Below are 576716 nucleotides of genomic sequence, written 5' to 3' on the forward strand. Positions count from 1 at the left end.
ATTTTCATACATTGGGACGTTTTAAACTAAACGCGACAAGTTAAAGACAAGACTATTTTAAGATACGAAGTAGAGACTTTAACTTCCGGTTTCGCTTCAAGTCACAAGTTACCTACAAATTTCGTTTGGTATAGAAGCATTAATGGAAAATTGGGATTTAATTAACCATGATTGGATTATTAAGTTGGATTGGGAAACAAAAATCAGTCCATTATTATAAGCCATAGTTGGCCGTGTAGGTTAGTGATGTGGTCAATGGTTTTGACCCAAATATTTGAGTGGGACACATGTCCAATTCATGGAAGGAATATATAAGGCAAAATTATGATTCATACATCACTAAGCAACTCATTTCAACATTCACAAAGCAAGAAATATAGAGATAGAGAGAGAGGGTCTCCCGGCTAGAGCTGGCCGAGAGAGAGGTACCCCAAAGTTGATCCAAAAATCAGTTTTTCAGGCAATTTAACTCCCTTATAGAGGTATAATAACGTGTAGCATTCATTGGTATAGAAAGAACAAGTGGTAAATTTCAAGAAATGGATTCGAAGGCTTAGCCGATTGAAGCATTGGGTGATAAGGTAAGAAGTTGATCCCTTTTCATATGTTTTGTGGTGAATTGAATGTTTATGATGTTGCATGTTGGTATTGGACTGTTTTTCTTGAAGTTGAAGTGGGCCGTGTGATGTAGACTTAGGTGAAATGATGCTTAATCTCCTTGTACATGTATTGGGAATGAATTGAATGTGTTGTAGTATGGATAATTGGATGAAAATCTCGAAGTTGTTGTAGTTGTGTTGAAGCCGAGTAGGGGACTGCTTTAGAGGAATTTATGGACTGTTTTGTGTCATGTTTTGATTGTTGTTGTTATGGACATTGTGGTGTATTGTATGCATAGTGAATATGTGAATTGAGGTGTTAAAGAAATGAATCATGTTGAAGGGGGAAAACAGTCCAAACCGTGGACTGTTTTGATGATAGGAGTAGAGTTGGGCGTTTTGAATGTTGATTATTATTATGAACGTATAGTGAAAGTGAAGCTTAATGATTCAAGTTGAAACTGAAATGGTTTGTGGGCTGTTGTAAGAGTAATATGATGCTAAAACAGTTCCAATAATCGTATAAGTAATGTTGTAAACGTGTTGTTGTCGTTGTAGTTGAAGTTGGAAAATTGCGAAGCGAAAATGGTAATGTTGTGTGTGCTGTTTGGCCGTGGATAAGGGCCTGTTTTAAATGATGTACGGACTGTCAAAAGTTCCCTTAAGTCATGTTTAAACAAGTTCAGATTGATACATGAAAGAATGACTAACAATATTAGCTTGTAGTACTAGTTGGTTTGAATGCGAACGAAACGTCGTCTAAATGTTGGAAGGGGATTGTTAACGTTAAAATACATATTGAATTCCCTCGTAGACTAATTGTATCTTTTGATATCTTGATATAGGATAAAAACTATTGGGCAGCAAGTATAAGTTATAATACGAGTAAACGCTAAAAGTATGTAAAGCCTATTCCTTCTTTCTTTTGGCATGTCCTAGACGTAAGGAAGAAATGATATGAACCTTGGGGTAAATTGTACTCTCTAGTTCCAAGCATGACTTATGATTCTATTCACTCCGCAATGTTATGGTCACGAGCCTCTTGTATGATTGACTAATGAATGATGTATAGAAGTTCCTACTTTTAAAGAATTGCATAATTAAAGGCATACTTGACTATCAAAAGTTACACCTTGTCAAATTGATACATGTACATGAAATCTGAAACGTTCCTTGCTATAACTTGTAATGAGATTTAAAAAGAACTGAATATGATTATTATCCTTACACTTTAGAGCTGGTTAGTTACTTATCTATTGAGTCTCAAAAGATGAATTGCATATATGTGGTTGCTTATTATTCTGCTCGTGCTTACCGCTATATCCTTCACTGAGTCCCGGGCCAGGACACGTTTTCGTGCGCATATTTACTATATTACTCACCGAGCCCCTCACTAGAGGGCCGGGACACGTTATATATATATGATGATATGATGATATAATGATATGATGATGATATGATGATATGATGAAATGGTGATATGGAGATGGCAGCCAGGAGGGCATATATTCCTTATTACCGAGTCCCTCACTAGAGGGCCGGGACATGTATATGTTTATGTTATGATGCTATGATTATAATTACCGAGTCCCTCACTAAAGGGCCGGGACACGTTATATATGTTATATACAGAATGATTATTCATCCTTGGTTACAGAACTCTATATTGATATTGATATGAGAACGATACAGATGAAATATGTTCAAAGGCAAGTTTTATGAAATTCTGTTTGTTGCATTGGGTCCTACACACCTTGTCTCAGTATGAGTCTATTACTATATTTGATGCTTTACATGCTCAGTACATATTCCGTACTGACCCCCTTTTCTTCGGGGGGCTGCGTTCATGCCCGCAGGTACAGACGCTCGTTTCGGAGATCCAACAGCCTAGGATATCTATTCAGCTACTTTGGAGTGCTCCTTTGTTCCGGAGCCTAGCTTGTGGTATAACTCCCTTTTGTTGAATATATGTGTTTAGTCGGGGTACGGCGGGGCCCTGTCCCGTCATATGATTCTCTCATTACTCTTAGAGGTCTGTGGACACATGTGTGGTTCTGTATATCGTTGTTATTGCGTTGTATGAATATGACTTATGTTTGGGGCTGTTACATCCGACATTTTCGCTTATTCAAAAAAATTCAAGATAAATTGACTTGTGATGAATAAGGCCACAATTGGACCTTACTTGGTATGCATGTGTAGGTTATGAATTCAATGGGGTGGAATTACGAAAGGTGGCCAAGAGCAAAATTGGAATTTTGGAAACTTGTTCCATGAATTACCATATGTAACCAACCATTTTGGGCTCAAAAAAAATAAGTGAAGTGAGGCCCAATTTTAAGAGGCCCATTCGGCCAAGACCAACCCATGGCCCATGGAATTAATTAATTTCCATGTGCTATATATATATCATCCATATCCTTTAGAACATTCAAGAAAAAAATCAAAGAGAAAGAGTAGAGAGCAAGAGAGAGCATTTCGGGTTTGGAGAGAAAAAAAAAGAAAGAAAAGAAAGAAAAATTTTTGGAGCCAATTCTTTGGTTTAAAAAGTTCATCTCTTGAGAGATTATTGCTAAGCACAAGATTCTCTACAAGTTGATATAAAGATTGTGGCAAGAAAACAATTTCATCTTCCAAGTGTAGGACTTGAAGAAAGGTAAGGATTTCATGCTTTTGTTGTGTTAAAAATGATGTATGTATGTTGTAGTATGTGTGAATGAATGAAAAATATGGAAATTTGGTGTGTTGGAATTTGGGGTGTGTGGCCGAAATGCATATATGTATATTGCATGTCTATGGTGACTTGAAACTATGTTGAAATCTAGTTGTAGTGTGGTAGGAATTGTATTAGAAATGAAAGTTGAATGAATTAAGGAAAGTTGAGAATTTTGAGGTGTGGCCGTGTGGTGTGTGTTGGTGTTGGAAGGTGAATTGAATCTTGTTAGCATGTTAATTGTGTTGTTATGGAAGATTGGTTATTAAGTTGTTGAAAGTTAGGAAGGGATTGGAAAAGTAGTGACTTGATGGAAAGTTGAATGTTTGTGAATTTTATGAATATCTTATGAATATTATGTGAACATGTTATGGATTCCTCCGATGTGTGTCGTAATGATTTTGATGGATAATGGATATGAAAATAATAGGTTTTGGTTGGAAATGTAAGCTTGAAACGAAAGATGATTCATCGTGTCGAAAGGTGGCTAATAATGCCATAGCGTATGATTTAGTGTTTATTGATGTTTGTTGTTGTTTGGATGTCTCCTCTGGGTTGTTGTGTTGCTAAATTGAGCCGAGCTAAGTCTCGGGGATGTCGTATATACAGAGGAAATGCTGCCGAAATTTCGGTAGGCAAGTATGTTTAAGTTTGGAGTATTGAAAGAATGAAACTAACCAAATGGTAAACTTGACCATTTCCAGATTTTGGACGAAATTTGGAGTGACACCAAGCGAGCATAAGGAGCCATCGAGGTATGTGAAGCATTTCTTTGCGTTCCTAGGCATGTTCTGGATGTGATAGGCTTGGCCGCGAGCCTTAGGTCCGACTCCGTTTTCCGGAATTCGAGACGGAAAACCGCTCCAATTCCTTCAATTCAATTGAACCCTTTTTCTTGCAAATTGCCCTTAAAGTAAGATTTTTGTGCAAAACTTCCCCAAACGGAGTCGGAACACTTCCGAATGAGTATGGGCGACCTCATAAGGTCAATCATCGATAATTTACGTATGTAGCCTCGGGTTGGTCCGAGGTGGGCCCACAAGGCCCGATACGTCCGGTACGGTTTTAAATACTTCTGTTTTGGGTCCGATTTTCTCCAAAAACTTCTGAACTATTATTTTGTGAATGTTATGGATAATTTTGTGTAATTTATATATTATGATTTCTGAACATCCGAGCATCCCATTCTGATAATCTGTCGTGCCTTCCTAACTAGGGTATGAGCGCGTGCTATGCATACTATCTGGATATTCTGATTTTGGCTCGCCGTTTGGCACCCTTCTGATTGATCGAGTCTGTATGTTGAGTCTGTAGGTAGGTGGTTTCTCATTTATCGATTCGTGTCTGTCTCAATGCATTCTTTCACTGCGACCCGGGCCAGGTTCTGTTATCGTGCATATTTTCTCTGCATTGTTCACCGCGTCCCTCGGCGTACGGGCTCGGATCTGTATGTCTGTATGATCTGTGTATGGGGATGGCGGCCAGGATGGCATATGATCTGATTTGATTCTGTCTGTCCACCGCGTCCCGTACTAAGAGGGTCGGGTTCTGTTACCGCGCCCCCAGACAGGGCCGGGATCTGTATGAAAATATATGCGTGTGCTATCTGTATTGGTAAATCACACGCCTCTGTATGATTTTGTATGACTCTGTGCTACTCTGCATGCATAATTCTGTCTGACACACTACTGTCTGTCCGTCTGTACTATGACTATTGCTGTCTGTCCGTACGGCTTCTGATTCTGTATGTCCGTATGGATTCAGATTCTGCTCGTCTGTCTGTATTATGATTCCGTCTGTCTGTCCGAACTATAATTCTGTTTACTTGTATGGAACACGATTCTGTATGTCTGTCTGGATCACAATTCTGTCCGTCAGTCTGATTTATGGTTCTGTCCGTTATATTTCTGTGACTCCGGTTCGGACTATGTTATATCTGTTATGTTTCTGCTTTACATACTCGGTACATTTTTCGTACTGACCCCCGTTCTTCGGGGGCTGCGCTACATGCCCGCAGGTACAGACGCACCAGGTGATACGCCGCCCGCGTAGGTTTCCGACTCTGCTACTTGAAGAGCTCCTTTGACTCGGAGCATATATCTTTGGTATATACCTTCTGTCTTTGTGTACTCCGTATGTCTGTATATTCTGGGTACGGCGGGGCCCTGTCCCGTCATATGATTCTGTATGTCTGTAGAGGCCTGTAGATAGATGTGTGGGTTACGGGTTCCGTCTGTATGTTAGCCCTATCGGCTTATCTGTAAATGTCTGTGTGTTCAGGTATATGTATATATATATATGTATGTTACGCGCACGCCGTATTTGTATCGGCCTACTTCTGTACTTCTGTTTTGAAAAAAAAAAAAAAATCTGTATGGTTCGAGTTCGATCAGGTAGGTACGTATGGGTGCCCAGTTAGGGTACCAGTCGCGGCCCACGGGGTTTGGGTCGTGACAAAAGTGGTATCAGAGCGGTTAGTCCTCGGTATGTCTACAGGCCGTGTCTAGTAGAGTCTTGTTTATCGATGTGTTGTGCACCACATCTATAAACAGGAAGCTACAGGGCATTTAGGATGTTACCCTTCTTTGGATTCTTAGATCGTGCAATAGAACTGTATTAATAGGATGATCCTCTCCTAACGATCTGCCATGTTTCAGCGATGCCTCCGAGGAAGGCAACAGCCGCCCAGAAGGGCAAGGCGAGGATTGAAGCAGGAGAGACTAGCCAGGCCCCGAGGGTTACCAGGGCCAGTGTTCAGCCTGCACTCGAGGATGTGCCCCCGTCGTCTGGGTCTATTACACCCCCCTCGCGAGAGGATATCAGAGCAGCAGGAGCTGCTAATCAGGAGACGGCTCCACCGCAGGCTCCTGAGGTTCCAGCGCCCGAGCCTCCAGCTCCACCGGCAGGGGCGGAGAGTAGGGCCATGCGAGATGCGGTTCAGTTATTGACCACACTAATGGCGGAGCAGGTTCGTAGGCATGGATTAGGGGGTGGTCGTGCGGACAGGTATGAGAGCTCCAGGGCTCGCGAGTTTTTGACATGTAGTCCTCCAGAATTCTCCGGGACCAAGTCTGAGGAAGACCCCCAGGAGTTCATTAGAAAGATGGAGAGCACACTGCGATTGATTAAGGCTTCGCCGACTGAGTCTGTGGAGTTGGCTTCGTATCGACTGTATGAGGTGGCATCAAATTGGTATGAGTCTTGGCAGCTCTCCAGGGGTGCCGACGCGCCCGCAGCGGTATGGGCCGAATTTACTAAGGCCTTTCTTGACCATTTTCTACCACCAGAGCTACGAAGAGCTAGGGTTGATCGGTTCTTGAACTTGAGACAGAATGGTAGAAGTGTTCGCGAGTACAGCCTAGAGTTTGATTCACTGGCTAGGTATGCACCCACCATAGTAGCTGAGATGGCCGACAGGGTGCACAGGTATGTGATGGGACTGGACTCTTATCTGATTGATGGTTGTTTGGCTGTGGCTGCTCAGCCAGGGATGCATGTAGCCCGGGTGCAGGCACACGCCCAGGGCATGGAGGACCGACGTAGGGAACGTCGGCCTGATAGGAGTTACGACAGGGGCCGGCCTAAGAGGGCCAGATCGGCTGGGTATTCAGAGGGGTTCCAGGGCGAGCCTTCCCAGCGGCAGGGTAACAGGTACTCGTCCCAGCCAGCCTACAGTACGCCCCCACAGTTCGCAGGACAGAGCTCTAGAGGCACCGGTCAGTCGAGGCCACCCATACCCCCGTGTTCTTACTGTGGGAGATCCCACCCGGGGGAGTGCTACCGCGCTACGGGCGCTTGTTATTTTTGTGGGAGCCCAGACCATCGAGTCAGAGAGTGCCCACTTAAGGGCAGTTCGGGTTCAGCCCGGCCTGCTGGGTCCGTTGCAGGCTCATCTTCTCCTTCAGCAGCCATGCGCCCTGCGGGGCGAGGAGCACCAGCACCAGCACCAGCGCCAGCGGGTCGTGGCAGAGGACGTGGTGCAGCTTCTGGTTACAGCGGTCCTTCGAACCGCGTGTTTGCTTTAACCGGCCGGCAGGACCCAGGAGCGTCTTCGAGTGCACGCCCAGGTACGCCAGCCAATCCTTTTTGAGAAATGTATGTATGGATAATTTTGTATTTTGCTGAATTACGTGATCTTATAATTCTGGGTATTAGAAATAGTAAGATAAATGTTAATTTGGTGGATACCGAGATTCAGAAAAGCAATATGGTGATGGTATGACTTAGCCGGGGGTGGGACCCGCTACCAAAATTTTTCCAAAAATTTGCGAAGACCCCGATTTGCTCTAAAATTACGTGACAAAGGTCGTACGGGGCGATCGACGAAACTATATCAGTCCTAACGCGTCGAAATGCATGAAAGTTTCGGAGTTAAGCGTGCTCAGGCCAGAGCAATTCTGGGATGGGTGACCCCCTGGGAAGGAATGCAGAGTTCTGCACAAGTGTAGGTATGATGGATATAAATGAAAATTTGTGGTAATATAAAGGTAAAGGAGGATGTGTGGAGTAATTAGTGCCTTTACAAACACCACACAGTCCGACGCGGATTAAATGGGCAAAAAGCAAAGGGTGCGATACCACTCGGAAAATTTAGCGAATCTGGATAACAGTCAGCGACGACCCGAATGTTGTCAGGGGATAGAAAACGCCCAATTACATCGTAAGTTAGTCTGGTATGACGATAGTTGTTAAAGGAAAAAGAGTATGGATAGTAGGGTAAGAGAGAGATAAGTAAAGCGAGTAAGCAGAATCTTTGAAAGAGTCGATAAGCGACACCCAAGACGATTTGTATGATTGACTCCGAATACGTTTCTGTCTGACATATCTCTGTACGATTAACTCCGATTACGAATCTGTCTGACACACCTCTGTATTTCTGACTCCGGACATAAATCCGTCTGGTGTGCCTCTGTACGTCTAATTGTGATCACGCATCTGTCTGATACATCTCCGCATGTCTGATTCTAAGTGCGACTCTGTATGATACATTTTTGTAAGCCTGATTCCGATTTCGAAATCCGTCCGATACCTATTTATACATCTGACTCTGATCTCAGATCTGTCTGACATACATCCGTATCTTTTCTTTTGATTATGAATCCACCCGCCAGAGTTTAGGATGTCTGCTTCCGATTACGAATCCGTCCGATATGCCTCAACGCGTCCGGTTCCAGTCCTGAATCTGTTGGTAAGAAGTGTCTGGTATGAAGTGGGATTATATTGATGCGGTAGGGATCTCAGGAGTGTAACAAGGAATAGTATGGACTATGACGTCTGGAAAGCGTTCGTTTGTTACAAGAATATAGCTTATGGTTCGACAATTACGTGGGGTACGAGAAAATATATTACGAAGGCATTTGAATCAGTGATGTGAAAAATTACCCCATGATGTTGGTAAAGAAGCCATGTCGGAAAGTCAGTAAAGGACGACTATAAAGGGAACCCTCCCGAAGTAGTATGACGCCCCATAAGGTCAATTTAACATTCGAGGACGAATGTTTTTAAAGGGGGGGAGGATGTTACATCCGACATTTTCGCTTATTCAAAAAAATTCAAGATAAATTGACTTGTGATGAATAAGGCCACAATTGGACCTTACTTGGTATGCATGTGTAGGTTATGAATTCAATGGGGTGGAATTACGAAAGGTGGCCAAGAGCAAAATTGGAATTTTGGAAACTTGTTCCATGAATTACCATATGTAACCAACCATTTTGGGCTCAAAAAAAATAAGTGAAGTGAGGCCCAATTTTAAGAGGCCCATTCGGCCAAGACCAACCCATGGCCCATGGAATTAATTAATTTCCATGTGCTATATATATATCATCCATATCCTTTAGAACATTCAAGAAAAAAATCAAAGAGAAAGAGTAGAGAGCAAGAGAGAGCATTTCGGGTTTGGAGAGAAAAAAAAAGAAAGAAAAGAAAGAAAAATTTTTGGAGCCAATTCTTTGGTTTAAAAAGTTCATCTCTTGAGAGATTATTGCTAAGCACAAGATTCTCTACAAGTTGATATAAAGATTGTGGCAAGAAAACAATTTCATCTTCCAAGTGTAGGACTTGAAGAAAGGTAAGGATTTCATGCTTTTGTTGTGTTAAAAATGATGTATGTATGTTGTAGTATGTGTGAATGAATGAAAAATATGGAAATTTGGTGTGTTGGAATTTGGGGTGTGTGGCCGAAATGCATATATGTATATTGCATGTCTATGGTGACTTGAAACTATGTTGAAATCTAGTTGTAGTGTGGTAGGAATTGTATTAGAAATGAAAGTTGAATGAATTAAGGAAAGTTGAGAATTTTGAGGTGTGGCCGTGTGGTGTGTGTTGGTGTTGGAAGGTGAATTGAATCTTGTTAGCATGTTAATTGTGTTGTTATGGAAGATTGGTTATTAAGTTGTTGAAAGTTAGGAAGGGATTGGAAAAGTAGTGACTTGATGGAAAGTTGAATGTTTGTGAATTTTATGAATATCTTATGAATATTATGTGAACATGTTATGGATTCCTCCGATGTGTGTCGTAATGATTTTGATGGATAATGGATATGAAAATAATAGGTTTTGGTTGGAAATGTAAGCTTGAAACGAAAGATGATTCATCGTGTCGAAAGGTGGCTAATAATGCCATAGCGTATGATTTAGTGTTTATTGATGTTTGTTGTTGTTTGGATGTCTCCTCTGGGTTGTTGTGTTGCTAAATTGAGCCGAGCTAAGTCTCGGGGATGTCGTATATACAGAGGAAATGCTGCCGAAATTTCGGTAGGCAAGTATGTTTAAGTTTGGAGTATTGAAAGAATAAAACTAACCAAATGGTAAACTTGACCATTTCCAGATTTTGGACGAAATTTGGAGTGACACCAAGCGAGCATAAGGAGCCATCGAGGTATGTGAAGCATTTCTTTGCGTTCCTAGGCATGTTCTGGATGTGATAGGCTTGGCCGCGAGCCTTAGGTCCGACTCCGTTTTCCGGAATTCGAGACGGAAAACCGCTCCAATTCCTTCAATTCAATTGAACCCTTTTTCTTGCAAATTGCCCTTAAAGTAAGATTTTTGTGCAAAACTTCCCCAAACGGAGTCGGAACACTTCCGAATGAGTATGGGCGACCTCATAAGGTCAATCATCGATAATTTACGTATGTAGCCTCGGGTTGGTCCGAGGTGGGCCCACAAGGCCCGATACGTCCGGTACGGTTTTAAATACTTCTGTTTTGGGTCCGATTTTCTCCAAAAACTTCTGAACTATTATTTTGTGAATGTTATGGATAATTTTGTGTAATTTATATATTATGATTTCTGAACATCCGAGCATCCCATTCTGATAATCTGTCGTGCCTTCCTAACTAGGGTATGAGCGCGTGCTATGCATACTATCTGGATATTCTGATTTTGGCTCGCCGTTTGGCACCCTTCTGATTGATCGAGTCTGTATGTTGAGTCTGTAGGTAGGTGGTTTCTCATTTATCGATTCGTGTCTGTCTCAATGCATTCTTTCACTGCGACCCGGGCCAGGTTCTGTTATCGTGCATATTTTCTCTGCATTGTTCACCGCGTCCCTCGGCGTACGGGCTCGGATCTGTATGTCTGTATGATCTGTGTATGGGGATGGCGGCCAGGATGGCATATGATCTGATTTGATTCTGTCTGTCCACCGCGTCCCGTACTAAGAGGGCCGGGTTCTGTTACCGCGCCCCCAGACAGGGCCGGGATCTGTATGAAAATATATGCGTGTGCTATCTGTATTGGTAAATCACACGCCTCTGTATGATTTTGTATGACTCTGTGCTACTCTGCATGCATAATTCTGTCTGACACACTACTGTCTGTCCGTCTGTGCTATGACTATTGCTGTCTGTCCGTACGGCTTCTGATTCTGTATGTCCGTATGGATTCAGATTCTGCTCGTCTGTCTGTATTATGATTCCGTCTGTCTGTCCGAACTATAATTCTGTTTACTTGTATGGAACACGATTCTGTATGTCTGTCTGGATCACAATTCTGTCCGTCAGTCTGATTTATGGTTCTGTCCGTTATATTTCTGTGACTCCGGTTCGGACTATGTTATATCTGTTATGTTTCTGCTTTACATACTCGGTACATTTTTCGTACTGACCCCCGTTCTTCGGGGGCTGCGCTACATGCCCGCAGGTACAGACGCACCAGGTGATACGCCGCCCGCGTAGGTTTCCGACTCTGCTACTTGAAGAGCTCCTTTGACTCGGAGCATATATCTTTGGTATATACCTTCTGTCTTTGTGTACTCCGTATGTCTGTATATTCTGGGTACGGCGGGGCCCTGTCCCGTCATATGATTCTGTATGTCTGTAGAGGCCTGTAGATAGATGTGTGGGTTACGGGTTCCGTCTGTATGTTAGCCCTATCGGCTTATCTGTAAATGTCTGTGTGTTCAGGTATATGTATATATATATATGTATGTTACGCGCACGCCGTATTTGTATCGGCCTACTTCTGTACTTCTGTTTTGAAAAAAAAAAAAAAATCTGTATGGTTCGAGTTCGATCAGGTAGGTACGTATGGGTGCCCAGTTAGGGTACCAGTCGCGGCCCACGGGGTTTGGGTCGTGACAGGGGCGTACCCATTCGTAATGGCAGCCTTGTCGGCTTGCATATATTTATATATATATGTTTGGGATGTTGCGTGTAGTGGCAGCCTTGTCGGCTTGCGTAAATATATATATGTTGTGGTTGAAGATCGTAACTCCTCAGGAGACAGGTGCCTACGACATACAGAATTGTGACAACTTTAGAATAACGTCCTGTTTTTTTTATACAAATAAGTTCATAATATGCTGGTTATAAAAGATTATAGTTAACAGGTGATATGAGTGTCCAATTCGGACACTAGTCACGGCCTACGGGGTTGGGTCGTGACACTTATGAAGAAAGAAGGTCATTTATTCCTAAAATGTTCGTAGCCTCTTGTTGTAAGTGTGGCGCGCAACACACCCATAACCAAGACTCTACTAGACATGGCTCGTAGACACACCCTAGGACAGAACTCTTTCATACCACTTTTGTCACGACCCGACTGGGGGCCGCGACGGGTACCCGGTGCTAGCCTACCCGGGCACCCTTTGGCTTACACTTACACTTACATCTAGGTGATCCACTTAATAAAACATATATTTATATTCTTCCATCATGCTAGTCCCATTGGACAACAACATCTTTATATCATCATAGGCATCCATGCCATATCAATGTATATAAGCCGACAAGGCTAAATAAAATGATATACAAAATACAGGCCAACTAGGCCAAACACGTCTAACCATATACACATGTCTATGAGCCTCTAAGGAGAGTATAACATATCATATAAGCAGGACAGGACCCCGCTGTGCCTATAATTATGTACACAAAAGAATAAGTACCCAAAAGCTATAGCTCCGAATGAAATGGAGCTCCACTATGTAGTCCCGGAGAATGTAGCTATGGATCAAGTCTGTCTCCCTGTGAACCTGCGGGCATGACGCAGCATCCACAAACAAAAGAACGTCAGTACGAAGAATGTACTGAGTATGTAAAGCATGATCAATATCGACATAGAAGCATAATATACAACATAAGAAATAGTATAGGATGGGAGATAGTAATATCATCGTCATAAGCACTTACTTGCCTTTCATAGGGACTTTCCATTTCTAGTGCGTAATCGTATACATACATCCGTATCCGTATCCGTATCCGTTCTCATATCCATACTCATTTACATTGCGTCCATCGCCGTATTCATATACGTAATCTTATTCATATTCCACTCATATTCGTATTCATACTCATATCTATATCATACACATAATCATATCATATACATAGCATTTGCATAGTATACCCGACCTTGAAGGATCGGTGTTTCGTACATACTTGGCCAGACAAGGCTCAAGGTTGCACATACCTGGCCTTACCAAGGCTTCAGGGTTATATCTACCTAGCCCTACCAAGGCTTCAGGGTTACCCGTACCCCGTGCAGAGGTGTGCGCGCGTTATATAATTATGTACATACTCTACCCGGCCTTATAGGCTCGGGGTTCCATCATAGTCATACATAGATACATATACATAATATCTCATAAGCATCTTTATTATTAACGTCACTATGATCATCATAATCGTTGGCGTCATCGCTATTACCATTATAGTCGTCATCAATATCCTTATTGCTATTATCGTCATTCATTACATCTATCTTTATAGGTTTACTTGGTATATGAGGAACTTAGCACAATCGTAGCATATCAAGAATCGTGAGCTTACTAGCTCCGAAGATGGAATTATTTGAAAGACATCATAGACTTATAGATGATTTAGATGTTTGGCCAAAGAACCATGCCTTATGAAAGAAGGGTTAGCCTTACATACCTTTCCGTTCAACTATTTACGACTTGCACGTTCTCCTTCAACGCTCGCGTTTCTACCTTTATTAAAGTCATACTATCATTAGAAGTCGATAGCTAGCATACATGACTAAAACTAGAGAGAATCGGACAGCGTCTCCCTTATTTATACGACATTTCTCCATAGCATATATCAACTCCCAAACATCAATAATAATATTCACAATATCATCACAATAGCCTTTATTCACCTACATTATCCTTACTTCTCGTTTCACCCCAATTCATCCATATTCATGGTCATATCACACAATTTCGTTCATTCATATACAAAGTCTATTCCACGGTCTCAACGTCATTTATAACATAATAAAAATCATAATGTATCAAGAGTCATAACTCAATCCAAACATTTATTGAAAAGTGACACTATTCACACATTCATGACCCATTTCCTCTTTCTCATATAATCCAAGTGTTTCAACTTTCAAATATCTTAAACATCAAGGAAATGTCATAAAAATTACCTTAGATGGTGTAGGAATGAACCTTGGGTGCAAACACTTCACTTGACAAAAGCCCTAGTTTCACCTTCATTTGGATTTCTTACTTTGGATGAACTTTAATGGGTTCCTTACACTTGATTCACTTAGCTTGATGTAGATGATCACTAATATCTCTTGAATTTGTGTGAAATAAATGTATAGAGATGTTTTAGAGAGAAGGGGTGAAAGGTGGAAATGAAATTATGAACTTGGTCCCCTTTTTAATAATTCAAAATCTGATCAGTCGGGGACATTATACGGTCCATTATACCGGTCGTATAAATTTATAAGGTCCGTATAAGGAACCGTGAAATGTACATTTCATCGACTCGCTACTGTGACCATTATACGAGCCGTATAATTTTATACGGTCCGTATAACTGACCGTATAATCTCTCCAGTGAGTGATCTTCATTGTGATGGTTCTGCGGTCCATTATACAGTCCGTATAATGAGTCGTATAACCCATCAGTTTACTGAACTTGTTCTCGCTACTTCGTCTGCTCTCCAATCCTTATGGGATCTTCTTAACACTTGTTCCACACTTCATTAACAATCTAAGGGACGTTATAACTCTTCCCCAAAACATCATTAAGCCGTCATCAACTTGTTACTCATAATTCTCGTTCGATACCTATCGTATGCCTTGCCTTCTCTTGGAAACTTTCTTGTCTAACATCGGATGTCTTTGAAATCTTACTTAGGGTCATCAAATATCGTTATTTACTTCTTGAAATACCATGCACCTCTCGTTCTTCGCTAGCCCATTCACTGTGCATCAACGGGATATTTTCCGAGGTGTAACATATAAGTAGTTTTGATAGGTAGAAAATGGGCTGATTTTGTAAATCTATCAACAATCACCCATATGAAATCGAACTTACGCTGAGAACGGGGCAAGCCTGTAGGGAAATCCATATTAATCACTTCCCATTTCCAAGTCGGAATCTTAGTAGCCTGCAATAACAGGTCGGGCTTCGGATGCTCAATCTTCACCTGCTGAAAGTTAGGACACTGAGCTACGAACTCTGCTATGTCTTTCTTCATTCCATCCCACTAATAAACTTCCCTAATATTATGATAAATCTTCATTGTCCCCGGATGAATAGAATAACGGGATTAATGAGCCTCTCTCATAATCTGACGACATAATCCTGCAATATCAGGAACACATATCCTGCCTTGATATTTGAGGACTCTATCTCCAGTAGTCTCGAATGGCAACCTTTTCTTCTGAGAATTTGTTTCTCTATAATGAACTAACATAGGATCTTCGTATTGGCGCTCCTTAACCTCGGCCACTAAAGATGATAGTGTTGAATCCTGAATATTAACCCTTGTATCGCCCGAGTCTAATAATCGAACTCTTAGGCTAGCTAACTGCTGAAGCTCGTGAACTAGCTCCATTTTCTCTAGTTGAACACAAGATAAGATACCCATGGATCTGCGGCTAAGGGCATCAACTACTACTTTCTCCTTCCCAGGATGATACAAGATATTGACATCATAGTCCTTCAGTAGCTCCAACCATCACCTCTGACGTAAATTCAACTCCTTCTGCTTAAAGATATATTGAAGGCTCTTATGGTCCGTATAGATATCAACATGGACACTATATAAGTAGTACCTCCACACCGGCAATGCATGAATCAATCTAGCTAACTCTAGATCATAGGTGGGGTATTTCTTGCTATAACCCGTACTTCGTACGTTCGGAAAATTCAAGGCAATGGAGAGAAGTTAGGAACGAGATTATGTTTCAAAAATTATTTTAATATACGAGTTGTTGAAAATATTATTTATGATTATTATTAGTATGGAAATGTTGAGAAGGTCAAGGGCGAAAAAGGAAAATTTGCAAAACGGCCCATGAAAATATTGAAAAAAGGCTAGGGGCAAGAAGGTAATTTCACAAGATTCAAGAAAAGAAAAGAAAAAGAAGAAGAAAATTCTAGAAAAAGGAAAGGAAAAAAAATTAAATTAATTAATTAGTCTTCTTTTAAGAAGACTCTAGAGAAGAAAAGTCTAGAGAGGGGCATGTGCCCCTCACATGCTTGGATACATATATATATATATATATATATATATAAATGAGCTACCTTCTAAGGGAAGAACAATAAAAAATAAAAAAAAATAAAAAAGAGGGGGCCATTTTCGGCCAAGAGCTATGGAAAACAAGACCAAGATTTGGCCATCAAAAAAAAATTGTTTCTCCAAGCAAACCTACTAATTGAAGGGTGCTCATTAACATGGAAGCGTTAGATTATCCGTTTTCATCCATGGCCAACTTTAGGCAAGTTGTGAAGTGAAGAAGAAAGGTAAAAGTTTAATCTTATTTCTCATATGTTATGGGAGTTTTGAACATGTTGGAATATGTAGAAATGAATAAAAATTCAGGGAAGTGTGTATGTTGATGTGGCCGTGTAGGTGTATGTGTGTAGGAGTGATGAACTAGCTCTATTTAGCATGTTTGGTTGTTGTAGTGTGTGAAAATGAATGAAAATCATGAAGCTTGTATATGGGTGTGGTGGCCGAATATGGTCTCTTTGTGTGGTTATGAGTAAACAAATTTTAGTTAGTATTTTGGAGACACCTTAATGTGATTCTTGTGTAATTATTGTATTTATGGAAATGACATTGTTATGGTGTGGGATGATTTGGAGGCTAATGTGATTTTAATGTGGTCCTTTGTGTTGATGCAAATAATGTTGCTAATGTATAGATTGTTGGTGTGGTTTATGAATTTGGAGGAAAAGAAATGTGTTGTTGATATTCCCTTGGACTTGGAAGGTTTCGGGTTGCCTTATGTTTTGGGTCGGGTTGTGTTGGAAAGTTTTGTGGATTGTTGGAAATGTTATGGAATCATGTTTGAATGGTTTTGGATTGATTATATATCTTGATTTGAACGTAATTGGAATGTCGGCGTATATTGCGAAAGAAGGTTGTTGAGGTTAAAGTGCGTTTACATTAATGGCCGATGTTGTTAGAATGTTTGTTGTCATTGTTGTTGATATTGTGGCCGGGTCAAATTCCCAGATTTGTTGTTGTTGATTTGGGGTCGAGCCGTATTCTCGGGGATGGTACATTTACAGGGGAGATGCTGCCGAAATTCCGACAGAATATAAGCAGATGTGTTTGAGAGGTTAACGCAAGTATATGACCAAGGATCTGAATGAATGGATGAATTCTTTTGAATGAAGACTAACAAGTTGCACAAAAGAGCGTAGCCAGTTGGTCGCGGCACAGGTATGTAAGGCTTACCCTTTCATTCTTTTGGCATGTCCTAGAGCTAAGTAGGGTATGACATTGATATATACTTTGGGTTATTCCATTCTATGATCCCGAGTCTATTTGTGATCTGTATGTTCTCCCTAATATAGGCAACTAATAGCCTGGATAGGTGAATCCTGACTTAAGCAAATCTGACATCCGTATTCTGACATAAGTATGTTGGTCTGAACATTCTCATACAAATATCCTGATGAGAGTATTTGGTATAAGTGTTCTGATATGAGAGATTATGCTACAAGTAATTTGGAATATGTATCCTGATTGAGTAAAAGCGATATAAGTACTTTGATAGAAATATTCTGATAAAAGTAATTTGACATAACTATTCTGTAATAAGTAATCTGTTATGGATATTCTGAGAATATGTTTGATTAATCTATTGAGTCTGAATTATGTGCATTCGGTTTCTCACTATTCTACTCGTGCATATGTTATGATTTCCTTCACCGAGTCCCGGGCCGGTATGTATCGTGCGGATGGTTCGCCGAGTCCTCTGTTGAGGGCCGGGTTCCATATATGAATTCCGAAAGTATGATGTGTCCGGTTCCGGGGTACTGTGTTATATGTCAGTCCCCGGTTACCGAGGATATATTATGAAGTATGATGTGTCCGGACTCGGGGTGCCGTGTTATATTTCCGCCCCCGGGTATCGTCGTTATGTTATGATGTGTGACGGAGATTGGAGCAAATTTTCTGAAATATGATGTGTTGTGGGGCCAAAGGTAGGAGTGGCGACCACGTTCCTATGTTATCGTGCGCATCCCTTGGCATTGTTCACCGGTTCCATGGAGTGTTATCTGTCCCCGAGGTTATCATGTATATGATAGGATGTGACCGGTCCCTCGGCGTGATATTTGTCCCCGAGGTTACCGTATGTATGATATGGTATTTGTCCCGGCGTGGTATATGTCCCCGGGGTTACCGCGTATGTGATATGATATCCGATTCCGATATGCCTGACTTGTGTTGGAGAGTAAGCATTCTGACCTTCCGTATATTCTGTATTCCGTTTGTTATATGACATCATTTGGTACGTTCTGTAATCCGTCTGGCATACGAGATGAGTAAGTATGATTCGTGTCTGGAAAAGAAAAATAATAAGTGTTTGGTATTCTGGATAGGCTATTTGTATGTTGTTCTATCTGTCTCAGTCATGGTTTCGTTTTCTGTACTCATACCTTACATACTCAGTACATATTCCGTACTGACCCCCTCTTCTTCGGGGGCTGCGTTTCATACCGCGCAGGTACCCACAAATGGATAGACGAGATTAGCTAAAGATGATCCAATGGATTGGCGGGCTCCATTTCCTCCAAGAGTGATGCCGAGTCAGAGTATGTATGCTGTGATGTCTCATCAGTATTAGGGACTTTGCAGACAGCGTCGTGGGTAATGATAGTCAGTCTGTAAGCGGCTCCATCAGCCGATATGTCATTTGTGTTATGTAATAAACTTTATGTGATTACAGATTTTTGTTTAATCTTGAACGATAAGAGGAAAATTTTGACAGCTTAATATGTATTTTACTTGTATTTGATTTTCTGGATCCCAAGGAATTAGGTGTGTAATCAGAGTCTGCGGGTTCGCTCGGCTCCGTAGGTGGGGTCGGGTGCCCATCACACCCTAATAAGGTTAGGGTGTGACAAAGTGGTATCAGAGCAGGTTTGTCCTAGGGGTTGTCTGCAAAGTCGTGTCCGGTAGGGTCCTGTTTATGGTGTGTAGCGCGCCACATTTATAAACAGGAGGCTATAGGGCATCTAGGGGTTGTTGACCTTCTTTCTGTCGTAGATCGTGCGATAGAGCCAGGCTATAGGAAATGAAATTCCTTATGTAAGCCTTACGTACGACGGAAAAGGTGAGTGGTGACATGGAAAGTCACAGGGGTAAGTACTGGTGTATTTGATCCGTTACCTAAAATTGGCAGTCCCGGATGGCCGGAATGTGGTGTAGCTGTGTGTTCCGCAAGGTGTTATTTGTATTTGCAGTGTACAGGAGGATGGTATAAGAAAAACAAGGTCGGATGGGGGATTTAGAAAGTTGACAATTAATTTTGCCACAGGCTACTATGTAAAAGCGGTGAGTAAGAAGTTCGAACGGGCTGATATCGGGGCATCCATAAAATAATGACAGCGAAGGTGTATTTGTTATCAGCAGGGGTCTGGGAACCCAGAATGAAAAGTAGTTATACACGGAAGCGAAAGGTGAGCACTGAGGACCGAAAAGGGTAAAATGGTAATTATGGAAGAAAAGACGTGCCACGAAGGTGTCCCGGGATCTGTAAGACCTCGATTAGTCCCGAATCATGTAGTAAAGGTCATGCGAGAAAGTGGACCCGAAAATACCAACATTAAGGCATCGGATTCCACTAAAGATTCGAGGTTAAGCGTGCTCAAGTGGGAGCAATTTCAGGATGGGTGACCCCCCTGGGAAGTAATTGGTAAAATTTTGCAAAATTAAAATTTAAGGGAAAAAATGGAAAACTAGAGTAACTTGAGTGAGACTATGGTGTATGGGGTGGTTGGAGACCATAAGAAGACGCGGAGAACGAGGCAGACCAGCTCGGTGAAGAGGCAAAAAGGGTGTCACAGCTCGGGAATTAGGATAGGCTTGAATAGAGTTTGGAAATATTTTGTGGGTTAATTGATAATAACTATATGTGTAGGTGTGGATGCATACGTTATTCCATATACGATGATATCAGTGAACACGTGTGTCCCAATAACCTATGCTACGGTAACGGAGACCTCAATCGAGTAAAGGAACACCGAAACCTGAATAGTAGTGAGAAAACAAATGGTGTAAATGTTATAAGTAAGACGCTATTTTCACTATAGGTCAAGGACAAAAAGGTCTTAACAGTTCGGTATTTGAAAAAGAAGTGAGTGAGTACATGAGGAGTAAGGAAATCAAGATATCGAAAAAAAAGGGTAGGAAACAAGAAAACCCCTGCGAGGAGATTCCTGACGAGGTACAAGATTATTGAATAGAGGTTTAAATGCAGACATGGGGTGAGGGAAAAGTACGGTAATACGGAATAAAAGAGGAGTGTGTGAGATTCGAGGGTTAATTTCAATAGGCGGGAATGAAGAATAATTAAAGACAAAGGTACTGAAGTCCGAGGGACGGCAAGAGTATGTGGTACGAGTGTGGCAAAGTAAGATGTTATTATTTTACCATAGGTTGAGATTGGAAGTTCTGGTATAATAATATTGAAAAAAAAAGGGAGTGAGTAGAGAAGAAACATAGAGATCGGAGGACCGGAAAAAGGTTCGAGAACCAATGTCGATAAGTGGGGATAGAGGGATAGTAACTAGGATAAGGAAGTATGAAGCAAGAAAAGAGAATGTTTAGGTCTGTAATAATGCTAAGATGAGAGATCTATAAAAGAACAAGTATGTAGCTATGAGGGCGTGTGAGCAAGGGTAAGGAGAGCGAGGATTCTGTGCTAAGGACGAGAATAGCGGAACGCTGAAGAAACATGGATATACAGTTACAACACAAACGCGCAAGTAAAAAAAAAAATCACGGGTAGGTGGGCTAAGCAAGTAAAAAGGACGAGTGGTGGATGGAAGAGTATAGGAAATGTGGACAAAATGATGACATAGACAGAGGGCAAGGGAATAATTTAGAATAAGAAGTTTTCGATATGTAGGCGTAAGGTTGAAAGGGAGGTAAGGGATAAAGTATGAATGAAAACTTCATAAGAAGACTGTCGGCATATAAGGAACCCCTTAAAAGGGGGGGGGGGGGGAGACCACGTTAGGCCCACAACGAATGACGGTGAACGAAATGAGCACCAATACAAGAAGTCAAATACAAGTATGCCTGTATCGAGAGATACGGGAGGAAAGATTAAAGAGGAGTTGTGGTAAGGGTCTAAAGATGTGGCTTTTATTCTGGGATGGTCATGGAGCAGTAACAGAAAAGAGATGATTTGAGAAAGACAAGGATAAAATGTCGGCCCAGTAGATTTGAAAACCCATGACGCAGAATAAGTGCCCATACAAGGACGGGAAGGCTCGACTATATGGAATGGGCATGGAGAAACGGGCAACTATAAAGAAACCTCCTCTCGAAGTGTTATGAGCTCCCGTAAGGTCAGTTGAACATTCGAGGACGAATGTTCTAAAGGGGGGGAGGATGTTATAGCCCGTACTTCGTACGTTCGGAAAATTCAAGGCAATGGAGAGAAGTTAGGAACGAGATTATGTTTCAAAAATTATTTTAATATACGAGTTGTTGAAAATATTATTTATGATTATTATTAGTAAGGAAATGTTGAGAAGGTCAAGGGCGAAAAAGGAAAATTTGCAAAATGGCCCATGAAAATATTGAAAAAAGTCTAGGGGCAAGAAGGTAATTTCACAAGATTCAAGAAAAGAAAAGAAAAAGAAGAAGAAAATTCTAGAAAAAGGAAAGGAAAAAAAATTAAATTAATTAATTAGTCTTCTTTTAAGAAGACTCTAGAGAAGAAAAGTCTAGAGAGGGGCATGTGCCGCTCACATGCTTGGATACATATATATATATAAATGAGCTACCTTCTAAGGGAAGAACAATAAAATAAAATAAAAAAGAGGGGGCCATTTTCAGCCAAGAGCTATGGAAAACAAGACCAAGATTTGGCCATAAAAAAAAATTGTTTCTCCAAGCAAACCTACTAATTGAAGGGTGATCATTAACATGAAAGCGTTATTGGAAGCGTTAGATTATCCGTTTTCATCCATGGCCAACTTTAGGCAAGTTGTGAAGTGAAGAAGAAAGGTAAAAGTTTAATCTTATTTCTCATATGTTATGGGAGTTTTGAACATGTATTTGATTTTCTGGATCCCAAGGAATTAGGTGTGTAATTAGAGTCTGCGGGTTCGCTCGGCTCCGTAGGTGGGGTCGGGTGCCCATCACACCCTAATAAGGTTAGGGTATGACATTTCTTCTCGTGCTTCTGCAACTTCCTCGAGACGTAAGCTATAACCTTACTGTGTTGTATCAACACATAACCTAACCCAATGTCTGAAGAATCACAATAAATAACATAGCCCTCCGATCCCTCTAGAAGTGTCAAAACTAGTGCTGAAGTCAATTTATTCTTGAACTTCTGAAAAATGCGCTCAAAAGCATCAATCCACTAAAACTTAGCTGATTCCTGAGTTAGCTTCGTCTGTAGTGCAGAAAGAGAAGAGAAACCCTCTACAAATCTCCTGTAATATCTAGCCAAACCTAGAAAACTGCGAACCTCTATTGGTGTTGTAGGTTTAGGCCAATTCTTCACCGCTTCAATCTTCTGCGTATCAACCCTGATACCCTCATCTAAATAATATGCCACAAAAAAGTCACAGTGTTCAACCAGAACTCATATTTAGAGAACTTTGCATACAGCTTCCGAGTCTAAAGAACTTTAAGAACAATACGTAAATGATCTGCATGCCCTGCCTCTGATGGAGAGTATACTAGAATATCATTAATAAACACAATCACGAACAGATCTAGGAAGGGCCTGAATATGCTTTTCATTAAATCATAAATACCACCGGGGCATTAGTCAACCCACACGACATTACACGAAAATTGAAGTGACCATATCTGGTTCTAAAAATTATCTTCGGAATGTCCTTCTCTCTAACCCTCACTTGGTGATACCCTGATCTCAAATCTACCTTCGAGAACCATTTAGCACCCTGCAACTGATCAAATAAATCATCAATCCTCGGGAATGGATACTTATTCTTTATTGTCACCTTATTCAACTGCCTGTAATCAATACACATTCGCAAGGATCCGTCTTTCTTCCTCACAAATAACACTGGGGCTCCTTATGGTGACGTACTAGGCCTAATAAAGCCTTTCCAAGCAAAACTTCAACTGCTCCTTCAATTCCCTCAACTCAGCAGGCGCCATCCTATAAGGAGGAATAGATATCGGCTAAGTATCTGGTAATACGTCGATGGCAAAGTCAATCCCCCGCTCTAGCGGAAGACCTAAAAGCTCATCTGAAAATACATCTGGAAACTCATTAACCACTAGAATAGACTGAAGATTCGGTGGCTTTGGTTCTGCATCCCAAACTTGGACTATATGATAAATACAACTTTGGTTATTATATTTCTTATCTTGAGATAAGAAATAAACCTACCTTTCGGTGATGCTATAGTACCCTTCCACTCTAGAACTGCCTCTCCTGGATACTGAAACCAAACCATCTTCGTTCTACAATAGACATTAGCATAACAAGATGCCAACCAATCCATACCCATAATTATATTAAAGTATACCATATCTAATTCAATCAAATCCGCTACAGTGTGATGATCACAAACTATAACTATACAATCTCTGTATACCCGTCTAGCTACCACTAGATCACCAACAGGTGTAGACACCTCAAAAGATTAATCGACTCGGGTTTCACCCCAAATTGACCAGCAATAAAATGAGTAACATACGACAATATAGAACTTGGATCTATCAATGCATAGACATCATGGGAAGATATTAATAGTATACCTGTAACAACATCAGGCGAAGACTCGAGATCCTGTCGACCAGCTAATGCATAAATGTGGTTCTGAGGACCGCTTGAACTAGACGCTCAACCTTTACCTCTACCACGACCGGCTGATGTCTAAGAATCCTACCTAGGAGGCATACAGAGGACAAAAAATCAGATGTTGACCCTGTCGGCAGAGCTACGCCTCCACCACCTCTCAATGGACAATCTCGCATAATGTGGCCTGGTGGACCACATGTATAACAAACATCAGAACCCAAGCGGCATTGCCCAGCATGAAACTTACCACACTAAATACATTGCGGTAGAGATGGTCTCATCTGACTAGAACCACACTTGAACTGGGAACTGAAAGCCCTAGAACTCTGGCCCTACTCAAAATGAGTGGGTCTATCAAACCCAGGTCCTGAGAACTGTGAATGCGAACTAGCTGCTCTATAGGCTGAACGCATAGAGAACTGCCATCTCTGACCACCTTTGAAGTCACTAACAGATCCTGAAGATCTAGCTCTCTTACTCTGACCCCTATCATGCTCACGCTCGGCCCTTCGCTGTTGTTTACACTCCTCAAGCTTCTGAGCGTGCGCTAGATACGGGAAAAGTCCATACTTGTCTGAAGTGAGGTCGTCATATAGTCATCAATCAACTGTGGTCCCAAACCGCTCATGAACAGGTAAATTAGATCCTTCTTCTCAGCTACTACAGCTGGAGCATATCTAGCCAATGAATTAAAATGAAGAGTGTACTCTCAAACACTCATGCTCTGCTGTCTAAGGTTTAGAAATCTATCAGCTCGGGCTCGTCGGATCTCTGGCGGCAAATAGTGGTGGATAAAGGCCTCTGTCAACTCCTGCCACACAGGTAGGGGGTATTAGCTTCTCTAGATGACACCCAGGTCTCATACCACTGAATAGAAACATCTCGCAACTAGTACGAAACTAATTTTACTGACTCAGTGTCTGAAGAATGCATTACCTGCAACGTCCTTAGTATCCGATCTATAAAATCCTGTGAGGCCTCATATGGTTTAGACCCAAAGAATTTTGAAGGGTTTAAATTAATAAAATCTCAAACCCCGGCACTCACACCCCTGTCACCATGATCAGTAACCGTACTTTGACGCTGGGCCTGAGCGGCTACTAACTGAGTCAACAACTAAATAGCCTTTCGCATCTCCTGGCCTGATTCATCGGGTAGAGGACTAGGGGTACTGTTGCTATATCCTATTTAGGATCAGCAGGAATAGAAGGGCTCGATGAAGACAGAGATGGGGCTTCACTTTGAGACTTGCTCTGGCACGTAGCTACTGGTGGCACCCTACTAGCACCCTCATCTTTCACAGCCTTGCCTCTTTGGCTGGTTGAATCTTTTCTCGTCACAAGCATCACTGAAACCATAATATACTATTAGAAAAGAAATTCTGATGGTACGGCTCTATCGCACGATCTAAGATAAGAAAGAAAGGCTATCTTCCTAAATGCCTTGCATCCTCTTGTTTATAAGTGTAGTGCACAATACACCATAAACAAGACTCTGCTAGACACGGCTTGTAGACAACCTTAGGACGCAACTGCTCTGATACCAAGTTTGCAATGACCTAACTGAAGGCCATGACGGGCACCCGGGCCCTACATGCCGATCACCACTAAGCATGCTTTCCTATCATAATCAGAATTAAGAATGGACCTCAAGAGTCATCAGATAGAGATCTGCTAATGTTATATCCCGTGTTTTTGCGTATTTGGAAAATTTGAAATAATGTTGACTTGTAAGAAATAAGGTCATAATTGATTTTGGTCAACATATGAGTTGTTCAAAAAAAATGTATTAGTGTGGAAGTGTTGAGGAAGGCCAAGGAAAAAATGGGAATTTCGGAAATTTGTTTCGGGAATTAAAAAAAAAATAGAATCCATGAATTATTGGGCTAAAAAAAAATTAGGAAATTGAGGCCCAAAGTAAAGAGGGTGGCCGGCCAAGAGGCCTTAGCCCAAGACCATAATTAATTATCCATGTGACAATTATTAAGAGGGCATGTTGTATATATCTCTTAATAGAAGCTTCAAGAAAAATAAAATGAAAGTGAGAGCAAGAACACACAAAAAGGGCCATTCGGCCGTGAGCTTGTCACGACCCAGCCCCGTGGGCCGCGACTGGCACCCTACCTGGGTACCCAGACCGAATCACACGTTCATTTTCAAATCCAAACTTATTTCATAATTTTTCGAAATCATATCGAACATAATTTATATCGAGTATGTCTTAAGCGGTCGTGCCAAATCAAAATATCATATCAAATACAAACTGAGCGGCGGAATGGACATCGCGGGTCAAAAGTGCAAATATAAGCATAAGGGCCATTTGGGGCCGGCATAACAAACAGACCGCCTTAAAACGAGAAAACGGAATCAGACAAACATACATAGGACCCTCGCCCCACATATATGACTACAGGCCTCTACGAACTCAAAACAAAGACATATGGCGAGACAGGGCCCCGCCGTACCCAAATAGTCAAATATACCAAATATATACAAAGCAAAAAGAGTCTGTACCAAAAGTGGACTCCGGATCAAATAGGAGAACTCCGGAATAGCAAGAAGTGAAGCCTACTGCGGAGGATCACCGATATCTGCACCTGCGGGCATAAAACGCAGCCCCCGAAGAAAGGGGGTCAGTACGAAATATGTACTGAGTATGTAAAGCACGGAGTACAGAAATATGGATCAAAACCGAAAGTAAATCAAATGTCAAAGTGGAGTACAAATGGGTAGATCAAAATCTATATCGAAATCATATACTTATACATAATGCAATAAATCATGCAAACGCTTAGGAACGTGGTCGCCACTCCGACGCTGGCGCCACACACAGCATAACACCAGAAGGTTTCAAATCTCCGTACATCCCCGAACACAAGCATAATCATAGGTGAGCGTATCGCATCACAAGCCATATAACAGCATAACTCCAAACGGAACCCGGCCCTATGGCGAAGCCTCGGGAACCGTAACACAGCATACGGCCGAATTGTCATAAGGCGCACGAATCAAAACCGGCTCGGGAACCGGTGAACGAAGTCATAATAAGGCACGAGCGGAGTCGTGAGCAAACCAATGCAATTCGTACTTCAGAATAGTTTTCCAAAACGAAGTAAACCCATAAGTCATATCATAATGCAAAATAGTCGAGTACTTAGCCGATATAAAGTTTCATTTCACAAAACATTTCCAAATAGTACGTATAGCTCAAAACGTAACTTAGCGTATTATAATGTTCAAAATACATCTCATAGGAGGGAATTTCACAATCGAAAGTATCGTATCCAACTTTATTCACAAAGATAGCCCAATAAGGCAAATAGGGCGTTTCAGGGTAGCGGGCCCACCTCGAGTCAAAGTGAGGTGGCGAACTTATCTTTACGAACCTTTATATGCCAAAGGTCATACATGGTAGTTTCTAGGTTACCCGACCACATTTCGATAGGTTTCGGACGAGCGGTGGCATTCTAGCCAAAATAGAGCCCTTAGGCTTCAATCGAATTGAATGAATAGTAACTTTTCTGTGGATCGGGTTTCGAGGAGCAGAAATGCTCCGGAAGTTCTCATATTCGTCTAACACACTAAGATATGCCAAATGAAGGAGTGGGAAGCTTTACATACCTCACAGACGTCGTACGCTCTCCCGAAAGTCCAGTCCCGTTTCGTCAAAAATCTGCAAATGGTCAAAGTTACCAATTGAGATTCTTAGGCTTAAAAATGCCTTTAACTCCAATTTTGCCTACCGAAATTTCGGCAGCGTTTCCCCTATAAATCTAACATCCCCGAGGCTTAGCTCGGCTCAAAATACATCAATCACAACAGCCCACACGTCAACAAACAACACAAACAATAATCAAGCCATTCTAGCTTTAAAGTTCTACTGTATTACCTAAGTTGGCAACTTTCATTCAAACTTCCAAAATTCCAATTCTATATCTACCTATTTGTATTCATTCCCACATTCAAACTTATACAACCACATTCTAATTACAATTCAAATCATACACGAACTTGCACCAAAATCAATTATTTCCCTAAGTCTTCAAAACATCCAAAAATGCACTACGAACATTCTAACTCGCATTGTTTCATTCCGAATTCGCCAACATCGTTATAGATTCATATTTAAAGTCTATAGCACCTAAAATATACATTGCTATACATAAAGATACCAAGGATATACACTTTCCGATAATATCCGAATTCGTTTTCCACCGCCAATTTACTTCAACAATCAATCATTTACGACATAAGGTTCACAACAACACATTATACCAACTTAAACAAGATCAATTCAAATCATTTTGTCTCTCTATGGCTCACGGCCAACAACCAACTTACACACACACCCATAGCTTTCTATTTAAATCAAAATTACGGGATTCCCATCTATCCTCAATCCTTAACACATTCATATCAATTCTATAACATAAAAGGGGCAAAATTCTTACCTTTCCTTGAAACCCCGACTTGTCGCAAACGTCGTTCTTACGCCAAACTAATTATACTCCGATGAAGAGGGCCTTGAGTACTTCACAAATATGTGAAAACTTGGATTTTTGGATCACTAATCAAACTTGGAAATTTTTCTTTCTCTCTTCTTTGTGGGTTCGGCCGAAACCCCTTTGGGGTGGTTCTTGAAATTTTTTGTTGGTTTTTTTAAAGATAAGTCTAAGTGTTGGCATGGATATATATCCTTTTAAGGGTCATGTGCTATGCACATGACCTCAACTTAATGGGTTTGGGCTTGCCAAGGCCGGCCACCCTTCCAAAACCTTGGGCTTTATTTTGTATTGAATTTTCTTGGCCCAATTCGAGAAAAGTCCCGTTTTGTAATTCCCGAAACTAATTTCCGAAATTCCAAATTTATTCTCGGCCTTTCCCGAGGTCTTGACATTAATAATTCCATAACCAACATAATCATATTCACTAAAATCAAATTATGTCCTTATAACACACAAGTCGTAATTATTTCTCGATTTCCAATTATACGAAAACACGGGACATAACATTCTCCCCCCCTTAAGAACATTCGTCCCCGAATGTTAAATTAATCTTATAAGGTCTTATGATCAAGGCAGGAGTGTCCCTTTTTAATAATGACATACATAATTCATTTTATCAATCAACACAACAAACTGAAAAAGAAATTAGATTACCTGTGGATGTCGGAAACAAGCGGGGATATTTCTTCTTCATCTCGTCCTCCGCCTCCCAAGTCATCTCCTCCCGATTATTGTTGCGCCACAGGACTTTGACGGAGGGCACTTCTTTAGTGCGTAGTCTCCGCACCTGTCGATCCAGAATAGATACAGGCTGCTCGTCATAAGATAACTGCTCCGTCACCTGAATGTCATCTACTGGGAATATCCTGGCAGGATCACCAATACATTTCCGCAACATAGACACATGAAACACCGGGTGTACGGCCTCCAAGTTGGATGGTAAGTCTAGCTCATAGGCGACCTCGCCTATCTTTCGCACGATCTGATATGGTCCAATGTACCGGGGGCTCAACTTACCCTTTTTACCGAATCTCATGACACCCTTCATGGGCGACACCTTCAGGAATACCCAGTCGCCAATCCGGAACTCTAACGGTCGACGTCGTCTATCTGCATAAGCTTTCTGTCGACTCTGAGCAGCCAATAATCGTTCTCGAATAAGCTTTACCTTATCTACAGCCTCCTGGATCACATCTGGCCCAATCAACTTAGTCTCGCCCACGTCAAACCAGCCAATAGGAGACCTGCATCTCCTGCCATAAAGGGCCTCGTACGGAGCCATCTGAATGCTGGAGTGATAACTGTTATTATAGGCAAACTCAATAAGCGGCAAATGATCATCCCAGCTGCCCCTGAAATCAATAACGCAGGCCCGCAACATATCTTCGAGCGTCTGAATAGTGCGCTCGGCCTGCCCGTCGGACTGAGGGTGAAAAGCTGTACTGAGGCTCACCTGAGTCCCTAATCCGTCCTGAAATGACCTCCAAAAATTAGCTGTAAACTGGGTACCTCGGTCAGTAATAATAGATATAGGGACTCCGTGAAGTCTGACTATCTCTCTGATATACAATCTGGCATAGTCCTCAGCCGAATAAGTAGTCCGAACCGGAAGGAAATGGGCTGCTTTTGTCAGCCTGTCAACAACAACCCAGATAGAGTCGTACCTGCGTGGAGTGCGCGGTAATCCAACAACGAAATCCATATTAATCATCTCCCATTTCCAGGCTGGAATTTCCATCTCCTGTAATAATCCACCGGGCTTCTGATGCTCGATCTTAACTTGCTGGCAGTTCGGGCACTGACTAACAAACTCAGCAATATCTTTCTTCATGCCGTCCCACCAATACAAACACCTGAGGTCCCGATACATTTTAGTGGAACCAGGATGAACAGAATACCGTGCATTATGGGCCTCGCCCATAATCTGCCGCCGTAAGCCCGCAACGTCCGGTACACAGAATCTGCCGTCATATAATAATACTCCGTCAGGCGAGATCTCAAACTGAGTCTTTGATTTACTAAGGGCCACATCTCTGTACTGAATCAAAAGAGGATCCTCAAACTGGCGCTGCTTTACCTCCTGAATAATAGATGACTCAGCAACTGGACGAACAGAAATCCCAGAATCTCCAGAATCCACCAAACGAACCCCGAGGCTGGCCAGCTGATGAATATCGCGAACCAAATCCCTCTTATCAGATGGAACATCAGCCAGACTGCCTACGGACTTGCGGCTAAGCGCATCAGCTACCACGTTGGCTTTCCCTGGGTGGTACAGAATATCGACGTCGTAATCCTTTAGTAACTCAAGCCATCTCCGCTGCCGCAAATTTAGTTCCTTCTGCCTAAAAATATACTGGAGACTCTTATGGTCCGTATAGATATCAACATGGACCCCATATAAATAATGCCGCCAAATCTTCAAAGCATGAATCACCGCGGCCAACTCAAGATCATGAGTGGGATAGTTTTTCTCGTGCGGTCTGAGCTGCCGGGAAGCATAGGCTATGACTCGACCGTGCTGCATCAATACACATCCTATCCCAATACCAGAGGCGTCACAATAGACAACATACCCGTCAGCTCCCTCTGGAAGAGCCAGAACTGGTGCTGTAATCAATCTCTCCTTCAGCATCTGAAAGCTGCGCTCGCAGGCATCCGACCACTGGAATTTTGCTGCTTTCTGGGTAAGCCTCGTCAGTGGTGCTGAAATAGAAGAGAAATCCTCCACGAACCTGCGGTAATACCCAGCCAATCCAAGAAAACTACGCACCTCTGTCGGTGTAGTAGGCCTGGGCCAATCCTGCACAGCCTCAATCTTCTGCGTGTCGACCCGAATACCGTCTGCGCCGACAATATGGCCCAAGAATGCCACAGAAGTCAACCAGAACTCACACTTAGAGAATTTAGCATATAACTTCTGCTGGCGGAGGATGCCAAGTACCGTCCTCAAATGATCTGAATGCTCCTCGGCTGATCGCGAGTAAATCAGGATATCATCAATAAACACAATAACAAACATATCCAGGAAAGGCCGAAATACCCGGTTCATCAGATCCATAAATACTGCTGGAGCATTAGTCAGCCCGAAAGACATAACTCTGAACTCATAATGCCCGTACCGAGTCCTAAAAGCAGTCTTCGGGATATCTGACTCCCGTACTCGCACCTGATGGTAACCAGAACGCAGATCTATCTTTGAAAAATGTCTAGCACCCTGCAGCTGGTCAAACAAATCATCAATCCGGGGGAGGGGATATTTATTCTTAACAGTCACCTTATTCAGCTGCCGGTAGTCGATACACATCCGCAATGACCCATCTTTCTTTCTGACAAATAGTACCGGCGCTCCCCAGGGTGATGTACTGGGTCTAATAAAGCCCTTATCCAGCAAATCTTTCAGCTGCTCCTTCAACTCCTTCAACTCAGCTGGTGCCATTCTGTACGGAGGAATAGATATAGGCTGCGTATCCGGCATCAACTCAATAGTAAAATCAATCTCCCGCTCAGGCGGAAGGCCAGGAAGCTCGTCAGGAAAAACATCTGGAAACTCGCTGACGACCGGAACAGACTGAAGGGTAGGTACCTCCACGGCAGTATCGTGCACACGAACCAAATGATAGATATACCCCTTCTGGATCATCTTCTTAGCCTTGAGGTATGAAATAAACTTACCCCTCGGCGATGCTGTAGATCCGAACCACTCTATGACTGGTTCCCCTGGAAACTGAAAACGGACTACCTTTTTCTGGCAGTCGACATTAGCATAACAGGAAGACAACCAGTCCATGCCCATAATGACGTCAAACTCAAGCATGTCTAACTCTATCAAATCAGCCTTAGTGCTACGATCGTAAATGGTCACAGAACAATCCTTATAAATCTGTCTCGCTATAATAAAATCCCCAACTGGCGTAGCTACCTCAAATGGTTCTATAGGCTCAGACACTATCCCAATCTTACTAGCAACGAACGGGGAAATATATGATAAAGTAGAGCCAGGGTCAATCAATGCATATACAGATCTGGAGAAAACCAGCAATGTACCTGTGACGACGTTTGGCGAAGCCTCCTGATCCTGGCGGCTGGCCAAAGCATATATGCGGTTCGAGGGACCGCTAGAACCTGAAGTGCCACCGCGGCCTCGACCGCGTCCTGCCGGTGCTGAAATACCTCGCCCTCCAGGGCGTGCAACTGATGGAGCAGAAGAAGAACCGGCGACTGACCCTGTCTGCTGAGCAGCACTACCAGAACCGCTAGCCAATGGACAATCTCTCATAAAGTGGCCCTGACCACCACACGAAAAGCAAGCTCCAGTCGCTCGGTAACACTCCCCGGGATGAGACTTCCCGCAATGAGGACATCGGGGTCTGGGTGGTCTGGCCTGGCTGGGACCCCTGGGTACCTGTGAACCTGCCACTCTGGAGCTCTGACCGGCCCTAGACGGTCCTGTACTATCGAATCTCCGGCTGCCTGACTGAGTACCCCGGCCGGAGGGAGGAAAATGCCTGTCTGACGGCTGCTGCTGAGGCTGTCCGCCTCGAGAATCTCCAGCATAACCTGCAGACCTAGCCCTCTTGGGCGGCCTCCTATCTCGATCTCTACCAGAATGATCAGACCTGTGACGATCCTCCATACCCATCGCATAGGCCTGAAGTCGGGCAATGTCCATATCTGTCTGCAATGACACTGCCATGCAGCCGTCAATCAAATACCGATCCAATCCCATGACATATCTGTGCATCCGATCGGTCATGTCTGCTACCACGGCCGGTGCATATCGGGCCAGAGAATCAAACTCAAGGTTATACTCGCGAACACTCCGACCCCTCTGCTGCAGACGTAAGAATCGATCAGCCCGTGCCCGCCGTAACTCTGGTGGCAAAAAGTGGCGGGTGAATGCTGTCACAAACTGATCCCAAGTGGCTGGAGGGGCACCCTCTCCTCTAGACAGCTCCCAAGTCTCGTACCAGTGGGTAGCCACATCTCGAAGCCTGTGCGAAGCCAGCTCAACTGACTCGGTCTCTGAAGCCCTGACCAAGTCCAGTGAGCGTCGCATCCCCCGAATGAAATCGTGGGGGTCCTCGTCGGGCTTAGACCCGAAGAACTCTGGAGGGCCACATAGCAAAAACTCCCGAACTCTCAGGCTGTCCCGCCTGTCATCATCATCGTCGTCCCTCCGCCCGCGCCTGCGAGCCTGTCCTACTACCAGTGTAGTCAACAGCTGTACAGCCTCCCTCAGGGTCCTATCCTCCGCCCCTGGCTGAGGAGCTGGAGTCTCAGGTGCGGGTACACGGACCTCTGGAGCTGCTGAATGTCCTGCTCCAGGCTGTACTAGTGGGGGTGTAGCAGACCCCTCAGAATGAGGCACATCCTCAGGCAAATCATAGACACGAGCCCGGGTAGCTAGCTGTGCCTGGCTAGTCTCTCCAATCCTCGCCTTGCCCTTCTGGGCCGCCGTTGCCTTCTTCGGAGGCATCACTGCAAACACAAAGGCGAGTCAGATCATAATCATCCTAATAGCACAGCTCTATCGCACGATCTAAGATTTCAAAGAAGGTAACATCCTAAATGCCCTGTAGCTTCCCGTTTATAGATGTGGTGCACAACACATCGATAAACAAGACTCTACGAGACACGGCCTGTAGGCATTCCGAGGACAAACTGCTCTGATACCACTTTTGTCACGACCCAGCCCCGTGGGCCGCGACTGGCACCCTACCTGGGTACCCAGACCGAATCACACGTTCATTTTCAAATCCAAACTTATTTCATAATTTTTCGAAATCATATCGAACATAATTTATATCGAGTATGTCTTAAGCGGTCGTGCCAAATCAAAATATCATATCAAATACAAACTGAGCGGCGGAATGGACATCGCCGGTCAAAAGTGCAAATATAAGCATAAGGGCCATTTGGGGCCGGCATAACAAACAGACCGCCTTAAGACCAGAAAATGGAATCAGACAAACATACATAGGACCCTCGCCCCACATATATGACTACAGGCCTCTACGAACTCAAAACAAAGACATATGGCGAGACAGGGCCCCGCCGTACCCAAATAGTCAAATATACCAAATATATACAAAGCAAAAAGAGTCTGTACCAAAAGTGGACTCCGGATCAAATAGGAGAACTCCGGAATAGCAAGAAGTGAAGCCTACTGCGGAGGATCACCGATATCTGCACCTGCGGGCATAAAACGCAGCCCCCTAAGAAAGGGGGTCAGTACGAAATATGTACTGAGTATGTAAAGCACGGAGTACAGAAATATGGATCAAAACCGAAAGTAAATCAAATGTCAAAGTGGAGTACAAATGGGTAGATCAAAATCTATATCGAAATCATATACTTATACATAATGCAATAAATCATGCAAACGCTTAGGAACGTGGTCGCCACTCCGACGCTGGCGCCACACACAGCATAACACCAGAAGGTTTCAAATCTCCGTACATCCCCGAACACAAGCATAATCATAGGTGAGCGTATCGCATCACAAGCCATATAACAGCATAACTCCAAACGGAACCCGGCCCTATGGCGAAGCCTCGGGAACCGTAACACAGCATACGGCCGAATTGTCATAAGGCGCACGAATCAAAACCGGCTCGGGAACCGGTGAACGAAGTCATAATAAGGCACGAGCGGAGTCGTGAGCAAACCAATGCAATTCGTACTTCAGAATAGTTTTCCAAAACGAAGTAAACCCATAAGTCATATCATAATGCAAAATAGTCGAGTACTTAGCCGATATAAAGTTTCATTTCACAAAACATTTCCAAATAGTACGTATAGCTCAAAACGTAACTTAGCGTATTATAATGTTCAAAATACATCTCATAGGAGGGAATTTCACAATCGAAAGTATCGTATCCAACTTTATTCACAAAGATAGCCCAATAAGGCAAATAGGGCGTTTCAGGGTAGCGGGCCCACCTCGAGTCAAAGTGAGGTGGCGAACTTATCTTTACGAACCTTTATATGCCAAAGGTCATACATGGTCGTTTCTAGGTTACCCGACCACATTTCGATAGGTTTCGGACGAGCGGTGGCATTCTAGCCAAAATAGAGCCCTTAGGCTTCAATCGAATTGAATGAATAGTAACTTTTCTGTGGATCGGGTTTCGAGGAGCAGAAATGCTCCGGAAGTTCTCATATTCGTCTAACACACTAAGATATGCCAAATGAAGGAGTGGGAAGCTTTACATACCTCACAGACGTCGTACGCTCTCCCGAAAGTCCAGTGCCGTTTCGTCAAAAATCTGCAAATGGTCAAAGTTACCAATTGAGATTCTTAGGCTTAAAAATGCCTTTAACTCCAATTTTGCCTACCGAAATTTCGGCAGCGTTTCCCCTATAAATCTAACATCCCCGAGGCTTAGCTCGGCTCAAAATACATCAATCACAACAGCCCACACGTCAACAAACAACACAAACAATAATCAAGCCATTCTAGCTTTAAAGTTCTACTGTATTACCTAAGTTGGCAACTTTCATTCAAACTTCCAAAATTCCAATTCTATATCTACCTATTTGTATTCATTCCCACATTCAAACTTATACAACCACATTCTAATTACAATTCAAATCATACACGAACTTGCACCAAAATCAATTATTTCCCTAAGTCTTCAAAACATCCAAAAATGCACTACGAACATTCTAACTCGCATTGTTTCATTCCGAATTCGCCAACATCGTTATAGATTCATATTTAAAGTCTATAGCACCTAAAATATACATTGCTATACATAAAGATACCAAGGATATACACTTTCCGATAATATCTGAATTCGTTTTCCACCGCCAATTTACTTCAACAATCAATCATTTACGACATAAGGTTCACAACAACACATTATACCAACTTAAACAAGATCAATTCAAATCATTTTGTCTCTCTATGGCTCACGGCCAACAACCAACTTACACACACACCCATAGCTTTCTATTTAAATCAAAATTACGGGATTCCCATCTATCCTCAATACTTAACACATTCATATCAATTCTATAACATAAAAGGGGAAAAATTCTTACCTTTCCTTGAAACCCCGACTTGTCGCAAACGTCGTTCTTACGCCAAACTAATTATACTCCGATGAAGAGGGCCTTGAGTACTTCACAAATATGTGAAAACTTGGATTTTTGGATCACTAATCAAACTTGGAAATTTTTCTTTCTCTCTTCTTTGTGGGTTCGGCCGAAACCCCTTTGGGGTGGTTCTTGAAATTTTTTGTTGGTTTTTTTAAAGATAAGTCTAAGTGTTGGCATGGATATATATCCTTTTAAGGGTCATGTGCTATGCACATGACCTCAACTTAATGGGTTTGGGCTTGCCAAGGCCGGCCACCCTTCCAAAACCTTGGGCTTTATTTTGTATTGAATTTTCTTGGCCCAATTCGAGAAAAGTCCCGTTTTGTAATTCCCGAAACTAATTTCCGAAATTCCAAATTTATTCTCGGCCTTTCCCGAGGTCTTGACATTAATAATTCCATAACCAACATAATCATATTCACTAAAATCAAATTATGTCCTTATAACACACAAGTCGTAATTATTTCTCGATTTCCAATTATACGAAAACACGGGACATAACAGAGCTCTAGGAGAAAAAAACAATTGGGAGCTTGTCAACTTTGATCCTAAAAATCTTGTTCCTCTTGAATTCTTGTTAAGCTCAGGACGCTCTCCGACGTGATACAATTGGTTTGGTGAGGGAGCAACGTTTGCGGCAAGATTGAAGTTTGAAGAAAAAGGTAAGAAATCTATTCTTTTATGTTATGGAATAAGTATATATGTTATAAGGATTGAAATTAGAAGAAAATTATGGTTGTTGTTAATGAATTTGGAAGGAAACAATGCTAGTTGTTAATGTTGTGGCAATTGTGGAGGTTTTGAATAGAATCTGGAATTGGCGGGAATGCTTGAATCCATGAGCATTGCTTGAAATGTTCTTGAATTATGTTTGAATGATCTTAAATTAGTAAATGAATATGGAAATGTTGATATTAGTTTGATAACGGGAAGTTGGAATGAAAGTTGTTGAACTATGTAGTAAAGAGAACTATTTAAGTTATACTGCGTTTTGTGATGATTTTGATGTTGTTGGCATTGTTGGGTTGTTGTTGTTGATATATTGGGCCGAGCTAAGTCTCGGGGATGTTATATGTATAGGGGAGATGCTGTCGAAATTTCGGTAGACAAATATGAATTTAAGTTGAATTCTTAGAAGCTATAGCTCACAATTGGTAAATGTGACCAAATTGTAGATTTTGGCAGATTTGAGGCTTGATTTTGGAGACGTTCAGGAGGCGGAAAAGGTATGTAAAGCTATCCCTCTTCTTTTCTTGGCATGTCCTAGATGTTCTAGGTTTGATTTTGAGCCTCAGGGATTACTCTATTCATAGAAATTCGCGTTTACTTTTAGTACTATTCCATTCAGTGAAATTGAATTAGAAACTCATGCTTTGTTGAATAGAAATGTTCAAACTTTTGTAAATTTCGTAAATATGATTGAATTACCCCTAAGCTTTCATGGACGATTCCATAGGGTCAAATGTCTGTAAAATTCGTACGCCGCCTCAAGTTGAACCGAGACGGGCCCACTAGTCCCGAGTCTCCTTCGTTCGCCCTAACTGACTTAACTTTGTACGATATCGGAAAGAGACTTTTGCTTATGACTTTAGCTATTAAATAATAATGTTTTGATATTAAAGAATAATGTTTGATTAATCCGTAATATTCTGATTTACATTTTGAACTATAAATACGATTCCAGAAATATTTCTGTAAGATAAATCCCGTATTGATTAGTTATTCAGACTAGTTTACCCAACGGGTTGTCATATAATTATATAAAGTTTCATAAATGTTTTGATATGTAAATTGCATTGGTTTCCGCACTACTCTGCTCGTGCCCATTATTATGATATCGTTCGCCGGTTCCCGGGCCGATTTTGTGATCCTGCGCACTATGATATTGATATATTCGGCAGTATGCTGTGCTACGGTTCCCGAGACCTCGCCATACGGCCGGGTTCCGTTTATGGAGTTATGCTGTGATGTGGCTTATGATATGATGTGTGTGACGATGTGTTATGTTCGGGGTTGTACGGAGATATGAAACTTTCCGGAGTATGCTGTGTTGTGGCGCCAGTGTCGGAGTGGCGACCACGTTCCTGAGCCCTATGCATGATTTCTTTTACTTGCATTATGTACATATTATTTCCATTCTGGTTTTGACGTACTGATTCGGTATTTCCTTTCTGTTTCTTTACTATGATTATGGTTTGAATTTCTGTACTCCATGCTTTACATACTCAGTACATCTTTCGTACTGACCCCCTTTCCTCGGGGGATGCGTTTCATGCCCGCAGGTACTGACGTTGGTGATCCACCACTGTAGGCCATACTTTCTGCTACTACAGAGTGCTCCTTTTGATTCGGAGCCCATATTTTGGTACATATCTCTGTTATGTATATATTTATGTATATTTGGCTATTTGGGTTACGGTGGGGCCCTGTCCCGCCATATGTTTCCGTTTTGGTGTGTAGAGGCCTGTAGTCATATTGTGAGTCATGGGTCATGTGTGTGTGTTCGTTTTGTTTATGATTTGCGCCTTAATGCGGTCCTGTTTGTTATGGCGGCCAAAATGGCCCATGTGTTCGCATATGTGCATATGATCGGCGATGTGTATTCCGCCGCTCCTTTTGGCTTTGGATATGATATATTTGCACGTGTGACCGCTTAAGATAATATTTGATTTCAAATCTGTTTTAAATGACTAATATGAGATCTGAGATAATCTCTAATATGACGATTTGGTATGTTTGTCTGTCCGGGTGTCCAAGTAGGGCACCAGTCGCGGCCCACGGGGCTGGGTCGTGACAAAAGCGGTATCAGAGCGGTTTGTCCTCGGAATGTGTACAGGCCGTGTCTCGTAGAGTCTTGTTGATCGGTGTGTTGTGCACCACATCTATAAACAGGAGGCTACAGGACATTTAGGGTGTTACCTTTCTTTGAATCTTAGATCGTACGATAGAGCTGTGCTATTAGGATGATTCTGTTCTGATCCGTTGTTGTGTTTTTCAGTGATGCCCCCGTAGAAGGCGACGGCTACCCAGAAGGGCAAGGCGGTGGTAGGAGAGACTAGTCAGGGGCAGAGAGCTACACGGGCTCGTGCTCAGGATTTGCTCGATGCTGTGCCCCACTCAGAGGGTTCTGCTACACCACCACCGGAGGAGCCTGGAGCAGGTCCATCTTTAGCTCCAAAGGCTCCAGCGCCCGAGCCTCCAGCTCCTCAGCCAGGGGCGGAGGACAGGACGTTGAGGAAGGTCGTACAGCTATTGACTACTTTGGTAGCGGGACAGGCTCGCAGACGCGGGCTGAGAGGTGATGATGATGATGACAGGCGTGATAGCCTGAGGGTTCGTGATTTTCTGACATGCGGTCCCCCAGAGTTTTTCGGGTCTAAGCCCGAGGAGGATCCCCAGGACTTCATTCGGGGGATGAGGCGCTCGCTGGGATTGGTCAGGGCTTCAGAGATCGAGTCCGTTGAGTTAGCCTCGCACAGATTACGGGTTGTTGCTGCTAATTGGTACGAGTCCTGGGAGCTGTCCAGAGGTGAGAGTGCTCCCCCAGCTACTTGGGATGAGTTTATGGCCGCTTTTCTCCGCCACGTTTTGCCCCCGGAGTTACGGCGGGCGCGGGTTGACCGATTTTTACAGCTGCGGCAGAGAGGTCGGAGTGTTCGTGAGTATAATTTGGAGTTTGATTCTCTGGCTCGATATGCACCTGCGATAGTAGTGGATATGGCTGACCGGATGCACCGGTACGTGATAGGACTGGACCGCTACTTGATTGACAGTTGCATGGCGATGGCGTCACAGACTGATATGGATATCGCTCGGTTACCGGCCTATGCTCAGGGTATGGAGGACCGGCATAGGGCCGATTATTCTGGTAGGGATCGAGACAGGAGGCCGCCCAAGAGGGTCAGATCCGCGGGATATTCTGGAGATTTTCGAGGCAGACAGCCTCAGTCGCAGCAGTCAGGCAGATATCTTCCTCCATCAGGCTGGGGTACATAGTCCGCCAACAGACGATTTGACAGTGCCGGACCATCTGGGGCCGGTCAGAGTTCCAGAGTATCAGGTTCGCCGATAGCCAGGGGTCCCAGCCAGTCCAGGCCGCCCAGGCCCCGTTGTTCTTATTGCGGGAAATCGCACCCAGGGGAGTGCTATCGAGCTACCGGAGCCTGTTTTTCTTGCTGCCGTCAGGGCCATGTCATGCGTGATTGTCCGAGTGGTTCTGGTAGTACAGTTCAGCCGAAGGGGTCAGCCGCTGGTTCATCTTCTACTCCCACAGCTATGCGCCCTACAGGGCGGGGTTTGCCCGCACTGGCGGACCGCGGTCGAGGCCGTGGCAGTGTTTCAGATTCTAGTGGTCCATCGAACCGCATATATGCATTGGCTAGCCGCCAGGATCAGGAGGCTTCGCCAAATGTTGTTATAGGTACATTACTGGTTTTCTCCCGATCTGTATATGCATTGATTGATCATGGCTCTACTTTATCATATATCTCCCAGCTCGTTGCTAGTATAATTGGGATAACACCCGAACCTATAGAACCATTTGAAGTAGCTACACCGGTCGGGGATTTTATTATAGCAAGGCAGGTATATAGAGACTGTTCTGTGATTATATATGACCGTTGCACTAAAGCTGATTTGGTAGAATTAGATATGCTGGAATTTGATGTCATCATGGGCATGGACTGGTTAGCTTCCTGTTATGCTAATGTGGACTGCCAGAAAAAGGTAGTTCGTTTTCAGTTTGCAGGGGAACCAGTTATAGAGTAGTCCGGGAGTACAGCATCGCCGAGGGGTAAGTTTATTTCATACCTCAAGGCTAAGAAGATGATTCAGAAAGGTTATATCTATCATTTGGTTCGGGTGCACGATACTAAGGCCGAGACACCTACGCTCCAGTCATTTCCAATTGTCAATGAATTCCCAGATGTATTCCTAGATGAGCTTCCAGGCCTCCCGCCTGAACGGGAGATAGACTTCACTATAGATCTGTTGCCAGATACGCAGCCCATATCTATTCCTCCGTACAGAATGGCACCGGCAGAACTAAAAGAATTAAAAGGACAGCTGAAAGATCTGTTAGATAAAGGCTTCATCAGACCCAGTACATCGCCCTGGGGAGCGCCGGTATTATTTTTCAGAAAGAAAGATGGGTCACTGCGAATGTGTATTGATTATCGACAGCTGAATAAGGTGACTATATAGAATAAATACCCCCTTCCCCGGATTGACGATTTATTTGATCAGTTGCAGGGTGCCAAATATTTTTTGAAGATAGATTTACGTTTGGGCTACCATCAGGTACGGGTACGAGATTCAGATATTCCAAAGACTGCTTTCAGGACCCGGTACAGGCATTATGAATTCAGAGTGATGTCTTTTGGGCTGACTAATGCTCCAGCGGTATTTATGGATTTGATGAATCGGGTATTCCGGCCTTTCCTTGATATGTTCGTGATCATATTTATTGATGATATTTTGGTTTATTCACGATCAGCAGAGGAGCATTCGGATCTTCTGAGAACAGTACTTGGCACCCTTCGGCAGTAGAAATTATATGCTAAATTTTCTAAATGTGAATTCTGGTTAACTTCTGTGGCCTTCTTGGGGCATATTGTCGGAGCAGATGGTATTCGGGTTGATACGCAGAAGATTGAAGCTGTACAGAATTGGCCCAGGCCTACTACACCGACAAAGGTACGCAGTTTTCTAGGGTTGGCTGGTTATTACAGAAGGTTTGTGGAGATCTATTGCGGCACCATTAACGAAGCTTACTTAGAAAGCAGCAAAATTTCAGTGGACTAATGCCTTTGAGCGCAGCTTCCAGACGTTGAAGGAAAAATTAATTACAGGTCCAGTTTTAGCTCTTCCAGAAGGGTCAGACGGGTACGTTGTCTATTGTGATGCCTCTGGTATTAGGATAGGTTGTGTGTTGATGCAGCACGGTCGAGTCATAGCCTATGCTTCCCGGCAGCTCAGACCGCACCAGAAGAATTATCCCACTCATGATCTGGAATTAGCCGCGGTGATTCATGCTTTGAAGATTTGGCGGCATTATTTATATGGGATCCACGTTGATATTTATACGGACCATAAGAGCCTCCAGTACATTTTTAGGCAGAAGGAACTAAATTTGCGGCAGAGAAGATGGCTTGAATTGTTAAAAGATTATGACGTTGATATTCTGTATCATCCTGGTAAAGCCAATGTGGTAGCTGATGCACTTAGCCGCAAGTCCATGGGCAGTTTGACTGATGTTCAGCCTGATAAGGAAGAATTGGTTCATGAAGTTTATCAGTTAGCCAGCCTCGGAGTTCGTTTGGCAGATTCTGGAGATACTGGGGTTTCTGTTCGAGATGTTGCCGAATCATCAATTATGGAAGAGGTAAAGAAGCGTCAGTTCGAAGATCCTGCTTTGATGCAGTACCGAAATGTGGCCCTTAATAAAGAAAAGACTCCGTTCGAAATTTCGCCTGAAGGGGTATTATTATATGGAGGCAGATTGTGTGTACCGGACGTTACAGGGCTACGGCGGCAAATTATGGGCGAAGCACATAACGCTCGGTATTCTATTCATCCTGGGTCTACTAAGATGTACCATGATCTTAAATGTTTATACTGGTGGGACGGCATGAAAAGAGACATTGCAGAGTTCGTTGGCCAGTTCCCAAATTGTCAGCAAGTTAAGATCGAGCATCAGAAGCCCGGTGGATTACTACAGGAAATGGAAATTCCAGCTTGGAAATGGGAGATGATTAATATGTATTTCGTTGTTGGGTTGCCGCGCACTCCACGCAGGTACGATTTTATTTGGGTTATCGTTGACAGATTGACGAAATCAGCCCATTTCCTTCCGGTCAGGACTACTTATTCGGCTGAGGACTATGCCAGATTGAATCTTAAAGAAATAGTAAGACTTCACGGGGTTCTTGTATCTATTATCACTGACAGAGGGGCCTAGTTCACAGCGAATTTCTGGAGATCCTTCCTGGAGGGATTGGGGACTCAGGTGAGTCTTAGTACAACATTTCATCCTCAGTCCGATGGGCAGGCCGAGCGCACCATTCAGACATTGGAAGATATGTTGCGGGCCTGTGTTATTGATTTCAGAGGCAGCTGGGACGATCATTTTCCTCTTGTTGAATTTGCTTATAATAATAGTTATCATTCCAGCATTCAGATGGCACCGTACGAAGCCCTATATGGCAGAAAATGCAGATCTCCGATTGGTTGGTTTGACGTGGGCGAAATTAAATTAATTGGGCCAGATGTGATTCAGGAAGCAGTTGATAAGGTAAAACTCATTCGAGAACGACTATTAGCGGCCCAGAGTCGACAGAAATCTTATGCTGATAAACGGCGTCGACTGTTAGAGTTTCAAATTGGTGACTGGGTATTCCTAAAGGTGTCGCCCATGAAGGGCGTGATGAGATTTGGCAGAAAGGGGAAGCTCAGTCCGCGATACATTGGGCCTTACCAGATTATCCGAAAAATTGGGAATGTCGCTTATGAGCTGCACCTACCATCAGATCTAGAGGTTGTGCACCCGGTATTCCATGTATCCATGCTCCAAAAATGTATTGGTGATCCTGACAGAATATTTCCTGTAAATGATATTCAGGTAACGGAGGTCTTGTCTTATGAAGAGCAACCTGTAGCTGTTTTGGATCGTCAGGTGAGGAGACTGGCACCAAAGAAGTGCCTTCTGTTAAAGTCCTGTGGCGGAACAACAACCGGGAAGAAATGACCTGGGAGGCGGAGTGTCACGACCCGTCTAGGGGCCGTGACGAGTACCCGATACTTGTACCGAGCACCCCTTGTCTATCGTTTTACCTTTACCTCTTAGCAAGCCATGTAAACAGAGCCATTTTTTTAACACTAACATTAGCGGCGTCATTGTGAACATAGACTAATAAACTTCGTTTTCACTTGTACATCAACATTAACATGCCAAAACACCATATATCTAACTGTACTTAACTGACTGTACATAACTGTCTACGAGCCTCTAGACGTAGCACACTTATACATAGAAAGGGCTGAGTACGGCCATGCCCGAATATATATACACAAAATAGTACCAAGGAAGTGAGGCTCCGGAATAACTGGAGCACTGTCAACACTGCTGGTAGAGCTTCTAAGTATCAAATCCGCCTGTCTGCTGACCTGCGCGGCATGAAACGCAGCGTCCACAAGAAGGGACATCAGTACGAATAGTGTACCGAGTATGTAAGGCATGAATAGTAATATACAGAAAATATGAGTCATGTATAATGACATAAGAGAGTTACAACACATGTCCTGGGATAGAAACATAACCTGTATATATATATACCCTTGGCAGGTGATATGCGTACTTAGCTTTCCTTTAAGAATCTTTCCTTGTTCATATACATATACATATAAAATAGGACATCTCATATTGCCGAGGCGTCGGCAGCCGATCCATTTAACCATAAATATACACATCCCGCGTCCGGGTATCCCGCGTCCGGGTATCCCGCGTCCGGGACGATATCATATCATGTAATGCCAACTGATCAGGTGGATATGCGTTCATAACGCTCTGCCCTTACCTCCATTTTCCCCGTATACACATGCATATATCATGTACATATATCAGCGTCTATAGCGCTCTAGCTCTTTTATCATATACATAAACGTGTGTCGTGTAGGTACATCAGCGTCTATAGCGCTCTAGCTCTTTCGTCATGTGCATGTTTTAAAAAAATATATACACATATCTTACATACATTTACATATCTTATATGCATTTACGTATCCTATATACATATGTCTCATAGGCACGCAGGAAAGCCCAAAGAAGAATCATGTAGTCATCGGAGTGACGTAAGGTCGGTGACCTCCAATTATATTATAGAATACTCGTGATCGCTTTGTCTCACCTTGAAGGAACGAGTATTTTAAGGTGAGACTACCAACGGGGAATAATATTAAAGTAAATGTAGAATGAAATCGGGGCATCATAGATGACAGTTCATAGACTTTGAAATCTTTTAGAAAATAAAGTCATACAAGGAAATATAAATAAGATTCAAAAATTAGTTTATCATTTTCATGTTTACATAAGATACTTAGCTTAGTCATCTTAGTCATAGAGTCGTTCCGGTAGTACGTATCATAGGCATATTCTCTTATCTAACATCATTGTTATCATTATCGTCATGGAAGTGCCCTCGTTAGAGGAGTCATAGTATTTATCATTTGATATCGAAATCGGGATCAAAGGTTCCCTTTGGATTCACTTCAAGTAAGTCAAGCAAGACTGTAAGGAAAAATCCGAGAGTAGCGGGCCCACCTCGGGCCGGATGGGGTGACGTATATGATTTACATATATTATGTGTCATGTCATTACTTGTGTCGGTCCTAGGGTAATCGGGTCCCACTTATGCAAGTTCGAAGGGTTTAAGAGGTCTTTCCATCATTTGCACAGTTTCTAGTTCAATTCTATTGAACAAAAAGTGGAAAACTTTGGATGCGGATTCCGGGGGCTAGGGTTGTCCCCGAGGCTCGTACCCGACTTATTACATCTAAGACATGCCATAGAAAAGAAGAGTGAAGCCTTACATACCTCTTTCCGCTCCTTTTGCTATTCCAAATTCACGTCGCAATCTCGTCAAAATCTGCAAATTGGTCATGTTTACCAAAACTCTTATTAGGGTACTTAGAGTTGAATTCTTAAGGAAACATTTGGCTACCGAAATTTCGGCAGCACTTCCCCTATAAATACTCCATCCTACCAAGTTCAACTTGGCTAATTTCAATCAACAACAATCCCGGGAATTCAAACCCGGCCAAAATATCAACCACAATTCCAACAACAACAATACTAACAACTTCCATATTCAATCAACTTACTACTTCTTCCAAAAACTTTCTAACTTTAATGAAAACAATAACAACCTCATAATCTATATTCCAACAACATCATACTAAATAAAATTGACTCATTCTCTTCCATTTTCTCACCATAACCACACGGCCAACACCAACATACACACTACAACTTCTCAAAATTCATTCAACTACCATTTTCCACATATCATTCACAACAATAACAACCAAACACTAATTAAAATAATTGAAGCATGACTCCTACACATATATACATACACACGGCCATGTACTATATTTCTCTCCTTCATGAATTTCATCCATTTTAGCATTCTACAACACATATAAACCATATATAACACATAAAACAAGATCAAAACTCACCTTTCTTCTTCAACTTCTCACTTGACTACAACTTGACAATTTGTATGATTTTGAATTTTTCTTGCTCCAACAACAACTCCACCTTGTTAATCACCCTTTACTTGGTAGAAAATGATTTTTGAAGAATTTTTATCAATTTTTCCTTGGAAATTTGATCTTGGCCGAAATGGCCTTCAACTTTTCTCCTTCTCTTTCTTGTTCTTCAACTTCTTGAATATTCTAGAGGTTGTGTGATAAAGATGACTCAGTCATCTTATTTATTGACCAAATTTTATGTAATATGGGCTTGGGCCATAACCATGGCCGGTTGGGCCTCACAAATTTGGGCCTTATTATTGTTTTGATTTTTGTTTGGGCCAACTCGGTTTGGTCCCGAGTTGGGCCTAGCCCACTGACCTTTCGACCTTAAAACGTTCATATCTCCTTGTACCGACGTCACCTGGGAACCCACGACCTATGGTTGGAAAGCTAATTCAATTCTCTACAACTTCTAGTTCTTGGTACTTTTCCAAATTCCAAACTTATAATACCGTTTTTTCCCCTTGAAGTCAGATCACCCGAAAACGTTTTCTTAAAATATTCGTTTGGAGGACTTCCACTTTGATTTGGCCCAAGGGTCCTTCTTGAGTTGTGTTTAGCTTCTCATATGTGATTCATATGAATTTTCAGATGTCCCAAAAAATCTCGATGTGTGGGTCCCATCTCAGCAAATAATCTGACGTTCAAAAATACGGGATATAACACAGAGGATGAGATGAAGAAGAAGTATCCCCACTTGTTTCCTACGCCCACAGGTAATCTAAACTTTTAAGTTTGTTATTGTGATTGATAAATGACTTATGTGTGTTATTTATAAAAAGAGACTCCCCCGCCATATTCATAAGTGTCACGACCCAACCCCGTGGGCCGCGACTGGTGCCCTACAGGGACACCCCAGACAAACTCACACCCATATCATCGAAATCAGACTCGTCCAAACACAACATACGATATTCAGACTCAACATCGTAATCAGACATCTACCGAATACTGATCCTAAGCAGTCGCCCGTACAGATCAAACAAATCGCAAATCAGAAAAGAGGCGGAATGTACTTCGCCAAATTTTCACACACACACATCCGAAGGGTGGCGGAATGTACATCGCCCCCAAAAGCATACACATACATACAAAATCAGAGGCCGACTTGGCCATAGTAGCGTACGGGCCACTTAAGATCGTAAAACAGACTCACATGCAAACACACCGGACCCACGACCCACAAATCTGACTACAGGCCTCTAGACAAACAGAACATAAGACATATGAACATAGGACGGGACAGGGCCCCGCCGTACCCACTCATCCAAGTATACAGAATACAGACACAACAAAAGATATGTACCAAAAGTAGGCTCCGGATCAAGGGGAGCTCTCCAACACAGCAGACTGAGTAGCCTAAACTGGAGGACCACCCAAACGAGCTTCTGTACCTGTGGGCATGAAACACAGCCCCCGAAGAAACGGGGGTCAGTACGGGAGAAGTACTGAGTATGTAAAGCAGAAGGTACAGAAATCACAAACACAGCTGGAGTCCGAAAGAACAAACACACCAACGTCGCAAACAAAGCAAACCTGTGCGGGAGGCGAACGTACAAATGCAAATCAATTCATGTATAGGGTTTAGGAACGTGGTCACCCCCCGACGCTGGTGCCACAACACATCATAACTCCAGAAGGTTTCAAATCTCCGTACAATCTCCAGACACATCATATCACACACACATCATATCATCAGAACATATCAAATGCCATATCACATCATAACTCCATAAACGGTAACCGGCCCTATGGCGAGGCCTCGGAAACCGTAACACATCATAACTCCCGAATATATTTTAGCGCGCACGATCACAAAGTCGGCCCGGGTACCGACGAACGAAATCATAGCAGACAGCACGAACAGAGTAGTGCAGAAACCATATGCATATCAAAAATAATTTACCGGACTCAACATATAGTTTACATATAGGTATATATCGACGCCAGAAGGCTCGGAGTAGGAATCAGATTGAACAAAATTCGTGTATAAAAGTTACGAAGTTCCAAACTGCCAAATCTTTAGAGAAAAACTGTTTATAGGTCATTTTCCGAAAATCTCACACTATTCAAAGTACAAAACGTCCACTAACGGCATAGGAAGTTTCAAACGCACCATTGAGTCATGAACAGACAATCACTGGTCATAGCGGACACAAACGAACCAAACAAACCGAATAGGCGAGCCTCGGGCTCGCGGGCCCACCTCGGGTCAAATTGAGGCGGCGGACACAAATCGCAGATTTTTGGTTCCATAGAGTCATTTACAAAAGTTTCGAAGAGTTTCGGACTCAACAGCACAAGTTATGGAGGTACGAGCGTTCTTTTACCCAAATGGGACCAAAAGGTTTCAATCGCGCTGAATGAATAGTGCTCGAACTTGAACCTCGATTTCCAAGAGCAGAGTTATTCCCGAGATTCCGAAATTTACCTAGTGGGTCTAGGACATGCCAAAAGAATGAGAGGTAGGCTTTACATACCTGGTTGGCGCGTTACGCTCCTCAAATCGCAATTCCCGTTTCGTCCAGAAACTGCAAATGGTCACTTTTACCAGTTACTATTCATGAGAATTAACATATTCATCTTCGGGGCTAAACTTGGCTACCGAAATTTCGGCAGCACTTCCCCTATAATTATAACACCCCCGAGACTTAGCTCGGCTCAGAATACAATAACAACAGCAACCCAAACGTCATTAGGCCATACAACCCACAATTATACTACATTACCTTCAAAATTTCACTTTAATACATAAGTTGGAAATTCTTGATTCAACTTCAAAAGTCCAAATCTATTTCCACATTAGTGTATTCATTCACCATTATTCAAACACACCACACACAAGTCCCAAACCACATACAAACACCCCCAAAGTTCATTACTTTCCAATTTTCATTCAAAACACCAAAATTACGACGAACGTTCTAACTTGCGTCGTTTCATTCCAAATTCGTTATTATCAACCGTAAACCTTATTTAAGGTCTTTAATGTCATAAATATACTACGATATACACCAATATACCAAGGACATACATTTTCCGATAACGTCCGAAATCATTTTCTAACACCAATTCAATTCTCCAAACATTCATTTACGATACAAAGGTCATGACACAACTAACAACCTTAAACAAAATCAATTCACACTTGTTCTCCTGTCTTAAGGCACACGGCCAAACACACTCTTTTCACACACACACGCCACACACAAACCCAACCCCATCCCATAATCTTCACACTAATTCAATCACCAACACATACACATCCATTTCATATCATTAAGACATAAAAATCTTACCTTTTTCTTGAAATTCCGATTTGCCGCAAACGAGCACCTTACGCCAAACTAATTGTCTCACGTCGGAGAGCGTCTTGAGCACTCCACAACTATGCCAAACTCGAGAATTTTAAGGCTAAGATTAACGCTTGCCAATTTTTTTTTTTTTCTCTCTAACCCTCTCGGCCGAGAGCCTCTTGATGGGTGTTCTAGAATTTTTTTGTGCTATTTCCTTGATAATTCCCAATGGCAAGTAGATATATATCCATATCTAGTCATGTGCTTGGCACATGACATAATAAATGGGTATGGGCCAAAGGCTATGGCCGGCCACCCCTACTTACTTGGGCCTCATTTTGTATTCCATTTTCTTGGCCCAATTCATGTTATGTCCCGTTTTGTAATTCCCGAAACAAATTTCCAAAATTCCAAATTTACCCTCGGCCTTCCCCGAGGTCTTGACATTTATGACTCCATAACCAACATGTTCATATTCACCAAAATCAAAATATTTCCTCAACGCACACAAGTCTTCTTTATTTCTCGATTTCCCGTTATACGAAAATACGGGACATAACAATAAGATCCTATAAAACTAATTTAACATTCGAGGACGAATGTACTAAAGGGGGGGAGAATGTTATATCCCGTGTTTTTGCGTATTTGGAAAATTGAAATAATGTTGACTTGTAAGAAATAAGGTCATAATTGATTTTGTTCAACATATGAGTTGTTCAAAAAAATGTATTAGTGTGGAAGTGTTGAGGAAGGCCAAGGGCAAAATGGGAATTTTGGAAATTTGTTTCGGGAATTAAAAAAAAATAGAATCCATGAATTATTGGGCTAAAAAAAATTAGGAAATTGAGGCCCAAAGTAAAGAGGGTGGCCGGCCAAGAGGCCTTAGCCCAAGCCCATAATTAATTATCCATGTGACAATTATTAAGAGGGCATGTTGTATATATCTCTTAATAGAAGCTTCAAGAAAAATAAAATGAAAGAGAGAGCAAGAACACACAAAAAGGGCCATTCGGCCGTGAGCTCTAGGAGAAAAAAAAATTGGGAGCTTGTCAACTTTGATCCTAAAAATCTTGTTCCTCTTGAATTCTTGTTAAGCTCAGGACGCTCTCTGACGTGATATAATTGGTTTGGCGAGGGAGCAACATTTGCGGCAAGATTGAAGTTTGAAGAAAAAGGTAAGAAATCTATTCTTTTATGTTATGGAATAAGTATATATGTTATAAGGATTGAAATTAGAAGAAAATTATGGTTGTTGTTAATGAATTTGGAAGGAAACAATGCTAGTTGTTAATGTTGTGGCAATTGTGGAGGTTTTGGATAGAATCTGGAATTGGCGGGAATGCTTGAATCCATGAGCAATGCTTGAAATGTTCTTGAATTATGTTTGAATGATCTTAAATTAGTAAATGAATATGGAAATGTTGATATTAGTTTGATAACGGGAAGTTGGAATGAAAGTTGTTGAACTATGTAGTAAAGAGACCTATTTAAGTTATAGTGCGTTTTGTGATGATTTTGATGTTGTTGGCATTGTTGGGTTGTTGTTGTTGATATATTGGGCCGAGCTAAGTCTCGGGGATGCTATATGTATAGGGGAGATGCTGCCGAAATTTCGGTAGACAAATATGAATTTAAGTTGAATTCTTAGAAGCTATAGCTCACAATTGGTAAATGTGACCAAATTGTAGATTTTGGCGGATTTGAGGCTTGATTTTGGAGACGTTCAGGAGGCGGAAAAGGTATGTAAAGCTATCCCTCTTCTTCTCTTGGCATGTCCTAGATGTTCTAGGTTTGAGTTTGAGCCTCGGGGATTACTCTATTCATAGAAATTCGCGTTTACTTTTAGTACTATTATATTCAGTGAAATTGAATTAGAAACTCATGCTTTGTTGAATAGAAATGTTCAAACTTTCGTAAATTTCGTAAATATGATTGAATTACCCCTAAGCTTTCATGGACGATTCCATAGGGTCAAATGTCTGTAAAATTCGTACGCCGCCTCAAGTTGAACCGAGGCGGGCCCACTAGTCCCGAGTCTCATTCGTTCGCCCTAACTGACTTAACTTTGTACGATATCGGAAAGAGACTTTTTCTTATGACTTTAGATATTAAAGAATAATGTTTTGATATTAAAGAATAATGTTTGATTAATCCATAATATTCTGATTTACATTTTGAACTATAAATACGATTCCAGAAATATTTCTGTAAGATAAAACCCGTATTGATTAGTTATTCAGACTAGTTTACCCAACGGGTTGTCATATAATTATATCAAGTTTCATAAATGTTTTGATATGTAAATTGCATTGGTTTCCGCACTACTCTGCTCGTGCCCATTATTATGATATCGTTCACCGGTTCCCGGGCCGGTTTTGTGATCGTGCGCACTATGATATTGATATATTCGGCAGTATGCTGTGCTACGGTTCCCGAGACCTCGCCATAGGGCCGGGTTCCGTTTATGGAGTTATGCTGTGATATGGCTTATGATATGATGTGTGTGACGATGTGTTATGTTCGGGGTTGTACGGAGATATGAAACTTTCCGGAGTATGCTGTGTTGTGGCGCCAGTGTCGGAGTGGCGACCACGTTCCTGAGCCCTATGCATGATTTCTTTTACTTGCATTATGTACATATTATTTCCATTCTGGTTTTGACGTACTGATTCGGTATTTCCTTTATGTATCTTTACTATGATTATGGTTTGAATTTCTGTACTCCATGCTTTACATACTCAGTACATCTTTCGTACTGACCCCCTTTCCTCGGGGGCTGCGTTTCATGCCCGCAGGTACCGACGTTGGTGATCCACCACTGTAGGCCATACTTTCTGCTACTACAGAGTGCTCCTTTTGATTCGGAGCCCATATTTTGGTACATATCTCTGTTATGTATATATTTATGTATATTTGGATATTTGGGGTACGGCGGGGCCCTGTCCCGCCATATGTTTCCGTTTTGGTGTGTAGAGGCCTGTAGTCATATTGTGGGTCATGGGTTATGTGTGTGTGTTCGTTTTGTTTATGATTTGCGCCTTAATGCGGTCCTGTTTGTTATGGCGGACAAAATGGCCCATGTGTTCGCATATGTGCATATGATCGGCGATGTGTATTCCGCCGCTCCTTTTGGCTTTGGATATGATATTTTTGCACGTGTGACCGCTTAAGATAATATTTGATTTCAAATCTATTTTAAATGACTTACATGAGATCTGAGATAATCTCTAATATGACGATTTGGTATGTTTGTGTTATGTCCCGTGTTTTCGTATAATTGGAAATCGAGAAATAATTACGACTTGTGTGTTATAAGGACATAATTTGATTTTAGTGAATATGACTATGTTGGTTATGGAATCTTTAATGTTAAGACATCGGGAAAGGCCGAGGGTAAATTTGAAATTTCGAAAATTAGTTTCGGGAATTACAAAACGGGACGTTTTATGATTGGGCCAAGAAAAATACAACATAAAAATTGAGGCCCAATGTTTAGAGGTGGCCGGCCATATCCATGGCCCAAGCCCCTTTGTTAATGATCATGTGCTATGCACATGATCAAATATATGGATATATATCATGTTATACTTGGTAATTATCTAGAACAAAGAACAAAAATTCAAGAACACCAAGAAATAAGAGCTCTCGGCCGAGTGAGAAAGAGAAGAGAAAAAAATTATCCAAGCTTTGTTGTTGATCCAAAAATCTGAATTTCTACATAGTTGGGAAGTACTCAAGGCCCTCTTCAACGGGGTATAATTAGTTTGGCACAAGAACTACGTTTACGACAAGTCGGGTTTTCAAGAAAAGGTAAGAATTTTTCCCCTTTAATGTTATAGAATTGTTATGAATGTGTTAAGGATTGGGAATAGACGAGAATCCCGTAACTTTGATGCTTATCGAAAGCCGTGGGTGTGTGTGTGTTGGTGTTGTGGCCGTGAGTTACATGAAGTGCAAAGGCATAGGAATTTTATCTTGTTTAGTTTGAATAATGTGTTGTTGTGATCCTTATGTCGTAAATGATTGATTGATGAATTAAATTGGCGTTGGAAAATGAATTCGGATATTATCGGAAAGCATATACCTTTGGTATCATTGCGTATATCATTGTATATTTAGGGTGCTAAAGACTTTAAATATGAACTTATAATGATGTTAATGAATTCGGAATGAAACGACGCAAGTTAGAACGTTCGTTGTAAGTTTTGGTGTTTTGGGAGAATTGTGGAAAGTAATGGATTTTGGGCAATTTCGTGTATGGCTTGGAATGTAGTTGGAATGTGATGGCATAATCTTGAATGAGTGAATGAATACAATAATATGGATATAGATTTGGAATTTTGAAGTTTGAATGAAAGATTTCCAACTTGTGTAGTAAGGTAGGCTTTTGAAGTTTGATTTTGATTTGTGTTATTTGTTGATGTGTGGGCTGTTGTATTGATGTATTTTGAGCCGAGCTAAGTCTCGGGGATGTTAGATGTATAGGGGAAATGTTGCCGAAATTTCGGTAGACAAAAATGAAGTTAAAGGCATTTTTAAGCCTAAGAATCTCAATTGGTAACTTTGACCATTTGCAGAATTCGGACGAAACGGGACTTGACTTTTGGGAGAGCATACGACGTCTGTAAGGTACGTAAAGCTTCCCACTCCTTCGTTTGGCATATCTTAGTATGATAGGCGAATATGAGAACTTCCGGAGCATTTCTGCTCCTCGAAACCCGATCCACAGAAAAGTTACTATTCATTCAATTCAATTGAAGCCTAAGGGCTCTATTTTGGCTAGAATGCCCCCACTCGTCCGAAACCTATCGAAATGTGGTCGGGTAACTTAGAAATGATTATGTATGACCCTTCGGCCTATAGACGTTCGATAAATATGTTCGCCTCCTCAATTTGACTCGAGGTGGGCCCGCTACCCCGAAACGCCCTATTTGTCTTATTGGGCTATCTTTGTGAATAAAGTTTGACATGCTACTTTCGATTTTGGAACTTCCTCCTACGGGATATGTTTTGAATATTACGATACGCTAAGTTACGTTTTGAGCTATACGTACTATTTTGGAAAGGTTTTGTGAAATGAAACTTTATATCGACTAAGTATGCGATTATTTTTTTATTATGAAATGATTTATGAGATTATTATGTTTTGAAAGACTATTTTGAAATACGATTTGCATTTGTCTGCTCACGACTCCGCTCGTGCCTTGTTATGACTTCGTTCACCGGTTCCCGGGCCGGTTATGATTCGTGCGCCTTATAATAATTCGGCCGTATGCTGCGTTACGGTTCCCGAGGCTTCGCCATAGGGCCGGGTTCCGTTTGGAGTTATTCTGTGATATGGCTCGTGATGCGATACGCTCACCTATGATTATGTTTGTGTTCGGGGATGTACGGAGATTTGAAACCTTCTGGTGTTATGCTGTGTGTGGCGCCAGCGTCGGAGTGGCGACCACGTTCCTAAGCGTTTGCATGATTTCGTTTGCATTATACATACGTATATGATTTCGATACAGATTGTTGACATACCGATTTGTACTCCACTTTTTCATTCGGTTTGCTTTCAGTTTTGATCCATATTTCTGTACTCCGTGCTTTACATACTCAGTACATATTTCGTACTGACCCCCTTTCTTCGGGGGCTGCGTTTTATGCCCGCAGGTGCAGACATTGGTGATCCTCCACAGTAGGCTTCACTCTTTGCTATTCCGGAGTACTCCTCTTTGACCCGGAGTCCACTTTTGGTACAGACTCCTTTTGCTTTGTATATATTAGCTACATTTGACTATTTGGGTACGGCGGGGCCCTGTCTCGCCATATGTCGTTGTTTTGAATTCGTAGAGGCCTGTAATCATATATGTGGGGTGAGGGTCCTGTATATGTTGGTTTGATTTCGTTTTCTGGTCTAAAAGCGGTCTGTTTGTTATGATGGCCCCAAATGGCCCTTATGCTTATGTTTACACTTTTGACCGGCGATGTCTATTCCGCCGCTCAGTTTGTATTTGATATGGTATTTTGATTTGGCGTGACCGCTTAAGACATATTTTGATATAATTATGTTTGATATAATTTCGTAAAAATTCGGAAATAAGTTTGGACCTTATAATGAATGTGTGATTCGGACTGGGCACCCAGGTAGGGTGCCAGGCCCGGCCCACGGGGCTGGGTCGTGACAAAAGTGGTATCAGAGCGGTTTGTCCTCGGAATGTGTCTACAGGCCGTGTCTCGTAGAGTCTTGTTTATCAATGTGTTGTGCACCACATCTATAAACAGGAAGCTACAGGGCATTTAGGATGTTACTTTCTTTGGAATCTTAGATCGTGCGATAGAGCTGTGCTATTAGGATGATTTTGATCTGACTCGCTATTGTGTTTGCAGTGATGCCTCCGAAGAAGGCAACGGCGGCCCAGAAGGGCAAAGCGAGGATGGGAGAGACTAGCCAGGCATAGCGAGCTACCCGGGCTCGTGTTTATGATTTGCCTGAGGATGTGCCTCATTCTGAGGGGTCTGCTACACCCCCACTAGTACAGCCTGGAGCAGGACCTTCCGCAGCTCCAGAGGTCCGTGTACCCGCACCTGAGACTCCAGCTCCTCAGCCAGGGGCAGAGGATAGGACCCTGAGGGAGGCTGTACAGCTGTTGACTACACTAGTAGTAGGTCAGGCTCGTAGACGCGGGCGGAGGGATGATGATGACGATGACAGGCAGGACAGCCTGAGAGTTCGGGAGTTTCTGTTATGTGGCCCTCCAGAGTTCTTCGGGTCTAAGCCCGATGAGGACCCCCATGATTTTATTCGGGGGATGCGACGCTCACTGGACTTGGTCAGGGCTTCAGAGACCGAGTCGGTTGAGCTGGCTTCGCACAGGCTTCGAGATGTGGCTACCCACTGGTACGAGACTTGGGAGCTGTCTAGAGGAGAGGGTGCCCCTCCAGCCACTTGGGATCAGTTTGTGACAGCATTCACCCGCCACTTTTTGCCCCCAGAGTTACGGCGGGCGCGGGCTAATCGATTCTTACGTCTGCAGCAGAGGGGTCGGAGTGTTCGCGAGTATAACCTTGAGTTTGATTCTCTGGCCCGATATGCACCGGCCGTGGTAGCAGATATGTCCGATCGGATGCACAGATATGTTATGGGATTGGACCGGTATTTGGTTGATAGCTTTATGGCAGTGTCATTGCAGACAGACATGGACATTGCCCGACTTCAGGCCTATGCGATGGGTATGGAGGACCGTCGCAGGTCTGATCCTGCTGGCAGAGATCGAGATAGGAGGCCGCCCAAGAGGGCTAGGTCCGCAGGTTATTCTGGAGATTCTCGAGGCGGACAGCCTCAGCAGCAGCAGTCAGATAGACATTTTCCTTCGTCCGGCCGGAGTACTCAGTCAGGTAGCCGGAGATTCGATAGTACGGGACCGTCTGGGGCCGGTCAGAGCTCCAGAGTGGCAGGTTCATAGGTATCCAGGGGTCCCAGCCAGGCCAGGCCACCCAGACCCCGTTGTCCTCATTGCGGGAAGTCTCATCCCGGGGAGTGTTACCGAGCGACTGGAGCTTGCTTTTCTTGTGGTGGTCAGGGCCACTTTATGAGAGACTGTCCTTTGGCTAGCGGTTCTGGTAGTGCTGCTCAGCAGACAGGGTCAGCCGCCGGTTCTTTATCTGTTCCATCTGTTGCACGCCCTGGAGGGCGAGGTATGCCAGCACCGGCAGGACGCGGTCGAGGCCGCGGTGGCATTTCAGGTTCTAGCGGTCCCTCAAACCGCATATATGCTTTGGCTAGCCGCCAGGATCAGGAGACTTCGCCAAACGTCGTCACAGGTACATTACTGGTTTTCTCCAGATCTGTATATGCATTGATTGACCCTGGCTCTACCTTATCATATATTTCCCCGCTCGTTGCTAGTAAGATTGGGATAGTGTCTGAGCCTATAGAGCCATTTGAGGTAGCTACGCCAGTTGGGGATTTTATTGTAGCGAGACAGATTTATAGGGATTGTTCTGTGACCATCTATGATCGTAGCACTAAGGCTGATCTGATAGAGTTAGATATGCTTGAGTTTGACGTCATTATGGGCATGGACTGGTTGTCTTCCTGTTATGCTAATGTCGACTGCCAGAAAAAGGTAGTCCGTTTTCAGTTTCCAGGGGAACCAGTCATAGAGTGGTTCGGATCTACAGCATCGCCGAGGGGTAAGTTTATTTCATACCTCAAGGCTAAGAAGATGATCTAGAAGGGGTATATCTATCATTTGGTTCGTGTGCACGATACTGCCGCGGAGGTACCTACCCTTCAGTCTGTTCCGGTCGTCAGTGAGTTTCCAGATGTATTTCCTGACGAGCTTCCTGGCCTTCCGCCTGAGTGGGAGATTGATTTCACTATAGAGCTGATGCCGGATACGCAGCCTATATCTATTCCTCCGTACAGGATGGCACCAGCTGAGCTGAAGGAGTTGAAAGAGCAGCTGAAAGATTTGTTGGATAAGGGCTTTATAAGACCCAGCACATCACCCTGGGGAGCGCCGGTATTGTTTGTCAGAAAGAAAGATGGGTCATTGCGGATGTGTATCGATTACCGGCAGCTTAATAAGGTGACTATAAAGAATAAATATCCCCTCCCTCGGATTGATGATTTGTTTGATCAGCTGCAGGGCGCTAAATATTTTTCAAAGATAGATCTGCGCTCAGGTTATCATCAGGTGCGAGTACGGGAGTCAGATATCCCGAAGACTGCTTTCAGGACCCGGTACAAGCATTATGAGTTCAGAGTTATGTCTTTCGGGCTGACTAATGCTCCAGCGGTATTTATGGATCTGATGAACCGGGTATTTCGGCCTTTTCTGGATATGTTTGTTATTGTGTTTATTGATGATATCTTGATTTACTCGCGATCAGCCGAGGAGCATTCAGATCATTTGAGGACGGTACTTGGCGTTCTCCGTCAGCAGAAGTTATATGCTAAATTATCTAAATGTGAATTCTGGTTAACTTTTGTGGCATTCTTGGGCCATATTGTCGGCGCAGACGGTATTCGGGTCGATACGCAGAAGATTGAGGCTGTGCAGAATTGGCCCAGGCCTACTACTCCGACAGAGGTGCGCAGTTTTCTGGGATTGGCTGGGTATTATCGCAGGTTCGTGGAGGATTTTTCTTCTATTGCAGCACCACTGACGAGGCTTACCCAGAAAGCAGCAAAATTCCAGTGGACAGATGCCTGCGAGCGCAGCTTTCAGATGCTGAAGGAGAGATTGATTACAACACCAGTTCTGGCTCTTCCAGAGGGATCTGACGGGTATGTTGTCTATTGTGACGCCTCTGGTATTGGGATAGGATGTGTATTGATGCAGCACGGTCGAGTCATAGCCTATGCTTCCCGGCAGCTCAGACCGCACGAGAAGAACTATCCCACTCATGATCTTGAGTTGGCCACGGTGATTCATGCTTTGAAGATTTGGCGGCATTATTTATATGGGGTCCATGTTGATATCTATACGGACCATAAGAGTCTCCAGTATATTTTTAAGCAGAAGGAGCTAAATTTGCGGCAGCGGAGATGGCTTGAGCTACTAAAGGATTACGACGTCGATATTCTGTACCATCCGGGGAAAGCCAACATGGTAGCTGATGCGCTTAGCCGCAAGTCCGTGGGCAGTCTAGCTGATGTCCCATCTGATAAGAGGGATTTGGTTCGTGATATTCATAAGCTGGCCAGCCTCGGAGTTTGTTTGGTGGATTCTGGAGATTCTGGGATTTCTGTTCGTCCAATTGCTGAGTCATCTATTATTCAGGAGGTAAAGCAGCGCCAGTTTGAGGATCCTCTTCTGATTCAGTACAGAGATGTGGCCCTTAATAAAGCAAAGACTCAGTTTGAAATCTCGCCTGAAGGAGTATTATTATATGACGGCAGATTCTGTGTACCGGACATTGCGGGCTTACGACGGCAGATTATGGGCGAGGCCCATAATGCACGGTATTCTGTCCATCCTGGTTCCACTAAAATGTATCGGGATCTCAGGTGTTTGTATTGGTGGGACGGCATGAAGAAGGATATTGCTGAGTTTGTTAGTCAGTGCCCGAACTGCCAGCAAGTTAAGATCGAGCATCAGAAGCCCGGTGGATTATTACAGGAGATGGAAATTCCAGCCTGGAAATGGGAGATGATTAATATGGATTTCGTTGTTGGGTTACCGCGCACTCCACGCAGGTACGACTCTATCTGGGTTATCGTTGACAGGCTGACGAAATCAGCCCATTTCCTTCCGGTTCGGACTACTTATTCGGCTGAGGACTATGCCAGATTGTATATCAGAGAGATAGTCAGACTTCACGGAGTCCCTATATCTATTATTACTGACCGAGGTGCCCAGTTTACAGTTAATTTCTGGAGGTCATTTCAGGAGGGATTAGGGACTCAGGTGAGCCTTAGTACAGCTTTTCACCCTCAGTCCGACGGGCAGGCCGAGCACACTATTCAGACGCTCGAGGATATGTTGGGGGCCTGCGTTATTGATTTCAGGGGTAGCTGGGATGATCATTTGCCGCTTATAGAGTTTGCCTACAATAACCGTTATCACTCCAGCATTCAGATGGCTCCGTACGAGGCCCTTTATGGCAGGAGATGCAGATCTCCTATTGGTTGGTTCGACGTCGGCGAGACTAAGTTGGTTGGGCCAGATGTGATCCAGGAAGCTGTAGATAAGGTGAAGCTTATTCGGGAGCGACTATTGGCTGCTCAGAGTCGACAGAAAGCTTATGCTGATAGACGACGTCGACCGTTAGAGTTCCAGATTGGTGACTGGGTCTTCCTGAAGGTGTCGCCCATGAAGGGCGTTATGAGATTTTGTAAGAAGGGTAAGTTGAGTCCGCGGTACATCGGGCCATACCAGATTGTTCGGAGGATAGGCGCAGTCGCCTACGAGCTAGACTTGGCATCCGATTTGGAGACCGTGCACCCGGTGTTTCATGTGTCTATGCTGCGGAAGTGTATTGGTGACCCTTCCAGGATATTCCCAGTAGAGGATCTTCAGGTGACGGAGCAGTTGTCTTATGACGAGCAGCCTGTATCTATTCTGGATCGTCAGGTGAGGAGATTGCGCACTAAGGAGGTGCCTTCTGTCAAAGTTCTGTGGCGCAGCAGTAACCGGGAAGAGATGACTTGGGAGGCGGAGGATGAGATGAAGAAGAGATACCCCCATTTATTCCCTACGCCTCTTGTAATCTAGACTTTTGTATTTGTTGTACCAATGAACGGATGGACCATGTGTGCTATTTTTATATAAAATGGTTTTCCCGTTATGTTTGTGAGTCTTCATAAGATTTATTTAACATTCGGGGACGAATGTTCTTAAGGGGGGGAGAATGTTATGTCCCGTGTTTTCGTATAATTGGAAATCGAGAAATAATTACGACTTGTGTGTTATAAGGACATAATTTGATTTTAGTGAATATGACTATGTTGGTTATGGAATCTTTAATGTTAAGACATCGGGAAAGGCCGAGGGTAAATTTGAAATTTCGGAAATTAGTTTCGGGAATTACAAAACGGGACGTTTTATGATTGGGCCAAGAAAAATACAACATAAAAATTGAGGCCCAATGTTTAGAGGTGGCCGGCCATATCCATGGCCCAAGCCCCTTTGTTAATGATCATGTGCTATGCACATGATCAAATATATGGATATATATCATGTTATACTTGGTAATTATCTAGAACAAAGAACAAAAATTCAAGAACACCAAGAAATAAGAGCTCTCGGCCGAGTGAGAAAGAGAAGAGAAAAAAATTATCCAAGCTTTGTTGTTGATCCAAAAATCTGAATTTCTACATAGTTGGGAAGTACTCAAGGCCCTCTTCAACGGGGTATAATTAGTTTGGCACAAGAACTACGTTTACGACAAGTCGGGTTTTCAAGAAAAGGTAAGAATTTTTCCCCTTTAATGTTATAGAATTGTTATGAATGTGTTAAGGATTGGGAATAGACGAGAATCCCGTAACTTTGATGCTTATCGAAAGCCGTGGGTGTGTGTGTGTTGGTGTTGTGGCCGTGAGTTACATGAAGTGCAAAGGCATAGGAATTTTATCTTGTTTAGTTTGAATAATGTGTTGTTGTGATCCTTATGTCGTAAATGATTGATTGATGAATTAAATTGGCGTTGGAAAATGAATTCGGATATTATCGGAAAGCGTATACCTTTGGTATCATTGCGTATATCGTTGTATATTTAGGGTGCTAAAGACTTTAAATATGAACTTATAATGATGTTAATGAATTCGGAATGAAACGACGCAAGTTAGAACGTTCGTTGTAAGTTTTGGTGTTTTGGGAGAATTGTTGAAAGTAATGGATTTTGGGCAATTTCGTGTATGGCTTGGAATGTAGTTGGAATGTGATGGCATAATCTTGAATGAGTGAATGAATACAATAATATGGATATAGATTTGGAATTTTGAAGTTTGAATGAAAGATTTCCAACTTGTGTAGTAAGGTAGGCTTTTGAAGTTTGATTTTGATTTGTGTTATTTGTTGATGTGTGGGCTGTTGTATTGATGTATTTTGAGCCGAGCTAAGTCTCGGGGATGTTAGATGTATAGGGGAAATGCTGCCAAAATTTCGGTAGACAAAAATGAAGTTAAAGGCATTTTTAATCCTAAGAATCTCAATTGGTAACATTGACCATTTGCAGAATTCAGACGAAACGGGACTTGACTTTTGGGAGAGCATACGACGTCTGTAAGGTATGTAAAGCTTCCCACTCCTTCGTTTGGCATATCTTAGTATGATAGGAGAATATGAGAACTTCCGGAGCATTTCTGCTCCTCGAAACCCGATCCACAGAAAAGTTACTATTCATTCAATTCAATTGAAGCCTAAGGGCTCTATTTTGGCTAGAATGCCCCCAGTCGTCCGAAACCTATCGAAATGTGGTCGGGTAACTTAGAAATGATTATGTATGACCCTTCGGCCTATAGACGTTCGATAAATATGTTCGCCTCCTCAATTTGACTCGAGGTGGGCCCGCTACCCCGAAACGCCCTATTTGTCTTATTGGGCTATCTTTGTGAATAAAGTTTGACATGCTACTTTCGATTTTGGAACTTCCTCCTACGGGATATGTTTTGAATATTACGATACACTAAGTTACGTTTTGAGCTATACGTACTATTTTGGAAAGGTTTTGTGAAATGAAACTTTATATCGACTAAGTATGCGATTATTTTTTTATTATGAAATGATTTATGAGATTATTATGTTTTGAAAGACTATTTTGAAATACGATTTGCATTTGTCTGCTCACGACTCCGCTCGTGCCTTGTTATGACTTCGTTCACCGGTTCCCGGGCCGGTTATGATTCGTGCGCCTTATAATAATTCGGCCGTATGCTGTGTTACGGTTCCCGAGGCTTCGCCATAGGGCCGGGTTCCGTTTGGAGTTATGCTGTGATATGGCTCGTGATGCGATACGCTCACCTATGATTATGTTGGTGTTCGGGGATGTACGGAGATTTGAAACCTTCTGGTGTTATGCTGTGTGTGGCGCCAGCGTCGGAGTGGCGACCACGTTCCTAAGCGTTTGCATGATTTCGTTTGCATTATACATACGTATATGATTTCGATACAGATTGTTGATATACCGATTTGTACTCCACTTTGTCATTCGGTTTGCTTTCGGTTTTGATCCATATTTCTATACTCCGTGCTTTACATACTCAGTACATATTTCGTACTGACCCCCTTTCTTCGGGGGCTGCGTTTTATGCCCGCAGGTGCAGACATTGGTGATCCTCCACAGTAGGCTTCACTCTTTGCTATTCCGGAGTACTCCTCTTTGACCCGGAGTCCACTTTTGGTACAGACTCCTTTTGCTTTGTATATATTCTGTACATTTGACTATTTGGGTACGGCGGGGCCCTGTCTTGCCATATGTCTTTGTTTTGAATTCGTAGAGGCCTGTAGTCATATATGTGGGGTGAGGGTCCTGTATATGTTGGTTTGATTTCGTTTTCTGGTCTAAAAGCGGTCTGTTTGTTATGATGGCCCCAAATGGCCCTTATGCTTATGTTTACACTTTTGACCGGCGATGTCTATTCCGCCGCTCAGTTTGTATTTGATATGGTATTTTGATTTGGCGTGACCGCTTAAGACATATTTTGATATAATTATGTTTGATATGATTTCGTAAAAATTCGGAAATAAGTTTGGACCTTATAATGAATGTGTGATTCGGACTGGGCACCCAGGTAGGGTGCCAGTCGCGGCCCACGGGGCTGGGTCGTGACAGTTTGTTTGTCCGGGTGTCCAAGTAGGGCACCAGTCGCGGCCCACGGGGCTGGGTCGTGACAGCTAAATCATAAGAGATATACTGAAAAACAAATGAACCTGTAACATACTATATGAGTAAGCTGAACATGAACTGTGCAAGCCGATAGGCCACTATGAAATACTATACAGAAAGGATATAGATCGAAGAGGCCATACATAGTCTAGCTATACCATGACTGTCTACAAGCCTCTACTGGTGTATCTGACCTACTAGGGTCGGGAAGGCCCCGCCATACCCGTATGTACACAAAAGAATAATATACCAAAAGCACAACAGCAACTCCGGAACATGAGGAGTGCTCCAATGTCAGCTGAGTAGCGGCCTACGGGGGTGGATTAACAATATGTCTATCTGCACTTGCGGGCATGAAACGCTGCACCCCCAGAAAGGGATATCAGTACGAACAAAGTACTGAGTATGTAAGGCATGAAAGTAATATCAAAGTCACATAAGAAAACATAGGGTATATGAGTGCAACCTGCATGTCTGAACTGCCTCTGTGAGTCAATGATATACACAAATACTTTGCATGAATACATGAGGTCATATATATATATATATATATAGCCTCTGCAGGCATCCCATCGTATCATATCGGCCTCTGTGGGCATAATCATCATCACCGTTAACATCGTATGATAATCTGATCTGGTGGTAGTGCGTATTTAATGTCGTCACCTTCCCCATACCCTATACGTATATAATACATAATATACACGTATATAACGCTTGAGGGATCATAGGTCTGTATATGCATAGATATAAATGAAATGCAATGCACAAACATGATAAGAGTATATTCTGAATCTGTCGGAGTGACGTAAGTTCATTATACCTCTGAACATCATTATGGGATAGCATTTTCATCAACAAGTAACTCTAGAGATCATATTGGATCTAAAGAAAGTCTTTCTGAAAATAACTGTCACACCCTAATCATACTAGGGTGTGATGGGCACCCGACCCCATATTCGGAGTCGGGCGAACCCTCAGACTCTTATTTCATACATACTCTTTTCAGACTTTCAAATCAAATAAACATGAAACTCATAGTAAGGATTTCAGAAACTTTCTTTCTATCATTCCCAAACCAAACAAAACCTGTAATCATACAGAATCTGTAACATATCACAAAGTGTCACATCGGCTGATGAAGCCGCTTACAAAACTGATGTTTTGTACCCACTACTCTGTCTGCAAAGTCTCTAACACAAATCAGAAATCACAACTTATATACGCTCTGACTCGGCAACACTCCGGAAGGAAGTGGAGTTCGCCAATCTCGCTGAAACACCTCCTAGCAAAGTCTTCTGCAGCATCTGGGTGTACCTGCGTGGCATGAAACGCAGCCCCCGAAGAAAGAGGGTCAGTACGAAATATGTACTGAGCATGTAAGGCATAGAGTAATATGAACAGAATCACAAGCAGAATTAATAGTCCAGAAGATTAGAACCGAAAGTAAGCACGATATGCAAAGTAATAAAAACACTTACTGGAAACACAAACCATGCATGCCAAGAACGGTATCCGGTCCCTTGCGGGACCCGGGGAAACCTTGCGCCACCCTGCCTTTGGCGTCACACACATCATACTCCAGAAGATTTGCTCCGTAATCTCCGTCACACATCATAATATCACATCATATATGGTTCGGCGAACCATAAACACATCATAACACCGTAACACATCTAACTCTGGAATACATATATGGCACCCGGCCCTCAAGCGGGGGACCCGGCGAACCATACACACGAGGCATACCGGCCCGAGACTCGGTGAAAGAGGTCATGACACATGCACGAGCAGAGTAGTGAGAGACTCTATGCATATAAATCAAGACTCGATAAACAAGTATACTTACCGACACATGAAGGCTCAGAAACAAGTTTCAGGTCAATCCGACTTAGTATAAGAAAGTTATGAGCGTTTGAAGTACAGAACCTTCTACGAACGTTTCAGAAGCTATTTTTGGAAAATCAGAGCAACAATCATATCAAGTACCTTTCGGATATCGTTATGGATCAAATCAAATAAAGCTTTTGGAATCATATATAAGTATCAAAATGTATCAAAGACTCGAGGGAGTAATCGAACGTGCTTTCATTTGAAATTCAAAACATTAGTCATATCAATTTGTCTTTCGAAAGCCATTCGGAACATATCAAATAGATTTTCGGATATCATAGATACACGTCCAAACCATATGAAATAGCTTATGGAAGTCAAGAATATTGGCCATCCTAGTGGCTCTAAGAATAGGAATTCCTTTGAGATCACACATATACGTCATTTGCTTGTTTCATAAGGATCATGCCAAAAGAAAGAAAGGGTAAGCCTTACATACCTGCTCCACGTCCTATTAGCTACGCTTATTTGTCCCAACTTGCTTGTCTACATTCAAGAGAATTGACATAATCATTAGATTCATCGACATATACTTGTCTCAGTCTTTCAAATGAATTCACTTATATTCTACCGAAATTTCTACAGCATTTCCCCTGTAAATACGCCATCCCCGAGAGTCTAACTCGGCCAATTTTAACAACAACAAACCCGAGAATGCAACTCGGCCAAATTATCAACAAAAATACCAACAATCATATCTCTAACTTCAACAATTATTTCAAAGTACATTCTAACATTAACAATTCTTTCTACACAACCCGACGGCATTCTATTTATATTCAATTCAATCACATGTAATTAAGCCAATACCAATAGTCTCGCATTCAAATACTAATCCGAAATCTTTCTAACATGATTCAAGAATACTCCAAACAATTCACATAACATTCTACTTCACCCGAGACCTTCCAAATTCAACAAAAACAATAACAACACATTTTCTTCTTTCAATTCAAACACAACACCCAACTCACAATCTTCCAAACACATGTTTCACTTCTAAATTCATGAATTGTGTTTACAACCTACACATTAGCAACTCTATTGTTATAATTATAAGGAACCATACTAATGTCACATTAACTTCTTCCATAATCCACAATGATTCCAACTTCATTTCAAACAATCAATCTTTCATTTTTATTATGGAATTCACAACATCAACAATATAACTTTTAAATAAAATCATTTCGTCATATCTACACCATGCTATCCCATTCGGCCACCACCACTATATATATATTTCATGAATTTCATCCGTTTCTTCATGCTACAATACTTACAAATCATCCATAACACATGTAAAAGAAGATTGAATACATACCTTCTTCACTTAACTCTTCTTGCTTGGCTAGGTTCCCATCTTGCACAACAAGTGCTCTACTTGCTCCAACAATTACTCCATGTTAATTAGGGCCTTCCAATTGGTGGGATTGCTAGAAGAAAATATTTTTTTTTGACCAATTTTTCCTAGGCCCTTGCTCGGCTTCACCTTGGCCGAATGGCCTTGTGTGTTTCTCTCCTTCTCCAAGCTTCTTCATCTTTCTAAAAGATGAAGATCAATGTGTCTTATTTATCATTTTTTTTCCCACCATTTATCCATATTTATACTTTAGTCCCTCAAGTAAGAATATGGACACATGGCCCTATTCTTTGTCTCCAAGGTTCTAGAATTTTTGTGGAGAAATATGACCAATATATCTTATATATATACACATAATTCATCTAGGTGGGCCAAGGCCCACCTTAAGTTTGACGGCCACCATGGTTCATTTAAGAAATTTCTTGAATACTTTGTTAAATTCCCATTTTGTTCCTTATCCTTCCACAATACTGAGCCACTTTGCGAATTTCCCTTTTTTCCCTTAGCCTTTCTCAATATTTCCATACTAATAATGTTCATAAATAATATTCATAAACAACTTGTACATTAAAATAATTTTTTTTTAAATGGCCTTGCCCTTAACTTACCATGACTCTCTCGAAATATCCGAACGTATAAAATACGGGCTATAACATTCGTCCTAGAATGTTCAACTGATCTTATAGGGTCTTATAACACTTCCGGGGGGGGGGGGGGGGGTCTCTCTCTTATAGTCGTCCTTTCCTTCATGCCTGTTCCTTATCTTTCACCCTATTCTTCTTTATAATTGACTTCTCGGTCTTTACATGGATCCTCATTCCGTGTCATGGGTTTTTTTTTCTAATCCGCTGTGCCAACTCATGATCCTCGTACTCCCCAGATTATCTCTTCTCTGCTATTGTTTCGTCACCACACTTGACAGAAGCCATGTCTTTGGCGCGCAATCTTCACTTAACTTCTTAGTTCGCAACATCTCTAAGTTCTTATTACAACTTTTCTTTGCTTCCTTCCCTCACATCTCTCGACACAAGTGTACTTATCCTTGATTTCTTTGTACTGGCGCTCGTTTCATCCATCGTCCATTGTCTCCTTGTATGAATTCCTTACAAATATGATCGAGCACCGCTTCACATCGATGATTCATATAAGTTCATAGCGTATTTTCTCATGCTCCGTATAATTAATGGTCCATGAACTATTTTGTTAAAGTATTTTTCATCCTTTCCTTTCTTGTCGGCCTCATAGTACCCTCATTGTCAATTCGTTTCTACTTCTTTCATGTATTCCCTTGATATGCCGTTATGTTTTGAATTTTGGCCCCGAGCTAATAAGTTTCATTTTCTGGCGCTTGAAATTGTTGTGATTTCTTTTAAGCCTAATATAATACGGTCTCCCCCCCCCCCCCCCTTTAAGGGGCTCCCTATATGCCAACAGTCCTTTCGCGAAGTCTTCGTTTATACCTTACTCCTCATCTTTCTTTCCAACTCTATGCACAACATATCGAAACTTCTTACCATAAGTTTTGTCTACACCATCATTCTTGTCAATATTCCCATACCTTTCTATCCACTATTAATCCTCTCACCCATTTAGCTTACTTACTCGTAATTCTTCTTAACTATACGCTCGTATCGCAGCCGTGCGTGCATATTTCTCAAGCGTCCCACTACTTTTGTTCGTAGCACAGAATCCTTACAAATTTTCATTCTTTTTATCCTTATTCATCGGATTTTTAACTATATTTATGACGTTATAACCGAGCGGTCTCCTATGTACATTCCTTACATTTCCTTTCATCTTTTTCTAAGATCAAATCTTTCAGACCTCACATGAATTCTCGCCCCACACCTTTAATTTCCAACTCAACAATGTCGACCCATTATCCTTATTCTTCCTTGGTGCATAATTGGGTTCCTACCGCTACCTCGTTAAGGTATCCTTCTTACGCCTATGGTTAGAGGTTTCCAATCATTTTGATCTCGGATGGTCTCCTCTTTCTTCGACTAATCCGTTAGTATACCTTTCCTATTTTCATGCTTAACCTTCCCTAGGTTCCTCCCTCCTCGAACACTTTTCTCCTTTTGCCACTTGTGGCATCGACTCCGAAGTTCATGAAATATTACTTTATACGTGCAATTCCGTTTCACTCTTAAGTCATCTTTTCAAAAAGGCACTTTTATATCTGAGGTAACCAAATTAATATGGCTGCACCTTTATTCCCTTATATAACTTCCAAGGGCCGAAATCTTCTAACATCGTCACAAGGCTTAGTCATTCTCTCTCTTACTTCACATCCCTCGTCATAGCCACCATTCCTTCAGCCTCACTTATTGAAATTAGTTCTCGAATCTCACACACTCCTCTCTTGTTCCATATTACCGTACTCTATCCTTTTCCCATGTCTACCTTTGAATTTTTATCCAAATAGTCTCGTACCTTGCCGGTAATTTTCTCTCGGGGGTTTCACTCACCGAGGTTTTCTTACCTTTCACCTTTTTCCGACATTTTGATCTCCTTATTTCCCATCTACTCACTCACTTTCTTTTTCCAAATATCATTGTATTAAAATTTCCAATCTTGACTTGTAGTAAAAATAATAGCATCTTATCTTGTAACACGTGTACCATTTACCTTTGTTGTTACTTGGACTTCGGTATCCTTACTCAATTGGTGCCTTCCATATCGTAGCATCGGTTGCTGGGACACACGTGTCCACTGATACAATCACAGATGAGATATCATACGTATTCATATATATATATAATTATTATCAACTAGCCCACAAAATACTTCCAAACACTATTCAAGCCCATCCAAATTCCAGAGCCGTGACGTACTTTCTGTCTCTTCTCTAGTCTGGCCTGTCGCGTGCTATGTGGCCTTTTATGGTCTCCAACCATCCCGTATACTCTAATTTCACTCAGGCTATTCTAGCTTCCCATTTGTCTCTTTTGTCGGATTATATAGAATTTTTAGTTCACTTCCCAGGGGGTCACCCATCCTAAAATTACTCCCACCTTAGCACGCGTAACCTCGAAACTTTGGTGGGATCCGGTGCCTTAATGCTGATATAATCGCGTCCGCTTCCTCACATGATCTGGAGCAAATCGAAGTCTTACAGATTCCGAGACATCTTCGTAACACGTCCTTTCTTTTACAAATACTATTTTGCCCTTTTCGATCCTCAATATTCACCTTTCACTTATGTGCATAACTACCCTTCGTCCTAAATTCCTAGATTCCTGATGGTGGCGAATATACCTTCATCGTCTTTACTTTTGAGCTAAACACTTGGTTATCAGTCTGTTCGGATTTCCACTCACCATCCTTACATGATAATCTACAGCAAAACTGCTTGTCAACTTTCTCTGAATCCTTCAACAGACCTAGTTCCTCTTATACCATTCTTTCCTTTCAAAATCTATACACAGCATATATCAACAATGCCTCACAGAGCATACGGCTATTTATCACATTCTAGCCATCCAGAACTTCCAATTTCAGGTAACAGATCAAATATATCAATGCTTACCGCAGTGACTTTCCATACCATCACTTACCTCCTTCCGTCGTATGTAAGGCTTATATATGGAATTTCATTTTCTTATGAGTTGGCTCTATCGCACAATCTATGACAGAAAGAAGGTCAACAATCCCTAGATGCCCCGTAGGCTCCTGTTTATAAATGTGGCGCGCATCACACCATAAACAGGACTCTACGGGACACGACTTTGCAGACAACCCCTAGGACAAACCTGCTCTGATACCACTTTGTCACACCCTAATCATACTAGGGTGTGCTGGGCACCCGACCCCATATTCGGAGTCGGGCAAACCCTCAGACTCTTATTTCATACATACTCTTTTCAGACTTTCAAATCAAATAAACATGAAACTCATAGTAAGGCTTTCAAAAACTTTCTTTCTATCATTCCCAAACCAAACAAAACCTGTAATCATATAGAATCTGTAACATATCACAAAGTGTCATATCGGCTGATGAAGCCGCTTACAAAACTGATGTTCTGTACCCACAACTCTGTCTGCAAAGTCTCTAACACAAATCAGAAATCACAACTTATATACGCTCTTGTCACACCCTAATTCCGCTAGGGTGTGATGGGCACCCGACCATTACCTAGGGCCGAGCGAACCCTCAGACTCTTGCTGCACATAAAATCATGTCAAACTTTTCAAATCAAATGAGATGAAATACATCGTAATTATTTTTTTCCAGAAATATTCTTTCACGTAGCTTCCAAGCATAACGAATCAATAATCATACAAAATTCAGTACATAACACAGACCGACATTTTGGCTGACGGAGCCGCTTACAGACTGACAACCAATACCCACGACGCTGTCTGCAAAGTCTCTAACGTAATCCAGAAAGCATAACATACCAACTCTGACTCGGCAGCACTCCGGGAACAAATGGAGCTTGCCATCTGCATTGGAACATCTTCTATACTGTCTTCAACTCACCTGGGAGTACCTGCGCGGCATGAAACGCAGCCCCCCCGAAAAGAGGGGGTCAGTACGAAATATGTACTGAATATGTAAAGCATACAACACAGAAAGCAAAGTCACAACTGAAATACGATATATAGAAAGCGAGCACAATAGCCAGCATACTAAGGAGTCGTATCCGGCGTACAACAGGCAAAAGAAGTTCCGGAGAAATCAACACGGCAATCGGGATGACAAAATGTTTGCTTTCTTTTGGAAAACATCTTTGTTTCACACACATAGAAGAATCAACGCACAATTTCCGCGGCCATAAGTCCAGCGGTCACAATCACACATACCGCGGTCAAGTATCCAGCGGTTTTCTATCACAAGTTCGACATACCGCGGTCAAGGGTCCAGCGGTCTATGTCGGCATAATCACAAGTGCGGCAGACGCAGTCAAGGGTCCAGCAGACAATGCCACACGTCCGGCATGACGCGGTCAAGGGTCCAGCAGTCAATGTCGGGCACGCCGCGGTCGAGGGTCTAGCGGCCAATATCACATATGCGCATATTCACATAACCGGCCCGGGACTCGTTAACACAGAAGATAACCAGACAAAATGCCAAATTATCACTTTCCAAACATAATCACACATGCCAGGATCATGCATCACACAGGACTTAGGTATACCAAAATCGTATATCGGAAAATAAAGAAAATAAGTAGTTTGTCCAGAATCTCAGGGTAAGATTTTTAAAAACACTTTAGATGTCAAAAACATTTTATAATGCTCATGAAGGTGGTCATAACACCTATCATATAGTGAACAGCATAATAACCAGGAGTTACCTGCGAACTCCGGACAAGAGTACATTGGCTAAAGCCGTACATCACATGTCAGGGTTTCGGTCCCCACAATTGGGTCAATAATCATTAAAATTCATCTCGGGAAAGATAAAATATCTCCCGTTTAGTAGTCGGAACAATAACCATGAGTTCCCTTGACTTACCGTACGGGAATAAGACAAACAGAACAATAAGAGAGGCATCGGGGATAGCGGGCCCACCTCGGGCCAAGTCGAGGCGGCGGACGAGAATCACGCCCATTAGACTCTACGGAGTCATCCAGGAAAGTTTTAGAACGATCGGGTTACATTTGTAAACGTTTTGGAAGTACAACCACTTTTCTAGTAAAATGCACCTTTTATAATTCAATTCTATTGAATGAATAGTAACGAAAACTAATCTCGGGTTACGATGAGCAGGATGGTCCCCGAGGCCGAAATCTCAACCTAGTAGACCTAGGGCATGCCAAAGAAGGAAAGGATAAGCTTTACATACCTTTCGCGCTACTCACGCTTGTCCAAACTCAATCTCCGTTTCGCCCAAAACCTACAAATGGTCATTTTTACCAATTGTTAACTATAAGGCTTTTGGTATTCAATCTTTAACTCATCACTTGTCTACAAAACTTTGGGCAGCATTTCCCCTATAAACTCGTCTATCCGAATTTCCAATTGCTCTCCTGTTGACACAGAAATACCAACAATAACATATGGACACAACCATATCTTCAATTCTTTTATTTCAACAAGAACAACAACATATCAAAACAGCCCCCAACTGTAACATAACGATGCCCGAAATTCTAACGAACACTTGCAATACACCAAGCAGCCCATATGCACTTCTTATACCTTATTTCATGCAATATTTTCAGAAAATTTCAGGGAAATACAACAGCAGCCACTCGACACCACATCATCTACTCATGTGCAATAAAACCACATTATTATCTCTATAATCCTTACAACAACCCACAACAATTTAACTCGAACTCTAACCATTAAATTCCTTCACTCTCCTCACATATCCATGATTACAACAACCAAAATATTAATTCAAATCAGTCCATCAATTTCAATTAAAACAGCCCCTCACCCATAAATTTCAACAAAACAACAAACGAGTTTATAATGTTGTTTTCTCCGTTCTAATTCGTTAAAACTCTAAATAAACACTTTAATAACATAAAAGGAATTTTATAAATACCTTATCAGAAGCTCCACCACGAAAATTTCATCCCCCAAGACCAATATTTATCTCAAATTGAAGGCAACGCAACGTACAACGTTTTTCTCTTCATGAGTTTCGGGATTCGGAGCTTGGATTTTGATCAAAATGGCTTCCTTAGCCTAGGATCTCTCTCTCTCTCTCTCTAATGTTTTTGGAGGATATTAGCTGAAAATGATCAGCCCTCAAGTGAATTTGCCATATATATTAACGTTAATGGGCCTCATGGGCCGAAACATTAGTGTTTGGGTCGGGTCCAAACTTGCTGCCCTGCCAGCCCAAATTGCATCGTCCATATTTCCTTATCCAAATATCAGTTTGACGAGCAGTTTATTGCGTTGGAAACTAGACTCGATGAACTTCATTTTAGGCTTTTGAAACACCTTAAAACTCCTCATATACTAGGAGATATACCCCCAACGATATGGGCTAAAAATCTGGTCCGAGATTTTACTGAAGTTGTTCCGATTCATTTTGTTTAGATTCGTTTATCTTCTAATCCTCTTCCAACTCTCATGTAACCTCTTATACATACATATACATACCCATATACATACATAACAATCCATACACGTCTCGAAGGGTCCGGAGAATCACCATAACCTTAAACGTAACTGGAGAACTTACGAAGCTTCGACGAAACTCCAATCGCAAAAATATATTCATATCTTTTATCCATCTTCTATATCATTACTAATAATCTCAAATACTTTAAAAAGGCACTCACATTACCTCATATACGCTCATAACGCGATTTCAAATCCTTTAGGTTACGATGTCACCTCGGGATACTTAAGGCAACCATATATATAACGATATTCTTACTAACTCGATTAACTTTCCTTGAACTTTCTTAACTCATTCTTTCTTGTCTTAATTAAAATAGCACAGACTCTTACGGGGTGTAACAATTTTGGCAGAGTTTCCTTTGTTTTACAGACTATCCAAAATAACCCTGCGCACAGAAAATACCAGCAAAGGCCACACCGGCCAACAAAGCAACATATAAACGTATGCGGACCGGCCGCCGCGGCGAATGGGGTCGCCCCAAACACAACATATACACACATCCGTACAGAAAGACCCTAACCTACAAACATATCTACAGGCCTCTAACAGACATACAGAGTCATATGACGGGACAGGGCCCCGCCGTACCCGGAGTTGCCATACATACAGAATATACAGAAGACAGAAGATATATACCAAAAGTACACGCTCCGGATCAAAGGAGCTCTCCAAAATAGCAGAATCTGAGCCCTAGACTGGCGGAGTGTCTCCAAGTGCGTCTGTACCTGCGGGCATGTAGCGCAGCCCCCGAAGAGCCGGGTACCGAGTATGTAAAGCGGAAACATAACAAACATAATCATAGTCTGAGTCAGAAACACAAAAGTATAGCAAACGGAATCGTAATCCAACGAACAGACAGAGATATACCGGACAGAGTCGTAGTTCAGACAGACAGACGGAAGGATAGCGGACAGAATCATAGTCCAGACGGACGGATAAAATCATAATCCATACGGACAGACATAATCAGAATCCAATCAGACAGACAGAATCATAATAGGGCACAAGAACGTGGTCGCCAATCCTGCCTTTGGCGCCACAACATGTCACATTTCAGAAGATTTCATATCTTCGAACATCCCCGTCACATAACACATCATATCATAACCGCGGTAACCCCGGGGAAAAATCACACGCCGGGAAACCGGACACATCATACTTCGTAACATATTCACGGTAGCCGGGGAAGGACATATACCACAGTACCCCGGAACCGGACACATCATACTTCGGAATTCATACATGGGACCCGGCCCCCGACAAGGGACTCGGCGGCCCATCCGCACGATATAAACCGGCCCGGGATCCGGTGAAAGGAATCATAGCACATGCACGAACTCATTAATGAGAAACCATATACATACGGATCATTATACAGACCCAATCAAACTGAAGTAGGCCAAATGGCGAGTCAAATCAGAGTATTCAGATAGCATTCATAATATGCGCCTATATCCTACTTGGGAAGGCACGACAGATTATTATCAGAATCAGATCCTCAGATGTTCAGAAGTCATTTTGTAAGAATTGCATAAAAATAGTCATATCGTATCCAAAATAATAGTCCAGATGTTTTCTGAGAAAATCGGACAAAACGGAAGTGTTTAAAGTTATGCAGAAGATATCGGGCCTTGTGGGCCCGCCTCGGACCAACCCGAGGCAACATATGTAGATTACGGATAATAGACCTTATGAGGTCATCCATAATCGTTTGGAAGTGTTCCGACTCCGTTTAGGGAAGTTTCGTACAAAAGTTCACTTTAAAGGCAACTTGTAAGAAAATGGTTTCAATTGTACTGAAGGAATTGGAGCGGTTTTCCGTCTCGAATTCCGAGGAACGGAGTCGTACTTAAGGCTCGCGGCCGAGCCTATTATGTTCAGAACATGCCTAAGAAGGAAGGGGTAGGCTTTACATACCTTGGTTGCGTCCTACGCTCGTCCAAACTCGATTCCTGTTTCGCTCAAAAACTGCAAATGGTCACATTTACTAGTTACTATTCATGAGACTTAACATTTCTAACCTTAACCAATACTTGTCTATAAGAATTTGGGCAGCACCTCCCCTATACATATAGCCTCCCCGAGATTCAACTCGGCTCCAAACAACCAACAACAACCCAACAACAATATCAACAACATCAACAATTATCATAATTCATAATATACACAATTAGTCTACTTTACGACATAATACAATAATCCTCATTTCGACTTCACGCTCCTAAATCAATACCAACATTCTCTCATTTATTCTAATCAAAGTCATTACAATACCATTCGGAATCATATCATACCATTTTCACAAGATATACATAGGGTATACACCATATACAAGTTTCCTACCAAAAGCATAATTCGCTCACAACTTCCAATCTTTTAGAAAACATGTTCATGATATACTTCTATCTTTCAACTTCATCAATGCCAACCATAATTTGCCTCTTACTACTTTCATTCCCACATTTACATAAGTTACAATAAACTTGCATAATTTCCTACAACAACTTAACAACTATTCTTCCATGACAACAAGAACCATTATTCTTTCATTCACTTCACAATAACACAATTAACATACTAGAGAAATTTAGTTCATCTTCCTTCATTAACATGGTACCACACGGCCATATTCTATATTTTTCCAACTTCCACCAATTCATTCAACTTTCATTTCCAATACAATTTCTACCATAACCATAACTAGATTTCATCATGAATTCAAGTCATCATGAATATGCAACACATGCATACATACGGCCAATATACATACACACCCAACACACAAAATTTTCATGCTTTTCATTCATTTCCACACACTACATCATACAAGCATCTTCCATAACATAACAAGGCATGAAATCCTTACCTTTTCCAAGACTTTCCACTTGCCACTAGAGTTGTCCTCTTGCCAAGATAATTGTATCACTTTGTAGAGAATCTTGAGCTTAGTAGTAATTCCAAAGAAGTTGGATTTTTGAACCAAGAATTTAGCTCCAAGAATTTTTTTCTTTCTCCTTTCTCTTTTTTCTCCTCTCTAGCCGTGGCCTCTTTCTTTTTTGTTCTTGATTTTTCTTGGTTTTTCTTGAAGCTTCTTTGGATAGAGATGACTATATAATGTCACATGGAAATTAATTAATTCCATGGACTTGGGCCATGTTGTGGCCGGTTGGGCTCCCATGTTTTGGGCCTCATTTTCTTATTATTTTGTGAGCCCAAATTGTAGGCTAAATATTATGATTCATGGAACAAATTTCCAAAATTCCAATTTTGCCCTTGGCCTCCTTTCGTAATTTCACACTAATGTATTCATAGCCGACACATTCATACCAAGCAAGGTCCAAATATAGCCTTATTCATTACAAGTCAAGTTATCTCAAATTTTTCGAATATGCAAAAATGCCGGATGTAACATCCTCCCCCCCTTTAAAACATTCGTCCTCGAATGTTAGATTGATCTCATGGGGCGTCTTACTACTTCGGGAGGGTTCTTTTTATAATCGTCCTTTGTTGACTTTCCGATATGGATTCTTTACCAAAATGATGGAGTAATTCTTCACATTACTGACTCATATGCTTTTATAACATATCCTCTCAGATCCCACACAGTCACTGGGCCAAGAATTATATTCCAGTAACAGATGAATGCTTTTCGCTCCTTCACAGACGTTGTGTCCCCTCTTCCTTTCCTTCAAAGCCTTTCAAACATTATAATCAATATCACTTCTTGTTGCACTCATCGGTTCCTTACCATATTATCCTGATTCCACGTCATACCAAACAGATTCAGAACTGGGATCGGACGCACAACAGCATATCAGACTGATTCGTAATCGGAGGCAGACGTACTAAACTATGGCGGACGGATTCGTAGTCAAAGTCAGATGTATGGGAGGGTATCAGACAGATCCGAGATCAGAGTCAGACGTACAGAGATGTATCAGACGGATTCGTAATCAGAGTCAGACATACAGAGATGTATCAGACAGATTCGTAATCAGAGTCAGACATACAGAGTTATATCAGACAGATTCATATCCCGAGTCAATCGGACAGAGGTGTATCAGACTGAAATGTAATCAGATTCAGAAGTACAAAGGCGTAATAGACAGAGCCTTATCAGAATCAGAGGTGCAGAAGTACAACAAACAGAGTTTTGATTAGTATCCAACCACCCCTATTAAGGCTCCAGTGATCTACAAAAATTTCCCTTTATCGACATTTCATTGTTCACCCTGACAATTATACCACGGATTATCTCGTCAAAATCTGTTTACTCACTCACAACTTGTTCGTCAGATTGTTATACAAATCGTCTTACGTGTCGCTTGTCTATTCTTTCGAAAGTTTTGCTTAATCGCATCTCTTATCCATCATCTTTTCTAATATCCACATTTATATATATATCATACTTACACTTTGTGAAAAATTTTGTATTACTTCCCAGGGGGTCACCCATCCCAGAATTGCCTTGGCCCTAGCACACTTAACCTCGAAACTTTCATGCATTTTGACGCGTTAGGGCTGGTATAATTTCGTCGACAGCCCCCGCACGACCTTTGTCACATAATTCAGGGCAGATCGAGGTCTTAATAAATTTTCGAAAAATTCTTAGAGTGGGTCCCACCCCGGGCTAAACCATACAATTACCATATCGCCCTTCCGAATTTTCAATGTCTATCAGGTTAACAATTACCTTGCTCTTATTAATACCCAGAAGAAGAAAATCACGTAATATGATAAAGTATAGACCTATTCATACACATATCCCTCAAGAAAAGATCACTAACATACCTGGGTGTGCGCTTGAAGACGCTCCTGGGTCCTGCCGGCCGGTCAAAGCAAATACGCGGTTCGAAGGACCGCTGTAACCAGAAGCTGCGCCTCGACCTCGGCCACGACTCGCTGGTGCTGGCGCTGGTGCTGGTGCTCCCCGCCCTATGGGGCGTATGGCTGCCGAAGGAGAAGACGAGCCAGCAACTGACCCGGTAAGCTGGGCTGAACCACCTGGACCACCCCTATATGGACACTCTCTCATCGTATGGCCTTGTTGGCCACAAGAAAAGCAGGCACCAGTGGCACGATAACACTCACCAGGGTGACGCCTCCTGCAATAACGGCACCGAGGTATGGATGGCCCCATCTGACTGAAACTCCTATTTACCTGCGAACTCGAAGCCGTGGAGTCCTGTCCCGAGAACTGTGGGGGCGTACTGTGTGTTGGCTGGGACGAATACCTGTTACCCTGCCGCTGAGAAAACTCACTCTGAAATCCCCCTGGGTACCCGGCCGATCTGGCTCTCTTAGGCCGGCTCCCGTCATGGCCCCTATCAGGCCGACGTTCCCTACGCCGGTCCTCCATGCCCTGGGCGTGCCTGCACCCGGGCAATATGCATCCCTGGCTGAGAAGCCACCGCCAGGCAACCATCGATCAAATAAGGGTCTAGCCCCATCACATACCGGTGCACCCTATCGGCCATCTCGGCTACTATAGTGGCTGCATACCTAGCCAATGAGTCGAACTCTAGGCTATACTCTCGAACACTCCTACCGTTCTGTTTCAGATGCAAGAATCGATCAACCCTGGCTCTCCGTAGCTCTGGAGGTAGAAAATAATCAAGAAAGGCCTTAGTAAACTCGGCCCATACTGCTGGGGCATCATCGTCACCCCTGGATAGCTGCCAGGACTCATACCAGTTCGCCGCTACCTCATATACCCGATACGAGGCCAATTCAACGGACTCAGTCGGCGATGCCTTAATCAACCGTATCGTGCTCTCCATCTTTCTAATAAACTCCTGGGGGTCCTCTTCGGGTTTTGTCCCAGAGAATTCTGGAGGATTACATGTCAAGAACTCGCGAGCCCTGGAGCTTTCATATCTGTCCGCACGACCACCCCCAAACCCATGCCTGCGAACCTGCTCTGTCATCAGTGTGGTCAATAACTGAACCGCATCTCGCATGGCCCTGTCCTCCGCCCCTGACTGGGGGGCTGGAGGTGCAGGTACTGGTGCTGCTGGAGCTGGCGGTGGAGCGACCCCCTGTGCTGCAGCTGTGGATGCTCCAAATCCCTCCGATACTGGTGGCGTAACAGAACTAGCCGTCGAAGGCACAACATTTGGCTCAATCTGGGCACGAGCCCTAGTAGTCACCTGAGCTCGGCTGGTCTCACCTGCCGCTGTAGACTTACCCTTCTGGGCGGCTGTTGCCTTCTTTGGAGGCATCGCTGAAAACATAACAAATCGTCAGGAGGGGATCATCCTACTAATACAGTTCTATCGCACGATCTAAGATTCAAAGAGAGGTAACATCCTAGATGCCCTGTAGCCTCCTGTTTATAGATGTGGTGCACAACACACCGATAAATAAGACTCTACTAGACACGGCCTGTAGCATACCGAGGACTAACCGCTCTGATACCACTTCTGTCACGACCCAACCCCGTAGGCCGTGACTAGTACCCGATCTGGGCACCCAAACACATATATCCAATGCTATCTCAACTGTTATCAAACGCATTCAAGTATAAAGCAGAAGCCGTCAAGGGTATATTTCAAATTTAGATAATTTCCAGAAAGATTTTGGCAGAGTTTCCTTTGTTTTACAGACTGTCCAAAATAACCCTGCGCACAGAAAATACCAACAAAGGCCACACCGGCCAACAAAGCAACATATAAACGTATGCGGACCGGCCGCCGCGGCGAATGGGGTCGCCCTAAACACAACATATACACACATCCGTACAGAAAGACCCTAACCCACAAACGTATCTACAGGCCTCTAACAGACATACAGAGTCATATGACGGGACAGGGCCCCGCCGTACCCGGAGTTTCCATACATACAGAATATACAGAAGACAGAAGATATATACCAAAAGTACACGCTCCGGATCAAAGGAGCTCTCCAAAATAGCAGAATCTGAGCCCTAGACTGGCGGCGTGTCTCCAAGTGCGGCTGTACCTGCTGGCATGTAGCGCAGCCCCCGAAGAACCGGGGGTCAGTACGAAAAATGTACCGAGTATGTAAAGCGGAAACATAACAAACATAATCATAGTCTGAGTCAGAAGCACAAAAGTATAGCAAATGGAATCGTAATCCAACGAACAGACAGAGATATACCGGACAGAGTCGTAGTTCAGACAGACAGACGGAAGGATACCGGACAGAATCATAGTCCAGACGGACGGATAAAATCATAATCCATACGGACAGACATAATCAGAATCCAATCAGACAGACAGAATCATAATGGGGAACAAGAACGTGGTCTCCAATCCTGCCTTTGGCGCCACAACATGTCACATTTCAGAAGATTTCATATCTTCGAACATCCCCGTCACGTAACACATCATATCATAACCACGGTAACCCCGGGGAAAAATCACACGCCGGGAAACTGGACACATCATACTTCGTAACATATTCACGGTAGCCGGGGACGGACATATACCACAGTACCCCGGAACCGGACACATCATACTTCGGAATTCATACATGGGACCCGACCCCCGACAAGGGACTCGGCGGCCCATCCGCACGATATAAACCGGCCCGGGATCCGGTGAAAGGAATCATAGCACATGCACGAACTGATTAATGAGAAACCATATACATACGGATCATTATACAGACCCAATCAAACTGAAGTAGGCCAAATGGCGAGTCAAATCAGAGTATTCAGATAGCATTCATAATATGCGCCTATATCCTACTTGGGAAGGCACGACAGATTATTATCAGAATCAGATCCTCAGATGTTCAGAAGTCATTTTGTAAGAATTGCATAAAAATAGTCATATCGTAACCAAAATAATAGTCCAGATGTTTTCTGAGAAAATCGGACAAAACGGAAGTGTTTAAAGTTATACAGAAGATATCGGGCCTTGTGGGCCCGCCTCGGACCAACTTGAGGCAACATATGTAGATTACGGATAATAGACCTTATGAGGTCATCCATAATCGTTTGGAAGTGTTCCGACTCCGTTTAGGGAAGTTTCGTACAAAAGTTCACTTTAAAGGCAACTTGTAAGAAAATGGTTTCAATTGTACTGAAGGAATTGGAGCGGTTTTCCGTCTCGAATTCCGAGGAACGGAGTCGTACTTAAGGCTCGCGGCCGAGCCTATTATGTTCAGAACATGCCTAAGAAGGAAGGGGTAGGCTTTACATACCTTGGTTGCGTCCTACGCTCGTCCAAACTCGATTCCTGTTTCGCTCAAAAACTGCAAATGGTCACATTTACCAGTTACTATTCATGAGACTTAACATTTCTAACCTTAACCAATACTTGTCTATAAGAATTTGGGCAGCACCTCCCCTATACATATAGCCTCCCCGAGATTCAACTCGGCTCCAAACAACCAACAACAACCCAACAACAATATCAACAACATCAACAATTATCATAATTCATAATATACACAATTAGTCTACTTTACGACATAATACAATAATCCTCATTTCGACTTCACGCTCCTAAATCAATACCAACATTCTCTCATTTATTCTAATCAAAGTCATTACAATACCATTCGGAATCATATCATACCATTTTCACAAGATATACATAGGGTATACACCATATACAAGTTTCCTACCAAAAGCATAATTCGCTCACAACTTCCAATCTTTTAGAAAACATGTTCATGATATACTTCTATCTTTCAACTTCATCAATGCCAACCATAATTTGCCTCTTACTACTTTCATTCCCACATTTACATAAGTTACAATAAACTTGCATAATTTCCTACAACAACTTAACAACTATTCTTCCATGACAACAAGAACCATTATTCTTTCATTCACTTCACAATAACACAATTAACATACTAGAGAAATTTAGTTCATCTTCCTTCATTAACATGGTACCACACGGCCATATTCTATATTTTTCCAACTTCCACCAATTCATTCAACTTTCATTTCCAATACAATTTCTACCATAACCATAACTAGATTTCATCATGAATTCAAGTCATCATGAATATGCAACACATGCATACATACGGCCAATATACATACACACCCAACACACAAAATTTTCATGCTTTTCATTCATTTCCACACACTACATCATACAAGCATCTTCCATAACATAACAAGGCATGAAATCCTTACCTTTTCCAAGACTTTCCACTTGCCACTAGAGTTGTCCTCTTGCCAAGATAATTGTATCACTTTGTAGAGAATCTTGAGCTTAGTAGTAATTCCAAAGAAGTTGGATTTTTGAACCAAGAATTTAGCTCCAAGAATTTTTTTCTTTCTCCTTTCTCTTTTTTCTCCTCTCTAGCCGTGGCCTCTTTCTTTTTTGTTCTTGATTTTTCTTGGTTTTTCTTGAAGCTTCTTTGGATAGAGATGACTATATAATGTCACATGGAAATTAATTAATTCCATGGACTTGGGCCATGTTGTGGCCGGTTGGGCTCCCATGTTTTGGGCCTCATTTTCTTATTATTTTGTGAGCCCAAATTGTAGGCTAAATATTATGATTCATGGAACAAATTTCCAAAATTCCAATTTTGCCCTTGGCCTCCTTTCGTAATTTCACACTAATGTATTCATAGCCGACACATTCATACCAAGCAAGGTCCAAATATAGCCTTATTCATTACAAGTCAAGTTATCTCAAATTTTTCGAATATGCAAAAATGCCGGATGTAACATCCTCCCCCCCTTTAAAACATTCGTCCTCGAATGTTAGATTGATCTCATGGGGTGTCTTACTACTTCGGGAGGGTTCTTTTTATAATCGTCCTTTGTTGACTTTCCGATATGGATTCTTTACCAAAATGATGGAGTAATTCTTCACATTACTGACTCATATGCTTTTATAACATATCCTCTCAGATCCCACACAGTCACTGGGCCAAGAATTATATTCCAGTAACAGATGAATGCTTTTCGCTCCTTCACAGACGTTGTGTCCCCTCTTCCTTTCCTTCAAAGCCTTTCAAACATTATAATCAATATCACTTCTTGTTGCACTCATCGGTTCCTTACCATATTATCCTGATTCCACGTCATACCAAACAGATTCAGAACTGGGATCGGACGCACAACAGCATATCAGACTGATTCGTAATCGGAGGCAGACGTACTAAACTATGGCGGACGGATTCGTAGTCAAAGTCAGATGTATGGGAGGGTATCAGACAGATCCGAGATCAGAGTCAGACGTACAGAGATGTATCAGACGGATTCGTAATCAGAGTCAGACATACAGAGATGTATCAGACAGATTCGTAATCAGAGTCAGACATACAGAGTTATATCAGACAGATTCATATCCCGAGTCAATCGGACAGAGGTGTATCAGACTGAAATGTAATCAGATTCAGAAGTACAAAGGCGTAATAGACAGAGCCTTATCAGAATCAGAGGTGCAGAAGTACAACAAACAGAGTTTTGATTAGTATCCAACCACCCCTATTAAGGCTCCAGTGATCTACAAAAATTTCCCTTTATCGACATTTCATTGTTCACCCTGACAATTATACCACGGATTATCTCGTCAAAATCTGTTTACTCACTCACAACTTGTTCGTCAGATTGTTATACAAATCGTCTTACGTGTCGCTTGTCTATTCTTTCGAAAGTTTTGCTTAATCGCATCTCTTATCCATCATCTTTTCTAATATCCACATTTATATATATATCATACTTACACTTTGTGAAAAATTTTGTATTACTTCCCAGGGGGTCACCCATCCCAGAATTGCCTTGGCCCTAGCACACTTAACCTCGAAACTTTCATGCATTTTGACGCGTTAGGGCTGGTATAATTTCGTCGACAGCCCCCGCACGACCTTTGTCACATAATTCAGGGCAGATCGAGGTCTTAATAAATTTTCGAAAAATTCTTAGAGTGGGTCCCACCCCGGGCTAAACCATACAATTACCATATCGCCCTTCCGAATTTTCAATGTCTATCAGGTTAACAATTACCTTGCTCTTATTAATACCCAGAAGAAGAAAATCACGTAATATGATAAAGTATAGACCTATTCATACACATATCCCTCAAGAAAAGATCACTAACATACCTGGGTGTGCGCTTGAAGACGCTCCTGGGTCCTGCCGGCCGGTCAAAGCAAATACGCGGTTTGAAGGACCGCTGTAACCAGAAGCTGCGCCTCGACCTCGGCCACGACTCGCTGGTGCTGGCGCTGGTGCTGGTGCTCCCCGCCCTATGGGGCGTATGGCTGCCGAAGGAGAAGACGAGCCAGCAACTGACCCGGTAAGCTGGGCTGAACCACCTGGACCACCCCTATATGGACACTCTCTCATCGTATGGCCTTGTTGGCCACAAGAAAAGCAGGCACCAGTGGCACGATAACACTCACCAGGGTGACGCCTCCTGCAATAACGGCACCGAGGTATGGATGGCCCCATCTGACTGAAACTCCTATTTACCTGCGAACTCGAAGCCGTGGAGTCCTGTCCCGAGAACTGTGGGGGCGTACTGTGTGTTGGCTGGGACGAATACCTGTTACCCTGCCGCTGAGAAAACTCACTCTGAAATCCCCCTGGGTACCCGGCCGATCTGGCTCTCTTAGGCCGGCTCCCGTCATGGCCCCTATCAGGCCGACGTTCCCTACGCCGGTCCTCCATGCCCTGGGCGTGCCTGCACCCGGGCAATATGCATCCCTGGCTGAGAAGCCACCGCCAGGCAACCATCGATCAAATAAGGGTCTAGCCCCATCACATACCGGTGCACCCTATCGGCCATCTCGGCTACTATAGTGGCTGCATACCTAGCCAATGAGTCGAACTCTAGGCTATACTCTCGAACACTCCTACCGTTCTGTTTCAGATGCAAGAATCGATCAACCCTGGCTCTCCGTAGCTCTGGAGGTAGAAAATAATCAAGAAAGGCCTTAGTAAACTCGGCCCATACTGCTGGGGCATCATCGTCACCCCTGGATAGCTGCCAGGACTCATACCAGTTCGCCGCTACCTCATATACCCGATACGAGGCCAATTCAACGGACTCAGTCGGCGATGCCTTAATCAACCGTATCGTGCTCTCCATCTTTCTAATAAACTCCTGGGGGTCCTCTTCGGGTTTTGTCCCAGAGAATTCTGGAGGATTACATGTCAAGAACTCGCGAGCCCTGGAGCTTTCATATCTGTCCGCACGACCACCCCCAAACCCATGCCTGCGAACCTGCTCTGTCATCAGTGTGGTCAATAACTGAACCGCATCTCGCATGGCCCTGTCCTCCGCCCCTGACTGGGGGGCTGGAGGTGCAGGTACTGGTGCTGCTGGAGCTGGCGGTGGAGCGACCCCCTGTGCTGCAGCTGTGGATGCTCCAAATCCCTCCGATACTGGTGGCGTAACAGAACTAGCCGTCGAAGGCACAACATTTGGCTCAATCTGGGCACGAGCCCTAGTAGTCACCTGAGCTCGGCTGGTCTCACCTGCCGCTGTAGACTTACCCTTCTGGGCGGCTGTTGCCTTCTTTGGAGGCATCGCTGAAAACATAACAAATCGTCAGGAGGGGATCATCCTACTAATACAGTTCTATCGCACGATCTAAGATTCAAAGAGAGGTAACATCCTAGATGCCCTGTAGCCTCCTGTTTATAGATGTGGTGCACAACACACCGATAAACAAGACTCTACTAGACACGGCCTGTAGCATACCGAGGACTAACCGCTCTGATACCACTTCTGTCACGACCCAACCCCGTAGGCCGTGACTAGTACCCGATCTGGGCACCCAAACACATATATCCAATGCTATCTCAACTGTTATCAAACGCATTCAAGTATAAAGCAGAAGCCGTCAAGGGTATATTTCAAATTTAGATAATTTCCAGAAAGATTTTGGCAGAGTTTCCTTTGTTTTACAGACTGTCCAAAATAACCCTGCGCACAGAAAATACCAACAAAGGCCACACCGGCCAACAAAGCAACATATAAACGTATGCGGACCGGCCGCCGCGGCGAATGGGGTCGCCCTAAACACAACATATACACACATCCGTACAGAAAGACCCTAACCCACAAACGTATCTACAGGCCTCTAACAGACATACAGAGTCATATGACGGGACAGGGCCCCGCCGTACCCGGAGTTTCCATACATACAGAATATACAGAAGACAGAAGATATATACCAAAACTACACGCTCCGGATCAAAGGAGCTCTCCAAAATAGCAGAATCTGAGCCCTAGACTGGCGGCGTGTCTCCAAGTGCGGCTGTACCTGCTGGCATGTAGCGCAGCCCCCGAAGAACCGGGGGTCAGTACGAAAAATGTACCGAGTATGTAAAGCGGAAACATAACAAACATAATCATAGTCTGAGTCAGAAGCACAAAAGTATAGCAAATGGAATCGTAATCCAACGAACAGACAGAGATATACCGGACAGAGTCGTAGTTCAGACAGACAGACGGAAGGATACCGGACAGAATCATAGTCCAGAGGGACGGATAAAATCATAATCCATACGGACAGACATAATCAGAATCCAATCAGACAGACAGAATCATAATGGGGCACAAGAACGTGGTCTCCAATCCTGCCTTTGGCGCCACAACATGTCACATTTCAGAAGATTTCATATCTTCGAACATCCCCGTCACATAACACATCATATCATAACCACGGTAACCCCGGGGAAAAATCACACGCCGGGAAACTGGACACATCATACTTCGTAACATATTCACGGTAGCCGGGGACGGACATATACCACAGTACCCCGGAACCGGACACATCATACTTCGGAATTCATACATGGGACCCGGCCCCCGACAAGGGACTCGGCGGCCCATCCGCACGATATAAACCGGCCCGGGATCCGGTGAAAGGAATCATAGCACATGCACGAACTGATTAATGAGAAACCATATACATACGGATCATTATACAGACCCAATCAAACTGAAGTAGGCCAAATGGCGAGTCAAATCAGAGTATTCAGATAGCATTCATAATATGCGCCTATATCCTACTTGGGAAGGCACGACAGATTATTATCAGAATCAGATCCTCAGATGTTCAGAAGTCATTTTGTAAGAATTGCATAAAAATAGTCATATCGTAACCAAAATAATAGTCCAGATGTTTTCTGAGAAAATCGGACAAAACGGAAGTGTTTAAAGTTATACAGAAGATATCGGGCCTTGTGGGCCCGCCTCGGACCAACTCGAGGCAACATATGTAGATTACGGATAATAGACCTTATGAGGTCATCCATAATCGTTTGGAAGTGTTCCGACTCCGTTTAGGGAAGTTTCGTACAAAAGTTCACTTTAAAGGCAACTTGTAAGAAAATGGTTTCAATTGTACTGAAGGAATTGGAGCGGTTTTCCGTCTCGAATTCCGAGGAACGGAGTCGTACTTAAGGCTCGCGGCCGAGCCTATTATGTTCAGAACATGCCTAAGAAGGAAGGGGTAGGCTTTACATACCTTGGTTGCGTCCTACGCTCGTCCAAACTCGATTCCTGTTTCGCTCAAAAACTGCAAATGGTCACATTTACCAGTTACTATTCATGAGACTTAACATTTCTAACCTTAACCAATACTTGTCTATAAGAATTTGGGCAGCACCTCCCCTATACATATAGCCTCCCCGAGATTCAACTCGGCTCCAAACAACCAACAACAACCCAACAACAATATCAACAACATCAACAATTATCATAATTCATAATATACACAATTAGTCTACTTTACGACATAATACAATAATCCTCATTTCGACTTCACGCTCCTAAATCAATACCAACATTCTCTCATTTATTCTAATCAAAGTCATTACAATACCATTCGGAATCATATCATACCATTTTCACAAGATATACATAGGGTATACACCATATACAAGTTTCCTACCAAAAGCATAATTCGCTCACAACTTCCAATCTTTTAGAAAACATGTTCATGATATACTTCTATCTTTCAACTTCATCAATGCCAACCATAATTTGCCTCTTACTACTTTCATTCCCACATTTACATAAGTTACAATAAACTTGCATAATTTCCTACAACAACTTAACAACTATTCTTCCATGACAACAAGAACCATTATTCTTTCATTCACTTCACAATAACACAATTAACATACTAGAGAAATTTAGTTCATCTTCCTTCATTAACATGGTACCACACGGCCATATTCTATATTTTTCCAACTTCCACCAATTCATTCAACTTTCATTTCCAATACAATTTCTACCATAACCATAACTAGATTTCATCATGAATTCAAGTCATCATGAATATGCAACACATGCATACATACGGCCAATATACATACACACCCAACACACAAAATTTTCATGCTTTTCATTCATTTCCACACACTACATCATACAAGCATCTTCCATAACATAACAAGGCATGAAATCCTTACCTTTTCCAAGACTTTCCACTTGCCACTAGAGTTGTCCTCTTGCCAAGATAATTGTATCACTTTGTAGAGAATCTTGAGCTTAGTAGTAATTCCAAAGAAGTTGGATTTTTGAACCAAGAATTTAGCTCCAAGAATTTTTTTCTTTCTCCTTTCTCTTTTTTCTCCTCTCTAGCCGTGGCCTCTTTCTTTTTTGTTCTTGATTTTTCTTGGTTTTTCTTGAAGCTTCTTTGGATAGAGATGACTATATAATGTCACATGGAAATTAATTAATTCCATGGACTTGGGCCATGTTGTGGCCGGTTGGGCTCCCATGTTTTGGGCCTCATTTTCTTATTATTTTGTGAGCCCAAATTGTAGGCTAAATATTATGATTCATGGAACAAATTTCCAAAATTCCAATTTTGCCCTTGGCCTCCTTTCGTAATTTCACACTAATGTATTCATAGCCGACACATTCATACCAAGCAAGGTCCAAATATAGCCTTATTCATTACAAGTCAAGTTATCTCAAATTTTTCGAATATGCAAAAATGCCGGATGTAACATCCTCCCCCCCTTTAAAACATTCGTCCTCGAATGTTAGATTGATCTCATGGGGCGTCTTACTACTTCGGGAGGGTTCTTTTTATAATCGTCCTTTGTTGACTTTCCGATATGGATTCTTTACCAAAATGATGGAGTAATTCTTCACATTACTGACTCATATGCTTTTATAACATATCCTCTCAGATCCCACACAGTCACTGGGCCAAGAATTATATTCCAGTAACAGATGAATGCTTTTCGCTCCTTCACAGACGTTGTGTCCCCTCTTCCTTTCCTTCAAAGCCTTTCAAACATTATAATCAATATCACTTCTTGTTGCACTCATCGGTTCCTTACCATATTATCCTGATTCCACGTCATACCAAACAGATTCAGAACTGGGATCGGACGCACAACAGCATATCAGACTGATTCGTAATCGGAGGCAGACGTACTAAACTATGGCGGACGGATTCGTAGTCAAAGTCAGATGTATGGGAGGGTATCAGACAGATCCGAGATCAGAGTCAGACGTACAGAGATGTATCAGACGGATTCGTAATCAGAGTCAGACATACAGAGATGTATCAGACAGATTCGTAATCAGAGTCAGACATACAGAGTTATATCAGACAGATTCATATCCCGAGTCAATCGGACAGAGGTGTATCAGACTGAAATGTAATCAGATTCAGAAGTACAAAGGCGTAATAGACAGAGCCTTATCAGAATCAGAGGTGCAGAAGTACAACAAACAGAGTTTTGATTAGTATCCAACCACCCCTATTAAGGCTCCAGTGATCTACAAAAATTTCCCTTTATCGACATTTCATTGTTCACCCTGACAATTATACCACGGATTATCTCGTCAAAATCTGTTTACTCACTCACAACTTGTTCGTCAGATTGTTATACAAATCGTCTTACGTGTCGCTTGTCTATTCTTTCGAAAGTTTTGCTTAATCGCATCTCTTATCCATCATCTTTTCTAATATCCACATTTATATATATATCATACTTACACTTTGTGAAAAATTTTGTATTACTTCCCAGGGGGTCACCCATCCCAGAATTGCCTTGGCCCTAGCACACTTAACCTCGAAACTTTCATGCATTTTGACGCGTTAGGGCTGGTATAATTTCGTCGACAGCCCCCGCACGACCTTTGTCACATAATTCAGGGCAGATCGAGGTCTTAATAAATTTTCGAAAAATTCTTAGAGTGGGTCCCACCCCGGGCTAAACCATACAATTACCATATCGCCCTTCCGAATTTTCAATGTCTATCAGGTTAACAATTACCTTGCTCTTATTAATACCCAGAAGAAGAAAATCACGTAATATGATAAAGTATAGACCTATTCATACACATATCCCTCAAGAAAAGATCACTAACATACCTGGGTGTGCGCTTGAAGACGCTCCTGGGTCCTGCCGGCCGGTCAAAGCAAATACGCGGTTCGAAGGACCGCTGTAACCAGAAGCTGCGCCTCGACCTCGGCCACGACTCGCTGGTGCTGGCGCTGGTGCTGGTGCTCCCCGCCCTATGGGGCGTATGGCTGCCGAAGGAGAAGACGAGCCAGCAACTGACCCGGTAAGCTGGGCTGAACCACCTGGACCACCCCTATATGGACACTCTCTCATCGTATGGCCTTGTTGGCCACAAGAAAAGCAGGCACCAGTGGCACGATAACACTCACCAGGGTGACGCCTCCTGCAATAACGGCACCGAGGTATGGATGGCCCCATCTGACTGAAACTCCTATTTACCTGCGAACTCGAAGCCGTGGAGTCCTGTCCCGAGAACTGTGGGGGCGTACTGTGTGTTGGCTGGGACGAATACCTGTTACCCTGCCGCTGAGAAAACTCACTCTGAAATCCCCCTGGGTACCCGGCCGATCTGGCTCTCTTAGGCCGGCTCCCGTCATGGCCCCTATCAGGCCGACGTTCCCTACGCCGGTCCTCCATGCCCTGGGCGTGCCTGCACCCGGGCAATATGCATCCCTGGCTGAGAAGCCACCGCCAGGCAACCATCGATCAAATAAGGGTCTAGCCCCATCACATACCGGTGCACCCTATCGGCCATCTCGGCTACTATAGTGGCTGCATACCTAGCCAATGAGTCGAACTCTAGGCTATACTCTCGAACACTCCTACCGTTCTGTTTCAGATGCAAGAATCGATCAACCCTGGCTCTCCGTAGCTCTGGAGGTAGAAAATAATCAAGAAAGGCCTTAGTAAACTCGGCCCATACTGCTGGGGCATCATCGTCACCCCTGGATAGCTGCCAGGACTCATACCAGTTCGCCGCTACCTCATATACCCGATACGAGGCCAATTCAACGGACTCAGTCGGCGATGCCTTAATCAACCGTATCGTGCTCTCCATCTTTCTAATAAACTCCTGGGGGTCCTCTTCGGGTTTTGTCCCAGAGAATTCTGGAGGATTACATGTCAAGAACTCGCGAGCCCTGGAGCTTTCATATCTGTCCGCACGACCACCCCCAAACCCATGCCTGCGAACCTGCTCTGTCATCAGTGTGGTCAATAACTGAACCGCATCTCGCATGGCCCTGTCCTCCGCCCCTGACTGGGGGGCTGGAGGTGCAGGTACTGGTGCTGCTGGAGCTGGCGGTGGAGCGACCCCCTGTGCTGCAGCTGTGGATGCTCCAAATCCCTCCGATACTGGTGGCGTAACAGAACTAGCCGTCGAAGGCACAACATTTGGCTCAATCTGGGCACGAGCCCTAGTAGTCACCTGAGCTCGGCTGGTCTCACCTGCCGCTGTAGACTTACCCTTCTGGGCGGCTGTTGCCTTCTTTGGAGGCATCGCTGAAAACATAACAAATCGTCAGGAGGGGATCATCCTACTAATACAGTTCTATCGCACGATCTAAGATTCAAAGAGAGGTAACATCCTAGATGCCCTGTAGCCTCCTGTTTATAGATGTGGTGCACAACACACCGATAAACAAGACTCTACTAGACACGGCCTGTAGCATACCGAGGACTAACCGCTCTGATACCACTTCTGTCACGACCCAACCCCGTAGGCCGTGACTAGTACCCGATCTGGGCACCCAAACACATATATCCAATGCTATCTCAACTGTTATCAAACGCATTCAAGTATAAAGCAGAAGCCGTCAAGGGTATATTTCAAATTTAGATAATTTCCAGAAAGATTTTGGCAGAGTTTCCTTTGTTTTACAGACTGTCCAAAATAACCCTGCGCACAGAAAATACCAACAAAGGCCACACCGGCCAACAAAGCAACATATAAACGTATGCGGACCGGCCGCCGCGGCGAATGGGGTCGCCCTAAACACAACATATACACACATCCGTACAGAAAGACCCTAACCCACAAACGTATCTACAGGCCTCTAACAGACATACAGAGTCATATGACGGGACAGGGCCCCGCCGTACCCGGAGTTTCCATACATACAGAATATACAGAAGACAGAAGATATATACCAAAAGTACACGCTCCGGATCAAAGGAGCTCTCCAAAATAGCAGAATCTGAGCCCTAGACTGGCGGCGTGTCTCCAAGTGCGGCTGTACCTGCTGGCATGTAGCGCAGCCCCCGAAGAACCGGGGGTCAGTACGAAAAATGTACCGAGTATGTAAAGCGGAAACATAACAAACATAATCATAGTCTGAGTCAGAAGCACAAAAGTATAGCAAATGGAATCGTAATCCAACGAACAGACAGAGATATACCGGACAGAGTCGTAGTTCAGACAGACAGACGGAAGGATACCGGACAGAATCATAGTCCAGACGGATGGATAAAATCATAATCCATACGGACAGACATAATCAGAATCCAATCAGACAGACAGAATCATAATGGGGCACAAGAACGTGGTCTCCAATCCTGCCTTTGGCGCCACAACATGTCACATTTCAGAAGATTTCATATCTTCGAACATCCCCGTCACATAACACATCATATCATAACCACGGTAACCCCGGGGAAAAATCACACGCCGGGAAACTGGACACATCATACTTCGTAACATATTCACGGTAGCCGGGGACGGACATATACCACAGTACCCCGGAACCGGACACATCATACTTCGGAATTCATACATGGGACCCGGCCCCCGACAAGGGACTCGGCGGCCCATCCGCACGATATAAACCGGCCCGGGATCCGGTGAAAGGAATCATAGCACATGCACGAACTGATTAATGGGAAACCATATACATACGGATCATTATACAGACCCAATCAAACTGAAGTAGGCCAAATGGCGAGTCAAATCAGAGTATTCAGATAGCATTCATAATATGCGCCTATATCCTACTTGGGAAGGCACGACAGATTATTATCAGAATCAGATCCTCAGATGTTCAGAAGTCATTTTGTAAGAATTGCATAAAAATAGTCATATCGTAACCAAAATAATAGTCCAGATGTTTTCTGAGAAAATCGGACAAAACGGAAGTGTTTAAAGTTATACAGAAGATATCGGGCCTTGTGGGCCCGCCTCGGACCAACTCGAGGCAACATATGTAGATTACGGATAATAGACCTTATGAGGTCATCCATAATCGTTTGGAAGTGTTCCGACTCCGTTTAGGGAAGTTTCGTACAAAAGTTCACTTTAAAGGCAACTTGTAAGAAAATGGTTTCAATTGTACTGAAGGAATTGGAGCGGTTTTCCGTCTCGAATTCCGAGGAACGGAGTCGTACTTAAGGCTCGCGGCCGAGCCTATTATGTTCAGAACATGCCTAAGAAGGAAGGGGTAGGCTTTACATACCTTGGTTGCGTCCTACGCTCGTCCAAACTCGATTCCTGTTTCGCTCAAAAACTGCAAATGGTCACATTTACCAGTTACTATTCATGAGACTTAACATTTCTAACCTTAACCAATACTTGTCTATAAGAATTTGGGCAGCACCTCCCCTATACATATAGCCTCCCCGAGATTCAACTCGGCTCCAAACAACCAACAACAACCCAACAACAATATCAACAACATCAACAATTATCATAATTCATAATATACACAATTAGTCTACTTTACGACATAATACAATAATCCTCATTTCGACTTCACGCTCCTAAATCAATACCAACATTCTCTCATTTATTCTAATCAAAGTCATTACAATACCATTCGGAATCATATCATACCATTTTCACAAGATATACATAGGGTATACACCATATACAAGTTTCCTACCAAAAGCATAATTCGCTCACAACTTCCAATCTTTTAGAAAACATGTTCATGATATACTTCTATCTTTCAACTTCATCAATGCCAACCATAATTTGCCTCTTACTACTTTCATTCCCACATTTACATAAGTTACAATAAACTTGCATAATTTCCTACAACAACTTAACAACTATTCTTCCATGACAACAAGAACCATTATTCTTTCATTCACTTCACAATAACACAATTAACATACTAGAGAAATTTAGTTCATCTTCCTTCATTAACATGGTACCACACGGCCATATTCTATATTTTTCCAACTTCCACCAATTCATTCAACTTTCATTTCCAATACAATTTCTACCATAACCATAACTAGATTTCATCATGAATTCAAGTCATCATGAATATGCAACACATGCATACATACGGCCAATATACATACACACCCAACACACAAAATTTTCATGCTTTTCATTCATTTCCACACACTACATCATACAAGCATCTTCCATAACATAACAAGGCATGAAATCCTTACCTTTTCCAAGACTTTCCACTTGCCACTAGAGTTGTCCTCTTGCCAAGATAATTGTATCACTTTGTAGAGAATCTTGAGCTTAGTAGTAATTCCAAAGAAGTTGGATTTTTGAACCAAGAATTTAGCTCCAAGAATTTTTTTCTTTCTCCTTTCTCTTTTTTCTCCTCTCTAGCCGTGACCTCTTTCTTTTTTGTTCTTGATTTTTCTTGGTTTTTCTTGAAGCTTCTTTGGATAGAGATGACTATATAATGTCACATGGAAATTAATTAATTCCATGGACTTGGGCCATGTTGTGGTCGGTTGGGCTCCCATGTTTTGGGCCTCATTTTCTTATTATTTTTTGAGCCCAAATTGTAGGCTAAATATTATGATTCATGGAGCAAATTTCCAAAATTCCAATTTTGCCCTTGGCCTCCTTTCGTAATTTCACACCAATGTATTCATAGCCGACACATTCATACCAAGCAAGGTCCAAATATATCCTTATTCATTACAAGTCAAGTTATCTTAAATTTTTCGAATATGCAAAAATGCCGGATGTAACAATTATGTGGCAGAATTACGCCGACGAATTCTAGAAGAAGCACATTGTTCCCGGTATTCTATTCACCCAGGTGCAACCAAGATGTATCATGACCTTAAACAAATATATTGGTGGGACGGCATGATGAGAGATATAGCAGAATTTGTAGCCCAATGTCCAAATTGCCAACAAGTAAAGATTGAACATCAAAAGCCAGGAGGCTTATTGCAAGCGATGGAGATCCCTACTTGGAAATGGGAAGTAATCAACCTGGATTTTATTTTGGGGTTACCTCGTTCCCGTGGCAAGTATGATTCTATATGGGTGATCGTGGATAGGTTGACGAAAGCAGCCCATTTTCATCTAGTTAGAACCACGTACTCAGCAGAAGACTATGCGAGGTTGTATCTCAAAGAAATTGTGCGACTCCATGGTATACCATTATCTATTGTCACAGATAGAGGAGCACAGTTTACAGCCAAGTTCTGGAAGTCCTTCCAAGAAGGTCTAGGCACTCAAGTGAAGCTTAGCACGACATTTCATCCGCAGACCGATGGACAAGCCGAGCGTACTATTCAGACCTTGGAAGATATGCTACGAGCATGTGTGCTGGATTTCGATGGTAGTTGGGACGATCATTTGCCGCTAATCAAATTCGCATACTATAATAGCTACCATTCCAGTATCCAAATGGCTCCGTATGAAGCTTTATATGGAAGGAAATGTCGATCTCAAATCGGATGGTTCGAAATAGGAGAAGCACAATTAGTGGGCCCTGAATTGATCCAACAAGCGATAGAAAAAGTCAAGGTGATCCAAGATCGGTTGTTGACAACCCAAAGTCGCCAAAAGTCCTATGCGGACAACCGCCGACGAGACTTGGAATTTCAAATCGGTGATTGGGTGTTCTTGAAAGTGTCGCCAATGAAAGGGGTGATGAGATTTGGTAAGAAAGGGAAGCTAAGTCCCAGATACATTAGACCCTACAAAATCATCCGCAAGATGGGTCAGGTAGCCTATGAATTGGATTTGCCTTCGGAGCTTGAATCAGTCCATCCAGTCTTTCATGTTTCGATGCTCCGCAAATGTGTTAGAGATCCCATAAAGATTGTTCCGATAAACGATGTACAAGTAAGGGAAAAGCTAACCTATGAAGAAGTACCTATTGACATCCTAGATAGACAAGTGCGGAAGCTTCGAAATAAAGAGGTAGCGTCGGTCAAAGTATTGTGGCGAAACAACAATCGGGAAGAAATGACTTGGGAAGCAGAAGAGAATAGGGAGTCCAAGTACCCACACTTATTCCAACCCCCATGAGAGATCCAAGATGAAACACCAACAATATAAGGTATGTATGCTTTATCTTTATGCTCTTGGTCGTGTGTGGCCATAAATATGTTGATATTGTGATGTAGCCCTGTGAGGCGATGACATTATGAGTTGTTGTGATAGGTTGGTAGTGCCAAATCACAGAGGAAACTCTGGCGAAATTTTTGTAGAATCCTGAGTGTTTAACATTCGAGGACGAATGTTCCAAAAGGGGGGAAGAGTGTTACACCTCGGAAATTTCCCCGTGAATGTACTGTGAAAAGTTGCAGGTTTGCACTTTGACCCAGTTGGTCGTAAAGTGGAATACGACCCGTAAAGTGATTTACGGACCGTAAACTGCTATCTTCCTCCAACCTTTCAAAAATTTTAACTTTCTGCCAAATGTCTAAATGGTTAAATACGACCCAGAATACGGACCATAAATCAAAATATGGCCCGTAAACTGTGACCGTAAACCACCATGACTCTAGCAAACGTTTCTGGTTCTGTTATGTTTAAATATGGTCGCGAAGGACGGATCGTAAACCAGAATACGGCCCGTAAAGTGGGTTTACGACCACTATACACCTCAGTCACTGTTCATTCCGAATTAGATTTTAAGTCATTAAAAAGAGACCCAAGCTCATTCAATTCATTTCATTCCACGATATTTCTCTCAAGAAGCCTCTAGAATACTCTCTACTCTTCATCACAAGAAAACCAAAGGAAATTAGTGATCAACTACATGAAACCCACGAAATCAAGTGTAAGAATCACACTAAAGTTCATCTTTCTCAAAAAAACCCAAAAGGAGTGAAGTAGGATTTTGGTGCTAGAGGAGAAACTCCACTCAAGGCTTGTTCAACCATCATCCAAGGTAAGTTTCATGACCATCTCATGTTGTTTAAGGTGTTGAAAGGTTAAGATACGCGAATTGTAGAAAAGTATAGCAAATGGGTCATAAATGAGTGAATAGTGTCATGGTTGAATGGTAGTTGAATGGAATCATGAATGTTGATGTGTTGAAATCATGAATCCGTTATTAATGATGCTTAGACCATGAAATAAGTATTATACACGAGAAAACGCGATAGTAAGCTATACCTATGAATGTGGAGAAATTGAAAAGGAATGGTGGATTGTGGTCAATGTATATAAACGATGATTGTTGATTGCGATATTGTGAATATTGTTGTGAGCGTTTGGGAGTTGATATAGAACACGGTAAAAGTGGTATAAATAAGGGAAGTACTGCCCAATTTCCTCTAGAAATGGTAGCACGTTTTTATAGTCGATTAACTAATGTTAATACGAACTCTCTCTTAAAGGTAGAGACGTGATATCCTAGGAGAACAAGCGAACGATAGCTTGGTTAAACGTCAAAGGTATGTGAGGCTAGTCCTTTCTTTCTAATGGCATGAATCCTGTGGTGTACTTTCTTTCTTATCCATGAACTTCTTAAGTCCCGAAAGATATGAGCCTATGTCCATAATTAGCTACACCAGGTAATGAGTTAAAATTTAATGATTCTAATGATGTTATTTATTGCTTACACTCACCTTATATGTTAATCCCTTCAAGGTGAGGCAGAATGTCAATGATTGCTCAATAATACAATCGGGGGATCACGACCATACGTCACCCCGATAAAATATGGTTGATCTTGAGCCTTATGCATGTATTATGATAAGTTAAGCATATTGTGATGATATTACTATTACACCGCGCCTATTTGGCCGGGCAGTTACCGCCAAGGCGGGCAGCTATGCGATACACCATGGCCAGATGGCATGGGCAGACACCACTAGTGGGCAGCATGAGATGTTACCCCGGACGCGGGAGGCCTGGACGCAGGCTCATGTTATGATTATCACACCGATCCGATATGGACGGGCAGTTTATACATTGTGCATATATGATATGACGATGAGCATGAGTAAGACAGCATGCATTATTTCTTTTATATTTGACAGTTAGATACATATGTTTCATATTGATATTTCCTTTATATCATTGTCTTATTTCATTATTTATGCCTCCCATACTCAGTACAATATTCGTACTGACGTCCGTTTTCTTTGGACGTTGTGTTCATGCCCACAGGTAGACAAGGAGGAGAGCTCGATCCAGATCTGTAGTAGCTGTTAGCTGACTGGAAGCCCTCCATTGTCCCGGAGGTGCTTATGATTATTCTTTGTGTATATATATATATATAGCCATGTATATGTATTTTTGGGCACGACGGGGTCTTGTCCCGTTCCTATGTTCAGTACTCCAGTAGAGGCTCGTAGACACGCAGTACGGGTTAGATGGTCTCACGAGATGCTATTATATGTATATATTGTTTTGATGAGGCAAATGTATTTAAAGAGTAATTATGTTTCCATATAAAATATGATTTTTCTACAATTTGAGTATAAAACTGGCGAAAGACCATTAAATGAGCAAGATAAGTAGTAGCACGAGTGGTGCTCGGTGGCTAGCCCCGGGTACTAGTCACGGCTCCTAGCTGGGTCGTGATAGTTTTACTTAGCACGGGGCGAGAGGTAAGCCCCGAGGCATGTGGCCTAAGCCCCATGTATCTTTAAATTTTTAATTTATAATGTAAAAAAATAGTATCACACAAAATTATATTAAAAAAATATAATAAGAGTTTAAAAAACATAAAACATGATTAAGGAAACTCATAGAAAACAAAATTTCAAACTTGATTTTATACGTATAAATAATGAAATGATATATATAACTGCTATGAAATACCTAAGCAGAAGCTTGAATGATTTAAAGGTGGATAAAGGCTTCAAATACCATCCAAGATGTGCATAATTAGGCATTACTCACCTAAGTTTGGCTCATGACTTGTTGTTATTTGCCAGAGGTGAGCATACTGCTATTATAAAGCTGCATGCCAAGTTCCAGTGTTTTTCTTCAGCTTCTGGTATTCAAGCAAACTTAGCCCAAAAAACAATATATGTGGGAGGGGTTGAACCAGCTGAGAAGAATAAACTCCTACAACATCTTGGGTACTCTTCAGGAGAGTTTCCTTTTAAGTATTTGGGGGTTCCTTTGACAACAAAGATGTTACACCTCGTACTTTTGTACATTAAGTTCGTCATATTTTAATCGATGTAAATGCGGAGAATGAGATTATATTTGATGTTATAATTACTTAAACCATGTTTAACAAGTATTAAGTAAGTGTCATGAAGGTTAGAGGTTAAACGAATCAAAAGGATTAAGTTTTATCAAAGTCCTACGTTTGGTCATGAGTTACGAAAGGATTTGGTCCAACTTTTGGTGAGCTTACCTCCAAGTCAATGAAGAGTTATGGGTTGCATTAATTTTCCAAATTCAAGTTCATCGAGTATAGTTTCCAATGCATAAAACCGTTCGTCATTTGGACTTTCCTACGTGGAGATACGAGTGTTTCACTGAGAGGTGACAAAACAAGTTTCAAAATTCGTGATGCCATATAAAAAGTAAAATAATATGGACAACAAGTCAAAATATAGGGAAAAATATTAGATTAAGGAAGAAGCTGCAATGAATATAGCAACAAATAAGAATGAAAGAAAATCATCCCTATGCTATCCATGTGAAAAACTTATCCATTAAGTGGACACAAGATGACACGTCTTTTCCATTATCTCATGAATTGCCACAGTTTGTACTTACAATGACTGACCAAGTGGGCCCCAATATAAAGAGTTCACTATTACTCAAGACATATATACTCCCTTATGCAATTATCTTATTCTGGCAAAGCCAAAGAAGTGAGCTTTAACAAAAAACCATCAAAAGAAAGAGGAAAGAATATCTTTGGTCTTGATAACCAAAAGCAACTAACGGACGAAAATTTTTCCAAGCAAATAATTCAGGAGTTCATGGCTTGTATATTAAGTGAATAATATTGAAAGTTTATCTACTTGTTACCAATTTGAGGCGTTCCTATGGGAGGAGTAAGGTAGAGGAAGACACGGTTGTTGGTTTCGAATTAAAGTGGAATTAAGGAATTAAAGTGAGAATCAAGTGCCAAATACTTCCGTGTTGTTGTTGAAGTGTAGTAGATTTGAGAAATAATTCAAGGTGAAGTAATCTTAGAATTGGTGTGTTCTTGAGTTCTTGAGGTAAGAGTACACCTTATTTCCAAGTTTATGAGTTTATTTGATGTTTATACAAGGTATTGAGTTCCAATCTGTTTTAAGCCATGTTTTAATGTATTATTGAGATAATTTCTCCATGTATGGCTAGTAGTTGATGTGGAGGTTTCTTTGATGTTGATAGACTTGATGTACTAAAAAGAATAAGATGGATTAAGTGTCATATACGAAGCGTACATCGGGCTGTTTTATTTTATACTTTCAAATGTTGATTGATGTGAGGTAGGAAAGTTTATATGAGGTTGTTGTTGTTGTTGTTGGTTGTTGGATGTATTGTGGTGATTTGGAAATAGGGAAAATGCTGCTCGTTTCATTGTAGAATCGATTTATCATTTAATATATGCGATATACTAGTATTATCTAAGTTCGTTAATGTATTCCCTTATTAAGGATTGGCATAAGTGTTACGACGAGTTCGTTGTTGGATTTTATTGACGATTTGAGGTATGTAATGGCTATCCCTTCTTCCTTTGGCATGATTCCATATATAATAAGAAATTAATGAGTTTTATGACTAGCAACTTGTTGAATAGAGCTCGTCTTAGTGATACACAGCTTTCCAAATATTATGGTATACGTTTCTGAGGGATTGTCACCCCCCTCTTGTGTTCTTGATTTTAGAAAGAATAGAGCAGACATGTCAGAGCCTTATATCTCTTAGCATATACATGATATACATATATTTTCTTTAGCCTGACCGCTTGGTCAGTGAGACATTTTCTTTAGCCTAGCCACTTGGTCAGTGAGGCAGATATACCTAGCCTACGGGTCAGTGAGACAATATTCACTGGCCTACGGGTCAGTGAGACAGATTACTTGGCCGGCGAGTCAATGATATGCTTGGCCTGTGGGTCAGTGAGATAGTATTTTCTGGCCTACAAGTTAGTGAGATAGATTGCCTAGCTGACGGGTCAGTGAGACAGATTGTCTGGCCTTATAGTCTGTGAGATTTTACAGTTGCCTGGCCACTTGGTCAGTGAGATATGTGATACTATTGCATTGCATTTTAATATGAGTCAGGTTGGGTGAGTTATTTCAGTGCATTCCTTGGCCTCCACATTACTATGTTTCAGTTATTTTATTGCCTTACATACTCGTTACATTGTCTCGTACTGACGTCTCTTTTGTTGGGGGCGCTGCATTCATGCCTGCAGGTATTGATAGATAGATTAACAGAGCTCCCCAGTAGGCAGGACCAGATATTAGCTGATTGGTGAGCTCCCTTTGTCCGGAGTTGCTAGATCTATTTGGAGTCTTCTTTTTATATATATAGACTTGATGGATAGGCCGGGGCCCTATCCCATCCATGATATAGTTTTTTACTCTTTAGAGGCTTGTAGACAAGTTTTGTTTATACTATGTCAGTGTTGTAGACTTGCCGGCCTTGTATATGTCTTTTCGATACTGTTGGTTATGTACGTTCTTAGCAACCTCATCGGCTTGCTCAGTTATGTATATGTTATGGGCGTGTATGCCCCGTCAAATCAGATAAACAGTCTTTATGTACTTACAAAGCGTGGCCTTGTCGGTTTTATTGGTATTGTCTGTTTGCAAGTAGGTCCTGTTGGCCTAAGTTGAGGGCTACTCCTCCAGAGTTACAAATTCATAGTGGTTCGTGCGGGTTGGGTATGGCACCGGGTGCCAGCCACGCCTCTCTAGATTTGGGGCGTGACAAATTTGGTATCAGAGCAAGTCTGTCCTAGGGAATCTACTAGTCATGTCTAATAGAGTCTTTTTTATAAGTGTGTTGTGCACCACATTATGTAAACAGGAAGCTACAGGAAATTTAGGATGTCAGTTACCCTTCTTCTAGATCGAAATCGTGTTGTAGAGCAGAGTCATAGGGATTGAGTTTAAGACTTATGACTGATAATAGTATATAGGGATACTTGTGACCAGAAAGACTACAGCTAGGCTGAAGGTTTAAAGGACAGCAAGTAAGGGTAATAGTAGACATGGCCAGTTGATGTGGCCCAGACTGAGTCCCTATCAGATTAGGTGTGTACCAGATTTACATGTTTTATGTTGAGAGATTTAAGGCGTACATATGTACCACACCCATATGGGAAGAAGGCTACGAGAACATCAAAGTAATAATATGAGTTCAAAAGAGGTAAGGTGAAGTAGGTACGAGTTACCAGAGTTGAAAAGATTGTAAAATTGGAGTTCAGACAGAGAGACACGAACGTCATGACTTCACCTTTTACAGTGATAGAGGTACTGTTAGTAGCACCCCTCCTAGCTTATGACTTATAAGTATCAAAAGATATAGCCCAGGAAAGGAATGGACTTTCAAGATTTAATGAGAGTTAGAGAAACCCATGGCTAAGTACAGATTGTTAGGACTAGGTGACAATCACTGAAAGGTATAATGAATAAGATGGTCCCCCTTCATGAGGCATATAAGTGGTGTACCCGAAAATAGAGTAGTCAGATACAACTTCTTAGGTACTTAGAAGATTTGGAGAATAGGTAATTGAATCCTATAGGGGATAGGTATTTGTCTTAGTTTGGCCCCTGTTTCTAGTAATGAAGAAATACTAAGCAGCCCAAAGAATAAATAAGGCCGAATGAGGCAGGGGGAGCTAGAAGTGAAATAATGCCTGCTGGGTTTCTGCAAAATAAGATAAGGAATGGTAGTGTTCGTAAGAGCTTGGTAGAAAGATAAGTTGTGTTAGGAGGAGATACGAGAAATGAGTTTGGCGGTATAGTAATGTTGGCAATAAGTAAAAGGAAAGGGCAGGAGAAGGCGAAATGTAGAGGGTACAAAAGGAATAAGTTACAGGACTATGTCTCCATTACAAAAAGTGATTAAGCTAAATACGAGTTAGAGAATTGAGGAATCTTTTTAAGAGGTGGTATAATGATATCTGCAAGGCAAGAGGGTTGACAGTAAAAGAATGAACGATAGAAGAAGGACTCTTGAGGATTATTAAGAGAGACATCTCCCTAAAACAAGCATCACAGGTAGAAGTTAAGTTTACCAACATCGAGTATGTCAGCTGCAAATTTATGGTACTCTACGTATGTAAGTGTTTCAGTTGTCCCTAACAAAAGATGATTATAATAAAGTGAATAATGAGTTATTAGAAGTGCAAAGTATTATGAAAGGTGTTGAGGCAACAGTTTGACTCTATAAAAGTAAAACCCTTGGGAAAAGTGATGGCCTTTCTCCCTAAGGGGAGATAATGTGATAAAAGAACCAAAGCAGAACCACGTGTGTCATTTAATGAATGAATGGTAAGACGGATTATAACAAGAGGTTTAAATGAATGAGATTGTGTTTACCCAAACTTTACAAGTCTAATATGTCACGATCCAATTTCACTAAGTCGTGCGGGCACCTACCTTTTTCACCTCGGTAGGCGAACCTTAACTCAATAATCACAAATAATAGAAAATTGCGGAAGAATTAAAATAGTGAAAGTCTCACAAATATAATATAACTATGAAAATGCGGAAGTAAATGAAATCCGCCCCAGTATCTGGTCTGGTCATACAAGAGGATCTAACTAAATACTACAAGTTTGAATCATAATAATACATAAGTAGTCTCAAAGATCATGTCATAGAATATAAATAAAGACATAATGATAGAAAGAGTCATCGGGTAGCGAACGTCCTCATGCTCAACCTAAAGGACTCGGATCACCCATCCTTGAATATTAGTCATGGGAGTAGAAGTCGATCTCACTTGATACTCTACATTCATAAAAGAATGCAGGAAGTGTAGGTCAGTGCAAATAAAAAATATTGGTAGCTATCATAGGCCGACTAAGACTAGCTAACGTATATAAAGACATCAAAGCAAGATAGACATATAAACCAATAAGTACGAGTCAACACGAATCTATATCACAGAACAAGTCATCACCTATGTTATGGCATCTAAACCCAACTGTGCCAAGTATCAGCATAATCAATCCGAACCAGTACATCACAATTGTATCAGAACGAGTCATCACCTATGTTATCGTATCTAAGCCCAACTGTGCCAAGTCTCAGCATAATCAATCCGAACCAGTACATCACAATAGTATCACAACGAGTCATCACTTATGTTATAGCATCTAAGCCCAACTGTGCCAAGTCTCAGTATATCAACACCGAATCTGTATATCACAATGGTATCACAATAAATCATAGGAATATCACAGGAAGCCAAATTATACAATGCAATGCAATAATTTATGAAATTTGAATGCAATGCATATGCACCGTACACATGTACTCCGATGATGGAACATCACATCTCGGCAGCACAACCCATGGGGGACCCACGAAGTCCATGTACCCTCACGATTTTGGCAAAGACCTCGGCAATCGCTACCAGCACTCATACCTCGATTCCGGGATAAACATCGAACATCGGTCCTCGCGTCACTCTCAACCAACTGAGCCCAACTATAACAATGTTTCTTTGTATATCATCAATGTATCAACGATATATCATGAAAGATGAGAATGCGTGCAATGTATGATTTTAATGTCAATCATCAAATCAATCTCAACAGTACCACACATAGCACACAAGTAACTATCAATAGTAAAGCAACACAATAAGCCACAATGGAATCACAATTCTCAACACCTCCCAGGGCACACAAATAATATTAATGATAAGGCTACATAGTAAGCCACAATGGAATCACAACTCTCAACAGTACCTCCCAGGGCACATAAATAATATCAATGATAAGGCTACACAATAAGCCACAATGGAATCACTATACTCATCTTAATATCAATCAAGTAAAGTACCGCAATATCATAGCCATGATATATCTCTAATCACCAATATCCGATGTCTCAACTGTCACACCCTAGTATCCTTAGGGTGTGATGGGCACCCGACCCCATATCCAGAGCCGAGCGAACCCACAGACTCTTACTACATACATACTGCTTTCGGACTTTTAAACCAAATAGAATGTAATACATAGTAAAATTTACAGAAATATATACATATTATATATTTTTTTTGTAGCTTTCAAATCAAACAAATCTGTAATCACACGGACTTTATAACATAATACAAAACGATACATCGGCTGATGGAGCCGCTTACTAAACCGACATACCATACCCACGACTCTGTCTGCAAAATCTCTAACATCAATCCAGAAATCATAGTACATATAATCTGACTCGGCAGTTCTCCAGGGGCAAATGGAGCCTGCCATCTCCGCTGGAACATCTCCTATAATGTCTTCAACTCATCTGGGAGTACCTGCGCGGCATGAAACGCAGCCCCCAAAGAAAGTGGGTCAGTACGGAAAATGTACCGAGAATGTAAAGTATGGAATACAGAAAACAGAACATACCGGATCAACAGTACAAAGGAAAATACATTATCCTGATTATCAAAGTGCTATTTCCCGATCACTAATCACGTATGCAGATATCATATGTCAGAAAAAGTGCAAACTAGGAATATCAGAATAATTGTTTCCCAATTACAGATCATATGAACCGAAGTCGTATGTCAGAAGAAGTACAAATTTAGAATGTCAGAATGCTGGTGTTCCAGACACAGATCATATATATCAATGTCATAGGTCAGAAGAAGTACAGAGGGTACAGAATGCCAGAGAGCTTACTTTCCAAACACAGACCGTGCATATCAGAATTGTATATCATATATATGCGTATAACAGATCCCGGCTCTTCCGTGAGGGACGCGGTGGACAGAATGGTCAGGTGACAAAGACAGATATCATATATGCATGTAACAGATCCCGACCCTATAGTAAGGGTCGCGGTGAACAGAACTATCAATGCACGTCAGAATCATATAACATATATGCAGATAACAGATCCCGACCCTTTACTGAGGGACGCGGTAAATCATATGTCATGTATGCATGTAACAGAACCCGGCCCTCTGCTGCGGGACGCGGTGAATCACATATCATATGCCATCCTGGCCACCGCCCCGTATCATCATAAACATACATATAACAGAACCCGGCCCGCAGGGGAGAGGGACGAAGTGAACAATGCAAAGAGGTGCACGATAACATAACAGAACCTGGCCCGGGCGCAGTGAATAACATACTGAGGCTTGCACGAACAGAGCAGTGAGAAACCATATGCACACATATCCAGACTCGACAGATACAGACACGTACCGACATTCGAAGATCATAAACATATTCCGAGTCGATCGGAGTTAATATGTGAAAGTTACAGACATTTTTACCACATAACTTATACGAACATTTTGAAGCAAATCCAAACGACAGATCAGTTCAAAGGAATCAGACGATAACCATAATATACATATATACCTTTTTGATGGCATGATGGACGGTATCAGAATAAGGCCTTTAGAATCGTTTTACATATCCAAATACATTAGAAGACTCATTGGGGTAGTTACAACACTTATCGTTTGGTAAGCGGAACAACGACCAAAAGTTTCCTCTGAATACCGTGCGAAAATAAGTCCAAAGAGTGGTACAAAAGACATACTTATATGCAAACATACTTATCGACATCTGAAGGCTCAAAAACGAATTTCGGGTCAATTGGGGTTAGCATACGAAAGTTACAAACCTTTGAAGTGCAGAACGTCCAATAAGCATTTCAGAAGCCATTATTATGTCAAAATCCTTTTGGGATATCATTATGAATCAAATCAAATAGAACTTGGAATCTTATGCCCATACCAAACATATTAAAGGTTCGATGGGACAACCGGATGTATTATCATATCAAATGCCTTTCGGATGTTCCGACGAATTATGTCAAAGCAAAGCTTTTTGAGATCATTTGTACATATCAAAGTATATCATAGAACTCAATGGAATAGTTAAACAACTATCATCTGGTAGTCGGAACCATAACCAAAAGTTTCCTTTAATTATTGCTCGAAAACAAATCAATAATACAATAGGGGCAGATTCGGAAATAGCGAGCCCACCTCGGGTCAACCGAGGTGGCGGACACAAATTTCGTACATTAAGCCTTAGGGAGTCACTTATAAAAGTTTTAGTGTAGTTCGGTCCCATTTGTGGAAGTTATAGATGGTTATGTTATTTTCCAACAAAACATAAAGTTTCTAATTCAATTCCATTGAATGAAAAAGGGCCAAATCTAAGCTCGGATTTCTAGGAGTAGAATCGTCCCCGAGGCTCGTATCCAAACCTATTATGTCTAGGACATGCCAAAAGAATAAAAGGTGAAGCTTTACATACATTTTCCGCTTCTTACGCTACTCCAATTCAAGTCCCAAACTCTCCAAAATCTACAAATGGTCACATTTACCAAATATTAATTAGAGCTTTAGGAATTCAATCCTGAATTAACATTTATCTACAGAAATTTCGGCAGCATTTCCCCTGTAAATGCGCCATCCCCGAGAATTCAACTCGGCCAAAAGTACAACAACAAACCCGAGAATCGAACTCGGCCACATTCTCAACAACAACACTAACAATTATGCCAACAACATCAACAAGTGATTCGAGAATATTTCAAACATTTCACATATTCAAATACTAACCCGAAACCATTCAACAATGTTCAAGAACGTTCCAACAACCCGCACAACATTTCAACGATACTTCATTCATATTCAATTCAACTCGCATGACGTTCAAAATGACTTAATCGACATACTACTCCACCCAACACATTAGCAATATCATTACTACAATCATAAGAAACCATACCAATGTCATTCTAACTTTTTTCATAATCCACAAACAACCACAACTTCATTTCTAACCATTCAATCCTCATTTTTCATCATAGAATCCACATTAACAACAACTAGAATATCAAATAAAATCAATTTACCATAGCTACCAAAACAGCCCCTTATTCGGCCACAACCACATCATGCATATTTTCATGGATTTTCATCTATTTCTATACCTTACGACAACCAAAATACTCATAACATTCATCCATCATCTCCATACAGCACAACACACACACACGGCCAAGCATGCCATATACACGGCCAACACCAACACACTAAATTCATGGTTTCCATGCATTTTTCATCATGGAATTCACAACACAACAACAATCAAGCTACTACATGAATTCAATCCAATATTTCCACACACATGCCCCATTCGGCCATCACAACAACATCAATATTTTTCATGAATTTCATCCACTTTCACATACTACAACATACACAAACATCCATAACATGTACAAGTATAAGAATTCTTACCTTTTTTCTTCAACTTCCCACTTGACTAAGGTTGTAAGTTTGCAACAAAGAGTGATTCTCTTGCTTCAACAATTATGCCATATTAAAGAGGACCTTCAACTTGGTATGAATGCTAAAAGAAACAATTTTTTTTTAGAGAGATTTTTGGTCTTCAATTTTTTGGTATGTTGGCCGAATGGCCATGGTTGTTGTTCTCCTCTATTTTGTTTTTTCTTGAACTTTCTTGAAAATAAAAGAATTATGGCCCCCTCTTTCTAATTTATTGTCTTGATTTAATTAAGACATGGGCTTGGGCCATTTTTAAGTGCCATGGCCGGCCACCCTCCAAATGTTGGGCCTTTGTTTTTTTTTTTTTGAGCCCAATTAGTTGGCTAATTTTTGTAATTCATGAAACAATTTTTTTCCAAAATTCCAATTTTACCCTTAGCCTTTCTCCATATTTCCGCATCAACATTTCTCATAAACAATATATCTATTAAATAAGATCAACATATTGTTCAATCTCATACAAGTCACACTTATTTCAATTTATACGAATATGCAAAATTACGGGATATAACATCAACGTGGCAGCAAGCCAATAAGTAAATAAAGCAAGATAAGTCAACAATGCAACAGGGTGGCTAGCCCTCAAATCACACAACAAGGCCCAACCTAAGACAATATCCAACCCAACTTCATATCCGAAGGTTTACATGCATTCTCTGTCTCACGACCCCACTAGAAGTCGTGACGGGTACCCGATACTACTATACCGAGCACCTCTTGTCTCGCATCTTACTCTTACTACTGAGTGGGCCGTATGGATGATACCGTCATTGCTTTAGTCAACACCACCATTAATAGCATACTCGTAAACAAGTGTCAATAAGCTTTATTAACATATTATACAGCGACAAGGACGAACAAGAGTGTGAAACATTTGACTGTACATATTTGTCTACGAGCCTCTAAACAAGATACATATATTCACAAGGAGGGCCGGGTTCTGCGTGCCCAAATATATACACAAAAGTAGTACCAATAAACTGAAGCTCCGGAACAACTGGAGCGCTCTCAATGTACCGCTGGTGGAGCTTCTAGGAATCGAACCCGTCTACTTGCTTACCTGCGTGGTATGAAACGCAGCGTCCACAAAAAGGGACGTCAGTACGAGTAATGTACCGAGTATGTAAGGCATGAATAATAACATACGAGAGATACATAGAATGAGCAATGACATAAAGGAAATATAGAGCATATCATGAGATAGAAGAGCAACATTTTGGCGGGTACCATGCATGCTTAGTGCTGCGGAACGTGCAGCCCGATCCATATATATATATATATACCATATTGTTGCGGAACGTGCAGCCCGATCCAGTTATATATTATATTGCTGCGGAACGTGCAGCCCGATCCAGTTATATATATTATATTGCTGTGGAACGTGCAGGCCGGTCCATTTATCCACATATCCCGCGTCCGGGACGATATCATATTATACCAACTGATCAGGTGGCTATGCGTCTATAGCGCCTCACCTTTTCCCTTGCCCCATATACTTATACATATATCATGTTCATGTATCATATACATATATCATGTAAGCAGCATGCAGGAGAGCCCAAAAAAATATTATGTCTCTATCGGAGTGACGTAAGGTCGGTAACCTCCGAATGTATTATGGAATAATCATCATAGCTCTATCTTACCTTGAAGGAACAATTATCATAAGATGAGACTAGCAATGAATAACAACGTTAAGAGAACATGGAATAAGATTGTAGATCTCATAAGACGTAGCTCCATATACATATGCACATAGAACAAATTTTCAAGACTCGATGGGTACGTACATAAATCGACACCTGAAGGCTCAGAAACAAGTTTCGGGTCAATCCGACTTAGTATAAGAAAGTTATGAGCGGTTGAAGTACAGAACCTTCTACGAACGTTTCAGAAGCCATTTTTGGAAAATCAAAGCAACAATCCTGTTAGGTACCTTTCGAATGTCGTTATGGATCAAATCAGATAGAGTTTTTGGAACCATATGTACTTATCAAAATATATCAAAGACTCAACGGAATGATCAAACGTACTATCATTTGAAAATCAAGACATTAGTCATATCACTTATCTCTCGAATGCCGTTCGGAAACATATCAAATAGATCTTCAGACATCATAGATACGCATCAAAATCATATGAAACAGCTTATGGAAATCAAGAACGTTAGCCATCCTAGTGGCTCTAAGAATGGGAGTTTCTTTGAAATCATACATATACTTTGTCATGTTGGTTTCACAAAGATCATGCCAAAAGAAAGAAAGGGTAAGCCTTACATACCTTGCCTGCTTCCTAAGCTAATTCGAATTTAAATCCTTGGCTTCGTAAGATCTACAACAATACTAGTATATACAAAACATTAGTTATAGCTACTTAGAAGTCCAATCCACAATCAACACTTTATTTACAGAAATTTCGGCAGCATTTCCCCTATAAATACACCATCCCCGAGAATCCAACTCGGCCATATCATCAACAACAAATCCGAGAATTTAACTCAGTCAATTTATCAACAACAATATCAACAGTCATTCTAATAATATCAACAATCAATTCAAAACGCATTCCAACGTTAACAACTTCTTTCTACAAACTTCGACGGCTTTCCATTTGTGTTCAATTCATAATCCCTTACATATTCAAATACTAATCCAAAACCATTCGAACAATATTCAAGAACACTTCAAATAGTCCGCACAATATTCAAAATAATCTAACCAATATGCCATTCCACCCGAAACCTTCCAAACGCAACAAAAACGACAACAACACATTTCCTTCCTTCAAGTTCATGAACCATACCAACAATTTACACACTAACAACATCATTTTCCATAAATACAAGAAATGATTTTTAACATCACATTAGCTTCTAAACAACTCTCCAACACTTACAACTTCAACCAGAATCATTAAACTTTCATTCCTATCATAGGTTCCATTACAACAACAACCCAAATACTAAGAAAAATTGATTCATTTTCTTCCACACCACACCATATCTACACGGCCACACACTACATATACACGACCACATATAACATCCATATTTTCATGTATTTCATCCACTTTTACGTACTACAAAATACATAATCATCCATAACATATAAGAAAAGGATTAAACCTTACCTTTTTCCCTTAACTTCTCACTTGGCTAGAATTGTAGCTTGCAAGAATAGATGTTTTACTTTCTCCAATGACCACTTCACTTTGATAAGGACCTTTCAATTGGTTGTTTAGCTAGAAGAAAATAATTTTCGATCAATTTTTTCCAAGGTTGTTGCTTGGTTGGATAGGGCTGAATGGTCTCTTATCTTTCTCCTCCTCCAAGTTTCTTGAAATTTCTAGGGATAAAGATGAAAATATGATGACTTAGTCATCTTTTATCTTATTCATTAAACTTCTATGTGGGCCTAAGCCCACTCCATTTTGGATGGCCAAATGGCCCATTAACCCAAGACCATCTTTTTTTTTGTTTTGTGATTCATGAAAAATTATTTTCCAAATTCTAAATTTTCCCTTAGCCTTCCTCCATATTTTCTATGAGCCATCTTGCGAATTTCCCTTTTTACCCCTAGCTTTACTTAATATTTCCACATCAAAATTTTCATTCACAACTTGTGTATTAAACAAGATCAAAATATATCCTTGTCCTTAACTTCTTGCAATTATCTCGAATTATCCAAATGTACAAAATGCGGGATATAACATTCTCCCCCCTTTAGAACATTCGTCCTCGAATGTTGAACTAGCCTCATGGTGTGTTATAATACTTCGGGGAGGTCTTATTTATAGTTGCCACATACGGTCACTTAACATATCCGTTTTAGAAGCTTAGGTTGCCTGTAGGCCGTGGGCCGATTAACTTAGTTCCGCCAACATCAAACCAACCGATTGGTGACTTGCGCTTCTAGCAATACAAAGCCTCATATGGTGCCGTCTCAGTTGTCCTTTTTATATTTGTTGACCTCTCCAGGTATCTTCCATATTTTCTCCCTATATCTGGCTCATATTACACTCGTTGTCAATTTATTTCTACGTCCTTTCCTTCATGCCCGTTCTTTATCCTTCATCCCGTTTTCTTTATAATCGAACCTCTCGATCTTCACATGAATATCTCATTCCATATCATGGGTTTTCTGGTCAACTGCTCATTATCCTGGTCCTTCCTTTGATATTTCTGATACTTCGAAGCTCCTTACTCTCTACGTACTCACTCTCTTTCTGTTCCCAAATATCACTGTATTAGGACTTTCCTGCCTTAACTAGTGGTGGATCCAGTATCAGTGTTTCCCTGTAATATCTGTACTTATGTCTTTCACTCTGTCTCTTGAATTCCGCTCGGTTAGTGTCTTCTATACGTCGCAACACTTGTTTCTGGGATTCACCTATCGATCGATACAGTCACAAATGATATGTCATATGCATATATATATAGTTACTACCATTTCGCTCACAAACATTTCCAAACGCTATTCAAACTTAATTTGATCCCATAGCTGTGTTGTGCTTGCTTCCTTTTCACCAGTCTAGTCCGTCTCAGCCTACGCGACCTCTATAAGGCTTCTAACCGCTCCACATACTCTAATTTCCTTTAGGTTGCCCTAATTTCACATTCGTCTCCTATATCTACATTTCGCTCACAAACATTTCCAAACGCTATTCAAACTTACTTTGATCCCATAGCTGTGTTGTGCTTGCTTCCTTTTCACCAGTCTAGTCCGTCTCAGCCTACGCGACCTTTATAAGGCTTCTAACCGCTCCACATACTCTAATTTCCTTTAGGTTGCCCTAATTTCACATTCGTCTCCTATATCTACATTTATGGAACTTTTTAGTACACTTCCCAGGGGGTCACCCATCCTAAAATTGCTCTCACCCTAGCACGCTTAACCTCGAAACTTTAATGCATTTCGGTGCCTTAATGCTGGTATATTTGCATCCATTTCCCCGCACGACCTTTATCACGTAATCTGGAGCCAGTTGGGGTCGTGACAACTTTCAAAACACTTTCGTAACACATCTCTCCTTTAACAATTACTATTCTATCCCTCGCAATCCCCGGCATTCACCTCTCACCTATGCGAACGACTATCTTTCGTCCTGGATTTCCAAACTCCCAATAGGGGCGAAAGCACTTTGGTCGCCAACCGGCATAGACATCCCAAACCGTTTGATTTGGCTCGGGTTTCAACCCAATACGTTCAGCAATACAAGGAGCGATATATGATAGAGTAGAATCTAGATCAATCAACACATACACATCATAGGAGAATGCCGATAGTGTACCTGTAGCCACGTCTGGGGAAGATTCAAGATTCTGTCGTCCCGCCAATGCATATATACGGTTCTGAGGACCGCCTGAACTGGGTGCCCCTCCTCTGCCTCGACCACCACTTGTTGGAGCCTGGGAAGTCTGTCCAGGAGGGCGCACGGACGATGATGAACTAATTGCCGACCCGGCGGGCTGAGCTCTGTCTCCCTCATTCCTCAGTGGGCAATCACGCATCAGATGGCCAACTCGACCACAAGTAAAACAAGCACCTGTACCTGCGCGACACTCTCCGGAGTGTGGCCTATCACACCGAGTACACCATGGTAGGGGTGGCATCGTCCTGCTAGAATCAGCTCTATACTGGGACCCTGAAGCTTTGGCACTGTGATCTAGTCCTGAATAGGTAGGGCGATCAAATCTTCTACTCGCGAATCGAGGAGGTACACTGGCCGCTGATTGGCCTGAATACCTGGAATGCTGTTGTGCCTGTCCCCCTCTATACTCACCCCTAGTTTCGAAAGATTTGGCCCTTTTTCTGGAACCCCTATCAGAATAGCGTGCACCTCTCTGTAGCTGCTGCTGTTCCTCCAGGTTTTGGGCGTGGGCCTGGATACGAGCGATAGTCATTCCATCCTGGAGTGAAGCCGTCAAGCAATCCTTAACTAAATGTGGCCCCAGCCCACTCACGAACCGATGTACACGATCTCCCATATCGGTCACCATGGCTGGGGCATACCTGGCTAAAGAGTTAAAACGGAGACTATATTCCCGGGCGCTCATGTTTCCCTGTTTGAGATTCAAAAACATATCGGCTCGAGCCCGTCGAACCTCCGGTGGTATGTAATGTCGCAGGAATGCTTCGGTGAACTCTTGCCAAACTGGGGGAGGTGCATTTTCTCCCCTTGAAGATATCCAAGCGTTATACCACTGGACAGCTACATCTCGCAATCTATATGAAGTCAACTCTACTGACTCTGTATCCGAAGCATGTATTATCGTCAGTGTCCTCAGCATCTCGTCTATGAAACCTTGCGGCTCTTCCTCGGGTTTCGATCCAAAAAACTCCGGAGGATTCAGGGTGATAAAATCACGGGCTCTTGCACTCACCGCCCTGTCTCCTTGGCCCGTACCTCGCTGCTGAGCTTGTGCGGCAACTAACTGGGTCAGTAACTGAATAGCCTCTTTTATCTGCTGGCCCGAAGCTGCTGGCGGTGGAACTGGAGGTACTGGGGCTGGAGCTGGAACTCCTTCCTGCTCTGCTAACACGGGGGGAGCATGAGAAGTCTGAGGAGGAGCTTCGTTGTGAGACTCGCCTTCTTCTACTTCCGCCGGTGGTTCCTGTTCAACTCTTCTTCCAACCACCGTCTTGCCTTTCTGGGCCGCCGTAACTTTCCTCTTCACCGGCATTACTTGTTATATCCCGCATTTTGTACATTCGGATAATTCAAGATAATCGCGGGAAGTTAAGGACAAGGTTATATTTTGATTTTTTGTTTAGCACATAAGTTGCTTATGGAAATTTTGATGTGGAAATATTAAGAAAGGCTAGGGGTAAAAAGGGAATTTCGCAAGATGACTCATAAAAATACGGAGGAAGGCTAAGGGAAAATTTGGAATTTGGAAAATAAATTTTCATAAATTACAAAAAAAAAAATGATTGGGCTTGAGAAAATAGGCCATATGGCCGGCCACATGAAGTGGGCTTTGGCCCACATGGGAGCCCAACTTTAATACATAAAAAGATGAGGACTTGAGCATATTTTGCATTCTTCACAAAATAGAACTCTCAAGAACTTTGAAGAAGACCAACAAAGTGAAGGCCATTCGGCCAAGGAGGGAAAAATTGAGGCTTTCAATCTTGATCCAAAAAAATAATTTCTTCTAGTATTCCTACTAATTCAAGGGTCCTCTTCAACGTGGCATAATTGTTAAAGCAAGAAGACCTCTCTTTGTTTCAAGTTTATAATCATAGCTAAGTGAGAAGTCAAGGAGAAAAGGTAAGAATCAATCTTCTTTTATATGTTATGGATGGTTGTGTATGTTGTAGTGTGTAGAAATGAGTGAAATTCATGAAAATATGGACTATGTGTTGTGGCCGTGTCGTTGTGGTATAGTATGGAAGAGAATGAATCAATTTTTCTTAAGTATTTTGGTTGTTGTTGTAATGGAATCTATGATGGAAATGAAAGTTTAATAATCTAGTTGAAGTTGTAAGTGTTGGAGAGTTGTTTTAAAAGCTAATGTGATTTTAATGTCACTTTTTGTATTTATGGAAGGTAATGTTGTTAAAGTGTGAATTGTTAGTATAATTCATGAATTTGAAAGGAAGAAATGTATTGTTGTTGTTCTTGTTGAATTTGAAAGGTTTCGGATGGTACGTTGGTTTGGTCGTTTCAAATGTAGGGCGGATTGTTGAAGTGTTCTTGAACACTGTTTGAATGGTTTCGGATAAGTACTTGAATGTGTGAGCAAATATGAATTGAATATAAGTGAAACGCCGTTGAAGTTTGTAGAAAGAAGTTGCTAATGCTAGTATGCATTTTGAATCGATTGTGGATATTGTTAGAATAATTGTTGGTATTGTTGTTGATATTTGGCCGAGTTGAATTCTCGGATTTGTTGTTGTATGTTTGGCCGAGTTGAATTCTCGGGGATGTTGCATTTACAGGGGAAATGCTGCCGAAATTTCCGTAGATAAAGTGTTGGTTTAGAATTGGACTCTTAAGTGTCATGGCTAATGTTTGGTGTATATGAATATTGTTATAGATTCTGGAAAGGGCAAGACTTAAGTTCGGATTAGCGTAGAAAGCGGGAAAGGTATGTAAGGCTTACCCTTTCTTTCTTTTGGCATGATCTTTATGAAACGAACAAATGACGTATATATATGATTTCAAAGAAATTCCTATTTTTAGAGCCACTAGGATGGCTAATATCCTTGATTTCCATAAGCTGTTTCATATGATTATGATGCGTATCTATAATGTCTGAAGATCTATTTGATATGTTTCCGAGTGGGCATTCGAGAGATAAGTGATGTGATTAATGTCTTGATTTCCAAATGATAGCACGTCTGATTATTCCGTTAAGTCTTTGATATATTTTGATATGTACATATGATTCCAAAAGCTATATTTTATTTGATCCATATGATATCCGGAAGGTACTTGATATGATTGTTGCTTTGATTTTCCAAGAATAGCTTCTGAAACGTTCGTAGAAGGTTCTGTACTTCAAACGCTCATAACTTTCTCATACTAGGTCGGATTGACCCGAAACTTGTTTCTGAGCCTCGGTAAGTATACTTATCTAGTGAGTCATGATTTATGTGCATATAGTTTCTCACTACTCCGCTCGTGGATGCCTTAATATGTCTTTCACTGAGCCCGGGCCAGGATATGTTTTCGTGCGTACCCCTCTGCATTGTTCACCGAGTCCCTCTCACTTGCGGGCCGGGACACGTTATATGTATATGATGATATGATGATATGGGGATAGTGGCCAGGATGGCATATGATGACTTATTCATCGAGACCCGCAATAGAGGGCCGGGACACGTTATATGTATCCACCGAGTCCCTCAATAGAGGGCCGGGACACGTTATGTATATATGGTATATGACTCTGACATGCATGATTCTATCTACCGAGTCCCTCACTTGAGGGCCGGGACACGTTATGCATATATGATATAAGATGTGGACATGTATGATTTTATCCACCGAGTCCCTCACTGGAGGGTCGGGACACGTCATCTGTATATATGACATATGATATGGATATGCATGATTTTTCATTTAAAAAGGCAAATACTTTGATGTTCTAAAAGGTCATACTTGATTCTGGTAATTCTCTGTTTCAGTTATGATTCTCTTTTCTGTATTCCATGCCTTACATGCTCAGTACATATTCCGTACTGACCCCCTTTCTTCGGGGGGCTGCGTTTCATGCCACGCAGGTACACCCAGATAAGTAAAGGACATTGCTAGAAGATGCTTCAGCTGGATTGGCAACTCCATTTGCTCCTGGAGTGTTGCCGAGTCAGAGTATATGTGCTATGATGTTTTGTTCGAAGTTAGAGACTTTGCAGACAGAGTCGTGGGTATAGAATGTCAGTGTTGTAACCAGCTCTATCAGCCGATGTGTTATTCTCTAGTATGTGATCAATTCCATATGGTTACAAATTTTGTTGGATTGGAGAACAAAGAAAAAGAAAGATTTTGAAAGCTTACTATGTATTTCACTTTTATTTGATTTCAGAGTCCGAAGAGATTATGTATGTAATAAGAGTCTGTGGGTTCGCTCGGCTCCGGATATGGGGTCGGGTGCCCATCACACCCTAGGGAGATTAGGGTGTGACAAAGTGGTATCAGAGCAGGTTTGTCCTCGGGGTTGTCTGCAAAGTCGTGTTCAGTAGAGTCCTGTTTATGGTGTGAAGCCGGCCACATTTATAAACAGGAGGCTATGGGGCATCTAGGGATTGTTGACCTTCTTTCTGTCATAGATCGTGCGATAGAGCCAAGTCATAGAAAAATGAAATTCCTTATATAAGCCTTACATACGATGGAAGAAGGTAAGTGATGATATGGAAAGTCATAAAAGCAAATCTCGATATACTTGTTCTGTTATCTGAAATTGGAAGTTCTGGATGGCTAGAACGTGACATATAGCCATATGCTCTGTAAGGCATTGTTGGTATTTGCTGCGTACAAATTTGAATGGTAAGAATTTGTAAAGGGGACCCGGCCAAAATTTTTCAAAATAAGGATATTTGATCTGGAACACCTAATAGGAAGAGCGTGGAAAGGGAGTATCGTAAACAGACCCTAAGTGGGATGTGATATTTTAGAGACACTATGGATTTGGCATGACATGAAGGATAATAGCGAGAACGACGATTAGCAGTCTGAAGGATTAAAGTGGATAACATTCGAGGTTTAGCAGGAGCAAGGTTTGTTAAAGGATTCAGAGAAAGTCGACAATCAGTTTTGCCGAAGATCATTATGTAAGGATGATGAGTGGAAAATTCGAACAGGCTGATGCCCGAAGTATTCATAAGTAACGGCGATGAAGGTATATTTGCTATCATCGGGAATCTAGGAATCTGGGACGAAGGATAGTCATACACATAAGTGAAAAGTGAACACTGGAAATTGAAAAGGGTAAAATAGTAATTATAAAGGGAAAGACGTGTTACGAGAATGTCTCGGAATCTGTAAGACTTCGACTTGCTCCAGATCATGGAATGAAGGTCATGTGAGGAAGTGGACGTGATTATATCAGCATTAAGGCACCGGATTCCATCGAAGTTTCGAGGTTAAGCGTGCTAAGGTGGGAGAAATTTTAGGATGGGTGACCCCCCTGGGAAGTGAACTGAAAGTTCTATAAATTGAAACATAAGCGGCAAATGAGAAACTATAGTAGCCTAAGGGAAACTAGAGTATACGGGATGGTTGGAGACTATAAGAGGTCGCGCAGGACGAGGCAGACTAGCCTGGTGAAGAGACAGAAAGTGCATTACAGCCCTGGAATTAGGATAGGCTTGAATAGCGTTTGGAAGTATTTTGTGGGCTAGTTGATAGTAATTATATATATATATATATATATATATATATATATATATATATATATATATATATATATATATATGAATGCGTATGATATCTCGTATGTGATTGTATCGGTGGACATGCGAGTCCCAGCAACCGGTGCTACGGTAAAGAAGGAATCAATAGGGCAAGGGTACCGAAGTTCAAGTAACAAGAAGAGATATGGTACAAGTATTATAAAGTAAGCTGATGCTATTTTTAATATAGGTTAAGATTGGAAATTTTAATACAACGATATTTGGAACAGAAAGAGTGTGAGTAAATGGGAGACAAGGAGATTAAAATGTCGGAAAAAGGGGAAAGGTAAGAAACCTTAGTGAGTGAAACCCCCGAGAGAAATTACCAGTAAAGTACGAGACTATTTGGGTAAGAACTCAAAGTAGGCACGTGAAAAGGATAAAGTGTGGTAATATGGAACAAAAGAGGAGTGTGTGAGGTTCGAGAACCAAATTTGAATAAGTGGGGCTGAAGGAATAGTGACTATGACGAGTAATGTGAAGCAAGAAAAGAATGATTAGGCCTTGCGACGATGCTAGGAGATTTAGGCCCTTGAAAGGTATATAAAGGAATAAAATGTGCAGCTATATTAATGTGGTTTCCTCGGACGTGGAAATGCTTTCCTGAAAGGATGACTTGGGAATAGAACAGATTTGCGCAATTAAGGTAAAGATTTCACGGACTTCAGAGCTGATGCTGCAAATACCGAGAGAAGAAAAGTGCTCGACGAGAAAGAAAACCCAAGAAGGGTTAAGGATGATGAGCCGACACTGTTGATTGGGAAACTAATGGTGTGGAGCGTGAATTCATGTGAGGCCTGAGAGATTTGATCTTAGAGGAAATGGAATGAAATGCACGGAACGTGCATGGAAGACCGCTCGGTCATAGTGTCATAAGTATAGTTAAAGGCTCGATGAGCAAGGATAGAGAGAGTATAAACTGTAAGGATTCTGTGTTAAGAGAACAAATAGCGGGACGCTCGAAAATATGGATGCGCAGTTGCAACACAAGTGCATGGTTAAGAAAAATTACAAGTAAGTGAGCTAAATGGGTGAAAAGGATTAATAGTTGATGGAAATACATGGGCATGTTGACAAAAATGATGATATGGTCATAAAACGAAAGAAAAACTTATGGTAAGAAGTTCTCGATATGTTATGCGCAGAGTTAGAAAGAAAGATGAGGAGTAAGGTATAAACGAAAACTTCACAAAAAGGACTGTTGGCGCATAAGGAGCCCCTTAAAGGGGGGGGGGGAGACCATATTATATTAGGCTTAAAAAGGAATCACAACAATTTCAAGCGCCGGGAAAGGAAATTTATTAGCTCAGGGCTAGAATTCAAAACATACCGGCATACCAAGAGAATACATGAAAGCGACAGAAACGAATTGACAATGAGTGTACCGTGAGGCCAACATGAATTATGATATGTGTAGAACATGATTTGAATCACTCGTATCGGGAAAATTCGCGACGTACCTAAGTTCGCGGCGACATGTTGTAAGGAGTAATAAAAAGAGCAAGAAAGAGGCTACAAGCTAAGTGCGCAAAGGATAAGGGAGAAAATGATAAGATCCAAAGGATATTTTGGATGACAACGACTATTATAACGAAAGCATCAAAAGATTGGTAGTTTGGAAATTTTTGAAGGAAATGAAGGACGCAGTGCCTGTGAATGAAATAAAAGGGGTTCGTCGGATACTAGAAAGTAGTTCATGGACCAGTAATCATACGAAACATGAGAAGATACACTATGAAATTATATGAATCATCGATGTGAAGCAATGCTTAATCATATTCGTAAGGAATCCACACCGGGGAGCCAACGAGAAATAACGATGGATGAAATGAGCGCCAATACAAAGAAATCGAAGACAAGTATACTTGTGTCGAGACGGTGAAGGAAGAAAGTAAAGAAAAGTTGTAGTAAGAACTCAAAGATGTTTTGAACTAAGAAGTTAAATGAATTCGGATCATAAATTACCATAAGGGTCACTGGACTGCGAAGGTTGATAAATAGTAAAGAAATATTACGCACATACGTCTTTGGATGAATATTTAGAATGAAAAATTAAAAAGGGACAATGACAAAATGTCGGCCATAAAGAAACAGGGAACAAAGAAAGGAGAACACCCAAGGCCGATGGATATTTGTAGCATGGTAAGTGAGACTGCAATACTATAGTGAAAACAAGGAACGACCTGTGGCCATATTTGATCATCAGACGAGAAGGTTATGTACCAAAACATGACTTCTATTAAGGCATTGTGACGAAACAGTAATAGAAAAGAGGTGACCTGGGAGGACAAGGATATTAAGTTAGCATAGTGAATTAGAAAAAAAAAAACCCATGACACAGAATGAAGACTCATGTAAAGACTGAGGAGTTCGCTTATAAAGGAAATAGGGTGAAGGATAAGGAATGGGGCACGAAGAAAAGGATAACTATAAAAGAGATCTCCCCCGAAGTGTTATAAGACCCGACAAAACCAGTTGAACATTCGAGGACGAATGTTCTAAAGGGGGGAGGATGTTATATCCCGCATTTTGTACATTCGGATAATTCAAGATAATCGCGGGAAGTTAAGGACAAGGTTATATTTTGATTTTTTGTTTAGCACACAAGTTGCTTATGGAAATTTTGATGTGGAAATATTAAGAAAGGCTAGGGGTAAAAAGGAAATTTCGCAAGATGACTCATAAAAATACGGAGGAAGGCTAAGGGCAAATTTAGAATTTGGAAAATAATTTTTCATAAATTACTAAAAAAAAAAAAAAGATTGGGCTTGAGAAAATATGCCATATGGCCGGCCACATGAAGTGGGCTTTGGCACACACAGGAGCCCAAATTTAATACATAAAAAGATGAGGACTTGAGCATATTTTTCATTCTTCACAAAATAGAACTCTCAAGAACTTTGAAGAAGACCAACAAAGTGAAGGCCATTCGGCCAAGGAGGGAAAAATTGAGGCTTTCAATCTTGATCCAAAAAAATAATTTCTTCTAGTATTCCTACTAATTCAAGGGTCCTATTCAACGTGGCATAATTGTTAAAGCAAGAAGACCTCTCTTTGTTGCAAGTTTATAATCATAGCTAAGTGAGAAGTCAAGGAGAAAAGGTAAGAATCAATCTTCTTTTATATGTTATGGATGGTTGTGTATGTTGTAGTGTGTAGAAATGAGTGAAATTCATGAAAATATGGACTATGTGTTGTGGCCGTGTGGTTGTGGTATAGTATGGAAGAGAATGAATCAATTTTTCTTAAGTATTTTGGTTGTTGTTGTAATGGAATCTATGATGGAAATGAAAGTTTAATAATCTAGTTGAATTTGTAAGTGTTGGAGAGTTGTTTTAGAAGCTAATGTGATTTTAATGTCACTTTTTGTATTTATGGAAGGTAATGTTGTTAAAGTGTGAATTGTTAGTATAATTCATGAATTTGAAAGGAAGAAATGTATTGTTGTTGTTCTTGTTGAATTTGAAAGGTTTCGGATGGTACGTTGGTTTGGCCGTTTGAAATGTAGGGCGGATTGTTGAAGTGTTCTTGAACACTGTTTGAATGGTTTCGGATTAGTACTTGAATGTGTGAGCAAATATGAATTGAATATAAGTGAAACGCCGTTGAAGTTTGTAGAAAGAAGTTGCTAATGCTAGTATGCGTTTTGAATCGATTGTGGATATTGTTAGAATAATTGTTGGTATTGTTGTTGATATTTGGCCGAGTTGAATTCTCGGATTCGTTGTTGTATGTTTGGCCGAGTTGAATTCTCGGGGATGTTGCATATACAGGGGAAATGCTGCCGAAATTTCTGTAGATAAAGTGTTGGTTTAGAATTGGACTCTTAAGTGTTATGGCTAATGTTTGGTGTATATGAATATTTTTATAGATTCTGGAAAGTCCAAGACATAAGTTCGGATTAGCGTAGAAAACGGGAAAGGTATGTAAGGCTTACCCTTTCTTTCTTTTGGCATGATCTTTATGCAACGAACAAATGACATATATGTATGATTTCAAAGAATTCCTATTCTTAGAGCCACTAGGATGGCTAATATCCTTGATTTCCATAAGCTGTTTCATATGATTATGATGCGTATCTATAATGTCTGAAGATCTATTTGATATGTTTCCGAGTGGGCATTCGAGAGATAAGTGATGTGATTAATGTCTTGATTTCTAAATGATAGCACGTATGATTATTCCGTTAAGTCTTTGATATATTTTGATATGTACATATGATTCCAAAAGCTATATTTGATTTGATCCATACGATATCCGGAAGGTACTTGATATGATTGTTGCTTCGATTTTCCAAGAATAGCTTCTGAAACGTTCGTAGAAGGTTCTGTACTTCAAACGCTCATAACTTTCTCATACTAGGTCGGATTGACCCAAAACTTTTTTCTGAGCCTCGGTAAGTATACTTATCTATCGAGTCTTGATTTATGTGCATATAGTTTCTCACTACTCCGCTCGTGGATGCCTCAATATGTCTTTCACTGAGCCCGGGCCAGGATATGTTTTCGTGCGTACCCCTCTGCATTGTTCACCGAGTCCCTCTCACTTGCGGGTCGGGACACGTTATATGTATATGATGATATGATGATATGGGGATGGCGGCCAGGATGGCATATGATGACTTATTCACCGAGACCCGCAATAGAGGGCCGGGATACGTTATATGTATCCACCGAGTCCCTCAATAGAGGGCCGGGACACGTTATGTATATATGGTATATGACTCTGACATGCATGATTCTATCCACTGAGTCCCTCACTTGAGGGTCGGACACGTTATGCATATATGATATAAGATATGGACATGTATGATTTTATCCACCGAGTCCCTGGCTGGAGGGCCGGGACACGTCATCTGTATATATGACATATGATATGGATATGCATGATTTTTCATTTAAAAAGGCAAGTACTTTGATGTTCTAAAAGGTCATACTTGATTCTGGTAATTCTCTGTTTCAGTTATGATTCTCTTTTCTGTATTCCATGCCTTACATGCTGTTACATCCGACATTTTTGCATATTCGAAAAAAAAAATTCGAGATAACTTGACTTGTAATGAATGAGGCTATATTTAGACCTTACTTAGTATGAACGTGCCGGCTATGATAACATTGGTTCGGAAATACCGAGGAAGGCTAGGGACAAAATTGGAATTTCGGAAATTTGTTTTGGGAATTACAAAATAAGATTTGTAGCCAATTGGGCTAAAAAAAAAATATAAGAAAATGAGGCCCAAAAGAGAGAGGGGTGGCCGGCCATGCAATGGCCCAAGCCCATGGATTTTAATTAATTTTCCATGTGCCAAATATGATAAAGAGGGCTATATATTTCATCTCTATCCTCAGAATTTTCAAGAACCTTGAAGAGAAAGAAAGACCGCTCCAATTTCGGCCATGGAGAGAAAAATTGGAGCCTCCAAATTTTATCCAAAAAAATTATTTTCTTCTAGAATTCCACTAATTTGAAGGCCCTCTTCAACATGGTATGATTGATGGAAGGAGAGAACTACTCTTTGGAACAAAATTCTAACCCTAGTTAAGTGAAGAAGTTGTGAAGAAAGGTAAGATTTCATTCCCTTTTATATGTTGTGAAGGTTTTGTTTATGTTATGGTGTGTAGAAATGGATAGAATTCATGAAAATATGGAAGTTTGCATGGTAGGTATGTATGTGTGCATGAGCCGTGTAGGTGCAAAGTTGTATTGATAATATGAGTTGAATTTTATGTTGTAATATAGTTGTGGCTATGGTGAAATCTATATTGGAAGTGAAAGTTGAAGGAATTTGGTTGAAATAAGTTGTATGTCGTTATGGGGAATTTATGTGATTTTTATATGATTTTTGTATAATTGTGAAAATAAGAATTCAAATGTGGACTTTGGTAGTTGTTGATGAAATTGGAAGATGGAGACATACTATGAATATGAATGTTAAAGATTAGAAGTTTTTGAGGCATTATGGCTTTGGCGGAAAGTTTGTACATTTTGTATATTTTGTGAATATTTTGTAGAAATGGTATGAAATGTTTCCAAATGGTATTGCAATGATTTTGATTAGTAAGGAATATGAAAACATTGAGTTTGGTTTGGAAATGGGAAGTCGGAATGGAAGTTACTACATTATGTTGGAAAAAAAAAAGGGGACTAGTTGTGTTATGCTGTGTTTTATAGTGGTCGTTGTTACTGTTGATGTTATGTTGGGTTGTTGTTGATTGTTTTGAGCCGAGTTAAATTCTCGGGGCGTTGTATTTACAGGGGAGGTGCGGCCGAAATTTCGGTAGACAAGTACTAATTCAAGATTGAATGCTAAAGCCCTATAGTCAACATTTGGCAAAGATGACCAATTGCAGATTTTTTACGAAACGGGAATTGAATTTGGCGAGCGTACAAGGCAAAAAAAGGTATGTAAAGCTGTACCCCTCCTTCTTTTGGCATGTCCTAGGTATGTTAGGTTTGGATTTGAAGCCTCGGGGGTTACTCTACTCATAGAAATCCGAGTTGGATTTTAGGTACTATTCATTCAATGGCATTGAAGCATAATTGCTACACTTTGTTGGAAACTATTCAAACATCTATAAATTGTGCAAATGTGAGGGAATCGCTTTGAAACTTTTTTGGATGACCTGTTAAGACCAAAAAATTATAGTCTGACGTATGTCACCTCGACTTGACCCAAGGTGGGCCCACCACCCCGAGACCTATTTGTATTGTTTTATTTGCCCTACTTCCGTATGATAATTAAGAGAAACCTTGGCTATTGCTCCGAGTTTGCTATAAGTATTTAGTAACTCAGTTATAAGTATTCTGACTTGACTATTTTGATATAAACATCTCGATACGAACGATCCGATTCGAATATTTTGATATAAGCATTCTGATGTAAATATTCAGATATAAGTATTTTGATATAAGTACCCGATATATATATAAATAATTCGATATGAATATTCTGATATAAGTATTCTGAGTTAGGTATGCTGGTACGAGTGTCTGGTATAAGTGTTCTGATACGGGTATTCCGATATAAGTATTCCGATATAAGTATTCGGCTATGAATATCTGGATATGAGTTTTCTGGTCCGAGTATTCTGATATGAGTATTCTCTGTAAGCCTTAACGTTCATTATGTACGATCTCGGATCGCTTAAAAGTCCGAAGAGGTTTCTGTATTCCAAATGCTCATAACTTCCTGATACTAACTAGGAAGAGCCCGAAACTCGTTTCTGAGTCTTCGAATGTCGGCAAATGTGCCTATTCATTGAGTCTGGATTTATGTGCATATGGTTTCTCATGACTCTGCTCGTGCATGACTTAATGTCTCTTTCACTGCGTCCCGGGCCAGGTTCTGTTATCGTGCCCTTCTTCTGCTTCATGCATGACTTAATGCCTCTTTCACTGCGTCCCGGGCCAGGTTCTGTATCCGTGCCTTTCCTCTGTATTGTTCACCGCGCCCTTCGGTGGGAGAGTCGGGTTCTGTTATCTGTATATGATGATATGGGGATGGCGGCCAGGATGGCATATGATTCTGTTCACCGCGTCTCTTCCCAGAGGGCCGGGCTCTGTTACCGCGTCCCTTATCACAGGGCCGGGATCTGTTACCTGCTATCTGCATATGTATACTTTGACATATGATTTTGACATATGATGATTCTGTTACCGCGTCCCTTATCACAGGGCCGGGATCTGTCATCTGTGAAAAAAATTACATGTTTTTGATATGTATAATTTTGTCCAGAAAATAAGCATTATGGTATTCTGTACGCTCTGTATTCCGTCCGATACATGACATCATCTGAGCATTCTGTACGTTCTGCATTCCGTCTGATATATGACATCGTCTGAGCATTCTGTACGTTCTGTATTTCGTCCGATACATGACATCATCTGAGCATTCTGTACGTTTTGCATTCCGTCTGATATATGACATCGTCTGAGTATTCTGTACGTTCTGTACCTCGTTTGGCGTGTGACATCACCTCTGTACGTTCCGTACTCCGTTCTGTATTCTGTATCTTCGGCACCTCGTTGGACATGCGATCTGTAATTGTAGAATAAGTATTTTGGTACTTTGGTTAATACCCTTACTTTCTGTATATGCTTATGACTCTGCATGCATGACTCTGTCTGTTGCATTTCTGAAAGTCTGATTCGGATATGAATTCGGTCTGTCATACTCTATACCTCTGATTCAGATTACGACTTTGTCTGTCATACCCTGTACTCACTATATATATTTATATTTTATTTTTCTGATTCAGATTCAGGTTTGATTCTGTCCGCTATATCTCTATACTTATGGTTCAGTTTATGATTATATTTGTTACATTTCCGCTTTACATACTCAGTACATATTCCGTACTGACCCCCTTTCTTCGGGGGCTGCGTTTTATGCCGCGCAGGTACTCCCAGTTGAGTTGAAGACAGTATAGAAGATATTCCAGTGCAGATGGCAAGCTCCTTTTGTTTCCGGAGTGCCGCCGAGTTAGAGTTTGTATGTTATGCTTCTAGACTTATGTTAGAGACTTTGCAGACAACGTCGTGGGTATTGTTTGTCAGTCTGTCAGCGGCTCCGTCAGCCGATATGCCAGTCTGTGTTATGTATTGAATTTTGTATGACTATAGATTTGTTCTACTCGGAAGCTACGAGAAAGAAAAAAAAAATTACAACGTACTTTATCTTGTTTGATTTAAAAAGTTTGACGTGACTTTTATGTGCAGCAAGACTCTGAGGGTTCGCTCGACCCTAAGTATGGGTCGGGTGCCCATCACACCCTAGCGGAATTAGGGTGTGACAAAGTGGTATCAGAGCAGGTTTGTCCTAGGGGTTGTCTGCAAAGTCGTGTCCGGTACAGTCCTGCTTATGGTGTGTAGCGCGCCACATTCATAAACAGGAGGCTACGGGGCATTTAGGGATTGTTGACCTTCTTTCTGTCGCAGATCGTGCGATAGAGCCAAGTCATAGGAAATGAAATTCCTTATGTGAGCCCTATATACGACGGCATAAGAGGGGAAATGGTATGAAAAGCCATGTTTGCCCCGTTATCTGGAAATTGGAAGTTCCGAATGGTTGGAATGTGATATATGACTGTATGTTCTGTGAGATAATGTTGATATTTGCCATGTGCAGATTCTGAATAGCAGGAATGGTAAATGGAGATTGTTATGTAAGGATAGTGAGTAAGAGCCCGGACGGGCCGATATCCGAAATATTCGTAAGTAACGGCGACGAAGGTATGTTCGCCACCATCGGGAATCTGGAAGCCCAGAACAGGTAATAATTATATACATAAGTGAAAAGTGCACATTAGGAATCAAAAAGGGCAAAATAGTAAATGTATAAGGAAGGACGTGCTCCGACAATGTCTCGGGATCTGTGAAACCTCGACTCGCCCTGGGTCATGTAATAAAGGCCATATGAGAAAAAGGACGCGATTATATCGGCGTTAAGGCATCAAATTCCGTCAACGTTTCGAGGTTAAGCGTGCTAAGCTGGGAGCAATTTCAGGATGGGTGCCCCCCTGGGAGGGATACGAAATTTTTCACGAGTATAAGTATTACATATAAATAGAAATTTGGAGTAACTTAAAGGAAAAGAGAATGTGTGGGGCAGCTAGTACCCTTGCAGGAGTCGCGCAGACCAAGGCGAACTAAATGGGCAAAAAGAAAAAAAAAACAGAAAGGTGCAATACCGCTCGGGAATTTGGCGAATTTGAAAAGTGGTTGGATACGTTTACAGGTAAGATAGTAGTAAACGTATATGTATGTGTATGATTCTCCTCTGGTGACCATATTGATCAAGAGCCGAGTTCCAGCGACTAATGTTGCGATAGACGAAAGGTTTTATTAAACAGAATGCATGGGACGAAGCGGAGGTTAGGATACAAAAGTTGTAAAAGAATAGACGAACCCTGATTACATTTCTGTCTGATACATCTCTGTACGCCTGATTCTGATCACGGATCTGTCTGACATACTTCCATACGTCTGACTCTGACTACGAATCTGTCCGCCATAGTCCAATACATCTGACCCTGATTATGAATCTGTCCGATATGCTTCTGTGTGTCTGGCTATAGTTATGAATCTGTTTGGTATGACGTGGGATTATGATAACGTTGTAAGGAACCGAGAAGTGCGACAAGAGGTGAATGACGTTGATGGCAAATGTAACATTGAAAAGAATTTTGAAGGAAAGAAAGGAACCTCCCCGAAGTGTCATGAGACCCCCTAAGGTCAATTGAACATTCGAGGACGAATGTTCTAAAGGGAGGGAGGATGTTACATCCGGCATTTTTGCATATTCGAAAAAAAACAAATTCGAGATAACTTGACTTGTAATGAATGAGGCTATATTTAGACCTTACTTAGTATGAACGTGCCGACTATGATAACATTGGTGCGGAAATACTGAGGAAGGCTAGGGACAAAATTGGAATTTCGGAAATTTGTTTTGGGAATTACAAAATAAGATTTGTAGCCAATTGGGCTAAAAAAAATATAAGAAAATGAGGCCCAAAAGAGAGAGGGGTGGCCGGCCATGCAATGGCCCAAGCCCATGGATTTTAATTAATTTTCCATGTGCCAAATATGATAAAGAGGGCTATATATTTCATCTCTATCCTTAGAATTTTCAAGAACCTTGAAGAGAAAGAAAGACCCCTCCAATTTCGGCCATGGAGAGAAAAAATTGGAGCCTCCAAATTTGATCCAAAAAAATTATTTTCTTCTAGTATTCCACTAATTTGAAGGCCCTCTTCAACATGGTATGATTGATGGAAGGAGAGAACTACTCTTTGGAACAAAATTCTAACCCTAGTTAAGTGAAGAAGTTGTGAAGAAAGGTAAGATTTCATTCCCTTTTATATGTTGTGAAGGTTTTGTTTATGTTATGGTGTGTAGAAATGGATAGAATTCATGAAAATATGGAAGTTTGCATGGTAGGTATGTATGTGTGCATGAGCCGTGTAGGTGCAAAGTTGTATTGATAATATGAGTTGAATTTTATGTTGTAATATAGTTGTGGCTATGGTGAAATCTATATTGGAAGTGAAAGTTGAAGGAATTTGGTTGAAATAGGTTGTATGTCGTTATGGGGAATTTATGTGATTTTTATATGATTTTTGTATAATTGTGAAAATAAGAATTTAAATGTGGACTTTGGTAGTTGTTGATGAAATTGGAAGATGGAGACATACTATGAATATGAATGTTAAAGATTAGAAGTTTTGGAGGCATTATGGCTTTGGCGGAAAGTTTGTACATTTTGTATATTTTGTGAATATTTTGTAGAAATGGTATGAAATGTTTCCAAATGGTATTGCAATGATTTTGATTAGTAAGGAATATGAAAACATTGAGTTTGGTTTGGAAATGGGAAGTAGGAATGGAAGTTACTACATTATGTTGGAAAAAAAAAAGGGTACTAGTTGTGTTATGTTGTGTTTTATAGTGGTTGTTGTTACTGTTGATGTTATGTTGGGTTGTTGTTGATTGTTTTGAGCCGAGTTAAATTCTCGGGGCGTTGTATTTACAGGGGAGGTGCAGCCGAAATTTCGGTAGACAAGTACTAATTCAAGATTGAATGCCAAAGCCCTATAGTCAACATTTGGCAAAGATGACCAATTGCAGATTTTTGACGAAACGGGAATTGAATTTGGCGAGCGTACAAGGCAAGAAAGGTATGTAAAGCTGTACCCCTCCTTCTTTTGGCATGTCCTAGGTATGTTAGGTTTGGATTTGAAGCCTCGGGGGTTACTCTACTCATAGAAATCCGAGTTGGATTTTAGGTACTATTCATTCAATGGCATTGAAGCATAATTGCTACACTTTGTTGGAAACTATTCAAACATCTATAAATTGCGCAAATGTGAGAGAATCGCTTTGAAACCATTGTGGATGACCTGTTAAGACCAAACAATTATAGTCTGACGTATGTCACCTCGACTTGACCCAAGGTGGGCCCACCACCCCGAGACCTATTTGTATTATTTTATTTGCCCTATTTCCGTATGATAATTAAGAGAAACCTTGGCTATTGCTCCGAGTTTGCTATAAGTATTTAGTAACTCAGTTATAAGTATTCTGACTCGACTATTTTGATATAAACATCCCGATACGAACGATCCGATTCGAATATTTTGATATAAGCATTCTGATGTAAATATTCAGATATAAGTATTTTGATATAAGTACCCGATATATATATAAATAATTCGATACGAATATTCTGATATAAGTATTCTGAGTTAGGTATACTGGTACGAGTGTCTGGTATAAGTGTTCTGATACGGGTATTCCGATATAAGTATTCCGATATAAGTATTCGGCTATGAATATCTGGATATGAGTTTTTTGGTCCGAGTATTCTGATATGAGTATTCTCTGTAAGCCTTAACGTTCATTATGTACGATCTCGGATCGCTTAAAAGTCCGAAGAGGTTTCTGTATTCCAAATGCTCATAACTTCCTGATACTAACTAGGAAGAGCCCGAAACTCGTTTCTGAGTCTTCGAATGTCGGCAAGTGTGCCTATTCATTGAGTCTGGATTTATGTGCATATGGTTTCTCATGACTCTGCTCGTGCATGACTTAATGTCTCTTTCACTGCGTCCCGGGCCAGGTTCTGTTATCGTGCCCTTCTTCTGCTTCATGCATGACTTAATGCCTCTTTCACTGCGTCCCGGGCCAGGTTCTGTATCCGTGCCTTTCCTCTGCATTGTTCACCGCGCCCCTTGGTGGGAGAGCCGGGTTCTGTTATCTGTATATGATGATATGGGGATGGCAGCCAGGATGGCATATGATTCTGTTCACCGCGTCTCTTCCCAGAGGGCCGGGCTCTGTTACCGCGTCCCTTATCACAGGGCCGGGATCTGTTACCTGCTATCTGCATATGTATACTTTGACATATGATTTTGACATACGATGATTCTGTTACCGCGTCCCTTATCACAGGGCCGGGATCTGTCATCTGTGAAAAAAATTACATGTTTTTGATATGTATAATTTTGTCCGGAAAATAAGCATTCTGGTATTCTGTACGCTCTGTATTCCGTCCGATACATGACATCATCTGAGCATTCTGTACGTTCTGCATTTCGTCCGATATATGACATCGTATGAGCATTCTGTACGTTCTGTATTTCGTCCAATACTTGACATCATCTGAGCATTCTGTACGTTTTGCATTCCGTCCGATATATGACATCGTCTGAGTATTCTGTACGTTCTGTACCTCGTCTGGCGTGTGACATCACCTCTGTACGTTCCGTACTCTGTTCTGTATTCTGTATCTTCGGCACCTCTTCGGACATGCGATCTGTAATTGTAGAATAAGTATTTTGGTACTTTGGTTAATACCCTTACTTTATGTATATGCTTATGACTCTGCATCCATGACTCTGTCTGTTGCATTTCTGAAAGTCTGATTCGGATATGAATTCGGTCTGTCATACTCTATACCTCTGATTCAGATTACGACTCTGTCTGTCATACCCTGTACTCACTATATATATTTATATTTTATTTTTCTTATTCAGATTCGGGTTTGATTCTGTCCGCTATATCTCTATACTTATGGTTCAGTTTATGATTATATTTGTTACATTTCCGCTTTACATACTCAGTACATATTCCGTACTGACCCCCTTTCTTCGGGGGCTGCGTTTCATGCCGCGCAGGTACTCCCAGCTGAGTTGAAGACAGTATAGAAGATATTCCAGTGCAGATGGCATGCTCCTTTTGTTTCCGGAGTGCCGCCGAGTTAGAGTTTATATGTTATGCTTCTGGACTTATGTTAGAGACTTTGCAGACAGCGTCGTGGGTATTGTTTGTCAGTCTGTCAGCGGCTCCGTCAGCCGATATGCCAGTCTGTGTTATGTATTGAATTTTGTATGACTGTAGATTTGTTCTGCTCGGAAGCTACGAGAAAGAAAAAAAAATTACTACGTACTTTATCTTGTTTGATTTAAAAAGTTTGACGTGACTTTTATGTGCAGCAAGACTCTGAGGGTTCGCTCGACCCTAAGTATGGGTCGGGTGCCCATCACACCCTAGCGGAATTAGGGTGTGACACATGCTCATTACATATTCCGTACTGACCCCCTTTCTTCGGGGGGCTGCGTTTCATGCCACGCAGGTACACCCAGATGAGTAAAGGACATTGCTAGAAGATGCTTCAGCTGGATTGGCAACTCCATTTGCTCCTGGAGTGTTGCTATGATGTTTTGTTCGAAGTTAGAGACTTTGCAGACAGAGTCGTGGGTATAGAATGTCAGTGTTATAACCGGCTCCATCAGCCGATGTGTTATTCTGTAGTATGTGATAAATTCCATATGGTTTCAGATTTTGTTGGATTGGAGAACAAAGAAAAAGAAAGATTTTGAAAGCTTACTATGTATTTCACTTTTATTTGATTTCAGAGTCTGAAGAGATTATGTATGTAATAAGAGTCTGTGGGTTCGCTCGGCTCCGGATATGGGGTCGGGTGCCCATCACACCCTAGGGAGATTAAGGTGTGACATTACTGAAACCATAACACATGATTAAGAAAAGAACATGGCAACTTGGTAACATAGCTCTATCGCACGATCTAGAGTACAAAGAAGGTCGGACTTCCTAAATGCCCTGCAGCCCCCTGTTTATAAGTGTGGCGCGCTACACACCCATAAACAGGACTCTACTGGACACGACTCGTAGACAACCCCTAGGACGAACTGCTCTGATACCACTTTTGTCACGACCCCACTAGAAGTCGTGACGGGTACCCGATACTACTATACCGAGCACCTCTTGTCTCGCATCTTACTCTTACTACTGAGTGGGCCGTATGGACGATACCGTCATTGCTTTACTCAACACCACCATTAATCGCATACTCGTAAACAAGTGTGAATAAGCTTTACTAACATATTATACAGCGACAAGGACGAACAAGAGTGTGAAACATCTGATTGTATATATCTGTCTACGAGCCTCTAAACAAGATACATATATTCACAAGGAGGGCCGGGTTCTGCCGTGCCCAAATATATACACAAAAGTAGTACCAACAAACTGAAGCTCCGGAACAACTGGAGCGCTCTCAATGTACCGCTGGTGGAGCTTCTAGGAATCGAACATGTCTACCTGCTTAACTGCGTGGCATGAAACGCAGCGTCCACAAGAAGGGACGTCAGTACGAGTAATGTACCGAGTATGTAAGGCATGAATAATAACATACGAGAGATACATAGCATGAGCAATGACATAAAGGAAATATAGAGCATATCATGAGATAGAAGAGCAACCTGTACATATGAGTGCCTTTTGGCTGGTACCATGCATGCTTAGTGCTGTGGAACGTGCAGCCCGATCCATATATATATATATATATTATATTGCTGCGGAACGTGCAGCCCGATCCATTTATCCACATATCCCGCGTCCGGGATGATATCATATTATACCAACTGATCAGGTGGCTATGCATCTATAGCGCCTCACCTTTTCCCTTGCCCCATATACTTATACATATATCATGTTCATGTATCATATACATATATCATATACATATATCATGTAAGCAGCATGCAGGAGAGCCCCAAAAAAATTATGTCTCTATCGGAGTGACGTAAGGTCGGTAACCTCCGAATGTATTATGGAATAATCATCATAGCTCTGTCTCACCTTAAAGGAACAATTATCATAAGATGAGACTAGCAACGAATAACGGCGTTAAGAGAACATGGAATAAGATCGTAGATCTCATAAGACGTCGCTCCATATACATATGCACATAGAACAAATTTTCAAGACTCGATGGGTACGTACATAAACCGACACCTGAAGGCTCAGAAACAAGTTTCGGGTCAATCCGACTTAGTATAAGAAAGTTATGAGCGGTTGAAGTACAAAACCTTCTACGAACGTTTCAGAAGCCATTTTTGGAAAATCAAAGCAACAATCCTGTTAGGTACCTTTCGAATGTCATAATGGATCAAATCAGATAGAGCTTTTTGAACCATATGTACTTATCAAAATATATCAAAGACTCAACGGAATGATCAAACGTACTATCATTTGAAAATCAAGACATTAGCCATATCACTTATCTCTCGAATGTCATTCGGAAACATATCAAATAGATCTTCAGACATCATAGATACGCATCAAAATCATATGAAACAGCTTATGGAAATCAAGAACGTTAGCCATCCTAGTGGCTCTAAGAATGGGAGTTTCTTTGAAATCATACATATACTTTGTCATGTTGGTTTCACAAAGATCATGCCAAAAGAAAGAAAGGGTAAGCCTTACATACCTTGCCCGCTTCCTAAGCTAATCAAAATTTAAATCCTTGGCTTTGCAAGATCTACAACAATATTAGTATATACAAAACATTAGTTATAGCTACTTAGAAGTCCAATCCTCAATCAACACTTTATTTACAGAAATTTCGGAAGCATTTCCCCACACCATCCCCGAGAATCCAACTCGGCCATATCATCAACAACAAATCCGAGAATTTAACTCGGCCAATTTATCAACAACAATATCAACAGTCATTCTAATAATATCAACAATCAATTCAAAACACATTCCAACGTTAACAACTTCTTTCTACAAACTTCGACGGCGTTCCATTTGTGTTCAATTCATAATCGCTTACATATTCAAATACTAATCCAAAACCATTCAAACAATATTCAAGAACACTTCAAATAGTCCGCACAATATTCAAAATAATCTAACCAATATGCCATTCCACCCGAAACCTTCCAAACGCAACAAGAACGACAACAACACATTTTCTTCCTTCAAGTTCATGAACCATACCAACAATTTACACACTAACAACATCATTTTCCATAAATACAAGAAATGATTTTTAACATCACATTAGCTTCTAAACAACTCTCCAACACTTACAACTTCAACCAGAATCATTAAACTTTCATTCCCATCATAGGTTCCATTAAACCAACAACCAAAATACTAAGAAAAATTGATTCATTTGCTTCCACACCACACCATATCTACACGGCCACACACTATATATACACGGCCACATATAACATCCATATTTTCATGTATTTCATCCACTTTTACGTACTACAACATACATAATCATCCATAACATATAAGAAAAGGATTAAACCTTACCTTTTTCCCTTAACTTCTCACTTGGCTAGAATTGTAGCTTTTAAGAATAGATGGTTTACTTGCTCCAATGACCACTTCACTTTGCTAAGGACCTTTCAATTGGTTGTTTAGCTAGAAGAAAATAATTTTTGATCAATTTTTTTCCAAGGTTCTTGCTTGGTTGGATAGGGCCGAATGGTCTCTTATCTTTCTCCTCCTCCAAGTTTCTTGAAATTTCTAGGGATAAAGATGAAACTATGATGACTTAGTCATCTTTTATCTTATTTATTAAAATTCTATGTGGGCCTAAGCCCACTCCATTTTGGACGGCCAAATGGCCCATTAACCCAAGCCCATCTTTTTTTTTTGTTTTGTGATTCATGAAAATTTATTTTCCAAATTCCAAATTTGCCCTTAGCCTTCCTTCATATTTTCTATGAGCTATCTTGCGAATTTCCCTTTTTACCCCTAGCTTTACTTAATATTTCCTCATCAAAATTTTCATTCACAACTTGTGTATTAAACAAGATCAAAATATAGCCTTGTCCTTAACTTCTTGCAATTATCTCGAATTATCCAAATGTACAAAATGCAGGATATAACACTCTGACAATATTATCTAAACATACGCTTCGCTAATCGAAGTCTCACCATAAGGTAAACCATAACCTACCTGGAAGGGCGAAAAACAAAGTCTCCAATAATCAAACCTTAGTCTTCCCCTTCCTTTGAGCCTCGAGATAAGTAAAGTCTAAACATATCCGAATCATGGAATTAGAATCAAGAAGAACATCATTCAAACCTTACTTCTATTCAAGACCCAAATTCTCAACCAATGGAATAGGGTTTATGAACTAAAAAGGTGAAATTAGGAATCTAAAGATCTTAACATAAAATTAAAGCTCTAGGTGATCAATTCCTATCAATGTCTAGCTAGAAGAACAAACAATTTACTCAAATTCAGATTCTAGGCAAAATTCCCAAATTTGGGTATATACCCTAACTCCCAATTCAACAATTAGACCTTAATAAAGAAGTAAACATGTTACTATAGCTTATATTCATCAAATCCATGCTAAATAAAGCTAACCCAACCACTAATTTCATATTTATAGCCAAGAAATCATTTAGGAAGAAACACATTAAAACCCACTATTAATACTCAACTTATTGATGAACTTAGCATGAATCATGAATTTCTATGGTGATTTAATGATCAAGGAATGAAGTATAAGGTTGGGGAAACTCACAACAAAGCTTAGCCTCTTCAAGAAATTCAAAACCCGCTCCAATAGCCTTTAGATGAAATGGGGAAATGTTTAGAGAATTACGGGTTTTAAAATAGAAAATCTGGTTCGTCAGTCGCTATAGCGGTCACCCCACCGCTATAGCGCTCACATGACACTAGAATTTTTTGGTGTCTTCCAAACTTGGAATCAACATCCGGAACCATCCCGGAACCTCACAGACACAAACCAAATATGCCGATATATATAAAAACATGCTACGAACGTACTCATGGTCTCAGAATTCCCTTTCGAGGTCTCGTTGACCAAGTCAACTCCCGATATCTCAAAACTAACTTTCCAACCCAAGTCCCAAAATGAACCCGAGTGCATTGGGAACCGAATATGCACACAAGTTCTAACAGACCAGCTGGACCTCTCAGAATTGACAGGTTTTCGAAAAAGGTCCGTTACCGAAAAGTCAACTTTGAGTTAATTATTTTTCGCTTTTAAGCCAAATTTCTCCAAACCTTACCCAAATCAACTCCGATGACCTCGGGAAGTGTACCAACAGTCCTCGCGGGTTAAATATGAGCTAATAAAGCTCGAAAAAGGATCAAAAGGGTCAGAAACGCAATAACAACCAAACGGGTCGTTACGTCATATACTAATTAAAAAATCGCTCGTCGTCGAGCGACAAGGAAGAGAGGACAGCAAAATTACTTAAATCGGCAATAACTAAGGATATAGACTACGCATGTCGGACTTCTCCTTACAGGAAAGATTCTCATCCACAAAACTGAATCCCAAGGAATGATACAGGAACCACCAGAACGGTACTTCTTCAACATAGAAACATGGAACACCGGATGCACACCCGACAAGCCTGGTGAAAACTAACTGGTGAAAACTATCTCATAAAACACAGGATAAACACAACGGATAATCTCAAACAGGCCACTAGACCTTGGGCTCACTTGCCCTCCTTCCCACAAACACTTTCCCAAACCACGCAATCCTTTAAAACATGGCCACAAACCATAGCCAATTCTGAATCGGTAAGATGTTCTGATTCCGCTAAGCTTTCTTTCACAATTGCTAATGTCATTTTTCCTACTGCGATTCCTTAGAAAAACATGAACACATATACCAAAATTTTGAAACCATAACTGTCATGACCCAACCTAGGGCCATGACGAGTGACCGAGCTTAACCTGCCCGATAACCCAACTTATGTTACATGTACTCAAACATGGCATTCAATAGGGTCTATTTAACTAAGTTTGAAAGCTGTAAATAAAATACCAATGTCCATCTGTAACTCAAAAGCTCTCAAAACATACTTATATATAGGTAACATATCACAAGGCAAGCCAACGAGGCTGCCGATACTTCTGTACAACAAAACAATGGCCAGCAAGGCCAAACAGTATCCATGACACCCACGCTGTCCGCAGACTACTAGAAGAGTATGACCGTGCATAAGTGACGGGACAGGGCCCCGTCGAACCCATAATGTATACAAACAAAATTATACAAAAACAGGAATAGTCTCCGAAGCAAGTGAAGTTGTCTGACTCTCAATGCTGACTCCTCCTAGGTGGCTGGATCGTCTAACCGCATCCCTAAACCTGTGGGCATGAAACGTAGCCCCTGAAGAAAGGGGGTCAGTACGGAATATATACTGAATATGTAAGGAAATAATGAATCATAAAACAAGGAAAAGCGTAACAGTAAGCAAGTTTAGAAAGCAACCTGGGAGTAACCTGGAACAACACTTTGAACCATGTCATATGGTCCCTTACACAAATTCTAGCATACACAATATAAATATAGAATATCCTACTCGTAGCCGCAACCGGCTAATAAAACATTAGTCCCTTCGGACGGCCGCTTCCGGCATAGTCATGATGGCCCCTTCGAGCAGCCGCTTCTGGCTTAGCTAGGGTGGCCCCTTCAGGCAGCCGCTTCCGGCTTAAGAATATCATAATCCAGCTGATCAGGTGGAACAATAACAATACATATGATATACAGTATAAATATGTAATGAAGTTACAAAACGTTGCACCCCTTTTAGATTGGTTTCTATTACAACTCCCTTTGGAGAGATTTGAGAACAAGTTTTAGAGTTTCCTTTATTTACCATTTGCTTTGTAGTGAGCATGTAAGTATAATGTATCACAGAAGCTTCCTTCGAATTCTCAACAAGAGTGTAGCATGAACGAAAAAAGACATTGGATATCAACTCCAAATCCAACTAAGAATAGAGTACTTATGTTTTACGTTCTTTAGGAGTCATATAAAAGGGATCGTGCCAAAATATGAAGGAAGGGTTAGCCTTACATACCTTATTTATGCCTCAAGCTAATCCTCGAGTCCTTTCCCGAGCTTAGTCAACTAAAATACCGTCAACAATGTAGGGATTAAGACTAGGCCAACAAGATTATTCTAACTAATCATTTATTCCGTCGCCTATCGGGATTTGGACAGCATCTCCCCTATAATCCTACTAACCCAACAATTCCAAATTGAGCTAATAACAAAAAATAACAACAAATCTAACAATTTACAACAATTATATGACTAAACTCATCTTACAATTCTATCCAAAACAGCCCCTAAACCACAACGCCTTAATATTCGGTATACGATAATTATAATTATATTTCTAACACTTTAATCCGTTGAATCTCCACGTAATCATCTCAATAACAAAGATGAGAAAATAATACATACCTTAGCAGCAACTCAACCACGAAAATATCATCCCCCAAGCTCAATAATTAGCTTGAAACAACGACGACAACTCGTATTACAATTTATCCTTCACGAGCCTCGGGATTCGGGGCCTCGAACTTGATCGAACCCTTGCTTTATCTCTCTAACTCTTCTCTCTCTCTCTCTATCTCTCTCTCTCTCTATCTCTAAAATATTCCACATCTTTTGGCATGCAATGAGGAAGATAATGGGTGAAAATTTTCCTTAAATAGCCAAGGAAGTGGGCCTGACCCGACTTGGAGTCGGGTTGGGCCGAGCCTACTGCCAGTTTGACCTTTCCTCCTTAAAACGTCCATAGGTTTGTATCCCTATGTCGCATGAAGGACCACGACCTATGGTTGGAAAGGTATTTCAATTATCTACAACTTTAATTTTTTGTGTTATCCCAAATTCTCAACGTATAATGGTGTGTTGACCTCGTAAATGTAGATCACCCGAAAACGTATCCTTAAATCATCCTTTTGGAGTGCTTATGCTCATATTTGGCTTAAGTGTCCCTCTTAAGACTTGCTAAACTTCCTACGTACTATTCATATAACTTGTCATATGCCCTTTATAAAATCCCAACATGTGGGCCCCACCTTAACTTACGGTTACGAGGGCTATTTGTCAAGTAACGTATTAACCAGCTTACACTATATGGCCTCCACTGTCGTCTATATGTTATTCCTATACATATATAACAACATCTTCATCCCAAATCCTTGTATGTCTTTACTCTCCCCTGAGCCCATACTAAGTCGTCTGTAGCCTCGGTAACGCGAAATTGTTTCGGGGTGTAACATCCTTCCCCCTTTAGGAACATTCGTCCTCGAATGTTGGAAATATGTAACTTATGGATAATTAAACAATAGAGTAAAACATGACGGTACTATTTAAGGTAAAATTAATCGTATCTAATACCTCCAACATCATGTTATAATAACTAAAAGGTTACATATCAAGGGTAGTCTTCTATTCGTTTACCCTAGTTCCAATTTATAGCTATGGTCTTGCTATGCTATAGGCACTTCCCCCCTTAAGGTTTCAACTAAGTTTTTCGCTAAGTCTTTTGTCTCGATTTACCCCATTAACTCCTATGCTTGTATTCTAACTTATGTTGTAATACATCATGTCATAGTGGTAAGGGACAGTTCGTATATAGCTTAAATCCATCAATAAATAATCTTAAGAAGGATATACCTGATGGTGCATCTTGCAGTGTCTCTGGACCCGGTCTCCCACCTAGAGCGTAGATGCGATGCGGCCTAGTACTAGAGCTAGATGCTCCACCTCTGCCCCTACCTCGGCCGGATGAAGTCTGGAGTCCTATCCCTGGGGCTCTCACTGAGGGTGACGATACTACTACCGAATTCTCAGGAACAATACTACCCACTCTTTATGGGCAATCTATAGCATAGTGCTCCAGATCACCACAAGTATAGCATACACCCTGACGACACTGTCCTACATGACGTTTCCCACAAGTCGCACATCGAGGAGGGGGCATCACCTCCTGCCCTGACCCAACCTGCTGCTGCGAACCCGATGTATAAGTACTCTGTCTCTGCCTAAGGGATGTCTCCCTACCCCGCTGAGATCCTCGAGACTGCAGAGGTGCACCATACTGGGGTCTGCTCTCCCTAGTGGAACCTCTATACTGACCCTCTGACCTAGCCCTCTTGGGCAGACTACTACTCTGCTCCGAGATAGCCTCTCGCTGGCGCCTACGATCCTCTGACCTTTGAGCATAAGCCTGAACACGAGCTATATCCATACCTGGCTGCATCGCTACTGCCATACATACCTCCTGCAACCCTGGCTCTAATCCCATCATGTATCGGTGAACTCTATCTTCCATTTCCTGCACAATAGAAGGGGCATATCTGGCTAAAGAAGCAAACTCCACACTATACTCTTTGACAGACATACTACCCTGCTACAGGTTAAGGAATCTATCAACCCTTGCCCTTCTCAACTCGGGTGGCATATAATGGCGTAAGAAGGCATCTGAGCATTCCTGCCAAGTCGGCGGAAGAGCATCCCTACCCCTCGATAATCTCCATGACTGAAACCAATTAATCGCTACACCCTGCAATCTATAAGCAGTTAACTCAACAGATTCTGTAGCTGATGCCTTCATCACATTTAAAGTATGCTGCATAATATCTATGAACTCTTGAGGATCAGCATTAGGGTCCGTGCCCTTAAACTCTGGGGGACCTAATGTAAGAAAATCTTGGGCCGTAGCACTAGCAGCACTATATGGATACTCATGACCCCTATCCTACCGTCCAGCCTGGGGAGCAAGTATCTGAGTCAACAAACAGATAGCATCTCTCATCTCTCTCATCTCCTGACCCTGAGCATCCGACTGAGGGACTGGAGGTACAAGTACTGGTGCTCGAGCTGGGGCTGGATTAAGTTCCCCTCTGAGCTCCTCCGGAGGTGGGGAAGTAGGAGAACTCTGGTACTGAATATGTATTCCAGTATGAGTCTGAGCTCTGGTGGACCTGGGGGCTTGGCTAACTGCCTCACCCTCAACTGATTTGCCCTTCTGGGCTGCTGTCGCTTTACTCTTCCTAGTCATCGCTGAAATCATACAAGATTATTAGATTAAGGACTTCACTTATGACACAGCTCTATTCGCATGATCTCTAACATGAAAGAAGGAATGACACCCTATTAATGTCTCGTAGCCTCTTGTTTATAGATGTGGTGCACAACACACCGATAAACAAGACTCTACTAGACATCGTCTGTGAACATGCCGAGGACTGAACTGCTCTGATACCATTTTTGTCACGACCCAACCAAGGGCTATGACGAGTGACCGAGCTTAACCTGCCCGATAACCCAACTTATGTTACCTTTACTCAAACATGGCATTCAATAAGGTCTATTTAACTAAGTTTGAAAGCTATAAATAGAATACCAAAGTCCATCTGTAACTCAAAACATCTCAAAACATACTTATATATACGTAACATATCACAAGGCAAGTCAACGAGGCAGCCGATACTTCTGTACAACAAAACAATGGCCGGCAAGGCCAAACCGTATCCATGACACCCACGCTGTCCGCAGACTACTAGAAGAGTATGACCGTGCATAAGTGACGGGATAAGGCCCCGTCGTACCCATAATGTATACAAACAAAATTATACCAAAACAGGAACAGTCTCCGAAGCAAGTGGAGATGTCTGACTCTCAATGATGACTCCTCCTAGGTGGTTGGATCGTCTAACCGCATCCCTAAACCTGCGGGCATGAAGCGCAGCCCCCGAAGAAAGGGGGTCAGTACGAAATATGTAAGGCAATACTGAATCATAAAACAAGGAAAAGCGTAATAGTAAGCAAGTTTAGAAAGCAACCTAAGAGTAACCTGGAACAGCACTTTGAACCATGTCATATGTTCCCTTACAAAAATTCTAGCATACACAATATAAATATAGAATATCCTACTCGTAGCCGCTTCCGGCTAATAACACATTAGTCCCTTCGGACGGCCGCTTCCGGCGTAGTCATGATGACCCCTTCGGGCAGCCGCTTCCGGATTAGCTAGGGTGGCCCCTTCGGGAAGCCGCTTCCGGCTTAAGAATATCATAATCCAGCTGATCAGGTGGAACAATAACAATACATATGATATACAGTATAAATATGTAATGAAGTTACAAAATGTTGTACCCCTTTTAGAGTGGTTTCTATTACAACTCCCTTTGGAGAGATTTTGAGAACAAGTTTTAGAGTTTCATTTATTTACCATTTGCTTTGTAGTGAGCATGTAAGTATAATGTATCGCAGAAGCTTCCTTCGAATTATCAACAAGAGTATAGCATGAACGAAACAATACATTGGATATCGACTCCAAATCCAACTAAGAATAGAGTACTTATGTTTTACGTTCTTTAGGAGTCATATAAAAGGGATCATGCCAAAATATGAAGGAAGGGTTAGCCTTACATACCTTATTTATGCCTCAAGCTAATCCTCGAGTCCTTTCCCGAGCTTAGTCAACTAAAATACCATCAACAATATAGGGATTAAGACTAGGCCAACAAGATTATTCTAACTAATCATTTATTCCGTCGCCTAACGGGATTTGGACTGCATCTCCCCGATAATCCTACCAACCCAACAATTCCAAATTGAGCTAATAACCAACAACAACAACAAATATAACAATTTACAACAATAATATGACTAAACTCATCTTACAATTCTATCCAAAACAGCCCCTAAACCACAACGCCTTAATATTCGGTATACGATAATTATAATTATATTTCTAACACTTTAATCCGTTAAATCTCCACGTAATCATCTCAATAACAAAGATGAGAAAATAATACATACCTTAGCAGCAGCTCAACCACGAAAATATCATCCCCCAAGCTCAATATTTAGCTTGAAACGACGACGACAACTCGTATTACACTTTATCCTTCACGAGCCTCGGGATTCGGGGCTTCGAACTTGATCGAACCCTTGCTTTATCTCTCTAACTCTCCTCACTCACTCTCTCTCTAAAATATTCCAGATCTTTTGGCATGCAATGAGGAATATAATGGGTGAAAATCTTCCTTAAATAGCCAAGGAAGTTGGACTGAACCGACTTGGAGTCGGGTTGGGCCGAGCCTACTGCCAGTTTGACCTTCCCTCCTTAAAACGTCCATAACATTTTATCCCTATGTCGCATGCAGGCCCACGACCTATGGTTGGAAAGGTATTTCAATTATCTACAACTTTCATATTTTGTGTTTTCCCAAATTCTCAACGTATAATGGTGTGCTGGCCTCATAAATTTAGATCACCCGAAAACGTATCCTTAAATCATCCTTTTGGAGTGCTTATGCTCATATTTGGCTTAAGTGTCCCTCTTAATACTTGATAAACTTCCTATGTACTATTCATATAACTTGTCATATGCCCTTTATAAAATCCCAACATGTGGGCCCCACCTTAACTTACGGTTACGAGGGCTATTTGTCAAGTAACGTATTAATCAGCTTACACCATATGGCCTCCACTGTCGTCTATATGTTATTCTTATACATATAAAACAGAATCTTCATCCCTAATCCTTGTATATCTTCACTCTCCCCTGAGCCCATACTAAGTCGTCTGTAGCCTCGGTAACACGAAATTTTTCCGGGGTGTAACATCCTTCCCCCCTTAGGAACATTCGTCCTCGAATGTTGGAAATATGTAACTTATGGATAGTTAAACAATAGAGTAAAACATGACGGTACTATTTAAGGTAAAATTAATCGTATCTAATACCGCCAGTATCATGCTATAATAACTAAAAGGTTACATATCAAGGGTAGTCTTCTATTCATTTACCCTAGTTTTGATTTATAGCTATGGTCTATCTATGCTATAGGCACTTCCCCCCTTAAGGTTTCAACTAAGTTTTTCACTAAGTCTTTTGTCTCGATTTACCCCATTAAATCCTATGCTTGTATTCTAACCTATGTTGTAATACATCATGTCATAGTGGTAAGGGACTGTTCGTATATAGCTTAAATCCATCAATATAATAATCTTAAGAAGGATATACCTGATGGTGCATCTTGCGGTGTCTCTGGACCCGGTCTCCCACCTAGAGCGTAGATGCGATGCGGCCCAGTACTGGAGCTAGATGCTCCACCTCTGCCCCTACCTCGGCCGGAAGAAGTCTGGAGTCCTATCTCTGGGGCTCTCACTGAGGGTGACGATACTACTACCGAATTCTCAGGAACAATACTACCCACTCTTTGTGGGCAATCTATAGCATAGTGCCCCGGATCACCACAAGTATAGCATACACCCTGACGACACCGTCCAACATGACGTTTGCCACAAGTCGCACATCGAGGAGGGGGAATCACTTCCATACCTGACCCCACCTGCTGCTGCGAATCCGATGTATAAGAACTCTCTGCCTAAGGGAAGTCTCCCTACCCCGTTGAGATCCTCGAAACTGCAGAGGTGCACCATACTGGGGTCTGCTCTCGCTAGTGGAACCTCTATACTGACCCTCTAACCTAGCCCTCTTTGGCTGACTACTACTCTGCTCCGAGATAGCCTCTCGCTGGTGCCTACGATCCTCTGACCTTTGAGCATAAGCCTGAATACGAGCTATATCCATACCTGGCTGCATCGCTACTGCCATACATGCCTCCTGCAACCCTGGCTCTAATCCCATCATGTATCGGTGAACTCTATCTTCCATTTCCTGCACAATAGAAAGGGCATATCTGGCTAAAGAATCAAACTCCACACTATACTCTCTGACAGACTTACTACCCTGCTGCACGTTAAGGAACCTATCAACCCTTGCCCGCCTCAACTCGGGTGGAATATAATTGCGCAAGAAGGCATCTGAGAATTCCTGCCAAGTCGGCGGAAGAGCATCCCTACCCCTCGATAATCTCCATGACTGAAACCAATTAATCGCTACACCCTGCAATCTATAAGCAGTTAACTCAACAAATTTTGTAGCTGATGCCTTCATCACATTTAAAGTATGCTGCATAATATCGATGAACTCTTGAGGATCAGCATTAGGGTCCGTGCCCTTAAACTCTGGGGGACCAAATGTAAAAAAATATCGGGCCCTGGCACTAGCAGTAGTATCTGGATACTCACGACCCCTATCATGTCGTCCAGCCTGGGGAGCAAGTGTCACGACCCAACCCCGTAGGCCGTGACTAGTGCCCGATCTGGGCACTTAAACGCATTCCAGTATATAGCAGAAGCCGACAAGGCTTTATTTCAAATTTAGCTAATTTCCAGAAAAATTTCGGCAGAGTCTCCTTTGTTTTACGGACTATCCCAAATACCGTGCACGCAGAAAATACCAACAAAGGCCACACAGGAGCAATATGGGCATGGGCCCTGGTAACCCTCTGGGCCCGACTAGTCTCTCCCACAGCTGCTGCCTTGGCCTTTTGGGCCGCTGTCGCCTTTTTTGGAGGCATAACTGCAAATGTAACAATTCGTTAGGGAGGAGTCATCCTGATAACACAGCTCTATCGCACGATCTAAGACAGAAAGAAGGTTAGTATCCTAAATGCCCTGTAGCCTCCTGTTTATAGGTGCGGTGCACAACACACCGATAAACAAGACTCTACTAGACACGGTCTGTAGACATTCCGAGGACGAACCACTCTGATACCACTTTTGTCACGACCCAACCCCGTAGGCCGTGACTAGTGCCCGATCTGGGCACGCAAACGTATTCCAGTATATAGCAGAAGCCAACAAGGCTTTATTTCAAATTTAGCTAATTTCCAGAAAAATTTCGGTAGAGTCTCCTTTGTTTTACGGACTATCCCAAATACCCTGCACGCAAAAAATACCAACAAAGGCCACACAGGGCCAACAGAGCAACATTTAAATATATGAGGACCGGCCGCCGCGGCGAATGGGATAGCCCAAACACAACATATACACACATCTGTACAGAAAGACCCCAACCCACAAACATGTCTACAGACCTCTAAACAGACCAACAGAATCATATGGCGGGACAGGGCCCCGCCGTACCCATGCACGAGAATATACATATATAGAAGTGACAGACTGTACCAAAAGATGGCTCTGAATAAAAGAGCGCTCCAAATGGCAGAAAAGATATCCTAGACAGACGGATCGGCAAACCTGTCGTCGGTACCTGCGCGGCATGAAAACGCAGCCCCCGAGGAAAGGGGTCAGTACGAAATATGTACTGAATATATAAAGCCTGAATTACAGAAACAAAATCATAACTGGTACAGAACGTACAGAAAGTGAGCAGAAAATCCAAAGTATCAAATACATATTTTCAAAACATGCAGAGTGTGTACAGAAACATATGTCATATCAAATCCGGCCCCTGCCAAGGGACTCGGCAGACAGAACGTGGCCACCCTCCCGACGCTGGTGCCACAACACAGAAGAATCAAAATGGGGCATAACCCCGTCACATAATATATCATATCAAATGGCCATAGAAAATCATATCAGAACAAGCGGACATGGCACATCATACTCCACAAACCCATGTACGCGTATACCTGCCCCCTCACATCGAGGCACGGCGAACAATGCAGAGGATCACGCTTGACAACATATCCTGGCCCGGGCTCAGTGTGGGAAACATTGGGGCATCCACGAATGGAGTAGTGAGAGACTAATGCAATTAAAATACCACAATTGTTTTCATAGACTCAATGAGGCATATTGAAGGCAAACCAATCCAATGAAGTCAGACGGGATCATAATAAACGCGTTTCGGATATCATAATAAATTACAGAAATATAACCTTTCTGAAATCGTTCCGAGTGTCAAAATAATTTATCTGACATAATGGAATATTTAAAACAATATTTGTTAGGTAATTAAAATGGTAGTCAAAACGTTTCTTTCAAAAATCGCTCGAAAAGAAGACTTAAGTACATTAAGGGCAAAACCGGGAATAGCGGGCCCGCCTCGTGACAAACAAGGCGGCGGGCTCAAATTATGCCCTCTAAGCTTATGGGGTCACCTAAAAAGGTTCTACGGACATTCTATAGCTTTCCAAGTAATTTAGAGCAAATTTGCATAATCTCAGGAAAAGCATACCAAGATGGCTCAATTCTACTGAAGGAAAAAATGAAATTTTCACTTGCGGATTCCGATGGCCAGAAAATCTTCCGAGGCCTGAATCCGGCCCTAACACACTTAAGGCATGCCAAGAGAAGAATCGGGGTAGCTTTACATACCTTTTGAGCTTTTTAAGTCTATCCAAGCTCACTTCCCGTTTCGTCAAAAATCTGCAAATGGTCACATTTACCAATTATGAGTTATGGATGCCATAAATTCAATTTAATGCATATTTGTCTACCGAAATTTCGGCAGCACTTTCCCTATACATATAGCACCCCCGAGAATTCAACTCAGCTAAAAACCATCAACAACAACCCAAACAACAACATCAACATCAACAACAACCATTAGAAACACAATATCCTTCAACTAGCCATCTTTTTAACAAAATGATATAACCTTCACCCCAACCTAAATCTTCAAACTAATATCGATGATTTCACATTCATTATCAATCAAGATCATCACAATATAGTTTTTGAAATATCTCATATCGTTTCCTCAAGTTATACACACGATATACTTAATATACAACTTTCCGCCAAAGTCATAACTTGTTCAAAACATCAAATATTTGGCATACATATTAATAACATGTTTCCAACTTCCAAATTCATCAATGATCAACACAACTAACAACCAAATAACTTCATTTTCCTAATGTCGGAGAATCATACTAAAACGACATAAGTTTCTACATTCCATTTCAATACAAACTCATATTATCCCATCTTCATTTACATTGAAAGCATCACAATAACACACTAAACAACTCAATTCATTTCCATTCCAAGTCCACATACCATACGGCCATATGCCCATTTTATCAACTTCAACTAAATTCATTCAACTTCCAATTCTAATATGCATTTCATCATAACCATAACTAGAATATAACATAAAATTCACTCATACATGTATACCACACATATACCTCACGGCTACAACCCCATATTCCAAACCCACTTTGCAAACTTTCATCTTTCCATACAATCAACACATTTCTACATACTACAACACAAACAAGACTTAATAACACAAAGATAAGGGATAAATTCTCACCTTCTCCACTAGTCTTCTTCACTTGAATGAATGATCACTTTGAAGAATCAAGACCTCCTTCCTCCAAACCAACTATACCAAGTTACAAGGGAACTTGAATTAGTGGAAATCCAACAAGGGAAAATTTTTAGAACAAGATTTTTGATAGCTAATTTCTCTATGGCCAACCCGAGAGCTCCTCTCTTCTTGCTCTTGTTCTTGATTTCTATTCTAAGTCATCTAATGGATAAAGATGACTATATATATATAATAATATCCCTTATGATAATTTAACACATGGAAATTTAATACAATTTGTGGGCTTGGGCCACACCATGCATTGGGCCTAAAATGTTCCTTCCAATTCTTTTGTGGCCCAATGACTTGTAGTCCACGTTTTGTAATTCCCGAAACTAATTTTCGAAATTCCAAAATTGCCCTTAGCCTTGTCCCACACTTCCATGACTCTATTCTTTCATGCACAACTCTTATGTTCAATAAAAATCAAATTTGACCTTATTTCTCAAGAATCCAATATATTACAAATTTTCCAATCGTGCGAAAACACGGGATATAACATCCTCCCCCCCTTTAGAACATTCGTCCTCGAATGTTAAATTAAGCTTATAGGGTCTAAAAATACTTTGGGGGAGTTTAAGTTTATAGACAGTACGTATGACATACAATTGATATAGAAATGAAATTTAAGCAGGGATTCAAGATTACCTGTAGGCATAGGGAACAAATGAGGATACTTCATCTTCATTTCCTCTTCGGCTTCCCAGGTCATTTCCTCCCTATTATTGTTCCGCCACAGCACCTTAACAGAGGCTACATCCTTGTTCCGGAGCTTTCTTACCTGGCGGTCCAAAATGGCTACGGGCTGCTTCTCGTAAGATAACTGCTCCGTCACCTGAATATCATCCGCAGGAAATATTCTGGAGGGATCACCAATGCATTTGCGGAGCATAGACACATGGAATACCGGATGTACCGCTTCCAAATCTGATGGCAGATCTAACTCATAGGCGACATTTCCAATTTTTCTAATAATCTGATAAGGCCCAATATAACACGGACTGAGCTTACCCTTCCTGCCGAACCGCATCACGCCTTTCATAGGCGATACCTTCAGGAATACCCAATCGGCTACCTGGAATTCCAACGGTCGATGCCGTTTATCGGCGTATGACTTCTGTCGACTCTGGGCTGCTAACAGTCGCTCTCGGATAAGTTTCACCTTGTCCACGGCCTGCTGGACCACGTCTGGGCCAATCAACTCTGTCTCGCCAATATCAAACCAGCCAATCGGCGATCTACATTTTCTGCCATACAAAGCCTCATACGGAGCCATCTGGATGCTGGAATGGTAACTGTTATTATAAGCAAACTCAATCAATGGCAAGTGGTCATCCCAGCTGCCTCTGAAGTCAATAACACAGGCCCGCAGCATATCTTCCAGCGTCTGTATAGTGCGCTCGGCCTGTCCGTCGCTCTGAGGATGAAATGCTGTGCTCAGACTCACCTGAGTCCCTAGTCCCTCCTGAAAAGACCTCCAGAAGTGCGCCGTAAACTGGGCGCCTCTATCAGTAATAATAGACATAGGAACTCCGTGAAGCTTCACTATCTCTTTAATATACAGCCTGGCATAATCCTCAGCGGAATAAGTAGTTCTGACGGGGAGAAAATGGGCTGATTTTGTCAGCCTATCAACAATAACCCAGATGGAATCATACTTCCGTGGAGTGCGAGGAAAACTTGTAATGAAGTCCATATTAATGATCTCCCACTTCCACGTCGGAATTTCCATTTCTTGCAACAGTCCACCCGGTTTCTGATGTTCAATTTTGACCTGCTGACAATTTGGACACTGGGCGACGAACTCTGCGATATCCCATTTCATACCATCCCACCAGTATAGGCATCTAAGATCATGGTACATCATCGTAGACCCAGGATGAACAGAATAGCGAGCATAGTGTACCTCGCCCATAACCTGCTGCCGTAGCCCCGCAATATCAGGTACACACAACCTGCCTCTGTATAGTAAGGTTCCGTCTGGTGTAAACTCGAACGGAGGCTTCTCCTTATCATAGGCTGTGTCTCTGTACCGAGCTAAAACAGGATCTTCATATTGATGCCGCCTGATATCTTTCTTAATAGATGATTCAGAAATCCCTCGAACAAAAATCCGTGTACCCCTAGAATCGGCCAGACGAACCCCAAGATTAGCCAACTGATGAATGTCACATACTATCTCTCTCCTGTCTGGCTGTAAATCTGCCAAGCTGCCCATAGATTTCCGGCTGAGTGCATCTGCAACAACATTAGGCTTGCCGGATGATGCAAAATATCCATATCATAGTCTTTCAGGAGCTCTAGCCACCTCCGCTGCCGCAAATTAAGCTCCTTCTGCTTAAAAATATACTGGAGACTCTTATGATCTGTATAGATATCAACATGAACGCCATATAAATAATGTATCCATATCTCCAGGGCATGAATCACCGCTGCAAGCTCCAGATCGTGAGTAGGATAATTCTTTTCATGCTTTTTGAGTTGTCGGGAGGCATAAGCTATAACTCGGCCGTGCTGCATCAATACACAGAAGCATCACAATAAATAACATACCCGTCTGGTCCATCGGGAAGATTCAGAACTGGAGCTGTAGTCAGCTTCTCTTTCAGCAACTGGAAGTTTCGTTCACAAGCATCAGTCCACTGGAACTTGGCTCCCTTCTGAGTTAGCCTTGTCAAAGACGCTGAAATCGAAGCAAACTTTTCCATAAATCTTCTGTAATAGCCTGCTAACCCCAGAAAACTACGTACCTCTGTGGGCGTCGTGGGTCTGGGCCAATTCTTCACGGCCTCAATCTTCTGTGTATCCACCCGGACACCATCAGCTGCAATAATATGCCTCAGGAATGCCACTGAAGCCAGCCAGAATTCACATTTAGAAAATTTTGCATATAATTTCTGATGCCGAAGTACCCCTAATACCGCTCTCAGATGATCTGCGTGCTCTGCCTCGGACCGAGAATAAACCAGAATATCATCGATAAATACAATTACGAACATATCCAAGAACGGCCTGAATACCCGATTCATTAGATCCATGAATACCGCAGGAGCATTAGTTAACCCAAATGACATAACTCTGAATTCATAATGCCCATATCTGGTCCGGAATGCTGTCTTAGGAATATCGGCCTCTCATACCCGTACCTGGTGATAGCCCGACCGAAGGTCTATCTTCGAAAAATATTTGGCGCCCTGCAACTGATCAAACAAATCATCAATTCTGGGGAGGGGGTATTTATTCTTTATGGTTACCTTATTCAGCTGACGATAATCAATAAACATATGCAGCGACCCGTCTTTCTTACGCACAAATAATACCGGGGATCCCCAAGGCGAAGTACTGGGTCTGATGAAGCCTTTTTCTAACAAATCCTTCAACTGCTCTTTTAGTTCTTTCAATTCTGCCGGTGCCATTCTGTACAGGGGGATAGATATAGGCTGAGTATCTGGAAGCAAATCAATAGTAAAATCTATCTCCCGCTCTAGAGGAAGGCCTGGAAGCTCATCTGGGAATACATCAGGAAATTCATTCACCACGGGAACTGACTGAAGAGTCGGCGTTTCTGCTGTCAAGTCTTGTACCCGAACCAGATGATAAATATAACCCTTTCTGATCATTTTCTTCGCCTTAAGGTATGAAATAAACTTACCTTTCGGCGATGCAGTATTACCTGCCCATTCTATAACTGGCTCCCCAGGAAACTGGAAACGAACTACCTTATTTTGGCAGTCAACATTAGCATAACAGGAAGCTAGCCAGTCCATACCCATAATAACATCGAACTTGATCATATCTAACTCCACCAGATCCGCCTTAGTATCTCGGCCGCATATAATTACAGAACAGTCTTTATATACCTGTTTCGCTACAATAAAGTCCCCAATCGGTGTGGCTACCTCAAATGGCTCTATAGGTTCAGACGTTATACCAATTTTACCAGCAACAAGAGGCGAAATATATGACAGGGTCGAACCTGGATCAATTAATGCATACACAGACCGTGAGAAAACCAATAATGTACCTGTAACGACATTAGGCGATGCCTCCTGATCCTGGCGGCTGGCCAAAGCATAAATGCGGTTCGAAGGACCGCTAATACCAGAAGCTCCACCACGGCCTCTGCCGCGACCCGCTGGTGCTGGAATACCCTGCCCCGTAGGGCGCATAGCCACTGACGAAGATGAAGACCCAGCGGCTGATCCGGTAGGCTGCGCAGCACCACTCGAACTACCCTTATACGGGCAATCTCTTACAGAATGGCCCTGACGGCCACAAGAAAAGCATGCACCGGTGGCTCTGTAGCACTCCCCAGGATGGTATCTGCCACAATAAGAACACTGAGGCCTAGGTGGCCTCGTCGGACCAGAACCCCTATCTGTCCGCGAACCTGAAGCCCTGGAGCTCTGACCTGCTCCTGAATAACCTGGGCTATCAAATCTGCGACCTGTAGGCTGTGGAGGTGCGCTCTGTGCCGGCTGGGATAGATGTCTGCTAGGCTGCTGCGGCTGCTGAGGCTGTCTGCCCCGAAAATCTCCCGAATACCCAGATGATCTGGCCCTCTTGGGCTGTCTCCGATCCTAACTCCTATCGGGATGATGACCTCTGTGCCGGTCCTCCATGCCCTGGGCGTGCGCCTAAATACGGGCAATATCCATATCGGGCTGAGCGGCCAATACCAAACAACTGTCGACAAAATACCGGTCCAACCCCATAATATACCTGTGCATCCTGTCAGCCATAGTAGCTACCACAGCAGGTGCATATCGGGCCAATGAGTCGAACTCCATACTGTACTCTCGAACATTGCGGCCCCTCTGTCTCAGCAATAAGAATTTGTCAGCCTTGGCCCGCCGTAACTCCATAGGCAGAACATGGCTAAGAAAAGCCTGAGAAAAATCATCCCAAACTGCTGGGGGAGCGTCGTCGCCTCTGGATAACTCCCATGACTCGTACCAATTTGCCGCTACATCATACAACCGGTACGAAGCCAATGTGACTGACTCTGTCGCGGAAGCATTAATCAAATGTAAGGTGCGCCGCATCTTCCTGATAAACTCCTCAGGATCCTCCTCGGGCTTTGTCCCGAAGAACTCTGGAGGGCCACAAGTCAAGAACTCACGAGCTCTCGAACTGTCACGCCTATATGCTCGGTCACCTCCCAATCCGTGCCCCATAACCTGTCCCGCCACAAGTCTGGTCAATAGCTGGACTGCCTCTCTCATAGTCTGATCCTCAGTCACTGGCCGTGGAGCTGGAGGCTCAGGTACTGGAATCTCGGGAGCTGGCGGTGGAGCCGCCCCTCGACCTGCAGCCGCTGCTGCTCCAATCTCCTCTACGTGTGGCGGTGTGGAAGAGCCCTCTGCCGGGGGAAAAATATCAGGAGCAATATGGACATGGGCCCTGGTAACCCTCTGGGCCCGACTAGTTTCTCCCACAGCTGCTGCCTTGGCCTTTTGGGCCACTGTCGCCTTTTTTGGAGGCATAACTGCAAATGTAACAATTCGTTAGGGAGGAGTCATCCTAATAACACAGCTCTATCGCACGATCTAAGACAGAAAGAAGGGTAGTATCGTAAATGCCCTGTAGCCTCCTATTTATAGGTGCGGTGCACAACACACCGATAACCAAGACTCTACTAGACACGTTCTGTAGACATTCCGAGGACGAACCACTCTGATACCACTTTTGTCACGACCCAACCCCGTAGGCCGTGACTACTGCCCGATCTGGGCACTCAAACGCATTCCAGTATATAGCAGAAGCCGACAAGGCTTTATTTCAAATTTAGCTAATTTCCAGAAAAATTTCGGTAGAGTCTCCTTTGTTTTACGGACTATCCCAAATACCCTGCACGCAAAAAATACCAACAAAGGCCACACAGGGCCAACAGAGCAACATTTAAATATATGCGGACCGGCCGCCGCGGCGAATGGGATAGCCCAAACACAACATATACACACATCTGTACAGAAAGACCCCAACCCACAAACATGTCTACAAACCTCTAAACAGACCAACAGAATCATATGGCGGGACAGGGCCCCGCCGTACCCATGAACGAGAATATACATATATAGAAGTGACAGACTGTACCAAAAGATGGCTCTGAATAAAAGAGCGCTCCAAATGGCAGAAAAGATATCCTAGACAGACGGATCGGCAAACCTGTCGTCGGTACCTGCGCGGCATGAAAACGCAGCCCCCGAGGAAAGGGGGTCAGTACGAAATATGTACTGAATATGTAAAGCCTGAATTACAGAAACAAAATCATAACTGGTACAGAACGTACAGAAAGTGAGCAGAAAATCCAAAGTATCAAATACATATTTTCAAAACATGCAGAGTGTGTACAGAAACATATGTCATATCAAATCTGGCCCCTGCCAAGGGACTCGGCAGACAGAACGTGGCCACCCTCCCGACGCTGGTGCCACAACACAGAAGAATCAGAATGGGGCATAACCCCGTCACATAATATATCATATCAAATGGCCATAGAAAATCATATCAGAACAAGCGAACATGGCACATCATACTCCACAAACCCATGTACGCGTATACCTGCCCCCTCACATCGAGGCACGACGAACAATGCAGAGGATCACGCTTGACAACATATCCTGGCCCGGGCTCAGTGTGGGAAACATTGGGGCATCCACGAATGGAGTAGTGAGAGACTAATGCAATTAAAATACCACAATTGTTTTCATAGACTCAATGAGGCATATTGAAGGCAAACCAATCCAATGAAGTCGGACGGGATCGTAATAAACGCGTTTCGGATATCATAATAAATTACAGAAATATAACCTTTCTGAAATCGTTCCGAGTGTCAAAATAATTTATCGGACATAATGGAATATTTAAAACAATATTTGTTAGGTAATTAAAATGGTAGTCAAAACGTTTCTTTCAAAAATCGCTCGAAAAGAAGACTTAAGTACATTAAGGGCAAAACCGAGAATAGCGGGCCCGCCTCGGGACAAACAAGGCGGCGGGCTCAAATTATGCCCTCTAAGCTTATGGGGTCACCTAAAAAGGTTCTACGGACATTCTATAGCTTTCCAAGTAATTTAGAGCAAATTTGCATAATCTCAGGAAAAGCATACCAAGATGGCTCAATTCTACTGAAGGAAAAGATGAAATTTTCACTTGCGGATTCCGATGGCCAGAAAATCTTCCGAGGCCCGAATCCGGCCCTAACACACTTAAGGCATGCCAAGAGAAGAATCGGGGTAGTTTTACATACCATTTGAGCTTTTTAAGTCTATCCAAGCTCACTTCCCGTTTCGTCAAAAATCTGCAAATGGTCACATTTACCAATTATGAGTTATGGATGCCATAAATTCAATTTAATGCATATTTGCCTAACGAAATTTCGGCAGCACTTCCCCTATACATATAGCACCCCCGAGAATTCAACTCGGCTAAAAACCATCAACAACAACCCAAACAACAACATCAACATCAACAACAACCATTAGAAACACAATATCCTTCAACTAGCCATCTTTTTAACAAAATGATATAACCTTCACCCCAACCTAAATCTTCAAACTAATATCGATGATTTCACATTCATTATCAATCAAGATCATCACAATATAGTTTTTGAAATATCTCATATCGTTTCCTCAAGTTATACACACGATATACATAATATACAACTTTCCACCAAAGTCATAACTTGTTCAAAACATCAAATCTTTGGCATACATATTAATAACATGTTTCCAACTTCCAAATTCATCAATGATCAACACAACTAACAACCAAATAACTTCATTTTCCTAATGTCGGAGAATCATACTAAAACGACATAAGTTTCTACATTCCATTTCAATACAAACTCATATTATCCCATCTTCATTTACATTGAAAGCATCACAATAACACACTAAACAACTCACTTCATTTCCATTCCAAGTCCACATACCATACGGCCATATGCCCATTTTATCAACTTCAACTAAATTCATTCAACTTCCAATTCTAATATGCATTTCATCATAACCATAACTAGAATATAACATAAAATTCACTCATACATGTATAACACACATATACCTCACGGCTACAACCCCATATTCCAAACCCACTTTGCAAACTTTCATCTTTCCATACAATCAACACATTTCTACATACTACAACACAAACAAGACTTAATAACACAAAGATAAGGGATAAATTCTCACCTTCTCCACTAGTCTTCTTCACTTGAATGAATGATCACTTTGAAGAATCAAGACCTCCTTCCTCCAAACCAACTATACCAAGTTACAAGGGACCTTGAATTAGTGGAAATCCAACAAGGGAAAAAATTTTAGAACATGATTTTTGATAGCTAATTTCTCTATGGCCAACCCGAGAGCTCCTCTCTTCTTGATCTTGTTCTTGATTTCTATTCTAAGTCATCTAATGGATAAAGATGACTATATATATAATAATATCCCTTATGATAATTTAACACATGGAAATTTAATTCAATTTGTGGGCTTGGGCCACACCATGGCCGGCCACACCATGCATTGGGCCTAAAATGTTCCTTCCAATTTTTTTGTGGCCCAATGACTTGTAGTCCACGTTTTGTAATTCCCGAAACTAATTTCTGAAATTCCAAAATTGCCCTTAGCCTTGTCCCACACTTCCATGACTCTATTCTTTCATGCACAACTCTTATGTTCAATAAAAATCAAATTTGACCTTATTTCTCAAGAATCCAATATATTTCAAATTTTCCAATCGTGCGAAAACACGGGATATAACAGCAAGTATCTGAGTCAACAAACGGATAGCATCTCTCATCTCTCTCATCTCCTGACCCTGAGCATCCGGCTGAGGGACTTGATGTTATATCCCGCATTTTTGCGTATTTGAAAAAATTGGAATAATCTTGCTTTGTAGGAAATGAGGGCTATCTTTTATTTTATTTCATATATGTGTGTTATTCATGAAAAATATTGCTGCGGAAATACGGAGGAAGGCCAAGGGTAAAATTGGAATTTTAGAAATTAGTTCCGTGAATTACAAAATAAGATTCACAACTAATTGGGCTCAAAAAGAAATAAGAGAAAAATGAGGCCCAAGAGTTTAAGGGTGGCCGACCATGGTCTTGGCCCAAGCCCATGAAATTAGTCATGTGACTAATTAATATAAGAGAAGCTAATCTTCAAGAAAGTTCAAGAAAAAAAACAAAAAAAATTGAAGAACACATCAAGAGGCCATTCGGCCGAACCATAAGGAAAGGAAAAAAAAATTCCAAGTCCATCAACTTTGATCCAAAAATCTCTTTCTTCTTGAATTCTTATTAAGTTCAAGACGCTCTTCGACGTGGTATAATTAGTTAACCGAGAAAATCACGTTTGTGGCAAGTGGAAAAATTGAAGAAAAAGGTAAGAATTTTATTCTTTTATGTTATGGAAGAAGTGTATATGTTATAATGATTGGAATTAGATGAGAATTATGAAATTGTGGTGTGTGGGTGCATGGCGTGTGTGTGTGTGAAGTGTGTGCATGGTCGTGAGCCATGGTGGTGAAGGGGAGAGGTGAATTAAGTTTCATTTAGTTTGTTAGTTATGTCGTTGTGACCTCTGTGACGTAAATAAAGGTTTAATGATTTAAGTCGGCATTGAAATTGGTTGTATGTTGTTATGGGAAATTATGTGTTTCTAATATAGTTTTTATGTAAATATGGAAGTAGAGTTCTAAAATGTGGATTATGGTTGTTGTTAATGAATTTGGAAGAAGAAAATGCGACTTTGTTGTTTCGTCGCATTTGTAGAAGTCTCGAATGGAATATGGAGTTGGCGGGATTGTTTGAATCCTTGAGTATTGCTTGAAATGCTATTGAATTATGTTTGAATAATCTTGAATTAGTAAATAAATATGAGAACGTTGATATCAAGTTGGAAGTGTGAAGTTGGAATTGGAGTTGTTGCATAATGTAGAAAAGAAGAACATTTATGTTAGAATGTATTTTGTTATGGTTCTTGATGTTGTTGGTATTGTTGTGGGTGTTGTTGTTGATATTATGGCCGAGTTAATTCTCGGGGACGTTGAATTTATAGGGGAAATGTTGCCGAAATTTTTGCAGACAAATATGGATTTAAGATTGAATTCTTAAAAGCTTGAAATTCACATTTGGTAATTGTGACCAATTGTAGATTTTGGAGCAAACGGGATTTGAGTTTGGGCGAGCGTAAGAAGTGAATAAGGTATGTAAAGCTATCCCTTTCCTTCTCTTGGCATGTCCTAGGTGTACTAGGTTTGGATTTGAGCCTCGGGGAATATTCTGTTCATAGAAATCCGAGTTTACTTTTGGTACTATTTCATTCAGTAAAATTGAATTAGAGCCCTTTTATTTTGTTGGAAAGAAATGTTCAAACATCTGTAACTTTCACAAACGCAAGCAAATCCCCTTGAAACCTCCATGGATGACTCCATAGAGTCTAATGTTTGTGAATTACGTATGCCACCTCGACTTGACCCGAGGTGGGCCCACTAGCCCCGAGACCTCCTTCGTTTGTCCCATTCGACTTACTTTTGCATAATGTCAAAAAGGAACTTTTGCTTATGATTTTAGCTATCTAGGAATGATGTTTTAGTGGCTCCATTATATTCTAATATATACTCTGAATTACAAATCCGATTTCAGAGATACTTTTGTGAGACAGACCCCATATTGTTCAGTTATTCAAACTAGTTTACTTAACTTGTTGTCATATGATCATACCAAGTCTTCACAAATGTTTCCATATGTAAATTGCATTAGTTTCTCACTACTCCGCTCGTGCATGTTATTATGATATCGTTCGCCGGATCCCGGGCCGGTTTTGTGATCGTGCGTATTATGACATATTCGGCAGTATGATGTGTTACGGTTCCCGAGACCTCGCCATAGGGCCGGGTACCGTTTATGGAGTTATGCTGTGATATGGCTTATGATATGTTCTGATGATATGATATGTTGTGACGATATGTTATGTTCGGGGCTTGTACGGAGATTTGAAACCTTCTGGAGTATGCTGTGTTGTGGCACCAGCGTCGGAGTGGTGAGCACGTTCCTGAGCCTTATGCATGATTTTTATTTGCATTATATATACATATGTTTTCAGCACAGACTTTGATGTACTGGTTCGGTATTTACTTCCTGTACCCTTTTATGTCAGTTATGGTTTGGATTTCTGTACTCTATGCTTTACATACTCAGTACACCTTTCGTACTGACCCCCTTTCGTCGGGGGCTGCGTTTCATGCCCGCAGGTACAGAGACTCGTGATCCACCAGAGTAGGCCACACCTTCTGCCAGTACAGAGTGCTCCTTTTGATTCAGAGCCCATATTTTGGTATATATCTTTGTCATGTATATGTTTCTGTGTATTTGGCTATTTGGGGTACGGCGGGGCCCTGTCCCGTCATATGTTTCCGTTTTTGATTTGTAGAGGCCTGTAGTCATATATGTGGGTAATGGGTCGTGTGTGTGTTCGTTCTGTTTATGATTTGCGTCTTAATGCGGTCCTGTCTGTTATAGCGGCCATGGTGGCCCACATGTTTGTATATGTGGATATATTCGGCGATGTGTATTCCGCCGTCCCTTGTGGCTTTGATATGATATTTGTTTTGCACGTGCGACCGCTTAAGATAACATTTGTTTCCAAATCTGTTTAAAATGATCAATATGGAAACTGAGTTAAATTAGAATATGGTGAGTTAGTATGTAAGTTTGTTTGGGGTGTCCAAATAGGGCACCAGTCGTGGCCCACGGAGCTGGGTCGTGACAAAAGTGGTATCAGAGCGGTTTGTCCTCGGAATGTCTACATGCCGTGTCTCGTAGATTCTTGTTTATCGGTATGTTGTGCACCACATCTATAAATAGGAAGCTACAGGGCATTTAGGGTGTTACCTTTCTTTGAATCTTAGATCGTGCGATAGAGCTGTGCTATTAGGATGACTCTTTTCTGATCAGTTGTTGTGTTTTTCAGTGATGCCTCCGAGGAAGGCGACGGCTGCCCAGAAGGGCAAGGTGATGGTAGGAGAGACTAGTCAGACGCAGAGGGTTACTCAGGCTCGTGCTCAGATTATGCCCGATGTTGTGCCGCAGTCAGAGGGTTCGGTGACACCACCACCGGCGGAGCCTGGAGCAGGTCCATCATTTGCTCCAGGGGCTCCAGTGCCCGAGCCTCCAGTTCCTCAGCCTGGGGCGGAGGATAGGGCTATGAGGGAGGCCGTACAGTTGCTGATGACGTTGGTGGCAGGACAGGCTCGCAGACGCGGGCTGAGAGATGATGATGATGACAGGCGTGATAGTCTGAGGGTCCGTGATTTTCTGACATGTAATCCCCTAGAGTTTTTCGGGTCCAGGCCCGAGGAGGACCCCCAGGATTTCATTCGGCAGATGCAGCGCTCACTGAGACTGGTCAGGGCTTCAGAGACCGAGTCTGTTGAGCTAGCTTCACACAAATTACGAGATGTTGCTATTAATTGGTATGAGTCCCGGGAGCTGTCTAGAGGTGAGGGTGCTCCCCCAGCTACGTGGGACGAGTTTGTAGCCGCTTTTCTCCACCACGTTTTTCCCCCGGAGTTGCGGAGGGCGATAGTTGATAGATTTTTGCAGTTGCGGCAGAGAGGTCGGAGTGTTCGTGAGTATAATTTGGAGTTTGATTCTTTGGCTCGATATGCACCTGCTATTGTAGCGGATATGGCTGACCGGATGCACCGGTACGTGATAGGGTTGGACCGCTACCTGGTTGACAGCTGTATGGCGATGGCATCGCAGACTGATATGGACATCGCCCAATTACAGGCTTATACCCAGGGGATGGAGGACCGGCATAGGGGAGAGCAGCCTAGTAAGGATCGAGACAGGAGGCAGTTTAAGAGGGCCAGATTAGCGGGATATTTCGGAGATTTTCGAGGCGGGCAGCCTCAGCCACAACAGTCAGGCAGATATCCTCTTCCGTCAGGCCAGGGTACACAGTCCACCGGTAGACGATTTGATGGTGCAGGACCATCTGGGGCCGGCCAGAGTTCCAGGGCACCAGGTTCGCAGATGACCAGAGGTTCCAGCCAGTCCAGACCACCCAGGCCCCGTTGTTCATATTGTGGGAGACCGCACCCAGGGGAGTGCTACCGAGCTACAGGAGCCTATTTTTCTTGCGGCCGTCAGAGCCATGTTATGCGCGATTGTCCATTGGCGAGTGGTTCTGGTGGTACAGTTCAGCCGACGGGATCAGCTGCTGGTTCATCTTCTACTCCTTCAGCTATGCGCCCTGCGGGCGAGGTATGTCGGCACCGGCGGGCCGCGGTCGAGGCCGTGGCGGTGTTTCAGATTCTAGCGGTCCTTCGAACCGCATATATGCATTGGCTACCCGTCAGGACCAGGAGCCGTCGCCAAATGTTGTTACAGGTACATTACTGGTTTTCTCCCGATCTGTATATGCATTAATTGATCCTGGTTCTACTTTATCATATTTCTCCCCGCTCGTTGCTAGTAAAATTGGAATAATACCTGAACCTATAGAACCATTAGAAGTGGCTACACCGGTTGGGGACTTTATTATAGCGAGGCAGGTATATAAAGATTGTTCTGTGATTATATATGATTGTTGCACTAAAGCTGATTTGGTAGAATTAGATATGCTGGAATTTGATGTTATTATGGGCATGGACTGGTTAGCTTCCTGTTATACTAATGTTGACTGCCAGAAAAAGGTAGTTCGTTTCTAGTTTCCAGGGGAACCAGTCATAGAGTGGTCAGGAAGTACAACATCGCCGAGGGGTAAGTTTATTTCATACCTCAAGGCTAAGAAGATGATTCAGAATGGTTATATCTATCATTTGGTCCGTGTGCACGATACTAAGGCCGAGACACCTACGCACCAGTCAGTTCCAGTTGTTAATGAATTTCCAGATGTATTCCCAGATGAGCTTCCAGGTCTTCCCCCTGAACGGGAGATAGAATTTACGATAGATTTGTTGCCAGATACGCAGCCCATATCTATTCCTCCGTACAGAATGGCACCGGCAGAACTGAAAGAATTGAAGGAACAGCTGAAAGATCTATTGGACAAAGGCTTCATCAGACCCAGTACATCACCCTGGGGAGCGCCGGTATTATTTGTAAGAAAGAAAGACGGGTCACTGCGGATGTGTATTGACTACAGACAGCTAAACAAGGTGACTATAAAGAATAAATATCCCCTCCCCGGATTGACGATTTATTTGATCAGTTGCAGGGTGCCAAATATTTTTCGAAGATAGATTTGCGTTCAGGCTACCATCAGGTACGGGTACGAGAGGTCGATATTCCGAAGACTGCTTTCAGGACCCGGTACGGGCATTATGAATTAAGAGTGATGTCTTTTGGGCTGACTAATACTCCGGCGGTATTCATGGATTTGATGAATCGGGTATTCCGGCCGTTCCTTGATATGTTTGTGATTGTATTTATTGATGATATTTTAGTTTACTCACGATCAGCAGAGGAGCATTCAGATCATTTGAGAACAGTACTTGGCACACTTCGGCAGCAAAAATTATATGCTAAATTCTCCAAATGTGAATTCTGGTTGACCTCAGTGGCATTCTTGGGGCATATTGTCGGAGCAGATGGTATTCGGGTCGATACGCAGAAGATTGAAGCTGTACAGAATTGGCCTAGGCCTACTACACCGACAGAGGTACGCAGTTTTCTGGGTTTGGCCGGATATTATAGAAGATTTGTGGAGAATTTTGCTTCTATTACGGCACCATTAACAAAGCTAACTCAGAAGGCAGCAAAATTTCAGTGGACTGATGCCTGTGAGCGCAGTTTCCAGACGCTAAAGGAGAAATTAATTACAGCTCCAGTCTTAGCTCTTCCAGAGGGGTCAGACGGGTACGTCATTTATTGTGATGCCTCCGGTATTGGGATTGGCTGTGTGTTAATACAGCACGGTCGAGTCATAGCCTATGCTTCCCGGCAGCTCAGACCGCATGAGAGAAATTATCCCACTCATGATCTGGAATTGGCCGCAGTGATTCATGCTTTGAAGATATGGCGGCATTATTTATATGGGGTCCACGTTGATATTTATACGGACCATAAGAGCCTCCAGTATATATTTAAACAAAAGGAGCTGAATTTGTGGCAGAGAAGATGGCTTGAATTATTGAAAGATTATGACATCGATATTTTGTATCATCCTGGGAAAGCTAATGTGGTAGCTGATGCACTGATCCGCAAGTCCATGGGCAGTATGACTGACGTGGAGCCTGATAAGAAAGAATTAGTTCGTGAGATTCGTCAGTTAGCAAACCTTGGAGTCCGCTTGGCAGATTCTGGAGATGCTGGGGTTTCTGTTCGAGAGGTTGCTGAATCATCCATTATAGAAGAGGTAAAGCAGCGTCAGTTCGAAGATCCTATTTTGGCACAGTATAGAAATGTGACCCTTAATAAAGAAAAGACTCAGTTCGAAATTTCGCCTGAAGGGGTATTATTATATGGAGGCAGATTATGTGTACCGGACGTTGCAGGGCTACGGCGGCGAATCATGGGCGAAGCGCATAATGCTTGGTATTCTGTTCATCCTGGGTCCACTAAAATGTATCATGACCTCAAATGCTTATACTGGTGGGACGGTATGAAAAATAACATTGCAGAGTTCGTTGGCCAATGTCCAAATTGTCAGCAAGTCAAGATCGAGCATCAAAAGCCCGGTGGGTTACTACAGGAAATGGAAATTCCAGCTTGGAAATGGGAAATGATCAATATGGATTTCATTATAGGATTACCGCGCACTCCACACAGGTATGAGTAGAAAATGCAGATCTCCGATTGGTTGGTTCGACGTGGGCGAAGCTAAAATAATTGGAACGAATGTGATTTAGCAAGCAGTTGAGAAAGTGAAACTTATTCGGGAACGGTTATTGGCTGCCCAGAGTAGACAGAAATCATATGCAGATAAGCGACGCCGACCGTTAGAGTTCCAGGTTGGCTACTGGGTATTTCTGAAGGTGTCACCTTTGAAGGGTGTAATGAGATTCGGTAAAAAGGGTAAGCTTAGTTCGCGGTATATCGGGCCGTATTAGATTATTCAGAAGATAGGTGAGGCCGCCTATGAGCTAGACTTACCATCCGATCTGGAGGCAGTGCACCCGGTATTTCATGTATCCATGCTCCGTAAATGTGTTGGTGATCCTTCCAGAATATTTGCAGTAGATGATATTCAGGTAACATAGGACTTGTCTTATGAAGAGCAACCTGTAGCTATTCTGGATCGTCAGGTGAGGAGGCTGCGGACCAAGGACATACCCTCTGTTAAGGTGTTATGACGAAACAATAATAGAGAAGAAATAACCTGGGAAGCAGAGGACGAAATGAAGAAGAAGTATCCTCACTTGTTCTCTACACCTACAGGTAATCTAAATTTCTAAATTTATTATATTGATTGGTAAATAATTTATATTTGCTACTCGTAAGAAGAAACTCCCCCAAAATGCTTGTGAAACCTATAAGGCTAATTTAACATTCGAGCACGAATGTTCTAAAGGGGGGGAGGATGTTATATCCCGCATTTTTGCGTATTTGGAAAAATTGGAATAATCTTGCTTTGTAGGAAATGAGGGCTATATTTTATTTTATTTCATATATGTGTGTTATTCATGAAAAATATTGCTGCGGAAATACGGAGGAAGGCCAAGGGTAAAATTGGAATTTTAGAAATTAGTTCCGTGAATTAAAAAATAAGATTCACAACTAATTGGGCTCAAAAAGAAATAAGAGAAAAATGAGGCCTAAGAGTTTAAGGGTGGCCGGCCATGGTCTTGGCCCAAGCCCATGAAATTAGTCATGTGATTAATCATGTGACTAATTAATATAAGAGAAGCTAATCTTCAAGAAAGTTCAAGAAACAAAACAAAAAAAATTGAAGAACACTTCAAGAGGCCATTCGGCCGAACCATGAGGAAAGGAAAAAAAAAATTCCAAGTCCATCAACTTTGATCCAAAAATCTCTTTCTTCTTGAATTCTTATTAAGTTCAAGACGCTCTTCGACGTGGTATAATTAGTTAACCGAGAAAATCACGTTTGTGGCAAGTGGAAAAATTGAAGAAAAAGGTAAGAATTTTATTCTTTTATGTTATGGAAGAAGTGTATATGTTATAATGATTGGAATTAGATGAGAATTATGAAATTGTGGTGTGTGGGTGCATGGCTTATGTGTGTGGAGTGTGTGAATGGCCGTGAGCCATGGTGATGAAGGGTAGAGGTGAATTAAATTTCATTTAGTTTGTTAGTAATGTCGTTGTGACCTCTGTGACGTAAATAAAGGTTTAATGATTTAAGTCGGCATTGAAATTGGTTGTATGTTGTTATGGGAAATTATGTGTTTCTAATATAGTTTTTATGTAAATATGGAAGTAGAGTTCTAAAATGTGGATTATGGTTGTTGTTAATGAATTTGGAAGAAGACAATGCGACTTTGTTGTTTCGTCGCATTTGTAGAAGTCTCGAATGGAATATGGAGTTGGCGGGATTGTTTGAATCCTTGAGTATTGCTTGAAATGCTATTGAATTATGTTTGAATAATCTTGAATTAGTAAATAAATATGAGAACGTTGATATCAAGTTAGAAGTGTGAAGTTGGAATGGGAGTTGTTGCATAATGTAGAAAAGAAGAACATTTATGTTAGAATGTATTTTGTTATGGTTCTTGATGTTGATGGTATTGTTGTGGGTGTTGTTGTTGATATTATGGCCGAGTTAATTCTCGGGGACGTTGAATTTTTAGGGGAAATGCTGCCGAAAGTTTTGTAGACAAATATGGATTTAAGATTGAATTCTTAAAAGCTTGAAATTCACATTTGGTAATTGTGACCAATTGTAGATTTTGGAGCAAACGGGATTTGAGTTTGGGCGAGCGTAAGAAGTGAATAAGGTATGTAAAGCTATCCCTTTCCTTCTCTTGGCATGTCCTAGGTGTACTAGGTTTAGATTTGAGCCTCGGGGAATATTCTGTTCATAGAAATCCGAGTTTACTTTTGGTACTATTTCATTCAGTAAAATTGAATTAGAGCCCTTTTATTTTGTTGGAAAGAAATGTTCAAACATATGTAACTTTCACAAACGCAAACAAATCCCCTTGAAACCTCCATGGATGACTCCATAGAGTCTAATGTTTGTGAATTACGTACGCCACCTCGACTTGACCCGCGTTGGGGCCACTAGCCCCGAGACCTCCTTCGTTTGTCCCATTCGACTTACTTTTGTATAATGTCAAAAAGGAACTTTTGCTTATGATTTTAGCTATCAAGGAATGATGTTTTAGTGGCTCCATTATATTCTAATATATACTCTGAATTACAAATCCGATTTCAGAGATACTTTTGTGAGACAGACCCCATATTGTTCAGTTATTCAAACTAGTTTACTTAACTTGTTGTCATATGATCATACCAAGTCTTCACAAATGTTTTCATATGTAAATTGCATTAGTTTCTCAGTACTCCGCTCGTGCATGTTATTATGATATCGTTCGCCGGATCCCGGGCCGGTTTTGTGATCGTGCGTATTATGACATATTCGGCAGTATGATGTGTTACGGTTCTCGAGACCTCGCCATAGGGCCGGGTACCGTTTATGGAGTTATGCTGTGATATGGCTTATGATATGTTCTGATGATATGATATGTTGTGACGATATGTTATGTTCGGGGCTTGTACGGAGATTTGAAACCTTCTGGAGTATGCTGTGTTGTGGCACCAGCGTCGGAGTGGTGAGCACGTTCCTGAGCCTTATGCATGATTTTTATTTGCATTATATATACATATGTTTTCAGTACAGACTTTGATGTACTGGTTCGGTATTCACTTCCTGTACCCTTTTATGTCAGCTATGGTTTGGATTTTTGTACTCTATGCTTTACATACTCAGTACACCTTTCGTACTGACCCCCTTTCGTCGGGGGCTGCGTTTCATGCCCGCAGGTACAGAGACTCGTGATCCGCCAGAGTAGGCCACACCTTCTGCCAGTACATAGTGCTCCTTTTGATTCAGAGCCCATATTTTGGTATATATCTTTGTCATGTATATGTTTCTGTATATTTGGCTATTTGGGGTACGGCGGGGCCCTGTCCCGTCATATGTTTCCGTTTTGATTTGTAGAGGCCTGTAGTCATATATGTGGGTAATGGGTCGTGTGTGTGTTTGTTCTGTTTATGATTTGCGTCTTAATGCGGTCCTGTCTGTTATAGCGGCCATGGTGGCCCACATGTTTGTATATGTGCATATATTCGGCGATGTGTATTCCGCCGTCCCTTCTGGCTTTGATATGATATTTTTTTTGCACGTGTGACCGCTTAAGATAACATTTGTTTCCAAATCTGTTTAAAATGATCAATATGGAATCTGAGTTAAATTAGAATATGACGAGTTAGTATGTAAGTCTGTTTGGGGTGTCCAAATACGGCACCAGTCGTGGCCCACGGAGCTGGGTCGTGACACTGGAGGTACAGGTACTGGTGCTGGATCAAGTGCCCATCTGAGCTCCTCCGGAGGTGGGGAAGTAGGAGAACTCTGGTACTGAATGTGTATTCCAGTATGAGTCTGAGCTCTGGTGGACCTGGGGGCTTGGCTAACTGCCTCTCCCTCAACTAATTTGCCCTTCTAGGCTGCTGTCGCTTTACTCTTCCTAGTCATCGCTGAAATCATACAAGATTATCAGATTAAGGACTTCACTTATGACACAGCTCTATTCGCATGATATCTAACATGAAAGAAGGAATGACACCCTATTAATGTCTCATAGCCTCCTGTTTATAGATGTGGTGCACAACACACCGATAAACAAGACTCTACTAGACACCGTCTGCGAACATGCCGAGGACTGAACTGCTCTGATACCATTTTTGTCACGACCCAACCTAGGGCCATGACGAGTGACTTGGGGTTGTTTTAAGAGATGATTGGGAATGGATTTAAGTATATATATATATGTATCTGTGTGTGTGTGTGTCGTCACCGTGTTGTGGGTATTGTGGTTGATGTTGGGTCGAATGAGAAGTTGAAGAGTTGTTAAGCTTATAGGGAAAATGTTGCCCATAAATTGTCAAGTTGTATTCGTGTTTTAAATGATTAGTAAGCGAGGTAAAGAGCCCAACTAAGCCCTATTTTATCTTAATTGTAGACTTGCAAGTTCGAGCGGTAGAATTTGGACGATTGAGTATACTTAAAGGTTTGTTAAGGCCATTTTTTCCTTCTTTTGGCATGATCCTATGACATGATTCCATAAGCGAGTATACGAGCTTCCATATTGCTCTACCCTTAGAAGCATTAGAAGTATTTCAGTCTTGGATGTTCTTGTATCCTGTTCATGAGTGATCCTTCTGTTCATGGGTCCATTCTTATGTAGCTAGCTCTGTGCCTACAGTTTATTCATGCATTACATCCATTATATATTTATGTACATTGACCCGTGACCAGAAGGCGTTATATATGCGAATATTAAATATATGTGAAGTATGAGAAGATATATAGGCGTTATACACGCATTACCACTATGATGATGATATTGATTATGGCCGCAGAGGAGCCGATATGATATGATGAGATGCCATAGAGGCTTTACAGGCGTTATATACGCACACACATCAGGCATTATATACGAACATATATCAGGCGTTGTATACACACACATATATAGATGCATGATCATCATTGGTAGGCATGAGCATTCATATTATGTGCCCACAGAGGCATTGTCAGTTATACAAATTTAGGCAGATACTAGCTCATACAAGTACATGCAGTCAGTCATTTCAGTTTATGAGTTCAGATCTTATCCATGATTCTTATGTATATATGATGTTCTTATGCCTTACATACTCGGTACATTATCCGTACTGACTCCCCGTTGCTAGGGGGGCTGCGTTCATGCTCGCAGGTATAGGGAGACAGATAGGTGGTCCAGCTCAGTAGGACCTCTAGATCTAATAGTGGTCCGTATGCTCCATTTGATCCGGAGCTACAGTCAGTTTTGGTATGCCCCTTTTGAGATGTGTATGCATATGGGTATGATGGGGCCCTGTCCCGTCCTTTCTACAGCTTTTATTCCAGTAGAGGTCTATAGATAGTTGTATGTAGTAGTCAGACAATGTAGCCTTTTCGGCTTCCATTCTTTTGTGTACAACATATGTAGCAGTCTGGCTGGCTTGCACTGTTCTTCCGAATGTTGCGTATATATATGCAGATTGTATAGAGTTCTCATGTTTTCCTCTTATGAGATCAGTTTTTGCCATTTACGGGCCTTTGATGTCCAGTATGTTTCAGATACGAGTTTAAGGGTGTTTGGTCGCTAGGGGTCAGACACTCGTCATGACTCGTCGGTTTGGGTCGTGACTGTATAATCTGGTCGGGCCAGTTTTTTTTTAATATATGGACGATCCTTGTTCTTTTATTTCATTTCCAGCATTTCCCCAAGTCTTGAAAGCTCTAGAACCTTCCTCCAAGCATATCCATAAAAACCCAAGAGAGATCATAGATCAAATACCATGAATCAAGAGAGATCATAGAACAAATAGCAAGAATCAAGCGATTCAAGTGTTGGAGGGCTTACTAGGGTTTGTAGAACTCAAGATTTTCTTTGGTTTTGAAGTTGGGGTTTCACTCAAGTGGATGATTTGATTCAAAGATTGCTCTTGTGTTATAAATGTTTAGTTTTCATGTCTACTTCATGTGGTTAAGAATGCTTAGTTGTTGAACAACTTGGGTGAACGGAGAAAGTAGAAGATGAAGTTCAAATGTAGAATTCATGATATTTTGAGTAGTAGCTTAAATTGGATTATCATTGTTAGAATATTATGATTATAATGTCGTTATGAAGGGTAATAACGATGACAAGAAAGTGTTGTGTACGATTGTGCGAATGGTTGGAGTGAAGTTGTTGATATAAGTTGAATGTGAGAGTGAATTTTGAGACTTAATGAAATACGACTAATTGATATTGTGGATGTTATTATAGTTGTTTGGGAGTTGTTTTACAATATGGTGGAAGTCGAGGAAATAGGGGAAATGCTGCCCAATTTTCGTTAACTCGTGAATTGTTCTAGTTTGTATTAAGAGTGTCTTTAAGACTTAACCTTAGTAAGATCCTTTTAAATGTAGACCTTGCAAACGTGGAAGGACAACATTAAGCGATTATGGAGACGTTAAGGTATGTTAAGGCCATCCCTTCTTTCATTTATGGCATGATCTTATGATATGAACCAACAAGCATAAATGAGCTTCCATATTACTCTACTCTTAGAAGCACTAGGAGAACTTGGGTCATTGATGTTCCTGTACCCCTTTTATGATTGTTTGTTCAGTTCATGGGTCTTGAAAGTTCTTATATTGATGATGTTAACTCAAAAGATGTTCATCGGAGGTAGTATGACCTTATGTCACTCCGAGAGTTTTATGTATTCAATTTGTTCATGCATAGCATTCATTTATTTTATATTATATATATATATATATATGCACATTGACCTATGACCAGATGGCGTTATACACACGCATATTGTATTTATATAGGGTATGGGGAGGGGATAGACGTTATATACGCATTACCATGATCAGCTGTTGCACAGTGATGATGATGATATATGGATCGGGCCGTAGAGTCATCGGTACTAACGTATAGGATATGGATCGAGGTGTACTTTCCGCAGGACTAACTGTTATATTATGACCTATGCATATCATACAGCCTGCGAGGCACTTTTATGTTATATAGATGTTCCATATGTTCAGTTACAAATGCATTCGGATATGGAGATTTAGCTTTCATGTTCAGATGTCTCTCATGATTCTTATGTACTCGATGTTCTAATGCCTTACATACTCAGTACATTATCCGTACAGACTTCCTTATTGCCTAGGGGACTGCGTTCATGCCCGAAGGTACAAGTAGGCAGACAGGTGGCCCCGCTCAGTAGGACCTTTACTCAGCAGTAGTTGGTGCGCTCCATTTGATCCGGAGCTGCAGTCTATTTTGGTATGCCATTCTTTTAGAGATGTATATGCATATGGGTATGACGGGGCCCTGTCCCATCCTTTCTACAGTTTTATATTCCACTAGATGTTTGTAGACAGTTGTATGTATTTGACAGATGATGTATTATCGGCTCCTATTCTTTTGTGTACAACATATGTAGCGGCCTAGTCAGCTTGCACTGTCCTTTCAGTATATACAGAGTTCATGATGTCACCCTTTTATGTGTCAGTATACCTCAGAGTGAATGATTTATGGGCCCTTGTTATCCAGGTACGAGTATAGGGGTGTTTGGCCATTAGGGATCAGGAACTCGTCTAGACTCGCCGGCATGGGTCGTGACAGAAGTGGTATCAGGGTAGTTTCGTCTTAGGGTTGTCTACAGACTGTTTCTAGTAGAGTCTTTTTTGTGGGTGTGTTGTACACCACACTTATAAACAGGAGGCTGCAGGAGATATAGGAAATTGTCATTCCTTCTCTCTTCGATCGTGCGATAGAGCCATGTGTTAAGAGTTCGCCTTCTAATGATTTGTTCTGATTTCAGTGATGCCTCGCAAGAAAGCTACAGATGCCCATAAGGGCAAGGGAGTGTCTAGTGTGGCCACTAGCCATACCCAGCGGGCTACTAGTAGTCGGGATGAGATTCAGATTAAGAGCCCATCTCAGACTTCACATACCCCGCCTCCAGCACCTGCCCCAGTTCCTCAGCCAGATGCACCGGGCCAGGATATGCGGGATGCTATACAGCTATTGACTAGATTGGTCACCTCTTAGGCTCAGCGGCAAGGAGTTGGTGTTGATCAGGTAGACCGACATGGCAGTGCGAGGGTTAAGACTTTTCTCGGGTTAGATCCTCCGAAGTTTTCTGTGTTGAAATAAAATATGAACCCCAGGATTTTATGATGGTATGCAGAGGACCTTGAGGGTTATACACGCAGATGAGGTTGAGTCAGTGGAGTTAGCTTCATATAGGCTCTGTGATATTGCAGTCCAGTGGTACCAGACATGGGAGCTATCTAGGAGAGAGAATGCCCCTCTAGCCGTTTGGCGAGAGTTTTCGGATACTTTTATTCACCATTATTTACCACCAGAAGTCCGACGGGCCGGAGCAGATTGGTTCTTGCGTATTGAGCAGGGCAGTATGAGTGTGCAAAAGTATTTTGATTCTTTGGCTAGATATGCCCGAGCCATGGTGGCTGAGATGGAGGACAGAGTTCATCATTTCATGGCAGGTCTAGGGCCACATTTGATTGACGAGTGTACGACCGCTGCATTATAGCCGGGTATAGACATTTCCCATATACAAGGGTATGCACATAATTTAGAGAATCGTAAGCGTTAGCAGAGGACAGAGTGGGAGCGTGACCGGGGTCATGATAAGAGGGCTAGATCTTTAGATATGGTTGGTGAGTTTAGGGGAGGACAGAGACATCAGCATTCTCGGTATCCATTTCATTCGGCAGGGAGTGCACCTCCGCGGTTTTCAGGTCCGAGATTTTATTGGTCCTCTTATTCAGGAGTGGGTCAGAGCTCTAAATCATTAGGTTCTCAGTACAGACCGGATTCGATTAAGATGAGACCCTCGTTACCATGGTGTGCCCAGTGTGGTAAGTTACACGCAGTTTAGTGTCGACGGGTATTGAATGCCTGTTATGCTTGTGGTCAGCCAGGGCATGTGATGCGCCAGTGTTCAATAAGAGGTAGTGTAGGTATCATTCATCCTATCGTGTCTATGGCTAGTTTTTCTTCTGCAATATGCCCTTCAGGGCAAGGTTCTCAGACACCAGCAGGACGTGGTAGAGGGAGGAGTGGAGCGTCTAGCTCGAGTGGGCCTCAACATCGCATTTATGCATTGGCTAGTAGGTAGGATCGTGAGTTGTCTCCTCCTGTCGTCACAGGTATATTATAAGTCTCCTCCTATGATGTATATGCACTGATTGACCCAGGTTCCACTTTATCATATGTTACTCCATTTGTCGCCGACAAGTTTGGGATAGAACTTGAATCGATTAAACCGTTTGAAGTCGACACTAGTTAGTGATCCAGTTATAGCTAGGCAGATATATCGAGGTTGTGTAGTGGTAATCTATAATCACCGTACCTTGGCAGATTTGATTGAGCTAGACATGATTTATTTCGATGTGAATATGGGTATGGATTAGTTTACTTCCTGTTATGCTAATATTGATTGCAGAACGAAGGTAGTTTGATTCCAGTTTTCAGGTAAGCCAGTCCTTGAGTGGAAGGGCAAGGCTGCTTCACCGAGGGATAGGTTTATTTCCTACCTTAAGGAAAGGAAGATGATTAGAAAGGGATACATTTATCACTTTGTTCGGGTTCCAGACGTACAAGCAGAGTCACCGACCCTTCGGTCTGTCCCTGTGGTTAATGAGTTCCCAGAGGTGTTTCCAGATGAGCTTTGAGGCATTCCGCCAGAGTGAGAGATTGATTTCACCATCGATTTATTGCCAGATACTCAGCCAATATCTATTCCATCTTATAGAATGGCACCTGCGGAGTTGAAAGAATTAAAGGAGCAATTGAGAGATTTACTTGAGAATGGTTTTATCAGACCTAGTACATTGCCGTGGAGAGCGCCGGTGTTATTTGTAAGAAAGAGGGATGGCTCCTTGCGAATGTGTATTGATTATATTTAATTGAATAAGGTGACTGTAAAGAATAAATATCCACTCCCGAGAATTTATGACTTGTTTGATTAGCTACGAGGCACCAAATATTTCTCGAAAATAGACTTGAGATTGAGGTATCATCAGGTTAGAGTGAAGGAGGAAGACATTCCGAAAACAACATTCAGAACAAGATATGGACACTATGAGTTCTGTGTTATGTCATTCAGGTTAACAGATGCTCCAGCTGTGTTCATGGACTTGATGAATCGCATATTCAGGCCCTTCCTAGATCTATTCGTGATTGTGTTTATAGATGATATTCTGGTTTGTTCGCCATCAGAGGCTGAACATGTAGAACATTTACGAGTAGTGCTTAGAGTCCTTCGAGACAGAAAGGTGTATGCTAAATTCTCCAAGTGTGAGTTTTAGTTGAACTCTGTGTCTTTCCTTGGCCACATTATTTTAGATGAAGGCATTAGAGTGGATACTCAAAAGATTGAAGCTATAAAGAATTGGCCAAGGCCCACAACACCAACGGAGATACGTAGTTTCTTAGGTTTGGCTAGTTATTATAGAATGTTCGTAGAAGGGTTTTCTTCTCTTTTGGCCCCATTGACCAAGCTGACTCAGAAATCAGCCAAGTTCCAGTGGACAGATGCGTGTGTGTGGAGTTTTCAGATATTGAAGGACAAGTTAACCTCATCACCCATCTTGACTCTTCCAGAAGGAATAAATGGCTATGTGATATATTGTAATGCTTCGGGTATTGGTTTGGGATGTGTATTGATGCTGCACGGTAAGGTCATTTCTTATGTGTGTAGGCAGTTGAGGAAGCACGAGAAGAATTATCCAACCCATGATCTTGAGTTAGCTGCAGTGATCCATGCTTTGAAATTGTGGAGATATTATTTATACGGTGTCTATGTTGATATCTATACTGATCATAAGAGCCTCCAGTATGTCTTTAAGCAGAAGGATTTAAATTTATGCCTGAGGCGATGGCTAGAGTTGTTGAAAGATTATGATGTTGATATTCTGTACCATCCTGAAAAGGCTAATGTAGTAGCTAATGCAATTAGTCGTAAATCCATGGGTAGTCTAACAGATGTGCAACTGGAGAAAAGGGAGATGGTCCATGAAGTTCACCGATTATCTAGCCTTGGAGTTAGGCTGATAGACTCAGGTGATATATGAGTTACAATTCAGGATACAACGATGTCATCCTTGGTAGCTGAGATAAAGGAACGTCAGTACGAAGATCCTGTCCTAGTCAATTATCGGGATACAGCTCCTCAAAAAGAAAAGAGACCCTTCGTGATCACTGGAGATGGAGTGCTCAGGTATCGAGGTAGATTATGCATTCCCAACTTTGCAGGCCTTCGTCAGCAAGTTATGGGGGAAGCCCATTATTCTCGCTATTCTATCCATCCGGGCACAACAAAGATGTACCATGATCTCAAAGAAGTTTACTGGTGAGATGGTATGAAGAAAGATATAGCAGAGTTTGTCGCTCAGTGTCTGAATTGTCAGCAAGTTAAGAACGAGCACTAGAAGCCTGGAGGTTTATTACAGGCTGTGGAGATTCCGACATGGATATGGGAGGTAATTAACATGGATTTCATTACAGGGTTGCCCCGTACCCAGCGGAAGTATGATTCAATATGGGTCATAGTTGATAGGCTCACAAAGTCAGCTCATTTCCTACCTATCAGAACTACTTATTTTTGCTGAAGATTAGCCAAAGCTTTATCTTAGAGAGATTGTACGGCTTCATGGTGTTCCTACAACCATTATTTCATATAGAAGGGCCCAGTTCACAGCTAATTTTTAGAGAACCTTTCAAAATGGATTGGGGGCTCAGGTGAGTCTTAGTACCGCTTTCCATCCACAGACAGATGGGCAAGCGAAGCGTACTATACAGACCCTTGAAGATATGTTGAGAGCTTGTGTACTTGATTTTCAAGGCAGCTGGGATGATCATTTGCCACTTTTTGAGTTTGCATATATTAACAGTTACCATTACAGTATTCAAATGGCTCCTTATGAGGCTTTGTATAGATGGAGATGTAGATCCCCTATAGGATGGTTTGATGTTAGAGAAAATCAGTTAGTTGGCCCAGATTTGATACAACAAGCAGTTGACGAAGTGAAAGTAATTCAGGAACGGTTGCTAGCGGCTCAAAGTCGACAGAAATCCTATGCAGATAATCGTCGGCGCAAGTTGGAATTTGAAGTAGGCGATTGGGTTTTCCTGAAAATTTCTCCTATGAAGGGAGCGATGAGATTTGGCAAGAAAGGTAAGTTGGGCACTCGGTACATCGGACCATACAAAATTATTCGTACGGTGGGTAAGGTGGCCTATGAGTAGAGCTACCTTCTGCGTTGGAGTCTGTGCATCCGGTTTTTCATGTGTTGATGCTTCGTAAGTGTATTCCAGAAGCACTTTCATGTGTCTTTGTTGATCCTTCTAGAATTGTACCTGTAGATGATGTTCAAGTCGCCGAGCAACTGTCCTACGAAGAAGTTCCCATTGCCATTCTAGATAGGCAAGTACGTAAACTCAGAACCAAAAACGTAGCTTCAGTTAAAGTCTTATGGAGTAATAATAATAGAGAAGAAATGACATTGGAAGTGGAAGAAGACATGAAGTTCAGGTACCCACATTTATATCCACCTCCAGAGGAGGCTCTGACAGAGACACCATTGTCCTCAGGTATGTAATGCTTTCTTAGTCGAGTGTGGCCATGGTTGTTTTTGTTGTTGTTGTAGCCCTGTGAGGCGATATATTTTGGGTTGTTGTGATAGGATGGCAGTGCCATATTACAGGGGAAACTCTGGTGAAATTTTTGTAGAATCCCCGAGAGTTTAACATTCGAGGACGAATGTTCCTAAGAGGGGGAGAATGTTACATCTTGGAGATTCAGAGCATTGCATTATGAGTAGACCAACGCGAGCTTTAGGTGATCATAAAGTCCTTATGAGATTAAGAACAATATTTGATAACTTTAAGCGCGTACCATAAGATCTTGAAGTTATATGAATCAGTGAAACTAAGTTCATCAAAGTAAGTGAAATGCAAGTTATGTTTGGGAAGGTTTCCCAGCAAGTGAGCTATGCTATAGGGCTTCTTAGATTGTTAATGAAGTGTTATATAAGTGTCAATAAGGTTCCACAAGGATTGGAGGTTGAACGAATCGACGAGAGAAAGTTTCAGAAAAATTTGGGGTACACGGCCGCTTATACGGACCGTATAAATAGCCATATAATCGAGTCGGGCCAGTTTTTCATTTTTTTATATATGGACGACCCTTGTTCATTTATTTCATTTCCAACATTTCCCTAAGTCTTGAAAGCTCTAGAACCTTTCTCAAGCATATCCACAAAAAACCAAGAGAGATCATAGATCAAATAGCAAGAATCAAGAGATTCAAGTGTTGGAAGGCTTACTAGGGTTTGTATAACTCTTGATTTTCTTTGGTATTGAAGTTTGGGTTTCACTCAAGTTGATGATTTGATTCAAATCTTGTTTTTGTGTGATAAAAGGTTAGTTTTACTATCTACTTCATGTTATTAAGCATGTTTAGTTGTTGAACAACTTGGGTGAAGGGAGAAAGTATAAAATGAAGTTCAAATGTAGAATTCATGATATTTTGAGTAGTTACTTAACTTGGGTTATAATTGTTAGAATTTTATGATTATAATCTCGTTATAAAGGGTAATAACGATAACAAGAAAGTGTTGTGTAGGATTGTGCAAAAGGTTGGTGTGAAGTTGTTGATATAAGTGGAATGTGATAATGAGTTTTGAGACTTAATGAAATATGACTACTTGGTTATGATATTGTAGATGTTATTTATAGTTGTTTTCTAATATGGCGGAAGTCGAGGAAATAGGGGAAATGCTGCGCAATTTTCGTTAACTCATGAATTGTTCTAGTTTGTATTAAGAGTGTCTTTAAGACTTAACCTTAGTAAGATCCTTTTAAATGTAGACCTTGCGAACGTGGACGGAGAACGTTAAGCGATTATGGAGACGTTAAGGTATGTTAAGGACATCCCTTCTTTCATTTATGGCATGATCTTATGATATGAACCAACAAGCATAAACGAGCTTCCATATTACTCTACTCTTAGAAGCACTAGGAGAACTTGGGTCATTGATGTTCCTGTACCCCTTTTATGATTGTTCGTTCAGTTCATGGGTCTTGAAAGTTCTTATATTGATGATGTTAACTCAAAAGATGTTCATCGGAGGTAGTATGACCTTATGTCACTCCGAGAGTTTTATGTATTCAGTTTGTTCATGCATAGCATTCACTTATATATATATATATATATATATACCTATGACCAGAAGGCGTTATATACACGCATATTGTATTTATATGGGGTATGGGGAAGGGATAGGCGTTATATACGCATTACCACCTGATCAGCTAGTGCACAATGATAATGATGATATATTGATCGGGCCATACGTTCCTCGGCACTATTATATGATATATGGATCGGGTCGTACGTCCTCGGCACTCACATATAGGATATGGATCGAGGTGTACGTTTCGTAGCACTAATAGTTATATTATGACCTATGCATACCATACAGCCTACGAGGCACTTTTATGTTATACAGAGTTTCCAAATGTTTAGTTAAAGATGCATTCGAATATGGAGATTTAGCTTTCATGTTCCGATGTCTCTCATGATTCTTATGTACTCGATGTTCTTATGCCTTACATACTCAGTACATTGTCCGTACTGACTCCGGGGACTGCGTTCGTGCCCTCAGGTACAGGTAGGCAGACAGGTGGTCCCACTCAGTAGGACCTTTACTCAGCAGTAGTTGGTGCGCTCCATTTGATTCGGAGCTACAGTTTATTTTGGTATGCCATTCTTTTGGAGATGTATATGCATATGGGTATGACAGGTCCCTGTCCCGTCCTTTCTACAGTTTTCAATTTCACTAGAGGTCTATAGACAGTTGTTTGTGTATGACAGATCATGGAGCCTTGTCGGCTCCTATTCTTTTGTGTACAACATATGTAGCGGCCTAGTCGGCTTGCACTGTCCGTTCAGTATATATATATATATATATGTGTGTGTGTGTATGTGTGTGTGTGTACAGTTGTACAGTGTTCGTGATGTCACCCTTTCATAAGTCAGTATAGCTCAGAGTGAATGATTTGTGGGCCCTTGTTATCGAGGTACGAGTATATGGGTGTTTGGCCATTAGGGATCAAGCACTCGTCATTACTCACCGGCATGGGTCGTGACAGAGCTCACCCTGCAGACTCTAAGCAGCAACTCTCGGAACGACTATCAGCCATGAGAAACAAAGGTCAACCACACCTGGAATTCTGCATTCATAAAAGAATGCAGCAAGTGCAGGTCAGTACAAACAACATGTACCGGTAGGTATTATAGGTCAACTAAGACTAGTTGGCATATAAAAAGACAATAAGGTAAAAGAAAACAAGCAAACCATAGAGTACAAGTCCTCATCACAAGAAATCGACTCACAAAATCAATGCCTCGATGTAACATCTAGCCCCAAGCAAAAAAGATATCCAAGTATACCGAAAACCAAGTCTTATCAAGTCAAATCAGCACGCAACCCATATCAATACAGTCTAAGAGTATGACCAACACAGTATCCAAATCATAACCAACCACAAAGGATAATCAAGAAATGCAATATCAGATATGAATGCAATGCAATGCAATGCCTGTACTATTTTACTCGGACAGTAGAATACCTTCACACCTCGGCAGCATAACCCATGGGGCACCCGCGAAGTCCAAGCACAATCACTCCACACACAGCTCAGAGGACTCAATTATCCACTCGTATCGCAATATCGGTGTTTCATATCAGCCCCTCTGCACACAGCTCAGAGGTGACTTGCCATGTTCCATAATCAGCCCCTCCGCACATAGCCAGATGTGACTTACCATGTTTCATAATCATCAATGTCCCTTTTTGTCCTCATCAGTAGTGTCAGTCACACAGCCTAATCGGATGATATGAAGTGAATATGGAACGATGTAAGTACAAACAATGAAGAATATCAAGTTCAAGTTGTGCCATACACAGCGCCCCAATATCATCAACAAGTAGTCCACACAGTAATCATAATGAATTTCCAATTTCCATGATGGTAAGAGCCAACTATCCCAAAATGGCTATACCAGTAATGAGGCGTACACTAAGTACCAATATCATATTTCCGATTTACTCCCAATTCACAAACAATCCACCAATTTATACACAACATACCCAATAGGGTCCTATGGAGTGTACAGGCCACTAGCCCGATCAAATAAGTCGCAAGAAATATCAAACCCTAAGGAAACATCCAACTCAACTTCATACCCAAGTGTTTACATGGAATCTTCTTCGACAATATCATCTAAATATACGCTTAGCTAGTCGAAGTCTCACCACAGGGGTAAATCGTAACCTACCTGGGAGGTCGAGCAGCAGTCTCAATTCAAACTTGCGCCTTTCCTTTACGTTGAGCCTTAAGATACTCAAAGTCTACCATATTCGAATGCGGAATTAGAAACAAGTAGAAGGCATTTAATAAACTTAACTCTTATTAAATCCGCAATTTCCAACCCATAAACTATGTTTCATAAATAATAAAGTAAAAATACTGATCTAAGGCTCTCATCATTGAATTAGTGTTCTATATGTTCAATTCCCATCAATAATCAAATAATTTAGCTAACAATTACTCAAAATTCGGATTATATAGAGAACCCCCAAATTTGGGCATAAACCCTAGCCTTTAATTCACAAATTAAGCCTTAGAGATGGAAGATTCAAGTTACTATAGTCATTACCCATCAACTCCATGCTTCCCATGCTAACTTTATTAACAAAATAAGGTTTTATACTCACAAGTTTGTTAGAGGAAGATAACCCAAGACCTACTTAGTTATCATAGCTTTAGGAAGATTCTAGCATGGATTAATGATAACTAGGTGAGATAAAGAATCAAGATTAGGTAGAGATGATAGATGAGTTACCTCTAAGAGTTTGCCCCAAGAAACCTCTAGAAAAGCTCCCAATATGAACCTCTTTCGGAATTATAAATGAATGAAAAAACTTGGGGTTTTATATCATTAAATACCCCAGTCACTGCCCGTCGGCCTCTTTGGCAGTCAACAGGCGGCTATGGTGGTCACCCTAACGCTATGTCGCCCACTGCTATATCGGTCACCCAACCGATATAATGCCCACAATGGTGTCTTCCATACTTGAAATCGACATTCGGAACCACCCCGGAACCTTCCGGACACAAATCTAATATGCAAATATACATAAAAACGTGCTACGATCGTACTCATGGCCCTGACATTGCCAATGGAGGTCTCTTTTTCCAAGTCAACTCCCCAACGGCCCAAAATCAACTTTCCAAACGAAGCCCCAAAATGCACCCGAGTGCATTGGGAACCGAACCGAATATACATACAAGTTTTAAACGACTATCTATTGATTCCTATTTTTGACCTCTGATTAATTATCTTGATTACTCGGAGATCTTGGATAATAAATAAAACAATTTGCACACTCACAGAGAATCTGAATGGTTTTTACATAATTATTCTGACCAACATTTTACCTCTCTAAATTAATAGAGGAACCCCAAAGGCTCTATTAATTATTTAGAAACTTACCAGCATTTTTACTGCATTTATGGAATACTTTTATAATTAATCATCAGCAGAAAAATTTTAAACAATTGTTCATTTAATTGATTAAATCAAGAAAATCAGATAAGAAGGCAATTTATCTTATTTTTATCTGAGGAATTTGAGTAATTAGAAGAATTTACCATTTCACCCCTCAAACTTTGAATTGTGTATGTTTATATAACTGTTTCAATTTGACAAATTTGTTTTGACAAAATTGTAATTTAGTCTCAATTGTTGTGTGGTGCATAAATGACCGCCTCATAATTAACCAAGTCATGGTTTAATATAGCTGGGGTCAATTGTTACACCTCGGAAAAATTTTCGTTGATGCACAGTGAATAGACTAACAAAGGGAATGAAGTATATGATGTTTCGATAAGTAAGAGATAGCATTTAATGATCCTAATTGATATTTCAAAGACATTCGAAGTAAGAGAAGAAAGTTGGCCGAGAAAGGTAAGGTATACCTTACGTTTCAGAAGAGATTTATGAGTAATAAGTAATGGTGACTTAATGATGTCTTGGAGAAGAGTTATACCGTCCCTTAGATTATTAATGAGGTGTTAAACAAGTGTTAAGAAGGTTCCATAAGGATTGGAGATCAAACGAGTCGACGAGAACGAGTTCGGAAAAGCTGGGCATTATACGGCCCAACATACTGGCCGTATAAAATATACTGGTCGTATATCTTGCCCAGAATGGCAACCTCACTGGACCAAATGTACGTCCAGACATACGGTCCATAAAAATTATACGGACCGTATGTTGGTCCGTAGAACTGAGTCGGGACAGATTTTAATATTGATATAAGGGACTCAACCGCATTTATTTCATTTCATTTTCTCACTCCACACTTCAAGAACACTCTAGAAAGCTCTCCATCCTTCTTTTGCAAGAACTCAAGAGAAATTTAAGATCAACTTTATCAAACCAAGAAACTCAAGTGTAAGAAACTCATTGGAGTTCATCCAAGGCAAGAAATCCCATTGGCTGTGAACTAGAGTTTTGGCAGAAGTGAAGTATTTCCACTCAAGGCTTATTCCCACACTATCTAAGGTAAGTTTTATGATCATTCCATGTTGTTTAAGGTATTGAGAGGTTGAAAGACTTGGATTGTAGAAGGAGATAGAAAATGGGTCATGAATGTGAGAATAGTGATATTTTTGAGTAGTAGCTTGGAATGAGTCATGATTCTTGATATGTTATGATTTTAATAATGTTATAAATGACGTTAAGAACATGTGATAGACATTGTATATGAGTGAATGTAATAGTGTGTCATGACCATGAATATGGATGATTTGAAGTGGATTTAGAAATATGGATAATGTAGGTGAATAATGACTATTGCTTATGATGTTGTGAATGTTATTATAGATGTTTGGGAGTTGATAAATGATATGAGGAAAGTTGTATAAACAAAGGAAATGCTTCCCATGTTCATGAAGAGCCTTATATGAGATGAAGTAAGATAATGACGATGATGAGCTTAAGTCTAAAGATTCTAAAGTTCATGATATGATGCTCCTATAAAGCTAATGATCCAAATTATGATTTATTGATGTTGTTCTTTGTGACACACTCAACGTATACGCTAATTCCTTCAAGGTGAGCCAGAATGCTTATGAATGCTCCATAATGGAATCGGGGGTTCATGACCTTATGTCACCCCGATAAAGTATAATTGTCCTTGAGTTTTTATGCATGCATTATGATGAATACATGATGATGATATTACACCGTGCCTATATGGCCGGGCAGAAACCGCTAAAGCGGGCGACGTATACACCATGTCTAGATGGCATGGGCAGACACCACTAGTGGGCGGCATGAGATGGTTATCCCAGACGCGGGAGGCCTGGACGAAGGCTAATGATGATCACATAGTACCTATATGGTCGGGCAGCTTATACGTATATATATGCATACATGATATGATGATCATGTTTATAAAGTAAGTCAGCATGCATTATTTCTATTAAAACTGACAGTCAGTCACAGATTGTTCTTCATTTGATATCCCTCTATTTCATTGATGTATCGTTATTTTTTATGTCTTACATACTCAGTACAATATTCGTACTGATGTCATTTTCTACAGGGAGGTGATCTAGATTCATAGGAGCTATCAGCAGACTTTGAGAACACTCCATTGTTCCGGAGGTTAGCCCCGGGTACCCGTCATGACCCTTATTCGGGTCGTGACAAAAGTGGTATCAGAGCCGTTCCGTCCTAGGAAGTGTCTACGAGCCGTGTCTAGTAGAGTCTTGTTTATGGTGTGTTGCGTGCCACACTAATAATTAGGAGGCTACAGGAATTTAGGAAAAATGACCGTTCTTCTTCTTATGATATCGTGCGATAGAGCCGTGTTATAATATTTTCTCCTCCCTAATAGTGTGCTATGATTTCAAAGATGCCGGTAATGAGAAAAGCTACAGCCGCCCAGAAGGGCAAGACTACGATAGAAAGACGGGTAGAAAGGGAGCCGCCAATGAATGTAGAAGAGGGTGAATCACATAATGAGGCTCCATCTAACACCTCTCCTACTCCTCCTAATTTAGAAGAACAAGAGGGGGCTTCAGCTCCAGCTCCTATGCCTCCAGTTCCTCTCTCGGTTACTTCAGGTTAACAAATGACAGAGGCTATTCATCTATTGACGCAGTTAGTTGTCAGCCAGGCACAGCGGCAGGGTACAGGTTCAAGTGACAGGGCAATTAGTACTAGAGCTCTCGATTTCATGAGTTTGAATCCTTCAGAGTTTTTCGGGTCAAAGTCGGATGAAGACCCACAAAGTTTTATTGATGAAATGTTGAGAACATTGAAAATTATTCATGCCTCCGAAACTGAATCTGTGGAGCTGGCGTCTTATAGACTTCGGGATGTGGTGGTCTTATGGTATAATAATTGGATATCGTCAAGAAAAGAGAATTCACTTCCTCCGGTTTGGCAAGAATTCGTAGATGCCTTTATCCACCACTATTTACCACTCGAGGTCCACCGAGCTAGAGCGGATAGATTCTTAAATTTGAAACAAGGAAATGTGAGTGTGTTGCACCTCGGAAAATTTCCCGTTGGTACGCAAGTAAACGAACTAGTGATGTGTGCGAGGAGTGCGAGTGTATAATGTTTCATGAGCAATGTGCGTATATGGACGAGAATGATTAGAATGAAAAGTCGAGAAATGTGAAAAGTTGAAAGTTGGCAAAACTGCCCAGTGGTCGTAAAGTGCAAAATACGGACCGTAAAATGGAATACGGTCCGTAAACTGGCAGTCCTAAATTTCCATGCAAGGTTTCAACTTTCTGCCCAGTTGAGAAGTGGTAAAATACGACCTGGTGGACGGACCGTAAAGTGATTTACGGCCCGTAAACCATGGTCCTAAATCACCATGCATGCAGCCAAAGTTTCTGGTTCTGCTTAGGTTAAAGACGACCACGAAGGACGGTCCGTAAACTGGAATACGGACCGTAAACCTCCATGGACGACCACTGTACCCCCTCAGCACAAAATTTCAATTCATTAAATATGAGGACCAAGACTTGTTTTGTTTCATTTCTACATTACACAACTTCTCTCTAGAATCATCTCTCTACATTTATTTCATAAGTTTTCAAGGATTATAAGTCACCAACAACATAAAAAAGTGAAGCAAGTGTAAGCAAGCCATTAAATACCATTCAAGTCAAGAAATGCAAATGGAGAAAAACTAGGGTTTTGCTCAAAGTGGAGTATTATTAACCAAAGCTTGTTCCTACAACTTCTAAGGTAACATTCATGATTTTTACATGATGTTTAAGGTATTGAAGAGTTGAAATACATGGATTGTAGAAAATATGGTCAAGTAGGTCATGAATGATGAGTAGTGACATTTTGAGGAATAGTTTGAATTGAATCATGAATGTTGTTGTGTTGTGATATGAATGCATTATAAATGGTACTAAGATCATGAACTAGACACTTTAGACGAATAGGGGAAGTTGGATGTTATGACCATGAATATGGGTGAATTAGAGGAAAATTAAGGAATCTAAATAATGTGGATAACGTGAATGACTAATGGACATTTTTACGATATTAATGAAGGTATAGACACTAGCATTGGAAGGAAGCGTGCAAGTGAAGAATAGTCCGACGAAAAGGTATGTGTTCCTTGGCCAAACTCTTAAATCCTCTATATGAGTATGTTGTATTCAAGTGATTGACACTCCGAGCTCATAAGCTCACGACCCTTGATACATGCTACGAATGTACTACGCACGCCATTGACGAGTAAGCATAAGATATAGAGATGTAGTGAAAACGATGATGATAGTGATGACGATGATAATAGTAATGATGCTAAAGGTGCCTACGGGCTATTATATTCACATGTGCCTATGAAGGGCCATAATGACACCCCGAGCTTATAATTCCGGGTAGAATATATGTATATGGATGTATATATATATATATATGTATGTATATGATTACGTAACGTGCGCACACATCTGCAGATGGTACGGATAACCCTGAAGCCTTGGTAGGGCCAGGTAGAAATAACATTGAGCCTTAGTTGGCCAAGTATGTATGAAATACCGAACCTTATGGTCGGGTACGCTATGTATGTATATAAGTGGATGGCTATGTATATAATATGAATATGAATGTGGAAAGACTATGTATATGAATGCGAATAGGGGCATGTATACGAATACGAGCACTATTATGAAATACGCTTGAGAAATGGAAAGTTCCTATGAAAGGCAGGTAAGTGCCATGACGATGATACTATTGTCTTCCCTCCTATGCCACTTCATATATTGTCTATGATGCTTCTATATTGATGTTAATCAAGCGTTACATACTCAGTACATTCTTCGTACTGATGTCCTTTTGTTTGTGGACGCTGCGTCATGCCCGCAGGTGCACAGAAAGACAGACATGGTCCATAGCTGCTTATTCAGAGATTACATAATGGAGCTCCATTTCCTTCAGAGCCATAGCTTTTGGGTACTTATTCTTTTGTGTATATAATTATGGGCATAGCGGGGTCTTGTCCCGCTCATGTGATGTGTTATACTCTTCCTAGAGGCTCGTAGTCATGTGTATATGGTTAGACATGTCCGGCCTTGTCGGCCTATGTTTTGTGTATCATTTTGTCAGCCACGTTGGCCCATGTACATTGATGTGGCATAGATGCCTATGGTGATATAAATTTACTTTTGTCCAATTGGGACTCATTGACGAATGAATGGAAATGTATGTATAATTATGTGGCTCACCAAGATGTAAATATAAGAGTAAGCTAAGAGGGTGCTCGGGTTGGCTAGCACCGGGTGCTCGTCGCGGCCCCGAGTCGGGTCGTGACAAAAGTGGTATCAGAGCAGTTCAGTCCTAGGGTGTGTCTACGAGCAGTGTCTAGTAGGGTCTTGGTTATGGGTGTGTTGCGCGCCACACTTATAAACAAGAAGCTACAGACATTTTAGGAATAAATGACGTTCTTTCTTCATAGAATCGTGCGATAGAGCTATGATGTAGGAAATTCTTGCTCTTAAATCGTGTGTTGTGTATTTCAGAGATGCCTAAAAAGGGAAAGGCTACGGCAGCGTAAAAGGGCAGGACGATGGCAGAGAAGCGGGCTAAGAAAGAACCGCCACCGGTAGTAGAGGAAAGTGAGTCCCAGAGTGCGGCTCAATCTCAGTCCTCCCAGACAGTGCCTATTACTGAGGAGCGTGAAGGAGCCTCAGCCCCAGCTCCAGCACCTCCAGCTCCTCCACCGAATGCTTCTGGCCAAGATGTGAAAGAGGCCATTAATTTGTTGACCCAGTTGGTTGCGGCCCAGGCTCAGAGGCAAGGTTCAGGGTATGGGGATAGGGCTGTTAGTGCAAGGGCCCGTGATTTCATTACTTTGAACCCCCCAGAATTATTTGGGTCAAAACTGGAGGGGGGTCCCCATGACTTTATTGATGGTATGCTAAGGACGCTCCGGTTGATACATGCTTCAGACACCGAGTCGGTAGAGCTAGCGTCATATAGATTGAGAGATGTCTCGATCCAGTGGTATACAGTATGGATGGGTTCACGGGGAGCCAATGCACCTCCCCCGGTATGGCAAGAGTTTGTTGATGCTTTTCTCCGTCACTATATGCCTCCAGAAGTTCGGCGAGCAAGGGCCAATAAATTCTTAAATTCGAGGCAAGGTAGTATGAGTGCCCTTGATTATAGCCTCCGCTTTAACTCCTTGGCTAGGTATGCTTCGGCCATGGTGGCAGATATGGGCGACAGGGTACACCGATTCGTAAAGGGCCTAGGGCCACACTTGATGGATAAATGCTTGACTGCGTCCCTTCAGGACGGTATGGATATTGCACGCATTCAGGCACATTCTCAGAACTTAGAAGAAAGCCTACAACAGCGGAGGAGTGAGCGTGAGCAAGATCGGGGACATAGCAAGAGAGCTAGATCTTCGGGTCCGACAAGCGAGTTTAGAGGCGGACACAGGCAGCAGTTCCCTAGACATTCAGGCTATTCTATGACCAGTGCATCTCCTTAGTTTCCAGGCCAGAGCCTCGATAGATCGGCTCGTTCAGGGCGGAGTCCCAGTTATTCAGGACCTCAGTTCAGAGATGATTCAGGCCAGTCAAGGCCACCTGTACCACGATGTTCCCAGTGTGGGAAGTTGCATTGGGGTCGATGCCGATTGGGCTCGGATGGTTGCTATTCATGTGGTCAACCAGGCCATATCAGCGTGATTGCCCCTCAGTACAGGGTAGAGGTAGGACCCAGCCAGCAGGGTCGGCAGCCGGATCATCAGCATCTGCACGCCCTATGGGGCCAGGTTCACATGCGCCAGTCGGCCATGGTAGAGGTAGAGGCAGAGCTCCCAGTACTAGAGGTCCTCAGCACCGTATTTATGCTTTGGCTGGACGCCAAGATCTTGAGTCTTCTCCTGATGTGGTCACAGGTATATTATCGGTATTCTTTCATGATGTATATGCTTTGATAGATTCGGGCTCCACATTATCATATGTTACTCCATATAATACGGGTCGATTTATAATTGAGCCGGAGTCTATCAAACCTTTTGAGGTGTCTACACCCGTTGGTGAATTGGTAATAGCTAGCCGAGTATATAGGAATTGTGTGATTGTGATTTGTGATCGTCGTACCATGATTGATTTGCATGAGCTAGAAATGGTAGATTTTGATGTTATTATGGGCATGGATTGGTTGGCTTCTTGTTATGCCAATGTTGATTGCCGAATGAAGATGGTTTGTTTCCAGTTTCCGGGAGAACCAGTCTTAGAATGGAAAGGGAATGCGGCCTCACCAAAAGGTAGGTTTATTTCCTATCTAAAGGCAAGGAAAATGATCACAAAAGGGTGCATTTATCATCTAGTACGAGTTCAAGATGTAGAAGCTGAGTCGCCGACTCTACAGTCAGTTCCAGTGGTGAACGAATTTCCGGATGTGTTCCCGAAAGAGCTTCCAGGCCTTCCTCCCGAACGGGAAATTGATTTTTCCATTGATGTGTTGCCAGGCACCACACCTATATCTATTCCCCCATATAGAATGGCACCCGCGGAATTGAAAGAGTTGAAGGAGCAATTGAGGGACTTGCTTGATAAAGGCTTCATTAGGCCTAGTTCATCCCCGTGGGGAGCGCCCGTATTGTTCATCCGAAAGAAGGATGGCTCCTTGAGAATGTGCATTGATTATCGGCAATTGAATAAAGTGACGATTAAAAACAAGCATCCTCTTCCGAGGATCGATGATTTATTTGATCAATTGCAAGGTGCCAAATGGTTTTCAAAGATTGATTTGAGGTCCGGGTACCACCAAGTAATAGTTAGGGAGAAAGATATCCCTAAGATAGCTTTCAAAACAAGATATGGCCATTTCGAGTTCCGAGTAATGTCTTTTGGGTTAACTAATGCACCGACAGCGTTTATGGGCTTAATGAATAATGTATTCAGACCTTTTCTGGATCTATTCGTGATTGTATTCATCGACAATATCCTGGTGTATTCTAGATCCGAGACAGATCATGCGGAGCATCTGCGTATAGTCCTTGGAGTTCTGCGAGCTCAAGAGTTGTTTGCAAAATTCTCCAAGTGTGAGTTTTGGTTGAACTCAGTATCATTTCTGGGCCATATTGTTGCAGCTGATGGTATTCGGGTGGATAGCCAAAAGATTGAGGCCGTGAAGACTTGGCCAAGGCCCACGACTCCTACGGAGGTTCGTAGCTTTTTGGGCTTAGCAGGTTATTACAGAAGATTTGTTGAAGGTTTCTCTTCTATTTCTGCACCACTCACAAAGTTGACTCAGAAGTCAGCTAAGTTTCAATGGACAGATGCCTGCGAGCGTAGCTTCCAAGATTTGAAAGATAGATTGACTTCTGCCCCAGTCTTGACACTTCCAGAGGGATTGGAAGGGTATGTTGTTTATTGCGATGCTTCAGGCGTCGGGCTAGGTTGTGTACGGATGCAACACGGTAAGGTGATTGCGTACGCTTGTAGGCAATTGTGGAAACATGAACAGAATTACCCGAGCCATGATTTAGAATTAGCCGCAGTGGTCCATGCATTAAAGATATGGCGACATTATTTATATGGTGTCCATGTGGATGTTTATACAGATCATAAGAGCCTTCAGTATATCTTTAAGCAGAAAGAGTTGAATTTGCGGAAACGACGATGGTAGGAGTTGCTAAAGGATTACGGTGTTGATATCTTGTATCACCCCGGAAAGGCTAACGCTGTGGCTGACGCTCTTAGCCGCAGATCCATGGTAAGTGGGAAGTCTAAGTGATGTACGACCAGAAAAGAAAGAGATAGCCCGTGAGCTTCAACAATTAGCGATCCTAGGAGTCCGAGTAGTGGACTCAGGTAGCAGCGAAGCTATTATTCAGAATTCAGCAGTTTCATCGCTAGTAGCGGAAGTAAAAGAGTGACAATATGAGGTTCCCATGCTAATGCAGTACAGAGATACACTCCCCCAGAAGGAGGAGTCATCATTTGATATTTCGGGAGACGGAGTTCTCCGATGTCGAGGCAGGTTATGTGTTCCCGATGTGGTAGGCCTACGTCACCAAATATTGAGGGAAGCTCATTGTTCCCGTTACTCCGTACACCCCGGAGCGACGAAAATGTATCATGATCTTAAGTCTATATACTGGTGGAATGGAATGAAGAAAGATATAGCGGAATTCGTAGCTCAGTGTCCTAATTGCCAACAAGTGAAGATTGAATACCAAAAGCCGGGTGGATTATTGCAAGCTATAGAAATCCCAACTTCGAAGTGGGAAGTGATTAATATGGATTTCATTACAGGGTTACCCCGTTCTCGACGTAAGTATGATTCCATATGGGTGATTGTCGATAGACTCACAAAGTCAGCTCATTTCTTACCGGTCAGGATGACCTATGTGGCAGAAGATTATGCGAAGCTTTATCTTAAAGAGATAGTGAAACTCCATGGCGTTCCAGTATCTATTATCTCCGATAGAGGGACCAGTTTACAGCCATGTTTTGGAGATCGTTCCAAGAGGGTCTAGGGACCAAAGTGCGCCTAAGCACGACATTTCACCCACAGACCGATGGGCAAGCTGAACGCACTATTCAGACTCTCGAGGATATGTTACGAGCATGTATGATAGACCTTGGAGGAAATTGGGATGACCATTTGCCACTCATTGAGTTTGCTTACAATAACAATTATCATTCTAGCATTCAAATGGCACCGTATGAGGCTTTATATGGGCGAAAGTGTAGATCCCCGATTGGGTGGTTTGAAAGTGGAGAGGCCAAGTTGATAGGGCCAGATTTGGTCCAGCAAGCTATAGAGAAAGTCAAGTTCATACAAGATCGGTTGTTAGCGGCTCAAAGTCGCCAGAAGTCCTCTGCGGATAATCATCGAAGGTACTTAGAGTTCCAAGTTAAGGATTGGGTATTCTTGAAAGTGTCGCCAATGAAAGGCGTTATGAGATTTGGCAAAAAGGGGAAGCTCAGTCCCCGGTATATTGGACCATATGAGATTGTGCGCAAAATAGGTAAAGTGGCCTGTGAGTTAGATCTACCTTCAGAATTGGAGCCAGTCCATCTAGTATTTCATGTCTCGATGCTTCGAAAATGTGTTGGAGATCCCACCCGGATCGTCCCAGTCAATGACGTGCAAGTGACAGAGAAATTGACTTATGAAGAGGTACCCATTGCCATATTAGATAGGCAAGTACGGAGGCTTAGGAACAAGGAAGTGGCCTCAATTAAAGTTCTGTGGAAGAATAGAAATCGAGAGGAGATGACATGGGAAGCAGAAGAAAGTATGCGATCTAAATACCCACATTTATTTCAGCCCGCGGAAGAAGCCCAAGATGAGACGTCAAGATCATAAGGTATGTACATTTCCTTTTATGCTTTTGGGTCATGTGTGGCCAAAATATTTTATGGTTGTTACGTTGTGGCCCTGTGTGGCATCGATATTACGGGTTGTTGTGGCAGGATAATAGCGCCATATTATAAGGGGAACTCTGGCGAAATTTTTGTAGAATTACCCGAGACTTTAACATTCGAGGACGAATGTTCCTAAGAGGGGAAGAATGTTGCACATCGGAAAATTTCCCGTTGGTACGCAAGTAAACGAACTGGTGATGTGTGCGAGGAGTGCGAGTGTATAATGTTTCATGAGCAATGTGCGTATATGGACGAGAATGATTAGAATAAAAAGTCGAGAAATGTGAAAAATTGAAAGTTGGCAAAACTGCCCAGTGGTCGTAAAGTGCAAAATACGGACCGTAAAATGGATTACGGTCCGTAAACTGGCAGTCCTAAATTTCCATGCAAGGTTTCAACTTTCTGCCCAGTTGAGAAGTGGTAAAATACGACCTGGTGGACGGACCGTAAAGTGATTTACGGCCCAAAAACCATGGTCGTAAATCACCATGCATGCAGCCAAAGTTTCTGGTTCTGCTTAGGTTAAAGACGACCACGAGGGACGGTCCGTAAACTGGAATACGGACAGTAAACCTCCATGGACGACCACTGTACCCCCTCAGCACAGAATTTCAATTCATTAAATATGAGGACCAAGACTTGTTTTGTTTCATTTCTACATTACACCACTTCTCTCTAGAATCATCTCTCTACATTTATTTCATAAGTTTTCAAGGATTATAAGTCACCAACAACATAAACAAGTGAAGCAAGTGTAAGCAAGCCATTAAATACTATTCAAGTCAAGAAATGCAAATGGAGAAAACTACTATTCAAGTCATGAACTAGACACTTTAGACGAATAGGCGAAGTTGGATGTTATGACCATGAATATGGGTGAATTAGAGGCAAATTAAGGAATCTAAATAATGTGGATAACGTGAATGACTAATGGCCATTGTTATGATATTAATGAAGGTATAGACGCTAGCATTGGAAGGAAGCGTGCAAGTGTAGAATAGTCCGACGAAAAGGTATGTATGGCTAACCCTTCTTTCATAAGGGATGGTTCCTTGGCCAAACTCTAAAATCCTCTATATGAGTATGTTGTATTCAAGTGATTAACACTCCGAGCTCATAAGCTCACGACCCTTGATACGTGCTAAGAATGTACTACGCACCCCATTGACGAGTAAGCATAAGATAGAGATGTAGCGAAAACGATGATGATAGTGATGACGATGATAATAGTAATGATGCTAAAGGTGCCTACGGGTTATTATATTCACATGTGCCTATGAAGGGCCATAATGACACCCCGAGCTCATAATGCCGGGTAGAATATATGTATATGGATGTATATATATATATATATATGTATGTATATGATTACGTAACGAGCGCACACATCTGCAGATGGTACGGATAACCCTGAAGCCTTGGTAGGGCCAGGTAGAAATAACATTGAGCCTTGGTTGGCCAAGTATTTATGAAACACCGAACCTTATGGTCGGGTACGCTATGTATGTATACAAGTGTATGGCTATGTATATAATATGAATATGAATGTGGAAAGACTACGTATATGAATGCGAATAGGGGCGTGTATATGAATACAAGCACTATTATGAAATACACATGAAAAATGGAAAGTTCCTATGAAAGGCAGGTAAGTGCCATGACGATGATACTATTGTCTTCCCTCCTATGCCACTTCATATATTGTCTATGATGCTTCTATATTGATGTTAATCATGCTTGACATACTCAGTACATTCTTCGTACTGACGTCCTTTTGTTTATGGACGCTGCGTCATGCCCGCAGGTGCACAGGGAGACAGACTTGATCCATAGCTGCTTATTCAGAGATTACATAGCGGAGCTCCATTTCTTTCGGAGCCATAGCTTTTGGGTACTTATTCTTTTGTGTATATAATTATGGGCATAGCGGGGTCCTGTCCCGCTCATGTGATGTGTTATACTCTTCCTAGAGGCTCGTAGTCATGTGTATTAACATATCCGGGCTTGTCGGCCTTTGTTTTGTGTATCATTTTGTCGGCCACGTTGGCCCATGTACATTGATGTGGCATAGATGCCTATGGTGATATAAATGTACTGTTGTCCAATTGGGACTCGTTGACGAATGAATGGAAATGTATGTATAATTTTGTGGCTCACCTAGATGTAAGTATAAGAGTAAGCTAAGAGGGTGCTCGGGTGGGCTAGCACCAGGTGCTCATCGCGGCCCCGAGTCGGGTCGTGACAGAGTGCCCAAGAGTATAGCCTTCAGTTTAATTCATTGGCTAGATATGCTCCGACTATGGTGGCCGACATGGGAGATAGAGTGCATAGATTTGTGAGTGGCTTAGGGCCACATTTGTTCAAGGACTGCTTGACGGATTCATTGCAAGATGGGATGGGTATTTCTTGCATTCAGGCCCATGTCCAGAACTTAAAAGGGCAATAACACCCACAAAGGGGTGAGCGTGATATTGATGGAGGGAAAAGCAAGAGGGCCAGATCTATGGGTGCAGGTTGCGACTATAGAGGGGGATCGAGGTAGTCATATCCTAGACACTCAAGCCAGTCGGTGACTAGTGCACCTCCACGATTTGCAGGCAGGAGATTTGATCGCTCCATTCATTCAGGGCAGTGTCAGAGCTCGAGAGCTTCAGGTTCCCAGTTTGGGGGTGATTATAGCCAGAGGAGACCACTAGTACTGCGATATAGCCAGTGCGGTAGATTAAATTCCGGACAGTGTCGCCGAGGTTCAGATGCTTGCTATGCCTGTGGCCAGGTTGGGCACATGATGCGAGATTTCCCGTCAATGAGTGGTAGAGTTGGGGTTCAGCCCACAGGATCAGCGGCTGGTTCTTCTTTTGTGCGCCCGACAGGACAGACTCCCCAAATACCAGTAGGTGGAGGTAGAGACAGAGGGAGAGCATCTACTTCAGGTGCTACTCAGCCCTGTATCTATGCTTTAGCCGAACGACAGGATCTTGAGTCCTCCCCGGATGTGGTTATAGGTATATTATCCGTATTTTCCAATGACGTATCTACATTGATAGATCAGGGTTCTACCTTATCTTATATTACTTTGTATGTTATTGGTCGTATTGGGGTGAAACCCGAGCCAATTAAACCTTTTGAGGTATCTACTCCGATTGGTGATCCCGTGATAGCTAGACAAGTATACAAAAATTGTGTAATTGAGATATGTGACCGCCAGACTAAAGTTGATTTAGTTGAGCTGGAAATGCTAGATTTTGATGTGATTATAGGTATGGATTGGTAGGCCTCATGTTATTCTAATGTTGATTGCCGAATGAAAATAGTTCGATTTCAATTTCCGGGAGAGCCTGTGCTTGAATGGAAGGGTAATACAGCATCTCCAAGGGGTAGGTTTATTTCCTACCTGAAGGCAAGAAACATGATAGCTAAAGGCTATATTTATCACTTAGTCCGAGTTCATGACACCAAGGCAAAGCCACCAACTTTCCAATCCATTCCGCTAGTGAATGAATTTCCGGATGTATTTCCAGATGAACTTCCAGGTCTTCCTCCGAAAAGAGAGATTGATTTCGCTATTGATGCGTTGTCGGACACCAAGCCTATTTCTATCCTCCTGTTATATCCGGCATTTTTGCATATTCAAAAAATTTGAGATAACTTGGCTTGTAATGAATAAGGCCATAATTGGACCTTACTTGGTATGAATGTGTTGTCTATGAATACATTGGTGTGGAATTACGAAAGGAGGCCAAGGGCAAAGTTGGAATTTTGGAAACTTGTGCCATGAATTACAATTATTTAGCCAACAATTGGGCTCAAAAAAATAAATAAGAAATAAGGCCCAAAAAGGGAAGGCCCAACCGGCCATATGCCCTTGACCCAAGCCCATGGAATTAATTTCCATGTGGTAATATATATTCATCTATATCCTATAGAAGCTTCAAGAAAAACAAAGAACAAACAAGAGAAAAAGAGAGAGAGAGAGAGAGAGAGAGAGAGAGCACGGCCAAGAGGAGAAGAGAAAGAAAAGAAACAAAACATTTCTTGGAGCCTAATCTTGGTTCAAAAAATTCATTTCTTGTGGGATTATTACCAAGCTCAAGGTTCTCTACAACTTGGTATAATTATTTTGGCAAGAGGACAACTCTAGTGGCAAGTGAAGAACTTGAAGGAAAGGTAAGGATTCTATGCTTTTGTTATGTTATGGAAGGTATATGTATGATGTAGTGTGTGGAAATGAATGAAAAGCATGAAAATTTTGTGTGTTGGGATGTTTTGCATGTTGGTCGTGCATATATATATATATATATATTGCATGCCTATGATGACTTGAATTCATGTTGGAATCTTGTTGTAGTTAATGTGGGAATTGTATTAGAAATGAAAGTTGAATGAATTAGTGGAAGTTGGAAAAAAATAGGTTGTGGCCGTGTGGTGTGATGTGGATAATGGAATGTGAATAAATTTTATTAGTATGTTAAATGTGTAATTGTGAAGTGAATGAAAGAGTAATGGTTTTTGTTGTTATGGAAAAATGATTATTAAGTTGTTGTAGGAAAACATGCAAGTTTATTATAATTATGTAAATGCGGAAGTGAAAGTAGGAAGATGCAAATTATGGTTATCATTGATGGAGTTGGAAGGTAAGAATATGTTATGGATGTTTATGCTAAAAGATTGGAAGTTGTGGGCGAAATCTGCCCTTAGTAGGAAACTTGTATATTGCGTATATCTTGAGTATATCTTGTGAAAATGGTATGATATGCCCTGAAATATGTTGTAATGATCTTGATAAGTGTCGAATATGAAAATGGTAGGATTGGTTTGGAAGTGTAAGGTTGAAATGAAAGATGTTATGTTATGCCGGAAAGATGGCTAATTATGCCATATTATGTGTCTTGTAATGCTTGTTGTTGTTATTGATGTTGTTTCTGGGTTGCTGTGTTGATGAACCAAGCCGAGCAAAGTCTCGGGGATGTTATATATATAGGGGAAATGCTGCCGAAATTTCGGTAGGCAAGTATGTATTAAGTTTGGAGTCTTAAAGTTTGAAATTAACAATTGGTAAACTTGACCATTTCTAGATTTTGGACGAAATTGGAATCGAAGCCAAGCGAGCGTAAGACGCAATCGAGGTATGTAAAGCCTATCCCTTCGTTCTTAGGCATGTTCTGAACGTAATAGGCTCGGCCGTGAGCCTTAAGTACGACTCCGTTCCTCGGAATTCGAGATGGAAATCCGCTCCAATTCCTTCAGTAAGATTGAATCATTTTTCTTATAACTTGTCTTTAAAGTGAACTCTTGTATAAAACTTTCCTAAACGGAGTCGGAATACTTCCATATGATTATAAATGACCTCATAAGGTCTATTAGCAATAATTTACGTATGTCGCCTCGAGTTAGTCCGAGGTGGGCCCACGGAGCCCCGATACCTATCGTATGATCTAAATTGTCTCATTTCTGTCCGATTTTCACAAGTAACATCTGGATTGTTATTCTGATCACGATATGACTACTTTTTATATAAATCTGATTCTGGTAATAATCTGTCGTGCCTTCCCAAGTAGGATATAGGCGCGTATTATGAATACCATTCGAATGCTCTGATTTGACTCGCCGCTTGGCATACTTCAGTCTGATTGAGTCTGTATGTGTGTGGTTTCTCATTAATCTGTTCGTGGATGTCTCAATGCTTCCTTCACTGCGTCCCGGGCCAGGTTCTGTTATCGTGCATATTCCTCTGCATTGTTCACCGCGTCCCTCGGTGTGCGGGCCGAGATCTGTTTATATCTGTATGATATTATGATCTGTGTATGGGGATGGTGGCCAGGATGGCATATGCTCTGATCTGATTTTGTCCGTCCACCGCGTCCCGTACTAAGAGGGCCGGGTTCTATTACCGTGCCCCCAGACAGGGCCGGGATCTGTATGTATGTATGCATGTGCCATCAGCATTTATATAAGCACATGCCTCTGTATGATTCTGTATGACTCTATATGATTCTGTATAACTCTGTATGACTCTGCATGCATAATTCTGTCCGTCCGTCTGGATTACGATTTTGTCTGTATGTCCGTATGGATTCTGGATTTGTACGTCCGTATGGTTTACGATTCTATCTGTCTGTCTGAGCCATGATTCTGTCTGTCTGTCGGGAATATGATTCCGTCCGTCCGTTTGATTTATGGTTCTGTCCGCTATATATATATGCTTCCGGTTCAGACTATGATTATGTTTGTTATGTTTCTGCTTTGCATACTCGGTACATTTTTCGTACTGACCCCCGGTTCTTCGGGGGCTGCGTTACATGCCCGCAGGTACAGACGCACCTGGAGATACGCCGCCAGTTTAGGGCATCGATTCTGCTATATTGGAAGAGCTCCTTTAATCTGGAGCAAATACTTTTGGTATATATCTTCTGTCATCTGTAGACTCTGTATGTATTGTATTTTGGGGTACGGCGGGGCCCTGTCCCGTCATCTGATTCCGTATGTCTGTAGAGGCCTGTAGATAGATATGTGGGTTACGAGTTTCATCTGTTTAGGTAAGTACGAATGATTTTGTGACTCCATCTGTATGTTAGCCTCATCGGCTTGTTTGTAAATTTCTGTATGTTCAGGTGTGCGTATGCTTGCGCGCGCATCGTATATGTATTGGTTTGATTCTGTAAACACCTGTTTAAAAAAAAAATCTGTATGGTACGCCAATTCGGTTAAGTAGGTACGTATGGGTATCCAGTTAGGATACCAGTCGCGGCCCACGGGGTTGGGTTGTGACACCTCCTTACCGAATGGCTCCTGCAGAATTGAAAGAGTTAAAGTCACAATTGAAGGATTTGCTTGAGAAGGGGTTTGTTAGGCCCAGTTCATCACTGTGGGGAGCACCAGTCCTATTTGTGAGAAAGAAAGATGGTTCCCTATGGATGTGCATTGATTATAAGAAATTGAATAAAGTGACGATAAAGAATAAATATCCTCTTCCGAGAATTGATGATTTGTTTGATCAATTACAGGGTGCCAAGTGGTTTTCCAAAATAGATCTAAGGTCAGGTTATCATCAAGTGAGAGTTAAAGAAGAAGATATTCCCAAAACAACTTTCCGAACGACATATGACCATTATTAATTCCGGGTGATGTCATTTGGATTAACTAATGCCCCGGCAGTGTTTAGAATTTGATGAATAATGTATTTAGGCCTCTCTTGGATTTGTTTGTAATCGTGTTTATTGATGATATTCTGGTATATTCTCGTACAGAATTAGAACATGCAGACCATTTACGTATTACTCTTGCAATTCTTCGAACTTGAGAATTGTATGCAAACTTTTCAAAGTGCGAGTTTTGGCTAAATTCTGTGACATTTTTGGGTCATGTTATTTCAGATGATGGCATCCGAGTCGATACTCAGAAAATTAAAGCTGTGAAAACTTGGTCAAGGCCTACAACGCCCACGGAAGTACGTAGTTTTCTAGGATTGGCAGGTTACTATAGAATATTCGTGGAAGGGTTTTTCTCTATTTCAGCCCCATTGATGAAGCTAACCCAGAAGTCAGCTAAATTTCAGTGGAATGATGTTTGTGAATGCAACTTCCAAGAGTTGAAGGACAGATTAACTTCGGCCCCGGTCTTGACACTCCCAGAAGGGCCAGATGGTTATGTTGTATATTGTGATGCTTCTGGTGTTGGGTTAGGATGTGTATTGATATAGCACGGAAAAGTCATTACTTATGCTTCGAGACAGCTACGGAAACATGAAAAGAACTACCCAACTCATGATCTTGAATTGGCTGCAGTTATCCATGCATTAAAGATGTGGAGATATTATTTGTATGGTGTTCACATTGATATTTACACAGATCACAAGAGTCTTCAATATATTTTCAAACAGAAAGAGTTAAATCTGCGGTAGAGGCGGTGGTTAGAAATATTGAAAGATTATGATGTGAGTATTTTATACCATCCCGGGAAGGCAAATGTAGTAGCTGATGCACTTAGCCGCAGATCAATAGGTAGCCTATGTGAAGCTCCTCCGGAGAAGAAGGAATTAATTCGTGAGCTCCCCCACCTAGCTAGCCATGGGGTTCATCTAATTGATTCAGGCAGTGCAGGAATTTATATCAATAATCCAACTGTTTCATCCTTGGACATGGAGGTGAAAAAGCGTCAATATAAAGATCCTCAATTGAGCCACTATAGAAACACATTTCATGAAAAAGAGAAGTCTCCATTTGAAACTTCTATAGATGGAGTTCTTAGATACCGAGGCAGGCTATGTGTCCCGAGCGTTGCAGAATTACGTCGTCGAATTCTAGAAGAAGCTCATTATTCTCGGTATTCTATTCATCCAGGGGCGACAAAGATGTATCATGATCTCAAGTTAATGTATTGGTGGGATGGAATGAAGAAAGACATAGCAGAATTTGGAGCTCAATGTCCAAACTGTCAACAAGTAAAAATCGAGCATCAAAAGCCAGGAGGGTTATTACAAGCAATAGAAATTCCAACCTAGAAATGGGAAGTGATAAACATGGATTTTATTATGGGATTACCTCGTTCTCGAAGCAAATATGATTCCATATGGGTGATCGTGGACAGACTCACGAAAGCAGCTCATTTTCTTCCAGTTAGAACCACGTACTCAGCAGAAGATTATGCCAGGCTATATCTTAAGGAGATTGTATGACATCATGGTGTCCTGGTGTCCATTATTACTGACAAAGGAGCACAATTTACAGCTAAGTTCTGGAAATCCTTCCAAGAAGGTTTGGGTACTCCAGTAAAGCTTAGCACGGCATTTCATCCACAAACTGATGGGCAAGCCAAACGTACTAGCCAGACCTTGGAGGATATGCTAAGAGCATGTGTTCTAGATTTCGGTGGTAGTTGGGATGACCACTTACCCCTTATTGAGTTTGCATACAACAATAGTTACCATTCCAGTATCCAAATTGCTCCGTATGAAGCTCTGTATGGAAGGAAGTGTAGATCCCCAATTGGGTGGTCTGAAGAAGGAGAAGTACAGCTAATAGACCCTGAGTTGTTTCAACAAGAAGTAGAAAAGGTCAAAGTCATCCGAAATCGGTTGTTGTCATCCCAAAGTCACCAGAAATCTTATGCGGACAACTGTCGACGAGACTTACAATTTGAAGTTGATGATTGGGTATTCTTAAAGGTGTTTCCAATGAAAGGATTGATGAGATTTGGTAAAAAAGGGAAGTTGAGTCCTCGACACATTGGACCTTATAAGATTGTCCGTAAGGTGGGACAAGTAGCCTATGAATTGGACTTACCCTCAGAACATGAATTAGTCCACCCGGTTTTTCATGTCTCAATGCTCCGCAAGTGTGTTGGAGATCCTACAAGGATTGTTCCAGTAGGTGATGTTCAAGTGACAGAAAAGTTGGCTTATGAAGAAGTACTCGTTGCCTTACTAGATAGGCAAGTACGGAGACATAGAAATAAAGAAGTAGCCTCAGTTAAGGTCATATGGAGAAATAACAACCGAGAAGAAATTATTTGGGAAGCGGAAGAGAATATGAAATCCAAGTACCCGCACTTATTTCAGCCCCCGGAAGAAATCCACGATGAAATGTCAAGATTATGAGGTACGTATGTTTTCTTTTATGCTTTTGGGTCATGTGTGGCCAAACTTTGTTGCTATTATGTTGTAGCCCTTTGAGGCATTGTTATTATAGGCTGTTGTGACTGGATGGTAGTGCCATATTACAGTGGAAAATCTGGCAAAATTTTCGTAGGATTCCCGAGCACTTAACATTCGAGGACAAATGTTCCAAAAGGGGGGGAGAATGTTACACCTAGGAAAATTTTCTGTGGATGCACAGTGTATAGAATAACGACAGGCACGAATTATATGATGTTTTGATAAGTAATAGATAGCATTTGATGATCCTAATTGATATTTCAAAGATATTCGAAGTAAGAGAAGAAAGTTGGCCGAGAAAGGCAAGGTATATGTTATGTATCGGAAGAGATTTACGAGTAACAAGTTAATGGTGACTCAATGATGTCTTAAAGAAGATTTATATCGTCCCTTACATTGTTAATGAGGTGTTAAACAAGTGTTCAGAAGGATCCATAAGGATTGGAGATCAAACGAGTCGACGAGAACGAGTTCGGAAAAGCTGGGCATTATATGGCCCAACATACTGGTCGTATAAAATATACTGGCCGTATGTTAGGCCGTATATCTTGCCCAGAATGGCAACCTCACTGGACCAAATGTACGGCTAGACATACGGTCCATATAAATTATATGGACAGTATGTTGGTCAGTAAAACTGAGTCGGGACAAATTTTAAAATTGATATAAGGGACTCAACCTCATTTATTTCATTTCATTTTCTCACTCCACACTTCAAGAACACTCTAAAAAGCTCTCCATCCTTCTTCCATAAGAACTCAAGAGAAATTTATGATCAACTTCATCAAACTAAGAAAATCAAGTGTAAGAAACTCATTGGAGTTCATCCAAAGCAAGAAATGCCATTGGAAGTGAACTAAGGTTTTGGCTCAAGTGAAGTATTTACACTCAAGGCTTATTCCCACGCTATCTAAGGTAAGTTTTACGATAATTCCATGTTGTTTAAGGTATTGAGAGGTTGAAAGACTTGGATTGTAGAAGGAGATAGAAAATGGGTCATGAATGTGAGAATAGTGTCATTTTTTTAGTAGTAGTTTGAAATGAATCATGATTCTTGATATGTTGTGATTATAAGTATGTTATAAATGACATTAAGAACATGTGATAAGCATTATATGTGAGAAAACGTACTAGTGTACGATGACTATGATTATGGATGAATTGAAGTGAAATTGTGAAATGTGGATAATGTAGATGAATGAAGATTGTTGGTTATAATATTGTGAATGTTATTGTAGACGTTTGGGAGTTGATATATCGTATGAGCAAAGTTGTATAAACAAAGGAAATGATTCCCAATTTTCTCTAGCTTTAGTTGGGATGTTCATGTGATCGATTAGCTAATGTTAATACGAACTCTCTTGAAGGTAGAAACGTAAGCATTGAAGGAGAATGATCAAGCGATAGAATAGCTAAACAAAAAGGTATGTAAGGCTAGTCCTTTCCTTCCAAGGCATGACACCATGGCATGAATCTTCCTATCTTCCTACGACTTCTCTAAATACATGTATACAACGGAAATTATGAGTCCATGTTCATGAAGAAGTAAGATAATGACGATGATGACTTAAGTCTAAAGATTCTAAAGTTCATCATATGATGCTCCTATAAAGCTAATGATCCAAATTATGATTTATTGATGTTGTTCCTTGTGCCACACTCACCTTATACGCTAATTCCTTCAATGTGAGGCAGAATGCTTATGAATGCTCCATAATGGAATCGGGGGTTCACGACCTTATGTCACCCCGGTAAAGTAAAGTTGTCCTTGAGTTTTTATACATGCATTATGAAGAGTACATGATGATGATATTACACCTCGCCTATATGGCCGGGCAGACACCGCTAAAGCGGGTAGCATATACACCATGTCTAGATGGCATGGGTAGACACCACTAGTGGGCGGCATGAGATGGTTACCCTGGACGCGGGAGGCCTGGATGCAGGCTAATGATGATCACACCGTACCTATATGGTCAGGCAGCTTATACGTATATATATGCATACATAATATGATGATGATGTTTATGAAGCAAGTCAGCATGCATTATTTCTATTAAAACTGACAGTCAGTCACAGATTGTTCTTCATTTGATATCCCTCTATTTCATTGATGTATCGTTATTGTTTATGCCTTACATACTCAGTACAATATTCGTACCGACGTCCTTTTCTTTGGACGCTGTGTTCATGCCCACAGGTAGACAGGGAGGTGATCCAGATTCATAGGAGCTATCAGCAGACTTTTAGAGCACTCCATTGTTCCCGAGGTGCCATTGCTTATTACTTTTGTGTACATACATTTTGGGCACGACGGGTCCTATCCCGTCCATATGTCTAGTACTCTAGTAGAGGCTCGTAGATACGTATGTGTGGGTAGTATGTTCTCACGATGTCCTTATTGTATGTATACCATTTTGATAGCCGAAGGGCTTATGTATATTAAGGTAAATATGTTTCAAGTGAAAATGGTTCTTCTATGATTATAAGCATGAGATTAATGAATGATCGCAGGATGCGTATGAATTACTAGTAGTATGAGCGGTGCTCGGTGGTTAGCCCCGGGTACCCGTCATGGCCCCTAGTCGGGTCGTGACATCAATTTTGCAAATTTTGAATTCCTAATGGCTTTAATTGAAATTTCCAAATCGTGGGCAAATTATTTAAGGTCATTAATGCAAATTAGTCGTAATTGGTTAGATTAGTACCAAAATGAGGCTGCATTTGCAATGATTAATTGCAAGGCTGTCTCTGCAGTTAATTACAATGACAGGCTACAATGGAAACCCTTATTTGATTGAAGGTCAATGAAAGGCCATATTTGCAAAACAAGCTTTAAAGTCTTTTTGTTTACGTCGTTGTTTGACCACGTTTTAATCTAATTTTGTTATAAATTGTTATTTTAAATACTAACCTATTTTACAAAAATGCCTGTTTTACCCTACATGTAGGTATGCATTTGATAGACACTTATATGTGTATACAATATACAAGGGGATTTGTTTTCTTCATTTAACCATATGGCCGAGCCCAGTCCAAGGCACTGACCCGGCCCAATGCCCAACAGCGTTATAATACTCCCTCAGTTAAACGAAAGAAATGAGGAGGGGTCTCATTTGCAAAATTAAGAAGGGGCTAGGGTGAAAACCCTAGCCGCCTCTTCAACCTCCCCTCTCCCCTCTATCTTCACTGTCCCATCACCGGTTTTTAAGGGGGCACAGGCATGTGAGACGTGGTAATGGCAGGGAAGAGAATGAAGCAATTATTGCTTCGTCCTTTTTTCACATTTCTTAGATTAAATCCTTCTAAACAATCCCTTCAGGTACAATCTCTGTGTTTTCTAATTTATCGTTGATGGTTGTTTTCCTTTGATCTGAACCCTCTATTGTTGAATCGGGGCTTTAAACTTGTTGTAAAACTAGTTGTCCCACATCGGCGGTTGTAGGTTGAGTGTAAATTTTTGGGGTTCTATATAGAACCCCATACTTGAGGAGAAAGAAGATGGCGGAAGAGGAGAAAAAAAAAAGGATTTTTTGGCATTAGAAGCTTAATAAAAAATTGAGCTTTGCAAAGGGTCAAAAATTCTGATTTGAAGTTTCTTTAAGTGAGAATCTCCAGTTTTAAAAGTTTTAAAGTTTTAATTTTTATTTTTTATTTGTTGTGGCTAAGTTTGGAGGAGGAAGGAAAGCTTTCTAGTCCATTCTTGATCTTCGCCTGTACCTAAAAAAGGCCTTTCTTTCTTCTCTCTCTACATCATTCTATGGTTCCTAGGTGTGTTCTATAGACTTGTGTAAATGAAGTAAACCTCTCACTATGACTTGAATCCAGCACACACACACCCTGCTAAACCTCTGAATTGTTGCCTTGCACCTATCTTAACTTGGTTATCTGATCTTGTGCCATTCTCTAAAGTTAAGGCCTGATTTGAATGCTAGTCTTGTTTGCCTATCTTATCCTGTTTGCAGTCTAAATGTCTAAACATATAGAATCACTCATGTTCCTTTGCTGATCTCTTCATGTCATCTAAACTGCTGTATCTCTTTTAGTCTGCTAGTTCATGCTCTACCCTTATTTGATGCCATGTTGGGTCACTTCTGTAACCTCTGTTTATCTAAACACAATATACAGTTTTGTCATGTACCATGCACTTTGCTTTTTCTAAAAGTATTATATGTTTGGTTCTGTATGTGCATGCTAGATAGGAATGATATTTTAGTCTTGTTTGCCCTTTCATGTAGTACCTGGTGTATCCCTGTGTCATGTCTTCATACCATGGTCTCTGTTTGATTTACTTGGCTTACCTCTCTGTTATACCATTGATCAGCCCATTAAATTTCTCTTTTGCAATTGACTCTTATCTATATTATATTCTCTAAACAACTGTGTGCACTCTCTGTTGTTGTTATATGGCATGGTTCATTCATCCCACTTTCTATACTAGTAGGAGTTATACAGTCCCATCTGATTGTTTACTGATCACCTTAATATTGTGCATAATTTATCTTATTCTGGACATAGTATGTTGTGGTTGCTGTCATGAACGTGTTTAAATATCTATTGTCCTGAGTTCTGTACTCTCTCTTCTCCTATTTGGATGTATTGATTTGAGATAGACTACAGTAGTTTGGGGTCGTCCAGGTCTTCCCGGTGTTAGTCATGCCTGCGGTTCTCAGAAACCCCTTGGAACTTGTGTGACATCGGGAATGCGAGGCAAGGACCTAGTCCCCATGCCATTGGAAATTTCTGATCAAAGGAAACCCATTTGAGGATGAAGATGGGGAAAGTATAAGAACTATATAAGTATTTCATGTGTATGTATATGTGTAGTTTGATTATCATAGTGTAGCAACCCGTACTTCTATACGTAAAGTTTCGTCGTGAGTTAGTTGATGAAGACTTAAAAGGCGAGGTTGTAGTCAAGGTCATAAGGAATTATGCATGCTCATTCTTCATACATGAGAGCTTGATATCACGCTTTGTAAGTATCGGGAAGGTTGGATGTAATCGAATCGAATAAATTAAGTTTGTTGAAACTTTGGGAAAATTTGGCAGAATTCCAGATAGGATTTTGGGTCCAATTATGAGGGGCATATCTCCTAGAATACGAGGAGTTACAGAATTCATAACCTATGTAAACTGAAGTTCAGCGTGTCTTCAACTGGCAGAATTCAATTTGGAGAAAGGCGGTGAGAAATACGAACCGTCGAAGTTCAATGGTACTGTAAATGTACATCGACGGTCCGTCAATACTAAGGCGGTGGACAGGTGTCCCAATTGTTATATATTGATTTGTTTCGTTTTATCCTTTATTATTTCACACACCAACAGACCCTAAATATCCTAATACTCCTCTCAACCCTTTTCCTAATTCCCTCCATCATCCAAGTAAAGTTTGAGCCCGTGAAACTCGAGACTAGTTAGAACATCGTAGTAGCTTTTGTTTCAATTGTGTTGCTGGACTTGTGGCCTTAATGCAAAGTGTTGTGGTTGAGGTTTTGGACTATATAAGGTATTTGTTCTATCTAAGCTTTTATATTAAATGGTTCTTGAAGGATTTTGATAGTTTTAAGTTATGGAAATTCTGATATAAAGGTTACATGTTGGCATGCCAATGATGTTTGGTTGGGGTCTGATTTGAAGGAAGTTTTTTGATGGATTTACTTATGATTTTTCTTGTAGTTGTTGATGTTGGTATTAATGGCTGATCTTTATTTGGAGTTGGTTTGGAATGGAAATTACAGGGGAAATGCTGCACGAATTCCGTTAACTTAAGAACTAGTTTAAACTTGGATTATGAGTTTGTCCTTAACCTAATTATGTGGTATATGGTCTTGAATGTAGATTTGTGAACTCTGGAAGATAGGCGTTGAATCATAAGGAGACAACGAGGTATGTTAAGGCTAACCCTTTCTTTCCAAAGGAACGATTTCTTTATGGTGAATTCATCTAAGATAACCATAATGTCCCATTCCTAGAAAATGCTAGAAGCTTATGACTTTCAAGATTCTCATAGTATTATTGATAAAAGTTCCTCATGGTTATAATGATAATAATGATGATGATGGTGATTCCATAATAGAAGCCAGGGGTTTACCGACTTTATGTCACCCCGATAGAGTTGTAATGTTTCTTTTGGATACTCATGTATGTCATATATGTATATAGCTATTTTCTGACACCGAGCTTATGTGACCGGGTATGATATCTATCATGGGTACACCACTGCAGTTGGGTTTGGACAACACCGAGCCTTGTTATGGCCGGGTATGGACACCATCGAGCCCTATTATGGCCGGGTATGGGAGACACCGAGCCTATATGGCCGGGTATGGGAGACACCGAGCCTATATGGCCGGGTATGGTATCATTATATGTATTTGTATGCAATGTTTCCGTTAACGAAAGGTTAAGTATGTATGATAGCCGCCTAAGAGGTATTCTGAGGTATAAATTCATTTATTTATCTTATGTTTTCTTCATACTATCATTATGATATTATTTATGCCATACAAACTTAGTACATTATTCGTACTGACATCCTTTTTCTTGTGGACGCTATGTTCATGCCCGCAGGTAGGTAGGGAGACGGACCAGACTCATAGACTATCATCTCAGTGTTGGTACAGAGACACTCCACTTGTTCCGGTGTTACAGTCCAGTTGGTAAAATTCTGTTGTGTACAGATGGGTATGGCGGGGTCCAGTGGAGGATCGTAGACAAATATGTATAGCTAGATGTTTGGTGACCTTCTCTGTCCCTCTTGTGTTGTAGCATTGTTTTAGTAGCCTTGTCAGCTTGAGTACTTCAGACCAGCTTGACGACGTATATATATATATATATATATATTTTGGGCTTGTGTCCCTTACAGATCATGGCATTTAATAGTTAGGATTATGGCCCACTCAGGTATGGATATGAGATGTATATCTATGTTGTGGTGCTGGGTAGGTTAGCTTCGGGTGCCCATCCTGGCCCTCCGATTGGATCATTACAGAAGTGGTATCAGAGAAGTTCGTTCTAGGGTGTGTCTACGAGCCGTGTTCAGTAGAGTCTTGTTTATGGGTGTAAAGCATGCCACACTTATAAACAGAAGGCTTTAGGGCATTTAAGATGGTTTTCTTTCTTTCTCATTCTATATCGTGATGTAGAGCCAAGTCGTAGGATATGAATTTCCTAACTCCAACTATGATTTTTTTGCGGTTGAGGGATGCTTTCTACAGGAAAAGAGATGAGCGATTCGAGGGCTCCAGAGATAAGTTCTTCTTATGAGACCGACCCATCTGAGGATATACTTTCTATAGAGACTGATCCGTCAGAAATTCAGGAAGAATCAGCAGAACTGGTAAGAAACCAACAGATAATGGGAGCCAATCTTCTGGTCTCATGTTATGATAGGTTATTTAAGGAAGCAGGGCCTTCTGTGAGGCCAGAAAAATTATAGAGGGGAGAGCCAACTATCTAAGGTTTAATGGTATCTGCAGCATAGGGAACTCATGAGAATGATGCTCAAGCTAACAGGATTAGTATAAATGGTACGTTTATAAAGAATTTAAGTGTTGTTGAGCAACCTATGGATGGGTAACAGGAAGGTGAACCTCCTTGTCTACAGTTAGATTGATTTGTACTAGATCGAAGTTCAAGAATAGGATCAAGGTAAGGGTTTTCGGTAACATTGTGTTAATAATGATAACGAAATGCAAAATTGATTGATTAACTAAGGAAAGGAGTAAAGGAAAGTATGCAGAAAGAATATTTTATGAGTATATGAACTTTTATTTAAAAGGATCGATTAACGAAGGGTTTGGAAAGTAAATTTGATGTTTTGCAAGAAAGATACCCAGATATGGCATATGCAGCGAGCGTTATTGTCTTATATCCCTTTCATACCAATAGCCATATGTGGTAGAGTTGTGTATCACATGCATTTTTTTGTATATATATGGGTAGCCCTATGAGGCATTGGATGTATTTTATGGGCTATGTGAAGGTTTGGGATAGTAAGAGTTATAGAGGAAACTCTGCCAAAAAGTTCTCAAAATTTAAGTTATTTGAATATATGTGTGCTGCAAAGGTAAGATGTCGCTATAGACCGAAGAAGTTTGGTAATGAGTGATTGAAAGAGAACTTAACAATAAGTCCGCTAAGAATTCACCCTATGTGAGAAGGGAGAAATAGTAAGATAGCGCTATACGTGAGGAAGCGGATATAGAAGTACTAGAAAGAATTGACATGTTCCCTACGAGCAAAAATTAAAGGCGGACGAAAATGTTTAAGGAAGGTCAAGAGAGGCAAGTCATTTCGAAGGCAGTTTTCTGATCCATATATACATATACGAGTCGTATTGGTCTCAAGTACTATGATTTATCTCGGAGCTTTCGAGGTGTTGAGTATGTTATTTCATGTTTACCAAGGTATTAGCTCATGACTAATAAGTTATGAAAGGATTAGGGGTTAAACGAACAGGAATAATTTGAGGTTGTGAGGGTGTGCAACTCGATAGGTCGAAGGACGGACCGTCGATCATAATGACGGCCCGTCGAATCACCACCATTGAGCTACCTTGGCTTCTGAAAAAGGCTGCACAACGACGGTGCCACAGGACTATACTCTCGAATAAAGACGGTCCGTCGATGTACATTGTCGAAGTGAGGCAGTGGTTGAGCCTTTAAGATGTTATATATTGACCCCAATGTTTTCTTAAGATACAAGGCGGAATTGGTATGCATATATATGTATAGTAGAAGTACAGATTCGCACATCAGAGATAGATTCATTGTTGTCGACTAAAGTTTATATGTTTGATAGACCAAATCCTATGGGTTCATAATAATGACATAAGGTAATGAATAAGGAAAAATGTTATATGGGATTGAGGATAAGCTAAAGGAATGATTATATGAAGAAGAGGTCGTTGTGATTAATATGGAGGGAATGATGATTAAGGAAAGAATAGGATAATGAGTCCGATAAAGAGGGTGATATGATAACTAAGAGCAAGATGACAAAGGACAGCAAGTTAAAGGATGAGTGGAGAGTGAGCAGTGACATTATGAAGTAATCGTGATTAATACAAATGAAAGGAAAGGTTTAGGAAGGTGGCAGATAATTAAATGCCTACCTGCTGTAATGGCTACTATAAGTATAGTATGAGGAAGATACGCTCCCTGTATGTACTAGGAGGTAAATTAGCACTTTAAGACGATTGAGAGTAAGACAAGCCACTAAAAATATGTGTTACGTGATTATTTTAATTGAAAAATGAGGCGTTATTAGTGAATACTTCAGTTCTCCAAATATCAGTTAAGAATGTATTTCTCGCCCCTCCTAAGTACACTTAGCAATCGCACCATACCAATGATCCCTCAGACTAACAAAGGATTACCCGTTATGGCATTGCGGACTAATTTAGGGAAATTCCAAAAGGAAGCAGTTCAATTCAAATTAAAGTTGTTGCCAAAGGTGAAGTTTAAGACGTTCTTGGTATTGCCCATGGCTATCCTAATATGTGTTTTACCGTCTAAAGAAAAAGAAGACAAGACAAAGCACAAAAAGGACAAAGCATTATTTCTATATTGTTGAATTATTTTGAGGATTCAAGAGGTTGTTATGAATAAACATCGGGGATAAAGGATATAAGTAAGTTGTTCTCTTGATGTTCTATCACGATAAGATGAAGCTATTAAGGGGGGAAGAATAAATTTGAGTGCAATAGCCAAGATTAAGATAGAATATTTATGAGTCACAATCGATAAAAAGGAAAGGATGATCATGAGTTATTTTGGATAAGATAAATTACGTTTAAAAAGGAATTAAGGTTGTGAGACGAACAAGATTCGAAACTTTAATAAGAAATGAATGACGAAGGGAATCCCATGTTAAGAAAACGACAACGAGAAGTGGAATCTTCAAGTGAATATTAAGACAAAAGCGAGAAAACAAAGAACGAAGCTGGGGGTATACGATAAGATACTTCCGTGAGTAACATGGTAGATGATTGGAAGGACGGTGGCGATACCAGAAAAGATAGGTGGTGATTTATATAAATTATGATACCAAAAAGAAGGAAGATAAGTGAATAAATGTTGATTCATTTCCTATATTGACGACGAATAATTCAAATGTAAGAAAGGATTGAAAGAAGAAGTAAAACCTAGTTAGAGAAACCTATGAGGCTATTCTGAGATTCGCCAATATGACGCGACATGTCTTTATTGCTCCCCTACATGAGCTATGCATCTTAGAGTTAACCAGTACACCGGATCTAGGGATATCAGATATGCCTATAAGGAGATTAGAGTTTCCCTAAGTATATTGTTGTCAGAATATGATTAAAGGAATTTATAAAACGTCGGTTAATAAGAGTGGTATTTAGGATGAAGCATATGACAACTCCCAGAATACAATTGCGAAAAGTAAAGTACATGGAGGATTTACGAGAAGTAACCTGTGACTAAGCTTAACTTGTAAGGAGTTCAAGGGAACACGATTTGAGATGAACGACAGGATAGGTAAACTTAAAACTCAGTAAATGATGGAACATAAACTAAGGATACAACTTTATAACTTGCAGGTATGACAATGAATGATAGGAAACCCAATGTAATGAGTCAGAATTTGATAAGACAGGAATATGGCTCAATGTATAGCCAATAAGAGATGGACAATGCTCGAAGGTAAGTGATGGATGGTAAGAGTGGGATACCTCAAAAAGAAAGTACAAATAGCAGTATGGAATCGATACTAAGAAAGATAAATATATTATTACAATGGAATGTAACCAGGCAAGACACTGCCATATGGAGAACGTGATGTAACCATTAGCCAATTCAAATGAGTTTATTGATAATAGAAGGAACATTTTTAAGGGAATTGCAGGGCATAAGAATGATATTTAACTTAAGAAATGAGCGAAGAAAGAGCAAAACGGGGTGGATAGTAAAAGAAAGACTAGATAGATAAACTACAAAGGCGGAAGCGACAATGTCAAGTAAAGGATGCAGAACGATCCTATCACCATAGAGATAGAAGTGAGAAGAATATGGATGCATATCGAGCCCAAAAGTGACGACTCTATGTTGACAAGAGCATAAAAATTCGAGGAGGGCTACTGGCATCAAATGATGATTTAGAAAACAATGAGATAATATGGTATCTTAAGTAAAGCATTCAAGCCAACGGGTCATATTACGTGAAGGACAAGCCAGAAGGAAAATTCTAGATATATAGCACAAGGTGAAGGCAAGAAACTGGTAACTTGGAAATATAAAAGAAAAGAGTTTCAAGGCTCATGATAAGGATAAATAAAGAGTGATAAAACAAACTTTTAAATACATAAAAGTACATTCTCCGACTTATGGCTTCCAGGTATTAAGAGGTTCAGCTATGAAAGTAAAAGGAAAAATAAGGATTATTTGGTGTCTCGTTTGCAGCTCCAGAATAAGATAAGAAGGCCTGTGATATTATCAAGTTCAATGCAAGGTGAGCAGAAATAAGTCGAGGAAATGATAAGAGTACGTGTGAAAGGAAAATGAAAAGGGAAGCAATGAAGATATGTCAAGTTAAGAAGAACTGTGGTATGATTAGTGTGCAGGGAATGATTCAATAAGAGAACACTTGAGGAAGTATTGATAATGCAAGAATAGTTTAACATTCGAGGACGAATGTTCCTAAGAGGGAATGATGTTACACCCCATACTTTTTTACGTAAAGTTTCATCGTGAGTTAGTTGACTAAGACTTAAAAGGCGAGGTTGTAGTCAAGGTCATAATAAATTATACATGATAATTCTTCATACATGAGAGCTTGGTATCACGCTTAGTAAGTATCGGGAAGGTTGGATGTTAATCAAATCGAAAAAATTAAGTTTGTTGAAACTTTTGTAAAATTTGGCAGAATTCCGGATAGGATTTTTGGGTCCAATTGTGAGAGGCATATCTCCTAGAATACGAGGAGTTATAGAATTCATAAACTATGTAAACTAAATTTCAGCGAGTCTTCTTCTAATGCAACTGGCAGAATTCAATTTGGAGAAAGATGGTGAGAAATACGGACCGTGGAAGTTCAACGGTACCGTAAATATACATCGACAGTCCGTCAATAGTAAGGCGGAGGACAGGTGTCCCAATTGTTATATATTGATTTGTTTCGTTTTATCATTTATTATTTCACACACCAACAGACCCTAAATGTCCTAATACTCCTCTCAACCCTTTTCCTAATTCCCTCCATCATCCAAGTAAGATTTGAGCCCGTGAAACCCGAGACTAGTTAGAACATCGTAGTAGCTTTTGTTTCTATTGCGTTGCTAGTCTTGTGGCCTTAAAGCAAAATGTTTTGGTTGAGGTTTTGGACTATACAAGGTATTTTTTCCATCTAAGCTTTTATATTAAATGGTTCTTGAAGGATTTTAATAGTTTTAAGTTATGGAAATTCTGATATAAAGGTTACATGTTGGAATGTCAATGATGTTGGCTTTGGGTCTGATTTGAAGGAAGTTTTGGGATGGATTTACTTATGATTTGACTTGTAGTTCTTGATTATGTTGTTGTTGATATTTGTATTGATGGTTGGTCTTGATTTGGAGTTAGTTTGGAATGGAAATTATAGGGGAAATGCTGCCCGAATTCCGTTAACTTTAGAACTAGTTTAAACTTGGATTGGGAGTTTGCCCTTAACCTCAGTAAATGATCTTGAATGTAGATTTGTGAACTCAGGAAGATAGGCGTTGAGTAATAAGGTGTAACACCCCGTAAATCTGAGTTAGTTGTGAATGTGTAAAAACTAGTATTAATATGATATTTTATCTATATGAACCCATTTGGGATGAATTCGGGTGGTGGGTAGTTGTTTTGAAGTCAAACCAACTAATGAAGTTCTTAAGGGGTCTTAAACTCACCTAAGTTTCAGTAGGTCTGTCTTCTAGGACATTTGAACTATATAAGAATTAGAGAAAACTTAATGCATGAAAGTTGTTGCCCTTTGAATTAGCTTTCCAACGGTATATTGTGGACTCAAACAAAGCTCTGTGCTAGAAGTTAAGACCATTTTACTGAACGATGTCGAAGCAGTCAAAAATCGTAAAATTTTGGCTAAGTGTGAAATGGATAGAGGAGCTCGCTGAGCTCTTCCTAAAGCAAGGTAGGGGCTCGCCATGTCCCTCGCTCAGCGAGATAGGGGGTCCAATTACCCAGTGTTATAAATTCAACACTTAACTCGAAAATTCATTTATCAGACATTCCAACTTCGTAGCAACCTTTGAAGGATGACCTTTTGAGGGAAAACAACCCTAAGGTGAGTCTATACTCAAACTCCATCAATCATACACCAAAGTTAATCTCTTCTTGATCATAAATCATCTATCCAAACCCTAGGTTCTTGAAAAATTCAAGAAGAGGAAGAAGAGAGGTGTGTGGGATTCCATCAAAAGGTAAGACTCTTGATTTTATGAGATTATTATTGACGTTTGAACTGTTATAGAATAAACAAAAAGGGTAGAATCCACTAATGATTTCCATAAGATTCAAGAACAAGATTTAAGGCTTATGAAAAACCCTAGTTTTTGAAATTTTCAAGAAAACTTCAAGAAACTATTCAAGTTCTAATCTTTATCATCTAAAACCATTGTAGTGCGATTATTGAATATTGGAAAGTGCGTTTGAGCGGGATTTGAGGTATGTCTATATTTTAAAAATTATCTTTTCAAGCATGTCTACTTTTGAAGTACGTTTATATTGTGAAAGCATGATTTGTATTTGAGAATCCTTCCTTGATTGTTTGTATAAGTTATAACTCTTGTTTGGGGGATGTTCTTTTGGAATTAAAGATGATTTCTTTTAGAAAAGGTCATGTGTATGTAGGGTCAAGCCCAAGTCAAAGCTTATACGAACTATACTACTTTGTGAAACTCCCTTATCCCATTATTGGATGATTGAACTTATTTTTTTCTAAAGGTTGGACCTTAAACTTGTTTTGTTGTTGAATGGGTTTCTTGAACTTGAAATTGTATAAGAGATTTGAATAAGATTCTAAATCGGTTATGACTTGAAATGCCTCTATTTTGAGATGATGACTTGAGAAGTGAGATTCAACTCTAAGCCATGATTGATGATTCGGTAATATGCCATGATTTGTATTTTATTTATGTTTGGGCCTATATGGGCAAGATATGCTAGTCCAGAGGATGATTAGCCATTCTGGATCCTAATGTATCGATACAAGTATTGTTGTGTCAGTCCAGAGGACGATTGACCTCCGTTGCTTTCTAGCCCGGAGTATCTATTATTGTGTCAGTCCAGAGGACGATTGACCTCCGACGTATGTCGCCCGGTGCATTTGTTGTTGTGCTAGTCCAGAGGACAATTAGCCTCCGTTGGAGTATCTATTGTTGTACTAGTCCAAAGGACGATTAGCCTCTGTGGTTTCCTAACCCGGAGTATCGATTGATTGATTTGCCTGTGAGTGGCTTGTTTTGTACTTTGAATTGCGTGTAAGTGGCTTGTTTCGTATCTTGTTGCCTGTGAGTGGCTTGTGGTGATAGTGAATTCGTAAGTGAAATACTTGGCCTGATAAATGGTAAGGAGTTAAGTTAATGTGTCCATTGTTGTTAGATTCTTTGATGACTCTTTAATGTTGCTGACTTACTTTATTCCGGGGTTTGGAACTGCTATTTTCATTGATATCATTTTATTGATTTTATTCGTCATATCTTTTTTGTTAAATATTTCCCCTTAGACACTCATTGAGTACTCAGGCATACCATTGTTGTTTTTATGGTATGTTAGGTATCATTGAGGAGCAGGTTCGTGATACGCCTACGGCTTAAGAGAAATTTTTTCTTTCGAGACTATTCGGTGAGCCCACATGATTGTTCGTGGGGCACCATTCTATCTTTACCTTCTTTTTTTTTTCATATTTTAGCTTCGGGCTGCGTCCTGATATTTTTACACTCTTTATTATCTTAGAAGCTCCATAAACAATTGTCAGATTGTAGGTACTGTGTTGGAGTCTTGTGTGACTTGTTGGGCATTTTGCCACATTTATTTACTAAGTTTATGATTTGACTTCCGCTGGGTTATCTCAAATTGTGTTCTTTCTTTTATCTAATTTATTAATGATTGGTTTTCGTATTTATTAAAAGATTATCGAAAGAGATTAGATGTCTATTGATTTTATAAGGTTCTTCCGGTGTTATTCATAGCATCGGATGCCTATTACGCCTAGGGTGGGGTTTGGGACGTGACATAAGGAGACATACATCGATGTATGTTAAGGCTAACCCTTTCTTTCCAAAGGCATGATTCCTTTGTGATGAATTCATCTAAGATATCCATAATGTGCCATTCCTAGAAAATGCTAGAAGCTCATGACTTTCAAGATTCTCATGGTATTATTGATAAAAGTTCTTCAAGATTGTGATGATAATGATGATGATGATGATGGTCATTCCATAATAGAAGCCGGGGGTTTACCGACTTTATGTCACCCCGATAGCGTTGTAATGCTTCTTTTGTGTCACGACCCGACTAGGGGGCCACGACGAGCACCCGGTGCTACCCCACCCGGGCACCCCCTTATCATGCATATCATAACATCTAGGTGAACCATAATTCATTTCATGCATTTTAAATCATTAATCAAGCTAGTCCCATTGGACGACCATCATCAATTAACATATCATGGGCATCTATGCCATGTCAAATATACAAGGCCGACGAGGCCAACAAAAGATATACAAAACATAGGCCGACATGGCCAAACATCTCTACCCACATACACATGACTACGAGCCTCTAAGAGTATGACATATCATGAGCGGGACAGGACCCCGCTATGCCCATAATTATATACACAAAAGAATGAGTACCCAAAAGATATGGCTCCGAAGGAAATGGAGCTCTCTATGAAATCTTCAAATAGGCAGCTATGGGTCAAGTCTGTCTCCCTGTGCACCTGCGGGCATGACGCAGCGTCCACAAACAAAAGGACGTCAGTACGAAGAATGTACTGAGTATGTAAAGCATGATTAACATTGATATACAACATAATGAACAATATATGGAATAGCATAGGAGGGGAGACAATAATATCATCATCATCATGTCGCTTACTTACTCACATCGTCATTCGTGCCCCATAATAAAACTCGTACCATGCTTGTGCTCGTATTAGTGTACATGTCCTCATTCGTATTCTTATACATAGTCTCATCACATTCTTTTACATAATATATACATACATAGTCATTTCGTATACATGGCATTTACATAGCGTACCCGACCTCATTGGATCAGTATTTCATATACATACTTGGCCAACCAAGGCTCAATGTTACTCATACCTGGCCCTACCAAGGCTTCAGGGTTATCCGTACCATCTGCAGATGTGTGCGCGCGTTTCGTAATCGTATACATATTCTATACATATTCATACACATATATTCTACCCGGCGTTATAAGCTCGGGGTTTCATTATAGCCCTTCATAGGCACGTATGAGTATAACAGCCCGTAGGCACCTTTAGCATCATTATTATCACCATCATCATTACTATCATTATCGTTATTGTTACTTCTATATCGTAGTCTTACTCGTCACCTGAGGTGCGTAGCGCATTCGTAGTACCAATCAAGGATAGTGAGCTTATGAGCTCGGAATGTGAAACATTTGTAGTCAACATGCTCATATAGAGGGATTAGGAGTTTGGACAAAGAACCATGCCTTATGAAAGAAGGGTTAGCCTTACATACCTCTTTGTCGAATTATTCTACACTTGCACGTACTCCTTCGATGCTCACGTTTCTACCTTCATTAAGGCCATACTATCATTAGTATCGATAACTAGTGCACATGGCTAGATTTAGAGAAAATTGGACAGCATCTCCTTTATCTATACAACATTTGTCCATATCATAATTCAACCCCAAACGTCAACAACACATTTATAATATCATTTCCATGGCCATTAATCATCTACATTATCCACATTCTCAATTCACTTCCATTTGTCCCTATTTATGGTCACAACACCCAACTTTGTTCATCCATATACAATGTCTATTTCATGATCTTAACGTCATTTATAACACACTCATATCACAATACAACAACAATCATGATTCAATTCAAACTATGTCTCAAAAACGTCACTATTCATCATTCATGCCCTAGTGGACCATGTTTTCTACAATCCATGCATTTTAATTCTCCAATACCGTAAACATCATATAAAAATCATGAATCTTACCTTAGAAGTTGTAGGGACAAGCTTTTGTTGATAATACTCCACTTTGAGTAAAACCCTAGTTTTTCTCCATTTGGGTTTCTTGACTTTAGATGATCCTTGATGGGTTTCTACCTTGGATTTACTTGTTTAATGTGGTTGATGGATTAATACCCTTGAAAACTTGTACAAAAGTTGTAGAGAGATGTTTTAGAGAGAGAGAGAAAATGTGGAAATGATTTTCATGAACTTGGTCTTTATTTATTAAATCATCACTGAACTGTCGGGTTCCATTATACGGTCCATTATACGGTCAGTATAATGGTTATACGGTCTGTATAATAGACCGTGAAATGGGTCTGCCCAGTACCCCTTCACTGTGACTACTTGACGGTCCGTAAAACAGTTTTACGGTCCGTATAACTGACCGTAAAACGTTACCAGTGACCAACCTTTCACTGTGACCATTCGACGGTTCGTTATACGGTCCGTATAACTGACCGTAAAATTCCACCAGTAACCAACCTTCACTGTGATGGTTTTACGGTCCACCATACGGTCCATAACATTATACGGTCCGTATAATGAGCCGTAGAACTCATCAGTCACTGAACTTAGTTTCGCCACTACGTTTGATCTCTGATCCTCATGGAACCTTCTTAACACTTGTTTAACACTTCAATACCAATCTAAGGGACGTTATAACTCTTTCCCAAAATACCCTTAAGTCATCATTAACCCGATACTCGTATTTCGCTAGTTCATTCACTTGCGTACCAACGAAAGATTTTTCCGAGGTGTAACATTCTCCCCCCCTTAAGAACATTCGTCCTCGAATGTTGAGAACACCCGGGATTTTATAAAAATTTCGCCAGAGTTTCCCCTATAACATGGCACTAACAACCTGTCACAACAACCCATAATATCGATGCCACACAGGGCCACATCATAACAACATGAAAATTTTGGCCACACACGACCCAGAAGCATAAAAGGAAAACATCCATACCTTATGATTTTGACATCTCATCTTGGACTTCTCCCAAGGGCTGAAATAAATGCGGGTACTTGGATTGCATATTTTCTTCCGCTTCCCATGTCATTTCCTCTCGATTATTATTTTTCCACAAAACTTTAACTGAGGCCACTTCCTTGTTTCTAAGCCTCCGTACTTGCCTATCTAATATGACAATGGGTATTTCATCATAAGTTAACTTTTCTGTCACTTGAATATCATTCACTGGGACGACCCTCGTAGGATCTCCAACACACTTCCGAAGCATCGAGACATGGAAAACCGGGTGAACTGACTCCAAGTCTGGTGGTAAGTCTAATTCATAGGCCACTTTGCCTATCTTTCGCATAATTTCATAAGGCCCTATATACCGGGGACTAAGCTTCCCCTTTTTGCCAAATCTCATAACGCCCTTCATCGGTGACACTTTCAAAAACACCCAATCCTTAACTTGAAACTCTAAGTCCCTTCGACGATTATCCGCATAAGACTTTTGGCGACTTTGAGCCGCCAACAACCGATCTTGTATGAGCTTGACTTTCTCTATGGCTTGTTGGACCAAATCGGGCCCCATTAACTTGGCCTCTCCCGTTTCAAACCACCCAATCGGGGATCTACACTTTCGCCCATATAAAGCTTCATATGGTGCCATTAGGATGCTGGAGTGATAACTATTATTGTAAGCAAACTCAATGAGTGGCAAATGGTCATCCCAATTTCCCCCAAAATCTATCATGCATGCCCGTAACATATCTTCAAGAGTCTGGATGGTGCGTTCAGCTTGCCCATCGGTCTGTGGGTGAAATGCCGTGCTAAGGCGCACTTGGGTCCCTAGACCCTCTTGAAAGGACTCCCAAAATTTGGCCGTAAACTGAGTTCCTCTATCGGAGATAATAGACACTGGGACACCATGGAGTCTCACTATTTCTTTAACATAAAGCCTTGCATAATCTTCTGCGACATAGGTCGTCCTGGCCGGTAAGAAATGAGCTGATTTAGTGAGTCTATCCACAATCACCCATATGGAATCATACTTGCGTCGAGAACGAGGTAGCCCTGTAATGAAATCCATATTAATCACTTCCCACTTCCAAGTTGGGATTTCTATATCTTGCAATAAGCCACCCGACTTTTAGTGTTCTATTTTTACTTGTTGGCAATTGGGACATTGGGCTACAAACTCCGCTACATCTTTCTTCATCCCATTCCACCAATATATAGACTTAAGATCATGATACATCTTCGTCGTTCCAGGGTGAACGGAGTAACGGGAACAATGAGCCTCTCTCAAAATCTGGTGGCATAAGTCTGCCACATCGGGGACACATAGCTTGCCTCGGCATCGGAGGGCTCCGTCTCCCGAAATATCAAATGGTGACCCCTCTTTCTGAGCGAGCGTATCTCTGTACTGCATTAGCCTGGAATCCTCACCTTGCCGCTCTTTTACTTCCGCTACTAGCGACGGAACTGCCGAATTCTGAATGGTAGCTCTGCTGCTACCTGAGTCCACTACTCGGACCCCTAGGCTGGCTAGCTGCTGAAGCTCACGGGTCATTTCTCTCTTTTCTTGTCGCACATCGCATAAGCTTCCCATAGACCTGCGGCTAAGAGCATCGGCCACAACATTTGCCTTTCCGGGGTGGTACAGGATTTCGACGTCATAGTCTTTTAGAAACTCTAGCCATCGTCGTTGCCGCAAATTTAACTCTTTCTGCTTGAAGATGTACTGGAGACTCTTATGATCTGTATAAATATCCACGTGGACACCATATAAGTAATGTCTCTATATCTTTAAAGCATGGACCACCGCGGCCAATTCTAAGTCATGGGTAGGATAATTCTGTTCATGTTTCCGTAATTGTCTAGAAGCATACGCGATCACCTTACCATTTTGCATCAATACACAGCCTAGCCCGACGCCTGAAGCATCACAATAAACAACATACCCTTCCACTCCCTCTGGAAGTGTCAAGACTGGGGCAGAAGTCAATCTGTCTTTCAACTTTTGGAAACTACGTTCACAAGCATCTGTCCATTTAAACTTAGCTGACTTCTGAGTCAACTTTGTGAGCGGTGCAGAAATAGAAGAGAAACCCTCAACAAATCTTCTGTAATACCCGGCTAAGCCCAAAAAGCTACGAACCTCTGTAGGGGTTGTGGGCCTTGGCCAAGTTTTCACTGCCTCGATCTTTTGACTATCCACTCGAATACCATCAGCTTCAACAATATGGCCCAGGAATGATACCGAGTTCAACCAAAACTCACATTTGGAGAATTTTGGAAACAACTCTCGAGCTCGAAGAACTCCAAGGACGGTTCGCAAATGCTCCGCATGCTCAGCCTCGGATCTAGAGTACACTAGGATATCGTCGATGAATACAATCACGAATAGGTCCAGAAAAGGCCTGAATACATTGTTCATTAAGTCCATAAACACTGCCGGTGCATTAGTTAGCCCAAACGACATTACTCGGAACTCGAAATGGCCATATCTTGTTCTGAAAGCTGTCTTAGGGATATCTTTCTCCCTAACTCTTACTTGGTGATACCCGGACCTCAAATCAATCTTTGAAAACCATTTGGCACCATGCAATTGATCAAATAAATCATCAATCCTCGGGAGGGGATACTTGTTCTTAATTGTCACTTTATTCAATTGCCGATAATCAATGCACATTCTCAAGGAGCCATCCTTCTTCCGGACGAACAATACGGGTGCTCCCCACGGGGATGAACTAGGCCGAATGAAGCCTTTTTCAAGCAAGTGTTTCAATTGCTCCTTCAACTCTTTCAACTCTGCGGGTGCCATCCTATAGGGAGGAATAGATATGGGATTAGTGTCTGGCAACACATCAATCGCAAAATCTATCTCTCGTTCGGGAGGAAGGCCTGGAAGCTCTTCCGGGAACACATCCGGAAATTCGTTCACTACCGGAACTGATTGAAGAGTCGGCGACTCAACTTCTACATCTTGAAATCGCACTAGGTGATAAATACACCCTTTAGTGATCATCTTCCTCGCTTTTAGATAGGAAATAAACCTACCCTTTGGTGACGCCGTATTCCCTTTCCATTCTAAGACTGGTTCGCCCGGGAACTGGAAACGAACCATCTTCGTTCTACAATCAACATTGGCGTAGCAAGAAGCCAACCAATCCATGCCCATAATAACATCAAAATCTACCATTTTTAGTTCATGCAAATCAGCTACTGTACGACGGTCACATATCACCACTACGCAATCTCTATACACTCGGCTAGGTATCACCGATTCGCCAACGGGCGTAGACACCTCAAAAGGCTTAATAGACTCCGGCTCAATTATAAATCGACCCACAATATATGGAGTAACATAAGACAATGTGGAGCCCGGATCAATTAAAGCATATACATCATGAGAGAATACCGATAATATACCTGTGACCACATCAGGAGAAGACTCAAGATATTGGCGTCCAGCCAAAGCATAAATACGGTGCTGAGGACCGCTGGAACTGGGAGCTCTTCCTCTACCTCTACCATGGCCAACCGGCGCATGTGAACCTGGCCCCATAGGGCGTGCAGATGCTGAAGACCCAGCTATCGACCCTGATGGATGGGCCCTACCTCTACCCTATACTGAGGGGCAATCACGCATAATGTGGCCTGGTCGACCACAAGAATAGCAAGCATCTGAACCTGATCGGCACTGACCCCAATGCAACTTCCCACACTGGGAACATCGTGGCACGGGTGGTCTAGACTGGCCTGAATCATCTCTATACTGAGGCCCTGAATAACTTGGGCTCGGCCCTGAATGAGCAGATCTATCCAATCTCTGGCCTGAAAACCGTGGGGGCGCACTGGTCATAGAGTAGCCTGCATGCCTAGGGGGCTGCTGCCGGTGCCCACCTCTGGACTCACTCATCGGCCCCGAAGATCTAGCCCTCTTGCTATGTCCCCTATCCTGTTCACGTTCATTCCTCCGTTGTTGTAGGTGTTCCTCCAATTCCTGAGCATGCGCCTGAATACGTGCAATATCCATGCCATCCTGAAGAGATGCAGTCAAGCATTTATCCATCAAATGTGGCCCTAGGCCCTTCACAAACTGGTGCACCCGATCGCCCATATCCGCTACCATGGCCGAAGCATACCTAGCCAAGGAATTGAAGCGGAGACTATACTCTGTAGCACTCATGCTACCTTGCCTCAGATTCAAGAATTTATCGGCCCTAGCTCGCCGAACTTCTGGAGGCATGCAGTGACGGAGAAAAGCATCGACAAACTCTTGCCATACCGGCGGAGGTGCATTGGCTCCCCGCGAAGCCATCCAAACCGTGTACCACTGGATTGAGACATCCCTCAATCTGTATGACGCTAGCTCCACCGATTCGGTGTCTGAAGCATGTATCAATCGGAGCGTCCTTAGCATACCATCAACAAAGTCCTGGGGATCCTCCTCCAGTTTCGACCCAAAGAATTTCGGGGGTTTCAAAGCAATGAAGTCACGGGCCCTTGCGCTAACAGTCCTGTCACCTTACCCCGCGCTTGGCCTCTGAGTCTGGGCCGCAACCAACTGAGTCAACAAATTAATGGCCTCTCTTACGTCTTGGCCTGAAGCATTCGGCGGAGGAGCTGGAGCTGGGGCTGAGGCTCCCACGTGCTCCTCAGTAATAGGCACTGTCTGGGAGGACCGAGATTGAGCCGCACTCTGGGACTCATCTTCCTCTACTACCGGTGGCGGTGCTCTTTCAGCCTGCTTTTCTGCCACCGTCTTGCCCCTTTGGGCTGCTGTAGCCTTTTTCTTTTTAGGCATCTCTGAAATACACAACACACGATTTAAGAACAAGAATTTCTTACATCATAGCTTTATCGCACGATTCTTATGAAGAAAGAAGGTCATATATTCCTAAGATGTCCGCAGCTTCTCGTTTATAAGTGTGGCGCGCAACACACCCATAACCAAGACTCTACTAGACACGGCTCGTAGACACATCCTAGGACTGAACTGCTCTGATACCACTTTTGTCACGACCCGACTAGGGGGCCACGACGAGCACCCGGTGCTACCCCATCCGGGCACCCCCTTATCATGCATATCATAACTTCTAGGTGAACCATAATTCATTTCATGCATTTTAAATCATTAATCAAGCTAGTCCCATTGGACGACCATCATCAATTAACATATCATGGGCATCTATGCCATGTCAAATATACAAGGCCGACGAGGCCAACAAAAGATATACAAAACATAGGCCGACATGGCCAAACATCTCTACCCACATACACATGACTACGAGCCTCTAAGAGTATGACATATCATGAGCGGGACAGGACCCCGCTATGCCCATAATTATATACACAAAAGAATGAGTACCCAAAAGATATGTGTCACGACCCAACCCCGTGGGCCGCGACTGGTACCCTAACTGGGTACCCATACGTGCCTACCCGACCGAATTCCGAATCATACGTTTTTTTTTTTTTGAAACAGAAATTACAAAAGTAGGCCGATACAACTACGGCACGCGCGCAAACATATATATATCTGAACATACAGAAACATACAGATAAGCCGATAAGGCTAACATACAGACGAAACCCGTAACCCACACATCTATCTACAGGCCTCCACAGACATACAGAATCATATGACGGGACAGGGCCCCGCCGTACCCAGAATATCCATACATACAGAGTATACAGAAGACAGAAGATATATATACCAAAAGTATACGCTCCGGATCAAAGGAGCTCTTCAAACAGCAGAATTAGAACCCTACGCTGGCGGCGTATCACCTGGTGCGTCGGTACCTGCGGGCATGTAGCGCAGCCCCCGAAGAACGGGGGTCAGTATGAAAAATGTACCGAGTATGTAAAGCAGAAATATAATAGATATAAGCATAGTCCAAACCGGAGTCACAGAAATAAAACGGACAGAACCATATATCAGACTGACGGACAGAGTCATGATCCAGACAGACATACAGAATCGTGTTCCATACAAATAAATCGAATTATGGTTCGGACAGACAGACGGAATCATAATACGGACAGATGAGCAGAATCAGAATCCATACGGACATACAGACGTAGTCGTCTTTCAGACGGACAGACAGAAGTATGTCGGACAGATTTATGCATGCAGAGTAGTACAGAGTCATACAGAGTCATACAGAGGCATGTGCTTATATAAATACAGATGGCACACGCATACATTCATACAGATCCCGTCCCTGTCTGGGGGCGCGGTAACAGAACCCGGCCCTCTTAGTACGGGACGCGGTGGACAGACAGAGTCAGATCAGATCGTATGCCATCCTGGCCGCCATCCCCATACACAGATCATAATATCATACAGACATACAGATCCCGGCCCGTACGCCGTGGGACGCGGTGAACAATGCAGAGAAATATGCACGATAACAGAACCTGGCCCGGGTCGCAGTGAAAGAATGCATTGAGACAGACACGAGTCGATAAATGAGAAACTACTTACATACATACTCAACATACAGACTCAATCAAACTGAAGGGTGCCAAACGGCGAGCCAAAATCAGAATATCCAGATAGTATGCATAGTACGCGCCTATATCCTAGTTGGGAAGGCACGACAGATTATTATCAGAATCAGATTCTCAGATGTTCAGAAATCATTTTGTACAAATTACACAAAAATAGCCATATCATACACAAAATAATAGTCCAGAAGTTTTTAGAGAAAATCGGACCAAAATGGAAGTATTTAAAATTTTACAGAAAGTATCCGGCCCTGTGGGCCCGCCTCGGACCAACTCGAGGCTACATACGTAGATTATTGATAATAGACCTTATGAGGTCATCCATAATCGTTTGGAAGTGTTCCGACTCCGTTTAGGGAAGTTTTGCACAAAAATTCACTTTAAAGGCAATTTGTAAGAAAATAGCTTCAATTGAATTGAAGGAATTGGAGCGGTTTTCCGTCTCGAATTCCGGGGAACGGAGTCGTACTTAAGGCTCGCGGCCGAGCCTACCACATCCAGAACATGCCTAGGAACATAGGGAAATGCTTCACATACCTCGATGGCGCCTTATGATCGCTTGGCGTCAATCCAAATTTCGTCCAAAATCTGGAAATGGTCAAGTTTACCATTTGGTTAGTTTCAACTTTCAATATTCCAACTTTACACATACTTGCCTACCGAAATTTCGGCAGCATTTCCTCTGTATATACGACATCCCCGAGACTTAGCTCGGCTCAATTCATCAACACAACAACCCAGAAATGACATCCAAACAACAACAAACATCAAGACATACACTAAGGCATCATTAGCCATCTTTCGACATAACGAAACATTTTTCGTTTCAAACTTGCATTTCCAAACCAAACTTATTATTTTCATATCCATTATCCATCAAAATCATTACGACATACACCGGAGGCATCCATACCATTTTCACATAATATTCATAAGATACACAAACATTCAAACTTTCCATTAAGTCACTACTTTTCCAATCGTTTCCTAACTTTCAACATACAAGTTCATAAACACATTTTCATATTCCAAGTTCATTATCATGAATCATAATTTCAAGAAATCACGCTAAAGCGACATACTTTCCGACAACAACTTAACCAACAAATTCTTCGTTTTAGCTTAACCATTATCCTTCCATCTACTCCACAAAGTCATAACAACACAAGTATTGCATTAAATCAATTCAACCCATCCACTTTCACATAAGCACCACACGGCCAACATGGAATATCCTCCAACTTCCATTAATTCATCCCACTTTCATTTCTAATACAATTTTTACCATAACATACTAGATTCTAACATGAATTCAAGTCACCAAACCATGCAATATACATGCATACCCACGGCCAACACCTACTTAGTTCCAACACACAAAATTTCCATATTTTTCATTCATTCACGCATACTACAACATACATATACCTTTTATAACATAACAAAATCATGAAATCCTTACCATTCTTCAAGTTCTTCACTTGGAGGATAAAATTGCTTTCTTGCCATAATACTTATATCAACTTGTAGAGGGCTTTGAGCTTAGTACTAATCTCACAACAAAAGAATATTTTGAACCAAGATTTGGCTCCAATAATTTTTTCCTTCTTTTCTTTCTTTTTCTTTCTTTCACCCGAATTCTCTCTCTCTCTCTTTGTTCTTGATTTCTTTTTGTTTTGTCTTCTTGACTTATCTTGAACCTTCTTTATACTTATCCATATATAAAATAATTTCCCATGGAATTTAATTAATCCATGGGCTTGGGTGAGTTGTGGCCGGTTGGGCCCCTTAAAGTTGGGCCTCATTTCACTTAATTTTTTAGCCCAAAATTATTGGCTAATTATTGAAATTCATGGGACAAATTTCCAAAATTCCAATTTTTCCCTTGACCTCCTTTCGTAATTCCACACCATTGTATTAATAACCTACACATTCATACCAAGAAATGTCCAATTGTGGCCTTATTCATCACAAGTCCATTTATCTTGAATTTTTCGAATAAGCGAAAATGTCAGATGTAACATCCTCCCCCCCTTTAAAAACATTCGTCCTCAAATGTTAAATTGGCCTTATGGGGCATTATACTACTTCGGGAGGGTCCTCTTTATAATCGTCCTTTGCTGACTTTCCGACATGGCTTCTTTCCCAACATTATGGGGTAATTTTTTTTTCACATCACTGATTCAAATGCCTTCATAATATACTTTCTCATACCCCACATAATCATCGAACCATAAGCTATATTCTTGTAACAGACAAATGCTTTCCAGACGTCATAGTCCATATCATTTCTTGTGACACTGCTGAGTTCCCTACCACATTACCGTAATCCCTCTTCATACCAGACACTTCATACTAGCAGATTCAGAATTAGGACCGGACGCGTAGAAGCATATCGGACGGATTCGTAATCGGAGGCAGACGTATTAAACTATGGCGGACGGATTCATAGTCAAAATCAGAGGTACGGAAGTATGTCAGACAAGTCTGAGATCGGAGTCCAACGTACAGAGGGGTATCAGACAGATTCGGAATCAGAATCAGACGTACAGAGGCATATCAGACAGATTCATATCCAGAGTCAGACATACAGAGGTGTCAACCAGAAACAGATTCAGAATCGGATGTGCAAAAGTATAACAGAGAGAATCCGAATTAGGGTCAGATCACTCCTATTAAGGCTCTAGTGCTTTATGGAAAATTCCTTTATTGGTACCCTGGTCAACCAAGTTATCATACAAATCGTCTCGCGTGTCGCTTGTCGACTCTTTCAAAGATTCCGCTTATTCGCACTTCTTATCTTTCCTACCCTCCATACTCATCTTCCTTTTCAGATATCGTCATAGCAGACTGAGTTATAATGGAATAGGGTTTTTTTTTTGTCCTTGACAGCATTTGTGTCCCCGCCCCCGCTTCGTTTCAGGTACTTGGTTTAGTAAAACCTTTCGTCTATCCCAACGTTAGTTGCCGGGACTCGGTTCTTAACCCATATGGGCACCAAACGAAAATCATGCATACACACATACACATACACACATATAGATATATCTACTAATGTCTTATTGGCGGACGTCTCTGACTGTTATTCAGATTCGCTCAATTTCCGAGCGGGGTTGTACCATCTGTTTTTGCCCATTTAGTCCGCCTCATTCTGCGCGACTCCTGTAAGGGCACTAATCACTCCACACATTCCATTTGTCATTTTGGTTACCCCAAATTTTCATTTACATCTATCATACTTACACTTGTGCAAAACTTTGCATTACTTCCCAGGGGGTCACCCATCCCAGAATTGCTCTAGCTTGAGCACGCTTAACCCCGAAATTTTCATGCATTTTGACACGTTAAGGCTAATATAATTCCGTCGATTGCCCCGCACGACCTTTTTCACGAAATTTTAGGGCAAATCGGGGTCTTAGCAATTTTTCGGAAAATTTTTGTAGTGGGTCCCACCCCCGGCTAAATCGTACAATTACCATGTCGCCTTTTGAATCTCGGTATCTACCAAGTTAACATTTACCTTACTATTTCTAATACCCAGACGTATAAGATCACGTAATGCAGCAAAATACAGACTTATCCATACATATATCTCTAAAAAAGAATCGCTGGCGTACCTGGGCGTGCGCTCGAAGACGCTCCTGGGTCCTGCCGGCCGGTCAAAGAAAACACGCGGTTCGAAGAACCGCTGTAACCAGAAGCTGCGCCACGACCTCTGCCACGACCTGCTGGCGCTGGTGCTGGTGCTCCTCGCCCTGTGGGGCGTATAGCTATCGAAGGAGAAGATGAGCCTGCAACGGACCCAGCAGGCTGAACTGAACCTGAACCTGAACTGCCCTTAAGCGGGCACTCTCTGACTCGATGGTCTGGGCTCCCACAAAAATAACAAGTGCCCGTAGCGCGATAACATTCCCCCGGGTGGGGTCTCCCACAGTAAGAACATGGGGGTATGGGTGGCCTCGACTGACCGGGACCTCTGCTCACCTGTGGGCCTGGGACTCTGGAGCTCTGTCCCGAGAACTGTGGGGGTGCACTGTAGGCTGGCTGGGACGAATACCTGTTACCCTGCCGCTGGGAAGGCTCGCTCTGAAATCCCTCTGAATATCCAGCCGATCTGGCTTTCTTAGGTCGGCCCCTATCGTAACCCCTATCAGGCCAACGCTCCCTACGTCGGTCCTCCATGCCCTGGGCGTATGCCTGTACCCGGGCTATATGCATCCCTGGCTGAGAAGCCATGGCCAAGCAACCGTCAATCAGATAAGAGTCTAGTCCCATCACATACCTGTGCACCCTGTCGGCCATCTCGGCTACTATGGCGGGCGCATACCTAGCCAGTGAGTCAAACTCTAGGCTGTACTCGCGAACACTTCTACCATTCTGTCTCAGGTTCAAGAACCGATCAACCCTAGCTCTCCATCCTCCGGCAAGGGGGGTGTAACAGATCCAGACGACGGGGGCACATCCTCAAGTGCAGGCTGCACACTGACCCTAGTAACCCTCGGGGCCCGGCTGGTCTCTCCAGCCTCAATCCTCGCCTTGCCCTTCTGGGCAGCCGTTGCCTTCTTCGGAGGCATCACTGAAACATAGCAGATCGTTAGGAGAGGATCATCCTACTAATACAGTTCTATCGCACGATCTAAGAATCCAAAGAAGGGTAACATCCTAAATGCCCTGTAGCTTCCTGTTTATAGATGTGGTGCACAACACATCGATAAACAAGACTCTACTAGACACGGCCTGTAGACATTCCGAGGACTAACCGCTCTGATACCACTTTTGTCACGACCCAACCCCGTGGGCCGCGACTGGTACCCTAACTGGGTACCCATACGTACCTACCCGACCGAATTCTGAATCATACGTTTTTTTTTTTGAAACAGAAATTACAAAAGTAGGCCGATACAACTACGGCACGCGCGCAAACATATATATATCTGAACATACAGATAAGCCGATAAGGCTAACATACAGACGAAACCCGTAACCCACACATCTATCTACAGGCCTCTACAGACATACAAAATCATATGATGGGACAGGGCCCCGCCGTACCCAGAATATCCATACATACAGAGTGTACAGAAGACAAAAGATATATATACCAAAAGTATACGCTCCGGATCAAAGGAGCTCTTCAAACAGCAGAATTAGAACCCTACGCTGGCGGCGTATCACCTGGTGCGTCGGTACCTGCGGGCATGTAGCGCAGCCCCCGAAGAACGGGGGTCAGTACGAAAAATGTACCGAGTATGTAAAGCAGAAATATAACAGATATAAGCATAGTCCAAACCGGAGTCACAGAAATAAAACGGACAGAACCATAAATCAGACTGACGGACAGAGTCATGATCTAGACAGACATACAGAATCTTGTTCCATACAAATAAATCGAATTATGGTTCGGACAGACAGACGGAATCATAATACGGACAGATGAGCAGAATCAGAATCCATACGGACATACAGACGTAGTCGTCTTTCAGACGGACAGACAGAAGTATGTCGGACAGACTTATGCATGCAGAGTAGTACAGAGTCATACAGAGTCATACAGAGGCATGTGCTTATATAAATACAGATGGCACACGCATACATTCATACAGATCCCGGCCCTGTCTGGGGGCGCGGTAACAGAACCCGGCCCTCTTAGTACGGGACGCGGTGGACAGACAGAGTCATATCAAATCATATGCCATCCTAGCCGCCATCCCCATACACAGATCATAATATCATACAGACATACAGATCCCGGCCCGTACGCCGAGGGACGCGGTGAACAATGCAGAGAAATATGCACGATAACAGAACCTGGCCCGGGTCGAAGTGAAAGAATGCATTGAGACAGACACGAGTCGATAAATGAGAAACTACTTACATACAGACTAAACATACAGACTCAATCAAACTGAAGGGTGCCAAACGGCGAGCCAAAAGCAGAATATCCAGATAGTATGCATAGTACGCGCCTATATCCTAGTTGGGAAGGCACGACAGATTATTATCAGAATCAGATTCTCAGATGTTCAGAAATCATTTTGTACAAATTACACAGAAATAGCCATATCATACACAAAATAATAGTCCAGAAGTTTTTAGAGAAAATCGGACCAAAACGGAAGTATTTAAAATTTTACAGAAAGTATCGGGCCCTGTGGGCCCGCCTCGGACCAACTCGAGGCTACATACGTAGATTATTGATAATAGACCTTATGAGGTCATCCATAATCGTTTGGAAGTGTTCCGACTCCGTTTAGGGATGTTTTGCACAAAAATTCACTTTAAAGGCGATTTGTAAGAAAATAGCTTCAATTGAATTGAAGGAATTGGAGCGGTTTTCCGTCTCGAATTCCGGGGAACGGAGTCGTACTTAAGGCTCGCGGCCGAGCCTACCACATCCAGAACATGCCTAGGAACATAGGGAAATGCTTCACATACCTCGATGGCGCCTTATGCTCGCTTGGCGTCAATCCAAATTTCGTCCAAAATCTGGAAATGGTCAAGTTTACCATTTGGTTAGTTTCAACTTTCAATATTCCAACTTTACACATACTTGCCTACCGAAATTTCGGCAGCATTTCCTCTGTATATACGACATCCCCGAGACTTAGCTCGGCTCAATTCATCAACACAACAACCCAGAAATGACATCCAAACAACAACAAACATCAAGACATACACTAAGGCATCATTAGCCATCTTTCGACATAACGAAACATTTTTCGTTTCAAACTTGCATTTCCAAACCAAACTTATTATTTTCATATCCATTATCCATCAAAATCATTACGACATACACCGGAGGCATCCATACCATTTTCACATAATATTCATAAGATACACAAACATTCAAACTTTCCATTAAGTCACTACTTTTCCAATCTTTTCCTAACTTTCAACATACAAGTTCATAAACACATTTTTGTATTCCAAGTTCATTATCATGAATCATAATTTCAAGAAATCACGCTAAAGCGACATACTTTCCGACAACAACTTAACCAACAAATTCTTCGTTTTAGCTTAACCATTATCCTTCCATCTACTCCACAAAGTCATAACAACACAAGTATTGCATTAAATCAAATCAACCCATCCACTTTCACATAAGCACCACACGGCCAACATGGAATATCCTCCAACTTCCATTAATTCATCCCACTTTCATTTCTAATACAATTTTTACCATAACATACTAGATTCTAACATGAATTCAAGTCACCAAACCATGCAATATACATGCATACCCACGGCCAACGCCTACTTAGTTCCAACACACAAAATTTCCATATTTTTCATTCATTCACACATACTACAACATACATATACCTTTTATAACATAACAAAAGCATGAAATCCTTACCATTCTTCAAGTTCTTCACTTGGAGGATAAAATTGCTTTCTTGCCACAATACTTATATCAACTTGTAGAGGGCTTTGAGCTTAGTACTAATCTCACAACAAAAGAATTTTTTGAACCAAGATTTGGCTCCAATAATTTTTTCCTTCTTTTCTTTCTTTTTCTTTCTTTCACCCGAATTCTCTCTCTCTCTTTGTTCTTGATTTCTTTTTGTTTTGTCTTCTTGACTTATCTTGAACCTTCTTTATACTTATCCATATATAAAATAATTTCCCATGGAATTTAATTAATCCATGGGCTTGGGTGAGTTGTGGCCGGTTGGGCCCCTTAAAGTTGGGCCTCACTTCACTTAATTTTTGAGCCCAAAATTATTGGCTAATTATTGAAATTCATGGGACAAATTTCCAAAATTCCAATTTTTCCCTTGGCCTCCTTTCGTAATTCCACACCATTGTATTCATAACCTACACATTCATACCAAGAAATGTCCAATTGTGGCCTTATTCATCACAAGTCCATTTATCTTGAATTTTTCGAATAAGCGAAAATGTCGGATGTAACAATGTGGCTCCGAAGGAAATGGAGCTCTCTATGAAATCTTCATATAGGCAGCTATGGGTCAAGTCTGTCTCCCTGTGCACCTGCGGGCATGACGCAGCGTCCACAAACAAAAGGACGTCAGTACGAAGAATGTACTGAGTATGTAAAGCATGATTAACATTGATATACAACATAATGAACAATATATGGAATAGCATAGGAGGGGAGACAATAATATCATCATCATCATGTCGCTTACTTACTCACATCGTCATTCGTGCCCCATAATAAAACTCGTACCATGCTTGTGCTCGTATTAGTGTACATGTCCTCATTCGTATTCTTATACATAGTCTCATCACATTCTTTTACATAATATATACATACATAGTCATTTCGTATACATGGCATTTACATAGCGTACCCGACCTCATTGGATCAGTATTTCATATACATACTTGGCCAACCAAGGCTCAATGTTACTCATACCTGGCCCTACCAAGGCTTCAGGGTTATCCGTACCATCTGCAGATGTGTGCGCGCGTTTCGTAATCGTATACATATTCTATACATATTCATACACATATATTCTACCCGGCGTTATAAACTCGGGGTTTCATTATAGCCCTTCATAGGCACGTATGAGTATAACAGCCCGTAGGCACCTTTAGCATCATTATTATCACCATCATCATTACTATCATTATCGTTATTGTTACTTCTATATCGTAGTCTTACCCGTCACCTGAGGTGCATAGCGCATTCGTAGTACCAATCAAGGATAGTGAGCTTATGAGCTCGGAATGTGAAACATTTGTAGTCAACATGCTCATATAGAGGGATTAGGAGTTTGGCCAAAGAACCATGCCTTATGAAAGAAGGGTTAGCCTTACATACCTCTTTGTCGAATTATTCTACACTTGCACGTACTCCTTCGATGCTCACGTTTCTACCTTCATTAAGGCCATACTATCATTAGTATCGATAACTAGTGCACATGGCTAGAACTAGAGAAAATTGGACAGCATCTCCTTTATCTATACAACATTTGTCCATATCATAATTCAACCCTAAACGTCAACAACACATTTATAATATCATTTCCATGGCCATTAATCATCTACATTATCCACATTCTCAATTCACTTCCATTTGTCCCTATTTATGGTCACAACACCCAACTTCGTTCATCCATATACAATGTCTATTTCATGATCTTAACGTCATTTATAACACACTCATATCACAATACAACAACAATCATGATTCAATTCAAACTATGTCTCAAAAACGTCACTATTCATCATTCATGCCCTAGTGGACCATGTTTTCTACAATCCATGCATTTTAATTCTCCAATACCGTAAACATCATATAAAAATCATGAATCTTACCTTAGAAGTTGTAGGGACAAGCTTTTGTTGATAATACTCCACTTTGAGTAAAACCCTAGTTTTTCTCCATTTGGGTTTCTTGACTTTAGATGATCCTTGATGGGTTTCTACCTTGGATTTACTTGTTTAATATGGTTGATGGATTAATACCCTTGAAAACTTGTACAAAAGTTGTAGAGAGATGTTTTAGAGAGAGAGAGAAAATGTGGAAATGATTTTCATGAACTTGGTCTTTATTTATTAAATCATCACTGAACTGTCGGGTTCCATTATACGGTCCATTATACGGTCAGTATAATGGTTATACGGTCCGTATAATAGACCGTGAAATGGGTCTGCCCAGCACCCCTTCACTGTGACTACTTGACGGTCCGTTATACGGTCCGTAAAACAGTTTTACGGTCCGTATAACTGACCGTAAAACGTTACCAGTGAGCAACCTTTCACTGTGACCATTCGACGGTTCGTTATACGGTCCGTATAAATTTTATACGGTCCGTATAACTGACCGTAAAATTCCACCAGCAACCAACCTTCACTGTGATGGTTTTACGGTCCACTATACGGTCTGTATAACGTTATACGGTCCGTATAATGAGCCGTAGAACTCATCAGTCACTGAACTTAGTTTCGCCACTACGTTTGATCTCTGATCCTCATGGAACCTTCTTAACACTTGTTTAACACTTCAATACCAATCTAAGGGACGTTATAACTCTTTCCCAAAATGCCCTTAAGTCATCATTAACCCGATACTCGTATTTCGCTAGTTCATTCACTTGCGTACCAACGGAAGATTTTTCCGAGGTGTAACATTTTGGATACTCATGTATGTCATATATTCATATAGCTATTTTTTTACACCGAGCTTATGTTGTCGGGTATGATATCTATTACGCACACTACTGTAGTTGGGTATAGACAACACCGAGCCCTGTTATGGCCGAGTATGGACACCACCGAGCCCTGTTATGGTTGGGTATGGACACCACCGAGCCCTATTATGGCCGGGTTCGGGAGATACCGAGCCTATATGGTCAGGTATGCTATCATTATATGTATATATATGGAATGTTTCGGTAGAGAGAGGTTAAGTATGTATGATAGCCGCCTAAGAGATATTATGAGGTATAAATTCATTTCTTCATCTTATATTATCTTGATACTATCATTATGTTGTTATTCATGCCTTACATACTCAGTACATTATTCGTACTGATGTCCTTTTGTTTGTGGACGTTGCGCTCATGCCCGCAGGTAGGCAGGGAGACGGACCAGACTCATAGATTGTCATCTCAGCATTGGTGATGAGGCACTTCACTTGTTTCGGAGTTACAGTCCAGTTGGTACGGTTCTGTTATGTACAAATGGGTATTGTCACGACCCAACCGGAGGGCCATGACCGGTACCCGAAGCTAACCTACCGAGCACCACAATACGTATATGCATCTCATATCCATACTTGAGTGGGCCATAATGCTAACTATTAAATGCCATAAACTGTAAGGGACACAATCCCAAAAGATATATACATATATACATATATACGTCAACAAGCTGGTATCAAGTACACGAGTCGACAACGCTACTAAAACAATGATATACAACACAAGAGGGAATGAGAAGGTCACCGGACATCTAGCTGTACATATCTGTCTACGATCCTCTACTGAAATCATAACATAATAAGGACCGGATAGGACCCCGCCATACCCATCTGTACCCAAAACCATACCAACTGGACGGTGACTCCGGGACAAGTGGAGTGCTCATGTACCAATTCTAAGATGGCAGCCTATGAATCTGAACCGTCTCCTCGTCTACTTGCGAGCATGAGTGCAACGTCCACAAGCAAAATGACGTCAGTACAAATAATGTACCGAGTATGTAAGGGATGAAACTAACATATACACAAGAATCATGAAAGGAATCTATGACATGAGAGTCACTCTGTATATCTATTTGTATCTGTATGACTGTATAGCTTAAAATATCTGTATAACTCTGTACACCTGAATGCCTCTTAAGGCGGATGTCATGCATGCTTAGTTTAAAAAAAACATCTTGTGCATAGATATATATAGTGTACTGCTCGACCATATAGGTGCGGTGTTATCATCATCTCATCATGTATACGGCCCGACATGGGCACGGTGTTATCATCATCTCATCATCATCCCGTGTTCGGGACGATATCATAAGCAGTCCACTGTAGTTGTGTGCGTATTTATGTGCCTGCCCGGCCAACTATAGCGCGGCACGGTGTGACAAAATACATACATATATATAAAGCATGCACGAGAGCCCAAATAAAAGCTATAACTCTATCGGAGTGACAAAGGGTCGGTAACCTTCGATGTATCATCATCACTATATCTCACCTTGAAGCAATAACTATCATAAGGTGAGATCAACAACAAGGAATAGAATAAATAATCATGAAACAAGCTCAATAATCTCATAATGACATCAAAACCATAAGCTTTGGAATTTCTAGAAATGGGATCATTATCATCAAAGAAAACATATTTATATTTAACATCAAAAGAACTTTGAGAATCATAAACTTCTAGTTTTTTGTTTTTTTTGGGGAGGGGGGGGGGGGGGGGGAATAAAGATATTATAGAAGTCATGTATGGGTTCATAAGAAGAGAATTATGCCTTTAGAAAGAAAGGAACTTAGCCTTAACATACCTCGTTGTCTTCTGATTACTCAACGCCTATCTTCCTAGGTTCACAAATCTACATTCAAGACTAATTACCACATAATTAGGTTAAGGGCAACTTCACAATCCATGTTTAAACTAGTTCTTAAGTTAACGGAATTCAGGCAGCATTTCCCCTATAATTTCTATTCCAAACCAACTCCAAATCCAGCCTAAACATCAATACCCACATCAACAACAACATAATCAAGAACTATAAGTCAAAGCATAGGTAAGTCCATCCCAAAACTTCCTTCAAATCAGACCCCAAGCCAGCAACACCGACATGCCAACATGTAATCTTTATATCACAATTTTCTTAACTTAAAACTATTAAAATCCTTCATGAACCACTTAATATCAAGGATTATATAGAAAACATACCTTATATAGTCCAAAAACTCAACCAAAACAGTTTTACTTAAGGCCACAAGGCCACCAACATAATAGAAACACAAGATACCAAGATGTGCTAACTAGTCTCGAGTTTTACGGGCTCAAATCTTACTTGGATGATGGAAGGAATTAGGAAAAGGGTTGAGGGGAGTATTAGGACATTTAGGGTCTGTTGTTGTGTGAAATAATGAAGGATAAAACGAAATGGATCAATAAATAACATCGAACCATCGATGTGCATCCACAGATCATCGAACTTTAACGGTTCATAACTCCCACTGTCGATGTGATAATTCAGTTCTACCAATTGTGTTGGAAAGAAGACTCACTGAACTTATGAATGCATAGATTATGGCATCTGTAACTCCTCGTATTCTAGGAGATATGCCTCTCTAAATTTGACCCAAAATTACTGTCCGGAATTTTGTCAAATTTTCCCAAAGTTTCAACAAACTTAATTTCTTTGATTCGCTTAACATCCAACCTTCCCGATACTTACTAATCATGATACCAAGCTCTCATGTATGAAGTATGAGCATGTATAATTCCTTATGACCTTGATGACAACCTCGACTTTTAAGTCTTCGTCAACTAACTTACGACGAAACTTTACGTACAAAAGTATGGGGTGTAACAGGTATGGCGGGGTTCATTAAGGCTTGTAGACAGATATGTACAGCTAGATTTTTAGTGACCTTCTCGATCCCTCTTGTGTTGTATCATTGTTTTAGTAGCCTTGTCGGCTCGAGTACTGGAGACCAGCTTGACGACGTATATATTGTTTGGGCTTGTGTCCCTTACAAATTATGGCAATTAATAGTTAGCATTATGACCCACTCAGGTGTGGTTATGAGATGCATGTACGTGTTGTGGTGCTCGGTAGGTTAGCTTCGGGTGCTCGTCATGGCCCTTCGGTTGGGTCGTGACACATAGTGATAAGTTCAGTAATAATAAACTAACTGGGTTCCCTTTTCCTTTTCTCCCTCTGCATTTGCATAACCGCTCGGGTCAGGGACAACCCACTTATTGGGCCAAGGACCCGATAAGAATCTTATTTTAAAAATAAAGACAATCGATTCTGCAAAGATAAATAGCGAGGCGCATAGTAGGCCCAACCATGGGTTAAAATGGCCAAAACGGGGGGTTTAGTACATCCCAGTCTATCCCCATTCCTTTTTTCATTTCCATGTCAATTCATTTACTTGATTTGATGTATTTGTAAATGTGTACAAACTCATACTATTGTGGAATCTTTATGATTAGAACTAGTCTTCTCAGGATAACGATCCATATGCCATTTAGATGACTTTAGGTCCCCAAACGGATTTTCAAAACTTCGATCACACTCGATATTCAAAACTAAGTATAAAAAATGGATTTTACAAACAGTTTTTCAGGTACTAACGGGTAAACAAACAGGCCTTTTTAAAACTTGAGACAAAAAAAGGCAAACATGCTTGATCTTTACAAAACTTACATTTTTTCAAAGTGCAGAATTCATCGCACAATTTAGCAATTTACCAACCTAATTTTCCTTAAAATAAAATTACATAGTTTCGGCCTTGAAAGGAAACTCTGTTCGTAGATTTAAATAAGCAGGGTTTTGGACCAGGGCTCATAAAATTCTTTTTTTTCAAATAAGTACTTGAATTCACATCAACACTTGTAAATTTTCAAGTACCTAAAACTTTCAACTATTCTAAATTCATTTTTTGAACTGGAGCAAGCTATTCCGAACCAGAAACTAGGTAAATATTTGAGACCAAAAAGCAGACTTGGACTTTATCTTATCAAAATGGGGAGAATAAAAGGCCAAAAGAGATGAGTTTCATGTAGCAAAAAATACACCCATTTTAAGTACAAACTTGTAAAAAATTAACCCTTCGTAATATACAAAGTTCCGAGTGAGACTGAGACGTACTAAAGCGGGCTAGCTCGAACCAAAATATGAGTATGGCATGAACAAACTTGAAAATCAAAAGTGTTTTCCTTGTACTATATTTATAAACAAAATATACTCCTTATACATAAACGGGGGATTACTTATACTTGGATATTATAAATTCGAAAACTACGATACCCTATACATAAAGGAGATATACTCAAATCTTTTCAAATGATATGCAAACTTACAAAAAATGACAGGCTTTTCTAAATGCGGGAAAATAAACACAAAATAGACAGTTCATGCAAATACTCATCCATTGGAATTCTAATGTCAACCGTATAGTACGGATCCTTAATACTGGGTTACCTAACACCTTCCCCAGGGGATCATCAGAACCCTTTCCTAGAACTCTGGATTACGAAGGATTTTTCACTGTGTTTGAATAAACCTTTCACCCCTGATTTTCCTAATTTCCTAAAAATTAATTGGCGATTCTTTTAAAATACAAAGTCCGAAAGAGCGCCAATAAGTTCATAGTAGCCTTTTATGCCTCAACACTGCCTAAAAAGCAAACTGTTACAGATGGAGACTCTGTTAGGGACTTAAAGGTTCTAACCATAAAGATTCAAGATAATTTGAGTATATTTTCCTTAACCGTCTATGTGTTTACTTTCTCGCAATTATTAACTCTCATTGTATGCATATCATAACTCCGCCACTCATGGCAATTATTTTATACTTTATTTCAAAGGCGACTTCACGGAGCACGCGAACGTTCCTTCTCTATAAAGAAAAAAATTTCTTTGGAACCGTTATAAGGTGGGGTTGGTACGCGGTCATCTAACAGCCCTAACAGTTCAGCCACAGTAGTCCTCTTGGTTTCCCGGTCTTTTGTGAAAAATCACTCTAGTGAAAACTAGGATAGAGCTAAGTCAAATCCCTACTAAACAAGAGCATTTATACTTAGACGGGCCTTGGGTATCTCAAACCTACCTAAGGCCAATTAAGAGTTATTACCCTGTGTTCGGATGGTCTGTGACTCGAAAAATACCGCATCTTATTTATTTTCTATATGGAAAAATTGTTCATGCCTATGTGATGAACCATTGATCCTATGGGGACGGGGGAATTTTAACCGTGTTCTATTTTGTAGATGGAACGAAGGATCCGTTTTGACATCGTCATTGAGGCTTCTGAGTTGCTAAGGGCTTGGTATGAATGGTTGGGTGATACTCACCAAAGAACGATAAGTTAAAATTTAGGAAACTTGCCCTCTATTATAACAATGAAAGGTCGCCTAGAACTAATAGAGGTGTTGGCGGGGCATTGTGATGACAACGAAATGTTGTTCCGTTTCGGTGATATTGAGATGACTCCTACCCTGGAAGAAATGAGGGATGCCATAGACAACAATGGAACCTGCCCAAGGAGGTGACACAAACTGAATCACAATCTATTATTTCTGCAGAGGCCCACCATCGGCCAAATCACGAGGTTTATTGCTTTGACTGAGGCACCCTGGGCACAAGTGTTACACCCCGTAATTTTGTACGTTGAAAGTTATAAGTGTTGGTTGTTTAAGTATGGACTCTGGAGTTTCCTTCAAGGATATAAACAATTGTATGCGGTTATCTTATGGTTGTGAAGGTTTTAGTTCATAAAACAAGCAATGGGACGATTGGAGAGTAAGTAGATTAAGGAAACTAAGTTTGTTGGAACTTTGGAGAAAATACGAAGGGTGATTTTTGTCCAGTTTAGAAAGAGAATATCTTTTAGTATATGAGAAGTTTTGAGGCAAAGCAAAAGCCTAAAGTGGAGTTCACGATGTCTAGTTTCCAACGTAACAAACCGCTCATCGATACGACATCGGAGTAAGGAGATATGAACATTACAAGTACGGCTAGCAGGCCAAAATATTGCTCTGCGCGAACGCGCCAGCAGGTGGTGTGAACGTGCAGAAGGGTGACAAGGCTACCCAGCGCGAACCCGCTGAGTACTTTCTAGGTCAGTGCAAACCAACTCTAGACAAGTATAAAAGGGGGATTGCCCCCTTATTTTCAGACCAAACACCTCTCAAAAGTTCCCAAACACTTTGGAATAATCCCCTAACCTCCGTCAACTAAAGTTTAGCGCAAAACACGTGAAATTCCAGAATTCTGGTTCGGGAGGTGTATAGTTGTGATTAAATCATGGTACTATGGTGAATCTTGGCTTAAGACCAAGGCGAATATTGAAGTTATTGCTACCCTAGTGAACAATAAGGTATGTGTCACGACCCAACTCCGTAGGTCGCAACTGGTGCCCTATTTGGACACCCCAAACAGACTTACATACTAACTCATCACATTCTACTTTAATTCAGATTTCATATTAATCATTTGTAAACAGATTTGAAATCAATTGTTATCTTAAGCGGTCGCGTACTAAAAATATCATATCAAAGCCAAAAAGGAGCGGCGGAATACACGTCGCCGAACATATGCACATATACAAACATATGGGCCACCATGGCCGCCATAACAAACGGGACCGCATTAAGACGCAAATCATAAACAAAGCGAACACACATAGGACCCACGACCCACATATATGACTACAGGCCTCTACAAATCAAAACGAAAACATATGACGGGACAGGGCCCCGCCGTGCCCCAAATAGTCAAATGTACAGAAATATATACATGACAGAGATATGTACCAAAATATGGGCTCCGAATCAAAAGGAGCACTCTGTAGTAGCAGAATATGGGGCCTACTCTAGCGGATCACCAACGTCTGTACCTGTAGGCATAAAACGCAGCCCCCCCGAGGAAAGGGGGTCAGTACGAAAGATGTACTGAGTATGTAAAGCATAGAATACAGAAGTCCAAACCATAACTGTAGTAAAAATACAGAAAGGGAATACCGGATCAGTATATCAAACCGGCGTGAAAATCATATGTACATAATGCAAATAAAAGAAATCATGCATAAGGCTCAGGAACGTGGTCGCCACTCCGACACTGGCACCACAACACAGCATACTCCGGAAAGTTTCAAATCTCCGTACAACCCCGAACATAACATATCATCACACATATCATATCATCAAAACATATCATAAGCCATATCACAGCATAACTCCATAAACGGTACCCGGCCCTATGGCGATGTTACACCTCGGAAAATTTTCCGTTGGTACGCAAGAGAACGAACTAGTGATGAATATGAGTGCATGATGTCCATGAGCAAGAAACGACATTTGATGACCTTAGGCGAGATTTCGAAAGTATCCGATGTGAGACGAGGAAGTTGGCTAAGTTAAGATGAGATACAAGGTGAGCAATGCATGTGCATGGACGGGGGTGATTGAAATGAGAAGTCTAAGAAATATGGGAAGTTGCAGAATTGTAACTGCCCAGTGGTCGTATATTGCAAAATACGGACCGTAAAGTGCAATAAGGTCCGTAAACTGCCAGGTCATAAACTGGCATGCCAAACTTCAACTTTCTGCCAGTCGAGGAAATGGCTAAACACGACCTGGTGGACGGACCGTAAAGTGATTTACGGCCCGTAAACCATGGTCGTAAATCACCATGCATGCAGGACAAAGTTTCTGGTCCTGCTTAAGCTTAAAGACGACCACGAGGAACGGTCCGTAAACTGAAATACGGACCGTAAACCTCCACGGACGACCACTGTTCACCCAGCACAGATTTTCCAATTCATTAAATTTGAGGATCAAGACCTATTTTATTTCATTACAACATTACACCACTTCTCTCTAAAACTTCTCTCTACATTTATTATATGAGTTTTCAAGGATTATAAGCCATCAATAACATTAAGACAAGTGAATCAAGTGTAAGCAAGCCATTAAATACGATTCAAGTCAAGAAATGCAAATGGAGAAAAATTAGGCTTTTGCTCAAAGAGGAGTATTATCAACCAAAACTTGTTCCTACAACTTCTAAGGTAAGATTCATGATTTTTACATGATGTTTAAAGTATTGGAGAATTAAAGTACATGGATTGTAGAAAATATGGTCAACTAGGTCATGAATGATGAATAGTGACATTTTGAGAAATAGTTTGAATTGAGTTATGAATGTTGTTATGTTGTGATATGAATGTGTTATAAATGGTATTAAGATCATGAACTACACACTTTAGACGAATGGACGAAGTTGGGTGTTATGACCATGAATGTGGGTGAATTAAAGGCAAATTGAGGAAATCTAGACAATGTGGATAATGTGAATGACTAATGGCCATTGTTATGATATTAATGAAGGTATAAACGCTAGCATTGGAAGGGAATGTGCAAGTGTAGAATAGTTCGACGGAAAGGTATGTAAGGCTAACCCTTCTTTCATAAGGCATGGTTCTTGGCCAAATTCCTAATTCCTCTATATGAGTATGTTGTCTTCACATGGTTGACATTCCGAGCTCATAAGCTCACGACCCTTGATATGTACTATGATTATACTATGTTCCTCGTATGATGAGTAAGTCTATAATGTAGATGTAACCATAATGATGATGAGAGTAAAATGAGATTAGAGATGCTTACGAGCTATGATATATGTATATGTATGACTATGAAGGGCTATGATAAGACCCCGAGCTTATGATGCCGGGTAAGACTATATGTATATGACTATGTATAAAGTATGTATACAATTACGAAACACGCGCACACCTCTGCATATGGTACGGATAACCCTGACGCCTTCGTAGGGCCAGGTATGTATGATCTTGAGCCTTGGTTGGCCAAGTATGTATGACACACCGATCCTACGAGGTTGGGTATGCTATGTAAATACTATGTATATGATATGACCATGTATATAATATGAATATGAGTGTGATAAGACTTAGTAAGGGCATGTATATGAATATGAACACAAGGTGGTATGGCTATTATTATAGGATACGAACGACGATGCAAGTAAGCGACATGATGATGATGATATTACTGTCTCCCCTCCTATGCTATTTCATATGATATCTATTATGCTTCTATATTGATGTCGATCATGCTTTACATACTCAGTACATTCTTCGTACTGACATCCTTTTGTTTGTGGACGCTGCGTCATGCCCGCAGGTGCACAGGGAGACAGACTTGATCCATAGCTGCTTATTCAGAGATTGCATAGCAGAGCTCCATTTCTTTTGGAGCCGTATCTTTTGGGTACTTATTCTTTTGTGTATATAATTATGGGCATAGCGGGGTCCTGTCCCGCTCATACGATATGTCATACTCTTAGAGGCTCGTAGTCATGTGTATGTGTGTAGAGATGTTCGGCCATGTCGGCCCATGTTTTGTATATCTTTTGTTAGCCACGTCGGCCTTGTACTTATGATGTGGCACAGATGCCTATGATATGTTAAATGATGATGGTCGTCTAATGGGATCAATATGATTAACGATAAGAAAAGCACGAATTGACTTATGATTCACCTAGATGTTATGTTATGTACGATAAGGGGGTGCTCGGGTGGGGTAGCACCGGGTGCTCGTCGCGGCCCCCTAGCCGGGTTATGAACACAAAGTGGTATCAGAGCAGGTCAGTCCTAGGATGTGTCTACGAGCCGTGTCTAGTAGAGTCTTGGTTATGGGTGTGTTGCGCGCCATACTTATAAATGAGAAGCTGCGGACATTTTAGGAATATATGACCTTCTTTTTTCATAAGAATCGTGCGATAGAGCTGTGATGTAAGAAATTCTTGTTCCTAAATCGTGTGTTGTGTATTTCAGAGATGCCTAAAAAGAAAAAGGCTACAGCAGCCCAAAAGGGCAAGACGGTGGCAGAAAAGCGGGCTGAAAGAGCACCGCCACCGGTAGTAGAGGAAGATGAGTCCCAGAGTGTGGCTCAATCTCAGTCCTCCCAAACAGTGCCTATTACCGAGGAGCACGTGGGAGCCTCAGCCCCAGCTCCATCTCCTCCACCGATCGCTTCGGGCCAAGACGTGAGAGAGGCCATTAATTTGTTGACTCAGTTGGTTGCGGCCCAAACTCAGAGGCCAAGCGCAGGGCAAGGTGACAGGGCTGTTAGTGCAAGGGCCCGTGACTTCATTGCTTTGAAACCCCCGAAATTCTTTGGGTCGAAACCGGAGGAGGATCCCCAGGACTTTATTGATGGTATGCTAAGGACTCTCCGGTTGATACATGCTTCAGACACTGAGTCGGTAGAGCTAGCGTCCTATAGATTGAGAGATATCTCGATCCAGTGGTATACAGTATGGATGGCTTCGCGGGGAGCCAATGCACCTCCGCCGGTATGGCAAGAGTTTGTCGATGCTTTTCTCCGTCACTACGTGCCTCCAAAAGTTCGGCGAGCTAGGGCCGATAAATTCTTGAATTTGAGGCAAGGTAACATGAGTGCTACAGAGTATAGTCTCCGCTTTAACTCCTTCGCCAGGTATGCTTCGGCCATGGTAGCAGATATGGGCGATCGGGTGCACCGGTTTGTGAAAGGCCTAGGGCCACACTTGATGGATAAATGCTTAACTGTGTCCCTTCAGGATGGCATGGATATTGCACGCATTCAGGCACATGCTCAGGAATTAGAGGAACACCTACAGTAGCGGAGAAATGAACGTGAGCAAGATAGGGGACATAGCAAGAGAGCTAGACCTTCAGGTTCGAGGAGCGAGTCCAGGCGTGGACACAGACAGCAGCTTCCCAGCCATTCAGGCTATTCTATGACCAGTCCACCTCCACGGTTTTCAGGCCAGGGCCTTGATAGATCTGCTCGTTCAAGGCCGAGTCCGAGTTATACATGACCTCAGTTCAGAGGTGATTTGGGCCAGTCAAGGCCACCCGTACCACCGTGTTCCCAGTGTGGGAAGATGCATTGGGGTCGATGCCGATTTGGTTCAGATGATTGCTATTCATGTGGTCGGCCAGGCCATATTATGCGTGATTGCCCCTCAATACATGGTTGAGGTAGGAACCAGCCATCAGGGTTGGTAGCCGGATCTTCGGCATCTGTACACCTCAGAAAATTTTCCGTTGGTACGCAAGAGAACGAACTAGTGATGAATATGAGTGCATGATGTCCACGAGAAAGAAACGATGTTTGGTGACCTTAGGCGACATTTCGAAAGTATCCGATGTGTGACGAGGAAGTTGGCTAAGTTAAGATGAGATACAAGGTGAGCAATGCATGTGCATGGACGGGGTGATTGAAATGAGAAGTCTAAGAAATATGGGAAGTTGCAGAATTGCAGCTGCCCAGTGGTCGTATATTGCAAAATACGGACCGTAAAGTGCAATATGGTCCGTAAACTGCCAGGTCGTAAACTGGCATGCCAAACTTCAACTTTCTGCCAGTCGAGAAAATGGCTAAACACGACCTGGTGGACGGACCGTAAAGTGATTTACGGCCCGTAAACCATGGTCGTAAATCACCATGCATGCAGGCCAAAGTTTCTGGTCCTGCTTAAGCTTAAAGACGACCACGAGGGACGGTCCGTAAACTGAAATACGGACCGTAAACCTCCATGGACGACCACTGTTCACCCAGCACAGATTTTCTTATTCATTAAATATGAGGATCAAGACTTATTTTATTTCATTACAACATTACACCACTTCTCTCTAAAACTTCTCTCTACATTTATTATATGAGTTTTCAAGGATTATAAGCCATCAATAACATTAAGACAAGTGAATCAAGTGTAAGCAAGCCATTAAATACCATTCAAGTCAAGAAATGCAAAATGAAGAAAAATTAGTGTTTTGCTCAAAGAGGAGTATTATCAACCAAAGCTTGTTCCTACAACTTCTAAGGTAAGATTCATGATTTTTACATGATGTTTAAGGTATTGGAGAATTAAAGTACATGGATTGTAGAAAATATGGTCAACTAGGTCATGAATGATGAATAGTGACATTTTGAGAAATAGTTTGAATTGAGTTATGAATGTTGTTGTGTTGTGATATGAATGTGTTATAAATGGTATTAAGATCATGAACTAGACACTTTAGACGAATGGACGAAGTTGGGTGTTATGACCATAAATGTGGGTGAACTAGAGGCAAATTGAGGAAATCTAGACAATGTGGATAATGTGAATGACTAATGGCCATTGTTATGATATTAATGAAGGTATAAACGCTAGCATTGGAAGGGAACGTGCAAGTGTAGAATAGTTCAATGGAAAGGTATGTAAGGCTAACCCTTCTTTCATAAGGCATGGTTCTTGGCCAAATTCCTAATTCCTCTATATGAGTATGTTGTCTTCACATGGTTGACATTCCGAGCTCATAAGCTCACGACCCTTGATATGTACTATGATTATACTATGTTCCTCGTATGATGAGTAAGTCTATAATGTAGATGTAACCATAATGATGATGAGAGTAAAATGAGATTAGAGATGCTTACGAGCTATGATATATGTATATGTATGACTATGAAGGGCTATGATAAGACCCCGAGCTTATGATGCCGGGTAAGACTATATGTATATGACTACGTATAAATTATGTATAGGATTACGAAACGCGCGAACACCTCTGCATATGGTACGGATAACCCTGACGCCTTGGTAGGGCCAGGTATGTATGATCTTGAGCCTTGGTTGGCCAAGTATGTATGACACACCGATCCTACGAGGTTGGGTATGCTATGTAAATACTATTTATATGATATGACCATGTATATAATATGAATATGAGTGTGATAAGACTTAGTAAGGGCATGTATACGAATATGAACACAAGGTGGTATGGCTATTATTATAGGATACGAACGACGATGTATGCAAGTAAGCGACATGATGATGATGATATTACTGTCTCCCCTCCTATGCTATTTCATATGATATCTATTATTCTTCTATGTTGATGTCGATCATGCTTTACATCCTCAGTACATTCTTCGTACTGACGTCCTTTTGTTTGTGGACGCTGCGTCATGCCCGCAGGTGCACAAGGAGACAGACTTGATCCATAGCTGCTTATTCAGAGATTGCATAGCAGAGCTCCATTTCTTTCGGAGCCGTATCTTTTGGGTACTTATTCTTTTGTGTATATAATTATGGGCATAGCGGGGTCCTGTCCCGCTCATACGATATGTCATACTCTTAGAGGCTCATAGTCATGTGTATGTGGGTAGAGATGTTCGGCCATGTCGGCCCATGTTTTGTATATCTTTTGTTAGCCACGTCGGCCTTGTACTTATGATGTGGCACAGATGCCTATGATATGTTAAACGATGATGGTCATCTAATGGGATCAATATGATTAACGATAAGAAAAGCACGAATTGACTTATGGTTCACCTAGATGTTATGTTATGTACGATAAGGGGGTGCTCGGGTGGGGTAGCACCGGGTGCTCGTCGCGGCCCCCTAGCCGGGTCGTGACAGGCGAGGTCTCGGGAACCGTAACACAGCATACTGCCGGATGTATCATAATACGCACGATCACAAAACCGGCCCGGGAACCGACGAACGATATCATAATAATGGGCACGAGCGGAGTAGTGAGAAGCTAATGCAATTTACATATCAAAATATTTATGAACATTGATATAATCGTATGACAACCCGTTGGGTAAACTAGTCTGAACAACCGATCGATACAGAGTTTATCTCACAAAGGTACTTCTGAAATCGTATTTATAGTTCAAAACATAAATCAGAATATCACGGAGCCATCAAACATTATTCTTTAGTAGCTAAAGTCATAAGCAAAAGTCTCTTTCCGATATCATACAAAGATAAGTCAATTAGGGCAAACTAAGGAGTCTCGGAGTTAGTGGGCCCACCTCGGGTCAAGTCAAGGTGGCGGACAAGAATCATGAACATTAGGCTCTATGGAATCATCCATGAAAGTTTCAGAGCGATGCGATTACGTTTACGAAATTTGCGGATGTTTGATCATTTTTCCAACAAACATGAGAATTATAGTTCAATTATATTAAATGAATAGTACCCAAAAATCAAATTCGGATTTTCATGAACAGAATTGTCCCCGAGGCTCAGATCTCAACCTAGTATATCTAGGACATGCCAAAAGAAGGAAAGGGCTAGCTTTACATACCTCACTTGCGCCTTACGCTCGTCCAAACTCAATCCCCGTTTCGTCCAAAATCTACAATTGGTCATAGTTGCCAAATATAAGTTTCAAGTTTTTAGAATTTCAATCTTAAATTCATATTGTCTACCAAAATTTCGGCAGCATTTCCCCTATAAATTCAACGTCCCCGAGAATCATCTCGGTCCAAAATATCAACAACAACAACCCAACAATACCAACAACATCAACAATCATCACAAAATACATTAGAACATAAATAGTCTTCTTTTCTACAAAGTTCAATAACTTCCATCCCAACTTCACACTATCTAACTAATATCAACATTTTCCATATCCATTAACTAATTCCAGATTATTCAAACATATTTCAATAGCATTCCAAAAAATATTCATGGATTCAAGTATTCCCGCCAATTCCATATTCCATCCGAAACATCTACAAATGCGACAAAACTACTAAATCGCATTGTCTTCTTCCAAATTCAATAACAATAACAATAATTCACATTCTAGAATCTTACTTTCGTAATTACATATAACTATATAAAAATCACATAAATTCCCATAACGTCTTATAACCAATTTCAATGCCAACTCAACGCGTTAAACCTTTATTTCCGTCATAAATGTCACAACGACACAATTAGCAAACCAAATAAAAATCTAATTCATCTCCCCTTCACCCCCACACCACACGACCTTACACACACCACACGGCCATGCACACACTCATACCAACTTCATGATTTTTATGCGATTCTAATCATTTTAACATACATACATATTCCATAGCATAAGAGAATAAAATTCTTACCTTTTTCTTTAATTTCCAACATGCCGCAAACGTAGTCCTCCCACTAAACTAATTGTACCACGTCGAAGAGCGTCTTAAACTTAACAAGAATTCAAGGAGGAAGAGATTTTTTTGGATCAAGATCAAAGGGCTAGGAATTTTTTTTTCTTTTTCTTAGCTTCGGCCGAGGGTCTCTTTGTGAGCTCTCAATGGTTTTATTTTTTGTTTCTTGAATATTCTATTAGAAGATGACTAAGGGTCCCTTTTTAAGTATATTTAGCACATGATTATAATAACATGGGCTTGGGCCTATTTTACCCTTCCATGGCCGGCCACTCTCTTAGATTTGGGCCTCAATTTTTCTTCATTTTTTGAGCCCAATTCATTGAGGATCTTATTTTATAATTTACGGAACCAATTTCCAAAATTCCAATTTTTCCCTTGGCCTTATTCCGCACTTTCGCTTCGATAATTTTCATGAATATCACACATATGTTAAATAAAATAAAAACATAGCCTTATTTTCTACAAGACAAGGTTATTCCAAATTTTTCAAATGCGCAAAAACATGGGATATAACAGTATGAATCTTTCCTTATTAATATTAATTTTGATTTATTTACGGAGATAAAGTTGTTACAGAGCCGTATAACAAATTGGTTAGTTGAGAAATTTGGAAAACATCGTGCGAGATGTTTTATGGAGCCTATTGGTGTTGATAATGTTGTTATGATGTTGGTATTGTTGTTGTTATTGTTGGTTTGATTGTGATTTCGGGCTAGGCATATAAACAAGGGAGATGTTACCCGAATTTCGGCAGATTCTAAACAGAATTAAATTGAAGGCTTAAGATGAACGTATGACATTGAGACTAACAACAGTATGAATGGTTTATATGTATATTCGTGGGCTTGGAAAGGATTATTGTTGGGCTTGGAAAGCTATGTTAAGGCTAGACCCTTTCTTTCAAAGGCATGATTCCTATGTTATGATTCCAGATATATTGCCATAACGTTCTTACATTCAAAAATTAGGAGTTCATGATTCCTAAGAGCTTATTATGATACTAGAGATGAGATGTTTTCTATGATGAACATGATGATGATGATTCTAATTCTAGAAATTCCTGTCACGACCCAACCCCGTAGGCCGTGACTAAGTACCCGAATTGGGCACTCGTATACACACCCTTTAGCTATATGTTCAGTCCACAACAAACATAATATGAAACTTATAACGACCAGAACATGGTCTCAGAACTGTCGCATAAATGTATATACAAATGCAAGCCGACAAGGCTGCTACCACAACATGATAATATCTGCAAGCCGGCGAGGCTGCTACCACAATAGAATACGCATACTGATAATACACACACAACTGATCACATCTGAATACGACCCACACACATGTCCACAGACCTCTAAGAGTTTCAATAGTGAAATATGACGGGACAGATTCCCGTCGTACCCTTAAACAACATATGCATATATTTAGATAAAAAAAGATCTATACCAAAGTCTGGGCTCCGGAACAACGGAAATCTTCAAGATAGAAGAAGGGAAGTCTTAAGCTGGCGGTTCACCAAAACGCGTATCCGTACCTGCGGGCATGAAACGCAGCCCCCCGAAGAAAGTAGGTCAGTACGGAATATGTACCGAGCATGTAAAGTATGAAATACAGTAACAGGATCATAACTAAAATAAGGAGTACAGGGAACAAGTACAATGTTCAGAATACCAAAACACTTTGCCTTTGAAACATAATTCATGCATGTCAATATCATATATCATACTCAACCCGTTATGGGACGTAGTGACATAATTGGGTAATCATCCTGTACATATGTATATATATAATATGTCCCGGCCCTATAGTGAGGGACTCGGTAAATAAAATCATATCATCATCATGCATGTATATATCGTGTCCCGGCCCTTTAGTGAGGTTCTCGGTGAATAAAGTCATCATATGCCATCCTGGCCGCCATCACCGTATCATCATATCATCATGTCATCATATAATCATATACATATACATATAATGTGTCCCGGCCCTCTAGTGAGGGACTCGGTGAACAATGTAGTGAGACTGTGCACAAAAACATACCCGGCCCGGGACTCGATGAAAGATATATTGAGGTATACACGAGCAGAGTAGTGAGAAACTATATGCAATTCAAAACGTTTTTAAGGACTCAATAGAATAGTCAACACGAACCATCGTTCGTAAATTCAACAATAGTCATATCATTTACCTTTCGGATGTCCCTGTGGATTATATCAAAATTGAACTTTGAAATCATATGTACATATCAAAAAAACATATATATAAAATATAAGTTATGAGAATCAAGATCATTAGCCATCCTAGTGGTTCTAGGAATAGGAATTCCTTTGGAATCATATATATATCGTATATTCATTTCACAACGATCATGCCAAAAAGAAAGAAGGATTAGCTTCACATACCTTTAGCGCTTATTTGTCACACAATATGTATACGCTGCCCAATAATACTTCAACCTATATTAAGACGCCAACAACTACGGTTAAGCTACGGGGTGATTCAAAACGTATTCTAACGTTATTAACTCCTTTCTAGATGTTTAGACGACGTTTTCTCTTGTAGCCAAACCAACTACAAACAACCAATCCCACATCAATAATTATACGTTCAATACCAATCCGGACAGCCCACACAACATTCCAAACATCCCACATTCACAACATTCGATAACGATTCACATACGGCTACTACATTCTCAAGTTATTCCTAATAGTTCGTAGCCTTAATGTTTGCATGTAACAACTTTATAACAGCCCATTCAACATGCATCACAATGCATAATCTTAATTATCATTAGTTTTTCCAACTTAACAAAAACAACAACACGTCCAAAACAATCCCTAACCAACAACATAAAGATGCTCGGAATTCTTGCAAACGTTTACGAACATATTAAGAAAATCACATACGATTCTTACACATTATTTCATGTCTTATTTTCATATAATTTCAGTAAGTTACGACTAGCAGTCACACGACAACTACATCATCAATTCATACGCAACTAAGCTACATTGTCATCACTGTAATCCTTACAACAACCCACAAACGATTTTAGTTCCAACTCCAACCATTAAACACCTTCATTTCCATCATAAAACTCATAACAACAATAATCAAAATATCAAGTAAAATCAGTTCATTATCTTCCACACAAAACAGTCCCTACACGGTTTCAACATGCTTCAACATCACACAAAAAATTTCATGGACTCAATTTATATTCATGGTAACACAACTTCACCTTTAACCTTCCAATTCTTTTGATTATTTTTACCATGAAATCTAGGATAGCATCAACCATAATTACTAAAGAAAATCAGTCCACCATTGCCACTAAAACAGTCCCTACGGCCACATTAACATTCCAACACTAACATTCATGATTTTATGCATGCAATTCATGTTCACCAAGTTAGAACCATACTTCAACATCAACATATATAATTCCATGGCTACTATCATGTTCCAACATCAACACACATCATTTCATGCATGAAACTTATATTTACACAACTACATCACCCTTAACACATGTAAAAGAAAGTTAGATCTTACCTTGACAATTCGACTTCTCAACTTGGCTAGAGTTTGTGAATTGAAATGATAATGGTTCTTGTTGCTCCAATGACTATCTTCACGTTTCTAGGGACCTTCTAAAGGGTTGAAATGCTTGAAGAAATTATTTTTTGGTCAACACACAAAGAGCTCAAAATCAGCCCTCTTGGCCGAGAGCCTCTTCTCTCCCTCTCTAGGTTTTCTATTTTTTTGTGTTGTGAAGTTGAAATGAGAAGATGAGCTCTCTTAGTCATCCATTTGATTAAACTAAGATTCCTACAAGTTGGACACATGCTCCACTCATGACATTGAGCCACTCAATTAACTTTGCACTTAAATTAATTTTCTTCTCCCTCTACTTTCGGCTAGCCTTGGCCAATCCTCACTTCTTTCCTTCTTTCCATTTAATTGTTTACAATGTAATTTCATGTGTAGTGGATGATTCATACACTAAAATTTATCCATTGCAATCATACAAGGATGAATTGGCAATATTTAAATTTGTAATGATTCTTCCAACTTGTATGTCTTCATAAAATAATGCATACCTTCATAAAATAATGGATGCCTTCAATATTTAGATGCATGCCTCACACTTTTCTCCCCCTATTTTCAGCCACCTTAGCCGAACCTCACATCTTTTTTTCCTTCAATTTGGTTGTCCACAATATAATGAAAGTGTAGTGGATGAATCAATAATTAAGTGCATATTTGTATGTCTTCCATTAGCCTTATTTTAGATGACTTTGAGTCATCTTTAGGCATTGGCACGTTAATGTGCATTCTTGGCTCATTGTTGCCACAAATTTTTACTTCAACACCACAATTAGGTAGCTCCTAATCTCCAATAATATTTTTATACTAAGTAAAATTTATAACCAATTAGTTCTAGTTTAGAAATTAAAAATTGAAGGTTTCTATTTCGTGTCTGGGAAGTGTTCCGTCTTTAACTCACGTCGATTCCTTCGTGAATAGCTCGGGTCTAACATTCTTCCCCCCTTTGGAACATTCGTCCTCGAATGTTAAACCAGTCTTGTGCTCCCAATACTTCCTTAAATGTTCTTTTATTGAATTATGCTCTTCACATGCCTCTTTCGTTGGTCGATCCCCTTCAACTTATAATAACGCATTCCAGATCTCTAAGTAACCATCCCCTTAATCACTTTAGGCGTATTATCTCGTCTCGTTTCTCTATCTTTAATTCAAACTCTTCTATTACCTCTTTACCCAGATTTTGCTCTAAATTTTTCCTATCACGCATCTGAATATGCGATGCGTAAGTGCTTAAATGAGTCCAAGAGATATCTTAGCGTCGTCTCAGTAGTTCTCATGTTTTACCTTTCCTTCTCCTTTTTTATCTTACAATCGGTATCGGGATAATTCTTCGGCTCAGCCATGGCCATATCCTATTTACCCTTAGTACTAACTCTGTCTTGGTAATTTAGTTTAAACCATCTTTACATCTGGGAATTCACTAACTATCGACACTGATTGAAGAGTCGGCGCCTCTGCCTTCAGGTCATGCATCCGAACCAGATGATAAATATAACCCTTTCTGACCATCTCCTTTGCCTTGAAGTATGAAATAGACTCACCCCTCGGCGATGTTGTATTTCTCATCCACTCTATAATTGGTTCTTCTAGGAATTGAAAGCGAACTACCTTTTCCTACAATCAACGTTGGCATAACAAGAACCTAGCCAACCCATAGCCATAATAACATCAACTCAGTCATATCTAGCTCTATCAGATCTGCCTTGGTTCAACGAATATATATAATCACCGAACAATATCTATATACTTGCCTTGTTATAACAGAATCCCCTACCGGTGTAGCTACCTCAAATGGTTCTATCAATTCAGGTTTTATCTTAATTGTACTAGCAACAAAGGGAGAAATATACGATAAAGTAGAGCCTGGGTCTATCAATGCATATACTACTCAGGAGAGAATCGATAGTATACCTGCAACCGCATTGGGTGACGTCTCCTGATCCTGTCTGCTAGCTAAAGCATATATGCAGTTCGAAGGACCACTGGAACTGGAAGCTCCACCAAGACCTCTACCACGGCCTGCCGGTACCTGAAAACCCTGCCCCATAGGGCGCATAGTTACGGAAGAAGATGAACCTGCAACCGACCCAGTAGGCTGAGCTGCACCACCTGGACTACCCCCATACGGACATTCCCTCATGATATGACCTTGACGGCCGCAAGCAAAACAAACACCTATAGTGAGACGGCACTCCCCCGGATGGAGCCTGCGGCACCGAGAGCACCGAGGCATAGATGGTCTCGTCTGGCTCAAGCCTCTGCTTGATTGCGAACCCGAAGCCCTGGAGCTCTGACCGGCTCCTGAATATACTGCGCTATCGAATCCCCTGCTCGTGAACTGTGGGGGTGCACTTCGGGCTGGCTGAGAAGGATACCTAGTATATTGTTGAGGCTGCCAGCCTCGAAACTGACTAGAATAACTAGCCGATCTAGCCCTCTTGGGCTGGCCCCCGTCATGATCTCTGTCGGGCTGACGCCCTCCGTGTCGATCCTCCATCCCTGTGCATACGCCTGTAACCGAGCAATATCCATCCTTGGCTGGGAGGCCATTACCATACAGCTATCAACCAAATAACGATCCAACCCCATCACATGTCGATGCATCCTATCGGTCATGTCAGCTACAATAGTGGGTGCATATCTGGCTAACGAATCAAACTCAAGACTATAATCCCGAACTCTCCTACCATTCTGCCTCAGGTGTAAGAATCTATCAACTCTAGCTCGCTGCATCTCTGGAGGCAGAAAGTGGCCAAGGAAGGCTTCCACAAACTCATCCCATACTGCTAGAGGAGCATCCTCGCGCCTAGACAACTCCCACGACTCATGCCAATTGAAAGCCACATCCCGCAACCGATACGACGCTAACTGAACAGATTCAGTCTCAGAAGCTTTAATTAGCCGCAACGTACGTTGCATCTGCCGAACGAACTCCTGCGGGTCATCCTTGGGCTTCGACCCGAAAAACGCTGGAGGATTACAGCTTAGAAAGTCACGGGCTCTTAGACTGTCATGTCTATCTATCTGGTCAACCCCTAGTCCTTGCCTGCGAGCCTGTCCTGCCGCTAATCTGGTGAGCAACTAAACTGTATCCCTCATAGCTCTATCCTCCGCCCCTGGCTGAGGAACTGAAGGTTGCGGCCCTGGAACCTCAGGAACTAGCGGTGGAGCCGCCCCCTCACCTGGAGCTGTAAATAAAATCATATCATCATCATGCATATATATATATTGTGTCCTGGCCCTCTAGTGAGGGACTCGGTGAATAAAGTCATCATATGCCATCCTGGCCGCCATCACCGTATCATCATATCATCATATACATATACATATAACATGTCCCGGCCCTCTAGTGAGGGACTCGGTGAACAATGCAGTGAGGCTGTGCACGAAAACATACCCGGCCCGGGACTCGGTGAAAGATATATTGAGGTATGCACGAGCGGAGTAGTGAGAAACTATATGCAATTCAAAACGTTTTTAAGGACTCAATAGAATAGTCAACACGAACTATCGTTCGCAAATTCAATAATAGTCATATGATTTACCTTTCGGATGTCCCTGTGGATTATATCAAAATGGAACTTTGAAATGATATGTACATATCAAAAAAACATATATATAAAATGTAAGTTGTGAGAATCAAGATCATTAGCCATCCTAGTGGTTCTAGGAATAGGAATTCCTTTGGAATCGTATATATATCGTATATTCATTTCATAACGATCATGCCAAAAAGAAAGAAGGGTTAGCTTCACATACCTTTAGCGCTTATTTTTCACACAATATGTATACGCTGCCCAATAATACTTCAACCTATATTAAGACGCCAACAACTACGGTTAAGCTACGGGAAGATTCAAAACGTATTCTAATGTTAGTAACTCCTTTCTATAGATCGGGTCCAGTAGAGTCTTGTTTATGGGTGTGAAGCGCGCCACACTTATAAATAAGAGGCTGCGGGGCATTTAGGAATAATTGACCTTCCTTCTCATCTTAGATTGTGCGATAGAGCCAAAGTCTAGGAAATATCATTTTTGACACTCTTTTGTGCAGATTGATTCAGATGAAGAGTATGATTTTAGATAGTGAGGGTGCAAGTAAGGCCCCCAAGGTAGATTCCGGACCAGCATCACCCCCGGGGTAGGTTAGGAGGAGCCTCAGTTATTCTATGGAGACTGATTCTTCCGAGGACATTGAGACGATTCCCCAGAGTCTGTGACCCCTGCATAGGAGGATCCATTAGAGGGTAGCTGCGACACGGATTTGTCTGAGGGTTCGTACGAGACCCCAGAGGAGCAAGAGAATCCTGAGGTTGTACCAGATTTAGCTCCTCCAGTTTCTCCTGGGATTGAGCAGTTTGTTAGAGCAGCGACTAGTGGGAGTGTTACAGTGTACTCTAGCCCTCTGTCTTGGCCTTCGGTCAATCACGAGTTACCAGAGTACTTATACCCTGCGGACTATGATGGTAAAGATGAGGAGGAGCAACTAGTAGATGGCGGGGGGATGAAGAAGGAAATGTTTCACTACACAGTTCCCAGGACTGGGATCAGGACGGGTCGACTACAGGCACATGGGTCCTTTTATTAACACTTCTTATGTTATGTGTGATTATTATGGGATATTATCTGATTGTTGGCAAATAAAAATCTTGAGGAAGTTGATCACTAAAGTAATTAGGGATAATTGTGACTAAGACATTTTGTTACCGCTCGCGACCCCAGGATTAAGGACGAAAAGCAGTTGCGTGTTTTGATTTGTCACTGTGGCAATTTTCTAGGCGTTGGAAATTTCAGAGGTAATGATAGTATTTAACTGACCACGGGAGTCAAGGACTTTTCTAACCACCGGGGAAAATGTATTACAGAGTTTTATTCTAGTTTTCCTTTAGAACTTCAAACGGACGTTTAAGGATAGGTGATGAAGACTAGGCTATAGTAAAAAGGGTGGATGAGATCCTTCTAAGGAAAGGTATCTTAATCTACTTTTTAGCAAATGTGGTGAAGGTCAATTGACAATAGGAAACATGTGAGCTTTAGGATTTATCTTATGAGATACTAAAGGTACTGATCAAGTTGCGTATCGAAGTAAAAGTAGAAATTGCTACAGGGCAAGTTGATATCGCCTTTCTCCAAATATAAAAGTGGAGTAATTGTGATATAATAATATTGGGGAATGAGGAATATATATATATATATATATATATATATATATATATATATATATATATATATATATATATATATATATAACAGTAAAAGGATTATGACATCGTGGGGAGTGAAGAAGCATGGGAAGTATGTCGCTAGTAAGGGTTAAGTGAGATTCTTAAAAAGAGGACTAAGGCGATAGTAAAGGAGAAAAGCCATTCAGGTAAATTACTAACGTAAGTAAGCATAAAGGATGGAATATTACAAAATGTGACAAAGGACAAATGCTAAGACCTTGAAAGCAGACCAGAATAAATAGGGTTAACAGTATAATTGTTACACCTCGAAAAATTTGATGTCATTGTGCAATAAATAGACTAATGCAGGGTAAGATGTATATGATGTCCCAACAAGTAAGAAGGGGTACTTAACTATTCTAATTAAGATTCCAAAGGCATTTGAGGCAAGGGAGGAAAAGTTCGTCAAAATGAAACTTCGCTGCAGTTCTGCGAAAGGGGGGTTCAACGGTCGTTCTATGTACCGTCGGATGGGTCGACGCTTCGTCGATTGTGCCATAGAATTGATTTAGCGCAAAGACAATTCCACGGAGCAAATAGATGCTCCGTGGATTGGTTCGACAGACTGTCCTTCTCACCGTAGAATGAAATGAAACAAAAGTTGCTCGCTGGAAATTTCATGACTTCGACGGTCAGATCGACGCCCCGTTGTTCGTATCGTATAACTGCCCGACGGGTCAGATTTTTTTTATATATGGATGACCCAGGCTCATTTTTTTAATTTAACATCTTTTCCAACCCTCTCCACACCTCTAGAACTTCCCCACACTATATCAACATAAACCCATGATAAATCAAAGATTAAGCACAAAAAATTAGTAGAATCAAGTGCAAGGATGTTCTCTAGGGCTTGTGGAGATCAAGAATTCCATTGAAATTAAAGCTAGGTTTTTCTCCAAGTGAAGTATCTTCATTCAATGATTGTTCCTACATAATCAAAGGTGAGTTTTACGCTCATTTCATGTTATTAAGAATATTGAGCGGTTGAAAGACTTGGATTGAGAAGGAAAGTAGGATATGGAGCCCAAATGTGAAAATAATGGTATTTTTGGATTAGTGACTTGATTTGAATGATAGTTCTGACATGTCATGGGTACAATATTGTCATGAATGATATTAAGGATGTTAAAGAAGCATTATATGTGAATGAATACGACATTAGGTTGTAACTATGGTTATGGGTGATTTTGAGAGGGAATTTTGAGAATTGAATGATGCCTAGCTTAACAAAGTTTATTGATTATGATATTTGGAGTTGTTATATTATATGGAGAAAATTTTAGAAACAAAGGAAGTGTTGCCAAATTTTCGTTAGTCCTTAGTCGCCTTAGCTTAGCTTTAAATATGTTTCCGGTTATCTAATCTTAGTACGAATTCTCTTGAATGTAGAATTGTGAACTTGGAGGGAAGCGTTGACTCGAAAAAGTTAGAGAGATGTAAAGGTATGTAAGGCCAACCCCTTCTTTTCCAAGGCATGATTCCTATAACATGATTTCCTTTATCTTTTCATGACTTCTTATATTCCAAAGAAAATGGTAGGCCTTGGCCAAGTCATAAAAAGCTCTCTTATCTCTCCATGTAAAACCCTAAAAAGTGAGCAAACCCTACACCATGGCAGTGGCCGGCGGCTAGCCTCCAATGGTGGCTTTCCTGGACAACGCCTCCTTCTCGCATTTTCCTCCATTATCTCAATCCCTAAACACAAAAACTACCACAAATCCTACCTTACATGAACACAAAACCTTTATTACCTATGCGGATGCTACAGACCCTAATTTGATTAAGGAAGCCATACAGACGTCAAAAACTCATATTGAACCCATCCCCATCAAACCTATGGAGATAAGAGATGGAAAGGTAGTGGTGAGATGGACAGAAGAGGAAGTTTCATGTATGAACTTGATAGAAGATCTCAACTATGCGGTAGTAGGGAAGTTTTCTCATAGTTGGCCTAATTTGGAAGAACTTCGTATGGTGATGGCCAAGCAATGTTGGATCAAGGGAGATTGTAGAATAGGTCTATTACGACATAGACATATACTGATGCGGTTTGAATTGCTGGAAGATTTTATTACAATGACCTCTAAGGGTGTTCATTATATCAATTCAAAAGATGGATATTATTATCCTATAAGACCACTGATTTATGATCCTAAGTTTGAATTGACGAGGAGACAACAATGGCTATGGCATGGATCTCTTCCCTCATCTCTTACCTACCTTCTTTGTCAAAGAAGCTTTGTTTTCATTGGCCTGAGCAGTTGGTAAGCCTTTACAATTAGATTTGGCCACAATAAACAAAACCAGGCCTAGTTGTGCCAGGGTCAAGGTATTAGTTGATTTGGTAGCAGATCTGCCTGATTCTGTTAGTAAGGAGATTATTGATGAAACGTCTGGTGAAGAAAGATTTGTTGATGTGATTATTCAATATGATGTTCTTCCCAAATATTGTAAGAAGTGTAAATTACAAGGCCACAATGAAGAGACTTGTATAACTCTTCATCAAGAATTAAGGAAGAAATCTGAAGAACTGGATGGTCAAGATAATGGCAAAGAAATAGATCAAGGAGATGGCAAAGGGACAGTAGAGCAAGAAGTGAAGCACAAACGAAATGAGTAGAACAAAATGAAGACTCCTAGATTTATACCAGCAGGAAAAGTTTTTGGACATGCTGTCAAATTCAGTCCTGTCACGACCTAATCCTGTGGGCCATGACTAGTGCCCGAGCTGGACACTCGTATACGTACCTGTTAGATATAGTCAACTGAATCTAAGAACAATATGGAAACTTGCGAAAGAACTCCAAAGGTTCATAACGTCATCATATATATATATATATATATATATATATATATATATATATATATATATATATATATATATATATCCAGATAACCTGTCTCCTGAGGAGTCACATCTAATCAAAACATAATATAGTATGCTAGCCGACAAGGCTGCCACTATATGTCAATATGATACGCAAGCCGACAAGGCTGCCACTACATATCAGTATCATATGCAAGTCGACAAGGCTGCCACAACAGACGAACATATCCGTAGCACATCGTATAGACACAGCTGAACAAAACTTATACACTACCCACACATATGTCTACAGACCTCTAGGAGTATCGATAGTTAAATATGATGGAACAGGGCCCCGCCGTACCCTTGGATAAACATATACATATACATCATAAGATCTGTACCAAAAGTCTAGGCTCCGGAACAATGGAGCTCTCCAAGACAGCTGAGTAGAAGTCCTATGCTGAAGGGTCACCAAACCGACTATTTGTACCTGCGGGCATGAAACGCAGCCCCCCCCCCCCCCCCCCCCGAAGAAAGGGGGTCAGTACGGAATATGTACTGAGTATGTAAAGAATGTGATACAATAAAGAGGATCATAACTGAAATAGAGGTCACAGGAGACAAGTATGACATTCAAAATACCAATACATTTGCCTTATAAAACGTAAATCATGCATATCAATATCATATATCATACCCAGCCCATTATGGGACTCGGTGAATAAAGTCATCCTTGGCGCCATAATCACATCATCATATCATCACATCATCATATCATCATATATATAAATACCGTACCCGGCCCTCTAGTGAGGGACTCGGTGAACAATGCAGTGAAACTATGCACGAAAACATACCCGACCCGGGACTCGGTGAAAGATATATTGAGGCATGCACGAGCAGAGTAGTGAGCAACTAAATGCAAACTAAATTATATTTGAGAATCAATAAAATATTTCAACGAAACCATCATTTGGAAATCAAGACAATAGTCATATCAAGTATCATTCGAATATCACAATGGATTATATCAAAATAGAACTTCCGGAATCATAGACACGTATCAAGAACATTAGCCATCCTAGTGGCTCTAAGAATAGGAGCTTCTTTGGAGTCATATATACGTCGTCTGTTTGTTTCATAAAGATCATGCCAAAAAGGAGGAAGGGTTAGCTTTACATACCTTTAACGCTTATTTAAATGTCCAAAGTCTATTTCTCGAGCTCGTAGGTATAAAATTAAGATAACATATGCCACAGTTAGATCATCCACATCACTTACTAACCAATCCAAGTACGAATGAAACTTAACGAAATTCAGGCAGCATTTCCCCTGAAAACTTAACAATCCTCGATATTCCAATTTAGCCAAACATCAATCAAAATACCAACAGCAACAACAACAACAATTTCATATCAAACTAGAATTAAATCCATTCCTAAATCACTTCCAAAACAGTCCAATATACATTCGTATACCAATGCTTGTATACACTTCTTTATTTTCGTATATCTATAGTATAACAACAAACACAACAACAACAACTACTACAGCCAATCCCACGATATTCCAGCCCACAAAACAATTCATAACAACCACCAAACAACCCTAAAATATTGTCACAAAACAGCCACGAAAATCATATAAAAACAGCCCGGTATACGCTTTGTATATAATATCTTCATACACTTTATTCTCCCAAATTCAAGAACAGCAACTTGTCAACAACATCAAGAATTATTATACATCATAACTTAGCAAATTCTATCCATTTAATCCAACTAAAACAGCTCCCGGTCCATAAACCTCAACAAAACAACAAACAAATTTATAACGCTATTTTCTCCGTTCTAATCCGTTAAAACTCTAAATAAACTTGTTAACAATGAAAAAGGGACCTTACTCTTACCTTAAGTATGCAGCAACCACGTCAACACTCTTCTTCTTGGCTTATTTTTATCTCAAATTGAAGGCAACGCAACGTACAACACTTTTCTCTTCATGAGCTTCGGGATTCGGGGCTCATATTTTGATCAAAAATTTGTTTTTATCTCTAAGGATTTCCTCCCTCTCTCTCTCTATAATTTTATGGGCCTTTTTGGTCTGAAAATTTGGACGAGAAGGGTGAGACTTCCCTTAAATAACAAGGGAAATGGGCCTGACCCGGATTGGAATCGTGTTGGGCCCATTTCACTGCCCAGCTTGACCTCTTTGCCTTAAAACGTCCATAACTCTTTATCCCGATGTCACATACAGGCCCACGACCTATGGTGGGAACGGTATTTCAATTATCTATAACTTTAAATTTAGGAGTTTTCCCAAATTCCCAAATATTGATGGGGTTATGGCCTCCCGAAGTCAGATCACCCGAAAACGTAACTTAAAAACATCTTTTTGGAGGGCTTACACTTGGATTGGGCTCAAGGGTCCTTCTTGAGTTGTGTTTAACTTCTCATATATTCTCCATATAACTTATCATATGTCTTTTATAAAAATTCCATAATGCGGGCCCCACCTCAGCTTACGGTTACGAGGGCTATATATATTTTAACGTATTATTCAAATCATATTGTACGAATTACGAATATTATACTTATGCTACTACAGTAGAATTTCATTATACTTGTGATATTTACTTCTCCTCGAGCTCACATTAAGCCGTCTGTAGCCTTAATAACACGAAATATTCTGGGGTGTAACATCCTTCCCCCCTTTGGAACATTCGTCCTCGAATGTTAAACTAATTCTGCACTTCCAATACTTCCTTAAATGTTCTTTTACTGAATTATACCCTGCACATGCCTCCTTCATTAGTCGATCCCTTCAGTTTATTATAACGCATTCCATATCTCTAAGTAACCATTCCCATAATATTTGTTCTTGTTCTTGCTCTTGCCTCTTGAGGTGATAATTCCACGCCGTTGTCTTTTCTCTCCTTTTCATTTCGCAATTGGTTGACGATTGTATTGGGAGTTCTTCCGCTGAAATCTTACTCTCTCCTGGTGCACGTAGTCTTAACTCGACTCTTTCTTCTTCTATAGTTACTCCTTTAAGATGCATCGTTCACTTCATCTTACCTCTCACGCGTAGACGTCCCACGTCGATTTATTAGACTTTACAATTCCCTGGGGTATTTCATGCCTCTGGTAACCTGTAGACCCTTCGCAGACTTTACGGATAAGACAAAATTTCCCTTGGTGTAACATTATTTTCCTTCAACAACCTTACATTGCTCTGTGTTACAGTCCATACTCTGGAATCTTCAGTATCATGTATCACTTCTCGACATTCTTATTAAAGGTTTTTAACTGTCACTTTGCTTTTAACTCTTGATCTCGATCTTTAGGGTTGGCTATCAAGTAGCACTAGAGTTCCCTCATTTTATAACTTCACATAGCTGCTATGTGATCTGTCTATTATTGACTGGTGTAATTCTGAAAGAATTTCTCTTGATTTGACATATAAATTCACTGTCACCCAGTAACCAGCTCGTCCTGCTCGTCTCGCTTAAGCTATTTCACAATTTCTTTTAACCCAACTTGTAACACTTTAGGCATATTCTATTGCCCCTTTACTCAGATTTTGTTTCTAGTTTTCCTGTCACACATTATGTTGCAATCTTTAGGCATACCTTAGTGTCGTTTCACTAGTCTGTATGCTTTACCTTGCATTCTTCTCTTGTACCTTTCAATGGTATCAGGGCTCAACTATGGCGTTTGCCCTCAATACTAATCCTATCTCGGTATTTGGTTCAAACCATCTTACACCTTTCCCTAATGTATCCAAACTATCGTAACCACATTGTTATTACTGAATCCTTACTCTTCTTATCAAGTACTCACTTGGTCTCATTCTTAACATACAAATGTGCGTAGATCGCATAACTATTCTTGTATAATTTGTACAAAGTACATCCGATCTTAGTCATAGTCTTTCCTTCACCTGATTCATTCTGCTTTACATATCTTATTTGTACTAAAACTCACTTGCTGTCTATCTTGCCGTATTCCTTTCCCTTCCTTTATTCTCCATTTGATTTTCTCATATCCTACTATAGGAGATTTTCTATCCCTTCCCTTCGCTACTTATAAGTCGCAATACCATTAGCACATAACTCTATTGCCGACATCTTAGCCTCTAATCCAGTTTGACATTGCCATCCTTTATAATATCTCTCAAGTTACTCGTTACTATTCTCATGTCGTACTCTTTCTTTTTATAAGCACCCACTCTTTAATGTCATATCATTCAAGATCTTTACAAATAATTCTCGGCACTGTCTCTAATGCCCTCCTGACTTCTATTCGTTTATTGTTGGCTTTCAGATCTTACTAGCTTGTTTCAGCAAGGGATCTCACTTGAAGTTTTAGTATCCACATCAAATACATTGCAGTGTCTCTTGTTTCCATCTTATACCTATATTTCTCTCACCCGCTACCCCCATAAGGGTGTACTTATACCATTATCTATTTATATTCTGCTCTATGTCCCTATTTCCAATTTCAAATCCATCTGATAACTCACTTGGTATACTGTACCATGCCCGTGTCTTTTCTTTATAATTTATAACTTTGATTATCCACGTACGAAACCTTAACAAAATCTCGAAGTGACGAGAACCTTTTTATGTAAAGTACAAAATCTCATCTGATAATCTGTAATCGAATAATCTAACCAATGTAGCAACTCATCCCAAATCACATTCCACTCACTCCAATCAATAATTATTTAGTACTTATAATCATTCCAAATTCTCGATTAGGTAGCACTTATATCCCGGCGATAAGTATCCAAGGTTCTCTTGTAACATTATCTTCACCCCAACCTATATCATCTATTTCCTTTAATAAATTCACAATACCTCATTTGTTCCTCAGGCTTACAGTCCTTATCCTTTAAGGATTTCACTCTTTCCGAGGTGAAATCATATACACGCGGTACTCCTTTATGCCTTATTCTCTTTCACCCTTGTTGTGTACCCAACGCTAACTTCTAACTTACTCAAAATCATATTGAATTCGTCTTAATAATGGTCTTATCTTACCACCTTGTCGTCGTACTCCACCTTTATGTTCGTAGCTATATATTTTCCTTTCTACTTCATACTCGTACTCAATTGATCACGTTTATATTAGGTGTTTCCTTTAGAACTCCTTTTATTTCTCCAGTCTATGTCCATCTTTTATTCTGTGCACGAGGAATCTCATGCTACCCCTGTATCCTTCGGAAACCACTACTCCTGCATAATCGCTTTCTCTTTTTCAAAGTGTATTCCGTTCATCCCTATTTGTTCTTATCGTCCCAATCATTTTTTGGCACTCATTCCGCTTTGTTGCTCATCTCTTTATAGTTTAGTCCTTCACTGTTCCGCCACTTATATTACTTGTGTCCTCAGTCATACATGTTATAACCTATTACTGCACTATTGTCTCGCTCGCTTCCTTCTTATTTCCTTCTTTTAATTAACTCCCTTTTTTTTGTGCTCGCTTTCGTTCCCGTTATCGCATAATCTTTGTTCGCGATTCTTACTATGATTTAATTACTCTCTGTGGAGTAGGCGTACTTAACCTTTCACCCTTTCTGATCAATCTTACCCTTACTATCTCACAAGTTGTCTTATCAATATCGTCATATTTGTCGTAATTCTTCCTCCTCCGTACTTTTATCTCAATCATACTATTACTCTTTTTATTTGCAAACTCGTCGTAATTTATCCCTACTTATCAGTTCACTCGATACCTCAATAAAATGTTCTGTTAAGATTTGCCACCTTTTTCTACATCATCCCTTAGTGTCACAAGCTCTTTCCAATTTATCATAGCATTTCATCAACAACGCATAAAACACATGATCTAAGACATCCCACAAGTTTGAGTTTTCCTTCTACAAATTCCATCTCCAATTAGTTGATTAAGAACTAATAAACTCAAGGACATAAAGATACGATGAAATGTTACCTCAAGAACGCTCCAACTCCAAAATTACGTCACTGTCACGACCCAGCTAGGGGCCGCGACGGGTACCCGGAGCAATTACCGAGCACCGCTCACTCTACTGCTTGTCTTGCTCATTTAATATTCTTTTATCAATTTTACATACCAATTGTAGGAAAATCATATTTAATCAAAACATAAATACTTTATATACATTTGCCTCTTGGCCATCAAAATAATATACATACATATGAAAACATCTTGTGAGACCATCTAACCCACACTGCGTATCTACGAGCCTCTACTAACATAATGAATACATAGACGAAACAAGACTCCGTCATGCCCAAAATATGCATATGTATATGTACATCAAAAGAATAGCCATAAGCACCTCCAAACAATGGAGTGCTATCTATCAGCTGACAGCTACTGAGGACCTGGGCTAAGCTCTCCTCCCTGTCTACCTGTGGGCATGAACACAGCGTCCAAAGAAAGGACGTCAGTACGAATATTGTACCGAGTATGAGAGGCATACATAATGAAAGGAGACATCAATAATATGGGAATAACATCAACATGAGACATCTGAATCTGACTGATAATCATAAATGAAGTAATGCATGTTGTCTTACTCATACTCATCATCATATCATGTATGCATCATATGCAAGCTGCCCGTCCATGTCAGAACGGTGTGATAATCAATAATATTAGCCCGCGTCCAGGCCTCCCGCGTCCGGGGTCCCATCTCATTCCACCCACTAGTGGTGTCTGCCCACACCCGTAGGTCGTGGTGTATCCGTATCGCCGCCCGCCGAAGCGGTGTCTGCCCGGCCAACTAGGCCCGGTGTGAAATGCTCATGACATGCTCAATGTAAATACTCATAGTAATATGCTTATCATAAAATACTTATCTTATCATAATGCGTATATAAGACTCATGATAAACTTTACTCTATCGGGGTGACGTAAGGTCGTGATCCCCCGATTACATTATGGAACCATCATGGACATTCTGCCTCACCTTGAAAGGACTAGTACATAAGGTGAGTGTAGGCAAGGAATAACATCATCATCATTCCAGTGTCATCATATCGTATAACTTATCTCATATAGACATTATTAGGCATAAGCTTTTAACTTCTTAGAATGTAAGAACTCATGAAAGGAATAGGGATTCAAGCTAAAAGATTCATGCCATTAGAAAGAAGGACTAGCCTCACATACATTGGTCATTTAGCTAAGATATCGCTCACTCGTTCTCCGTCGATATCACGTCGTTACCTTCATAAGAGAATTCGTATCAACATTAGTAAACTAACTATAAGAACGCGTCGCTAATTCTAGGAGAAGTTGGGCAGCGCTTCCTTCGCTCATACTAATTTTCTCACGTTCTATATCAACTCCCAATATTCATAATAGTATTCACAATATCATAATCGACAATCGTCATTTACGTACATTTGGCAAAATCCACCATTTTCCTTCAATTTTCCCTTATTTCTACTTCTAGTTTATCCTTGCGTTTTCAGGCATTTAATGTTTGTTTCATGATATAAACATAATTTATAACGTATTTGTACTCACAATACTTCGACATTCGTAGTTCAATTCCACTATCATTCATTTATGTCACTATTCACTCAATAATGACCCATTCCTATGTTCTTCTACATTTCAAGTGTCTAAGCTTTCCAATACTTGAAACAATCATGGAATAATCATGAAACTTACCTTGGATGATGGTTGAACAATCCTTAAGTTGAAATACTTCAATTAACCAAAACCCTAGTTCCACCCTTTGTGGGATTTCTTGACTTAGATGATCCTTTGTTGTGTTCTTACACTTGATTTCATGAATTTGGTGTTGTTGGTCTTGATGCTCTTTTGATTCTTTGGGATTTCTATAGATGAAGTATGTGGAGAGGTCTAGAAGTTTCTTGAGTTGTGTGGAAGAAAATGACGTGAATTGAGGCTTAAGTTCCCTTTTAATAATTCAAAATCTGGTCTTTAATGAAAATTTGTCGGGATGAACAGTGGTCGTAAATTGCAGTTTAGGGTCCGTCCTCCATGGTCGTTTTTAATCATCCCAGAAATAGAAAGTTTGGCTGAGGATTATGGCAATTTACGACTGAGGTTTACGGTCCGTAAACCAGTTTACGGCCCGTCCTCCAAGTCGTTTTTAACCATTTTCACAATTTACAGAAAGTTGAGATTTTTGACAAGCTGGAGGACGATTGCACTATACGGTCCATAAATCACTTTACGGGCCGTATAGTGCCATATATGACCACTGGACTGAAAAAAAATTCCGCGACTTTCTTATTTCCAAAAATTCATAATTAGCCATTCCCGACTTAACAAAACATCATACACTCAAACTCTTCATCATTCCACTCATCATACAAGTACGGAGAAATTTCCGAGGTGTAACATTCTTCCCCCCTTTTGGAACATTCGTCCTCGAATGTTCGACACTCGGGGATCCTGGAAAAATTTTGCCAGAGTTTCCTTTGTAATTTGGACACTACCTTTCCATGACAACAACCCACAATATCTTCACCTCACAAGGCTATATCACAATATCAACACATTTATGGCCACACACGACCAAAAGCATAAAACTAAAACATACATACCTTATATCGTCGACGTCTCATCTTGAATCTCTTCTGGGGATTGGAATAAATGGGGGTATATGGGTCTCATCTTCTTCTCTGCTTCCCAAGTCATTTCTTCCCGATTATTGTTCCGCCATAGAACATTGACTGAAGCAACCTCTTTATTCCGAAGCCTTCGTACTTGTCTATCCAAAATGGCAATGGGCATTTTCTCGTAGGTTAGCTTCTCTGTTACTTGCACATCATCAATCGGAACTATTCTTGTTAGGTCTCCAATACACTTGCGGAGCATCGAAACATGGAATACTGGATGTACGGATTCGAGCTCTGAAGGCAAGTCCAATTCGTAGGCTACTCGACCCACCTTGCGGATAATTTTATAAGGTCTAACGTATCTTGGACTCAATTTCCCCTTTTTACCGAATCTCATCACTCCCCTCATCGGCGATACCTTCAGGAACACCCAATCGCCCACTTGAAATTCCAAGTCTCGTCGGCGATTATCTGCATGAGACTTTTGGAGACTTTGAGCTGTTAACAGTCGGTCTCGAATCACTTTAACATTTTCAACTGCTTGTTGGATCAAGTCAGGGCCTATCAATTGTACTTCTCCGGTTTCAAAACATCCAATTGGAGATCTGCATTTTCTTCCATATAATGCCTCATACGGAGCCATTTGAATACTGGAATGATAGCTGTTATTATAGGCAAATTCAATAAGAGGAAAATGCTCATCCCAACTACAACCAAAGTCCAGCACACACGCTCGTAGCATATCTTCCAAGGTCTGAATAGTACGCTCGGCTTGTCCGTCGGTCTGTGGATGGAACGCCGTGCTGAGCTTCACTTGAGTACCTAGACCTTCTTGAAAGGACTTCCAGAACTTGGCAGTGAACTGCGCCCCTCTGTCTGTGATAATGGCAAAAGGAATACCATGGAGTCGTACATTCTCCTTGAGATACAATTTAGCATAATCTTCCGCTGAATATGTGATCCTAACGGGGAGAAAATGAGCTGCTTTCGTGAGTCTATCCACGATCACCCATATAGAATCATACTTCCCTCGCGTACGAGGTAATCCTACCACAAAATCCATGTTAATTTCTTCCCATTTCCACGTAGGAATTTCCATTGCTTGCAATAAGCCTCCTGGTTTTTGATGCTCGGCCTTCACTTGCTGGCAATTTGGGCACTGTGCTACAAATTATTCTATGTCTTGCTTGATGCCATCCCACCAATATATCAATTTGAGATCATGGTACATCTTGGTTGCACCTGGATGAACGGAATACCGGGAATAATGTGCTTCCTCTAAAATCCGTTGGCGCAAGTTTGCTACATTCGGTACACATAACCTGTCTCGATATCTAAGAACCCCTTCTATGGAAACTTCGAATGGAGACTTTTCCTTTTCATGAGATAGATCTCGATAGTGGCTTAACTGAGGATCTTCATATTGCCGTTCCTTCACTTCTAGATTCAATGATGAAACTGTGGGGTCATTGATGCTAATACTTGCATCTGCTGAATCAATTGGCCGTACGCCGAGACTTGCTAACCGATGGACCTCACGAACCATTTCACGCTTTTCTGAAGGAACTCCACTTAAACTGCCCATTGATCGGTGGCTAAGTGCATCTGCCACTACATTCGCCTTCCCTAGATGATATAGAATGTTCACATCGTAATCCTTCAGTAATTCCAACCATCGCCTTTGCCGTAGGTTCAACTCCTTCTGTTGGAAAATATATTGAAGGCTTTTGTGATCCGTATAGATGTCCACGTGCACACCATATAAGTAGTGTCTCCATATTTTCAATGCATGAATGACCGCAGCTAGCTCAAGATCATGAGTGGGATAATTCTGTCCATGTTTTCGCAACTGTCTCGAAGCATATGCAATAACTTTCCCATTCTGCATCAATACACATCCTAATCCCACACCGGAGGCGTCACAATATACTACATAGCCATCTGATCCTTCTGGAAGTGTTAGCACTGGCGCTGAGGTCAACCTGTTTTTCAACTCTTGGAAGCTACGCTCACAGGCATCACTCCACTGGAATTTAGCCGACTTCTGGGTTAACTTTGTCAATGGGGCTGAAATAGATGAGAAGCCCTCTACAAATCCTCTATAGTATCCTGCTAACCCAAGGAAACTACGAACTTCCGTGGGTGTCGTAGGCCTTGGCCAAGTCTTCACAGCTTCTATTTTCTGAGTGTGAACTCGAACACCATCATCTAAAATAACATGACCCAGGAATGCTACAGAATTAAGCCAAAACTTGCACTTTGAAAACTTTGCATACAATTCTCGATCTCGAAGAACGCCAAGAGCAATCCTTAGATGATCTGCATGTTCTGATTTTGTGCGAGAATATACCAGGATATCGTCGATAAACACTATCACAAAGAGATCCAAGAACGGCCTAAACACATTATTCATTAAATTCATGAACACTGCCGGGGCATTCGTCAACCCGAACGACATTACTCGAAACTCGTAGTGACCATATCTTGTTGTGAAGGCAGTCTTGGGAATATCTGCTTCCCTAATTCTTACCTGATGATAACCCGATCTCAGATCTATCTTGGAGAACCATTTAGCGCCCTACAATTGATCAAACAAATCGTCGATTCTGGGAAGAGGGTATTTATTCTTTATTGTCACCTTGTTCAACTGCCTGTAGTCGATGCACATTCGTAGAGATCCGTCTTTCTTCTTTACGAACAGGACTGGTGCTCCCCACAGCGAAGAACTAGGCCTTATGAACCCCTTCTCAAGTAAATCTTTTAGCTGTGCTTTTAGCTCTTTCAGTTCTGCTGGAGCCATTCGATACGGAGGAATAGAAATAGGCTCGGTGTTTGGTAATACATCAATAGCAAAGTCGATCTTCCTTTCTGGAGGAAGGCCTGGTAACTCGTCGAGAAACATATCTGGGAATTCATTCACTACCGGGATAGACTGAAAAGTTGGCACTTCCGCTTCCGTGTCATGAACCCGAACTAGATGACAAATATAACCTTTGGCTATCATCTTTCTCGCCTTAAGGTAGGAAATAAACCTACCCTTTGGGGAAACTGTATTACCCTTCCACTCAAGTATGGGCTCTCCCGGAAATTGGAATCGAACTACCTTTGTCCGGCAACAAACATTTTCATAGCACGATGCCAACCAGTCCATACCCATAATTACGTCAAAATCTATCATCTCAAGTTCAATCAAATCATCCCTTGTCTGACGATCACATATAATGACTACACAGTCCTTATATACTTGTCTCGCTATTACGGGATCACCAATCGGAGTGAATACCTCGAATGGTTTAATTGGCTCAGTTCTCACCCCAACACAATCAGCGATATACGGAGTAATATATGAGAAGGTAGAACCCGGATCAATCAGAGCATATACGTCACGGGAAAATATAGTCAAGGTACCTGTGAAAACATCTGGGGAAGACTCAAGATTCTGTCGCCCAACTAAGGCATATACACGGGGCTGAACAGCACCTGAAGTGGATGCTCCCCCTCTACCTCTGCCTCTGCCTCCTGTAGTCTGAGGAGTCTGTGCTATCGGGCGCACTGAAGAAGACCCCGCTGCTGAACCTGTGGGCTGAGTCCCCGCTCTATCTCTCGCTGAAGGGCAATCTCTCATCATATGACCAACCTACCCGCAAGCATAACAAGCATTTGAACCCTGACGACACTGTCCGGAATGCAATTTACCGCACTGGCTACACCGCGGTACTGGAGGTCTCCTCTGGCTAAAGTCTCCCCTAGACTGCGAATCTGAGGCCCTCGAACTCTGCCCCTGGCCTGACTGAAAAGAACGGTCGAATCTCCTATCCGAGAATCTGGAAGGTGCACTGGTCGCTGACTGACCTGAGTGCCTAGAATGCATCTGTCTCGGTCCCCCTCGGTACTCACTGCTCTCCCCCATAGATCTAGCCCTCTTACCTTATCTTCTGTCACCCTCACGATCACTTCTCTGCTGTCGTTGTCGTTCCTCGAGGTTCTGAGCATGGGCCTGTATCCGGGAAATATCCATCCCGTCTTGCAAAGAGGCTGTCAGACAATCTCTGAACAAGTGTGATCCTAAACCACTCACAAATCTATAGACTCGGTCTCCCGTGTCAGCCACCATAGTCGGAGCATACCGGGCCAATGCGTTGAATTGCATACTATACTCTCGGGCACTCATGCTTCCCTGTTTCAAATTCAATAACATGTCCGCTGTAGCTCGGCGGACTTCAGGTGGCAAGTAGTGACGAATAAAGGCATCTACAAACTCTTGCCACACGGGAGGTGGTGCATTCTCCCCTCTTGTTATCACCCAATTCTTATACCATAGTACCGCCACGTCATGAAGTCTATATGAGGCCAACTCCACGGATTCAGTCTCAGAAGCATGCATAAGTTTCAGCGTCCGCAACATCTCATCGATAAAACCTTGTGGGTCCTCATCAGGCTTCGACCCGAAAAATTCTGGAGGGTTTAGAGTAAGGAAATCACGGGCTCTTGTACTAGCCGAACGATCACTTGGGCCCTCATTCTGTCGTTGTGCCTCAGCGGCAACCAACTGTGTCAATAAATGTATGGCCTCGGACACTTGTTGACCCGAAGCACCCGGTGGAGGAATCGGAGCTGAGGCTCCTCCCTGCTCTTCTACATTGGGCGCGGCCTCACTATGCGATTCACTTTCCTCTACATTTGCCGGAGGCTCTCTTTCTGCCTGCCTCTTTGTCGTAGCTTTGCCTTTCTGGGCAGCTGTAGCTTTTCCTTTCGGCGGCATTTTTCTGAAACCATAACGCACTTTTAGGAATGATATAATCCTAGACATGGATCTATCGCACGATCTCATGAGAAGAAGAATTGTCATTTTCCTAAATGCCCTGTAGCCTGTTGTTTATTAGCGTGGCGCGCAACACACCATAAACAAGACTCTACTAGACACGGCTCGTAGACACTTCCTAGGGCGAACTGCTCTGATACCACTTCTGTCACGACCCAGCTGGGTCATGACAGTCACCATGAAGCATCTCCCAAAACCACCACAAGAAGAAGAACTAGAATCCGACAAGCACCACGGGACTTCTAATGCTTGATTCACATAGTTTACTTCCAGATTTATTCTTGGGTCATGAACGAACTATTTAGTTCATAAACTACTTGTTGTATGATTTGTACTCTTCAAATAAAAGTGAAACTTAATTATGGACGTTTTTTCTCTCCAACATGAGCCTCTTCTAAGGTGACATGTGGCTGTAAAGTATCCTGGTCCATTCAATTGAATTCCAAACTTTGCTGCTCATATATGCTTCTTCGAAATAAAATTTCCCAAATAAGACTGATGCCTCTTACAGATGACATGGAGGGTATCTCTTACAACTTTAATCCAACATGATAAATTTACCCTATCGATATCGATCTCATACTTACTATTACTATAAATTCAATAGTTAACTTTATTTCTCGAAGTCGGACTTGCAACTTAGTCAAATCCTATTATTACTGTTGACATAGCTTTTCAGGACATATTACAAACTTATATCTCATCCTCTTTTTATTTCTAGGAAAATTTTGGCAGAGTTTCCTCTGTATTTCTTACTATCCCAGAACCTGCACGCAGGAAATACCAATAATGCTTCACAGGGCCAACATATATACGTATGTATCCTATCATATCATAGTCACACAGGGCTCCCAATTTCAAGTAAAAGTATAAAGATATCGAAACTTACCTCACATATCACACCTCGAGACGTACCTGATCCTTTAATGATCTATCCTGTTATACCTTCTATCTACCTTCCTTTTCATTCTTCAACTTTATATTTCAATCATATTTCAATATTCTTACCTTATCCGACATGCATCTTTCGCACCGTTGCTTACTTGTGTACTTTGTAACTTCCAATATCATCAGCCACTTTCTTCTGTCGATGCCGTTCTTCACCTGAAATCAAGGGTTAGAATAAGGAATTCCATTTCCTATGGCTGGGCTCTATCGCATGATCTTAGATATGAAAGAAAAGAAACATCATAAATGTCCTGTAGCTTCCTGTTTATAGATGTGGTGCACAACACACCGATAAACAAGACTCTACTAGACACGATCTGTAGACACTCCGAGGATGAACTTCTCTGATACAACTTTTGTCACGACCCAATCCCGTGGGCCATGACTAGTGCCCGAGCTGGACACTCGTATACGTACCTGTTAGATATAGTCAACTGAATCTAAGAACAATATGGAAACTTGCGAAAGAACTCCAAAGGTTCATAACGTCATCATATATATATATAGATAACCTGTCTCCTAAGGAGTCGCATCTAATCAAAACATAATATGGTACACAAGCCGACAAGGCTGCCACTACATGTCAATATGATACGCAAGCCGACAAGGCTGCCACTACATATCAGTATCATATGCAAGCGGACAAGGCTGCCACAACAAACGAACATATCTGTAGCGCATCGTATAGACACAGCTGAACAAAACATATACACTACCCACACATATGTCTACAGACCTCTAGGAGTATCGATAGTTAAATATGACGGAACAGGGCCTCGCCGTACCCTTGGATAAACATATACATATACATCATAAGATCTGTACCAAAAGTCTAAGCTCCGGAACAATGGAGCTCTCCAAGACAGCTGAGTAGAAGTCCTATGCTGAAGGGTCACCAAACCGACTATTTGTACCTACTGGCATGAAAGGCAGCCCCCCTGAAGAAAGGGGGTTAGTACGCAATATGTACTGAGTATGTAAAGCATGTGATACAATAAAGAGGATCATAACTGAAATAGAGGTCACAGGAGACAAGTATGATATTCAGAATACCAATATATTTGCCTTATAAAATGTAAATCATGCATATCAATATCATTTATCATACCCGGCCCATTATGGGACTCGGTGAATAAAGTCATCCTTGGCGCCATAATCACATCATCATATCATCATATCAACACATCATCATATCATATATATATATATATACCGTACCCGGCCCTCAAGGGAGGGACTCGGTGAACAATGCAGTGAAACTGTACACAAAAACATACCCGGCCCGGGACTCGGTGAAAGATATATTGAGGCATGCACGAGCAGAGTAGTGAGCAACTAAATGCAAACTAAATTATATTTGAGACTCAATAGAATATTTCAACGAACCATCATTTGGAAATCAAGACAATATTCATATCAAGTATCCTTTGAATGTCACAATGGATTATATCAAAATAGAACTTCAGGAATCATAGACACGTATCAAGACATAATGTAGAAAGTTCTGGGAATCAAGAACATTAGCCATTCTAGTGGCTCTACGAATAGGAGCTTCTTTGGAGTCATATATATGTCGTCTGTTTGTTTCATAAATGTTATATCCCGCATTTTGAGCAATCGGATAATTCAAGACAATTGCGGGAGGTTGAGTGCAAGACTATATTTCAACCTTGATTAGCACACAAGTTGTTTATAAGGGTTATGGATATGGAAATATTGAGGGAGACTAAGGGCAAAATTGGAAATTGAGAAAAAATAGTTTTCATGAATGACAATTAGTCATGAGATAGTTGGGCTTGAAAAAAAAATATAATGATGAAAAGGTCCAAGGAGGGCTGGCCGGCCATGGTATAGGCCCAAGGCCCATGTGGGATTTAATCCATGTGATTTAAAACGGAAGACTACTCTTATTTCTCTTCATTATTCAAGAAACTTCAAGAAACAAAAACTTGAAGAGCAACAAGGCCAGCCATTCGGCCAAGCTACCAAAACAATTGAAGATCAAAAATCTTGCCCCAAAAATTTATTTCTTCTAGTATTCCTACTAATTCAAGGGTCCTCTCTAACGTGGTATAATCGTTGAAACAAGAAAACCGCTCTTTGTTGCGAAATCGTAACTCTAGCTAAGTTGGGAAGTTGTGAAGAAAGGTAAGATTTCATCCTCTTTTATATGTTGTGAAGGTTTTGTTTATGTTGTAATGTGTAGAAATGAGTAGAATTTATGAAAATATGGAAGTTTGCATGGTGGGTGTGTATATGTGTATGTGGCCGTGTGTATGTATTGTTGTATAGGCAAGATGAGTTAAATTTTATGTAGTATTCTAGTTGTGGTTGTTGTAAACTCTATATTGGAAATGGAAGTTTGATGATTTGGTTGAAGTTGTAAAATGGAGTAGGGGGCCGTGTTGTGTGGGGAGGTAAGATGGAAATGAATTAATTTTGTTTAGTATGTTAGTTGTGCTGTTGTGACCCTTATAATGTAAATGAGGGTTAAATGGTTTAAGTTGGCATTAAATTGATGGTAGGAAATTATGTCATTTTAGTATGAGTTTATGATATTATGGGAATGAAGTTGTTAAAGTGTGGAATGTTGTTGTTGATAATGAAATTGAAAGTAGAAAATGCGTCGTGGTAGTTTTGTTGCATATGTAGGGATTTCGGGTGAAATGTGGAATTGGTGGAATTGTTCGAATATTGTATAGATTGCTTGGAATGTTTTTGACCTATGTTTGAATGATCTTAAATTAGTACATGAATATGAAAATGTTGATATTGACTTGAAAATGTGAAGTTGGAATGGGAGCTATTGCACTATGTAGAAAAGAAGACTATTTGTGTTAGAATGCGTTTCAATTCGGTTGTTGATGTTATTGGTATTGTTGTTGGTATGGTTGTTGACATTTGGGCCGAGTTAAATCTCGGGGATGTGGTATGTATAGGGGATATGCTGCCCAAATTTTTGTAGACAAGTATTGGTTTGAGATTAAATTCCTAAAGCCTAATAATTAATATTTGGTAAATGTAACCAATTGTAGATTTTGGAGGAAACGGGACTTGAATTTGGACAAGCGTAAAAGGCAAATAAGGTATGTAAAACTTTGCTTTTCATTCTCTAGGCATGTCCTAGGTATGATAGGTTAAGATACGAGCCTCGGGGACGACTCCACTCTTAGAAATCCAAGCTTAGTTTTGACTCTTTTTCATTCAATAGAATTGAATTAAGTACTTCATAACTTATTGAAACGATTGCTTCAATAGCTATAACTTGCCAAATGAAACCGGATTACACTAAAACCTTCATAAGTGACTCCATAAAGCTTAATGTACGTAATTTGTGTGTGTCACCTCAGTTGACCCGAGGTGGGCCCACTATTTCCAAATCCTCTCCTATTGTGCTATTGATTTGTTTTCAAGCAGTATTTAAAGGAAACGTTTTAGCTACTCTTCTAATTACTGAACGATAACTATTTCAAATATTCCATTGAGTCTTATAAACTATTCTGAAGCATGGAAACGATCCTAGAAAGATTATTTTGACGTGACCCATCGTGACATCCGAAAGACACGTACTATGATTACCGTCCGATCCCTTTGTTATGATCTGTCATTTGATATGTCTCATCGAGTCTTTGTAAATGTGCTGTGTTTTATATTTCATTTAGTTTCTCACTACTCCACTCGTGGATGCCTCAATGCTTCTTTCACTGAGCCCGGGCCAGGATATGTTATCAAGCGTAATCCACTGCATTGTTCGCCGTGCCTCGAAGTGAGGGGGCAGGTATGACATGTACATGGGTCCGGAGTATGATGTGCCATGTACATCTATGTTCTGATGTTGATTATATGATTTGATATGGCCATATGATATGCTATGATATGTTACAGAGTTATTCCCTACTCTGGACTATGATGTGTTGCTGCGCCAGTGACGGGTGGCGACCACGTTCTGTTCCCCGAGTCCCCTAATGGGGCCGGACATGGCATATGTTTCTGCATGCATTATTTATGTTTTGTACATATTCATTTTCATATTCTGGACATTGTACTCATTTTCTGTACTTTCTGTTCTGGTTATGATTCTGTTTACTGTACTCTATGCTTTACATACTCAGTACATTTTCTGTACTGACCCCCTTTTCTTCAGGGGCTGCGTTTCATGCCGCGTAGGTACAGATGCTCGATTTGCTGACCCGCCCGCTTAGGATCTTACTTTGCTATCTTGGAGTGCTCCTTTGTCCGGAGCCACATTTTGGTACAGACTTCTCTATTGTATATGTATATGTTTATTCAGGGGTATGACGGGGCCCTGTCCCGTCTTATGGTTCTGTTATTGTTCGTAGATGTCTGTAGACACATATGTGGGTTGTGTATATGTTCTGGGATTATGTATTTTTGTGATAGCCTTATCGGCTTCCCTGCACTGCATCTGCTTATATACGATAGCTTGCGATGTCGTTTGACTTCTATATCTGTGCATTTCATTTATATGCTGGTTTGGGGTTATCGGGTACGTACGGTGTCCTACTCGGACACGAGTCGTGGCCTATGGGGTTGGGTCGTTACAATAAAGATCATGCCAAAAAGAAGGAAGGGTTAGCTTTACGTACCTTTAACGCTTATTTAAATGTCCAAAGTCTACTTCTCGAACTCGTAGGTCTAAAATTAAGATAACATAAGCCACAGTTAGATCATCCACATTACTTACTAACGAATCCAAGTACGAATGAAACTTAACGAAATTCAGGCAGCATTTCCCCTGAAAACATAACAATCCTCGAGATTCCAATTTAGCCAAACATCAATCAAAATACCAACAGCAACAACACCAACAATTTCATATCAAACTAGAATTAAATCCATTCCTAAATCACTTCCAAAATAGCCCAATATACATTCGTATACCAATGCTTGTATACACTTCTATATTTTCGTATATCTATAGTATAACAACAAACACAACAACAACAACTACTACAGCCAATCCCACGATATTCCTGCCCACAAAACAATTCATAACAACCACCAAACAGCCCCAAAATATTGTCACAAAACAACAAAGAAAATCATATAAAAACAGCCCGGTATACGCTTTGTATATAATATCTTCATACACTTTATTCTCTCAAATTCAAGCACAGCAACTTGTCAACAACATCAAGAATTATTATACATCATAACTCAGCAAATTCTATCCATTTAATCCAACTAAAACAGCCCCCGATCCATAAATCTCAACAAAACAACAAACGAATTTATAACGCTATTTTCTCCGTTCTAATCCGTTAAAACTCTAAATAAACTTGTTAACAATGAAAAAGGGACCTTACTCTTACCTTAAGCATGCAGAAACCACGTCAACACTCTTCTTCTTGGCTGATTTTTTTCTCAAATTGAAGGCAACGCAACGTACAACACTTTTCTCTTCATGAGCTTCGGGATTCGGGGCTCAGATTTTGATCAAAAGATTGTTTTTCTCTCTAAGTCTTTCCTCCCTCTCTCTCTCTCTCTATAATTTTTTGGGTCTTTTTGGTCTGAAAATGTGGAGGAGAAGGCTGAGACGTCCCTTAAATAACAAGGGAAATGGGCCTGACCCAGATTGGAATCGGGTTGGGCCCATTTCACTGCCCAGCTTGACCTTTCTGCCTTAAAACGTCCATAACTCTTTATCCCGATGTCACATACAGGCCCACGACCTATGGTTGGAACGGTATTTCAATTATCTACAACTTTAATTTCAGGAGTTTTCCCAAATTCCCAAATATTTATGGGGTTATGGCCTTCCGAAATCAGATCACCCGAAAACGTAACTTTAAAACATCTTTTTGGAGGGCTTACACTTGGATTGGGCTCAAGGGTCCTTCTTGAGTTGTGTTTAACTTCACTTATATTGTCCATATAACTTATCATATGTCCTTTATAAAAATTCCAGCATGCGGGCCCCACCTCATCTTACGGTTACGAGGGCTATATATCTTTTAACGTATTATTCCAATCATATTGTACGAATTCCGAATATCATACTCATGCTACTACAGTAGAATTTCATTCTTTATACTTGTGATATTTTCTTCTCCTCGAGCTCACATTAAGCCGTCTGTAGCCTTAATAACAAGAAATCTTCTAGGGTGTAACAAATCCTGTCAAAGATGATAGAGTTTTTACCATGGAGAAAAACCCTGAGAAATTTATGAATGGGAAGCTTGTAAATGATAATGAAGTGATGAAGAATGTTACTATCCAAAATAAATTCAAAGATTTGACTGATGAGATTGCAGAAATAGAACTGGAGGATGTTCATGCAGATCTAAAGCCACTTAACATGAATCAGGATAATCAGGATCAAGTCAATTCTGAATTGGTAAAAAATGACATTGTTAAGGTAGATCAGGTTACAGGTTTAGCAAGGTGTGAAGTGAATGACAATGGTATTCATGATCAATAACAAAGTGAAGACCAGACTTCAGAAGAGAAAAGTACTAAGACTATTGTCAATATAGAGGAGTTTTCATCAGAGAAGGTTAGCAATGAATTAGTGAAGGATGATAACTCCGATAGGAGTCCTATTCATCAGTCATTGTCTCCTTCTTCCAATTGGGGAGACAGTGTTGATGAAGATTTGCAAGACTTATTGGAGGAAGGAGAAACGACTGTTGACAAAGAAGTGAAACAAAAGGCAAAAGTTGAAGGTATAGAAGAAGATTTTATTCAAGCAGATATTGAATCAGGATTGACTTTGCCAAGGGAAGAAAATCAGGCTCTGAAGCCTGGTGTAGAAGACATTGAGGTTGCAGATGAAGTTCCACCAAATGATCAGAAGGTGATAAAATGGTATCCACCAAAACCACCTGATGATCAAATTATTGAGAGTAATAAGGTTGATACTCAAAGTATGAAAGACAAGGGCAGCAGTTCAAGTGATTCAAGATTGAAAAAGGGTTCTCCAATGAGGCATTTGCAAGATCTAGTTTCACACAATCTACCAGATGATGAGAGGAGTCTATTATCAAAAGACAATGCAATTGCTTTAATAGAAGACAAGGAAGAGAGCATGAAAGAATCTCCACTAAGAGTTAAAACTTGTCCCCAAAATCTGTAGCAAAGGGTGGAAAAAAAGGAAAAAAGAAAGGGAAGCACAAGTCCTAGTCAGAGTGATGCCAAAGAGGGGTGCTACAAAATCTAACTGTAAATGATGATGAAAGCATTTATATGGAATATAAGGTTTGTTAGAACTCAGCAAGCATTTCACAGGCTTCAAATGTTGCATAGATATCATAAATTCACTTTCATAGCTCTGATGGAACCTTCCCAACAGGCTAGGAATGTTGAAATCTATAAGAGGAAACTGGGAATGACCATTGCTGGTGCAAATAGTACTAGCAAAATTTGGTATTTTATTGGGGCCAATGTAGATGTGCAACTTTTGTCAGATACAGCTCAGCAAATCTCTTTAAAATTAGTGTTTCTTGATCATAATAAATCTTTGGTTATTACTTTAGTATATGCTAAATGTAATGAATCAGAGAGGTTGTAGTTATGGGATGACATTTATCAGGTGGCAGACTCTATTAATCTTCCATGGCTTGTTGGAGGGGATTTTAATGTAGTTTTGCATGAAGATGAGAAGATAGGTGGGATTCCAATCCAACCTCAAGACTATAAAGATTTTGCTTTCTGTATAAATTCCTGTGAATTGATGGAAACCAGTTTCAAAGGCAGTCATTTTACTTGGTGGAATGGTAGAGGGGGTGCAGACTGCATCTTTGAGAGGTTGGATAGAGTTTTCATTAATCAACAATTTTAGCAATGGTTTGCACAGGTAGAAGTTGAACATCTCACAAGGACAGCTTTTGACCATGCTCCTTTGTTCATTATATTTGGAGAACAACGTTAGGCATATATTAGACCATTCTGATTTATGAAGTTTTGGACTGAGCATCAAGGTTTCTTGAACATAGTTAGGGATAATTGGTCAAGTAATCTGGATGACAATCCTTTTATGTTGTTTAAACAGAAACTGACGCATATAAAAAAGATTCTGTCTACATGGAGCAAGGAAGTTTATGTGGATATTTTCAAGCAGCTGATTATTAGAGAAGAAATTGTGAGGATCAAAGAAGAACTTTTTGAAGGGGATCCTTCTCCTTTGAACAGAATGGTACTACAACAAGAACAAGCTGAACTAAAGAAGTATTTGCATTTTGGAGAGGAATTCTAGAGAAAGAAGGATAATGTTACATGGTTTGCTGAAGGGGATAAAAATACTAGATTTTTCCATAATCTGGTAAATGGTAGAAGGAAGAGGTTACAAATTAAAAGAACTCAGAATTCGAATGGAGATTGGGTAGAAGATGCTGATCAAGTGGTAGTAGAGGCTGAAGAATTTTTCAAAAAACAGTTTTCTCAGGAGCAAGAAACTACATATTTCAGCTTACTTAACCATGTTCCATCATTAGTGTCTGAGGAAGATAAAAAATTATTATTTGTTGTTCCTAATGCTCATGAAGTCAAACAAGCAGTTTTTGCTTTGAATGGGGATAGTGCTTGTGGTCCTGATGGATTAACAGGCAATTTTTTTCCAGACTTGTTGGAATATTGTTGGTCCAGATGTGCTTAATGTTGTTAAAGCCTTTTATGAAGGTCACACTCTTCCTAAATCCATCACTCATACAAATTTGGTTATTTTACCAAAAAAGCAAGATATTCAGACTTATGCAGACATGAGGCCAATCAGCTTGAGTAACTTTATCAATAAAGTTATATCAAGAGTGGTTCATGGTAGATTGGAGGGCATCTTGCCAAGGCTTGTTTCACCAAATCAATCTGGTTTTGTAAAGGGGAGAAGCATTATTGAGAATGTTCCTCTAACTTAGGAAATAGTCACAGCTATAAGGAAGAGAGGAAAACCAGCAAATGTAATCATCAAGTTAGATATGGCAAAGGCCTACTCAGATGGTTTTGTGGATATGATTTGGAGACTTATTGTCACGACCCAAATCGATGGGCCATGACTAGTGCCGGAGCTGGGCACCCGTATACGACCCGCTAAATATAATCAGACTGAAACTGAAAATAATATGGCACTCTGTAAAAGCATGTTGTGAACTCATCATATCATACATCAGAAAGAACATGTCTTCTGAGAAGTCACAGTTAACCAAAACATAACAAATATGTAAGCCGACAAGGCTGCCGCTATACACGGGGACGTCCAAGATGAACTACATCGATATAGCTGACCAAACCGTATATACACAACCCACATATGTCTACAGACTTCTAAGAGTGTAACAAAGTCTACATCAAAAGGGTCTGTACCAAAATAACTCAAGCTCCGGAAAATGGAGCTCTCCAAGCAGCTGGGCAGAAGTCCTAAGCCGGAGCATCACCAAACTGAGTGTATGTACCTGCGGGCATGAAACGCAGCCCCTGAAGAAAGGGGGTCAGTACGAAAAATGTACTGAGTATGTAAAACATGAAGTACATTAATGAAGATCATGTCTGAGTAGAAGATTACAAGAGACAAGTATAATAATTAAGGATACCAATGCATATGTGCCTTATGAGATGAGAGTCATGCATATATATAATATACCGTACCCGGCCCTCTAGTGAGGGACTCAGTGAAATCATCATATATATTCCGTACCCGGCCCTCTAGTGAGGGACTCGGTGAAATCATGATATATATACCGTACCCGGCCCTCTAGTGAGGGACTCAGTGAAATAATCATATATATACCGTACCCGGCCCTCTAGTGAGGGACTCGGTGAACAATGCAATGGAACTGTACACGAATACGTACCTGGCCCGGGACTCGGTGAATGATATATTAACGGTATGCACGAGTAGAATATCATGAGCAACCATATGCAAACTAAATCATCATCTGAGACTCAATAGAATAATTATAGTAAACCAACACTTGAGAATCAGAGACAGTTGTCATGTCAAGTACCACTGAGAATTAGAGTTCATTGGAGTCATGTATGTTCGTCGTTCGCTCACTTTATGTAATTCATGCCGAAAAGAAAGAAGGGGTAACTCTACATACACCTTGGAGCCTTTAGAGGTAGAGTCATCATCAATGAATAAAATTGAGAACATCTAGAAGTAGCTCCACATTTCATATTCGCTTTGAAATCATAAAACAAAATCATCAGTATCGTTGTCACCATCATGAAATCATTCTTATCCTAGATATCATGAAAAGCTTTAAGAACCATGGACTTTTGGCTTTTGAAGACAAAAAGGTTACGGAAACATTTATGAAATCATACCATAGGAATCATGCTTTTGAAAGAAAGGGACGAGCCTTAACATACCTGTTCAGCCTCCAATTATCTACCCTTATTCATCCGAGTTCGCAAGTCTACATTTAAGAGGATTTACACAATCGTTAGACTCATCGTAGTATACTTGTGCTAAGCTCTCAAGTCAAACTATTTTATATCCTGCTGAAAATCGGGCAGCATTTTCCCTGTTTATATGCCTAGCCCGGAATATCAATTCAGCAACCAGCAACAACAACAACAATACCAACATCAATAACATCATTTCCAACACCAATATGTACCATAAAACAGCCCACACGCTGTTTTCCAACTTCCATAACTAACCAACTTACTACACAATTATTTAACGACTTTATCTCCGTAATTAAGTCTTAAATAATACCAAAAGAGGAAGATTCATACCTTATTTCTTGTTAAGACTGCAATATTCTCAGTATCCACGCTAAAATCCACCGCAAAACAACACTAGAGTCACAACCATGCATTGCCCGGACCTAAACCACTACTCCGCTACTTCGCTACTTGAAAATTGCTCACTTTTTGATTCCCACTCTCTCTCTTTAAATTTCTGGAAATTTCTGGGCTAAATCTGGTGAAAAAAAGGGGTTCATACCCTTTTTATAAGGGTCAAATTCGGGTCGGGTCACTGTAGCAGTATTGTAGCAGGTCGGTACTGTAGCAGTACTGTAGCACGCGTTTCTGCTCTGTCAGCTGAACTTGTAACGTCCATAATTCTCTACTCCGAAGTCCGATCGACGAGCGGTTTATTACGTTGGAAACTAGACTAGACGAACTTCATTTTAGGCTTTTGTTTCACCTTTAAAAACTTTAGATGCTCAGAGATATTCGGCCCCCAATTTGGACCAAAATTTTCACACAAAACATTACCCATCCTTTCTCCATAGTCATACTACTTCATTTCTTCCACTCATTTCCTTATAAAACCTTCCGGTATACCTTATATACATCTTTCACTCATTAAATATATTTAATAATGCTTGCTCCTTATATTCCAAAGTAGTTTTACTTAACCATAACTCAACGTACTTATGTTTCAAATTTGATAAGTGTTTCTTCGAAGATACGGGGGTGTAACATCCTTCCCCCCTTAAAAACATTCGTCCTTGAAGGTTGTAGTGAGACGATCCTCAATATCCTCATTGAATTTTTGTTCGATTACCATCTCTATTATTCCTCGTAGCAGGAATATATATTGCGATGAACCAATAATCATAGTTCGAACTGGTCTATAGCTCACAATATCTTCGAGTTCTTATAAAACTCTCCCTTTAATTCCTTTGCCTCAAATCTTGCAATATAACTTATAATTATAAAGTTAGGGAAATTCTCACTTTACCACAGCTTCTTTTCCAACATCGGTATGGTATACTTACCCTTGACTTCCTCATTCCAGTGATCACTTAGTTAGCTATCATTCCTTGTTGGCTTTCCGGTGTATCCATTCCTATCTGCGGGGCCATAACCTTACGCTGATGGTTCATGTAATTCTATAATACATACCCTTATGCTGAGTATGGTTAGTGACCCGTGATATACTTTCTAATTTCTATTGACGCTGCTGCCTTTCTATCTACACCCAAATCGTTCTTCCTCTCTTTAGAGATCGCCACACCGCTTATCGTTACTCCTTTTGTTAAGATTCTTATATTTTTCCTTTAATATCAAGATTTTCTTCCGTTGTAACCCAAAGTGTCCTTTGTACTCATCATCCATTTCGTCATTCTTTTTCTGGTTAGCTTGCAGAGCTTCCTACTCTCTTTATTTCTCTTTAGGATACGTCGCTGACTATTTAGGTACGACACAAACTTCCCTAGTCTAGAAATATCCTATTTCACGTCTGCATGAAGTATTCTCTTGATCCATTTAAATTCCTTTTCATACCTACTTTGTGATATGCTTATCTTTAATTCGTTCCTGCTCCCTCTTAATGTATTCTTGGTATACCACTACGTCCAAAATTTTGGCCTCCTTAAGCTAACCTCTTTCTTTCCTTGGACTTTTGACAATGCCATACCTCGTTTCAGGACTAGATCTGCCCTTCCCCCCCACCCCCCTTCCCCCCTCCTTTTAAGGGTGTTCTTATACGCTAGTAACTCCCGAGTATCAGTAGTCATCGGCCTACCCTAACGATCCTTCGACTCTTTTTGTTATATCTCTTATTTTTGTATGTCGAATTATTCGTAAGCTAATCGACATAAGTTTAAGGACGAGATTATTTTTGGGATAAGAGACAAGGGCTTTTAATCCACGATTTTTAATAAGTGCACGATTGCTTGTAAAATTCAATTGGTGTAGAAATATTAGTGGAGATTAGGAATTAATTTGCCATGATTAGATTATTAAGTGGGGATTAAGGATTAATTAGCCTAATTAGTGTATTAAGTGGGGCCCACCAAGCATAATAACAAAATTTGATTAGTGTATTAATGTATTTTTATAGTGGGACACTTGTCCACTTTATAGGCAGCCTATATAAGTCAAATTGATGACTAATTCATCAACAAAAATTCATTTCATCTTCACCCAAATTAAGATAAGAGAGAGAAGCTCTCAAACTAGAGAGAGGGAGAGCCACGGCCATGGCTATGGCAGCCACACTTTGAGCTCACGGCCAGCTTCTCCTCCCCCTGTTCTACACAAATAGTTAGTGATTTACAATCCAATTGGAGGAAAAAAGATAGAGATTACAACAGCCATGGCAACTCACGGCCATGGCTGTTCTTGAAGGAGTTTACATTTTTGATAATAAGAGCTTGGTTTCTAAGGTGAGATTTAACTCTCTTTTTCATGTTTTAGAAATGATTTGGTCTTTTTATGAATTGGTGGATGTAGTATTGAATGCAAGAATTGTGGATATTGATGTTGAAACTTTGTTTTGGCCATATATGGGGCTGTTTGAAGCAAGTAATGATGAACTAATTTTAATTGTTGTTAGTGCCGTTGATTGTGTGATGAAAGTGAAGGAATTATGATAATTAAGGTTGTAGTTGTTATATGAAATTGTTGAAATATGAATTGGATTGAAATGTTCATAAAGTTGTGGGCTGTTCTTGTTACACCCCGGAAAAAAAAATCGCGTTATCAAAACTGTAGACAGCTTAGTACGGGCCAAAGGGCCAATACAGCGAACGCGCCCCCACGTGGCGCTAACGCGCTGAACAAAAATTGAAAATCAAGTTCGGAATGAAGGTTGGGTTATAAGAAGGTAATAATAGGATATATATGACATTTGGAAGCCACATGGTGTAAATTAGTTCATATGTTAATTGACGAAAAGCCCTCGCTGCAGCGAGCTAAGTGGGACCCACATGTCGGAGTTTTATGAAAGACGTGAGAAGGGACATATGAGTAGTATATGGAAAGTTGAGTAAGTCCTAAGAAGGATCCATAAGCCAAAAATGAGTATAGACCCTCCAAAGGGACGATTCAAGAAAACGTTTTTGGGTGATCCGACTTGGAGGAGAAAATGTGGCATTATAAGTTTGGAATTTGGGAAAACCCCCAGAAATAAAAGTTGTAGATAATTGCATTATCTTTCCAACCACAGGTCGTGGGCCCTCACACGATATCGGGATCAAGCGTTATGACCGTTTTACTGAACGAACATCCAGTCAGAAAATTTAGACCTGCGCGAACGCGCAGAAGGAATTTATTTAAACCTGCGCGAACGCGCCCAAAGGGGGCGCGAACGCGCAGAAGAAATTTTATGTCGGTTCTAGCCGAACCTGGAACGTTATTAAAAGGGGGTTATCCCCCATTTTTCAGATCAACACACACAAAAAAACACTCCAATATTCCAGAAAATTCCCCAACTCTCCACCACCAAATTTTAGCCCAAACCAAGTATAATTTCCCAATTCCAGTCCGGATAGCGTATAGTTTTTGCTGCAAAATCATATAGCGGGCGTGTGGTGGCCTGAAATTAGCGTGAAAAGGTGGAGATACAACAATATTAAAGGGAGAAAGGTATGAATCTCTTCTTATTTGTGTTAATATCAGTTTATTTACGAAGAAGACGTGATTAAATGATTGTATACTGAGTTAATTAGTTATAAAAGTTGTAAAACAGCGTGTGGGCTGTTTTATGAGATATTTTGGAGTTGGAAACATTATAATTGATGTTGGTATTGTTGTTGTTGTTGTTGGTTGCTGAATTAAGAATTTGGGCTAGGCATATAAACAGGGGAGGTGCTGCCCGATTTTCGGCAGAAAATAAAAATAGTATAATTTGAAATATGGTACGAATGTGCGATGAAGAGGCTAATGTTTGTGTAAATCCTCTTAAATGTAGACTTGCAAGCTTGGACAAATAAGCGTAGCTTAGGAAGTGGACAAGGTATGTAAGGCTTTATCCTTCCTTCTTTGGCATGTCTTAGACATAATAGGGTTGGATACGGGCCTCGGGGACGATTCCATTCCTAGAAATCCGAGTTTGAATTTGACCCGTTTTCATTCTGATTGCCGTATTTGTCTTCCGGAACCTCTTATGTATGATTTGTACGTCAGATGCAACAATTTGGTATTCTGGTTATTGTGCTCACCCTCTGTACATTGTACTTCGGTTATGACTTCGTTTTCTGTACTTCATGCTTTGCATACTCACTACATCTTTCGTACTGACCCCCTTTCTTCAGGGGCTGCGTTTCATGCCCGCAGGTACAGACTCACGTTTTGGTGACCCACTGGCGTAGGATTTCCATTCTGCGGTTCGGAGTGCTCCCTTTGTTCCGGAGCCGACATTTTGGGTACATACTCTTCCGATGTATATGCTTATATTTATTCAGGGTACGGCGGGGCCCTGTCCCACCATCTGATTCTGTTGTTCCGTATTAGTGGTCTGTAGACATAGACGTGGGTAATGTATAGTTTTGTTTGGACGCGTTGTGTGAATTGGGTTTGGGCGGCTCATCCGCCGTGGCAGCCCTATCGGTCGCGTGTATGTATACTTTGGTTCGTTATGTATAGTATGATAGCCTTGCCGGCTTCTATGCAGTATATATGGTTGCAGGCACCAGTGTGGAGCCACGTCTGATATTCATTATGTACGAGTCGTCTGTATGTTGAATCTGGTACATGAGCGCGTAGGGGTGCCCAGCTCGGGCACTAGTCACGGCCTACGGGGATGGGTCGTGACAGTTTTTGTTGAATTAAAAGATTAAAAGTGTGGTTTTATGTTCATGTGTTGTTGTTCTTGTTGTTGTTGGGTTGTTGGTGATGTGGCTCCTAAATTTGGAGTAAAGAAGTGTATAACGTATCATATATAAAGCGTATGTTGGTCTGTTTGGTGTATAATCTTAGATACTAATGAATTGGATTGGAAAAGGATTAAGAAAGGTTATTGGGTTGTTTGAGTTGTTTGTGGGATGGATTTTAAGGATTTGATATGAATATTTCTATTATTGTTGTTGTTGGTATTGCTGTGATAACAGGAGGTTAATTGGAAGTTCGGGTTAGGCGAGTTATATAGAGGAAAATGCTGCCCGATTTCCGCTAAGTTCTTAGCTAACCAAAATCCTAATCAAGAAAGTATGAACTAAAGAATGATTCCTATAAGTGATTGGTTGTAGATTTATAAACTAGAAAGTATAGTTTACTAACAATATCATTACTTTCATATTAAATAGGCTAAAGGGGCGACACAACGAACTTGGTTACGGTTAACCTATAACAGGTATGTAAGGCTAACCCTTCTTTCTTTTTGGCATGATTTACATGAAATGAACAAACGACGAATGTATAAGTTCCTATTCTTAAAGACACTCGGGTGGTTAATATTCTTGGTCTCCATAAGTTATTTCATATTGTCTCGATACGCGTCTATGACTTCGGAAGTTCCATTTGACAAAATTCATAATGATGTTCGAGAGATACTTGACATGACTGTCTCCGTTGATATTCAAGTGTTAGTTCATTTTATCTATTCTATCGAGTCTCAGATGATGATTTGATTTGCATATGGTTACTCACTACTCTGCTCGTGCATGCTGTTATTATATCTTTCACCGAGTCCCGGGCCGGGTATGTTTTCGTGCACAGTTCACTGCATTGTTCACCGAGTCCCTCACTAGAGGGCCGGGTACGGTATATGTATATATATGATGATATGATGATGTGATTATGGCGCCAAGGATGGTATGTGATGACTTTATTCACCGAGTCCCGTAATGGGCCGGGTACGAGATATGATAATGACATGCATGTTTTACGTTTCATAAGGCCAGTGTATTGGTACTTTAAATGTCATACTTGTCTCCTATGATCTCTAATTCAGTCGTGATTCTCTTTGTTGTATTTTATACTTTATATACTCAGTACATATCTCGTACTGACCCCCTTTCTTTGGGGGGGGGGGGGTGGCTGCGTTTCATGCCCACAGGTACAGATACTCGATTTGGCGATCCTCCAAGTTAGAACTTCTACTCAGCTGTCTTGGAGAGCTCCATTGTTTCGGAGCCTAGACTTTTGGTACAGATCCTTTTTGATGTATATATACGTTTACCCAGGGGTACGGCGGGGCCCTGTCCTGTCATATTTCACCATCGACACTCTTAGAGGTCTGTAGACATATGTGTGGGTTGTGTATAAGTTTTGTTCAGCTGTGTCTATATGGCTTACATATGGTATTGACATGTTGTGACAGCCTTGTCGGCTTATGTATAGTATTGACATGTTGTGATAGCCTTGTCGGCTTATGCATAGTATTGACATGTTGTGATAGCCTTGTCGGCTTGTGTATGGTATTGACATGTTGTGGCAGCCTTGTCAGCTTGCGTATCATATTATATTTTGATTAGTTGTGACTCCTCAGGAGACAGGTTATCTGGATACCTATATATGATGACGTTATGAACCTTTGAGGTTCTTTTGCAAAATTTCCATATTGTTCTTAAGAATCAGTTTGTCTATATTTAACAGGTACGTATACGAGTGTCCAGTTCGGGCACTAGTCATGGCCCACAGGGTTGGGTCGTGACACTTTTGGTCTCTTATAATACCAGAATTCTCTCATCGTATAGCTTGACTTATTTTCCTTTCTGCTAATCGAGGGCTTTGCATTTGAATGAAGCGCTTATGCATTACAGATCCATTCTCGCTGCCTTTTTTAAGGTCTTTCTACTTCTACCTTTTATGACTGAACATTTCCCGAATCAACGGGTTAATGGAAAAATTAGAATCCATCAAAACATTTTACGGAACATTTGGTCACACTTTGCCCTTTTTATCCCTCGTCTTCCTCCACAACTATTATCACTGAAATTCTTCTTACTCTGAGTTTCCGGTTTCACTCTACGTCTACAATATATCATTGAGGGATAATATGCTACACTCTTCCCCTTCCACTATAACTCCTTTTATTCTCTTGGCTCACTTATCCGAAATTTTCCTTGACTACTTATTTGCGTCCCACCTATGCGTTGTAGTTCTTCCAGTGTTCCGCCACTTCTTGTTCGTGTCATGAATTCCTTGCAAATATACCCTCTTCTTTCTTCTCCTTCCTGCTACCAAGGCTATTCCGTACTCATGAATATTTCCCATACATCTTTCTATTTCCTTTATAATTAAACCTCGGTAATCCTTATCCTCATCCCATGTCATTGATGTACTACCTCCCGGTTAGCTTTGTTAGTTCATTAACCTCTCGTTTGTCCTTAGTGATTGCTCAATTTTTCTTTTCTTCCTTTCTTCTTCTTTTGACCAGCCCATTAGTGTACCTTTCCTGCTTTCATCCTCAAACCTTCCTTGAGTTCCTTCCTCCGCGAGTGCCCTTCTCCACTTGTTATTTTATAGTATCGACCCTAACGTTTGTAAAATATTCCTTTAAACGTGCAAATCCGTTCTATTCTTAAATCATCTATTAGGAAAGCTTCTCCGTTTCCGAGGAAACCGTGTCAGTATGACTACACATTTATCCCTTTATACACCTCTCGAGAGTTGGAAATCTCTTAGTATAGTTGTACGGCTTGATCATTCTCTCTCTTACTTCACATCCCTATTTGTGATTACTATCCTTTAGCCCCACTTATCGAAGTCTGTTTTCTGACCCCACACATTCATCTTTTGTTTAACACTACCATACTTTATCCCTTTCGCATGCCTACCTTCGAATTTTATCAAAATAGTCCCTTGCCTTACCCATCGTTCCTCTTGGAAGCTTCACTTACCCTCGTTTCTTACACTTTTATTTTCTCAAGGCATTCTAATCTCTTTACTTTCTATATATTCACTTTCTTCCTTTCCCTAATTGTTATATCCCGTATTTTGTACATTCGGATAATTCAAGATAATTGCGAGAAGTTAAGGGCAAGGCTATATTTTGATCTTGTTTAATACACGAGTTGTTTATGAAAATCATTGATGTGGAAATATTAAGAATGGCTAGGGGTAAAAAGGGAAATTCACAAGGTGGTTTATGGTAATATTAGGGAAGGCTAAGGGCAAATTTGGAATTAGGAAAATAATTTTTCATGAATTACAAAATACAAAAACAAAAAAAAATGTTCTTGAACAAATGGGCCAAGTGGCCGTCCAAGGTGGGTGGGCCAAGGCCCACATGGGAGCTCAATATTAATAGATAAAATATGACTAACAGAGCTCATTTATCATCTTCATCACTTAAGAAAATTCAAGAAACTTGGAGACAAAAAAAAGGGAAGGCCATTCGGCCAAGCCAAGTGAAAGTTGACCCCTTGAAAATCTTGATCAAAAATTATTTTCTTCTAGCATTCCTACTAATTGGAAGGTCCTCTTTAACGTGAGATAGTTGTTGGAGCAATTAAATCACTCCTTGTTGCAAATTCATAACCCTAGCCAAGTGAAAAGGTGTGGTGAAAAGGTAAGGCTTAATCTTCTTTTTATATGTTATGGATGATTTGTGTATGTTGTAGTATGTAGAAATGAATGAAATTCATGAAAATATGGATGCTATGTTGTGGCCGTGTATATGTAGTGTGTGGCCGTGTAGTTGTTGTGTGGTGTAGAAGAGAATGAGTCAATTTTACTTAGTATTTTGGTTGTTGTTGTAATGGAATCTATGATGAAAATGAAAGTTTAATGATTCTAGTTGAAGTTGTAAGTGTTGGAGAGTTGTTTTAGAAGTTAATGTGACTTTAATACCATTCCTTATATTTATGGAAAATAATGTTGCTAGCATGTGAATTATTGGTGTAGTTCATGAATTTGAAAGAAGGAAATATGTTGTTGTTGTTCTTGTTGCATTTGGAAGGTTTCAGGTGAAATGGAGTTTTGATTGGATTGTTTTGAATATTGTGCGGATTGTTTGAAATGTTCTTGAATTTTGTTTGAATGACTTCGGATTAGTATTTGAGTATGCGAGCATTGGTGTTGGTTGATTGTATGTAGTTGAAGTGAATGTAAACGGAATGCCGTCGAATTATGTTGAAGCGGGTTACTAATGTTAGAATGCGTTTTAAATTAATTGTTGGTATTGTTGGTATGGTTGTTGATAAATTTGTCCGAGTTGAATTCTCGGGGTGGTTGTATTTACAGGGGAGACGCTGCCGAAATTTTTATAGACAAAGTGATTAGTTTAGAATTAGGCTCTTAAGATTTATAGCTAATGCTTGATATTCATTGATGTTGTTGTAGATTTTGGGAAACCCGGGGCTTAAGTTCAGGTTAGCTTAAGGAGCGGACAAGGTATGTAAAGTTTACCCTTTCCTTCTTTTGGCATGTCCTAGTTGCAAGTAAGCTATGAAACGAGCCTCGGGGTAACTCTATTCATAAGATCCGAGCATGTCGACGATTCTTATTCATTTCTTGATGTTACATTCCTAGTATAATCGAACTATGGTCCTTAGATCTTTTGTATCATTGGATAAAGAATGTGTATATGGAATTTTTATTCTTAAAAGTCTTATTTCGAAAAATGTCTCTAACTTTCTTAGACGAGCTCGGATCGCTCCAAAACATTCTTAGGGAGTTCTAAGGCGTATTATGGTTGTAACTTTCGTAGGTGGGCTCGGATTGGGTTGCTACTCATCCGTGGTCCCCGAGACTTACTTTTGTATAACTCGAACGACTTTTGAAAGGATTTAACATAATTATCGTCTTAACCCTCGAGTGTTGGTTAGTTTACTTTTTTGTTGAGTCTAAAATAATAACGTTTTTTTAAATTGCATATGGTTTCTCACTACTCTGCTCGTGCATATTGTATTTACATCTTTCGCTGAGTCCCGGGCCAGTTTGTCATCGTGCGCATTATGTTATATTCGGCAGTATGATGTGTTACGGTTTCCCGAGTCCCTCGCCATAGGACCGGGTACCGCTTATATATGGCGTTATGATGTGTTATGGCGTATGATGTGATATGATGTGTTTCGGGGTTGTACGGAGATATGAAATCTTCTGGAGTATGATGTGTTGTGGCGCCAGCGTCGGCGTGGCGACCACGTTCCTGAGCCCTATACATTGTTTTGATATGCATTATTTGTGTTTCAATAGTAAGCATTTGGTATACTGATTTTGTACCTGTTTTCCATACTTCTTATTTCAATTATGATTCTGAGTTTTGTCTTTCATGCTTTACATACTCAGTACATATTTCGTACTGACCCCCTTTCTTCGGGGGCTCCGTTTCATGCCCGCAGGTACAGACGCTCGTTCTGGTGACCCGTCAGCTTAGTACACCTATTCCGCTGTTTTGGAGTGCTCCTTTTGTTCTGGAGCCCACATTCTGGTACAGACTCTTCCGTTGCATATATGTATGGATATATTCAGGGGTACGGCGGGGCCCTGTCCCGTCATATGATTCTGTAGTTATTCTTAGAGGCCTGTAGACATGTATGTGGGCATGGGTCATTATTGTTCAGTTATATCTGTGTGATTTGCGTCTTAAGCGGTTCCATTTGCTGTGACAGCCTTAACGGCTTGTATGTATGTATATGTTTTTGGGGCGATGTGTTTTACGACCGCCTTGCCGGCTACAATGTGATACATTTGTTTGTATGCGACCGCTTAAGATGACACTTGACTTTTGTATCTGTATGAGTCAGTGTACGCCGAATCTGGATTAGCCATTTGTTTGCAGATTCTGGTAAGTGAGTGTGTACGGGTGTCCAACTCGGGCACAAGTCACCGCCCACGGGGTTGGGTCGTGACAAAAGTGGTATCAGAGCTGTTCGTGCTCGGAATGTCTACAGGTCGTGTCTAGTAGAGTCTTTTTTATCGGTGTGTTGTGCACTACATCTATAAACAGGAAGCTACAGGACATTTAGGATGTTACCTTTCTTTTAATCTTAGATCGTGCGATAGAGCTGTATTATTAGGATGGTTCCTCTCTAACGAATTGTTGTGTCTACAGCGATGCCCAGAAGATGAGCAATAGTGTAAGTATCCAGGAAGATCGCTTCTGATTCTGTTTCCTGCAGGTGATTGTGGGTTGACAAAAGATTAAAAGGTCAGCTTCAGATAGTGGGGGCACTAAGAAGGCCCCTAGAGTATCTTCAGGACCGAGTAAGAGGAGCCTTAGCTATTCTATTGAGACTGATCCTTCGGAGGACCCGGCGACGATTCCTCTAGAGTTTCTGACTCCCAGGGAGGAGGACCCCGCAGAGGACAGTTACGATACAGATCCATTTGAGTATTCTTCCGGGACACCGGAGAAGGAGATTTCCAGGGCCATGCCAACTGCTCCTGTGGTGGAGCACTATGTTAGACAGGCCTCCCCGGTGAGTGTTACGGACTACTCCAGTCCCCTATCCTGGCTGTCAGTAAACCAGGAATTTCCCGGTTATCTATACTCTTCAGATTCAGATGTGACCGATGACGAAGATCCAACGAGCGGATGGCGGGCAGACGATGATGAGGAGCACATTTCACATAGCAGTCCGCTAGATCAGACTAGAGACCGGTCGGCTACAGGTATATGAGCTCTCTTTGGAACTTTCTATGTATGTGTAACTTCCGTAGAGCATTATTTAACAGCGGCGAGCAGAAACCCAACGGGGCCGATGATCCAGTATTTATAAGTAACGGCGACTAAGGCGTCTCCGCCACCAGTGGGAATCTAGAAACCCCGCATGAAAGGTAGTCATACATACAGATGAAAAGTGAATGATGAGGATTTAAAAGGCTAATACGCTAATTACATAGTCAGAAAAGTAAAAGACCCTATCTAGTTCAGAGGGATACGTTACGAGAATGTTTTGGAAGTTGTGAAGACGCTAACTTACTCCCGATTACGTGATAAAGTTCATACGGTCAAGTGGTCGCAATCATATTAGCATTAATGCACTAAATTTCATCAGAATTTTGAGGTTAAGCGTGTTGGAGTGAGGGAAATTTTAGGATAGGTGACCCCCTTGGAAGTGTACTAAAGGTTCCATAAAGGTAAACATAAGGGACGAACGAGAAGTTAGGGAAGTCTAAAGGAAATTAGAGTAGGTGGAGTGATTAGAAACCATAAGGAGGTCGCTTAGGCTGATGTGAAGCTTCCAGTTCTAGCGGTCTTTAGAACTGCATATATGCCTTGGCCAGCGACAGGACCAGGAGGCGTCGCCAAACGTGGTTACAGGTATACTACTGATCATTTCCCGAGATTTGTATGCATTGATAAATCCAGGCTTTACTTTATCATATATCTCCCCCCTGGTTGCTAGTAAAATTGGGATAAAACCTGAACCGATAGAACCGTTCGAGGTAGCTACACCGGTCGGGGATTCTGTTATAGCAAGGCAGGTATATAGAGATTGCTCAGTAATTATATATGGCTGTTGCACCAAAGCCGATTTGATAGAGGTGGATATGACTGAATTCGATGTTATTATGGGCATGGATTGGTTAGCTTCTTGTTATGCCAACGTTGACTGTTAGAAAAAGGTAGTCCGCCTCCAATTTCAAGGGGAACCAGTTATAGAATGGGCAGGAAATACAGCATCGCCGAGGGGTAAGTTTATTTCATACCTCAAGGCCAGGAAGATGATTCAGAAGGGGTGTGTTTATCATCTGGCTCGCGTGCATGATATTAAAGCAGAAGCACCTACTCTCCAGTCAGTTCCAGTAATTAATGAATTTCCAGATGTATTTCCAGACGAGCTTCCAGGCCTTCCTCCTGAACGGGAAATAGAGTTTATGATAGATGTGCTGCCAGATACCCAGCCTATATCTATTCCTCCTTACAAAATGGCACCTGCAGAATTGAACGAATTGAAGGAACAAATGAAAGATTTATTAGGGAAAGGCTTCATCAGACCCAGTACATCACCTTGGGGTGCCCCGGTACTGTTCGTAAGAAAGAAAGATGGGTCGCTACGGATGTGCATTGATTATAGGCAGCTGAATAAGGTGACCATAAAGAATAAATATCCCCTTCCCCGGATTGATGATTTATTTGACCAGTTGCAGAGTGCTAAGTATTTCTCGAAGATAGATTTGCGCTCAGGCTATCACCAGTGCGGGTAAGAGAGGCAGATATGTTATATCCCGTGTTTTCGCACATTTGAAAAAACTTTGAAATAATGTTGACTTGTAAGAAATAAGGCCATAAGTGATTTCTATTAATACATGAGTTGGTTATGAAAGAATATTAATGTGGAAGTTTTAAGGAAGACAAGGGGAAAAATTGGAATTTTGGAAATTGGTTTCGGGAATTACAAAACCAGAATTATAATCCATTGGGCCCAAATAAATGGATGAAAATTGAGGCCCATTAGAGAAGGGGTGGCCGGCCATGTATGGCCAAGCCCACCCAAAATTAATACAATTTTTCCATGTGCTTAAATTAAATATAAAGGGGTCCTTATCTCTTAGATGATTCAAGAAAGAATAGAAAGAAAAAAAAAAACAAGAGCAACAACACAAGCCATTTCGGGTTTGGCCATAGAAAAATCATCCCTCAAAATCTTATCTCTAAAATTATTTTCTTGTTGAATTCCTACTAATTCAAGGTCCCTCTACAACTTGGTGTAGTTGTTTCGGAAGATTAAGCACTAGTTTCATCAATCTCACACTTTGGACAAGTGAAGAAGATTGGAGAAAAAGGTAAGAATTCATCCCTTTTTATTATGTTATGAAGGCTTGTTTGTGTTGTAGTATCTAGAAATGAGTTGAAAGTATAGAGAAATGGAAGTTTGCAAAGTTGGTATATATTTATATGCATGTAGCCGTGTGGGTGTATATGTGTATACCTATAGTGTGTTGAATTTTATGTTGTGTTTTAGTTGTGGTTATAGTGGGATTCACATTGGAAATGAAAGTTGAATGAATTTAGTTGAGGTTAGTAATGTGGTGTTTGGCCGTGTGATATGGAGAGTGTGGAATGGAAATGAATTAAGTTTGGTTAGTGTGTTAGTTGTGTTGTTGTGATCCTTGCAATGTAAATGAAGGTAAAATGATGTAAGTTTGCATTGAAATGGAATATAGAAGCTTATGTCGTTTTCGTATGATTTTATGACATTATGGAAATTAAGTTGTTAAGGTGAAAACTATGATGATCGTTGCTGAACTTAGAAGATGGAAACATGTTAGGAATAAGTATGTTAGTAATTTGAAGATGTGGATGAATTATGGCTTTGGTGGAAAGTTTGTATATTTTGTATATCTTGGGTATATATTATAGAAATGATATGAAATTCTTCCGAACGGCTTTGTAATGATTTTGATTATTAATGAATGTGAGTATGATGGTGTTGATTTGAAAATTTGGCGTCGGAATGGAAGCTATTGCATTATGTTAAGAAGAAGACTAGTTGTGTATTATATTGTGCTTTGTTGTGATTGTTGAAGTTGTTGATGTTGTTGTTGGGTTGTTGTTGATTGTTTTGGCCGAGTTGAATTCTCGGGGGTGCTATATGTATAGGGGAGGTGCTGCCAAAATTTCGGTAGACAAATATGAATTTAAGTTGAATTCGTAGAATCTAAAACTCACAATTGGTAAATGTGACCATTTGTAGATTCTGGGTGAAACGGGATTGGAGATTGGACGAGCGTGAGACGCATATAAGGTATGTAAAGCTACCCCGATTCTTCTTTTGGCATGCCCTAGGTGTACTAGGATCAGATTTGAGCCTCGGAATATATTCTGTCCATCGGAATCCGCGTTGGAAATTGTCACTTGTTCATTCAATAGAACTAAACCCTTTAGGTATGCTTTGTTGGAAGATTTAGATATACTTTCGCAAATTGTTTAGAAAGTTATGAAATGTCCCTAGTACCTCTATAAGTGACCCCATATGCTTAAAATACGTAATTTGAGCCCACCGCTTCGTTTGTCCCGAGGTGGGCCCACTATTTCCGATTTTACCTTTTTGTATTTATGACTTGTCTTCGAGCGGCTTTAAGGGAAATGTCTTAACTACTCCTCTAACTATTATCTCAAGAATTGTTTTAAGTATTCCGTTAAGTCTTATAAATTGTTTTGAATCTTGGAAACGATCTCAGAAAGGTTATGCCTCCGTAAACCATTATGGCATCCGAAAATTCACTTACTATGATTTCGTCCGATTTCATTGTTGTGATTGGTCATTCGATATGCCTCATTGAGTCTCTGGAGATATATATGGTATTTTATTTGCATTTAGTCTCTCACTACTCCACTCGTGGATGCCTCAATGTTTCCCACACTGAGCCCGGGCCAGGATATGTTCTCAAGCGACTTCCACTGCATTGTTCGCCGTGCCTCGATCTGAGGGGGCAGGTATACATGTACATGGGTTGTGGAGTATGCTGTGCCATGTACACTATTTTGATATGATATGATCTGATATGGCCATCGGATATGTTATGCTATGTTATGGGGTTATCCCCTATTCTGATCCTTATGTGTTGTGGCACCAGCGTCGGGGGGGGGGGGGGGGGGGTGTGACCACGTTCTGTCTACCGAGTCCCTTGGCGGGGGCCGGATACGATATGGCATAAGTCTCTGTACACACTTCTTATGTTTTGGAAATATGCATTTGATATTCTGGATTTTGCATTCTTTTTCTGTTCGTTCTGTTTCCGGTTATGACTTTATCTCTATACTTCCGGCTTTACATATTCTGTGCTGACCCCCTTTCTTTGGGGGCTGCGTTTTCATGCCGCGCAGGTACTGACGACAGGTTTGCTGATCCGCCCGCTTAGGATCTTATTCCGCTATTTTGGAGCGCTCTTTTTATCCAGAGCCTATATTTTGGTACAGTCTTCTGCTATTATACATATGTATATTATTCAGGGGTACGACGGGGCCCTGTCCCGTCTTATGATTCTGTTTTGTTCTGTAGAGGTCGGTAGACATACTTGTGGGTTCTGTATATGTTTTTGGGTTGTTATGATCTATGATGGCCTTATCGGCTTCCACGTGCTATATCTGTGCGTATGCGATATCTAGTAACGCCAAATTGACTCTTATATTGATATATTCTGCTAATATGCTAGTTTGGGGTTATTGGGTACGTTTGGGTGTCCAGCACGAACACTAGTCACGGCCTACGGGGTTGGGTCGTGACAAAAGTGGTATCAGAGCGGTCCGTCCTCGGAGTGTCTACAGACCGTGTCTAGTAGAGTCCTGTTTATCGGTGTGTTGTGCACCACACCTATAAACAGGAGGCTACAGGGCATTTTGGATGTTACCCTTCTTTCTTATCTTAGATCGTGCGATAGAGCTGTGTTATCAGGATTATTCCTTCCTAACGAATTGTTACATTTGCAGTCATGCCTCCGAAAAAGGCGACAGCGGCCCAAAAGGCCAAGTCAGTGGCAGCGGGGGAGACTAGCCAGGCCCAGAGGACTACCAGGGCCCGTGCATATGTTATTCCTGAGATTTTGCCCCAGGCAGAGGGCTCCTCTACACCGCCACACCCAGAGGGGATTGCAGCAGCTGCAGATCGGGGGACAGCTTCACCGCCAGCTTCCGAGATTCCAGCACCTGAGCCTCCAGCTCCACAGCCAGGAGCTGAGGATCGGGCTATGAGAGATGCGGTCTAGTTGTTGACCAGGCTAGTAGCAGGGCAGGTTCAGGGGCACGGATTGGGACGTGATCGTGCAGATAGGCGTGACAGTTCGAGAGCTCGTGAGTTCCTGACCTGTAGCCCACCAGAGTTCTTCGGGACAAAGCCCGAGGAGGATCCAGAGGAGTTTTTCAGAAAGATGCGGCGCACATTACACTTGATTAATGCTTCTGCGACCGAGTCAGTTGAGTTGTCTTCGTACCGGTTGTATGATGTAGCAGCTAATTGGTACGAGTCCTGGGAGTTAGCTAGAGGCGACGGTGCTGCCCCTGCAGTCTGGGATGAGTTTGCTGAGGCTTTTCTTGGCCATTTTCTGCCTCTGGAGTTACGGTGGGCCAGGGCTGACAGGTTTTTATTGCTGAGATAGAGAGGCCGCATTGTCCGAGAGTACAGTTTGGAGTTTGACTCGTTGGCTCGATATGCACCTGCTGTGGTAGCTACTATGGCTGACAGGATGCATCGGTACATTATGGGGCTAGATGATTATTTTGTCGACAGTTGTTTTGTCACGACCCAACCCCGTGGGCCGCGACCAGTGCCCAAGCTGGGCACCTATACGTACCCGATACCCAAATTAGCATATTAACAAAATAATATAGTAATAATATTAGCGGATGCTATAGAATTTAGCAGAAAAAGCAGACTTGGCACACATAGGCCGATAAGGCCATCATATAACAAAGTATCCCAAACATATGTACAGAACCCACACAGATCTATCCACAGACCTCTACGGAACATATCATAATCATAAGACGGGACAGGGCCCCGTCATACCCTGAACAAAGTACATATCCAGATAGCAGTGACAGACTGTACCAAAAGATGGGCTCTGTAGAAGAGAGCGCCCCAAAATAGCAGAAATGGGATCCTAAACGTGCGGATCAGCAAACCTGTCGTCTGTACCTGCGCGGCATGAAAACGCAGCCCCCGAAGAAAAGGGGTCAGTACGAAATATGTACTGAATATGTAAAGCGGAATTACAGAAGTCAAATCATAATGGTTACAGAAAATGAGTACAAAATCCAGAGTGTCAAATACATATTTCCAAAACAGACAGAATGTGTACAGAAACATATGTCATATCATATCCGGTCCCTGCCACGGGACTCAGCAGACAGAACGTGGCCACCCTCCCGACGCTGGTGCCACAATACAGAGGAATCAGAAAAAGGGGCGTGGCCCCGTATCATAAAATGTCATATCAAAATGGCCATAACAGATCAGATCAGAATAGGCGGACATGACACATCATACTCCACAGACCCATGTACGCGTATACCTGCCCCCTCACATCGGGACGCGGCGAACAATGCAGAGAGTCACGCTTGACAACATATCCTGGCCCGGGCTCAGTGTGGGAAACATTGGGACATCCACGAATGGAGTAGTGAGAGACTAATGCAATTTAAAAATATCACAAATGTTTTCAAAGACTCAATGAAGCGTATCAAAGCCAAACAAATCCACTGGATTCGGACGGAATCATAATAAATGTATCTTGGACATCATAATAAATTACAGAAACATAACCTTCCTGAAGTCATTCCGAGTGTCAAAATAATTTATAATATTTAATAGAATATTTAAAACAATATTCGTTAAGCGATTAGTAGGGTAATCAAAACATTTCTTTCAAAAATCGCTTGAAAAGGAAGCTTTAGCACGTTAAGGGCGAAACCGGAAATAGTGGGCCCGCCTCGGGACAAATAAGGCGGCGGGCTCAAATCATGCCCTCTAAGCTTATGGTACCACCTAAAAAGGTTATACAGACATTCTATGACTTTCCAAGTAATTTGGAGCAGAGTTGCATAATTTCAAGAAATAGCGTATCAAAGATGGTTCAATTCTACTGAAGGAAAAACTGAAATTTTGTCTTGCGGATTCCGAGGGCCAAGAGGTCCTTCGAGGCCCGGATCCGACTCTAACACACTAAGGGCATGCCAAGGGAAGAATAGGGGTTGCTTTACATACCTTTCACGCTTCTTAAGCCTTTCCAAACTCACTTCCCGTTTCGTCGAAAAACTGCAATTGGTCAAGTTTACCAATTGTAAGCTATGAAAATCAAAGTCTTAACTTAATGCATATTTGGCTACCGAAATTTTGGCAGCACTTCCCCTATACATATAGCACCCCGAGAATTCAACTCGGCTATAAATCATCAACAACAACCCAAACGACAACATCAATATCAACAATGAATCATTAAAAACACAAATATCCTTCAACTAGTCATTTTTCTCACAAGTTGACATAACCTTCATTCTAACCCAAACTTTCACTAATATCAATAATTTCACATTCAACAACAATCAAGATCATCACCATATAGTTCTAGATACATTTCATATCGTTTGCCTTAAGATATACACTCGATATACATAATATACAACTTTCCGCCAAAATCATAGCTTATGCAAAACATCAAATCATTGGCATCCAACTTCATAACCTAGTTTCCAACTTCCAAATTCATCAATGATCACCATAATTCACAACCAAACAACTTCATTTCCTTAATGTCGGAAAATCATACTAAAACGACATAAGTTTCTACATTCCAATTCAATACAAACTTATATCATTCTAACTTCATTCACATGTCAAGCATTACAACAACACTCCAATACACTAAGCAAACTTAATCCATTTCATTCCCAAGCCAAATACACCACACGGCCAAGTGCTATTTTTAGCAATTCAGTCAAATTTATTCCACTTTCATTCTCAACATGAATTCCATCACATTCACAACTAGAATACAACATAATTTCAACACGTTTTGGCTATACAACATATGTATACTCACGGCTACAAGCCATATTCCAAACCCACATTGCAAACTTCCATTTTTCCATACAATCAACACATTTCTATATACCACAACACAATCAAAACTTCATAACACAATAAAAAGGTAGAAATTCTTACCTTTTCTTCAAGTTTTCTTCACTTGGAGATGTAGTCACTTTGATGATTCTAATGCTCCCCACTCCAATCCAACTATACCAAGTCACAAAGGAACCTTATCTTAGTAGGAAAACCACAAAAGAAAAATTTTTGGAACAAGATTTTTGGTACCTATTTTTCTAGGCCAAACCCGAGAGCTTCTTGCTCTTTCCCCTTGTTCTTGATTTTTTTGTCTAAGTCTCTTAATGTCTTGAACCTTCTAATGTATATCTTATAATGACTTGGTCACATGACCAAGCACATGACCAAGTAATGGGCTTGGATCAAGGCCTTATGTTAATTAATTCACATGGAAATTTAATACACATTGTGGGCTTGGGCCACACCATGGCCGGCCACCCCTAATCTTTTTGGGCCTCAATTGCTTCTTATTTTACAAGCCCAATAACTTGTGGATCGTATTTTGAAATTCCCGAAACTAATTCCCAAAATTCCAAAATTACCCTTAACCTTGTCCCACACTTTCATGACTCTATTCTTTCATGCATAACTCCTATGTTCAACAAAATATCAAATTTGACCTCGTATCTCAAGAATCCATTATTTATCGAATTTTTCCAAACGTGTGAAAACACGGGTCATAACATCCTCCCCCCCTTTAGAACATTCGTCCTCGAATGTAAAATTAATCTTATACGGTTGGAAAATACTTTGGGGGAGTTCATGCTTACAAACAACGCATGCGACATACGATTGATATTGAAATGAAAATAAGTAGGGATTCACGGTTACCTTTGGGCATAGGGAACAGATGAGGATATTTCTTCTTCATTTCCTCTTCGGCCTCCCAGGTCATTTCCTCCCTATTATCGTTCCGCTACAGTACCTTAACAGATGCTACATCTTTATTCCGGAGCCTCCTTACCTGACGATCCAAAATAGATACGGGCTGCTCCTCGTACGATAGCTGCTCCATCACCTGAATATCATCTGTAGGGAATATTCTGGAAGGGTCACCGATGCACTTACGAAGCATAGAGACGTGAAACACCGGATGAACCGCTTCCAAATCAGATGGCAAATCTAACTCATAGGCGACGCTTCCAACCTTCCGAACAATCTGATAAGGCCCAATATAACGCGGACTGAGCTAACCCTTTCTGCCGAACCGCATTACGCCTTTCATAGGAGATACCTTCAGAAATACCCAATCGCCTACCTGAAATTCCAACGGCCGACGTCGCTTATCCGCGTATGACTTCTGTCGACTCTGGGCTGCCAACAGTCGCTCTCGAATAAGTTTCACCTTGTCCACAGCCTGCTGGACCATATCTGGGCCAACCAACTCTGTCTCGCCAATATCAAACCAGCCAATCGGCGATCTGCATTTCCTGCCATATAAAGCCTCGTACGGAGCCATCTGGATGCTGGAATGGTAACTGTTATTATATGCAAACTCAATCAATGGCAAGTGATCATCCCAGCTGCCTCTGAAATCAATAACGCAGGCCCACAACATATCCTCCAGCGTCTGTATAGTGCGCTCGGCCTGTCCGTCGCTCTGAGGATGAAATGCTGTGCTCAGACTCACCTGAGTCCCTAGTCCATCCTGAAAAGACCTCCAGAAATGCGCCGTAAACTGGGCGCCTCTGTCAGAAATAATAGATAGAAGAGCTCCGTGAAGCTTCACAATCTCTCTAATATAGAGCCTGGCATAATCCTCGGCGGAATAAGTAGTCCTGACGGGAAGAAAATGGGCTGATTTCGTCAGCCTATCAACAACGACCCAGATGGAATCATACTTCCGTGGAGTGCGAGGCAAACCTGTAATGAAGTCCATATTAATAACCTCCCACTTCCAAGTCGGGATTTCCATCTCCTGCAACAGTCCACCCGACTTCTGATGCTCAATCTTGACCTGCTGACAATTAGGGCACTGGGCGACGAACTCTACAACATCCCGCTTCATGCCGTCCCACCAGTATAAGCATCGGAGATCATGATACATCTTTGTAGACCTAGGATGGACCGAATAGCGAGCATAATGTGCCTCGCTCATAACCTGCTGCCGAAGGCCTGCAATATCAGGTACACACAACCTGCCTCTGTATAACAAAGTACCGTCCGGTGAAAACTCGAACGGAGTCCTCTCCTTATCATAGGTTGTGTCCCTGTACCGAGCTAAGACGGGATCTTCGTATTGACGCATTTTAATATCGTTCCTGATGGATGACTCAGAAACCCCTCGAACGGAAATCTGGGTATCTCCAGAATCGGCCAGACGAACCCCGAGACTAGCCAACTGCTGAATATCACGGGCTATCTCTCTCCTGTCTGGCTGTAAGTCGGCCAAACTGCCCATAGACTTTCGACTGAGCGCATCTGCAACAACATTAGCCTTGCCCGGGTGATACAGAATATCCACGTCATAATCTTTCAGAAGCTCCAGCCATCTCCGCTGCCGCAAATTAAGCTCTCTCTGCCTGAAAATATACTGGAGACTCTTATGATCAGTATAGATATGCACATGAACGCCATATAAATAGTGTCTCCATATCTTCAGAGCATGAATCACCGCTGCGAGCTCCAGATCGTGGGTAGGATAATTCTTCTCATGCTTTTTGAGCTGCCGGGAAGCATACGCAATAACTTTGCCGTGCTGCATCAATACACAGCCTAACCCCATACCAGAAGCGTCACAATAAATAACATACCCATCCGGTCCCTCTGGAAGAGTCAGAACTGGGGCTGTAGTCAGCTTCTCCTTCAGCAACTGGAAGCTCCGTTCACAAGCGTCAGACCACTGAAACTTAGCTCCCTTCTGAGTCAGCCTTGTCAAAGGCACTGAAATCGAAGCAAACTTCTCCACAAACCTCCTGTAATAACCTGCTAACCCCAAGAAACTGCGTACCTCTGTGGGCGTCGTATGTCTGGGCCAATTCTTCACGGCCTCAATCTTCTGTGTGTCCACCCGGACACCATCAGCTGCAATAATATGCCCCAAGAAAGCCACTGAAGACAGCCAGAATTCACACTTAGAAAATTTCGCATATAATTTCTGATGCCGGAGTACCCCTAACACCAATCTCAGATGATCTACGTGCTCTGCCTCAGACCGAGAATAAACCAGGATATCATCAATGAATACAATTACAAACATATCCAAGAATGGCCTGAATACTCGGTTCATCAAATCCATGAATACCGCGGGGGCATTAGTAAGCCCAAAAGACATAACCCTGAACTCATAATGCCCATATCGGGTCCGGAAAGCTGTCTTAGGGATATCGGCCTCTCGTACTCGTACCTGGTGGTAGCCGGATCGAAGATCTATCTTCGAAAAACACTTAGCGCCCTGCAGCTGGTCAAACAAATCATCAATCCTGGGGAGGGGGTATTTATTCTTTATAGTTACCTTATTCAGCTGCCGATAATCAATACACATACGCAGCGACCCGTCCTTCTTACGCACAAATAATACCGGGGCTTCCCAAGGCGAAGTACTGGGTCTGATGAAGCCCTTATCTAACAAATCCTTCAGCTGCTCTTTCAACTCCTTTAATTCTGCAGGCGCCATTCTGTACGGAGGAATCGAGATAGGCTGAGTGCCTGGGAGTAAATCAATAGAGAAATCTATTTCCCGCTCTGGAGGAAGACCTGGAAGTTCGTCGGGGAAAACATTTGAAAACTCATTAATCACGGGGACTGACTGAAGTGTCGGCGTCTCTGCGTCCAAGTCTTGCACCCGTACCAGATGATAAATATAACCCTTTCTGATCATTTTCTTTGCCTTAAGGTATGAAATAAACTAACCTTTCGGCGATGCTGTATTACCAGCCCAATCTAAAACTGGCTCCCCGGGAAACTGGAAGCGAACCACCTTATTCTGGCAGTCAACATTAGCATAACAGGAAGCTAGCCAGTCCATACTCATAATAACATCAAATTCAGTCATATCTAACTCTACCAGATCTGCCTTAGTATCACGGCCACATACAATCACAGAACAGTCTTTATAAACCTGTTTTGCTACAATAAAGTCCCCTATCGGTGTGGCTACCTCAAATGGCTCTATAGGTTCAGACATAATACCAATTTTACCAGCAACAAGAGGTGAAATATATGATAAAGTCGAACCTGGATCAATTAGTGCATACACAGACCGAGAGAAGACCAATAAAGTACCTGTAACGACATTAGGAGATGCCTCCTGATCCTGGCGGCTGGCCAAAGCATAAATACGGTTCGAAGGACCGCTAATACCAGAAGCTCCACCACGGCCTCTGCCACGACCCGCTGGTGCCGAAATACCCTGCCCCGTAGGGCGCATAGCCACTGACGAAGATGAAGACCCAGCGGCTGATCCGGTAGGCTGCGCTGCACCACCCGAACTACCCTTATACGGGCAATCTCTCACAGAATGGCCCTGACGGCCACAAGAAAAGCACGCACCGGTGGCTCTATAGCACTCTCCCGTATGGTATCTGCCGCAAAAAGAACACTGAACCCTTGGTGGCCTCATCTGACCAGAACCCCTATTTGTCCTCGAACCTGAAGCCCTGGAGCTCTGGCCTGCTCCTGAATACCATGGGCTATCGAACCTGCGACCTGTAGGCTGGGGAGGTGCGTTCTGCGCCGGCTGAGATGAAAATCTGCTAGGCTGCTGCGGCTGTTGGGGCTGCCTACCCCGAAAATCTCCAGATGACCTGGCCCTCTTGGGCTGTCTCCGATCCTGGCTCCTGTCAGGCTGGTGTCCTCCTCTGCCCCGATCCTCCATGCCCTGGGCGTGGGCCTGAATACGGGCAATTTCCATACCGGGCTGAGCAGCCAATACTAAACAGCTATCAACAAAATACCGGTCCAGCCCCACAATATATCTGTGCATCCGGTCTGCCATAGTAGCCACCACAGAAGGTGCATATCGGGCCAAAGAATCAAACTCCAAACTATAGTCCCGGACACTGCGGCCCTTCTGCCTCAATAATAAGAATCTATCAGATCTGGCTCGTCGCAACTCTGGGGGCAGAAAATGTCCAAGAAATGCCTGAGAAAAATCACCCCAAACTGCTGGAGGAGCGTCGTCCCCTCTGGATAGCCCCCATGACTCGTACCAGTTTGCCGCCACATCATATAACCGGTACGAAGCTAACGCGACTGACTCTGTCTCGGAAGCATTAATCAAATCTAGAGTGCGTCGGATCTTCCTGATAAACTCCTCAGGATCCTCCTCGGGCTTTGTCCCGAAGAACTCTGGAGGACTACAAGTTAAAAACTCACGGGCTCTCGAACTGTCACGCCTGACTGCCCGGTCACCTCCCAGTCCATGCCCCTGAACCTGCCCTGCCACAAGTCTCGTCAGCAACTGGACTGCCTCCCTCATAGACTGATCCTCAGTGCCTGGCCGCGGAGCTGGAGGCTCAGGTACTGGAACTGCGGGAGCTGGCGGTGGAGTCGCCCCCCGATCTGCAGCTACGGCTGCCCCAATCTCCTCCACGAGTGGCGGTATAGAAGAACCCTCTGTCTGGGGCAAAGTCTCCGGAGCAATATTTCCCTGGGCCCTGGTAATCCTTTGGACCTGGCTAGTCTCTCCCAAGGCTGCTGACTTGGCCTTTTGGGCCGCTGTTGCCTTTTTTGGAGGCATATCTGCAAATATAGCCACTCGTTAGGGAGGGGTCATCCTGATAACACAGCTCTATCGCACGATCTAAGACAGAAAGAAGGGTAGTATCCTAAATGCCCTGTAGCCTCCAGTCTATAGGTGTGGTGCACAACACACCGATAAACAAGACTCTACTAGACACGGTCTATGGATATTCCGAGGACGAACCGCTCTGATACCACTTTTGTCACGACCCAACCCCGTGGGCCGCGACCAGGGCCCAAGCTGGGCACCTATACGTACCCGATACCCAAATTAGCATATTAACAGAATAATATAGTAATAATATTAGCGGATGCTATAGAATTAAGCAGAAAAAGCAGACTTGGCACACATAGGCCGATAAGGCCATCATATAACAAAGTATCCCAAACATAGGTACAGAACCCACACAGATGTATCCACAGACCTCTACGGAACATATCATAATCATAAGACGGGACAGGGCCCCGTCATACCCTAAACAAAGTACATATCCAGATAGCAGTGACAGACTGTACCAAAAGATGGGCTCTGTAGAAGAGAGCGCCCCAAAATAGCAGAAATGGGATCCTAAACGTGCGGATCAGCAAAACTGTCGTCTGTACCTGCGCGGCATGAAAACGCAGCCCCCGAAGAAAGGGGGTCAGTACGAAATATGTACTGAATATGTAAAGCGGAATTACACAAGTCAAATCATAATGGTTACAGAAAATGAGTACAAAATCCAGAGTGTCAAATGCATATTTCCAAAACAGACAGAATGTGTACAGAAACATATGTCATATCATATCCGGTCCCTGCCACGGGACTCAGCAGACAGAACGTGGCCACCCTCCCGACGCTGGTGCCACAATACAGAGGAATCAGAAAAAGGGGCGTGGCCCCGTATCATAAAATGTCATATCAAAATGGCCATAACAGATCAGATCAGAATAGGCGGACATGGCACATCATACTCCACAGACCCATGTACGCGTATACCTGCCCCCTCACATCGGGACGCGGCGAACAATGCAGAGAGTCACGCTTGACAACATATCATGGCCCGGGCTCAGTGTGGGAAACATTGGGACATCCACGAATGGAGTAGTGAGAGGCTAATGCAATTTAAAAATATCACAAATGTTTTCAAAGACTCAATGAAGCGTATCAAAGCCAAACAAATCCACTGGAGTCGGACGGAATCATAATAAATGTATCTCGGACATCATAATAAATTACAGAAACATAACCTTCCTGAAGTCATTCCGAGTGTCAAAATAATTTATAATATTTAATAGAATAGTTAAAACAATATTCGTTAAGCGATTAGTAGGGTAATCAAAACATTTCTTTCAAAAATCGCTTGAAAAGGAAGCTTTAGCACGTTAAGGGCGAAACCGGAAATAGTGGGCCCGCCTCGGGACAAATAAGGCAGCGGGCTCAAATCATGCCCTCTAAGCTTATGGTACCACCTAAAAAGGTTATACAGACATTCTATGACTTTCCAAGTAATTTGGAGCAGAGTTGCATAATTTCAAGAAATAGCGTATCAAAGATGGTTCAATTCTACTGAAGGAAAAACTGAAATTTTGTCTTGCGGATTCCGAGGGCCAAGAGGTCCTTCGAGGCCCGGATCCGACTCTAACACACTAAGGGCATGCCAATGGAAGAATAAGGGTTGCTTTACATACCTTTCACGCTCCTTAAGCCTTTCCAAACTCATTTCCCGTTTCGTCGAAAAACTGCAATTGGTCAAGTTTACCAATTGTAAGCTATGAAAATCAAAGTCTTAACTTAATGCATATTTGGCTACCAAAATTTCGGCAGCACTTCCCCTATACATATAGCACCCCGAGAATTCAACTCGGCTATAAATCATCAACAACAACCCAAACGACAACATCAATATCGACAATGAATCATTAAAAACACAAATATCCTTCAACTAGTCATTTTTCTCACAAGTTGACATAACCTTCATTCTAACCCAAACTTTCACTAATATCAATAATTTCACATTCAACAACAATCAAGATCATCACCATATAGTTCTAGATACATTTCATATCGTTTGCCTTAAGATATACACTCAATATACATAATATACAACTTTCCGCCAAAATCATAACTTATGCAAAACATCAAATCTTTGGCATCCAACTTCATAACAAGTTTCCAACTTCCAAATTCATCAATGATCACCATAATTCACAACCAAACAACTTCATTTCCTTAATGTCGGAAAATCATACTAAAACGACATAAGTTTCTACATTCCAATTCAATACAAACTTATATCATTCTAACTTCATTCACATATCAAGCATTACAACAACACTCCAATACACTAAGCAAACTTAATCCATTTCATTCCCAAGCCAAATACACCACACGACCAAGTGCTATTTTTAGCAATTCAGTCATATTTATTCCACTTTCATTCTCAACATGAATTCCATCACATTCACAACTAGAATACAACATAATTTCAACACGTTTTGGCTATACAACATATGTATACTCACGGCTACAAGCCATATTCCAAACCCACATTGCAAACTTCCATTTTTCCATACAATCCACACATTTCTATATACCACAACACAATCAAAACTTCATAACACAATAAAAAGGTAGAAATTCTTACCTTTTCTTCAAGTTTTCTTCACTTGGAGATGTAGTCACTTTGATGATTCTAATGCTCCCCACTCCAATCCAACTATACCAAGTCACAAAGGAACCTTATCTTAGTAGGAAAACCACAAAAGAAAAATTTTTGGAATAAGATTTTTGGTACCTATTTTTCTAGGCCAAACCCGAGAGCTTCTTGCTCTTTCCCCTTGTTCTTGATTTTTTTGTCTAAGTCTCTTAATGTCTTGAACCTTCTAATGTATATCTTATAATGACTTGGTCACATGACCAAGCACATGACCAAGTAATGGGCTTGGATCAAGGCCTTATGTTAATTAATTCACATGGAAATTTAATACACATTGTGGGCTTGGGCCACACCATGGCCGGCCACCCCTAATCTTTTTGGGCCTCAATTGCTTCTTATTTTACAAGCCCAATAACTTGTGGATCGTATTTTGAAATTCCCGAAACTAATTCCCAAAATTCCAAAATTACCCTTAACCTTGTCCCACACTTTCATGACTCTATTCTTTCATGCATAACTCCTATGTTCAACAAAATATCAAATTTGACCTCGTATCTCAAGAATCCATTATTTATCGAATTTTTCCAAACGTGTGAAAACACGGGTTATAACATGTTTGGTGTTGGCTGCTCATACCGGTATGGATATTGCCCGTATACAGGCACATGCCCAGGGTATGGAGGACCGGCATAGGGGACATCAGCCCGACAGGAGCCAGGATCGGAGACGGCCCAAGAGGGCCAGATTAGTTGGGTATTCTGGGGATTTTCGGAGCAGGCAGCCCCAGCAGCAGCAGCAGCAGACTAGCAGACAGCCTTCCTAGCCGGCACAGAGTACACCTCCACAGTTTACAGTACGGAGATTTGATAGCCCAGGGTATTCAGGAGCAGGCCAGAGCTCCAGGGCTTCAGGTTCGCGGGCAGACAGGGGTTCCGGCCAGATGAGGCCACCCAGGCCTCAGTGTTCTTATTGTGGCAGATACCATCCCGGAGAGTGTTACCGGGCCACCGGCGCTTGTTTTTCTTGTGGCCGCCAGGGCCATTCTGTGAGAGATTGCCCGTATAAGGGTAATATGGGTGGTGCAGCGCAGCCTACCGGATCAGCCGCCGGGTCATCATCTTCTTCAGTGGCCATGCGCCCTACGGGACCGAGTACATCAGCCCCAGCAGGTCGCGACAGAGGCCGTAGTGGCGTTCCCAGTACTAGCGGTCATTCGAACCGCATTTATGCTTTGGCCAGCCGCCAGGATCAGGAGGCATCGCCTAATGTCGTCACAGGTACATTATTGGTCTTCTCTCGGTCTGTGTATGCGTTGATTGATCCAGGTTCTACATTGTCATATATTTCTCCTCTCGTCGCTAGCAAAATTGGTATAATGCCTAAACCTATAGAGCCATTTGAAGTAGCCACACCGATTGGGGATTTTATTATAGCGAGACAGGTATATAAGGATTGTTCTGTAATTATATGTGGTTGAGATACTAGGGCAGATCTAGTGGAGTTAGATATGATTGAATTTGATGTTATTATGGGCATGGATTGGCTAGCTTCCTGTTATGCTAATGTTGATTGCCAGAAAAAGGTGGTTCGTTTTCAGTTTCCCGGGGAGACAGTTATAGAGTGGGCAGGTAATACAGTATCGCTGAAAGGTAAGTTTATTTCATACCTTAAGGCGACGAAAATGATCAGAAAAGGGTATATCTATCATCTGGTTCGTGTACAAGACTTGAGGGCAGAAGCACCGACTCTTCAGTCAGTCCCAGTGGTTAATGAATTTCCAGATGTATTCCCGGATGAGCTTCCAGGTCTTCCTCCGGAGCGGGAGATAGATTTTACTATTGATTTGCTGCCAGATACTCAGCCTATATCTATTCCCCCGTACAGAATGGCACCTGCAGAATTAAAAGAATTGAAAGAGCAGCTGAAGGATCTGTTAGAAAAGGGCTTTATCAGACCCAACACTTCGCCCTGGGGAGCTCCGGTATTATTTGTATGGAAGAAAGACGGGTCGTTGCGTATGTGTATTGATTATCGACAACTGAATAAGGTAACCATAAAGAATAAATACCCCCTCCCCAGAATTGATGATTTGATTGATCAGTTGAAGGGCGCTAAGTGTTTTTCGAAGATAGATCTGCGATCAGGCTATCACCAGGTACGGGTACGTGAGGCCGATATTCCTAAGACAGCATTCTGGACCCGATATGGGCATTATGAATTCAGAGTGATGTCTTTTGGGCTGACTAATGCTCCAGCGGTATTCATGGATCTGATGAACCGGGTATTCAGGCCGTTCTTGGATATGTTCGTAATTGTATTTATTGATGATATCCTGATTTATTCTCGGTCAGAGGAGGAACACGCAGATCATCTGAGGACAGTACTTGGGGTACTTCGACATCAGAAATTATATGCAAAATTTTCTAAATGTGAATTCTGGCTAGCTTCAGTGGCATTCTTAGGACATATTATTGCAGCTAATGGTGTCCGGGTGGACACACAGAAGATTGAGGCCGTAAAGAATTGGCCTAGACCCACGACGCCCACGAAGGTACGTAGTTTCCTGGGATTAGCAGGCTATTACAGAAGATTTGTGGAAAAGTTTGCTTTGATTTCAGCGCCTTTGACGAGGTTAACTCAGAAGGGAGCCAAGTTCCAGTGGACTGATGCTTGTGAACGAAGCTTCCAGTTGCTGAAAGAGAAGTTGACTACAGCTCCAGTTCCGACTCTTCTAGAGGGACCGGACGGGTATGTCATTTATTGTGATGCTTCTGGTGTGGGGTTAGGCTGTGTACTAATGCAGCACGGCAGAGTTATAGCCTATGCTTCCCGGCAGCTCAAAAAGCATGAAAAGAATTATCCCACCCACGATATGGAGCTTGCAGCGGTAATCCATGCTCTGAAGATATGGAGACACTATTTATATGGCGTTCATGTTGATATCTATACAGATCATAAGAGTCTCCAGTATATTTTTAAGCAGAAAGAGCTTAATTTGCGACAGCGGCGGTGGCTGGAGCTACTGAAAGATTATGATGTGGATATTCTGTATCATCCGGGCAAAGCTAATGTTATTGCGGATGCACTCAGCCGCAAGTCTATGGGCAGCCTGGCAGATCTACAGCCAGACAGGAAAGAGATAGTACGTGATATTCATCAGTTGGCTAATCTTGGGGTTCGTCTGGCCGATTATGGAGGTACGCAGATTTCTATCCGAGGGATTTCTGAATCATCTATTAAGGAAGATATTAAGCGATACCAATATGAAGATCCAGTTTTAGCTCGGTACAGAGACACAGCTCATGAGAAGGAGAATACTCCGTTCGGGTTTACACCAGACGGGAAATTATTGTACAGAGGCAGGTTGTGTGTACCTGATATTGTTGGGCTGCGGCAGCTGGTTATGAGCGAGGCACACTATGCTCGCTATTCTGTTCATCCTGGGTCTACGAAGATGTACCATGATCTCAGATACCTATACTGGTGGGATGGCATGAAACGGGATATTGCATAATTCGTCGCCCAGTGCCCAAATTGTCAGCAGGTCAAAATTGAGCATCAGAAGCCGGGTGGTCTGTTACAAGAAATGGAAATTCCGACATGGAAGTGGGAGATCATTAATATGGACTTTATTACAGGTTTTCCTCGCACTCCACGAAAGTATGATTCCATTTGGGTTATTGTTGATAGGCTGACAAAATCAGCTCATTTTCTCCCCGTCAGAACTACTTATTCCACCGAGGATTATGCCAGGATTTATATTAAAGAAATAGTGAAGCTTCATGGAGTTCCTATATATATTATCACTGACAGAGGTGCCCAGTTTACGGCAAACTTCTAGAGATCCTTTCAGGAAGCATTAGGGACTCAGGTGAGCCTGAGCACGGCTTTTCATTCTCAGAGCGACGGGCAGGCCGAGCGCACTATACAGACGCTTGAAGATATGTTGCGGGCCTGTGTTATTGATTTCAGAGGTAGCTGGGATGATCACTTGCCATTGATTGAATTTGCTTATAATAACAGCTACCATTCCAGCATTCAGATGGCTCCGTACGAGGCTTTGTATGGAAGGAAATGCAGGTCACCGATCGGCTGGTTTGATATTGGTGAGACAGAATTGATTGGCCCAGATATGATCCAGCAGGCGGTGGATAAGGTGAAACTTATCCGAGAGCGACTATTGGCAGCCCAGAGTCGACAGAAGTCATATGCTAATAAACGGCGTCGACCTTTAGAATTCCAGGTTGGTGGTTGGGTATTTCTGAAGGTATCGCCTATGAAAGACGTAATGCGATTCGGCAGAAAGGGTAAGCTTAGTCCGCGCTACATTGGGCCGTATCAGATTATTCAGAAAATTGGGAATGTTTCCTATGAACTAGACTTGCCATCTGATTTGGAATCGGTACATCCGGTATTTCATGTATCCATGCTCCGTAAATGTGTCGGTGATCCTTCCAGAATATTTCCAGCAGATGATATTCAGGTGACGGAGGGACTATCTTACGAGGTGCAGCCTGTAGCCATTATGGACCGCCAGGTAAGGAGATTACGGAATAAAGATTTAGCTTCCGTTAAGGTGTTGTGGCGGAACAATAACAGGGAGGAGATGACCTGGGAAGCTGAATAGGAAATGAAGAAGAAATATCCTCAGTTGTTCCCTATGCCCGCAGGTAATCTAAAATCCTTTACTTGGGTATATTTAATAATAAATGTGTATCACATGTGTTGGTCATAAAAAGAAACTCCCCCGAATACTTACGGACCCTATAAGACTAATCTAACATTCGAGGACGAATGTTTTAAAGGGGGGGAGGATGTTATATCCCGTGTTTTCGCACATTTGAAAAAAATTTGAAATAATGTTGACTTGTAAGAAATAAGGCCATAAGTGATTTCTATTAATACATGAGTTGGTTATGAAAGAATATTAATGTGGAAGTGTTAAGGAAGGTAAGGGGCAAAATTGGAATTTTGGAAATTAGTTTCGGGAATTACAAAACCAGAATTATAATCAATTGGGCCCAAATAAATGGATGAAAATTGAGGCCAATTAGAGAAGGGGTGGCCGGCCATGTATGGCCAAGCCCACCCAAAATTAATACAATTTTTCCATGTGCTTAAATTAAATATAAAGGGGTCCTTATCTCTTAGATGATTCAAGAAAGAAAGAAGGAAGAAAAAAAAAACAAGAGCAACAACACAAGCCATTTCGGGTTTGGCCATAGAAAAATCATCCCTCAAAATCTTACATCTAAAATTATTTTCTTGTTGAATTCCTACTAATTCAAGGTCCCTCTACAACTTGGTGTAGTTGTTTCGGAAGATTGAGCACTAGTTTCATCAATCTCACACTTTGGACAAGTGAAGAAGATTGGAGAAAAAGGTAAGAATTCAACCCTTTTTATTATGTTATGAAGGCTTGTTTGTGTTGTAGTATGTATAAATGAGTTGAAAGTATAGAGAAATGGAAGTTTGCAAAGTAGGTATATATATATGCATGTAGCCGTGTGGGTGTATATGTGTATATCTATAGTGTGTTGAATTTTATGTTGTGTTTTTGTTGTGGTTATAGTGGGATTCACATTGGAAATTAAAGTTGAATGAATTTAGTTGAGGTTAGTAATGTGGTGTTTGGCCGTGTGATATGGAGAGTGTGGAATGGAAATGAATTAAGTTTGTTTAGTGTGTTAGTTGTGTTGTTGTGATCCTTGCAATGTAAATGAAGGTAAAATGATGTAAGTTTGCATTGAAATGGAATATAGAAGCTTATGTCGTTTTCGTATGATTTTATGACATTATGGAAATTAAGTTGTTAAGGTGGAAACTATGATGATCGTTGATGAACTTAGAAGATGGAAACATGTTAGGAATAAGTATGTTAGTAATTTGAAGATGTGGATGAATTATGGCTTTGGTGGAAAGTTTGTATATTTTGTATATTTTGTATATCTTGGGTATATATTATAGAAATGATATGAAATGCTTCCGAACGGCTTTGTAATGATTTTGATTAGTAATGAATGTGAGTATGATGGTGTTGATTTGAAAATTTGGCGTCGGAATGGAAGCTATTGCATTATGTTAAGAAGAAGACTAGTTGTGTATTATATTGTGCTTTGTTGTAATTGTTGATGTTGTTGATGTTGTTGTTGGGTTGTTGTTGATTGTTTTGGCCGAGTTGAATTCTCGGGGGTGCTATATGTATAGGGGAGGTGCTGCCGAAATTTCGGTAGACAAATATGAATTTAAGTTGAATTCGTAGAATCTAAAACTCACAATTGGTAAATGTGACCATTTGTAGATTCTGGGCGAAACGGGATTGGAGATTGGATGATCGTGAGACGCATATAAGGTATGTAAAGCTACCCCGATTCTTCTTTTGGCATGCCCTAGGTGTACTAGGATCGGATTTGAGCCTCGGAATATATTCTGTCCATCGGAATCCGCGTTGGAAATTGTCACTTGTTCATTCAATAGAACTAAACCCTTTAGGTATGCTTTGTTGGAAGATTTAGGTATACTTTCGCAAATTATTTAGAAAGTTATGAAATGTCCCTAGTACCTCTATAAGTGACCCCATATGCTTAAAATACGTAATTTGAGCCCACCGCTTCGTTTGTCCCGAGGTGGGCCCACTATTTCCGATTTTACCTTTTTGTATTTATGACTTGTCTTCGAGCGGCTTTAAGGGAAATGTCTTAACTACTCCTCTAACTATTATCTCAAGAATTGTTTTAAGTATTCCGTTAAGTCTTATAAATTGTTTTGAATCTTGGAAACGATCTTAGAAAGGTTATGCCTCCGTAAACCATTATGGCATCCGAAAATTCACTTACTATGATTCCGTCCGATTTCATTGCTGTGATTGGTCATTCGATATGCCTCATTGAGTCTCTGGAGATATATATGGTATTTTATTTGCATTTAGTCTCTCACTACTCCACTCGTGGATGCCTCAATGTTTCCCACACTGAGCCCGGGCCAGGATATGTTCTCAAGCGACTTCCACTGCATTGTTCGCCGTTCCTCGATCTGAGGGGGCAGGTATACATGTACATGGGTTGTGGAGTATGCTGTGCCATGTACACTATTTTGATATGATATGATCTGATATGGCCATCGGATATGTTATGCTATGTTATGGGGTTATCCTCTATTCTGATCCTTATGTGTTGTGGCACCAGCGTCGGGGGGGGGGGGGGGGGCGGGGGGGGGGGGGGGGGGGGGTGACCACGTTCTGTCTACCGAGTCCCTTGGCGGGGGCCGGATACGATATGGCATAAGTCTCTGTACACACTTCTTATGTTTTGGAAATATGCATTTGATATTCTGGATTTTGCATTCTTTTTCTGTTCGTTCTGTTTCCGGTTATGACTTTATCTCTGTACTTCTGGCTTTACATATTCAGGACATATTCCGTACTGACCCCCTTTCTTCGGGGGCTGCGTTTTCATGCCGCGCAGGTACTGACGATAGGTTTGCTGATCCGCCCGCTTAGGATCTCATTCCGCTATTTTGGAGCGCTCTTTTTATCCAGAGCCTATATTTTGGTACAGTCTTCTGCTATTGTACATATGTATATTATTCAGGGGTACGACGGGGCCCTGTCCCGTCTTATGATTCTGTTTTGTTCTGTAGAGGTCGGTAGACATACTTGTGGGTTCTGTATATATGTTTTTGGGTTGTTATGATCTGTGATGGCCTTATCGGCTTCCACGTGCTATATCTGTGCATATGCGATATCTAGTAACGCCAAATTGACTCTTATATTGATATATTCTGCTAATATGCTAGTTTGGGGTTATTGGGTACGTTTGGGTGTCCAGCACGGACACTAGTCACGGCCTATGGGGTTGGGTCGTGACAAGATATTCCGAAGACTGCATTCAGGACCCGATATGGGCATTATGAGTTTAGAGTGATGTCTTTTGGGCTAACTAACACTCCAGCAGTGTTCATGGATCTGATGAATCGAGTATTCAGGCCGTTCCTAGACATGTTCGGGATTGTCTTTATTGATGATATTGTGGTTTATTCACGATCAGAAGAGGAGCATTCAGATCATCTGAGGACAGTACTCGAAACACTCCGACAACAGAAATTATATGCTAAGTTCTCCAAATGTGAATTCCGGTTGACCTCAGTGGCATTTTTGGGGCACATCGTCGGAGCAGATGGTATTCGGGTCGATACATAGAAGATCGAGGCTGTAAAGAATTGGCCTAGGCCTACGACACCTACTGAGGTACGTAGTTTTCTTGTATTACAGGAGATTTGTGGAGAATTTTGCTTCGATTGCAGCATCGTTAACGAAGTTAACTCAGAAGGCAGCAAAATTCCAGTAGACCGATGCTTGTGAACGGAGCTTCCAGTTGCTGAAGGAAATATTAATTACATCTCCAGTTCTGACTCTCCCCGAGGGGCCAGACGGTTATGCTATTTATTGTGATGCTTCCGGTGTTGGGATAGGTTGTGTATTAATGCAGCATGGCAGGGTTATAACCTATGCCTCCCGGCAGCTCAAACCGCACGAAAGGAATTATCCTACTCATGACCTGGAATTAGAAGCGGTAATTCATGCTTTGAAGATATGGCGGCACTACTTATATGGCGTTCATGTTGATATTTATACGGACCACAAAAGCCTCAAATACATCTTTAAGCAAAAGGAGCTGAATTTGCGGCAGAGGAGGTGGCTATAGTTGTTAAAAGATTATGATGTCGACATTTTATATCATCCTGGGAAAGCCAATGTCGTAGCAGATGCACTTAGCCGCAAGTCTATGGGCAGCTTGACCGACGTGCAGCCAGAAAGGAAAGAAATAGTTCGTGAAATTCATCAGCTAGCCAGTCTTGGAGTCCGTTTGGCCGATTCTGGAAATACTGGGGTTTCTGTCCGAGAAGTTGCTGAATCATCTATTATGGAAGAAGTAAAGCGACACCAATACGAGGATCCTGTTCTGGCACAGTACAGAGATGCAACCCTTGATAGAGAGAGGACCCTGTTCGAGATTACACCTGACGGAGTATTATTATATAGAGGCAGGTTATGTGTACCTGACGTTGCAGGGCTGCGGCGACAAATTATGGGAGAGGCACATTATGCTCGGTATTATGTTCATCCGGGATCAACAAAGAGGTACCATGACCTCAGGTGCTTATATTGGTGGGATGGTATGAAAAGGGACATCGCAGAGTACGTTGCTCAGTGCCCAAATTGCCAACAGGTTAAGATCGAGCATCAGAAACCTGGTGGGTTGTTACAAGAAATGGAAATTCCGACTTGGAAGTGGGAAGAAATTAATATGGATTTCATTATAGGTTTACCACGCACTCCACGAAGGTATGATTCCATATGGGCTATTGTTGATAGGCTGATACAATCAGCCCATTTTCTTCCAGTCAGGACCACCTATTCAGCTGAGGATTATGCCCGGTTATATATTAAAGAGATAGTAAGACTTCATGGAGTTCCCACATCTATTATATCCGACAGAGGTGCTCAGTTTACAGCTAACTTCTGGAGATCATATCAAGAAGGATTGGGGACCCAGGTAAGTCTTAGTACTGCATTTCACCCGCAATCTGACGGACAGGCCGAGCGTACTATTCAGACATTAGAAGATATGCTACGGGCCTGTTTTATTGACTTCAAGGGTAGCTGGGATGACCATTTGCCACTCTTTGAGTTCACTTATAATAATAGCTACCATTCTAGCATCCAGATGGCACCATATGAAGCCCTGTATGGCAGGAAGTGCAGGTCACCGATCGGCTTGTTCGATGTTGGTGAAACTAAGTTAATTGGTCCAGACGTGGTTCAACAAGCAGTGGATAAAGTGAAACTTATTCGGGAACGGTTACTAACCGCTTAGAGTCGACAGAAATCATATGCGGATAATCGACGTCGACATTTAGAATTCCAGGTTGGTGACCGGGTATTTTTGAAAGTGTCACCCATGAAGGGAGTAATGAGATTCGGCAAGAAAGGAAAGCTCAGTCCGAGGTATATTGGGCCTTACCAGATCGTTTGTAAAATAGGCAAGGTCGCCTACGAGTTGGACTTACCATCCGATTTGGAAGCAGTGCATCCGGTATTCCATGTGTCTATGCTTCGAAAATGTATCGGTGACCTTTCCAGAATATTTCCCATAGATGACATTCAAGTGACAGAAGAGCTATCCTACGAAGAGCAGCCGATAGCCATACTAGATCGTCAGGTGAGAAGACTGCGTACTAAAGACGTGGCTTTTGTTAAGGTATTGTGGAGGAACAATAGCATAGAGGAGGTGACCTGGGAAGCTGAAGAAGAGATGAAGAAGAAGTATCCTCACTTGTTTCTGATATCTACAGGTAATTTAAATTTCTGAATTGGTTATGTTGATTGATAGGTGAATTGTGTGTGATAGTTATAAAGGAAATTCCCCCGAAGTATTTATAAGACCCTATAAGACTAATTCAACATTCGAGGATGAATGTTCTAAAGGGGGGGAAGATGTTATATCCCGTATTTTGTACATTCAGATAATTCAAAATAATTGCGAGAAGTTAAGGGCAAGGCTATATTTTGATCTTTTTTAATACACGAGTTGTTTATGAAAATCATTAATGTGGAAATATTAAGAATGGCTAGGGGTAAAAAGGGAAATTCACAAGGTGGTTTATGGTAATATTGGGGAAGGGTAAGGGCAAATTTGGAATTAGGAAAATAATTTTTCATGAATTACAAAATACAAAAAAAAAATGGTGTTGAACAAATGGGCCAAGTGGCCGTCCAAGGTGGGTGGGCCAAGGCCCACATGGGAGCTCAATATTAATAGATAAAAGATGACTAATAGAGCTCATTTATCATCTTCATCACTTAAGAAAATTCAAGAAACTTGGAGACAAAAAAAAGGGAAGGCCATTCGGCCAAGCCAAGCCAAAGTTGACCCCTTGAAAATCTTGATCAAAAATTATTTTCTTCTAGCATTCCTACTAATTGGAAGGTCCTCTTTAACGTGAGATAGTTGTTGGAGCAATTAAATCACTCCTTGTTGCAAATTCATAACCCTAGCCAAGTGAAAAGGTGTGGTGAAAAGGTAAGGCTTAATCTTCTTTTTTTATGTTATGGATTATTTGTGTATGTTGTAGTATGTAGAAATGGATGAAATTCATGAAAATATGGATGCTATGTTGTGGCCGTGTATATATAGCGTGTGACGGTGTAGGTGTTGTGTGGTGTAGAAGAGAATGAGTCAATTTTACTTAGTAGTTTGGTTGTTGTTGTAATGGAATCTATGATGAAAATGAAAGTTTAATGATTCTAGTTGAAGTTGTAATTGTTGGAGAGTTGTTTTAGAAGTTAATGTGACTTTAATACCATTCCTTGTATTTATGGAAAATAATGTTGCTAGCATGTGAATTATTGGTGTAGTTCATGAATTTGAAAGAAGGAAATGTGTTGTTGTTGTTCTTGTTGCATTTGGAAGGTTTCGGGTGAAATGGAGTTTTGATTGGATTGTTTCGAATATTGTGCGGATTGTTTGAAATGTTCTTGAATTTTGTTTGAATGACTTCGGATTATTATTCGAGTATGCGAGCATTGGTGTTGGTTGATTGTATGTAGTTGAACTGAATGTAAACGGAATGCCGTCGAATTATGTTGAAGCGGGTTACTAATGTTAGAATGTGTTTTAAATTGATTGTTGGTATTGTTGGAATAATTGTTGGTATGGTTGTTGATAAATTTGGCCGAGTTGAATTCTCGGGGTGGTTATATTTACAGGGGAGATGCTGCCGAAATTTTTATAGACAAAGTGATTAGTTTAGAATTAGCCTCTTAAGATTTATAGCTAATGCTTGATATTCATTGATGTTGTTGTAGATTTTGGGAAACCCGGGGCTTAAGTTCAGGTTAGCTTAAGGAGCGGACAAGGTATGTAAAGCTTACCCTTTCCTTCTTTTGGCATGTCCTAGTTGCAAGTAAGCTATGAAACGAGCCTCAGGGTAACTCTATTCATAAGATCCGAGCATGTCGACGATTCTTATTCATTTCTTGATGTTACATTCCTAGTATAATCGAACTATGGTCCTTAGATCTTTTGTATCATTGGATAAAGAATGTGTATACGGAATTTTTATTCTTAAAAGTCTTATGTCGAAAAATGTCTCTAACTTTCTTAGACGAGCTCGGATCGCTCCAAAACATTCTTAGGGAGTTCTAAGGCGTATTATGGTTGTAACTTTCGTAGGTGGGCTTGGATTGGGTTGCTACTCATCCGTGGTCCCCGAGACTTACCTTTGTATAACTCTAACGACTTTTGAAAGGATTTAACATAATTATCGTCTTAACCCTCGAGTGTTGGTTAGTTTACTTATTTGTTGAGTCTAAAATAATAATGTTTTTTTTTAAATTGCATATGGTTTCTCACTACTCTTCTCGTGCATATTGTATTTACATCTTTCGCCGAGTCCCGAGCCGTTTTGTCATCGTGCGCACTATGTTATATTCGGCAGTATGATGTGTTACGGTTTCCCGAGTCCCTCGCCATAGGGCCGGGTACCGCTTATATATGGAGTTATGATGTGTTATGGCGTATCATGTGCTATGATGTTATGATGTGTTTCGGGGTTGTACGGAGATATGAAATCTTCTGGAGTATGATGTGTTGTGGCGCCAGCGTCGGAGTGGCGACCACGTTCCTGAGCCCTATACATGGTTTTGATATGCATTATTTGTGTTTCAAAAGCAAGCATTTGGTATACTGATTTTGTACCTGTTTTCCATACTTCTTATTTCAATTATGATTCTGAGTTTTGTCTTTCATGCTTTACATACTCAGTACATATTTCGTACTGACCCCCTTTCTTCGGGGGCTGCGTTTCATGCCCGCAGGTACAGACGCTCGTTCTGGTGACCCGTCAGCTTAGTACACCTATTCCGCTGTTTTGGAGTGCTCCTTTTGTTCTGGAGCCCACATTCTGGTACAGACTCTTCCATTGCATATATGTACGGATATATTCAGGGGTACGGCGGGGCCCTGTCCCGTCATATGATTCTGTAGTTATTCTTAGAGGCCTGTAGACATGTATGTCGGTCATGGGTCGTTATTGTTCAGTTATATCTGTGTGATTTGCGTCTTAAACGGTTCCATTTGCTGTGACAGCCTTAACGGCTTGTATGTATGTATACGTATGCATATGTTTTTGGGGCGATGTGTTTTACGACCGCCTTGCCGGCTACTATGTGATACATTTGTTTGTATGCGATCGCTGAAGATGACATTTGACTTTTGTATCTATATGAGTCAGTATGCGCCGAATCTGGATTAGCCATTTGTTTGCCGATTCTGGTAAGTGAGTGTGTACGGGTGTCCAACTCGGGCACAAGTCACCGCCCACGGGGTTGGGTCGTGACACTGATGTTGTTGCATTAGGACTTTCCAACTCTAGCCTGTGGTGACAATATCATCAACTTACCTTGTAATATCTATCACTTGAACTTCACTACCCTGTTCGATTGATGCCTTCAATATATCGCAACGTCGGTTGCTGGGACACATATACCGGTTGGAGCAGCCATATATGGTATGTCATACACACACACACACACACACACACACGCACACACACACACAGACACACACACACACACACATATATATATATATATATATATATATATATATATATATATATATATATGTTTACTAACGCCTCGCTTACAAAGTAATTCCCAATACTATTCGAACTCATCCTAATTCTAGAGCTGTGATGCACTTTTTTTTCTCTTTGCCGGTCTAGTCCGCCTCATCCTTCGCGACCTTTTATGGTTTCTAACCACTCCGCATACTCCAATTTCCATTAGGCTACTCTAGCTTCTCATCTGTCTCTTATGTCTGAATTTGTAGGACTCTTAATATACTTCCCGGGGGTCACCCATCCTAGTATTTCTCTCACCCCAACACGCTTAACCTTGGAGTTCTAATGGGATCCGGTGCGTTAGTGCTGGTATAATCGCATACACCTTACTACGTGAACTTCCTCACATAACCTAAAGCAAGTTGAAGTTTTAACAGATTCCAAAACATTCTCGTAATGTATCTCCCTCTGAATTAGAAAGGATCTCTTACTCATCTAACTAAGCAAATGCTATTTTGGCCTTTGAAATCCTCAATAATCACCTTCAATCTGCATGTATGACTACTTTTCATCCAAGCTTTCAAGATTCCCAATGGTGGCGAAGGCATCTTGATCGCGGTTACTTCTAAATACTTAAGTCACTTATCCCCTTTAGGATTTCCGCTCATCACTATTCAGTATTACTCTGAAGTAAATACATACGCACATTGGAAGTTCCAATAAGAACACGTATACCTGTAGCCGATCGGTCCTTAGCCTGATCTGGTGGGATATAGAGTGAAGTGTTCTCTTTATCCTGGTCTTCCCACCGTCTACTAGTCTGGCCTAACATAATGCTGAAACGTAAGGAAAATCTAGATGTGCCAACTTTGTACTTCCTCAATTACGTCTTCATCCATAGGAGTCTCGTGACCCTTAAACGGGTCTTTGTCATATGATTTCTCAGTCACGCCTCCTCCTATTGGAGCCACATCGTCCGATGGTTCCGCCTCAATGGAATAGCTCATGCTCTTTCTTATACCTCTTGACATCCTCGATCCTGAGTCGACGGGCGATACGGGTCTCCTGTCCCCCTTCGGAGCCTCACTTACGCTCCCATTAACTGAACTTGTCCTTTCCTCCAATACAATCCTGCAATTTAACAAAAATCATACCAAGAGCGATATTTCCTATCATTGGCTCTACTGCACGATCTATGATCAAAAAGAAAGATAACATCCTAAATGTCCTGTAGCTTCCTGTTTATAGATGTGGTGCACAACACACCGATAAACAAGACTCTACTACACACGGTCTGTAGACACTCCGAGGATGAACTGCTCTGATACAACTTTTGTCACGACCCAAAACGATGGGCCATGACTAGTGCTCGAGCTGGGAAACCGTATATGACCCGCTAGATATAATCAGACTGAAACTGAAAACAATATGGCACTCTATAAAAGCATGCTGTGAACTCATCATATCATACATCAGAAAGAACCTGTTTCCTGAGAAGTCACAGTTAACCAAAACATAACAAATATGCAAGCTGACAAGGCTGCCGCTATACACTGGGACGTCCAAGATGAACTACATCGATATAGCTGACCAAACCGTATATACACAACCCACATATGTCTACAGACCTCTAAGAGTGTAACAAAGTCTACGTCAAAAGGGTCTGTACCAAAATAACTCAAGCTCCGAACAATGGAGTTCTCCAAGCAGTTGGGCAAAAGTCCTAAGCCGGCGCATCACCAAACTGAGTGTCTGTACCTACGGGCATGAAACGCATCTCCCGTAGAAAGGGGGTCAGTATGGAAAATGTACTGAGTATGTAAAGCATGAAGTACAATAATGAAGATCATGTCTGAGTAGAAGATGACAAGAGACAAGTATGATAATTAAGGATAGCAATGCATCTGTGCCTTATGAGATGAGAGTCATGCATATATATAATATACCGTACCCGGCCCTCTAGTGAGGGACTCAGTGAAATCATCATATATATTCCGTACCCGGCCCTCTAGTGAGGGACTCGGTGAAATCATCATATATATACCGTACCCGGCCCTCTAGTAAGGGACTCGGTGAAATAATCATATATATACCGTACCCGGCCCTCTGGTGAGGGACTCGGTGAACAATGCAATGAAACTGTGCACGAACACGTACCCCGCCCGGGACTCGGTGAATGATATATTAACGATATGCACGAGTAGAATATTATGAGCAACCATATGCAAACTAAATCATTATCTGAGACTCAATAGAATAATTAGAGTAAACCAACACTTGAGAATCAAAGACAGTTGTTATGTCAAGTACCACTGAGAATTAGAGTTCATTGGAGTCATGTATGTTCGTCGTTCGCTCACTTTATGTAATTCATGCCGAAAAGAAAGAAGGGGTAACTCTACATACACCTTGGAGACTTTAGAGGTAGAGTCATCATCAATGAATAAAATTGAGAACATCTAGAAGTAGCTCCACATTTCATAATCGCTTTGAAATCATAAAACAAAATCATCAGTATCGTTGTCACCATCATAAAATCATTCTTTTCCTAGACACCATGAGAAGCTTTAAGAACCATGGACTTTTGGCTTTTGAAGACAAGAAGGTTACGGAAACATTTATGAAATCATACCATAGGAATCATGCCTTTGAAAGAATGGGACGAGCCTTAACATACCTATTTAGCCTCCAATTATCTGCACTTATTCATCTGAGCTCGCAAGTCTACATTTAAGAGGATTCAGACAATCATTAGACTCATCGTAGTATACTTGTGCTAAGCTCTCAAGTCAAACTATTTTATATCCTGCTGAAAATCGGGCAGCATTTTTCCTGTTTATATGCCTAGCCCGGAATATCAATTCAGCAACCAACAACAACAACAACAACAAAAATACCAACATCAATAACATCATTTCCCACACCAATATGTACCATAAAACAGCCCACACGCTGTTTTCCAACTTCCATAACTAACCAACTTACTACACAATTATTTAACGACTTTATCTCCGTAATTAAGTCTTAAATAATACCAAAATAGCAAGATTCATACCTTCTTTCTTGCTAAGACTGCAATATCCTCAGTATCCACGCTAAAATCCACTGCGAAACAACACTAGAGTCACAACCATGCGTTGCCCGGACCTAAACCACTACTCTGCTACTTGAAAATTGCTCAGTTTTTGATTCCCTCTCTCTCTCTCTTTAAATTTCTGGAAAATTTTGGGATAAATCTGGTGAAAAAAAAGGGGTTCTTACCCTTTTTATAAGGGTCAAATTCAAGTCGGGTCACTGTAGCATCTTACTGTAGCAGTAATGTACTGTAGCAGTGCTGTAGCACGCGTTTCTGCTCTGCTAGCTGAACTTGTAACGTCCATAATTCTCTACTCCAAAGTCCAATCGATGAGCGGTTTGTTGCGTTGGAAACTAGACTCGACGAACTTATTTTTAGTCTTTTATTTCACCTTAAAACTGTTACATCCCGTATTTTTGTGCTTTGGAAAGCATGCGAGTTAAATGACTAGTAACGGAAGCGAGGTTATCCCTCAAGCTCATAGGTGGTTAGAGTGATGGTACAGATGTAGTGAAAGGATTAGAAGTCAAGTGAATCGGATAAAATAATTTTCATTAAGGTTCAACGTTTATTTGAGGGAAATACGGACCAAGCTATAATACCCCGTATTTTTGGATTAGGAAATTGAACCGCCAAACATGAGCAAATTTACTCGATCCGGGAGGATTTGATCATTTCAAGCATGAAAGTCAAAGAACTTGGTGTATACAAGGATGAGGTCCAGAAATAATTTAGGACTTAACAAGGGTGCCGACGGTGATTGAGAATAATATTTTATGTGTACCAAAAGGGACTATGGACTAGTGCTATATCACATAATTGTGATAATAAGTATATGAACTGTGTTAAAAGTGGTTCATGTTTAAGTGGATTGAGATCAAGACAATTGGTTATGTGGGTAATTGGTTAATAGTGGAATAAAGTGGGAGAGTATGGAATTAATCGTGGTGTTAATAAAAAGATTAGTGCGTTAATATTGGCAATAGGCTACCACGTGACATCAAGTAGGCCTCCACGTGGCACCAATTGGTCTAAATAATAACATTAACGTGTCAAATAAAGTGATGACTCAAGGTTACCTAAAGGGAGGTTTTTACACGTTGAAAGGCACACTTTTTATATATCTGAATGTTAACATTCATTGTTGCAAAAATGCAATTGACTAGTTCAATTATGTATTAACATAAAAGACCCATTCGGCTAGTTTGTACTTGGAGGAAAACGTGCACAAGGGTATGTATATATTCAGGAACGTATTCATTGAATATATATGTACCCTCTCAGCAACGCCATTCAATCGTGTTACGGGTTTTGCTCACCGCTTTGATCTCGTTGTACCACTTTGTCGTGTTGTTAGACCCGGACTTTCTTCAAAGTGAAGTAAAGAGGAAGGAGAGGATTTTTTGGCACATATGGTAAGAATTCTCCTCTACTAGATATATTTAAATTCGTCCAGGTCATAGTTAAATTGAAAGACGGGAACTACAGAATTAATTGCGGGAAATCGGATAAATTGTTATTGTCATCATGTGGACGGTTTGGTGGTTGTTATAAATTGTTTGGTGTGCTGGAATATCGTGGGATTGGCTGTAGTTGTTGTTGTTATGTTTGTTGTTATACTATGTATATACGGAAATAAAGAAGTGTATACGAACATCGGTATAGGAATTTGTATTGGGCTGTTTTGGAAGTGATTTAGGAAGGGATTTGATTCTATTTTGAACATGTATTTGTTAATATTGTTATTGGTATTGTGATTGATGTTGTGGCTAAATTGTGGGAATTGATGAAATAAACCCGAACTTCAGAATAAAATCGTCACTTGGAAAGAGTTGAGTTTGTGGGCTGCTTTCTCGTTATAATCATATGATATAAGGATAGAATTTATAGTAAATGACTTCTTTATCTTATTGAGAATGTTATTAAGTTAAGAAAGAAGCATGCAAAAGGTTACATGGGTTTTACAGATCCTACTTCAAGCTTCACGATCATTATTAAGTATTATGAGGTCATTATGGATACATATATATATATATGATGTGCTGTTGAGATCTATTTTTGTCATTTTGGCTGTTATTGTGATATATGGAATTGGGGAAATGCTACCTGTTTCGTTTTAGGATCAAATTACCAATTGATATACACGATATACGAAAGGCATCTAAAGTCGTACATGCTTTACCTTGTTATAGGATTAGCATCAGCATTAAGACGAGTTCGTTTTGGGTTTATATTGGCGACTTAAGGTATGTGAATCTAACCCTTCTTTCTTTTTGGCATGATCTTTATGAAACAAACAGACGACGTGCGTATGACTCCAAAGAAGCTCCTATTCTTAGAGACACTAGGATGGCTAATATTCTTGAGTCCCAGAACTTATTTTATTATGTCTTGATACGTGTCTATGATTCCAGACGTCCTATTTTAATATAATCCATAGTGACATTCGAAGGGTACGTGATATGACTATTGTCTTGATTTTCAAATGATAGTTCATTTTGATTTTTCCATTGAGTCTCAGATATGACTCACTACTCTGCTCGTGGATGCCTCAATGTATCTTTCACCGAGTCCCGGGCCGGGTATGTTATCGTGCACAGTTTCACTGCATTGTTCACCGAGTCCCTCACTAGAGGGCCGGGTACGGTATATATATATATATGACATGATGATGTGATTATGGCGCCAAGGATGGCATGTGATGGCTTTATTCACCGAGTCCCATAATGGGCCGGGTATGATATATGATATTGATATGCATGATTTACATTTCATAGGGCAAGTGTATTGGTATTTTGAATGTCATACTTGTCTCCTGTGATCCCTATTTCAGTCATGATCATCTTTATTGTATTTCATGCTTTATATACTCAGCACATATCTCGTACTGACCCCCTTTCTCCGGGGGGCTGCTTTTCATGCCCGCAGGTACAGATACTCGATTTGGTGATCCTCCAGCTTAGGATTTCCACTCAGCTGTCTTGGAGAGCTCCATTATTCCGGAGCCTAGACTTTTGGTACAGATATTTTGATGTATATATATATGTTTATCCAGGGGTACGGCGGGGCCCTGTCCCGTCATATTTCATTATCGATACTCTTAGAGGTCTGTAGACATATGTGTGGGTTGTGTATAAGTTTTGTTCCGCTGTGTCTATACGATGTGCTATGGATATGTTCGTCTGTAGTGGCAGCCTTGTCGGCTTGCGTATGGTATTGATATGTAGTGGCAGCCTTGTCGGCTTGCGTATCATATTGACATGTACTGGCAGCCTTGTCGGCTTGCGTATCATATTATGTTTTGATTAGTTGTGACTTCTCAAGAGACAGGTTATCGGGATATATATACATATGACGACGTTACGGACCTTTGGAGTTCTTTTGCATGTTTCCATATTGTTCTTGGGTCCAGTTTGACTATATCTAACAGGTACGTATATGAGTGTCTCGCTCGGGCACTAGTCATGGCCCACGGGACTGGGTCGTGACAAAAGTGGTATCACAACAGTTCATCCTCGGAGTGTCTACAGACCGTGTCTAGTAGAGTCTAGTTTATCGGTGTGTTATGCACCACATCTATAAACAAGAAGCTATAGGACATTTAGGATGTTACCTTTCCTTCTTACTCTAGATCGTGCGATAGAGCCAAGAGATAGGAAATGATATCCCTTGTGTACTAACCTTTGTTTTCAGCAAGAGAATGGTGTCGACAAGAGAAGGTAAATAATGCTACTGGGAGTTACAGAGGCTAATATTTCATTGAGGTTATTTTATCAGAAATTGTATATGCAGAATGGCGACTGGCCATCATCAAGATAAGTTATTGTAAAGTATAGTAAGAAAATGGATTGAATACATATATATTGTTGGCAAGTTCAGTTATAAGGTGCGCACAGAAGAAGCTGAAGGAATCAGTAACGGTAAGCAGAATATATGTCAGATATAGTGTGAATGTTGCAGGTATGATTGAAACCTGCAGTTAAAGATTGAAAGGGAAAATAAACAGGAAAGTGTAACAGGTGCAGTTTGAGTTGGACATACGAGGTAAGTTCATCATTTTCGTATTGTTATTGATATGGGGAGCCCTGTGCGGCTGTGATACGAGATAATATATATGTATATATGTTGGCCCTGTGAGGCATTGTTGGTATTTCCTGCGTGCAGGTTTTGGGGTAGTAAGAAATACAGAGGAAACTCTGCCAAAGTTTTCATAGAAATAAAAAGGGAATGAGATATAAGTTCGTAATATTCTTGAAAGGTCGTGTCAATAGTAATGATAGGATTTGACTAAGTGGTGAATATAGCAGACTTCGAGGAATAAGTTAACTATTGAATTAATGGTAATAGTAATTATGAGGTCGATATTAATATGGTAAAAAGGAAATGCTAGGATAATTTGGAAGGACTTGTGATAATAAGAGATGATTTAGAAAAGGCTAGAAAATCTTAATAGAGTGTTATATTGAGGTATCAACTGAATTGACAAGCAGGGATAAATTACGACGAGTTTATAGTTAGAAGAAGTAATAGTATGATTGAGACAAGAGTACAGAGGAAGAAGAATTGTGACGAATATGAATTTATTGATAAGACAGCTTACGAGGTATTAAGGATAAGATTAACCAAAAGGGGTAAAAGGTTAAGAAGTGTTATACTATAGGATTGATTACGAACAGGATGTAATGTGAATATAATAAGGATTGTTATGAAAATGAGTAAAGCCTAGCGAAGAAGTGACTAAAAGATATGACGTGGTTTATGCGACTGAAGTATAAAGGCAAATGTGAAATGGAAAGGCAAGGTATAGAACGAATAAGAAAGACTTATAAAGTTCTTCTATAGGGAAAGTTCAGAATAAAGGTTATGTGATAACGGAAATGATAGCAAGAACAAGAGAAAAATGAGTTAATTGAAAGAAGGAAATAAGAAGAAAGCGAGATAACAGTGCAGTAATAGGTTATGACATGTATAGCCGAGAACACGAGTGATATAAGTGACGGAACTGTAAAAGGCCAAACTTCAGAAAGATGAGCAACGAAGCAAAATGAGTGCCAAAAAATGACTGGTATGATAAGAACAAATAGGGATGAAAAGAATACGTTTTGGAAATGAGAAAAGGGGTTATGTAGAAGTAGTGTTTTCCAAAGGATATAGAGGTAGCATAAGATTCCTCGTGTACAGAATAAAAGATGGACATAGACTGGAGACGTGGTAAGGGAATTCTAAAGGAAACACCTAAGATAGACGTGATTAATTGAGTACGAGTATAGAACAAAAGGGAAATATATAGCTATGAACTTAAAGGTTTACTATGACGACAAGGTGATAAGGTAAGATTATTATTAAGACGAACTTGATATGATTTTGAGTAAGTTAGAATTGAGTGTTGGGTACACAACAAGGGTAAAAGAGCATAAGGCATAAAGGAGTACTGCGTGTATATGACTTCACCTCGGGAATAGTGGAATCCTTAAAGGACAAGGACTGTAGGCCTGAGGAACAAATAATGTATTGTAAATTTATTAAAGGAAACAAATAATATAGGTTGGGATAAAGATAATATTACAAAAGAACTTTGGACACTTATTATTGGAATATAAGTGCTACCTAATTGGGAATTTGGAATGACTATAAGTACTAATTAATTACTGATTGGAGTAAGTGGAATGTGGCCTTGGATGAGTTCCTACATGGGTTGCATTACTCGAGCATACATGGTCAGATGAGATTTTGTATTATACATAGAAAGGTTCTCGTTGCTTCGAGACTTTGTTAAGGTTTCCTATGTGGATAATCAAAGTTATAAATGATAAAGAAAAGACATGGATATAGTTTAGTATACCAAGTGAATTGGAAAAAAGATCATATGAATTTGAAATTGGAAATAGGGATATATAGCAGAATATAAACAGATAATGGTATAAGTGCACCCTTAAGGGAGGAAGCAGGTGAGAGAAATGCAAGTGTAAGATGGAAACAATTGACACTGCAATATATCTGATATGGATGCTTAAACTTCAAGTGAGATCCCTTGTTGAAACAAGTTAGTAAGATATGAAAGCCAGCAATAAACGGATAGAAGTCAGGATGGTATTTGAAACAGTGCTGAGTATTATTTGTAAGATCTTGAATGATATGACATTGAAAAGTGGGTGCTTATGAAAAGAAAGAATACAACAAGGGCATTGAAACGTGTAATTTAAGAGATATTATAAAGGATAGTAATGCTATAGAGGCTAAGATGTTGGCAATAATATTGTTTGCTGATGATATTGTGAATTACAAGTAGCAAAGGAGAAGGGATAGAAAAATCTCCTACAGTAGGGTATGAGAAAATCAAAGGGTGAATGAAGGAAGGGAAAGGAGTATGACAAGAAATAACATGACACAATATGCCTAAAGTGTTATAAGTTGGATTAATGGAAATTGTGAAGTGGTTTAAGCGAGACGATCAAAACGAACTGGTTACTAGAAGACAGTGGGTTTAAAGAGAACGCACAAAAAGATGGGCACCTTAAGTTTGGGTTGTAACAGAAGGATTAGTTATGAACTATATTACTAAAAAAGGCTAATGCATAAAATGACCTATGGGTCTCAATGAATTTGTGGCAAAGAACACTATGACAAAGGCATCTATCCTATGGTAAGATAGTTATAGACATTGGACAACGAAGGGAAATTGACCTTCGACATTATGAGGTGATACGACAAGCATAGACGTAGAAATGAAGGAAAGAGGTATGGACCAAAGGACAAAAGAGGGATGAAAAGCTCAAGATAGTACTTCACAAAGTGATGCAAAATGTGAAACAAATTTGAAAAAAATGGGCATATGATAGAAGAGAGATATTACCTCAATATGATGATAGGGGTGCTATAGGGAAAATTACCTATTTAAGTGTTTCCTCAAGATGTGATGCGAGTATTTACCTCAAAAGAGTGCTTCGGGAAATTCATTATGGGACATGATTAACATGGGATTTAAAATCCCTTGAGATCATCATGTATTTTAACCTTTGACCAGATATAAGTGAAACGAGAAGAGACACTCGAAGAGGATTCTAAAGATAAGAAGAAGGTTCCTGATTATTACGTAATCGTGAAAGGTTAAAAGATGACATGGTATCAGTATGTAACAAATGATTTATATGGTTGATTTAATAATGTGGGTATGGAGGTAATGACTGTACGATGGACGAAAGGGTTCTAGACTAGTTGAGGCAAAAAGAAAAGGGGATCGACGAGCTTAAGTATCAAGGAGAATTATATCAGGAAAGTGACTCACTTATATCTCTTGAAAGGATGTTCCTGAGGTGTCAAGGGAATATTGCAGCCGGGATTCGTTACTAAGAAGAAAACTCATTTTTCGACTATTCACAAGGAATGTTATAGATAGTGTATGTCAGAGGATTAAAATGATGACTCCAAGACGGATGTATGCTCCGGACTATGCAACCTAAATGGAGAGTGGAGGTAGATCTATAAGAATTATAAGAGAGAACAAGAGGAACCGATATGTATTGGTAAAACTACCAAGGAAAGATGACTCCACAACAAGAAAAACTCAACTTAAGCTTCAAGCATAGATGGATATAGTAAGTTGCAGCCAGTTACGGAAATATCTAAATCATGACCACCTTCTTTGAAAATTCAATTTTAATCGGTGTCAAGTGGAGAATGGAATTAAGTTACGCAAGGAGAGATACGACATGATAGAAGAGTAATTGATTCGTTATAAGATCACCATAACCAGTATACTTATACAGGACTGGTTTAACATTCGAGGACAAATGTTCCAAAGGGAGGAAGGATGTTACATCCCGTATTTTTGTGTGTTGGAAAGCGTGCGAGTTAAATGACATTAGTAACGGAAGCGAGGTTATCCCTCAAGCTCATAGGTGGTTAGAGTGATGGTACAAATGTAGTGAAAGGATTAGAAGTCAAGTGAATTGGATAAAATAATTTTCATTAAGGTTCAACGTTTATTTGAGGGAAATACAGTCCAAGCTATAATACCCTGTATTTTTGGATTAGGAAATTGAACCGCCAAACATGAACAAATTTACTCGATCTCGGAGGATATTTTCATTTCAAGCATGAAAGTCAAAGAACTTGGTGTATACAAGGATGAGGTCCAGAAATAATTTAGGACTTAACAAGGGTGCCGACGGTGATTGAGAATAATATTTTATGTGTACCAAAAGGGACTATCGACTAGTGCTATATCACATAATTGTGATAATAAGTATATGAAGTGTGTTAAAAGTGGTTCATGTTTAAGTGGATTGAGATCAAGACAATTGGTTATGTGGGTAATTGGTTAATAGTGGAATAAAGTGGGAGAGTATGGAATTAATCGTGGTGTTAATAAATGTTATACACCGCATTTTCAGAGCCTGAGCGTGACATGTGCTCCCTCAAACATTGGCAATCACGTTGATAGTATTATATTTCGTATTCTTGCACGTCGATTATTCGTAAGCGGAGGTGGGGCCCACACATCGAGATTTTTTTTGGAACACATGACAAGTTATATGAATCACATATGTGAAGTTAAACACAACTCCAGAAGGACCCTTGAGCCAAATCAAAGTGGGAGCCCTCCAAAAAATTATTTTTAAGTTACGTTTTTGGGTGATCTGACTTCGGGAGGCAATAACCCCATCAGTGTTTGGGAATTTGGGAAAACTCCCAGAATGAAAGTTGTATATAATTGAATTAGCTTTCCAACCATAGGTTGTGGGTCCATAGGTGAAGTCGGTATAAGGAGATACCGATGTTTTAAAGCAGAAAGGTCAGTGGGCTAGGCCCAATCCGGGCCCAACCGGGTTAGGCCCATGACCCATGTCTATTTAAGTGAAATATCAGCCCGTTTCTCCTCAATTTTCATACCAAAACACCAGAAAATTCTTGAGAGAGAGAGAGAGAGAGAGGAGAGCCTTGGAGAGAAGAAAAACCAATTTTGATTAAAATCTGAGTCCCGAATCCCGAAGCCCATGAAGAGAAAAGTGTTGTACGCTGCGTTGTCTTCAATTTGAGCTAAAAATCAACCAAGGAGAAGAGTGATAACGTGGTGGCTGCATGATTAAGGTATGATTAAGGTTCCTTTTCATTGTTAACGATTTTATTTAGAGTTTTAACGGATTAGCACGGAGAGAATAGCCCGATAAATTCGTTTGTTGGCGTTGTGAATCATGGAACGAGATCTGAAGGGAATTTTGGATGAAAATAAATGTATTTAATTTGTAAAATGTGGAGGATGTTGTTATTGATGTTGTTAGTGTTAATTCTGGCTTCTTTACGGAAATAAAATTATTAAACAGCTATATCGCAAATTTGGTGGGTTGAGAAATCTAGAAAGCAGTGTGCGGGCTATTTTATGGCATACGTTGGTGTTGGAAATGGTATTAATACTATTGGAATTGTTGTTGATGTTGTTGGCTATTGAATTGGAAGCTCGAGCTAGGCATATAAACAGGGGAAATGCTGCCCGAATTTTGGCAGAATTTAAAAGGGTTTTAATTAAAGTTTCGAGACGAACGTACGACGATGATTCTAATGATATTATGAATAATTCCATATGTAGATTACGAGGCTACGAATAATTCTTAAGTGAGTTGCAAGAGGGGAAGTAAGTTGAAAGTCGAGAATCATCTTCCAAGTATGTAAGGCTTACCCTTTCTTTCTTTTGGCATGTCCTAGAACTGAGTAAGTTATGACATGTACCTTGGGGTAACTCTATTCCTTAATTCCGAGCTTATTTATGACTCTTATTTATTTCTTGACATAAGCATGCTTAGTATGGTGGAGCTTATTGTATGATTGAATAACGAGCAAAGCATAAAGAGTTCTGTTCCTAAAAGGGTTCTATAAGGGTTAATGCCCTTAACTTTCATATGCTAACTCGGATTGTTTTAAAACGTTCATAAAGGTCTCTATAATGAATAACGTCCATAACTTTCTGATGTTAACTCGGATTGCTCTGAAACGTTTATAAAGGTTTCTGTAATGAATAACGTCCATAACTTTCTTATGCTAACTCGGATTGACTCAAAACGCGTTTATGATCTTTCAATTGCCGATTAGTGTACTCATCTATCGAGTCTTGAAAATTGATTTATATGCATGTAGTTTCTCACTACTCTAATATGTCTTTCACCGAGTCCCGGGCCGGGTATGTTATCGTGCGTAATTCCACTGCATTGTTCACCGAGTCCCTCACTAAAGGGTCGGGTACGGTATATATATATATATATGATGACATGATGATATGATGATACGGGGATGGCGGTCAGGAGGGCACATGATGACTTCATTCACCGAGTCCCTCACTAGAGGGTCGGGTACGGTATATATACATGATGATATGATATATGATGTTCACATGCATGAATTTATCCACCGAGTCCCATAATGGGCCGGGTACGGTATACGATAATGATATGCACGATTTTCATTTCATAAGGCAAGTGTATTGATGTTTTTAAAAGTCATACTTGTTTCTGACCAATTTCTATTTTAGTTATGATCCTCTTTACTGTATTTCATGCCTTACATGCTCAGTACATATTCCGTACTGACCCCCTTTCTTCGGGGGCTGCGTTTCATGCCACGCAGGTACGCACAGATGAGTAGAAGGCATTGCTAGAAGATGTTCCAGCAGGATTGGCGAGCTCCATTTCCTTCCGGAGTGTTGCCGAGTCAGAGTATATATGTTATGATTCCTGATTGATGTTAGTGACTTTGCAGACAGAGTCACGTATGTGGGTCGTCAGTCTTGTAAGCGGCTCTGCAAGCCGATGTAAAATTTTGCGTTATGTTAAAAATTCCATATGATTACAGATTTTACTTGACTTGAGGACGACGAAAAGAATGTTTCTGAAAGCCTTTACTATGTATTTCATTTTTATTTGATTTAAGAGTCCAAAGAGATTATGTGTGTAATAAGAGTCAGCGGGTTCGCTCGGCCCTAAATAAGGGTCGGGTGCCCATCATGCCCTATCAAGATTAGGGTGTGACAAAAAAAAATTAGTTAGTTAATATTGGCAATAGGCTGCCACGTGACATCAAGTAGGCTTCCACGTGGCACCAATTGGTCTAAATAATAACATTAACGTGTTAAATAAAGTGATAAATCAAGGTCACCTAAAGGGAGGTTCTTACACGTTGAAAGGCACACTTTTTATATATCTGAATGTTAACATTCATTGTTGCAAAAATGCAATTGACTAGTTCAATTATGTATTAACATAAAAGACCCATTCGGCTAGTTTGTACTTGGAGGAAAATGTGCACAAGGGTATGTATATATTCAGGAATGTATTCATTGAATATATATGTACACTCTCAGCAACGCCATTCAATCGTGTTACGGGTTTTGCTCACCGCTTTGATCTCGTTGTACCACTTTGTCGTGTTGTTAGACCTAGACTTTCTTCAAAGTGAAGTAAAGAGGAAGGAGAGGAGTTTTTGGCACATAAGGTAAGAATTCTCCTCTACTAGATATATTTAAATTCGTCCAGGTCATAGTTAAATTGAAAGACGGGAACTACGAAATTAATTGCGGGAAATCGGACAAATTGTTATTGTCATCATGTGGACTGTTTGGTGGTTGTCATAAATTGTTTGGTGTGCTGGAATATCGTGGGATTGGTTGTAGTTGTTGTTGTTACGTTTGTTGTTATACTATGTATATACGGAAATAAAGAAGTGTATATGAACATCGGTATAGGAATTTGTATTGGGCTGTTTTGGAAGTGATTTTGGAAGGGATTTGATTCTATTTTGAACATGTATTTGTTAATATTGTTATTGGTATTGTGATTGATGTTGTGGCTAAATTTTGGGAATTGATGAAATAAACCCGAACTTGAGAATAAAATCGTCACTTGGAAAGAGTTGAGTTTGTGGGTTGCTTTCTCGTTATAATCATATGATATAAGGATAGAATTTCTAGTAAATGACTTCTTTATCTTATTGAGAATGTTATTAAGTTAAGAAAGAAGCATGCAAAAGGTGACATGGGTTGTACAGATCCTACTTCAAGCTTCACGATCATTATTAAGTATTATGAGGTCATTATGGATATATATATATATATATATATATATATATATATATATATATATATATATATATATATATATATATATATATATATATATATATATATTTGTTGAAATCTATTTTTGTCATTTTGGCTGTTATTGTGATATATGGAAGTGGGGAAATGCTACCTGTTACGTTTTAGGATCAAATTACCAATTGATATACACGATATACGAAAGCCATCTAAAGTCATACATGCTTTTCCTTGTTATAGGGTTAGCATCAGCATTAAGACGAGTTCGTTTTGGGTTTATATTGGCGACTTAAGATATGTGAAGCTAACCCTTCTTTCTTTTTGGCATGATCTTTATGAAACAAACAGACGACGTGCATATGACTCCAAAGAAGCTACTATTCTTAGAGACACTAGGATGGCTAATGTTCTTGAGTCCCAGAACTTATTTTATTATGTCTTGATACGTGTCTATGATTCTAGACGTCCTATTTTAATATAATCATAGTGACATTCTGTCACGACCCAATCCCGTAGGCCATGACTAGTGCTCGACCTGGACACCCGTATACATACCTATCAGATATAGTCAAACTGAAACTACGAACAATATGGAACTTTACAAAAGGACTCCGAAAGTTCATAGCGTCATCATATATGTATATTCAGATAAATTGTCTCCTGAGGAGTCACGACTGATCAAATCATAAAATGATACGCAAGCTGACAAGGCTACCACTACACATCAATATCATGTCATATGCAAGCCAGTAAGGCTGCCACTACAGACGGACATCATATCATAGCACATCGTATAGACACAGCTGAAAGGAACTTATACACAACCCACACATATGTCTACAGACCTCTAAGAGTACTAACAGTTAAATATGACAGGACAGGACCCCGTCGTACCCCTGGATAAACATACGTATATATCATAAGATCTGTACCAAAAGTCTAAACTCCACATACGTATATATCATAAGATCTGTACCAAAAGTCTAAACTCCGGAACAACGGAGCTCTCCAAGACAGCTGAATAGAAGTCCTATGCTGAAGAGTCACCAAATCGACTATCTGTACCTGCGGGCATGAAATACAGCCCCCCGAAGAAAGGGGGTCAGTACGGAATATGTACTGAGTATATAAAGCATGAAATACAGTAAAAAGGATCATAACTGAAATAAGGAGTACAGAAAACAAGTACAATGTCCAGAATACCAAAAAACTTTCCTTTGAAGCATAAATCATGCATGTCAATATCATATATCATACCCGGCCCATTATGGGACTCGGTGACATGATCATATCATCATCATATACATATATACCGTACCCGGCCCTCTCGTGAGGGACTCGGTGAATAAAGTCATCATATGCCCTCTGGCCGCCATAACATATCATCATATCATCACATATATATATACCGTACCCGGCCTTCTAGTGAGGGACTCGGTGAACAATGCAGTGAAACTGTGCACGATAACATACCCGGCCCGGGACTCGGTGAAGGACATATTGAGGCATGCACGAGCAGAGTAGTGAGCAACCATATGAAATTTAAAACATTATCAAGACTCAAACAGAATAAGAAGAAGGGATTAACACCTGAGTATCAATAGCGACAATCATATCAAGTATCCCTCGAATGTCATTATAAATTATATCAAAAGAGCCTTAGGAATCATAAACACGTATCAATATAATATGAAATAGCTTATAGAAGTCAAGGATATGAGTTATCGTAGAGTCTTCTAAGAATAGGAGCTCATATATATCGACTACTATCCAACGATAGAAAACTTGAGAGAGAGGCTCAATCATTTCAAGAGTTTTAACATCAAGAAGTGAATAGGAATCATGAATCACACTCGAGACTTATGAATAGAATTACCCCAAAGCTCATATCATTCGTCACTTAAATCTAAGACATGTCAAAAGAAAGAAGGGACAGCTTTAGATACCTGTTTAACGACTATTCACAAATCCGTTTGCTTTGTCGCCCCCCCCCCCCCCCCCCCCCCCCGCCCCCCCCCCTTAGCCTATTTAACGTCAAGGTAACGTCATCGTTAGTAACTATACATTCTAGTTCATAAATCCGTAGCCCATCGCTTATAGAACTTATTCTTTAACTTATACTTTCTCGTTAAGGGTTTTTCATTAGTTTAGGGCTTAACGAAAATCGGTCAGCATTTCCCCTATATACTCGCCTAACCCGAATTTCCAATTATTCTCCTGTTAACACAGAAATACCAACAACAGAGATATACATATAAAATTCTCACAATTCACCCCATAACAATTCTAACAACCCAACAACCTTTTTGAATCCATTTCAACCCACAGTCTCCGATAACATCGATTTCAGGCATTTTCTAAATTCCAATTTCGTCCAATCCAATTTTAATAATTACATTACAATACTATTAACACAATTACACCATAAAACAATAAAATCTTACCTTTATTTTCTCGGAGGAATTTCTACTCTTAATTGCTCCAATTTCGCAATGTTCTTCTTCCTCGATTCAATATCCAATGTTGTTATCACCTCCTTGAACTTGCAAATCATCTTGGAATTAAATCAAGGAAACAAAACAACAAAATTTTCTTGGCCATGGCTGGCCGTGAGCAGCAGCCATGGCCATGCTCTCTTCCTTTTTTTTTTCTTTTTTTTTTAGCTAGGAAAAAAAATGAAATTAAGTCCCAAATTGTTCATCAACTCTTGTATAAATATGCTCCTCCTTATGGTGACACGTAGCTGCCACCAACCCTTGACCAATTAGTGCCACGTGGCAGCCTATTTGGTGCCGCGTGGCAGCCCTTTATTATATATTTTTTTAGGTGGGGCCCACTTCTATTAAGTTAATAAATTTTAATTAATCAATAATTATTACTTAATAATTTAGTCATAATTAATTAGTTCCTAATCTCCAATAATATTTTTACACTAAATAAAATTTATAAATAATTTATGTTCTACTTAAAAATAAAAATTAAAGATTTCTATTTCGTGTCCGAAAATGATTCTGCCTCCAACTTGAGTCGATTTACTTGCGAATAATTCGACGTATAAATGTATGGGGTATAACATCCTTTCCCCCTTTATAACATTCGTCCTCGAATGTTAAACGGATCCCGAATTCCTAGTACTTTCTCAAGTGTTCCCTTATTTAATTATGCCCTTCACATACCTCTTCCATTGGTCGATTCGCTATAATTCATTATAACGCATTCCAGGCCCCTACATAGTCATTCCTGCAATATCTCCTCTTTCAGTTGCACCGAGGTAATAATTCCACGTCATTTCCTTTACTCTTATCTTACGTCGCAGTCCGTTGTCAGTTGTGTTGCGAGCTTTTCCGCTGAAATCTTACATTCTTCCTTGTGCGCTTAGTCTTAACTTGACTCCTTCCTCTCCTATAGTTATTTCCTTAAGATATCGTTTCCTTCATCTTACCTCTTAATCTTTAAATAAGATTTTTATAACGCACATACGTCCTCCTAGAGGGTAACATTTTTGTACTCCAATATCCTTGCTATACTCTGTTGTGACAGCCGTATTATGGAATCCTCAGCATCATGTGTGACTTTCTGACTTTCTTTTAAAGGTCTTTAACTATCACTTGTTTCTATTTCTTGATCTCGATATTTAGGGTTGGCTATCAAATAGCGCTAGGGTCCCCTCATATCATAGCTTTACTGTCATCCAGTAACTAGTAACCTGCTTGTTCTAATTGTCTCGGTTAAATCATTTCGTAATTTCCTTTACCCTAACTGGAAATACTTAGGTATATTATCTCGTGTCGTTTCTCTATTTTTGATTCAAACTCTTCCATTGTCTCTGTTACTCAAATTTTGCTCTTAGTCTCCCTATCACACATCAGAATATGCGTAAGTATTCAAAAATACCTTAGCGTCATCTCACTAGTCTTTATGCTTTACCTTGCATTCTACTCTCGTACCTTTCAATGGTATCGGGGCCCAACTATGGCTTTTGCCCTCAGTACTAATTTCATCTTTGTAGTTTTGCTTCAAACCATCTTACAGTTTCTTTGGTGTACCCAAAATATTGCAACCGCATTATTGTTACTGAATTCTTACTCTCCTTATCAAGTACACACTTGGTCTCATTCTTAGCATACAACTATTCATAGGTTGCATAACTATTCTTGTACAATTTGTACGAAGTGCATCCAATCTTAGTCGTAGTCTTTCCTTCTCCTGGCTTATTCTGCTCTACTTATCCTATTGTACTAGCACTCATTTGCTGTCTATTTCTCCATACTCCTTTCCTGTCCTCTATTCACCATTTGGTTTTCTCATATCCTACTTAAGAGATATTTCCGACCCCTTTTTCCTTTGCTACTTATGTGTCATAATATCATTAGCCAATAACTTCGTTGTCAACATCTTAACCTCTATTCCCGTATAGCCTTGCTATCCCTTATAATATCCTTTAAGTTACTTGTTACCATTCACTTGTCATATTATTCCTTTTTATAAGCATCCACCTTCTGATGTCATATTATCCAAGATCTTTACGAATAATTCTCGGTGCTGTCTCAAATACCATCTTGACTTCTATCCGTTTATTGCTGGCTTTCAAATCATACTAACTTGTTTCAGCAAGGGACCTCACTTAAAGTTTAAGTATTCATATTAAACGTGTTGCAGTGTCAGTTGATTTCATCTTACACTTGCATTTCTCTCATCTGCTTCCCCCCTTTAGGTTGTACCCACATCATTATCTATTTATATTCTACTCTATGTCCCCATTTCCAATATTCAGATTCATATGATTCTTTTCCAACACATTTGGTATACTGCACCATATCCATGTCTTCTTTTATCATTTATAACATAGATTAACCATGTATGAAACTCCAACACAATCACGAGGCGATGAGAACTCTCGATATATAGTACAAAATCTTATCTGATGGTTGGTACTCGAGCAATGTAATTAATGTAGCAATTTATCCAAAGCCACGTTCCATTTATTCCGATCAGTGACTAGCTAGTGCTTATAGTCGTTTCAAATTCTCTATTCGGTAGGACTTACATTCTGATGATAAGTGTCCCAAGATTTCTCATAACACTATCTTTATCCCAACGGTATCATCCGTTTCTTCTAATAAATTTACAATACATCCGTTGTTTCGCAAATCCACAATCCTTGTCCTTTAAGGATTTCACTATTTTCGAGGTGAGGTCACATATATGCAGTACTCCTTTATGCCTCATACTCTTTTTCTCTTGTTGTATATCCAATGCTAACTTCTAACTTAATCAAAATCATATCAAATTCGTCTTAATAGTGGTTTTGTCCTATCACCTTGTCGTTATACTATACCTCTAAGTTCATAGCTTTGTATTTCCCTTTTTATCTTATACTCATACTCAATTGATTACGTTTGTCTTGAGTGCTTACTTTAGTATTCCTTTCATTTCTCCAGTCTATGTCCATCTTTTATCTTTTGCCCGAGAAATTTCATGCTACTCCTGTATCCTTCGGTAAACACTACTTCTACATAACCCTTTTTCATTTTCAAAACATACTCTGTTCATCCCTATTTATTTTTATCATACCAGCCATTTCTGGCATTTATTCTGTCTCGTTGCTCATCTTCTTTTAGGTTGGTCTTTCACAATTCTGTCACTTATATTACCCGTTTCTTAGCTATACACGTCATAACACCTCGCTACACTGTAATCCCACTCGCTTTCTTTCTTCTTTCAATTACTTCTTCTCTTTCTGTGCTCGCTTCCACTTTCTTACCACTTGATCTCTATTCTGAACTTTCCCCATAGGACTTTGTAAGTCTTTCTTATTCGTTCTACATTTGCTTTTTCCGTTTTACACCAATCACATCGTATTCTTTGGTTACTTCCTTGCTAGGCTTTACTCATTTCTATAGCAATCCTTATGGTATTCACATTACATCCTGTTCGTAATCCATCCTATAACGTAACACTTCTTATTCTTATTCACGATTCTTACTATGTTTTTAATTACTCTCCGTGGACTAGGCGTACTTAACCCTTCACCCTTTCTGATCAATCTTACCCATAATATCTCACATGCTGTCTTATCAATACCTTCATAATTTGTCATAATTCTTCCTCCTCCGTACTTTTATCTCAATCATACTATTACTCCTTTTAACTGTAAACTCGTTGTAATTTATCTCTACTTATCAGTTCACTCGATACCTCAATAAAACATCCAGTTAAGACTTGCCTCCTTTTTTATATCATCCCTTAGTATCACAAGCCCTTTCGAATCATCCTAGCATTTCATCAATAACACATGGAACACATGATCCATGACAGCCTACAAGTTAAAGTTTTCCTTCTACAAATTCCATCTCCAATTAGTTGGTTAAGAACTAATGAAATGTTACTATGAAACGTTCTCCAACCACAACCAGAAGAGAACTAGAATCCGACAAGCACCATAGGACTTCTTAGTGCTTGATTCACATGATTTACCTCCAGGTTTATTCTTGAGTCGTGAACGAATCATTTAGTTCATAAACTACTGGATGTATGCTTTGTACTTTTCAATAAAAGTGAAACTTAATTACTAGACGTTTTTACCCTTCAACATGAGCTTTTCTAAGGCAAAATGTGGTTGGAAAGTATTCTGGTCCGTCCAAATGAATTCCAAACTTTGCTGCTCATATATGCTTTTTCGAAAATTTACCCTATCGGTATCAACTTCCAAGACATGTTATGAACCTATATCTCATTCTCTTCTTTTTCCTATTTCTGGGAAAATTTGGGCAGAGTTTCCTCTGTATTTCTTACTATCCCATAACCTGCACGCAGGAAATACAAACAATGTCTCACAGGGCCAATGTATATACATATATATCATATCGTACCATAGCCACACAGGGCTCCCAATTTCCAGAAAAAAGTATAGAGGTGTCGAGACTTACCTCACATATCGCACCTCGAGACGTACCTGATCCTTTAACGATCTGTTCTGTTATACTTTCCTATCCAGCTTCTCTTTCGTCCTCCAACTTTACATTTCAATCATATTTCAATATTCCTACCTTATCCCACATACCTCTTTCGCACCGTTACTTACTTGTGTACTTTGTAACTGCTAATATCATCAGTCGCTTTCTTCTGTCGAAGTCATTCTTCAGCTGAAATCAAAGGTTAGTAAAAGGGATTTCATTTCCTATGGCTGGGCTCTATCGCACGATCTTAGATATTAAAGAAAGGTAACATCCTAAATGTCCTGTAGCTTCCTGTTTATAGATGTGGTGCACAACACACCGATAAACAAGACTCTACTAGACACGGTCTGTAGACACTCCGAGGATGAACTGCTCTGATACCACTTTTGTCACGACCTAACCCCGTAAGCCATGACTAGTGCCCGACATGGACACCCGTATACATACCTATCGGATATAGTCAAACTAAAACTACGAACAATATGGAACTTTACAAAAGGACTCCGAAAGTTCATAACGTCATCATATATGTATATTCAGATAAATTGTCTCCTGAGGAGTCACAACTGGTCAAATCATAAAATGATACGCAAGCCGACAAGGCTACCACTACACATAAATATCATGTCATATGCAAGCTGGAAAGGCTGCCACTACAGACGGACATCATATCATAGAACATCGTATAGACACAGCTAAACAGAACTTATACAAAATCCACACATATGTCTACAGACCTCTAAGAGTACTAACAGTGAAATATGACGGGACAGGGCCCCGTCGTACCCCTGGATAAGCATACGTATATATCATAAGATCTGTGCCAAAAGTCTAAATTCCGGAACAATGGAGCTCTCCATGACAGCTGAATAGAAGTCCTATGCTGAAGATTCACCAAACCGACTATCTGTACCTGCGGCATGAAACACAGCCCCCCGAAGAAAGGGGGTCAGTACGGAATATGTACTAAGTATAAAAAGCATGAAATACAGTAAAAAGGATCATAACTGAAATAAGGAGTACAGAAAACGAGTGTAATGTCCAGAATACTAAAACACTTGCCTTTGAAACATAAATCATGCATGTCTATATCATATATCATACCCAGCCCATTATGGGACTCGGTGACATGATCATATCATCATCATATACATATATACCGTACCCGACCCTCTAGTGAGGGACTCGGTGAATAAAGTCATGATATGCCCTCCTGGCCGCTATAACATATAATCATATCATCATATCATCATATCATCACATATATATGTACCGTACCCGGCCCTCTAGTGAGGGACTCGGTGAACAATGCAGTGAAACTGTGCACGATAACATATCCGGCCCGGGACTCGGTGAAGGACATATTGAGGCATGCACGAGCAGAGTAGTGAGCAACCATATGCAATTTAAAATATTACCAAGACTCAAACAGAATAAGAAGAAGGGATTAACACCTGAGTATCAATAGCGACAATTATATCAAGTATCCCTCGAATGTCATTATAAATTATATCAAAAGAGCCTTAGGAATCATAGACATGTATCAATATAATATAAAATAGCTTATATAAGTCAAGAACATGAGTTATCATTGAGTCTTCTAAGAATATGAGCTCATATATATCGACTACTATCCAACGATAGAAAACTTGAGAGAGAGGCTCAATCATTTCAAGAGTTTTAACATCAAGAAGTGAATAGGAATCATGAATCACACTCGAGACTTATGAATAGAATTACCCCAAAGCTCATATCATTTTTCACTTAAATCTAAGACATGCCAAAAGAAAGAAGGGACAGCTTTACATACCTATTTAACGACTATTCGCAAATCCGTTCGCTTTGTCGCCCCCCCCCCCCCCCCTTTAGCCTATTTAACGTCAAGGTAATGTTATCGTTAGTAACTATACTTTCTAGTTCATAAATCCAAAGCTCATCGCTTATAGAACTTATTCTTTAACTTATACTTTCTCGTTAAGGGTTTTTCATTAGTTAAGGGCTTAACGAAAATCGAGCAACATTTCCCCTATATATTCGCCTAACCCGAATTTTCAATTATTCTCCTGTTAACACAGAAATACCAACAACAGAGATGTACATATAAAATTCTCACAATTCAGCCCATAACAATTCTAACAACCCAACAACTTTTTTGAATCCATTTCAACCCACAATTTCCGATAACATCGATTTTAGGCATTTTCTAAATTCCAATTTCGTCCAATCCAATTTTAATAATTCCATTACAATATTATTAACACATTTACACCATAAAACAAGAAAATCTTACCTTAATTTTCTCGGAGGAATTTCTACTCTTAATTGCTCCAATTTCGCAATTTTCGTCTTCGTCGATTCAATATCCAATGTTGCTATCACCTCCTTGAACTTGCAAATCATCTTGGAATTAAATCATGGAAACAAAAAAACAAAATTTTCTTGGCCATGGCTGGCCGTGAGCAGCAGCTATGGCCATGCTCTCTTTTTTTTCTTTCTTTTTGTTTTAGCTAGGAAAAAAAATGAAATTAAGTCCCAAATTGTTCATCAACTCTTGTATAAATATGCTCCTCCTTATGGTGACACGTAGCTGCCACCAACCCTTGACCAATTGGTTCCACGTGGCAGCCTACTTGGTGCCACGTGGCAGCCCTTTATTATATATTTTTTTCGGTGGGGCCCACTTCTATTAAGTTAATAAATTTTAATTAATCAATAATTCCTACTTAATAATTTAGTCATAATTAATTAGTTCCTAATCGCCAATAATATTTTTACACTAAATAAAATTTATAAACAATTTATGTTCTACTTAAAATTGAAAATTAAAGATTTCTATTTCGTGTCCGAAAATGATTCTGCCTCCAAGTTGAGTCGATTTACTTGCGAATAATTCGACGTATAAATATACGGGGTATAACACATTCGAAGGGTACTTGATATGACTATTGTCTTGATTTTCAAATCATAGTTCATTTTGATTATTCCATTGAGTCTCAGATATGACTGAGTTTGCATATGGTTGCTTACTACTCTGCTCGTGCATGCCTCAATGTATATTTCACCGAGTCCCGGGCCGGGTATGTTTTCGTGCACAGTTTCACTGCATTGTTCACCGAGTCCCTCACTAGAGGGCCGGGTACGGTATATATATATATATGTATATATATATATATATATATATATGATGATATCATGATATGATGATGTGATGATATGATGATATGATGATATGATGATGTGATTATGGCGCCAAGGATGGCATGTGATGACTTTATTCACCGAGTCCCATAATGGGCCGAGTATGATATATGATATTGATACGCATGATTTACATTTCATAAGGCAAGTGTATTGGTATTTTGAATGTCATACTTGTCTCCTGTGATCCCTATTTCGGTCATGATCCTCTTTATAGTATTTCATGCTTTATATACTCAGTACATATCTCGTACTGACCCCTTTTCTCCGGGGGGCTGCGTTTCATACCCGCAGGTATAGATACTCGATTTGGTGATCCTCCAGCTTAGGGTTTCCACTCAGCTGTCTTGGAGAGCTCCATTGTTCCGGAGCCTAGACTTTTGGTACAGATCTTTTGATGTATATATATGTTTATCCAGGGGTACGGCGGGGCCCTGTACCGTTGTATTTCACTATCGATACTCTTAGAGGTCTGTAGACATATGTGTGGGTTGTGTATAAGTTTTGTTCTGCTGTGTCTATACGATGTGCTATGGATATGTTCGTCTGTAGTGGCAGCCTTGTCGGCCTGCGTATGGTATTGATATGTAGTGGCAGCCTTGTCGGCTTACGTATCATATCGACATGTAGTGGTAGCCTTGTCGTCTTGTGTATCATATTATATTTTGATTAGTTGTGACTCCTCAGTAGACAGGTTATCGGGATATATATACATATGACGACGTTACAGACCTTTGGAGTTCTTTTGCATGTTTCCATATTGTTCTTGGGTCCAGTTTGACTATATCTAATAGGTACGTATACGAATGTCCCGCTCAGGCACTAGTCATGGCCCACGGGGCTGGGTCGTGACAAAAACACTTCATATGCTTAGAGATATTCGTCCCCCAAGTTGGACCCAAATTTTCACACAAAACATTACCCATCCTTTCTCCAAAGTCATACTACTTCATTTCTTCCACTCATTTCCTTATAATACCTTCTGGTATACCTTATATACATCCTTCACTCATTAAATATATATAATAATGCTTGCTCCTTATATTCCAAAGTGGTTTTACTTAACCATAACTCAACGTACTTATGTTTCAAATTTTATAAGTGCTTCTTCGAAGATACGGGGTGTAACACTTATAGCTAACAATTGGTATTCTGTGATGATCAATGGTCTGCCACATGGATTTTTTCATTCAACGAGAGGGGTCAAACAAGGTGACCCTCTATCTCCAGCGCTATTTATACTATCTGCAGAAGTTCTTACAAGGGCCTTGAACATCTTGTTTGATAATCCAATGTTTAATGGTTTTGGCATACCTAAATGGAGTGAAGATCTAAATCATCTGGCATATGTAGATGACACCATAATCGTTTCCTCAGCTGACAAATACCCATTGAAATTAGTAATGGAAGTTTTGCTAAATTATGAGACTGTCTCAGGGCAAAGAATGAATAGAGACAAGAGTTGTTTTTACATGTATAAAACCTGTGCAAAGAGTCTAGTTCAAGATGTGACACAAATCAGTGGTTTTACAAGAGGTGAGTTTCCATTCAAGTATCTGGAATGCCCAATAGTTCATAGCAGAAAGAAGAAAGTATATTACAATGATCTGATAAAGAAGGTGAAAGACAAGCTCCAGAACTGGAAAGGCAAGTTGATGTCTTTTGGAGGTAAAACTGTGCTCATCAACAATGTACTTCAAAGTATGCCAATGTATTTGTTGTCTGCAATGGTCCCTACAAGGTGCACTATTCAAGAGTTACATAGGATATTTCCCAGGTTTTATTGGAGTAACAAGGAAGATAAAAGGAATAGACATTGGGCTTCTTAGTTAAATATTTGCTATCCAAGACAAGAAGGTGGCATGGGATTCAGATCTCTATTTGATGTTTCAAAAGCACTCTTTGCTAAGCTTTGGTGGAGGTTCAGGACTAGATGCACTCTATGGTCCACATTTATGTGGAACAAATACTGCAAAAGAAAAATTCCAACTCTGGCAGTGTGGAAGGGAGGATCTCAGCTCTGGAAGAAAATGCTAGAAGCCAGGGATGATATTGAACATGCCATTTGGTGGGCGCCGAGAAATGGATCATCTAGCTTCTAGTTTGATAACTGGACTAGGATAGGACCTTTGGTTAAGCTGATTCCTGCTGGTTTTCAACTCAATGAAGATATTGAAAAAGTTAATGAAGTTATGACACATGGAACTTGGAACTTTGATCTGCTGCATCACACACTGCCTGCAGAAATTGTTGAACATATCAGGTTTGAGTTGACTATAAATGATAGGGAGATGACTAGTGACAAGGCTGGTGGTTATTGACAAGCACAGGCAAATTCACAGTGACTTGTGCTTGGGAGGCTATTAGACAGAAGAAACAGAAAAGCTGGTGTTTTAAAATGATGTGGACCAAGGGCATACCATACAAGATTTCTTTCTTTCTATTGAGGGTCTGGCACCACAAACTTCCAGTTGATGATGTTTTGGCAAAAATTGGTATAAGTATGGTGTCAATAAGCAAATGTTTTACCTTTCCCCAATAGGAGACCATGACTCACCTGTTTCTCACAGGTGAGTTTGCATCAGATATCTGGCAGATATTTTCATCAGCAGCTGGAGTACAAGGACCAGTTGTGCGGATTAATCAAACAGTTTCTAAATGGTGGACAGAAAAATGTGGAACTCAGTTGAAACCTATCTATCAGGCTGCTCCTGCAATCATACTATGGCAGATATGGAAAAGAAAGAACACTATTATTCATGGAGGAGTTATGTCAAGAAATAAAGTGATATTTGATATCCACAGGAATTTATGGCAGCTGGCAAAGTCCAAGTTCTCATGGTTAGATATCCCTCACAGTTGGCCTCTTTTGGTTCAGTTTTTGGAAAAGTATAAACCACAAGTAACAAGCAAAGCAGTAGCATGGAATTTTCCTCCTAATGGTTGGTATAAGTGTAATACAGATGGGGCATACAAGAGCAGCACAGGTCAAACTTCATCAGCATTTTGTATCAGGAATAGTGAAGGAAACTTAATGCATGCTTGGGCAAGCATTATTCCAGATGCATCCTGTATTGTTGATGAGGCAAGAGTAATTCTTGAGGGGGTAGAATATTGTGTTGCAAATCAATTGTTTCCACTAATAGTGGAAACAGACTCACTCTTGATGACAAAGGTTTTGAGTGATGAATGGGAGAAACCTTGGAGGATTTGTATGATGGTGTAGTTGATTCAGGATTGGAGAAATAACGGAATCATCCAAATTGTCCATGTACTCAGAGAAGGTAACAAATTGGCTGATTTTTAAACTAACATGGTTGTTCATTTTACAGGTACTTTCCACACAACAAATTATCAGGAACTTCCATTAGTGGCTAAAGAAATTCTAAATGCTGATAAACATAATATGCCTAGCTTCAGATTCAAGAAACAGCATGTTAGAGAACCAGACTGAACTTTAAATGATTTAAAAAATGCATGATTACTGATATCTTGCATACATCAGATCACAGTCAGGCTGGAAACTTTTGTCATCAGCTCATATCTATAAACTTATATGCTAGTGTAGTTCTATCTAATGTGTGGTATCAACTTTCAGTTCAGTCTATTGGAAGAACTACATTAGCAGCCTAGAATATGGTATGTTAGCTGATTTTCATAAACCCTGGACAGACAAAGTACTCAGAAACTGCACTTGATACTGAGATTGACTAACACAGCCTAATCCATGTTGGAAGGATTCTTCTGTTGGTATTATGATTCCATAACCACCTGGTGAGAGCTTTGAGGTGATTTGAAATGGTATCGGACCAAGACTGGATTAGCAGTAGTAATTAAGTCAATATTAGTGTTTAGATTAATGTTTCTAGTATAATGTGAGGCACTTTTGGCCTTTGTTGCTTTCTTGCTTTTTATTTTTTGCTTCTGTACAAATTTTTTCTTATGTATAAAACACAACCAGTCTCATGCTAGTTTCTTTGAGAAAAAAAAATTCCAAAGAAAATTATAAGTCTATGATTAATAAGAGCTTCTCAGGAGCCGAAGATAAGAGATGTGTTATGAACATGGCAATGATAATGATGATTCTATGTTTAGAGATTCTAAAGATTATGAAAGGATGCTAGTATGAGATTAATGATATTGATGTATGATTTTCTTGATTGTTATTCATTATTGGTAGTCTCTCTTTATAATGCTAGTTCCGTCTAGGTGAGACATGACGATCATGATTATTCCATAAAATAATCGGAGGTTCCCGACCTTACGTCACTCCGAGAGAGTTACAACTTTTACTTGAGCACTTATGCATGCTTCATGTTAGGTATATGATGATGATTACACCATGACTAGATGGCACGGGCAGCAACGCTAAGGCAGGCGTCTTATGGATGATAATGACAGCACCACTAGTGGGCGGCGTGAGATAGTTACCCAGGACGTGGGAGGCCCGGGCGCGGGCTAATGAAGTTATTGATTTAGACAGTTTATGTATGTATGTGTGATATGTTTAAAGGTAAAAGTGAGCATGCATAAGAGGCAAGCAGTTATAGTGATCTTTTCTTCCCATGCCCTCTATATTTCCTAATTATGTTATCATATATGCCTTACATACGCAGTACATTGTTCGTATCGATGTCCTTTCTTTTATGGACGCTGTGTTCATGCCCATAGGTAGACAGGGAGACGGCGCAGATGCTTAGGAGCTTACTCAGCAAATCACAGGAGCACCCCACTACTCCAGAGGTGTAGCCTACTGGTATATACTTTTGTGTACATATATGAAGCATGGCAGTGTCCTGTCCCGTCACTATGATTTCAGTACTCCAGTTAGAGGCTCGTAGATGTATACCTCTGGGTTATAGATGCTATGTGACCCCTTCATTGTAGATTTTGCCCATCATTTTTTTAGCCTTATGGGCCTATGCTTATTTATGTCTTGGGAGATGTTTGGAGATTGTTTCATGATAAGTTGTGTTGAGAATGTTATATGCCCAGGTTGTGCATGATAGTCAACATGATAAGCGGTGCTTGGTAGTCAGGTCCTGGTACCCGTCATGGCCCCTAGTTGGGTCGTGACAATAATAACGATGGATATGCATGCGATCCGAGAGGGAATGATTCAATTTTATGGAAAAAATAAGTCAAGGAAAGTCTGACTCGTAAAATACGTCTGAGAGGATAAATATGAGGCCATATTGATACGTTCGCATAGGGAACATATTCGTACTTCTAATAGAGTATTTCACAAATTCCGGGGCCAATGTGGTAAAATGGCAAAGAGGAGAAGAGTGCTTTGTGAGCAAGCAAAGTTAAGCAAGGTGCTAAGGGCGAAAGGAAGAAAAGGGGACTGATGGACTGGGCAAGAGGAAATATGCCACCATCAAGGATAAGAGGAGTGATAATAAGCTAATAAGTCTGGCCTAGAGACAAAACATCGATGTCTGGAGATAAGAGTCATAGTAAGAAGTACAGAAATTTGATCATAAAGGAAATAGGAAGAATGTACGTGGGATGTGCATGAATAAGGACAAGTTGTAACATCTTAAAGGTTGGACAAAGGGAGAAGAAGAAAAGAATAAATTTTACGAATACTTCATGATAAGCACAAGAGTTGGTAAATGAAGGACTATGATACTGAACTATGATGTAAAAAGTAAAAGGATGAATCATGAGGATGGACAGTGTAGTATAGCTGTAAAGCAGGAATTTCAAGTAAGAAGAATCTTAGTAAAAGTAGTCAAGAACGAAGATTCCGGCTAAAGGAGCATTGTATAAAGAACCGACAAACTTTGATATCACCATTAATTCATTGGCCTAAAGTATTAATGATCACGAAAGGAAGAAGTGATCTGGATTGTATTCAGTATATGTAAGCTTTTGACTCGGTACAAAAGTTCGGCTAATGAAAGGGGGATATTAAGAACCAAGCAATGAAAAGAATTATAGTATTGTATGGGGTAAAGAGTTAGAGGACCGCTAAAGATGGCGAGATGTTTACCAGAGATGGTGAGTAATTAAGTATTACTGGTATATTAAAATATTCCTGAAAAGGCGGGGGAAAGCTAAATTCAGTTTTGAGATGAATTACAATACACCTAAGCTCGGAAAGGGGCAAATATATCGGCTTGGAAAAAAACCAGAGTTGAGAAGGTGGAACAAGAATGCATGACAGGATGGTGAAGGACTAGCAAGGACCAACAAGAATAAATCTTGTCGATAAAATACATTATGTTCCCCGGCAATGGCTCGAATCTCTCACATTTTGAGTTACATTTAAATATGCAACAAAGTACTTCACAAGAAAATGAAAGAAGTAAAAAGAATATTTTAGTATAAGAGGAAATGAAGATTTTAGCAAAAGGGAAATAACTATAGAAGGTTATGATTAAGTGAGATTTTTGTTAATTATGTTAAGATTTGAGGAGAGGAAATTGAAGGAAAGTTCCGAATATGGATTAGAAAGCTTTAAAAGTGATTGAAAGGAGAGGGACCGTTAAAGAAAAGATTCAAGATATTCTTGATATGAATATAAAATATTTCGTTACAAGCCCAATTGAGTTAAGCGGGGAATTTTGATGTTGCACTAGTCCAGAGATAAATTACTGAAGGAATCAATTCGGCTGCTGTAAGAAAGCAAAGAATGCCATGACATGACTAGGTTTAAAATTATTCAAGGGGAATGAGAATAACAAAGGCTGGGGATGTTTGTGAAGGGTAAGAAGGATACGTAGAGATCGGAGAGAACAAGAATTCCTGAATAAAATGAAGAGGGAATTAGAAATTGGATAAAAGTATGTACCATGGTTATATAGGAGTGTATACAATGGAGGTGAAGAGATGACTAAAATGACTAGACGCGAAGAGTTAGTAAGAAAAAGGGGCGACCTTGAGCACGAGCATAAATTTTTGCCATAAAGGAAGGAGGATGAGCTGCACAATTCAAATGAGTTCAGTTTTAACGAGCAAGTTAGATTGTAAGTAAGAAAGTAAGCACCAGCAAATGCAGGTAAGAACATTGACATCAACCTCAGAGCGAACTCTACTTCAACATTCGAGGACGAATGTTTTTGAAGAGGGGGAGAATGTTACACCCGTAGTTCTGTACGTTGAAATTTATAAGTGTTGGTTTTTAAGTATGGACTCTGGAGTTGTCTTCAAGGATATAAACAATTGTATACGTTTATCTTATGGTTGTGAAGGTTTTAGTTCATAAAATAAACAATAGTATGATTGGGGAGCAAGTAGATTAAGGAAACTAAGTCTCTTGGAACTTTTGAGAAAATACAAAGGGCAATTTTGGTCCAGTTTGGAAAGAGAATATCTTTTAGTATATGAGAATATTTTAGGCAAAGCCAAAGCCTAAAGTGAAGTTCACAAAGTCTAGTTTCCAACGCAACAAACTGCTCATCGATATGGCATCGGAGTAAGGATATATGGACATTACAGGTCCGGTTGGCAGGCTAGAAGATTGCTCTGCGGGAACACGGCAAGAGGTGGCACGAACGTGCAGAAGGGTGACAAGGCAACCCAGCGCGAACGCGCTGAGTACTTTCTAAGTCGGTGCAAACTGACTCAAGACCAGTATAAAAAGGGGATTACCTCCTTATTTTCAGACCAAACACCTCTCAAAAGTTCCCAAACACTCTGGAATATTCCCCTGACCTCCGTCAACTACAGTTTACAGCAAAACACGTGAAATTCCGGAATCCTGGTTCGGGAGGTGTACAGTTGTGATTAAAGCATCGTACTACGTTGAATATTGGCTTGAGACCAAGGGGAATATTGAAGTTATTGCTGCCCTAGTGAAGAATAAGGTATGAATCTTTCCTTATTAATATTATTTTCGATATATTTACGGAGATAAAGTTAAAGAGCCGTATAACAAATTGGTTAGTTGAGAAATTTGGAAAACATCGTGTGGGATGTTTTATGGAGCCTATTGGTGTTGATAATGTTGTTATGATGTTGGTATTATTGTTGTTTTTGTTGTTGGTTGTTGGATTGTGATTTCAGGCTATGCATATAAACAAGGGAGATGCTGCCGGAATTTTGGCAGATTCTAAATAGAATTAAATTGAAGGCTAAAGATGAACGTATGACATTGAGCCTAACAATAGTATGAATGGTTTATATATAGATTCGCAGGTTTGGAAAGGATTAATGTTGAGTGGCCAAGGAGACCGAAAGCGACGTTATGGCTAGACCCTTTCATTCGAAGGCATGATTGCTATGTTATGATTCCAGATATTTTTCCATAACATTCTTACATTAAAAAATTACGAGTTCATGATTCGTAAGAGCTTATTATGATACTAAAGACGAGATGTTTTCTATAATGAACATGATGATGATTCTAATTCGAGAAATTCCAAAGCTTATGGTTTTAATGCTATTATGAGATTAATGATATCATTTCATGATTTCCTTGACTTTATCCATTTTTGTTAATCTCACCTTATATTACTTGTTCCTTCAAGATGAGATGTAGCGATAATGGTTGTTTCATAATATAAATCGGAGGTTACCGACCTTACATCACTCCGATAAAGTTGTAGCTTTCATATGAGCTTTCATGCATACTCTTTACATTATGTATATGTATATATGATATTTAGGCATTGTACATATATATGTATGCACTATTTTACTACATCGAGTCGTGCTATAGTCGGCTGAGTTCCACTGCGGTAACATTTATGGATCGGGTTGCACTTTTCGCAACACTAACACTTATATTACATATATATATGTGTGTGTGTGTGTGTGTGTGTGTGTGTGTGTGTGTGTGTGTTTGTGTGTGTGTGTGTGTGTGCTTACTTACATATGATTTCTAAGATTCAAGCATTACATATTGTACATTCCCAGATGACAGGTTATCTTGGCCTCATGTTATGTTGCACGTTTCTTTTTATATTTTTTTTCATGCCTTACATACTCAGTATATTGTTCATACTGACGTCCTTTCTTGTGGACGTTGCGTTCATGCCCGCAGGTTCGGTAGTCAGGCGAGTAGCCCTGCACAGTAGGATTTTCTCTTAGCTGTTGTCAGTGTGCTCCACTTGGTCCGGAGCCGCAGTCTTTTGGTATGATATTTTGATTTGTACACATGTGTATGAGTAGGCCTTGTTCTGTCTTTTCTATAGTTATTTTTCCATAAGAGGTCTGTAGACATTTGTGTGTAGTTAGAAAGATAGATAGCCTTGTTAGTTCTTATTCCATTATACGACATATGTAGCAGCCCAGTGGGCTTACAGTGTTATTTTCTGTACATATATGTAAATGATGGTTATGAGTTTTGGACGTGGAGTTTTTTATGTTGATATCACCGATGTGTAAAATTCAGTTAAAAAAAATCATATATGGGCCACCATGTTGTTCAGAGATGTTTCAAGTACCAAGGTAGGAGTGCTTGATCAGGAAAGGTCAGGCACTTGTCATGACTCCTCAGCTGGGGCGTGACAACAAGAGCCCACCGTAGCCTTCAGGGATCTATACTGGAGATTGGGGGATGTCACTGGGTATACTCTATATCAAAGAGAGTTCAAGAGCCGAGAAGAGTAGGAGACCACTAGGCCTTTAGCCTTCGCCATAGCCTTGTCAGGCACTATGGTGTTTCCATAGGACGAGTCATTGGCCATAGATACTCGGGTGATCTACCTGGCCCATGCGATCTTCCACGGCATAACCAAAGATCAAGAAATAAGGTATTTCGACCTAGCACCCATTATATTGGCTGACATCTTTCGGGCTATAGATAAGTGCCAAAATCATTTCCGACACTTCCAGGGATGCAATATGTTGCTGTAATGGTGGATCATCAAACACCTCAATATGGCCAAAGAGGTTCAGGGTTGGAATTGACAGAACCAGATAGATCGCCTTGTAAATTACTGTCCAAATCTCGGGTTCATGTCCAAAAATGCTTGGGTTGAGTTCTTCACCAATTTGACTGAAGATCAGATCCATTGGATGTTTCCTAACTTTATATCCGAAAGTGTGGTAGTCCGAGGCAAGAATTTCCTATTTGTGCCGCTAGCTGGGGTTCGAGGGATCCGTCCTGGGTGTTGAGACAGTTCGGTAGGAGGCAAGTGATACCTCAGGTAGGAAATTTCGAGCAATTCATCATTGAGCACACAGACAAGAAAATCAAGCGCGCGGGGGTAAACCTCAGGGAATGGAATGGCCGCGTAAGCTGGGGCCCAGATATTCTAGCTCCAGACAGGCTCGAGGCAGGGTGCGACCCAGGGTATCACGCATGGCTGCAGGGACAGTTTCCACTTACACCAGGGCTCGTACCCCTCCAGGAAGCCCGAGAAGGGGAGCGTATGAAAGAATGCTTGGAAGGTACAGACAAGCATTTGGCCAGGATCCTGGAAGAAACGGACCCGCTGATTGTCAGAATGGAGCTATATCAGGCACACCTTCATATCCAGACCACCCTTCGAAGGGTCAAGAAGGCCAGGACGAGCCAAGCCTCTATAGCAGCAGCAGGAGGACTTCCCTGATTACTGCTTTTGTTACTATAATCCCCATGTCGAATTTATCATCACTTTTGTAATCCCTTCGGGGAAGACATTATTATTATTTATTAAATCATGATGTCTTTTTTGGGGCAATGGTTCACCTTCACAAATGGCACTTACATGTTTCAAACGACTAAGAGAGCCTTGACTCGAAAGGCTCTAGGGACGCGAGTAGCATAAATACTTGTAAATTACATGCTTATTTGCTACGTGCTTCGCATGCTTACCTACTATGTGTGTGATCATACATTAAAGCTTGAGTATGATTGGTCCAATAATCTAAACTACGTAACCATGAGGCTTAAAACTTACACAAGATTATCTCCACTAAAGGTTGTCTTACGATGGAAAATCAAGGAGGGCATGAAGCACGAACCTTATGGGAGATAGCTGAGATGCTGCGAGGCAAGGTGCTGCAGATGGAAAAACATCTCCAAGAAAATAGGAAAGAAGATTGAGGAGGTAGACGGATTACTGGGCATTGTTGGGAACCCGCCGGAAAGCATACCCCAAGAACAATATTATGAAAATGTCCCTGAAGAGGTGAGGGAACTGGTGCTAAACTAAATATCACTGGAGAGAAAGTAGGCCCGTAACACCCAGAGAGGATCAACGAGGAATAAGGAGCCGGTTCAGATTCATGGGTGTTCGCATCAGACCAACAAGAAGGAACAGAGCCCTAAGAAAAGGATCCCAAGCCCATTAAGGAAGAAGAGCCAGATGCAGAAGAAGATCCTCAAGACATGGAGGAATCATAACCGGTCGATGTAGGGGGTCGAAGGAGAGGAGAACCCATTTGATATGTTCCCTGAATTTCAAGAAAATGATGCGAACAACGAATCTGGTTATTATACCCCCACTGAGGAGGGACCGGATTTCTATGTACCTTCTCCCATGCTGATGCTTGCTGTCTATACTATGGCTTTGGAGAACTTTGGAAGGGCAAACGTTCCTCTACCGGCTCCATGGAGCATAGATTTTTGGGCATAATCTTCCCCATTCAGAGTAGCACTGTTGCCCGTCACTTGCAAGGAATTAATCAGGAAGATAATGGTCGCTGGGAATGATTGCACCACTAGGGCTAGGCTACCTGTCCCTGACTTGGTGTACGCTTACAAAAGATACCCGTTTTCACCTCAATCAGGCGGGCCACACCGTGAACAAATGTTTGGCGTTAAGGAGAAGGATTGTTAGTTTGATTGACAACAAAGTCATTGGGACTTTATGGGGGCCACATACTTTGTTGGTCCATGACCCTATTGTTCTAGGAGAGGGAGTTACCCATGACACTCAAGTTTTGTGGTACGATTTCACGGTTTTTGAGAAATCATACTCCCGCCTTTTCTCGACTTTGTCCTTGTTGAACAAGATTAGACCCATGGAACTTGCGTATGAGCCCGTACCATTAGGGCCCAATACAAACAAGTTCTGCATGTACCATACTGGAGCTAAAGGGCATGATATTGAAGGATGCCATGCCTTCAAACTTGAGCTCGAAAATATGATCAGGACCGAACATATCTTGGTCCTACTCCCACCATGGTTCTTAGGGAAATAAAGATTCGACATGACAAAAGAAAGTTCGTAAGGACAACCGATTGCAAAAGCTATACTTTTTGGTAGATATTAGGTGTCCCCAGTTTGCACAAATGTTACCCCTACCCTCATAAATTTGTAAAGGAACCGCGCCGACCTGATTTCCCAATAGAGGGATACGCGAGCAGCCCTAGTCGGGCCTGGTCTGGGGATGTTTGTAGTTAGGATTAACCAAAGGATATTTAGGAAGAAATGTATATCTTTCTTTTATAATCGAACTACGTAGGTATTGAATTTCCCTGGCTGGATATGTAGACAGTCTACGTAAGACTCGGTCCCTTCATGGTTTAAATTATAATTTCCCCCGTTTACTTAAATTTTTATGACAGGTTAGCCGCGATAAGTTAATCGCATGACTACCAAACCAAGCTCCACCCAAACATAAAAAGCCCATAATACCCAAACCTTTAGAATATTGGATCAAAAGTACTCAGGCTTCAATATGGCTTTGTGTGCTACTTGCGCTTTAAATATCCATGTGTGATATTTTAATTTATATTTGGTGTCTAGACACTAACTTTCTTTGTCGTTGAGTTATTCTTATCTCATAGAAATGGTCCAATTTGTGTAACATCGAAAGCAGGCATACTTCACGAGATCCAAGGCCGCGTTAGCATCCCTCTCCAACAAACAAAAAGACAAAATGGCTAGTACCCCCGAAGAGGCAAGAAATGAGCTCATCCTCCACAACGGAGAAACCTAGGACCCACAAGAGGTAGCATCCCAGGAATATGTGATCGCGACCTTTTTAATCACCGTCGCCACTCTCCAAGAAAAGCTAGCCAGAAGGGAGGTGGCCTGTTACACCTTGAAAATTCCGAATGTGTTGCCTTGTGGATAGGCTAGTGTGAGCTTAAGGTGATTATGAAATCCTTATGAGATTAAGGGGAGTATTAGATAGCTTAAGGTGCATACTATAAGATTTACCCGGCCCTACCAAGGCTCAGTGTTATCTGTACCCAATTGCAGTCATATCACACCCCTTCTCTCTAAAATTTCTCTCTACATTTATTCCACAAGAATTCAAGAGGTATTAGTGATCAACAACATAAACTAAGTGCATCAAGTGAAAGGAAACCCATTAAAGATCATTCAAGTCAAGAAATCTCATTGGAGATGAACTAGGGTTTTTGCTCAAGTGAAGTATTACCATCCAAAGATTGTTCCTACAACATCTAAGGTAAGATTTATGGTATTTCTATGTTGTTTAAGGTATTTGAGAGTTGAAATACTTGGATTGTATAAGGATGTGGAAAAATGGGTCATGAATGTGGATAGTGCCATTTTGAGTAATAGTTTGAATTGAGTCATGATTCTTGACGTATTGTGATATTGATATGTTATAAATGATGTTAAGAACTCAGGATAGGCAATGTATATGAATGAACGTAGTTGTGTGTTATGACCATGGATATGGGTGATTGGAAGTGAATTAAGAAATATAGATAATGTGGATGCATAAAGACTATTGTCATGATATTGTGAATGTATTATTGACGTTTGGGAGTTGATATATGGTATGGAGGAATGTCGTATAAATAAATGAGATGCCGTCCGATTTTCTCTACGTCTTAATCGTGTATGCTAGATATCGTTTTCTGAATTATAGTATAACTTTAATGAAGGTAGAACGTGAGCGTTGGAGGAGCACGTGCAAGTGTAGCATAGTTGAACGGAAAGGTATGTAAGGCTAACCCTTCTTTCATAAGGCATGGTTCTTTGGCCAATCTTCTAAATCTTTTATAAGTCTATGATGTCCTCTAAATGACTCTATTTTCAAAAGCTATTAAGCTTATGATTCTCGATATATTACGATTGTACTAAGTTCCTGTCACGACCCAACCCCGTGGGCCATGACTGGTGCCCGAGCTGGACACTCGTATACGTACCTGTTAGATATAGTTAGACTGAACTAGGAACAATATGGAAACTTGCAAAAAAAAAAACTCTAAAGGTTCATGACGTCATCATATATATATCAAGATAACCTGTCTCCTGAGGAGTCGCAATTAATCAAAATGTAATACAATACGCAAGCCGATCAAGGCTGCCACTACATACCAATGCGATGTGCAAGCCGATAAGGCTGCCACTACATACCAATGCGATGCGCAAGCCGACAAGGCTGCCACTACAGACGAACATATGCATAGCGAATCACATAGACATAGCTGAACAAAACTTATACACAACCCACACATATGTCTACAGACCTCTAAGAGTATCGATAGTGAAATATGACGGGACAGGGCCCCGCCGTACCCCTGGATAAGCATATATATACATCAAAAGATCTGTACAAAAAGTCTAGGATCCGGGACAATGGAGCTCTCCAAGACAGCTGAGTGGAAATCCTAAGCTGGAGGATCGCCAAATCGAGTATCTGTACCTGCGGGCATGAAACGCAACCCCCCGAAGAAAGGGGGTCAGTATGAGATATGTACTGAGTATATAAAGCATGAAATACAATAAAGAGGATCATGACTGAAATAGGGATCACATCAGACAGGTATGACATTCAAAATACTAATACACTTGTCTTATGAAATGTAAATCATGCATATCAATATCATATATCATACCCGGCCCATTATGGGACTCGGTGAATAAAGTCATCACATGCCATCCTTGGCACCATAATCACATCATCATATCATCATATCATCATATCATCACATCATCATATCATCATATCATCACATCATCATATCATCATATATATATACCGTACCCGGCCCTCTAGTGAGGGACTCGGTGAATAATGCAGTGAAACAGTCCACAAAAACATACCCGGCCCGGGAATCGGTGGAAGATATATTGAGGCTTGCACGAGCGGAGTAGTGAGCAACCATATGCAAACTAAATTATATTTGAGACTCAATAGAATATTCAAACGGACTATCATTTGCAAATCAAGACAATAGTCATATCAAGTATCCTTCGAATGTCACTATGGAACATATCAAATAGAACTTCAGAAATCATAGATACGTATCAAGACATAATAAATTAAGGTTTGGGAATCAAGGACATTAGCCATCCTAGTGTCTCTAAGAATAGGAGTTTCTTTAAAATCACATGCTCGTTGTTATGTCCCGTGTTTTCGCATAATTGCAAATCGAGAAATAATTAAGACTTGTGGGTTACAAGGCAATAAATTGATTTTAGTTAATATGCCTATGTCGTTTATGAAATTATTGGTGTAAATACATTGGGGAAGGCCGAGGGTAAATTTGGAATTTCGGAAATTAGTTTCGGGAATTTGCAAAACGGGATTTCAACAAATTGGGCCAAGAAAAATTTAACAAAAGTTTTGGCCCAAGTCCTTGGGGTGGCCGGCCAAGAGGCCTAGGCCCAAGCCCCTTTAATGGTCATGTGAGTTCCATGTGCTCACTAATTGACCAAGTATTTATCCATGTATATCTATAGAAGAATCAAGAAGCAAGACAAAACCCAACTTTGAGCTTATACTCTCTCTCTCGGAACTTCAAGAAAAAGGTAAGATTTCTATGTTTTTATGTTATGGAATGGATATATATGCTATAGTGATTAGAGTGGCATGAAGATTTTGGAATTGTGTTGTGGTTGAGCATGGCCGTGTGTGTGTGAAGGGTGTGTTTGGCCGTGAGCCATGTTTGTGTGGAAGGGGAGTGAATTGGATTTTGTTTAGTTGTTAGTTGCCTCGTTGTGACCTTTATAACGTAAATGAATGTTTAACGAATTGAGTTGGTGTTGAAAATGATTACGGATTATTATGGGAAAGTATATAATTTCGGTATATTTGTGTATATCGTTGTATAATTATGATATTAAAACATCAAATGTGGACATAAGTTTGGAATTGTGAAGTTTGAATGAAAGTTGCCAACTTTTATAGTAAAGAAGAATATTGAAGTTAGAATGATTTAGTTGTGGTTTATGTTGTTTGTGACGTTTGGGTTGTTGTTGTTGATGTTTATTGAGCCGAGCTAAGTCTCGGGGGTGTTAGATATATAGGGGAAATGCTGCCAAAATTTCGGTAGACAAAAATGAAGTTAATGGAATTTTTAAGCTTAAGAATCTCTAATAGGTAACTTTGACCAATTGCAGATTCTGGACGAAACGGGATTTGATTTTGGGGTGAGCATAAGACGTTTCTAAGGTATGTAAAGCTTCCCACTCCTTCGTTTGGCATGTCTTAGCGAGACAGGTTTATAGGGATTGTTCTGTGACTATATATGATCGTTGCACCAAAGCTGATTTGATAGAATTAGATATGCTGGAATTCGACGTTATTATGGGTATGGACTGGTTATCTTCCTGTTATGCTAATGTTGACTGCCAGAAGAAGGTAGTCCGTTTTCAGTTTCCAGGGGAACTAGTTATAGAGTGGTTCGGGTCTACAGCATCGCCGAGGGGTAAGTTTATTTCGTACCTCAAGGCTAAGAAGATGATTCAGAAAGGCTATATCTATCACTTGGTTCGTGTGCATGACACTACAGCTGAGACACCTACTATTCAGTCTGTTCCGGTCGTTAATGAATTCCCTGATGTATTTCCTGACGAGCTTCCTGGCCTTCCACCTGAGCGGGAGATAGACTTTACTATAGAGTTGATGCCGGATACGCAGCCTATATCTATTCCTCCGTACAGAATGGCACCGGCTGAATTAAAAGAGTTGAAGGAGCAGCTGAAAGATTTGTTAGATAAAGGCTTTATTAGACCCAGCACATCACCCTAGGGAGCGCCGGTATTATTTGTGAGAAAGAAAGATGGATCACTGCGCATGTGTATCGATTACCGGCAATTAAATAAGGTGACTATTAAGAATAAATATCCCCTCCCCCGGATTGATGATTTGTTTGATCAGTTGCAGGGTGCTAAATATTTTTTGAAGGTAGATCTGCGCTCAGGTTATCATCAGGTGCGAGTGCGAGAATCACATATCCCGAAGACTGCTTTCAGGACCTAGTACGGGCACTATGAATTCAGAGTTATGTCTTTCGGGCTGACTAATGCTCCAGCAGTATTTCTGGACCTGATGAATCGGGTATTTCGGCCTTTCCTGGACATGTTCGTGATTGTGTTTATCGATGATATTTTGATTTATTCACGGTCAGCAGAGGAGCATTCGGATCATTTGAGGACAGTACTTGGCACTCTCCGTCAACAGAAATTATATGCTAAATTTTCCAAATGTGAATTCTGGTTAACTTCTGTGGCTTTCTTGGGGCATATTGTCGGAGCAGACGGTATTCGGGTCGATACGCAGAAAATTGAAGCTGTACAGAATTGGCCAGGCCTACTACACCGATAGAGGTGCGCAGTTTTCTGGGATTATCCGGATATTATCGCAGGTTCGTGGAGGACTTTTCTTCTATTGCAGCACCACTGACGAAGCTTACTCAGAAAGCAGCGAAATTTCTGTGGACCGATGCCTGCGAGCGCAGCTTCCAGACGTTGAAAGAAAAGTTAGTTTCAGCACCAGTTTTGACTCTTCCAGAGGGATCAGATGGGTATGTGGTCTATTGTGACGCCTCTGGTATTGGGATAGGTTGTGTGTTGATGCAGCACGGTCGAGTCATAGCCTATACTTCCCGGCAGCTCAGACCGCACGAGAAGAATTATCCCACTCATGATCTTGAGTTGGCCGCAGTGATTCATGCTTTGAAGATTTGGCGGCATTATTTATATGGGGTCCATGTTGATATTTATACGGACCATAAGAGTCTCCAGTACATGTTTAAGCAGAAAGAATTGAATTTGCGGCAGCGGAGATGGCTTGAGCTACTGAAGGATTATGACGTTGATATTCTGTACCATCCTGGGAAAGCCAATGTGGTAGCGGATGCACTTAGCCGCAAGTCTATGGGAAGCTTGGCTGATGTACCATCTGGTAAGAAAGATTTGGTTCGTGATATTCATCAGCTGGCCAGCCTTGGAGTTCGTTTGGCAGATTCTTGAGATTCTGGGATCTCTGTTCGTGCAGTTGCTGAATCATCTATTATAGTAGAGGTAAAGCAGCGTCAGTTCGAAGATCCTATTCTGGTTCAGTACAGAGATGTGGCCCTTAATAAAGACAAGACTCCGTTTGAAATTTCACCTGAAGGGGTATTATTATATGAAGGCAGATTCTGTGTTCCGGATGTTGCAGGCTTACGACGACAAATCATGGGCGAGGCGCATAATGCACGGTATTCTGTCCATCCTGGTTCCACTAAAATGTATCATGATCTCAGGTGTTTGTATTGGTGGGACGGTATGAAGAAAGATATTGCCGAGTTCGTTAGTCAGTGCCCGAATTGTCAGCAAGTAAAAATTAAACACCAGAAGCCCGGTGGGTTATTACAGGAGATGGAAATTCCAACCTGGAAATGGGAGATGATTAATATGGATTTCGTTGTTGGGTTACCGCGCACTCCACGCAGGTATGATTCTATTTGGGTTATTGTTGACAGATTGACGAAATCAACCCACTTTCTCCCAGTCCGGACTACGTATTCGGCTGAGGACTATGCTAGATTGTATATCAGAGAGATAGTCAGACTTCACGGAGTCCCTATATCTATTATTACCGACCGAGGTGCCCAGTTTACGGCAAATTTCTGGAGGTCATTTCAGGAGGGATTGGGGACTCAGGTGAGCCTCAGTACAACTTTTCATGCTCAGTCCGACGGGCAGGCCGAGCGCACTATTCAGACGCTGGAAGATATGCTGCGGGCCTGCGTTATTGATTTTCGAGGCAGCTGGGATGATCACTTGCCACTTATTGAGTTTGCCTATAATAATAGTTGTCACTCCAGCATTCAGATGGCACCGTACAAGGCCCTTTATGGTAGGAAATGCAGATCTCCTATTGGCTGGTTTGACGTGGGCGAAACTAAGCTGATTGGGCCAGATGTGATCCAGGAAGCAGTAGATAAGGTAAACCTTATTCGGGAGCGATTATTGGTTGCATAGAGTCGACAGAAAGCATATGCAGACAGACGACGTCGACCACTAGAGTTCCAGATTGGCGACTGGGTATTTCTGAAGGTGTCGCCTATGAAAGGTGTTATGAGATTCGGTAAAAAGGGTAAGTTAAGCCCGCGGTATATCGGGCCGTATCAGATCATTCGGAAGATAGGCGAGGTCGCCTACGAGCTAGACTTACCATCCAATTTGGAGGCCGTACACCCAGTATTTCATGTGTCTATGCTGCGAAAATGTATTGGTGATCCTTCCAGGATATTCCCACTGGATGATATTCAGGTAACGGAGCATTTGTCTTATGAAGAGCAGCCTGTAACTATTCTGGATCGGCAGGTCAGGAGACTACGCACTAAAGAAGTGCCATCTGTTAAAGTCCTGTGGCGCAACAACAATCGGGAGGAGATGACTTGGGAAGCGGAGGACGAGATGAAGAAGAAACACCCCCATTTGTTCCTGACGTCCACAGGTAATCTAAACCTTTCAGTTTGTTATGTTGGTTGATAAAAAAAAGAATTTCGTATGCCATTATTAACAAAGAACTCCCCCGCCATGATTATAAGACTTTATAAAGTTAATTTAACATTCGGGGACGAATGTTCCTAAGGGGGCGAGAATGTTATGTCCCGTGTTTTCGCATAATTGGAAATCGAGAAATAATTAAGACTTGTGGGTTACAAGGCAATAAATTGATTTTAGTTAATATGCCTATGTCGTTTGTGAAATTATTGGTGTAAATACATTGGGGAAGGCCGAGGGTAAATTTGGAATTTCGGAAATTAGTTTCGGGAATTTGCAAAACGGGATTTCAACAAATTGGGCCAAGAAAAATTTAACAAAAGTTTAGACCCAAGTCCTTGGGGTGGCCGGCCAAGAGGCCTAGGCCCAAGCCCCTTTAATGGTCATGTGAGTTCCATGTGCTCACTAATTGACCAAGTATTTATCCATGTATATCTATAGAAGAATCAAGAAGCAAGACAAAACCCAACTTTGAGCTTATACTCCCTCTCTCGGCCGAACCCCTACTTAGAGAAAGAAAAAATTTTGCAAGCTTGTTTCCAATCATAAAAATCTTGTTCTTCTTGTATTGTAGTAAGTTCAAGACGTGCTTCGACGGGATACAATTAGTTTAGCGAGAGAGCGACGTTTGCGGCAAGTCGGAACTTCAAGAAAAAGGTAAGATTTCTATGTTTTTATGTTATGGAATGGATATATATGCTATAGTGATTAGAGTGGCATGAAGATTTTGGAATTGTGTTGTGGTTGAGCATGGCCGTGTGTGTGTGAAGGGTGTGTTTGGCATGTCTTAGTATGTTAGGTTGATATCGGAACCCCCGGAGTAATTCTGCTCCTCGAAATCCGATCTATAGAATGGCTACTATTCATTCAATCCGATTGAAGCCCTATGATCTTATTTTAGCTAGAAAGCAACCTTTCGTCCGAAACTTATGCAAATACAATCAGATTACTTTGAAATCTTTATGTATGATCTTATAGACCCGAAATGTTCATAAATTATGGTCGCCACCTCAACATGACCCGAGGTGGGCCCGCTAACCACGAGATGCCTTATTTGTCCTACTAGGCTCTCTTTTTGGATAAGCTTCGACAAAGAATCTTCGATTTTAAAATTGTCCTCTATAAAATAATGTTCGGAACACTATGATGTAACACACTATGTTTTGAGCCATACGTACCACTTTGGAAACATTTTGTGAAATGAACTTTCGTACCAACTAATTAATTGACTATTTTGGTTAATGAACTGACTTATGAAGTAATCAAGTTTTGAAAGGATATTTTGATATACAAATTGCATTGTTTGCTCACGACTCCGCTCGTGCCTTATTATGATTTCGTTCACCGGTTCCCAGGCCGGTTATGATTCGTGCGCTCTATGATGATTCGGCCGTATGCTGTGTTACGGTTCCCCGAGGCCTTGCCATAGGGCCGGGTTCCGTTTGGAGTTATGCTGTGATATGGCTGTGATGTGATACGCTCATATGTGTGTGTTCGGGGATGTACGGAGATTTGAACCTTCTAGTGTTATGCTGTGTGTGGTACCAGCGTCGGAGTGGTGACCACGTTCCTGAGCTTTGCATGATTTTGTTTGCATTATGTATATATGATTTTGATAAACATTTTGATATACTGTTCGGCATTTCTCTCTTTGGTATTCTGTTCGCTTTCAGTTGTGGCCGATATTTTTGTACTCCATGCTTTACATGCTCAGTACATCTTTCGTACTGACCCCCTTCCTTTAGGGGCTGCGTTTCATGCCCGCAGGTACAGACGCCGGTGATCCACCACTGTAGGCTTCACTTCTGCTATTTCGGAGTACTCCCTTGATTCGGAGTCCACTTTTGGTATATATATCCTTCGCCATGTATATATTTCTGCATATCTGACTATTTGGGTACGGCGGGGCCCTGTCCCGTCATATGATTCTGTCGGTCAGTTTAGAGGTCTGTGGACATGTTTGTGGGTTATGGTCCGTTTGTATGCTTATGTGTATATGTTGTTTGGGCGATTTCATACGCTGAGGCGGCCGGTCCGCATATGTTTGCGCATTGCTTTGATTGGCCCTGTGTGGCCTCTGTTGGTGTTTGCTGTGTACAGGGTTATTCTGGTTAGTCCGAAAAACAAAGGAAACTCTGCCGAAATTTTTCTGGAAATTATCTATATTCGGAATATAGCTTTGTCAGCTTCTGCTATATATTTGAATACGTTTGATAGATGGGTTTGGGTGCCCAGATCGGGCACTAGTCACGGCCTACGGGGTTGGGTCATGACACTCGTCGTCTATTTGCTTATAAAGATCATGCCAAAGAAAGAAGGGTTAGCTTCACATACCTTTGGCGCTTAATCCGTGACTCGATATGTATACGTTGCCCAAAATATCTCAACCTATATTAAGACGTCAAGACTATGGTTAAGCTACGAAAAGGCATAAAATGTATTTCAACGTTAGTAGTTTATTTCTAGACAATTGGGCAGCACTTCCCCTATATCGCTCAATTTCCTCACATTTAAGCCAACTATACAACAATCAACATAGCAACAACCAAAGCACGTCTAAGTTATCACATAAAGAACTAGTCGAAACAAGATCCGAGGATACTCCAAAACAGCCCACATAACATAATAATGCCCGATACACCTCAAATATCTAAAATATGCACCCAACAAGCCACATACGCTTCGCATACGATATTTTATACGTTTCTTTCTTATCAATTAGTGATTCACATTAGCAACAACACAACAACGGCCTCAACTTCCATATGCAAGAAAATTATCTTAACATTAATAAGTCCTAAAGCAGCCCATCAATTATAACAACACAATACGAGCCTCAACTACACTTAGTCCTCCAATTTCACAGGAACAACAACACATATACCTACTTATAACTATATTTCCATTCCTTTCCACACAACCAAATCATTCTCGAATACAATACAATTATAACCTTAAGCATCAAATTCTTTCACTTTCATCACACGATCAATGACAACCATAACGACAACAACATCAAAATTAATTTATCATTTTAAAGTTAGAGCAGCCCCCACACGGCCCAAACAGCAACTTAGCATCAACACACAATTCTTTACATCCAATTCCACATTTACCAAATTATACAAAGTCCAAACCACCTCTAAAACATGTTAGAGAGAATTAAATCTTACCTTAACAAGCTTGGCTCCTTAACGTTGCTAATCACTTGGATGTTTACAACACCTTAGAAATTTAATTTTTCTCCCATCAAACCTCAACCTCGGCTAGGAGCAGCCATGGCCAAACCCTCTCTCTCTCTAGCTTAACTTTGCCTCTCTTTCTCTAAGTCAATTTGGTTGAAGATGAAAATGTGATAAATGACTATTCTTAGTCATCAAAATGCTATTTATAGGGAGCTTAATATTCCTACACGTGCCCCACTATAGAAATACACTAATACACTAATTAGATTTTTGTTATGAGGCTTGGTGGGGCCCACTTAATACACTAATAAGGCTAATTAATCCTTAATCCCCACTTAATAATCTAATCATGGTTAATTAACCCCTAATCTTCCCTAATATTTTTATACTACTTGTTACTAACTAGCAAACCGTGCAATATTAAAAATCGAGTTTAGAAAGTCCTTGTCTCATATCCCAAAAATAATCTCGTCCTTAAACTTATGTTGATTAGCTTACGAATAATCCAATGTACAAAAATACGGGATATAACATCCTTCCCCCCTTTAGAACATTCGTCCTCGAATGTTAAACTAGTCCTATAAGGTCTTATAAAGATTTCAGGGAAGTCACTTTTATTGCTATAGCATATTGTCTCATCTGCCAATCAATATAGTCAAGTGAGGAATTTAAATTACCTGCCGGTGTAGGGAACAAGTAAGGATACTTATTTTTCATCTCATCTTCGGCTTCCCAGGTCATCTCTTCTCTATTATTATTTCGCCATAACACTTTGACGGAAGCCACATCCTTAGTACACAATCTTCTAACTTGCCGATCAAGTATAACTATAGGTTTCTCCTCATAGGACAAATCCTCCGTCATCTGGACATCATCCACGGGAAATACTCTAGAAGGGTCGCCAATACATTTGTGAAGCATCGACACATGAAAGACTGGATATACTGCTTCCAAATCAGATGGTAGATTCAACTCATAGGCAACCCTGCCTACCCTATGGATAATCTGATAAAGCCCAATGTACCTTGGGCTAAGCTTTCCTTTCTTGCCAAATCTCATTACCCCCTTCATGGGTGACACCTTCAAGAACACCCAATCACCAACTTGAAACTCTAAGTGTCAACGTCGATTATCTGCATATGACTTCTGTCGACTCTGGGCTGCCAATAACCTTTCCTGAATAATCTTCACCTTATCAACAGCTTGCTGAATCATGTATGGGCCTATTAATTTAGTCTCACCAACATCAAACCAACCAATAGGTGACCTACACTTCCTCCCATATAAGGCCTCATACGGTGCCATCTAGATACTAGAATGGTAGCTATTATTATAAGCAAACTCGATAAGTGGAAAATGATTATCCCAGCTACCTCTGAAATCAATAATACAGGCCCGCAACATATCTCCTTATGTCTGAATAGTACGCTCAGCCTGCCCGTCAGTCTGAGGGTAAAATGCTGTGCTAAGACTCACCTGTGTCCCCAATCCCTCCTGGAATGATCTCCAGAAGTTAGCTGTAAACTGAGCTCCTCTGTCTGAGATAATAGATATGGAACCCCATGGAGTCTCACTATCTCTCTGATATATAACTTTTTATAGTCCTCAGCTGAATAAGTAGTCCTGACTGGGAGAAAATGGGATGATTCTTTCAGCCTATCAACAATAACCCATATAGAGTCATACTTCCATGGAGTGCGAGGTAAACCTGTGATGAAGTCCATATTAAATACTTCCCATTTCCACGTTGGGATCTCTATCTCCTGTAATAACCCACCAGGCTTCTGATGCTCGACCTTAACCTGTTGACAATTCGGGCACTGAGCAACAAACTCTGCTATATCCTTCTTCATGCCATCCCACCAATACAAACATTTGAGGTCATGATACATCTTCGTCGACCCTGGATGAACAGAATAACGGGTATAGTGTGCCTCTCCCATAACCTGTTGTCGTAACCCTGCAACGTAAGGTACACATAGTCTGCCTTCATATCGTAACACGCCATCAGGTGTAACTTTGAACGGGGTCTCCTCCTTTTGAAGAGCTGTATCTCTATACCGTGCCAGAACAGGGTCTTCGTACTAGTGACTCTTTACCTCTTCCATGATAGAGGATTCAGTAACTTCTCGAATAGAAACTCCACCATCTACAGAATCAGCCAAACGGACTCCAAGGCTAGCTGGTCGGTAAATCTCACAGACTATCCCCTTCTCTTCTGGTTGCACATCTGCCAAGCTACCCATAGATTTACGGCTAAAAGAATATGCTACAACATTTGCTTTCCGTGAATGGTATAGGATATCAACATCATAATCCTTTAGCAACTCTAACCACCGCCTCTGTCGCACATTCAGCTCTTTCTGCTTAAAGATAAATTGGAGACTCTTGTGATCCATATAAACATCAACGTGAACCCCGTATAAGTAATCCCTCCATATCTTCAAAGCATGAATTACCACTGCTAACTCCAGATCGTGAGTAGGATAATTCCTTTTGTGTTTTCTGAGCTGTCGGGAAACATAGGCTATAACCCTGCCATGCTGCATCAATACACAACCTAGTCCAACGCCTGAGGCATCACAATAAATTACATAGCCATCTGGTCCCTCTGGAAGAGTTAAGACTGGAGCCGTAGTCAGCTTATCTTTCAACAACTGGAAACTTCGCTCATATGCGTCAGTCCACTGGAACTTAGCTGCTTTCTGAGTTAGCCTTGTTAAAGGCGCTGAAATTGAGGCAAACTTTTCTACAAATCTCCTGCAATATCCTGCTAGCCCCAGAAAACTACATACCTCCGTAGGTGTCATAGGTCTAGGCTAAGTCTTTACAGCCTCAATCTTCTGTGTATCCACAGGAATACCATTAACTCCAACAATATGCCCCAAGAATGCTACTGAAGTCAACCAGAATTCGCATTTAGAGAACTTAGCATACAACTTATGGTGCTGGAGCACCCTAAGTACCGTCCTCAAATTATCTGCATGGTCCTCTTCTGAACATGAATAGACCAGAATATCATCGATAAATACAATCACGAACATATCCAGGAATGGTTTGAACACTCAGTTCATTAAATCCATAAATACCGCTGGAGCATTGGTCAGCCCAAAAGACATCACTCTAAACTCATAATGCCCATATCGAGTCCTGAATATAGTCTTCGGAATATCTGTCTCCTTCACCAGCACCTGATGATAGCCAGACCGCAAGTCTATCTTCGAAAAGCATTTAGCACCCTGCAACTGGTCAAATAAATCATCAATCCTAGGGAGGGGATATCTATTCTTTATTGTTACTTTATTCAGCTGCCTATAATCAATACACATCCGCAGCGATCCATCTTTCTTTCTCACAAATAATACCGGTGCTCCCCAAGGTGATGTGCTAGGCCTAATGAAGCCCTTTTCTAATAAGTCCCTCAATTGCTCGTTTAACTCCTTTAGCTCTGCCGGTGCCATTCTATAAGGAGGAATAGATATGGGCTGAGTATCTGGCAATACATCTATAGTAAACTCTATCTCCCGCTCAGGACGAAGACCTGGAAGCTCGTCTGGGAATACATCTGGAAATTCATTAACTATCAGGACTGACTGAAGAGTCGGTACCTCTTCTTTCAAGTCATGCACACGAACCAGATGATAAATATACCCCTTTCTAACCATCTTCTTTGCCTCAAGGTATGAAATAAACTTACCCCTCGGCGATGTTGTATTCCCTATCCACTTTATAATCGGCTCCCCTGGGAACTGAAATCGGACTATCTTTTCTCTACAATCAACGTTAGTATAATAAGAAGATAACCAGTCCATACCCATAATAACATCAAACTCTGTCATATCTAACTCTATCAGATCTGTCACGGTATGACGACTATATATAATCACCGAACAATTTCTATATACTTGTTTTGCTATAACAGAATCTCCTACCGGTGTAGCTACCTCAAATGGTTCTATCGACTCAGGTTCTATTCCGATTCTACCAGCAATAAAGGGAGATATATATGATAAGGTGGAGCCTGGATCTATCAGTGCATATACGTCCCGAGAGAAAATCGATAATATACCTGTAACCACATTCGGTGACGCCTCCAAATCCAGTCTACTAGCCAAGGCATATATGCGGTTTGAAGGACCGCTAGAACTGGAAGCTCCGCCATGACCTCTACCACGGCCTGCTGGTGTCAGAATACCCTGCCCTATAGGGCGCATATGTTATATCCCGTATTTTATACATTCGGATATTTCAAGGTGATCGTGGTAGGTTAAGGGCAAGACTATGTTCCAACATTATTTTAATATACAAGTTGTTTATTAGTATGGAAATATTGAGAAAGGTTAAGAGTAAAAAGGAAAATTCACAAAATGGCTCATGGTAATATTGCGGAAGGCTAGGGGCAAAATGGGAATTTCACAAAATATTCGAGAAGGTTCTTGGAGGGGCCATGTTGGCCGTGTGGCACATGCCATATTTTATTAAATGGGGGCTAATTATAAATAGATATGGACCAAAGCTTGCATAAGAAGACAATTAGTCTTCTTTGTTTATTTCCAAGAAACTTCAAGAAAAATGGAGAAAGGGGACATGTGTCCACCTTGTGTTGGTAGAAGATATATATATATATATATATATATATATATATATATATATATATATATCATTGATGACTAAATAAGACATAGTCATCATTTTAAATCAAGAAGCTTGGAGAAAAAAAAAACAAAAAAAGAGATGGGGGTTCGACCAAGGTTGGCAAAAATTGAGCCATGGAAATTGATCAAGAAAAATTAATTTCTTCTAGCATTTCAACTAATTTGAAGGCCCTAATTAACATTAGGTAGTTGTTGGAGCAAGCCAAGCATTCATTTGGGTGATTTATAAACTCTAGCCAAGTAAGAAGACAAGTGAAGGAAGGTAAGGTTCAATCTTCTTTTATATATGTTATGGATGATTTATGCATGTTGTTGTGTGTAGAAGTGGACGAAATTCATGAAATATATATGTGTGGGAGTTGGCCGAATAGGAGCTATGTGGGTGAGATATGATGAATTGATTTTCTTTAGTAATTTGATTGTTGTAGTTGTGGATTCTATGATGTAAAATGAGGATTTAATGGTTGGAAATAAAGTTGTAATCGTTTGTGGATTATGGAAGAAGTTAATGTGACATTAGTGTGGTTCCTTATAACTATAAGAATAGAGTTTCTAATGTGTAGGTTGTAAATATACTTCATGAATTTGGAAATGAGACATGTGTTTGGAAGATTGTAAGTTGGGTTCTTGTAATTTAATTTGAAAGAAGGAAGTGTGTTGTTATGGTTCTTGTTGCATTTGGAAGGTTTTGGGTGAAATGGCATATTGGCTAGATTGTTTTGAATATTGTATGACTTGCTTGAAGTGTTCTTGAATTGTGTTTGTAAAGTCTTGGGCAAGTATTTGAATGAGTAAGCATTGATGTTGGCTTGACTATATGTGATGGAATGGAATATAAATGAAATGCCGTTGAATTGTGCGACAAGAGTTGTTAATGTTAGAATATATTTTGGATTGATTAGTAAAGTTGTTAGTATGATTGTTGGTATTGTTGTTGATAATGTGGCCGAGTTGAATTCTCGGATTGTTGTTGATAAATTGGCCGAGTTAGATTCTCGGGGATGCTGTATTTACAGGGGAAATACTGCCGAAATTTCGGTAGAATATAAATGAATTCATTTGAAAGACTAAGACAAGTGTGTGTGACGACGAATCTAATGATTATGTAAATCTTCTTGAATGTAGACTAGCGATAATGAGGTTGGACAATTAAGCATAGCTAATAGGACGTGGAGCAGGTATGTTAAGGCTCGTCCTTTTCTTTCAAGGCATGATTCCGATGTGATGATTTCATAATTGCTTCCATATTTTCCTTGTTTTCAAAAGTTAGATGTTTATGATTCAAAGGCATGAATCTCTTCCCAATAACTCGTAAATGTTTTTCCAAAGTGTCCGTATTCTACCAAAACAGAGGTTTATGATTTTGTAAGCTCTTATGGTAATAACGATGGATATATTTCACAATGACATTGATGATGTCAAGGATGAGAATATTTCTATGATGACTATGATAAGAATGATTTCATGTTTAAAGGTACTTGGTATGATTATTGCTTTGATTTTCCAAAAATAGCTTCTGAAACGTTCGTAGAAGGTTCTGTACTTCAAACGCTCATAACTTTCTTATACTAAATCGGATCGACCCGAAACTTGTTTCTGAGTCTTCAGGTGTCGGTTTATGTACGCTGTTATTCGTTGCTAGTCTCATCTTATAATAATTGTTCCTTCAAGGTGAGACAAAGCGACCATGGTTATTCCATAATGTAATCGGAGGTTACCGACCTTACGTCACTCCGATGGATACATGACTTTCTTTGGGCTCTCATGCATGCTGCTTATATGATATATGTATATGACACATGGACATGATATATGTATATTTATATGGGGAATATGGAAAAAGGGACATATGTGGCGCTATAGACGCATTGCCACCTGGTCAGTTGGCGTAACTTATTATCTCGGACGCGGGACATATGTGGGGGAGCCGACGTGGTTCGGCGCTATGATATGTTCTATTTTCTATATATATGAACAAGAAATGTTTTTCAAAGAAAGCTAAGCATGCATGGCATCCTCCCTAAGAGGCACTCAGATGTACAGGTTATTCTTTTACCTCATGATATGCTCTATATTTCCATTCTTTTATTATTCATATTTATATCCCTTACTATGATACTATTCATGCCTTACATACTCCGTACATTGCTCGTACTGACCCCCTTTCTTCGGGGGCTGCGTTTCATACCGCGCAGGTACACCCAGATGAGTAGAAGCTATTATGGAAGATGTTCCAGCGGAGTTGGCAAGCTCCATTTGCTCTGGAGTGTTACCGGGTCAGAGTACTATGCTATGATGTTTTGTTCGAAGTTAGAGACTTTGCAGACAGAGTCGTGGGTGTAGTATGTCAGTCTTGAAAGCGGCTTCACCAGCCAATGTGTCTTTATATTTTATGTTACAGACTCCACATGACCACAGATTTTGTGTGATTTGAGTACGATGAAAGAAAAGTTTCTGAAGGCTTTACTATGTATTTCATTCTTATTTGATTTAAAGGTCCAAAGAGATTATGTATGTAATAAGAGTCAGCGGGTTCGCTCGGCTCCGAATATGGGGTCGGGTGCCCATCACACCCTAGTAAGGTTGGGGTGTGACAAAGTGGTATCAGAGCAGGTCGTCGTAAGGGTTGTCTGCAAAGTCGTCTCCAGTAGAGTCCTATTTATGGGTGTGAAGCCGGCCACATTTAAAAACAGGAGGTTGCGGGGCAACTAGGAATTGTTGACCTTCTTTCTGTCTTAGATCGTGCGATAGAGCCAAGTCATAGGAAAATGAGATTCCCTATATGATCCTTACATACAACGGAAGGAGATAAGTGATGATATGGAAAGTTATAGAAGTAAGCCTTGATATATTTGTTCTATTACTTGAAACTGGAAACACTGGATAGCTGAAATGTCTCATATAGCCGTATGTTCTGTGAGGTATTGTCGATACTTGCTGTGTACAGATTTTGAATAGTAAGAATGGTAAAGGAGACCCGGTCAGAATCCTTTCAAAATCAGGTCATTTAACTAGGTACACCTAACAGGAAGGAGTGTGGAAAGGGAATACTGTAAATAGGCAATAAGTGAGTGTTATGTCCCGTGTTTTCGTATAATTGGAAACCGAGAAATAATTACGACTTGTATGTTATAAGGAAATATTTTGAATTTTTGTGCATATGACCATGTTGGTTATGGAATCATTAATGTCAAGACATCGGGGAAGGCCGAGGATAAATTTGGAATTTCGAAAATTAGTTTCGGGAATTACAAAACGGGACTTTTAATGAATTGGGCCAAGAAAAAATTGAATACAAATATTGAGGCCCAAAGAGTAGGGTGGCCGGCCCTAGCAAGGTCCAAGCCCATTTTTTTTTAAGTCATGTGATGTGCACATGACCAATACTATGGATATATATCAAGAATACTTAGCAATTATCAAGATCATCAAAGAAAAATTCAAGAACACCACCAAAAGGGGCATTCGGCCGAACCTAATGAAAGGAGAGAAAAAAATTTCCCAAGCTTTGTTGTTGATCCAAAAATCCTAATTTCTACATAGTTGTGAAGTACTCAAGGCCCTCTTCAACGGGGTATAATTAGTTTGGCACAAGAACCTCGTTTGCGACAAGTCGGGTTTTCAAGAAAAGGTAAGAATTTTGCCCCTTTAATGTTATAGAATTGTTATGAATGTGTTAAGGATTGAGAATAGACGGGAATCCCGTAACTTTGATGTATATAGAAAGCCGTGGGTGTGTGTGTATATGGTGTGTTGGCCGTGAGTTATATGTAGTGCAAAGGTATGGGAATCGTATCTTGTTTAGTTGGTTTGTGGCGTCGTTATAACACTTAGGACGTAAATGATTGGTTAATGAATTAAATGGGCATTGGAAAATGATTTCGGACATTATCGGAAAGTGTATACCTTTGGTATAATTGTGTATATCATTGTCTATTTAGGATGTTAAAGACTTTAAGTGTGGCATATAGTTGATGTTAATGAATTCGGAATGAAACGACGCAAGTTAGAACTTTCGTTATAAGTTTTGATGTACTTGAAGGAATTAGGGAAAGTAATGAATTTTGGATAATTTTGTATATAGTTTGGAATATGTTTGGGATGTGTTTGAATAATCGCGAATGAGTAAATGAATATAATGATGTGGATATAGATTTGGAGTTTTGGAAGTTTGAGTGAAAAGTTGCCAACTTAGGTAATAAGGTAGGACTTTGAAGGTAGAGTGGTTTGATTATGATTTGTGTTGTTTGTTGATGTGTGGGCTGTTGTTGTTGTTGTATTTTGAGCCGAGCTAAGTCTCGGGGATGTTAGATTTATAGGGGAAGTGCTGCCGAAATTTCGGTAGGCAAAAATTAAGTTAATGGCATTTTTAAGCCTAAGAATCTCAATTGGTAACTTTGACCATTTGCAGATTTTAGACGGAACGGGACTTGACTTTTGGGAGAGCATACGACGTCTGTAAGGTATGTAAAGCTTCCCACTCCTTCGTTTGGCATATCTTAGTATGGTAGGCGAATATGAGAACTTCCGGAGCATTCCTGCTCCTCGAAACCCGATCCATAGAAAAGTTACTATTCATTCAATTCAATTGAAGCCTAAGGGCTCTATTTTGGCTAGAATGCCACCACTCGTCCGAAACCTATCGAAATGTGGTCGGGTAACTTAGAAATGATTATGTATGACCCTTTGGCCTATGAATGTTCAGAAAATATGTTCGCCACCTCAATTTGACTCAAGGTGGGCCCGCTAACCCCGATACGCCCTATTTGCCTTATTGGGCTATCTTTGTGAATAAAGTTTGATATGATACTTTCGATTCTGGAACTCCCTCCTATGAGATATGTTTTGAATATTATGATGTGCTAAGTTACGTTTGAGCCATACATACCATTTTGGAAACTTTTGTGAAACGGATCTTTGTATCGACTAAGTATTCGCTTATTTTGTGCTATGGAACGATTTGTAAAACTATTATGTTTTGAAAGACTATTTTGAAGTATGATTTGCATTTGTTTGCTCACGACTCCGCTCGTGCCTTATTATGACTTCGTTCACCGGTTCCCGGGCCGGTTATGATTCGTGCGCCTTATAATAATTCGGTCGTATGCTGTGTTACGGTTCCCGAGGCTTCGCCATAGGGCCGGGTTCCGTTTGGAGTTATGCTGTGATATGGCTCGTGGTGCGATACGCTCACCTATGATTATGTTTGTGTTCGGGGATGTACGGAGATTTGAAACCTTCTGGTGTTATGCTGTGTGTGGCGCCAGCGTCGGAGTGGCGACCACGTTCCTAAGCGTTTGCATGATTTCGTTCGCATTGTATATACGTATATGATTTTGATACGGATTTTGACATACCGATTTGTATTCCATTTTGTTATCTGATTTGCTGTCAGTTTTGATCCATATTTCTGTACTCCGTGCTTTACATACTCAGTACATATTTCGTACTGACCCCCTTTCTTCGGGGGCTGCGTTTTATGCCCGCAGGTACAGACATTGGTGACCCTCCGCAGTAGGCTTCACTCTTCGCTATTCCGGAGTACTCCCCTTTGATCCGGAGTCCACTTTTGGTACAGACTCCTTTTGCTTTGTATATATTCTGTACATTTGACCATTTGGGTACGGCGGGGCCCTGTCTCGCCATATGTCTTTGTTTGAATTCGTAGAGGCCTGTAGTCATATATGTGGGGTGAGGGCCCTGTATATGTTGGTTGATTTCGTTTTCTGGTCTTAAAGCGGTCTGCTTGTTATGATGGCCCCAAATGGCCCTTATGCTTATGTTTGTACTTTTGACCGGCGATGTCTATTCCGCCGCTCAGTTTGTATTTGATTTGTGTGACCGCTTAAGACATATTTTGATATAAATTGCATTTGATACGATTTCGTAAAAAAAATTCGGAAATACGTTTGGACCTTATAATTAATGTGTGATTCGGTCTGGGCACCCAGGTAGGGTGCCAGTCGCGGCCCACAGGGCTGGGTCGTGACAGTCAGATGCGTTGTTTCAGAAAGGTTATGGAGTTGGCATGGCGATGAAGGTGCGATCACTGCCATCGGGAATCTGGGAATCCAGGACGAAAGATAGTTATGCACGTAAGCGAAAGGTGAAGGTTGAGGGTCAAAAGGGGTAAAATAGTAATTGTAAATGAGGAAGACGTGTTACGAGAGTGTCTCGGGATCTGTAAGACCTCGACTCGCTCCAGATCATGTAATAAAGGTCATGCGAGGAAGTGGACGTGTTATATCCCGCATTTTGTACATTCGAATTATTCAAGACAATTGCGGGTAGTTAAGAGCAAGACTATATTTTTTATTTTGTTTAACACACAAGTTGTGTATAAAATTTTTTGAGGTGGGAATATTAAGAAAAGCTAGGGGCAAAAGGGGAAATTCGCAAGATGGCTCATAGAAATATGGAGGAAGGCTAAGGGCAAACTTGGAATTTAGAAAATAAATTTTCATGAATTACAAAACAAGAAAAAAGGGTGGGCTTGAGTTAAAGGGGCCATTTGGCCGTCCCAAATAAATGGGCCAAGGCCCATATGGGAGCAAAAATAAATAAGTCCAAAGATGACTAAGTCATCATAAGTTTCATCTTATTCCTAGAAATTTCAAGAAACTTAAAGAACAAAAGAGAAGGAGAAAGGCAAGAGGCCATTCGGCCACCTCTAACCAAACAAGAACCTTGGAGAAAAATTTATCAAAAATTATTTTCTTCTAGCTGAACAACCCATTGAAAGGTCCCTAGCAAAGGAAGTGGTCATTGGAGCATGTAAAACACATATTCTTACAAGTTACAAATCTTAGCCAAGTGAGAAGTCAGGGGAAAAAGTTAAGGTTTAATCCTTTTCTTATATGTTATGGATGATTATGTATGTTGTAGTATGTAAAAGTGGATGAAATTCATGAAAATAGGGATGCTATATGTGGCCGTGTATATGTAGTATGTGGCCGTGTGGATATGGTTTGGTGTGGAAGAAAATGAATCAATTTTACTTAGTATTTTGGTTGTTATTGTAATAGAATCTATGAGGGGAATGAAAGTTTAATGAATCTAGTTAATGTTGTAAGTGTTGGAGAGTTGTTTGGAAGCTAATGTGATGTTAAAAATCATTTCTTATATTCATGGAAAATGATGTTGTTAGTGTGTAAATTGTTGGTATGGTTTATGCACTTGAAAGAAGGAATTAGGTTGTTATTGTTCTTATTGAAGTTGGAAGGTCTCGGGTGAAGTAGTATGTTCATCGGGTTGTTTTGAATGTTATGTGAATTGTTTGAAGAATTCTTGAATCATGTTAGAAAGATTTCGGATTAATACTTGAATGTGGGATCATTGGTGTTAGTTGGATTATATGTGATTGAATTGAATATAAATGACATGTCGTTGAATTGTGTGACGAAGGTTGCTAATGTTAAAATATGTTTTGGATTGATTGTTGAAGTTGTTAGTATGATTGTTGGTATTGTTGTTGATAGTTTGGCCGAGTTAAATTCTCGGATTGTTGTTGATAAAAATTGGCCAAGTTAGATTCTCGGGGATGGTGTATTTACATGGGAAATGCTGCCGAAATTTCGGTAGACAAAGTGTTAGTTTAGGATGAGATTCTTGGATATCTATAGATAATGTTTGTATTAATTAACATTGTTATAGATTTTGGGAAGGCCAAGAGTTAAGTTGGATTGACTAAGGAAGCGGACAAGGTATGTTAAGGCTCGTCCCTTTTCTTTCAAAGGCATGATTCCGATGTTATGACTTCATAATTATTTCCATATCTTCCTTGTTTTCGAAGTTAGATGTTTATGATCCCAAGACATGATTCTCTTCCCGATAACTCGTAAATGTCTTTCCCAAAGTGTCCGTATTCTACCAAAATAGAGGTTTATGATTTTGTAAGATCTTATGACAACAACGATGGATATGTTTTACACTGACATTGATGATGTCGAGGATGAGAATAATTCTATGATGACTATGATAAGAATGATTTCATGTTTAAAGTCACTTGATACGATCATTGCTTTTATTTTTCCAAAAATAGCTTCTGTAACGTTCGTAGACGGTTCTGTACTTCAAACGCTCATAACTTTCTTATACTAAGTCGGATTGACCCGAAACTTGTTTCTGAGCCCTCAGGTGTCGGTAAGTATACTTATCCATCGAGTCTTCCATAATATATTCGGAGGTTACCGACCTTACTTCACTCCGATAGAGACATAACATTCTTTGGGCTCTCCTGCATGCTGCTTATATGATATATTTATATGTATATGTATATGGGGAAGATGGGAAAAAGGGCCAGAGCGCTATAGACGCTGGGATATGCACACGGTACATGTATCCGTATATGACATGATATCATCCCGGACGCGGGACATATGTGGTTAAATGGATCGGCTACCGACGCCTCGACAACATGATATGTTCTATTTTCTATATATATGAACAAGAGATGTTTTTCAAAGAAAGCTAAGCATGCCTGGCATCCGCCCTAAGAGGCACTCACACGTACAGGTTACTCTTTTATCTTATCATATGCTCTATATTTCCATTTTGTTATTATCCATACTTGTATCCATTATTATATTATCGTTCATGCCTTACATACTCGGTACATTACTCGTACTGATGTCCCTTCTTGCAGACGCTGTATTCATGCCACAGGTAGACGGGGAGACGGTACGGGTCCCTAGGAGCTTTGTCACCAGCTTTGCAGAAGCGCTCCACTACGCCGGAGTCGTCACATATTGTTACATCCTTCTGTGTACATGTTTTGGGGCACGGCGGGGTCCTGTCCCGCCCTAATGTTCAGTATTCCAGATAAAGGCTCGTAGATATGTATATGTGTGGGTAATAGACATCTCATGATCACCTTAGTGTATATTTTTGTATATCGCTTTTGACATCTCGAGAGCTTATGCACGTATGTATGTTTTGTGAAGATGTTTAGCGACCATTTAATCGCGAGTATGTTGGGGATTTTAATTGTACGGGTTAAACGATAGATAGTGTGGTAAGGGGTGCTCGGTAGCCAATACTGGGTACCTGTCATGGCCCTCTGGTTGGGTCGTAACAAAAGTGGTATCAGAGCAGTTCGTCCTAGGGGTTGTCTACGAGCCGTGTCCAGTAGAGTCCTGTTTATGGGTGTGAAGCGTGCCACATTTATAAACAGGGGGCTGGAAGGCATTTAGGAAATCTGACATTCTTTGTACTCTAGATCGTGTGATAGAGCTATGATAAGAGGTTTTCCTTCTTCCTAATCCAGTGTTACATTTTCAGTAATGCCTGAGAAGATGAAAGCAACAACCACCGAGAAGGGAAAGATGGCAGCAGAAAGGCGGACTGAACGGGAGTCACTGGTAAATATTGCAGAGGGTGAATCCCTGTCACGACCCAACCCCGTGACTAGTGCCCGATCTGGGAACTCAAACACATTCTAGTATATAGCAGAAGCCGACACAGCTTTATTTCCAATTTAGATAATTTCCAGAAACATTTCGGCAGAGTTTCCTTTGTTTTACGGACTATCCCATATACCCTGCATGCAGAAAATACCAACAAAGGCCACACAGGGCCAACAAAGCAACATTTAAATATATGCGGACCGGCCGCCGCGGCGAATGGGATCGCCCAAACATAACATAAGCACACAACTGTACAGAAAGACCCCAACCCACAAACATGTCCATAGACCTCTAAACAGACCGACAGAATCATATGACGGGACAGGGCCCCACCGTACCCATGAACGAGAATATACATATATAGAAGTGGCAGACTGTACCAAAAGATGGCTCTAAATAAAAGAGCGCTCCAAATGGCAGAAAAGATATCCTAGACGGACGGATCCGCAAACCTGTCGTCGGTACCTGCGCGGCATGAAAACGCAGCCCCCGAAGAAAGGGGGTCAGTACGAAATATGTACTGAATATGTAAAGCCTGAATTACAGAAACAGAATCATAACTGGTACAGAACGTACAGAAAGCGAGCAAAAAATCCAAAGTATCAAATACATACTTTCAAAACATGCAGAGTGTATACAGAAACATATGTCATATCAAATTCGGCCCCTGCCAAGGGACTCGGCAGATAGAACGTGGCCACCCTCCCAACGCTGGTGCCACAACACAGAATAATCAGAATGGGGCATAACCCCGTCACATAATATATCATATCAGATGGCCATAGCAAATCATATCAGAACAAGCGTGCATGGCACAGCATACTCCACAAACCCATGTACGCGTATACCTGCCCCCTCACATCGAGGCACGGTGAACAATGCAAAGGATCACGGACATTCTATAGCTTTCCAAGTAGTTTAGGGAAAGTTTGCATGATTATCAAGAATACAAACCAAAAGGGCTCAATCTTACTGAAGGAAAAAGCAAGATTTTCAATTGCGGATTCCAATGGGCAGAAAGTCTTTCGAGGCCCGAATCCGATTCTAATACACTTAGGCATGCCAAAAGAAGGATCGGGGTAGCTTTACATACCTTTTGAGCTTTTTAAGCCTATCCAAGCTCACTCTCCGTTTCGTCGAAAATCTGCAAATGGTCACATTTACCAATTGTAAGTTATAGGTGCTACGAATTCAATTCAACTCATATTTGTCTACCGAAATTTCGGCAGCACTTCCCCTATACATATAGCACCCCCGAGAATTCAACTCGGCTCGAAATCATCAACAACAACCCAAACAACAACATCAACATCAACAACAAGCATTAGAAACACAATATGGAGCAACTAGTTCTACTTGCCGACATAACGCCATAACCTTTATTTCAACTTTAATTCCCAAACCAATGTCAGTGATTTCGCATTCATTATCGAACTACATCATCACAACATAGTTTAGAAGCATTTCATATTGTTTCCTTAAATTATACACACGATATACATAATATACAACTTTCCGCCAAAGTCATAACGCATTCAAAACTTTTAATCTTTGGCATACATATTCATAACATGTTTCCATCTTCCAAGTTCATCAACTCGTCATAATTAGCAACCTAATAACTTCACTTCCATATTGTCGTAAGATCATACTAAAGCGATATAAGTTTCTACATTCCATTTCGAAGCAAACTCATATTGTTTTACTTTCGTTCACATTGCAAGAATCACAATAACACACTAACACACTAAACGACTTAATCCATTTCTATTCCTACTCCAATATACCACACGGCCAATTGCTTTATTTATCAATTCAACCAAATTTATTCAACTTTCATTCGCAATATGACTTCCATCACATTCTGTTATGTCCCGTGTTTTTCGTATGATTGAAAATCGAGAAATAATTACGACTTGTGTGTTGTAAGGATATGATTTGATTTTTGTGAATATGACTATGTTGGTTATGGAATCTTTAATGTTAAGACATCGGGGAAGGCCGAGGGTAAATTTGGAATTTCGGAAATTAGTTTCGGGAATTACAAAACGGGACGTTTTATGAATTGGGCCAAGAAAAATATAACACAAATGAGGCCCAAGAATTCTTGAAGGGGCCGGCCAAAGGCCAAAGCCCAACCCATTTTTAATGTCATGTGTTGAGCACATGACTTATACAATTGGATATATATCACTTCACACTTAGAATTTATCAAGAAAAAATCACATTTCCACTTTGACTCAAAAGAGAGCTCTCGGCCGAAGGAGAGTAAAGGAGAAAGAAAGATTTTCCAAGCTTTGTTGTTAAGCAAAAATTCTTGTTCTTCCCATAGTTGTGAAGTACTCAAGGCCCTCTTCAACGGGGTATAATTAGTTTGGCACAAGAACCTCGTTTGCGACAAGTCGGAAATTCAAGAAAAGGTAAGAATTTTGCCCCTCTAATGTTATAGAATTGGTATGAATGTGTTAATGATTGAGAATAGACGAGAATTTCGTAGTTTTAATGTGTGTGCGAAACCGTGGGTGTATGTATACTTGGTGTTGTGGCCGTGTGCCCTAGGAGGAAGAAGGAATATGAATTTGATCTTGTTTAGTTGGCATAATGTGTTGTTGTGATCCTTGTGTCGTAAATGATTGATTGATGAATTAAATTGGCGTTGGAAAATGATTTCGGATATTATCGGAAAGCGTATACCTTTGGTATCATTATGTATATCATTGTATATTTAGGGTGCTAGAGACTTTAAATATGAATTTATAATGATGTTAATGAATTCGGAATGAAACGACGTGAGTTAGAATGTTCGTCGTGAATTTTTGATGTTTTGAAGAATTATGGAAAGTAATGGATTTTGGGGAAATTTCGTGTTTGGCTTGGATTGTAGTTAGGATGTGATTGTATAAGTTTGAATGAGGAAATGAATACAATTATGTAGATATAGAATTGGAGTTTTGGAAGTTTGAATGAAAGTTGCCAACTTAAGTAATAAAGTTGAACTTTGAACCTAGAGTGGTTTGATTATTGCTTGTGTTGTTTGTTGATGTGTGGGCTGTTGTTATTGATATATTTTGAGCCGAGCTAAGTCTCGGGGATGTTTGATTTATAGGGGAAATGCTGCCGAAATTTCGGTAAGCAAAAATGAAGTTAATGGCATTTTTAGCCTAAGAATCTCAATTGGTAACTTTGGCCATTTGCAGATTTCAGGCGAAACGGGAATGGACTTTTGGGAGAGCATACGACATCTGTGAGGTATGTAAAGTTCCCTACTCCTTCATTTGGCATGTCTTAGTATCCTAGGCGAATATTGGAACTTCCGGAGCATTTCTGCTCCTCGAAACCCGATCCACAGAAAAGTTACTATTCATTCAATTCAATTGAAGCCTAAGGGCTCTATTTTGGCTAGAATGCCACCACTCGTCCGAAACCTATCGAAATGTGGTCGGGTAACCTAGAAACGATTATGTATGACCTTTGGCATATAAATGTTTGTAAAAATATGTTCGCCACCTCACTTTGACTCGAGGTGGGCCCGCTACCCCGAAACGCCCTATTTCTCTCATTGGGCTATCTTTGTGAATAGAGTTGGATATACTACTTCTGATTTTTGGAACTTCCTCCTACGGGGTATGTTTTGAACATTACGATGCGCCAAGTTATGTTTTGAACTATACGTACTATTTTGGAAACGTTTTGTGAAATGAAACCTTATATCGACTAAGTATTCGATTATTTTGTACTATGGAACGATTTGTGAAACTATTATGTTTTGAAGACTATTTTGAAGTATGATTTGCATTTGTTTGCTCACGACTCCGCTCGTGCCTTATTATGACTTCGTTCACCGGTTCCCGGGCCGGTTTTGATTCGTGCGCCTTATGGCAAATTCGGCCGTATGCTGTGTTACGGTTCCCGAGGCTTCGCCATAGGGCCGGGTTCCGTTTGGAGTTATGCTGTGATATGGCTCGTGATGCGATACGCTCACCTATGATTATGTTTGTGTTCGGGGATGTACGGAGATTTGAAACCTTCTGGTGTTATGCTGTGTGTGGCGCCAGTGTCGGAGTGGCGACCACGTTCTTGAGCTTTGCATGATTTTCGCCTGCATTATGTATATGTATATGATTTGATACGGATTTTGACACTCCGGTTTGTTCTCTACTTTGTCTTTTGATTTGCTTTCAGTTTGGTTCATATATCTGTACTCCGTGCTTTACATACTCAGTACATATTTCGTACTGACCCCCTCTCTTTGGGGGGCTGCGTTTCATGCCCGCAGGTACAGAAGCTCGTTTGGGAGATCCTCCGGTTTAGGCTACTCATTCTGCTGTGTTGAAGCGCTCCTCTTGATCTGGAGCCTAACTTTTGGTACATACCCCCTGTTGTGTGTGCATTCTGTACATTTGACTATTTGGGTACGGCGGGGCCCTGTCTCGCCATCTGTCTTTGTTTTGAGTTCGTAGAGGCCTGTAGTCATATATGTGGGGCGAGGGTCCTATGTATGTTTGTTCGATTTTGTTTTTTTTTTGGTCTTAAAGCGGTCTGTTTGTTATGATGGCCCTAAATGGCCCTTATGCTTATATTTGCGCTTTTGACTGGCGATGGCCATTCCGCCGCTCAGTTTGTATTTGATATGACACTCTGATTTGTGCGACCGCCTAAGACATATTTTGATATAACCTATGTTTGCTATGATTTTGTAAAATTCTGGAATAAGTTTGGATTTGGTATCGAATATGCGATTTGGTCTGGGTACCCAGGTAGGGTGCCAGTCGCGGCCCACGGGGCTGGGTCGTGACAAAAGTGGTATCAGAGCAGTTTGTCCTCGGAATGTCTACAGGCCGTGTCTCGTAGAGTCTTGTTTATCGATGTGTTGTGCACCACATCTATAAACAAGAAGCTACAGGGCATTTAGGATGTTACCTTCTTTGGAATCTTAGATCGTGCGATAGAGCCAGCTATAGGAAGTGAATTCCCCTTTTTTTCTCTAACCCTTGATTGCAGCTGGAGAGTGGTGTCGACGTAAGACAATGACTGCTGATATTGGAAGCTATATAATGATCTGGTAAGAAATGTTACGAAAGACGTATGCTGGGTAAGGTATTCTGAAGTACGATTAAGACTTAAAGTCAAGCAGCGAAAAGAGAAATAAATATGAAAAGTGTAGCTGGAGCAGTCGAGTTGGGCATGTGAGGTAAGCCTCGGCATATTTATATTTTTGTTTGAAATTGTTAGCCCGTGTGGCTATGAGGTGATATGATGTGATATGTATGTACGTATATGTGGTGGCCCTGTGAGGCCCGGTTGGTATTTCCTGTGTACAGGTTTTGGGATAGTAAAAAATATAGAGGAACCTCTGCCCAAATTTTTCTAGAAATATGAAAAGGGAAATGGGATATAAATTTTTAACCTGTCTTGAAGGTCGATACCATTATGATAAACCTATTATGGTGGATTTAAAGGTACCCTCCGTGTTATTTGTAAGGAGCATTACCTTTAGCGGGGAAAATTTTATCTCAAGTAAATATGTACGAGTAGTAGATTCGTAATTTATTTGGAGGGACCAGAAATGTGTTCTAACCCCATTTTGTTTTAGCACAACCCATGTGAAGGGTAAAAATGTCCGACGAGCAAGGTTCCTCAAACTGAAAGAATACAAACCGTATGATAAGCAGTTGAGGATTTAGCGGTTCGCTCTCGGCTTAAGTATATAGATATGTATAACCGTGGGGGTAATTATGTGAATTAGGCATTTGATGATTTCGCGAAGTTCGTCGGACTCTAGTCTTTTTGTGCTGATGGTTGGAAGATATCTTACAGTAACATTCTGTCAGTTTCTCTCGACTATTTGGAGACGAAATTTGTAGAATACGAATTTAGACTTGTGGACTGTCTGGAAGTACATATGTATGCATGGAGGTATATGTTGAGAATTTACAAGTAACGCCACGGTAGTCACCAAGTCAGAAAAAGTAATAGAATTCTCGTAGGTCGGGGTGGGACCCGCTACGGGGACGTTTCGAAAAGTTGTTAAGACCCCGAATTGTCTTAAATTACGTGACAAAGGTCGTGAGTGGCGATCGACGAAATTATATTAGCCCTAACGCGTCAAAATGCGTGAAAGTTTCAGGGTTAAGCGTGCTCAAGCCAGAGCAATTCTGGGATGGGTGACCCCCCTGGGAAGTGATGCAAGATTTTTGCACAAGTGTAAATATGCTAGAGATAAATGAAAATTTGGGGTAATTTAAAGGAAATGAGTATGGAGGGTAGGAAAGATGAAAGATAATCAGTGTGAATAAGTGGGATCTTTGAAAGAGTTGATACGCGAGACGCAAGACAATTTGTGTGACAGCTTGGCGAATAAGTTTACAAATAAAGGGAAATTTTTCATGAATCATTGGAGCCTTAATAAGAGTGATTTGATCCTAATTCGGATTCTATCTGCTATACTTTTGCACTCCCGATTTTGATAAGGCTCTGTCTATTACGCCTCTATGCTTCTGGCTTCGATTGTGTTCCCATTTGATACACCTTGCTACATCTGGTTCTGAATTTGATTTTGGTTGAAATACCTCTGCATGATTAGTTCTGATTGCGAATCCGTCTGACACATCTCTGTATGTCTGACTCTGGATGCGAACCTGTCTGATATGCCTCTGCACGTCTCATTTTGATCACGCGTTTGTCTGATACATCTCGGTATGTCTGATTCTGATTTCGACTCTGTCCGATACATTTCTGCCTGTCTGACTTTGGTCACGATTCTGTGTGATATAGTTCTGTACGGCTGATTCCGGTTTCGAATCTGTCCGATCTGATTCCGTACGTCTGACCCTGATTGTGAATCTGTCTGATAAATCTCCGGTATGTTCGTATGTGGATCTGTTTCGCCTTCTTAAGCGGCCCGTATGCTACTATGGCCAAGATGGCCCATGAGTTTGTACATGTGTGTGCATTTGGGCGATGTATATTCCGCCACCTTTATGATTTTGATATGACTGTTCTGCACGGGCGACTGCTTAAGATAAGTGTTCGATAAGTGTTTGTGTGACGTCTGTTGTTAATTTTCAGCTCGACCAACGTATGTTGAGTCTGAATGAGTCTGAATACGATGATCTGGTTGTGAGTTCGTTTGGGGTGACAGAATATTTCAGTGTGTTTGATTCTGATTACGAATTCGTCTGATACGCCTTGGTACGTCTGACTCCGACCTCATATTTGGATGACATACTTCTGTACCTCTGATTTTGACTATGAGCCGTCTGCCATAGTCTAGTATGTCTGCCTCCGATTACGAGTTCGTTCGATATGCTGCTAGGCGTCCGGTCCTAGTTTTGAATCCGTGATGTAAAGTGTTTGGTATGATTTTGAATTCGTTGCTGTGAACTGTCCAGTATGAAGTGGGATTACGATAATGTGGTAGGGAACTCAGTAGTGTGATAAGGAATGACATTAGCTATGATGTCTGGAAAGCGTTTGTCCGTTACAGAAGATAGCGTGTGGGCCCTTAATAAAACAAAGGCCCAGTTTGAAATCTCGCCTGAAGGAGTATTATTATACGACGGCAGATTCTGTGTACCGGGCATTGCGGGCTTACGACGGTAGATTATGGGCGAGGCACATCATGCACGGTATTCTGTTCGTCCTGGTTCCACTAAGATGTATCGGGATCTCAGCTGTTTGTATTGGTGGGACGGCATGAAGAAAGATATTGCCGAGTTTGTTAGTCAGTGCCCAAAATGCCAACAAGTTAAGATCGAGCATCAGAAGCCCGGTGGATTACTACAGGAGATGGAAATTCCAGCCTGGAAATGGGAGATGATTAATATGGACTTCATTGTTGGGTTGTCGCGTACTCTACGCAGGTACGACTCTATTTGGGTTATTGTGGACAGGCTGACGAACTCAGCCCATTTTCCTTCCGGTCCGGACTCTTTATTCGGCTGAGGATTATGCCAGATTATATATCAGAGGGATAGTCAGACTTCACGGAGTCCCTGTATTATTACTGACCGAGGTGCCCAGTTTACAGATAATTTCTGGAGGTCATTTCAGGAGGGATTAGGGACTCAGGTGAGCCTCAGTACAGCTTTTCATCCTCAGACTGACGGGCCTGCGTTATTGGTTTCAGGGGCAGCTGGGATGATCATGTGCCGCTTATAGAGTTTGCCTACAATAGCAGTTATCACTCCAGCATTCAGATGGCCCCGTACGAGGCCCTTTATGGCAGGAGATGTAGATCTCCTATTGGTTGGTTTGACGTCGGCGAGACTAAGTTGGTTGGGCCAAATGTGATCCAGGAAGCTGTAGATAAGGTGAAGTTTATTCGGGAGCGACTATTGGCTGCTCGGAGCCAACTGAAAGCTTATGCTGATAGACGACGTCGACCGTTGGAGTTTTAGATTGGCGACTGGGTATTCCTGAAGGTGTCGCCCATGAAGGGCGTTATGAGATTTGGCAAGAAGGGTAAGTTGAGCCCGCGGTACATCGGGCCATACCAGATTGTTCGGAGGATAGGCGCAGTCGCCTACGAGCTACACTTGCCATCCGATTTGGAGGCCGTGCACCCGGTGTTTCATGTATCTATGTGGCGGAAGGGTAATGGTAATCTTTCCAGGATATTCCCAGTAGATGATCTTCAGGTGACGGAGCAGTTGTCTTATGACGAGCAGCTGGTGGCTATTCTGGATCGTCAGGTGAGGAGATTGCGCACTAAGGAGGTGCCTTCTGTCAAAGTTCTATGGCGCAATAATAACCGGGAAGAGATGACTTGGGAGGCGGAGGATGAGATGAAGAAGCGATACCCCCATTTATTCCCTACGCCTCTTGTAATCTAGACGTTTGTATTTATTGTACCAATGAACGGATGGACCATGTGTGCTATTTATAAAAATGGTTTTCCCGTTATGTTTGTGAGTCTTCATAAGATTTATTTAACATTCGGGGACGAATGTTCTTAAGGGGGGGAGAATGTTATGTCCCGTGTTTTTCGTATGATTGAAAATCGAGAAATAATTACGACTTGTGTGTTGTAAGGATATGATTTGATTTTTGTGAATATGACTATGTTGGTTATGGAATCTTTAATGTTAAGACATCGGGGAAGGCCGAGGGTAAATTTGGAATTTCGGAAATTAGTTTCGGGAATTACAAAACGGGACGTTTTATGAATTGGGCCAAGAAAAATATAACACAAATGAGGCCCAAGAATTCTTGAAGGGGCCGGCCAAAGGCCAAAGCCCAACCCATTTTTAATGTCATGTGTTGAGCACATGACTTATACAATTGGATATATATCACTTCACACTTAGAATTTATCAAGAAAAAAATCACATTTCCACTTTGACTCAAAAGAGAGCTCTCGGCCGAAGGAGAGAAAAGGAGAAAGAAAGATTTTCCAAGCTTTGTTGTTAAGCAAAAATTCTTGTTCTTCCCATAGTTGTGAAGTACTCAAGGCCCTCTTCAACGGGGTATAATTAGTTTGGCACAAGAACCTCGTTTGCGACAAGTCGGAAATTCAAGAAAAGGTAAGAATTTTGCCCCTCTAATGTTATAGAATTGGTATGAATGTGTTAATGATTGAGAATAGATGAGAATTTCGTAGTTTTAATGTGTGTGCGAAACCGTGGGTGTATGTATACTTGGTGTTGTGGCCGTGTGCCCTAGGAGGAAGAAGGAATATGAATTTGATCTTGTTTAGTTGGCATAATGTGTTGTTGTGATCCTTGTGTCGTAAATGATTGATTGATGAATTAAATTGGCGTTGGAAAATGATTTCGGATATTATCGGAAAGCGTATACCTTTGGTATCATTATGTATATCATTGTATATTTAGGGTGCTAGAGACTTTAAATATGAATTTATAATGATGTTAATGAATTCGGAATGAAACGACGTGAGTTAGAATGTTCGTCGTGAATTTTTGATGTTTTGAAGAATTATGGAAAGTAATGGATTTTGGGGAAATTTCGTGTTTGGCTTGGATTGTAGTTAGGATGTGATTGTATAAGTTTGAATGAGGAAATGAATACAATTATGTAGATATAGAATTGGAGTTTTGGAAGTTTGAATGAAAGTTGCCAACTTAAGTAATAAAGTTGAACTTTGAACCTAGAGTGGTTTGATTATTGCTTGTGTTGTTTGTTGATGTGTGGGCTGTTGTTATTGATATATTTTGAGCCGAGCTAAGTCTCGGGGATGTTTGATTTATAGGGGAAATGCTGCCGAAATTTCGGTAAGCAAAAATGAAGTTAATGGCATTTTTAGCCTAAGAATCTCAATTGGTAACTTTGGCCATTTGCAGATTTCAGGCGAAACGGGACTGGACTTTTGGGAGAGCATACGACATCTGTGAGGTATGTAAAGTTCCCTACTCTTTCATTTGGCATGTCTTAGTATCCTAGGCGAATATTGGAACTTCCGGAGCATTTCTGCTCCTCGAAACCCGATCCACAGAAAAGTTACTATTCATTCAATTCAATTGAAGCCTAAGGGCTCTATTTTGGCTAGAATGCCACCACTCGTCCGAAACCTATCGAAATGTGGTCGGGTAACCTAGAAACGATTATGTATGACCTTTGGCATATAAATGTTTGTAAAAATATGTTCGCCACCTCACTTTGACTCGAGGTGGGCCCGCTACCCCGAAACGCCCTATTTCTCTCATTGGGCTATCTTTGTGAATAGAGTTGGATATACTACTTCTGATTTTTGGAACTTCCTCCTACGGGGTATGTTTTGAACATTACGATGCGCCAAGTTATGTTTTGAACTATACGTACTATTTTGGAAACGTTTTGTGAAATGAAACCTTATATCGACTAAGTATTCGATTATTTTGTACTATGGAACGATTTGTGAAACTATTATGTTTTGAAGACTATTTTGAAGAATGATTTGCATTTGTTTGCTCACGACTCCGCTCGTGCCTTATTATGACTTCGTTCACCGGTTCCCGAGCCGGTTTTGATTCGTGCGCCTTATGACAAATTCGGCCGTATGCTGTGTTACGGTTCCCGAGGCTTCGCCATAGGGCCGGGTTCCGTTTGGAGTTATGCTGTGATATGGCTCGTGATGCGATACGCTCACCTATGATTATGTTTGTGTTCGGGGATGTACGGAGATTTGAAACCTTCTGGTGTTATGCTGTGTGTGGCGCCAGTGTCGGAGTGGCGACCACGTTCTTGAGCTTTGCATGATTTTCGCCTGCATTATGTATATGTATATGATTTGATACGGATTTTGACACTCCGGTTTGTTCTCTACTTTGTCTTTTGATTTGCTTTCAGTTTGGTTCATATATCTGTACTCCGTGCTTTACATACTCAGTACATATTTCGTACTGACCCCCTCTCTTTGGGGGGCTGCGTTTCATGCCCGCAGGTACAGAAGCTCGTTTGGGAGATCCTCCGGTTTAGGCTACTCATTCTGCTGTGTTGAAGCGCTCCCCTTGATCTGGAGCCTAACTTTTGGTACATACCCCCTGTTGTGTGTGCATTCTGTACATTTGACTATTTGGGTACGGCGGGGCCCTGTCTCGCCATCTGTCTTTGTTTTGAGTTCGTAGAGGCCTGTAGTCATATATGTGGGGCGAGGGTCCTATGTATGTTTGTTCGATTTTTTTTTTTTTTTTTGTCTTAAAGCGGTCTGTTTGTTATGATGGCCCTAAATGGCCCTTATGCTTATATTTGCGCTTTTGACTGGCGATGGCCATTCCGCCGCTCAGTTTGTATTTGATATGACACTCTGATTTGTGCGACCGCCTAAGACATATTTTGATATAACCTATGTTTGCTATGATTTTGTAAAATTCTGGAATAAGTTTGGATTTGGTATCGAATATGCGATTTGGTCTGGGTACCCAGGTAGGGTGCCAGTCGCGGCCCACGGGGCTGGGTCGTGACACATTCACAACTAGAATATAACATAGTTCAACACATTATAGGTATACAACACATATACCCTCACGGCTACACACCATATTCCAAACCCACTTTGAAATCTTCCATTTTTCCATACAATCAATTCATTTCTATATACTACAACACAAACATGACTTCATAACACAATAATAAGGGATAAATTCTTACCTTTTCTATAGTCTTCTTCACTTGAATAAGAGATCAAATTGATGAACCAAGGCCCCTTTCTTCCAAACCAACTACACCAAGTTGAGAAGGGTACTCAATTTAGTAGGAAAACCACAAAAGAAAAAATTTTGGAGCAATATTCTTGATAGCCAATTTCCCCTTGCCAAAGCCGAAACCCTCTCTCTCTTTTTCTTGTTTTTTCTTTGCTTTGTTCTTTCTAATTTCTTGATCTTTCCAAAGGGGGTATGACTCATATGTTTTTTTTTAACACATGGAAAATTAATTGGGCCATGGGTTTGGGCCATAGATGGCCGGCCACCCTTCAAGACAATGGGCCTCATTTGTTTCTCATTTTTTTTTAGCCCAATGACTTGTGAATCAAATTTTGTAATTCCCGAAACTAATTTCCAAAATTCCAAATTTGTCCTTGGCCTTATTCGACACTTCCACATTAATATTCTTTCATACACAACTCCTATGTGAAATAAAAGTTAATTATGATATTATTTCTTACAAGTCAAGAATATTTCCAAATTTTTCCAACGTGTAAAGACACGGGATATAACATCCTCCCCCCCTTTAGAACATTCGTCCTCGAATGTTAAATTTAATCTTATAGGGTTTGAAATGGATTCGGGGGAGTTTCTGTTTATAGACAGCACATATGGTACACATTCATTATTGAAATGGAATTAAGCAAAGATTCGAAATTACCTGAGGGCACTGGGAACAAATGAGGATATTTCTTCTTCATCTCTTCTTCGACCTCCCAGGTCATTTCCTCCCTATTATTGTTACGCCACAGCACCTTAACAGAGGCTACATCTTTGTTTCGGAGCTTTCTTACCTGGCGGTCCAAAATGGCTACGGGCTGTTCCTCGTAAGATAACTGCTCCGTCACCTGAATCTCATCCGCAGGAAATATTCTGGAAGGGTCACCAATGCATTTGCGGAGCATAGATACATGGAATACCGGATGTACCGCCTCCAAATGAGATGGCAGATCTAGCTCATAGGCAACATTTCTAATTTTCCGAATAATCTGATAAGGCCCAATGTAACGCGGACTGAGCTTACCCTTTTTGCCGAACCGCATCACGCCCGTCATAGGCGATACCTTCAGAAATACCCAATCACCAACCTGGAATTCCAAAGGTCGACGCTGTTTATCCGCATATGACTTTTGTCGGCTCTGGGCTGCCAATAGTCGCTCTCGGATAAGTTTCACCTTATCTTTTGCCTGCTGGATCAGATCTGGGCCAACTAATTCTGTCTCGCCAATATCAAACCAGCCGATCGGTGACCTACATTTTCTGCCATATAAAGCCTCGTACGGAGCCATCTGGATGTTGGAATGGTAACTGTTATTATAAGCAAATTCAATTAATGGCAAGTGATCCTCCCAGCTACCTCTGAAATCAATAACACAGGCCCGCAACATATCTTCAAGCGGCTGGATAGTGCGATCGGCCTGTCCGTCACTCTGAGGATGAAAAGTTGTGCTCAGGCTCAGCTGAGTCCCTAATCCTTCCTGAAAAGATCTCCAGAAGTTCGCTGTGAACTGAGCACCTCTGTCAGTGATAATAGATATAGGAACTCCATGAAGCTTCACTATTTCTTTAATATAAAGCCTGGCATAATCCTCTGCAGAATAAGTAGTTCTGACGGGGAGAAAATGGGTTGATTTTGTCAGCCTATCAACAATAACCCAGATGGAATCATACTTTCGTGGAGTGCGAGGCAAACCTGTAATGAAGTCCATATTAATGATCTCCCACTTCCACGTCGGAATTTCCATTTTTTGCAACAGTCCACCCGGTTTCTGATGTTCAATCTTGACCTGCTGACAATTGGGACACTGGGCGACGAACTCTGCGATATCCCGTTTCATGCCATCCCACCAGTATAGGCATCTAAGATCATGGTACATCTTCGTAGACCCAGGATGGACAGAATAGCGAGCATAGTGTGCCTCGCCCATAACCTGCTGTCGTAGCCCTGCAATATCAGGCACACACAACCTGCCTCTGTATAGTAAGGTTCCGTCTGGTGTAAACTCGAACGGAGTCTTCTCCTTATCATAGGCTGTGTCTCTGTACCGAGCTAAAACAGGATCTTCATATTGACGCCGCTTGATATCTTCCTTAATAGATGATTCAGAAACCCCTCGGACAGAAATCCGTGTACCTCCAGAATCGGCCAGACGAACCCCAAGATTAGCCAACTGATGAATGTCACGTACTATCTCTCTCCTGTCTGGCTGTAAATCTGCCAAGCTGCCCATAGATTTCTGGCTGAGCGCATCTACAACAACATTAGCCTTGCCCGGATGATACAGAATATCCACGTCATAATCTTTCAGGAGCTCCAGCCACCTCCGCTGCCGCAAATTAAGCTCTTTCTGCTTGAAAATATACTGGAGACTCTTATGATCTGTATAGATATCAGCATGAAAGCTATTATGTCCCGCGTTTTCGTATAATTGGAAATCGAGAAATAATTAAGACTTGTGTGTTATGAGGAAATATTTTGATTTTAGTGGATATGACTATGTTGGTTATGAAATTATTGGTGCTAAGACATTGGGGAAGGCCGAGGGTAAATTTGGAATTTCGGAAATTAGTTTCGGGAATTACAAAACGGGACTTTTAAAGAAATGGGCCAAGAAAAATTGAACAACAATTTAGGCCCAAGATTAATGGGGTGGCCGGCCAAAGGCCAAGGCCCAAGACCCATTTTAAATGGCCATGTGTTATTCATGTAAACATGTAGAAGATATATATCAAGATTGCCTTTGGAATTATCAAGAAAAAAATTCACAACTCAACTTTGAGCTAAAGATAGCTCTCGGCCGAACCCTTTGGAAAAGAAAAAAAAATTTCTAGCCTCCAATCTTGATCTAAATATCTTGTCCTTCTTGTGTTGTAGTAAGTTCAAGGCGCTCTCCGACGTGATACAATTAGTTTGGTGAAAGAGCGGCGTTTGCGGCAAGTCGGAAATTCAAGTAAAGGCATGAATTTTGCTATTCTAATGTTATGGAATTGGTATGAATATGTTAAGGATTGATAATAGACGAGAATTCCGTAGTTTTAATGTCGCAAGTTGATATGGTAAGTGTTGCAGACTGATTTGCAGAATTATGTGCAATTAATGCAATTTTTATTTTTATGAGAATAGCATTGTTAGAATGGGTTATGGATTGTGTTCTCGGGTTTGGGATTGTTTTTGGGTAAATTGGAGAAATTGTTGGATTGATGGAAATATTGTGTAAATTGTTTGAAATGTCTTTGAGTATTGTTGGTATGGGTTCGGGTTGGTAATTGAATGTATGAGCAGTGATGTGGCTTGAATGTAAGCCGTCGAATTGAATATTATGAATGTTGTTGAATGTTGTAAAAGAGAGTTGTTAATGTTATATTATCTTGCGGATTGGTCATTGGGGTTGCTAGGTTGGTTATTGTTGTTGTTGTTGTTGATTCTGGCCGAGCTAAGTCTCGGGGATGCTACATGTATAGGGGAAATGCTGCCGAAATTTCGGTAGACAAATATTGACTTAAGTTTGAAATTCTAAAAGCTTGAAACTTATATTTGGCAACTATGACCAATTGTAGGTTTTGGGCGAAACGGAGATTGAGTTTGGGTAAGCGTAAGAAGCGCGAAAGGTATGTAAAGCTATCCCTTTTCTTCTCTTGGCATGTCCTAGATGTCCTAGGTTTGAGTTTGAACTTTGGGGATCATCCTATTCATAGAAACCCGAGTTTACTTTTAGCACTATTCCATTCAGCGAAATTGAATTAGAAACTTATGCTTTGTTGAAAAGAAATGTTCAAACATTCGTAACTTTCGTAAACATGATCGAATCACCCCTACGCTTTCATGGTTGATTCCATAAGGTCAAACGTCTGTAAAAATTTGTGCGCCGCCTCGACTTGGACCGAGGTGGGCCCACTAGCCCCGAGTCTCCTTTGTTGTCTTAATTGACTTAACTTTGTACGATATCGGAAAGAGACTTTTGCTTATGACTCTAGTTATTAAAGAACAATGTTTTTATTACTCCATGATATTCTGATTTACACTTTGAACTATGAATACGATTTTAGAAGTACTTTTGTGAGATAAACCCCGTATTGATCAGTTGTCCGGACTAGTTTGCCTAACGGGTTGTCATATGATTATATCCAGTTTCATAAATGTTTTGATATGTAAATTGCATTATTTTCCACACTACTCTGCTCGTGCCCATTATTATGATATCGTTCGCCGGTTCCCGGGCCGGTTTGTGATCGTGCGCGCTATGATATATTCGGCAGTATGCTGTGTTACGGTTCCCGAGACCTCGCCATAGGGCCGGGTTCCGTTTATAGAGTTATGCTGTGATATGGCTTATGATATGATGTGTGTAATGATATGTTATGTTCGGGGTTGTACGGAGATTTGAAACTTTCCGGAGTATGCTGTGTTGTGGCGCCAGTGTCGGAGTGGCGACCACGTTCCTGAGCCTTATGCATGATTTCTTTACTTGCATTATGTACATATGATTTCCGTACCGTTTTTGATATACTGATTCGGCATTCCCTTCTGTGCCTTATGCTTCAGTTATGGTTGGATTTTTGTATTCTATGCTTTACATACTCAGTACATATTTCGTACTGACCCCCTTTCTTCGGGGGGGGGGGGGGGGGGCTGCGTTTCATGCCCGCAGGTACGGACGTACAATTTGGTGATCCACCAGTTTAGGACACCCTCTTCTGCTGTTTGGAGGGCTCCTATCATTTCGGAGCTTACATTTTGGTACATATATTCGTTCTTTGCATATGTATATATTTGTTCAGGGGTACGGTGGGGCCCTGTCCCGCCATATGATTCGGTTGGTCTGTTTAGAGGTCTGTAGACGTATATGTGGGTTATGCCTACTTTTGTATAGGTGTGTTTGTATGATCCCACTCCCATGGCAGCCTCGTCGGCGTGCATTTGTATATGTTTTGGGCCGTTGTGCCATTTGATAGCCTTGTCGGCTTGTGATATATATATGGTTGTGTTTGAAATGTGTCTGAGACAGTTTAATATAATTTGAGGCGGCGTGTAATAATTGTGCCCGTATATGCTATCTGTATGTGATTCAGATTGGATGAGTATGATCGGGTGCCCAGTTCGGGCACTAGTCACGGCCTACGGGGTTGGGTCGTGACAATTATCGCAAGTATCCCTCGAATGTCATTATAGTTCATATCAAAAGAGTCTTAGGAATCGTAGACACGTGTCAATATAGTGTGAAATAGCTTATAGAAGTCAAGGACACTAATCATTACAGAATTCTTTAAGAATAGGAATTTTCACGCATCAACTACTATCCAACGTACAAAGGACTCGAGGGAAAAACCCAATCACTTAATAGCTCTAGCATCAAGAAGTAAATAAGAATCATGAATCACATTCGGAACTTATGAATAGAGTTACCCCAAAGTTCATCTCATTCATCACTTACATCTAAGACATGCCAAAAGAAAGAAGGGACGGCTTTACATACCTATTTAACGACTATTCGCAAATCCGTTCGCTTTGTCGCCCCCTTTAGCCTATTTAACGTCAAAGTAACGTTATCGTTAGTAACTATACTTTCTAGTTCATAAATCCGTAGCCCATCGCTTATAGAACTTATTCTTTAACTTATACTTTCTCGTTAAGGGGTTTTCATTAGTTAAGGGCTTAACGAAAATCGGGCAGTATTTCCCCTATATATTCACCTAACCCGAATTTCAAATTATTCTCCTGTTAGCACAGAAATACCAACAACAGAGATATACATATAAAATTCTCACAATTCAGCCCATAACAATTCTAACACCCAACAACCTTTTTGAATCCATTTCAACCCACAATTTCCGATAACATCGATTTCAGGCATTTTCTAAATTCCAATTTCAATAATTCCATTACAATACTATTAACACAATTACACCATAAAACAAGAAAATCTTACCTTAATTTTCTCGGAGGAATTTCTACTCTTAATTGCTCTAATTTCGCAATTTTCTTCTTCCTCGATTCAATATCCAACGTTGCTATCACCTCCTTGAACTTGCAAATCATCTTGGAATTAAATCAAGGCAACAAAACAACAAAAAGTTCTTGTCCATGGCTGGCCGTGAGCAGCAGCCATGGCCATGCTCTTTTTCTTTTTTTTTTCTTTTTGTTTTAGCTAGGAAAAAAAATGAAATTAAGTCCCAAATTGTTCATCAACTCTTGTATAAATATGCTCCTCCTTATGGTGACACGTAGCTTCCACCAACCCTTGACCAATTGGTGCCACGTGGCAGCCTACTTGGTGCCACGTGGCAGCCCTTTATTATATATATATATTTTTCGGTGGGGCCCACTTCTTTTAATTAAGTTAATAAATTTTAATTAATCAATAATTCCTACTTAATAATTTAGTCATAATTAATTAGTTCCTAATATCCAATAATATTTTTACACTAAATAAAATTTATAAACAATTTATGTTCTACTTAAAATTGAAAATTAAAGATTTCTGTTTCGTGTCCGAAAATGATTCTGCCTCCAACTTGAGTCGATTTACTTGCGAATAATTCGACGTATAAATATACGGGGTATAACATCCTTCCCCCCTTTAGAACATTCGTCCTCGAATGTTAAACTGATCCTGAATTCCCAATACTTTCTCAAGTGTTCCCTTATTTAATTATGCCCTTAACATACCTCTTCCATTGGTCGATTCGCTATAATTCATTATAACGCATTCCAGGCCCCTACATAGTCATTCCTGTAATATCTCCTCTTTCTGTTGCTTCCCGAGGTAATAATTCCACGTCATTTCCTTTACTTTTATCTTACTTCGCAGTCCGTTGTCAGTTGTGTTACGAGCTTTTCCGCTGAAATCTTACTTTCTTCCTTGTGCGCTTAGTCTTAACTTGACTCCTTCCTCTCCTATAGTTATTCCCTTAAGATATCGTTTCCTTCATCTTACCTCTTAATCTTTAAATAAGATTTTTATAACGCGCAGACGTCCCTCGTCAGTTCATTAGACGTTAATATCCTTGAAGTATTGCATGCCTCTGGTAATCTGTAGACCCTTCGCAGGTTCTATGTAGAAAACGAAATTTCCCAGAGGGTAACATGTTTGTACTCCAATATCTTTGCTTTACTCCGCTGTGACGGTCCGTGTTCTGAAATCCTCAGCATCATGTGTCACTTTCTGACTTTCTTTTAAAGGTCTTCAACTTCTAGTCACTTTTACGGGATTTCTTTTAAAAGTCTTCAACTTCTTTTACGGGATTTCACTTTCTGAAATCCCGATCTTTAGGGTTGGCTATAAAATAGCGCTAGGGTCCCCTCATATTATTGCTTTACTTTCATCCAGTAACCAGTAACCTGCTTGTCCTAATTGTCTCGGTTAAATAATTTCATAATTTCCCTTAACCTAACTGACACTACTTTAGGCATATTATCGCGTGTTGTTTCTCTATTTTTGACTCAACTCTTCCATTGCCCCTTTACTCCAATTTTCTCTTAGCTCTCCTATCACATATTTTATTGCCATATTTACACAAGTATGTGTAGGTGCTCAAACTATCCCGGAAATACCTTAGCGTTGCCTCGCTAGACTTTATGCAGACCCTATATTCTTCTCTTATATCTTTTAATTGATATCAAGGCTCAACTATGGTTTTTTCCCTCAATACTAATTATATCTCTATAGTTTTGCCTCAAACCATCTTACATCTTTCTTTGGTGTACCCAAAATATTGCAACCGCATTGTTGTTACTGAATTCTTACTCTTCTTATCAAGTACTCACTTGGCTTCGTTCTTAGTATACAAGTATTCATAGGTTGCATAACTATTCCTGTACAATTTGTACAAAGTGCATCCAATCTTAGTCATAGTCTTTCTTTCTCTTAGCTTATTCTGCTCTACATATCTTATTGTACCATCACTCACTTGCTGTCTATTTCGCCATACTCGTTCCCCTTCCTCTATTCACCATTTGGTTTTCTCATATCCTACTATAGGAGAGATTTCCTATCCTTTCTCCTTTGCTACTTATATGCCACAATATCATTAGCCAATAACTCCGTTGCCAACATCTTAACCTCTAATCCCGTATAGCCTTGCTATCCTTTATAATATCTTTTAAGTTACTCGTTACCATTCTCTTGTTGTACTCTTTCTTTTCATAGCACCTGCCTTTTAATGTCATATCATTCAAGATCTTTATAAATAATTCTTAGCACTGTCTCAAATACCATTTTGACTACCATCCGTTTCTCGCTAGCTTTCAGATATTACCAGCTTGCTTCAGCATGGGATCTCACTTAAAGTTTGAGTATCCATATTAAATATATTGTAGTGTCAATTGTTTCCATATATACTTGCTTTGCTTTCACCCGCTTCCCCCCTTTGGGGTTGTACTTATACCATTATCTGTTTATATTCTCCTCCATGTCCCTATTTCCAATCTCAAATTCACCCGATCCTTCTTCCAATTCACTCGGTATACTGTACCATACTCATGTCTTTCTTTATAATATCTAGAACTTCGATCACCCATGTACGAAACCCTAACACAATCATAAGGCGATGATAACTCTCGATATATACAGTACAAACCTCGTTTGATGGTTGGTACTCGAGTAATATAATCAATGTAGCAATTTATCCAAAGCCACATTCCATTCATTCCAATCAGTAATTAGCTAGTGCTTATAATCGTTCCAAATTCTCCATTCGGTAGCACTTATATTCTGATGATAAGGGTTCCAAGCTTTCCTATAACACCATCTTTATCCCAACAGATATCATCTGTTTCTTCTAATAAATTCATAATACATCAGTTATTTCACAATCCGCAATCCTTGTCTTTTAACGATTTCACCATTTCCGAGGTGAAGTCACATACACGCAGTACTCCTTTATGCCTCATGCTCTTTCACCCCTGTTGTATACCCAACGCTAACTTCTAACTTACTCAAAATCATATCAAATTCGTCTTAATAGTGGTCTTGTCTTATCACCTTCTCGTTTTACTGCACCTTTAAGTCCATAGCTATATATTTTCCGGTTTTATTTTATACTCGTACTCAATTAATTTCGTCAATCTTGGGTGCTTTCTTTAGTATTCCTTTCATCTCTCCAGTCTATGTCCATCTTTTATTTTATGCACAAGGAATTTCATGCTACTCTTGTATCCTTCGATAAAAACTATTTCTACATAACCCCTTTCTCATTTTCAAAACATATTCTGTTCATCCCTATTTGTTCTTATCATACCGGTCCTTTATGGCATTCATTCTGTCTCGTTGCTCATCTTCCTTTAGGTTGGTCTTCCACAATTTTGTCGCTTATATTACTCATTTTCTTAGCTATACTCGTCATAACACATCGCTGCACTGTAATCCCACTCGATTTCTTCCTATCTTCTTCTTTCAATTAACTTCTTCTCTTCCTGTGCTCGCTTTTACTTTCGTTACCACTTGACTTCTATTCTGAAACATCCCTATAGGACTTGTAGGTCTTTCTTATTCGTTCTACATCTGTTTTTTCCGTTTCACACTAATCACATCGCATTCTTTAGTTACTTCCTTTCTCGGCTTTACTCATTTCTATAGCAATCCTTATGGTATTCACATCACATCCTGTTCGTAATCAATCCTATAACGTAACACTTCTTAACCTTATTCGCGATTCTTACTATATTTCAATTACACTCTGTGGAGTAGGCGTACTTAACCCGTCTCCCTTTCTGATCAATCTTATCCTCAATATCTCAAAAGCTGTCTTATCAATACCTTCATAATTTGTCATAATTCTTCCTCCCCCGTACTTTTATCTCAATCATACTATTACTCCTTTTAACTGTAAACTCGTTGTAATTTATCTCTACTTATCAGTTCACTCGATACCTCAATAAAACATTCAGTTAAGACTTGCATCCTTTTTTTTATATCAGACCTTAGTATCATAAGCCCTTCCGAATCATCCTAGAATTTCATCAATAACACATGGAACACATGATCTATGACAGCCCGCAAGTTTAAGTTTTCCTTCTACAAATTCCATCTCCAATTAGTTGGTTAAGAACTAATGAAATGTTACTATTGTTACACCCCGGAAATTTTTCCGTTAATCGTACAGTGAATAGGATAACAAGGATATAGTGTATACGATGTTGTGGAGACGAGTGGTAACGTTCATTTGATTGGTATCGAGGTGTTGAACAATTGTTAAGAAGGTCACGTAAGGATCGGAGATTAAACGAAGTGACAAAATAAGACTCAGTGAACTGGCGAATTATACGGTAGGTTATACGAACCGTGTAATGGTTTTACGGCCGTATAATGACCGTTAAAGTGTCACAGAAAGGAGTTTAGGAAAAGTGGGTTTTACGGTAGATTATACGGACCGTATAAAATTATACCGCCCGCCAAATGAACCGTCAAGTTGACACAGAAAGGGGTGATCACTGAGTCAGTTTTACGGTCAATTATACGGACCGTATAAATTTATACGGACCGTATAATGGACCGTATAATGGCATCGGGACTGGTTTTGTAATTATAAAAACATGATCCAAGTTTATTTTTATTATTTCCCCTTCTCACTACACGACCCAATCTCTCTCTAGAAACTTCCAAACACTTCCAGACCAAGAATTCAAGTGAAAATCAAGATCAATAACACCAAATTCATGAAATCAAGAGTATGAAACTCCTCATAGTTCATCTAAGTCAGGGAATTCCAAAGAAGGTGGAACTAGGGTTTTGTCTAAGTGAAGTATTTCGACTCAAGACTTGTTCAACCATCATCCAAGGTAAGTTTCACGATCGTTTCATGTTGTTTAAGGTATTGGAAGGCTTAGATACTTGAAATGTAGAAGAACATAGAAAGTGGGTAATTACTGAGTGAATAGTGGCATAATTGAATGATAGTGGAATTGAATCATGAAAGTTGAAGAGTTGTGATTATGAATACGTTATAATTATGTTTATATCATGAAACAAGTATTAAACGCGCGAAAACACAAAGATGAGTTATATAGAGAAATATGCGAAAATTGGAGGAAAATTGTGGATTTTGCTAAATATACATAAATGATGATTGTTGATTGTGATATTGTGAGTAGTATTGTGAATGTTGGGAGTTAATATAGAACATGGGAAAAGTAGTATAAACAAAGGAAGTGCTGCCCAATTTTTCCTAGAATCAATGATGCGTTCTTGTAGTCAATTAACTAATGTTAATTCGAATTAGCTCATGAAGGTAACAACGTGATATCGAAGGAGAACAAGTGAGCGATAGCTTAGTTAAACGACCAAGGTATGTGAGGCTAGTCCTTTCCTTCTAATGGCATGAATCCTATAGTGTAAACTCTTTATCCTCTTCATGAGTTCCCATTTTCCTGAAAGTTAAAAGCCTATATTCATAAATATTTATATAAGATAAGAGATACGGTATGATGATGCTATATTGATAATGATGTTATTTATTGCCTACACTCACCTTACGTGCTAGTTCCTTCAAGGTGAGGCAGAATGTCAGTAATTGCTCCATAATGGGATCGGGGGATCACGACCTTACGTCACCCCGATAGAGTAAGGCCGATCTTGAGCTTTATGCATGTACTATGATAAGATAAGCATATTACTATAAGTATTTTATGATGAGCATGACATGAGCATTCCACACCGTGCCTAGTTGGCCGGGCAGTCACCGCCAAGGCGGGCAGCTATACGGATACACCATGACCTTTTGGCATGGGCAGACACCACTAGTGGGCGGCATGAGATGGTACCCCGGACGCGGGAGACCTGGACGCGGGCTAATGTTATTGATTATCACACCGTTCCGATATGGACGGGAAGCTTGCATACTATGCATTTATGACATGATGATGAGTATGAGTAAGACAGCATGCATTACTTCCCTTATGATTGTCATTCAGATCGAGATGTTTCATATTGATGTTCTCATTATATTATTGATGTCTTTCTTCATTGTTTATGCCTCTCATACTCAGTACAATATTCATACTGACGTCCGTTTTCTTTGGACGCTGTGTTCATACCCACAGGTAGACATAGAGGTGAGCTTGGCCCAGATCCTCAGTAGCTGTCAGCTGATAGAGAGCACTCCATTGTTCGGAGGTGCTCATGGTTATTCTTTTTGTACTTATGCATATTTTGGGCACGACAGAGTCTTGTTCTGTCTATTATACAGTATGTCAGTAGAGGCTCGTAGGTACGCAGTGTGGGTTAGATGGTCTCGCAAGATGTTATTACATATATATATATATATATATATATATATATATTATTTTGATGGCCGAGAGGCAAATGAATATAAAGCATTTATGTTTCTATACAAATTATGTTCTCTTATACTTTTATGTATAAAATTTGCAAAAGAGCATTAAATGAGTAAGATGAGTAGAGAGCCAGCGGTGCTCGGTAGCTAGCTCAGGGTACCCGTCGCGGCCGCTAGTTGGGTCGTGACAGAAGTGGTATCAGAGCAGTTCGTCTTAGGAAGTGTCTACGGGCCGTGTGTAGTAGAGTCTTGTTTATGGTGTGTTGTGCGCCACATCAATAAACAAGAGGCTACAGAGCATTTAGGGAATGACCATCCTTCCTCTTAGGAAATCGTACGGTAGAGCCATGTATAAGGTCTTATCCTTCCTAATAGTGTGTTGTGATTTCAGAAAATACCGCCGAAAGGAAAAGCTACAGCCGCCCAGAAGGGCAAAACTACGATGAAAAGGCGGGCAGAACGAGAGCTTCCGATGAATGTAGGGGAAGGTGAATCACAAAATGAGGCCTCACCCGATGTTGAAGAGCAAGGAGGAGCCCCAGCTCCGATCCCTCCACCGGGCGCTTCGGGTCAGCAAGTGACTGATGCCATACACTTATTGACACAATTGGTTGCCGCCCAGGCACAACGATAGAATGCGGGTCCAAGTGATCGTTCAACTAGTATGAGAGCCCATGATTTTATGACCTTAAATCCTCCGGAATTCTTTGGGACAAAGTTCGATGAAGATCCGCAAAATTTTATTGATGAAATGTTGAGGACCTTAAAGATTATTCATGCCTCCGAGACCGAATCCGTGGAGTTGGCCTCTTATAGACTCCGTGATGTGGCAGTATTATGGTACAACAATTGGATGGCGTCAAGAGGAGAGGATGTGCCTCCTCTGGTTTGGCAGGAATTCGTGGATGCCTTTATTCGTCACTACTTGCCACCCGAGGTCCGCCGAGCTAGAGCGGACAGGTTCTTGAATCTAAAGCAAGGAAGCATGAGTGCCCGAGAGTATAGTATGAAATTCAATTCCTTGGCTAGGTATGCTCCAACTATGGTGGCCGACCTGGGAGACCGGGTCTATAGGTTTGTGAGTGGTTTGGGGCCACATCTATTTAGAGATTGTTTGACGGCCTCTTTGCAAGACGGGATGGATATTTCCCGGATACAAGCTCATGCTCAGAATCTTGGGGAACGACAACAGCAGCAGAGGAGTGATCGTGATAATGATCGAACACAAGGTAAGAGGGCTAGATCTATGGGAACGAGCAATGAGTATAGAGGGGGACCAAGACAGATGCATTCTAGGCACTTAGGTCAGTCAGCGACCAGTGCGCCTCCCAGATTCTCAGATAGGAGATTTGACCGTTCTTTTCAGTCAGGACAGGGCTAGAGTTCGAGGGACTCAGATTCTCAGTTTAGGGGAGATTCTTGTCAGAGGAGACCTCCAGTACCGCGGTGTAGCCAGTGCGGCAAATTGCATTCCGGACATTGTCGTCAGGGTTCGGACGCTTGTTATGCCTGCGGGAAAGTTGGTCATATGATGAGAGACTATCTTTCAGCGAGAGATACGGCTGGGACTCAGCCTACAGGTTCAGCTGCGGGTTCTTCTTCAGTACGCCCGACAGCACAGATTCCCTAGACTTCAGTAGGTAGAGGTAGAGGCAGAGGGGGAGCATCTACTTCAGGTGCTGTCCAGCCCCGCGTATATGCTCTAGCTGGGCGACAGGATCTTGAGTCCTCCCCAGATGTTGTCACAGGTACATTGGCTATATTTTCCCGTGATGTATATGCTCTGATTGATCCGGGTTCTACTTTCTCATATATTACTCCGTATATTGCTGATTGTATTGGGGTGAGACCCGAGCCAATTAAACCTTTTGAGGTGTTCACTCCGGTTGGTAATCCCGTAATAGCGAGACAAGTATATAAGGATTGTGTAGTTTTTATATGTGATCATCAGACAAAAGCTGATTTAATTGAACTCGAGATGATAGATTTTGATGTAATTATGGGTATGGATTGGTTGGCATCGTGCTATGCTAATGTTTGTTGCCGAACAAAAGTAGTTCGATTCCAATTTCCGGGAGAGCCCATACTTGAATGGAAGGGTAATACAGCTTCTCCAAAGCGTAGGTTTATTTCCTACCTTAAGGCAAGGAAGATGATAGCTAAGGGTTATATTTGTCACTTAGTTCGAGTTCATGATACCGAGGCAAAGCCACTAGCTTTTCAATCAGTTCCGGTAGTGAGTGAATTCCCAGATGTATTTCCAGATGAACTACCAGGTCTTCCTCCAGAAAGGGAAATTGATTTTGCCATTGATGTATTGCCGGACACCAAGCCCATTTCTATTCCTCCTTATCGGATGGCCCCAGCAGAATTGAAAAAGCTAAAGACACAGTTGAAAGACTTGCTTGAGAAGGGTTTCATTAGGCCCAGTTCATCACCGTGGGGAGCACTGGTCTTGTTCGTGAGAAAGAAAGACGGTTCGCTACGAATGTGTATTGATTATAGACAGTTGAACAAAGTGACGGTAAAGAACAGATATCCCCTCCCCAGAATTGATGACTTGTTCGATCAATTGCAAGGTGCTAAGTGGTTTTCCAAGATAGATCTAAGATCAGGTTATCATCAAGTGATATTTAGAGAAGAAGATATCCCCAAAACGGCTTTCAGGACGAGGTATGGGCACTATGAGTTTCGAGTAATGTCATTTGGGTTGACGAATGCCCCGGCGGTGTTCATGAATTTAATGAATAATGTGTTCAGACCATTCTTGGATCTCTTTGTGATAGTATTTATCGATGATATTCTGGTGTATTCTCGCACAGAATCGGAACATGCAGATCATCTAAGAATTGTTCTTGGCGTTCTTTGAGCTCGGGAATTATATGCAAAGTTTTCAAAGTGCGAGTTTTGGCTTAATTACGTGGCATTCCTGGGTCATGTTATTTCATATGATGGCATTCGAGTCGACACTCAGAAAATTGAGGCGGTGAAGACATGGCCAAGGCCTACAACACCCACGAAAGTTCGTAGTTTTCTTGGATTGGCAGGCTACTATAGAAGATTTGTAGAGGGCTTCTCATCTATTTCAGCTCCATTGACGAAACTAACACAGAAGTCAGCTAAATTCCAGTGGAGTGATGCTTGTGAGCGTAGCTTCCAAGAGTTGAAAGATAAATTGACCTCAGCCCCAGTGTTAATACTTCCAGAAGGGTCAGATGGCTATGTCGTATATTGTGATGCTTCCGGTGTCGGACTAGGACGTGTATTGATGCAGCATGTGAAAGTTATTGCATATGCCTCGAGACAGTTGCGGAAACATGAAAGGAATTATCCAACTCATGATCTTGAATTAGCTGCGGTTATTTATGCCCTGAAGATATGGAGACATTATTTGTATGGTGTACGTGTTGACATTTATACAGATCACAAAAGTCTTCAATACATTTTCAAATAGAAGGAGTTGAATCTGCGGCAGAGGAGATGGTTAGAATTACTGAAGGATTACGATGTGAATATTTTATACCACCCCGGAAAGGCAAATGTAGTAGCAGATGCACTTTGCCGTCAATCAATGGGTAGTTTACGTGGAGTTCCTTTAGAGAAGCAAGAAATGGCTTGTGAGCTCGATCGACTAGCAAATCTCGGAGTAAGTGTAATGGATTCGGGTTATGCAGGGATTAGCATCAATGACCCCACAGTTTCATCTTTGAATATGGAAGTGGAGGAACGACAATATGAAGATTCCCAGTTAAGCCGCTACCGAGATCTATCACATGAAAAGGAAAAGTCTCCATTTGAAGTTTCCATAGATGGGATTCTTAGATATCGGGACAGGCTATGTGTACCGGATGTGGCAAATTTGCGCCAACGGATTTTAGAGGAAGCACATTATTCCCGGTATTCTATTCATCCAGGTGCAACCAAGATGTACCATGATCTTACATTGATATATCGGTGGGATGGCATGAAGCGAGACATAGCAGAATTTGTGGCACAATGTCCGAATTTCCAGCAAGTAAAGGCCGAGCATCAAAAGCAAGGAGGTTTATTGCAAGCAATGGAAATTCCTACGTGGAAATGGGAAATCATTAACATGGATTTCGTTGTGGGATTACCCCGTTCACGAGGGAAGTATGATTCTATATGGGTGATCATGGATAGATTGACAAAAGCAGCCCATTTTCTCCCAGTTAGGACTACCTACTCAGCCGAAGATTATGCGAGGTTATATCTCAAGGAAATTGTGCGACTTCATGGAATTCCTTTGGCCATTATCACAGACAGAGGGGCACAGTTTACAGCCAAGATTTGGAAGTCTTTTCAAGAAGGTCTAGGCACTCAAGTAAAGCTTAGCACAGCATTTCACCCGCAGACTGATTGACAAGCCGAGCGCACTATTCAGACCTTAGAGGATATGCTGCGAGCATGTGTGCTAGATTTCGGTGGAAGTTGGGATGATCACTTACCGCTAATTGAATTTGCATATAACAATAGCTATCATTCCAGCATTCAAATGGCTCCATACGAGGCCTTATATGGAAGGAAATGTAGATCTCCAGTTGGATGGTTTGAAACAGGAGAAGCACAATTGATAGGCCCCGAATTGATTCAGCAAGCGGTAGAAAAGGTTAAGGTGATCTGAGATCGATTGCTAACAGCCCAAAGCCGCCAAAAGTCTTATGCAGACAATTGCCGATGAGACTTGGAATTTCAAGTTGGCGATTGGGTGTTCCTGAAAGTATCACCGATGAAAGGGGTGATGAGATTTGGAAAGAATGGGAAGTTAATCCCTAGATACATCGGACCCTATGAAATCATTAATAAGGTGGGTCAGACAGCTTATGAATTGAAACTGCCTTCAGAGCTTGAATCGGTCCATCCAGTATTCCATGTTTCGATGCTCCGCAAGTGCATTGGAGACCCAACAAGACTAGTTCTGGTAGAGGATGTGCAAGTGATAGAGAAGCTAACATACGAAGAAGTGCCTATTGCTATTCTAGATAGGCAAGTGCGAAGGCTTCAGAGTAAATAGGTTGCTTCAGTCAAATTTCTATGGCGCAACAACAACTGGGAAGAAATGACTTGGAAAGCAGAGGAGAAGATGAGATCCATGTACCCCCATTTGTTCCAATACCCGGAAGAGATTCAAGATGAAACGTCGACGATATAAGGTATGTATGCTTTATTGTTATGCTTTTGGTTATATGTGGCCATAAATGTGTTGATATTGTGGTGTAGCCCTGTGAGGGGATGATATTATGGGTTGCTGTGACAGGTCAGTAGTGCCAGATTACAGGGGAAACTCTGGCGAAATTTTTATAGAATCCCGAGTGTTTAACATTCGAGGACGAATGTTCCAAAAGGGGGGAAGAATGTTATACCCCAGAAATTTTCTCGTTAAGCGTACAGTGAATAGGCTAACAAGGATATAGTGTATACGATATTGTGGAGACGAGTGGTAACGTTCATTTGATTGGTATCGAGGTGTTGAACAATTGTTAAGAAGGTCCCGTAAGGATCGGAGATTAAACGAAGTGACAAAACAAGACTCAGTGAACTGGGCAATTATACGGTAGGTTATACGGACCGTATAATGGTTTTACGGACGTATAATGAACCGTTAAAGTGTCACAAAAAGAAATTTAGGAAAAGTGGGTTTTACGGTAGATTATACAGACCGTATAAAATTATACGGCCCGTCAAATGAACCGTCAAGTTGACACAGAAAGGGGTGATCACTGAGTCAGTTTTACGGTCAATTATACGGACCGTATAAATTTATACGGACCGTATAATGGCATCGGGACTGGTTTTGTATTTATAAAAACATGATCCAAGTTCATTTTTATTATTTCCCCTTCCCACTACACGACCCAATCTCTCTCTAGAAACTTCCAAACACTTCCAGACCAAGAATTCAAGTGAAAATCAAGAGCAATAACACCCAATTCATGAAATCAAGAGTGTGAAACTCCTCATAGTTCATCTAAGTCAGGGAATTCCAAAGAAGGTGGAACTAGGGTTTTGTCTAAGTGAAGTATTTCGACTCAAGACTTGTTCAACCATCATCCAAGGTAAGTTTCACGATCGTTTCATGTTGTTTAAGGTATTGGAAGGCTTAGATACTTGAAATGTAGAAGAACATAGAAAGTGGGTAATTACTGAGTGAATAGTGGCATAATTGAATGATAGTGGAATTGAATCATGAAAGTTGAAGAGTTGTGATTATGAATACGTTATAATTATGTTTATATCATGAAACAAGTATTAAACGCGCGAAAACACAAAGATGAGTTATATAGAGAAATATGCGAAAATTGGAGGAAAATTGTGGATTTTGCTAAATATACATAAATGATGATTGTTGATTGTGATATTGTGAGTAGTATTGTGAATGTTGGGAGTTAATATAGAACATGGGAAAAGTAGTATAAACAAAGGAAGTGCTGCCCAATTTTTCCTAGAATCAATGATGCGTTCTTGTAGTCAATTAACTAATGTTAATTCGAATTAGCTCATGAAGGTAACAACGTGATATCGAAGGAGAACAAGTGAGCGATAGCTTAGTTAAACGACTAAGGTATGTGAGGCTAGTCCTTTCCTTCTAATGGCATGAATCCTATAGTGTAAACTCTTTATCCTCTTCATGAGTTCCCATTTTCCGGAAAGTTAAAAGCCTATATTCATAAATGTCTATATAAGATAAGAGATACGGTATGATGATGCTATATTGATAATGATGTTATTTATTGCCTACACTCACCTTATGTGCTAGTTCCTTCAAGGTGAGGCAGAATGTCAGTAATTGCTCCATAATGGGATCGGGGGATCACGACCTTACGTCACCCCGATAGAGTAAAGCCGATCTTGAGCCTTATGCACGTACTATGATAATATAAGCATATTACTATAAGTATTTTATGATGAGCATGACATGAGCATTCCACACCGTGCCTAGTTGGCCGGGCAGTCACCGCCAAGGCGGGCAGCTATACGGATACACCATGACCTTTTGGCATGGGCAGACACCACTAGTGGGCGCCATGAGATGGTACCCCGGACGCGGGAGGCCTTGACGCGGGCTAATGTTATTGATTATCACACCGTTCTGACATGGACGGGCAGCTTTCATACTATGGATATATGACATGATGATGAGTATGAGTAATACAGCATGCATTATTTCCCTTATGATTGTCATTCAGATCCAGATGTTTCATATTGATGTTCTCATTATATTATTGATGTCTTTCTTCATTGTTTATGCCTCTCATACTCAGTACAATATTCGTACTGACGTCCGTTTTCTTTGGACGTTGTGTTGATGCCCACAGGTAGACAGGGAGGTGAGCTTGGCCCAGATCCTCAGTAGCTGTCAGCTAATAGAGAGCACTCCATTATTCGGAGGTGCTTATGGTTATTCTTTTGGTACATATGCATATTTTGGGCACGACGGAGTCTTGTTCCGTCTATATATACAGTATGTCAGTAAAGGCTCGTAGGTACGCAGTGTGGGTTAGATGGTCTCGCAAGATGTTATGTCATATATATTATTTTGATGGCCGAGAGGCAAATGAATATAAAGCATTTATGTTTATATACAAATTATGTTCTCTTATACTTTCATGTATAAGATTTGCAAAAGAGCATTAAATGAGTAAGATGAGTAGTAGAGCGAGCGGTGCTCGGTAGCTAGCTCCGGGTACCCGTCGCGGCTCCTAGTTGGGTCGTGACAACTATGAAGTGTTCTCCAACCACCACCAGAAGAGAACTAGAATTCGACAAGCACCACGAGACTTCCATCGCTTAACTCACATAGTTTACCCTCAGATTTTTTTTTTTGGGTCATGAACGAACTATTTAGTTCACAAACTACTTGTTGTATGCTTTGTACTCTTCCAATAAAGTGAAACTTAATTGCTAGACATTTTTGCCCTTCACCATGAGCTTTTTCTAAGGCAAAATGTGGTCGGAAACTATTCTGGTCCGTCCAAATGAACTGCGAATTTGCTGCTCATATACGCTTCTTCAAAATAAATTTTTTCAAATAACAATGGTGCCTCTTTTGGATGACATGAAGGGTATCTCTTAAAGCTTTATTCCAACATAATAAATTTTCCCCTGTCGGTATCGACTTTCAAGACATATTATGGACTTATATCTCATTCTTTCCTTTTTTATTTCTAGGAAAATTTGTGCAGAGTTTCCTCCGTACTTCTTACTGTCCCAAAACCTGCACGCAGGAAATACCAGCAATGCCTCATAGGACCAACATATATATGTATATATTATATCGTATCATAGCCACACAGGGCCCCAGTTTTAAATAAAAGGTATAAAGGTGCCGAAACTTACCTCACATATTGCGCCTCGAGACGTACCTGATCCTTTAACGACCTGTCCTGTTATACCTTCTTATCTACCTTCCCTTTCGTTCGTCAACTTAATGTTTCAATCATACTTCAATATTCTTACCTTATCCGACATGCATCTTTCGTATCGTTGCTTACCTGTGTACTTTGTAACTTCCAATATCATCAGTCGCTTTCTTCTGTCGATGTCGTTCTTCAGCTGAAATCAAAGGTAGTATAAGGAATTTCATTTCCTATGGCTGGGCTCTATCGCACGATCTTAGATATGAAAGAAAGGTAAAATCCTAAATGTCCTGTAGCTTCCTGTTTATAGATGTGGGGCACAACATACCGATAAAAAAGACTCTAATAGACAAGGTCTGTAGACACTCCGGGGACGAACTGCTCTGATACCACCTTTGTCATGACCCAACCCCGTGGGCCATGATTAGTGCCCGAACTGGGCACCCGCATACGGACCTGTTACATATAATCAAACTGAATCTATGAGTAGTATGGAAACTTGCAGAAGAACTCCAACGGTTCATAACGTCTCCATATATGTATATTCAGATAAACTGTCTCCCAAGGAGTCACAACTGATCAAATCATAAAGGGATACGCAAGCCAACGAGGCTGCCACTACACATCAACATCATGTCATATGCAAGCTGACAAGGCTGCCACTACAGACGGACATCATATCATAGCACATCGGATAGACACAGCTGAACAGAACTTATACACAACCCACACACATGTCTACAGACCACTAATAGTACGAATAGCGAAATATGACGGGACAGGGCCCCGTCGTACCCCTGGATAAACATACATATATATATATATATATATATATATATATATATATATATATATATATATATATATATTATATGATCTGTACCAAAAGTCTAAACTCTGAAACAACGGAGCTCTCCAAGACAGCTGAGTAGAAGTCCTATGCTGAAGGGTCACCAAACGACTATCTGTACCTGCGGGCATGAAACGCAGCCCCCCGAAGAAAGGGGGTCAATACAGAATATGTACTGAGTATATAAAGCATGAAATACAGTAAAAAGGATCATAACTGAAATAAGGAGTACAGAAAACAAGTACAATGTCCAGAGTACCAAAACACTTGCCTTTGAAACATAAATCAGGCATGTCAATATCATATATCATACCCGGCCCATTATGGCACTCGGTGATATAATCATATCATCATCATATACATATATACCGTACCCGGCCCTCTAGTGAGGGACTCGGTGAATAAAGTCATCATATGCCCTCCTGGCCGCCATAACATATCGTCATATCGTCATATCATCATATCATCATATCACATATATATATATATATATATATATATATATATATATATATATATATATATATATATATATATATATATACAGTACCCGGCCCTCTAGTGAGGGACTCGGTGAACAATGCAGTGAAACTGTGCACGATAACATACCCGGCCCGGGACTCGGTGAAAGACATATTGAGGCATGCACGGGCAGAGTAGTGAGCAACCATATGCAATTTAAATCATTATCAAGACTCAATTAGAATAAGAAGAAGAGATTAACACATGAGTATCAGTAGCGACAATTATCGCAAGTATCCCTCGAATGTCATTATAGTTCATATCAAAAGAGTCTTAGGAATCGTAGACACGTGTCAATATAGTGTGAAATAGCTTATAGAAGTCAAGGACACTAATCATTACAGAATCCTTTAAGAATAGGAATTTTCACGCATCAACTACTATCCAACGTACAAAGGACTCGAGGGGAAAACCCAATCACTTAATAGCTCTAGCATCAAGAAGTAAATAAGAATCATGAATCACATTCGGAACTTATGAATAGAGTTACTCCAAAGTTCATCTCATTCATCACTTACATCTAAGACATGCCAAAAGAAAGAAGGGACGGCTTTACATACCTGTTTAACGACTATTCGCAAATTCGTCCGCTTTGTCGCCCCCTTTAGCCTATTTAACGTCAAAGTAACGTTATCGTTAGTAACTATACTTTCTAGTTCATAAATCAGTAGCCCATCGCTTATAGAACTTATTCTTTAACTTATACTTTCTCGTTAAGGGTTTTTCATTAGTTAAGGGTTTAACGAAAATCGGGCAGCATTTCCCCTATATATTCGCCTAACTCGAATTTCCAATTATTCTCCTGTTAGCACAGAAATACCAACAACAGAGATATACATATAAAATTCTCACAATTCAGCCCATAACAATTCTAACACCCAAAAACCTTTTTGAATCCATTTCAACCCACAATTTCCGATAACATCGATTTCAGGCATTTTCTAAATTCCAATTTCGTCCAATCCAATTTTAATAATTCCATTACAATACTATTAACACAATTACACCATAAAACAAGAAAATCTTACCTTAATTTTCTCGGAGGAATTTCTACTCTTAATTGCTCCAATTTCGCAATTTTCTTCTCCCTCGATTCAATATCCAACGTTGCTATCACCTCCTTGAACTTGCAAATCATCTTAGAATTAAATCAAGGCAACAAAAAAACAAAATTTTCTTGGCCATGGCTGGACGTGAGCAGCAGCCATGGCCATGCTCTCTTCCTTTTTTTTTTCTTTTTGTTTTAGCTAGGAAAAAAAATGAAATTAAGTCCCAAATTATTCATCAACTCTTGTATAAATGTGCTCCTCCTTATGGTGACACGTAGCTGCCACCAACCCTTGACCAATTGGTGCCACGTGGCAACCTACTTGGTGCCACATGGCAGCCCTTTATTATATATTTGTTTTCGGTGGGGCCCACTTCTATTAATTAAGTTAATAAATTTTAATTAAGCAATAATTCCTACTTAATAATTTAGTCATAATTAATTAGTTCCTAATCTCCAATAATATCTCTACACTAAATAAAATTTATAAACAATTTGTGTTCTACTTAAAATTGAAAACTAAAGATTTCTATTTCGTGTACGAAAATGATTCTGCCTCCAACTTGAGTCGATTTACTTGCGAATAATTCGACGTATAAATATACGGGGTATAACAGATATGTATATGGATACGAAATGTAAATGAGTACGGATACAGATATGGATGTATGTACACGAATACGCGCTAGAAATGAAAAGTCCCTATGAAAGGCAAGTAAGTGCTTATGACGTTGATACTGCTATCTCCCATCTTATGCTATTTCTCATGTTTCTTATTATGCTTCTATACTGATATTGATCATGCTTTACATACTCAGTACATTCTTCGTACTGAATTCCTTTTGTTTGTGGACGCTGCGTCATGCCCGCAGGTGCCCAGGGAGACAAACGTGGCCCATAGCTACATTTCTCAGGGACTACATAGCGGAGCTCCATTTCATTCGGAGCTATAGCTTTTGGTATTGATTCTTTTGTGTACATAATTATGGGCATAGCGGGGTCCTGTCCCGCCTATATGACATGACGCACTCTTCTTAGATCTTGAGTCTTCTCCTGATGTGGTCACAGGTATATTATCAATATTTTCTCATGATGTATATGCTTTGATTTATCCGGGATCCACATTATCATATGTTACTCCGTATATTGCAGGTCGATTTGGAATCAAACCGGAGTCGATCAAACCTTTCGAGGTGTCTACACCCATTGGTGAATCAGTATTAGCTAGCCGTGTATATAGATGCTGCATAATCGTGATTTGTGACCGTCGGACTATGATTGACTTGCATGAGTTAAAAATGGTAGACTTTGATGTTATTATGGGCATGGATTGGTTGGCTTCTTGCTACGCCAATGTTGATTGTTGTCACACCATAACCTTATTAGGGTGTGATGGCACTCGACCCCACATACAGAGCCGAGCGAACCCGCAGACCCTGATTTAACACCTAATGTTTTTTTTTTTTGAATTCTGAAAGTCAATTACAAATAAAATACATGTTGAGCTTTCAAATTTTTCTGCTTACTATTTCCAGAATTTAACAAATCTGTAATTATATGAAATTTACTACATAACACAAAATGACATAACGGCTGATGGAGCCGCTTACAGACTGACTATCTGTCACGACCCAGCCCCGTGGGCCGCGACTGGTACCCTACCTGGGTGCCCAGACCAAATCACATATTCATTTACCAAATCCGAACGTATTTCAGAATTTCATAAACGTCATATCAACATAGGTTATATCAAAATATGTCTTAAGCGGTCGCACAAATCAAAATGTCATATCGAATCCAATCGGAGCGGCGGAATAGACATCGCCGGTCATAAGTGCAAATATAAGCATAAGGGCCATTTAGGGCCATCATAACAAACTGACCGCTGTAAGACCAGAAAACAAAATCAAACAAACATACATAGGACCCTCGCCCCACATATATGACTACAGGCCTCTACGAATTCAAACAAAGACATATGGCGAGACAGGGCCCCGCCGTACCCAAATAGTCAAATGTACAGAATATATACATAGCAAAAGAAGTCTGTACCCAAAAGCGGACTCCGAGTCAAGAAGGAGTACTCCGAAATAGCAGAGAGTGAAGCCTACAGTGGAGGATCACCAATATCTGTACCTGCGGGCATGAAACCCAGCCCCCGAAGAAAGGGGGTCAGTACGAAATATGTACTGAGTATGTAAAGCACGGAGTGCAGAAATATGAGCCAAAACTGAAAGCAAACCAGATATCAAAAGGGAAATACCAATCAGTATGTCCAAAATCCGTATCAAATCATATACATTTACATAATGCAAATGAAATCATGCAAACGCTCGAGAACGTGGTCGCCACTCCGACGCTAGCGCCACACATAACATAACACCAGAAGGTTTCGAATCTCCGTACATCCCCGAACACAAACATAAGTGAGCGTATCGCATCACTAGCCATATCACAGCATAACTCCAAATGGAACCCGGCCCGATGGCGAGGCCTCGGGAACCGTAACACAGCATACGGCCGAATTATCAAAGGGCGCACGAATCATAACCGGCCCGGGAACCGGTGAACGAAGTCATAGTAAGGCACGAGCGGAGTCGTGAGCGAGCAAATGCAAATCATATTTCAAAATAGCCTTTCAAAACATAATGATTTCATAAGTCATTTCATAGTACAAAATAACTGAATACTTAGTCGATACAAAGTTTTATTTCCCAAAATGTTTCCAAAATGGTACGTATGGCTCAAAACGTAACTTAGCATATCATAATCTTCAATACATATCTCGTGGGAGGAAGTTCCAAAACCGAAAGTATCATATCAAGCTTTATTCAAAAGGACAGCCCAATAGGACAAATAGGGCGTCCCGGGGTTAGCAGGCCCACCTCGAGTCAAATTGAGGTGGCGAACATAATGTACGAACATTTAAAGGCCAGAAGGTCATACATAATGATTTCAAAGTAACCCGATCACATTTCGATAGGTTTCGAACATTTGGTTAAATTCTAGCCAAAATAGAGCCTTTAGGCTTCAATTGAATTGAATGAATAGTAGTCGTTTTGTAGATCGGGTTTCGAGGAGCAGAAAGGCTCCGGAGGTTCCAAAATTCACCTAACACACTAAGACATGCCAAACGAAGAAGTGGGAAGCTTTACATACCTTATAGACGTCTTATGCTCTCCTTAAAATCAAATCCCGTTTCGTCCGAAATCTGCAAATGGTCAAAGTTACCAATTTGAGATTCTTAGGCTTAAAGTTTCCATTAACTTGATTTTTGTCTACCGAAATTTCGGCAGCATTTCCCCTATAAATCTAACACCCCCGAGACTTAGCTCGGCTCAATAAACATCAACAACAACAACCCAAACGTCACAAACAACATAAACCACAACTAAATCGTTCTAACTTCAATATTCCTCTTTACTATAAAAGTTGGCAACTTTCATTCAAACTTCACAATTCCAAACTTATGTCCACATTATTGTATTCATTCAATCATTCAAGATTATTCAATCACATCCCAATTATGTTCCAACATTATACATGGATTCAAGAAGTTCGTCACTTTCCATATTCCTTTCAAAACGTCAACAATTCCGACGAACATACTAACTTGCATTATTTCATTCCGAATTCATTAACAACAACCATAAGTCATATTTAAAGTCTTTAGTATCAAAGATATACAATGATATACCCAAATATACAAAAGGTATACACTTTCCCGTAATGATCCGAAATCCTTTTCCAACGCTAATTCAATTCCTTAAACGTTCATTTACGACATAAAGGCCACGACGACACATTGAACAAACTAAACAACATCAAATTCACTACTCCTCCCACACCAATATGGCTCACGGCCAACACACCCTTCACACACACACAGCCATGCTCAACATAACACAATTCCATAATCTTCATGAAACTTTAATCACTACCACATATATACCCATTTCATAACATAAAAACATAGAAATCATACCTTATTCTTGAAATTCCGATTTGCCGCAAACGTCGCCCTTTCGCTTAACTAATTATATCACGTCGGAGAGCGTCTTGCATACTCTATGAATACACGAAGAACAAGATTTTTAGATTGGAAACAAAGCTAGGAAAATTTTTTGTGTTGGCTAAGGGGTTTCGGCCGAGAGGCCCTTTTTGAGGTGCTCTTCAATTTTTTTTTGATTGGTTTTCTTGAAGATTCTAAAGACCAAAAATGATATATATCTATATAAGAGTCATGTGCATAGCACATGACATTAAAAAAAATGGGTTTGGACCAAGCCAAGTGGCCGGCCACCCCACAATCTTGGGCCTCAATTTTTGTTGTCCAATTCTTGGCCCAATTCATTAAAAGTCCCGTTTTGTAATTCCCGAAACTAATTTCTGAAATTTCAAATTTACCCTCGGCCTTCCCCAATGACTTAGCACCAATAGTTTCCTAACCAACATAGTCATATTATCTAGAATCAAAATATTTCCTTATAACACACAAGTCTTGATTATTTCTCGATTTCCAAATATACGAAAACACGGGACATAACATTCCCCCCCCCCCTTAAGAACATTCGTCCTCGAATGTTAAATTAGCCTTATAAAGTCTTATGACCAAGGCGGGGGAGTTCTTTATTTTTAGTGGCATACAAAATTATTTTTATCAACTAACATAACAAACTGAAAGGTTTAGATTAGCTGTGGACGTCGGGAACAAGTGAGGGTATTTCCTTTTCATCTCGTCCTTCGCCTCCCAAGTCATCTCCTCCCGATTATTGTTGCGCCACAGGACTTTGACGGAGGGCACTTCTTTAGTGCGTAGTCTCCGCACCTGTCGATCCAGAATAGATACAGGCTGCTCGTCATAAGATAACTGCTCCGTCACCTGAATGTCATCAACTGGGAATATCCTGGAAGGATCACCAATACATTTCCGCAACATGGACACATGAAACACCGGGTGTACGACCTCCAAGTCGGATGGTAAGTCTAGCACATAGGAGACCTCGCCTATCTTTCGAACGATCTGATAAGGCCCAATGTACCGGGGGCTCAACTTACCCTTTCTACCGAATCTCATGACACCCTTCATGGGCGACACCTTCAGGAATACCCAGTCACCAATCTGGAACTCTAACGGTCGACGTCGTCTATCAGCATAAGCTTTCTGTCGACTCTGAGCAGCCAATAATCGTTCTCGAATAAGCTTTACCTTATCTACAGCTTCCTGGATCACATCTGGCCCAATCAGCTTAGTCTCGCCCACGTCAAACCAACCAATAGGAGATCTGCATTTTCTGCCATACAGGGCTTCATACGGTGCCATCTGAATGCTGGAGTGATAACTATTATTATAGGCAAACTCAATAAGCGGCAAATGATCATCCCAGCTGCCCCTGAAATCAATAACGCAGGCCCGCAACATATCTTCGAGCGTCTGAATAGTGCGCTCGGCCTGCCCGTCGGACTGAGGGTGAAAAGCTGTACTAAGGCTCACCTGAGTCCCTAATCCCTCCTGAAATGACCTCCAGAAATTAGCTGTAAACTGGGCACCTCGGTCAGTAATAATAGATATAGGGACTCCGTGAAGTCTGACTATCTCTCTGATATACAATCTGGCATAGTCCTCAGCCGACTAAGTAGTCCGAACCGGAAGGAAATGGGCTGATTTCGTCAGCCTGTCAACAATAACCCAGATAGAGTCGTACCTGCGTGGAGTGCGCGGTAACCCAACAACGAAATCCATATTAATCATCTCCCATTTCCAGGCTGGAATCTCCATCTCCTGTAATAATCCACCGGGCTTCTGATGCTCGATCTTAACTTGCTGGCAGTTCGGGCACTGACTAACAAACTCAGCAATATCTTTCTTCATGCCGTCCCACCAATACAAACACCTGAGATCCCGATACATTTTAGTGGAACCAGGATGAACAGAATACCGTGCATTATGGGCCTCGCCCATAATCTGCCGCCGTAAGCCCGCAACGTCCGGTACACAGAATCTGCCGTCATATAATAATACTCCTTCAGGCGAGATCTCAAACCGAGTCGTTGCTTTATTAAGGGCCACATCTCTGTACTGAACCAGGAGAGGATCTTCAAACTGGCGCTGCTTTACCTCCTGAATAATAGATGATTCAGCAACTGGACGAACAGAAATCCCAGAATCTCCAGAATCCACCAAACGAACTCCGAGGCTGGCCAGCTGATGAATATCACGAACCAAATCTTTCTTATCAGATGGAACATCAGCCAGACTTCCCACGGACTTGCGGCTAAGCGCGTCAGCTACCACATTGGCTTTCCCCGGATGGTACAGAATATCAACGTCGTAGTCCTTTAGTAACTCAAGCCATCTCCGCTGCCGCAAATTTAGTTCCTTCTGCTTAAAAATATACTGGAGACTCTTATGGTCCATATAAATATCAACATGGACCCCATATAAATAATGCCGCCAAATCTTCAAAGCATGGATTACCGCGGCCAACTCAAGATCATGAGTGGGATAGTTCTTCTCGTGCGGTATGAGCTGCCGGGAAGCATAGGCTATAACTCGACCGTGCTGCATCAATACACAACCTATCCCAATACTAGAGGCGTCACAATAGACAACATACCCGTCAGATCCCTCTGGAAGAGCCAAAACTGGTGCTGTAATCAGTCTCTCCTTCAGCATCTGAAAGTTGCGCTCGCAGGGATCTGTCCACTGGAATTTTGCTGCTTTCTGGGTAAGCCTCGTCAGTGGTGCTGCAATAGAAGAAAAATCCTCCACGAACCTGCGATAATACCCGGCCAATCCAAGAAAACTGCGCACCTCTGTCGGAGTAGTAGGCCTGGGCCAATTCTGCACAGCCTCAATCTTCTGCGTATCGACCCGAATACCGTCTGTGCAGACAATATGGCCCAAGAATGCCACAGAAGTTAACCAGAATTCACATTTAGAGAATTTAGCATATAACTTCTGCTGACGGAGAACGCCAAGTACCGCCCTCAAATGATCTGAATGCTCCTCGGCTGATCGCGAGTAAATCAGAATGTCATCAATAAACACAATAACAAACATGTCCAGAAAAGGCCGAAATACCCGATTCATCAGATTCATAAATACCGCTGGAGCATCAGATTCATAACTCTGAACTCATAGTGCCCATACCGGGTCCTGAAAGCAGTCTTCGGGATATCTGACTCCCGCACTCGCACCTGATGATAACCTGAGCGCAGATCTACCTTCGAAAAATATTTAGCACCCTGCAGCTGATCAAACAAGTCATCAATCCGGGGGAGGGGATATTTATTCTTTATAGTCACCTTATTTAGCTGCCGGTAGTTGATACACATCCGCAGTGACCCATCTTTCTTTCTAACAAACAATACCGGCGCTCCCCAGGGTGATGTGCTGGGTCTGATAAAGCCCTTATCCAACAAATCTTTCAGCTGCTCCTTCAACTCTTTCAACTCAGCCGGTGCCATCCTGTACGGGGGAATAGATATAGGCTGCGTATCCGGCATCAACTCTATAGTAAAATCAATCTCCCGCTCAGGCGGAAGGCCAGGAAGCTCGTCAAGAAATACATCTGGAAACTCACTGACGACCGGAACAGACTGAAGGGTAGGTATCTCCGCTGCAGTATCGTGCACACGAACCAAATGATAGATATAACCCTTCTGGATCATCTTCTTAGCCTTGAGGTATGAAATAAACTTACCCCTCGGCGATGCTGTGGATCCGAACCACTCTATGACTGGTTCCCCTGGAAACTAAAAACGAACTACCTTTTTCTGGCAGTCAACATTAGCATAACAAGAAGACAACCAGTCCATACCCATAATGACGTCAACCTCAAGCATGTCTAACTCTATCAGATCAGCCTTAGTGCAATGATCATAAATAGTCACAGAACAATCCCTATAGATCTGTCTCGCTATAACAAAATCCCCAACTGGCGTAGCTACCTCAAATGGCTCTATAGGCTCAGGAACTATCCCAATTTTACTAGCAACGAGCGGGGAAATATATGATAAAGTAGAACCAGGGTCAATCAATGCATATACACATCTGGAGGAAACCAGTAATGTACCTGTGACGACGTTTGGCGAAGCCTCCTGATCCTGGCGGCTGGCCAAAGCATATATGCGGTTCGAGGGACCGCTAGAACTTGAAACGCCACCGCGGCCTCGACCGCGTCCCGCCGGTGTCGGCACACATCGCCCTGCAGGGCGTGCAACAGATGGAGCAGATGATGAACCGGCGGCTGACCCTGTCGGCTGAGCCACACTACCAGAACCGCTGGCCAACGGGCAATCTCTCATAAAATGGCCCTGACCACCGCACGAAAAACAAGCTCCAGTAGCTCGATAACACTCCCCAGGATGAGACTTCCAGCAATGAGAACAGCGGGGCCTGGGTGGTCTGGTCTGGCTGGGACCTCTAGTCATCTGTGAACCTGCCGCTCTGGAGCTCTGACCGGCCCCAGACGGTCCCGCACTGTCAAATCTCCGGCTGCCTGACTGAGTACTCCGGTCGGAAGGAGGAAGCTGTCTACCTGACTGCTGCTGCTGAGCCTGTCCGCCCCGAAAATCTCCAGAATAACCTGCGGACCTAGCCCTCTTGGGCAGCCTCCTATCCCGATCTCTACCAGAATGATCAGACCTGTGACGATCCTCCATACCCATCGCATAGGCCTGAAGTCGGGCAATGTCCATGTCTGTCTGTAATGACACTGCCATACAGCCGTCAATCAAATACCGATCCAATCCCATAACTTATCTGTGCATCCGATCGGACATATCTGCTACCACGGCCGGTGCATATCGGGCCAGAGAATCAAACTCAAGATTATACTCGCGAACACTCCGACCCCTCTGCTGTAAATGTAAAAATCGGTCAGCCCGCGCCCGCCGTAACTCTGGGGGCAGAAAGTGGTGGGTGAATGTTGTCACAAACTGATCCCACGTAGCTGGAGGAGCACCATCACCCCTAGATAACTCCCAAGTCTCGTACCAGTGAGTGGCAACACCTCGAAGCCTGTGCGAAGCCAGCTCGACCGACTCGGTCTCTGAAGCCCTGACCAAGTCCAGTGAGCGCCGCATCCCCCGAATAAAATTGTGGGGGTCCTCGTCGGGCTTAGACCCGAAAAACTCTGGAGGGCCACATAATAAAAACTCCCGAACTCTCAGGCTGTCCCGCCTGTCATCATCATCATCGTCCCTCCGCCCGCGTCGGCGAACCTGTCCTGCCACCAGTGTAGTCAGCAACTGTACAGCCTCCCTCAGGGTCCTATCCTTCGCCCCTGGCTGAGGAGCTGGAGTCTCAGGAGCGGGTACACGGACCTCTGGAGCTGCTGAAGGTCCTGCTCCAGGCTGTACTAGTGGGGGTGTAGCAGACCCCTCAGAATGAGTCACAACCTCAGGCAAATCATAAACACGAGCCCAGGTAGATCGCTGTGCCTGACTAGTCTCTCCCATTCTCGCTTTGCCCTTCTGGGCCGCTGTTGCCTTTTTCTGAGGCATCACTGCAAACACAAGAATGAGTCAGATCAAAATCACCCTAATAGCACAGCTCTATCGCACGATCTAAGATTCCAAAGAAAGTAACATCCTAAATGCCCTGTAGTTTCCTGTTTATAGATGTGGTGCATAACACATCGATAAACAAGACTCTACGAGACACGGCCTGTAGACATTCCGAGGACAACCTGGCTCTGATACCACTTTTGTCACGACCCAGCCCCGTGGGCCGCGACTAGCACCCTACCTGGGTGCCCAGACCAAATCACATATTGATTTACCAAATCCGAACGTATTTCAGAATTTCATAAATGTCATATCAACATAGGTTATATCAAAATATGTCTTAAGCGGTCGCACAAATCAAAATGTCATATCGAATCCAATCGGAGCGGCGGAATAGACATCGCCGGTCATAAGTGCAAATATAAGCATAAGGGCCATTTAGGGCCATCATAACAAACTGACCGCTGTAAGACCACAAAACAAAATCCAACAAACATACATAGGACCCTCGCCCCACATATATGACTACAGGCCTCTACGAATTCAAACAAAGACATATGGCGAGACAGGGCCCCGCCGTACCCAAATAGTCAAATGTACAAAATATATACATAGCAAAAGAAGTCTGTACCCAAAAGCGGACTCCGAGTCAAGAAGGAGTACTCCGAAATAGCAGACAGTGAAGCCTACAGTGGAGGATCACCAATATCTGTACCTGCGGGCATGAAACGCAGCCCCCGAAGAAAGGGGGTCAGTACGAAATATGTACTGAGTATGTAAAGCACGGAGTGCAGAAATATGAGCCAAAACTGAAAGCAAACCAGATATCAAAAGGGAAATACCAATCAGTATGTCCAAAATCCGTATCAAATCATATACATATACATAATGCAAACGAAATCATGCAAACACTCGAGAACGTGGTCGCCACTCCGACGCTGGCGCCACACACAGCATAACACCAGAAGGTTTCGAATCTCCGTACATCCCCGAACACAAACATAAGTGAGCGTATCGCATCACTAGCCATATCACAGCATAACTCCAAACGGAACCCGGCCCTATGGCGAGGCCTCGGGAACCGTAACACAGCATACGGCCGAATTATCATAGGGCGCACGAATCATAACCGGCCCGGGAACCGGTGAACGAAGTCATAGTAAGGCACGAGCGGAGTCGTGAGCGAGCAAATGCAAATCATATTTCAAAATAGCCTTTCAAAACATAATGATTTCATAAGTCATTTCATAGTACAAAATAACCGAATACTTAGTCGATACAAAGTTTTATTTCCCAAAATGTTTCCAAAATGGTACGTATGGCTCAAAACGTAACTTAGCATATCATAATCTTCAATACATATCTCGTGGGAGGAAGTTCCAAAACCGAAAGTATCATATCAAGCTTTATTCAAAAGGACAGCCCAATAGGACAAATAGGGCGTCCCGGGGTTAGCAGGCCCACCTCGAGTCAAATTGAGGTGGCGAACATAATTTACGAACATTTAAAGGCCAGAAGGTCATACATAATGATTTCAAAGTAGCCCGATCACATTTCGATAGGTTTCGAACATTTGGTTAAATTCTAGCCAAAATAGAGCCTTTAGGCTTCAATTGAATTGAATGAATAGTAGTCGTTTTGTAGATCGGGTTTCGAGGAGCAGAAAGGCTCCGGAGGTTCCAAAATTCACCTAACACACTAAGACATGCCAAACGAAGAAGTGGGAAGCCTTACATACCTTATAGATGTCTTATGCTCTCCTTAAAATCAAATCCCGTTTCGTCCGAAATCTGCAAATGGTCAAAGTTACCAATTTGAGATTCTTAGGCTTAAAGTTTCCATTAACTTGATTTTTGTCTACCGAAATTTCGGCAGCATTTCCCCTATAAATCTAACACCCCCGAGACTTAGCTCGGCTCAATAAACATCAACAACAACAACCCAAACGTCACAAACAACATAAACCACAACTAAATCGTTCTAATTTCAATATTCCTCTTTACTATAAAAGTTGGCAACTTTCATTCAAACTTCACAATTCCAAACTTATGTCCACATTATTGTATTCATTCAATCATTCAAGATTATTCAATCACATCCCAATTATGTTCCAACATTATACATGGATTCAAGAAGTTCGTCACTTTCCATATTCCTTTCAAAACGTCAACAATTCCGACGAACATACTAACTTGCATTATTTCATTCCGAATTCATTTACAACAACCATAAGTCATATTTAAAGTCTTTAGTATCAAAGATATACAATGATATACCCAAATATACAAAAGGTATACACTTTCCCGTAATGATCCGAAATCCTTTTCCAACGCCAATTCAATTCCTTAAACGTTCATTTACGACATAAAGGCCACGACGACACATTGAACAAACTAAACAAGATCAAATTCACTACTCCTCCCACACCAATATGGCTCACGGCCAACACACCCTTCACACACACACGGCCATGCTCAACATAACACAATTCCATAATCTTCATGAAACTTTAATCACTACCACATATATACCCATTTCATAACATAAAAACATAGAAATCATACCTTATTCTTGAAATTCCGATTTGCCGCAAACGTCGCCCTTTCGCTTAACTAATTATATCACGTCGGAGAGCGTCTTGCATACTCTATGAATACACGAAGAACAAGATTTTTAGATTGGAAACAAAGCTAGGAAATCTTTTTGTGTTGGCTAAGGGGTTTCGGCCGAGAGGCCCTTTTTGAGGTGCTCTTCAATTTTTTTTTGATTGGTTTTCTTGAAGATTCTAAAGACCAAAAATGATATATATCTATATAAGAGTCATGTGCATAGCACATGACATTAAAAAAAATGGGTTTGGGCCAAGCCAAGTGGCCGGCCACCCCACAATCTTGGGCCTCAATTTTTGTTGTCCAATTCTTGGCCCAATTCATTAAAAGTCCCGTTTTGTAATTCCCGAAACTAATTTCCGAAATTCCAAATTTACCCTCGGCCTTCCCCAATGACTTAGCACCAATAGTTTCCTAACCAACATAGTCATATTATCTAGAATCAAAATATTTCCTTATAACACACAAGTCTTGATTATTTCTCGATTTCCAAATATACGAAAACATGGGACATAACACTATCATTACCCACGACGCTGTCTGCAAAGTCTCTAATACTGATCAGACATCACATCATACATACTCTGATTCGGCAGCACTCCTGGAGGAAATGGAGCCCGCCAATCCACTGGATCATCTTCAGCTAATCTCGTCTATCCACTTGTGGGTACCTGCGCGGCATGAAATGCAGCCCCGAAGAAGAGGGGGTCAGTACGGAATATGTACTGAGTATGTAAGGCATGAGTACAGAAAATGAAACCATGACTGAGACAGATAGAACAACATACAAATAGCCTATCCAGAATACCAAACACTTATTATTATTTTTTTTTCTTTTCCAGACACGAATCATACTTACTCATCTCGTATGCCAGACGGATTACAGAACGTACAAATTACTCAAATGATGTCATATAGCAAACGGGATACAGAATATACGGAAGGTCAGAATGCTTACTCTCCAACACAAGTCAGGCATATTGGAATTGGATATCATATCACATACGCGGTAACCCCGGGGACATATACCACGCCGGGACAAATACCATATCATACATACGGTAACCTCGGGGACAAATATCACGCCGAGGGACCGATCACATCCTATCATATACATGATAACCTTGGGGACAGATAACACGCCGAGGAACCGGTGAACAATGCCAAGGGATGCGCACGATAACGTAGGAACGTGGTCGCCACTCCTACCTTTGGCGCCACAACACATCATCACATAACCACGGTACCCGGGGGCGGACAGATAACACGGCACCCCGAGCCCGGACACATCATACTTCATAATATATCCTCGGTAACCGGGGACGGACATATAACACAATACCCCGGAACCGGACACATCATACTTCGGAATTCATATATGGAACCCGGCCCTTAACAGAGGACTCGGCGAACCATCCGCGCGATATATATATACCGGCTCGGGATCCGATGAAAGGGATCATAGCACATGCACGAGCAGAGTAGTGAGCGACTAAATGCACATAAATCGAGACTCGATAGAATGATCGAACGTGCCATCAGAATAATCATAGCAGGTTACCCATATCAGAATGCTTATATTAAAATACTTATGTCGGGGTACTCATATCAGAATACTTATGTCAGAATGCTTAGGTCAGAATACTTATATCAAAATACTTATATCAGAGTAGTTATAACAGAATACGTATGTCAGGATTCTCATATCCAAAATACTTATATCCGAATACTTCTATCAAAATGTTTACGTCAAATTTCTTATATCGGAGTACTTACGTCAAAATACTTTTGTCAAAATATCCATATCGAAAATACTTGTATCCAAATGCCTATATAGGAATACTCATATCAGAATTTCCAGATACTTATATCAGAGAGTACATACAGTTCATAACAAATCCAGAACAATAGCCCAAGTTTCTCTTAATTACTATGCGGAAATGAGTCCAATAGAGCAATACAAATGGGGTTCGGGAATTATGGGCCCACCTCGGATTAAGTCGAGGTGGCATATATAAACTATGAACATTTAGCCTTATAGAGTCATCCATGAAGATTTCAGGGCAATCCGGTTTCATTTGTAGAAGTTACGAACGTTCAAACTATGTTTCCATCAAAGCATAAGGTTCTTAGTTCAATTTCACTGAATGAATAGGGGTCCAAATCAAGCTCGGATTTCTAGCAATAGAGTTTCCCTCGAGGCTCGTATCATAGCCTATTACAACTAGGACATGCCAAAAGAAAGGAAGGGTAAGCCTTACATACCTGCGCCGCGACCAACTATTTACATTTGTGCATCCAACTTGTTTGTCTACATGCAAGAAAGTTCATCCCTTCATTAGTTCCATTATCATATACTAGCTTTAACCTTTCAAACACATTCACTTATATTCTGCCGGAATTTCGGCAGCACCTCCCCTGTAAATATACCAACCCCGAGAATATGGCTCGGCCCAATTCAACAGCAACCCAACCAACAACCAAGCTACAACATCGATAAGAGGTTTAGAACACATTTTAACATTAGTAACTCTTTTCCATACAATTCGACGATAACCGCATGCAATCAAACCAACATCCATCTTCTTGCATTCAAGTACTAATCCAAACTATTTAAACAAGATTCTAGAACGCTTCGGACAAACCACAAAATATTCAAACAATTCAACAATGCACCATGGAATCCGAAACCTTCCATAGGAACCATCACAACACATTTCTTTCTTCAAAATTCACAAACTACACCAACAAACCACACTTTAACAACATTATTGTCATAATTGCAAGAAACTACATTTATTCAAATTGACTTCCAAAACAGCCCGCAACCATTACGACACCATCTTGGATCATTAAGCTCTCATTTACATCACATAATCCACAACACAACAACCTAAACATACTAAATAAAATTTGTTCATCCTTTGACATGCAAAACAGTCCATTTTCGGCCAACATCACAATACACCCATTCCATGATTTTTATTCATTTTTCATACATTACAATACTACATAATCATGTTGAATACACTTAATTCATCACTCCTACACACTACACACAACACAACCTATACACACGGCCACACTTCAACACACACATATATTTCATAACTTTCATTCATTTCCACATACTCCACAACATACACAATCATCTTTAACATATAAAAATAAGGAGTAACCTTACCTTAATACTAGTCCCCTTTCTCGGCTAGAACTTTATTCTTGCGAAACGAATACTTCCCTTGTTCCAACGACTACTCCACGTCGACGAGGGCCTTCCAATTAGTGGGAGAAACATGAAGAAAGAATTTTCCAAGATCAACTTATGGGGCTGGTTCGGCCAGCCCCTATTGCCGTCCACTTCTCTTTTTTTTTTTCTCTCCCTTTCTCTTAAATTTTCTAGAACCTAAATGATAAATTGTCTTGTTTTTTTCAAGACTTTTACATATATATATATATATATATATATATATATATAGTTATAGGCATGTGAGGGGCACATGCCCCTCTCTAGATTTTTCCTTTTTTTTTTTTCCATTTCTAGAATTTTCTTCTCTTTTCCTCTTCTTTTTATTTTCTAGATTTTTCTTCAAATTTCCAATACTTGTGAAATGACTATTTTTCCCCTAGCCTTTTCCAATATTTCCATGGGCCATTTTGCAAATTTCCCTTTTTCGCCCTCAACCTCTCACAATACTTCCATTCTAATAATAGTCATAAATAATGTCTTCAACCACTCGTACATTGAAATAATTTTTTGAAAATGATTTCGCCCCTAACTTTCCACGACGGCTTTGGAATTTCCAATCGTACAAAATACGGGCTATAACAATTGTACAATGAAAATGGTTCGTTTCCAATTTCCAGGAGAACCAGTTTTAGAATTAAAAGGGAATACTGTGTCACCAAAAGGTAGGTTTATTTCCTATCTAAAGGCAAGGAAAATGATCACGAAAGGATGCATTTATCATCTAGTTCGGGTTCAAGATGTAGAAGCGGAACCGCCGACTCTTCAGTCTGTTCCTGTAGTAAATGAGTTTCCGGATGTGTTCCCGATAGAGCTTCCAGGCCTTCCTCCTGAGCGGGAGATTGATTTTGCTATTGATGTGTTGCCGGACACTAAGCCTATATCTATTCTTCCTTATAGAATGGCACCCGCAGAATTGAAAGAGTTGAAGGAGCAATTGAAAGACTTGCTTGAGAAAGGCTTTATTAGGCCTAGTTCATCCCCGTGGGGAGCACCCGTATTGTTTGTCCGAAAGAAAGATGGCTCCTTGAGAATGTGCATTGATTATCGGCGATTGAATAAGGTGACGATTAAGAACAAATATCCTCTTCTGAGGATTGATGACTTATTTGATCATTTGCAAGGTGCCAAATGGCTTTCAAAGATCGATTTGAGGTCCGGGTATCATCAAGTGAGAGTTAGGGAGAAAGATATCCCTAAGACAGCCTTCAGAACAAGATATGGTCATTTTGAGTTCTGGGTAATGTCATTTGGGCTAACTAATGCACCAGCAGTATTTATGGATTTGATGAACAACATGTTCAGGCCCTTCTTAGATCTATTTTTGATCGTATTCATGGACAATATCTTGGTGTATTCTAGATCCGAGGAAAAACATGCGGATCATTTATGTGCTGTCCTTACAGTTCTGCGAACTCGAAAGTTGTTTGCAAAAGTTTCTAAGTGTGAGTTTTGGTTGAACTCAGTGACATTTTTGGGGCACATTGTTGCAGCCGATGGTATTCGGGTAGATAGTCAAAAGATTGAGGCCGTGAAGACTTGGCCAAGGCCCATAACTCCTACGGAGGTTCGTAGCGTTCTGGGCTTGGCAGGTTATTACCGGAGATTTTTTGAGGGTTTTTCTTCTATTTCTGCACCACTCGCAAAGTTGACCCAGAAATCAGCAAAGTTTCAATGGACAGATGCTTGTGAACGTAGTTTCCAAGAGTTAAAAGATAGATTGACTTCTGCCCCAGTCCTGACACTTCCAGAGGGATTGGAAGGATATGTTGTTTATTTCGATGCTTCAGGCGTTGGGCTAGGCTGTGTGTTTATGCAACATGGTAAGGTGATTGCGTATGCTTCAAGGTAATTACGGAAACATGAGAAAAATTATCCAACCCATGATCTAGAATTGGCCGCGGTGGTTCATGCATTAAAGCTATGGAGATATTATTTATATGGTGTTCATGTGGATATTTATACAGATCATAAGAGTCTTTAGTATATCTTCAAGCAGAAAGAGTTGAATTTGCAGCAACGACGATGGGTGGAATGGCTAAAGGATTATGATGTTGATATCCTATATCAACCCGGAAAGGCAAATGTCGTGGCTAACGCTCTTAGTCGCAGATCTATGGGAAGTTTGAATGATGTACAACCAGAGAAAAGAGAAATGACTCGTGAACTCCAGCAGTTAGCTAGCCTAGGAGTTCGAGTAGTGTACTTAGGCAGCAGGGGAACTACCATTCAGAATTCAGCAGTCTCGTCGCTAGTAGTGGAAGTGAAAGAGCGACAATACGAAGATTCCATACTAATGCATTACTAAAATACACTCCCTCAGAGGGAGGAGTCATCATTTGAGATTTCAGAAGACGGAGTTCTGCGATGGCAGGGCAGATTATGTGTTCCCGATGTGGCAGGTCTACGCCACCAAATATTGAGAGAAGCTCATTATTCCAGTTATTCTGTTTACCCTGGAGCGACGAAAATGTACCATGATCTTAAGTCTATATATTGGTGGAATGGGATGAAGAAAGATATAGCGGAATTCGTAGCTCAATGTCCCAACTGTCAACAAGTGAAAATCGAGCACCAAAAGCCGGGCGAATTAATACAAGCCATAGAAATTCCAACTTGGAAGTGGGAAGTAATTAACATTGATTTCATTACAAGCTTACCCCATTCTCGACGTAAGTATGATTCTATATGGGTAATTGTGGATAGACTCACAAAGTCAAGCTCATACAAGATCGGTTATTAGTAGCTCAAAGTCGTCAAAAGTCCTATGCGGATAATCGTCGAAGGGACTTAGAGTTCCAAGTGAAATATTGGGTATTATTGAAAGTGTCACCAATGAAGGGTGTAATGAGATTTGGAAAAAAGGGGAAGCTTAGTCCCCGATACATTAGGCCTTATGAGATTGTGCGCAAAATAGGCAAAGTGGCCTATGAGTTCGATCTACCTCCAGATTTGGAGTCAGTTCACTCGGTTTTCCATGTCTCGATGCTTTGTAAATGTGTGGGAGATCCTACTAGGATCGTGCCAGTAAATGATGTTCAACTGACAGAGAAGTTGACTTATGAAGAGGTACCCATTGCCATACTAGATAGGCAAGTACGGAGGCTTAGAAAAAAAGAAGTGGCCTCAGTCAAGCTTTTATGAAGAAACAATAAACGAGAAGAAATGACATGGGAAGCGGAAGAAATTATGCGATCCAAGTAGCCGGATTTATTTCAGCCCTTAGAAGAAATCAAAGATGAGACGTCAAGATCATAAGGTATGTATGCCTTCCTTTTGTGCTTTTGGGTCGTGTGTGGCCAAATTCTATTTCTATTATGTTGTGGCCCTGTGAGGCATTGTTATTATGGGTTGTTGTGACAGGATGGTAGTGCCATATTATAGGGGAAACTCTGGCGAAATTTTTATAGAATCCCTGAGGACTTAACATTCGAGGACGAATGTTCTTAAGGGAGGGGAGGGGGGGGGGGGGGGGGGGAAGAATGTTACAACTCAGAAAATTTTTCGTTGATGCCCAAGTGAATAGAATAACGAAGAGCACGAAGTATACAATATTTCGATAAGTAAGAAATGACATCTGATGACCCTAATTAAGATTTCAAAGATATTCGAGAAAGGGGGGAGAAAGTTGCCAAGAGAAGGAAAGGCATACGACAGGTATTGGAAAGGAACTACGAGTAATGAGTTAGCGAGGATTTAATGATGTCTTGGAGAAGAGTGATAACGTCCCTTAGATTGGTATTGAGGTGTTAAACAAGTGCTAAGAAGGTTCCATAGGTATTGGAGATCAAATGAGTCAACGAAAATGAACTTCAGAACAATGGGGATTATACAGCCAAACATACTGGCCGTATAAAATATACGGTCCGTATGTTGGACCGTATAATCAGCCCAGAATGACTCACTTCACTGGACCAAACATACGGCCTGTATAAAATGTACGGACCGTATGTTGGTCCGTATATCTGGTCGGGGACAGATTGGTTCATTAAGTAAGGGATCCAAGTTTCGTTTCATTTCATTTCCATATCACACCCTTTCTCTCTAAAACATCTCTCTACATTTATTCCGTGAGAATTCAAGAGGTATTAGTGATCAACAACATAAACTAAGTGCATTAAGTGTAAGGAAACCCATTAAAGATCATTCAAGTCAAGAAATCTCATTGGAGATGAACTAGGGTTTTTGTTCAAGTGAAGTATTACCATCCAAAGCTTGTTCCTACAACATCTAAGGTAAGATTTATGGTATTTCTATGTTTTTTAAGGTATTTGAGAGTTGAAATACTTGGATTGTATACGGATGTAGAAAAATGGGTCATGAATGTGGAATAGTGCCATTTTGAGTAATAGCTTGAATTGAGTCATGATTCTTGACGTATTGTGATATTGATATGTTATAAATGATGTTAAGAACACGGGATAGGAAGTGTATATAAATGAATGTAGTCATGTGTTATGACCACGGATATGGGTGATTGGAAGAGAATTGAGAAATATAGATAATGTGGATGCATAAAGACTATTGTCATGATATTGTGAATGTATTATTGACGTTTGGGAGTTGATATATGGTATGGAGGAATGTCGTATAAATAAAGGAGATGCCGTCCGATTTTCTCTAAGTCTTAATCGTGTATGCTAGCTATCGTTCTCCTAATGATAGTATAACTTTAATGAAGGTAGAACGTGAGCGTTGGAGGAGAACGTGCAAGTGTAGCATAGTTGAACGGAAAGGTATGTAAGGCTAACCCTTCTTTCATAAGGCATGGTTCTTTGGCCAATCTTCTAAATCTATAATAAGTCTATGATGTCCTCCAAATGACTCTATTTTCAAAAGCTATTAAGCTTATGATTCTCGATATGTTACGATTGTACTAAGTTCCTCATATGACGATGATAGTGATAACGATACGATAACGACGATAATAGCGATGACGATAATCATAGTGATGATAATAGTAAAGATGCGTATGAGCTATTATTTATATGTATCTATGTATGACTATTACGGAACCCCGAGCTTATAAGGCCGGGTAGAATATGTAAATATTTATGTAACGCGCGCAGACCTCTGCAGATGGTACGGATAACCCTGAAGCCTTGGTAGGGCCAGGTATGTGTAACCTTGCGCCTTGGTTTGTCACGACCCCACTAGAAGTCGTGACGGGTACCCGATACTACTATACCGAGCACCTCCTGTCTCGCATCTTACTCTTACTACTGAGTGGGCCGTATGGACGATACCGTCATTGCTTTACTCAACACCATCATTAATAGCATACTCGTAAACAAGTGTCAATAAGCTTTACTAACATATTATACAGCGACAAGGAAGAACAAGAGTGCGAAACATCTGACTGTACATATCTGTCTACGAGCCTCTAAACAAGATACATATATTCACAAGGAGGGCCGGGTTCTGCCGTACCCAAACATATACACAAAAGTAGTACCAATAAACTGAAGCTCTGGAACAACTGGAGCGCTCTCAATGTACCACTGGTGGAGCTTCTAGGAATCAAACCCGTCTACCTGCGTGGCATGAAACACAGCATCCACAAGAAGGGACGTCAGCACGAGTAGTAATGTACCGAGTATGTAAGGCATGAATAATAACATACGAGCGATACATAGCATGAGCAATGACATAAAGTAAATATAGAGCATATCATGAGATAGAAGAGCAACCTGTACATATGAATGCCTTTTGGCGGGTACCATGCATGCTTAGTGCTGCGGAACGTACAACCCGATCCATATCTATATATATACCATGTTGTTGCGGAACGTGCAGCCCGATCCAGTTATATATTGTATTGCTGCGGAACATGCAGCCTGATCCATTTATATATATTATATTGCTGCGGAACGTGCAGCCCGATCCATATATATATTATATTGCTGCGGAACGTGCAGCCCGATCCATATATATATATTACATTGCTGCGGAACGTGCAGCCCGATCCATTTATCTATATATCCCGCGTCCGGGACGATATCATATTATACCAACTGATCAGGTGGCTATGCGTCTATAGCGCCTCACCTTTTCCCTTGCCCCATATACTTATACATATATCATGTTCATGTATCATATAAATATATCATGTAAGCAGCATGCAGGAGAGCCCAAAAAAATTATGTCTCTATCGGAGTGACGTAAGGTCGGTAGCCTCTGAATGTATTATGGAATAGTCATCATAGCTCTGTCTCACCTTGGAGGAACAATTATCATAAGATGAGACTAGCAACGAATAATGGCATTAAGAGAACATGGAATAAGATCGTAGATCTCATAAGACGTCGCTCCATATACATATGCACATAGAACAAATTTTCAAGACTCGATGGGTACGTACATAAACCGACACCTGAAGGCTCAGAAACAAGTTTCGGGTCAATCCGACTTAGTATAAGAAAGTTATGAGTGGTTGAAGTACAAAACCTTCTACGAACGTTTCAGAAGCCATTTTTGGAAAATCAAAGCAACAATCCTGTTAGGTACCTTTCGAATATCGTTATGGATCAAATCAGATAGAGCTTTTGGAACCATATGTACGTAGCAAAATATATCAAAGACTCAACGGAATAATCAGACATGCTCTCATTTGAAAACCAAGACATTAGTCATATCAATTATCTCTTGAATGCCATTCTGAAACATATCAGCCGAATTCGAACATCATGGATACGCATCAAAACCATATGAAACGGCTTATGGAAATCAAGAACGTTAGCCATCCTAGTGGCTCTAAGAATGGGAGTTTCTTTGAAATCATACATATACTTTGTAATGTTGGTTTCACAAAGATCATGCCAAAAGAAAGAAAGGGTAAGCCTTACATACCTTGCCCGCTTCCTAAGCTAATCCGAATTTAAATCCTTGGCTTCGCAAGATCTACAACAATATTAGTATATACAAAACATTAGTTATAGCTACTTAGAAGTCCAATCCTCAATCAACACTTTATTTACAGAAATTTCGGCAGCATTTCCCCTATAAATACACCATCCCCGAGAATCCAACTCGGCCAATTTATGTTATATCCCGCATTTTACATATTCAGATAATTCAAGATAATTGCGACAAGTTAAGAGCAAGACTATATTTTTGACCTTGTTTAGCACACAACTTGTTTATGAAAGTTATGGATGTGGAAATATTAAGAATTGCTAGGGATAAAAAGGGAAATTCGCAAGATGATTCATGGAAATATGGAGGAAGGCCAAGGGCAAATTTGGAATTTAGAAAAATAAATTTTTCATGAATTACAAAAAAAAAGGGTGAGCTTGAATTAAAGGGGCCATTTGGCCGTCCAACATAAATGGGCCAAGGCCCATATGGAAGTTAAATAAATAGCCCAAAAATATGACAAGTTTGCCATAATATTCATCTTTTATACTTGGAAATTTCAAGAAGCTTGGAGAGAGTCAAGAAACAAGGCCATTCGGCCATAGCAAGAAGAAAATTGAATCCTTCAACTTTGATCCAAAAAAATATTTTCTTCTAGTATTCCCACTAATTTGAAGGTCCTCTTTAATGTGGTATAATTGTTGGAGCAAGTAGACCCCTCTTTGTTGCAAGTTCATAATCATAGCCAAGTGAGAAGTTAAGGGAAAAAGGTAAGAATGAATCTTCTTTTATATATTATGGATGGTTGTGTATGTTGTAGTATGTATAAATGGATGAAATTCATGAAAATATGGATATATGTGTTGTGCCCGTGTGGTTATTGTATGGCATGGAAGAGAATGTATCAGTTTTTCTTAAGTATTTTGGTTGTTGTTGTAATGGATCCTATGACGGAAATGAAAGTTTGATGATTCTAGTTGAACTTGTAAGTGTTGGAAAGTTGTTTAAAGGCTAATGTGATGTCAAAAACCATTTCTTGGATATATGGAAAAATAATGTTGTTAGTGTGTGAATTGTTGGTGTAGTTCATGAATTTGAAAGGAAGAAATGTGTTATTATTGTTCTTGTTTAATTTGGAAGGTTTCGGATGGGATGGCATATTGGTTGGATTATTGTGAATATTGTACGGATTGTTTGAAGCGTTCTTGAATATTGTTTGAATGACTTCGGATTAGTACTTGAATGTGTGAGCAAATATGAATTGAATATAAGTGAAACGCCGTCGAAGTTTGTAGAAAGAAGTTGCTAATGTTAGTATGCGTTTTGAATCGATTGTGGATATGGTTAGAATAATTGTTGGTATTGTTGTTGATATTTTGGCCGAGTTAAATTCTCGGATTTGTTGTTGTATTTTTGGCCGAGTTGAATTCTCGGGGTTGTTGTATTTATAGGGGAAATGCTGCCGAAATTTCTGTAAATAAAGTGTTGGTTTAGAATTGGACTCTTAAGTGTTATGGCTAATGTTTGGTATGTATGAATATTGTTGTAGATCTTGCGAAGCCAAAGACTTAAATTCGGATTAGCGTAGAAAGCGGGCAAGGTATGTAAGGCTTACCTTTCTTTCTTTTGGCATGATCCTTATGAAACGAGCGAATGACGTATATGTATGATTTCAAAGAAATTCCTATTCTTAGAGCCACTAGGATGGCTAACGTTCTTGATTTCCATAAGCTGTTTCATATGGTTTTGATGCTTACCCATGATGTCCGAAGTTCTGTTTGATATGTTTCCGAATGGCATTCGCAAGATAACTGATATGACTAAAGTTTTGATCTTCAAATGCTAGCACGTCCGATTATTCTATTGAGTCTTTGATATGTTTTGATATGTACATATGGTTCCAAAAGCTCTATTTGATTTGATCCATAACGATATTTGAAAGGTACCTAACATGATTGTTGCTTTGATTTCCCAAAAATGGCTTCTGAAACGTTCGTAGAAGGTTCTGTACTAAAACGTCCATAACTTTTTCATACTAACTCGGATTGACTCGAAACGTGTTTATGATCCTCAAGTGTCGATTTGCGCACCTATCTATCGAGTCTTGGTTTATATGCATATGGTTTCTCACTACTCTGCTCGTGCATGCTTCAATATGTCTTTCACCGAGTCCCGGGCCGGGTATGTTATCGTGCGCACTCCACTGCATTGTTCACCGAGTCCCTCATTAGAGGGCCGGGTATGGTATATGTACATGATGATATGATGAGATGATGATATGTTATGGTGGCCAGGAGGGCATATGATGATTTGATTCACCGAGTCCCTCACTAGAGGGCCGGGTATGGTATGTATATATGTATATGCATGATGATATGATGGCATACTGATATGATGACATGATTTCACTCACCGAGTCCCTCACTAGAGGGCCGGGTACGGTATATATATATATATACGATATCTGATGTTGACATGCATGACTCTATTCACCGAGTCCCTCACTAGAGGGCCGGGTACGGTATATGTATACATGTATCCATGTATCCATGATGACATAATGACATGATTTTATTCACTGAGTCCCACAATGGGCCGGGTACGATATGTGATATTGGTATGTTTGATTCTGGCTCGTACTGCACAGGTACAACGGTTCCTTGACTATCATACTTGACTCATGGAATCTCTATTTCAATTATGGTCTTTCCAGTTGTATTTCATGCCTTACATACTCAGTACATATTCCGTACTGACCCCCTTTCTTCGGGGGCTGCGTTTTATGCCCGCAGGTACAGACGCGCACGTGAGTGGTCCGTCAGCTTGGGACATCCATTCTGCTGTGTTGAAGTGCTCCCTTGTTCGGGAGCTTACATTTTGGTACAGACTCCTCCGTTGTATATATGTATGTATATATTTAGGGGTACGGCGGGGCCCTGTCCCGTCATATGATTCTATTGTCCTTGTTAGAGGCCTGTAGACATGTATGTGGGTCATGGGTTGTTGTAGTTCAGATATGTCTGTGTGGCTTGCGTCTAAGCGGTTCCATTTGCTATATCAGCCTTAACGGCTTGTATGTATGTATACGTATATATATGTTTTGGACGATATGTTCTACGACAGCCTTGGTGGCTTCTGTATGATATGTATGATATATGCGACCGCTTCGGATGACATCTGTTCTCTGTATCTGTATAAATTAATGTATGATGGATATGGATAAATCATTGTTATGTCGATTTGGTAAGTAAGTGTGTATGAGTGTCCAGCTCGGGCACTAGTCACGGCCCACGGGGTTAGGTTGTGACAATTTATCAACAACAATATCAACTGTCATTCTAATAATATCAACAATCAATTCAAAACGCATTCCAACGTTAATAACTTCTTCCTACAAACTTCGACGGCGTTCCATTTGTGTTCAATTCATAATCGCTTACATATTCAAATACTAATCCAAAACCATTCAAACAATATTCAAGAACACTTCAAATAGTCCGCACAATATTCAAAATAATCTAACAAATATGCCATTCCACCCGAAACCTTCCAAACGCAACAAGAACGACAACAACACATTTCCTTCCTTCAAGTTCATGAACCATACCAACAATTTACACACTAACAACATCATTTTCCATAAATACAAGAAATGATTTTTAACATCACATTAGCTTCTAAACAACTCTCCAACCTTACAACTTCAACTAGAATCATTAAACTTTCATTCCCATCATAGGTTCCATTACAACAACAACCAAAATACTAAGAAAAATTGATTCATTTTCTTCCACACCACACCATATCTACACGACCACACACTACATACACACAGCCACATATAACATCCATATTTTCATGAATTTCATCCACTTTTACATACTACAACATACATAATCATCCATAACATATAAGAAAAAGATCAAACCTTACCTTTTTCCATTAACTTCGCACTTGGCTAGAATTTTAGCTTGCAAGAATAGATGTTTTACTTGCTCCAATGACCACTTCACTTTGCTAAGGACCTTTCAATTGGTTGTTTAGCTAGAAGAAAATAATTTTTGATCAATTTTTTTTTCCAAGGTTCTTGCTTGGTTGGATAGGGCCGAATGGTCTCTTATCTTTCTCCTCATCCAAGTTTCTTGAAATTTCTAGGGATAAAGATGAAAATATGATGACTTAGTCATCTTTTATCTTATTCATTAAGCTTCTATGTGGGCCTAAGCTGTCACGACCCAACCCTGTAGGCCGCGACTAGTGTCCGTACTAGACACCCAAACGTACCCAATAACCCAAATCAGCATATTAGCAGAATATATCAATATAAAAGTCAGTTGGCGTTACTAGTTATCATAGGTGAACAAATATAGCACGTGGAAGCCAATAAGGCTATCACAGATCATATCAACCCAAAACATATACAGAACCCACACAATTATGTCTACAGACCTCTACAGAACATAACAGAATCATAAGACGGGACAGGGCCCCGTCATACCCCTGAATAGCATACATATATACAATAGCATCAGACTGTACCAACATATAGGCTCTGGACAAAAGAGCACTCCCAAAATAGCAGAATAGATGTCCTAGGCAGGCGGGTCAGCAAATCTGTCGTCTGTACCTGCGCGGCATGAAAACGCAGCCCCCGAAGGAAGGGGGTCAGTACGAAATATGTACTGAGTATGTAAAGCACGGAACGTAGTAAACAAAGTCATAATCGAAGCAGAAGATACAGAATATGAACTGAATATCCAGATTAGCAAAATGCTGATCATATAGCATAAATAATATTCGCTGGAAACATATGTCGTACCTGGTCCCATTACGGAACAAGATCATAACCGAAACAGAACTTACAGAGAAGTGAGTGTAACATCGGAAGTATCAAATGCATATTTTCGAAACATGAGGAGTGTGTACAGAAACATATACCATATCATATCCGACCCCTGCCAAGGGACTCGGCAAACAGAACGTGGCCACCCCCCGACGCTGGTGCCACCACACATAAGGAGCAGAATAGGGGATAACCCTGTAACATAACATATCATATCAGATGGCCATATCAGATCATATCATATCAGAATGTGTGTACATGGCACAGCATACTCCACAACCCATGTACATGTATACCTGCCCCCTCACATCGAGGCGCGGCGAACAATGCAGTGAAATACGCGTGATAACATATCCTGGCCCGGGCTCAGTGAAGGAAACGTTGAGGCATCCACGAATGGAGTAGTGAGAAACTAATGCAAAATAAAATATAGCACATTTACGGAGACTCAGTAGCATAATTCAGATGACAAACCATATGACAGAAGCGGAGCAGTAATCATAGTGTATGCATTTCGGATATCCCAATAGCATATGTCAAAATAAGCTTTTTGTAATCATTTTCATGTTTCAAAATACATTATGGGGCTTATCAAAATAATTCAAACAAATGTCATATATTTCCAGAGACTCAATAAGACCTATCGGATGACAAATCGAAATAATGAAATCGGACAGAATCATAGTGAGTGTATTTCGGATGTCATAATGGATTACAGAAGCATAATCTTTCTAAGTTCGTTTCCAAGTTCCGAAACAGTTTTACAAGACTTAATGGAATATTTAAAACAAGTTTTATTTAGTAATTACAAGCGTAGTTAAAAACATTTCTTAATAAAATACGCTCGAAGACAAGTCATAACCACTAAAAGGGTAAAATCGAAAATAGCGGGCCCACCTCGGGACAAACGAAGCGGTGGGCTCAAATTACGTATTTTAAGCTTATAAAGTCACCTACGGAGGTTCTGGGGAAATTCCATAATTTTCTAAACAATTTGCGGAAGTTTGCACAATTCTTTCAATAAAGCATACTTATAGGGTTCAATTCCATTGAATGAAAAAGGGGGATTTTCAAATGCGGATTCCGATGAGCAGAATACTTTCCGAGGCTCAAATTCGATCCTAGTACACCTAGGACATGCCAAAATAAGAATCGGGATAGCTTTACATACCTTTTTCGCCCTTTACGCTAGTCCAACTTCAATTCCCGTTTCGTCAAAAATCTGCAATTGGTCACTTTTACCAATTATCAATTTCAAATTTTTAAGAATTCAATCTTAATTCATACTTGTCTACAGAAATTTGGGCAGCACCTCCCCTATACATATAGCATCCCCGAGAATTTAACTCGGCCAAAACAATCAACATCAACCCCACAACAACACCAACAACAACAACAATTAATATAGGACACAATATAACACAACTAGTCTTCTTTCCGACATAATGCAAGAACTTTCATTCCGACTTTCCATTTCCAAACCAATCTCAATGTTTTCATATTCATTATTAATCTAGATTATCACAATATAATTTGGAAGCATTTCATATCATTTCCACAAGATATACAAAATATACAAACTTTCCACCAAAGTCATAATTCATCCAAAAATTCTAATATTCAACCTACATATCCATAACATATTTCCATCTTCCAATTTCATCAACCATAATCATAATTCACATCTTAACAACTTCATTTCCATAATATCACAAAATCATTCTAAAGTGACATAATCTTCTACATTCCAACTTCAACCAAAATTCATTCAACTTTCATTCCCAATATAATTTTCACCATAACCACAACTAGAATACAACATAAAATTCAACTCATATATATATACAACACATATACACCCATGGCTACATATATATATACATACCCACTTTGCAAACTTCCTTATTTCCATAATTTCTACTCATTTGCACATACCACAACATAAACAAACCTTCATAACATAAGAAAAAGGAATTGATTCTTACCTTTTTCTGCAAACTCCTTCACTTGAACAAGTTGTCAACTTGAAGAAATAAGTGCTCCTTCTTCCAAAACAATTACACCAAGTTGTAAAGGACCCTTAAATTAGTAGGAATACCACAAGAAAATAATTTTTGGAGGAAGATTTTGAGGGTTGAATTTTCTATGGCCAAACCCGAAATGGTCCTTTTTTTTGCTCTTGTTTTGTTTGTTCTTTCTCCTTCTAAGTTTCTTGAATCATCTAAGGGATAATGATCCCTTTATAATTAATTTGTCACATGGAAATTAATTAATTTGGTGGGCTTGGACCAGGTATGGCCGGCCACCCTCTCACCTTGGGCCTAAAGTTTTCTTTTCATTTTTTTGGGCCAACTCGGTTGGTCCCGAGTTGGGCCTAGCCCACTGACCTTTCGACCTTAAAATGTTTATATCTCCTTGTACCGACGTCACCTGGGAACGCACGACCTATGGATGGAAAGCTAATTCAATTATCTACAACTTCTATTTCTTGGTATTTTTCCAAATTCCAAACTTATAATACCGTTTTTTCCCCCCAAAGTCAGGTCACCCGAAAACGTATTCTTAAAAATATTTGTTTGGAGGACTTCCACTTTGATTTGGCCCAAGGGTCCTTCTTGAGTTGTGTTTAACTTCACTTATGTGATTCATATAATTTGTCACATGTCCCAAAAAATCTTGACGTGTGGGCCCCACTTCAACTTACAATTAATCCGACGTTCAAAAATACGGGATGTAACATAAGCCCACTCCATTTTGGACGGCCAAATGGCCCATTAACCCAAGCCCATCTTTTTTTTGTTTTGCGATTCATGAAAATTTATTTTCCAAATTCCAAATTTGCCCTTAGCCTTCCTCCATATTTTTTATAAGCCATCTTGCGAATTTCCCTTTTTACCCCTAGCTTTACTTAATATTTCCACATCAAAATTTTCATTCACAACTTGTGTATTAAACAAGATCAAAATATAGCCTTGTCCTTAACTTCTTGCAATTATCTCGAATTATCCAAATGTACAAAATGCGGGATATAACATTCTCCCCCCCTTTAGAACATTCGTCCTCGAATGTTGAACTGGCCTCATGGTGTATTATAATACTTCGGGGAGGTCTTCTTTATAGTTGACACATACGGTCACTCAACATATCCGTTTTAGAAGATTAGGTCACCTGTACGCCGTGGGCCGATTAACTTAGTTCCGCCAACATCAAACCAACCGATTGGTGACTTGCGCTTCTTGCTATACAAAGCCTCATATGGTGCCGTCTCAGTTGTCCTTTTTATATTTGTTGACCTCTCCAGGTATCTTCCGTATTTTCTCCCTATATCTGCCTCATATTACACTCGTTGTTAATTTATTTCTACGTCCTTTCCTTCATGCCCGTTCTTTATCCTTCATGCCCGTTCTTTATCCTTCATCCCGTTTTCTTTATAGTCAAACCTCTCGATCTTCACATGAATCTCTCATTCCATATCATGGGTTTTCTGGTCAACTGCTCATTATCCTAGTCCTTCCTTTGATATTCCTGATACTTCGAAGCTCCTTACTCTCTACGTACTCACTCTCTTTCTGTTCCCGAATATCACTATATTAGGACTTTCCAGCCTTAACTAGTGGTGGATCCAGTATCAGTTTTTCCCTGTAACATCTGTACTTATGTCTTTCACTCTGTCTCTTGATTTCCGTTCGGTTAGTGTCTTCTATACGTCGCAACACTGGTTGCTGGGATTCACCTATCGATCGATACAGTCACAAATGAGATGTCATATGCATATATATATAGTTACTACCATTTTGCTCACAAACATTTCCAAATGCTATTCCAACTTACTTTGATCTCATAGTTGTGTTGTGCTTTCTTCCTTTTCACTAGTCTAGTCCGTCTCAGCCTATGCGACCTCTATAAGGCTTCTAGCCGCTCCACATACTCTAATTTCCTTTAGGTTTCCGTAATTTCACATTCGTCTCCTATATCTCCATTTATGGAACTTTTTAGTACACTTCCCAGGGGGTCACCCATCCTAAAATTGCTCTCACCCTAGCACGCTTAACCTCGAAACATTAATGCATTTCGGTGCCTTAATGTTGGTATATTTGCATCCATTTCCCCGCACGACCTTTATCACGTAATCTGGAGCAAGTTGGGGTCTTGACAACTTTCGAAACACTTTCGTAACACATCTCTCCTTTAACAATTACTATTTTAGAGCTCGCAATCCCCGGCATTCACCTCTCACATATGCGTACGACTACCTTTCGTCCTGGATTTCCAAATTCCCAATAGTGGCGAAAGCACTTTGGTCAGCAACCGACATAGACATCGCAAACTGTTTGATTTGGCTCGGTTTCAACCCAATACGTTCAGCAATACAAGGAGCGATATATGATAGAGTAGAATCTAGATCAATCAACACATACACATCATAGGAGAATGCCAATAGTGTACCTGTAGCCACGTCTGAGGAAGATTCAAGACTCTGCCGTCCCGCCAATGCATATATACGGTTCTGAGGACCGCCTGAACTGGGTGCCCCTCCTCTGCCTCGGCCACGGCTTGCTGGAGCCTGGGATGTCTGTCCAGGAGGGCGCACGGACAATGATGAACCAATTGACGACCCGGCGGGCTGAGCTCTGTCTCCCTCATTCCTCAGTGGGCAATCACGCATCAGATGGCCAACTCGACCACAAGTAAAACAAGCACCAGTACCTGCGCGACACTCTCTGGAGTTTGGCCTGTCACACCGAGTACACCATGGTAGGGGTGGCATCGTCCTGCTAGAATCAGCTCTATACTGGGACCCTAAAGCTTTGGCACTCTGATCTGGTCCTGAATAGGTAGGGCGATCAAATCTCCTACTCGCGAATCGAGGAGGTGCGCTGACCGCTGATTGGCCTGAATACCGGGAATGCTGCTGTGCCTGTCCCCCTCTATACTCACCCCTAGTTTCGAATGATTTGGCCCTTTTTCTGGAACCCCTATCAGAATAACTATCACCTCTCTGTAGCTCCTGCTGTTCCTCCAGGTTTTGGGCATGGTCCTGGATACGAGCGATAGTCATTCCATCCTGGAGTGAAGCCGTCAAGCAATCCTTAACTAAATGTGGCCCCAGCCCACTCACGAACCGATGTACACGATCTCCCATATCGGCCACCATGGCTGGGGCATACCTGGCTAAAGAGTTAAAACGGAGACTATATTCCCAGGCACTCATATTTCCCTGTTTGAGATTTAAAAACATATCGGCTCGAGCCCGTCGAACCTCCGGTGGTAAGTAATGTCGCAGGAATGCTTCGGTGAACTCTCGCCAAATTGGAGGACGTGCATTTGCTCCCCTTGAAGATATCCAAGCGTTATACCACTGGACAGCTACATCTCGCAATCTATATGAAGTCAACTCTACTGACTTTGTATCCGAAGCATGTATTATCCTCAGTGTCCTCAGCATCTCGTCTATGAAACCTTGTGGGTCTTCCTCGGGTTTCGATCCAAAAAACTCTGGAGGATTCAGGGTGATAAAATCATGGGCTCTTGCACTCACCACCCTGTCTCCTTGGCCCGCACCTTGCCGCTGAGCTTGTGCGGCAACTAACTGGGTCAGCAACTGAATAGCCTCTGTTATCTGCTGGCCCGAAGCTGCTGGCGGTGGAACTGGAGGTACTGGGACTGGAGCTGGAACTCCTTCCTGCTCTGCTGACGCGGGGGGAGCATGAGAAGTCTGAGGAGGAGCTTCGTTGTGATACTCGCCTTCTTCAACTTCCGCCGGTGGCTCTTGTTCAACTCTTCTTCCAGCCACCGTCTTTCCCTTCTGGGCCGCCGTAACTTTCCTCTTCACCGGCATTACTGAAACCATAACACATGATTAAGAAAAAACATGGAAACCTGGTAACCTAGCTCTATCGCACGATCTAGAGTACAAACAAGGTTGGACTTCCTAAATGCCCTGCAACCCCCTGTTTATAAGTGTGGGGCGCAACACACCCATAAACAGGAATCTACTAGACACGGCTCGTAGACAACCCCTAGGACGAACTGCTCTGATACCACTTTTGTCACGACCCCACTAGAAGTCGTGACGGGTACCCGATACTACTATACCGAGCACCTCTTGTCTCGCATGTTACTCTTACTACTGAGTGGGCCGTATGGACGATACCGTCATTTCTTTACTCAACACCACCATTAATAGCATACTCGTAAACAAGTGTCAATAAGCTTTACTAACATATTATACAACGACAAGGACGAACAAGAGTGTGAAACATCTGACTGTACATATCTGTCTACGAGCCTCTAAACAAGATACATATATTCACAAGGAGGGCCGGGTTCTGCCGTGCCCAAATATATACACAAAAGTAGTACCAATAAACCGAAGCTCTGGAACAACTGGAGCGCTCTCAATGTACCGCTGGTGGAGCTTCTAGGAATCAAACCCGTCTACCTGCTTACCTACGTGGCATGAAACGCAGCGTCCACAAGAAGGGACGTCAGTACGAGTAATGTACCGAGTATGTAAGGCATGAATAATAACATACGAGAGATACATAGCATGAGCAATGACATAAAGGAAATATAGAGCATATCATGAGATAGAAGAGCAACCTGTACATATGAGTGCCTTTTGGCGGGTACCATGCATGCTTAGTGCTGCGGAACGTGCATCCCGATCCATATATATATATATTATATTGCTGTGGAACGTGCAGCCCGATCCATTTATCCATATATCCCGCATCCGGGCATCCCGCGTCTGGGACGATATCATATTATACCAACTGATCAGGTGGCTATGTGTCTATAGCGCCTCACCTTTTCCCTTGCCCCATATACTTATACATGTATCATGTTCATGTATCATATACATATATCATGTAAGCAGCATGCAGGAGAGCCCAAAAAAATTATGTCTCTATCGGAGTGACGTAAGGTCGGTAACCTCCGAATGTATTATGGAATAATCATCATAGCTCTGTCTCACCTTGGAGGAACAATTATCGTAAGATGAGACTAGAAACGAATGACGGCGTTAAGAGAACATGGAATAGGATCGTAGATCTCATAAGACGTCGCTCCATATACATATGCACATAGAACAAATTTTCAAGACTCGATGGGTATGTACATAAACCGACACCTGAAGGCTCAGAAACAAGTTTCGGGTCAATCCGACTTAGTATAAGAAAGTTATGAGCGGTTGAAGTGAAGAAACCTTCTGCGAACGTTTCAGAAGCCATTTTTGGAAAATCAAAGCAACAATCCTGTTAGGTACCTTTCGAATATCGTTATGGATCAAATCAGATAGAGCTTTTGGAACCATATGTACGTACCAAAATATATCAAAGACTCAACGGAATAATCAGACGTGCTCTCATTTGAAATCCGAAACATTAGTCATATCAATTATCTCTTGAATGCCATTCGAAAACATATCAGCCGATCTTCGGACATCATGGATACGCATCAAAACCATATGAAACAGCTTATGGAAATCAAGAACGTTAGCCATCCTAGTGGCTCTAAGAATGGGAGTTTCTTTGAAATAATACATATACTTTGTCATGTTGGTTTCACAAAGATCATGCCAAAAGAAAGAAAGGGTAAGCCTTACATACCTTGCCCGCTTCCTAAGCTAATCCGAATTTAAATCTTTGGCTCCGCAAGATCTACAATAATATTAGTATATACAAAACATTAGTTATAGCTACTTAGAAGTCCAACCCTCAATCAACACTTTATTTACAGAAATTTCGGCAGCATTTCCCCTATAAATACACCATCCCCGAGAATCCAACTCGGCCATATCATCAACAACAAATCCGAGAATTTAACTCAGCCAATTTATCAACAACAATATCAACAGTCATTCTAATAATATCAACAATCAATTCAAAACGCATTCCAACGTTAACAACTTCTTTCTACAAACTTCGGCAGCGTTCCATTTGTGTTCAATTCATAATCGCTTATATATTCAAATACTTATCCAAAACCATTCAAACAATATTCAAGAACACTACAAATAGTACGCACAATATTCAAAATAATCTAACCAATATGCCATTCCACCCGAAACCTTCCAAACGCAACAAGAACGACAACAACACATTTCCTTCCTTCAAGTTCATGAACCATACCAACAATTTACACACTAACAACATCATTTTCCATAAATACAAGAAATGATTTTTTACATCACATTAGCTTCTAAACAACTCTCCAACACTTACAACTTCAACTAGAATCATTAAACTTTCATTCCCATCATAGGTTCCATTACAACAACAACCAAAATACTAAGAAAAATTGATTCATTTTCTTCCACACCACACCATATCTACACGGCCACACACTACATACACACGGCCACATATAACATCCATATTTTCATGAATTTCATCCACTTTTACATACTACAACATACATAATCATCCATAACATATAAGAAAAGGATCAAACCTTACCTTTTTCCCTTAACTTCTCACTTGGCTAGAATTGTAGCTTGCAAGAATAGATGTTTTACTTGCTCCAATGACCACTTCACTTTGCTAAGGACCTTTCAATTGGTTGTTTAGCTAGAAGAAAATAATTTTTGATCAATTTTGTTTCCAAGGTTCTTGCTTGGTTGGATAGGGCCGAATGGTCTCTTATCTTTCTCCTCCTCCAAGTTTCTTGAAATTTCTAGGGATAAAGATGAAAATATGATGACTTAGTCATATTTTATCTTATTCATTAAGCTTCTATGTGGGCCTAAGCCCACTCCATTTTGGACGGCCAAATGGCCCATTAACCCAAGCCCATTATTTTTTTTGCGATTCATGAAAATTTATTTTTCAAATTCCAAATTTGCCCTTAGCCTTCCTCCATATTTTCTATGAGCCATCTTGCGAATTTCCCTTTTTACCCCTAACTTTACTTAATATTTCCACATCAAAATTTTCATTCACAACTTGTGTATTAAACAAGATCAAAATATAGCCTTGTCCTTAACTTCTTGCAATTATCTCGAATTATCCAAATGTACAAAATGCGGGATATAACATGGTTGGCCAAGTATGTATGATAACCAAGCCTAGTCATGGTCGGGTATGTGAAACACCGAACCTTCATGGTCGGGCATGCCATGTAAATGTTATGTATATGCTATGGATATGCATATGATATAGATATGAGTATGAATACAGATATGATACGAATACGAATAAGAATATGTATAAGATATGAATGTGAATAAGGATATGTATATGGATACGAGTATGGATACGAAATGTAAATGAGTACGGATACAGATATGGATGTATGTACACGAATACACGCTAGAAATGGAAAGTCCCTATGAAAGGCAAGTAAGTGCTTATGACGTTGATACTGCTATCTCCCATCTTATGCTATTTCTCATGTTGCTTATTATGTATCTATACTGATATTGATCATGCTTTATATACTCAGTACATTCTTCGTACTGACTTCCTATTGTTTGTGGACGCTGCGTCATGCCCGCAGGTGCCCAGGGAGACAGACTTGGCCCATAGCTACATTTCTCAGGTACTACATAGCGGAGCTCCATTTCATTCGGAGCTATAGCTTTTGGTATTGATTCTTTTGTGTACATAATTATGGGCATAGCGGGGTCCTGTCCCCCCATATGATATGACACGCTCTTCTTAGAGGCTCGTAGACATGTGTATATGGTTAGATATGTTTGGCCTTGTTGACCTATATTTTGGATTTCATTTTGTTAGCCTCGTCGGCTTATGTACATTGATATGGGCATAGATGCCAATGATGACATAGAGGTATTGTTGTCCAATGGGACTAGTATGATTGATGAATGGAAATGTACAATTTAGTATGCGGCTCACATAAATGTAAATGCAAAGGTATGATAAGAGGTGTCCGGGTAGGCTAGCACCGGGCGCCCGTCGCGGCCCTCCAGTTGGGTCGTGACAGACAGAGAGACAGGCTTTATCCATAGATTATTTGTTCAGAGATTGCATAGAGGAGCTCCATTTCATTTGGAGCTACAACTTTTGGTATTATTATTGTGTGTACATTCATATGGTCATGACAGGGTCCTGTCCCACCTATATGATATTACATACTCTTCTTAGAGGCTCGTAGACAATTGTGTATGGTTAGATGTCTTGTAGACTTGTCGGCTCATATTTTGTATATCATTTTAATAGCCCCGTCGGCTTGTGTATATGGATATGGGCATTGTTATTGATGATGATATAAATGTGTTGTTGCCCAACGAGATTAGCACTATTGATGTATGTAAATTATGAGTAAGCCATATGGCTCACCTAGATGTGAATATGAGAGTACGCTAGGAGGTGCCCGTGTGGGTTAGCACCAGGTGCCCGTCATGGCCATCCGGTTGGATCGGGAAAAAAGTGGTATTCGAGCAGTTCTGTGCTAGGGTGTATCTACGACCCGTGTACAGTAAAGTCTTATTTATGGGTGTGTTGCGCGCCACACTTATAAATAGGAGGATGCGGGCATTTTTAGGAATGAATGACCTTCTTCCTTCATAAGATCGTGCAATAGAGCCATGATATATGGATTTCTCTTTCCTTAACCGTGTATTATGTATTTCAGAAATGCCTGTAATGATGAAAGCTACGGCAGCCCAAAAGGGCAAGATAGTGGCAGAAAAGCGGGATGAAAGTATCGCCAACGCTTGTAGAGGAGGGTGAGTCCCAGAATGCGGCTCAATCTCAGTCCTCCCACTCAGTACCTATTTTTGAGGATCATGAGGGAGCCTCAGCCCTAGCTCCAGCACCCCCAACTCTTCCACTGGATGCTTTAACACAAGATGTAAAATAGGCCATTCATTTACTTACTCAGTTGGTTGCCGCCCAGATTCAGCGGCAAGGTATAGGGCAAGGTGATAGGGCTGTTAGTGCAAGGGCCCGTGATTTTATTAGCTTGAACCCTCCGGAGTTCTTCGGGTCAAAGCCAGATGAGGACCCTCAAAACTTTATTGATTGGATGTTGAGGACACTTCGGTTAATGCATGCTTCAGACATTGAATCGGTAGAGTAAGTGTCCTATAGATTGCGGGATGTCGCGGTTCATTGGTATACAGTTTGGATGGCTTCACGGGGAGTCGATGCACCTCCCCCAGTATGACAAGAATTTGTGGATGCCTTTCTCCGACATTACTTGCCCCTAGAGGTTCGGTGGGATAGAGCCGATAAGTTCTTGAATCTTAGGCAAGGAAGTATGAGTGCCTTAGAGTATAGTCTCCGCTTTAATTCTTTAGCTAGGTATGCCCCGGCCATGGTGGCGGATATGGGTGACCGAGTGCATCGATTCGTGAGAGGTCTAGGGCCACATTTTATGGATAGATGCCTGACTGCGTCCCTTCTGGAAAACATGGATATTTCACGCATTCAAGCCCATGCCCAGAATTTGGTGGAAAGCCAACGATAGCAAATAAGTGAGCGTGAGCATGATAGAGGGTATAGTAAGTGGGCTAGATCTTCGGGTCCGACGGGTGAGTTTAGAGGTTGGCAAAGACAACAGTTTTCTAGGCATTCAGGCCATTCTATGAATAGTGCACCTCCATGGTTTACAGGCCAATGATTTTATAGATCTACTTATTTCGGGCCGAGCCAGAGTTTCAGGGCTTCAGATTCTCAGTTCAGAGGTGATTCAGGTCAGGCAAGACCACGCGTGCCACGATGCTCCCAGTGTGGGAAGTCACAATGGGGCCAGTGTCGACTAGGCTCAGAGATTTGCTATGCATACGGTCGGCTAGGCCATATCATGCGTGATTGCCCCTCGGTTGGAAGTAGGGGTAGGGCCCAGCTTTCAGGGTCGGCAGTTGGGTCTTCACCATCTATACACCCTATGGGGCTAGGTTCACACGCACCAGTCAGCCATGGTAGAGGTAGAGGGAGATCCCCCAATTCTATTGGTCCCCAGTACCATATTTATGCATTGGCAGGGCGACAGGATCTTGAGTTTTCTCTCGATGTCGTCACAAGTACATTATCGGTATTTTCTCATGATGTATATGCTTTGATAGATTCGAGCTCCATATTGTCATATGTTACGCTATATATTACGAGTCGGTTTGGTGTCAAACCAGAGTCGATCAAACCTTTTGAGGTATCTACACCCGTTGGTGAATCGGTAATAACTAGTCGAGTATAGAGAAATTGCGTAGTTGTGATTTGTGACCATCGTACTATGGTTGATTTACATGAGTTAAAAATGGTGGACTTTGATGTTATCATGGGCATGGATTGGTTGGCTTCTTGCTATGCCAATGTTGATTGTAGAATGAAAATGGTTCGCTTCTAGTTTCCGGGAGAAATAGTTTTAGAATGGAAAGGAAATTCTGCATCCCCGAAAGGTAGGTTTATTTCCTATCTCAAGGCAAGGAAAATGATTGCAAAAGGGTGTATTTACCATCTCGTTCGGGTTCAAGATATAGAAGGTGAAACGGCAACTCTTCAGTCCATCCTCGTGGTGAATGAGTTTTCGGATTTATTCCCGGAAGAGCTTCCAGGCCCCCCTCCAAAGTGGGAGATTGATTTCGTGATAGATGTGTTACCGGATACAAAGCCCATATCTATTCCTCCTTACAGAATGGCTCACGCAGAGTTGAAAGAATTGAAGGAGCAATTGAAGGACTTGCTTGCGAAAGGCTTTATTAGGCCTAGTTCTTCCTCGTGGAGAGCACCCGTGTTGTTTGTCCGGAAGAAAGATGGCTCCTTGCGAATGTGCATTGACTATCGGCAATTGAATAAAGTGACGATCAATAATAAATATCAGCTTTCGAGGATTGATGATTTATTTGATCAATTACAAGGAGCCAAATGGTTCTCAAAGATAGATTTGAGATCCGGGTATCATCAGGTGAGAGTTAGGGAGAAAGGTAATCCTAAGACAACCTTCAGAACCAGATACAGCCATTTTGAGTTCCGGGTAATGTCGTTTGGGCTAATTAATGTACCGACAGTATTTATGAATTTGATGAACAATGTGTTCAGGCCCTTATTAGATTTATTTGTTATTGTATTCATCGACGATATCCTGGTATATTCTAGGTTTGAGGCATAACATGCAGATCATTTGCGTACTGTTCTTAGAGTTCTTCAAACTCGAGAGTTATTTGTCAAATTTTCTAAGTGTGAGTTTTGGTTGAACTCAGTGACCTTCTTGGGGCATATTATTTTAGCCGATGGTATTCAGGTAGATACCCAAAAGATTGAGGACGTGAAGACTTGGCCAAGGCCCACAACCCCTACGGAAGTTCGTAGTTTTATGGGCTTAACAGGTTATTACAGGAGATTTGTAGAGGGATTTTCTTCTATTTTGGCACCACTCACGAAGCTGACCCAAAAATTAGACAAATTTCAATGGACAAATGCTTGTGAACGTAGTTTTCAAGAGCTAAAGGATAGATTAACTTCTGCCCCAGTCTTAACCCTTCCAGAAGGATCGGAAGGGTATGTTGTCTATTGTGATGCTTCAGGCATTGGGCTAGGCTGTGTGTTGATGAAACATGGTAAGGTGATTGCGTATGGTTCAAGGCAGTTCCAGAAACATGAGAAGAATTACCCAACCTATGATCTTGAATTGGCTGCAATGATTCATGCATTGAAGATGTGGAGACATTATTTGTATGGGGTCTACGTTGATATTTATACAGATCATAAGAGCCTTCAATATATCTTCAAGCAGAAAGAATTGAATTTACGGCAACGGCGATGGTTGGAATTACTGAGAGACTATGATGTTGACATATTGTATCATCCTGGAAAAGCGAATGTTGTGGATGATGCTCTTAGCCGTAGATCCATGGGAAGTTTATGTGATGTTCAGCCAGAGAGAAGAGAGATAGCTCGTGAGCCCCAGTAGTTAGCCAGCCTAGGAGTTCGGCTAGTGGACTCGGGCAATATGGGAGCTACCATTCAGAATTCAGCGGTCTCATCACTAGTGGTTAAAGTGAAGGAGTGCTAGTATGATGATCCCATGCTAATTCATTACAGAAATACACTCCCCCAGAAGAAGGAGTCATCATTTGAGATTTCTGGAGATGGAGTTCTCCGATGCCAAGACAGGTTATGTGCTCCTGATGTTGCAGGATTAAGCCACCAAATATTGAGAAAATCCCATGTTCCCGTTATTCCGTTCACCTAGGAGCAACGAAAATGTATCATGATCTTAAATCTATATATTGGTGGAATAGGATGAAGAAAGATATAGCGGAATTCGTAACTCAATGTCCCAACTGTCAGCAAGTGAAAATTGAGCACCAAAAGCCTGGCGGATTGTTGCAAGCTATAGAAATTCAAACTTGGCAATGGAAAGTAATTAACATGGACTTCATTACAGGCTTACCCCGTTCTCGACGTAAGTATGATTCTCTATGGGTGATTGTGAATAGACTCACAAAGTCAGTTCATTTCTTACCGGTCAAAACTACATATATAGCAGCAGATTATGCAAAGCTTTATGTTTAAGAGATAGTGAGACTTCATGGTGTTCCCGTGTCTATTATCTCCGATAGAGGGACTCAGTTTACAACCAATTTTTGGAAATCTTTTCCAGAAGGTTTGGGGACTCAGGTGAGTCTTAGCACGACATTTCACCCGCAAACTGATGGACAAGCTGAACGTACCATTTTGACCCTTGAGGATATGCTACATACATGTATATTGGATTTTAGAGGTGGTTGGGATGATAACTTACCACTTATTGAATTTGCTTATAACAATAGTTATCATTCTTGCATCCAAATTGCCCTGTATAAGGCTTTATATGGGCGACAGTGTAGATCTCCAATTGGGTGGCTCGAAGTAGGAGAGACCTAATTAATAGGGACAGACTTGGTCCAGCAATTTATTGTCACACCCTAATTCCGCTAGGGTGTGATGGGCACCCGACCCTTACCTAGGGCCGAGCGAACCCTCAGACTCTTGCTGCACATAAAATCATGTCAAACTTTTCAAATCAAATGAGATGAAATACATCGTAATTTTTTTTCCAGAAATATTCTTTCACGTAGCTTCCAAGCATAACGAATCAATAATCATACAAAATTCAGTACATAACACAGACCGACATTTTGGCTGACGGAGCCGCTTACAGACTGACAACCAATACCCACGACGCTGTCTGCAAAGTCTCTAACGTAATCCAGAAAGCATAACATACCAACTCTGACTCGGCAGCACTCCGGGAACAAATGGAGCTTGCCATCTGCACTGGAACATCTTCTATACTGTCTTCAACTCACCTGGGAGTACCTGCGCGGCATGAAACGCAGCCCCCCGAAAAGAGGGGGTCAGTACGAAATATGTACTGAGTATGTAAAGCATACAACACAGAAAGCAAAGTCACAACTGAAATACGATATATAGAAATCGAGCACAATAGCCAGCATACTAAGGAGTCGTATCCGGCGTACAACAGGCAAAAGAAGTTCCGGAGAAATCAACACGGCAATCGGGATGACAAAATGTTTGCTTTCTTTTGGAAAACATCTTTGTTTCACACACATAGAAGAATCAACGCATAATTTCCGCGGCCATAAGTCCAGCGGTCACAATCACACATACCGCGGTCAAGTATCCAGCGGTTTTCTATCACAAGTTCGACATACCGCGGTCAAGGGTCCAGCGGTCTATGTCGGCATAATCACAAGTGCGGCAGACGCGGTCAAGGGTCCAGCAGTCAATGCCACACGTCCGGCATGACTCGGTCAAGGGTCCAGCAGTCAATGTCGGGCACGCCGCGGTCGAGGGTCCAGCGGCCAATATCACATATGCGCATATTCACATAACCGGCTCGGGACTCGGTAACACAGAAGATAACCAGACAAAATGCCAAATTATCACTTTCCAAACATAATCACACATGCCAGGATCATGCATCACACAGGACTCAGGTATACCAAAATCGTATATCGGAAAATAAAGAAAATAAGTAGTTTGTCCAGAATCTCAGGGTAAGATTTTTAAAAACGCTTTAGATGTCAAAAACATTTTATAATGCTCATGAAGGTGGTCATAACACCTATCATATAGTGAACAGCATAATAACCAGGAGTTACCTGCGAACTCCGGACAAGAGTACATTGGCTAAAGCCGTACATCACATGTCAGGGTTTCGGTCCCCACAATTGGGTCAATAATCATTAAAATCTGTCTCGGGATAGATAAAATATCTCCCGTTTAGTAGTCGGAACAATAACCATGAGTTCCCTTGACTTACCGTACGGGAATAAGACAAACAGAACAATAAGAGAGGCATCGGGGATAGCGGGCCCACCTCGGGCCAAGTCGAGGCGGCGGACGAGAATCACGCCCATTAGACTCTACGGAGTCATCCAGGAAAGTTTTAGAACGATCGGGTTACATTTGTAAACGTTTTGGAAGTCCAACCACTTTTCAAGTAAAATGCAACTTTTATAATTCAATTCTATTGAATGAATAGTAACGAAAACTAATCTCGGGTTACGATGAGCAGGATGGTCCCCGAGGCCGAAATCTCAACCTAGTAGACCTAGGGCATGCCAAAGAAGGAAAGGATAAGCTTTACATACCTTTCGCGCTACTCACGCTTGTCCAAACTCAATCTCCGTCTCGCCTAAAACCTACAAATGGTCATTTTTACCAATTTTTACCAATTGTTAACAAAAATTTGGGCAGCATTTCCCCTATAAACTCGTCTATCCGAATTTCCAATTGCTCTCCTGTTGACACAGAAATACCAACAATAACATATGGACACAACCATATCTTCAATTCTTTTATTTCAACAAGAACAACAACATATCAAAACAGCCCCCAACTGTAACATAACGATGCCCGAAATTCTAACGAACACTTGCAATACATCAAGCAGCCCATATGCACTTCTTATACCTTATTTCATGCAATAGTTTCAGAAAATTTCAGGGAAATACAACAGCAGCCACTCGACACCACATCATCTACTCATGTGCAATAAAACCACATTATTATCTCTATAATCCTTACAACAACCCACAACAATTTAACTCCAACTCTAACCATTAAATTCCTTCACTCTCCTCACATATCCATGATTACAACAACCAAAATATTAATTCAAATCAGTCCATCAATTTCAATTAAAACAGCCCCTCACCCATAAATTTCAACAAAACAACAAACGAGTTTATAATGTTGTTTTCTCCGTTCTAATTCGTTAAAACTCTAAATAAACACTTTAATAACATAAAAGGAATTTTATAAATACCTTATCAGAAGCTCCACCACGAAAATTTCATCCCCCAAGACCAATATTTATCTCAAATTGAAGGCAACGCAACGTACAACGTTTTTCTCTTCATGAGCTTCGGGATTCGGAGCTCGGATTTTGATCAAAATGGCTTCCTTAGCCTAGGATCTCTCTCTCTCTCTCTCTAATGTTTTTGGAGGATATTAGCTGAAAATGATCAGCCCTCAAGTGAATTTGCCATATATATTAACGTTAATGGGCCTCATGGGCCGAAACATTAGTGTTTGGGTCGGGTCCAAACTTGCTGCCCTGCCAGCCCAAATTTCATCGTCCATATTTACTTATCCAAATATCATTTTGACGAGCGGTTTGTTGCGTTGGAAACTAGACTCGATGAACTTCATTTTAGGCTTTTGAAACACCTTAAGACTCCTCATATACTAGGAGATATGCCCCCAACAATATGGGCTAAAAATCTGGTCCGAGATTTTACTGAAGTTGTTCCGATTCATTTTGTTTAGATTCGTTTATCTTCTAATCCTCTTCCAACTCTCATGTAACCTCTTATACATACATATACATACCCATATACATACATAACAATCCATACACGTCTCGAAGGGTCCGGAGAATCACCATAACCTTAAACGTAACTGGAGAACTTACGAAGCTTCGACGAAACTCCAATCGCAAAAATATATTCATATCTTTTATCCATCTTCTATATCATTACTAATAATCTCAAATACTTTAAAAGGGCACTCACATTACCTCATATACGCTCATAATGCGATTTCAAATCCTTTAGGTTACGATGTCACCTCGGGATACTTAAGGCAACCATATATATAACGATATTCTTACTAACTCGATTAACTTTCCTTGAACTTTCTTAACTCATTCTTTCTTGTCTTAATTAAAATAGCACAGACTCTTACGGGGTGTAACATATATAAAGAAAGTCAAGCTTATATAGGATCGATTATTAACAGCTCAGAGGTCATCAGAAGTCCTATGTAGATAATCTTCGAAGGGACATAGAGCTCCAAGTGAAAGATTGGGTATTTTTTAAGGTGTCGCCAATGAAGGGCGTCATGAAATTTGGCAAGAAGGGAAAGCTTATCCCTCGGTACATTGGACCTTATGAGATTATACACAAGGTAGGCAAAGTGGCTTATGAATTAGATCTACATCCTGATTTGGAATCAGTTCACCCAGTTTTCCATGTATCGATGCTTCGAAAGTGCATTAGAGATCCTTCTAGAATTGTACCAATAGATTATGTCCAAGTTACTAAACAATTATCTTAGGAAGAAGTCCCCATTTCCATTTTAGATAGGCAAGTACAGAAGCTCAAGACCAAAGAGGTAGCTTCAGTTAAAGTTTTATGGAAGAATAATAATAGAGAGGAAATGACTTGGGAAGCCGAAGAAGACATGAAGTTCAGGTACCCGCATTTATTTTCACCTTTAGATGAGACTCAGGAAGAGACACCATTATCCTCAGGTATGTAGTATTTTCCTTGATGTTTTCCTGGTCGTGTGTGGCCATGGTTACTGATGTTGTTGTTGTAGCCTTGTGAGGTGATGTATTTTGGGTTGCTGTTGCGGGATGGTAGTTCCATAATATAGGGGAAAATCTGGCAAATTTTTTATAGAATCCCCAAAAACCTAACATTCGAGGACGAATGTTCCTAAGGGGGGAAGAATGTTACACCTCGGAAATTCCGAATGTGTTGCCTTGTGGATAGGCTAGTGTGAGCTTAAGGTGGTTATGAAATCCTTATGATATTAAGGGAAGTATTAGATAGCTTAAGGTGCATACTATAAGATTTCGAGTCATACGAATATGTGAAGTTTAGTTTGTTGAAGGAAGTGAAATGTAAGTCGTGTTCGGAAGGTTTCCGCTATAATTGAGCTAATATTTATTTAGAAATATCTTGAAGGGATGCTATAGGGCCTATTTTATGGTTAATGAAGTGTTATATAAGTGTCAAGAAGGTTCCACGAGGATGGAAGTCAAACGAGTCGACGAGAATGGAATTCCGAAATTTCCAGTTGCACGGCCATTTGTACGGACCATATAAATTATACGGCCCGTATAATGGTCCGTAGATTTTTTCCAGAGAAGGGTGAAACTTAGGAAGATTATATGGTCTAATTATACGACCCTTATAATCGGGTCGGGTTAGATTTTGTTTTTATATACAAGGCCGACCCTTACTTCTTTTTCTTTTCCTACATTTCCTCCAAGCTCTCCAAAGCTCCAAAACCCTTTTCCTAACATATTTCACTAAAACCCAAGAGATTACAAAGATAAAATAGCAAGAATGAAAGTATTCATGTGTTAGAAGGTTTCCTAGGGTTGGTAGATTTCAAGAAATACTTGGGCATTGTAGCTAGGGTTTTTGCACAAGTTGATAGCTGCTCCAAAGCTTGTTTCTATGGTATAAAAAGTTTAGTTTCCATGCTTATTTCATGTTATTGTGAATGCTTTGTTGTAGCAAACCTTGGGTAAAAGAAGGAAGTAAAAAATGCAGTCTAAATGTAGCTTTTATGATGTTTGTGAGTAGTAAGATAACTTGAGTCATGATTCTTAGTATGACACGGGTTCTTATGTATACGTGTCTAAGTATGTAGGACTATTATATAGCACCGAGCTTATATGGTCGGGTATGATACCTATCGCACACACACCACTGCAGTTGGGTATAGATAACACTGAGCCTTGGTAGGGCCAGGTATGTATGATCACCGAGCTTTGACATGGCCGGGTATGCGAAGCATCGAACCTTCATGGTCGGGTATGATATGGATACATATAGGGATACGGATATAGATACGAATACGGGTATAAAAATGAATACGAATATGTATATGTATGTATATATATGCATGAGTAAGCATTAGAAATGGAAGGTCTCTATGAAAGACATGTAAGTAGATATGATAAAAAACAACTAGAGGTGCAAATGATTCTATCACCTCCTGATTCTCCCATCTTATTCTATATCTTATGTTATTTCTTATGCTATCTCTTATGCTTCTTCTATGATGTTGATTATGATTTACCTACTCAATACATTATTTGTACTTACGTCCTTTTTGTTATGGACGCTGCATTATGCCCGCAGGTGGACAAGGAGACAGGCTTGATTCATGGATTATTTGTTCAGAGACTGCATAGAGGCACTCCATTTCATCCGGAGCTACAACTTTTGGTATTATTCTTTTGTGTACATACATATGGGCATGGCGGGGTTCTGTCCCGCCTATACGATGTTACATACTCTTCTTAGAGGCTCGTAGACAGTTGTGTATGGTTAGATGTCTTGTAGCCTTGTCGGCTCATATTTTGTATATCATTTTAATAGCCCCGTCGGCTTGTGTATATGGATATGGGAATTGTTATTGATGATGATATAAATGCGTTGTTGCCCAACGAGATTAGCACTATTGATGTATGTAAATTATGAGTAAGCCAAGTGGCTCACCTAGATGTGAATATGAGAGTACGATAGGAGGTGCTTGGGTGGGTTAGCACCGGGTGCCCGTCATGGCCCTCGGGTTGGGTCGTGACACGGCCGATGCAGAAAGGAACGTCCCTGCCAAAGTAAGGAGGCCCCCGCTTCCCTTCCCCTCGTTGAGTTCTCCAGTGCCCGATCACTTTTCCATCTATCCACCAGGAACCATACCCCCTCCACTAAACACCGCCAATCCAAACCATGCTGGCCCCTCGTACTGTACCCCACCACCAGTTAAGAACGCCCAGGTTCTAGGGACCACCCACTCAGTCCCTTCGTACCAAGTCCCTCAGCCGATATTCTTCAATTCGACAAGCCAAGCCCATGCACCGGCCCTACCGACTGGGCAAACCACCACTATCCCATTTAACCATCCCAACCACTAAGTGTCTTGCTTCACTCCCAACATCCCAAATGAATACTCCCAGGGCACAAGGAGTTGGATCCTTACGAGGAAATGGAAATGCTTGAAAAGCTGAACAAGACAGATGTGAGAGAGGCATGGAGAGGAAGATAGGGGAATTGTTGGAAAAATCCAACAGGTTCGAATGAAAGGCCACAGGCCTGAGGTATGACGACTTGTACATGTGTTACATTCCGTGTTCTCATGTGTTGGAAGGTGTGCGAGTTAAATGACATTAGTAATGGAAACGAGGTTGTCTTCCAAGCATGTGGGTGGTTGTAGTAATGGTACATATGTGTTATAAGTATTTAAATTGAAGCAAATCTAGGAAAATAAGTTTTGTCGAGGTTCGAAATTTATTTGATGAAATACAGTTCAAGATATAATATCCCGTATTTCGGGACAAGAAAAATTTAATCGTCCAATAAGAGTAAAAATTTCCCGAGCCCGGAAAATTCGATCATATTCAAGGATGAAAATCGAGAGTTCGGTGTACAAAGAGTTTGAGGTCCCAAAATAATTTACGACTTGATAAGTGTGACCACGGTGATTGAGAATAATATTTTATGTGTACCAAAAGGGACTATGGACTAGTGCTATGTCACATAATCATGGAAATGAGTATATAAAGTGTATTAAAAATAATTGTTATTAAAGTCAATTGAGATCAAGGAACTAACTATGTGTGCAATTAGTCACATATGGAGTGTAGTGGAGACAAGACATTAATTAAATAATGGATAAGTGTTATAAAGTGATTCCACGTGTTGCATGGTAAAAGAACAAATGGTGACTAATGTCTTAAGTAATTGGTCGTGGCATCATTTGGTGTTAAAGGATTAACACGATATGTATATACAATAAGATTTGCAAAGAGGTAACATTTCACCTTTGGGAAGCTTCACATAGAATTTGTATACAAGAACCTCTTTTCATGGAAATTGAACGTAATTGAAGTAAAAGCATGAGCAACCATGGCTGCCACTGCTCACGACCAACCATGGTTGTTGAAGAAAAATTTTGTTTTCCTTGTTTGATTAAGCTCCAAGTAATTTGCAAGTTCAAGGAAGTGATAGCAACATTGGATATTGAATTGAGGAAGAACTAATTGTGAAATTGGGGCAATTAAGTGTAGAAAATTCCTCCGAGAAAATTAAGGTAAGATTTTCTTGTTTTGTAGTATAATTTTATTAATGGTGTTGTAATGGAAGGATTAAAATTGTATTGGATGAAATTGGAAGTAAGAAATTACATGAAATCGTTGTTATACGAAATTGTGGGTTAAAAAGGGTTATTGGATTATTAGAATTGTTATGGGCTGAATTGTGAGAATTGTATGTGTATATTGTTGTTGTTGGTATTTCTGTGTTTACTGGAGGACAATTAGAAATTCGGGTTAGGCGAGTATATAGGGGAAATGCCGCCCAATTTTCGTTAAGCCCTTAACTAATGGAAAACCCTAAATGAGAATGTATAGATTAAAGAACAAGTTCTATAAAGTTATGGATACGGTTTACGAACTAGAAAGTATGGTTACTGACGATAATGTTACCTTTATGTTAAATAGGCTAAAAGAGCGACAAAGCGAACGGTTTTGCAATTAGTCGTCAACAGGTATGTAAAGCTTTCCATTATTTCTTTTGGCATGTCTTAGATTTAAGTAATGAATGATATGAACTTTGGGGTAATTCCACTCATAGACATCGAGTGATATTTATGATTCTTATTCACTTCTGGATATTGCAATTCTCAAGTGATTGAGCCTCCCTTTTCAGTTTTCTATATGTTGGATAATAGTCGATATATATCCATTCCTAATCTTGGGAACTCCATGATAACTAGTGACTGGACTTCTACAAGGTGTTTCATACTATAGTGACATATTACTATGATCCTTAAGGCTTTGTGATATACCTACGATGACGTTCAAGGGATGTTTGATATGTTTCCGAGTGTCATTCGAAAGGTATTTGATACGACTATTGTCTTAATTGTCAAATGGTAATTCGTGTTAATTATTCTATTGAGTCTTTGAAAATGTTTTAAATTGCATATAGTTTCTCACTACTCTGCTCGTGCATGCCTCAATATGTCTTTCACTGAGTCCCGGGCCAGGATCTGTTATCGTGCACAGTTTCACTGCATTGTTCACCGAGACCCTCACTAGAGGGCCGGGTACGATATATATATATATATATATATATATATATATATTATGGTGTTATGCTGTGTTATGGCATTATGCTGTGTTATGGTGTTATGCTGTGTTATGGAGTTATGTTGTGTTACGGAGTTATGCTATATTCTAGAGTATGCTGTGTTATGGCGCCAAAGACGGGGTGGTGACTATGTTCACCGAGTCCCATAATGGGCCGGATATGATAGATGATATTGACATGCATGATTTATGTTTCAAAGGCAAGTATTTTGGTATTCTGGTTATTGTACATATTCCGTACTGACCCCCTTTCTTCTGGGGGGGGGGGGGGGGCTGCGTTTCATGCACGCAGGTGCAGATGCTCGCTCTGGTGATCCGCCAGCTTAGGATTCCCTTTTCTGCTATCTTGGAGAGATCCGTTGTTCCGGAGTCTAGACTTTTGATTTGAATCTTATGATATATATATGTATATGTTATCCAGGGGTACGACGGGGCCCTGTCCCGTCATATTTCACTATTCGTACTCTTAGAGGTCTGTAGACATATGTGTGGGTTGTGTATGAGTTCTGTTCAACTGTGTCTATACGATGTGCTGTGGTATGATGTTCGTCTATCGTGGCAGCCTTGTCGGCTTGCATATGATATTGATATGTGATGGCAGCCTTGTCGGCTTGCGTATTATTTCATGATATGATTAGTTGTGGCTCCTCAGGAGACAATTTATCTGAATATACATATATGATGACGCTATGAACTTCCGGAGTTCTTTTGTAAAGTTCCATATGGTTCGTAGTTTCAGTTGATTATGTCTGGTAGGTATGTATACGGGTGTCCAGGTCGGGCACCAGTCACGGCCTACGGGGTTGGGTCGTGACAAAAGTGGTATCAGAGCAGTTCGTCCTCGGAGTCTCTACAGACCGTGTCTAGTAGAGTCTTGTTTATCGGTGTGTTGTGCACTACATCTATAAAGAGGAAGCTACAGGACATTTAGGATGTTGCGTTTCTTTCATATCTAAGATCGTGCGATAGAGCCCAGCCATAGGAAATGAAATTACTTATACTAACCCTTGATTTCAGCTGAAGAACGACATCGACAGAAGAAAACGACCGATGATATTGGAAGCTACAAAGTACGCAGGTAAGTTACGGTGCGAAAGAGGCATGTTGGATAAGGTAAGAATATTGAAATACGATTGAAATGTAAAGTTGAAGGATAAAAGAGAAGGCAGATAAGAAGGTATAACAGGACAGATCGTTAAAGGATCAGGTACGCCTCGGGGTGCGATATGTGAGGTAAGTCCCGACACCTTTATACTTTTTCTGGAAATTGGGAAGCCCTGTGTGGCTATAATACGATATGATATATGTGTACATATGTTGGCCCTGTGAGGCGTTGGTATTTCCTACGTGCAGGTTCTGGGATAGTAAGAAGTACAGAGGAAACTCTGCCCAAATTTTCCCAGAAATAGGAAAAAGGAAGAGATTGAGACATAAGTTCATAATGTGTTTTGAAGGGTGATACCGACAAGGTAAATCTATTATGTTGGACTAAAGAGTTAAGAAATACCCCCACGTTATCCATAAGATGCATCATTCTTGTTTGGGAGACCTTGTTACGAAGAAGCGTACATGAGCAGCAGAATTCGGAATTCATTTGAATGGACGAGAATACCTTACAACCACATTTTTGCCAAAAAAAAGGAGAAAAAAAAAAATCTTAGGGTAAAGGGCAAAACCGTCCAGTAATTAAGTTCCACTATTGGAAGAGTACAAAGCATACGACATGCAGTTTGTGAACTAAATGGTTCGTTCACGACTCAAGAATAAATCTGGAGGTAAACCATGTGAATCAAGCACTAGAAGTCCTGTGGTGCTTGTCGGATTCTAGTTTTTCTTCTGGTGGTGGTTCGAGAATGCCTCATGGTGACATTTTATTAGTTATTAATAAACTAATTGGAAATGGAATTTGTGGAAGGAAAAATCAAACTTGTGGGCTGTCTTGGATCATGTGTTTCATATGTTGTTGATGAAATGCTAGAATAATTCGGAAGGGCTTGTGATACTAAGGGATGATTTAGGAAAAGGTGGCAAATCTTACCAAAACATTTTATTGAGGTATCGAATGAACTGATAAGTAGGGATAAATTACGACGAGTTTACAGTTAAAAGGAGTGACAGTATGATTGAGATAAAAGTACGGAAGAGGAAGAATTATGACAAATTATGAAGGTATTGATAAGACAACTTGTGAGATATTAAGGATAAGATTGATCAGAAAGGGTGAAGGGTTAAATACGCCTACTCCACAGAGTGCAATTAAAACATAGTAAGAATCATGAATAAGATTAAGAAGTGTTACATTATAGGATGGATTACGAACAGGATGTAATGTGAATACCATAAGGATTGTTATAGAAGTGAGTGAAGCCTAGCAAGGAAGTAACTAAAGGATATGATGTTATTAGTGTGAAATGGGAAAGAAAATGTAGAACGAATAAGAAAGACTTACAAAGTTCTATAGGGAAAGTACAGAATAAAAGTCAAGTGGTAACGAAGGTGAAAGCGAGCACAGGAAGAGAAGGAGTTAATAGAAAAAGGAACATAAGTAGAAAGGGAGTCGGATTACAGCATATCGATGCGTTATGACATGTATAGCTTGGAAAACGAGTAATACAAGTGACAGAACTGTGAAAGACCAACCTAAAGAAAGATGAGCAACGTATTTCAGAATTTCATAAAAGTCATATCAACATAGGTTATATCAAAATATGTCTTAAGCGGTCGCACAAATCAAAATGTCATATCGAATCCAAACGGAGCGGCGGAATAGACATCGCCGGTCATAAGTGCAAATATAAGCATAAGGGCCATCATAACAAACTGACCGTTGTAAGACCAGAAAGCAAAATCAAACAAACATACATAGGACCCTCGCCCCACATATATGACTACAGGCCTCTACGAATTCAAAACAAAGACATATGGCGAGACAGGGCCCCGCCGTACCCAAATAGTCAAATGTACAGAATATATACATAGCAAATGAAGACTATACCAAAAGTGGACTCCGAGTCAAGAAGGAGTACTCCGAAATAGCAAAGAGTGAAGCCTACAGCGGAGGATCACCAATGTCTGTACCTGCGGGCATGAAACGCAGCCCCCGAAGAAAGGGGGTCAGTACGAAATATGTACTGAGTATGTAAAGCACGGAGTACAGAAATATGAGCCAAAACTGAAAGCAAACCGGATATCAAAGGGAAGTACCAATCAGTATGTCAAAATCCGTATCAGATCATATACATATACATAATGCAAACGAAATCATGCAAACGCTCAAGAACGTGGTCGCCACTCCGACGCTGGCGCCACACACAGCATAACACCAGAAGGTTTCGAATCTCCGTACATCCCCGAACACAAACATAAGTGAGCGTATCGCATCACTAGCCATATCACAGCATAACTCCAAACGGAACCCGGCCCTATGGCGAGGTCTCGGGAACCGTAACACAGCATACGGCCGAATTATCATAGGGCGCACGAATCATAACCGGCCCGGGAACCGGTGAACGAAGTCATAGTAAGGCACGAACGGAGTCGTGAGCAAACAAATGCAAATCATATTTCAAAATAGCCTTTCACAACATAATGATTTCATAAGTCATTTCGTAACCCAAAATAATCGAATACTTAGCTGATACGAAGGTTTATTTCACAAAATGTTTCCAAAGTGGTACGTATGGCTCAAAACAAAACTTAACATATCATAATAGTCAAAACATAATTCATAGAGGGAAGTCTCAAAGTCGAAAATCTCATATCGAAGTTCATCCAAAAAGAGAGCCCGATAGGACAAATAGGGCGTCTCGGGGTTAGCGGGCCCACCTCGAGTCAAATTGAGGTGACGAACATAATTTACGAACATTTAGAGGCTAAAGATCATACATAATGGTTTCAAAGTGACCCGATCACATTTCGATAGGTTTCGGACATTTGGTTGCATTCTAGCCAAAATAGAGCCTTTAGGCTTCAATTGAATTGAATGAATAGTAGTCGTTTTGTAGATCGGGTTTCGAGGAGCAGAAATGCTCCGGAGGTTCCAATATTTACCTAACATACTAAGACATGCCAAACGAAGAAGTGGGAAGCTTTACATACCTTATGGACGTCTTATGCTCTCCTTAAAATCAAATCCCGTTTCGTCCAGAATCTGCAAATGGTCAAAGTTACCAATTAGAGATTCTTAGGCTTAAGATTTCCATTAACTTGATTTTTGTCTACCGAAATTTCGGCAGCATTTCCCCTATATATCTAACACCCCCGAGACTTAGCTCGGCTCAAAATATATCAACAACAACAACCCAAACATCATCAAACCACATAAACCATAAGCAAACCATTCTAACTTCAAAATTCTACCTTATTACACAAGTTGGCAACTTTCGTTCAAACTTCACAATTCCAAACTTATGTCCACATTATTATATTCATTCACCCATTCAAGGCTATTCAAACACGTCCCAATTATACTCCAAACAATATACAAAATCTCCCGAAGTTCATTACTTTCCATATTTCATCCAAAGCATCAAAATTACGACAAACGTTCTAACTTTCATCGTTTCATTCCGAATTCGTTAACATCAATCATAAGTCACATTTAAAGTCTTTAGTATCATAGATATACACAAATATACCAAAGGTATATACTTTCCCGTCATGTTCCGAAATCCTTTTCCAACGTCAATTCAATTCATTAAACATTCATTTACGTTATAAAGGTCACAACGACGCATCAAACAAACTAAACAAAATCAAATTCACCCCCCTTCACTCCAACATGGCTCACGGCCAACTACACCACACACACACACACCCACGATTTTGCACACACACCAAAAATACCATATTCTTCATATAACGCCAATCACTATATCATACATACTCGTTTCATAACATAAAAGCATAGAATTCTCACCTTATTCTTGAAATTACAACTCGCCGCAAACGTCGCTCTTTCGCTTAACTAATTATATCACGTCGGAGAGCGTCTTGCATACTCTATGAATACAAGAAGAACAAGATTTTTAGATTGGAAACAAAGCTAGGAAATTTTTTTTTTGTTGGCTAAGGGGTTCGGCCGAGAGGCCCTTTTTGAGGTGCTCTCTAATTTTTTTTGTTTGATTTGCTTTTTCTTGAACATTCTAAGTATATGGATGATATATATCCATTTAAAGTCATGTGCCTAACACATGACTTGCTAAAATGGGCTTGGGACCATGCTATTATGGCCGGCCACCCCACAATCTTGGGCCTCAATTTTTGTTGCCCAATTCTTGGCCCAATTCATTAAAAGTCCCATTTTGTAATTCCCGAAACTAATTTCCGAAATTCCAACTTTACCCTCGGCCTTCCCCGATGTCTTAACATTAATGATTTCATAACCAACATAGTCATATCCACTAAAATCAAAATATTTCCTCATAACACACAAGTCTTGATTATTTCTCGATTTCCAATTATACGAAAACACGGAACATAACATTCTCCCCCCCTTAAGAACATTCGTCCCCGAATGTTAAATAAACCTTATAAAGTCTTATGACCCAGGCGGGGGAGTTCTTTATTATTAGAGGCATACCAAATTATTTTTATCAACCAACATAACAAACTGAAAGGTTTAGATTACCTGTGGACGTCGGGAACAAGTGAGGGTATTTCCTTTTCATCTCGTCCTCCGCCTCCCAAGTCATCTCCTCCCGATTATTGGTGCGCCACAGGACTTTGACGGAGGGCACTTCTTTAGTGCGTAGTCTCCGCACCTGTCGATCCAGAATAGATACAGGCTGCTCGTCATAAGATAACTGCTCCGTCACCTGGATGTCATCGACTGGGAATATCCTGGAAGGATCACCAATACATTTCCGCAACATAGACACACGAAACACCGGGTGTACGGCCTCCAAGTCGGATGGTAAGTCTAGCTCATAGGCGACCTCACCTATCTTTCGAACGATCTGATACGGCCCAATGTACCGGGGGCTCAACTTACCCTTTCTACCGAATCTCATGACACCCTTCATGGGCGACACCTTCAGGAACACCCAGTCGCCAATCTGGAACTCTAACGGTCGACGTCGTCTATCTGCATAAGCTTTCTGTCGACTCTGAGCAGCCAATAATCGTTCTCGAATAACCTTTACCTTATCTACAGCTTCCTCGATCACATCTGGCCCAATCAGCTTAGTCTCGCCCACGTCAAACCAACCAATAGGAGATCTGCATTTTCTGCCATAAAGGGCTTCATACGGTGCCATCTGAATGCTGGAGTGATAACTATTATTATAGGCAAACTCAATAAGCGGCAAATGATCATCCCAGCTGCCTCTGAAATCAATAACGCAGGCCCGCAACATATCTTCCAGCGTCTGAATAGTGCGCTCGGCCTGCCCGTCGGACTGAGGATGAAAAGCTGTGCTAAGGCTCACCTGAGTCCCTAATCCATCCTGAAATGACCTCCAGAAATTTGCCATAAACTGGGCACCCCGGTCAGTAATAATAGATATAGGGACTCCGTGAAGTCTGACTATCTCTCTAATATACAATCTGGCATAGTCCTCAGCCGAATAAGTAGTCCGAACCGGAAGGAAATGGGCTGATTTCGTCAGCCTGTCAATAATAACCCAAATAGAATCATACCTGCGTGGAGTGCGCGGTAACCCAACAACGAAATCCATATTAATCATCTCCCATTTCCAGGTTGGAATTTCCATCTCCTGTAATAACCCACCGGGCTTCTGATGCTCGATCTTAACTTGCTGGCAGTTCGGGCACTGACTAACAAACTCAGCAATATCTTTCTTCATGCCGTCCCACCAATACAAACACCTGAGATCCCGATACATTTTAGTGGAACCAGGATGAACAGAATACCGTGCATTATGGGCCTCGCCCATAATCTGCCGCCGTAAGCCGTCATATAATAATACTCCTTCAGGCGAGATCTCAAACTGAGTCTTTGCTTTATTAAGAGCCACATCTCTGTACTGAATCAAAAGAGGATCTTCAAACTGGCGCTGCTTTACCTCCTGAATAATAGATGATTCAGCAACTGCACGAACAGAAATCCCAGAATCTCCAGAATCTGCCAAACGAACTCCGAGGCTGGCCAGCTGATGAATATCACGAACAAAATCTTTCTTACCAGATGGCACATCAGCCAAGCTGCCCATAGACTTGCGGCTAAGTGCATCCGCTACCACATTAGCTTTCCCCGGATGGTACAGAATATCAACGTCGTAATCCTTTAGTAACTCAAGCCATCTCCGCTGCCGCAAATTTAGCTCCTTCTGCTTAAAAATATACTGGAGACTCTTATGGTCCGTATAAATATCAACATGGACCCCATATAAATAATGCCGCCAAATCTTCAAAGCATGAATTACTGCGGCCAACTCAAGATCATGAGTGGGATAGTTCTTCTCGTGCGGTCTGAGCTGCCGGGAAGCATAGGCTATGACTCGACCGTGCTGCATCAATACACAACCTATCCCAATACCAGAGGCGTCACAATAGACCACATACCCCTCTGATCCCTCTGGAAGAGTCAAAACTGGTGCTGAAACTAACCTTTCTTTCAGCATCTGGAAGCTGCGCTCGCAGGCATCGGTCCACAGAAACTTCGCTGCTTTCTGAGTAAGCTTCGTCAGTGGTGCTGCAATAGAAGAAAAATCCTCCACAAACCTGCGATAATATCCGGCCAATCCAAGAAAACTGCGCACCTCCGTCGGTGTAGTAGGCCTGGGCCAATTCTGTACAGCCTCAATCTTCTGCGTATCGACCCGAATACCGTCTGCACCGACAATATGGCCCAAGAATGCCACAGAAGTCAACCAGAATTCACATTTGGAGAATTTAGCATATAACTTCTGCTGACGGAGAATGCCAAGTACCGTCCTCAAATGATCTGAATGCTCCTCGGCTGATCGCGAGTAAATCAGAATATCATCAATAAACACAATAACAAACATGTCCAGAAAAGGCCGAAATACCCGATTCATCAGATCCATAAATATCGCTGGAGCATTAGTCAGCCCGAAAGACATAACTCTGAACTCATAGTGCCCGTACCGGGTCCTGAAAGCAGTCTTCGGGATATCTGACTCCCGCACTCGCACCTGATGATAACCTGAGCGCAGATCTACCTTCGAAAAATATTTAGCACCCTGCAGCTGATCAAACAAGTCATCAATCCGGGGGAAGGGATATTTATTCTTAATAGTCACCTTGTTCAGCTGCCGGTAGTCGATACACATCCGCAGTGACCATCTTTCTTTCTAACGAACAATACCGGCGCTCCTCAGGGTGATGTGCTGGGTCTGATAAAGCCTTTATCCAACAAATCTTTCAGCTGCTCCTTCAACTCTTTCAACTCAGCCGGTGCCATCCTGTACGGGGGAATAGATATAGGCTGCGTATCCGGCATCAACTCTATAGCAAAATCAATCTCCCGCTCAGGCGGAAGGCCAGGAAGCTCGTCAGGAAATACATCTGGAAACTCACTGACGACCGGAACAGACTGAAGGGTAGGTATCTCCGCTGCAGTATCGTGCACACGAACCAAATGATAGATATAACCCTTCTGGATCATCTTCTTAGCCTTGAGGTATGAAATAAACTTACCCCTCGGCGATGCTGTGGATCCGAACCACTCTATAACTGGTTCCCCTGGAAACTGAAAACGGACTACCTTTTTCTGGCAGTCAACATTAGCATAACAAGAAGACAACCAGTCCATACCCATAATGACGTCAAACTCAAGCATGTCTAACTCTATCAGATCAGCCTTAGTGCAACAATCATAAATAGTCACAGAACAATCCCTATAGATCTGTCTCGCTATAACAAAATCCCCAACTGGCGTAGCTACCTCAAATGGCTCTATAGGCTCAGACACTATCCCAATCTTACTAGCAACGAGCGGGGAAATATATGATAAGGTAGAACCAGGGTCAATCAATGCATATACAGATCTGGAGAAAACCAGTAATGTACCTGTGACGACGTTTGGCGAAGCCTCCTGATCCTGGCGGCTGGCCAAAGCATATATGCGATTTGCATTCTGAAAAATAAGTATTTTGGTATTCTGAAAGTGTACTTACTTTTGTACCGTTTCTTTCGATTCTGATTTCTGTATTCCATGCTTTACATACTCAGTACATATTCCGTACTGACCCCCTGTTCTTCGGGGGCTGCGTTTCATGCCACGCAGGTACACCCAGTTGAGCAAAGGACATTGTTAGAAGATGCTTCAGCTGGATTGGCGAGCTCCACTTCCTTTGGAGTGTTGCCGAGTCGGAGTTTGTATGATATGATTTCTGATCGGAGTTAGAGACTTTGCAGATAGAGTCGTGGGTATAGAATGTCAGTTTTATAAGCGGCTTTATCAGCCGATGTGTCATTTTATGTTATGTTACAAATTTCGTGTGATTACAGATTTGACTTGTTTCTGAAAGTTTCCAAAAGCATTTATTACGTTTGTCATTTCACTAATTAAGAGTTCAAAAGATTATGTATGTAACAAGAGTCAGAGGGTTCGCTCGGCCCTAAGTAAGGGTCGGGTGCCCATCACACCCTAATGAGATTAGGGTGTGACAACAGGACCTCGTCGTGCCCAAAATATATGTACACCAAATAATAAATCAATGGCACCTCCGGAACAATGGAGTTCTCTCAAAGTCTACTGATAGCTCCTACGAATCTGGATCACCTCCCTCTACCTATGGGCATGAACATAGCGTCCAAAGAAATAGGACGTCAGTATGAGCATTGTACTGGGTAAGTAAGGCATAAAAAATAATAATACATCAATGAAATAAGGAGACATCAAGTGAAGAACAACCTGTAATTGACTGTCAATCATGATAGAAATAATGCATGCTGACTTACTTCATAAACATCATCATATCATGTATGCATATATATGTATAAGCTGCCTGACCATATAGGTACGGTGTGATCATCGTCAGCCCGCGTCCAGCCTCCTGCGTCCGGGGTAACCAACTCATGTCGCCCACTAGTGGTGTCTGCCCATGCCACCTAGACATGGTTTATACGTTGCCCGCCTTAGCAGTGTCTGCCCAGCCATATAGGCGCGGTGTGATATCATTATCATATACTTTTCATGAATCATGCATAAAAACTCAAAGACAGGCTATAACTCTATTGGGGTGACGTAAGGTCATGAACCCCCGATTTCATTATGAAGCATTCATAAGCATTCTGCCTCACCTTGAAGGAATTAGCATATAAGGTGAGTGTCTACAATCAACAACATCAATGAATTGCAATTAGGATCATTAGCTTTAGAATCTTTAGGCTTAACTCATCATCATCACTATCATGCTCATAACATATCCCATTTCTCTATCTCATGTGAAGCTCTTTATAGTCATAGACTCATAATTTCCGAGACGTAATAATGTCATGGGAAAAATAAGAAAATTCATGCCATAGGTGTCATGCCTTAGAAAGAAGGGACTAGCCTTACATACCGTTTCGTTTAGCTACTCTATCACTTGAACGTTCTCCCCCACTGTTCTTGTTTCTACCTTCAAGAGAGTTTTGTACTAACATTAGATAATCGATAGCTTAAGTATACTCGACTAAAGCTAGAGAAAATTGGGTAGCATTTCCTTTGTTTATACAACTTTCTCCATATCATATATCAACTCCCAAACATCTACAATAACATTCATAATACCATAAGTGTCACGACCCAAACCGGAGGGCCGCGACTGACACCTAAGATCCTACTCGGCTGAGTGCCATACTACTATTCCATCTATGAGTCACAACTTTTTGTGAACCTTTAATCTACGAAATGATGCTTCCGTCAGGTAAAAAAACTTTTCAATAAAACTCTTTTGTCAAATCAGGGACTTCTCCCTTATCGTTAATTCAAGAAAACCTTTAGTCACAATAGAATCCTTAAAAATAAAGCTTGAAAACACATCGACCTATATGGTCGCTTTATACCACTGTCGACTCCTCGATGCACTATCCACAGGACACTGTCTGCAAAGTCTCTAACATATACAAAATACCATAACATAAGTACTTTGACTCGGCAACACTCCGAACTGAGATGGAGCTGACCAATCTAGCTGATAACCTGGGAACATCCTATAGCCAATGTCTTCTACTCGTCTGTATACAGCTGCATGGCATGAAACACAGTACCCCTAGGCAAAGGGACGTCAGTATGAACAATGTACCGAGTATATAAGGCAGAACTGAAACGATATATCTCGCCTCGGATGATAAAAGAGTAACATACTCAACCTGTACCTGTAACCAACTCTGATAAACATGTACGTGCATATGAACTTTTGATGCAGCATGAGTATGTGTGTGTATATATATATATATATATATATATATATATAATGCATGCCTTCACCCTGCTCGCAGCCCCTTCGGGCATAATAGCATAATGGCCCTTTCGGGCAGCACCTTCGGGCATCATCATCATCGTATACCAGCTGATCAGGTGGTTTGCGTATATAACGCCTTAGCCCTTTTCCCTTCCCCATAAAATGATGTCGTGCATGTATGTAATATGAAAATGCATGAGAATATTTGAAAACCATCAAAAGACTCCCTTCGGAGTAACTTTTATTTCAAAACGGGAACTTCTTCCCTTTTCTTAAAAATGGAAACTTCTTGCCCCTTTTTCAGTTGTCTCCTTCTAGACTCAAAAATTTAAATGCAAAATGCATAGGTAAGAGAAAGACCTTATGAATGTCCCCTTCGGGATTTAGAAAACATTATGAAATCGCACAACTTAAGAAGGGCCCTTCGGGCTTAAGAGGTCAAAGATACGAATACTCCTACACTGTCTAGGAATAGAGTCTTTGGAGATCATTTATTTGCTGGGTTCATTTAGATAATAAGGATCTTCATCACTACCATAATCATTACCACTATCATGTATCACTTTGAATGTTCCATAACATAAACTGAGGCCATATGTTATATAGCACGCTCAGACATAAGCTGAGGCCATAGCAAGCTCAGACATAAGCAGATGCCATAGCACACTCAGACATAAGCCGAGGCCATATATTATATAGCACACTCAGTCGCGTCATGAAAGCATCTACAAACTTAGGCTTGAAAATCTCTAGGATTGGAGTCATCGTAAGATTTTTCAAAAACTATAGACTTCTGGCATTTCTGGGAGTAAAAATATTATGGATGTCATGTATGGAATCAAAACATAGGAATCATGCCTTTCAAAGAAAGGGACGAGCCTTAACATATCTGGAAGCTCGCTTCTCGACTTTCCAACCTACCTCATGTCTTGAAATCTACATATAAAACCATTCATTCTATTGTTAGGCTCGTTGTTATATACTTATCCTAAGCCTCCAAATAAATCTTTCTAGAATCTGCCGAAATTCCGGCAGCATCTCCTCTATTTATATGCCTAGCCCAAAATCTCAATTCAGCAGCCAACAACAACAACAACAATACCAACATCAACAACAATATTATCAACACCAATATGTACCATAAAACAGTCCACACGCTGTTTTCCAACTTCCATAACTAACCAACTTACTACACAATTATTTAACGACTTTATCTCTATAATTAAGTCTTAAATAATACCAAAAGAGAAAGATTCATACCTTCTTTATTGTTAAGACCACAATATCCTCAGTATCCACGCTAAAATCCACCGCAAAACAACACTAGAATCACAACCATGCGTTACCCGGACCAAAACTACTACTCCGCTACTTGAAAATTTCTCACTTTTTGTTTCCCTCTCTCTCTCTCTCACTGTAGCATTTTATCGTAGCAGTACTGTAGCTTGCGTTTTTGCTCTGTCTTATGAACTCGTAACGTCTATAATTTTCTACTCCGAAGTCCAATCGATGAGAGGTTTGTTGCGTTGGAAACTAGACTCGACGAACTTCATTTTAGGATTTTGATTCGCCTTAAAACACTTCATATGCTAAGATATATTCGTCCGCCAAGTTGAACCAAAATTGCTCCTCATATGTTTTCCAAAGTCCGACAAACTTAATTTCCTTCATTCACTTGCCCGCCAATCCTTTCGGTACTTCTCATACATGATCTTAAACCCTTACAACCATAAAATAGGCACATATCACTTCAGTGTTCACAATTAAGCAGTTAACACCTATGGAACTCAACGTCCGAACTGCGAGGTGTAACAATAAGCAACAATCTTCATTCACCTACATTATCCAAATTTTCCCAATTTAACTTCAAATCATCCATAATCATGGTTATAGTACAATATTACATTCATTCCCATATAATGTTTCTTCCATGTTCTTAACGTCATTTATAACATATTCATAATCACAACATGTCAACAATCATGATTCAGTTTAAGCTGCTACTAAAAAATGTGACTATTCCACATTCATGACCCATCCTCTACTTCATTTCATAATCCAAGTCTTTCAACCTCTCAATACCTTAGACAACATGGAATGATCATAAAACTCACCTTGGCTGGTGTGGGAATGACCTTTGTGTGGAAACTCTTCACTTGAGCAAAACCCTAGTTCCACTTCCAATGAGATTTCTTGCCTTAGATGAACCCTAGTGAGTGTCTTGCACTTAATTCTCTTGGTTTGATGAAGTTGATCATGAGTTTCTCTTGAATTCTTGTGGAAGAGATGTGGAGAATATTTTATAGAGTTCTTGAGAGAAGGGAAATGAAAAATGAAAATGAGATTAAATGAACTTGGGTCCTCTTTTATTAACTTAAAATCTGTCCCGCTTTGGTTTCACAGACAAACATACGGTCCGTATAATTTATATGGACCGTATGTATGACCGTATATTTGGTCCAGTGAAGGCTCTAATTCTGGGCAGATTATACGGCCTAACATATGTCCAGCACATTTTTTACGGTTCGTACATTGGACCGTATGATCCACAATTTTCCGAAACTTGTTCTCGTCGACTCGTTTGATCTCCGATCCTTATCGAACCTTCTTAACACTTATTAAACACTTCATTAGAAATCTAAGAGACATTATAACTCTTCTCCTAAGACATCATTAATCCATCATTAACTTGGTACCTCATAACTCCTTTCCGTCACACCACGTGTACCTTGCCTTTTCTTGACGAACTCTCTTATCTTACCTCAAACGTCATTGGAATCTTAATGGGAACCGTTAAGTACTACTTCTTACTTAGTGAAACATCGCATAATTTGTGCCCTTCGTTAGTATATTCATTAGTCATCAACGTGAAATTTTCTGAGGTGTGACATTCTTCCCCTCTTTAAGAGCATTCGTCCTCGAATGTTAAGTTCTTAGGAATTCTACGAATATTTCACCAGAGTTTTCCCTGTAATATGGCACTACCATCCTGTCAAAACAACCCATAATAATAGCAATAAAGTTTGGTCAGACACGACCCAAATGCATAAAAAGGAAAACATACATACCTCATAATCCTGATGTTTCATCTTGGATCTCTTCCGGGGGCTGAAATAAGTGCGGGTGCTTGGACTTCGTATTTTCTTCCGCCTCCCAATTCATTTCTTATCTGTTGTTGTTTCTCCATAAAACCTTATCTGAGGCTACTTCTTTATTCCTAAGTCTCCATAGTTGCCTATCTAGTATGGCAATGACTACCTCTTCATAAGCCAACTTTTTTGTTACTTGAACATCATCTACTGGCACGATCCTAGTAGGACAATTTTGTAAGGTCCAATTTATCGAGGGCTTAACTTTCCCTTCTTACCAAATCTCATTACACCTTTCATTGGTGACACCTTCAGGAATACCCAATTCTTGACTTGAAATTCTAAGTCTCGCCGACAGTGGTTCGCATAAGATTTTTGGCTAGTCTGGGCTGTCAATAGTCAGTCTCGGATCACCTTGACCTTTTCCACTGCTTGTTGAATTAATTCAGCGCCTATTAGCTGTACCTCTCCTACTTCAAACCACCCAATTGGGGATCTACACTTCCTTCCATATAGAGCTTCATACGGAGCCATTTGAATACTGGAATGATAGTTGTTGTTGTATGCAACTCAATAAGGGGTAAGTGGTCATCCCAACTACCACCAAAATCTAGTACACATGCTCGTACCATATCTTACAAGGTCTAGATAGTACGTTCGGCTTGCCCATCAGTTTGCGGATGGAATGATGTGCTAGGTTTTACTTGAGTACCCAAACCTTCATGGAAAGATTTCCAGAACATAGCTGTAAATTGTGCTCCTCTGTCAGTTATAATGGACACCGGGACGCCATGGAGTCACACAATCTCCTTAAGATATAACCTTGCATAATCTTATGCTGAGTACGTGGTTCTGACTGGAAGAAAATGAGTTACTTTCATGAGTCTGTCTACGATCACCCATATGGAGTCATATTTGCTTCGGTAACGAGGTAACCCCACAATAAAATCCATGTTGGTCACTTCCCATTTCTAGGTTGGAATCTCCATTGCCTGCAATAATCCTCCTGGCTTTTGATGCTCGACTTTCACTTGCTGACAGTTTGGACATTGGGCCACAAATTCTGCTATGTCTTCTTCAATCCATCCCACCAATACATTAACTTAAGATCATGGTACATCTTTGTCGCACCTGGGTGGATAGAATACCGAGAATAATGAGCTTCTTCTAGAATTCGATGACGTAATTCTGCAACATTCGGAACACATAGCCTGCGTTGGTATCTACGAACTCCATCTATAGAAGTTTCAAATGGAGACTTCTCTTTTTCATGGAATGTGTCTCTATAGTGGCTCAACTGAGGATTTTAATATTGACGCTCTTTCACCTCCACATCCAAGGATGAAACTGTTGGGTTATTGATATCAATTCCTGCACTGCCTGAATCAATTAGACGAACCCCAAGGCTAGCTAGCTGGTGGAGCTCACGAATTAATTTCTTCTTCTCCGGATCACATAGGCTACCTATTGATCTGCGGCTAAGTGCATCAGCTACTATATTTGTCTTTCCGGGGTGGTATAAAATACTCACATCATAATCTTTCAATAATTCTAACCATCGCCTCTGCCACAGATTTTACTCCTTCTGCTTGAAGAGATATTGGAGACTCTTGTGATATGTATAAATATCAACATGAACACCATACAAGTAATGTCTCCACATCTTTAGTGCATGAATGACCGCAGCTAATTCAAGATCATGGGTTGGGAAGTTATTTTTGTGTTCCCGCAACTACCTCGAAGCATAAGCAATGACCTTACCGTGTTGCATTAATACACATCCTAACCCAACACCAGAAGCATCACAATATACAAAATAACCATCCGGCCCTTCTGGGAGTGTCAAGACTGGAGCTGAAGTTAGCCTATCTTTCAATTCCAGAAAACTGCATTCAAAAGTATTATTTCACTGAAATTTTGCTGACTTCTGGGTTAGCTTCGTCAACAAGGCTGAAATAGAGGAAAACCCTTCCAGGAATCTTCTATAGTAACCTGCCAATCCCAAAAAACTATGGAATTCTGTAGGTGTTGTAGGCCTTGGCCAAGTTTTCACAGCCTCCATTTTCTGAATATCAACTTTAATGCCATCAGCCGAAATAATATGGCCCAGAAATGTCACAGAATTTAGCCAAAACTCACATTTTGAGAATTTTGCATACAATTCTCGAGTTCGAAGAATTCCAAGAACAATGCGTAAATGGTCTGCATGCTCTGATTCTGTCCGAGAGTATACCAAAATATCATCGATGAACACTATCACGAACAGATCCAAGAGAGGCCTGAATACATTATTCATCAAATTCATAAATACTGCCGGAGCATTAGTCAACCCAAATGACATCACCCGAAATTCATAATGGCCATATCTCATTCTGAAAGCTGTCTTGGGAATATCTTCCTCTTTAACTCTCGCTTGATAATAACCTGACCTTAGATCTATTTTCGAAAACCACTTAGCACTCTGTAGTTGGTCAAACAAATCATCAATTCTTGGTAGTGGATATTTATTCTTTATCATCACCTTATTCAGCTGCCTATAATCAATGCACATCCGTAGGGAACCATCTTTCTTCCACACAAACAAGACGGGTGCTCCCCACGAGGGTGAAATGGGCTTAACAAATCCCTTCTCAAGTAAATCCTTCAATTGTACCTTTAGCTCTTTCAATTCTGCAAGAGCCATTCGGTAAGGAGGAATGGAAATAGGTTTGGTGTCCAGTAACACATCAATGGAAATATCAATTTCTCTTTCCGGAGGAAGACCTGGATGTTCATCTAGAAATACATCCGGAAACTCATTCACTACCGGAACGGATTGGAAAGTTGGTGACTTTACTTCGGTGTCATGAACTCGAACTAGGTGATAAATATAGCCTTCAGCTATCATCTTTCTTTCCTTAAGGTAGGAAATAAACCTACCCCTTGGAGATGCTGCATTACCTTTCCATTCTAGCACGGATTCTCCCGGAAATTGGAATCGGACTACTTTCATTCGGCAATCGAAATTGGCATAAAATGAGGCCAACCAATCTATACCCATAATCACATCAAAATCTAACATTTCCAGCTCGACTAAATAAACTTTAGTCTGGCGATCACATATCACAATTATACAATTCTTGTATACTTGTTTAACTATCACGGGATCACCAACCGGAGTAGACACCTGAAACGGTTTAATTGGCTCGGGTTTCACCCCAATATGACCAGCAATATATGGAGTAATATAGGATAACGTAGAACCCAGATCAATCAACGCATAAACATCACGAGAGGATATAGTCAGTATACCTGTAACCACATCCGGGGAGGACTCAAGATCCTATCGTCCGGCTAGAGCGTAGATACGGGGCTGAATACCACCTGAACTGGACGCTCCCCCTCTGCATCTACCTCGACGTGCTGGAATCTGGGGAGTCTGCCCTATCGGGCGCACAAAAGAAGAACCAGCCGCTGATCCTGTGGGCTGAACCCCAACTCTACCACTCATCGACAGGAAATCTCGCATCATGTACACAACCTGACCACAGGCATAGCAAGCATCCGAACTTCGGCGACACTATCCGGAATGTAATCTACTGCATTGGCTACATCGCGACATTGGTGGTCTCCGCTGACTAGGATCACCCCCAAACGGAGAACATGAGGCCCTCAAACTCTGACCCTATCCTGAATGAATGGAACAGCCAAATCTCCTGCCTGCAAATCGGGAAGGTGCACTAGTCGCCGATTGACCTGAGTATCTAAAATGTGACTGTCTCGATCCCCCTCTATAGTCGCTACTGGCACCTATAGATCTGGCCCTCTTACTCTGCCCTCTATCAATATCGCGCTTACCCCTTTGTGGATGTTGCTGCTCTTCTAGGTTCTGGGCATGGGCCTGAATATGGGAAATATCCATCCCCTCTTGCAATGAAGCTGTCAGGCAATCTTTGAAAAAATATGGCCCTAGGCCACTCACAAACCTATGCACTCTATCTCCCATGTCGGCCACCATAGTCGGATCATACTTAGCCAATAAATTAAACTGAAGGCTATACTCCCGAGCACTCATATTTCCTTTCTTCAATTTAAGAACCTATCCGCTCTAGCTCGAGGGACCTCGGGTGGAAAATAGTGGCGAATGAAGGCATCTACGAATTCTTGCCAAACTGGAGGAGGCGCATTCTCTTTTCTTGAGGATATCCAATTGTAAATGCAAAAGTACCGCCACATCTCGGAGTCTATAGGATGCCTACTCCACATATTCAGTTTCGGAGGCATGGATAATTTTTAGTGTCCTCAACATATCATCAATAAAACCTTGCGGGTCTTCGTCCGGCTTTGACCCGAAAAACTCTGGAGGATTTAAACTCATGAAATAACGGGCTCTAGTACTAATTGCCCTGTCAATTGGACCCGAACTCTGCCGTTGTGCCTAGGAGGAAACTAACTGTGTCAATAGATGAATAGCTTCAGTCATTTGTTGATCCGAAGCAGCCGGTGGAGGAACTGTAGTTATAGGAGCTGGAACTGAAGCCCTCTCTTGCTCTTCTAGAACAGGCGGAGTGGGAAAGTATTAGATGGAGCCTTATTATGTGATTCACCCTATTATATATCCATTGGTGGCTCCCTTTCTACCCACCTTTCTATCGTAGTCTTGCTCTTCTGGGCAGCTGTAGCTTTTCTCTTTGGCGGCATCTCTGAAATAATAACGCACAATTAGGGAGGAGAAAATCTTATAACACGGCTCTATCACACGATTTCATAAGAAGAAGAATGGTCATTTTTCCGAAATGCCCTTTAGCCTCCTTTTTATAAGTGTGGCGCGTAACACACCATAAACAAGACTTTACTAGACACGGCTCGTAGACGCACCCTAGGACTGAACTACTCTGATACCACTTCTTTGACGACCCGACTAGGGCCATGATGGGTACCCGGACCTGACCAACGAGCACCACTCATTCTACCACTCATTATACGCATCCTGCATTCATTCATTAGTCTCATACTTCTAATCATAGGGAAAACCATTTTTACTTTCAAACATATTTACGTTTATATACATGAGCCCTTCAGCTATAGGAGTCATGCCTTAGAAAGAAGGGACTAGCCTTACATACCTTTTCGTTTAGCTACTCTATCACTTGAACGTTCTGCCCCACTGTTCTCGTTTCTACCTTCAAGAGAGTTTTGTACTAACATTAGATAATCGATAGCTTAAGTATACTCGACTAGAGCTAGAGAAAATTGGGCAGCATTTCCTTTGTTTATAAACTTTCTCCATATCATATATCAACTCCCAAACATCTACAATAACATTCATAATATCATAAGCAACAATCTTCATTCACCTACATTATCCATATTTTCCCAATTTCACTCCAAATCATCCATAATCATGGTCATAATACAATATTACATTGATTCCCATATAATGTTTCTCCTATGTTCTTAACTTCATTTATAATAGATTTATAATCACAACATGTCATGAATCATGATTCATTTTAAGCTACTACTCAAAAATGTCACTATTCTCACATTCATGACCTATCCTCTACTTCATTTCATAATCCAAGTCTTTCAACCTCTCAATACCTTAGACAACATGGAATGATCATAAAACACACCTTGGATAGTGTGGGAATGAGCTTTGAGTGGAAACTCCTCACTTGAGAAAAACCCTAGTTCCACTTCCTATAAGGTTTCTTGCCTTAGATGAACCTAGTGAGTTTCTTGCACCTAATTCTCTTGGTTTGATGAAGTTGATCATGAGTTTCTCTTGAATTCTCGTGGAAGATATGTGGAGAATATTCTAGAGAGTTCTTAAGAGAAGGGGAATGAAAAATGAAAATGAGATTAAATGAACTTGGGTCCCCTTTTATTAACTTAAAATCTGTCCCGCTTTGGTTTCACGGACAAACATACGGTCCGTATAATATATATGGACCGTATGTGTGACCGTAGCTTTGGTCCAGTGAAGGCTTCAATTCTTGGCAGATTATACCACCTAACATACGGCCAGTACATTTTATATGGTCCGTACATTGGACCGTTTGATCCACAGTTTTTCGAAACTTGTTCTCGTCGACTCGTTTGATCTCCAATCCTTATGGAACCTTCTTAACACTTATTTAACACTTCATTAGCAATCTAAAAGACGTTATAACTCTTCTCCTAAGACATCATTAAGCCATCATTAACTTGGTACCTCATAACTCCTTTCCGTCACACCACATATACCTCGCCTTTCTTGAAGAACTCTCTTGGCTTACCTCAAACGTCTTTGGAATCTTAATGGGAACCGTTAAGTACTACTTCTTACTTAGTGAAACATCGCATACTTCGTGCCCTTTGTTAGTCTATTCATTGGGCATCAACGTGAAATTTTCGAGGTGTAACATGAACCCTTAATCATGCGACTATTTAGTTGTAGCCTGATCGGCGTGGCAGCCGAATAGTAAACCACACAAGAAATGCATCAATGGCTCCTTTGGGAAGACCTAGAGAAATCCTTCATGGAAAGATTTCGTTTGAATATTGAGACTATGCCAGATCGCTACTACCTCAAGAAGGTTAACCAAAAGTCAACAGAGAACTATAAAGAATTCGCCAGCAGATGGAGGGCCGAAGCGGCCCGAGTGTAGCCGCCAATGTGTGAGGGAGAACTCATTTCTGTATTCATCAGGTTAAAGGAGCTAGATTTCTATGATAGGATGTTGTCCATGGTCGGGAGGCCATTCTCCGAATTGGTAAAAATGAGAGGCCGTAGAAGATTGTCTTAAATCTGGAAAGATTGTTAGTATCTTCAACAAAGCGTCTGGGCAGGCTGCTGTAGGAATCTTCCGCAAAAGGAAAGAGGACGTGGCAAGCATATCCCACATTTCGAACCAAAACCCAAAAGGATCACCATATTTTCACCAAACTCCACCCTTTCTAAATTACTCTACCCCTCTATACAGCCCAGCACCCGTGTATTACACAAAATCACCCGTCACCACTACAGTACCAGCATACACGGCTCCGCCTAGTGTCCGTGTGTTCGCTCCTACTTATCAACCACCACACTAGCAAAACTACCACCCACAACAAAATAACCTTCCACAGGTCTATCAACCCCAAAATTATAAAAATTAACCACCATCACCAACATATAATGTGCCACGTCCAGTTTTTAAGAAAAGAACCGTAAGGGAAATCACGACACTTCTCGAACTGAGGGCACTACTCCTTGAAAGAATACTGACTGCGGGATTAATTTAGAAAGTCCAACCAAACCCAGCGCTACCTGAAAACAAATTTTATAGGGTTGATCAGACTTGCGCCTACCATTCGGGAGGGAATGGGCATAGCACGGAAGATTGTATAAACCTGAAACATAAAATCCAGGATCGGATTGACAAAAGAGAAATCATCCTGGAAGCTGCTGCTCCCAACGTAAACACGAACCCGCTGCCAAATCATGGAGACAGCGGGGACCACATGATAGAGAGGGATGAAGACTAGGAAGCTTGCAAAACATTATCTCCCAAAATTGCCGAGTCTCTTGAACAAACACTTGCTTCCTTCACACTCCTGGAAGGCCCAAATTCAAAGTCTTGATTCCCAGTCCGGGAGTTCCCAAGGCTATACCAATGTTCAGAACCTTGGTTCCAGCACCTGTGACAGCCCAGGTGGCACAACTGATTGTTCCTAACCCCAAAAAGCCAATCACTGTGCGGGCGTCTATGACCCAAGGCATGACTCATCCAGGAAGATGCGACACTCCTGAATAATTGCTCCAGAATGCCACAAGGAAGGAAAATATTCAGAAAAGGGTAACAACCGAAGGAGAGGCCGAGGATTTCTAGCAGTGCATACAACCAAAAGATTATTCCATTATTGAGCATTTAAAGAAGACACTGACACAAATCTCGGTGCTATCATTGTTGGCTAACACCGTCACATAGGCATGCCCTCATGAAGGTATTAAATGACACACATTTACTGGCAGGTACCAGCAGTGAAGATTTAGATGGGCTAGTAGCCTATTTCATTGGGGAACATAAAAGCTGCTTCTCCAAGGAAGAATTGCCAGTCGAAGGGACCTTTCACAGCAGAGCCCTCCATATCACCCTAGATAATGGGTCGGTCCACAACATCTAGCCCTTAACCAGATTAACACATCTCGGCTGTGACGTGAGCAAAATTCGCCAGAGCGGAACGAACGTCAGGGGATTCGATGGATCCCTAAGTGATTCTTTAAGGGAGATCGACCTGCAAATCCATGTCGCACCTGCCTCTTTCATATCAGAATTCCAGGTCATGGCAATCACTGCAATTACAACATGCTCTTCGGAGGACTATGGATCCACTCCGCTAGTGTGGTACCATCAAGTCTGCACCAGGCTATAAAATTTGAATGGCAGGGCCAGGAAATTATGGTCCAAGCTGAGAAAGATATCTAGAAGCATCCTTACAAAATCATACCAACGATCGGAGGGAGTCCCAACAGATCAAACTTCCGCGTAGAGGAATACGTCGGGGCCGCTCATTCAGAAGGGGAGGTTGACAGTCCAACATCGGCAGTCTACAGAATGATTGCCTCTACCATGCTGAGAAATGTCTTTGAAATCGGAAAAGGCCTAGGAAGGGACCTTAAAGGTGTAACTGAGCCCGTACCAATCCCAAAAGAGCATTACCGCTCTTGTCTAGGTTATACTCCTAGCGAGGGTAAGCTCACAATGGCTATCAAGAGAGAATTCAGAATAGGGAGCCTGTCGCAGCCAATTCCAGGGTTGTCCCAGTCATTTCCCAACAACACGCCGATACCGAATAAAGAAGAAGTTGACGGGGGTCTTGAGTTTCCGTTTCAATAAGAGGGATGCTATGTGATCACTGAGAAGATCTAGGAGGCATCCACCGTACGCAGCCTAAAACCAGGAGAGCATGTGAACAATTGGATATCTACTCCTCTTTTGGCTCCTCAGTAGAGAGATGGATTTTTCTTGAGAAAAAAAAGGAATCTTTTGCTAAAAACCAGCGGCATTGACTGAGACTAGAGCGACTGCTTTTTCGGAAACTACCTCGTGATGTTTAAAAATTGAAATGGTTCGGCCTTATTCAGAGCCAGGACCACAATTTGTAACTCATTTGCCTTCGATTTAATAAAAGCCTCGTTTCACGCAAAACTGTTATTTTATTTGATAATAAAAAAAAAGTTTTCTTACTAATCACGTAATAACAACCGACGAATAAACCTAATTTTACTTTGCCTCGCTTTTTCAGTAGTAATCATAATAAAACAATCGAAAATGTCATGACGTGTCGCAAAATGAATGAGGAATATAGGCAGCAAGAGTACGAGGAGTATGATGAAGCGACAATGATGCTTGAAGGGCTGGTAGAGGAATTCCAAGACTTAAAAGAGGAAAAGAAGTCGAATATGGAGGAAATCGAGGTGATCAACCTCAGCAGCAAAAAGGATATCACAGAAACACGGATGAGTGCTCACTTGGGAGCCCTATAAAAGGAAGAGCTCATAGCTCTGTTGAAGGAATATGTGGACGTCTTCACCTGGTTGTACGCAGATATGCAAGGGTTGAGCACTGAAATAGTGGCCCACATATTGCCCATCAAGCAGAGCTTCATCCTGATTAAACAAACACGAACATTCAAGCCAGATGTATGCATCAGGATAAAGGGTGAAGTAGAGAAGCAGATCCAGTCTGGAATAGTGGAAGTAACATACTACCCCACTTGGGTAGCCAAAATAGTACCAGTACCAAAGAAGGACGGAAAGATTCAAATCTGTGTGGCCTACCGAGATCTCAACCAGGCCAGTCCAAAGGATAACTTCCCTCTCCCAAACATTCATATCCTAATAGATAACTGCACTAAGCACGAGCTGCAATCATTCATGGATTACTTCGCTGGGTACCACCAAATACTCATGAGCGAAGAAGATGCTGAGAAGACAGCCTTTATCACCCCTTGGGGAGTCTACCATTACATTGTGTCATTCGGCCTTAATAACGCCGGCGCTACATACATGAGAGCAATGACTACCCTGTTCCATGACATAATACATCGAGAGATCAAAGTCTATGTGGACGATGTCATCATAAAATCAAAAGAAAGCTCAGAACGTACCGTGCACTTGCGTAAGTTCTTTGACAGAATTCGCAAGTTCAATCTGAGGCTAAACCCTGCTAAGTGCGCATTTGGAGTGCCTACTAGAAAATTGTTAGGATTCATAGTCCGCCGCAGGGGCATTGAACTGGATCTTACCAAAATCAAAGCAATTCAGGAGTTGCCACCGCCCAAGACCAAGAAAGAGGTCATGAGTTTCTTGGGAAGGTTGAATTACATCGGGCAGTTCATAGCCCAATCAGCTATGATAATGGAGCAAATCCTTAAGTTACTCAAGAAAGATGCTCCCACAATTTGGACAGAGGAATGCCAAGAGGCATTTGACAAAATCAAAAGATACATTTCCAATCTTTTCGTTTTGGTGCAACCCCGGCAAGGGAGTCCCCTTTTACTATACCTGTCAGTATCAGAAAATATTTTTGGGTGTATGCTGGCCCAAAACGATGAAGAAGGAAAAATAGAACATGTCGTTTACTATTTGAGCAAGAAGTTCACATTCTGCGAGGCACGGTATACACTCATATAAAAGACCTGTTGTGCACTGACTTGGATTGCTCAAAAGCTAAGGCACTACCTGTCAATGTTCACCACCCACTTCATATCCTGAATGGACCCACTGAGATAAATATTCAGGCAACCAATGCCCATAGGAAAATTGGCTAAATGGCAGATGCTACTAAGTGAGTTCAACATCTTATACGTAGTGCAGAAGGTGATCAAAGGACAAGCCCTGGCTGACTTATTTGTAGAAAGCCCCGCCGAAAATGAGCTTGAACCTTTATGGACTTTCTTCCCAGATGAGGAAGTAATGGCTATGGAAGAAGAGGTGACAGAACCGTACTCAGGTTGGAGACTGTTCTTTGATCGGGCAGTCAACTACAAAGGGTCAGACATCGGGGCGGTGTTGATATCAGAAATGGGAAAACACTATTCGATGGCCGCAAAGCTCAACTCAAGTGTACCAACAATATGGCAGAGTACGAAGCATGTGTCCTCGGCCTCGGGATGGTATTGGACATGAACATACCAGAATTGTTGGTAACCGAGGATTCCGATTTACTCATAAATCAAGTAAAAGGTAATTAGGCAACCAAATATTATAAAATACTCCCGTATGTAAATATAGTGCAAAGACTGTGCGGGAGATTTAGGAATATCGACTTCAGGCATACCCCGAAAGCCCAAAACGAGTTTGCAGATGCGTTGGCTATGATAGCCTCCATGATCCATCACCCTGAGAGTGCTCACATTGACCCTCTGGAGATCACAGTAAGAGAAGAACAAGCTCACTGTACCCATATCGAAGCCAAGCGAGAATGACAACCATGGTACATCGACATCAAGACATACTTGGAAAAGGGAAAGTACCCCCCCCCCCCCCCCCCCCCCAGAGTTCAGGAAATCAGAAGAAGACTATCAGGAGGTTGGCTAATGGTTTCTTACTGAACAAAGAGGTATTGTACAAAAGGATGCCTGACCTCAAGTTAGCGTGGACGCCAAAGAGGCTACAAAATTGCTGAAAGAGGTGCACGCAAGGGCATGTGGTCCCCACATGAATGGGCTCGTCCTGACAAAGAAAATACTAAGGACAAGATGTTACTAGATTACCATGGAGCATGATTCGTATAGAAGTGCCATTAGTGCTAGAGACATGGAGATTTGATCAAGGTTCCTCCTATCGAGTTACATGCAATGAGCTCACTATGGTCGTTCATGGCATTGGAAATAGACGTCATAGGACCCATCGAGCCTCCGGCATCCAATGGACATCATTTCATCTTAGTCGCCATCGACTACTTTACTAAGTGGGTAGAAGCAACTTCACACAAGTCAGTGCCCAAGAAAGTCGTGGCCGAATTCATCAAAAACAATTTGATATGCCACTTCGGTGTACCGGAATCCATCATCATAGACAATGGTGCCAATTTAAATTCCCAATTGATAAAGGACATCGGCGAGAAATTCAAGGTAACCCATAGAAACTCTACCACCTACCGGCCACAGATGAATGCAGCCATGGAGGCTGCCAACAAAAACATCAAGAGAACTGTGACGAAAATAATCGATAACTATAGGAATTTGTACGAGCAGCTGCCTTATGCCTTGTTGTGGTACAGGACGATGACTTGAATTTCCACCGGGGAAACTCCGTGCCTCCTTATCTACAGTACATAAGCGGTCATACCCGCAGAAGTGGAAATCCCTTCACTCGGGATCATTAAAGAGGTAGAGCTAAGCGATGCAGAATGGGTCAGGAACCGCTACGAGCAGCTGGCCGCGATAGATGAAAAAATAATGGTGGCGGTATGCCATGGGTAGTTGTACAGACAAAAAATGTCTCGAGCCTTCAACAAGCGAGTCGGAGCCCGACTCTTTCAAATTGGGCAGCTCGTACTCAAGCGAATATTCCCCCATCAAGAGGAATATAAAGGAAAATTTTCGCCAAACTGGCAAGGACCATACATGGTGAGGAAGGTACTATCAGGAGGAGTCGTAGTGTTGGCCAAAATGGATGGACAGGAAAGGCCCAATGCCATCAACTCAGAAGTGCACAAGAGATACTATGTCCAGGATTTCATTTTCTTGTAAAAGTACTATTATTTCCTTATAATAGTACCTTTTCCTTGTAATCGCATTTTGTAATAAAATAGGAAAAATCATTCTAATGAACTACGCAACGACCTGACTTCCCCACAGTGGGATACGTAGGCACTAAATATCAGACCCGGTCATATTATTAGCAGAACCAAAAACTCAGTTATATTCCCGAACTACATTCAACTTGAATTCCTGCTGCGACAGGATACGTAGGCGCTTTCGAGGTTGGTTGTTACACCTCGCACTTTGAGAGAATAAGCATGAGCATGCCACATACTTCACCATATTAATGGAGTATCGAAGACGTCCCATGAAGTGTTGGGAGGTACAAGCCATGAGAAGTACGTAACAATGAAGCATAGGATGAATTACAATCTAGTAAGTCATAACCGGGTAGGACAACCTTGGACCAAAATTACATGACCATTATCAAGTATAATTAATGACAAATATCATGTATGAAGAGTTTCAGAAGATTCCGGGACCATTCCAATCGAAGAAAATAAGTTTGTTGAAAATTTAAAAAAAGTTAATAGAATTTTGGACAAACTTTTGGGTCAAATTTTGAGGGTATATCTCCAGGCATATAAGGAGTTTTAAAGTGTTTCAAAATCCTAAAATGAATTTCATCGAGTCTAGCTTCCAACGCAACAAACCGCTCATCAAAACGACATCGGAGCAAGGAGTTATGGCCATTTTAAGATAACCCCTTAAACTGCCAAATGGCTTCCGCGGGTCCCACTTGGGAAAGTCGGTTCCACCAACTTCTAAGGGGTATAAAAAAACCCCATCACCCAATTGTTTGACCAGTCTTCACTCCCATGAGTTCTAGAAACCTCCTACCACATCCCCCAAACATTTATAACCCATTAAATCAAGAATTTAACTAGATTACACCAAACTAGTCCATAAAAGGTGATTGTTCTTGCTTCTACTTGATGTTTTGGTGAGTTGGGCTTTGAAAAAAGTTGGTGTGGATAAATTTCTTAAAGTATAAGGTATGTTCTTCATCATATCTCTTATGATGAGTTGATTTAGAGGTTTAGCAAGTCTTAAAAGTGAAAATAGTTATGGAGGAAAGGTCATAATGTGTTGTGTTGTAGTTGTTGTGTTTATGGACTGTTTTGAGCATGTTGTGGTTGTGTGGTTGGTCTGATTTACATGTATATGGAGGATATCTAATGTTGTTGGTGTGTTGATGAGAATATGCTTCTTTATTGGGAAGAAAGGAAGTGTATATTGTTGTTGTACGTTGAAAAACATCGTGTGGGATGTTTTATTGAATATTTTAGTATTGATGATGATGTTGTTGATATTAGTATTGCAAGTGTTATTATTTATTTGGCATTGTGATTTCGGGCTAGAGATATAAATAGGGGAGATGCTGCCCGAATTTCGGCAGATTTTAAAAGGAATGAATTTGAGGGCTTAAGACAAGCACATGAAAACAAGCCTAAAAATAATATGAATTATCTCGAATGTAGTTTTATGATCTTGAGAGGATAAGCGTTAAATATTTAAGGTTAAGGCGACCGACAAGGTATCTTAAGACTAGTCCCTTTCTTTCAAAAGGCATGATTCCTATATTATGATTCCGTATATGTTTCTATAACCTTCTTATTGTTCATTATTCTTAAAGCTTCTTATGATGTTAAAGATGAGAATATTTCTATGATGATTATATTTCTAGAAATTCAAAAGCTTATGATTTTAATGCTATTATGAAATTATTGAGTTAATTTCATGATGTTCTTGAATTGATCATTGTTGTTGATCTCACCTTATGAATTGTCCCTTTGAGGTAAGATATAGCGATGATGATTACTCCTTAGTATAAATCGGAGGTTACCGACCTTATGCCACTCCGATAAAGTAGTAGCTTTCAATTGGCTCTCATTCATGCTTATTTTTATGTATGATTACACCGGACCTAGTTGGCCTGGTAGACACCACTAGTGGGCGGCATGAGATGATTACCCTAGACGCGGGAGAATGATTATGTTATATATGTATGAGAAATGTTTTTTTAAAGAAAGCTAAGCATGCATGGTATCAGCCTTATGAGGCAATCAGATGTACAGGTTATCTTTATCTCCTGGTATGTTCCGTATTTCTTATTATGTTGTTATTCATGCCTTACATACTCAGTACACTGTTCGTACTTACATCGTTTCTTGTGGACGCTGCGCTCATGCCCACAGGTAGGCAGGGAGACGGATCAGATCTATAGGTGCTTTATCAGCGGATTCTCAGGAGCACTCCACTTTCTTCGAAGCTACATCCTATTGGTATTGGTCCTTGTGGTCACTTGTATTCTATATAGAGGCTCGTAGACATGTGTGTCCAATTAGACATTTCATAACCCTACCATTTCTTATCATTGTATAACATTTTAGTAGCCTTGTCGGCTGGTGATGATGGATAAAATTATTGAAGATTATATAGAGATGTGCCATTTTATTATGATATATGTCCTTATAGATTATGATATCCAAGAGCTATCTTTATGGTCCACCCGGAAATGTTTATGAGATGTATGTTTAGAGGTGCTCGGGTGTTAGCTCCGAGTGCCCGTCATGGCCTTCTGGTTGTGTCGTGAGAAAAGTGGTATCAGAGCAGTTCGTCCTGGGGTGTGTCTACGAGCCGTGTCTAATAGAGTCTTGTTTATGGGTGTGAAGCGCGTCACACTTATAAACAAGAGGCTGTAGGGAATTTAGGAATGATTGACCCTTCTTTCTCATCTTAGATCGTGCCGTATAGCTAAATTATAGGATGTGATGCCCCTGATTCTAAACCTAAATGTTTTGATTATGGATGAGAAGTTGATTATGCCGCTATGAGGTAATGGATGAGAATTGAAGTTGATACTCCGAAAGGTATGTTTCCTGTCTTATTGATATTGACAGACTTTGATATAAGAACTCGAGCTAGATTTTACTAATATTTGTGATCGCCCTGTGAGACATTGGATGTGTTTTCTGAGATGTGTGAGGGAATGAGGCAGTAAGAAGTATAAGGGAAACTCTGCCAAAATTTTTACAAATTGAATTCTTTGAATACCTATGCTGTAGAGAAAGAATGAAGGGAAAATGTGACAATCGGATGTTTGGTAAGTTATGATTTAATGAAAAATTATGAGACACTTTCAAAGAGAAGTTTTAGAATGATTTTAATTCAAGGGAAGAACCTTGGAGGGGAAAAATGATTAGTAATTAAAGGAGTTGGAATGAGTGCATTTGAGATTTCGGAGAATTGAGATTTATTGAATATATTGACACTAAGAATTCAAATGCAGTACTACGATTTATAGATTGGTGAGGAAGAGATAACAAAAAAATATTGATAAGGGAAAGGAAGTTAACAAGAAGGGGGAAGTTTTACTCTAGAAGTTTATACATATACATAAGATCAGGACGGGTTGATGACAGGCACACAGACTCCCTTTATCAGACTTTCCTATATTATGTAGGCTTACATTGGGATTTAGAAGTCACCAGTCATTCGACTTCAAAGGGGTTTTGAGTATTTGATAGTTGGTGCTATTCTGAGAATCATTATGGCCAAGTTACTTCAGGTGTTAATGACGACCTTGAACTTAAGAATGAGAAATGATTAGGTAAGTTGGATTGCAATTATGATTGTCTTCTAGATTGCTTATATCACTTCTAAATGTGATGTTGCGTGGCCGACGAAGGAAGTAGAGATTGTATCAACCTTAGGAATATGTGGTGTATTTCTAGCTAATCCTTATAAGAAGGATTCACCTCAATTTTTTTTAGATGGGTGTTGTGAAGGTTATTTGACGATAGAGAAATTAGGTGCGATGTCGGCTTATGTGTAAGGAGAGAAGAGTGTAGGTGTAAAGGTGAAGATAAAATATCACCAGGATCGATCCGTTTGTTATAGGAAAGTAAAGGATGTGAGATTGATTATTTTAGACAAAGAGACGGGGTACAAGTACGGTAAATATTTTTAAGTAAAGTTATATCGCCGGGACTCACAGTTAGGGCGTAGAAAGATATGCTAGGAAGGCTTACAAATTTAGACATACAGAAAAAAGAATATGAGAAACCAGAATAGCCCGAGGGAAATTAGGAGCATATGAGCCTTACAATTAGAATTCTTTGGCTAGCTGGACAAAAAGAGAGGACAGACGTATTAAAGCCACAGATTCAGGATAAATCAAATGGCAATGGGATATCTCGCAAGAAAAAATTGTTGAAAAGCGATAAAAAAGATAATTCACGAGTGGCTACATCGAGTATTAGGAATACCCTTATGATTGATGTTATGACATGTTGGAAATATTGATTGTGCCATATGTCAAAATTGAGGTAGCAAGCGCTACAGAGAGAATTAGGATTGGGTTTTCTCGGGAATTAAAATCAGATAGTGGTAACGCGACCAACTATGTAAGCACGAGCATTAGGAAAAAGAAGGTTATGATATCATGAAGGGGCGAGAAACTTGGACAAGGAAAACACGTACCCATTGAGGGTCGGGTAATATATGTTTGAAGAAAAGGTTAGGATAAAAGCAGGAAAGCAGAAGACAGGATCAAATTTAAATAAATCAATGGGAGATAGAGTAATGTTATACGTGACAAGGGATGAACGTGAGGACCCTGGAACCAACCTATACATCTTCATAATTAGAACCAAGGAGGTTGTAAATAATAAATAAAGGTGCATCATTGAGAATAAATAAACAGATCTTATGAGAGCGACGAGGGAATTTTAAACTCCTGAGATTTAACTAGGAGAATAGATGTAAACCCATGGTTGGTACCGCCTAATTAAGGGATGAAAGTACCTCAAGAAGAGATTTTCAGCGTCAAAAGGGATTGTCACGACCCAACTAGGGCCGCGACGGGTACCCGATACTTGTACCGAGCACCCCTTATCTCGTGTCATACTCTTACTACTAAGTGGGCCGTATAAATGAATACCGTCGTTTCTTTAATTAACACTATCATTAATAGCATTATTATAAACATGTATTAATAAACTTTACTAACTTAATATACAACGACGGGGACAAACAAGGTTATGAAACATCTTACTGTACATATCTGTCTACGAGCGTCTAAACAATAGTAACAAGATGGGCCGGGTGCTGCCGTGCCCGAATATATACACAAAAAGTAGTACCAATAAGCTGGAGCTCCGGAACAACTGGAGCACTTCCAATATACCGTTGGAGAAGCTCCTAGGAATCAAACCCGTCTATCTGCTTACCTGCGCGGCATGAAAACACAGCGTCCACAAAAGGGGACGTCAGTACGAGTAATGTACCGAGTATGTAAGGCATGAAAAACATCATAATAAGAAGTATAGAGTATGAATAACATTATTATGGGATCATAGAACATATAGTGAGACAAGAGAGTAACCTGTACATATAAGTGACTTTTAGACCGAATGCCATGCATACCTCTTTTCCCTATGAAAAACATTTCTTGTTCATATCGAGAAAATAGAACATATCATAGCGCCGAATGACCAGGAGGCAATGCGTCTATAGCGCAACATATCTCCCTTTCCCCATATTTCCCATATACATATACATATGCCATATACATATATCATATAGTCAGCATGCATGAGATCCCAAAGAAAGTCATGTATCCATCGGAGTGACGTAAGGTCGGTAACCTCCGATTACAATATGGGACAACCATGGCCGCTTTGTCTCGCCTTGAAGGAACTAGTGTTATAAGGCGGGACTATCAATGAAGAATAGTATTAAGAGAAACATAGAATAAAATCTTAAGCTTCATGAAACATCAATTCATACACTTTGGGGTTTTTAGAAAATAGTGTCATAACAAAGGAATGGGATTGAAATCAAGAACTAGTTCATTATTCTTATATTCATATTAAATCCTTAGCTTAAGACTTTTAGACATAAAACCACTATTTTCATAATCATTCTAGACAATTCTCTTCTTTGACTTCACCATTATCATTACAAAAGCATGTTCGTCATTGCAGTCATAGAAGTTTATAAATGCATACACCTTTGCCTTGGGAGGATATAGACATTTTGGAAACCATTACGGGTTATTAGGAAGGATATCATATCTTGGAACCCTAGACTTTTACCTTTTGAAGACAAGGAAGGTATGGAAGTAGTTACGAAATTATAGCATCGGAATCACAACATCTAACTTTCGAGATCAAGGAGATATGGAAACAAATATGAAATCTTAACGTCGGAATCATGCCTTGAAAGAAAGGGACGAGCCTTACATACCTTGTTCGCTTCCTTAGTCAATCCAACTTAACTTTTGGCCTTCCAAAATCTATAACAATATTAATGAATATAAACATTAGCTATAGATGTCTAAGAATCTCATTCTAGACTAACACTTTGTCTACCGAAATTTCAGCAGCATTTCCCCTGTAAATACACCATCCCCAATAATTTAACTTGGCCAATTGTAATTAACAACAATCCGGGAATTCAACCCGGCCAAACTATCAACAATAAGGCCAACAATCATACTAACAATTTCAACAATCAACCCAAGATACATTCTAACATTAACAATCTTCGTTACACAATTCAACGACACTTCATTCATATTTAATTCAATTCACATAACATTCAAAATGACTCCATCGATACACCACTTCACCCGACACCTTACAAATGGAATAATAACAATAACAACACATTTCCTTTTCCTTCCAAATTCATGAACTACACACTAGCAACATCATATTAACAACATTATCTTCCATACATGCAAGAACATTATATTCAATTCACATCAACTTCCAAAGAAAGTATCCAACTACTACAACTTCACTAAGATCATTAAACTTTCATTATCAACATGGAATCCATGACAACAACAACCAAAATACTAAGTAAAATTGATCCCTTATTACACACAATATACACGGCCATAACTTACACTACATACTCACGGCCACCACCCCTACATCCATATTCTTCATGAATTTCACCCATTTTTACACACTACAACATGCACAAACATCCATAACATATAAAAGAGGGATTAAATCTTACCTTTTTCTCTTGACTTCCCACTTAGCTAGAACTTACAACTTGCAAGAATATGTGTTGTTCTTGCTCTAATGAACACTCCAACTTGCTAAGGACCCTTCAATTAGTAGAAAATAATTTTTGAAGAATTGTTTTTCCAAGGTTTTTGTTGGTTCTTGCTATGGCCGAATGGCCTTGGGGGGTTTTCCTCCTTTTCTCTTGTTCTTTGTTTCTTGCAACTTCTAGGGAATAAAATGAATATTATGAAGACTTGGTCTTCTTTTATCTTGTTCATTAAACTTCTATGTGGGCTTAAGCCCACTCCATATGGACGGCCAACATGGCCCAATAACTCAAGTCCACTCTTTTTTTTTTGTTTTACAATTCACGAAAAATTATTTTCCAAATTCCAAATTTACCCTTCGCCTTCCTCCATATTTCCACGAGTCATATTGCGAATTTCCCTTTTTACCCCTAGCCATTCTTAATATTTTCCGCTTCAAAATTTTCATAAGCAACTTGTATGCCAAACAAAGTAAAAATATGGCCTTGCTTGTTACCTTCCTGCGATTATCTTGAATTATCCGAACGCACAAAATGCGGGATGTAACAGGGATTCTCACTCGTAACGAAACACTCCAAGGTTTCCTAACCTATGAGTAAAGGATGACTAGTGGAAACAGACATTTTACGAGTAAAGGAAAACACAAAAAACTATGAGGACTGAAGGAAGGAGGAGGTGTCAATGAAATGGTTAAAGGGAATTATGTGGCCGTCGATAATAAGGAGAAGCTTAATGAGTCAGTAGCTTGCCCAAAGGAAATCAAATTGAAATTATAAGACAAGGGTTGTGTGAAAGATGCGATCATAAAGAAAACTGAGAAAATATGATATATATATATATATATATATGTCTGTGTGTGTGTGTGTGTGTGTGTGTAAGTTGTAGTATCATAAAGGAAGAGGAAGACTCGACGAAAGAAGAAAGGAAAGGGTGAACTTTGTGAGGATTTAATGATAAGGACAAGAACCAACAGAACACTAGAAGGACTATTATGCATAGCTGTGATGCAAACAAGTAGTTAAGGAAAATTACGAGATAAATGAGCTAAGCTAATGAAAGGACGAGTCGTGGGAATGGATGGTGTTGAATATCAACTTTCAATGATTTAGTATAGATATAAATAGGAATTGGGAACCTAGAGCAAGGAGAATTTCAAGGATATTAAGAAGATAGTCGTGGAGAAAGACTAGGGCTAAAGGAGCGTGGTATATCCGGACACTCCATGAGAGGCCTAAGTAATGCCGATGTCCCCATCAATTCATTGGCATGGATGATTACTAGTCATGAAAGGCAGAAGTGAAAAGACAATAAACAAGGCTTTTGAATTGTATCCGATATGTATAAGCATTTTGATTTTATACAAGAACTCAACTAGCAAAAAGGAAAATAAATTAAACTATGCGATGAAAATAACTCCGACATTATATGGAATAGTGGAGTTGAAGGATCGCTAAGGTCGGCAAGATGACAATCAAGGACGGTTAATATTTGAAGGCTACCGGTATATGAGAACATCCTTTAAAAGGGGGAAGATCAAATTCAGTTCTAAGATGAGCTACAATTTTCGGAAGCTTAAAAGAGGGAAATATAGTGGATTGAAGGCGTCAAATTTCGAGACGAACCAATATGTCAAAGATGTGATAAAGAAAAGTAAGAATGGATTAAATGCAGGTATATCATGAGACAATTATGGGAAGGAGAATAAGTTTCGCCAATGCGATACGTTGTATTCCGGACTATGGCTCGAATCACTCGCGCCGAAGAAATTTTAGGTAAATTTAGATATGCATTAAAGTACTCCAAGGGGTAACAGAAAGAGTAAGAAAGGCTGCATTACTAATCGGGATTACTAAAAAAGAACTTATAGCACTAGAGGAGATGAAAGCTTTAAAAGAGGAATATTCACAGGAAGTTCAATAATCTTCAGAGGAAAGGAAGATAGTATGCCTATGGATAGCAAGACAGCAGTATTTCCTTAGATTAGGGAGTACCTCATAAGTCGTGAAGTTCCAAGCTCCTGGTTATATTAATTGTGAGAATGTATGACACAGAACCATATAAACAATCGCCATGGAGAAATGGCTAACAAAATGGTGCAAGGATGATGATAAGGAGCCGAAGAAGAATTGAGGTTAGTTTAAGTCTTAATTAGTCACCGGTATAAGAGAGACAAGGAGTTAAGGAGGGAAGCATACTCGTATTGGAAGTAAATTATGATTAAGTAAGATTTTATCTTAGTCCCATGTTTATGAGTTTATATTGTAATTATGTAAAGATCTGATGAGAGGAAGTTGGAGGAAATTTTCAAATATGAATTTGATGATATTCTGAGTTGTAAATTAGCTTGAGCTGGGATTATTAGTAAGTTATGAGTATAATTCTTCTACGAGGGATAATAATGATGACGAGGGAGTATTATATATATGTATATGAGGGATTGTGTTGAGGTTGTTGTTGTGAATTGATTATGAAAGGATGTCTAGATGGACAATCTGAAGTAATGTAATCACTGAGAATAATAGGTCATCGGCTAGGAAATGCTATTGCAAATCATCTGGGCGCTATCATAGATGGAACTATGATGATATTGTGAGGAATTAAAGAGTCCGACCAAGAAATTACAAAGAGATGATATGGTATGCATATAAGGTCGACTAGTATAAAAATGGATAATCTAAAATAGCACCAGAGGACCAAGCAAGGAAGGGTGTAATATCTGAACAAGAGAATTTGTCTACTAGTAGAAATATAAGGAGCAAGGAAAAAGAGTACGACAATTAAGAGTGCTCACAGATCGGCAGGGAGCCGTAGCAATCATGAGTTAAGAACATCTTAATGGCAACAAGTCCCAGGATAGTAACTAGATATTAGTTAACCACTGAGTACATACATCAGAACACGAGGATATGAAACTAGATATTAGTTAACCACTTAGTACATACATCAGAACATGAGGATATGAAACTAATGAATGAGTTCGACAGAGAATTGGGAGGGTATGAAAGAAGACTGATGAGCCCATATTATAAGAGCATGGAGATCAGTAACTAAAGGAGGACAACCATTTCAAGAAATTAATGATAACATCATAAGCTCACAAGCTACAACATTCGAGGACAAATGTTTCTAAAGGGGGAAGGATGTTACACCTCGAAATTTTAGAGAATGAGCATGCCACGTACTTCACCGTATTAATGGAGTATCGGAGACGTCCCATGAAGTTTTGGGAGGTACAAGCCATGGGAAGCACGTAACAATGAAGCACAGGATGAATTACGATCTCGTAAGTCGTAACCGAGAAGGACAAAATTGAAACCAAAGGAAATTACCATTATCAAGTATGATTAATGATAAATATTATGTATGGAGAGTTTCAGAAGATTCCAGGACAAGTCAATCAAAGAAAATAAGTTTGTTGAAAATTTGAAAAAAGTTGGCAGAATTTTGGACTGAATTTTGGGTGAAATTTGGAGGGGTATATCTCCAGGTATATTAGCAGTTTTAAGTTTTTTCAAAAGCCTAAAATGAAGTTCGTCGAGACTAGTTTCCAACGCCACAAACCCTTTATCAAAAGGACATCGGAGTAAGGAGTTATGGCCATTTTAATATAACCCCTCAAACTGCCAAATGGCTTTCGCGGGTCCCACTTGGGAAAGTCGGTTCTACCGACTTCTAAGGGGTATAAAAACCCCATCGCCCCATTTTTTGACCATTATTCACTCCCATGAGTTCTATAAACTTCCTAACACATCCCCCAAACATTTATAGCCCATTAAATCAAGAATTTAACAAGATTACACATAACTAGTCCATGAAAGGTGATTGTTCTTGCTTCTACTTGATGCTGTGGTGAGTTTATCCTTGAAGAAAGTTGTTGTGGTTAACGTTCTTCAAGTATAAGGTATGTTCTTCATCCTATCTCTTATGTTGAGTTGATTTGGAGGTTTAGCAAGTCTTAAAAGTGAAAATAGTTATGGAGGAAAGGTCATAAAGTGTTGTGTTGTAGGTGTTGCGTTTATGGACTGTTTTGGGCATGTTGTGGCCATGTGGTTGGGATGATTTACATGTATATGGATGATATCTAATGTTATTAGTGTGTTGATGAGATTATGCTCCATGATTGGGAAGAAAGAAAGTGTATATCGTTGTTGTATGTTGAAAAATATCGTGTGGGATGTTTTGTGGAATATTTTTGTATTGAAGATGATGTTGTTGATACGAGTATTGCTATTGTTATTGTTTTGTTGGTATTGTGATTTTGGGCTAGGGATATAAACAGGGGAGATGCTGCCCGAATTTCGATAGATTTTAAAAGGAATTAATTTGCGAGCTTAAGACAAGCATATGATGACAAGCCTAACAATAATATGAATTCTCTTGAATGTAGATATATGAACTTGGGAGGATAAGCGTTAAATAGTTAAGGTTAAGGTGACTGAAAAGGTATGTTAAGGCTAGTCCCTTTCTTCCCCAGACCCCGCGCATAGCGGGAGCTTAGTGCACCGGACTGGCTTTCATATGTTTCCATAACCTTCTTACTTCCAAAAGTTAGAAGTTCGTTATTCTGAAAGCTTCTTATGATGTTAAAGATGAGAATGTTTCTATGATGATTATGATGATGATGATGATTCTATTTCTAGAAATTCCAAAGCTTGTGATTTTAATGCTATTATGAGATTATTGAGCTTATTTAATGATTTTCTTGAATTGCTCATTGTTGTTGATCTCACCTTATGAATTGTTCCTTCGAGGTGAGATATAGCGATGATGCTTAATCCATAATATAAATCCGAGGTTACCGACCTTATGTCACTCTGATAAAGTAATAGCTTTCAATTGGGGTCTCGTGCATGCTTATTTTTATGTATGATTACACCGGGCCTAGTTGGCTGGGTAGACACCACTACAGTGGGCGTAGTGGGCGGCTTATGATTACACCGTGCCTAGTTGGTCGAGCAGACACCACTAGTGGGCTGCATGAGATGATTATCTCGGACGTGGGACGCCAAGACGCGGGCTAATGATTATGTTATATATGTATGATTATGTTCGTACTTACATGCCTTAAGACTAGTCCCTTTCTTTGAAAAGGCATGATTCCTATATTATGATTCCATATATGTTTCAATAACCTTCTTATTTCCAAAAGTTAGAAGTTCATTATTCTTAAAGCTTCTTATGATATTAAAGATGAGAATGTTTCTATGATGATTACGATGATTCTATTTCTTGAAATTCCAAAGCTTGTGATTTTAATGCTACTATGAAATTATTGAGTTTATTTCATGATGTTCTTGAATTGATCATTGTTGTTGATCTCACCTTATGAATTGTTCCTTCGAGGTAAGATATAGCGATGATGATTACTCCATAATATCAATCGGAGGTTACCGACCTTACGCCACTCCGATAAAGTAGTAGCTTTCAACTGGCTCTCATGCATGGTTATTTTTATGTATGATTACACCGGGCCTAGTTGGCCTGGCAGACACCACTAGTGGGTGGCATGAGATGATTACCCTTGATGCGGGAGAATGATTATGTTATATATGTATGAGAAATGTTTTTTTTAAAGAATGTTAAGCATACATGCTATCCGCCTTATGAGGCTATCAGATGTACAGGTTATCTTTATCTCATGTTATGTTCCATATTTCTTATTATGTTGTTATTCATGCCTTACATACTCAGTACACTGTTCATACTGACGTCTTTTCTTGTGGACGTTGCACTCGTGCCCGCAGGTAGGCAGGGAGACAGATCAGATCTATAGGTGTTTTATTAGTGGATTCTCAGGAGCACTCCACTTACTTTGGAGCTGCAGTCTATTGGTATTAGTCCTTATGGTCACTTGTATTCTATGAAGAGGCTCGTAGTCATGTGTGTCTAGTTAGAGGTTCCATAACCCTACCGGTTCATATCATTGTATAACATTTTAGTAGCCTTGTCGTCTGGTGATGATGGACAAAATTGTTGAAGAATTTATATAGAGATGTGTCGTTATATTGTGATATATGTCCTCTCAGATTATGATACCCAGGAGCTATCTTTATTATCCACCCTGAAATGCTTATGAGATGTATGTTTAGAGGTGCTCGGGTGTTAGTTCCGGGTGCCCGTCATGGCCCTCTGGTTGGTTCAGGACAACGGTCATCATAAAAGAAAAAACAAAAAGCCATTAGGAAAATCGCAGAGACAATAAAGCAGGGGGAATCAGCGAGATCAAGTGGCAAGGACCGGCCCAAGAACCAGCAAGCGTAAGCCCTGCACTGGGGCAATATTTTTGGTAGGGTCTCAAAAATTCCCACCAGAAGCGATCAACAAAGAAGATGGCAAAGGAAAGCCATACACTAGGGCAGAATTTTTGAGGGAATCTCAAAAAATTTCTACATAACGAAACAAATCAAGGGTCGCTCAGAACAAGTCTTGAAACTGGGGCAGAATTTTAAGAACGATCTCAAAATTCTACCAGTTCAGAAGTCACCAAGCGCACCTCCGGAAAGGATCAAATGACCTCATCCGAAGAAGACACACAGCATGACGCGAAAATGAAATAAACATTTTTTTAAGAAAAACAACGTGCGTTTTACAAAAATTTTACTTTAAAGGTTAAAATTAGTATAAGTACGCTTTAAATCGTCTCTCGAAGTACCGAACCCAAGAGGGATCGAAGGAGCATCAAGAGAAGACGCCAGGCTTAGGAATGACGACGCTAGGCGGCCTTTTAGGAAACTCACAATTTTTCTGTGGATGTAGGTTCTTAATAGGAAAGTAAGGGAGTCATCAGCCAAATCAACCACAGTTTAACAAAGAAAAAGAGAAGACCTGTTCCATCGGCGAATGATCGCGAAAGGGATCGTAGGAATTAGGTCCGACGAGAGAGGTACCTGACCTTAAGGGTCACACAAAGAACAAACGAGAAGATACATATCTGGACAGAAGGGTCATGCAGAGAAGTAATGACAAAAAGGCATATCCGACCACAAGGGTCAACAGCCAACACAACGGTCGAGAGAAAGATTATCCAGCCAAAAGGGCCATTTCTTTCATTTCCTTTATTTACTTTCTGCTACCAAGAGGGCAATTCATAAAAACTTTCGAGAGTGCCACTTATACGAACAAGCCGAGAGGACCATTCATACAAACTGCCGAGAGGGTCATTCACACAAACAACCCTAGAAGGCCATTCATACAAACAAGTTGAGAAGGCCATTCATACAAAAAGCCGAGAGGGTCATTCATACAAACAAGCCGAGAGGGCCATTCATACAAACTTCTAAGAGTGCCAGTCATACATACTGCTGAGAAGGCCATTCATACATAATGCCGAGAGGGCCATTCATACAAACTGCCGAGAGGGCCATTCATACAAATTTCATGCAAATATCTGCAAATTGTCGAATTTTGAAAGCAGGTGCATGACCTCCAAAAGGGAACCGGCTTGTTGAACCAGATCTAGACAGATTGCAGAGCAAACGTGGAACTTTTTCTTATGCAACCGGTCAAGAGAGGGTGCCCATGAGAGTCAAGCTCTCCAACCAGGACTTGGAAATCATCCAATCTCATACTCAGCCACGATTTGTTTGTTTACTTTTACTAAAACCGTGACCGGTCGGGTGCACACCGGAAAATCCGAAGGTATTCCCACATAAGGGACGTACTCTTCTCCAGCAAGTCGAACTACATGTGGCCTAATTCTCAGAGGCTGGGGATATGTAGGCGATCTCAAAACCACAGAGTCGGCCACCCTCCAACAAGTCTCTCAGAAAATCGGTCACAACACCATGGATCTTAGGACATTTCAGCTGTACATTTAAAGGTCTTTAATAGTGTCGAACTACAAATGGCCTGAATTATCGTGTTGGCCGAGATATGTAGCAAACCCAAAGACCAGAGTCCGGCCACACTTATGTGATTTGCATGAGATTGAAGGGTAGAATAAGCCGGATCAGTCAAAAATCAGGGTTAGTGAAATTTCGTTACCCAGGGATGGTCCCGCAATCCCCGAACACTGAAGGGGCAGTTGTTGACACCTTATTTTTGACCTCCCATAAATTATTTTGATTACTCGGACTCCTTGGATAATAAATGAAATAATTTGCACACTCACAGAGAATCTGAATGATTTTTGCATAATTATTCAGACCAGCATTTTACTTCTCTAAATTAATAGAGGAACCCCAAAGGCTCTATTAGCTATGTAGAAACTTACTAGAATTTTTACAGCATTTATGAAATACTTTTATAATCAATCAGCAGTAGAAAATTTTTAAACAATTGTTCATTTAATTGATCAAATCAAGAAAATCAGATAAGAAGGAAATTTATCTTATTTTTATTGGAGGAATTTCAGTAATTACGAGAATTTACCACTTCACCCCTCAAACTTTGAATTTTGTATGTTTATATAACTGTTTCAATTTGACAAATTTGTTTTGACAAAATCGTAATTTAGTCTCAATTGTTGTGTGTTGCATAAATGACCGCCTTATAACTAACCAAGTCATGTTTAATATAGCTTCGATCAATTTTGCAAATTTTTAATTCCTAATGGCTTTAATTGAAATGTCCAAACCATGTGCAAATTATTAAGGTCATTAATGCAAATCAGTCTTAATTGGTTAAATTAATACAAAAATGATGCTACATTTGCAATGATTAATTGCAAGGGAGTCTGTGCAGTTAATTACAATGACAGGCTACAATTGAAACCCTCGTTTGATTGAAGGTCAATTGAAGGACATATTCGCAAAACAAGCTTTAAAGTCTTATTTTGTACGCCTTAGTTTGACCGCGTTTTAATCAAATTTTGTTGTAACTTGTTATTTTAAATACTAACCTATTTAACTAAAATGCTCGGTTTGCCCCTACGTGTAGGTATGCATTTTATATACACTTATATGTGCATACAATATACAAGGGGCCTTTTTTTTTATTCATTTAACCAAATAGCCGAGCCCAGTCCAAGGGTGTCACGACCCAACCGGAGGGCCATGACGGGCACCCGGAGCTAACCCACCTGGGCACCTCTCATTGTACATTCACATTCATACTAGGTGAGCCACATGGCTTATCAACAAACTCTATGCCTCAATTATACCATATCTAACGGCTAAAACACTTTTATATCACGTCAAGAACTACGCCCATATACATATACACAAGCCGACGAGGCTAACAAAATAATATACCAAAAATATGAGCCAACAAGGCAAAGACATCTACTATACATGACTGTCTACGAACCTCTAAGAAGAGTATGAAACATCATCATAAGGACGGGACAGGGCTCCGCCATGCCCATATGTCACAAAAGAATAGTACCAACAACTACAACTCCGAATCAAATGGAGCTCCTCTATGCAGTCTCTAAACAAGCAGTTTATGGGTCAAGTCTATCTCCCTGTCCACCTGTGGGAAGAAGAACGTCAGTACAGATAATGTACTGAGTATGTAAAGCATAATTAATAACATAATAGAAGCATGAACGACAACATAAGAAAGAAGAGTCATGGGGTGATAGATCCATTTATACCTCTAGCGACGTTCATCATATTCGCTTACCTTTTTTCAAATAGGAACCTTCCATTACATACACTTATACATATAGTAGTATCATACCCGACCATAGAGGTTCGGTGTCTGACGTACCCGACCATAACAAGGTTCGGTGTTATACTTACCTGGCCTTACCAAGGCTCAGTGTTATCCGTACCCAATTGCAGTGGTGCGCGTGTGATAGATTTCATACCCGGCCATATAAGCTCGGTGTGCTTAATAATCATACTTTGATATATATATATATACATAAGAGTACATACGTATGCTCAACATCATCATTATTATCATTACTTTCATTATATCCTTCCTTAGAGTATCAACTATTATAGTATGAGACCAATGGTATCATGAAGTTATCAAGAATCATAAGCTTTAGTGATTCTAAGAATGAAGTCATCTTGGAAGACATTATGGAATTCACATGAAGGTATACAACGATGGGATCGTACCTTAAGAAAGAAGTGTCACGACCCAACCCCGTAGGCCGTGACTAGTGTCCGTGCTGGACACCCAAACGTACCCAATAACCCAAACCAGCAGACTAGCAGATTATATAAATATAAAAGTCAGTCGACGTTACTAGTGTCACAGAGGAACATATATAGCACATGGAAGCCGATAAGGCTATCACAAATCATAGCAACCCAAAACATATACAAAACCCACATGTATGTCTACAGACCTCTACAGAACATAACAGAATCATAAGACGGGACAGGGCCCCGTCGTACCCCTGAATAGCGTACATATATACAACAGCAGCAGAGTGTACCAGAGTATAGGCTCTGGACAAAAGAGCGCTCCAGAATAGCAGAATAGGTGTCCTAGGCAGGTGGGTCAGCAAATCTGTAGTCTGTACCTGCGCGGCATGAAAACGCAGCCCCCGAAGAAAGGGGGTCAGTACGAAATATGTACTGAGTATGTAAAGCATGGAACGTAGTAAACAAAGTCATAATCGGAACAGGAGATACAGAAAATGAACGGAATATCCAGATTATAAAAATGCTGATCATAAAGCATAAATAGTACTTACAGGAAACATATGTCATACCTGGTCCCATTACGGAACAAAATCATAACCGGAACAGAACGTACAGAAATGTGAGTGAGATGTCCAGAGTATCAAATGCATATTTTCAAAACATGAAGAGTGTGTACAGAAACATATGCCATATCATATCCGGCCCCTTCCAGGGGACTCGGCAGACAGAATGTGGTCACCCCCCGACACTGGTGCCACAACACATAAGGATCAGAAAAGGGGAATAACCCCGTAACATAGCATATCATATCAGATAGCCATATCAGATCATATCATATCATATCAGAATAGTGTACATGGCACAACATACTCCACAACCCATGTACATGTATACCTGCCCCCTCACATCGAGGCACGGCGAACAATGCAGTGGAAGACGCTTGAGAACATATCCTGGCCCGGGCTCAGTGTGGGAAACGTTGAGGCATCCACGAATGGAGTAGTGAGAAACTAAATGCAATAAAATACCTTATATATTTCCAGAGACTCAATGAGGCATATCAAATGACGAATCAAATCAAGAAAATCGGACGGAATCATAATAAGTGAATTTCGAATGTCATAATGGATTACGGAAGCATAATCTTTCTAATTTCATTTCCAAGTTCCAAAACAGTTTACAAGACTTAATAGAATATTTATAACAAGTTTTATTTACTAGTTACAAGAGTAGTAAAAACATTTCTTAAAAAAACGCTCGAAGACAAGTCATAACCACTAAAAGGGTAAAATCGGAAATAGTGGACCCACCTCGGGACAAACGAAGCGGTGGGCTCAAATTACGTATTTAAAGCTTATAAAGTCACCTACGGAGGTTCTAGGGGCATTCCATAATTTTCTAAACAATTTGCGGAAGTTTGCACAATTCTTTCAATAAAGCATACTTATAGGGTTCAATTCCATTGAATGAAAAAGGGGTATTTTCAAATGCGGATTCCGATGAGCAGAACGCTTTTCGAGGCTCAAATCCGATCCTAGTACACCTAGGGCATGCCAAAAGAAGAATCGGGATAGCTTTACATACCTTGTATGCTCTTTACGCCTTTCCAAATTCAATTCCCGTTTCGCCCAAAATCTGTAATTGGTCACATTTACCAATTCTCAATTTCCAATCTTTAAGTATTCAATCTTTATTCATAATTGCCTACAGAAATTTGGGCAGCATCTCCCCTATACATATAGCATCCCCGAGAATTTAACTCGGCCAAAACAATCAACAACAACCCAACAACAACATCAACAACAACAATAGTCACCATAAACACAATATAACTTAACTGGCTATCTTTCCAACATAATGTCATAACCTTCATTTCAACTTCAATTTCCAAACTAATCTCAATGGTTTCACATTCATCATTAATCTAGATCATCACAATATAATTTGGAAATATTTCATATCATTCCTACGAAATATTCACAAGATATACAAAATATACAAACTTTCCACCAAAACATAATTCACCCAAAACTTCAAATCTTCAACCTACATATTCATAACATATTTCCACCTTCCAATTTCATCAACCATAATCATAATTTACATCTTAACAACTTCATTTCCATAATATCTCAAAATTATTCTAAGGTGACGTAATCTTCTACATTCCAACTTCAACCAAAATTCATTCAACTTTCATTTCTAATATAATTTTCACCATAACCACAACTAGAATACAACATAAAATTCAACTCATATCATATATACAACAATATACACACACGGCTACATACATATATACATACCCACTTTGCAAACTTCCATATTTCCATAATTTCTACTCATTTCCACATACCACAACATAAACAAACCTTCATAACATAATAAAAAGGAATTGATTCTTACCTTTTTCTACAAACTTCTTCACTTGAACAAGTTGTCAACTTGAAGAAATAAGTGCTCCTTCTTCCAAAACAACTACACCAAGTTGTAGAGGACACTTAATTTAGTAGGAATTCAACAAGAAAATAATTTTAGAGGCAAGATTTTGAGGGGTGATTTTTCTATGGCCAAACCCGAAATGGCCTTATGTTTGCTCTTCTTTGTGTTTGTTTTTCTCTTCATTGCTTCATGAATGTTCTTGGTTGAAAATGAAGACTTAGCCCCTTTTTATTATTAATCACATGACTAATTTAAATGGGCTTGGGTCCTTTATTAAGGACCATGGCCGGCCACCTCCTCACTTGGGCCTGAATTTTTCTTTTCATTTTTTTGGGCCAATTCGGTTGGTCCCGAGTTGGGCCTAGCCCACTGACCTTTCGACCTTAAAACGTTCATATCACCTTGTACCGACGTCACCTTGGAACCCACGACCTATGGATGGAAAGCTAATTCAATTATCTACAACTTCTATTTCTTGGTATATTTCCAAATTCCAAACTTATAATACCATTTTTGTCCCTCCAAGTCAGGTCATCCGAAAACGTTTTCTTAAGAATATTCGTTTGGAGGGCTTCCATTTTGATTTGGACCAAGGGTACTTTATGAGTTGTGTTTAACTTCACATATGTGATTCATATAATTTGTCACATGTCCCAAAAAAAATCTTGATGTGTGGGCCCCACCTTAACTTACAATTAATCCGACGATCAAAAATACGGGATGTAACATCCTCCCCCCGTTTAGAACATTCGTCCTCGAATGTTCAACTAGCCTTATGGGGTATTATAATACGTCGGAGAGGTCTCTTTCTTTCCTTCAAAATTTCCCAAACGTTACTATTACTATCCTCCTTTTACGTACTCGTTTTCTTTCTATTTCCGAACATCGTTGTGCTAGAACGTCCCGGCCTTAGCTGGCGACGGAACTAGTGTCAGTTTACTTGTAATATCTGTACCATGTCTTTCGCTTTGTCTCTCAAATTTTGTTTAGTTAATATCTTTCATACCTCGCGACACTGGCTGCTGAGGTTAACCTGTCGGTCGGTACAATCATGAATGGGGTGTCATATGCACACATACACATTTACTACCATTTTGCTTACAAAACAATTTCCAAATGCTTATTCAAACTTACTCTCATTCCCAAGCTGCATTGCGCTATCTTCTTCCTCACCAGCTTATCTTGTCTTAGTCTACCCGACTTCTTGAGGGTTTCTAATAACTCCGCATATCCTAATTTCCTTTAAGTTACCTCAAATTTCCCATTCGTCCCTTATTCCTATACTTGTGAAAATTTTAGTTTACTTCCCAGGGGTCACCCATCCCAGAATTGCTCTGGCCCTAGCACGCTTAACCTTACAACTTTAATGCATTTAGGCACGTTAGGGCCAGTATAATTACACTAATTGCCCCGCACGTCCTTTGTCACGTAATATAAGGCAAATCGGGGTCTTAACAACTTTCAAAACACCCTCGTAGCGGGTCCCACCCCGACTTAGAGGGGATTCTTTTACTTTTCTAACTATATAGTTACCATGTCGCCCCCTGTAAATCCTCAATATTTACCTTCATGTATATATATATAAAATTCTAGACCGCCCACGAGTTTAAGTTTTTATTCCACAAATTCCATCTCCAATCCGTCGATGAAAACTGATGGAATGTTTCTGTAAGGCATCTTCCGACCACCAGCAAAAGAAAACTAGAGTCCGACGAACTTCGTGGAATCTTTTAGTACTTAATTCACATAATTACCTCCATATTTATATATATATTTTTGAGTCGTGAGCGAACCACTCAATTCCCAACTGCCTGTCATACACTTTGTATCCTTCAAATTAGAGGAAACTTAATCGTTGGACATTTTTGCCCTTCCACATATTTTTGCCTTTCACATGGGCTGTGCTAAAGCAAAATGGGGTTGGAACATATTTCTGGTCCATTTAAATAAATTGCGAATTTGCTACTCGTATATGCTTTCTCGAGATAAAATTTTCCAAACAAACATAATGCTTCTTACGAATGCTATAGAGGGTATCTCTTAAACTTTAACCCAACATAATGGGTTTGCCCTATCGGTATCGACCCTCAAGATATGTTAAGAATTTATATCTCATTTTCCTCTTTATATTCCTAGAAAAATTTGGGCAGAGGTTCCTCTGTATTTCTTACTATCCCAAAACCTGTACACAGGAAATACCAACCATGCTTCACAGGGCCAACACATATACGTATATACGTATCATATCATATCGCATCATAGCCACACGGGGCTAACAATTTCAAATAAAAGTATAAAGATGCCGAGGCTTACCTCACATGCCCAACTCAAACTGCACCTACTACACTTTCCTGTTTATTTTTTTTTCTTTTCAATCTTCAGCTTCGTGTTTCAATCGTATTTCAAACACCTTACCCAGCATACATCTTTCATACCATTACTTACCTGTGTACTGTGTAGCTTCCAATATCATCAGTCGTTGTCTTACGTCGATACCGTTCTCCAGCTGAAATCAGAGGTTAGTAAAAAGGAATTCATTTCCTATAGCTGGCTCTATCGCACGATCTAAGATTCAAAGAAAGGTAACACCCTAAATGTCCTGTAGCCTCCTGTTTATAGATGTGGTGCACAACACACCGATAAACAAGACTCTACTAGACACGGTCTATAGACACTCCGAGGACGAACCGCTCTGATACCACTTTTGTCACGACCCAACCCCGTAGGCCGTGACTAGTGTCCGTGCTGGACACCCAAACGTACCTAATAACCCAAACCAGCAGACTAGCAGATTATATAAATATAAAAGTCAGTCGACGTTACTAGTGTCACAGAGGAACATATATAGCACATGGAAGCCGATAAGGCTATCACAAATCATAGCAACCCAAAACATATACAGAACCCACATGTATGTCTACAGACCTCTACAGAACATAACAGAATCATAAGACGGGACAGGGCCCCGTCGTACCCCTGAATAGCTTACATATATACAACAGCAGCAGACTGTACCAGAGTATAGGCTCTGGACAAAAGAGCGCTCCAGAATAGCAGAATAGGTGTCCTAGGCAGGTGGGTCAGCAAATCTGTAGTCTGTACCTGCGCGGCATGAAAACGCAGCCCCCGAAGAAAGGGGGTCAGTACGAAATATGTACTGAGTATGTAAAGCATGGAACGTAGTAAACAAAGTCATAATCGGAACAGGAGATACAGAAAATGAACGGAATATCCAGATTATAAAAATGCTGATCATAAAGCATAAATAGTACTTACAGGAAACATATGTCATACCTGGTCCCATTACGGAACAAAATCATAACCGGAACAGAACGTACAGAAATGTGAGTGAGATGTCCAGAGTATCAAATGCATATTTTCAAAACATGAAGAGTGTGTACAGAAACATATGCCATATCATATCCGGCCCCTTCCAGGGGACTCGGCAGACAGAACGTGGTCACCCCCCGACACTGGTGCCACAACACATAAGGATCAGAAAAGGGGAATAACCCCGTAACATATCATATCATATCAGATGGCCATATCATATCATATCAGAATAGTGTACATGGCACAGCATACTCCACAACCCATGTACATGTATACCTGCCCCCTCACATCAAGGCACGACGAATAATGCAGTGGAAGACGCTTGAGAACATATCCTGGCCCGGGCTCAGTGTGGGAAACGTTGAGGCATCCACGAATGGAGTAGTGAGAAACTAAATGCAATAAAATACCTTATATATTTCCAGATACTCAATGAGGCATATCAAATGACGAATCAAATCAATAAAATCGGACGGAATCATAATAAGTGAATTTCGAATGTCATAACGGATTACAGAAGCATAATCTTTCTAAGTTCGTTTCCAAGTTCCAAAACAGTTTACAAGACTTAATAGAATATTTAAGACAAGTTTTATTTAGTAGTTACAAGAGTAGTTAAAACATTTCTTAAAAAAAACGCTCGAAGACAAGTCATAACCACTAAAAGGGTAAAATCGGAAATAGTGGACCCACCTCGGGACAAACGAAGCGGTGGGCTCAAATTATGTATTTAAAGCTGATAAAGTCACCTACGGAGGTTCTAGGGGCATTCCATATTTTTCTAAACAATTTGCGGAAGTTTGCACAATTCTTTCAATAAAGCATACTTATAGGGTTCAATTCCATTGAATGAAAAAGGGGTATTTTCAAATGCGGATTCCGATGAGCAGAACGCTTTTCGAGGCTCAAATCCGATCCTAGTACACCTAGGGCATGCCAAAAGAAGAATCGGGATAGCTTTACATACCTTGTATGCTCTTTACGCCTTTCCAAATTCAATTCCCGTTTCGCCCAAAATCTGTAATTGGTCACATTTACCAATTCTCAATTTCCAATCTTTAAGTATTCAATCTTTATTCATAATTGCCTACAGAAATTTGGGCAGCATCTCCCCTATACATATAGCATCCCCGAGAATTTAACTCGGCCAAAACAATCAACAACAACCCAACAACAACATCAACAACAACAATAGTCACCATAAACACAATATAACTTAACTAGCTATCTTTCCAACATAATGTCATAACCTTCATTTCAACTTCAATTTCCAAACTAATCTCAATGGTTTCACATTCATCATTAATCTAGATCATCACAATATAATTTGGAAATATTTCATATCATTCCTACGAAATATTCACAAGATATACAAAATATACAAACTTTCCACCAAAACATAATTCACCCAAAACTTCAAATCTTCAACCTACATATTCATAACATATTTCCACCTTCCAATTTCATCAACCATAATCATAATTTACATCTTAACAACTTCATTTCCATAATATCTCAAAATTATTCTAAGGTGACGTAATCTTCTACATTCCAACTTCAACCAAAATTCATTCAACTTTCATTTCCAATATAATTTTCACCATAACCACAACTAGAATACAACATAAAATTCAACTCATATCATATATACAACAATATACACACACGGCTACATACATATATACATACCCACTTTGCAAACTTCCATATTTCCATAATTTCTACTCATTTCCACATACCACAACATAAACAAACCTTCATAACATAAGAAAAAGGAATTGATTCTTACCTTTTTCTACAAACTTCTTCACTTGAACAAGTTGTCAACTTGAAGAAATAAGTGCTCCTTCTTCCAAAACAACTACACCAAGTTGTAGAGGACACTTAATTTAGTAGGAATTCAACAAGAAAATAATTTTAGAGGCAAGATTTTGAGGGGTGATTTTTCTATGGCCAAACCCGAAATGGCCTTATTTTTGCTCTTCTTTGTGTTTGTTTTTCTCTTCTTTGCTTCATGAATGTTCTTGGTTGAAAATGAAGACTTAGCCCCTTTTTATTATTAATCACATGACTAATTTAAATGGGCTTGGGTCCTTTATTAAGGACCATGGCCGGCCACCTCCTCACTTGGGCCTGAATTTTTCTTTTCATTTTTTTGGGCCAATTCGGTTGGTCCCGAGTTGAGCCTAGCCCACTGACCTTTCGACCTTAAAACGTTCATATCGCCTTGTACCGACGTCACCTTGGAATCCACGACCTATGGATGGAAAGCTAATTCAATTATCTACAACTTCTATTTCTTGGTATATTTCCAAATTCCAAACTTATAATACCGTTTTTGCCCCTCCAATTCAGGTCATCCGAAAACGTTTTCTTAAAAATATTCGTTTGGAGGGCTTCCACTTTGATTTGGACCAAGGGTACTTCATGAGTTGTGTTTAACTTCACATATGTGATTCATATAATTTGTCACATGTCCCAAAAAAAAATCTTGATGTGTGGGCCCCACCTTAACTTACAATTAATCCGACGTTCAAAAATACGGGATGTAACAAGAATGGTTAGCCTTACATACCTCTTTGTCTTCTTAACTATCTAACGTTCACCGCCAAGGCTTGAGAAATCTACATTTAAAAGGATCCTTACCATGGTTAAGTTCTAAGGACACTCTTAAATTCAAACTAGAACAACTCATGAGCTAACAAAAATTGGGCAGCATTTCTCCTATTTCATCGACTTCCACCATATCGCAAAACAACCCCCAAACAATAACAATAACATCCAAAATATCATACTCCAGTAGTCATATTCAATTAAGTCTCAAAGTTCATTCGCATATTCAACTTACATCAACAACTTCACATCTACCTCTTGAATTTTTTTTTATAAAACACTCCCTTGTCATCATTAATACCCTTCATAGCAGGATTATATCCATAGAATACTATGAATCATGACTCAAGTTAGTTTACTGCTCAAAAACATCATGAAATCTACATCTAAACCTCTTCTTCTACTTTCTCCTTTTACCCAAGTTATTCAACAACTAAGCATTCTTAATAACATGAAATAATCATGAAGACTAAAATTTTACCTCACAAAATGAGCTTTGGAGCAAGTTATCAACTTGCATGAAAACCCTAGCTTCAATACCCAAAGATTTTTTCAAGTCTACTAACCCTAGCAAGTCTTCTAACACATGGATATCATGATTCTTGTCTCTTGATCTTTAATTTCTCTTGGATTTGTGTTGATATGGTGTGTGGAATATTCTATAGCTCTCAAGAGTTGTGGGGAAGATGGGAAATGAAAAATATGAGCTTGGGTCATCTATTTATAACAAGAAAATAAAGTTGCCCGACGAGATTAAACAGACACTTATACGGTCTGTATAATTTTATATGGTCCGTATAAGTGACCATATAATACCACCAGTGATGACCCTTCACTGTAACTATTATATGGACCCTTATATGGACCGTATAAAGTTATACAGACCGTATAAGTGGTCGTATAACTCATCTTTTCCATAATTGCTTTCGTTGATTCGCTTGACCTCCAATCCTTGTGGAACCTTCTTAGCACTTATATAGCACTTCATTAACCATAAAATAGGCCCTATTTTAGCCCCTCAAGACAATACTAAATAAATATTAGCTCAATTATAGCGAAAACCTTTCCAAACATGACTTACATCTCACTTCCTCCAACGAACTTAGTTTCACTTATTCATATGACTTCAAAATCCTATGGTACACACGTTAAGCTATCTAATACTTTCCTTAACCTTGTAAGTACTTCATATTCACCTTAAGCTCACATTAGTCTACTCATAATGCAACAATCCGAAATCTTCGAGATGTAACAAAGGGACTGACCCGGCCCAATGCCCAACAGTGTTACAATACTCCCTTCGTTAAATGAAAGAACTGAGGAAGGGTCTTATTTGCAAAATTAATAGAGGGCTAGGGTAAAAACTCTAGCTGCCTTTTCAACCACCCCTCTCCCCTCTGCCTCTACTGTCCCATCGCCGGTTTTTAAGGTGGCGTAGGAGTGTGAGTCGCGGTAATGGCAGGGAAGAGGACTCCTCTTCAACCACCCCCCTCCCCTCTCTCTCCAATGTCCCATCGCCCATTTTTAAGGTGGCGTAGGCATGTGAGACGCGGTAATGGCAGGGAAGAGGATGAAGCATTTATTGCTTCGTCCTTTTTTCACATTTCTTGGATGAAATTTCCAAAGAACCCCTTAAGGTACAATCTAAGTTTTTTTTAATTTATTTCGACCTTTTACAGTTGTAAAGAACATTTTTTTTGCCGTTGATGGTTGTTTTCCTTTGATCTGAACGCTCCACTGTTGAATCTAGGCTTTAAACTTATTGTCCCACATTGATGGTTGTAGGTTAAATGTAAATTTTTGGGGTTCTACTTGAGGAGAAAGAAGGCGGAGGAAGAGGAGAAGAAAAAGAAAGGAATTTTTGGTATTAGAAGCTTAATAAAAAATGGAGTTTTGCAAAGAGCGACGAGGCGAACGGATTTACGAATAGTCGCTAACAGGTATGTAAAGTGAACCCTTTTTTCTTTTTGGCATGATCTTTATGAAACAAATAGACGATGTGAATATGATTCCAAAGAAGTTCCTATTCTTATAGCTACTAGGATGGCTACTGTTCTTGATTTCCAGAAGCTATTTTATTATGTCTTGATACGTGTATATGATTCCAGAAATTCTATTTTGATATAATCCACAGTGACATTCAAAAGGTATTTGATATGACTATTGTCTTGATTTTCAAATGATAGTTCATTTTGATTATTCCATTGAGTCTTTGATAATGTTTTAATTTGCATATGGTTGCTCACTACTCCACTCGTGCATGTCTCAATATGTGTTTCACTGAGTCCCGGGCCTGGATATGTTATCGTGCACAGTCTAACTGCATTGTTCACCGAGTCCCTCAGTAGAGGGCCGGAATATGATATACATATATATATGATGGAGTTATGCTGTGTTATGGGGTTATGCTGTGTTTGTGGAGTTATGCTGTGTTTATGGAGTTATGTTGTGTTTATGTAGTTATGCTGTGTTGTGGGGTTATGTTGTGTTTATGGAGTTATGCTGTGCTATGGTGTTATGCTGTGTTATGGCGCCAAAGACGGGGTGGCGACCATGTTTACCGGGTCCCATAAGGGGCCTGATATGATATATAATACTGACATGCATGATTTATCAAAGGGCAAGTGTTTGGTATTCTGGACATTGTACTTGTTTTCTGCACACCTTATTTCAGTTATGGTCCTTTTTACTGTATTTCATGCTTTATATACTCAGTACATATTCCGTACTGACCCCCTTTCTTCGGGGGGCTGCATTTCATGCCCGCAGGTGCAGATACTCGCTTTGGTGATCCGCCAGCTTAGGATTCCCTTTCTGCTATCTTGGAGAGCTCCGTTGTTTCGGAGCCTAGATTTTGGTACAGATCTTCTGTTGTATATATGTATATGTTTGTCTAGGGGTACGACGGGGCCCTGTTCCGTCATATTTCACTGCTGACACTCTTAGAGGTCTGTAGACATGTATGTGGGTCATATTCAAACTTGATCAGTTGTGTCTATATGGTTATTATGGATGTTCTATCATTGTAGCAGCCTTGCCGGCTTGTATATATTATCATTTCGTAGTGGCAGCCTTGTCGCCTTGCGTAATATTCTGGTTTGTAGTGGCAGTCTCGTCGGCTCGCCTATGTTATTACAATGTGATTAATTGAGGACCTATGGTATCCGTCCGATAATGTTTGATAGGTACATATGGGTGTCCAGCTCGGGCACTAGTCATGGGCCACGGGGCTGGGTAGTGACAAAAGTGGTATCAGAGCAGTTCATCCTCGGAGTGTCTACAGACCGTGTCTAGTAGAGTCTTGTTTATCGGTGTGTTGTGCACCACATCTATAAACAGGAGGCTACAGGACATTTAGGATGTCATCTTTCCTTCTTATCCCAGATCGTGCGATATAGCTATATTATTAGGATAACCCCTTTCTAACAGACTATTATGTTTATAGCTATGCCTCCAAAGAAAGCGACAGCTGCCCAGAAGGGCAAATCGGTAGCAGGGGATACTAGCCAGACTCGGAGAGTTACTAGGGCCCGTGCCCCCATTATGCCAGAGGTTGTGTTCCAGTCCGCGAGTTCTGCTACACCACCACTTCCAGTGGAACCTAAGGCAGCGACAGCTCCGGGTCAGGGGGCGGCTCCACCGCCAGCTCTCGAGGTTCCAGCACCTGAGCCTCCAACTCCTCAGCCAGGGGAGAAGGATAGAGCCATAAGGGATGCAGTTCAGTTGTTGACCAGATTAGTGGCAGGGCAGGCTCGCAGGCATGAGCTAGGGGTTGACCGTGCAGATAGACATGATAGTTTGAGGGCTCATAACTTCTTAAGTTGTAAGCCTCCAGAGTTTTTCGGGTCAAAGCCTGAGGATGACCCGCAGGAGTTTATTCGGCAGATGCAGCGTACGTTGAGGATAATTAGGGCTTCTGAGACTGTGTCTGTTGAGTTGGCTTTGTATAGGTTGCGGGATGTAGCTGTTAATTGGTATGAGTCGTGTGAGTTATCTAGGGGCGAGGACGCTCCTCCAACAGTATGGGATGAGTTCGTAGAGGCCTTCCTTGGCCACTTTCTGCCCCCAGAGATGAGGCGAGCTAGAGTTAATAGATTCTTACATCTGAGGTAGAATGGCAGGAGCATTCGAGAGTACAGTCTTGAGTTTGATTCGTTGGCCAAATATGCACCTACTATTGTAGCTGATATGGCTGATAGGGTGCATCGTTATGTGATAGGGCTGGATCGTTACTTGATTGATAGCTGTATTGTAATGGCTTCTCAGCCAGGTATGGATATTGCTCGGGTACAGGCATATGCACAGGGGGTAGAGGATCGACACAGAGGGCGTCAGCCCGATAGAGATCATGACAGGGGCCAGTATAAGAGAGCTAGATCGGCCAGTTATTCTGGTGAGTTCTGAGGCAGGCATCCTCAGCAGTATAGTAGATATTCTTCCCAGCCAGCACGGAGTGCACCCCCACAGGTTACAGGCAGGAGATTTCATAGTACAGGGTATTCAGGAGCCGGTTAGAGCTCCAAGGCTTCGGGTTCATAGATGAAGAGATGTTTCAGTCAGTTGAGGCCACCTTGGCCTCGGTGTTCTCGGTGCGGTAGGCATCATTCTGGATAATGTTATCGTGCTATAGGTGCTTGTTTTTCTTGTGGCCGTCAAGGCCATATTATGAGGGAGTGTCAATATAGTGGTAGTACGGGCGGTGCAGTTCAGCCCACTGGGTCGGTTGCTGGTTCATCTTCTTCCATAACTATGCGTCCTATGGGGCAGGGTGTTCAGGTACCAGCAGGCCGTGGTAGAGGTTGCGACGGAGCTTCTAGTTCTAGTGGTCCTTCGAACTGCATATATGCCTTGGCTAGTAGACAGGATCATGAGGCGTCACCAAATGTGGTTACAGGTATACTATCGATCTTCTCCCGAGACGTATATGCATTGATAGACCCAGGCTCCACCTTATCGTATATTTCGCCCTTTGTTGCTAGTAGAATTGGGATAAAACCTGAATTGATAGAACCATTTGAGGTAGCTACACCGGTTGGAGATTCTGTTATAGCAAGGCAAGTATATAGAGATTGTTCGGTAATTATATATAGTCGTTTCACCAAGGCAGATCTGATAGAGTTAGATATGACTGAGTTTGATGTTATTATGGGTATGGACTGGTTAGCTTCTTGTTATGCTAACGTTGATTGTAGAGAAAAGATAGTTCGGGTTCGGTTTCCAGGAGAGCCAGTTATAGAGTGGTTAGGGAATACGGCATCGCCGAGGGGTAAGTTTATTTCATACCTCAAGTCAAGGAAGATGGTTAGAAAGGGGTATATTTATCATCTGGTTCGTGGGAATGACCTGAAAGTAGAGGCGCCGACTCTTCCGACAGTGCCGATAGTTAACAAATTTCAAGATGTATTCCCAGATGAACTTCCAGGCCTTCCTCCTGAGCGTGAGATAGAGTTCACTATAGACGTATTGCCAGACACTCAGCCCATATCTATTCCTCCTTACAGGATAGCACCTGCAGAACTGAAAGAGTTGAAGGACCAACTGAGAGATTTATTAGAAAAGGGCTTCATCAGGCCCAGTACATCACCTTGGGGAGCACCGGTATTATTTGTGAGAAAGAAAGATGGGTCACTGCGGATGTGTATTGATTATAGGAAGCTGAATAAAGTAACAATAAAGAACAGGTATCCCCTCCCCAGGATTGTTGATTTGTTGGACCAACTGCAGGGTGCTAAATGCTTTTCGAAGATAGACTTGCGGTCAGGCTATCATCAGGTGCGGGTAAAGGAGGCAGATATTCCCAAGACTGCATTCAGGACTCGATACAGGCATTATGAGTTTAGAGTGATGTCTTTTGGGCTGACCAATGCTCCAGCAGTATTTATGGATTTGATGAACCGAGTGTTAAAGCCATTCCGTGACCTGTTCGTGATTGTATTTATTGATGATATTCTGGTCTAGTCACGATCATAAGAGGAGCATGCAGATCATTTGGGGACGGTACTTAGGGTGCTCCAGCACCAGAAATTGTATGCTAAGTTCTCTAAATATGAATTTTGGTTGACTTCAGTAGCATTCTTGGGGCATATCATTGGAGCTGATGGTATTCGGGTAGACACACAGAAGATTGAAGCTGTTAAGACTTGGCCTAGATCTACGACACCTACTGAGTTACGTATTGTTCTGGGGCTAGCAGGATATTATTGGAGATTCGTAGAGAAGTTTGCTTCGATTTCAGCGCCTCTAACAAGGCTAACACAGAAGGCAGCTAAGTTTTAGTGGACCGATGCTTGTGAGCGTAGCTTCCAATTATTGAAGGATAAGTTGACTACGGCTCTAGTTCTAACACTTCTTGAGGGACCAGATGGCTATGTTATTTATTGTGATGCCTCAGGCATTGGGTTAGGATGTGTGTTGATGCAGCATGGCAGAGTTATAGCCTATGCCTCCCGGCAGCTCAGAAAGCACGAAAGAAATTACCCTACTCATGATCTGGAGTTAGCAGCAGTAATTCATGCTTTGAAGATATGGAGACATTATTTATATGGCGTACATGTTGATATTTATACGGATCATAAAAGTCTCCAGTACATCTTTAAGCAGAAGGAGCTGAATTTGCGGCAGAGGCGGTGGCTAGAATTGCTGAAGGATTATGATGTTGATATTCTATACCATCCTGGGAAGGCAAATGTTGTAGCAGATGCACTCAGCCGTAAATCTATGGGTAGTTTGGCAGACGTACAACCAGAACCGAAAGAGATGGTCCGTGACATTTGCCAGTTAGCTAACCTTGGAGTCCGTTTGGCTGATTCTGATAACGGCAGAGTTTCTGTTCGGGGAGTTGCTGAGTCCTCTATCACAGAAGAGTTAAAGAGACGCCAGTATGAGGACCCTATTCTTGTACATTATAGAGATGCAGCTCTTCAGAAGGAGGAGACCTCATTCGAAGTTGCACCTGATGGAGTGCTACGATATAGAGGCAGGTTATGTATACCTGAGGTTGCAGGGTTGCAGCAACAGGTTATGGGAGAGGCACACTATGCTCGTTATTCTGTTCATCCAGGGTCAACAAAGATGTATCATGACCTCATATGCTTGTATTGGTGGGATGGCATGAAGAAAGATATAGCAGAGTTTGTCGCTCAGTGCCCGAATTATCAACAGGTTAAGGTCGAGCATCAGAAGCCCGGTGGATTATTACAGGAGATAGAGATTCCAACATGGAAATGGGAGGTAATTAACATATACTTTGTCACAGGTTTACCTTGCACTCCGCGAAAATATGATTCTATTTGGGTTATCGTCGATAGGTTGACAAAATCAGCCCACTTTCTCCCAGTCAGGACTACTTATTCAGTTGAGGATTATGCCAGGTTATACCTTAAGGAGATAGTGAGACTTCACGGGGTTCCCACAGCTATTATCTCCGATAGAGGAGCCCAGTTTATAGCTAACTTCTGGAGATCCTTCCAGGAGGGATTAGGGACACAAGTGAGTCTTAGCACCGCATTCCACCCTCAGACTGACGGACAGGCCGAGCGTACTATTCAGACACTACAAGATATGTCACGGGCCTGTATTATTGATTTCAGAGGTAGCTGGGATGATCATTTGCCACTTATCGAGTTTGCTTATAATAATAGCTACCATTCGAGTATTCAGATGGCGCCGTATGAGGCCTTGTATGGAAGGAAGTGCAGGTCGCCTATTAGCTGGTTTGATATTGGTGAGACTAAATTAATAGGCCCAGATATGGTTCAGCAGGCTGTCGATAAAGTGAAGCTTATTCAGGAGAGATTACGGGCAGCTCAGAGTCGACAGAAATCATATGCAGATAATCGACGTCGACACTTAGAATTTCAGGTTGGTGATTGGGTGTTCTTGAAGGTGTCACCCATGGAGGGTGTCATGAGATTCGGCAATAAAGGGAAGCTAAGCCCGAGGTACATTGGGCCGTATCAGATTATCCATAGAGTAGGCCGGGTTGCCTACGAGTTGGACTTACCATCTGATTTGGAAGCAGTGCATCCAGTCTTTCACGTGTCAATGCTTCGCAAATGTATAGGAAATCCTTCCAGAGTATTTCTCGTAGATGATGTCCAGGTGACAGAGGAGTTATCCTACGAGGAGTAGCCTATAGTCATACTTGATCGGCAGATTAGGAGGTTGCGAACTAAGGACGTGGCTTCCGTCAAAGTATTATCGCAAAATAACAATAGAGAAGAGATGACCTGGGAAGCCGAGGAGGAGATGAAGAACAAGTACCCTTACTTGTTCCCTACGCCTACAGGTAACTTAAACTCCTCACTTAATTATATTGATTACCTGATGAAACTATATGTTATAACGGTAAGGGAGACTTCCCCAAAATTTTTATAGAACCTTATGGGACCAATTCAACATTCGAGGACAAATGTTCTAAAGGGGGGAAGGATGTTATATCCCGTATTTTCATACGTCGAGTTGTTTGCAAGAGAATCGACTCAAGTTAAAGACGGGATCATTTCGGACACGAAATAGAAATCTTTAATTTTCAATTTTAATTAAAACATAAATTGTTTATAAATTTTAATTAGTGTAAAAATATTATTGGAGATTAGGGATTAATTATTTGTGATTATATTATTAAGCAAGAATTAGTGATTAATGAAATTAATCAAGATTAATTACCAAAGTGGGCCCCACCACGATTTTTAATTAAAAAAATAGGAAAATAGATGACACATAAGGGGGGGGGGGGCACGTGTAGGGCCTAGGAGGCTCATATATGTATATCACCAAATGAGGTAATGAGTCATCTCTTCACATTGCAATTGAACACAAAACAAGAACAACAATTAAATTGAAGAAAGAAAAAAAAAAGCTCTCGGCCATGGCTGCTTTGACCGAGTATTGAGAGGATGATGGAGAAACATTAAAGTGTTGTGGTGTTGTGAACATTCAAGGGATTAACAATATTAAGGAACCAAGCTTATCAAGGTAAGAGCTAATCTTTTTTTTACACGTTTTGGAGACAATTTAAACTTGTATAAATTGGTAAATGTGTGATGAATGTAAGAAGTTGTATATTTTGATGTTGAAATGTAAATTGAGCCGTGTATGGGGATGCTTTAATGAGGCATGGTGAATTGATTTTTAAGTGACAACATGGTTGATGTTATCATGAATTATATGGTAAAGGAATGAACAAATTAGATATAAGGTTGAAGTTGTGTTGATATGAACATGTTGTTATTCTTATTGAATTGAAAGAATTGAAGATATGATTATATCCATATGTTGTTGTTGGTGTTTCTGTGTTAACAGGAGGGTAATTGGAAATTCGGGTTAGGCGAAAATATAGACGAAATGCTGCCCGATTTTCATTGAGTCCTTGAATATAGAAACACCCTAAACGAGAAATATAAGTTAAAGAATAAGTTCTATAAGCGACGGCCTACAGATTTATGAACTAGAAAATATAGTTACTAATGATTACGTTACTCTTATATTAATTAGGATAAAAGAGCGACGAGGCGAACAGATTTACGAATAGTCGCTAACAGGTAAGTAAAGTTAACCCTTCTTTCTTTTTGGCATGATCTTTATGAAATAAATAGACGATGTGAATATGATTCCAAAGAAGTTCCTATTCTTAGAGCTACTAGGATGGCTACTGTTCTTGATTTCCAGAAGCTATTTTATTATGTCTTGATACGTGTATATGATTCCAGATGTTCTATTTTGATATAATCCACAGGGACATTCGAAAGGTATTTGATATGACTATTGTCTTGATTTTCAAATGATAGTTCGTTTTGATTATTCCATTGAGTCTTTGATAATGTTTTAATTTGCATATGGTTGCTCACTACTCCACTCGTTCATGTCTCAATATGTCTTTCACTGAGTCCCGGGCCAGGATATGTTATCGTGCACAGTCTCACTGCATTGTTCACCGAGTCCCTCACTAGAGGGCCGGAATATGATATACATATATATATGATGGAGTTATGCTGTGTTGTGGGGTTTTGCTGTGTTTATGGAGTTATGCTGTGCTATGGTGTTATGTTGTGTTATGGCGCCAAAGATGGGGTGGCGACCATGTTTACCGGGTCCCATAAGGGGCCTAATATGATATATGATACTGACATGCATGATTTATGTTTCAAAGGGCAAGTGTTTGGTATTCTGGACAATGTACTTGTTTTTTGCACACCTTATTTCAGTTATGGTCCTTTTTACTATATTTCATGCTTTATATACTCACTACATATTCCGTACTGATCCCCTTTCTTCGGGGGGCTGCGTTTCATGCCCGCAGGTGCAGATACTCGCTTTGGTGATCCACCAGCTTAGGATTCCCTTTCTGCTGTCTTGGAGAGCTCCGTTGTTCCGGAGCCTGGATTTTGGTACAGATCTTCTATTGTATATATGTATATGTTTGTCTAGGGTTACGACGGGGCCTTGTCCCGTCATATTTCACTGCTGACACTATTAGAGGTTTGTAGACATGTATGTGGGTCGTATTCAGACTTGATCAGTTGTGTCTATTTGGTTATTATGGATGTTCTATCGTTGTAGCAGTCTTGCCGGCTTGCATATATTATCGTTTCGTAGTGGCATCCTTGTCGGCTTGCGTAATATTCTGGTTTGTAGTGGCAGCCTCATCGGCTCGCGTATGTTATTACGATGTGATTAATTGAGGACCTATGGTATCAGTCCGATAATGTTTGACAGGTACATATGGGTGTCAAGCTCGGGCACTAGTCATGGCCCACGGGGCTGGGTCGTGACACAAGAATATCAAAATATAAGCCATAACAGAACACTATCTCCGTATCAAACGTCAACAAGTAAGATACTACAATGTCATGATCAAGATATATCAATTGTCTCTAATATCTACTATTTCCACGTGGCATCAAGCCAACAACAATAGAACAAGATAAGCCACAACACAAAGGGGTGGCTAACCCCCATCATACAAAAGGGCCCAACCTATAGAATGACAGGCAGACACATATGAATAGGTAGAACCCGGATCGAATAATATAGATGCAGCTTATGTCGGACAAAAATGGCACTGAGATTACTGCATAAGAGGCCTTTACCTCGGGTCTCCCCGAAAATGCATGAAATATGCACCATCCAGGCTGCCATGCCTGAGATTCATCTCGAGAAACTTGCGAACCATAGCGGCTTGACTGATCGTCGCCTCTAGATGAAGCACCACCACAGCCGTCACAGGGTGCCGGAGTCCTCGAAAACTGAAAATCCTGCCTGGGTCGAGTACACTCTTTAGCAAAGTGGCCAGGCTCGCTACCTGCATAACTAATCCTCGAAGGCTGAACCTGACAAACAGAAGCTACAGACTCAGACGGAACCACACTACCAGCAGGTCAGAGATGAGATCGCTTAGAAACACTCTACCTAGAAGGCCCACTAGATGAAGCTTGAAAATTCTGACTGCACGGGACTTCCTGTCACGACCCAGCCCCGTGGGCCGCGACTGGCACCCTACCTGGGTACCCAGACCAAATCGCATATTCATTTCCGAATCCAAACTTATTTCAGAATTTTCAAGAAGTTATATCAAACATAATTTATATCGAAAATATGTCTTAAGCGGTCATATCAAATCAAACTCAAACAAAGCGGCGGAATAGACATCGCCGGTCAAAATACAAATATATACAAAAAGGCCATTTGGGGCCATCATATCAAACAGACCGCTTTAAGACCCGAAAGCAAAATCAGACAATAAACACATAGGACCCTCGCCCCACAAAGATGACTACAGGCCTCTACGAATTCAAAACATAACATAAGGCGAGACAGGGCCCCGCCGTACCCAAACTGTCAAATATACAAAGTATATACAGAGTAGAGGAGTCTGTACCAAGAGTGGACTCCGGACCCAGTAAGAGTACTCCGAAAAGCAAGAAGTGAAGCCTACTGCGGAGGATCACCGATGTCTGCACCTGCGGGCATAAAACGCAGCCCCCGGAGAGAGGGGGTCAGTACGAAATATGTACTGAGTATGTAAAGCACGGAGTACAGAATTATAGATCAAAACCGAAAGCAAATCAAATGTCAAAGTGGGGTACAAACTGGTATGTCAGAATCTGTATCGAAATCATATACATGTATTTTATGCAAACAAAATCATGCAAACGCTTAAGAACGTGGTCGCCACTCCGACGCTGGCGCCACACACAGCATAACACCAGAAGGTTTCAAATCTCCGTACATCCCCGAACATAATCATAATCATCGGTGAGCGTATCGCATCACGAGCCATATCACAGCATAACTCCAAACGGAACCCGGCCCTATGGCGAAGCCTCGGGAACCGTAACACAGCATACAGCCGAATTGTCATAAGGCGCACGAATCAAAACCGGCCCGGGAACCGGTGAACGAAGTCATAATAAGGCACGAGCGGAGTCGTGAGCAAACAAATGCAAATCGTATTTCAAAATAGTATTTCAAAACAAAGTAAACTCATAAATCATATCCTATTACAAAATAGTCGAATACTTAGTCGACATAAGGTTTCATTTTGCAAAACGATTCCAAAATGGTCCATATAGTTCAAAACCTGGATTAGTGCATAGGATAGTCCAAACATACCCCGTGGAAGGATGTTCCAAAGATCAGAAGTGGTACGTTCAACTCTATTCTCAAAGATGGCCCGAAGGGCAAATCGGGCATTTTGGGGTAGCGGACCCACCTCGAGTCGAAGTGAGGTGGCGAACATATTTTTACGAGCAGTAATATGCCAAGGGTCATACATAATCATTTCTAGGTTACCCGACCACATTTCGATAGGTTTCGGACGAATAATGGCATTCTAGCCAAAAGGGAGCCTTTAGGCTTCAATCGAATTGAATGAATAGTAACTTTCCTGCGGATCGGGTTTCGAGGAGCAAAAATGCTCCGGAAGGTCTCATATTCAACTAACACACTAAGATATGCCAAATAAAGAATTGGGAAGCTTTACATACCTCTCAGATGTCGTAAGCTCCTCCAAAAGTCCGTCCCGTTTCGTCAAAAATCTGCAAATGGTCAAGGTTACCAATTGAGATTCTTAGGCTCAAAAATGCCTTTAACTCCATATTTGCCTACCAAAATTTCGGCAGCATTTCCCCTATAAATCTAACATCCCCGAGGCGTAGCTCGGCTCAAATTAACCAACCACAACAGCCCACACATCAACCAAACAATGTAAACAACAATCAATTCACTCTAGCTTCAAAGTCCTACATGATTTCTTAAGTTGGCAACTTTCCATTCAAACTTTCAAAATTCCAATTCTATATCTACCTATTTGTATTCATTCCCACATTCAAACTTATACAACCACATTCTCATTACAATTCAAACCATACACGAAATTGCACCAAAATCCATTAGTTCCATAATTCTTCAAAACATTAAAATTCACGACGAACATTCTAACTAACGTCGTTTCAATCCGAATTCGTCAACATCGATATAGATTCATATCTAAAGTCTATAGCACCCCAAAATATACATTGATATAGATAAGAATACCAAGGATATACACTTTCCGATAATATCCGAATTCGTTTTCCACCGCCAATTTAATTCAACAATCAATCAATTACGATCTAAGGGTCACAACAACACATTATGCCAACTTAAACAAGATCAATTCAAACCATTTCTTTCCTTCCATAACTCACGGCCAAACACACTACACACACACACCCACGACTTTCTATTTACGTTAAAATTACGGGATCTCCATCTACTTCCAATGCTTAACACATTCACATCAATTCTATAACATAAAAGGGGCAAAATTCTTACCTTTCCTTGAAAACCCGACTTGTCGAAAACGTCGTCCTCGTGCCAAACTATTTATACCACGTCGGAGAGCGTCTTGAGTACTTCACAAATATGTAGAAACCAAGATTTTTGAATCACCACACAAGCTTGGAATTTTTCTCTTCTTTTCCTTTTTTCACTTCGGCCGAACCCCTTTTTGGTGAGTTCTTGATTTTTTTTTCTAATTTTGTGATAAGTTCAAGTGTAATCCATGTATATATCTACTTTAGGGGTCATGTGCATAGCACATGCCCCTTTAAAAATGGGCTTGGGCCACTACCATCGCCGGCCCCCCCTTCATTTGTTTGGGCTTCATTTGCATTGTAATTTCTTGGGCCCAATTCTTAAAATGCCCCGTTTTGAAATTCCCGAAACTAATTTACGAAGTTCCAAATTTACCCTTGGCCTTTCCCGAGGTCTTAGCATTTAAAGATTTCACAACCAACATAGTCATATTCACAAAAATTAAATCATTTCCTTTTTAACACACAAATCGCAATTATTTCTCGATTTCCAATTATACGAAAACACGGGACATAACACTTCCGAAATATGGTGTTACGGCCTAAAAGACTGACCGACACCCTTCGAGCTAGAACCACCATAACCCCCAATCTATCGTTGCCTCTTCTCACTACCCTGTCCAAATGGATGGGCCTTAGCGGCCTCGACTAAAGAAGAATGATCAATGATGCACTGGAAGGAAGCCCCCATAGCCTCCATCTGAAGGAAAGGATTCTGAAGAGAATCAACCAATCCATTAACAAAACACCAAATCCTGTCAGGCTCAGTAGGGATCAAGGGAGTAGAATAACGGGCCAGATACAGATAACGAGTCACATAGGCCTCCACAAAAAAAACCCTCTGCTGTAGATGTAGAAACTCCTCCTTACGTGCCTTTCTCAAAGATCAGGGCACATACTTCTCAAGGAAGGCCCGGTAGAACTGAGTCCAAGTTAGGGAAGGAGAACTCTCAGGTCTGCAAGCAACAAAATACATCCACCAAGTCTTCGCGTCACCGCAAAACTGATAGGACACATAGTAAACTCCATGGGACTCTACGATCCCCATCCTATGTTGCAACTCATGCATATCTAAGGTGAACTCATAAGCGTCCTCAAAAGAAGTACCTGAAAATCTCGGCGGCTCTAACTTCCTAAACCTCGCAATAAGATCCTACTCAGTCATGATCATAACAGAGCCTGCCACGGGCCTAAGATCATCCCCCGGGGCTGGCACCGCATCAATATGAGGAGCTATAGCTGCAGCGGGGTGTGCTACACGAATAGGTATCTGCTCAGGGGTCTACGCCCCAACTCTAATCTGATCAGAAGTAATCTCCGGCTGTGTCCGTGCTCGGGCCACATCCTCCTCGGTGGCCCGATCTCGATCCTACTAGTCCTTTGGCTCGAGAGACAAAGATCTGTTGCACCTCTGCCCTACCGCAGGAGCCCTATCCCTAGCTGGGGCAGCCTCGCGGCCTCTAGCTCTACTGTGTCCTCTGGGTGTCGCTCGCCCTCTGGTGCCAGCCATAGCTGCGGGCTCTAGCACTTGGTCTCGAGCTATCGTAGTTCAAGTCCTCACCATCTTTGAGGGAGAAGGGATAAGAGTCAGATACCAACTCGATTGTTCCAGATACTAATTAGAATAATGTAGCATGAAAGAAGGAAAGAAAGTGAGATTTCCTAAATGTCCTATAGCCTCTCACAGATAAATATGGAGCTTATCGTACCTATCCATGAGACTTTACTAGACACGCTCCTGTATTATAGACCGAGTAACCTAGGGCTCTGATACTAACTTGTCACGACACAATTTGGCTAAGCCATGCAGGCACTTACCTTTCATACCTCGGTAAGCGAACCCTTAACCCAATGATAATAAATACGTAAATAAATAAATCAAACAAGAGGAAGAGAATAAATCGCGTAAATCTGATGGTAATAATTTAGAAAAACAAGTGCGGAAATAAGAAAGTACACCCAGGGTCTGGTCTAATCCATACAAGAGCATCTAACAAGAATCTGTAAGTCTGGAATTATCCACAATACATCAAAGTCTGAATATGTCTCGGAATAGCAATTAAGACAAATGAAAGAAGAATCTTCAAGGCAGTGGACGTCCTCGAGCTCACCCTGCAGACTTTAAACAACAACTCTCGGAACGACTATCAGCTATGAGAAACATAGGTCAATCACACCTGGAATTTTGCATTCATAAAAGAATGCAGGAAGTACAGGTCAATTCAAACAACAAGTACTGGTAGGTATCATGGGCATACTATGACTAGTTGGCATATAAAAAGACAATAAGGTAAAAGAAAACAAGCAAACCATAGAGTACAAGTCATGCTCACAAGAAATCGACTTATAAAATCAATGCCTCGATGTAACATCTAGCCCCAAGTGAAACAAATATCAAAGTATACCGAAAACCAACTCTTATCAAGTCAAATCAACACGTAGCCTATATCAATACAGTCCAAGAGTATAACCAACATAGTATCCAAATCATAAGCAACCACAAAGGATAATAAAGAAATAAAATATGAGATATGAAAGCAATGCAATGCATGTACTCTTGTACTCCGATAGTGGAATACCTCCACGCCTCGGCAGTACAACCCATGAGGGACCCGCGAAGTCCAAGCACCGTCACTCGGCACACAGCTCAGAGGACTCAATTATCAACCCGTATCGCAATATCAGTGTTCCATATCAGCCACTCTACACACAGCTCATAGGTGATTTACCATGTTCCATAATTTTCAATGTCCCTTCTTGTTCCCATTAATAGTGCCAGTCACACAGCATAATAAGATGATATGAAATGAATATGAAACGATGCAAGTACAAACAATGAAGAATATCAAGTTCAAGTTGTGCACACACATCGCACCAATATCATCAACAAGTAATCCACACCGTAATCATACTGAATTCCCAATTTCCATGACAATAAGAGCCAACTATCTCAAAATGGCTATACCAGTAATGAGGCGTACACTAAGTACCAATATCAATATTAAGCAATTTCATATTTCCGATTTGCTCCCAAATCACAAACAATCAACCAATTTATACACAACATACCAAACAGGGTCCTATGGAGTCTACATGCCACTAGCCCGATAAAACAAGTCACCAGAAATACCAAACCCTAAGGAAACATCCAACCTAACTTCATACCCGAAGGTTTCCATGAAACCTCCGACAATATCAGCTAAATATATACTTCGCTAGTTGAAGTGTCACCACAGGGATAAACTGTAACCTACCTGGCAGGCCGAGCAGCAGTCTCAAGTCAAACTTGCGCCTTTCCTTTATATTGAGCCTCAAGATAATCAAAGTCTACCATATTCGAATGCAGAATTAGAAACAAGAAGAAGGCATTTAATAAATGTAACTCTTATGAAATCCCTAATTTCCAACCCATAAACTAGGGTTCATAACCATTAAAGTAAAAATAATGATATAAGGCTCTCATCATGGAATTGATGTTCTAGATGTTCAATTCCCATCAATAATCAACTAATTTAGCTAACAATTACTCAAAATTCGGATTATATAGAAAACCCGCAAATTTGGGCGTAAACCCTATCCTTTAATTCACAAATTAAACCTTACCGATGGAAGATTCAAGTTACTATAGTCATTACCCATCAACTCCATGCTACCCATGCTAACTTCATTAACAAAACAAGGTTTTGTACTCACAAGTCTATTAGAGAAAGATAACCCAAGACCTACTTAGTTCTCATAACTTTGGGAAGATTCTAGCATGGATTAATAATAACTAAGTGAGAAAAAGAATCAAGATTAGGTACATATGATAGATGAGTTACCTCTAAGAGTTTTCCCCAAGAAACCTCTAGAAAAGCTCCCAATATGAACTTCTTTCGGAATAATAAATGAATGAAAAGACTTTGGGTTTTATATCATTAAATACCCCAGTCACTGCCCGTTGGCCGCTTTGGTGGTCAACAGACCGCAATAGTGGTCACCCAACCGCTATAGTGCCACCACTATAGCGGTCACCCCACCGCTATAGTGTCTTCCAGACTTGAAATCGACACCTGAAACCACCCCGAAACCTTTCGGACACAAACCAAATATGCAGATATACATAAAAATGCTCTATGAACGCACTCGTGGACTCAAAATTCAAAATGGAGGTCTTGTTTTCCATGTCAACTCCCCAACGGCCTAAAAACAATGTTCCAACTCAAGCCCCAAAATACACCCGAGTGGATTGGGAACCGAAGTGAATATACATACAAGTTCTAAAAGACTATCCGGAACTCTCAAAATTGACATATATCCAAAAAAGGTTCGTTTACCCAAAAGTTAACTATGAATCAAACGATTCTCACTTAAAAGCTAAATTTTTCAAAAGTCACATCAAAACTCACTCCAATGCTTAATGAACCATGCCACCTCTCCGGTCAAAATGGTACTAATAAGGCTCGGGGACGAGTTAACGCCGAAAAATAGTCAAAAATGCAATAACGATCGAACGGGTCGTTACATATTTAGGGACAGATTAGCTAGGGATTACCGACAAATTCCATAGCTAATTTCATGTTCTCTTGTTATGTTAATATCTTCCTTGGAATATAATCATAAACCTTTAAGCTTAACTAAAACAATGCTGACCCTGAATGAATGCATAACTCTCAAATATCACCAATAATCATTAGAACAAACTCCAAATTTCGAAACCAATCATCGTCATACCCCGCATAACAAATCATGTCTATGACCCTCGACTCCATAAGTTGATTCCTATGGAAATTATCAACTTAGTACCGAAGATCCATCCTTATGATTCCAATCTTCATGCTTCTCAACCTTTACCCGACACGCAAATTCGATACAACCCCAAACTTTTCGACGCAAAACCTGAAGCCTCATTTAATAATTATTTAACCATCGAACCTATCATTTCATCACCTCGATATGCTATAATTTTTCCTAAAGTATCCAATCTTACAACTGCCGCTCTAAGTAGGCATTTGGACATGTGGTTTGAAACCACGAGATGAAACCAGCGTTTGGACATGCATTTCATCTCATGGTTTCAAACCCCAAATCATCCAAAAAGGCATGATTTGGGGTTTCAAGCAAGGGTTTCAAAAATTTTAAATATAAACCTTAACTCATAAATATATATTTTATAAAAAAAGACCCCTAAGTTGGTAAATATTTTTATCAATTACTCCCACCAACCATTTACCAGCCTCATTAACTTCCACCAACCTTTATTTATGCGTACCATGTGGGAGGATTATATTAAAGAGTAGTTACATTACTATTCATGTTAAATTTTCATTTTTATTGAACTAAAGTTTGATCAATTAATGTTGTATTTTTTAGAAAGGCCTTCTAGTAGCGTATTAATTTTGTTATGAACTATGACTTGCTTATTTGCTAAGATTGTATAAGAATTGGGATTGTTTTGATAGTTTTCATAACTTGTGTGGGATTTCATGTCTATAAGAGAAAATACAACTTAAGATATCCAAATTACATGGTTGCAAATCATGGTTTGAAATCATAGTATCAAACCATTGATTCAAACCATGTCCAAACGACTCCTAAATCTCATGCAATTACACCCAAGTCCTTAATATCCAAAGGCGCTTACCCAAATTGTCCATTCAATATGACTTGCAATCATACCATTTCACCACGAGTAGGGTCCCACCCCGAAAATATATCTCTAGCCTCACATGATAGGGATTTCACAAATCCTTTCCCTTAAAGCACGCTAACTCAGCCACCGTAGAATGTTACGAACTTTTCCAACGGTGTGCCTCCAAGCCACATCTTATAAATCTCAATATGTCGGTTCACTGAAATATGCTTATCACTAGCTGCCGATCACGAATCTCACCGAATTTTCCTCATATCATTTAGTCCATTTCTGTAGACTTCCTTCCTTAAGCTCACGCAACAACACACCTCATCTGAATTTGCAAGACAACGATGCCAAAATCTAAATAGACTCAAGTAATCCCAAGATGTACCTCATTCTTGCCGACTCTCGATCAACTATACCTTTTATTGATTCTTTAATTGCTCAATTTTGATCATTTCACTTATACCGCCATCGTTGACCATTACCCGAACCCACTCAGTAGTCTATCGCATAACTATAAGGCTCGTACACTAACTGAATCACACCTGGAGATAGTAGTAGGCCACAAACTCTATCCATTATAGTTTCCTTAATGCTTATCACTCAAAAATGAACACTCTCTAAATCCCGCGTATCGAATAATAATCTAACTAACATCCTCATGTATCTCACTAAAGCGTCCATGCCTGAATTGCCTTAATTAATTTCTGAAATGTTATTCCGAACTTAATTCAGTTAACCCATACTCGATCTATAATTTCATGTATCCATGTTCACTAATCCATTACTGAAATTCTTAATGTTACTAGTCCTCGAAGAATCACCTCTTACATCAATTATCGAATTCGAACCCCTCAAACCACTCGCACGCCAATCCTTTCTATTCAATCACACAAGACGAGTAATAACACCACTAGTAGAGGGATCTAGACAATTTTACACAATGAATACAAGGTTCCAAACCTTAGTGCACCACTAACCTCTATTAGTCTATGACATAATCGAACATACCAGCTCATCCATACTTCTCATGCCCACTCAACACTGTACGATCAATACTAAGCTCTCACATTACTAACTCTTGTTTCAATGATTCCCTTTCTGCCCTTATGGTCGAAGACACCAATCAACCTCATCGATAAGACCCCTTACTGTACATCATGATATAATGTCCCCGCAGTCCAAACACGACTCAAGTACCCATATGTCATTCTAAATCATGCTACCACTATCAATTCCCAACCACTTAAATCCACTCGATCCTCTAAACCAATCATCCATCTAAGCTAAACGAACCAAAAAATGATATCAATATTTCTCCTCAAATCTAAGTGAAACAACCAGTAACTCTTTAACTCATCACATACGCTCATATTTGAAGTCATTTCCATCAGTCGATTACTAACTCCTCAGAAGTCTACAACCATGTCAATTTACCGATCAAACGATGTGCCCATAGCATTCACTTAATAACCTAGTAGTCCTTTAACATCAACGAGCTTATATCAAGAATAACTTTTAGCACCAGTCACAACCTCATCCTGACAACCATGTGATATACCAATTTTCCCTTCCCAATCTCACGAAAAGTACTCATGTCTAAGATATTGTATGAAGTCTCACTTGGCTACGTGCTTTCCGCAAAAGTCTTCCTTCATGTCCTTTTTGTCAACATCCTCTCTTTATTACATGCAATCACAATACGTTCACCCAATTCTATGGTCATTACCGAACTTACACTTGTCCCTACGTACCGACGTCTAATACTCTGCCACTACTGAATCATCGACCAACCATTAGTACACCAGTGTCACGAACACCATCATAAAGCCTTAACGAAGTTGACGTTTTCCCCAAACCGATCATATCATCGAGCAACCCACTATCATCAAGCCATCAAGGCACTTTTCACATCCGACCCATCCAATGCTGAAACATAGAGACCTTGTAAGCCTCTGAACTACCTTTTCGATTTCTCAGAAACTCTTGCAGTTAACTAGTCTAATCACGACTCCACACAATCGAATCCTTAGGCCATAAATAGAGACTGAACTAGATTACGTGTCTGAATAAGAATAACACATCTCGTACCATAGCCTCTCGCAGAAACGTACGGAGCTCATTGTACCGATCCGCGAGACTCTACTAGACATGCTCTTGTATTATAGATCGGGTAACCTAGGGCTTTGATACCAACTTGTCACGACCCAATTTCATTATGTCGTGCGGGCACCTCCGTTTTCCACCTCGGTAGGCGAACCCTTGACTCAACATTCACAAATTATAGAAAATAGCGGAAGAAGTAAAATAGCGAAAGTCTAAAAATTATAATATAATAAAAAAATACGAAAGTAAATGAAATCTGCCCCAGTATCTAGCCTGGTCATATAAAAGCATCTAACTAAATACTATAAGTCTGAATCATAATAATACATAAGTAGTCTCAAAGATCATATCTAAGAATAGAAATAAAGACATAATGATAGAAAGAGTCATCGAGCAGCGAACGTCCTCATGCTCACCTTGAAGGACTCGAATCAGCCATCCTCGAATATTAGTCACGAGGAGTAAAAGTCAATCTCACCTGGTACTCTGTATTCATAAAAAAATGTTGCAAGTGCAGGTCAGTAGAAAAAACAAGTACTAGTAGGTATCATAGGCCGACTAAGACTAGCTAACGTATATATAGACATATAAGCAAGATAAACACATAAACCAACAAGTACGAGTCAACACAAATCTGTATCCACAGAACAAGTCATCTCCTATGTTATAGCATCTAAACCCAACTGTGCCAAGTCTTAGCATAATCAATCCGAACCAGTATATCACAATAGTATCACAACGAGTCATCACCTTTGTTGTAGCATCTAAGTCTAACTGTGCCAAGTCTCAGCATAATCTATCCAAACCAGTACATCACAATAGTATCACAATGAGTCATCACTTATGTTATAGCATCTAAGTCCAACTATGCCAAGTCTCAGTATATCAACACCGAATCTGTATATCACAATGGTATCACAGGAAGCCAATTGATACAATGCAATACAATAATGTACGAAATGTGAATGCAATACATAAGCACCGTCCACATATATTCCGATGATGGAATATCACATCTCGGCAGCACAACCCATGGGGGACCCATGAAGTCCATGTACCCACACGATTCCGGCAACGACCTCGATAATCGCTACCAACACTCATACCTTGATTCCGGGTTAAATATCGGACATCGGTCCTCACGTCACTCTTATCCAACTGAGCCCAGCTCATAACAGTGTTTCTTTGTGTATCATCAATGTATCACCAGTATATCATGAAAGATGAGAATGTGTGCAATGTATGAGTTCAATGTCAATAATCAAATCAATCTGAACAGTACCAGATATGGCACACAAGTAATATCAATAGTAAGGCTACACAATAAGCCACAATGGAATCACAATTCTCAACAGTACCTTTCAGGACCCACAAGTAATATTAATGATAAGGCTACACAATAAGCCATAATGGAATCGAAACTCTCAACAGTACTTCCCAGGGCACACAATTAATATCAATGATAAGGCTACCCAATAAGCCACAATTGAGTCATTATACTCATGTTAATATCAATCAAGTATAGTACCAAAATATCATATCCATGATATATCTCTAATCACTTATATCCGATGTATCAACGTGGCAACCAACTAATAAGTAAATAGAATAAGATAAGTCAACAGCGCAACAAAGTGGCTAGCACCCAAATCACACAACAAGGCCCAACCTAAGACAATATCCAACCCAACTTCATACCCCAAGGTTTACATTCATTCTCTGACAATATCATCTAAACATACGCTTAGCTAATCGAAGTCTCACCATAAGTTAAACCATAACCTACCTGGAAGGCCGAACAACAAAGTCTCCAATAATCAAACCTTAGTCTTTCCTTTCCTTTGAGCATCGAGATAATGAATGTCTAAACATATCCGAATCATGGAATTAGACTCAAGAAGAACATCATTCAAACCCTACTTCTATTCAAGAAACAAATTCTCAATTTATGGAATAGGGTTTATGAACTAAAAAGGTGAAATTAGGAATCTAAATATCTCAAGATGAAATTAAAGCTCCAGGTGATCAATTCCCATCAATATCAAGCTAGAAGAGAACAAACAATTTACTTAAATTCAGATTCTAGGCAAAACCCCCAAATTTGGGTATAAACCCTAACTCGCAATTCAGCAATTAGACCTTAATCAAGAAGTAAACATGTTACTATAGCTTATATTCATCAAATCCGAGCTAAATAAAGCCAACCCAACCACCAATTTCAGATTTATAGCCAAGAAATCATTTAGGAAGAAACCCATTAAAACCCACTATTAATATTCAACTTATTGATGAACTTAGCTTGAACCATGAATTTCTATGGTGATTTAATGATCAAGGAATAAAGTATAAGGATGGGCCAACTCACCACAAAGCTTAGCCTCTTCAATAACTCCAAAACCCTCTTCAATAACCTTTAGACGAAATAGGGAAATGTTTAGAGAACTAAGGGTTTTAAAATAGAAAATCTGGTCTGTCAGCCGCTATAGCGGTCAACCCACAACTATAGCCCTACCGCTATAGCGCTACCCTACCGCTATAGTGGTCACTCCACCGCCATAGCGCTCACCAGACACTAGAATTTTCTAGTGTCTTCCAAACTTGGAATCAACACCCGGAGCCATCCTGGAACGTCCCGGACACAAACCAAATATGCAGATATATATAAAAATGCACTACGAATATACTCATGGCCTTGAAATTCCCATCAGAGGTCTCGTTGGCCAAGTCAACCCCGATACCTCAAAACATACTTTCGAACCCAAGTCCCAAAATGTACCCGAGTGCATTGGGAACCGAACCTAATATGCACACAAGTTCTAACAGACCATCCAGACCTCTCGGAATTGACGAATTCCCGAAAAAGGTACGTTTACCCAAAATTTAATTTTGAGTCAACTATTTTTTGCTTTTAAGTCAAATTTCCCCAAAACTTACCCAAATCAACTCTGATGACCTCGGGAAGTGTGCCAAAGGTCCCCGCAGATAAAATATGAGCTAATAAAGCTCGAAAAAGGATCAAAAGGGACAAAAACGCAATAATGATCAAATAGGTCATTACACCAGTTACTAATTAACGAGCGACAAGGAAGAGAGGCCAGAAAAAATACTTGAATCGGAAATAACTGAGGTATAGACTACACATGTCGTACTTCTCCTTGCAGGAAAGATTCTCATCGACAAAAATGGAAAACCGAATGAATGATATGCTCAAATTACACCTATTAATGGTATAACGCGAGCGATGTCAAATATAGTAACCCAATTAGGTTGGGGTTGAATCCCACAGGCGATATGTTGTGAAAAGGTTACTAAACTCGTAGAATGCTTAATTTAGGTCTAATGTCTTAATCCGATGATTTCTATAAAAGGTTGGTTTTTTTTTATGGCTAATTGCTTTGGATGTAATTTATGGTAAAAGAAACCAAGGTTGTGTCCCCGTTAGATAAAGTGTATGATCATGGGTATTGATCTTGATATACTTCTAATGGATCATTATATAAATGCACTTAACCTCCGTATGAATCTCTACTATTTTCCAATAAATAAAGATTGTCTCTTTCTATGATTTTCCTAAATATAAGAAAGTAACTATGAAGAACTGTTAATTATGCCAAGTAAATTCTTCTTATTCGTAAGTGAATTTATTAAACAATGTTTAAAGCTTTGCGTCCTTGTTATTTATTCTTACTAACCCTAATTATTTTCCCAAATAAATCAAGGTTTATGGCTTTAATCAATGTTTGCAACCATTAATTATGAATGACGAATGAAGAATAAATCACAATCACAAAACCCAATAATCCATTATATGTATATCAATCACAAAACACCCATCAATTGGGTTCACAACTCTAGTAGGGGAATTTAGCTACTCATAGAAGAAGAAGAACAATAAGAAATAATGGAGATCATAATGCTTCCAATTGACTGCTTGGAATTGAAGAGAAATTAATTGCAATTGTTTGTAATCCCAAAAGACTTCCAAAACCATAAGTATTTAGTGCTAAGGAAAATAAAAACGGAAATCTGATGAATTGTACTTCACAAGAAACCTAAATCAGGTATTTATAAGAGTTTAAGTCGTGCAAAGTACGATTGACAAAATTGCCTCCGACGGGCCAATGTACGGACCGTACATTTTATACGGTCCGTAGAATCAGTGAACAGTTCTCCCTAAAATCTTCTTCAGTTGCCAGATATACGATCTACTTTTACGGGCTGTAAATATTATACGGTCCGTATAACTTGTCCATAAAATCCTCTTCCCTTTAAAACTTCGCTGGAACCAATCAACGGTGGGATTTATGGACCGTAAATAATATGCGGTCCGTACTTCTGCCTTGACTTCCTCTTCAGGTCTTAGCCCTCACTATTATGCATCTACGATGGATTTTATGGACCGTAAATATTCTACGGTCTGTAATCCCTTACTCAAATCCTTAACGTTACTAGTCCTCGAAGAATCACCTCTTACCTCAATTATCGAATTTGAACCCCTCTAACCACACCCACGCCAATCCCTTTTATTCAATCATACAAGCCGAGGAACAACACCACTAGTAGAGGGATCTAGCAAATTTTACACAATGAATACAAGGTTCCCACTGACCTCTATTAGTCTATTGTTATACCCCGTATTTTTATACGTCAAATTATTCGCAAGCAAATCGACTCAAGTTAAAGACGGGATTATTTTCGGACATGAAATAGGACCTTTTAATTTTCAATTTTAATTTGTTGCCATTTTGATTAAGTTTCAAGTGAATTACAAGTTCAACGAGGTGATAGCAACATTGGATATTGAATTGAGGAAGAAGAAATTGTGAAATTGGAGCAATTAAGTGTAGAAATTCCTCCGAGAAAATTTAGGTAAGATTTTCTTATTTTGTGGTGTAATTGTATTAATAGTGTTGTGATGGAAGAATTAAAATTTGATTGGATGAAATTGGAAGTAAGAAAATGCATGGAATCGTTGTTATATGAAATTGTGGGTTGAAAAGGATTAAGAAGGGTTGTTGGATCGTTAGAATTGTTTATGGGCTAAATTGTAAGAATTTGTATGCATATCTCTATTGCTGTCATTGTTGGTATTTCTGTGATAACAGGACGATAATTGGAAATTCGGGTTAGGCGAATATATAGGGGAAATGCTACCTGATTTCCGTTAAGTCCTGAACTAATGAAAAACCCTAATCAAGAAAGTATAAGTTAAAGAGTGAGTTCTATAAGCGATTGGCTACTGATTTACGAACTGGGAAGTATAGTTTACTAACGATAGCGTTACTCTTATATTAAATAGGCTAAAGGGGCGACGAAGCAAACGAGATTACGATTAATCTTTAACAGGTATGTAAAGTTAACACTTCTTTCTTTTTGGTATGAACTTTATGAAACGAACAGACGATGTGTATATGATTCCAAATAAGTTCCTACTCTTAGAGCCACTAGGATGGCTAATGTTCTTGATTTCCAGAAGCTATTTCATTATGTCTTGATACGTGTATATGATTCCAGAAGTTCAATTTGGATATAATCCATAGTGATATTCGAAAGGTACTTGATATGACTATTGTCTTGATTTTCAAATGATAGTTCGTTTTGATTATTCTATTGAGTCTCAAATATGATTTAATTTGCATATGGTTACTCACTACTCTACTCGTGCATGCCTCAATACATCTTTCACTGAGTCCCGGGCCAGGATACGTTTTCGTGCACAGTTTCACTGCATTGTTCACCGAGTCCCTCACTAGAGGGCCGGGTACGGTATATATATATATATGATGGTGTTATGATGTGATGGCGTTATGATGTGTTTATGGCGTTATGATGTGTTTATGGAGTTATGATGTGTTATGGCGCCAAGGATGGTATGTGGCGACCTTATTCACCGAGTCCCATAATGGGCCGGGTATGATATATAATATTGACATGCATGATTTATGTTTAAAAAGGGCAACTGTTTTGGTATTCTGGATATTATACTTGTCTCCTGTACTCCCTATTTCATTTATGATCCTCTTTACTATATTTCATGCTTTACATACTCAGTACATATTCCGTAATGACCCCCTTTTTTCGGGTGGCTGCGTTTCATGCCCGCAGGTACAGATAGTCGGTTTGGTGACCCTTCAGTATAGGGCTTCTACTCACCTGCCTTGGAGAGCTCCGTTGTTCCGAAGTCTAGGCTTTTGGTACAGATCTTATGATGTATATGTATATGTTTATCCAGGGGTACGGTGGGGCCCTGTCGCGCCATATTTCACTGTATATACTCTTAGAGGTCTGTAGACATATGTGTGGGTTATGTATAAGTTTTTTCAGCTGTGTCTATACAATGTGCTATGGATATGTTCGAATGTAGGGGCAGCCTTGTCGGCTTGCGTATCATTTCATGATTTGATTAGTTGTGACTCCTCAGGAGACAGTTTATCTGGATATATATACATGATGACGTTATGAACCTTTGAGTTCTTTTGCAAGTTTCCATATTGTTCTTAGATTCAGTTTGACTATATCCAACAGGTACGTTTACCAGTGTCTAGGTCGGGCACTAGTCATGGCCCACGGGGTTGGGTCGTGACAAAATTGGTATCAGAGCAGTTCATCCTCGGAGTGTCTACAGACCGTGTCTAGTAGAGTCTTGTTTATCGGTGTGTTATGCACCACATCTATAAACAGGAAGCTACAGGACATTTAGGATGTTACCTTTCTTTCATATCTAAGATCGTGCGATAGAGCCCAGCCATAGGAAATGAAATTCCTTTTACTAACCCTTGATTTCAGCTGAAGAATGGTATCGACAGAAGAAAGTTGCTGATGATATTGGAAGCTACAGATTACACACGTAAGCCACGGTGCGAAAGAGGCATGTCGGGTAAGGTAAGTATATTGGAGTATGATTGACATGTAAAGTTGAAGAAGGAAAGGGGAGGTAGATAGGATGGTGTAACAGGACGGATCGTTAAAGGATCAGGTACGTCTCGAGGTGCGATATGTGAGGTAAGTTTCGACACTTTTATACTTTTACTTGAAATTGGGAGCCCTCTATGGCTATGACATGATATGATATATACGTATATATGTTGGCCCTGTGAGGCATTGTTGGTATTTCCTGCGTGCAGGTTTTGGGATAGTAAGTAGTACAGAGGAAACTCTGCCCAAATTTTCCCAGAAATAGAAAAGAAAGAATGAGATATAGGTTCATAATATGTCTTGAAAGTCGATACCGATAGGGTAAATTTATTATGTTGGACTAAAGCTTTAAGAGATACCCTCCATGTCATCTGTAAGAGGCACCATTCTTACTTGGGAAATTTTATTTCGAAGAAGCATATATGAGCAGCAAAGTTTGGAATTCATTTGAACGGACCAGAACACTTTCCAACCACATTTTTACCTTCGAAAAGCTCATATTGAAGGGCAAAAACATCCAGCAATTACGTTTCACTTCGTTGGAAGAATACAGAGCATACAACAAGTAGTTTATGAACTAAATGATTCGTTCACGACTCAAGAATAAATCTGGAGGTAAACCATGTGAATCAAGCACTGGAAGTCCTGTGGTGCTTGTCGAATTCTAGTTTTTCTTCTGGTGGTGGTTGGAGAATGCTTCATGGTGACATTTTATTAGTTATTAATCAACTAATTGAAGATGGAATTTGTAGAAGGAAAACTCAAACTTGTGGGTTGTCTTAGATCATGTGTTTCACGTGTTGTTGATGAGATGCTAGGATAATTTGGAAGGGCTTGCGACACTAAGAGATGGTTTAGAAAAAGTGGCAAATCTTAACAGAATGTTATATTGAGGTATCGACTGAACTGATAAGCAGGGATAAATTACGACGAGTTTACAGTTAAAAGGAGTAATAGTATGATTGAGATAAAAGTACGGAGGAGGATGAATTATGAAAAATTATGAAGAAATTAATCAGACAGCTTGTGAGATATTGAGGATACGATTGATCAAAAAGGGTGAAAGGTTAAGTACGCCTACTCCACAGAGTGTAATTAAAGCATAGTAAGAATCGTGAGTAAGGTTAAGAGGTGTTACGTTCTAGGATTGATTACGAACAAGATGCAATGTGAATACCATAAGGATTGTTGTAGAAATGAGTTAAGCCTAGCGAGGAAGTAACTAAAGGATATGATGTGATCAGTGTGAAACGGAAAAGCAAATATAGAACAAAAAAAAAGACTTACAAAGTCCTATAGAGAAAGTTCAAAATAGAGATCAAGTGGTACGAAAGTGAAAGCGAGCACAGGAAGAGAAGGAGTTAATTAAAAGAAGAAGATAAGAAGAAAGAAAGTGGGATTACAGTGTAGCGATGTGTTATGACATGTATAGCTAAGAAAACGAGTAATATAAGCGACAGAATTGTGAAAGACCAAACTAAAGGAAGATGAGCAACGAGGCAGAATGAGTGCCAGAAATGACTGGTATGATAAGAACAAATAGGAATGAATAGAATATGCTTTGAAAATGAGAAAGGGGTTAGGTAGAAGCGGTGTTTTCCGAAGGATACAGGAGTAGCATGAGATTTCTCGTGTACAAAATAAAAGATGGACATAGACTGGAGAAATGAGAGGAATACTAAAGAAAGCACCCAAGACAGACATAAGCAAGTGAGTACGAGTATAAAATAGAATGGAAAATATATAGCTACGAAATTAAAGGTGCAGTATGACGACAAGGTGGTGAGATAAGACCATTATTAAGACAAATTTTATATGATTTTGAGTAAATTAGAAGTTGGTGTTGGGTACACAACAAGGGTGAAAGAGCACAGGGCATAAAGGAGTGCTGCATGTATATGACTGAAATCCTTAAAGGACAAGGACTGTAGGCCTAAGGAACAAATAACGTATTGTAAACTTATTGAGGAAACCGATGATATCCGTTGATATAAATATAATACTACAAGAGAATTTTGGACACTCATCATCGGAATGTAAGTGCTAACCAATTGAGAATTTGGAACGACTATAGGTACTAATTGATTACGAATTGGAGTAAGTGGAATGTGGCCTTAGATGAGTTCCTACATGGGTTGCATTACTCGAGTATAGATAGTTAGATGAGATTTTGTACTGTATGTAGAAAAGTTCTCATCGCCTCGTGATTGTGTTAGGGTTTCGTACATGGGTAATCTAAGTTATAAATGATATAAAAAAAACATGGATATGGTGCAGTATACCAAATGTATTGGAAAAGAATCATATGAATTTGAAAATTGGAAAAGGGGACATAGAGCAGAATATAAATAGATAATGATGTAGGTACCCCCAAAAAGGGGGAAGCGGATGAAAAAAATGCAAGTGTAAGATGAAAACAACTGACACTGCAATACATTTAATGTGAATAATTAAACTTCAAGTGAGATCCCTTGCTGAAACAAGTTAGTAAGATTTGAAATCCAGCAATAAACGGATAGAAGTCAGGATGGTATTTGAGACAGCGCTGAGAATTATTTGTAAGGACCTTGGATAACATGACATTAGAAAGTATATGCTTATAAAAAGGGAGAATACGACAAGAGAATGGTAACGAGTAACTTAAAAAGTTATTATAAAAGATAGCAAGGCTATACTGGATTAGAGGTTATGATGTTGGCAACAGAGTTATTGGCTAATAATATTGTGACTTATCAGTAGCAAAGAAGAAGGGATAGGGAATGTCCTATAGTAGAATATGAGAAAAATGAATGGTAAGTAAAGGAAGGGAAAGGAGTATGACAAAAATAGACAGCAAGTGAGTTTTAATACAATAAGATATGTAGAGCAGAATGAACCAGGAGAAGGAAAGACTATGACTAAGATTGGATGCACTTTGTACAAATTGTACCAAAATAGTTATGCAACCTACGAATAATTGTATGCTAAGGATGAGACCTAGTGAGTACTTGATAAGAAGAATAAGGATTCAGTACTAACATTATGGATATTTTGGATACATTAAGGAAAGGTGTAAGGTGGTTTAAGCCAAATTACCGAGATAGAATTAGTACTGAGGGCAAATAGGACATGGCCATGGTTGAGCCGAAAATTTACCCCGATACCAATTGTAAGATACAGGAGGAGAATGCAAGGTAAAGCATGAAGACTAGTGAGACGACGCTAAGGTATTTCCCGGGCTGATTTGAGCACCTACACATACTCTTGTAAAGATTGCAATATGATGCGTGATAGGAGAACTAAGGGCAAATTTAAGTAAAGGGGAAATAGAAGAGTTTGAAGTAAAGATAAAGAAATGACCCAAGATAATGTGCCTAAAATGTTACAAGTTGGATTAAGGGAAGTTGTGAAATGGTTTAACTGAGATGATCAGAACAAGCGGGTTACTGGATATTGGATGACAGTGAAGTTATAATATGAGGGAACCCTAGCGCTATTTGATAGACAACCCTATAGATCGAGATGAAGAACTAAAATCAAGTGATAGTTAAAAACCTTTAAAGGAAAGTCAGAAAGTGACACATGATGCTGAAGATTCCAGAATACGGACTGTAACTACAGAGTAAAGCAAGGATATTGGAGTGGAAAAATGTTACCCTCTGGGAAATTTCGTTTTACTCATAGAACCTGCGAAGGGTCTACAGGTTACCAGAAGCATGCAATACTCCATGGATATTAAAGTCTAATGAACCGACGAGGGACGTCTGCGCGTTATGAAAATCTTATTTAAGGATTAAGAGGTAAGATGAAGAGAACGATATCTTAAGGGAGTAACTATAGGAGAAGAAGGAGTCGAGTTATGACTACGTGTACCATGAGTACAAGTCCGAATCAATCAGTGACAGTAACATTTCAGCAGAAGAGCCCGCAACACAACTGACAACCGACTGCGAAATAAAGAAGAGAGTAAAGACAATGATGTGGAATTATTACCTCGAGAAGCAAAAAAAAGAGGAAATATTACAGGAATGACTATGTAGAGATTTGGAATGCGTTATAGTGAATTATAGCGAATCGACAAATGGAAGAGGTATGTGAAGGGCAAAATTAAATAAGAGAACACTTGAGAAAGTATTGGGAGTTCAGGACCAGTTTAACATTCGAGGACGAATGTTATAAAGGGGGGAAGGATGTTATACCCCATATTTTTATACGTCGAATTATTCGCAAGCAAATCGACTCAAGTTAAAGATGGGATTATTTTCGGACATTAAATAAGAACTTTTAATTTTCAATTTTAATTAGTACACAAATTGTTTACAAATTTTATTTAGTGTAGAAATATTATTGGAGATTAGGAACTAATTAATTATGATTAGATTATTAAGTAAGGATTAATGATTAATTAATATTAATTAATTTAATTACCATTTGTGGGCCCCACCCGAAAATAAAAAACAATAATAACATTCAAGAAAATAATTTGGTTGAACAATGAACAAACAAGCATTTCATTCATTTCTTAAAACTGAAACTTAGAAAAATATATAACTTCCGTGGCTGCTCTCGGCCAGCCATGCATGGAGGGGAAAAAATATTTTGTTGCCATTTTGATTAAGTTTCAAGTGAATTACAAGTTCAAGGAGGTGATAGCAACATTGGATATTGAATTGAGGAAGAAGAAATTGTGAAATTGGAGCAATTAAGTGTAGAAATTCCTCCGAGAAAATTTAGGTAAGATTTTCTTATTTTGTGGTGTAATTGTATTAATAGTGTTGTGAGGCAATAATTAAAATTGGATTGGATGAAATTGGAAGTAAGAAAATGCATGAAATCGTTGTTATATGAAATTGTGGGTTGAAAAGGATTAAGTAGGGTTGTTGGATCGTTAGAATTGTTTATGGGCTGAATTGTAAGAATTTGTATGCATATCTCTATTGCTGTCATTGTTCGTATTTTTGTGATAATAGGAGGATAATTGGAAATTCGGGTTAGGCGAATATATAGGGGAAATGCTACCCGATTTCCGTTAAGTCCTTAACTAATGAAAAACCCTAATCAAGAAAGTATAAGTTAAAGAGTGAGTTCTATAAGCGATTGGCTATAGATTTACGAACTAGGAAGTATAGTTTACTAACGATAGCGTTACTCTTATATTAAATAGGCTAAAGGGGCGACGAAGCAAACGAGATTACGATTAATCTTTAACAGGTATGTAAAGTTAAGACTTCTTTCGTTTTGTCATGATCTTTATGAAACGAACAGACGATGTGTATATGATTCCAAATAAGTTCCTATTCTTAGAGCCACTAGGATGGCTAATGTTCTTGATTTCCAAAAGCTATTTCATTATGTCTTGATACGTGTATATGATTCCAGAAGTTCTATTTGGATATAATCCATAGTGATATTCGAAAGGTACTTGATATGACTATTGTCTTGATTTTAAAATGATAGTTCGTTTTGATTATTCTATTGAGTCTCAAATATGATTTAATTTGCATATGGTTAGTCACTACTCTACTCGTGCATGCCTCAATACATCTTTCACTAAGTCCCGGGCCAGGATACGTTTTCGTGCACAGTATCACTGCATTGTTCACCGAGTCCCTCACTAGAGGGCCGGGTACGGTATATATATATATATATATATGATGGTGTTATGATGTGATGGCATTATGATGTTTTTATGGCGTTATGATGTGTTTATGGAGTTATGATGTGTTATGGCGCCAAGGATGGTATGTGGCGACCTTATTCACCGAGTCCCATAATGGGCCGGGTATGATATATAATATTGACATGCATGATTTATGTTTCGAAAGGGCAAGTGTTTTGGTATTCTGGATATTATACTTGTCTCCTGTACTCCCTATTTCAGTTATGATCCTCTTTACTATATTTCATGCTTTACATACTCAGTACATATTCTGTACTGACCCCCTTTTTTCGGGGGGCTGCGTTTCATGCCCGCAGGTACAGATAGTCGGTTTGGTGACCCTTCAGTATAGGGCTTCTACTCACCTGTCTTGGAGAGCTCTGTTGTTCCGGAGTCTAGGATTTTGGTACAGATCTTATGATGTATATGTATATGTTTATCCAGGGGTACGGCGGGGCACTGTCGCGCCATATTTCACTATCGATACTCTTAGAGGTCTGTAGACATATGTGTGGGTTATGTATAAGTTTGTTCAGCTGTGTCTATACAATGTGCTATGGATATGTTCGAATGTAGTGGCAGCCTTGTCGGCTTGCGTATCATTTCATGATTTGATTAGTTGTGACTCCTCAGGAGACAATTTATCTGGATATATATATATATGACGACTTTATGAACCTTGGAGTTATTTTGCATGTTTCCATATTGTTCTTAGATTCAGTTTTACTATATCCAACAGGTACGTATACGAGTGTCCAGGTCGGGCACTAGTCATGGCCCACGGGGTTGGGTCGTGTCATCTATGCCATACCCGAACATACCAATTCATCCATAACTCTCATGCCCACTCAACACTATATGATTACAACCAAGCTCTCACATCACTAACTCTTGTTTCAACGATTCCCTTTCTGCCCTTAACCTCGAAGACACCAATCAACCTCATCGGTCATATACTTTACTGTACGTCATCATATAATGTCCCTGCAGTCCAAACATGACTCATGTACCCATATGTCATTTCAAATCATGCCACCACTATCAACCGACAACCACTCAAATCCACTCGATCCTCTAAACTAATCATCCATCAAAGCCAAACGAACCACAAAACGATATCAATATTTCTCCTCAAATCTAGATGAAACAACCAGTAACTCCGCAAGTCATTAGCTCATCACATACACCCATATTTGATGTCATTTCCATTAGTCGATTACTGACTCCTCTGAAGTCTACAACCCAGTCAACTTACCTATCAAACGTTGTGCCCACAGCATTCACTTAACAACCTAGTAGTCCTTTAACATCAATGAGCTTATATCAAGAATAACTTTTAGCACCAATCACAACCTTATCCTAACAACCATATCATATACAATTTTTTCCCTTCCCAATCTCACGAAAAGTACTCATGTCTAAGATATTCTATGAAGTCTCGCTTCGCTACGCGGTTTCCACAAAAGTCTTCCTTCATGTCCTTATTGTCAACTTCCTTTCTTTATTACACGCGGTCACAGTACGTTTTCCCAATTCGATGGTCATTACTGAACTTGGACTTGTCTCCACATACAAGCGTCTAATACTCTACCACTGCTAAATCATCGACCCACCATTGGTACACCAGTGTGATGCACACAATCATAAGCCTTAACGAAGCTGAAGTTTTTCCCAAACCGATCATATCATTGAGCAACCCACTATGATCAAGCCATCAAGGCACTTGTCACTTTCGAATCATCTAACACTGAAACATGGAGAACCTCTATACCTCTGAACTATCTTATCAATTTCTCACGAACTCTTGCAATAAAGGAGTCTAATCGCGACTCCACACAAAAACCGAGTCTAATTGCGACTCCACACAATCGAATCCTTAGGCCATAACTAGAAACTGAACTAGATCACGTGTCCGAATCTGACTAACACATCTAGTACCATACCATGACACGTCATCGATCAAGGACGAGTTTCAACCTTCCGTGGGTGATCAAGATAGGACAGTCTTGATACCAATTGGAATCGACAAGATACCAACTTGAATAAAGTAGCACGAAATAATGAAAGAAAGTGAAGTTTTCTAAATATCCTATAGCCTCTCGCAGAAACGTACGGAGCTCATCGTACCGATCCACGAGACTCTACTAGAAACTCTCTTGTATTATAAATCAGGAAACCTTGGGCTCTGATACCAACTTGTCACCACCCAATTTCACTATGTCGTGCGGGTACCTCCCTCTCCCACCTCGATAGGCGAACCCTTGACTCAACATTCATAAATTATAGAAAATAGCTGAAGAAGTAAAATAGCGAAAGTCTCACAAATATAATATAGTAAGAAAATGCGAAAGTAAATGAAATTCATCCCAGTATCTGGTCTGGTCATATAATAGCATTACGCTAAATACTAATAGTCTGAATCATAGCAATACATAAGCAGTCTCAAAGATCATGTCTCAGAATAGAAGTAAAGACATAATGATAGAAAGAGTCATCGGGCAGCGAACGTCCTCATGCTCACCCTAAAAGACTCGAATCATCTATCCTCGAATATCAGTCACGAGGAAAAGCAGTCGATCTCACCTGGTACTCTGCATTCATAAAGGAATGCAGTAAGTGCAGGTCAGTACAAACAACAAGTACCGGTAGGTATCATAGTCCGACTAAGAGTAGCTAACGTGTATAAAGACATCAAAGCAAGATAAACACATAAACCAACAAGTACGAGTTAACAAAAATCTATATCCACAGAATAAGTCATCTCCTACGTTATAGCATCTAAACCTAACTGTGCCAAGTCTCAGCATAATCATCCGAACCAGTACATCACAATAGTATCACAATGAGTCATCACCTATGTTATAGCATCTAAGCCCAATTGTGGCAAGTCTCAGCATAATCAATCTGAACCAGTACATCACAATATTATCACAACAAGTCATCACTTATGTTATAGCATCTAAGCCCAACTGTGCCAAGTCTCAGTATATCAACACATATCACAATGGTATCATAATAAATCACAGGAATATCACAGGAAGCCAAATGATACAATGAAATGCAATAATGTATGAAATGTGAATGCAATGAATATGCACCTTACACATGTACTCTGATGATGGAACTTCACATCTCGGCAGCACAACCCATGCAGGACCTGTCAAATTCATGTACCCTCACTATTCTGGCAAAGACCTCGGCAATCGCTACCAGCACACATACTTTGATTTCGGGATAAACATCAGACATTGGTCCTCACCACACTCTAATCCAACTGAAACCCATCTCATAACCATGTTTTTTTGTATGTTAGCAATGTATCAACAATATATCATGAAGGATGAGAATGCGTGCAATGTATTAGTTCAATGTCAATAATCAAATCAATCTCAACAATACCACACATGGCATACAAGTAATATCATTAGTAAGGCTACACAATAAGCCCCAATGGAATAACAATTCTCAAAAATACCTCCCAAGGCACACAAGTAATATTAATGATAACGCTACACAATAAGTCATAATGGAATCACAACTCTCAACAGTACCTCCCAGGGCATACAAGTAATATCAATGATAAGGTTACACAATAAGCCACAATGGAATCATTATACTCATCTTAATATTAATCAAGTAAAGTACCGCCATATCATAGCCATGATATATCTTAAATTAGCAATACCTGATATCTCAACATGGCAACGAGCCAAAAAGTAAATAGAACAAGATAAGTTAACAACGCAACTGGGTGGCTAGCCCCCAAATCACATAACAAGGCCTAACCTAGGACAATATTCAACCCAACTTCATACCCAACGATTTACATGCATTCTCCGATAATATCATCTAAACATACACTTCGCTAATCGAAATCTCACCATAAGGTAAACCATAACATACTTCGAAGGCCGAACAGCAAAGTCTCCAATAATCAAACCTTAGTCTTCCCTTTCCTTTATGCGTTGAGATAATGAAAGTCTAAACATATCCGAATCATGGAATTAGAATAAAAAAGAACATCATTCAAACCCTACTTCTATTCAAGACCCAAATTCTCAATTTATGGAATAGGGGTTATGAACGAGAAAGGTGAAATCAGGAATCTAAAAATCTCAACATGAAATTAAGCTCTAGGTGATCAATTCCCATCAATATCAAGCTAGAAGAACAAACAATTTACTCAAATTCCGATTCTAAGCACAACCCCCAAATTTAGGTATAAACCCTAACTCCCAATTCAACAATTAGACCTTAATCAAGAAGTAAACATGTTACTATAGCTTATATTCATCAAATCCATGCTAAATAAAGCTAACCCAACCACCAATTTCGTATTTATAGCCAAGATATTATTTAGGAAGAAACACATTAAAACCCACTATTAATACTCAACTTATTGATGAACTTAGCATGGACCATTAATTTCTATGGTGATTTAATGATCAAGGAATGAAGTATAAGGTTAGGGAAATTCACCACAAAGCTAAGCCTCTTCAAGAACTCCAAAACCCTCTCCAATAGCCTTTAGACGAAATGGGGAAATGTTTAGAGACTTAGGGTAATCTCGTTCGCTTCGTCGCCCCTTTAGCCTATTTAATATAAAAGTAACGCTATCGTTAGTAACTATACTTTCTAGTTCGTAAATCTATAGCCCATCGCTTATAGAACTCATTCTTTAACTTATACTTTCTCGATTAAGGTTTTTCATTAGTTAAGGACTTAACGGAAATCGGGCAGCATTTCTCCTTTATATCCGCCTAACCCGAATTTCCAATTATCCTCCTGTTATAACACAAATACCAATAATAACAACAATAGAGATATACATACAAAATTCTTACAATTCAGCCCATAAACAATTCTAACAATCCAACAACCCTTCTGAATCCTTTTCAACCCACAATTTCATATAACAACGATTTCATGCATTTTCTTACTTCCAATTTCGTCCAATCCAATTTTTATAATTCCATTTCAACACTATTAACACAATTATACCACAAAATAAGAAAATCTTACCTAAATTTTCTCGGAGGAATTTCTACACTCAATTGCTCCAATTTTACAATTTCTTCTTCCTCAACTCAATATCCAATGTTGCTATTACCTCCTTGAACTTGTAATGCACTTGAAATTTGATCAAAATATTCAAGAACACAAATTTTTCTTCAACACCATGGCTGGCCGAGAGCAGCCATGGAGGTTTTGTAATTTTTTTAAACTTAATTTTCTTGAAAATGAAAGTAAATTGTAAATTTGTTCACTTCATTTCCTATATATATGGTTGCTTATAGATAGACACGTGCCCCCCCCCCCCCCCCCCTTGTGACTCACTAATAAATTCTTGAATTGTCATTTTTCATTTTTTTTATAGATATTAAAACGGGTGGGGCCCACTATTAGTAATTAGGACTAATTAATTTTAATTAATCACTAATTCTTACTTAATAATATAATCACAATTAATTAATCCCTAATCTTTAATAATATTTCTACACTAAATAAAATTTATAAACAATTTGTGTTCTAATTAAAATTGAAAATTAAAAGTTCCTATTTTGTATCCGAAAATGATCCCGTCTTTAACTTAAGTCGATTATCTTGCGAATAACTCGACGTATAAAAATACGAGATATAACATCCTTCCCCCCTTTAGAACATTCATCCTCGAATGTTGAATTGGTCCTGTAAGGTATTATAAAAATTTTGGGGAAGTCTCCCTTATCGTTATAACATATAGTTTCATCGGTCAATCAATATAATGAAGTGAGGAGTTCAATTTACCTGTAGGCGTAGGGAACAAGTAAGAGTACTTATTCTTAATCTCCTCCTCGGCTTCCCAGGTCATCTCTTCTCTATTGTTGTTTCGCCATAATACCTTGACGGAAGCCACGTCCTTGGTACGCAATCTCCTGACCTGCCGATCAAGTATGGCTATAGGTTGCTCCTCGTAGGTCAACTCCTCCGTCACCTGGACATCATCCACGGGAAATACTCTGGAGGGATCACCTATACATTTGCGAAGCATTGACACGTGAAAGACTGGATGTACTGCTTCGAAATCAGACGGTAGGTCCAACTCATAGGCAACCCGGCCTACCCTACGGATAATCTGATAAGGCCCAATGTACCTCGGGCATAGCTTCCCTTTCTTGCCGAATATCATGACACCCTTCATGGGTGACACCTTCAAGAACACCCAATCACCAACCTGAAATTCTAAGTGTCGACGTCGATTATCTGCATATGATTTCTGTCGAATCTAGACTGCCAGTAACCTCTCCTGAGTAAGCTTTACTTTATCAACAGCCTGTTGAACCATGTCTTAGCCTATTAACTTAGTCTCACCAACATCAAACCAACCAGTAGGTCACCTGCACTTCCTCCCATACAAGGCCTCATATGGTGCCATCTGAATACTTGAATGGTAGCTATTATTATAAGCAACCTCGATAAGTGGCAAATGATCGTCCCAGCTACCTCTGAAATCAATAACACATGCCTGTAACATATCTTGTAGTGTCTGAATAGTACGCTTGGCCTGTCCGCCAGTTTGAGGGTTGAATGCTGTGCTAAGACTCACCTAGGTCCCTAATCCTTCCTGGAATGATCTCCAGAAGTTAGCTGTAAACTGAGCTCCTCTGTCGGAGATAATAGCTGTGGGGACCCCGTGAAGTCTCACTATCCCCCTGAGGTATAACCTAGCATAGTCCTCAGTACTAATTCTGTCCCGGCAATTTGGTTCGAACCATTTTTCACCTTTCCTTATCACACCCACATTGTTGTTACTGAATTCTTACCCTTCTTATCAAGTACACGCTTGGTCTCATTTTTAGTATAGAAATATTCTTAGATTACATAATATTCTTGTACAACTTATATAGAGTATATCCAGTCTTAGTCATAGTTTTCCCCTCTCCTGGTTCATTTTGGTTTGCATATCTTATTTGTACAAAAACTCACTTGCTGTCTTTCTTGTCCTACTCCCTTCCCTTCCTTTATTCACCATTTGATTTCCTCATATCCTACTATAGGAGATTTCCTATCCCTTTTCCTTTGCTACTTTTAAGTCACAATATCATTAGCAGACAACTCCGTTGCCAACATCTTAACTTCTAATCTGGTATAGCCTTGCTATCCTTCGTAACATCTCTTAAGTTATTCGTTACCATTCTCTTATCGTATTCTGCCTTTTTATAAGCACCCCCTTTGTAATGCCATATTATTCGAGATATTTACAGATGCTTTTCCGCACCATCTCAAATACCATCTTGACTTCCATCCATTCATTGCTAGCTTTCAGGTCTTACTGACTTGTCCCAGCGAGGGATCTTGCTTAAGGTTTAAGCATTTACATTAAATGTGTTGTAGTGTCAATTTTTTCCATTTATACTTACTTTACTTTCACCTGCTTCCCCCCTTTGGGGTTGTACTTATACCATATCCATGTCTTTTCTTTATAATCTATAACTTGATTATCCTCGTACGAGACCTTAACAAAATCACGAAGTGACGAGAACCTTTCTATATATAGTGTAAAATCTCATCTGATGATCTGTACTTGAGTAATGTAACCCATGTAGCAACTTATCCACGGTCACTTTCCACTTACCTCGATCGGTAATTAGTTAGTACTTGTAGTTGTTCCAAACTCTTAACTGGGTAGCACTTATATTCCGATGATAAGTGTTCCAAGATCTGCTGTATCATTATCTTTATCCCAAGCTGTATCATATGTTTCCATTAATAGATTTACAATACATTATTTGTCCTTCAGGCCTACAGCCCTTGTCCGTCAAGGATTCCACTATTCCTGAGGTAAAGTCATGTATACGCAGTACTCTTGTCACGACCCAACCCCGTAGGCCGTGACTAGTACCCGAGCTGGACACCCATTTGTACCTGTCAACATAATTGGAACGATACTATAGGTCCTCAATCAATCACAACATAATGACATACGCAAGCTGACAAGGCTACCACTACATATCAGAATATTACGCAAGCCGACAAGGCTGCCACTACGAAACGATGATATATGCAAGCCGGCAAGACTGCTACAACAGAACAATAATATATGCAAGCCGGCAAGGCTGCCACAACCAAACGATAATATATGTAAGCCGGCAAGGCTGCTACAGCGCTAGAACATCCATAATGACCATATTGGCACA

At 40.7% G+C, this 576716-nt stretch overlaps 1 protein-coding gene and 1 long non-coding RNA gene across 2 annotated transcripts; one reads left to right on the plus strand and one right to left on the minus strand.

Annotated features, from left to right (window-relative positions):
* Window positions 1-361799: 361799 nt before the first annotated feature.
* Window positions 361800-362705, plus strand: LOC132643986 (uncharacterized). The gene is made up of 2 exons (XM_060360516.1): window positions 361800-362463; window positions 362584-362705. Exons 1-2 carry the CDS (start codon window positions 361800-361802, stop codon window positions 362703-362705), a joined length of 786 nt encoding a protein of 261 aa, XP_060216499.1.
* Window positions 362706-531302: 168597 nt separating this feature from the next.
* LOC132599672 (uncharacterized) lies at window positions 531303-533320 on the minus strand. Its single transcript, XR_009566934.1, has 2 exons — window positions 532762-533320; window positions 531303-531563 (listed from the first exon to the last, which is right to left on the minus strand). It is a non-coding gene; the product is annotated as an uncharacterized LOC132599672 (long non-coding RNA).
* Window positions 533321-576716: the final 43396 nt, after the last annotated feature.

The sequence above is a fragment of the Lycium barbarum genome, chromosome 6 (assembly GCF_019175385.1).
Source record: "Lycium barbarum isolate Lr01 chromosome 6, ASM1917538v2, whole genome shotgun sequence".
NCBI lineage: Eukaryota > Viridiplantae > Streptophyta > Magnoliopsida > Solanales > Solanaceae > Lycium > Lycium barbarum.

What these genes read in the sequence shown, in the direction of transcription:
- LOC132643986 (XM_060360516.1), top strand. Translation starts at nt 361,800, where the DNA reads ATGACTCACCTGTTTCTCACAGGTGAGTTTGCATCAGATATCTGGCAG. An exon ending in GGAGAAACCTTGGAGGATTT is followed by an intron (nt 362,464 to 362,583) that starts GTATGATGGTGT and finishes TTCATTTTACAG; the next exon opens with GTACTTTCCACACAACAAAT.